This window comes from Natator depressus, chromosome 12 (assembly GCF_965152275.1).
Source record: "Natator depressus isolate rNatDep1 chromosome 12, rNatDep2.hap1, whole genome shotgun sequence".
In the NCBI taxonomy this organism is placed as follows: Eukaryota; Metazoa; Chordata; order Testudines; family Cheloniidae; genus Natator; species Natator depressus.
Genome location: NC_134245.1, coordinates 24,920,360 through 25,468,673, shown reverse-complemented (window position 1 = coordinate 25,468,673; position 548,314 = coordinate 24,920,360). Strand labels below are relative to the sequence as shown.

The 548,314-nt window shown below is 40.4% G+C and overlaps 6 protein-coding genes and 3 long non-coding RNA genes across 22 annotated transcripts; 4 read left to right on the top strand and 5 right to left on the bottom strand.

Annotated features, from left to right (window-relative positions):
* Positions 1-53,305: 53,305 nt before the first annotated feature.
* Positions 53,306-81,898, bottom strand: GPI (glucose-6-phosphate isomerase). The gene is made up of 18 exons (XM_074968771.1): positions 81,687-81,898; positions 76,332-76,422; positions 74,902-74,970; positions 70,979-71,098; positions 68,232-68,315; positions 67,987-68,133; positions 65,850-65,921; positions 64,606-64,650; positions 63,507-63,560; positions 61,945-62,005; positions 60,784-60,827; positions 60,325-60,477; positions 59,514-59,643; positions 59,020-59,096; positions 57,464-57,592; positions 56,441-56,516; positions 56,294-56,360; positions 53,306-54,348 (listed from the first exon to the last, which is right to left on the bottom strand). The coding sequence occupies exons 1-18, from the start codon at positions 81,803-81,805 to the stop codon at positions 54,225-54,227; spliced, it is 1,662 nt and encodes a 553-aa protein (XP_074824872.1). The 5' UTR covers positions 81,806-81,898; the 3' UTR covers positions 53,306-54,224.
* Positions 81,899-101,818: 19,920 nt separating this feature from the next.
* LOC141996862 (uncharacterized) lies at positions 101,819-118,089 on the bottom strand. The gene is made up of 3 exons (XR_012641631.1): positions 117,917-118,089; positions 110,601-110,989; positions 101,819-102,707 (listed from the first exon to the last, which is right to left on the bottom strand). It is a non-coding gene; the product is annotated as an uncharacterized LOC141996862 (long non-coding RNA).
* Positions 118,090-118,259: 170 nt separating this feature from the next.
* On the top strand, positions 118,260-228,474 carry GARRE1 (granule associated Rac and RHOG effector 1). Its single transcript, XM_074968762.1, has 14 exons — positions 118,260-118,363; positions 169,241-170,556; positions 198,256-198,462; positions 200,221-200,361; positions 200,671-200,766; positions 200,901-201,062; positions 201,666-201,824; positions 207,366-207,463; positions 212,840-212,965; positions 213,533-214,530; positions 217,855-218,020; positions 219,097-219,231; positions 225,831-225,909; positions 226,864-228,474. Exons 2-14 carry the CDS (start codon positions 170,062-170,064, stop codon positions 227,188-227,190), a joined length of 3,189 nt encoding a protein of 1,062 aa, XP_074824863.1. The 5' UTR covers positions 118,260-118,363; positions 169,241-170,061; the 3' UTR covers positions 227,191-228,474.
* A 1,570-nt stretch (positions 228,475-230,044) lies between these two features.
* SS18L2 (SS18 like 2) lies at positions 230,045-234,826 on the bottom strand. Its single transcript, XM_074968769.1, has 4 exons — positions 234,678-234,826; positions 234,063-234,213; positions 232,400-232,476; positions 230,045-231,932 (listed from the first exon to the last, which is right to left on the bottom strand). The coding sequence occupies exons 2-4, from the start codon at positions 234,129-234,131 to the stop codon at positions 231,848-231,850; spliced, it is 231 nt and encodes a 76-aa protein (XP_074824870.1). The 5' UTR covers positions 234,132-234,213; positions 234,678-234,826; the 3' UTR covers positions 230,045-231,847.
* A 209-nt stretch (positions 234,827-235,035) lies between these two features.
* LOC141996600 (uncharacterized) lies at positions 235,036-241,545 on the top strand. Its single transcript, XR_012641574.1, has 3 exons — positions 235,036-235,421; positions 238,624-238,732; positions 238,855-241,545. It is a non-coding gene; the product is annotated as an uncharacterized LOC141996600 (long non-coding RNA).
* Positions 239,043-274,325, bottom strand: LSM14A (LSM14A mRNA processing body assembly factor). 5 transcript variants are annotated; one of them, XM_074968767.1, is made up of 10 exons: positions 273,972-274,325; positions 256,378-256,541; positions 254,526-254,658; positions 252,130-252,249; positions 249,518-249,694; positions 249,096-249,161; positions 248,213-248,392; positions 243,955-244,123; positions 242,998-243,226; positions 239,043-240,948 (listed from the first exon to the last, which is right to left on the bottom strand). In XM_074968767.1, the coding sequence occupies exons 1-10, from the start codon at positions 274,090-274,092 to the stop codon at positions 240,925-240,927; spliced, it is 1,383 nt and encodes a 460-aa protein (XP_074824868.1). In that variant the 5' UTR covers positions 274,093-274,325; the 3' UTR covers positions 239,043-240,924. The 5 variants fall into 5 exon arrangements, with proteins under 5 accessions (XP_074824868.1, XP_074824867.1, XP_074824865.1 ...); XM_074968766.1 differs by having other exon boundaries at positions 252,130-252,252; positions 273,972-274,324; XM_074968764.1 differs by having other exon boundaries at positions 243,955-244,126; positions 273,972-274,322.
* A 5,502-nt stretch (positions 274,326-279,827) lies between these two features.
* On the top strand, positions 279,828-467,221 carry LOC141996592 (transcription initiation factor TFIID subunit 4-like). Its single transcript, XM_074968744.1, has 15 exons — positions 279,828-281,203; positions 285,386-285,558; positions 302,422-302,559; positions 303,103-303,324; positions 304,262-304,384; positions 306,334-306,423; positions 308,286-308,540; positions 317,241-317,346; positions 322,012-322,126; positions 331,142-331,311; positions 348,403-348,533; positions 350,671-350,796; positions 371,134-371,190; positions 405,832-405,954; positions 466,726-467,221. Exons 1-15 carry the CDS (start codon positions 279,883-279,885, stop codon positions 466,891-466,893), a joined length of 3,318 nt encoding a protein of 1,105 aa, XP_074824845.1. The 5' UTR covers positions 279,828-279,882; the 3' UTR covers positions 466,894-467,221.
* On the top strand, positions 337,872-342,274 carry LOC141996596 (uncharacterized). The gene is made up of 3 exons (XR_012641573.1): positions 337,872-337,975; positions 338,651-338,781; positions 342,157-342,274. It is a non-coding gene; the product is annotated as an uncharacterized LOC141996596 (long non-coding RNA).
* Positions 467,222-467,608: 387 nt separating the features above from the next.
* Positions 467,609-522,536, bottom strand: KCTD15 (potassium channel tetramerization domain containing 15). 10 transcript variants are annotated; one of them, XM_074968752.1, is made up of 7 exons: positions 521,225-521,717; positions 519,629-519,812; positions 515,046-515,221; positions 508,514-508,711; positions 488,182-488,326; positions 478,296-478,601; positions 467,609-472,237 (listed from the first exon to the last, which is right to left on the bottom strand). In XM_074968752.1, the coding sequence occupies exons 2-7, from the start codon at positions 519,647-519,649 to the stop codon at positions 472,082-472,084; spliced, it is 1,002 nt and encodes a 333-aa protein (XP_074824853.1). In that variant the 5' UTR covers positions 519,650-519,812; positions 521,225-521,717; the 3' UTR covers positions 467,609-472,081. The 10 variants fall into 10 exon arrangements, with proteins under 10 accessions (XP_074824853.1, XP_074824852.1, XP_074824856.1 ...); XM_074968751.1 differs by lacking the exon at positions 521,225-521,717 and adding an exon at positions 520,803-521,103; XM_074968755.1 differs by lacking the exon at positions 521,225-521,717 and adding an exon at positions 520,803-521,103 and having other exon boundaries at positions 519,724-519,812.
* Positions 522,537-548,314: the final 25,778 nt, after the last annotated feature.

Here is a 548,314-nt window from a genome sequence, read left to right as displayed (position 1 = left end):
CTTATCTCTGCAATGTAGTAAACGGCTAGGAAAGGGATCATGTCTTTAGGTGACAAATAAGCAGCCGGAGTAGATAATCTTCCTAATAAAAGGCTTTATCACCCCCTGCCCTGGAAAAACTTGCAAAAGGAGAATCTTTCCTGGAAAACTCCTACACAGTTCAGTGCTTATGTGGAAGACATGTGGTGTGGCCCTTTACCTGGCAGGATGTCCCAAGATCTCCTGTGGATCTCAAGGAAGTAGTGAATGTGAATGATACATTCAGTCATTGTAGCCAAGGAAACAAATGCTCGGTTAGGACCACAGATGTTGATTTTCTTTCCAGTTCTGGATACAAGCCCCCTTTAAAGCCAATAGCCCATTCTACCAGCTCTGCCCTATTCTATAATTGGAATAAGAGGATAGGAGAAAACTAAACTGATCCAGGAAAAACAATGGTAGAAAGGCTACGTTTAACCTGGGTGCCCACTGACAATTTAACCTCTTCAACTGCCAAGACTGTTTGTAACCAACCTCAATGTTCCAGGAGCATGAAGATTTTAAGCAAACTGAAATCCCTGTACCTATATTCACTATGGAATATACTAAGCAAAAATGCAATATACTGCTGTAAAGAAATCACTGTGGGAGCCTGACATATGAGATATATATGATACTCAGCAAAAAGCAAACAAGATGCTAAAGGCTGCATTTCACTGGCTTTTTAAACATGGATTTCAGCAGTCCTCCTGCAATACCTTACCATTCCAACTAGAGCCCCCCAGGATGAACAGAATAAAGGAGTGAGGCTTTCTTGGAATTGTAGAGGAGAAGAAAGGAAGAAAGAGACCTCTGACTGATGCAATCCTGGGAAGTCATGTGAGCGTGACAAGAAATGTGCATAGTATTCCAAATGTAGCTTCTCAATTCCAGTCCAGTGATAACAGATAGGAATTTCCTTTTTATTGCTACTATAGAGGAATTAACCTTTTTAAGCATCTTGATTCTGGCAAGACTGCACTAATCTACAGTACACAGAATTTTTTTTTAAAGTACCATTTCTTCTTTTTCTAATCACACAAATATTGTTGGAAATTTTTAAACTAACTCATACAGGGTGACAGGCACCTGCCTCTCACAAGATATTCATTGAAATAGGAGATTTTAAGCAAACACAGAAAATTAATCCGAAATACAATTTACATTTGTAACCATTACAGCTGGTTGAAATTTTTTGAATTTTGAAATTCCAAAAATGAAAAAACAAAAACAAAACTCGAAACAACCTAGGGGAAAAAATTCACAAAATGTTCACTAGTCTCCCTGCCTTCCACACTCTTCTGTCTGAGCCAGGCTCCAGCTATAATAATTCTGTGTATTCCCACCAGAAACTGGATTCTAAGGTTACACTCATCCAGTTAGGAAACTGGTACAATACCTTGTGGCTGGTGTCCATGAAACCAGCCAACACATTTCAAATTCTGAACACAACAAAATGTTCACACACAAACTTAGTTTACTGGAATTATGTGGCCAATAATTTTTAACAGCAAATAAATTTTGGAAACAAACAAAAAACCCAACACAACCACCTGCAGACATGTCAGATAACATATAAACAGAAAGAAGGTAAATTCATTAAATATATTTGCTATGAATTATCTAGCTCCATAGAAAACAAAGTTGATTTACCTTTATATCCATCTGTAGATGTCAAAAGATTCACTGAAGGCATTCACTGCTTGTGACTTGATGAAGTCACAAAAACTGTCTCTACATTTTACAGTTATACCACTGGGATTTCCTGGAAAAAAGAGACAATAAGGATGATGTTACAAGGTAACTAGAGAGAGATGATAGGATAATATTGCAATTTCAAGATACAAATGCATGGGATACAAGGGGGAAATAAAAACACCCAAAAAACCCACAAAGCATAAAACACAGCAGGCAATATTTGCAAACCTTGGTGCCCAAACGTACGTACTTATGCACACTGGTACTTGTGTGTGTAAACTAGCATTGGCACAAACACTTTTATGTGCACAAATGTACACATTTTTCCCATTATACTTAGACACCATTAGGTTGATCTTGCTCTCATTCAGGTCAATGGCACAACTCCTTTTGACTTAAATGGCAGCATTGCACCTGAAAATGCGTACCTCCAATTTACAAAAATGCCTCTAAAAGTTCAAGCATGTTTTTTGGTACCTAATTCTGGGTGCCTGTGAATGTTGAGATTGCGATCTGCATTCATACCCGCAACATGGGTAGATACATGGAGGCTGATCCTGCAACCTTTACTCAACAGAGCTGCTCATGTAAGTAAGGACAGCAGAACTACTGGAGTGCTGTTTGTATTAATAAATCTGACATATACCCGCAAATCGCAAAGAAAATTGTGCCCATTTAGAGGCTGAGTTGAGGCTCCTTTGGAAAGGTGGGCCCCCCCAACATGTTTCAGAGGACACATTTTTCTCCATATAGTGAAAGAGGAGAGATGCTGCTCCTTTAAAGGGTTTGACAGCTTCATACTTTGTCAGCCAAACTGCGGTAAAATCTATTTATTTGCTAATCACAATCACCCCTGGTAGTCTCCACACACCCACAGCTACACCTGGTATAGTTTCCACACACCAATATACCGGCAGTCACTTTGTTTCATTTTTTTCTTCTCTTCAGCTGAGGTTGTTTGTTTGTTTTATATCGAACCAACGTGACTTTGTTGGCGGCTGAAACCCCTGCAGGGGCTAGAGATTAATTAAAAAAAAATCTAAGTAAGTTTCCCATGGTTACTCAAGATTAGCTTGAGTCTGTAGGCAATAGAATCGTACTCTACTATTACCATTGCTCCCTGGGAGCAATAGTTCTGGGTGGTCTTTAGGTCTATGACTCATGCCCTCTTCAACAGACTTTTCTTGACAATGTCATCCTACTAACTAGGAGCGTAACCAGGCCAAGTCTTTTTGACCTCTGAGATAAATAGAATCTCCTTCAACAAAACCTATTACTTTTTAGATTATACTGAACTTGTATTTGGTTCATTCTGCATTTTTGGGGTGGGGGAAAAGGGACTTGAGATATCCAATAAATATTTATCCAGCTGCAGTAGCCTGATTCTTAAAGTATAACTGTCAACACCTCTACTCCCTTATGCTAATCCCAATAACTCTTCCTCATGGTGGTTGTTCTGTTTCAATTTTACATTGCTAACTAAATGTCTACAGCACTTTAAGCAAGAAGAGCAACGCTAGCAAATGCAGTGCTGGCTGTGGTTGGGGGGAAAAAATCATACTAAAAAACATGGGCTCCCAGAACAGTCTGTTCATTGCTAATTTTAAATCTTAAAAATGGTGCCAGTCTGACATCAGAGTGGAGGTATTTTTTCACATTTTTATGATAACCAGGCACAGCAGTGGTTGTCATGTTCCACTCAGCTCATGTCCCTTTGGGTATTGACCATGGGAACATTCAACCAGATCAGTTTCTTTAATTCCTTAGACAAAATTGCAATTGATAAATGTATTTCTCCATCTTTTTTTCTACCAGAGTTGATAAAAATATATTTCATTCCCTTCTAATTTGTTCGCAATTTTTTTCCCCCTTTAGTTATATCACCCATCAGCAGATGATCAATAAGCCTTTCTAGGAACGATACCTACACTAATCTCTGATCAGGAGTAAGTGCTAGGTGAATTTTGCTGCTTCCTTGCCTTTCTTTTCCCTTTACTTGAGGATGTGGTGCATCATCCTTTAGGGCTCTGCATTTCAGTCTTAAATTATAAAATGTTGCATTTGGGTAAGGTTCACAAAGGCTCTGATTCTGCAAACACTGACACACGTGCTTACCAGAAGTAGTCCCATTGAAACTATTGACTTTTAGTCATAGTAATAAAGTTTAAGCATGTGTGTAAGGATTTGAAGGATTGGGCTCAAGGTACTTTATAGTATCTCTGTATTCACAATGTCAAAAGTTACTGAAATGAGACTACAAAAAAAAAAATCAAGACATGTCTGAAGATTTTCTTATACAACTATATACTCAGTAAGGTACAGTACAGACAGTCTAGTTTGTATATATTCAATTGGCGAACAATATATAAAGAGGGAACATATTTGAAGCACAGAGAGGCAGTTCAGGCTAAGTTTTCAGCCTTAACTCTGTTCTTCCTGACTAGGGTTTTATTTCTCAATTGTGACATAGCACTCACCCTAGTTTTGAAATACACAAAGTTTGTGTACACACACACACACACACACACCCCCATTCAGCTTGCCAGCCTTCAAAATTTCCATTTAAATAAATGCAGTGTACAAACATCATAGTTTTTCAGTTTCATTCTATATTTAATATGCTTTTGGAAGGAAGGAGTTTGCTCTGTATAAGTGTCAGGTTATATTTAGTATCTCTGAAAAATGCATAGGTTGGTGCAGTTTTTGCATTAGAGGCAGTTCCCTCTTCTCCTTTCTCTTCTTCACTTCTCTTTCTGTTCTCCTTTGGCCCAAGCCTTTCCCCTTTGCCTGTATCCTCTGTAGGATAGGAGACCTGAATACATCTGGCAATGGCATTCCAGTGAAAACAGGGCAGAATAGGGAAGGTCAGAGCCTGACAGACCCTTTCTGACATCATCTTGCTTTCCCACTTTCTGAATTTTGCACTAGTCTAATTTTTATCCTATTTATAGCCCAGACTGTTTCACATTTGCCACAGAAAAATTGCACACAGTGAAAAGAAATCTCAGAATCCTTACTTGTAGAATTTCATCAGAATTGCCCCATCCTAAAGATGGTGGGGAACCAGGCTTTGTTCTGGTGGATCTGCCTGTGGGGTTGGTCCCCTAAACCTACCTATATCCCAAGATCTACAGAGGCCCAATGCCTCCATGTAGCTTTTCACTGCTCAGGAGAGCTCACCTTCTGCAGGAATCCTGCTCCCCGGAGCTGCTTCACTGGCAGCTATCCCTGACTGGATTATAAGGGTGAGACTGGAGGCCCTGTGTGGTGGCCTAGTGTCCATACCACATAAAATGGCCTGTGTCCACATTATCCTGTGCCAAGACGCCCTGCAGGAAGGACTGTCTGAGGGGACAATTCTGCACAGAACTGCTGTCCGCATAGCCTCGCCCTCTTCCCACTCTCAAGCATGATCCCAACAGAGCAGCTCTTGAAGGTCACCCGCAAGGTCAAGGGGAAGAGGGAAGATATTAGAGTCCTAGTTCTTCCAGAGAGGACTATGCCACTATCCATTTACTCAGTAGTAAAGGCCAGATCCACCCTGTGGCTTAAGCTTTATTTACCTTTTCTTTTCCCTATTTTTCTTAGCTCCAAATCTTCTCCCAGCTTGTATTGGCACTAAAAACTATACTTGCTACTTTAGCTAACGGCTTATGTCCTTCTACATCTAAATAGCCTGTTGATTGGCATAATATCCCTGCCAATATTTGCCATTATATGTTGAGCAAACTTCCTTTTAAAGTCATATTTATAAATTTATAAATATTATATATTATAAATAATATATATTCCTAGTCATATTTATAAATCTTGATGAACGCAGAGTCCTGAGCAGTGAGCCTTGCAACTCTAGGCTATTTTGTTGAGTTTTGTATTACACAGCTTTATAGAAGGCAGAAAGGAAATGCACAGAGCCCTGAGAGGCATATTATGTGCATCTTACTTTTGCAGATATGCTTTTCGCAAATATTGGATGCCCTCTTTATAGCGCCCTCTCCCACAAGTCTATTCCAGCAGTAATATCTTCAAAGAATTCCATCAAGCTAGTGAGCCACGACCTTCATTTCCTGACACGATGCTAAGCATCCTTACTCAAGCGGGGCTTTTCTAAGTAGTTTCTCATTTGATCTCTGAAAACCAGCTTCTACGACCTTCCCCACAGCAGATATCAAGCTAAGTGGGCTGGAGTGTATTGGTGTGTCCCTGTGTGCTGTTGTAACAATGGCATTATGTCAACCACTTCAGAGGAACTTGCCTAAAGACTATGAATTAAGTGAGCTTATAAAAATATTTGCTAGAGCTTCTCCAATTTCTACTCTCATTTATATCCAAGAGTAGGGAAGTATGTTTCCTGGATCTTTATTTCAGTCTATCAACTTTATTTTTTTTTTAACACCAGTTTCAGCTGTCACCTAAATACCACAATCCCTCATTCATTCTTTATTTGTATAAACCTGATTCCTATTTAGGCAAATATTCACCTATAAAGATAAAGCTACATCTCTGTTGCTAACCTTTATTAGATACCATGTCTCTACTGATAATCTTCAGTAACTGTTCCCCAAAATATTTCTTAAGAAGGCAGTTGTTTCTCTAACATTTGTTTACTGCATTTACCAATAGAGCTTGTTAAAATTCAGAATTTACACTTAATGGGAAATTTCTGACATTTGTGTTTTTACTTTGAACTAGTATGAAAACAAATACTTCTTAAATTTCCTATAAAATGGACATTTGAAAAAATTTCATTTATAATACTTTTACATTATTTCATGACATGTCAACAGTAGTAGTGCATAACATATTACATGTCATGTTAAATCCTGACATCATACAATAATGGGAAGAAACCATTTATTAATAAAATATTAAGAACAGTTGCTACTTAGTACAGATCGAAACATCTTATTATCTTGTATCAAACTACCAAACACCAGACACTTTGAACTAAAAAATAAGATGTTTCAAATCTGTACTAAGTAGCAGCTACCCTTAATGTTTTTTTTAAATAAAACAGAATATTCCCACTATTGTGTTATATCATATTATGCACAACTGCTAGTGAAAGGTAAAAATAATATAAATATAAATATAAAAATAAAAAACCAATAAATTTATAAAGGAAGATTTCATTTTCAAATTACTTTTTTTTTTTTTAAAGCCTGAAACAATTTTCTAAACAAAATGTTTGTTTCAGATAATTTGCTTTCATGGGGAATTTAATCAAAATTGACACAATTTTGCACACAAAAAATTCAGTTTAGTTGAAATGGTAATTTCTGATGGAAAAGGTTTCAAAGATTTTCCATGCATCTGAAGAAGTGAGGTTTTTACCCACGAAAGCTTATGCTCAAATAAATCTGTTAGTCTTTAAGGTGCCACTGGACTCCTTAAAGATTTTCCAGACACCTCTATTTGCCAGCTATATCATGAGCTAAGTAGTTTGCTTTGTATTATGTCCCTGGTTTTTCTTTGGTTTTAAATTTTCCCACTGTGTATATCCTTTGTATGTTTTTAATTAGGCATAAAAATAATCATACAGGAAAGCAAAGTTTACTTGATCTCCCCCCTTGGGCTTACTGTATTTTTTTTTTTTTTTTAAAGACAGCTATTTTGGGGTTATCCCAAATTTCTTCATTCTATACCAGACTGTTCAGCTCTATACCAAGGAATGGCATAAAGGTGACAAGAGACAACAAGTCTGAGAGCAATCTGAATCCATGCCAAGCAACAGAGAGACAGGCTGTATTTATGGAATTCAGTAAAAGTCAGAGTGTGGCAGCAAATGAGATGTTTATTTATTTATTGCAGAAAGCTATAAATAGTTTTAGTTAACTTTTTAAGTGCAGTGTCAAATTAACTTCACGTCTGAACTCTTAACATGTCCTCTCGATTTTAAATATCAATTTTTAAACAAGTGTGAAAAAAGAAAAATGGCAGGAGCCATTCTTTATATGGGATCATCCCCCCTGCCCACTTTAGAAAATTAAACAGAGGGAACCAAAGGATAAAGAGCATTATAAGGTCAGTTTAAGCCCAAAAATATAGGTTTTGCACCAATAAGTATTTACAAAATCTAGGATCAATAGTAATACTCCCAGGAAATTAAAAATTAATTTTGTATTTGCCATGCAGCCACATGGTGATGTCCCCTATGCATAATGAAACTGTTGCCGTTTGTAATATAGCTTTGGCACTCCACCTTCCCTTACCATTATTTTCTATTAGAATGTGTGTCTCCCTGATCTCTTTTCAATCTGACTTTCTGTTCCTCCCCAATATCCATTGTCCCAGCTTTCTACACGTTTCCTGCTTTACATGCAACCCATGTCCTTCAAGCATGTGAGAAGGTCAAATACCAGGCATCTTGGCACAAGCAAATACTTTACACCAATTCACAGAGAAAAACATTTCCCCTTTCTTAAAAAAGAAGAGCTCCACCAAGTATTCATACGAAGGGATGAAGTAATGTTTACATTCACTCCTTCTGAAGCATGTCTGTGGATGTGGAGAGCTCCGCACTAGAAATGGACGTGTTTCCACAGGAGAAGACAATGAAACAGTTGCACTGTGTTTAGGTTTGAAACCTCTCTCTGCAAAGGGTTCACAAATATTTCTTCTTGGGGAGTCAGCAAAAGAAGCTACTAAACAAGGAGCAACATGCCAAGACCACTGAGAAGAAAGAAACTTGACCTGAAATTGTGTTTCTGAACATCCCAGCAATCTGACATAAGTTAAACCATCTATAAAGAACAGTTATTAATTTTAAAAATTAATAGGGCTGTCAAGCAATTTAAAAATTGTGATTAATCGTGCTGTTAAACAATAGAATACTATTTAAATATTTTTGAAAGTTTTCTACATTTTCAAATAGATTTCAATTACAGCACAGAATACAAAGTGTACAGTGCTCACGTTATGTTTTTGATTACAAATATTTGCACCAAAAACCAAAAGAAATAGTATTTTTCAATTCACCTAATACAGGTACTGTAATGCAATCATGAAAGTTGAACTTATAAATGTAGAATTATGTACAAAAAATAACTGCATTCAAAAACAAATGTAAAACTTTAGAGCCTACAAGTCCACTCAGTCCTACTTCAGCCAATTGCTCAGACAAGCAAGTTTTTTTACATTTGCAGGAGATGCTGCTGCCTGCTTCTTGTTCACAACGTCACCTGAAAGTGAGAACAGGTGTTTGCATGGCACTTTTGTAGCCAGCGTTGCAAGGTATTTACATGCCAGATGTGCTAAACATTCATATGCCCTTTCATACTTCGGCCACCATTCCAGAGGACATGCATCCATGCTGATGACGGGTTCTGCCCGATAACAATCCAAAGCAGAGTGGACCGATGTATGTTTATTTTCATCATCTGAGTCAGATGCCACCAGCAAAAGGTTGATTTTCTTTTCTGGTGATTCGGGTTCTGTAGTTTCTGCATCCGAGTGTTGCCCTTTTAAGACTTCTGAAAAGATGCTCCACACCTCGTCCCTCTCAGATTTTGGAAGGCACTTTGGATTCTTAAACCTTGGGTCGAGTGCTGTCACTATTTTTAGAAAATCTCACATTTGACAAAAACACAAAGAAGGTACCAATCTGCTGTGAAAGTGTTCTTAAAACGAACATGTGCTGGGTCATTGTCCGAGATTGCTATAGCATGAAATATATGGCAGAATGCGGGTAAAACACAGAGCAGGAGACATACAATTCTTCCCCAAGGAGTTCAGTCACAAATTTAATTAACACATTTTTTTAAATGAGCATAATCAGCATGGAAGCATGTCCTCTGGAATAGTGGCCAAAGTATGAAGGGGCATACGAATGTTTAGCATATCTGGCACGTAAATACCTTGGAATGCTGGCTATGGAAGTGCCATGTGAACGCCTGTTCTCACTTTCAGGTGACATTGTGAACAAGAAGCGGGCAGCAGCATCTCCTGCAAAGTAAAAAAACTTGCTTGTCTGAGCAATTGGCTGAATAAGAAGTAGGACTGAGTGGATTTGTAGGCTCTAAAGTTTTACATTGTTTTGTTTTTGAGCACAGTTATGTAACAAACAAACAAAGAAATCTAACATTTGTAAATTACACTTTCACGATAAAGAGTTTGTACTACAGTAGTTGTATGGAGGTGAATTGAAAAATACTCTCTCTTTTGTTTATCATTTTTACAGTGCAAATATTTGTAATAAAAATAATATAAAGTGAGCACTGTGCACTTTGTATTCTGTGTTGTAATAGAAATCAATATATTTGAAAATGTAGAAAAACATCCAAAATATTAATAAATTTCAATTGGTATTCTATTGTTTAAACAGTGCGATTAATCATGATTTATTTAATAAATTAATTTTTGAGTTAATCGCATGAGTTAACTGTGATTAATCGACAGCCCTAAAAAAATTAAAATAAATCACTAGCTATCTTACAAAGGGCACACAGCTGTATATTTTCCCCTAAATATTTTACTAATAAAGGACTTTGTTCTGAACTTACACCAAATTCTCATTACATCCAAAGTATTTTACAATGATGTTTATAATCAAGTATTCTACACTGATGAACCCAGTCAAGCCCACTGGATGAAATACATACAAGGAGATGAAAGTAGCATGTTATCAGGGACAGATCTGATGTCATTTCAAGGTTATATCACTGGAGTGTTGGGAGTATTAGTTAATTGGCTTGTCCAGTATTTGGCGCATGAAGAGCCCTAAAAGTTATTAAAAGGCATTTATGAAAGGTAAAATCTCCCAGTAAGGTAAATCGCAGTAAAAATACTATTTTACTCAGCTCCTGTTTTCTCTCTCTTTTGGAGTTCTGCACGTTGAAGATACCAAAACAGCAAAGCTATTATTATGAAGATTTATTATGTGCTCAGCTTTGCCTAAAACATGGAGGAAACCAGGTTCCTGACCTGAGGAATCTTCAGTTTAGTAAAAGATAATGAAAACAAGCCAAGAAATCTAAACCTAAAAGATGTGGTTGCCTGCTCTTTATTAATGTCTTCCTCAGAGCTACTGGGCAGAAAGTTACCTTCAAATAACTCTTCTGCTTCTGTATTGTAAAGTCACTGGGAACATACTGTTTGCTGAATGTAAGTACTTGTTAAACAAAGACAGATTAATCTTGCTCTCCCTTCACTAGTAACTCAAAACAGATTAGTCTATTATGTAAATCAGATGAAGGGATTATCACCTACATTGAAGAAAATGGACCATCATGTATTTACAGTTCAGCACATTCTTCCATACCTTGCTGAATCAGGACCATAACTGCCATTATGCTCAAACCTTAGTTAATGGGAGCTTGGGCCTGACCCCTATTCAGGTAATTGACACAAAAGGGAATGGTGTACAGATAGGAACAAAATAAACTGCCTTTAAATACTCCATATACTAAAATAAAATTTGATCTATTGCTTTTCCTAAGGGAGTTACATGTCAGGAATATGCTGGATATTATCAGCCTGGTTTTCAAGAAGTCAGATGCTTAGTTGCATGTGCAAACAAGGTACTCAAGCTTAGCTGCCCAGTGGCCATGTGCAAGTACATATGCCCCATTAGCACACGAAGTTCCAATATTGATCAAAACTAGGAATTCAATGGTGCACCTGACTTTTTGAAAATCAGGACCATAATATTCCTGAACAGCTGCTAGAAGAAAAGGAGTGTAGGGGGAATGGGCTGGGTTATTTTCTGTGCCATACCCACTCAGCAGATGGGTGGGTGGGGTCCTCAGAAAGCTAGCTACTGCTCCCTGATTCTTAAAAGCTGCCCCACCCCCCAGTAGGTATTAGAGTAGTGCCCAGGATGCACTAAATTTATGTCAGCTGTCAATTGGCATAGAAGAGCTCACGTGATGCAAAAGGGCCTGAACAGGGAAAGAGAATCTGACTCAATATTTTCAGATGCCCTTTGGAGCAAACTCAAAACTTGAAATGTTCATAGTGTTCTACCCATTCTCATTTGCTCATATTAAATGAGGTTTTTCTGTATAGATGACGTATAGGCTTTGTTCAAGCTGATGTTTCTGTGAAGTTGTACATTGTGTTTATGACAAAAAAAATGTAAAAGGTTATAAAATGTCAGACTATGGACCTTGAATTTATTATGTGTTTTTTAAATGTTTGTCACCTGTAAGCTTAGTGATAGGGTCATATGTAGGGAAACTGAATAAATTAAGTAAATATCAATTATATGAAAGACTTTATATACCTATGTAATAATTATCTCTTTTTCACATGCAGGCATGCATGCTTTACTTGAAATTATCCTCTTGCAAAACACTTTTCATACCACTGCTGGCTGCTCTAAAGACTGCATTATTGAATTGAAAGCCAAAAGATCTACAATAAAGTTAAAATGCCAGGTATTTAAAATATATAGTATGATATCATTGCTTATTATTAACTGACAGTCAAAAAACCTCTCTTTAGTGACACTAAGCCAGCCCTGAGGACAACTAGGGAGAGTTCGATGCTACAGTCTCTAGGCTGCAATTACATTTATTTGCATGACACATACAGGCATGGACGAAATGGTAAGAAAGGGTATGTCTGCTTTTTTGCTATTGAAGTGGCCACTTAGATTTGTATTTTTTTGCCCAGTCAAGGTGAGTTTGTTCGGCTCAGGTTTACTCTTCCCAAACAGCTCAAGTTGGCCAAGGTCAAGCTTATATTGTTTAACTGTAATGCTTTATGTTGTGTCACTGTAGTGCAGTGTAAATGCCTGTGTACACCCTCTTTTGTTAAAAGGAATCTTGTGTGCATAATCACACAGATGACTCAAGAACCTGCCCGTCTTGTAAGTACAAAATATAAGTAATTTCTAATCACTAAGGGCCAAATTCTGACCTCTGGCACAATATGGAATTCCCTCTGACTTCAAACAGGAGTTAAGAGTTTTTCTCTGGATAGGGCCTAGGAGCCCAGTTCTTAGTAAATTGTTGTTAGACAGGGAGTTTTGTTATTGATTTCAATATGTGTAACATCAGGCCCAAAGCAATTGTCTGTAAGTAATGTATATATAGTGTAACATCTCATCTTTCTTTAGTAAGCAATTATAAACTACTTTCTACTAGGTAATAATAAGTAGTTCTCAAAATAAGGGCTAGTTTACTTTAAAAGTTTTGCCAGTATATCTAATAAGGATGTTGATAACTTGGACAGAAGAGAAGACGCCACAAGAATGACTGAAGGATGAAAACAAGTGATAAGCTAAACAGACTAAGCTCTTTGAGCCTAACAAAGAAAAGGTTAAGGGGTGACTTGATTATACAGTCTATAAGAACCTGTATGGGGAAAAATATTTGATAATGGGCTCATAAATCTAGCAGAGAAAGATATACCATGATCCAATGGCTGGAAGCTGAAGCTAGTCAAATTCGGACTGGAAATAAAAGATGTGCGTTTTTAACAGTGAGGATAATTGGAACAATTTACCAAATGTTGTGGTGAATACTCCATCACTGGCAATTTGTAGATCAAGACTGGATGTTTTTCTAAAAAACCAGCTCTAGGAATTCTTTTGGGCAGTTCTATGGCCTGTTACACAGGAAGTCAGACAAGATGATCATAATGGTCCCTTCTGGCCTTGGAATCTATACAGACAAAACCCTCCTAGTGCAGTATACTGGCCAGTATAACTTATACCAGCTCCCCAAGAAAAATAACCTATACTGGCAAAAGCACTTTTATACTAGTATAACTGTGTCTACTCTAGCCTTTTTGCCCGTATTGAAGTGTTACAAAAAATCATCTCCCTGCCCCACAACAGACATTACTGTACCAGTGAAAGTTTCTAATGTAGACCCAGCTCAAAATTTTACATTAATGCCTTTCTGCTACTCATGTGACTCAGTATACACAGCAGATTTCCAAAGTGTGGCCTTTAGTTTTTCTCCACTCTAGTATTTGTACATGCGAGTGCCAGAAGTTGAATTGGTCAAAACTGAATTTTTTTCATACTGGATTTATCAAGAACATCTAGTTGGCAGACATTTAAGATCAGGTCACCAGCTCTTGCTAGCTCCAACACTAGTAAAGTACAGGAGGAGTGTGTCATACTCCGGTGAGGTGGTACTACAGTGTAACAAGAATGCAGATTTGCCTTCTGATAAAGATGTTCTTGATTTTGTTCTTGGGAAATAAATTCAGGTATGGAAAAACAGCAAGTATGGCTTGCAGAGATTATACAGTTATACATGATATTGTATCTTAGCAAAGATGCTATTTGGTAGCAAGGAATAGTCATTTTGTGACACGATCCCGGTATCTCATTTAGGACCGCTTATGCTGTGGAGAATAACGTATGTGTGAACATAAGACCAAAAAAAAAAAAAAAACAAAAAACAAGAAAACCCAACAGCATTGGAAGGGATGCTGCAGAGAACTGTCCTAAGTATGCTAAAAAAATACCCTAAAAGGTTAACACCAGTGGAGTGCTGGCCATGGGCCTTCCTAGCATTTCTAAGATCTGCCATGTAACAAACTCTTACTGTAAGATTCTTTGGGATCTTGTCTATATTGGGAAGGAGCCCTGTTAGAATTTCTGTTAAATCACATTTGAATTAACACAATGTAAACGTGATTGTCACACTTAACAGACAAAGACAGTCATGTTTTAAAATGTTAGCTATAATGATGCTTTTGCCCAGTTTATCTTTGCAAACACAGGGCCATATTCATTTGGATCTAGCACATGGGAACTAGAAGTGGGTGAAATTTTTTTTACCAAATAGTTTATTTGGCAAAAAATACAGTTTTAGTTGACCCAAAATTATACATGAATTCATGCCAAGTTCACAAAATAGTTTCATCCCAATTAAAAAAAAAAACTGGAAATGTTTTAGTACTATAGAAATGAAATGTTTCAGTTTGAGCCAACTCAAAATTTGACTTTTCAATTAATTAAAAAAAAAAAAATAATATTTTTGGTTCAGCCCAAAACAAAAATTTTTTTTCCAGTTTTTTGGATTTGTCAACATTCCTCACCTAGCTCCAATGGGAACACGCTTTTAAAAAAAAAAAATAGTCTGCTGACAGAGGCAGTAAAGTCATGCATTCATGAGAATGCTAATTAAGATCAGACCCCACTTATCTAAGGTACTCATTAGACCCCCATTACTCTAGTGTCTTAGCACTCCACCATCTTTAAAAATATTTTATTCTCACCACATCCCACTGAGAAAGAGAAGTGCTCGTATCCCAGAGGAACGCAGAGATTACATGATTTGCCCAAGGCTACATAGGAAGCCTATGGCAGTACAGGGAAGTAAACTCAGATCTTCCAAATCCCAGACTCGCACCTAACCACTGGACCATCCTTCCTCTCATCACAACCCATGCCATGACCTGTCAAACACTCATCAACGTGAATTGATGCTTTTATTACTAGACGTTCAGCCAGTTTAAACCCATATCAAATTATTCCTATCCAAGTCAAGGTGAATTAATCTTTCCATTAAAATTTCAGGTTCAGCACTGATTCAGATAGAAAAGTCCTCCTGAACACAGATGGTATTTTAAACTTTGTAAATAACCATCACCCAGCTGAGGTTGGGGGCAATAACCAGCACTAGCGCCCCCTAACGGTCTCAAAGCAGAAACCATGGCTCTTCCAAAATGACCCTGTGACAGGCGTCGGTCAGTCCTCCAAACCCCTAGGGGCGATGGAGAGCAATGGTCTCCATGGCAGGCCTCGGCCCCACCTCCCGGGCGTTGGGGAATTAGCAGGAAGGTGTGCCGGCACGAGTCTGCAGCGCGCCCCTCAGGCAGGGGAGCGCCAGGGTAGGGGAACGCAGGCCCACTCAACTCCACTGCGTTCCAGCCCAGGGCCCTGACAGTGGCGGGAGGCGAAGGTCCCGCTGCTGGGTCAGCGGGGCCGTCCACGCCCGCTGACCAAACACACCCACGCCATGGTGTAGTTGGGCCCCTGGGCTACTTCCTACCCGGTCCCTTAGGCGGGCCGTTCCGGATCCTCCATCTCTTCCGCGTATTCCGCTGCGGGCAGCTCGCTCTCCCCCTCGGTATCGGGCTCACGCTGGCCCGGGCTGCAGTCAGGCCCCTCCAGGTCCTCTGGGTATTCAGCGGCCGGCAGCCCTGGATGCCACAGGCCTTCTCCCCAGTCAGGCTCCTCCTTGCCCAGGGCTTCGCCTGGGTCAGCAGCAGGATCGCGAGGGAGCAGCCAGCAGCCTGTGTCTGTCTCCCTCCCTGGTGCTCTCCTCACTGGGCAGAGGGCCCCGCCCTTTGTACTTCCTGTCCCATGCTTCCCCTTCCGGGGATTGGTGGAAGCTTGGCCTGGCCCCGCCCACTCAGGCTCAGAGGGTGGCTCTTTACCCTCTGGTTCGGAGGGGAGCCACCGTGGCTCCCTAGAGACCCACCTCACAGAAAAGGCACCAGGGTCACAAGTTACAAGTTACTGAGTAGCTCCTACAAATGTCAATTAATGAAAGAAAAAGATTGCTCAAGGCTCACAGGCTGACTTGATCCCATTTTGAAACATGTTTCTATTGTGCATGGAGGGCTCTTGTAGAATGGTGTTGAATAGTTCTGGAAACCAGTAGTTCTAGAAGCCAGTGGAGAATTATATTTTTGTTTTAATCCATTTTTGAAGATTTTTAAGCCTCTTCTACAGCAAGAGACGTCTATTTTGAAGCTCTCTCCGTAGTGCAACAGAAAATGAAAGAAGGTAAACTTTTGTATCAGAGGGATACAAAAGTTGCTGGGGTTTGAAGAAAGTGATTCAAAACGTACAGATCAATTTAACAGAAAAGTCAGAGAGGAGAGTAAGATGGGTTGTTTTCAGATAAGTGTGTGGTTGTTTGAAGTTCAGAAAATTACAGCAAGGAAGGTCAGAGACAAGCGTTTCATCAGCTGCTCTAAGCATCTTCTTTTTGCAGTTTTCAACAACCTTTCATCACCCTTTCCCAGTGACAGATTCTAAGCGTAACAGGCTACATTCACCTGTGGTTACCCCGTGACTTCAATGGAGTCAGTAGGATAAGTGTGACCCAAAGTTACAGTTTGACTTAGACTTAATTTGATTGAAATGTTACTTTGATTAAAGATCCATGAATGCTATGGGGTATGCTGGATTGAACAGAGAGTAAATGAAATAGGAGTAGCAGCAGAGCCCAAGAACTGCAAGACTAACCGTAGGAATTCGGTTGATGTTTTAAAGCAATCAAAAGTAATCTTAATGTGCAAAGCAGGATTCTAGAATAAAGGCAGTAGAAGGTAATACAGATGTTAATCTGAATGTGAAAGTGGATGGAGTATAATAGAAGACAGTCAGTCAGTTTGATTCCAAAAAGATTTACTGTTCAATATTAATGTACAAAGAAAAATAATATTAAACATATGTGGTAGAGGGAGACCGAACCATATTGATCTATAGATCTGACCCTTCTTTCTCCCATATGCAAAACTCCCCCACACTGGGATATTCCAATTCATTTTGACCCATCTCCATTCCTTTCTCAATATTATAAAGTAGATATAGCTACAAAACAGATCTGCTTTCACTCATGCCCACTAGCACTAAAAATTAGAACATATATTATTGTAGAGGAATGGCTTGTTTTTCCTATTTTTGGGCTTTCTGGTATGAAATGGCCAAGAGCAGGCATATATGCCATCCTCTGTGGCTAGCAGGGATAGGGAATGGTTTCATTAAAAGTAATGTGTTCAGAAAATATTAACGATTTCAAACTTGGAGGCTGAAATTGGTTCTAAATATCCATCCACCAAAATGCTACTAAAAAACCCAAACACCTCTCAAAGATACTGCATAGCTTTTCCACTGAATGCATCTGATGAAGTGAGGTGTAGCTCACAAAAGCTTATGCTCAGATAAGTTTGTTAGTCTCTAAGGTGCCACAAGTACTCCTTTCCTTTTTGCGAATACAGACTAACACGGCTGCTACTCTGAAACCTGGCATAGCTTCTGTGAATTTCCACAAATGTTTCTGCAAGATCTTTCAAACGCCTGCTTAAAGTCTAACTCCCTGTATAGTCATTATTACATTTAACAGGCTATTTTAGCCCTAGGTCAACACTTGTGCTGTATTATTCCATTGCTGTTGCATTGTCCTCTGGGTACCCATTCCAGCCACATAAGAAGCAGGGACATTGTATGTTATGACTCAAGTCATACAAGCGTTCTTCTGAAAGATGCTACTTTCAGGGTAATTTGAGGTGTCTTCTGTGTTTTCCCCAAAACACCTGGAACCAAATATTCCGACAGCAAAGGAACGCTTGGATCCAGACCCACCCTTTTACAGATGACCTTTTATAACAAATTGAATCCCAATCTTGGATCCAAGTGCTCCTGAACTTTGGGTCCATATTTAAACTTTTCCAGAATTTTATACAAAAGCATTGGGCTAGATTCATTCCACTTGAGGCCGCAGGTCCCAGTGGTGGTAAATATGCCAGGAAGGGGACACAGTGATGCAAACCACCTACAATCCCCCTCCATACCAAGGGCCTGGAGCCAAGAGTGGATGGAGCAGGCCCAGGAGGGGAGGAGACCAGGCTGCCCAGGAGCTCCGCTAGCCAGAAAACCCAACACCCCTCCCAAGCAGCTTCTTCGGAAAGGACTCCTGTGAAACCCTGGATGAAAGGTAAAGCTCCCCTCCAAATCTGAATTCCCAGGAGAGGCTTGTGGTCAGACCCCCTTCCCAGTGCCAATGTCCCAGCAGACTCAGGAGAGAACAAACCTTATCACTCTCTGTGCCCACAGGGACGACTCTGACTCCGTTTCTATAACAACGTTAGCTTCTCTGATGGAGGGAGCTGGAAGGGCTTTAAGTATTGTTTACAAGGGTCGTTTGTTAAAAATAATTAGCCTAAAATAGAGCATGGTACAAAGAAAATAGTGTGTGGGGGGTGGGGGTGGGATTAATGTGAATCCAAGCATGTAGCAAAGCACATGATATATTAAGGGTCATATTCTGCAACCCCACCTAAGTTATTGCTGGTGCCAATGCTATTCTTAAGGTGTAATGAGTACAGAATTTGGCCCACTAAATCTTTATGCTAAAAGCAGCTTATCCATTAATCGCCACCATTACTCTGGAATTTTGAATACGCTGTATCACTGTGGGTGGTATATTTTTTATGCACCCCCGTAAACTGAGGTGGGAGATGTAGGAAATGAGCTCACTGCCGGGCACAAGGGTCAAACTGCATTTTTTCTTGCCTTAGAAGAGGCACAATATCTCAAGGCTGGAGGTCATTTGAGCCTTCAAGCAAACCCCCCAGCACAAATCTTTGTAATAATAGACAGCAATCTCCAGGCCTGCAGGTGATAAGCTATAGTTTTTCAGAAATATCTTATGTACCTCCTGCTGGGCTTTTCTGGCATTCAAGTCAGAGATCAATATTTGGTATAGTGTCCTTCACTGAGCATGAGGTACTATTGTTCTTTGTGTTTGAAAACAGAGTAACTGCTGTTTGTAAAGGTAGCCAGGGCAGCATCAAAAGGAATGCAAAAGCAGAAAGAAACCAAGATGCACTAAACAAGTGACGATTTTTCAATACAAATTAGTTAACAGGTTTTTCCAAATACAAGAAACAATAGAACGTCTTTCAGGCAACACGAGCAGTAACCACCAAATGCTTACAATTAAAACAAATTCTTTTCAGTGCTTTTGGAGTATTAAAATTGGTCCTTGAAATTAAAACACTCAGAGAAAGTTGTTACCTACTTACAACTTCAATGCTATGTTATCTGTGTTTTAAAACATTAGAATGTTGTATTTATATAAACAAAATAGTTTTTAGGGGGAAAGCTTACATATTTCTCATGTTACGACTAATAGGGTTTGTAGAATTCTCTCGTGTTTACATGAAGAATAAGATGTGTACACACACACACACTCCCCACAGGGAGCCAGTGGTGGTCGGAGAGAGAGGATTGCCACCTCTAAGGTACAAAAAAAAAAAAAAAAAAAGACATTCTGAGCCCATAAAACTGGGCAGCTGGCAGTGTGTACTGAGCATCCTTACAGATTTCCTGGAACAGCTACCTCAAAAAAGGCACAACCCAGGGAACCCTGCACACGTGGCAACACTTGAGGGAGGACACAGTTAAGTCTTATGTTAGAACCTTAAACAGAATATTTCAAGATAAAGACTTTTTTTCTGAAGAACAAAGTGCAATATTCTAATTGCTTAGCTTTCAAAAGGTTTATTTGTGGGATGTTTTTAATTTAAAAGATTTCTATTTGCAGAACTGATTTTAATCTGAAAGTTATTGTTGTCCTTTTTGGCTTGAGCATTTGCCAGTTTTCAGAGCCTTGTTGGGTTGTTACCATTAGGAGGAGAAATTGATTAATGAGTCAGGTACTTCTTTGGTGCAACCTTGTTTATTTATGAAGAATGTACAAAAAGTCCTGTTTCTCAGAACACAGTAGAAACAAACAGCAGGCAGTTTCCCATTTTATAATTTCCAAGCCTGCCTCTCCAGCAAATCCTATACCCTAAATTACTCAGTCTCTCTCTTCCCTCTCAGGGCCATGCTTCTGACTGCTTCTTTCACTGTCTGCAGCTTCCTGCCTCTCTCACACACAGACCATACTGCTGCAGTCAATCCTTTAGCCCCTGTGTTTTACAGTCAGGGAAAAGCCTTAGCCCACACAGCTAAACATTTTATTGGCCCTGAAGCACATTGCCTTGGGCAGTGGTTTCCTATTATTTCCAGCTATCGCTATGTAAAAGGGCATTTAATTGCTCCTTCCATTTAGCCTGAAAGAAAGGAGCTTAGCAGACCCATTAGCTATAGGTCAGTCACAGACTTCATTAAAGATCAAAGACCCTTGTGATGGCAGCCATAACAACTTCCAGCATAATATGATATAGCAACTAACTAAAAATATAAAACTCTACCTTGTATAGTGAAAGTTCTGTATTAAATTTCTTGGGAGGGGGAGGGGAATAAGCCACTTCATAACCCTAAGAAGAGTCAACTCATGTATGCTGACTCTTGGTATAAAATCAGTTAATACACTGACCCATTTGTAAGTCAAATAGGCTTATATCTATGTACAGTGCTGGGGAGTAGCAGGAAGTATTTCCCTGGAAGTCCAACACAAAACAGGAAAAGAGGGGCTATTTGGGCAAGTAGTATATGGAAGCTTTATCAGTAAGTCTGTATGTATGGGGTTTAGGTATCTGACCTAATACCTGAATCTATGGAGATTATAAACTCTACAGGTGTCCCATCTCCAGCTGCTCCCTATAGTCCAGTGAAAGGCTTGTGGGTGTCTCTGTAAATACCATACTCTAAGCTATGAAAAGTTCTAAGTGACTAGCTCCGAAATTAGCCCCTCCCTCCAAACTCTCTAAACATGCTGAGGCCTCACTCCTCATTGTGTTCCCCAGAATAAACCAAAATTGGAGGTCAGAGAGCTGGTTTTGAGACATTTAAAAAAAAAAAAAAAAAGTCAGAAAGCTTTCAGCCAAGGAAATGATTTTTCAGACTCCTTTTCTCATGTTCCCATTCCAGTTTCTCCTTTTCCAGTTCCCACTAAACTTCCGAAAGACAGCCTCATCTGGCATAAACCCAGTGGAAGACTGCAAGTGGCAGAGTTAGCAAGTGCTCAGAATCAGGTTTGGCATGGAAAGCAATTTATTACCTTAACTATGGAGTCACTACCAGGGCCAAATAAGCCTGGTGCTCCGCGCATATGGGAGTCAGTCATAGGAAATGAAAAGCACCAGCACCGTTTTTGGCACATTAGCACATAACCTCTGATGCAGCTTCCGTACTGCTTCACTATAGGACATACTTGTCAGGTCATCTCGGTTCCCACTGGTATCTGCTACGAATAGGTAGCAAGGCTGGATTTAGGAGTTTTGCTATGCTAAGCAAATGGACAAGCCCTCTCTCCCTACCAGCCTACAGTCACCTGCACAATTTCTTCATTACAGTGGCTCTGGCTTCAGAATATTGTAAAGAGCACATTGGCCCCTCTTGCACCTTATCCGGCACAGGTTTCTAGGTAAGGCAGAGCTTGCTAGCTCTTTCCTGACCCTCAGCTCTCTTGACAGCCAGCCAGATTGCACAGGATCAGCATGAGGGGGAGGTGGAATTCCAGGGGCATCTCACTATTGCAAGGTGCAAACTCGTCAACTGGAACAAGAAGAAAGGCAACAGAAGGAAGGAGAAGGGAGAGCAGAGAGGGGTGCAAATGACAGAATAAATTCCCTTGAAAAAGTGTGTTTCTCCAGACTCCCACCTGCTTTGCCAGGGCATTTTCCCCTCTTAGAGAAGCCCTTCTATTTTATTCAACCCTCTTTCCGTGCTGCGTGAAGGTGAAACACAGGGTTAACCCAAAGCTCCAATGCTCCCACAGCAGATGCCTCACATTTTGTTCCCTGGCTATTGGCAGAGGCGCCCATGTTTTCACTGATGGGAAGTCAAAAGCCACATGGCTGATGAAAAACAAGCCAAACAAGGGGCTCTGCCTATCCCAAGCCAGTCACTGCTTCATCAAACAGCACTGTACCTCATTAGGTTCTTTGTAGACAAAAGTGACACCGAAAAATATCTCGGTTTCTTTACTAATGTGTAGTAACCACAGCAACAAGATTATCACCATGTCAGTCAGCAGCCACCAATGGCCCTCAGCCTCATAGCTTCAAATGGCATTGGTAACAATTTCAGATCAAGATAAATCTGGAATGCAGCCCTGGCTCCAGTTCCACGGTAGCTGAAGCTGTTTGATGAACCGTGCTAAAAAAATTGCTGTTTTGGGGTGGGGGGCAGGTTGCCCTATCGCTCTCATCTTGTGCAGCCCCACTGAGTACACATCTATGTGGGGTCTACAGAGACTGCCGTGTAGCTGCACAGGGCAGAAGCCAGGGCAGAAGCTGAAGGCACTTTATGACCAGCAGCACTTTGTCCTATAGAAGCAGGACAAGCCCCAAACCTCAGATCCAGAAAACACAGAATTTTGGAGGAGGGTTGACAGGGTCTCTCTCTCTCTCTCTTTCGGTGCTCATCTGCACAAGAAGTTACTGCACGGAAAGCCAAGGTGGGAATCTACATCACGCCAGCTTGCCACACAGTAACGTCCTGTGTGGATACCACTACAGCACAGTGAAAGTCCCAGTGGGCGGCTTGGCATGCTACGACAAAGCGTTGTGTACCAAACTGCACCCCAGGACTTTCAGTGCACTGTAGCAGCATCCACACAGACATTACTGAGCCGCAAGCGGGTGTGCTGTGGATTCACATATTGGCTTGCTGGGCAGTAACTTGCCATGTAGCTAAGCCCTCATGTACTTACATGACTCTCGTCACAGTAGTATCTGAGCATCTTAACCTTTAATGTATTTACTCTGATAACATCCCGGTGAGATAGGGAAGTATCATTAGCCTTCTTTTACAGATGGGATGCTGAGGCACAGAGAGATTAAGTGATTTGCCCAAGGTCACACAGGATGTTTGTGGCAGAGAGGAAACCCAGTCTCCCAAGTCCCAGGCTAGCACCCTAACCACTGCAACCATCCTTCCTCTAAGGCAGTGGTTCTCAATCTTTTAATCATTATGAGCTGCATATGCAGCCCACATTGTGTTACCTGGGCGACAGGTTGAGAACACACACACCCCCCTCTATGTGCAGTGCCTCGAGCCCAAAGATCTCTCCACAGAGTGGGGCCAGGAGCAGAACGCCAGTGGCGGGGCTGGGCGGCAGGGACATGAACCCCATGGCCCTTTAGCACCCATGGGCTGTGGGTTGAGAACTACGGCTGTACTGTCTTCCTAACCCCAACCCTTACCCAGATCCTAATTTAATAGCTGCTCCCTCTCCCTACAATGGGCAAAACCAAAACAGAATCAGACCCCCCGCCCAAACTTCATAACTTGATCTGAATTTTGTGACTTGGGCTGATCTCTGGATGAAAGTGGTGTCTGTAGGTTTGTTTTGTTAGCATCTAAAGACTATTTTTACTGAAGAGAAACATAACCCAGTGTCACTCACACCCTCTGTACCCAAAGGGCCCCTATTCTTCATGTTAGGAGCAAGAAGCTCCTTGTGCTTAGAAAGTGCAGGTTGATTGTCTCCCCGGCCCAGGCCGTACTTTGCATGCCCATTAGAGACCCACCCACACACAGCTTGCGCCTCAGAAACACACTAGTCTGTGATCAGCATTCAGCAATCAGCGGTGAAAAAGCCAGAACAGCTGATCAGGCCTATCCTAATCATCAAGCAGAAGTGGTTATGTCAGGACCAGGCTGGGACAGGCACGCAAACAAGCTAGATGGCCTGGGCACATTTGAACAGTTGTAGATAACATATGAGCCAGAGCTTCAGGGACCAGATCCAGATCCCAGTCCCAACTTTCCCAAGATTAAGTGGGGTTTTGATCCAGTTTTGGTCCAGGAGCCATCCCTAGTGAAAAGCCATAGAATAAGCAATGTATTTATTAATGTAAACGGTGACAGGTAAGAAGTTCTCCAGAGGAAATAGAAGCCGGCAGAGAAATTGATCTTTCGAACCTTGTAGTCATTAGAGACGTTTGTAACCCCTGTTCCAGCAATACTGTAACACTGCAAGCACCAGAATAGACATGTCTCAGCCTTTAAACCACTTAACTGAGATGTCTCAAAATGTAATTGTGAGCAGGGAATCATCAAGTGGGTGTGTTTCTTGTGTGGTCCCTCATGGATCAGTTTTTGTCCCCATGCTATTTAACATTTTTATCACTGACATGGAGGGAAAAAAAAAAAAAAAACACCACAAGATCATGACTGATAAAGTTTGCAAATGACTCAACAATGAAGAGGACAAGTAATCAATACAGCACTATCTGGATCACTCAGTAAGCAGACAAGTATGCAAACAATGTGTGTTCTAACATGGACAAATGTAGTCATATTTAGAAACAAAGAATGTTGGCCATACTTACAGGATGGGGGACCTGGAAAGCAATGACTCTGGAATCAGGGTGAACAATCAGCTCAATACGAGCTCCGAGTGACATGCTGTGCCCAGAAGGGCCAGTGCCATCCTTGGGTATATAAACAGGGAAATATCAAGTAGGAGCAGAGTGATTACATTACCTCTATATCTGACACTAGTGTGACCACAACTGGAATCGGGTGTCCACAATTCATGAAGAATGTTGACAGAGAAGAACCACGAGGAATGATTAAAGGATTGGAAAAACTTGCCTTATAGTGAAAGACTCAAGACGCTAAATCTATTTAGTTTAGCAAAGACAAGGTTATAGTCACTCTTAAAACACCTACATGGGGAACAGAAATTTGATAATAGAAGGCTCTTCTATCAAGCCAACAAAGATATAACAAAAACCAACGGCTGGAAACCGAAGCTAGACAAATTTAGACTACAAATAAAGTGCACATTTTTAAGTGAGGGGAATGATCTCTTGGAACAATTAATCCAGGTTTTTGGTGGAGTCTTCATAATTAGAAATTTTAAAATCAAAATTGGATGTTTTTCTGAAATATATGCTCTAGTTCAAACAGGAATTAGCTCAGGGAAGTCCTATAAGAGGTTTGTGTTACATAGGAGATCAGACTAGATGATCATGACAGTACCTTCTGGCTTTATAATTTATGAAAACCTACTCAGAGCACAATTTTCATAACATGGTGGTAAACACCTGAGCCTCTACAAACACTTGGCATCAGGGTAGCCAAAGCATTGATGGAAGAAGGACTCATTTTTTCCCTGAGAGTAGCCACACAGTTAACTGAGACAGCAGCAATAACGGAGGGAGCGCCCCTGCTGTAATCCTGGGGTACAGTCTCACCAGTTCAGTCTCAGAAGTGGACAGAAGGGGCAAGGAAATAAATGATGAGAGAGGTAAGAGCTATTCATCATAAAATAACTATCGGATACTGGCCAGCAATGCAACATGACCAGTGAAAGGGAAGTCACATTTCCACTGCCATCTGTCTAGAAAGGTGCCCAGAATAATGGCAAGAACGTTCAGACCTGCTGCAGATTTGTAAATAGACCAGCTGACATTATGACTCTCAGTCCTATAAAAGGAATCAAGATAAACACCTTCCTGGGGCCAGAAGTTACCCTTTTAGTCATTCAGTCCCAGCTCTTACAGCATGCTGGATATTTCTATAATTGCTTCCTTCTAGCACCAGCTAATCCTTTCTTGAACATCTTTCCTGTTGGTGCCTGGTCTACCTGTGCTGGTTCTCCCTCTTACTTTTAAGAAATTTTTCCTTATGCCTCAGCTAATCCCCTCCCATCTCCTGTATTTATCTTTAGTCCTTGGTTTATTGTTATCCACACAGTGAGAATAGGCAGCTTCTTTAACAGATATTATTTCCCTGGAAGTTTATATTCAGTGCTGTCATTGCCCTCAAAACCACCCCACCTTGACTACTTTTTTCTGAGCTCTCTCATTTCCTCTTATTACAGCAATAGTCAGATGTGGTCTAATGCCCCGGGAACGTGACTCGGAACCAGGAATTCATGAGTTCTAATCTTGGCTGATTCTAACTCCTATGTCATTTGACCTCTGCCTCAGGTTTCCTCACCTTGTCAGATCAGGCTAATGCAGAGCTACCTACCTCATTGCAGCGAGCAGGACCACCTAATGCTACTAAAACTCCTGAAGAGGATATGTGCTGCATAATGAGGCTATTAACTAAGAACTTGATTCTAATAAAAATGAGTTCCCTTAGCAGAGCTGTAAGAAATACAAAGAAGTCTTGTTTTGACTAGTTAATTGAGCAAACATTCCACCCTCCCCAAAATATGCTAGCTATACTTTTTCAGAATTTTTTTTTTTAAAGTGTACGTATCACCTTTTAGCACATTCATATCTCCGCCAGTCTGAGGAACAAATGTCTGCTGCTGAACTCTGGGGCTCACACGCATCTCCCCAATTTCTGCCCATTTGGATTTTTCTAAAGACCTGTATTTACAGCACCTTTCATACAACACGGCAGGGATGTTTTGAATTTTCTGCCATTTTGGTTCTATTCCCTCCCTTCAAACTTTTGTAATGCCTCTGGTTGTTTTCTGCAACATCACTACAGCAACCTCAGAGCTTTGGCCTCCCCCTCTCTCATCTCCCGCCTCTCCAGAAATGCTCTTCAGAGCTGCCTCAGAGCTGCTCTTCACCCCCGCCCCCCATAGCCCTGACAGTGCTGAACGGGCCTCCTAACTTCTTCCAAATAAAGTCCAAGTGCCTACTCATCACCTTCAAAACTCTCCATAATTCCCTTCCCTGCCTTCATCGCCTCCTACTTCCCCTCATGTCCTTTTTACTAGGCCCAAGCTTCATTCAGTTGCTCCCTTGATTTCTTTTGCCCACTGCCACCATTATACTTTCTTTCATGCCACCCCATGGGATCAGCATCCCAATTAACATATTCCAAATGTCCTCCCTCTCTTCCAACATACAACTGAAACCATTCCTGCTCCAAACATTATAGCCCACCCTATTTGCCTAGCTGGTATCACTCTATATTGTCTGCATTGTATTCTTATACCTTTAGAGCCTGATCCAAAACCCATTAAGTCAACAGAAAGACACCCATTGAGTTGAATGGGCTTTGGATGAAGACCTTAGACCATAAGATAGTCAGGGCAGGAAATCTGTGATTACATGTAGCACCGTAACTGTGCATGGTGCTTTCAGTAAATGTTTACTGCTTTTTGAAATCAAATCAGCCAGCTTCAGGATAACCTCCTGATACTGTAATTGTACAAATAGATTAATCATCAGAAATACTAATCGCTTTGTAGTTGTGTGAACCTCTCCCTCACCTTTACTAAAACATAAGCAAAATCCAACAAATACCTATTCAGATCTTTTGAACATGCATTGTGAGTGGAGTTGAGACAAGATGGGAAGCAATGGGGAAACAAATACTATCCTAAACATAATAAATCAATACATGAATTATGAAAAATAGGAACCCCTAAATGCTCTGCTCCTCATTAAACACAGAGGAACAGTCATACTTCCCTTTATAAATGACATTAAGCACTAGCACTATATCCTTTTAACATGGCACACAGAAATGGATGCATGAGGGATACAAGACTCTCAGCCCTGATAAAGTGTTTTCCTTTGAAGTCAGAGATAACTAGCATTCTTTAAGAACAGGAAGTCATGCTAAGGCATATGTAAACAGGAAGGCATGTGGGAATAAATGTTTCCTGTATTTCAGGGTGTACTTCAGATTCTAGTTATGCAAAGATTGCACTCCAGCTTGGACATTCATTCTTTAGTAAAATGTGAAGCTAAATTAACATTTACATGTCATTTTTTTTTTAAAAGCATGACTTAGTCTCTATTCTTTTCAAATGCCATTTGAGAAAAGTTTCTATTTTATTGAGAACAGACCAAAAAAACAAACAAAAAAAATCAACGTGATATGTGCTGGCATAGATTAATGCCAGGATCTTCCAAGCAGAAGCTCACAGCTAGAGACCTAAATAAGCGGTCTGATTTTCAAGTGTACTGAGCATCCCGCACCTCCCAAAGAAGCCACTTTTGAAAAATCAGACCACTTATTTAGAATTCTAAACATGGACTTGGGAGCCTAACTTTGGACTCCTATTTTTAAGAGTCTTGGCCTCACTATGCCAGTTAAATAGTCCATGCCCAAAGAACAATACACTTCCAGTGTAAATTACTTATCTTAGATTCAGGGGAAGAAAATCAAAAAGGGAAGTCTCCACATTAGAACAGTGTATGCGCATCTCTCTTATAAGGTGGCAGTTATATCTGCCTCAGAAGGCTGGCAGTTGTCTCTGCAGAAGGTGGACGCTTTCAGAATCTAGACGAGTGCGTCCCTCAGATGCTCATGCAACACCACTTCAGGACAGCTCCTGACTGCCCAGCCTGCACCTGGGAACTCAGGATTTGGGTCTTTTCCTTTTGCGTTTGAATCCCCAAAACCCTTCTGTGGCCTTCCCAAAAGAATCACTTCCCTTCTTTCAATGTCAAGTAGAGGGAAAGCTGCATCCAGGCTATAACAGAGAATCTTCGGGATTCCTACCTTCCTCTAAGGCAGTGGTGGGCAACCTGCGGCCCATGGGGCCGCACCCGGCCCATCAGGGTAATCCCCTAGTGGGCCACCAGACAATTTGTTTACATTTGCATTGCCACCTGCAGCTCCCAGTGGCTGTGGTTCGCCATTCCCAGCCAATGGGAGCTGTGGGAAGTGGCGGCCAGCACGTCTCTGCAGCCTACGCCGCTTCCCACAGTTCCCATTGTGGTTCGCCATTCTCAGCCAATGGGAGCTGTGGGAAGTGGCGGCCAGCACGTCTCTGCAGCCTACGCCGCTTCCCACAGTTCCCATTGGCTGAGAATGGCGAACCACAGCCACTGGGAGCTGCAGGTGGCAATGCAAATGTAAACAAATTGTCTGGTGGCCCACTAGGGGATTACCCTGATGGGCCAGGTGCGGCCCCATGGGCCGCAGGTTGCCCACCACTGCTCTAAGGGCAGGAAATTATAGCCTCTAGCCAGGCTGTAAACAAGTTCCTTCTTGTCCCCAAAACAAAAACAAAACAAAAAAAGGAAAGTTTGTAAACAAGCTGCTAGTTAAAACACAGCCCCTTTGGAGTTCCTCCCTTTCCCCAAAGCGAGGCTTGGCGACAAGTTGCCAGAAAAGACAGCCTCTTGGGACTTTTGTAAGGCTAGACTGAAACAGAAAAAATCCTGCAGTATCTGAGCAGCACTTGCTCCATGAGAAACACAACTGTCACCAATCCAGTGCTTCCCCTCTTCCACCAACCCCTCGCAAACAATTTCCCTCCCAGTGTAAATCCTCCTATAGATCAGAATAGTGACCACAGCTCCTCCTTATCACTTCTGCGGTGTACTAGAGCCATTGGATGTGCAAAAATGTGGATCTGAGGCCTCTTCCATCAGCCTGCCCTAGCATGGCTGCCTTTACTAGCTTACATGGGTCTAGTGAAGGAACCTTTTCTTAAGCACATAAGAGGTGCAGAAGAACAGCAGCTAAGCCAGTGCAATCCGTTTCTCCTCATGCACTGCCTACCTGGAGCTGAACTGGTGCAGAGTGCTTTGGAACAGACCTTCGCAGTAGGATGGATTTCACCCTCAGTGGATCCCATGGATAATCATGCCAATATTCAGAGAAATAACACATTTCTGTGGTGTGCAGTATTTATGCCAACATTTCTAACCTCAAGGAGATAAGCGTTATTCATTATGCTTTGCTTTTCACTATGCCTGGCACATCCTCCAACGGTTTGTCTCTCTTGGTGGCATTTACTTATTAGTGCTCATTAAAGATACCAGATTCAAAGGGTTGCAGTGGACCTAGTAGGAAGATTCCCAATTTCAATTTGTTACAATAAAAATATTAAATGCAAATCCAGAATTTTTACAAAAAGTTTGTTCATAATGAAAAATTATTGACTTTTTCATAACAATTTTTCCAAGAAAATAGGAAATGTTTCAATTTTTCAACCAGCTCTACCATGGAGATTGAAATGCTCTCTTTATTCACAGAGCATGCGTAAGTCTTTGCAGGACATTGTGTCTAAATATCAAAACCTAGGCACAGGATAAGAGATTTTAAAATACTGAAGAACAAACATACATACATAAAACTTCTAAAATATATTTTCAATTATTTTTCTAAAACTCTGAATAATTTTTAAATGCCTTAATAAGAGAATAGTTTACCTTTATACTTAATTTAAATTAGGATACCATATGATGTTCATGTTTTACCTTTTTTGCCAAAAAATGATGTTAGAATGCCATAACAAATTAATGATTTACCGACAGCATTATTTTCTACAGGTATATAAACATAGCATTTCAGGGTTCAGATTAAATTAGCCACAGTCTGCAAATTACATTAAAGCCCATTAAAAGGAAAGGTCTAGGTAAGACTATTATGGTAATGAATTAATTCTTTATTGTTTCATAAAATATTTGCTTAAAGAAAAAGAAATTCAGGGGGTACAATGAAAAAATGAATGGTACTTAACACTAAAGTTGGGTTAAAATGCAGCCCCATTCATTAGTAGGCAAAACAAAGCATAACATAACTAGTAGAAAATATGTAAGTGATATGTTTCCTACCAACAAATATAGACCTCAGTCCTGCTCAGATGAACCCTTATGCATGCACGGAACTATCTGGAAGTCAAATGGACTCCAGACAGATGCAGAGGCCCATTCACATGGATCCAATTGGAGGATCAGGACCATGAAGCATTATTGGTATGTGTGTGTTCTTGCTGCTATGTCAGGTTTGGTAAAGTCTGATTAACTTACATACCATAACTTGGTAGTTGAATCAGGTTGTCAAAGGCAAAAAGGACATGCATTTAGCACTCTTCTAAATACATATTTAGAAACAAACATGAGTTTACCTGCATCTCTATTGCAAAGCACTCGTAGTGTTAGTATGGCAGTAGTGCTTAGAGATCGCAGGATTGGGACCCAGTTGTGCTTGGAGCTGTACAAAGACGTAGCATAAGACGGTCCCTTCTCCAAAGAGTTTGCAATCGGTATTCACATTTAAAGGCAGATAAAATACCTGAGCCAGAGAGAGAGAGAGAGAGAGAGAGATTGACAAGACTATGAGAGATGCAAGTGATCAGCATCTCTGGGGATGAGGTTCAAACTTGGGGGGCGCGGGGGGAGAGACAAACAAAACAACCACACAGAAAAAAGTAGGACGTTATCCTCACAATAGTCTAACCCCTGGTATTTTTGCTTTAAACTGTGTTTTTAGCTTGCATACATTTGTATTATTTACATTACACACACACAGTTATATTATCTGACTGCCCTGTGGCTAAACTAGAGCCACACCAACTATGCTGTCTAATGCTGGGAACCCTCCCCTTTGCCTTTTACTAAATCCTCCTTATAACTGTTGTCCAGGCGACACCTACTGGAAGAATGGGCAACATCAATATCAGTTTCTCCAGTAGAATTCTTCCTTACCAATAGTTCTCAAAAAATATCAACCTACGCCATCATAAAGTGAGTGCCTTCTGGCTGTCCAGATTCCAGTTCCTTCCAGCACGAAAGTGTACCTCCACACACACACACACACACACCCACCCCACCCACCCCTGGACGGAGTCTGTAACATTTGGAAATAAGATACTCACTTTTCTCTCTTTTCCCTCTTTTCCTTTTTGTTTTAAGCCCAATTAAATACTATCAAGAATTGCAGTGCACCTAAAAAGCACAATCTATGCAATAGAAGATTAGCGTGGAGGGCAATCCTGAACTATTGTAGTAGGGGGTGGACTAGAACAGGGGCTCTCAACCTTTTTCTGTCTGAGGCCCCCCCAACATGCTATAAAAACGTCAAGGCCCACCTGTGCTACCACTATTTTCTGCATATAAAAGCCAAGGCTGGAGTTTGGGGGTAGGAAGCAGGGCAATTGCCTGGGGCCCCATGCCACAGGGGCCCACGCAAAGCTAAGTTGCTCAGGCTTCTGCTTCAGCTCTGGGCAGTGGGGCTCAGGGCCTCAGGCTTCAGCCCTGCACGGCAGGGCTGAGGCTTTCTGCCCTGGGCCCCAATGAGTCTAACACTGGTCCGGCATGGCAGATCCCCTGAAACTGGCTTGCGGCCCCACAGGAGGCCCTGAACCCCTGGTTGAGAACCACTGAACTAGATGACCCAGAAGACAATTTCCAGCTCTGTTATACATAATTTTTTTTTCTAGGTCTGAATTGTTAAGTTCACCTCAGAGTATTTATATATAACAGTGGCCCAAAATGAACACTGCTGGTCCAGGTTCTCAGCTGGTGCAAATCAGCAGATTTCATTCACCTCAGAAGAGTGGCACTGATATACCAATGGATCTAGCCTCTCGTGTACAAACACATGGATACCAGCCAAATTTCTTGCCCTGCTTGGGGTTATCTTCCATGTTGCTACTGTCTCATGGGGTGGCAATTTATCATTGGCTATATCCTAGATAGATGACGATGATAAGCTGTGCAGCCATATTTATGTCTCACCCAAAATCTGCAGCTAAACCTGGTTGGGAATTTTCCATTGGCATAATTTTCTGATGGAAAATGCATTTTGCAAAATAAAAAAAAAAGAAAAAGTCAGTTTTCCATGGGCGGGGGAGGAAGAGAGAGAATCAAACTGACTCCCCCCCCCCCCCCCCCGCCGCCCTGGAGAGTGTGGACAAATTGGGACAAAAAAATAAATGTTGAATTCCAAATTTTGCTCAACTCTCTCTGCATCCATTGCACCTGTGGTACTCTCTCATCCAGTCTCATAAGCAAAGTAGGATTAGGATGAGTCACTATTTAGATGGGAAACCTCCAGAGAAGACAGACAGGTGGGTGCTGCAGAAAGCAGTGTTGGCATTTAGTAGGTAGCTTCTTCCTGCTGAATCACTGCCAAACCTTAGCACCAGGGTGCTACTAGGAAACACTAGTGCTGTGTGCTGCCTTTCTGAGGTCCTATCTGCTTATCGTCAGGAACTTTTCTTAACCTACAGCACTTTTCTTAACCTACAGCTCCAAATTCTAGCTCAGATAATTACCTTCTTCCTTCCCAGATTCCATTACAGTTTCAACTGGTTATAGTAGACTTCATGGCTTCCTGTCTTAAACTGTTCCATAGCATTGCAGTCCACCGTTAAACATATGCCATATTAAATGGCCACTAGCTTTGTTAACACAGTGCTAAGGTTGCCCGGTGACAGCTCATGTTCTTCCAGAAAGCTGAGTTCAGGAAAACTCACTCTTCTGAAAACCAGGAAGTACAAAGTTAAGGTAAAGACCCACCCAACCTTAACACTGGCCCCCTTGCAGTAGGCAATAGCCACTGGGAACTATCTGCATGCACTCCAGCTGCATTCAGTGTTTTAGGTGTAGCTCTATTGAATGGTGGAGCAGCTTGGAACAGCTGTACTTGTGATATGAGGAGGTCTGGGTCTGAGTTCTCCCATGTTTGTTATCAAAGGCAAGAGGTGTATGTGTACCAGAGGCTCCAATCTGCATCATTTCAGCACAGAACTGTACAGGTCATGTCAGTAGCAGAGCACTGGAGGCTCGTTGCTGTGGGTAATATCAATAGTGAGGTGGGCTATGAGAGCAGTCTGAGGATGTAATGATGGGTAGAGGGAAGTATACGGTTAGATGATATCCTGTGTGCATGAGTGAAGGGGGATGTAAAAGGGTATAAAATTTAACAATCACTTTACAAGTGTGGTATTCTGTCACGGGAGCGGACACAGAGTTTGAGCATAGGGCAGGTAGCATCCATCCATTACAATGAAGAGGCATTTATCTTAACTCTGTATTTTCTTGTTTTCAGAAGTTTGAGTTTTGCTGAACTCAGCATTCTGAAAAGGCACAAGTTACCACTGGGCAACCTTAACTCTGTGTTAACTAAGTTATTTGCCATTTAATTGCCTAGTTTAAAAAAAAAAATAGAAAAATGTTTGTTGGTAGGAGTTTGTGCTTTTTGAAGCAGTTATAGTTCTCATCTAGGTTTGCAGTTGATATGCTATTGCAGGTAGGCAATAATCAAAAGCCCTAGCTTTTAAATAGTGCTTTTCATCATTAGATCTCAAAGTTTACATCACTATCCCCATTTTACAGATTAGGGAAATTGAGTCACAGAAAGGTGAAGTGGCTAGCCCAAGGCCATCCAGTGGAAGAGCTAGGAACAGTCCCAGTCCACTGGTCTTTCCACTAGGCCACACAGCTGTTATGTGATTCTTCAGTGCTCCTCACCTTTCCAGTACATTTTGTGATAGTGAATGGGATACTGGTTGTGCTTTGAAATGTTTGCAATGTGTCATTGCTAAGAGGGCTGGGGAGAGAAATTTCATTTATGATCTGTGTCCCAGAAGTTTGTCCAACAAGAGATATTACTTCACCCATTTTGTCTCTCTAATATCATGGGACCAACATGGCTACAACACTGCACATCCCAAAAATCTTGACAGTTTTATTACATGATTGTTATAGTAACTTTAAGTGTCTGAGAAAAGGCTGGTGTTTCTCTCTCCTCCTCCACCTCCTGTTCACCACTCCCCACAACATATAGCTCCCTCCCCTTCTCATCCCAGTAAGCCATTAGTTGGCACTGTAGAAGCCATTAACATGAAACAAGTTGCTCCTTGCTGTCTCCTGCCCTGTGCTGCTGCGTACACATTTCACAGGCAGCAGCTTCTAGGAGGACTGCACACTACCTTGGTTATGTTGCCCAAGCTGCACACTGAGCTGGGCCCTTCATGCCCTTATCCACCCCCAGCTGAGAGTCTTGCCCCTGCTCCATATAGGCTTCCCCAGCCATGTCCCAAGTCCACCCATTCCACCCCTCCATCACACACTCTGGCCAGCCCCACCACTCCACACATGGGTGTAGATGTGTCTTAACTATATATTTTATGGGGTTTTCAAATGTTTACATTTGCCTTACCTTCAGGCCCCGCATCCCAGATCCCAAACATAGAGGACAGGGAAAGGGGCTCTGTCATAAATATAAAGGGAAGGGTAAACACCTTTAAATCCCTCCTGGCCAGAGGAAAAACCCTCTCACCTGTAAAGGGTTAAGAAGCAAAGATTACCTCGCTGGCACCTGACCAAAATGACCAATGAGGAGACAAGATACTTTCAAAGCTGGAGAGGGGGGAAACAAAGGGTTATCTCTGTCTGTGTGTTGCTTTTGCCAGGACCAGAGCAGGAATGCAGGTCAGAACTCCTGTAAAGAGTTAATAAGCAATCTAGTTAGATTCTGTTTTGTTTAAATGGCTGATAAAATAAGTTGTGCTGAATGGAATGTATATTCCTGTTTTTGTGTCTTTTTGTAACTTAAGGTTTTGCCTAGAGGGATTCTCTATGTTTTGAATCTGATTACCCTGTAAGGTATTTACCATCCTGATTTTACAGAGGTGATTCTTTTACTTTTTCTTAAAAAAATTTTTTCTTTTAAGAACCTGATTGCTTTTTCATTGTTCTTAAGATCCAAGGGTTTGGGTCTGTGTTCACCTATGCAAACTGGTGAGGATTTTTATCAAGCCTTCCCCAGGAAAGGGGGTGTAGGGTTTGGGGGGGAAAGACTTTTCCAAGTGGGCTCTTTCCCCGTTATTTTTGTTAGAAGCTTGGTGGTGGCAGCAATAAAGGTCCAAGGACAAAAGGTAAAATAGTTTGTACTTTGGGGAAGTTTTAACCTAAGCTGGTAAAAATAAGCTTAGGGGGGTTTTCATGCAGGTCCCCACATCTGTACCCTAGAGTTCAGAGTGGGGAAGGAACCTTGACAGGCTCAGACCCCTGCAGTAAGCTAGGGATCCCCTAGATCCCAGCAAGCACATGGACAGGGAGAAATTCAGGGCTCAAAGGCCAACTTTCTCCGCTACCCCTCATATTCTCCAACCCCTCACATCTTCCCACAACCCTCTTCCCTCCCCCTACTATCCATTCCCATTTAACCCCCTCCCCAACAGCCCCCCCCCATCCATCACTGCAGACCTAAACCCCTCCTTCCCTATTACTACCTTCTTTTGCACCCCTACTTACCCTACCCTCCCAGTAAGCATTTGGATGTGTAGTTTATTTTCTTTTCAAAAAGAGTTTCAGTGCCTTCCGAATACTCTACTGTACTCAATTATATTTCTCCAAAATAAAAATAAAACCTTGACAGAGGCAGATTTTTCCCCAGTTGTTTTCAGGTCATTCTCAGATTTCATAGAATCATAGGACTGGAAGGGACCATGAGAGGTCATCTAGTCCAGTCTCTGTCACTCTTGGCAGGACTAAGCATTATCTAGAACATTCTAGACCAAGACTAAGTATTATCTAGACCATTTCTGCCTAAGGGGTTCAAACTTCAAAGTTGCAGGTTCAGAGAGGTCTTAAATGGCCCATTCATCTCAATGAGATGTTCTCAAAGAAGGAATACCCAATGGGGATGAATATAGCCTAAAACAATAGGTCTGAGATGTGTGAACTGCTCCAGTCACCTCAGAAGGTGTTCTTTCATCCCCTCCCCAGTGCTGGAGAGTTTCTGATAGGTGTCAAGCATACCCGTTCTCAATGCCTCACCCCAGGCTCAGCAGTGCGTTCTTGGTGCATGTTCCAAGCATGCCTGTTCTAAGCTAAGAGGGGGAGGGCTTCCCCAGATCTGGGGTGGGGGTAGGGAAAGGAACTCAGATGCTCCAGAAAGGCAACCCTCCCCAAATCTAGCTTAGATAGGGGCCAACATGGTGGAAATCATACTCCAACAGATGGCTAGAAGGGTCTAGACACCACAAGCATGACAAGACCCACTCCAGAACCAGGTTCACATGAGGTGGGGAAGGAGCCATACACCCATAGATAGGCAGGGGCCTCCAGCTCCTGGCACACTGACAGGGGGAGGGAGTGGGGCTCAGTCTCAGACACCATTGGTGGGGCAGGGAACCCAGACCCGAGTCCCCCCAACTTTATCACCACCCATTTCCATTTATCCCCCTCCTCTCAATGCAGCCCCAAACTCCTCTCACTGCTATTTCCCCATTTCACCCCCTAAAATACCTCTCCCCTTCCAGAAAGTATTCACATGTGTGTCTGTGTGTGTGTTTGTTTTAAATGCTTGGATTACATTCCTCCAAAACAGCAATAAAAATTGACAGACAAATGTTTAGCAGTTATGCCTCTCAGTCTTTTCCAGACTTCTGCACAAGGTGAAGCTCAAACTGACATGGTCTGGATGGGTCAGGTCCAAAGGAATACTACTTCTTAATCCCTTGAGCTACTGAGCTGGGGGTGAAACTTTAGAGGCTAACAATCTTGTCAACTTCTTTGTCTGCACATGCTCAGTGTAATCTCTGAGGAGTGAGAATAACCACCAGGTTTGCAACAAACCTAACTGGAGAAGCAAAAACTTTTTCACAGAATGCATTAATTTGATTCCCCCCAAAAAGGCCTGATGGGTGCCGTGCACTCTATTGAGATAACCCTCAAACGTCTGAGCCCTGGTTTGATTTCTGTGAGCAAATAAGGTTGCCCAAATCTCTCAACTTTAAGAAAAGCTGTTTGTTTGTTTTTCTAGGGGCTGTATCTGGGAAACCCTTTGGTCAAATGGCCTCAAATCTGGATCACTAACAGAAACCGAGGCCCCCAGAAGGAATACCACATTTCAGGGCACAATGACTAATGGCACAGATTTTAATATACTTAGGAAAAATTGCACTTTAAACAGAAAACTGGCCTAGCCTTAACCCTACCTACAGGACAGCTGTTGCTCTGCTATAATTTCACCCCAGAAATAGGAATTGCTGAATTTCAGAGGCGGGTGAAGAGATTCTAGTTTGCATGTCATTTGAACTACCTATATAGAAATGCAAATTTATTATTATTATTAAACCATTCTCTCTGCCTTTTTTCACAACCTGGCTTTGGTGACAAATCTGGCTTCAATTTGAGATGCTTAATAAAACCTCATTGTAAGTTTTCTAGGGCTTTGGCTATAGCCAAAGTTTTCAAAAGTGACTGATGATTTTGAGTGTCTAAAACACTGTAAAGAGGCTTTGTTTTCATATGGCAGCTGCTCAGCAATTTCCTGAAACGCAGGGATTGACCTTTAGCATGTCGCAAATTGGCCACTCAAAAATGAAGGTACCCAAAATTAGCAGTTACTTTTGAAAATCCTGGTCTATATGTTCATATGGTGTGCAGCACAAGCCCCTCCCCACACCGTGATGAGACCTCGAGGCCCTATCAATATTCATGTTGAATAATAAGAAATCATTAATATTCAGCCACCTACTATCCTTATTAGGATCCAAAACCCCAGGCTTGAAGATAAGGAGGCTCTTGTTTTGTAGTTTTCTTTATTTTTCAGAATTTATGGCTGGTTTGTTTTCTACTTAAACAAAACAGAATGAAGAATGCCAGACATGGGACTGCGAGAAGAGGGATTTCATACTGCCAAAATAGGAATTAAATGATTAGCATTTCCCCCCAGTGGGCAGAGATGGTTTCTCACTTAGTTTATATCTACAGGACTCCAATCTCCACATAACCCCTTCTGTTTGCTCATTTGAACATTTTGGGTAAAACACAGTATCTAAGATCTTGTACGAATTATTTGCATTTAATACCCTTACCACTGAGGCCCTGATCCAGCCAAGTCCTTAAGCATGTAATGATCTTTAAGCATGTGAATAGTGAATAATTAACTAGGGTTACTTATGTGCTTAAAGCGCACGTTTAAGTACTTTGCTGGGTCAGAGTCTGAAAAGCCATCCAGAACTCTGCATGATTGTCCCTGTAAATTGCTTGATTCTTTTTGGGTGTAAATCCTCAGTTTTACAGAGTAGGACATTTTCACATTTTAGACCTCCACACAATCCCCTGCTGTCCTGTACGACTTTTTATTAAGACTTTCTTGATATGACACAACTAACATGTCCCAGACTTAAAGAATATGGATGCTCTATTAAATACAAAAAACTGTATAAAACCCAACAGAGAAGCCAAAAATTCAAGGTAAAGCAGCTGGAGGCTAGCAAGTGATCTATAATTCCCCTCTAGAAATACTGTGTGTTGGGAACATTGAGTTTTTCCATTACTAATAACTCCCTATGAACATTTTCATTCTTCCCTTTACACCTCTGGCTGGTAGGCTAACCTCTAGTCCAATAAACTTGGTTAAAGGACCCCTCCTGTCTTCAGTTTCCTTTCCCATTACTTGTGCATTTTGAGACCCTCAGATCTCTGCTACATTCAAGGTCTCTCTGCCTCTTGCAGTTCTTTCCATGTAGGCCTAGGGCTTTGAATATACAAAAGAGCATACAAAGTTTAGCTAAATCACTTTCTGTTATAGGTAAGGCCTATGTCCCTGGCACATCTGGCATTAAGGTGCCTCTTATCAGTATAGCTCATAAGCATTTCTGTGAGCATACCTGCCAATCCACTGATTCTTATTATTAGAGTCCAGGGTTGACTAGTTGTTTGGGGATAGGCCTTATCCCTTTCACTCTCCTATAGCCTATTTGGCATCCCCCCACAAATGGCCTTAATCCTCTGCCCAGTCTCTAAATATCCAGATCACAGTAACACCACACAGTCCAGCATTCTCCATTAAGGAAGGGCCCAGGATGAGACTATCAAAAAATCTCCCTGGCTAATACTGAGGTGAACTGGCAGAGCATTCAAACTTCACCCTGAGAATGCTTACCAGATTCACCCTCGCAGTCTGAAAAAGTTATAATATTAGCATATTTAGATCAGAAGCTCTTTCGGTCTTTTGCTCTGTCTGTACACGCCTAGCACAACAGGACTGTGATCTTAGTTGAGGCCTCTATGCACTATCATGACAGTGAATATTAATAATCATGGTAATAACCGGAGACAACTACCACCAAATGGTGTCAGCACCAAGAATGAGACTAGGCCATCGCCTCAACAATAAGAAATGGAAACTTAACAGATGTTAAGCATACTGGAAGACGGAGAGATTGAGCAATCAATTGCAAAATGGCCACGTTAGGGCTCCAGTGACATGGCTCCATCAAATTTAAAGGGACAGTTCTAGAAAGGCATGCTGGGAAAAAGGTTCTTATAAGAAGGCGACGCTGCCCTATAGGAATCAGTAAGGACCAGGAAGTCACAAAGAAAGGTATGATTACATAAAAGCCATTTTGGAGGCCCTTTGCTTTTATCAGTTGTATGCACCAAATACCAGATCTTGCAATAATTTAGTCACCACTGATTGCTTTTCTTAAATGACAAGTGATTCTTAAAGGTACCAGATTGGCAGCCTGGGAGAATCCATTGCCAGGGTGCCGTCCTATTTAGAAAAAATGGGAACAAAAGCTCAAAGTAAAGTCAACTTAATTTCACCCCAGTTCTATGCACCATTCAGAGCTGTTAGTTTAGCAGCATTGCTTTTCCAGATGAAGGACCCATACTGGATCAGCTGTCACTAGGCTACATAAACACCTGTGGGCACATATTTGTAGGGATCTCCAAAACAGCAGTACTCCGTGTAGTTTATCAGTCAGTATACAGCACTGAGAGGCACCTTCAAAAGTGCCCTCAGGGAATAGACATATGTATAGCCAAGGAAAGTCACTGAGCCTGACCTCAAGGTTTGACCTATAGCCATTCTGCCTGAAGAGTGACATCCTCCTATTATCTACAGCACACCAGTGACAGGATACTATGTACCTTAACCAAACACAGTACCAGTGCTGAAGTTCAAGCAGAACTTTCCCTTTCTCTCCCCTTCATTCAAACCCCCACCCTCTTTCCAATAGGTTTTCTTGGAATTAAGAGGTTGCACCTTTCTTTTAATGCTTAAGTTGTTATGATTTTACATGGTGATTACTATTCTGTAAACTTTACAAAAGGTGTGGTCAATAAAATACATTTCTCTTAAAATATTACAACAGATAATTATTTGAATTATAGTAGCACCATTGTGCTAGGCCCTGGAGCCTGGACACACAATCATCATACTGTTTTAATCCACCAGTGTAAAAATGGAACTTACGTTAGGCTACACAATACATGCACAATATACTTATGACTAGAATGCTGTTATGAAGTTGGGCAGCAGAAACCCCCGCTGCAGAAGGAGGAACCACTGCACATGTCTGTACAGCACCTAACACAATGGGGTCCTGGGCAGTGACTAAGGCTTCTAGGGGCTATCACAATACAAACCATTGTTATATTCGCAGCATCTTGGACCCAATCTTGCTCCCTTTTCAGGCCATGGAAGTTTTCTGCTGACAGTGACATGACTGGGATCGTCCTATTCCTCTTCCACATGGTAAGACATGAAAGGGGAGGATGTTCCATGCAGCTATGAAATCCAGTGTCAATGGGACATAGGAATCTGCTTGGGAACCGTAAATGGTGAAAAATAGCTGTTGAGCCCAGGATTGTCCATAAAATCATATTAAAAATGTGCATTAAGCCAAATGAACCCTAGTTATATTTTCTACACTAAAAAGAAAAGACATCATGCAGAGCTTCTTCCTCTTGGTCTTCATAATGGTACATAGGCCAAAGATCAGAATAGGGTCCATACGTCTGGTCTACACACATTTTTTTGCACCGTATAACTATTTTAGTGAGGGGTGTGATTTTCTGCTGAAATAATTTAACTGGTATAGTTTAGTTCCATGTGGGCACCTTTATGCCAGTGTAACTGCATCCACGCAAGAGGGGCTGAACCACTTTAGTTATACCAGTACAGTTAAAGTGGTACAATGTGTGTGTAGACAAGCACCTAACTGTGAGTAAATGTCTCCATTCTCTCACACACACATCCTGACTGTAATTCCATTGAACTCAATGGAGTTTCATTCGAGGATGAATGTGGACCGGTATATCTGACAACCGATTATTCAAATCACCTCCCATACCAGTTAATTAAATAAAAAAATCTGTTGGTGAGTTTTTATTTTGACTTTAAAAAATTGGAACAAACTAGAAAAATCATATGGGTGAACCAAACTGTGACGTTATGGGTTTGATTATTTTAAAAAGAGGATTAAACTACAAAGACACACCCAGTCCACAAAGTCTGGAGACAAGAAGATATAAAGCGACCCTTCTTCTGACCTCCCATTAACACAGAAATCACCCTGCAGCATAGAAGTGTCAGCTAACAACAGCACCTAGTTATTTCCTGTCAGCTGGTCCCTTTGATCTAACCTGATCCTTCTTCACTTTATTAAAAACTTCCTAATCTTTTGTCTTTGATCTCCCTGTAGGGTTCTTCAAAGAGCTTCAAATTAGCAAATATGCAAACAAAATATTTATAATTATATATATATTCATTCAGTGCTCTGCATCTGTAAGAAAGAAGGAGGCAAGTGGCTGTTTCAGAGAGAGACAGGTTTAAATAGGGGTAGTTTTTTAAAGCTAAAGGATGCTGTAGTTATCAATTGTTTATTGGAATGAGGGTGGATGACAGAGTCCAAGCTTTTTACTGTGGAGTGGTTTGCTCTGAAGGTGTAACAAGGCAGCCCAGCAGGGTTAGCAAAAAAGCCATGTACATACTTCATTCAGCATGCCAGATGAAAGGATTATGTCACATTCAAGAGCAACAAAGAGCTCTGTTTAAGTTTATACCAGCCTGGATCAGTGGGGGCAGCCGTTAAGGACCACCAAGGTTTTAAATAGAACCCGACACTTTAAAGTTTCCTATAGTTTTCCTTAGGGAAAAGTCCACCCAACATGAAGGGAATGTCAATATCAGCTGGGAGTAAGATTTTTATGGTTTTAAGAGAATTTTTTTTAAAAAATTCCTTTAACATTGCATTTTTCTTCTTAGTAAAGTCACGTCCAAAGTTAGTTACATTTATATTCTGCTTTATCCTAGATTTAGTCAGTAAGAAAAATAATGCTGGTGAAATGTATTAATAAGCAATAGTGTCACCATAGGCTCTCTCATAGCAGAGTGCCTCATTTTAGTCCCAAAAGTTACCTGGAGTGTTCCACACAAAGTTGGTGTCCCCCCTTCCTTTTATTTTTGAAAATTATTTACATCAGAAACAAAACAAAAAATCATGAAACTGAGGTTGGCAAGGGAGCGTGTGTTATTTACACTAAAGGGGATCCTGCAGCATTTTAAGTTTCTTGTATGAATATTTGGTACATGCCCCTCATCTGGGGTCTTTGCTTTCCACACTGTGGCCTTGGCTGATGGAGAGGTAAGAGCCATACACATTAGCTCAGTTGTTCCAGGATGGCACAAAATTCAAGCTCTACAGAGAAAGTGTTTCCAGGCCACAGGAATCTCCCCAGGACCCAATCCAATGGCTACTGAAGTCTATGGGACTCTTTCCATTGATGTCAGTGGGAGCTGGAGCAGATCCCAGATGAACAATGTTAAGAACCAATAAGTAATTCACAGAAATAAAAGATTCTACAGACAGTACCAGCCTCAAGGAATGCTTTGGCCTCTGGCCACTTGCCCTGTTCACTCTGTAAGCCTCCCAGCTTCATCATGCAGGGACAGAGTCTCACTCAGTTCAGGAGGGTTGTGACATTATCACCAAAGGTTGAGGAGTTTGTGGCTGAAGAGTTTAATGTATGATTTACGCTTTCTGCCCCAGGCTGCATAGACATACTGCTGTTGATTTACATCTTCGTAGTGAGGGAGGGGGAAGGGGTTATGGCCTTCCTGGGTTCTCCATGGGGTAACAATCCAAGATCCACCCAGAAGAAGATGCCTATACTTGATTTCAAGTGAACCTAAAGACACTTCTTGCTCTTCCAAAATGCTGACCGATAAGCAGAGGTACAAAGACAGAAAGCACAAGGCCTCACCAGTAATTATGGAGAGGAGAAATCCAATACAATAGCAGTCAATGGGAGACCCTACCAGCCACCTCCATAAGGCATGCTCCAGTAATCAGTCACACCCACCCACCTTTCCCAGATAACTGTTAAATGCCTTCAGCTCAAGCAGTTCAATCCCAAGCCCAAAGTCACTGAGTTCCCCCCAACCCCACAATGGTCTTACCTCATCTTACTGCTGTAGAAAGACCTGTAGGCTATATGGAAAGAGTCTATGCTGCAATACAAACCCCTGGCACTGTGTCTCAGAGCCCAGGTCATCAGACTCCGGGTCAAGGAGCTTGGACTGCAGGGCTAAAAATTGCAATGTCGACATTTGGGCTCAGGGTCAGGCCTGGGACCAACCCCACTTGCAGGGTCACAGAGCCCAGGCTCCAGCCCAAGCCCAAGGATGTATGCTGAAGCTCTATAGCCCTGCAAGCCAAGGCCCACAAGCCTGAGCCAGGCCAGCTGCGTCCTTGCTGCGTGTCTTATTACAGCATAGACAGTCTAGACTCAGTCAGGGTATATCTGATCAAATTATTCACCGCTCAGCCATGAGCCCTGCTGTGCACCCTTGCATGGAAGTAAGGGGCCCCAAGGACACCCCACTTTGCTACTGTGTTGACTCCATGCATTGCTGGAACCTGCTGGGGTGGGGCATGGGCAAGCAGGGGCAGTAAATGTGCATAGTCTTGGCTCCACCCTCCTCCTGCCTCAGCCTGCATAACAAGGAGTTGAAGGGTGCAAGTAACATAGAAGCCAGCAAAAGGACTGGTGAAGGTTCTCACCCACGCCCCCTCCCTTGCTCCAGGGGAGAAAATTGGCCAAATTGTGTGTCTCCCAACAAGAAACAGTAGTAGCAATTGCCTGAACTGAATGCTTTCTACAGCTATTCAACAGCAGGATTCATTCCCTCATTCTTCTAGGCAAAATGAATGACTAGGATTAAACAATTGTCTGTTTACTTGAATGATGTATACAAATTCATGGCACACGTGTCTAACCCCTCAGACTGCAGATTCATAATTTTTAAGTGAGGATCAGCTCAAGCTGTCTAAGTGTCCTGAGGAAATTTTGCTCAGATTAGCTCCCTTCAAGCATTGTGAGCTCAGACCATTAAGATCACACTGAAGTCTGTTATGACAAGAATGCAATTCTACTGGAATTCTTTATTTATTGCTTCAGAGTTTGGAAAAATATAACCTTATTTTAGATCACCAGAGGTTTTGCCAAAGGGCATCTCTTATTGATAATTCCAGCCAAATTTTCAGCAAACAGAAGAGCTACAAGATGCCATCACTGTAATCATAATGCTCAGAGCCAGTTTATTAGTTCACATTACAATGCAAACATGTTCCTTTTTTAAGCTTGCATTCTCAGGCTGCACTGCGTGTATTTCTGGTGGGATACAAGATGAATCTGATTTTATTTCTTTTCCCTTTTCATGGAATAATTTATATTGCATTGTTAGCCGATGGCCAAGGATGTTTGGTGAGGTGCCAGCTATGCCCGTTTTATACCATCCGTGACTTTAACCGCTAGGACGCACTGTCCCTTCGCGGCGGGCAGCCCGGGCTAGGCTGACGGATGCCCCAAGGTCCTAACCACCCGTGACTTTAACTGCTAGAGCTCAGAGCTCCTTCGCAGCGGGCAGTCAGGATTGACTGACAGGCACCCCAAGAGTTTGCCCCGTGGAGGCGGCACAACTCAACGCTAGGCTCTTAGTACTCTCACCTAATGGCCAGGCTTTATAGCCAAAACGGCTGAGGTTCTTTAATTGTGTTGGCTGCTTTACAGTAAACCAGAGAAACAAGTCAGGCTTATGCACAAATGGTTACCAAAATTTATTAAACTAGATTCTAATCATGTGGTTACAAAATTGCTAGTGCCTACTTATTTAAATGTAGAGATGTTACACACACAAACAAGTTACAAAACTGAAGCTACAATCCCAAAGAAAGAAAAAAGTATAGAGCTCTATTTCAAAATGTGTGTACACTAAAGATCGGAGATCAGGTGTGGGTGCTTCTTACCCTCCTTGCATCTCTCGATTCCAGCGGTGCCAAGCCAGGATCGGTCACTCAATTCCACGGAAAGACGAGTAAGGGACAAGGCTTAGGGACCCTCTTAGCTGCAGAAGCCTTGGGAGGCTGTCACTTATCTGACCAGCAGATAGATAGTGAAAAGCACTCAAAAAATCATGGTGCTGTAGGTCCCATACTTATACCTCTGTACTCCTTTATTCTCTTTCTCCTTTCTTATGCCAAATTGGGGCTGGTCTGTCTGGGTGACGCCAGCTCTCGCAAGAGTAGTTTACACTTGCAAGGGAGAGAAACAATAAGTTTTGACTACTGGACATTCCTTTTATTAGGGTAAATATTTTCCCACCTAGGATGTTGGGGTGTGTGCATCACGCTATTTAGTAGGGGCTAAGAGCCATGTCTGTCACAGCGCCTCTGCCTGCTGTGAGCCTAATCGTTGTATATGTTCCCAGAGGCACATTGTAGCAGCACACCTGTGCTTCTCACAGCTTCAAAGGCTGTGCTGGAATTTATGTTAAGTGCCCTGTTTTGGCTCCCGTGTGTTCCCAGCAATGCTGGTCTGAGAGGGGGGGCTGGCTGTCTGGCTACATGCATGAACTGTTAAACATTTCTTCATATGTTATTTTGACTTTGAATAAATTACAAAGTTTACACAGTCAAGCTACCATCCTCCATCACCTGCAGAGCAGCATGGGTAGACCACCACCAGCGATACGCACAATGACTCTGAGCCTATAAGCCCTTACATGTTTACCTTTATGCACACAAATAGTCCCACAGAAGTTAATGGAACTGCTCATCTGCATATAGGGTGAGCAGATGTCCCGATTTTATAGGGACAGTCCCGATTTTTGGGTCTTTTTCTTATATAGGCTCCTATTACCCTCCACCCCCATCCCAATTTTTTCACATTTGCTGTCTGGTCACCCTATCTGCGTAAAAGTGACACATGTAACTAAGCGCTTGCAGGATCGGGGCCTAAGTAATCAAACCCAATACAAACACACCACAAAGCCGTCACATTAAATTAACCCAATCCACTTCGGATAAAGCCAACTACATATCTCAGTTTCCCTGATGGCCTTCAAGATGAAGGAAGGCCCTGGCGTTAAGTCCCAGCCAGAGCTACTCAGGCAATCTAGGTACAGTTCCTGTCTCTGCCACAGAGTTTTCTGTATGACCTTGGGCAAGACATTTAGTCTCTCAATGCCTCAGTTCCCCTTCTGTAAAAGGAAGTATTATTATCCTCCTTTTTCCTACCTTATGTCTGTGTTGTCTAGATTTTAAATTTTCCCCAGCAGAGAGATTGTTTCCTACTGTGCCTAAAACATGCTAGCACAATGGGATCCCAATCTTGGATGGAGCCTCTAGGAGCAACCATAATACAAATAAATAATGGGACAACCTCCTCTCTCAAGTCTGCTTCTGGAGACATGGCCAGGACCAATCACAGTCTACTGGCTGGCACAGACGTCATTCTGTATGGACCTCGCTTTATGAGGTCTCTGCCTTTTCAGTAGCAGCGTAAGGCTTTACTACCATCTCCAGATCATGCAGAAATCAATTTAGCCTGTCATGCAACAGTGGATTTTAATAAAGGATCAAATGATATTGCAATATAATTACTGAATAGAAACAATATAAATCCACTGGAGCTAGAGTCCCCACTCCTGAGAGCCCCCAAGCTCTTGTATTTTCTACTTACCCAGAAATACACCATAGTCTGGCCATATGCAGGAGCTTCTTCTGACAAGAGTTGCAGTGACTAGGCTAACAGCACTTTTGACCCTTCTGGTCTCATGGAGTGAGTCCCTTTTCAGGGTTAAGACCTCAGGCCATCCCCACTCTCAGACCAGACTTTGGGCTGCAGTCCCCCGTGTACTGACCATGATTACCTCAACAGGTCTGATCTACGTCCAGCACCTGCAAGTCTGTTCCTTCCAGGTGCAATGACAGTGATAAGCAGAGACAAATCAGCCTCTTTAAAGCAAAGTATTATTTATTAAGGACAAACACACATCAGAGACAACAGGTCTTCCACATAGTAGGTCTAAGCTTTCTATAGACACACCGAACCCTCTATTGTCAGCCTGGGGTAGTCTGTTCCCTTAACCCACAAACTATTCCCCCTCCCCCTGCTGCAGGGAGGCTCTCCTGCAAAAACTGTTCATTCCTTTTCATCTGCTAGTTCCCAGCCTTGGCAGAACAAGCTTGCCACTTGTTGGAGACAGAATTGTAGGTCCTCAAAGCCTGTAGCTTTGCCTATTGTCTTTCAAGTGTGCGGGGGGGGGGGGGGGGGAGGGGGGGGGCGGCGGGGAAGAGTTCCTTATCTGGGGCTGCGGTCTTCTTCCTGTTTGTAATTTCAACAGCCCCCTATTTAGCCAGATCAGTGCATTCCCACAGGAAAGTCTAATTCATGCACACAAAAAATGCCCCCTCGCTTACCAGTGTTCATCAGTATTTTTAGATTACCACACAGCAATTCCACAACCAGCACAACAGGCACTGCCTGCTGGCCAACCTTTCCTGAGACTTCTGGTTCCTCAAACAAACAAGCAACAATCAAAGACTTGTTAAATTCTTGGATAGCAAGCATTTTATATGGTACAGAGGTCTGGAGAGTTCAACCTGCACCCATCATGAGAATGGGACTAAAAGCAAGTGCAAACAGCCCCAGCAAAGAAGGGATCTGCTACAACCATGGGAGATACCAACAATCCACTGGATCAAAGCAGGTTTCCTCCAAATGTTCCCTAATCACTGAATGCCTTGGTAAATCCACAGAAACAAAACCAGTTACCTGGGGATTGCTTACAGGACTCTACAGTAGAAGCAGGGAGCCACCCCTGACAGAGAAGCATTTTAATAAGCATATACATTTGCTACCTCACCCACCACCAATCAATCAGGAACAACCGTCAGAAGACAGGACCAAATACCAGAGAAATAGGTCAAGGTAGGTGGCTCCCTTTTTCTATCATCCTGTCCTGCACAGCAACTTTTACAGCACTTCTAAGGGGTGGGTCAGGGAAAGAGAATGATCAATCATCCTCTACAGCTGGCAGCAGCTCACAGGGCTGACCAGCTGCATCAATAGCAAGTGAGGATTTTTCAGCAGGCCAGGGGAATCTGGAGCATTTCTCACTTTCATAATGGGGCCCAGGTAAGTGTTACTTTCTAGGATGTAGTATCTGGAAGAAGAACTAGGTGCCCAAGTTCCTCTTTCCAGGTGGATGTGGAGGGGATCCTTGTAGGACAGCAGCTGGCATACTTATTGATTTTTTTCCTAGAAGAGATACCTGGAAAGTAGGAAACCCCTCCCCACAACACACACACACACACACACACAAAGGAAGTGAAGTAGGTAAGTAGTATTATCCCTGTTTTACATATGGGGAAATGGAGTCACAGGAACAAAGTGATTTTTCCCAAGGTCACATAGGGAGTTGGTAAAGACGTCCTGGTTGTTAGTCCTATGGGCCCTTCTGTAAAGGTGACTGACAGAGCAAGAATGTCACTTCCACTTTAAAAACATCCTGAATGTGGAAAAATCCTTTGATTTTTACAGTATCAATATCCTACAGGCACAGTTGTGGCATAGACCTTTAAGAGCTTGTTTTGTGTAGGTTGCCAGGGTACAGCTCTCAAGCCGAGATCAGAATTAGTGCTGCTGTACAGCTTTGGGTCAATAAAGCCATTGGTAGTCTCTTCCTCTAACTCGGAGTTAACGTGTACTTCCCAACTACCAAATCTTCCTCATCAGAATGTTGTGCACTTCAGCAATCATTTTTCAGAGGCAATTGTGGTAGACACCTGTACAACCACATATGTAACAGCCAGTAGCTGCTATTGCTCAGCTTACACAGAGAATGAAGAGCTTCTCCCCTTCCTCTTGTATGAGAAATCCCCTCATTTCAAATCCTCCATCACTTTGAATCAATAAATCAAATACATTCAGTATGACTTACCCACTAAGCAAGTCCATAGGGGTTTGATGGGGTGTAACTCAAAGTTGCTTCAACAAGACTGCAGTTTTCAAAGCAGTATATTCCAATAGTCTGGCTCTACACTCCTTTCTAGGTAACTAAACTTCATATATGCCTTTAGAACGCTTATTGCAGCCTATTGTCAGGCTATGAAGCCAACAAGGATACAGGCTATTACTTAATTAAAACACACATTTTGTGTATTAATTCTGATTTCCCAATCAACAATTAAGCAAAATCAGCTGCTGTCTACCCAATTAACCTGCTTGTATGAGCACAATAAAGCCATAGACCATAGTAAGAGTTGAGTAATAGATCAGGAGGATTATTGGCATCTTTTGCAGCTGCTTACTTATTAATCCTATTCTGTATATCAGCTGGGAACTGGTTCCTTTCAGTACTGAGTAGCCTGTACTGTGGTTATTGGATTCCCGCCTTTTGCCAGGCTTCTTAAAAATATTTATAAATAGGCATAGTACCAAAGCTGTAAACAGCTGGGAGTGTTACTAGATAAAATTCCAAAGAGAAAAGGGGAAGAGACAGAGCTACATTACAAAGTCTGACCAAAAAAGTTAACCAGAAGTTTGATTACACAGATGTAGAGAAACAAGAGAGGATTTACCCTCCAGATCCAATTTTCTCTCTATAGAGTGGAAACCTATTCCAGAGGATCTGTTTGACTAGAAACATGAGGGAGTAGCCAAACTTCATACTGTGGGAGATTTGCTGGTGACAGAATAATTTTAGAATCCAGATAATTTATTAGGAAAGGCAAAGGCCACCAGAAGAATATGCCTTCTAAAGCATGGTTTACTCACTACTGTCATTTCACCCTCTGTTGGGAAGTAACAAAGCCCACTTGCTCAAAGGCACAGTCCTGCAGATTTTTACTGGTGCTAGTTAACTGAAATCAGGGGATTATCCAGTGTGAACAAGGGTTTGTAAGATCAAGCCTCAACAGTTTCAAGCAACACTGAGGCCCCTTATCTGGATATGTATTATTTTTTCATCAAACCAAAGTGTGTGTGAACACACACAGAGGCCTGCCAGCTGTTTCCAGCTGGTTGAAGCCTATGCTTTGGCAATGCCTTCCTACAGCACAGGTGATTCATGAGCAACAATTCCCTATGCAAGTGGCTGATGACCCTCACACAGCTTTCAGGGCCCCATCCCCTAAGTGCATGCAAGAGCATAGAAGAGACAGGTTACCACTAGTGCTGTTTTACCAGGTTTCTGAGATGCATACAGCTTCTCCAATCTGCTTAAGAGTGGAAAGAGGATTGGTCGGTAGCTGGAACCTCTACAGCTTTTATTGTTTTGTAAAATGGTGGTATTACAGGTGGCCAGGGAGGATACTAAAGAAAGGAAAGTACAATTGCAGTTCATTTGCCAGAAGAGGCTAGTCACTAAATGTTCTTCTAGTCTAGGAGACAAGCAGCTAGGCTCCCAGCAAAGAATCCTGAGCCCAGCCACCAAAAGCTAAGGATAGTAACTTTGTTTTTTTGCTATCATGTATTGATCTTAACTGGCTCCAACACCTGCTACTTATTATGCACAAAACATAGCATGGTTAAATTATTCTGTATCCGAAGGTTGACTGTCTCCCTTGCAAGCAAGTCTGGATTAATTTGAACTATCCTTGTTGCTAGCTGCTTTGTTTGGGAGGCATATTTGTAAAAATTAAATACCAAGAGTAGTTGACATCCAAGAGAGACAAGCGTCACCAACAGCATGTTGTGTCTTTCTGCTTCCTAAGGCAGTTCTGAAATGTTTCCAGAATGAACATTGTGGGTGGGATTTTCCAAGAGCATTCAGCTCTAGCCTAACACTGCTCCCATCAATGTCAACTGTAGGACATTCATGGACTTGGATGAGAACAGAGATGTCAACCTGGAGCACCTTTGAAAATCCATGTGTCTGACCATCTCTTGCTGGAGGGGAGAAATCACCCTGTTTCTCATCCATAGAAAGGCTCTGCTTCCTACAAAACAAACAGTAAGGCAAAGCACCGCTCCAATTTTTGCTGTCCAGCCTTGTGCTAGGAATCAGATTGTTTGGTAGAAGCAACTTTATTAATATGCTCAAACTGCCCTTTTCCTAGTAATCAGTAAAGATAGTAGAAATCAGTTTTTCTGACAGTCTAACTGGTGCAACTGACTCCCTGCCTCCAGGATTTTATAACTTGCAGGGGATGGAGGGGTAGAGAATAAAATTCCAGCATTGGCAGTAGACCAGACTAAACAATTCTGAAGAGGAAAAATGGGTTACCAAAGCACATTGAATAGGAAATGGGTCTACCTAAGACTATAGCAGATACCCTGGACTAAAAGGGGTCATGTTGTTTCACACCTGTATTTAACAAGAGGGCAAAAGACCATCACTATTAAGCATCCCACTGTTAGAGTGTTCAAGCAATTGAAGGAATTCACATTACAAATAAAACTGCAGGGTTTTATCTAGTAACTGCTTCTTAGTCATTTTTATTTTTTTTGTCACAAAAGTAGCAGGGAGGGTGAAGTATTTTAAAAATCTATATGGGTGTGTTTAGGACCACCTGGTTATACCATAAGAATTAAATACCTTGACTCTGAATAACTTAACATACCATGGCTAGCACGGTTAATAGACATTCACACTGAAACAAAGATTTTAAATTCCAAAATGAATATGGTCACTTGTTATTTTGGCTATTTGTCAGCAGCAAGGTGCTGTAAGAAACCTGTCTCTTGGAACATGAGGGTTGCATTATGTTCTGCCTTTTGAGTAAGCTTACAAGGAAGCTGCTGTTGTGCAGACCACCACTCAGGTTCATACTCCTGTATTTCTGGATAGCAGCTCAAATTTAAGTAGCCACAGGAGATTATGGGAAGTGATTAGCATTGCAAGAAGTGTTAGATTAGTATTAAAGCCACAACTGTCATACATGTGCCATGTCTCCAAGACCCAAATTCACATGAGTGCAACATGTGTTTGTACTCAGATAAGGAAGGGGGTGTAAGCTTGAAATTTTCTACTTCTAGCTTGGTTTCTGCAAGTTTTCTTTTAAGCTGTATTTGGTGTGTAGAGCTCATTAAATTGAGTTAATTGGTCTTGCTTTCCCCTCACACTGCCCCTCCACCCTTTGAGTCTTGATTGGGATCATCAACTCATTTTTATAAGCTGTAAAGAAGAAATAGGGGTTGTAAGAAAGTCACCTGTGCAGTCTTCTGTAGAGTCTACAGTTAACCTGATACACACAGTGGCTGAGGGGGATTTTAAAATTTCCATAACAGACTTTCAAGGCTTGTTTTTCAAGACTGTTTTCTGTTCTCTTTATTCAATTTGAAGCAAATACAATTACTGTATGTATAACTGTTTGGAGGGTCCTGAAAGACAGATATGGGAAACCTGAGGGGTTCTCAGTAAGTGGTGCTAAGCTCCAGCAGCTTGATAGGAAATTGAATGCAAATATACCAAACATCTAAGTGTTCCTGAAGTCTAAAAAGCATCAATGCCACATCAGGAAAGAAGTTTCCTCCTCTTTGGAGAAGCTGTTTGTCTGATATATCCATAGCTCATGGAGAATCTGGACAAGTAAATACAGAAGAGCCACCATAGTACACTTGTCAGCCTTCCTTATCTGTTTAGCACAATAGCAGTAAACAATGAATCCCTAGGGGTTACAGTGGCCATTATGACCAGGTCTTCGTCACAGAACATATCATACTATACAATCTGAGCAGTGTTGCAACACTGGGTTGTTTGATTTCTGCAAGGTGTTTCCCCTAATCCTAAACCCCTGAGTTTACAGTAACACCAGTCTCAAAAGAAGAGGACACAAATTGAAGTTAGATACTCTGAAACTGAGTGAACTAACTGGTAAAGTTAAGATTATCAGGCTTGCACTTAACAGAGTGAAGAGGTTCTATTGTCCACTGTCTTTTATTTCCTTATTTTAGTACATGTGATCAACTGAGGGATTAGTGAGGGACATACCAGCTGCACTTTACAGTTTGACAACCACAAAAATAGAAAGCAACTATACAATCTGTTTCACAAAACTAGCTTCCATTTGTAACACATTTGACAGAACAGGATTAGCTGCAACAAGTTACGGGGCTCCAAGTGTATTTTGGTTAAAGTAGCTAAAAAGCAATTACTACAACATTGATCTGGGTTTTCGGTAGTTAGACTGGTGGTATCTTCTGAATCTTTCAAGTCAAGCTTTATGCTTCTTGATGAAGCTAATGAGCCCATTTGTTGAGCCATCATGAGATGTCACTGGAGCATCAGAATCTAGTTCTGGTTCAATTTTCTTAGCCAATTGCTTTCCAAGTTCAACTCTGCATTTTATGGAGAGGGAGAAAAAAATTAAGTTAGTACAAACTCATTTAGGCCCAGACCCACAGATATTTAGGTACAAACCCCAGATTAGATGCTACTGTTATCCATGAAACTTTGCTTAGCTGTGCCTAGACTCACTCAACACCTAAAATTTCAGGGGCAAAGTTCCCTAGGTGCCTAAAGTTTTGGCCTCTGGGCATATACACTGCTGCCTCGTTCTAGGTGCCCAGAGCCCTACCTCATGCCTAAGCCCCAGCATGATCCACAAAGCAAGGGAAGAGAGGCATTCCCCTGCATCTTAGCAGCCATGGGCTACTGGATAGATCCCCATTCAAATCTGGCCAGAGGAGGTAGTGATGCTCTCTCCCTTAACTTTTAGCCCCATGGATATTAGAGACCTGGTCTCAGGTTTCCCCACCCTGCCTGATGGGGAGAAAAGATTTGAACAGGGGCCTCAGAATATTCTGAAGAGGGGGTCCCTCATTCTCTCCTGTTGAAGCAGTTCCACTTTGGATAAATTAGAGTCACGAGAGCAGCATAGGACAGAAATCTGGTCTCCCTCCTCCCAGATGGGTGCCCTAACCACTGGACTATAGAGGAGTTGTTCCTCACCCTGGTGGCACCTCCTCCTTTCCATACCTCACAGGTTAGCCTCACAGGAGTTATGCTGTTCTAGACAGCATTACAGCCTGCAGAGACCCCTGTTCAGCTTCTACTTCAATGTTTTGGAAGAATAATGGTAGCACAGCTCTGTAGGAGAGGTGCAGAAAGTAGAATCTCTAGATCAGTGCACAGGAGCAGAGTCTTGGATCTCTGGAGTGGAGAACAGAGTCCTGGGCTTTATAGGGCCTCATCCTCTTCCACTGCCCTCTCAAAAGGAAAGCACAAGTTTCATCTGAATCTTATGCACATCCCAGCCCCTCTACTTCCTCCTGGGAGTTTCTACATGGGAGAGAGTAAGCTATGAGCCATATAGTCAGTGGTAACAGTGACAAGGAATAGCACTGACTGGCTCCTAAGAAAGGCTAGTCTTCATCTGAAAGGAAGAAAAGTGGGGAACTCCTCAAAGGGCTGCTGTCCTTCAGCAACAACATACATGACCCAGGAGGCAAAGTAAAGGTTTATTTAGTGACTTGGTAAGTCAACCAAGTGCTGTCCATGACTGCTAAGTCAAGAACTAAGATATTCAAGTGACTAGTGATTTTAGGCACCCAACCTGAGAGCTTTGAAAGAACCTGAGTCAGAGCCAGGTGCTCAGCACTTTCTGAGAATCAGGCCCCTGCAAGAGGTGTCAAGTTTCAGCACTTCAGTCTCCAGGGGGCCCAAATTAGTCCCTTTAAAAAGTTTTGATCAAGATGTACCTCATGTGACAGTGGAGGGTATCATTTGAAATAGAGCCTACATTAGTGTTAGGGCTCCTAGGTCAGAGGACAACCCTGTGCATGTTTTCCTGACACAGGAAAAGGAAATCAAAAGGTGGGTTTTTTGGGTGCTTCAGTATCTTGGCAGCTGCTGTGCTGTCATATTGATTAGTATTAGTTTCCATACAAGGCAGGTAATCCATGTTTGCCCTTTACTCGAAGGGGATTGCTTTTTGTAACACTTTCTTGGTCTTCTCCACCTCTAATATTTCCATAAGTATTGCTGAGAACACCTATTCTTCTCCCTCTTCCCCCTCCTTCCATGTATAGTTTCTTAAAGCTAATAAAAAGTAGGTCCCTTAATCTTCCCTCAAAATTCTGTTGTGATGCCATGCATGGGTTTAACAGTGGATAAACACAGACTTGCCTTTTTATGTCTTTAGAGCCACAGCAGAAGCTTTTGCACTTTGATGAATAGCACAAGGAATATGTAGCTGACTTACTTTATTACCTTAAGCTTTAAGAAAGTGAGAAGTTGAGTGCCATAGTTCATAAGGATTGGAAATAGGTTAGTAAGACTTACCCCCACTGGTCATAGCTATTAATATCCCACACAACTCCTTGAACAAAGATCTTGTGTTCGTACATAGCTATAAAAAACAAAGCCAGAATTAACTAAGCCTCATCAGAAAAATATCACTGAACATTACTAATTATGAGACATATTTACCAATTAAGGCTCCCAGAATGAATGGGGAAAGTTTTGTAAACACAATGGAATTAGTTGGGCGATTTCCTTCAAAGACCTTTCAAACAAAAACAAAAAACAAATAGAGTTACATCCCGAACAGAGTCCCATATCAGAATCACATGAATCTATTTTTCCAGGCCCCTAGTATCAGTGAGTCACACACCAAGTTATGTTTTATTTTAATTAAAGATTGTAGAGAGCAACATGAAGAGCATTAGAAGAGCAATTTCAATCTGCTGGTCATCCCCATAGACCATATTGTAATAAGTTTTGTCAGCATAATAGTCGTAAAATGTCCTCTCCAAATGCCAGGAGCATGTACAATAGAGCCCTGCAACCCAACCAAAGGGGCTCAAGTGTTAGGTCCTGGTCAGATCAGGATGTTGCCACCTAGCTGCATGGGGTGATGCTGAGTGAGTGTGCCAAAGAGTTGCAGTGCCTTACTCTGCAGCACACAGAGCAGGGGGCTGCAGATGATAGGAGCAGGGCATGGTACACAGCTCTTGCTGTGCTGACTTCATGGGCACGGGTCAGGTTGAAAACTATTCTTCCCACTTGGATTTGGGTTATGTGGGATTGGGTCACGTTTGGACCTAAAAATTAGGCCCAAGCAGACTCTTACATGCACAAGTTCAGACTATGGGGACAACAGCAAGTGCAGTAAGATCAGGCTTCCAGGGCTAGACATGGAAAAGCCTGTACTGTCTGGAAGTGCTGCAAGGTTGCAGTGTTCTGTTAACACAATGACATGGGTTGGTTTTTAAAAAGGAATTTGCCCCAGTGAGACCTCCCAAGTCAGTCACTGAATCTCCAAAAATTCAACATTTGCAGCTTGCTGCTGTTCATGTCTAGCCAACCGCCACCAGAGGGCGCCTCATTTCTCCTAACCTACTACATTTAAACATTTCTATAGTACCCACCTATTGTCTGCAACACACACAATGCTTCTGACACCAAAACATAGCAGTGTCATTTGAATGACAGTTATCACCACACTGATACCTTATGTGGAAGAAGTTTCTCCAGAGGATCTCCACTCAGCCCAGTAGCCTGCAGTTCTTTTTGAGCCTCATCAGCAGTCTTTCCTTTCATCAAGGCTTCAGTCTGAGCAAGAAAGTTGGCCAGAAGGATCTAATGGGAAGAAGTTAGATATTAACAAGCCAGCCAAATTACTGCCCTTCTAGTTAATAGTGCTCCCTCTCTATCTAGTGCTTAGAGCCCAGTACTGCACCAGGATTCCATTCCAGGGTGCACAATGTCAGGCAAGTCACTTAGAGCTAAAACTGAGGTACCAGGTACAGTACAACAGAAATATGGTTTCTTTCTCCAAGTATAGCCAGAAGGCTTCTCAGTGTCACGAATATATGCAAAGGAGAGAATTTAAAGATTCAGGGTGAAATCATACTTCAGTGGGGCCATGATTTCACCCCCAGAAACCACCACAATAAACACTGCACTGTATCTACCTCTGTAGCGCTCCTTGTTTTACCACTTTTCATCCACTTTTCACAAGATTATGCACTTTCTTCTATGCCATACCCCCCAATCCATGGGATGTTCTTAATCAGATGACACACCAAGTCAGCCTCTCCTCAAGACCTACACAAAGTTAGCCAGCTGAGAAATCCATGAACTGAGACAGAAACCTTAATGTCCTGCCACATACCAGCCCTACCTGAATAAAATGTATATTCTTATTGCAGTTACCCATCATTGCTCCTTTAAGAGTCATGCTACCTCCTCATTGTATCACATGGACTAGTTTGCAAGCACTTCGGGGCAGAGATCACATCCTGTTTTGGGCCGTGCCTATCAGTCACCATAATACATCATTTCTAACGTGCCTAGGAATGACTGAGTGAAATTGCTCGGTCGTCTTTTTTTAAAAAAGAAGTTATTTATATTTGTCTGAAATCAGTGTTAACATCCTGTCACAAGAATCTAGAGTGTAATTTAAGAGTACTAACAACCTCCCCCTCCGAAGCTGGAAATAAAAGGGTAGCACTAGGAAAGTTACACATTGCACTGGGAAAGTTAATGGAAAAAAATCAGTTTATAGTTATGTTAAAAAGTGAGCCAATATAAATGGATGGATTAAACCTTTAATAAATCAGTCCAGGTTCATAGGAGACAATGCTCAGAAGATAAATAGCCTGTTGGTATCTTTATGAATTATTTTCCAAGGATGTGCAAAGCTTGGAGGTCAGGAGCATCTCTTAAGGAAAAGGTTTCATCATCTCCTTTGAAAATTTGACTCCTCGCAATATGCAGACTTAGCCTGATTTTTAATGTAATTCTTTACACCCCCCACCAACAGGCCACATTTTGTCTGCCTCTAGACTAGAGTTGCAAGTTCTGCAGGAACAAAACCTCTGTATAGTCAGGTCAGATTGTTCTGCCACACCCGTGTGAGGGGGCAGTCTCAGACATTAAAAATGTGGTCCAGTGTTTAAAACAGATGAATTCTGAAATACAGTAGTGTTGAATGAACTCTAGTCTCTTCAGCTGTACTAAGAGGAAATATGGCTGCTAATGATTATGAGCACAAGTAGTTTTACCTTGTGATGCAAGCCGTTTCTGATTGGATTTTGGGTCTGGACTGGGATTAGAAAATCGCAGGGGATTACACGAGTTCCTGCAGGGAAGACAATGTTAGAAACCCATGAATACTTTATTAAAATCAAGCAGGAAAAGTTTTCCTAAAAAACCCGTAAATTGACAAAATTTCAGCCACTCTAAACTAGTCTAAAACAGCAGCAAAAAGTTTTCCAAAAAATAAATATTTCATAAATTCTTGACCAGCTCTACTTTAGAGATTAGTTTTTTAGAAGTCCTAAATCCTTTTGCTGCAACACCACAGCATGTTGCCTTCTAAGGCCACTGGTTAACAATAATATAATAGGTTAATGGTAGGTAAGAAGCCTATGCCAATTTAGCCAATACCCTGCCCTCAAGACCGTATCAATTCTTCAACCTCTGCAGCATCTGGTGTTCAGAATTTCCTCCCAAACCCAGGTGTTCTGCACAGCTGTCACCAGTTTTACAGTTGTACCTTGATGGATGAGCTGATAAAAGGCATGCTGCCCATTAGTTCCAGGTTCACCCCACACAATAGGGCCAGTATTGTAGTCCACACGAGTGCCTTTCTTGGTGATGTATTTCCCATTAGATTCCATGTCACCCTACAAGCAATGAGGTTAGAAGTTTATAATCAGATATACCCTATAGGTTTTTTTTGTTGTTCCTGTGGAGTCTATTAGGCCTGTAACAACTTTCTCCATTTACTTTAACTCTGTTTATCTTTTTCAATTTTAAAAAAGTTAGTAGTTTGGTTTGACATCAGGAAGGTTGGGATGCTAACAAAATCTGTGAGAGACAGGGTTTTTATGAGCCTCTCTATTGATGGTTGTGAAGAGCCAATAGTTGTATTACTGTGTTACCAAGATAGTATTCTTCCTGAGAACTCTCCAAAATGCCACTATATTATGTGTGCAGTGTTGTTTTAGCAGGGTCAATCCCAGGATATTAAAAAGACAAGATGGTTGAGGCAATATTTTTTTTATTGGACCAAACTTCTGCTGGTGAAAGACAAGCTTTCAAGCTACACAGAGCTCTTTGCCAGGTCTGGGAAAGGTACTCTAACACAGTTCAATACTACATGGAATAGATAGTTTAGCATAAGTAGTTAGCATATATTCTAAGGGACGATTCCAGGTGTAGTGGCCTGTTATATTATGCTCCAGTGATCACCAGCATAAAGCATCTCTTTTGATAAAAAGCAAAGTGCACCCTGACCTCAAAAAAGGCAGTGAACTATCTATGCACAGACTTAGAGAGAACCTTCTGTACAAGCTGAGCCTTACCTGCTGGAAGTAAGCAGCAAAGCGGTGCATGTATTGATCATATGGCAGGAGCGCATGGGTTTCACAGCCATAAAAGTTTATATACCAGACACCCAGCATGGCCAGCAGAACTGGCACGTTGTTTTCCAGTGGAGCAGTGTGGAAGTGGTTGTCCTATGTAGGAAAGAGATGAGAAAGAAAACTACAGTGACCAAAGAAATTTACTTCCTTGAATAAGAGGTTCTGAGTTTGGTCCAATTGTCCCCCAAATTGAAGAGTGGCAATAAAAACTGATCTAAGAGTGCGAAGGAGGGGAGAGCTCCAACAGAAAGTGTTTTCAAAGCAGTGGAAACAATAAGGAGCTTGGGGAAGACCAGTACTTTTCCACAACTGATCTGTCTGTCACCACCAGCAGTCTTAATAGCAACATTGTACCAAGTTAATGGGAACACAATATTTAACAAGCATTCGCATACTCACCATCCAGTGGGCTCCTGCAAGCAGTTTCTCAAAGTTGTCAAAACCTAACCAAAAAAAAAGTGTGCATTTTAACTATCATAACTTACACATGGTTTCCTTGGAAAATAAGTCCCCAACGCAGCTTAGATTCTTATACACTAAGATTTCCTTTTGTTAGTGAAATTTTGAGTTGGAAATAGAGCCGAAGTTATGAAAAGCCTATCTGTGCCCCCAAGGTTGGGTTTGAGTAAGTCTGGGCTTTAAAATTTCAGGGCTCAACTTCAGTAAGTTTTTATACTTTAACCTTAGCCTGAAAACCGAATGAGAGAATAAGTAACAAAGGGAAATGTACACAGAGGCAGCATCTGTTATCAGTATCTGAATTTCTATGGCATAGCTTTCTGATCAGTCTCTGAATTACTGAGACAAATAGTTCACCCTAGAAAGAAATTGGAGAACTTTATCAGAAATTTACCTAGCTTGGTTTAAATACAGTCCTATCATTATGGTCCTTAACCAGCACCACCCATCAGTGCGCATTAGGAACTGGTGCCCTAATCACCCCCACCTACACTACAGCATTAATTGATAAACCTGTCCCTCTTCAGTATAAAATTCTGAAGAGGAGGAGGAAATGGAGCTGATGATAAAAGCAGTAACTCTACAAAAGCAGCTCTGTACAGACTATTGGATCAAGAGCAAATAGCTAAATCAACAGCTAAATCAGTAGGCCAGCAACATTTATTTAAAGGCAGACTTGGGTTGCTCAGGCAAGCAGAAGGGTACTACCTATCTGCCACTTAGTTAGAATGAAAGAAATCCATTTAGTTTTACACAGCAATGGAGTATTTCACATACTGCAACTCCAATACTCAATCTCAAAAGCACCGTAACTATTTCCCCATGGCCTTGTCAGTGTCCAGGAAATTTTAGTTTTCATTTAGAAAATGAAATTAAAAGTGATTGACTGAAGTCAAAAATATTTTTGACCATGCAAGTGGGCAAGATACACGGTTGGCCATTTTGTCAAAGGCAATTTCAGAAGTTGAGATGTGCTACTGAAATCCAAAGAGCCAAGTTATCTATTTCACTATAGATCATTTTAGCATATTCAATGTGTGTAAATCACACCGCTGATCATGCAAGCCATGTAGAGTATTTTTATATAATATGGATACATACCAACATGCAGAGCAATGGAGAGACCAATGGCTGACCACAATGAGTAACGGCCACCAACCCACTGCAAATACAAGATTGTTTTAGATAGCAGTAACTTTTCATGAGGATTCTGTGTTTAAACATATGGCAACAAGTTCTACTAACTCCTCTCATACTGCACTCTTTGGATATGAAATAGAAATTTCCAAGTTCATTTTTGCTCTTCAGAACACAAGTTTTTATTTTAATACAGGATGGCGATGTGTCCTTCCTTGTTCTACACACCCATACCAGACAAGCCAGACCATTTCTGGGAATGGGTTTAGTTTAACTGGTGGAACAGACAGAAGATCCTTACTTTTTATGGGTTGCAGAATAAGCTACCTTAAGTGTTCAAACCAAAATGTAGTTCCCTTTATTTTTACAGAATCACTTTTGGGCAATGTGGGACTGTGTCCATTGTCTGTGAAGGACCATCAGTTTGGTTATATTTGGGGGGGGGGGGGGGGAGAGAAAGGTATTTCTTTAATAAAAATCTTAAATATCAGAAGTGAAAACAAGCCATTCCATAAAATAATTCTAGAGTGGGTTCAGTGATCCAATTGCTGAATATGCTTGGTATGTTTTATGTGCACCCATTAGGAGGCAACAGCATGTGTTTGGAGGCTGTCAGCCAGTGAGATCAAAGTTTGTGGTCCAGTGAGCTGGCAGATCACTTGGTACTAGCTTCTACCTCACTTCTAGCTGCTAACCTGAATCAAAGGCAGCTAAATATGCCTTAACTACTGTCCTAATGTTACTTTTGCTTGTAAGTAAATCCTTGTGTCAACTACAGCAATGTGAAGGCATTACAAATGGGAGAGGTGTGTGCCACACAACACTGACAAGTTGGCCAGGCTACGAAACTGTTCAAGAATCCTTGTTATAAAGGGTTAGACCAACCTGAATGTTAAATAGCTTTCATGGTTTCAACAAGAAACCTTTAAAACCTAGTTTTAAATATGCTGTCAGGCATGTAACAAGGAGCAATATACTGACCTGTCTGATGTTGTCAGGCATAGTTCAGATATATTACTTTTTCCACAAGATTTGAGATGAAAGTCCACTGTACTTAAAATTTGTGTCTGTTACTAAATATCAGATCAGATTCTGGTTCTTTGATACTTGACCTTTACTGATCTAAATTATATACAGTAGAGTGCAACAGTCAAATGTCACAGCTTATAATAACTACTTGTAAGATCTACACTTGGAGCAATGAGCTATCTCCTGTTACTCAACAGCTGTCTAGACAGCACTGCATACAGAAAGTGCCTCTTCTGACCTTTGATAGGGAGACAAACTGAATGGCCAAGATTGATATATATATATTTCACTACTTTGACATGTTCCCTCAATTTATGGTTAGGATTCTAACATATTACTGTCTTAAAGCACTAGTGGATTTATTTTAGTACCTTTTTGGGGGTGGGGGGTGGGGTAGGGGGGAGGCAGGATATTGACCTTTTAATTTGGCTTTTCTGAAGCAGGTTAAGTTATTCTAACAGTTAGCATCTATTGCTTGGTGTTAAACATTTACTTACATCCCAAAATTCAAACATATTCTCAGTGTCAATTCCAAAGTCTTTAACTTTAGGCTAGAATAAAAAATAAAATGGGTAAATACATTCATATTAGAGAACACAGATGTCAAACAGCAACTCCAGGATGCTTATGTAGCTAAAGTTATAGTTAGCTTAAAGATATTATTTCCTATATAACTAAAGTACCCATAAACAAACATCTCCCTGACTTCATACTCTGGGTCAGAAGTTTAAAGACTCCACCAGAAAATAAGCCATGATTGATCCTGTGTTCCTCCTGGTCAATGTACCATCTGCCAGCGGTCCCAAAACAAGAAGTTCAATTTAGTGGTGTAAATGGATCAGAAAATTTGTAAATGGAAAGTAGTGTAATGAACCAGCATGGCATTTAGTGTTGTTCAAAATTAATAGTTTACATGCAACAAGGCCAGAATGGAAAATGGAACTTTAAAATAGACTTGCAGAAGGCTTTGAGGTAAATGCAGACCTTTCTCATCTTATTATAGATGTTCTTACTCATTGCAGTAGTTTTTTTACACTACAGCCCCTTTATGCTTGCAAATTTTCACTGTACATACCCACCAAATACCAAGACTATGTGTTACACTACTTACACCTAACAGCTTACTTTCATCATTGCAGAACTCGGCCCAAAGATTTAAATGGTGTTTAAAACTCACAACACCAGAACCTTACCCAGGAGTACATAACTAGTTAAGCAAGAAGTGGTACCCTTTGTTAATAATGGGGCAACCATATGAACTGTAAATCAGAAAATTATATGGAGTACAGATTTTTTATAAAATTTGATCCAAAAGAAAAGTATATAAAGCAGCTCTGAGCAATATTTCCCATCCTAAATAAGCCATCCTTTGAAGGCCCTTTGGAGACTGCATTTTCCCATAATCCATTACTGGGAATAATTCTTCTCTTGTACATGAAATTGTAAGACTCCCCCCTTTCCAAGAGCAAGATGATCTTAAAGCATGAGGTATTGTTTTCACACCTACACATTTCCACACCTTACTGGATTTTAATTAAGTTCATTTTTAAAACCTATAGCATAGGTCTAAATTTAAAAAAAAAGTGTTATACTTACGCCATTGGTAGACAAGGCAACAAAATGCTTGGCCACAGCAGAAGGCTTTAATAAAATAAAAATATAAACTAGTTATACAGAACACTGCTAAATATTTTGCATTGCTGATCAGCCACAAAGCTGGTTTATGCATGTTGACACAATCAGGACTGTTCTTTTGATATTTGCTTCTGCTGGCATTAAGAAAACATGGTTGACTGTTGCTATTCATGTATATTTGCTCTGTCTGTGAACTTGACTTTATCATGAATACAGATATTGTAAGAGTCAGCAGCATGTCTGACCCAACTGTAGGCAAGGTTCAAAGATAGTTTAAGTCTTCTTATAGCAAATATCCTGGAGCAACATACTCAACCTTCAGGACAAGGTGCTGAACATGTCTGTCTAGATCAACCCTTGCTGACCAGGTTTTGGAGCAGCCTGGGTTTGATATGTTACAAAGATCCTCCTGGCAATCATCAAAAGGTCAGTGGAGGCCAGAAATCCTTGCCTTGGTTCTTTAATGAATCAACCCCAAGTGACAGGCTTGAAATTCAGCACCTCACTTAGAGATTCAGGTTAAGTATTTCAGTATTTCTGGACTCAGGGAGGTATTGTTATAGGAATAGTTTACAAGAGAAATGCTCTCAAACCCTGATCTTGAAAAGTAAATATAGTTTCCCCTAGTGGGAGTGGGTTAGAGGTAGTTTTAATTAAAAAAAAGAAACGACTTGCATTTCAAAGTATGAGTGGTAGGAGGGTGAAGGAAGGAGTGAGATGCCAGAATATGAACTGAAGACCTCTCTTCACAGTTCAGACATCTGCTGCAGCAGCCTCCATCTACTGCTTCAATGATAACTGTGTGTAGCTTTGAAAGTTTTGCCAAGGACTGGCAGGCCATTCCATGGAGGCTAGCATCTCTTCAAGTTTCTTCCACCTCACAGAAGTCTGGCAGTTGTACCATATTACAAGATGAATCTGAGATACAGGTTACATCTATTCAAGTACTTTTATACAAAGGATTTTAGGTGCAACTCAAACATTTGTCTCAACACCTAAGTGGCTTCATCACTGATTAAGATCAGAGATGCAACCAGTAACTTTAGTGGTAATGGAATTTAGTTTAATGTGACAGATCCAACATTTGCTAACGTGTACAGCATGTGTTTCGGCAGCAGTTGGCTCTGCTCCAGAGCTTGTTTAGAACTGACACAGGGAAGGGCTGTTATGTGTTCAGTTATGTAATTTAAGCATATTATACTTACATCATTAGCAGAAAGAAGAAGCCACTCTCTGGCTGTTTCTGCATTGGTAATAGTTTCTTGGGTGGTGAAAGTCTGCACAGCAGAAAAGAGATCTTTTAATACAGTCACATTCACAGAAAGTACATGAAGTCTGTATGTGTTTAAGGAATGCAAGACAAGATTAGGCTACCAAAACAAATTGTTCCAGCTAGTCAGAGCAGAGTAACCCTAAATTTATATAACAGCAGCAGCTTGATTTCAAGGAAGAATGCACCCACTGTGCATGCAGATATTAGTATTTCTGGTGCACACCTAATTTCACATTAACATTGGTCTGAGGACAAGGAATATTTAGGATATTTTTTTGGCAGGTACATCAGTTTTAGCTGATGTAATTGATATTTGAAGGAAGGCATAAACTGTTTGGACTACAATTTCCACTTTAAGACTAGTGGTGACTTCTAACTGAAAACTTAAATTGGGAAAACCACACAGATTGTTAGCTCTATTTGTTTTCATTCCCATCTCTCATATTTGGGACACTTTATTCTACTTAGTTTCTGTTAAGACTCTTGCCATAACTTCATTTTGCTGATTAAAGAAAACACGTTCCTGCTTTATGAAGTGTGAAAACAAGGTCAGTCATGCAATTCTTTTAGGATCAGCTTCAGCCATTCTGATTTACTCAACCATCACAATATAGCTTTAAGGATGAGCATTACATTCATTTTACTCCCATCCATCTCCGAAATTATTTTGTTATAGAACATGCATTTGTTGAGAAACTAAAAAAATACCATTCGTTCCCTTCCGAACATATCCAATTATCTAACTACAATCTGGCAAATAAACTGAACTGTTACTCTTTCAATCTGGCAATATTTTGAACTTTTGAACTGTGATGATTGAACTCAATTACTCGCAAAACAATGCTAGTGGTCATTTTGAAGTTTCCTTCTTACTTCATACATTAGTTGAAGGTCTATGTTACTGCCAAGTTGAGATAATGAGCAACACAAGCAAAGCAAGGTCAGCATTACACACATGGTAATTTGTTAGGGATTGTGCCTTTAAAACCAATGGGGGTCTGCTCTGCTTTAGAAATGAAGGGACCTGTGTCATACAACTATGAAATTTGTCTCCATCAACTTCCTCAGGCAAGACAGAAGCCAGTATATGCTTTAGTTAGTATTCCCCAAAGAGGAACAAAAAACACAAAATAAAGACAAGACCCTCCCAGCCATTATGTTCATGAATTAAGGCAAGCCATCCTCAAGCAGCATTCTAGAAATGCAGTTATAGTAAGTTTATATTGAAGTGCAAAACTGAAATTGTACAGATTGCTTACAAATTGACAAAATATTATGCTGGCAATTTGTAGCTTCTACAATGTTTATGGTGATCAAGAAATTTAACATTTTGAGTTCTTTGGGGGCACAGACTTGTCCATTTTGTGTTCGTATAGCGCTTAGCACAGTGGGGTCTGGTTCTGAGGGACTACCACAATACAAAAAAGTAATATAGAACAGCTACTGTGACAAATGTTATAGAATGCTACTTAAAGAAGATCTTTAAGTGTACCGTACTTTGTGTAGGATCTATTATCATCAAGAACCAAAAATATACAATTGAGTAAAACTAGGTTCTAACAAATAGGAAAAATGCATCAAAGACATGGCAAAATGCTAAACCTGATCTTGAATTTTAAAAGAACTAGCCACATGGCATCACAAATTCCATTTATGGGATATTGAACACTGAGACAAGACTTTTTGGCTATGGCTCAACTAAGTATTGTTTTTGGACACAAATCCCATTCATTTAAACTTCTGGAGAAGTTAATATTTTCATAGAATTGTAGAACAGGAAGGGACCTCAAGAGGTCTTCTAGTTCAGTCCCTTGCACTCAAGGCAGGACAAAGTATTATCTACCATCCCTGACAGGTGCCTGTCTAACCTGCTCTTAACCTCCAATTACAGATTCCACAACCTCCCTAGGCAATTTATTCCAGTGTTTAACTACCATGACAGTTAGGAAGTTTTTCCTAATGTCCAACCTACACCTCCCTTGCTGCAATTTTTATACATTTTGAGTGATCTCCATTCTGACCATTTACAAATTGAGAAAGTCACCCGCTAGTGTTAATATTTTCTATACCTTAGATGCAATGATGAAGAGTGTTGTCTCAGGATTAAGCTCAGCCACGGTTTTGGCTATATGAGTACCATCAATGTTGGATACAAACCAGACACGAGGGCCTCCCTTGGAATATGGTTTCAGGGCTTCAGTCACCATAACGGGGCCCTGGAAAGCATCAATATAGTTAGGTTGTCAAATCTTTGCTGCACACGCGCACAAGTCACGAAATGATGTTATGCAGGAGTCAGTACTTGAGAGCTTACCAAATCTGAGCCACCAATCCCAATATTGACCACATCGGTAATTGCCTTTCCAGTGTAGCCTTTCCATTCTCCACTACGAACTTTCTGCAGTTTAAATACACAGATTTCAATTAAGGTTAAGTTACAATGACTACAATATCAAGACCATCATTTATGTATAGATTAGGGTCACAAATACTCCTAGGAGATTCTCCCAAAAGGTTCTCCTTTTAAACAAGCAAATACTAAAGAACCAAAATGCACAGCTAAAAAGTAAATCCATAAAACAAAAAAGGATTTAGAGTTTTTATTAAAAAAGATGATCATTGTGGACACAAATATACTAACTTATAAAGGGCAAAGGTCAGCCTTTACATATGCACATACTCCCCTTACTCAACTCCAACTGGAGCAGCACATATTTTTCACAAGACTGAATAGGGCCCTTACTGTAGAGCAGTGACAAATGTTAAAGCTTCATATAGGCCAGTGATTTCCTCATACCACAGCCAAAGTACTGCATACTAATACCAGTGCCTAAGTCTACAAGAACAGAATATAAGACCTCTGTGTTCCATCATGGCAATTACAATAAATATGAATGTTAAAGAGGAGGAACATCAAAGGAGCAACCCAAATTAAAAATCTATATAATATCAAGAGGATTCTGAGCTATTAAATTCTGGTTTGCATTTGAACTTAAATTCAGAGGAGTTTGGATCTGAAGTTCTGCATTGGGCCTCTAATTAACGTAAGTAGGTTTTGCGAGATATAATAGAGCACTGGTTCTAAAAAGTGTCATGGGTATACAAGATTTATGTCTAAACAAAATATTCAAAGGTTTTCCATTGTACACAGGTCTTCTATTAAGAGAATCAGTTCTGTGCTTCAGCCCTACTCGTTGGTCGGCCAGCTACTGAAAGTTTTGAATAAAAGCTGTCAAACTGGTATACCACCAAAATAGCAACCTGCATTTGCCCATCATCCACCACCTGTGCATTAATCCCACTCATTGCACAAAGCAAAGCTTGCAAACATGAGCAACATCCACTACCAGGGAGAGCTGAAAATGAAACCCAATTCTAAAGCTATTTCTTTTCTGCAATCAGATTAATTGGAGCTCCAATTATTCTAATACTTTCTCCCCAGACATGCTTTGTGAAGATAATGATGCTCTACTGAAGAAAAACTTGTAGACGTACACAGTTAAGTAACAATTTATAGCAATCTCAGCTACAGGCTACTTTAAAAAAAAAAAAGAGCCACCACTTAAACCATAGCCTCTTAAAACCATGTTAAGGAACCATATTTTTTGCCTTCACAGAGAAGACTAAATCAAGCATCCCTTGTGGTAGTGAAAACTAAAGACTAGAATGATGTTTAAACATGATTATTTTGGTCACTCAGAGAGGGGCTCTGGTCTGCATGCGAAGTGCCCAATTGCTAGCTCTGAAGATTGAAGTCCATATCTGCAAAAGAGGTATGGCATAGGCAGCAATAGAAGCTTCCTCACACTATACCACCAGTACATTTTAATCCTGCCCAGGAAGGAGAACTTATAAGGGATAAAAGACTGTTGAGCTTCTACAGCCCATTCAGTTCTTAATTGTGGGCTGAGGCTGCCAACAAAAGGTGCCAATTAGTGTCAGTTATTTTGGTTTGGGCACTTCTCCACTGGGAACTGGATCTACTCCAAACTCATTTCACATAGGCCACCCAGCAGTCATCAGGCCAGGGTAACTTTTGGTCACGACCATCTGGACAGGATTTACAATGACAGCCTCATGAACAAAGATTTACCCCATCATCCCTGAACCTCACTGATGTGTTTGTTATACATTGGCAGGTTTAAGATACCTAGAACAGTGTATGTTGATCAGCCTTATCAAGCATCTGAGTTTGGCATTCAGGCATATGAAATTCATCCAAATCTTAAGCTAACACCCACTTTGTTCTCCATGTTTGTTCCTAGACAACTGTTCTTAATCAAAGAATTGTCACTACAAAAGTGAGTGTCTAGAACTAGTTTGATAGACATCTACATTTTAAATGTTGTGCTGTACTAAACCAAAGACAAATAGTCATTTATGATTTGAGAGCAGAAGATGCAAGGTTTAGACTAGCCAGGGAGCATACCAAAGAATTCTCACACTGTTAAGTTGCAAATAGAGTTGACTTACATATACCTTATGAAAGGCCCTGAGATGCTCCAAGAAAATGGCTGTGAGATTAGAAGAGACCATGGAAAGAGTCCAAGACACCTTCTACAATACACTGTAGAATTGGTGGAGCACCTGTCAAGTGACAAGTGAGCTGGGAGCCTCCTGACTGCACTCACATTAGCAAATATGACTTTAAGGGGGAAGTTCCTTCTAGACAAACATTTCTACAGTAAATGAGATACGACCAAGTGATTAAGAAATTAGTTAAGGGAAGGGAGAAGTCATTAGGTGTTTGGTGCCTAACTGCCATTTGTGCCCAATATTTATATAACTGGAACTCACAAGTTATGAATGAGGATAAAATATTATTGTAAACAAAACAAAAAAGTTTAAATGCAAACTCAGGAAAGTGTTTTTCTAGCAAATGTTGTTCAGAAAAAGTAACCATTCCTAGAAGACGTGTACAGATACGGATCCATTTTGTTCATGCAGCTACTACTGTCCCTCATTTAGACTTGTTAGGTATTGTAGTAGTTCATATTATAAGTGCAACAGAACACTGATGCAAAGTACATAGATCAGATCAATCAACTAAGGATTTTATACCTGACAGAAGTGCTTCATCTTGTCCAACACCTTGTTAACTTCTGGGACTACATCTTTGCCATCCACTAATATTGGAACATTGGAGCGATTCCTCAGGGCAATATGAAGCACAGCCCGATTCTGAAACAAGGCAGCATGGGAGACAAACATCATAAAATATTAACTGAGGCAGTTTGGCAGTGTAGATACACAAAACAGCACCCAGAAGGCAGCAACATAACATTAAAGGCTCTGAAGCCTGCCTATCTAAGGATCTCTGACTATTAACTTGAAAATCTTCTACGACCACAAGCCTGCATCTCTCTCTCACTATTTCTAACATGCTCACTGTGGTATCTAAGCACCTGATCAGATTTGACAGAGTTGGTGGAAAACTGTCCAAAAAACTTCCAAAACTAGAAAAGTATGTAGTATGCATATCAGGCAAACATTAATAGATTGTAGTGAGAGATAATGAGTTTGAAATTGTAGTTAAAGCTTGATCTTTTGATAAGCAATTTTAATGCATTTGCAATTCATACTTCTGCACTAAGCAGAGATTATGGTCTTCAGGATTGAAGACAGTTTTATGATCAACTCCTAGTTGTAGTCAATAACTCAAGGGAGTTATTAGCAGTTATTAGCTAATAGGGAGTTATTAGCAGTTTCTCAATGACTACAGCAGTAACAGGAAAATACAATATACAGGAAAAGATAAATAAGCATATAGAAGTAGCAGCCATGTGACAGGGAAATTGATAGCAGTGGAATAGAAGAACATGCTTATCAGAGAAAGGCCCCCAAATACTTGTGTGATATGTTAGAATTCTAGAGTAGTGCCAAATTCTAATCTCAGATGCACCACACCCTGCTTATATCAGAGGCCAGAATTTGAGTCTTCATCTGTAGTGATGAGTTTGTTGCTGCTGTAATCTAGGGTGGAGGATTTACAGTTAAACAATTCACCTGGTCAGTGAGGCAAAGCCAACAAGGAAGATATGAACTGCCAAAGTTTATGGGTTAAATTACAGTCCTGAATCCAATCTAAGAGAGCTTTGGTAGCTGCTGGGTCAGAAGACTCAGGAGCCTCCTGAGCTACAGTTATGAAGATGCACCCTGTTTTTAAATTGAGGATGAAGGATGGTCCTGGTCACTCTTCACCATGGAATCAAATATATTAGTACTGGGATTTCTACTTATTTTTATCTTAAAACTTTTCAAATTGATAAATACTGCATTTGAAGAGATTTATTTCTGGTGCAGTGACCACTAACAGTAGCTTACCATCCAAGTTAACACTCATTTGGGATGTACACACGACATTGCTATGCATGGGTGCACTAAATAGGACTTTTGCATACATGTACACCAAGCAGACAATGCCTCCAGCATCAAAATATACATCAGCCTTAAATGTGGTCAGCTTGTTTAGATTTAGAACATTCTCTAAATTAGAGTACAAGTCAATTCTGAATCTTTATTGCTTTGGACATGTTAAATTTCTGTTTGATGGTATCCCTTTTAAGTAATCAGGACACTTCTGATTTTAAAAGGATTTGACATGATGTTCTGCTTGGCCAGATAGAGTGTAAATTAAACACAGATCTGTTCCAGGTCAACCTTCTGATATAGTTCTGCCAACTATAAAGGAGACCTAGGAGTCTGATAAATGCAAGTGTTCCTGGACTCTGAGTCACCAGAGGTGATTGTTTTGTATTACTACCTCTTACCATAGCAGCCCTTGAAGTAGGGCATAAGTACTGGAGGCCAAGCAGGGAACCAAGTCCACTCCTCTAAAATAATGTTACCTCAGAATATAGTTCTCTGAGGAACACTTATCTTGACTGGTATATTGTTCCAAGGCAGGGAAAAGAGCAACCTCATAAGGAGTAGTCAAAATGGGCTACCTTGTGATAAGCCACAGGCTCCTTATGCCAAATTGAGCCTCTGAGGGAGGCAGAACCTCAACACCCACCCCTCACACCAATCCCTAGATAGTTAATAAAAATCAAGAGCTGAATGGGGCAGAGCTGTCCCCTGCTCAGCCAAAATAATCTTAGAAGCAGGGTGCTCCCACCTGGGGCTGCATGACTGCACATAGGAGGGATGAACAATCACAATGACTTTGAAACTCTGAAGGAGAAGAATAGTAATTTCATTCTGAACTTGGACCAGTGAACTCTCCCAAGCATCATTTCTGAATTACTGGTCAGAATTCAAAGAAAAGGTTTGATGGGCACAAAGACCCAATTTTCAGACAGTTGAAATATGAGGTCTGCACATATGCAATTGCAAGTACAAACTGGCTAAATTCCTATTTCTGGGTCCAAACACAGACTTCAGCTTTCTGAAGAGTTAGGTTTTAAAATGGTCTGTAGTCATTCTAGCCACTGAAGTTTTAACTGCTTGCCTTTAATAATAATAATAAAACAAAAGGCAGGCAAAGCCTTAGCTGGAGCTAAAAAATGGTTATTTTACTTTTGTCCTTTAAGGGCAATGGATAAATACAGAAAGGGAGGAAAACTGCCTTTCCAAAGCTGCTTTATCTGGACATGACAAAACACCTCTACAAACACTCAATACTCACAAGCAAAATATAATACAACTACTGAGCTCTTCGAAGCAAAGTGTTTAACAGTGTCTCTGCAAGTTCACATAGTCAATGAACACAAGCAAATAACTTCCATCAGAAAAGCTCTAAAACGTGAAAGGAACTTGAATATTTAAGATAACCCTCTTGGTTGAGCTGCTTTTTAGATCACCCAGATTTTCTTCTGTTCTCAATTTAAAAAAAAAAAAAAAAAAAAAAAACACGAGTAGCTACTTAATTTGTTTTATCCAACCTAACTGAAGTCCTATGCAGCATACCACAAACTTTGAGCAACAGTGTGTTCTAATAAGCCTGGATACAGTGATCACTTTCACACCTAGAAAAAAGGGAAGGTCTTTGTTCTCTTGATGCAATAGGTGGCTAGTTCCCAAAAAACTGGGTTTATAACTGCCACTGACAAGTATCCTCAACAGCACAAAGCAGAAGTTCTTACAGTTCTTACTAGAAGTTCTTGTGTCATTTGCTAAGCTTTACCACGACTGGTCTGAAGCAGAAGCAAAGAAAGTGTCCCCTTGCATCTAATACCCTGCCCCATGTCAGATATGAGCTCTGTAATTCATCAGTTGGTCCCATCTCCATTCTCCAGCGGAATGCCTTCAGAACCAGGTCAGTGTGGGAAACAATTTCTGGTCCAGTTTCCTCCACTTCCAGCAGCTTGGGGCCCAGTAAATTGTAAGGCTGATCTCCAGCTCTCCACCCCACCTCAGTTGCCATTGATATCACTACTTGTTTTTGTCTTCTCCTCAGAGCCTGTGTGTATGGTGTGATGTACATGAGCAAAGAAATAATACTATCACTACATTTAATAGTTCAATGCACCATAAGTAGCCATGTAGTAGTAATTTCCAGCCCCACACTCCTCCAGCATAAATATGCATAACCTAGGTCAGTGGTTCTCAACCAGGGAATGTGTACCCCTGAGGGTATGCAGAGGCCTTCCAGCAGGTACATCAACTCATCTAGATATTTGCCTAGTTTTACAAGAGGCTATATAAAAAGCACTAGTGCAGTCAGTGCAAACTAAAATTTCATACAATGACTTGTTTATACTGATCTATATACACCATACACTGAAATGTAAGTACAATATTTATATTGCAATTGATTTATTTTATAGTTATATGGTAAAAATGAGGAAGTAAACAATTTTTCAGTAATAGTGTGCTATGACACTTCTATATTTTTAGGTCTGATTTTGTAAGCAAGTAGTTTTTAAGTGGTGTAACTTGGGGGTACACAAGACAAATCAGACTCCTGAAAGGGGTACAGTAGTCTGGAAAGGTTGAGAGCTACTGACCTAGGTGATATAGCCACAGACAGAACTAAACCTTACCTCAGTGAAGTTGATCTTCTTTCCAGTGAACATTTGCTCCCTAGCATTTTCAACACCCCTTGACTTTGCCTGAGAAGGGTAAAAAAAAAAATCTCATTCACTTAAGGGAAGAAGAAGAAACTAGCCCCTCCCAGATAGGCCCACCTGCATCAGAAAGACAATTTCTTCCATAAAACTAACTGGCTACAACAGTTATATTATCTGCCAGTAGTTCACAACTGTAAGAGTTCTTTCTCCTATTTTAAAGGAAATTGGTTAGAGGGTGTTTGTTCACTGAGGGGAGAGTGGTATAGGTGAAACTGACATGACAATCTCAACTTTTTAAAATTACTCTGTTTCATCTTGTCAACATCAACAATACACCAGTCAATTGCTTATTTATTTTAATAAACAGAAAAGTGATTGAAAGTAATTTTTTCCTGCAGGTCCAAATTTCTGTTAGTACTTCCAAATATGATGCATCACAGATACAAGACTGTCTTGGTCTTTCATCTAACTAAGTAGCCAGGGAGAATGGTAAACCTGAACATCACACTGAACTAAGATTATCCAGGCAAATCTTTTCAGAAATGACAGTCCTGAAGCTTTCAGATGACTATTTAAGCAACAAAAGATGTTTCATGCATCACTTTTAAACTGCAGATGTAATTCTGTTAAGGACTTGACGCTTGTACTAATTTAGTTTGGTTCTTTTTTTATATAAATGTAAAAAAAGTTTCTTGTTCTTTAAGAGACCTGCACTGATCTTTAAAAGCATCTGATTGACAAGAGAAACATTTTTGGCTCCACAAACGGATATTTCATTACATCGGAATGGCCCAATTGTTATATGGTTAATGCCAGCATGTAGACACAGATTGGGCTGTGGTGGTGATTTGAGGCAGCTCTCAGATAAACTCCCCCACTAGATTGTACAAAAGCCCTCTGCCAGTGCTCTGCAGCTAGGGAGTGGACAACAGTCCTCTTTCATGGCATAATCTTCCCATTCTCAATTCCATGAGGAGTCCCATCTTGTATTAATGCAGACCTCATCAGTATTATCTTATGTTGGTTGCTCTGCTGCACAGCGAAACCCCTCCTGAGGTGGGAAGCAAGGTGGGGCTCATGGTCAGTGAGGAGGCTTTGGTAGAATAGCTCCTGACAGAGTCACGTTGCCTTGGGGCCAGAAAGCAAAGCTGTGAAGCTATCCCTAGGATGGTCTGCAGGTTTCATGGGCTTAATGCCTACCAAATCCTTGTGAAGATACGAAACTATCTACTTTTGAGAGCTGGGCTGAAGTTTTCTCAACTCCCAATAGGCACCCAAATACTCTTGATAATCCTGACTTATGTCCTGTGCTAGAACCAACTGTGTCAGGAAGGATTTAGCTCTGCATTTTTCTGCAACTTATTTTCATCTTTTGATAGATGAGGGTGAACATAAGGAATTACCAGTTCTATCAGCATCTTCATGACCTCTTCTGTAACAAGGTTCTTCGAATAATCCACCAAGATATCCCCATGATCAGTATTCAGAGTCACACTGCCAACAGAGATGGTTTGTTAAATTGTAAGTTCCTACAGAGCTATTATTTTACGCATGCAAGTAATGAGAGATTACCCAAATAATTTGGCTATTCTTACTAGCTTTTGTAGATTTGGGCTACAAAGGGAGAGTTTTGCCCAAACACATTTCATAAGAGGATTTACTAGATACTAAACAGTTTAATTGGACTATAATTTTCCAGCTATAGTGTCCATTTTCTCCTTGGAGAGTTTAAATAGAAACAATCATATTGACATTTAGGCCAATCATTTCAATAAAAACAACAAGATGAAAAAAAAATCAAGTCAAGTATTCATATTCATTCCAGCAGCAAAGTGTGATAAAAGCAAGCATGCTTAAAAAACAACAAAAACAAAACACACACACCACATACACGATAACTAATACAACTCCAAGTATAAAAAAAATGCACTCTGCTCCATTCACTATTAATCTCATTTGTGTAATCTAATCCTCACTGTCCAGCGGAGCGCTCCAAATTATTTAACTAACCCTTGTTTGAAGAATATAGTCTAAATCTCAGAAGATCATGTTGCAGCCTTCAACAGATCTAAGACTAAAAATGCTGAAGATGTGTTTATTAGAAGTAGCACCAAGACAAGTCATGTATTGCCATGCATTTGAGTCTTCTTGGAAAATGGACTACTTTATTAGCCCCTTGCTGTAGTAGGAAGTGCTAATTATTCCATACCCCCAAAGCAACAGAATCCTCCAGTCATATACATCCTAATTTTCTTTGCACTGGGCACTACTTTTACAGCACACTTCTCCTGTGTAGGGGAAACTCATAAAACTGTTTCCTATTACTCATTCCAACACTAACAGTGTTTCTACCCAAGGAATCTTGCTTCCCTATGCTATGCTATTTTTCTTTTGCTCCAGGTGCTGTGCACCCACAAATCCCACTGAAGTCAATGGAAGCTGCAGGTACTCAACACCTCTCAGGATCAAAATCTACATTGTTCACTATTATCTCCTGTGCCTTTCTGCAGCAAGCTTTCCTTCCCCAGTGTCTGAACACAATTTATATACTATTTTGGAGTACACAGCTATGCTAGGAATCTAACAAGAGCAAATTAAGACACAGCCCCTAGCCCAAATAAATTTGATGTGACACAACAAGCAAGGGCCATAAACAGGGAGGGTGGAGTAAAATGGGGAGATGCAGGACTAAGGTTATTATTGTAACATCAGTAACTCAATCAGGCATGTACATCTGGGTTCAATAATTTAGTATTTTTTGTTTCTTTCTCCCCCCAATCCTATCAGAACTAAGATTACTGTACAGATTTGAATGAGGAAGGGAAGATATTTTGGCAAAAAGCTTTAGGGTACCATCAGAGAGAACAACAGGCAGGCATCAGAAAAGCAGATAGTAAGACTGAAGTAGAAAAAGAATTGTAGCAAATACAACATACTACAGTCTGATCAGCCTGTTCTACCACACCTTATATACTTTTCTAATGCTGGGTCTAGGTTTCCAGTTTCCTCAGGTTAAGTATGCTTAACTCTTGGGCCTGGTCACCACAGTTTTCGTACTGCAAAACTATCGACTATTCTGGTTAGGAGGTGTTACTTAGGCACTAAAAGTAATAACTGCATCTGTTCTAAGGGCCAGCAAAGAATGGGGCCCCATTTACTAGGCACTGTATAAATACAGTAATAGACAGATCATGCCCCAAAGTGCTTACAATCTAAATTGACAAGACAGAGTGGGGGAAGGGTATATAACACAAGCAGAGTGAACAATGCGATGGCAGCAAGTGTCATTAGCTTCACATTTTATTTTGGTGGGGGAAGTAAGTTGGAGTGGATCAGCTAAATGGAAAGAAAGTGAAAGGAGAGGAAACATTGAAGGGAAGTGGGGAGAGGAATATGGGCAAGGGGAGAACAGAGTAAGAGGGGCAGGTGTGGGTGAAGCTGAGGTGATGCAATGGTGAGGGAGAAGGTTAGAGAAAGCAGCCAGTCAGCACAGGGCAGAGAAAGTCCAGTCAAAACTGTAGAAAGTTCTCTGCATGTCTGAAAGGTCCCTGCTTTGGCTGCTGCTATAGCTGCTCCTACCAACTGGAGTCTCTGGCTGGTTTTTCCTCTACACTTTTAGATATACAACCCCTAGTGTGGCTGCAGTTATACTGGTATAAAGGTGCTTATACCAATATAGCTTGCTATAAGCACCTTTATACGGATAAAGCTTGCTATACTTGTATATGCACCTTTTAATCATTTAACTACATCCACATTAGGGGTTGTACAGTTCTAAACAGATTGAGCTAAAGTAGTATAAAACCTGTTGAGACAAGCTCTTTAAGAAGGTACATTTTATATAGGTTTGTCACATTTTTAATTTGATACTAAATTGCTTTATGCACCCAAAGTTTGAACCTACTTTACTAAAAAAAAAAAAATCATGCCCTTTTGTATATCAATAGATTTTTCATAATTTAAAGGAATTCTAATGACAATCTCAGACTACAATTAAGCACAAGGAAGTTGCAACAGAGACTATATTCTAGTCAATGTATGGTAAACTTAAGTTCACATCCTTGAAACTTGGGCTCCCTGTATCCTACAGAAGTATTTTATTTATTCATGGGGGGAGGGAGAATCAACCTTAGACCTAGAAAATTAAGTATCCCAGACAAAAATTTTAGTTACTAAAAATGGAGAAATTCTTTGAAACTAGTCATTCATTTCCCTGTTCAGACGAATGAAGGGGAACTTCCGATAGTCTCTTATATAAAAGATAATTTGGGATCATTGTAGCTGCTGTGGGCTACCACAACAAATCTAACTACCACCCACACCTCATCTGGAGTATGAAGGGATATAATGTAATTTTATTTTAAACCTACTTAAGAGTATGTGACTCTTAGAAGAAATCCAAAAAACCCTACAGATCAATAATGTTTTGCTACAGTGCACATTCTGCAATGCAGCATCTAATAGATGGTGCTACCCACATGAAAACAATGACTTGTCACATAAGCCACGTCCGCACTTAAGTGATGTAACAGTTTCTTGTAAAGCCATTACCATGGTACCACACAGAATACTGGTCTCCCCCCCTACAATGTTAAATATAAAGAAGCCATTTGCAACCTGGAATCCATCATTGCTCAAATTCCCAGGTGACCTGTAATGCTTTCCACCCCATACACACTAATAGTTAGCCTAGAGGCTCTCTGTTCTTTTCCCATGTATACCTTACTACAGTCATTTATGTCTTCGTAATCGCCAAGCTATATTACAGCAATGCACTCTACTTAGGGCTATCTTTGAGAAGCACTCAAACTTCAGCTGGTGCAAAATGTAGTTGTCTTTTCTGAGTGGGGCAAGCTGTTATGAACACATACCAGCACTGCATACGCTGCACTGGCTATTTGCTTCAGAAAAGCTTGACTCAGTCTGCAACCTCCCGGTAGTTATGATTTGCTGGGGTTAGGCTGCTGCCAGCAGTTTTGGTGCTGAACCCTCCACAGCTGGTGGTAGGGTATTCTTAGTGGACAAATGCTTCTGGAATCTGCTCCTTCTGTCAGCTTGCCAGAACTAGAGATTGAATTTCAAGGAGCAGTTAACTATGATCCATGTGATGGATTAACTGCTCTCAGCATTTGTCAAAAGACTTATGCATTTTTTGTTTAAGAGTTCAAATTCATGTGACATAGTTGGAGGCAAGTATGAACACTTCCCACAATGAAGTATGCCAAACTAAATGGCAAATGTGACCTTTTCTCAGGCAGGTGTGCAGCAAAGGAGGAGTATGAATGTAACAAACATGGACAGACATTCTATGCTATCCTATTAGGCATGTAAAGAAGGAATGAAATAATAGGTGTTCTGGATTTTAAAAGGATGTATATTTTATTGATCTCATTTCAACTTTATTTTAAGTAGTCACACCTCTAGACACCCCTGCTCTCCTCTCAACAAAAAAGAAACTATCAAATTCAGTCCCTAATGCTGTATTAGAGCCAGGGAAACCTTGTAAGCCAGAATGTACTTTCCCTGCTACAAAGAAACTAGAATATTTGTTTTAAAAACTTACAGACTTTAAAGTACAAGGTGGCACAATCTTGTTACCAGGATCATAGGTACAACCATTACACAGAAATGAGGATTTAAAAAAGTCTATTCTTTCATCAGCATAGAGAAAGTAGGCATGCAAGAAAGCTCTTCTTAGACACTAATGTGGAGAAATACATCTTGGTCTTCAACATACTCTTTAAAATACTTAAGCCGTTCATAAAGCATGAAGCCCCTTTTCAAGATGATGCCAACAATTAAATCAATCTCCCACCCAAGTGATGCCTGACAGGAAATTATCTGTACACCAAAAGGCAAAAGCTCAGGGTGTCTGTATTTCTCACCATGATCTACAGAGGTCTGAAGAAGCTCAATACTAAATATTTGGCACATGTGTACGTTAATGAATTCTAATCACTCCTGCTAGACAGGGTAATCATGGCTCCATTCGACAGAGAGGCTGAGCAGCGTTAAACACGGTCTGTGCCTATCCTTGTGCTTCCCCTTCCTGGGTCACAATCCCGTATCGCTCTTGCAGTGTGCTCTGAGTAACTATAGGGGCACCAAAGGTGCTGGGGGCAGTACTAGGCTCTGCTCAGGGCCAGCCCGGACACCCCGCTGGCTCTGAGGGCCGTTCAGGGCCCTTGTCGCGGGGCCCACCATGACGAGGCAGGCTGATGCGAGAGGCCGAGACACGACGGACCCACAATGCCACTCTCCCCGCCGCAGCCCCGCGCCGTGCTTCCCGGCACGTACCGTGCCGCAAGGATGAGTCAAGGGCAGGCGGGCAGCCCGCCGAGCCAGGGGGCTCTGCTGGAGCCGTGCCCGAAGAGCACCACCAGCTCTGGGGGAAGACTGCCCCGTCCCCTCCGCGCTGCACTCCCCAGGCGGGCGGGCCGCGGGGACCCAGGCCATTGGGGCCAACTGGTGCGGCGACAGCGCCCCGGGGCGGCTTCCGCTCCCTTGCGGCCCTACTCGGGCAGGTGGCAGGGCCCAGAAACGGCTTCCGCAAAGCCTCCCCGCGGCCCTGAGCGAGCGGGCCCCTGGCGGCGCTGCGCGGCCCGGGCCGGGCCGGGCCCCGCCGCCTACAGCCCTGGGAGCGGGGGCTGGGAAGGACCCTGCAGCAGCCCCGGCCCCGCTACCCGGGGAGGGGACCGGTCCGGCGGCGCCCCTAGCCGCCCCCTGGGGGCCGGGGTCGTGCCGCTGAGTGGGCCCACCTGAATTTCTGGAAGCGGTCCTTGTCGGCCTCGAAGAGTTGCCTCAGGACGAGCTTGGCGGCGTTCGCCTTGTACCACTCGGCGAGCTTCCTGAAGGCGGGGTCGCTGGACAGGTCCATGCTGCTAGCGGACGACGATGCGGCGGGCAGAGCAGGCGCTGCTGGGGACCGGCGGTTTATAACGGCAGACCCGCCCCTCCAGTGCCGGCCCCGCCCCGCCCCGGCCCCCACAGGCCGGCCCCTTGGCGCGCCGGGCCTGGGCTCCGCTTACACGCGGCTGCAGCCCCCGTGGCCGTGACTGGCCTGTGGACGGGGGTCCGCCCGAGCAGGGGCTGGAGCTGTCACAGCGCTCCCTTGGGCGGCGGGCTACCGCCTTTCCCGTTCGCAGCCGCCCCGGCACATCCCTGCAGGTGCTATCCGGGATCCCACCCACCCAAAGGTTGCCATGAGCGCCTTGCGTGCCCTGCGGGCTGTGTGAGCTTCAGCCTGTCACCGAGCCCGCCAGGCGCCGCCTCTCCCGGCTTCTCTCTCTCTGGCGCGGCTTCTGCCTTGTATCGAAGTAGACTTAGCTCTGCGGGGACGAGACTAGGGGCGAGGTGTTTGTTCAGAACCTGGCCCAGGTGGCACCTCCCTTCGGACTGGGATCTTTTGATCAGAGGCGGATTTACCGTAAAACAAACAGTGCGGTGGCACGGGGCCCCCAATGACAGGGCCCCCCCAAAATGCAGGACAAATCTCATCTGACAACCTGCCCCTGAGTCCCAGCCGGCGGTGCGGCAGAGCTCAGGCAGGCAAGCTGCCTGCCTGCATTCTGTGGCTGGCTGCTGGCACGTCTCTGTGTGCCCCCGGCGGGGTGGAGGTGGCTCTACGTGCTTCCCCCGCCCCATGCAGTGCATGGAGACCCGCTGTCCCCATCCCCCCGAGGGGGTGCACAGAGACATGCCAGCAGCAGGGCTAAGGTGGCTCCCTGCCCGCGCTGCCTCCCTCCACCCATGCCGTGCCACACTGCTCCCGGAAGCAGCTGGCATGTCCCTGTGGCCCCTGGGGGCGGTGTGTCTCTGCGCATTGCCCCCAACCTGAGCGCCAACTCCGCAGCTCCCATTGGCTGGGAACTGCGGCCAATGGGAGCTGCGGAAGTGGCACGCAGAGACCCCCACCTAGAAGCTGCTGCCAGAAGGGCATGCCAGTCGCTTTGGGAGCTGTACCGCCCAAGGTAAGCCTTGCCCCCCTGTTTTAATACCATGTGCTGCAAAGAGCCACAGGAGGCACATTAAAGAACCACTTGCAGCTTGGCAGCCTCAGTCTATCACTGCTCTACTGGAATCACACATCACAGAATATTAAAATACATCACATTTTCCTGAGTGACAGTGAGTACAGCACTTTATGTATTTATCCATTGTTATTTAATTATACCATATATTCCTGAGTCATGCTGAGCACACCACTTTATTCACTGTAAAATGTTAACATTTAAATTAGAGGTAAAATACCAGTCAAAGGGAGTATGCATGTAGATTACTTTTTCAGGCTTTTACAAAACCTATGTCAACTTAGCAATTAGCCTTATTTGTTTTTAATTCAGTACCACCCTCCACAGCACAAACCCAACACTAATAAAGGTGCCCTGTGATAGTTATCTTTAATGTGTGAATTGTCACAGGAACAAATGGCTAATGAACTTTGGCCACAGGGGAACAAACCCCTCAGAAATCTATGTAGCCCCACAAGCATGTGCCAATGTTCCTTCATGTACATTTTCAGCAGCTGTACAGGTTACGAAGGTGTCCTTCAGCACAGGCAGATGTCATTGCGAGGTATTTAGCACTATGATCTACCCATGCATCGTCGCCAGAAGAAAAGTTCCAGAAATAATAGCTGGATTTGACAGGATGGGCTTTCCCAACTGTTCAGGGGCTATCAGTGGCACCCATATCCCAGTACTTTGCTCACCAAAAGGGGCAAGTAAGTATGTGAACCAAAAAGGTTACTGTTCTCTTGTTCTGCAAAGCTTAGTGGACCACAGAGGCAGATTGATTAATAAAAACATAGGAAACAATGAAAGGTTCTTGACACCAGGATGCTGAGGAGACCAGTTTGTATTTGAGGGGGGAAAAGGGACTTTGTTCCCCAGAAATGATGATGTTCTGTGTGGAGTGTCTGTGCAACCCCACATACCTGCTTCTAACTTGGCTCATGTAACTTTATCCCAACATCAATGACCGAGCTCAATAGCCATTCATTTTTGTGACAGTTTGTACATTAAAGACCATTATAACAGGGCAACTCCACTAGATTTGTGCTGTGGAGGTTGGCAGCCACGCTGAAATCCAGTTATTGTGCAATGCTTTTGTCTTCACTATTCACACTTATTTACAAACCTCTGTTGTCAGGATCACTCAGTCTCTTCATGATCTTATCAACTTTCGCTTTGGAGAAGGGTGTATCCATTCTTTTTTTCAACCCTTCCTTGTCAGCTGGGGTGGCAGTAGGGGAGTTTGTGGGGGCTATAGCCACTCCAGAATTTGCCTTAGGCCTCTCCTCCAGCCACCCCTTCCAGCTGCTGGCTGCAGCAGCTCCACCTTCAGAGCTGGGTGCCCGGCTAGCAGCCACCACTCTCCGGCCACCCAGCTCTGAAGGCACAGCTTCCCCTGACTCCCCCCAGCAGACATACTCACTTCTTCTTCCCTCTATTCGCTTGCTCTCACTTCCCCCTACCGCTCCCCATTGCCTGAAAACAACATCAGCCAGGGGAAGCAGATTGGCATCTGAAGACCCCTCCCACACACACACACCTGATCTACAGAGAGGAGGCTTTAGCCACTTGCCTAGACTGGAGGAAAATTGTCTTTTTCTTCCATTCAGTTCCTTTATGCTCAGAGATTTGCTGAGCTCAGATATGCCCTGACAGATTTGCTGCACTGGCTGTGGTCCAGAGATTTGCACAGTCAGCTCCCCTCCTGATGTTAGCCTTGGCCGAAGGTGTGACACCGGCTCCTCAGCAGCAGGCACGACAGAGACTGTGAGCCCCCTGTTTACACTTAAGTCTCCCCTTCTTTAGGAAGTTGATCCATGGGTGGCAGGGCGCTGGGGAAACTCGCCCGATGCTCTGTGTCTGACTGAGTGTGTCTCTGCTGAGCTGGGGTGGGGTGAGAGCCTGTCTGTGCTGTTGCCTCTGGATCAGGAATGGGAGTTGCTACAGCTGCTGTACTGCACAAGCATTCAGGCTCCTGAGTGCTCGGCTTAAAGAGACAGCCCACTGACACATTCACTCAGGCACACACACAGTCTCCCACACACTCCCTCAACACACACAGTCTCCCACACATATTTTCCCCAACACACACACACTGTCACACAATCTCCCTCACACACTCCCCCAACACAGTCACTCCCCCCACACACACAGTCACACACACAGTCTCCCACGCACACACATACTCTCTCACACACACAAATAGTAAAACTATAATGTGGTACAAAACTCAGGGGGGTGCCCCCCACCCTCCCTGAATGGTGCCCCTGAGGCAGGGACAGGGTGGTTGCTGTCTGGTGGTGAGGCTTTGCAGCACATTGTCCGGCCACAGCCAGCTCTGGGGAGCAATCTCAGGTCTGCACACCCACCCCAATTTTCTGTCTAGCCCACCTGAGGCCCCCACCAGGAAGAGGCTGTCAGCAGCACTAACTGCACTTAGCGGCTGTTTAAAACTGGACAGGGTTTCAGGGAGGGGGGAAAGGAGAGCCCATTTAATCACAGGGTAGTGGCAGATACTGTCTTTGCCTGTATTGTTACTGGAACTGTGTTTTGATTTTCTACATGTGAAGTAAGCCATAAAGACGTTTATCTACCCATTTTTTGTGTTGTAGAGTTCTGCTGTGTTGATAACTAGTAGTGCTTTCTATAAGCACGTAACACTAACTGCACTTTCCCCATCATCTCTCCCATGTATGGTTGGGACTTCAGATATTTCTGAACCTGGGAAGGGCTGTGGCTGTGGGACAGACAGAAAAGTATTTGCTGTATGAAGGCACCTGACAGTTACACCATTCCATTTCATGTGCTGTGAATTGTGGGGCCCAACCCCAAATCTGAAAACATCTTCCATTCATCATACTTAGGAAGGAGCATCCACACATAAGTCAAAGAAACTATAAAATGTATTAGAAGTATTATATGGAACTTGTAATTAAAATATTTTAAAAAAGAAATGTCACCCAACAATATTTAAAATATAATGGGACTGAATCCATGAACAATGACTAAACGTTACAGTCTGCTGCACCCATCTTTTTTCCCTCTCACTGAGAAGGGGCAATAACTGGGGAAATTGTTCTTGGGGACAACTAGGGACATCTCCTGCCTGGGGCTTATGAGGATTGAGGGGGTCAGGACCCCCCACAGGCTCATCATTCCCCTCTTGGAGACTCAGGGGGTCCCCATGCAAAGGATTTTAGGTGCCAGTGGAGGGTGTGGTCCCAAGCATGCTGCAGACTCCATGTTCTCCTCTTGGTCACTCAGAAGATATAAGCAAGGAGAGAAGCCATCTTTAGGATCTACCACTAGACACAAGGGAAAAGAGCTCTTGCAAGGTGAGAAAGATGGGTCCTTCAACCAAAGGGGAGCTGAAGTCTCTGGGAACTGAATATAGGTGAGAAACCTACTTAGGCAAAGATTGTACCTTGCTAAATTAAGCTTTATACTTTTAGATGCATGTTTTCAGTTTTGTTTTACTTGTAACCCTTTTTAATTTTATTCCTGTTAGTTGGCATCACTTAACCTAAGTTGTAGTGTTAATAAGTTTGTTTTATTTTTTACTACAGACCAACTCAGTGCTGTGTTTAAATGGAAGGCTGTATTTATCCCAGTTAATAAGTTGTTATGTGTTTGGGGCCTTTAGAGGAACAAATTAACCTTATTATTTCTCTGAACTATCCAAGCTGAACATTGCAGAGCACATGGTTTCAGGAAAATTTGAAACTGGGAGTGTGTTGGGGTCACGTTGCTGGTTGTAACCAAGGCTGGTGGAAGTCAGAGTGGGGTTATGGGGCTATAGGCAGGCTGCTGGGGTCAGAGCTGCTGAACCAGAGCTGTGTAGTGCATATGCTTGTTGGCTGTCGTGAGCATCCCAGATTGGGAACTACAGCAGAAAAGCATTGTGAGGCACCCTGGATTTCAGGGCAAGTGGTGACGCAACCCCTTACTGGTCTGGATTGTATCCTGAACCCCATCACAGAATGCTCCTGTTCCCTATGGTGTGTCTCCTGCTCCAGGAGCCAGTTCATCAAAGCTTCTTCCTGCTGAAGAGCCCGGTCCTCCCATGCCCTGAGGAACTCTTTGATTCTGATTTCTCCTGTCCATCTATGTGAGCAGATTGTCTGGGATCCTTCTCCATCTGCCTCTGCTATCTCTGGGGAGCTGCTCCTGCCTTCTTGGCAGAATAGTTTCTCTCTCAGGAGCCAAAGGTCCTGCCAATCCAAAGACAAGGGTAGCCTTATTTTGTCCTTTGTAAGAAACCAAGAAATCCACCCCCGCCCCCCACAACATAACTTTGCTCAGCCTTCTGGGAATGTGACTGTTAGACTATCCTTGGTTCTCTGACAATTTTTGCTGCCCATGAGTAAGGAGCAGAGGCTACTAATGGTAAGAAAAATGTACTAATGTTTTCAAAAAATTAAAATGTTCATAGTGTCTCAAGGCAGGGGGGTTAGGGGGTGGGCTATGTTGCCAGTCTGCTATTTCTTCTTTAATGGCTGGTCAACATTTGTAGAACATAGTGGTTTTCAAGGTACCAGAATGGAAAAGAGAAGTGGCTTACCCGTCCTGCAGAGGATATCCAGCAATCTATTCCAGAGAGATGTTTCTGCTGACAGTCACTCCTCTATATAATGCTGAATGGAGGGGTTTGGTCAGCTATGAAGGTGGACCAAGCAGACTTGCAGTGCTGTTGAACCTCAAGAATCAGCTGGAGTTTCTGCAACACTAGAAATGTGCTGAAATATTCTTACAGGATGGGGAGTCAATTCAACTGGGAATTGACTATATTCTTGCTAGCATGTGCAGTTTCCATCCAGAGGGAGACATGAATCACAAACAGTGCCCACTCCACTCTACCCAGCATCACAAAATATCTTGTCCCTGTGCCTGCTTAACAATGATGAAATAGACAGGAAAAGAAGAGACACCTCACAAACTTTATTTCATTGCCTGAAGTGAAATACATTCCCACAAGCCCCTCACTTCTCCACTTCAAAGGGATACTGCACTTATCCAACCACCAGACCAGATCCCTCTCCCACTGTGCATTTCCCCCAGCTTGTGCAGCATGACTCAGTGCGGGTAGAGGCCACACACCAGGGACAGAGACAGTAACAATTACATAATCTTCCAAGGGAGAAAGGACTGCAGTGACATTCCTCAGACAACCGAAGTGTTCTACATCTGTGTTCTGTTCCCTTTTCCCTCTGGGACCTAACACCCCACAACCACTCAAACGCACCCCTCCCATTCCACACAGCTCCTGTTTGTAAGGGAACAGTAAGACTAGGGGAATGGGAGAAGCCCTGAAACTGTGCAGTCTTCCCAGGGACAAAAGACAGCTGCTACTAAGTTTAGACAAATAACCATATGTTTTTGACAACTGTCCCTTCCCCATTTGGGACTTTTTAAACCTTCCCCCTCCCTTCCTCTGGTCTGTGGAGTCCCGGGACCATTGCTGCCTGACTGCTGCATGAGAAATGCACAGAGATAGGGGCACAATTATTTTTCATTAACAATCTGTTTTTAAGGTATAGCTCTAGCCAAATGTACAATAGCGGTTAATCAGAAATCAGTGAAGTCATTTTTCTGTAGCTGTGTCTTGCTCAGTGACCATTTTGGGGTGGAGTGGAGCAGGGGCTGGGCTGAAAATCAGAAATGTAGCACCAGAGTAACAGTGGATATCAGCAGGCTGTAATTTATCAGCCTCAGGTTCTGATTCCTGCCAAAGCCCAAGCTTCCTCCTTGGGTTCATCAGGGGACTTCCTCAACAGGCTCCTCTGGGTAGAGGTGCAGAATCACATGCTCCTTGTCCTTCGGGTCATCTGGGGGCATTCTCCAGGGTCCTGCTCTGGCCCTCATCAGCATCCTGACAATTGAGGACAGGGTCATGAGCCACTTCAAGCTCTGTACTAGGAGCCCTTGATAGCAGCCAGTCCAGATCATTGTAGAAGGGGTACGTTTGATGAGCCCTCCTGGAAAGACCTTTTGAGTATTTTGCCCTCCTGTACTGGAGCTTCAAGTGCTATTCACTGCCCACCTGCTCCAGCCTCCATGAAATTTCCCAGTACAGGTGTGTGTTCCTGCTGCACAAGGAGGAGTTGTGGAGGACAGTGTAGTCTGACCACACATTGATTGGCTGGGGTCAGTGGGCCAAGCAGCTGCTCTTGGAGGAAGATCCACACCCACCTGTACTGATCAAAGGAAAGCTGCGGAAAGCTGTTTTGATGTGGTTGGTGTAGTTCACTCCTACTAGTGAAAACAGGGTGACAGGGATTTTATAGATGGGGTAAGTGTTGGGCAGAAAAGGGTTTAGTGTGCTGGGGGAAATGGTAGGGGGGTGGACTGTTGAAACTTGAGACCTGGTAAATATTCCTTACCCCTGTCCAAACTGCAAACTGGCCTGGGTGCAGAACCATGTCACAGCCTGAGTCATATACTTACCCATGTCCCATAGGCATATTAGCTTACTCATGCTCTACTCACCTCCATACATCTGTTTCTGGAGTTTAGATGTAGACAATAGGGGGATTGTGGCACATCTATGTACCTGGACACTTGTACAGTTGCTAGTGTAGATATAGCCCATTGGGAGCACGTGCTATAAGCATGTACACAGTCCAATAAGGGAGGATGTGAGCCAGTATAGGCATAGCCTTCCTTGGTTCTCCTACCTAGGTTACCGCTCTTTCAGTGCTCTCCTCCTCACTGTCCCTTTCCTTGTGTTCTCAGGGTAGTATGCCACCTCTATGCTGATTACTCTCAAAACTACTACTTTATTTCTATCATCTGTACAAGTTTACATCTCTTCCAGTCTTGTCAATAGCTTCTCCTGGATGTCTTGTCACTTTCTCAAACTCAACATGGCTAAAACTGAATTTCTCAACTTTCCTCTTAATTCTCCTTCCTCTTTTCTCCATCATTGCTGACAACTTCCCTTCCTCTCAGTCACGCAAACCTACATCTTTGAACTTAATTTAACTCTTTCCTATCCTTTTCACACCAAGAATCTCATCACATCTTGTTGCTTTTCCCTCTAAAGTATTTCTAAAACCTGCCATTCTTCTCTGTCTCCACTGCTAATACCTTCATAATATAGTTCATAATATGGTTCCTCATCCCCTCCTCTCTGGCCACCCTGGGTCCTACCTCTCCTTTTTTTTAAACTATCCAACATATTACAATTAATGTTCTCTTCTCACTGCTCTGACCACATAATCCAACCTCCTTGAATTTCTCACTGGATCCCTTTATTTTTCTACATGATATTTAAACTCCTTTCCTCACCTTGAAGATGCTCCATGACTCTGCCCCTGCCTGCATCTCAGTCCTGGTTTCCACCTAAGGCCTGGTATATCTACAAAGTTAGGTTGATGTAAGTCATCTTGCGTTCACCTATTTGTGCATGTGTCTACACTCAAATTTGTCTCCAGTCAACATAAGTGCCCCATTACAGCGATGCAGTAAAACCACTTCCACTACATAGTCAACGCACTGAGTGTAGATACTGTGTAACTGTGTCAACCCTAACAATCTTCCAGAAGCTGTCTCACAATGCCCCATTCCCTGCAACAGTGACTGTCCTGGTCACAGTTGTGAACGCCACTACCCAGGGGTCATGGAGACCGGAAGCCACTCCCCACTCCTTAAAAACTCCCCACATATTTTTGAAATGCTTTTTCATCATTGCTCAGCTTGGCAAGCACAGGGGATGCAAGCAAAGGGGCAGAGATCAGTGGAAGTGCTGAATGAAAGTGAAGGAACTGAACCTAGGCATACCAAAAGGTTGGGCTGGCGGGGGAGGGCAACAATTGATCTGGTGCTGGGCCACATACCTGCTGTTTTTAAGAGTGGCATGCCATACTTGGCAGAGACCTGCACTAGCATCCCGCAAGCCACAAAGGATATCTTGGAGGAGCTTGAGACAGAGACCCCAACTATTAACAGCTGGAGGGATAAATAAAGTACGGGGGTCCATGCATGACTCAAGCCAGAACCTGTTTGAGATTCCACCAAAGCCTAGCCAGTACTGTCAGCCACACATGGATGAGCTGAAGAAGGAGAAGGGACCTTGGGTAAGCGTGTGCAGGCATTTTCCCTTATGAGGTTTAATTTTAAAGATTGCACCCAGCCCATCCCCCAAATTAACAAGACACTGGTATTGATTTTTCATTGTTTTACTTGTATGAGAAGAGGTGGCAACAAACAAACAGAGGCAGATTTGGTATCTGCTTTTCATTCCCGTGTAGGGTTAGGTGGAGTGGGCCATGTGGAGCACTTTGTTTATGTATGTAGGGTTGTCTCTTGTGTCCTTCTGAGAGATCTCAATAAAACTTTCCTGGAGATACTCTGCAATACTCTCCTGAAGGTTTCTAGGGGTGGCAGCCTTATTTCTTCCTCTGAGGTGAGGATGATTTTGACTGGCACCGTTGCAGTAAACAGACAAGTAGCATACAGGCTTTGGCGGTTTTGGAACTCCAGTAGCAGCTAATCCCTCTATGCCTTTGTTAGCCTCAGGAGTGAGATATCGGCTAAAATCATCATGGCCTGTGGAAAATAGTGCCAATATTCAGTGCCATTCCCCTAAACCTGTACTCATGGTCTAGGGACAGACATTTTATTATTAATATGACCAAAATTCCTTTCCCACTCTCGTCCCTGGTGGCCATGCTCACTATGGCGGGGGCTGAGAACTCCAAAGCTGAAGTGTCAATAAGCATGTCTTATTAAACGGTTTTATGGGGATATGGAAAGAAGATTTTGAAACTCACCTTTCCCTTTCTGTTGTGACAGTAAATCCAATGACACATCTGTCTGTTTTAAAAAGCAACTGCTGCCATTATGGACCTGAAGGGTGCCCCCTCCATATCCATATGATGCCTGATCCTGACGAGGAGAACAAAGAGGGCTAGGGAGGACATGTTAAGGGAGATCCTGCAAGCCAGTACTGCATTGTGTTGGACTGTGAACAAAGAGCCTGGAGGGCCAACATGGCAGATGCCATGGAGAAGGAAAGAGCAGACAGAAAGGCCCAGGAATTGCAATAGGAAAAGAAGAGGGAGTTGCAACCGGACATAATGGGTCTTCTCAAGCTGCACACCCTGGTTGACCTGCAGGTCCAAAAATCCTGGACTCCCCACCCTATGCAGTCCTTAGAGAACTCTAAGGTATCAGCCCCTTACACACTTCAGCATACCACGTGGCATCACAGGCTGCATCCTGGCCCCTACCATTACATGCTGGTAGATAGCAAGGAAAACCACAGCTTCACATTGTGACATTCTGCACTTCATGGGAACACCCCACACCCCCATGTTCAACCCTATAAAATGATTGTGTGGTATCCAATGCAAAATTTGTCATGTCAGGTGTCTTCAGAAGGTTCATGATGCACTGAGCATTGTTGTTATAGTAATGTTACCATAATGTTATAGGTTATAATTTCATATATATAGTTATGAGGTTGAAAATGTGTCTTCATGGCTTAAAATAAGCCCAGGCAAAAACTTTCCAAGAGCAGAGAGGCAGTTCACACCTCATCAGGGCATGTATGGGACAAACCCAGCCCAGCCTCACAGGAACAAAGGACGCTGGCCTAGGCAGCAACAAAATAATCTGTTGGACTCTCGAGTGAGTCACCCTGCTTCCTTCGGTCAGTTTGGAACTGCGATGAGGTAATGCTCACCTGACTGTGAAGGGGGTGGCAAAGCCAAGAGGGAAGAAAGAACATGACAAAAGGGAGAGACGTTTGCCATGCTCTTCCTCTCTCTTCCACTTACATCTACAGACACCACACCAAGCGACTGAAGTGCTGATCCAAGGGGAGAGCCTGGCTGAAGAGCAACCAGCCAGCCTGTGGTGAGGGTTTGTAAGGGCACTGAAAGTGTTAAGATCAGCTTAGAATGCATTTTGCTTTTATTTCATTTGACCAAATCTGACTTATTATGCTTTGACTTATAATCACTTAAAATCTATCTTTATAGTTAATAAAACTGTTTATTTATTCTACCTGAAGCAGTGCGTTTGGTTTGAAGTGTGTCAGAGACTCCCCTTGAAATAACAAACCTGGTACATATCAATTTCTTTGTTAAATTGATGAACTCATATGAGCTTGCAGCATCCAGTGGGCATAACTGGACACTGCAAGACGGAGGTTCCTAGGGTTGTGTCTGGGACCAGAGATATTGGCTAGTGTCCTTCAGTTGCACAATCCAAGGAGCAGCTTACATGCCAGAGGCTGTGCGTGATCAGCCCAGGAGTGGGGGGTTCTCACAGCAGAGCAGGGTAAGGCTGGCTCCCAGACTCAAGGATTGGCATGACCTATCAGATCACCAGTCCAGATAACACCAGAGTGGAACGTCATACACATACACTGACCTATGAGAACCATGGCTGGTATATGTGTAGCCACAACGGAGTACATTTGTGCACTGAAATAGACAGAAATGTTTGCTGCCTTTCTAATTTTAAACCTCAGATTTCATTAATTTATTTTATAAGTTTGTCTAGCATTTCCTGGGTTTTTCTGCATTGTTTTAGCCAGTCAATACATTTCTATTAAAAATTATCTTTATTAGTTTACAAATATTGCATGAATGCATAGCGGCACTCAAAGCACCCAGTATTGTAAATGCAGAGCACACCAGAACTCATAGGTTCAAGGAAACACACAGTCTACTATTTATAAATGTACAGCAAGCACTGCATAATTCGTAGCTTCAGTAAAACACACAGTCATAGTTATAAGTGTATAGCAAGCACTAAACAATGCCTAGCAGCACCCAAAACTTCAGGCCCAAAGAACAGTCCAGCATAGAACATTCTCGTGGCTGACCATTAAAGTGCTCTTTCAAAGCTTTCCTTAACCACTTAGCTCCATGCTGAGTTCTTGTAATAGCCCTTGTGTCGAGCTGTTCAAACTCAGCAGACAGCCCCTGCATCTCTGTTCTCCATCTTGGTGACAACTTTCCCCCCTTTGCCTCACAGATATTATGCAGGACACAACAGGCAGCTATAACCACTGGGATATTTTTCTCACTGAGAACCAATCTAGTGAGTAAACATCACCAGTGCCCCTTCAATCTACCAAAAGCCCATTCAACTGTCATTCTGCACCTGCTGACCCAGTAGTTGAATCTTTCCTTCATGCTGTCCAGGTGGCCAGTATACATCTTCATGAGCCAGGGGAACAAGAGGTAGGGGACGTCCCACAGAATTACTGCTGGCATATCAATCTTGCCACTGGTAATCCACCATTCAGGAAAGAATGTCCCTGCTTGCAGTTTTCTGAACAGTCCTGTGTTCTTAAAGATGCGAGTGTCATGCACTTTCCCTGACTAGCCCATATTGGTATCAGTGAAGTGTCCCTGGTGATCCACCAATGCTTACATAACTATAGAAAAGTAGCCCTTTCTGTTGATGTACTCTGTGGCCAGGTGGGCTGGTGCCAAAATAGGGATATGTGTGCCATCTATCATCCCACCACAGTTTGGGGGGGACCACATTCCTGCAAATCCATCCCCTATGTTCTGCACATTGCCAAGTGTCACAGTCCTGCATAGCAGGAGATGATTAATGGCCCCCACTGTGGGTTTTCCAACTCCAAAATAATTTCCCACTGACTAGTAGCAATCTGATGTTGCAAACTTCCAGAGTGTGATTGCCACTTGCTTCTCCACTGTCAATACAGCTCTCATTCTGGTATCCCTGTGCTGGAGGGCTAGGGCAAGCTCAGCACACAGCTCCGGGAGTATGACCTGTTGTATTGATCTTAAGGGCCAAATGTGTTAACATAACCTAATCACTGTCCAACATTAAACAGTGTTAAATAAGGTTCAGGATTTGGTATACAGTGACCTTAGCCTGCTTATTACCGCTGGGTTCAGCCTCCTGGCTCCACTCCTCAATGAGTCAGGACTATTCCAAGCCAGTGCAACACCCATGCTGTTTATTCCTGTGTCCGGTCCGCACCACCAAACTCCAAATATTTACAGATTATTTATCCTTCTGAGCCTACTCTCCGCCCCTCCTTAGACTCACTTCTTCCCAAGCTTTTAGCCCGTTAACGAGGCTGGCAGGTGTGGCCAGTTTCCAGGCCAGTGGCCCAGACCCTGCCCATTTCCCCTGATTGGGGCTGGAGTGACAGGAGCTGAGTTTCCCCTGCAGTGCCCTGCCACACATGGCAAACACACCATTAAAAGATTAAAGATACAGAAAGGAAGAAAAAACAATTAAAGCATTTGAAAAGTAAAGTATTAAGTAAAGCTTTCATTTTAACAACTTTTTTGTTCCGTTTCCCTTTAGTTAGAGAGACTACTAGAAGGAAAAAACCTCTTGTTTAACAGTCTCTTAGGTGGTATCAAAGATGGTAATTAATAACTGTCCTGTTGGGTAACAAAGAAATGTTGAGATGAACTGTAGTTATTGTTGTTGCTGTTGTTAAAGTCCAATCCCATTTCATCGCATGTGGTGTTTTGGGTCCAGCTGGAGCTGGGTCCCTCTCTCTGTCCAGATCTGGTCAGGACATCTCTCAGGATTAGGAAGACAAAGGCCCAGGGTCCCAGGAAATGGGCATGGAGGCAGACATGATGGTGAAGTATTCAGTTGAGATGATTTAGTTGGGGATTGGACCCATAGTGAGGTCCCTTCCAACCCTGATATTCTATGATTCTATGAAGTTTGCTCCATTAGCCTCTGTTCTTCCATATGTCCCCCACAAAGTCTCTTTCTTTAAGGACCCAAAAAGGGAGTGATGGGTGGAATAGCCCATCCCCTCATTATTTTGTCCATCAATTACACCTAGTTTCCAACACACCAATTTTGGTTCACTAATTTCCAGACCCACATTTTCTTGTTTACCAAGCATGATCTTAACACACTCCTCAAGTTATATCAGCAGGCCTTTTTGTTTAACTTTAGACTAATTTGGTCTTTCTGTCTCCCTTTCATACCTTTTCCCATCAACATTTGTTATAGGTTATTGTAACATCTCATGAACTTTTACATACTTTTGACAGTTCACAACTAGGGAAAATTTGTTGGCCCAATTATCACAACAGGCCTTTTACATCTGGAAGTTCTGAAGCCACTGCTTGTTGCCCTAAACCTGCATTACGATGCAATGTTTCTTAGGTCTAAATGTCACGCTCCACTGTCTGCAGCTGCTGCATGAATGCCACCAACAAATTCCAATTATTTTGTATGTTTCTTAGCAATCTGACATTGAAGAAATCCTCAAGTCCCCCATTGTTGTGATACTTCCTGTGGGTCTGCAAATGCAGGAGAATCATGCGTCCTGAACTTCACAAGCGTAGTGCAGAGCTCTGTGGGCTCCATGATTCTATCAGAGATGGGGGTCACAAAAAAGTGCTGTGAGGGTTTGTGGGATTTTTAAAAAAGGTGCAAAAATTATGGGATATGGATGACATTAAAGGATGGAGAAAGTTGTATGCTGGGAACTTGACTCCTAGCTCCTAGAGATCCCTGCATGACTCATTTCTACCTCACAACACATTGCGAACATTTCCCCAAAGGCATTGTGCCGGATGGTGGCACATAACACATTGGGATACCTACCCATAGTGCATGGCACTTTGTATCGACACAAGCACTCCTGGTGAGTATGCAAGCAGCCAAGTATGCACACACACAAGAAAACTTCAGCAGCTCTATGCCGATGTAACTTACATCAACCAAAGTTTGTCGTGTGCATGTGTCCTAATTAACAGCTTGTTATCTAAACTCTGCCAACTCTCTTCACTTCATTCTGACACTCCTTTTGTCTCCTCCTCCTCATACCTTTTTCATGTTGCTTCTAGTATCTGGACTGATCTCTCTCTCCTAGGGTGACCAGATGTCCCAATTTTACAGGGACAGTCCTGATATTTGGGGCTTTGTCTTATATAGGTACCCATTATCCCCCACTCCCATCCTGATTTTTCACACTTGCTGTCAGGTTACCCTACTCTCTCCCTCTGGTACAAATTCTGAAGTCCTTACTTAATCCAAGGAAGTCAATGGGAGTTTGCCTGGGTAAGGACTTAGGCCCTGATTCTGCAAGCACTTTTCACATGCTTCATTTAGAGCATCTGAGCCATCCCACTTACTTCAATGAAAATACTCATGCTTAAAGTTAAGTATGTGTGTAAGTATATGAAGGATCAGGACATGAATAAGGATCTTGTTATTTTGGTCCTCAGTAGAGACAACATCTTCACATTCTGCCTTCAAATCTCTCCTTCTAATACACTTATTTTGCTAGCTTTCCACAGCTGACCAACTCTATCATCTCTGTGTACTCTACTGTCTATTTCTTTTCTTTTGCCCTACCTTAGTCTCAGATTTTAAAATCTGGTTCTTCCTTATTTCATACACTTTTGATTTTTAAATTGTGTCTGTCATTTCATGGTTCTTTCCCCTACCCTTTCTTCCCTGTTGTCCTCATTTCCTGATTGTTTTTGTTTCTAATTTAGATTGTATAAACTCCTTGGAGAGTTTTAGAATAAAAAATATTTTTGTAATGCACCATGCAAATTTTTATGGCATAAGCATGACATGCTCTGGTCAAGATTCTACTCCTAATCTTTAGAGCGCTCAGTGGAAGGAGGCTTGTAGCTGACTCAGGGACTACCTCTATAGCCCACCATAACAGCTGCACTGTACAGAGACAGTAAGGCCTTGTCCACATTAAAGAGATCAAATGATTTTATGGTAGAGGGCAGAGAGAAGATTCTGACCAAGAGGTTCATCAGCTGCAGCAGTTGTTGTCTTTGACAGCTGACAGCTATCATAAGAGCTATACACATTCTAAACAGTTTAAGGCAGCCCTAGTGTGGATACCAGGCAAAATCTTTAACTGAGGATGGCTAGTACTGACAGAGTGATGCAAAACTGACTGCAACACAACCAATTGAATGCTCCAATGTCAGCATGACCTAAAGCTAATTGAGCCTGGAGTAAAAATGTTAACGGTTAAGACAGGATGTTTTTCGTGGATGAACTTCTATTACAGAGACTCCTATAATTGGAGATCACAATGAATCTGATCTTGGCCACCTTTAAACACAATGTATGACCTATCGCTTTACAAAGGCTTGTCCCTATTAGTGGCAGCTGCAGAATGACCCAGCTATGTTTCTCATGAAAAAGAGAAATTAAATTTCCATTTTGGAAGAAAGCTTCATAATAAAGGTAGTATGATCCTTTTGGTTGGAAATTATTCTTTTTAAATGAGATGTATAAGACCAAGATACTACTGATAGGCATTTTACATTTTTCAGAAAGGTTAATTGGCAAGATTAATAGATTATCTCCATGATTAATTTATCAAGTAGAGCAAGTCTGTTATAACAAAGTGACTGATTTCCCTTCATTCAAATTTTCTGGCATTCTATTCTTCTTTTTTCCTTTTTGGTTTTGTACTATTTTATCTGTTTAAACTCATTTTAATAACTTACTGCTAGAAAGGAAACATCAGTCATTTTACTACAAAATCTTGTTCTGTACACATGAACGAAGAGAACAAAACACTTGAGCAATACCAAAGGAAGCAGTGTAGTGGATGGTTCAGGGGTTTGGTAACAAGATACAGGGCCAGATTTTCAAAGAGCTCATTTAGGCACCTGAAAAAAGTGGCCACATTTTCAAAAGTGCTCAGCACTGATCACTTTCCATTTTCACAGTGGAAAAGACCTGCTTCTGCACTCATTACTCAGGCCTATTTAGATAGGATCAGGCCCAATCCAACCCTCACTGACATCAATGGAGACTCATTTTCTTCTGTGGGGATTGAATCAGCCCCGAGAGAGTCACACTGTAGTGGTCTGCATATAGGATTAATACAGAACTCCTGTGTTCTGATACTGACACCCACAGTTATCTTGAACAAGTCACTTCTGCCTATATTTTCAAATGTGTATACTAATTTTGAATGCCTCAAACTTTTTTTACTTCATGGGCAGGTGCTCAGCCCTTCTGGAAATCAGACCAAAGGTGTCTCCACCTGGGCACTTTTGAAAATACTGACCCACATGATTTGTCCAGGTTAATCTAGTGAGTCAGTGGCACAGATGGAACTAGAATCCCAGTCTACTAACTCCCAGTTCTGTATTATGTTCCACTGAACCACTGAGATTTGGCCCACAGTGTATGAAACTCCTGTTGGCTAGAAAATAGAATTATGCTTTAAATTCTATCTACGTAGCACTTTTCATATGACTCAAACGACTTTACACAGGTGAACACGATGGCCAAGATCATCCACTCCCACAGGAAATACCCACAGGCCTCTGGGGATCGGAAATCACTCTAAGGCCTCCCTTGTGAAGATTCTTTCCATATCATCCTGGCAGTGGGGGCGGAGTGTCTCCCGCAGAAAAGGCTGTAGGGCTCATCTCCAAACCTGGCAGATCATAGGAAACAGGCAAGAGGATCTGACCCATCTGTGAAGAGCCTCTGGGCCGACATGCATGCTCTGCTCTCCTGCCATTTCCACCGGCTCCTTGGCAACATGGCTCCACAAAGGGTATGATCTGACCCTAAATAACACACCCGTGAAATACAGGGGTGGAAAATAGTAGCTGTTTTAACATTGCACAGCAATTCTATATGACAGTTTAGAAAAAAGTGAAAACACGGCATCCAACAGTTAAGCAATTCCGGAACATTAATCACTCTAACCAACAGATGGCAGAACTGCATTTATTATTTGTTATTCAAACATAAATTAATATGCATGATTCCATGCCTCACAGTTAGTTAATTATACTGTACTTTTAAAATGCCTTTCAGAATCATGTAACTTTTAGAAACGATATTCTCTGCCTGAAAAATAAGTGTGAACATATTAATCACTTGTGCCTGGACAAAAAACTAGTATATGACTGAATAAAGGAAATAATCAATAAAATTATGAACAGAATGATTTTCAATAGCCTTCAGTGCTAGCCTAACTCTGCCCCCAATGAAGTTAATAGTAACTTCCATTAATGGTCCTGGGAAGAGAGTTCTGTCAACACTGAGTGGTTTTGAAAATCTCACCTAAAAATACTAGAGATGTGTTCCAAATCACAATATTCAGACCTGTTTGGATCTAAATCTGAATTTACCAAACTTCGGAAGTACTCTGATTTTATTATAATGGTGTAAGAAATCTTGCTTTCTATAAGAAAAAATTTACTGGGAGAGAAAAAAAAAAGGATGTAACTGCAGAAATCCCAGATAACACAATCACTGGCCCAACTTCCACTCTGATGTGAGCGAACAGAACTCCAGTAAAAAGAAAAGGAGTACTTGTGGCACCTTAGAGACTAACCAATTTATTTGAGCATAAGCTTTCATGAGCTACAGCTCACTTCATCGGATGCATTCAGTGGAAAATACAGTGAGGAGATTTATATACACACAGAACATGAAACAATGGGTGTTACCATACACACTGTAACCAGAGTGATCACTTAAGATGAACTATTACCAGCAGGAGAGCGGGGAGGGGCGGGGAGAGGAGAAAACCTTTTGTAGTGATAATCAAGGTGGGCCATTTCCAGCAGTTAACAAGAATGTCTGAGGAACAGTGGGGGGTGGGGTGGGGGAATAAACATGGGGAAATAGTTTTACTTTGTGTAATGACACATCCACTCCCAGTCTCTATTCAAGCCTAAGTTAATTGTATCCAGTTTGCAAATTAATTCCAATTCAGCAGTCTCTTGTTGGAGTCTGTTTTTGAAGTCTTTTTGTTGAAGAATTGCAACTTTTAGGTCTGTAATCGAGTGACCAGAGAGATTGAAGTGTTCTCCAACTGGTTTTTGAATGTTATAATTCTTGACATCTGATTTGTGTCCATTTATTCTTTTACGTAGAGACTGTCCAATTTGACCAATGTACATGGCAGAGGGGCATTGCTGGCACATGATGGCATATATCACATTGGTAGATGTGCAGGTGAATGAGCTTCTGATAGTGTGGCTGATGTGATTAGGCCCTATGATGGTGTCCCCTGAATAGATATGTGGTCACAGTTGGCAACATGCTTTGTTGCAAGGATAGGTTCCTGGGTCAGTGGTTCTGTTGTGTGGTGTGTGGTTGCTGGTGAGTATTTGCTTCAGGTTGGGGGGCTGTCTGTAGGCAAGGACTGGCCTGTCTCCCAAGATCTGTGAGAGTGATGGGTTGTCCTTCAGGATAGGTTGTAGATCCTTGATGATGCGTTGGAGAGGTTTTAGTTGGGGGCTGAAGGTGATGGCTAGTGGCGTTCTGTTATTTTCTTTGTTGGGCCTGTCCTGTAGTAGGTGACTTCTGGGTACTCTTCTGGCTCTGTCAATCTGTTTCTTCACTTCAGCAGGTGGGTTTTGTAGTTGCAAGAATGCTTGATAGAGATCTTGTAGGTGTTTGTCTCTGTCTGAGGGGTTGGAGCAAATGCAGTTGTATCATAGAGCTTGGCCGTAGACGATGGATTGTGTGGTGTGGTCTGGGTGAAAGCTGGAGGCATGTAGGTAGGAATAGCAGTCAGTAGGTTTCTGGTATAGGGGGGTGTTTATGTGACCATTGCTTATTAGCACCGTAGTGTTCAGGAAGTGGATCTCTTGTGTGGACTGGTCCAGGCTGAGGTTGATGGTGGGATGGAAATTGTTGAAATCATGGTGGAATTCCTCAAGGGCTTCTTTTCCATGGGTCCAGATGATGAAGATGTCATCAATATAGCGCAAGTAGAGTAGGGGCATTAGGGGATGAGAGCTGAGGAAGCGTTGTTCTAAGTCAGCCATAAAAATGTTGGCATACTGTGGGGCCATGCGGGTACCCATAGCAGTGCCGCTGATTTGAAGGTATACATTGTCCCCAAATGTGAAATAGTTGTGGGTGAGGACAAAGTCACGAAGTTCAGCCACCAGGTTTGCCGTGACATTATTGGGGATAATGTTCCTGATGGCTTGTAGTCCATCTTTGTGTGGAATATTGGTGTAGAGGGCTTCTACATCCATAGTGGCCCGGATGGTGTTTTCAGGAAGATCACCGATGGATTGTAGTTTCCTCAGGAAGTCAGTGGTGTCTCGAAGATAGCTGGGAGTGCTGGTAGCGTAGGGCCTGAGGAAGGAGTCTACATAGCCAGACAATCCTGCTGTCAGGGTGCCAATGCCTGAGATGATGGGGCGTCCAGGATTTCCAGGTTTATGGATCTTGGGTAGCAGACAGAATACCCCAGGTCGGGGTTCCAGGGGTGTGTCTGTGCAGATTTGTTCTTGTGCTTTTTCAGGGAGTTTCTTGAGCAAATGGTGTAGTTTCTTTTGGTAACCCTCAGTGAGATCAGAGGGTAATGGCTTGTAGAAAGTGGTGTTGGAGAGCTGCCTAGCAGCCTCTTGTTCATATTCCGACCTATTCATGATGACAACAGCACCTCCTTTGTCAGTCTTTTTGATTATGATGTCAGAGTTGTTTCTGAGGCTGTGGATGGCATTGTGTTCTGCATGGCTGAGATTATGGGGCAAGTGATGCTGCTTTTCCACAATTTCAGCCTGTGCATGTCAGTGGACGTACTCTATGTAGAAGTCCAGTCTGTTGTTTCGACCTTCAGGAGGAGTCCACCTAGAATCCTTTTTTTTGTAGTGTTGGTAGGAAGGTCTCTGTGGATTAGTATGTTGTTCAGAGGTGTGTTGGAAATATTCCTTGAGTCGGAGACGTCGAAAATAGGATTCTAGGTCACCACAGAACTGTATCATGTTCGTGCGGGTGGAGGGGCAGAAGGAGAGGCCCCGAGATAGGACAGATTCTTCTGCTGGGCTAAGAGAATAGTTGGATAGATTAACAATATTGCTGGGTGGGTTAAGGACAGTGGCACTGTCCACGCTAGGGATATTTTTCAAAAATTTCCCACTGCTGTTAACAGCAGTCCAGCTGCAAAGGTGGCAGCAATGTTGGGAGCCCTACTGCAGGCAGAGATCCATCAGCGTTTTAAACACTGGATATTTTTATCTATTTAGAGCAGGTTTAGATGACACAGCGCTTAAAACACAAGTTTCAGGCAGTGTGTTCTCTGTACTCAGGCTTCCAACAATGTTAACACTGATGGAGCATAACTGGTGTTAACACTCATAAAGATGTTTTGAAAAATGTCCCTAATAATACAGACCAGGACAGTGGGAGTTGCTGGGACAGAGTGATCTCTTTACACCAGGGCTACTTTGGTCCACCAGAGCTACTTTGGTCCATTTCAGTGGATTTCTCACACCTTCCAGGTTTCCTTGTTATGTAAACAGATTTACTATTTCTCAGTCCATGTGAGCTAGTGAGTTATATTCCAAGTGATAATTTAAAAAGCAATAACTCACCAGGCCCAGCTGGTATATATCCAAGGGTTCTGAAGGAGATAAAGTATGAAGCAGCTGAGCTGCTACCAAAAATACGTACTCTCTCATTAAAAACAGCCACTGTTCCATAGGATTAGAGGGTAGCACATATCTAAAAAAGGCTCTACGGATTATCTGGGGAATTATAAACGAGTAAACCTTTCATCTATAGCTGGCAAATTGGTTGAAATTATAATTAAAAACAGAACAATACACTTGGAAGATCATGATATTATAGGATCTAGCCAACACACATTGTGCAAAGGAAAATCGTGTCTCACTAATCTCTTTAAATGTGTCAATAAAGTAGAGCATAACTGAGAAAGGGTTTACATAATTTATTTACACTTTCACAAGGCCTTTGACAAGGTCCCCCACAAGAGGCTTCATGAGGTGAAAGGCACAATATTGTCATGAAATAAAAACTGACTATAAGACAGAAAGCAGAGTGGAATTAAAGGGTACATTTTCATTATGGCCAAAGGTTAACTGCTGAGTGCCTCAAGATTCCATACCACGTCCTGTGTTGTTAAATATATTTATTAATTATCTCGGAAGCAGGGTGAGTAGTGAAGTAGGAAAATTTGTAGAGGACCCAAAGTTATTTAGGTTATTCAGGACCAGAGAGGGCTGCAAAAAACTTCAAAAAGTCCTAAACAAACTAATCAAATAGGCAATATGATGGAAAATGAAATTCACTGTTGATAAATGCAAAATAATATGCATTTGAGGGGGAAAAATTAAACTACTCACACACCACTGAGGGTTCTAAATTAACTATTAATTTAAGAAAGGGACCTGGATGTCACTGTAGACAGTACAATGAAGATCTCTGCTCTCTCTATAGCTGTGGTCAGCAAAGCAACCAAGATGAGTAAGGAATAGGATGGTGAATAATACTGAGAATGTTATCATTCCTTTAGATAAATCAGTGATGCAGCCTCACCTGGAACACTGTGTGGAATACTAGTCACTCTGTAAGAAAAAGGATATTGCAGAACTGGAAGGGGTTCCGAGAAGGGTGAAAAGAATGGTCATGGACATGGAAAAGCCTCCAGTTAAAAGAGAGAAAAAATATTGGCATTGTTTACCTTAGATAAGAGACAAATAAGAGGAGCTATGATAAAAGTATATAAAATAATTAATGGTAGAAAGCAGACTGAGAACTTCTATTATTCCTGTTTCATAAGAACCACAGAACATTTAATAAAATTAAACGGTAAAAAATTCAAAACCAGTAAAAGGAAACACTTTTTCAGACAACATGTAATTAAACTGTGGAACTCATTGGCACAGGAAATTGTTGAGGAGAAGAATTTAACAAGATTGAGAAAGGGACTGGACATTTATATGGAGCTCAAGAAAATCCAGGATTATCATAATTACTTATAAAAATTTTGTGGAAAGGATATTAAATCAGATGTCTCATGGCTTAAGCTAATCTCTAACTATTAGAGATCAGGGTGAACCCTAACGGGGTGTGTGTGTGTGTGTGTGTGTCATATTTACCAATATATGCATACTGCAGGGTTCTTAAACCTTCTTCTGAATCCTGGTGCTGGCCATTGTCAGAGACAGGTTACTAGGATATTGGACTATTTGGACACTGGTCTGGTTCAGCATGACAATTCCTATGTTCTTATGTTAGGTCCACAGTGTGTGGAATGTCTATTGAGAGTCACATTCTGCAAAGGTAGCACTTTTTAGTGATTCTGAAGCCACGAAGTATATGTTCAGCATATCTGTACAAGGAAACATATCAATATCAAATAGTGGTTTCCTTATTATTCATCATTTAGTGTGTTTGTGATGGCTGGTAAATTTATTTATTGAAAAATATACATAGTGTCACCGCTGCATGAAACAGTTATGCAATTTTGCTTCCAGATCCACATCTCTTCACTTATACATAGCTCCTCATGAAGGAATAATAAATACTACTAATAATAATCATAAAAGTTAGATTTGTGCAGTGTTTTCTAGTGGCTGCGGAGGCTCCAAAATATTGTTCTGCTCTGCCATTGACTCACTTTGCCCTGGATCACCCTCTCCTATGCAAAAATTATCTTCCTCCTTCTTTTAATCACAGTTTTGCTAATGGTACCAGGTCAAAGATTTTCCATGATGCCATTTTCAAGTAAAGGTCATTAGTATTAGTTATCCATTATCACCCTTGTGCTACCAGATTCACATCTCCTGTCTTAGGGACAAATTCACCCCTGGTTTAATTCCCCTATAGTCAATAGCATTTCATCCGAGAGGAATTTAGCCTGCTGTTTTCCTGTGTTTTCCAGTATCTTGAATCAAATACAGCAAAAAGCCAGGGTTTTCTTTGGGAATAACAAGCTGAAAACCTTGAATGTTCAACAGCATCTGCTACAATAGAAATCATAGGTTCAAATGCTGGTCATGAACACATACTCAGATGGTACTGAATTACTTCAGATTTAGATTTCTGCCTCCAGGCTAGACTCTCCTGGTCCTGGCAATTGTGCCATAAACAGTAATGTTTGAACACAAATGAACATTTAAACAATCATTGACTTCAATGGGATCAGAATTAGGCTCCATGTATTCCTCCTTCTGAAGCAGCAGATGGCACTAGAGAGCAGTGCAACTTTGCTCTCTAATTCTCATTTAGTACCTGTTCTAAGTTGTGTCCTTTCCCCGAAAGATAATACAAGTTGTTCTTTCTCAGACATAGGGATTCCTCAGTGAAAAAGCAACAGGAACTCTGAATATATATTTTTACTGTTTACTGTGGGAAGCTAACATTATTATAAAAGGATATGCCTGATTTGGTTGTATCAAAATTGGTAGATATATTTTATTGGAAGCATATTTAAAAATTATATAAAAACATTAACTAATCAGTTCTCACTACATCCGAGTGTGTTTTCTTCCCCACTTTGAAAATTAGGGAAGTTGAAGCACAGAAGTTGAAGTCAGGTTCTACTCTGAAAAGTGACTTTGGAAAAATAGCATTGTGAATTTCTGTCTTTATTATTGCTCTTCTCTGGCTTTCAGATCAAATTTTCTCATTTTACAAATACTCAGAGAGATTTTTCGAAAGCAATTCCTAGGCATACATATTTAAAGTGGGATCTTAACATCAGGCTGTGCTCTTTCTGACTTCATATGACAGGTAATGGAGTTTCTGAAATCAGAACTAAGTTAACAATTTTGTTGATGATGCCCAAGTCAGAAAAAAAGCTCTCTCTCTTGTCAGTCTCCGCATTGGCTCTGCCATGCTAACAAAACTAAATAGTAGTAAAAAACTATTCATCCAAAAAGTAAGTAGACATGATATTTTGTGTACATATGAAGCAGATCCTTCTAGTAAGATTTTATTTTCCAATTTTTTCCTGACCGTACCCATACTTTGGGTGACTTTCTAAGGCCACAGAGGGAATTATTGTCTCTGTATGTCTTATGTAACATGAGCCAAAGGGCTGTTATTTAATTTTGAAAGGTGGCTAATATGCCTGCTGTCTATGGAACTACTTTTCCTAAGAGGTTTTCATTATACTTATTCTGAGACTATATTTACATTATAGAGAGTAAAGGTCCTGAAAGTAATTCTTTTTGAGAAAATGCTAAACTTTTCCTGAAAAATGTCCTTTTTACAAATTAAATAATTTTAATATAAATGTGTAATTGAGAGTTGTTTTGGTCCATAGCAAAAATACATTTTTTATATAATTAGGAACTGCTCCTGCTACTATTAAGTTAATAATAAGACAGCTGTTCACCTCAATGGGGTCAGGACCAGGTCCTCAGTATATATTCTTCAAAATATGCTTGCTTCTTTGAAGAATATTTGCTTCTTTCCAATATTAGCATTGAGTAATACACACATTTGGAGAATTAGGGCTTTCTCTAGAGCAAATGGGAAGTGACTGCCATTGATGATATTTTGCTTATTTGCACATTATTAATAACTCTATGATTTTTTTATTATTAGGGACCCTTACTGGGGGAGCAATGGCAGCAACATTCATGTGTGGCAACGTTTGGTATCTGAATCACTGCAGTTAAAAGTTTTAACACTTACTTTTTGCAGTGCTGCTGTTCTAGGGTGACCACATAGCAACTGTGAAAAAACGGGACAGGGGATGGGGGGTAACAAGCACCTATATAAGAAAAAGTCCCCAAAACCAGGACTGTCCCTATAAAAACAGGACACCCTATGCTGTTCCCACTGCCAGTCTTCTTCCTCCTCTCTCAGTGGGGCTGCTACTGGGTTTATACTAGACATGACTGGAGTAGCAATGGTGTGCCAATTTGTGTCTGCTACACAGGGGCCTAAAAATAAAAGTCAATTGGATAATGCTATTTGGTGTACTGCAGCACATACCCGAGTAATGTAAACCAGTCTGTCAGCAAAGATAAACGGTTGTTCAGCAATATGCTAAAGTAATCTCTCGGTCTTAATAAATAGAAACAAACACTTTAATATTCATTTATAAACAGGATTTCGTAAGATTATTCTTTGCTATCATTGCAATTTAATGAAATTGTGTCGGTGAAAGATGAGGTATCCTATCAAATTTTTTTAAAAAGAATTATTACTACTAGTGTTGAAAACCCTCTCAGGAACTGTACATTCAAATGTACTACAGCTGGTCTCAGTTTCAAAGAATTTTCCCTGTAATTTATACTTCTATTTTAGAAGAAGAAGAATTAGGATAACACCATTAACCTGATTTTTTAAAAATTAAATGTAGATGCCAAAAGACGGCCTCTCACTTCTCTGCCAAGATCTATCCTCATAGTCTCTCTATAAATCTCACTATCTTTTTGATCTCTACACAGGCATTGTTCCCTCTCCATATTCTGTTTGAACTCTCTGCCCGTATTTTTTATTTGCCTGTCTGCATATCACAGTTCTTTGAGTTTGAAAAGGACTGTGAACATGTGTGGTAATACAGGAATGATTATAACGCAAATAATTGCAGGTACAATTTTGCAATCCATCCTGAAAGGTGCTGAATAATTCTTTCAACCTGTAAGCACTCTGACATTTTCAACTATTTGCTGGATTAGAGGCCAGACTGAAACCATTTGAAAATGTGATCCTTAATTAATAAACTGTGGACCCAATCCTGCTCCCATTTAAGTGAATCACAAAATCCCCATGACCTTAAATGGGAATAGGATCAGACATATTATGGAGCTATACTATATGCTCCACATTTATGTCAGCAGATGAAGTTCTGTTATACAATTCTGCAATGAGATCTGGGCAGAATCTGCTTGCAGGATTGGGGACATACCTTTCAAAAATAATTTGATAAAAGGACAGATTAGGGTGTTAACGAGCTTTAGATCTACTCCATTGTTGTTTCTGTATTTGTATCTGTGAATCCTGGAATTAGATATGTATTTCTTATACACTGGATGTATGTGCATTCTGTCCAGATTTCTGCCCTTATATTTGAAAAATGTAGGAAGGATTAAATTCAGTTGGCTATATGCTCACTGTTTATATGCTCATGGAAAACCAACTACAGTATCTAATATTGTCAAGATATGTATCCACATATTAATTTAACTTAATCCTAATTTTGTACCATGCAGCATTGCCAGTCCCAAGTGTTCAAAAATCATGAGACATGGCCCTAAAAAAATTATAGTTGGGTTGAAATGCTCACATAATCCCATGATTCCAGGAGCTGTAGCCTTCAGAAAACACCAGATAGTGGTGGAATCTCCATCCTTAGAGGTTTTTAAGGCCTGGCTTGACAAAGCCCTGGCTGGGATGATTTAGTTGGGGTTGGTCCTGCTTTGAGCGGGGGTTGGACTAGATGACCTCCTGAGGTCTCTTCCAACCCTAAGCTTCTATGATTCTATGACAAGACTTGCAATCAGATTGCCAGAATTGAAAACACTGGATCCTGTCAATATATTACTTCCCCAGTATAAAGAGAAAAACACAACCCCCTTAGTGCCAAGTGTGTGTGTCAGAAAGCACACTCCAACCAAAACCTATAGAGGGGCCACTCTGCAACAGAAGGCATGGGTTCACTGTTGGTGGGCACAGGTCCTGTGTTCCTGGCAATGGCAAATCATATCCTCCCACAACTGCACCGCTCATTCACTGTCCAGCAGCAATAATCTGCACAGTCAGGGACAATGTGTGCTTCTAGTTTGAAAGCTGGGGCATATTAACAGTGCTTTTGTATTGCTCATGAGTGTTCATTGGGTGCCATTTCCACATCAGGATAGAATGGTTTCTAAGGTTGTTTTCTACAAAAAATGTTTGCATTTCCATTCTGTCTCCCCAGCTCAGGATATTGTTGCTGATGGCTAGACCTGTAGATATTACTGTTTATTCACCATCTTCCTCCCTGTAAAGCATTTAGTACAGTGGAAAACAAAAACAAATGTGACAAAGTGTATGCACTTTAATCATTCAACTCCTTGTAACAACCTATAGTTCAAGCATCTCTTATGGTATTTGTGGAAAAACAGTCAAGATGGCAAAATACAAATATATTGAAACATATCGAGGTCATCTTTGAACTGGATACAAAATTGGCTGCAACAAATACTAATGGAATATCAAAGAAATTTCTCATGAGACATTTCATATAATCTTTACCTCATATTGAGTTAGTACATATTAATCATGCAGAAAGTGAACCTTACTGTGATAGAGTCACAAAAGGATCCTTTATTAATTAGTAAGCCTTTTCTAATGTTCACTCTGATTAGGCATTTCAACTTATTTTTTCTCCCTGGTTTATAATAAAATGATGAAGTCTGTGAACTACAGCACAATGTCTGTATTCTGAAAATGTTCTCTTGCTAAAAAGGAAGGCGAATGGGTGTAGATTCCCTCTATACATGATAATCCCTTCTGCATGTTATTACTCCCTTTTTAGGATCCCTACCATTGTTCTGTTCTCTTTCTGCTGTAACTGCAAAGGTCCCTAAGATGCATACAATTGGTTGATAGTAGAATGCTTATTTAAATAATCTAAATGAGGGCCAATCTGGTATGTGTCTCTCTCTTACTCAATTTCCAAAAGAAACTGGATATATGGAAGTTCTGATAGTAGAAAAGAGCTGAATGAGTATATAATGGACTATTCATTATTTGTTATTCTTACTATCTTCATACATCTTTTGGTTGCTTTCACTACATGCAGCTAAAGAATCCTAGGTATGTGTATTTGTACTGCAATATCTGATAAGTTAGTGTAAAGTTCATAAAAATTGAGGGACAGGTACAGTCTGACCACACCTTTAAAATTCAGTAACCTGGGAGTAAAGTGCAGCAGCTATTTAACTATGGACAGCAAAAATAATAAACCGTTCTTACCTCCAAACCTCTCATTTTAGGAGAATTTAATATGTGGTCAATTGCTACAACTCTAAAGGAAGGTGAGGCAGGACTTCCGACTCATTGTTCCCCTGCTGGTAGACAGGCCAGGTATGTCTCATCAGGCATGATTCTCCTTTCACTTACAATGGTCATGCACCGGTGTAACTCCAGTGAGCTTGATTCATTGTGGCTGTATACCATTGGTAGTCATTTCAGCTCAGGAGTTGAGGTAGGAGATGTAGTGAAAACACTTAGAAACAGCCATTTCAGGAGAAAGCTTAGGTTGTGGTTTATGTTTAATTATTCTTGAGAGAATGTCTTCCTGTATGTTTGTGCAGTGTTTAGCACAATAGGTACCCAATCCAGACTAGAGCCTTTGGGCACTACTGTAATAAAAGAAATTTATATTAATAAAGGCAACTTCAGAAAGGAGGTGTGTATGAACTAAGTTGTGTCAACACTTTCCTATACATCAAAGAATTGTGCAAGGCTTCAACTGTGCAACATCCACTGACATTAATGAGAGTTTTTCCAGCTAGAACTCGGCACAATTATTTTAACGATATCACATTCTCCATTTCTAAACTATCCTTTATTTGGCAGCTTTTCATAACAGAAAATATCCATTGTAGGCCAAAGGTGATAAAATTAACACTATGGCTGTTCAAGTCAAGTTGTTTTTGCTACAGTACCCTCACCAGAACCAACACAACGTAGCAGTTTTCAGTCCCCCATGCTGTAGTAACCATTGCACAGAAACTCTTTAAAGCAATCTTAGTGGTAGCATTACCAGACCATTTCCTTAATATTAAGTATCATTTCTTTAAAAAAACAAAAACAAAAACATTTTCCTCAAGATTTACAGCTCATATATTAACATGTATCTTGAGTATAAATGATTAAAACTGCCTTATATGTCCAATCCAAGATGCATTCGGATTGGGGCCAAATCCTGTTAATCATATTCATGTGAATAGTCTCACTGGGATTAGTCATATGAGGAAATGGAGTAGGATTTGGCAGTTAGTGAAAACACATTTTGGAAACAAATCCAATAGGTAGTTTATACTAATGCTTGTTTAAACCTCTCTGTCAGCAGAATGAACTCTATGGTCTGTTCTACTCTTCCTTAAGTGGTGTTTTAGTACTAGTATTTTTTGAGACATGAATATTTAACATAATAATAGGATAGGTCAGTTATTGAGAGTTAAGATTTGTTCCCACTCGGAACTTTATACGAGTGTGTTCTGCATTACTACACTCACATTTCTAAATACGGAAAACATCTTATATCTGTCTAACCTTCATTCACACATGGAGTGCATATCTGTTTTTATGGAAGCCTTCGAGGGACCAGTCCTACAAGGTGCCATCCACTGCCAACTACAATTCAACTTTGTACCTCACAGGATCAGGTCCCAAATGTCTCCATATTTCCTCCATGTTTTGTACAACTCTAAGCCCATTGCTCGTACCTAACAAATTAATAATAAATGCATAATAATTTGTTAGTCATCAGGATAAATTATTAAAATACATGGACTTCTCCAATATTTCAACTACTTTGCGAACTGCTTTGCCAGCATCCTGGTTGCAAACTGCATTTTTGTGGTTTTGCAGGCTAATTCCTTTTCATTAAAGTTTTAATGAAAACAAGCAGAATGAGATCCCAGACATCTGAATCATCAGGCATTCAAAACAATTATACATGTGCTTATTTCCTGAAATAAAAATATCAAATTCAGATTACTATTGTGTGCGTGCAGTTAGGGTAATTCCATGTCTGTACCCGGTCTGGCTGGTGGGGGCAGGGAGGGGAGGTTTAGTTTACTTCAGAGTCCAGTCCTCCAACTCAGCACCAGTACTTGGAGGCAGTTGTCTCAGGAAAACTTCTGACCAGATCTCTAATGATGTCTACTATTTAAAAACAAAACACTTTTTATGCTTCATCTCTGGATTAAGGATGTTGACCTTAAAAATAACTGAAATTCTTCTGTGGTCTGTAAACAAAATGGATTGCAGGGAGTCATGCTTATATGTCATTCTTACTTGTTGGCCACCTTTTGAAAAGTTTATTTGCTGCCAGTCAAGTGAGAATTTTTGTTTTTAATAATATTGATGACATCAGGTCCAGATATGAGAAAAAGCAGTGTGGGGAGTCTCAGTACATTAGATGGCAGGACATTTGGCAGATCCAGTTCTCACTGAAGGCAATGGAAAGGCTCCCATTTACTTCAATGAGAATTTGATTGGACCTCACGGAAGTGAGAGAGATTTGTAATTATTTATTTTTACTATGGTGAGTATTTTAAGGTGACTTTTTCAACTATAACCTGATTCTCATTTTTGTTTGTAGCCATGTAGCTAGTCATACGCATTCTTCCCAAAGTCTGACTGGCTGAGCAGAGGCAGGGGGAGAATTTAGCAAAGTGGCAGGCTGTGGGGGACAAATAATTAATTTCTTGTCATTTGGTGGTGTTTATAAAGGAACTGGGCAGGAGGCCAGCGCTCATTTGAGCCTCAGATTGGACACAATGGTCAGTCTGTGCAGTTAAGTGCAGGTCAGCAGCTTTTTGTCAGACAGAAAATAACTAGATTTCACGTGTATGAAAGGGGATTTTGATTGTGCAGGGCTCCAGGACAACAGGATTATTCCTACCCTGACAACTGGAATGATTGATTTGTGACATTTATTTTTAGAAGCCTTATTAGACTATGTGTATCCCAGCGTTGTCAAATATCCACAGACGGCAAGAGCAGTCAGGCTACAATCCAGTAGAGGAATGTGGCCTCACAAAATTATAATGAATTGTACAAAATGCACAGTATATCCATTTCTAAAACTACCTTTTCACTACAGTTCAGCCTCCAGTGCAAATATACAGTTCAAGTATCAATACTATACGGCTGCTGTTCATGTACTTCAATATATTATAACAACAGGATTTATGTACATTTGACTTATAATCAAGGCTGGATTTAGGGGCAGGGGACCCAGGTGTCTGTCTGGGTGCTGGGCTTGGAGTCATGGGCCGTTTGTGACTCCTCTATTGGGGGAGGCTGCGTGCGCCTCGACCATGGCCTCTCCCCAAGGCCTGTTTCTGCTCAACCTCCTCCCCCCAAACCTCCGCCCACACTCTACCCATGGTCCCTCTTGGCCCTCTCCTAGGGTTGTCAACTTTCTAATCACACAAAACTAAACACCCCCGCCCCTCTCCAAGGCCACGCCTCCTGCTTGCTTCATCCCACCTCACACCATCGCTTGCTCTTCCCCACCCTCACTCACTTTCACTGGGCTGGGGTGCAGGCTCTGAGGTGGGGCCGGGGATGAAGGGTTTAGGATGCAGGAGGGGGCTTCGGGCTAGGGCCGAGGAGTTTGGCATGCGGGAGAGGATGTGGGCTCTGGGATGGGGCCAGAGATGAGGGGTTTGGGGTGCGGGAGAAGACTCCGGGCTGGGGCAGGGACTTGAGATGGGGGAGCAGTGCTCCAGCTGGGGGTGGGGCAAATTTATCATCTTATATGACAGAGATAAATCATGCATGCATATCATGAATCAAAGTCATGAAATGGGCTACAAATTCAATAAAAAATAAGGTATTCAGAAGTTTAACAAATGGGGTGAGGGAGGCGCCAAACACACTCTTCACTTGGGGCGCCATTTGGTCTAGGGCTAGCCCTGCTTACAATAATAGGCACCCTCAAAGGGGAAATCAATGTTGATTCTACAGAATATTACTGATCTCCACTGTTTTCCAAAATTATCCTGAATTTCTCATACTTCCTTTTCCTACACATAACACCCCTGTCAGATAAAAAAAAATCCCTAGTAAATTAGCTTTTTCCTTTACTGCATAAGACAACCTATTCTTTAGGAGTTTTATTACCAGCATTCATCCTCCTAATCTTATCCTAGACCTTGTTGATAGGAATATCCTTATTATTAACCTTACCACAGTAAGAGTGTGCCAATTCTGCCCTTTCTCGGAGGTGATGATTTCTTCCTTTTACAACCTATGAGATCAGAAGCACTCATAGTACATTTAATGGTATTAAAAGCTGGCTTCCTCTCGCTAAACAGCATTGTTACATTCTTTGTTCCACCAGTGCACAGATTTCCTTCCCTTCCTATTCAATGGAGCTTTTGGAAAGTACTTCTCAGATATATTAATACACAACAGGAAACACAACAATTAATACACATAGGAAATGAACAGATGTAATTAAACACAGCCATTGTATACAGATTTCATCTTTCTAATCAATAGCTGATCTTATTACCACCATCCCAAAATTAAGAAAAAGTAAACATTACACTGGTAATTTACAAAACATGAATAACGATATTCACATATATACACATATAGGGAAATTATTGAACTGGAACTTGCAAGTCAAACTAGAACTGTCAAAACAAATGTCTATATACATGGCCAGCACATTATGTATATTCTCCTTAGTTACACAAGTATATTATACTTTATTATACATTAGGTAGTATGGACTTTAGTCAGACTGAACTGAACCAAATTAGCATAATCCAACATATACTGATCACATCTAAAAAGGTGTTAATGGTTTTGTTGTTGTTGTTCCATTAATGTAATTGGGTTCACAGATTTTGGCTCCAGAGCCAGAATTTTACTATCAAACTCCTGGACTTTGACACTTTTCATTTATAACCTTCAACAATTCTAAAATTCAGATGTCTCACCTTTAGATACAGACACACATGTTGAAATTATTAGCTTTGTAAGAGTTGCATAGGGATATGTAAGGATATATTGGAAAGCAAAATCAACATGATCATTTTAGGCCTTGATTCTGCCATATTTACTGATGTTAGTTAGCACTTCTTTCTGTTTTATAGGACCACTGACTTCAATAGGATTATTTGTGTACCAAGATATCAGTCAGTGTGAATAAATAGGGCATAACCAGACCCAGTGTGATCATTAAGGTTTTTATCTTGCAAACACTTAAACATGTGCATAACTTTACATATGACTAGTCCTATTGAAGTTCTAAAGTACTGGAAGGATCAAGATCTAAATCATCTTAACATACAAGAAGCAAAAAAGCAGAGGCAAAAAAACCCAGAAACGTTATCTGTTACTCAATCCTGTAAAGTTATACCAAACTTCATAGCAATATATCCAATGAGTTATATACCAACACATTTTTTTATTTTTCATCCAGTATTGCTTGTTCTTGTCAGTAAGGGGCCCTTCTTTCTACCCCTTCTTTCTCACTCTTGTATTTTTAATATTTTATTACAGCAGGGCTTAAAAAAAATTTACCTGACACCTACTATTCAAAGGACAAAGCCAACTAGTCAGGGTGAAAAACAACACTGCCATGCCCCCTAAACCCACAACCCCATGCAATATAAAGGAATACAAGTCTTTGTATTCTCAACAGTAAGACTGTCAATCACCTCTGTATTTAATACATTCTGAAAATGTATTTGATGCCCTCGCTCCATGGCTTTACTATAGCTTCTATCCCTTTCTGGCTTCACTCCACTTTTTCTTTCTAACATGGGTATTGTGTATCTTTTCCTGCATTGCTTCAAATATCTTTTCCTTCTTCTCATTCTCACTCTATTTAGTCCTCTTTCTTTTCTTCTATTGTGTTCTCTATCTTCTTCTTCATAGTGTCGGTCTCTCCTTCCTTCCCAACACAAAAATCTCTCAAACCCCAGCTTCTCTTTTCTAACTCACTCCTCAATCTCCCCCTCTCTCTACCAATCCGTACCCACCTTTTGGTTTAAACAAAGTAGCAGCCTCACTGTTCCACCCCTCCAGTAGAAGGAACAATGTCACAAGGACCATTGTGCTTCCTAACTGCCCATCCTGGTGAAGTAGCCAGCTGTGCTCCAGCCATCTCTTCCCTGGTTGCATCTGGTCCTTTTGCCATTGCCATAGAACTTGAAAATTTCCCCAGAGACCTACTAGTTGGAAGACTAAATTTACTAGCAAGAGGCAGATATGGAACATGTGAAAAGGGCACAGCAAGGTCTAAGGGCAACATGCTCATTAGAAGCCCAGTCCTTCAGCCTCCATCAATTGTTGAGAAGCCAATGGCTCCAGGGATTTCTACCAGGCTTCCCATGGGTTCTGATTAGCAGCAGAAACTGATGTAAATTCTTGTTAATTTCATTCTGTTACTATCTTCTCCAAAACATTTATTTGAGGGTTTGTTCTGAGCTAGTGAAAGCCCATCAGACTTTTAGGCCCTTCCATCAAAGCATTTGGCTCTCCCTAGGCTAACAGTTCTTAAACTACTCTACTAGGACTACATACATGCTACTTTTTAATCCAACCTCCACCTGCCTATTCTGTGACTGCATTACACTTCTGTTCACTTTTCAAATTAATACCACATATCATTTAAAAAAATTAAAAGAAATACACATTACTCCTCCCCCTTCATTAAGCCTACTTTCCCTCACAGAGGAGTATTCCTGGATTTGAAAATTCATTACTATCTGCAACCAAGTTTCCTGTACAGACTTGAAATTTACATCAATATTCAAATTGTGTGTTAATAAATTTGTTTAAACTCCTGCCCTGAAGACACCACACTTCAAACATTTCCTGAAGAGTGCATAAAACCACTAGTAAATACATCATGAGTGGTTTCAGAGTAACAGCCGTGTTAGTCTGTATTTGCAAAAAGAAAAGGAGTATTTGTGGCACCTTAGAGACATCCGATGAAGCATCCGATGAAGTGAGCTGTAGCTCACAAAAGCTTATGCTCAAATAAATTGGTTAGTCTCTAAGGTGCCACAAGTACTCCTTTTTTTTTTACATCATGAGTGACTGGTGAGAAAGCACATTGCAGCTATGCTGCACTGAAAGTTCTCTAATTCCAGTCTAATGTCATTTAACAATGACGTTGAATTTTATCATGTTCTTTTAGTCAGGCTTTAAAAAAAATTGTGGACAGGAATAGTTAAAAACCTCCATCATAAAAAAATAATAATTGCTGCACTACAGAAGGAAACGCATCCAACTTAATAATTACATATCAAAGCAGCAAATCTCATTAGTGGATTATGCAGCTACAGCATATTCACTAATTTCTTTCCCTCCTCCCCTACTATATCGAGTTTTAACAACCTAAACTTCCCAGCATCACAACACACACCCCTCCCCACATCACCTGTTTCTCTTAAATTGCCTTTGAAGTTCATTTCTCGAATTCATTCTTCTCCTGGCACATCACTGCAGCATCCATCCTGTCCTCTGGACACTTGAGTGCACTACTCTAAGGCCTGGACGCTTCAGGGGGCTCTGCATGGGGTGCTTACCTGGGTGCACTCTCTGGTCAGCCTGCTCCCATACTGCCCTCTCCTGAGGAGATGGAAAGAGCTAGGGAGAGGCAGGGGGAGCGAGAAAGAGGGGGAAGAGGTGGCGGAAAGGAGAAAGGTTGGGGGACAGATACGAGAGGAGAGATGAAGCCGGACTCCCGCTCCCCAACCTCTCTGCTTTCCCCTCTCCGCCCCATCCCGGTTCCTCATTCTTCCTCTCCTCCCATTAGCCCCATCTCCGCTCTCTGCCCGCTTGCTCCTTCCCCACCTCCCCGGCCCGCCTTCCTCTTCCCCTCCCCACCCCTGTCACTGCCCGGCTCCTCCCCGCCCCGCTCTGCCTGGTCCCTCCCCCCAGCGCCCGGCTGAGGAGCCGCCGTTTCCGGAGTACACAGAGCGGGGCTGCTGGCCGTGCTGTGCCGTGAGGGGGTGACTGACCGTGGCAGGCAGGTGAGCGAGCGGTACGCCCGTCCCCGCATCGACCGGGCCTGGTCCGGCCCGCGGGCTTAGCTGTCTGCTCCCCCCTCCCGCAGCGGCGGCGGCTCCCGGGGGAGGCAGCAGCCCCGCGACTCGGCAGGCGGGGGCCCTGGTGGGGCGGGGACCGGGGGGTGGCAGGGGCAGCATTAATACCCCTCCCCCCCGGCCATGAGGGGAGAGCCCCTTAAGGGGGGAGTAATCGCCCAAGGGCTGGCGGGGAGCCCCCTGGCTGGGAAGGGGCGCCCATGCGGGGGCTGAGAGGAGCCTCTCTGGAGGGGCCGGGAGGGTTAGGGGAAGCCCCTCGGGAGGTAGCGTCGGGCAGTGGAAGCCCCCAGGGAGAGGCTGGAACGCGCCGGGGCCCCTGCGGGTTGAGCCCCGCCGTCAGGGGGTGGCCCCCGTGCAGGTGCAGGGAGGGAAGAGGGGGGACTGTGGAGCAGCGAAGGGGCTGGGGTGCTATATACATCTCTCCCCCCCGGTGACCTGCGTGTGAGAGTTTCGGGTGAAACCGGCAGAGACTGCGCCTGCGGGAATTCCAGGGCACCTTCCTGCTAAATAGTGACCCGGCCCTGAAATACTCTCTGTGAGAGAGTGAGTGAATGTGAGAGCTGCCGCTGCCAGGCTCTAGAGAGGCCTTCTCTAATCTCACTCACTGGAGTCAGCCTCCCCGAGAGAGGGGAAAACATGATACAGACCCAGAACAATGTAGGCAGAGGGATTCTTAGCTCATGCAGGCACCAGCCATGTATGGTTTTATAAACCCTTTATCTAGAGCCTTGTACACGTAAAAAGGAGTGAAATTGTGACCACTCTGCTGACTGCAGTTTTAGTCTGTGTCTTACGTTATATTATTTTGTATGGTATTAGCTGGTGCTGTTATGAGACTGTGTGACTGCTGCTGTCTTTAATCACAGAAAGGAGCTATGTCTCTTTTGAGCAGTAGAATTCTAAATACATGAATAACTCATTATGTGTAGCTAAAGCTTTTCTGAAGTACCTATAACACTAATATCTCAGTACTGACTGTCATTGTAGCTTGCTAAACTTATAACAGCTCACATGAGTTTTATTCGTGATTTAAGATTTTTGATCTAGTGTGTTAATGGTGCCTTTTCAGTTTACCTCACCCAAATTTTGTCAGCTTGAGAAAGTCCTGCTCTGTGGTAGTTATATACTTTGAATGAAAAATTGATAATATATCCAGATATAAATGTAACATATAGTTGTTGGTTTAGATGTTGATACTCTTTCACAACCTAGTCACAAGTATGAACCAGCCCTTATTTTATTATTATTAGTAGTAGTTATTTTATTTATTTTTTCTAGAGGAACTTTGTAGCTGTAGATGTTTGGATATTCTGGTCAAGGGTGTAGTATAAATGAATGGTCGACAGTTAAGGAACATGCTTTCCTGTGTATTTTCCGGTACTTCTGGTAAGGCCAGAAATACTGAGACATGAACCTTTCCTGTTGATATTTTGTTATTTCTGATTCAGAACTAGGAAGTGCACAGGCGTGAGGAAATTAGAAATAATGTATACCGGGTTAGCCAGAAGCTTTATTTGAGGTTCAGAAGTTTCAGTCAATTGTTAAGTAATCCCAATTAATGCCAAAATAACTGGTATAAGCTGTATTTTTTAAAAAAAATCTAAATTTACACGCTGAAACCATTTGTTTGCTCACTGCACCCTTCCTCAATGCCTTATGCCAATGGTTCTCAACCAGGGATACATGTATCTTTGGGGGTACACAAAGGTCTTACAGGGGGTACATCAACTCATCTAGCTATTTGCCTAATTTTACAACAAGCTATATAAAAAGCACTAGTGAAGTCAGTACAAACTAAAATTTCATACAGACAATGTCTTGTTTATACTGCCCTATATACTATACACTGAGATGGAAGTACAATATTTATATTAAAAAGAAAAGGAGTACTTGTGGCACCTTAGAGACTAACCAATTTATTTGAGCATAAGCTTTCGTGCTGTAGTTCACGAAAGCTTATGCTCAAATAAATTGTTTAGTCTCTAAGGTGCCACAAGTACTCCTTTTCTTTTTGCAAATATAGAGTAACACGGCTGCTACCCTGAAACCAATATTTATATTCCAATTGATTTATTTTATAATTATATGGTAAAAATGAGAAAGTAAGCAATTTTTTCAGTAATAGTGTGCTGCGATACCTCTTGTATTTTTATGTCTGATTTTGTAAGCAAGCAGTTTTTAAATGAGATGAAACTTGGGGATACTCAAGACAAATCAGACTCCTGGAAAGGGTACAGTTGTCTGGAAAGGTTGAGAGCCACTGCCTTATACCATATTCTTCTAATTTTCCTTATCCTTTTCTCTTCTGGTGTCACTACACTCCAGCCCTCTTTTCTTTCACTTTTCCCTCAAAGTCCATCATTCTTAAACACCTTTTCTTCCTTCCCATTCAATGCATCTCTATAATCATCAATCTTCCTCTTTTGCAAAACTAAGGGAAACACATTTTCCTGTCCTGTAAGGTAGATGCATGTGTACACTTCCCTTTACGGGTTGTAGTGATTGCATCTTTCTGTAGTGTCTCTTGTCTCTGATAAAATATGATGTCCATGGAAAAAATATGATCACTGTAGTTGCTCATGTGGGGAAATTGCCAGCCTAAGGCAATGTGGCAGAAGACTTGAAAGTACATTTTTCATGGTGGTTCTTGGTGCAGTGTGGGGGGGTATAATCATGGCACCCAGAATACTGTTAGTGACAGCAGATTAAGGGATGATAGTGTGCTTTCCTGTTCCTAAGACCTACGCCTCATCATTACTGATCTATCTCACATATATAAAGCTCCTTTTATTCCAAAGGGTCTCTAAGTACTTAACACACTATACGCTCAGATAAATGAATGCACCACTGAAATGCAGATCTCAGATGAAATGTGGAACTCTTTAACAGTGCACAACAATACTACATGACAGTTTAGAACAGGAAGTGGAGAGTATCTTCTTATTATAACTGCAGGGGTAATTGTAGGTAAGTAGAATGTTATTACTAGAGTTGGAAGTTAGCCAGGACCCTACCCCAGCTTTTATAAAGAGTGACAGGAGACCATTAATAACTACACAGGGGGTCAGGACTTTGGTTTTATGTCTCATCTGAAAGATGACTTTTACAGCAGCATGTATAACTTCATTACAAAACAACATGCTGGGGCTGGTTCAGAGAGCAACTGACCTTATTAGACTTTACAAAATCTAGCTTGTGATAACATCAGATCTTACAGAACAAGATGGTATGTCTAGACTGCAGACAGTGCTGTTTAAACTCAAAAACTCTGCTTAGTATGATAACTTTATAGCCATTGTACAATTTGCCAGATGGAGGTGTTCTCCAGGTTCACAAGAAGTTACCAATTGCCTTGTTTTATTGGTCCTTTGTTTTTTAATCTTCTGTTGTTTGTATACTTTCGGATAATTTCATGATTGGATGAGTATAGAAATGCATTTTAGTAGGCTTATGTTATAAGAGGTTCTTTACCAATTGCCCTATTTTTCTAAAGGGACTAGTGGAAAAAATATGTGCACAATGCTTCTGTCCACAAATGCCAAATTGATGTTTGAATCACTGTTGAGAGGTGCTAGTCTCTCTTTCTGGAGAGTTCTTTTTGACCACCCGCTCCGACTTTGCCAAAACTGAACCAATCCATCTGAAACTTCCACATGCAACTTATCAGACTTGAATTTTTCTGTGAAATTTGAAGCAAATTGGACAAGGTGTCTTGGTGTTTAAAAATGAGGTATTTTCACTTCTTGGGAACATTTTCAAACAGTGTTTTTTATTGTCATATGTAAGAAATGGCTTGTCTTAGATATCAGTTTTGTTTTATTCTTTTGTCTTCAATAAGAACTGATGCTTTGAGAAGTCTAAGAAAATTTGCAGTGAATATCCTATTAAGTGCAGTTGTTTCAAGGTTATAAAACCTTGCACAATGCAAGTTGTGGGCTTCCGAAGTCCTGGATTGGAACAGCCTTACGATAGGAAAAGGGGGGAGGAGGAGGAGGAGGAGAATGAGAATGGAAACAGGAGATACCTAGGGAGTGGGTGTTCAAAAGTGAAAGAATGGAAGGAGAAGGCCATAAAGAGGGACATGGGCTAATGTGTGTATTGCTGAAGAACTGCTAAAATCTGTATATAGGAATAAAAGATTAGTATCTGTGTATATGGGGTGGGAGGAACAGGCCTAGTGTAGGACTTCTAACACTCTAAACAAGATGTGTTATGCAGTAGGAAAGAGATTTTCAAACTGTGGTACACAGGCTGCAATCAGGTGACACATGGGATGGCTATCATAAGCATCTATTAAACTGCACTGATTAAAACAACAAAGATGGTGTAGTCAGTATGTTTGAGTTTTAAATTCTATTCTCTACAGGTTTGTATGCTGCGCTCATGACTATATTATCTGATTGCCATCCAGTATTGCATTAAGTGATGTGACTAACATCTGTCACATGTTTTTAATCCCTCATCCTCTCCCCAAAGGGAAAAGTATGTGCGTTGTCTTGTTTTGCTGGATGTTCTTTGTTTGGGTTTTTGTTTTTTAAATCAGACTTTTAAAAATATTGGATTTAAAATATTGGTCATCATCAGGGTGGGATGGAATCTCGTAGCTAATATGAGATGATAGCTCACAGATCCTGCTATATGAGAGCTTAATACTGGTGAGGAATCCCGTAGTACATCTAATTACAGACTGAATGGAGCAGTTGTGGATGTGTACCTTCAGCTAAATGAGAGGTGAGGAATACGGGGGCTTATGTTTGGAGAAGGAGAAATAAAAAATCTGCCCTTGCTAAGGGAAGTCCACAAAAGGGAACATAGCATTTGCAGAAAATATCTTTTTGCCTAATATTGTATTTATTTAAAAATGTTTTGAATAGTTCTTTGTATCCATTGGGTGGTCTTAAAATGTTTACTTTCACCTTTTTCATGTAAGCTTAGGGTATGCCCATTCATACTAATAATACTTTACATAATAGCAAAAATGTAGAAGGACACTTTTTAAGATGACTCATTGGAAAGATGTGCTAAAATGTACTCTTAAATTGTAACCTTTTCTTGTCTTTCTAATTACTTTTTAAAACTAAATCCCTCTGAATTAGTGGTAAGTATTTTAGTGTTAGCTAAATCTTAGCAAAATTTTTATTGTCTTGGAATATGGACATAATCCTCCCCGCCATCTTTTGTTTCTTGTTTTTTCAGTTGCTTGTTGGATTTTTCTGGTGGTTTTTGGATAAGTATAACTGTCATTCCCTAAGTTTTCCCCCTTTCCGTTGGTCACTTTTCACTGTGCTATTTGTGTGATTCTAATCTTCCTCCACTTTTGTAAACACATCTGGAGAATACAGATTACATGGAGAATTCAGATAATTGAGGACAAAAACAGGCTACCTTTGAATTTTTTTTCAGGTCTTGGATATGTTGTTCTTTTCTGATGATAGAGTGGAGTTTTTTAACTAAAACTTGTTTCACACATTAGCTTTTTTTTTTTTTTTTTTTTTTTTGGTAGTAGAATGTTGATCGAACTTCCAATTCCAGCACTGCAGTAATTACTTTTGCTTTGTAAATAAGGAGTGTGCTCAATGCCCACAACGGAGTGATACAGTGTGATTAGAGAACATTCCCTGGGGGTTGGTTGAATCTTACATATTTTGGTATAATGTGGAAATAGAAGAGCAGAATCCTGCTTTTGTTTAAATATTTTCCAAACATGTCATAGGGGAAGCTTGTCTTTCTCTTATCAAAATGATGTGCAGCTTTAATGGTCTGTTCTAACATGCTAAGTTTCAGGATGGACTTTTTAAAGGGAGTAATGGAATATTAAAGTTTTCATCTGATGGCCAAAAGGTAGGAGGAGGATAAAAAGATCCAACTGTGACCTTTTTCTTTTCAGTGAGGACCTCGCTACTATGATTCATGCTACAGTTACTTTAGAACTAAATTATTCCAATGCACTGCATCTTGGATCTATTCTGAAACCAAAGCTGGCAGACAATGTGGTTCATGCTTGTTAAGTGGGGTATCTCACTGTGAGCATATTACACTGGTGCTGCCTGTGGTTTCTGGATGGTATCAAGCATTTCCCAAGACTTACTGGGATGAAGGCAAATTCCTCTGAAGCAGGCCCAGACCTGCAGTGTGTAAGATCAGATCAATGGCTCTGGAATTTTTCTTCTTGAGTTAGGCAAGCTCCTGCTCCATCAATACAGATTGTAGATCCTGCAGATGTGGTCTCAGAAAAGATATAGGCAGAGAGTAAAAAGGCATGGAAGTATCCTCAGAGAGAAATAAGGCAAAACCCTTCTGTGTCCAGACCACATGTTCCTTGAAAACCTGTGACTGAATCTCTGAGGTCTCTAATCCCCCTCATCTTCATGGTCCAAGAAGATGACTGAGTGTTTCATGGCTTCAGGATAAATTGTCTACTACCTATGATCAAAAATATATTGGTTGGTATTTATGATGAACCATTTGGACAAGCAGCAACTTTTGCTACTTTTTAAGTAGCCATAAGCTTATGTGAGCCTTTTTGTTGCTTCTTTATAAGAAGTGGACCTTTGCAAACAGACAACATAGGCAAGTTCCTTAACGTGGTGCTGAAAGATTAATTTATCACTTTAAAAATATTGTGTGTCCCTTTAGGCAAAGATGAACCCCCCCACTTATTTAATACATTCACAGCAGTCCTTTCCCCCAGTTCTCCATGTTAACTGATATGTAAGACCTGCACACTATAGAGGCTGGTGTTATGCTGATTCTGTAAAAATCAATTTCTTTTTCAAGGAAGGAAATACTGTTATTACACTTAGTGTAAAAACCTAGATTATTTTCATGTAAACAAGTACTTGTTGACTTTTTAAAATTTTTGGCGTAAAACCTCATAACGTGTACAATTCTCTGCTACCTTAATTCAGTTCCCTGTAGACAACTAAAATCATCCTTATGAGTTATTCAGTTTTAGTCCTGTTTATTTAAACATTCCAGTCATTTCCAGGAGAACAGATTGTAATGTCAAATTCAGCATTTTGACCTCATTTCAGGCCCAAAGTGGGGAATGACGGTAAAGAAAGAGTCAGTTGTTTAAAAACAAAACAAAACATTTGTAATTAGCAATTAATTAGCAAACTTGGTACAAAATTATGAAACATAATTTAAAAGTTCAAGTAGATTTGAATTTAGCATGTATCAATTTAGAAGCTCTTGCATGCTTGTTCTTCTAATTCATATTATCAATACTAAGTACTGAAGAATGTTTTTTTTTTTTCGTATTTAATCTTCAGGGTGAAATAGCAATTTAGGAGTTTGGGGGCAGGAAATAATCTAGTGTGGTAATCTTTGGTCATAAACAGACATTATTTTTGTCCTTGTGGAAAGGTAGTACATTTGACCCTGTGCTATTTTAAAATTATTCTATTGCTTGGTTTTGTGGTTAAAAAAGATTTAGGTCTGGCTAAGTGAAATCTATTGCTTTAGAGATGTTGCTGGATGTGAAATCTGTTTAAAACCACTAATGATACACATTTTGTTTTTGTATAGGAATGTCACATTTTTGTGGTGACAGATAGATATGATAGAGTAAATCTGTAGTCAACACACAAGATTTAGTGAGATGTTTTGGGGGAAAAGACAGTGTATTTTTTCCTTTGAAGAATTTTTTTCCAATTCATTTTCTGGGATGGTTTATATTTTTATGATGATTGATTAAGCTATGCATGTAGCTATGCATGTAGTCAGTTAGATAAATTTTACTAGAATGTGATTCACCTTATAATTACATATCCTCTGCACATCTCTTAGAAAGGTACCAGAGGCTTTCTTTACTCCACCCTCTTATCTCTCCATATCACAGTGACCATATTTTCAGCTGAGTGCTGGATGGGTTCCCTTCAGATTATAAGGGTGGTTGTTTGAACAACATGAGGTGCTTCTGCCACCCCAGGAGTGCGCATTCTGAGCTCCTTCTGGCCTGATGTCGAAAGACTAGGGCTAGAAATCTCTTGGTGACTTCAGGTCAACTCTGAATGCCCTTCTGGAAGGTATTTTTTAGTCAAACATAAGTTACTTGGATCAATACACGGATAACTGTGTGAAATTTAATGGACTGCAACATACAGGTCCCTTCCGGCAATCTATTAATTGGTTAAACAGAATTTGTATCTTGGAAATGGCAGTGCAGAAGTCAATTCCTTGGGGAGTGTCAGTCCTAGAGCTTGATTTTTATGGCAAGTTAATCCATTTTCAGATACTTTAAATGAAAAGAAAAGGAGTACTTGTGGCACCTTACAGAGCTGTAGCTCACGAAAGCTTATGCTCAAATAAATTTGTTAGTCTCTAAGGTGCCACAAGTACTCCTTTTCTTTTTGCAAATACAGACTAACACGGCAGTTACTCTAAAACTTTAAATAAAGTTATTCTAGTCCATTTCTGTGTATACATCTTTAAATTAGCATGTGGCAGTGCTGCTTCATTTGATTGTTTAAGTATAACACAAAGGTGTGAAATCTTGCCAGTTTTAAGTTTCTTTTGTTGGTGACTTTGGTCACCACTTCAGCCTTTGGTATGCAAAAATGTGGAGTTCTCCATATAGTCCCCTCTGCCCACTCTCCTACTCATTGTTTTTGGTTTAGAGTAGTGAGTTCTCATTTTGTGGGCAACTTGATGGCAGAGAGATCCTTAATGGATCTGCCTTCCCTTATGTTTTGAAATTTCTAATCTGTGTCTCACCAAAAAGCTCTTAATGAAATACAAGTTTGAGAACCACGGATATAGAGAGGGCCAATCTATATGATGCTGGTATGACTAGGAGCCGATGTTGCCACAGTTGTTTCATGTCAAAAGCCAAACTTTTTTTGTGTGTGTGGGGGGAAGTTGTATACTAATTGATTATGTTTTTTAGTCTAGATTGCAACCATCCACTAGCTGCTGTTCTCTTTACTGTTGCATTTTTTGTTTCCACTGACATTGTGCTTGCCAGTTTCTTAAAAACAAACTTTCTTTGTAAGAGCTGTTGCAGTTACAAATGCAATACTAATAAAAGGCAATACACGTGACTTATGGGGATTTGGAAAACATACATTTTTTCCAAGACATTGGTGTAAAATTACAAAGAAGAAGATACTACATAGAAATAATTAAATACAGTATTTAAATTTTAATATTTTAAAACATAACTGTCAACAGGAAGTAGTAAATCCATATTCTGTTTTGAAGTGCTTCTGCAGACACAGGGCATTTGTTTTTCAATAGTTTCTTTTCTCTTTGGAAAGTAAATGTGTCTTGTCCACCTGGTTGCCTCCTCTTACTTTGTTTTGGAGTGAGAGAATTGAGTGTCTGCTATACTGGCCTCCTTTTGTTGTCCCTATTAACTTACATGATAAACATGAGAAAATACAGGTAGTTATGGTATGGTGCAGAGTGAGGCTTTGTGTACACCTGAAAGTTGAACAGAGTTCACTATACTAATATAGTTAAAGGAGTACAACCCTCACTAGTATAGAGGCAATATACTATGTGTATCCCTAATACGAAGAGGAATAAGCTATATAAGTATAGGGCACTTTTATGGCAGTATAATTGCATCTACACTAGCTAGGGGTTTATGGATTGTGACGTTACCCATGGTACAAGATGGACTATTGAACCACAGTGTCCCCTTAATTCTCCAGCCTGGGATACCTTTTACAATTCTTTGTTAGTAAACAACAAACCCCTCCAGGCTCTGTTCACTCACAGCCATTAGCATGCAAAGGCATATCCAGCAAAATTACGTGAATGCTCTCCCAGCCACTAAGGGTGATGCTCAGAAATTCTTAGCCCAGCCTCGCACTCCAGAAATGTGCATCTTGCACTCTCCAGCACACTACTGAACAGAGCACGCTCATTAAATAGTTTCATTTTTATCAAAGAAAATGATTGTCACAGCCCTTGTTAATCTGAGTAGCGATTCGCCAGACACTTCAGCGAAAACACACTGGTTTAGATGAAACATTAAAACAAGTTTATTAACTAGAGAAAGATAGATTTTAAGTGATTATAAGTGAAAAGGCATAAAAGTTAGAATTGGTTCCAAAAGAAATAAAAGATACTTTACCAAGCTAAATAAGATTTGAAAGCAAAAAATGGTTTCGCACCCAAAAGCTCACAGCAGTTAATACTAACTAGAAAGCCTTCCAGTTAGGACCTTCCCCCCCACAGTTCAGTGATGGTTCTTTGTCTTTCAAATGCTCTTGCTGCCATGTGTAGAGAAGGGGGAAAAGGGGTAAATGGGGAAGCCATGGTCTCTTATTTTATACCCTCCTCCTCTCCTTGAGGAATACCCTCCCCCCTCTGACGGGGTGCAGACAATCAGTCTATGGCGTACGTGATATTCGAAGCATCTTTCAGGTGAATTGTAAATTTCTTGTTCATATCTTCTGTGTACGTGATGTTTGGGATGTCTCGGGGATGACATGCAAATCTTTTGTTTATAGTCCCCCCCTGATGTTTTATAACACTTGTGGTCAGTTCTTTCTTGAAACTGTGGAGCTAGGCCGTCTGCATTCCCCAGAATTAAGTGTCAGTAGCAAACGTATAGCAAAATCTCATAACTCCATATACAATGTTGATGCACACATTTTAACATGACAATAATGTTAATCAGATAATGACTTTTCAAATGATCCCTCACAAGGCATACTTTGTACAACATATATCATAACCATATAAAAGTGGTGAATAAGGGATACAGGGTATTACTTGGAGTACATTGTGTCATACCAGTATAACTAAATCACATCTTGATTTGTAGTTATACTGGTAGAACTTGCAAATGGAGAACCAGGCCTAAGTATTCTGCTGAGGGATGTGTGTGAAAGTATTTGTTAAAGTACTGCATAAAATTGCATGAGGCGGCTGGTGGTGCATTCTAGCATACTTGGCACACCATAATTCTTATTCCTAGTGTTTAGTTTTACCTTGAAATTTCTTTCATGGAGCTAGCTCTAGCACATTATTGGTTTGAGACAAGCAGAGGAGTGGCTTGACAGAAGTTGTAATTTATTTGCACTGCATGGTATCTTGGGCAGATAACAAACCTGTTGAATGCATGAGACATTACTAGGCCTGAAATAGTCCACATCTGATGACCTTCAGGGCTTGTTGCAAGACTCATCTTATTTTCTCAAGCTGTTGAAAATGATGGGGAAAAGTAATTGTAGGAGGGGGGAATTGTCTGATGGGGGCGGGGAAAGGAATTTATGATGGGTTAACTTAAAAATACATGTGTAGCAAGTTCATTATGTCAAGGACACCTAGAGTATAGATGGATGCCAATTTTAGCAATTCTGTAAATAGAAATGCTATTATTTCAGAGACTACCTCCTTACGTAAGAACTGCCCTCCTTATATTTAATATTCAGACATTGGTGCCTTGTAGTTTGTTGCATGGGAAGACTAGTTCTTTGTTTTTTAATTATGAAAAGCAGTTTTTTCTCAAACTGATCTCAGCCAGTTCTTCCAGACGGATTGCGTTGCCTCAGTGTTCACGGGAGGCAGACTAGAATGGTCGGTTGGAAGCTGTAGTGGTGCAGGACTCACCCCTGTGGCGCTTCCTGCTGGTCATCTAGGGAATTAGCGTTCCAACCTCGAGTGCCCTCTGCCGGCTGGTATCCCACTGCCACTGGGTCCCGAGTCCCTCCTGGACCACAGTGTACCCCTTTCACGCTGGGGTGCTGCCACCAGCAGTACCCCACACGGATCTGGGTCTCCCCTCCCCAGGGAACCCTCTACTCCCACCTCACCTCAGTCTATGGCCACTGCCAGTCATCAACTAGCCCCCGTTCCCTGGGGCCAACTGAAGTGTAAGCGCCACTCATCATAGGCAAGGGCGCTTTGGACCTGCTGCCTCTGCCTACCCCTTGGGCTGCCCTCTGCAACCCCAGTACCTATTTGGCCTTACACTATACCTGCAGCCTGGGGGGTTTCCAGGCTGGAGCTCCCCAGCTCCTCTGGCCTTCCCCCAGCCCTGCTCCACCTCTGCCACCTTGGTATGCTCCCAGCAGCCAGGTCCCTCCCTCGCAACAGGCTAGAGAGAGAGTTCTCTGCTCCTGGCTTCACTGGCTTTTATAGGGCCAGCTGGGTCTGTTTGGGGCGTGGCCACAGCTGAGTCTGCCTCCCGGGCAGCAGTGGGTGACCACCCCGCTACAGAAGCCCTGTGTCAAGTATCCGGGCAGAGTTCCTCTGGGCTGCGTCCAGTGGCTCCCTTGACGCCTTTGAGGAGCAGTGGGCGCTGTCTGGGGTTCTCTGCTTGGTGTCCCCATCCGGTATCCTTGTTTTGAACCTATGACCTTCACTCCGACCCCTGTTTTTCATTAGTTGTCCCCTGCATTTATTTGGTCCCTGGGTCCAGTGGTCCCTCCTGCTGGGTGGAGGGGGTCCTATAGCAGTGGGCGGGCTTCCACCCGCTCACTTTCCGGAACCCAATAGGTACAGAAGCCCTGTGGCAGAAGTGCCTGCCTACTGACCTTTATACAAAACACTTACTCCCTCTCCAAGTTTTTTAGAGTTCTCAAATCCATTTTTTCTTCAAAATTTACTCAGATGGTGAAGCTGACTTTGTATGAAGGCTATGGGAAGAAAAGGTATCTAAATAGTCACTTCATAGTTGTGACGAGGTACACTCACCTGGCACTGGACGGGGAAGGGTTATCTGTACATTGTGGGCTGAGGAAGCCATGTCCCCTCATCTCTACTGGGCATGCTCCAAATGCACTAGTATAAAAGGGAGCAGCTCAGCTCAGTTGGGGCTGACCACCGGAGAGGAAGGACACTCACTGCAGGCCCCAGCCAAGGATCAGCCGAAGCCCGAGGCTGTGGGAGCCGGAGATGCCACAACTCAGGCAAATGCCAAAGTACCCACAGAGGCCTTGCAGAGTCCCGAGTTGCTGGGGACAGTGCAGACCAGGGAACCCAGAGACAGCAGAGATGCCCAGACCGCAGCAGTGGAAACCATAGTAGGAAGCAGCCCAGGGGAATTAGATAGTGGCCCCTTTAGTGAACTGGATTTTGAGGCAGCGTGTTTCGGTCGGACCCCACTGCTGACTCAGTGGCGTGTGCTCCTGCCACTACCTGGGCTGGGGCCCAGTGGAGAGGGAGGGTCCAGGCTCCCCTACCAAGGCCATCACGCACCCCTCCCCCCCTTTTGTACATGGCGGCCACTAGGGCTTACTCCCTCACAGACAGGAGCAAACATATTGACTTTGGCCGCTAGGCCTTACTGCCCTCCGGACTGGGGCAAATCTGTTGACTCCGGCCATTGGGCCACATTGCCCTGCTAAGAGGGCCGAGTATATTGACTCTGGCTCCGGAGGCATAGATGCAGGTTACATACTCTCCACACCTAAACCCTAAGGGAGACGGGGCACACTTGCCCCACACTGGATGGAGTCCCCCCAGCCCTGTCACAATAGTTAACATTTTATTCTGTTATGACCCTAAAAGATTACACTTGTAAAGAACCCTTCACCATCCCTTCATTTAACATTTGAGAAGCTTAAAACTGAGATAAATTCTGGCAAGGCCCTTCAGGGTACAATATTGGGTGTGGTATAAAAATCTAGATAGATTAGGAGGCTTTCTGTCAGTCTGGAACCACTATTTTCCAGGAACTTTAATAGTATAGACTTTATTTTCTTGCACTATTAAAACACTTTTTTTTGTTAGAGGTAGATAAATAACACTTCTTACCAGTAAAAATGCGCTGTTTTGTCCAAGTTGTGGAGAAAGGAATGTACACTTAAATGGAATCTACATACTTCAGTCCTGGAGGCAAAGAAAGGCCAACAATGTGAAAGGCATCAAGACAAGTCAGCGGAAGAATTTCTTTTCCAGACACAAGAAATACATACGCATTAGATCAGACCAACTAGCTCTACATTTTACTAGTGACTGTGCCAGTTTAAATGATTTAATGACCTGTACATAACCACTGTTCAATATACAGTGGAATGTTCAATTAGTGTTGTTACAGTACAGGATCTAGAAATATTATTTTAATTTTAAATCTAATTGCATTGATTAGATGCAGAAAGGATAATTCTTCTTTTAGAGAAGAGACCTAGACTTCACTTGAAATATTGTCTTTAGTTGCGGGGTTGGAAAGAAAAACAAACAAACCCCTGTCGTTATTCACTTTACTTGCCAAATCCACAATTTTCTTGCTCCCTTCTTCTGCTGAATCCAGTCACCCTCATTTTCCTATGCCCCTCCTTTTTTCCCCCTTGCAGTTCCTCTTCTTATTCCTTTCTCTGTCTTTCATTTTAATGAACACCTAAAGATTTTTCAGGTTTCCTCCCAATTTTAATCCCAGATCTCATAATCAATCACCTCTTCTACTATTGGGTCCCGGGCTCCTCACGCATCTCCCACACTGCTGGTTTCTGTTCTGCTGGTGACTCTTTCTGTTGATGTTTGCTTCTCCTTCTGTATGTTGATCAGATAGAGAGAGGTCTGGAACATTAGCTGGGAAATGCAAAAGCAAAATTTACCAACTTGAAGTTGTAGGAGGATTTTCTACCATTTTATAGTGGTATTGGTATGGAGGTTAGTGATATCTTTTCTTCATTCTTTTTCCTTCCCTGCATCGAAGGAGCACTCTTTCGCCTCCCGCACAACCAGGGTGTTTGTGTAGTAGAGTGAGAGAAGCTCTTGGTCTGTCATACCAAAACATTTTGATCACTGTTACTCCCATTCATGGCTTAATTTGAAATTGCTGCTATTACAATAATTCTATAAATGAATGAGACCCAGTAATCTGTTCAGGATTTTCTTCCATTGTCTGTTTTTAAATATCTAAATACAGAAGCTGGGAGATGTAAATTCTCCTACTATTGTTGAAAAGTTTTTAAAAGCCACAAATTTTACACCACATAAATGTGCTACCTTGTTTGGTTGTGCAGCAGCAGTTATACTATTTCTACAAAGGTGACATCAGTGATGCTGGAACACAGTCAAAGTGTAGGCATGGTAAATTTTACATTAGAAACATAAGCAGGGGAATCAATGCTTGCCTGTTGCTTGTTTTTTCCCATCTGTCCGGGGAGGAAAAGAGTAACGGAGGAGTTAGTTTTAATAAGTAAGGTGGAAATAGGAGACTGAATTTAAATTCTAGTGGCAGGGAATTCATGTTTTCCCAAACTTTTTTTTATTCTGTGGCAGAATCCCACTGCATGGTTTGTCTTCAAGCAGCCGCAGAATGCAATTGTTGCATAAGAAATTGTTTCACTCTGCTTCTTTTGGGACATAGGTGGAAAAAGCCATTCTTTAACTGCCTGCTTCAAATATTTTATCTTCTCTCAGCTGGAATGTAGGTGAAAATGCCAGCGGCAGAAGTAGCAAACACAATCCATTGCCACTAGCGAGAGCTCTTCCTCCTGCCCAAGCTCCTGTACTGCCAAAGCCAATGAATTGTGTCTATGTTGTTGTTCTGTCACTAGCACTTCCACCTATTTTCCAGCAAAAGAGAAGGTAAAGTATTTGAATACAGTGAGTGTAGTCATTGAGAGAAACATGCTCTGCACAGGGATGGACTTAGGGTCTGTAAGCATACACAGTTCCTTGAGGTGTCATTGCCAAAGCCTGTCTTGGTCCTATTTAATAGTCAGGTGTATACCGAAGGAAACATATTTTATATATATTCAAAGATTTTACTACTTTTAGAGAGGTCAAGTTACATTTGAAAAAATTGATCGGTTGAAATGGAAAAAAGTTCATGAACTCGGGATGAGTGTGACTCATATGCAGCACAGTCCAGTGCAGGGACACCTCAGCTACATTTAAAAGAGACCGAAACCAGTTTTGACCTTTTTGCAGCTGGTTTAATTAGTTATTCCTTCCCTTAGCTGTGCAGATTCTATTTGCTAGCTGTTTTTTCTTGCTAAGTTTAATGCATTTAATTCAAAGTACCTATAAATAGGACACTTGATAAAGAAGGCATATATTGTCTCTCAAAGCAGTGTTCTTTAGAACATTTTATAAATAAATAAAATTAAGTAGCCCTGTGGCCTGGTAGTGAGTAGTGCTCAATGCTTTGGTGAAAGAAATAGAAACTTCATTTGTGGTTTCTTACTTCCTGGAGTAAGCATGCTGTGCTTCCATAAGGGTGGGAGAAGAGGAAATACCTGTGCCTATGGAGCTGGGTACAGAGTGATACTGGGGTAATGAAGAAATTTTCATTAAGATCAATTCGGCTGTAGTATGGTAGCAACTGTGCCAAGTTTCTACGGAGATTGAAAGGGATTGAAAGTGGCAGACGCTCAGGAGCGTTGGGGCAGGAAGACATTGAAAGGCCTCACTTCACATTTAAAAATTCTGACTGCTTCCTTTTAAAAAAAAAACAAAAACAAAAACCAACAACTTTCAATAAAGCATTTGAGATTGTTGAACCCATTGTTAGCTTACTGGACACTGAAGCATTACATTGGCTAGGATGTCTTGGGAAATGGAATGAGCCATTCATCACTACTGGGAGATGCATTTTTATTTTTTAAAAATATTTTTGAGGGTGTTGTATATTAAAGTGATAACATCTATTTTGGTTGAAAAATCTAATTATCCAGATCATATTTACAAAATTCCAAGTATCTAAGTTCTAAAATTTTCAACAATGGAGTGGTCAGTTTTCAAAAAGCCCCTCTTTTTGGTGCGTATAGTAACTGTGCTCCTGAATTGAAAGGAGAGCAAGAATATTCTTCCCACTGCTTGATATTTCAGAATTGTATAAATGTTGTACATCAGTATTTGCAAGCGCTACTTTATGATTTAAGAGAATGCTTTGTTTTGATTCTTTATTTTATTTTTAGCCAAACCTAAGACACAAATTGTTATGTCCCACCTATCCCTAGGATTGCCAACTTTCTCATCAAACAAAACTGAACACCCTAGCTCCGCCCCTTCGCCTAGGTCTGGTTCACTACATTCCCTCTCCCTCGGTGGCTTGCTCTTCCCCACCCTCACTCACTCTCATTGGGCTGAGGCAGGGCTTTGGGGTGCAGGAGGGGGTGAGGGCTCTGGCTGGGAGTATGGGCTCTGGGGTAGGGCTGGGGATGATGGATTTAGGGTGCAGGAGGGGGCTCCAGACTGCGGGGGTGGGGCTAAGGGACTCGGAGTGAGGGAGGGGGCTGCGGGTTGAGGCAGGGGTTGTGATGTGGGAGGGGGTGAGGGCTCTGGGCTGGGGGTGCACTTGCTGGTGTGGGGATCATTGTTTTGGTTGCTCACTCTATCTCCCTTTTCTCATTGCACTACCCTAATAGAAGACCAACATATCCAGCTAACACTTCAGGGAATGCATTGCCAGTCAGTCATTAGGAAATGTTTCAAACAATGTTCAGTAGTAGATAGATATCTTCCCTGTAAAGGTAGAGCATTTCTCCACCATCATTATTAGTTATTTTTCTTCTTGCTTTGAGTGAACCATAGTAGCCTTGAATCTAGGTTATCTCACGTGCAGGTGTAATGTAGTAACAGTTAAATCATACCAGCAGCCTCTTAAACTATTTTTAACTATTGTGTAATTATAGGCACACACCTCACATTATTGAAGGTTTAGTTCATCTCATGCCTCAGAATCCAGCTTTTAATCTTCCAGCCCATATTTTGGTCTCTACTTACTTGCCAAGAAAGTCTGGCTCCATTAATCATAACACTTAAAAGAAGTATGAGATACATTCCCCAATATGGGATATGCAGAGATACACTATACTGTAGGTTTACAGCCATTTTAAGTGATTTCCCAGAAATATTGTGTATGTAGAAAAGAACTCAAACGCAATTTAAAGAGCTACAGCAAGTTGTTGATATAGAAAATTGTGGTATTATACTTGGGAATTCATTTTTTACAACAAATGAGAGAAATAATTGTTATGCAACTTAGAAACCATATAAGCTTAGTTCATTTAAGTCTGGGATGAGCTGGAGTGAAAATATGTTTGGGTGTTTCAAGAAGGACTTCAGAAGCTATTCCTCTCATTTCTGTACTTTCATATAAAAGGTTGGAATAATATGACACCACTTTTCAAATAATTAAGAGCTGCTCTTGACAAGTAATTTTGTATTAGTTTTTGTTAACTGAGCAATTTGTTGGAAACAAGGATGGTGCGAAAACACGATATAACTTGAGACACTTTTTAGAGCAGTTATTGAAGGACCACTGGAAAATGGGAGATTTGTTTGTTTTGCATTTTAAACACTATCATCCCCTAAAGTCTTTTTTTTAATTTGGCAAGTGATTTTCTTAATGTGATTAAAAACTGTCGTAATTTTATCATGAGTCTAGAGCAGTGGTTCTCAACTCTGGTCCACCGCTTGTTCAGGGAAAGCCCCTGGTGCACCAGGCCAGTTTGTTTACTTGCCGTGTCCGCAGATTAAGCCGATCGTGGCTCCCACTGGCCGCGGTTCCTCGCTCTAGGCCAATGGGGGCTGCGGGAAGGGCGGCCAGCACATTCCTGGGCCTGTGCCGCTTTCTGCAGCCCCCATTGGCCTGGAGCGGCGAACCGCGGCCAGTGGGAGTCGCGATCAGCCGAACCTGCGGACGTGGCAGGTAAACAGATCGGCCTGGTGCGCCAAGGGCTTTCCCTGAACAAGCGGTGGACCAGAGTTGAGAACCACTGGTCTGCAGATATTTGGTGTTTTTTCTTAAAGCCTCAGCTCTTGCAGGCATGTGATTATATGAGAATCTCAGCTTTTTTTTTTTTTTAAAGTTTCTAGTCCTCCTGGCTGCAGGGAAGAAAAGCTTCAAGTGTAGACCCCAAAGACTCAAAAACCAGAAGGCAAATAGAAAGAACTCCAAATATATTATGTTTAAAATCTCATGATATATTGGGTACTGACTTATAATATTTGAATGCTTGAGAAGGACAATGCTATATTTCAAAATGCAGAAACAATATATTAACATCTTTATTGTTACTGGTTTCCAGTCCATTTCTAAATCCAACTCAGGGATGCTGCTGTGTTTTATTCAAAATGCCTCATGGACTCATTCCTCTCCAATTTAAATTATATTCACCTATACTCTTCAGCCTGTTTGCTCTATTTACTCTTCCAGCCTTGGTTTCCTTACCTTTCACTGCTGGAGGCCGTTCTCCTACTCTACCTACTGCTTTTATAAAGAAATTTCACCCTTCTCAAATCTTGTCCCAAATCGTTAGCTCAGAAAGCAACGAACTAAAAATAAATTTTACCTACCAGATTTTCAATTAAATTCTAAACTTAAGCTGTTTGGTTTTCTAAAAATCTGATATCCTAAGGTTTTCTCCTGTCTTAGATGGAGAATGAAAGCTGAAATAGCAGTTTTAAAAGTCACAGCTGTATTGACCTAGGATGCCATGCCCAAAATGGGATGGAAGGATGAAATTGTAGACCGAGCATGGAACAAACGTCAGTGATATTTATTGAGACGTTAGAGCTGTGAATATAGATTATTTAAACATTTTTTACTAAACTCTTCGTGTCTTGGTATTCTATTGGGAGTCAAACAATCTCCCTTTCCTGGTTTTGCTTCTGTGATCAAATCATGTCATTCAGCTATGTCTAAAACACGTGCAGTTAAGCAACCTTGTGAGCTAGTGGGGACAGTTAGATTGTAAGAAAGCTTCTATGCTGACCACTACTTTAACTAACAAATAGTGTAGATGTAAACTGGTGTAGTTTTGAGAGCCTGGATACAAGGATGAGGGGAACACTAGAAGTGCATCAAGATAATTAATGTATAGTTTCTGAACTCAGTTAATTTAAAATGAGTACAGGGGAAGTCACTTGTATTGCGCAATCGATGTATGAGATTATTGTGCCAGTCACTTATTCTTGTATACAATGGGTAGGCATTCATGCATAATGGAGAAATCATTGTCCCTTCTCCACAATGTAGCTGTAGGGTGCTGTGCTCTATGGGTCTTCATACACAGCACACTGAAGGGTGTGAGGTGGAGGGTTGGCATAAGGTTGGTGAACTTGCAACAATGTAACCCTTCCGATTATAAACCTACCACCGTGTTGTGAGTGGAGGGCAGGGATGCCGCAGACACCACGACAGCCTTGAGACTACATAAATAATGGGAACAGCTCTTTTGGTGTTTCTGTAACCTTTGGAGGAAGGATTCCTTCCCCAGGGAGCACTCAAGCCAGATTACTTGGGTTTGAGTAGCAGGAGACAAGATTTGGGCCTTAAAATTCCTTTAATACCTTTTCAGCTCAAATTAGGTACAAGGGAGAATTACTGTTGATGACATACAATTCAGGGGCCAACCAAGGACCTTAATCCAATTAGTGCAAGAAATTGCATTCTACTAAACCAGATGATCAGTGCACAAAATAGTAAAAAAGAGGATCTTTAACAGATTTGCATAAAGACTTGTAAGTATTTGCCATTGAGAATCTATTGGAGATGGTCAGGAGAGGAATTCCACTGCATAATGAAAAACCTACAACTAACAAGACTATAAGCGTAATGGCTACAAATATGCACTAACTATACTTAAATCTTTGGGAATTGTTTTGCTTTGCAAAACCAAAATGCAACATATGCAGTTCTAAATGTTTGTGTATTAAATGGTGTGTTTTCAATAAAATGCAAACAAGTAAAACTAACCATAATATTGGAAAGTCTCTTTGCAGTGAAGTCTTTCAAATTCTAAAAATAGAATAAAATAGTCAAACTCAAACTTAATTCAAAATTAAAATAAAATCTTCCTCATTGTGAGTGTAGGGTCACAAATTCTAAAATACTTAGTGCATTCTGATGTAGGAACCACAGTCCACAGCAGGAGAGAATATTTAATTTTAAAAAATGCGAGAAGGTTCGTGAAATGTGTGCTAGAAATAGAAAATAAGATTAGAGGTTATGTTTCAGACATGGAGCCTTCTCTGGTCTCTAGGGGGAAAAAATAGAACAAGGTTGCTTCAAGGTCTGTAGCCTGAGGGAGGAAGGGGGAAAAGGCACTAATAAGTGCTAAGCTGAAGGGTAGTCTAGGGAATTAAAAAAATAAATAAATAAATTGATTACTGTTCTTGTATGTTGCATCACCTTTCCTCCCATCATTTGTTGGTATTTGTCTTGTCGTGTTGTAAGTTTTCCTGAGAAGAAACCTGTCTATGCATTTGTATGGTAGATGCAGTTGTGATTGGGCTCTTGGTTGCTACTGCAAAACTAATAATCCTTGTGGCTGAAAGATTACTTTTGAAAAATCTAGTTTTATTTAACAATTTAAAAATACAGTTTAGGCCAGATCTGTATACTTGAAACTTGTGCCAGTATCCTAATGTCACTTCTGGGGTGTGGTGTGTGCCTGACATCTTTATACTGGCAAAGCCCTACTGTAGACACAGTTTTACTAGCAAAAAAATGCTTTTGCCAATGTAACTTATTTCATTTGGGGGGAAAGGTATAAGCTGTTGCAGCAGAAGCACATTTTTGCCAGTATAAACTGTGTCTACATGAGGAGGGTTTGTTGGAATAGCTATATCAGCAAACATTTTCTACTGTAGACCTGGCCTTAAATGCTGACAAAGCATTGTTTTTAAAATGTACTTGATATGTCAACTGGTATCAGATAAAAGGAGACCATGAAGAAATATTAATAATCTTCTTAACATTCCAATATTCATTAACAAAGCTACCATGAAACTTAGCTAATTAGATATACAGATCTATTATTCTGTTGGTGTGAATGCATAGTTCCCAGTAACATTGGAGTTATGTGCCTATAGATCTTAGTTTTCAGCAAGCTCTGATTTAATAATTTAAGCTTTCAGAATATTCAGTCTTTGGTACAGTCACTTGTCTCTAATCAACAGACCCCATCTTGTTAGGTTAGATTACTAAATCTATTTATTAAAAGTTAATCTTTTAAGGGTAACAAAGCAGCAGCAGTATCTTGTGGCTTCTACTGGGGGAAAACTTAAGTTACACAGCTGGAGTCAGAAATGAAGGCTTAAAAGTAACATGAGGACAGATCATGCCTTCCTTGATCTGCTTGTGGTTCACCTCCATGATATGGTCCGTGCCCCTCCACCAACAAGGTATGGGGAAACCCTCTCTTTGTGGGCCCAAGGTTGCACTTTTGGGACTGGGAGAAGAGGGAGAGGGGAAGTGTTCACACTGCTGTGGCCCTTCAGAACTTAAACTCTGGTTATATTGCCTTTTCTGTCTAGCTCTTGCCATGGACTCAAGGAGCTACAACAGCAAGGGGCATCCTTATAATGGCACCAATGGAGCAGCTGAGCCAGAGTGTGGGAAGGAGGCCTTTCTGGGGGGAGGTGTCACTGGGGTTACAATGGATGGGGGCATAGGGCCTCCTTCCTGATCCCTTGGGCTACCCACCGATTCTCTTGGGATTGGCCATTATGGGGGATGGATTTTCTGCAAGTGGGCAAACTGCTCCCCACCCCCACAGGACAAGAGATTACTCTTGTTGGGGGTATCCTTGCAGAGATTTCCCCTAAGGATATCCCTGATAGTTTTATTTAAATTAGTATTTCTTTCCACTGATATTTGTGACATTTCTTGGTATAATTTTTTGTCCCAATATGTTTTGATATGGGGCTAAGATTACATATAATTGTTTGAATTGTTCGTACTAGATGTTTAAATTAGCACACCAAATGATCAAAGGCTTTTCTTTGGAAAGATCAAAAGTACAAAACCAAAACTCAATAACTACTGCTGTCCCACCGGTATAAATCTTCAACAGGCCATGTTATGCTCTCATTTACAACTAGGCAATCTTGTTATTTTGCATACGTGAACTAATAGGAACTTAAAAGCAATTATGTCAACCAACCAAAGGAATGGAATTGAGCATGTTCTCTTATGGCCTTGTTGACTTTGACTGACTAACAGGAGTGGAAAAAACAGTATAAATTTGGTTTTGTCACTAAAGTTAGCTGTCTGAATATGCAGAGGGAACAGATCTGTTGAGTAAGATAATGCCACTTAATCACTTTTCAGAGTATAACCATCCTATCAGATCTGTTTCTGTAGATAAAGCCTTGTTATATACTCATTTGCCATACATGTATTAACTGTTATTAATTATTTGTGACGTTAATACGATTTATTGCCAAACTGTTATTACTTTCAGATACAGCAAACTGCTACTTCTGTAAATTAATATAGGTAGCTGTCTTGATAGTTTGTAATCTAATAGTAAATATTTATAGAGTTCTTCAGAGGGCGAACGAAAAAGGCTATATTCCAGAATGCTGATTTTTAACTCTGGAGTATATTTAGTCTCTCTTAAACAAACCAACCCCAACACATTAGCACTTTTAAGTGACCTTTTAATGATTGCTATATGTCTTTCCATACCCAGTACTTTATGCAGTAGCTTAACACCTTAAGCTAGAAAAGTTTTGCGTGCTGCTTAGATATGTCAGCTGAATTCCATGTATGCTTTTGTAAGCAAACAGCTGTTATAATAAGTACTGTACTTTCAAATCCTTCATATTCTTTACTGGGCTCTGTGCTAATTCTGGAAAATGAGAATTATTTTTCTAAAGTGGGACTTCAGTTTTTTATAAAGCTCACTGTGTTTTGTTGTGAAATAAATATTGTTTTCCTGCTTCTCTGAAAATTGCAACAAATCAGTCATTATCTTTTTAATATTAACAATGTTTAACTTGTTCTTAATCTCAAAGTAAGTTAAATTAAAATGATAAAGAACATGTAAACAAAGTCCACCCAAAAAAGAAAATGAGCAAAATACAAACGCGTGTATTAAATTCCTAAAAACACAATATATGTATTACAATTATGTAAATATAAAAGAATCCCCCAACAGTCATAACGCAGTGTGTATAACTTCATATATTGTTTAAAGTTGACATTCGGTACTTCTTTGTGCACATACTGTGTGAGCACAGGATAACAAATTAATGCCATGGTGTAAAATAGGAAACAGTATTATGAAGCTATTAATAGAAGGCACTACTTATTGAAGTCTCAAAGATTTAATCTATTACACTTCTGGGAAACATGGAATGAAGCTCGCTGGAAAACAGTCTTGCCAAAGAAGGTTTAGGGAGCCTCTTGATCTACAACACTTATCTTTTATTCTCTTGTGTTCATTATACCATTAATTATGTTTGTAGGAATTTGAGCATCTCTAGCAAGGATATTTTAGTTATCTGCAGGAAAGCAAGGAGAGGGATCAGATTGAGCACAAAGCATTGGGTTTTTTGTGGGAGAGGGATTATGGTCTTGCAAAATAGTAATACATTGATGATTGTGAACTTCTCATTTTTGTTTTCTCTTAAATAGTTGGAATCTGGGCTCAAAATTTGATTCAGACGTTATAAATTAATACGCAATGTCCTCTAAAGTACTGGAGTGGCTTTTATCTGGGTTTAAATAATATTTGCTTTTTAAAATCTCGACTGTTTGTGACACTTTCTTTTTAAATCCTAGCTCTTAATGAGGAGAGCAGCATATGTTGAGGAGAAGCAAGGAGCTTTTTTGTAATGAAAAATGAGGAATGCTTGTGAGGTATGCATACTACTATTGTAAGGGATTTAATCTCTGAAATCTCAGGCTTCTGTGTCACCCAATAGTACCTTCATCAGCTGTTGAAGTCCATTTTAGATATTTCATTAACATAATGAAACTAGCAGATTATGTCCTGAATGTGAGGACAGCAATAAAACACTGTATTGATTATTCTAAAATATGGCCTATCATAAAAACTTAGTTCAAATAATTGTTTGAAATTACAGAGTAGCCTGTCAATTACCACTATTTATGAACTTGCCAGTTGCAGTAATTTTATATCATGAGTTTGAGATGTCTGTGGAAACTCTAGTGTTTGCTGCTTTTATATCAAAATCAGCTAATATTTGCACTGGACTGCTTTGGTTTATTCTTATATTGAAATGACTATGAATCAATACAGCCATCCTTACAATGACAGAATTTCCTACTGACTTCAGGGACCAAAATTGGTAAATGTAATGTTCAAAGGTAATATGTCAAAATACACTTTTCATTAGTTTTAATTTTTCACTATTACAGCTTTCTGCTAATTCCATAATTTTCAACATAAGATGTGAAGGGCCTAATCACCATGTCCCTATCCTTCCTACATAGAACATGACTGAGGAATTCTGAAGGGAGACTGGGTGAGGAAAGTGGTCAGTGGAAGCATGTGACTGAAAGAACCAGGCAGAGGAAAAGATGGGCTAGTGAAGGAGACATAGAGCTCAAGAACAGGTTTGCAGAGTTGGAAAATGAAGAAGGGGCTCAGCAGGTAGTCACTGAAGGTGGAAGGGCAAGGAAGAAGAGAAGAGCGGCTAGTCCTATAGGAAAAGGGGAGGAGTCAATGGAGACCACACCAAATATGAGCCCCAGGAGGATACAGGATGGGTTGAAGAGGATTACAAGGGAGAATAGGAATGGCAAGAACTTGCAGCCACAGGGAACAGGGGATAGACTGGAGAATAGCACCGTCACCAGGAAAAGGCAGGTCTATGTGATCGGGGACTCTTTACTGAGAAGAATAGAACGGAGCTGATCCAGAGAATAGAAGGGTGTGCTGTCTTCCAGGTGCTAAGATATGGGATGTAGACCTGAAGTTGAAAAGGATCCTAAAGGGAACGGGAGACTATGTTAGGCTGGGGAAGACGCTTAAGGAAATGGAGGCTCAGGTGATCTTTAGTGGGATTCTGCCTGTTCCTAGAGAAGGGCAACAAAGGTGTGACAAGATTATGACTATCAACAGATGGCTTAGGCAGTGGTGCTATAAGGAGGGCTTTGGGATGTATGGCCACTGAGAGGCATTCATGGACAGAGGACAGTTCTCTTGGGATGGACTTCATCTGAGTAGGGAAGGAAATAGAATTCTATGATGGAGGCTGACACAACTGATTAAGAGAGCTTTAAACTAGGAATTTGGGGGAGATGGTTGGGAGATGTCCAGGTAATCTCCACGCCGGATTTTGGCATTGAGAGGGAAGAAAATGAAGTAAGAAAGGATACAGCCGTGGGTAGGAGAATGTATATAAGGAGGAAGGGCAGTGTGGATACCAGTCTAATAGATTATACTGGCTGTAGAATGACCGTGCCTAAGAGGGTACAGAATGTGAGCGAGGCCAAACAGCAAAAATTAAGATGTTTGTACACCAATGCGAGGAGCCTAGGTAACAAAATGGAGGAACTAGAGCTACTGGTGCAGGAAGTGAAACCAGATATTATAGGGATAACAGAAATGTGGTGGAATAGTAGTCATGACTGGACTACAGGTATTGAAGGGTATGTGCTGTTTAGGAAAGACCGAAATAAAGGTAAAGGTGGTTGTGTATATCAATGAGGAGGTAGAATGTAAAGAAATAAGTGATGGAATGGATGTGTCTGGGCAAAAATTATATTGGGGAAGAAAACTACTAGAGCTTCCCCTGGGATAGTGCTTGGGGTGTGCTATAGACCGCCGGGATCTAATTTGGATATGGATAGAGCCCTCTTTAATGTTTTTAATGAAGTAAATACTAATGGAAACTGCGTGATCATGGAGACTTTAACTTCCCAGATATAGATTGGAGGATGAGCGCAAATCAGACGTCAAGAATTATAACATTCAAAAACCAGTTGGAGAACACTTCAATCTCTCTGGTCACTCGATTACAGACCTAAAAGTAGCAATACTTCAACAAAAAAACTTCAAAAACAGACTCCAGCGAGAGACTGCTGAATTGGAATTAATTTGCAAACTGGATACAATTAACTTAGGCTTGAATAGAGACTGGGAGTGGATGGGTCATTACACAAAGTAAAACTATTTCCCCATGTTTATCCCACAACCCCACCCCCCACTGTTCCTCAGATGTTCTTGTCAACTGCTGGAAATGGCCCACCTTGATTATCACTACAAAAGATCCCCGCCCCTCCCCTCTCCTGCTGGTAATAGCTCACCTTAAGTGATCACTCTGGTTACAGTGTGTATGGTAACACCCATTGTTTCATGTTCTCTGTGTATATAAATCTCCCCACTGTATTTTCCACTGAAAGCATCTGATGAAGTGAGCTGTAGCTCACGAAAGCTTATGCTCGAATTTGTTAGTCTCTAAGGTGCTACAAGTACTCCTTTTCTTTTTGCGAATACAGACTAACATGGCTGCTACTCTGAAATCTGTCAGTAATAATAATAGGGCTCAGATTTTCCGAGCTGCTATAGCTGATGGATTCCTTTATCAAGTAGTTGCTGAACCGACTAGAGGGGATGCCATTTTAGATTTGGTTTTGGTGAGTAGTGAGGACCTCATAGAAGAAATGGTTGTAGGGGACAATCTTGGTTCAAGTGATCATGAGCTAATTCAGTTCAAACTGAACGGAAGGATTAACAAAAATCTGCAACTAGAGTTTTTGATTTCAAAAGGGCTGACTTTCAAAAATTAAGGAAATTAGTTAGGGAAGTGGATTGGATTTATGGATCTAAAGGCAGAGGAGGCCTGAGATTACTTTAAATCAAAGCTGCAGAAGCTATCGGAGCTATCTTGTGTCCCAAGAAAGGGGAAAAAATTCATAGGCAGGAGTTGTAGACCAAGCTGGATGAGCAAACATCTCAGAGAGGTGATTAAGGAAAAGCAGAAAGCATACAGGGAGTGGAAGATGGGAGGGATCAGTAAGGAAAGCTACCTTATTGAGGTCAGAACATGTAGGGATAAAGTGAGACAGGCTAAAAGTCAAGTAGAGTTGGACCTTGCAAAGGAAATTAAAACCAATAGTAAAAGGTTCTATAGCCATATAAATAAGAAGAAAACAAAGAAAGAAGAAGCGGGACCGCTAAATACTGAGGATGGAGCGGAGGTCAAGGATAATCTAGGCATGGCCCAATATCTAAACAAATACTTTGCCGCTGTCTTTAATAAGGCTGAAGAGGATATTAGGGATAATGGTAGCATGACAAATGGGAATGAGGATATGGAGGCAGATATTACCGTATCTGAGGTAGAAGCGAAACTCAAACAGCTTAATGGGACTAAATCGGGGGCCCCAGATAATCTTCATCCAAGACTATTAAAGGAATTGGCACGTGAAATTGAAAGCCCATTAGCAAGAATTTTTAATGAATCTGTAAACTCGGGGGTTGTATCGTATGATTGGAGAATTGTTAACATAGTTCCTATTTTTAAGGAAGGAAAAAAAAGGTGAGCTGGGTAACTACAGGCCTGTTAGTTTGACATCTGTAGTATGCAAGGTCTTGGAAAACATTTTGAAGGAGAAAGTAGTTAAGGACATTGAGGTCAATGGCAAATGGGACAAAGTACAAAATGGTTTTACAAAAGGTAGATTATGCTAAACCAACCTGATCTCCTTCTTTGAGAAAGTAACAGATTTTTTAGACAAAGGAAACGCAGTGGATCTAATTTACCTAGATTTCAGTAAGGCGTTTGATACCGTGCCACAGGGGAATTATTAGCTAAATTGGAAAAGATGGGGATCAATATGAAAATTGAAAGGTGGATAAGGAATTGGTTAAAGGGGAGACTACAGCGGGTCCTACTGAAAGGTGAACTTTCAGGCTTGAGGGAGGTTACCAGTGGAGTTCCTCAGGGATTAGTTTGGGGACCAATCTTATTTAATCTTTTTATTACTGACCTCGGCACAAAAAGTGGGAGTGTGCTAATAAAGTTTGCGGATGATACAAAGCTGGGAGGTATTGCCAATTTAGAGAGAGACCGGGATATCATTCAGGAAGATTTGGATGACCTTGTAAACTGGAGTAATAGTAATAGGATGAAATTTAATAGTGAGAAGTGTAAGATTATGCATTTAGGGATTAAGAACAAGAATTTTAGTTATAAACTGGGAACGCATCAATTAGAAGTAACGAAGGAGGAGAAGGACCTTGGAGTATTGGTTGATCATAGGATGACTATGAGCTGCCAATGTGATGTGGCCATGAAAAAAGCTAATGCGGTCTTGGGATGCATCAGGCGAGGTATTTCAGGTAGAGATAAGTAGGTTTTAGTACCGTTATACAAGGCACTGGTGAGACCTCACCTGGATTACTGTGTGCAGTTCTGGTCTCCCATGTTTAAGAAGGATGAATTCAAACTGGAACAGGTACAGAGAAGGGCTACTAGGATGATCCGAGGAATGGAAAACCTGTCTTATGAAAGGAGACTCAAGGAGCTTGGCTTATTTAGCCTTACTAAAAGAAGGTTGAGGGGAGATATGATTACTCTCTATAAATATATCAGAGGGATAAATACCGGAGAGGGAGAGGAATTATCTAAGCTCAGTGCCAATGTGGACACAAGAACAAATGGATATAAACGGGCCATCGGGAAGTTTAGACTTGAAATTAGATGAAGGTTTCTAACCATCAGAGGAGTGAAGTTTTGGAATAGCCTTCCAAGGGAAGCAGTTGGGGCAAAAGACCTATCTGGTTTTAAGATTAGACTCGATAAGTTTATGGAGGAGATGGCATGATGGGATAACATGATTTTGGCAATTAATTGATCTTTAACTGTTCATGGTAAATAGGCCCAATGGCCTGTGATGGGATGTTAGATGGGGTGGGATCTGAGTTACTACAGAAAATTATTTCCTGGGTATCTGGCTGATGAATCTTGCCCATATGCTCAGGGTTTAGCTGATCGCTGTATTTGGGGTCGGGAAGGACTTTTCCTCCAGGGCAGGTTGGAAGAGGCCCTGGAGGTTTTTCGCCTTCCTCTGTATCATGGGGCACAGGTCACTTGCTGGAGGATTCTGTGCTCCTTGAAGTCTTTAAACCACGATTTGAGGACTTCAGTAGCTCAGACATAGGTGAGAGGTTTTTCACAGGAGTGGGTGGGGGGGATTCTGTGGCCTGCGTTGTGCGGGAGGTTGGACTAAATGATCATAATGGTCCCTTCTGACCTTAATATCTATAACTTGCTTTCCTGGGCAAAGCTCCAACAGTTCACTGGTGAATCTATTGCTATTCAAATAGAGTAAGCCTATAAACCATTTGGAAAGTCTGCTTGTCAAAACACAAGAATTGTGGCATGGAGACATGAATTTCTATATTAGCTTGATGAGAAAAAGCTCATGTTTCACAACTGTCATGAGGCCTTTAGCCAAGGTATGTGCCGAGGTCAGCATTGTCCTGATATGATGTTTTCCTCTTTTTATTTTTAGAACTCAAAAGAATACATGCTACTTCAGAGTATAGAACTCTTATTTAGATAACCATAAGAAATAGCTCTTGGAAACAGGAGTGCCTGGATGCTGGATATTTTGTTTTGTTTTCTTTTTTTTTTAAAGAGGGGAATTAGTGGGGAGGTGATAACATCAAAGTAAGCAGATGCTCTAAACTGTATTACAAGGAATAAGAATTCTGGATTGAGTTTAGTATTTTCCTGGTACATTTAGTGTTACTTAATATTGTTTAATATCCAAACGTAGAGTGAATAATTTATACATGGAAATATTTGGCCGCTATAGCTATTTCATTTGTACGTACACACATCAGAAATAACACTGTTTAAAGAAAGATCATATTTGTAATTTTTTACTGGGATGCAGTGCAGTCTGAAGAGAATGTGGAACATCTAACTTTAAGCAGCATTACAATGAAATCACAGAAGAAACGTGTATTTGTGGGGAAAAAAATTATATGTTGAGACAGATTCTTCTCTGCTACACTTATTGTTGCAAACATCTAAGAAGGGCGTTCCTCTTATTAGTCTCAGTTTTTATTAGTTTAATATTCAGGGCTTGCTGTGTGCCATCAATCTACCTTACTTGTAGTGTTCATATATTACATAAAATATCTCTCCAGCCACTCACTGAAGGGTTTTAAATGGCTAACTGAATGAAGATAATTTTATATTCAGATCACTGTTTCAATATCTTACTGACTACAGTCTTGTCTATTAATCCTTCTATGTAATATAAATAAGAACTAAAAGGTATAACAAAACCTAACTCATTAAAGGAGAGCCTGACTTCTCAAGGTCATGTCTATTCTAAGACAGGCCATGGGAATGCACTAACTAAAATCGGTCTATCTAAAAATATGGCTTAGAGATTTAGCAACCGTTTCAATAGAAATGCTCACTCAGATGTGTATAATCATATAAAAATAATGTAAACTGTAAATAACTGTTTAATATATTTATGAAAATTTAATTTCAATGCTTTCTAGAAAAGTTCTGCAGTATTTTTCTTAAAGTCAAAGAACTGATTTACCATTAATTGGCTGGTTATAAACATCATGTCATTGTAATGTGCGGTTTTTATTACTGTTAAATTGAAATTGTTCAGACAAGTTTAAAACAAGTATATAAGGCACATGTCAGCTAGAGAAAAAGCCCAGCAAAGCATCTCTTGTATTTTGGGAAAAAAATTACAAGACGAGCCTTCTAATTCCATCAGTCCACCTAAATAGTAAACCTGTTAAAGTGCTTTCTTTGACCTCAGATACTCTACCATGATTCCCAGTGTTCAGAATTGGAACTTTCTGCTTTGATATATCTCACAAAGTAAGGCTACACTGACACTATATCCATATAATCACTTTCCACAAATTAATAACACCAAACTGATTCCATAGAGACTTTGGTATCAGAATCTTATGCATTAAATTACTTTCCCTGCATAATATAATCTTAACCCCAGATTTTCAGATGTGCTCTACATGAGTTTGTGTACAAGTATAAAATGATGATTAATTAAATTTCTGTGGAGCAGCATCAGATTTGCATGTAATCTGTACAACTTTCTAAATATCCTTAAATAAGTCATCTTTATTCAGTAATTACAGTTTTCCTCAGCGGAAGTGATCCTATCCTAAGCCTTTTCATATAATGAAGTGATTGAGGCATCTCTAGGGTGTGTTGGAACACTTCTTAGGACCAACTTCTGTGACCCTTACTCCTGTAGAAGAGCAATTCACTCTACAAATAGTCCATTAAACCATTTTCTTAAATGGGACTAGTTGTAGAGTATTGTGTTTGAGCATGGTGATCAAAATCTGGCCCTTAATAAAGTCAGCACAGCAGTCAGAAATCATAAGTAGCTTTGCAGAACTTTTTTTTGCTTAGACTAAGGGCTTGTCTACATTTTCCCGCAGTGCAGATTATGGGGTATGAACTGCAGCACACACTGAAGTATTGTGCTGTAACTGTCCTGTGTAGACCTTGCTAGCACAAACTAAAAGGTTCATAGTTTGTTATAGGATTACATTAAAGTGCACTAGTTGCCCTTTAGCAAGGTCTACACAGGGCAGTTACAACACGGTACTTCAGCGAGTGCTGCAGTTCATACCCCCGTAGTCTGCACTGCATGGCCATGAAGACAAGCCCTTAGTTCCAGCGCTGCTGAGGCTCAGGGTACCCAGAGTCTAAGTAATTGCTTTCTCACATTTTTCTATGTTTATATAAGGCAACATGACTGACTACTTACAGTAGTACTTGAAGTTGGGTGTTTGACCCACAACCCTTTTCTTTTCTTGCCTTTCATTTCCTGAAGCCTTTGCACCAAATATAGGGTTTCATAATCAACAGAATGAGAGAAGAAGTTGAGGCTTTGGTATTGTTTGTTCTCGGTCATATTTTGATTTTAGAAGGGACAAGCAATCCTGGACCTTCCTGTTTCCCCTGGACTGGAGAAATTCAGTATTAATCAGAGAAGAGAGGATGGAGAACAATCTAGCATCAGATGGACTCTTATCATGGGTGCTTTAACAATTTGTATAGTGGGGGTGCTGAGAGCCATTGACCCAAACTGTATATGATGGAAACCACTTCAAGCTAGAGGGTACGGCAGCATCCCCAGCACCCCCTAATTCCAGCAACTATGACTCTTATTGTGGGTTCACTAGTTTCCACAATTTAAATAGGTCTGCTGCCTGTGGTGTTGGGTTTAAATGGAAATTGTTTGGAAAGAAAGTGGTTTTGTGACTCTGGTACAGGAGGTGTGGGCTCTCTGGCATCTTTTCCGTTAGAAAATAGTCTAATTTTTGGGGTGGAAACGTTCAATGAAAAGTAGAATAGCTGGTCAGGTATACTTAATTTCTTTATGAAATTCATAAGTTAGTACTTTGCAGTTGGTAGTTCTTTCATGCTATAGCCAAAACTGGATGCATACTTATGGTTCAACCCTGCTAGATCAGTTATGTTTGGACTATTGTTAAGGGAGTCCATGGATTCCATGACTTTTATGTGTTAGATGAATTGAATTAGACACTTTGAGGATTTTTGTGGTTTGATGTGATCGTAAACAATTGAACAACCTATCTTGAGAGCAGTAAAGTTAAACCATTAACTTCATGAGAGCCTAGCAGAGAGTAGGAGCCACATGAAAGCACCTAAATACCATGATGATGGGTGCCAAAAGAATGCTTATAGTAGTAGTAAAACTTTATGAATTTTCTTCTTCTGAAGCATCAGCAGAGTTTGGCCAATCGTCTTTCTTTTTAGGATCTTGTTAGTCTGTATCCACAAAAACAACGAGGAGTCCGGTGGCACCTTAAAGACTAACAGATCTCCCACCGGACTCCTCGTGGTTTCATTTTAGGGCAGCTCCACTATTCTTAGTTGTGAGCAATTACCACAGCAAATACACTATTCTTATTGGCAGAAAGTTTTTTGTTGAAAACATTTTAAAAATAAGGGTTATTTTTCCTTCTCTTCCTTCAGCCATTCATGGAGGACATACTATTACTACTGCCTCATCAGGAACCTATCTATTCAGTTTAAGTGTAATGCATTCGTTGATCTTTTATGTCTGGAAAAACAGTAATAAGTTAGTCATGAATACTAATGTCTTCCAGATATTACTTTGTAATCTGTTGTGTCATACAAGCAGTTAACTTTAAGCAAAATAAATATGAAAGAAAAAACTCAAGTTCAAGATGCATGTTACACACCAGATCACAGATAACAGGCGGTGGTTTGTTTTAATATGCTTTGATAAGGGCACTAGGTACTTACTTTTGCTCATATTGCCAAATAAAACAAAGTGTCTGTAAAGTGCTGCCTCTAAAGCTATCATGGTACGATAGCTTGAAAGTACTGCAGTATTTCAGAAGCTAACTGCTGAACAAACTACTCAGTAATGGCTTTCAATTGACTAGATTAATTCTCAAGTTATGGAGAAGACTCCTGCAAAGTGTTTGGTCTTCCTCCATCTTCCCCCACCAAAATCCTGAAACTTCTATTGATAGCAGCTTTTCAGGGCAGGGTCTTGTCTCTGTATGTTTTTGTAAGATATCTGTTACCTCTGGGCAATACTATAAAACAAATATCAGCCAAAGTAAAATCATTAGCACAAAGGAGTTAATATTGGCTTGTTTTGGGAAGGTCACTTTAGAGATCCAGCAAAGCTATTCCATCACCCAAGAACATTTAAAACCCAGCCATGTCTTAGCAATAGTGATACTGGCTTTGTCTATACTAGCCTTTTCCCTTTAATTTTCTATCACTGGCAGAGTTCTTCCAGTGGAAGCCATGGTTGGAGAGTTAGCATAATAAATTCACTAAAACCCACTTGTAGTTTCTAGACCTTCATTTTTATATCTGTTGATATAAAATTGAAATATTTACAAATAAACTTGCTTACTAGTTACAGGTCTGATTACATTTGTCTTTTACTCTGTTAAGGTGAACAACTTATTTTACTACTAGAAACAAAATTACTACTTGTTAAAAAGTATCTTGCACCAGCCAAAAGCTAGTCAAAGAAATTACTAGTAGTTTTCTTAACAAAAGGTAAAATTGCGTTCAAGACAGTTAAATTAGAAAAGGTGTGTAAAACAAAATGTACTACTTGTATGTTAAATATTTAATATACAGATAACTAATATATGAGGACATAAATAGCTCTATATTGTAACTTTCTGCAGAGGTTACCAGGTTTACAGTCAGTAGGTTGGTTGTTGGTTATTACTATGCTTATGACAGTTATCTTCAAAAATCTGTCATTTAGAACTTACTTGTGTAGCCTGTATATGTTCTTCGAGTGCTTTCTCATGTCGATTCTATTTTAGGTGTGTGCGCACCCTCGTGCACTGTCTTCGGTGATTTTTGCCTTAGCAGTATCCATAGGGTCGGCTGTGGCGACCTCTTGAGTGCCTCGCTCATGTGCCAGTATATTAGGTGCCACCGGCCCTATGCACTCTCAGTTCCTTCTTACCGCTTGTGGCAGTTGGTCGGAGTGCTTCTTTCCCTTGCCAGCAAGTGGTTTCTCCTTTGATTCATGTTTTAAGAGTTTTGTAAATATTTTTGTTGACAGTAGTTAGCTTAGTGAAGTAGTTGTTAAGCACTGTAGTTAGTAAGGGTGTGTCTACACTTACTGGTGATCGATCCACTGGGTGTCGATTTAACAGGTCTAGTGATCGCTCTCCCATAGACTCTGGTACTCCACTGGAACGAGAATTGTAAGGTAAGTCAATGGGAGAGTTTCTCCCATCAACCCAGCGCGGTGTAGACACTGCAGTAAGTCGACCTAAGCTACGTCGACTCATGTAGCTGAAGTTTCGTAAATTAGTTCAACTTAGCTCCGTACTGTAGATCAGGCCTTAGTTAAGGTCCCTGTGGGGACTTTCCCCAGGCAGGGCATGCCCTGGTCTCCAGGTTTTAAGCCCTGTGCTTACTGTAACAGGCCTATGCCTGTTAGCGACCCCTATAGCAGAGGCCTGAAGTGCTTGGGGGAATCACATGTAAAAGAAAAGTGTCGCACCTGTAAGAACTTTTGTCCCAAGGCACAGAAGGAGCGTGACATCTGTTTGAGGGCCCCCTCACTGGTGCCTAAGAAGAAGTTGAAGAAGCGTGACTTGGCACTGAGCAAGAGAAAACAAGGGGCATTGGGTAAAGGACCCTGTTTGGACTGCCCACCCTCCCGGAGCCACATGGGGGTGCCCCCCCATTGGGCCTTCTAGCCCCCTGAGGGGGTCTGCCACCGACTCCAGGGAGTGGTAGAGGTCCCAGACTCTTGGCAGAGCTGCTGCCTTCCCAGGTTCTCCCGGCGCCTAGAGAGCAAAGCCTAATCTCCTAGCTCAGCTGGCACTGCATCTTGCGATGACCCTAGCAAAGGCTCCCTACAAGGGCAAGCCAGCCGTAACAACCTCCCAGAGGGCGAGTGAAGGTTGCTAGCCTCCGGAGCGGAGGCAGTGCTCTCCATCACTGCGTCTCAGATATCTGTGTCAACCCAGGTCGTCAGTTCGCTGCTTCAGATTGCCAGAACCATGTTCCTGGTCTCTGCCCTGTTGATGAGGTTCACCCAGAGGGAGATACCTGTCACCATATGGCTAGTACCAGTCATCCTCCTGCCAACCATCTCCTTGACAGGGGTCGTTGACACCTAGGCCATGGGAATGTTCCCCAACACGATGCCGATACCCCACTGCTGGCACCGATCTGCTTATTCAAGCCATTGTTCACCTACAGCGACGGTTAGCTTTCACAGTTTCACATGAGCCAGGACATGCTCTTGCCAGTCTTCTTCCCAAAGCCTCTGAGGAGAACCATAGATTGCACTCTCTGGTTGTCAGGAGAGCACTACCCTTTAATATTGAAAGGACCAAGCTGTTTCGTAAGTTGACAGTAGCAGACAGTATAAAAGATCATCTGATGTCCACCCAGAGGATTTCATCGTGGATCGCTGCCTGTATCTGGTTTTGCTATGAACAGGTGAAAGTGCCTCCTCTGGCGATTGTAACTGCCCACTCGACTAGAGCACAAGCCTCATCGGTGGCCTTCCTGGCTCAAGGGCCTATTCAAGATATCTGCATACCTGGTCATCTATCCACACGTGTACATCTCATTATGTGCTTACCCAGCAAGCCCAAGACAAAGCTGGCTTCAGTGGAGCAGTGTTGCAAGCCGCACCACCGTGAACTCAAAGCCCACCTCCAGGGATACTGCTTGTGAGTCACCTAGAATGGAATTGACATGAACAAGCACTCAAAGAAGAAAAAACAGTTACTTACCTTTCTTAGCTGTTGTTCTTCAAGATGTGTTGCTCATGTCCATTCCATTACCCGCCCTCCTACCTCTCTGTTGGAGTTGTTAGCAAGAAGGAACTGAGAGGACGTAGGGTTGGCGGCTCCTAAGAGGGCACCACAGCTGACCCTATGGATATAGCTAAGGCAAAAATCTCTGACTGCACGTGGGTGTGCACACACCTAGAATGGAATGGACAGGAGCAACACATCTCAAAGAACAACAGTTATGAAAGGTAGGGGGTAACTGTTCTTGTTGTTGCTTTTTTACCTCTTTTATATTTTTTGAATTACATCACTATCCCTGTAGTGAAGCTTTGTGCTGAACTACCTTTGCAGAATTACATTTATTGATGTTACTTATCAGTCAGAAATTCCGTTATTTTGTGATCCAAATTGTAATCATCATGCTGTTGGCACTACTAATTCTCAAGTTGAGAGTACTGGAGAAGTTCGGATTGAAAGTAGAATTGAAATAGCATCAGTGGAAAAATGGGGTTGAAATTTGCCTTTTGAATGCTAATTTAATATTTATTCCATTTCACCTCTGGTACATATTGGTGTTAATGTCCTTGTCAGCATTTTAGAAGAGTATATCTATTCAGTAGAGTGCAGGGGTACTCAATTGTTTTTTGCTGAAGTCAAGATTTCTTGTTCAAGGTATAGTCAAGGTCCAGACTCCAGAGAAAATGATTAAAAAAAACCCAATAATGATAATCAGTAATTTAAAAAGATTTCAGGGTCCATTCAAAAGCATCTAGCGGATTTGGCCTGCGATCCACCTATTGACTACCCCTGCTGTAGAGGCTAAACTTGCTCTATAGCTGTGGATTTAATATACATGGTTTAACTCAGGATACTGTAAAAACAGAAAACCAAAACCCAGCTACACAACAAAAGATCAAAGCCATTTAGTTTCAGAGTTATAATACTAATGTCTCTTCAAACCCAAAACATCCTTTTTTCTGTAGTTGGAAGTTTTTCCTTTTCATTCTTACTATTTTTATAAAATAAACATGGATGGTATTACTTTTTTTTTTTTAAGTTGTTCCCTTAACCTACGTATTTTCTAGGAGCCTGAAACTTCATCTAAAAGAAATAATGTTCAGGGTGTCCATACCAGTTCATTTGGATCCTTGACGACTACGACTGTTTCCCCACAAAGGAGGGGTAGCCAAAAGTTTAAAAAACAAAAAACAAACCAAGAAAACCCATTCCTCCTCCCTCACTAGGAACTCCCCTACCACCTGACCAGGACACTGACATTTCTATGTGACTGAAGCTTTGCTACATTTTACCATCTCTTGGTTATTTCCAATATGCTGCACATGTGGCTATACTTTAAGACCGCTCCCATGTAAACAAAAGTATCTAATAAATGCTGTTTTTTCTTTGTGACTGCACATGTGCATTTCATTTCATGTAGGTGCGTGCCCAGTCCTCTGTTGTCAGACATTTTTCCCCTCAGCAGCACCTGTCAGGCTGGTGCTCGGGCCCTCTACTGCCTCACGCTGCTGTGCGATGGTATGAAGAGCAGAGCTGCTCCCAAATCCACCCCCAGTTCCTTCTTACTGTCCGTGATGATTGTTGCTACCACTAGTTTCCCTTGTTCTACATTTATATATAGTATGTGTGCTCATTAATAGTTAATAGTTTTAGTGTTAGAATAGCTACGTAGTAGGTTTCCTTTATTGAAGTAATTTTTTTGTACTCTTCAGCTCCCACCGTTTGGGTATTGGAACCCGATGCTAAGGAATTCCTCGGTTCCGAGGCTTCAAGCCCTATGGTGCATGCAAGAAGCCGAGCCTGGCTAGTGATTCACACTCCAGGTGCTTGAAGTGCCTAGGAGAGGCTCATGTCAGAGTCAGGTGCCAAATCTGCAGGGACTTTAAGACCAGAACTAAAACGGACAGGGAAGTCAGACTAAAACATCTTCTGATGGAGGCAGCCCTGGGCTCACACTCTGAGCCTCCCTATTTGGGGTGGGTCCCGAGCATGTCTGCTTTGGTTAGGAGCACTCCTGTTTTGACAGACTCTCAGTGCCGGTCTCCTTCTCCGGTACTGAGGAAGAGGCTCCAAAAGACTGTGTTGAAGGATTCAGTATCTGGGAGATTGAGGTCCCTAACACTACCGTTCAGAAAACATGCTGCAACGAGGGTAGAGTGCACTCAATGCCGAGGAACTTGCTGGTGCAGATAACTGCTCAGGCAGGGTCGTTGACTCTGATGCGGATACCAGTCTCACTGAGACAGACTCCTAAGGCAGCAGCATCTGGCTCAGCCGTGCAGTCTTCATTGGCTCCACAGCTGCAAGAGACCATCCTAGTGCTGTCAATATATGAAGCATAGGCTGCTGAGTCTGTTGGTACCAGTTTCACTGGAGGGTCTAGAATTATCCTGCCTGGCACCAACAATCACTTCTCAGGATTTGCCATCTACTGAAGTTGAGCATCCTGCACCAGGGGCACCAATGGACAGTCTAGTACCTCCGTGTATGGTGCCCGCAAGAGGCAAACCGGCAATGATATCACCAGTGCCCTTTTCTCCAGACTCCAGGCACCAACAGGAACAGTTCCTCCTTGTTCAGATGAATCTGTTTCATCATCCAAGTAGAAAGTTGCCTCATACATGTCATGGCTGCATCACATTAGTCACCTGCTTCCCTCCGAGCAGTTACCATCCCTGGCACCCAGCAGAAGCTCCTTCTCGGCTGATCAGTAGTGTTCCATGGTCGGGAAGGAATTGGGTTTCGGGACTATACCGGTGGCCATTTTGAAACCCTTGGGGGGTTCCACTTGACTCCAGGTAATTTCCACACCCTCCCCATTGTAATTCCTCTAGTAGACGTTGCGGTCCTCCCTGCTGAGCAATAGGAAACCATTCCTAGTATTGGGCTTGGGACTGGAATTGAACAATCTGCTCTGGTGAAACTGCTCCCTCTTGCAAGAATTGGGGGAAGCTCCACCTCACCCAGCCCTGGTGTCTTCCTCCTCATAATCTGTCGAGGCTGTAGTTTCAGGGTGTTCCACGTCTCCGATGGATGATTACCAGGCCTACCAGGACCTTCTAATAAGAGTGGCTTCTGCCTTAGATATTCAGGTGGCAGTGGTTCAAGAGACATCTCACAGATTGGTTGATATCTTGGCAACTGTGGGACCTTCTTGAGTGTTGCTCCCTATTAATGAGGCTATTCTGGAGCTCACCAAAGTGCTGTGGCAAGCTCCATCTTCCCTACCTCCCACAGCAAAAAGAACCGAGCAGAGGTATTATGTTCCCTCACAAGGTTTTGAACATTTTTTACAATGACCCCCCTTGAGGTTCTTTAGTTGTCTCATGTGTCAATGAGAGAGAGCACCAGGGTGAGCAAGCATGTACCCCAAAGTCAAAAGATGCAAAGAAGCTTGGTCTCTTTGGCAGGAAACTGACAGCTGAGCTGCAGCTCAGGATTGCCAATCAGCAAGCATTGCTGACTTGCTATAACTTTAACGTTTGGGATAACATTTTAAAATTTATGGACAAGTTGCCAGAGGAGGTGATACAGGAGTTTCTTGCTATGGTAGACAAGGAAAAGTTAGTAGCCAGGCCCTTGCTTCAAGCTGCTTTGGATGCTGTGGATAGAGCCATGGCCATTACAATGCATAGATGATTCAAGCTTCATTCTCTCCTCCGGTTGGGAGCCATAGAAGAGTTTCCTGAACTTCAAAGGGGGAGGGGTTTTTATTTGTACTATATCCTTATCCTAAAAGCAAAGTGAGGTCTAAGATCTATACTAGACTTGCAACAGGTTAACAAAGACCTAAAGAAAATTTAAGTTTCATATAGTTACACTGGCTTCCATTATCTCTTCCCTTGATCCTGGTGACTAGTATGCTGCCCTTGACTTAAATAATGAGTATTTCCATGTGACAATACATCAAAGCCACTGGAAATTCCTCAGGTTTTTGGTCAACTGGTCCCACTACCAGTTTACAGTCCTGCCATGTGGCCTGTCCACATCCCCATGTGTGTTCACAAAGTGCTTGGCAATGGTGGTGGTGATCCTGAGGAAATCAAGAATTCAAGTGTTTCCTTGCCTGGATGATTGATTGGTGAGAGGTCAGTCCAAGGGCCAAGTACTGTCCAGCATGGTTGTGATCCAGTACATCTTCGGCACACTAGGATAGCTCATCAACGAGGAAGAATCAACTCTGTCACCTGTACAAGGGATAGAATTCATAGGAGCAGCCTTGGACACTATGGAAACCAAGGCCTTCCTCACACAAACCAGTTTCCAGACTATCATGGCCATTTCTTTAGTTCTGAAGGCCCACCCTGCCACAACAGTAATGAATTGCCTCAGCCTTCTGTGACATATGGCCTCATGTACTTACATGGTTCGGCATTCCAGGCTTCACCTCAAGAATCTGCAAAGATGGCTGAGCTTGGTGTACTTACCACTTTATCATCTGAACACAGTGGTTTGGGTGCCTACACAAATCTTAGCCTCTCTGGACTGGTGGATACACCCATCCAATCTGTTTGCTCCTCCTCAACCTACTTTGACCTTATTTGTGGACACTTCCACACTAGGTTGGGGGTCTACCTAGGTTTTAACTCTCCACATAAATATAGGAGAATTGAGAGCCATTCAACTCGCTTGTCATACTATCCTTCCCCATAACAGCGGACAGAATTTGCTAGTACTTACAGACAATACAGCAGCCATGTTCTATGTGAATAGGCAAGGAATGGGAGAGTGACTCTGCTATGCCAGGAGGCAGTGCTGCTGTGGGACTTTTGTATCACCAATTCAATCCCCCTCAAAGTCTCCCACCTTCCAGGCATCCAAAACAGTCTGGCAGAGCAGGTCTTTCACCAGCCACCACAAGTGGTCTCTTTGCCCAGACGTAGTCAGGTTCATTTTCCAACTATGGGGCATTTTTAACCAAAATCATAGGACTGGAAAGGACCTTGAGAGGTCATCTAGTCTAGTCCAGTCCCCTGCATTCATGGCCGGACTAAGCATTATCTAGACCATCCCTGACAGGTGTTTGTCTAACCTGCTCTTAAAAATCTCCAATGATGGAGATTCCACAACCTCCCTAGGCAATTTATTCCAGTGATTAACCACCTTGACAGGAAGTTTTTAGTTTTTTTTAATGTCCAACCTAAACCTCCCTTGCTGCAATTTAAGCCCATTGCTTCTTGTCTTATCCTCAGAGCCTCAAATCAACAGGATGTGTCATCGGTTTTGTTGACGAGCAGGTCAGGGTCCAGGATCTCTCTTGGACACTTTTTCCTGTTGCCCTGGACGGACAAGCGTCTGTACTCATTCCCTCCTGTTCCACTGCTATCCAGGGTGTTGTTAAAAATTAAGTAGGACCACACCCAAGTGATACTCATAGCACTAGTGTGGCCTCACCAACCTGGTCTTCCATTCTGCTGAGCCTCTCAGAAAAGTCTCCTTTGATACTACTGCTGGATCTGGACTTGATCTCACAGGACCACAGTTGTGTCCCCTGTCCCAACCTAGAGGCCCTTCAGCTGACAACCTAGATGCTCTTTGGTTGACACCTCAGGAGATATGTTCAGAGTGGGTGCAAGACTTGCTCTTGAATAGAAGAAAACCTTCTACTGGGTGTATTTACTTGACAAAATATAAGAGTCTCCATCTGGTCTCTGCAGAAAGGAATTTCTCTGGTCTGGGCTTCAGTACAACAAGTGCTGGACTATTTATTATATCTGAAACAGCAAGATCTGGCCATTAGTTCCATCAGGGTCCACCTGGCAGTTAAGTTCCCTCTAAGCTGCGCAGATGTGCAGCAGGCTATCAAGGGCCGTGCAGGCAGGGAGAAGCGCCTCTCTCCCCGCCGCAGCCCCGGGGCAGCCTGTACCCCAAACTCCTCATCCCTGGCCTCACCCCAGAGCCTGCACCCCCAACCAGAGCCTTCACCCCCACACACTCCAACCCCCTGCCCTAGCCCAGAGCCCTCACACCCCAACACACTGCCTTAGCCCTGAGCCCCCTCCTGCACTCCAAACCTCTCATTCCTGGCCCCATCCCAGAACCCTCATACCCCCAGCCAGAACCCTCACCCCCCTACACCCCAACCCTCTGCCCCACCTCGCCACACATCACCTCCATATTAGTGCACATAATAAACTTCATTCTGCGCATGGACATAAAAAAATTAGAGGGAACACTGCCTGGCAGCTAACTCTGCTTTCCACCTTCCAATTGGTAATCACTCTTTTTTTCCAATCCCACGTCAGTCAGGTTTTTGAAGGGCCTGGACCAGTGATCTCCCCAAGTAAAGGCTCCTCTTTCCCCCTTTGGACTTGAACCTCATATTGGCAAAGCTAGTGGATCATCCCTTTGAGCTGTTAGCTACATGTTCAGACAAGGTAGCCTTTTTGGTAGTTCTCATCACAGCCAGGAGAGAGGATGAATTACATGCTCAAATCTCTGGACCTCTGTGTATAGCCGTCTGCAAGGACAAGTATACCTATGACATCATCTGAAGTTTGTCACCAAACTGGTGTCTGACTTCCACATCAGTCAGGCAATATATATACCAACTTTCTTCCCAAAACCTAATTCTCATAAGGATGAAAAAAGACTCCACACATTATATGTTAAGGGAGTGTTAGTATAGTACTTGGGCAGGACTAAACCATTCAACTTGTCTGCAATTGCCACAAACAATTGCAAGGACAATTTAAAGGGACTTTTGGTCTCTTCTCAAAGAATCTCATGATGGCTCTCTTCTTACATTGGCTATTTCATAGAACAAACATATGCAACTTTTCTGAACAGGGAGCTAACACGTTCAACTGGATCTCACACAGCCTCTGCTGCCTTTCTAGTCCAGGTGTGTATTTTGGACATTTGTAGAATTGCAACTTGGTCTTCAGTGCATACCTTTCCTCCCAATGTGCCATCTCTCAGGAATCTAGAGAAGATGCCAGATTTAGACAGGTAGTCCTTTGATCATTATTGAGGTAGATTCCAATCCCATCTCCAGATTGACCTGCTTGTGAGTTATCTGAAGTGGAATGGACATGTGCAATCATTCAAAGAAGAAGAAATGGTTACTAACGTATTCCATAACTGTTGTTCTTAAATGTGTTTCCAGAGTCTGTTCAGTTAAAAAGGAACTGTGGGGGTTAGGAATGGCTCTGCCGTTTTAGTAGTGCAGGGCCGCAGAGGATTGCGTGCACTGCCCCAACAGATACTACTGAGGGGAAAAAGCTCCAACAACAGTGCACTGGGCATGCACACATGTGTACACGTCTGTTCCACTTCAACACGTCTTGAAGAACAACAGTTACAGAATGGGTTAGTAATGGTTTCTTCTCATGTTGAACTTATTACACTTATGCTGTAGACCAGGGATCGGCAACCTTTGGCACACGACCTGCCAGGGTAAGCCCCCTGGCTGGCCGGGTCGGTTTGTTTACTTGCCGCGTCTGCAGGTTCGGCCGATCGCGGCTCCCACTGGCCACGGTTCGCCATCCCAGGCCAATGCGGGAGCGGCAATCCGCGGCCAGTGGGAGCCGTGATTGGCCGAACTCTGCGGACGCAGCAAGTAAACAAACTGGTCCGGCCGCCAGGGGGCTTACCCTGGCAGACTGTGTGCCAAAAGTTGCCGATCCCTGCTGTAGACATCATAGATTTCCCTGGCTACCAACTTGTTTTTAATCGGAATTCTAGGTGTTGATCTAGGAAGCCTTAAGGTTTGGATCCTGACTGCTACCTATTTTAGGTCTGATCCAAAAGCTTTTCCTTTCCACTCTGCCTTCCCACCCATTCATATTAATAGTTCAGGCAGCTGAGATGCACATTCATAAATTTCCCGATTTTGAGTTCTGGGGATGGAGGAGCAGGGGCTGGTGTGTAAATTTTATTTTTTCATTCTTGTGAAGTCTGATTAACTCCACTGATATCAGTGGGATGATTCTGGGTTCACACAGGATTTATATTGTGGAATTTGGCCAGGTGTATGCTCTTCCGGAGGCCCTTGAGTCAGGCAGTTTGCTGACCTTCAGGCCCTGCAGCAGGCTTTGTTTGCTCAGGCTTTTGCTGAGTAAGTAGTCTGACTGGGTCGTATGGTGTTTTTTTCTTTTGGGGGGGCCGTTTTTTTCCCCCCTCTTCTTTTTGGCTTGGAGTTCTCTTTTGAGGAGTTAGCTGAACTTAGTTACCTACAGATTTGACTTCTTAAACTACGATGAATGTACCTAGAAACTGACGGGCACATGTCTTACAAATCTAAAATAAAATAAAACACCCTAGTACACCATTTGGAAATAGGATGGTCTTTTTAAGAGACTTATAAAAATGTGCTTGAGTTGCCAGACACTCATATCATATCTCATTCTTATGTATGAGTTATGACCATAACTCCCCACACACTGAGAGGATAATAGACCCCATTGAGAATTCCATCACATCAGTTTCAGAACACTAGTCAGAGCCCCACCCCCCACCCCTTTTTTTTTAATATGGAATGTCACTTTAATGATCCACAGATTTCACAAGATTAGTCTACAAACCTCTTACTTGGATACTAAATGGAAGTGACTGAAAGCAAATCTATTTCAGGCAGTCAGTATCCACTCTGAGCCTTATTTATTTTTCAACTCATAGATTCCCATATCTGTAAATCTATTGTTTTATGTTAATAGTACATAGACAAAGTAATTTTACTATAAATACATACGTCAAGGAATTCAACTATGATTTGCAGTTATAGATTTTTCTGGGACTAACTTCCTCCTCTGGCTCATTTTTATGAATATCACCGTTGTCTCCAAAGTGTAGTACAAACTGGATATTTACATTTTTGACTGTTAATATGCTGTTCTTGCATAGTCATAATGAAATCCTTTGAGTTCTTTCTAAAATGGCAGGAGATAGCTGACTATAATGTGCAAACTGTTGTAATATGGAGCCTACAGATTTTTCAGAGTTACACTGGATTCATGGACTCAAACAATAGAATGAAAAAAAATGAGTGAAAACAATGTTATGGACTGAAGAAAAGCTATAGAAAGAGAGAAAAGGCAGTTCACTTTTATTTTTTTTATTATTTTTATTATTTTATTTTTTATTTTTTTATTTTATTTTTATTATTCACTTGCATCCGATGAAGTGAGCTGTAGCTCACGAAAGCTTATGCTCAAATAAATTGGTTACTCTCTAAGGTGCCACAAGTACTCCTTTTCTTTTTGCGAATACAGACTAACACGGCTGTTACTCTGAAACCACTTTTATTTTGTGCAATATATGTTGCAAATTTAATTGTGGTATGTGTAATATATGCATGTAGTATTACACACATACTCAATGTCAAGAATAACAATAAGGTTTGGAGCATTCTTGACAATTAAGATTAGATGATTTTAGGGTACTAAGGACTTCCAGGTGTCCTAAAGGTCGTCTTATGTTGTTTTTACTTATGGATATACCCATGATGGCACTATTTAAAAATTCAGTAAGAATGAAAAAGTTATTTTGTGAAACTTGAGTCCCAAATTATAACTAAATTTTCTGCTTGGAAGTAGTTTATTTTCTGAGCATGAGTGTCAGTTCCCCTTCAACAAAAAATTCTAAAAGCAAAGTCTACATATGTCATATTCAAAGCATTGAACTAGCACATGGGAATGTGACAGTGAAGTGATTATTCTGTTATCTTTTTTCAAACAGACAGAAATGTTCCAAAAATAAAAATACTTAAAAATCCTAAGATTTTGGCCAAATGTTGGTTATCATTTTACTCTTCAGAGTAACACAAATATTCGCTGTGTGTAGAAATTGATAACCCGCTCTCTTGTTCTCAGTACATTTGTACGCAATCAGGAGAACTGACATTTTAATCAAGCTTTCCCCAGGGCATTGTAACTTGTCTAACAAGGAGGAAAAAAAATTACATCACTGCATTTTGAAATGTTGAATTGGGAGACTGAGAGTGAGAAAATAATCCCTGAAAACACACGTTAATGCTTCAGTGTAACATTTGAAACAAAAAGCAGTAATAGTGTGCACACGGAAAAAGCTAGCATCATGTACATTTTTAAAAGTGGCTTCTAAATTATTGTTCAGTATCTCAGCGATAGCCACTACTGGTTATGGTTTCTTGAGAATACTTTTGGGTGACAACTATACTTATTGATCATTATTTTAATGGCAGGTTATCCTTCCCACTGTACTTGGATCCATTCTTCCTCCTCAGTTAGGAGACACCCTGCTCTCTGTGTGAGCAGTTGGTTATTGACAAAAAAGTCGTGCATGTGAAACATTTTCAATATTTACATGAATAAACAAAAATCTACTGAGTATGAAAATAATAGTGGAAACTTAAAATTATAATGAATGCTAAAATCTATTTTTGCAACAATTTTGAAATGTCATAGCTTTCATATACTAAGTTGAGTCAACAGAAAAAGGAACGTGTTTAAGAATGCAAATGCTCCTCGCTAAAGCATCAGAACTGTTTTAAAAAACATAAAAAAAAATTAAACATGGGAAACCATTTATAAATCATAACCGCTATTGCTCCCAGGAGAGCATCTGCAAGTATATTGTCCTTGCGCTATAGTTGATTATATTTATAGAGAGAGAAAAGTATGGTTAATAATTAGTAATAGTTTAGCTATTGTCTGACCAAATTATCGTGCCTGGCATTGTACCCTGAAAACTGCCAAAACCCATCTTTGGTGGATTGTCAGAGGAAGCAGTTTCCACAAAAAGTGATGGCCATTTGCTGATAAAGTTCTGGAAAGTACATTGTAAGGAACTCTGACAGAGCTGCTCAGCTGATCTTTACTACTGGGACAGAATATAGACTGATAGGTCAAGGGAGTTGTTTGTATATCTTAAAGATTTTATTTTATACTCCAGGGGGAATTTTGCACCAAAAAATTAAAAATTCTGCACTCAATATTTTTAAAATGTTGCATATTTTATTTGTCGAAATAACAATATAGTCATGCAAGCTTCAATTATTTTGGTAATTTATTTCAGAATACCTGTCAGCAAGTATGTCTGTAATAATACATACAACAAAAAAGATACGGGAAATGTTTTTTGGACAAATAGGAATATTAATAAAGAACTTTGAAAAATAATTCGTTTAAAGTACAATACGTAAACATATTTCCCGCCCCCCTCAGAAGCAGTGCAAAGGCTTGGGGGAGTCAGGGGTAACAGACAACTAGAGGGAGTGGGAAGTTGAATGAACTTGGAGGGTTATTGTGTGTGGGTGAGAGAAGTATGGAACAGGTTTTTATTTGGGGTGGGGGGGCGAGGGATTGTTAAGGAGCCTCCCCCATGCAGACCGTGGCTGACCCCTAGCCTCTCTGTCAGGCACATCTGCCCCTGTCTCCATGTGTCCCTGCACCCCCTCCCCCAGTCCTCATGTGGCTCTGCAACTCCACTCCCAATCAGTCCCCGCCCCAGTCTGTCCCGCACTAGCCTTTCTGAACCCCAGTCTGTGATCCCCCAGTAGCCCAATGTGCCCCACGCTGTCCATCCCCCCATGTCCTGTGCCTCCTGACCTGGCCCCACAGGCAGGGCACTATGAGGAATGCAGCCTCTTCTCTTCCCGATGAGCAGCTGCTCTGTGTTCTAGTGTCACAGCATCCCCTGGTGGGCAAAAAGCGTAACTGTAGCACCTTTCCAGCAGAATTTATTTTCTGCAGAGGAAAAAAAAATTCTGTGTGGCACATAGATTCATAGATATTAAGGTCAGAAGGGACCATTATGATCATCTAGTCTGACCTCCTGCACAACACAGGCCACAGAATCTTACCCACCCACTCCTGCGAAAAACCTCTCACCTATGTCTGCGCTACTGAAGTCCTCAAATCGTGGTTTAAAGACTTCAAGGAGCAGAGAATCCTCCAGCAAGTGACCTGTGCCCCATGCTACAGAGGAAGGCGAAAAACCTCCAGGGCCTCTTCCAATCTGCCCTGGAGGAAAATTCCTTCCCGAACCCAAATATGGCGATCAGCTAAACCCTGAGCATATGGGCAAGATTCACCAGCTAGATACCCAGGAAATAATTTTCTGTAGTAACTCAGATCCCACCCCATCACATACTGATTTTGACCAGGTTATGCACTTGCATGGCACATGGATTCTGCACTTGTGCAGTGGCTCAGAATTCCACCAGGAGTCAAAATTTTAAATATTAAAAGAAAATGAAGGATCTGTGTATGTTGGTTCTTTTTAATTGGTTTAGTTTAGCTGGTTCTTTGGATCTAACAGGGTCTTCAAATTCCTGCAACAAATTGTGATGTAGACTTTTTTGGGGGTATATTTACCGCTTAAAACAGAGGTGGGCAAACTATGGCCCGTGGGCCACATCCGGCCCGCGGAACCCTCCTGCCTGGCCCCTGAGCCTCCTGGCCTGGGAGGCTAGCCCCTGGCCCCTCCCCTGCTGTTCCTCCTCCCCTGCAACCTCAGCACGCCATGCTGCTGGTGTAGTGTATTAAACTGCTCCACGAAGGAATGTGCTACTGGTAGCAGTTACGGAGAGCAATTTACTACACTACACTGGCACAACGCTCTGGGTGGCAACACACTGGGCGGCGTGGCTGTAGTGCCACCAGACACCGGTGTTCTGTGCTGCATGGTAAGGGAGTGGGGGGGTTGGATAGAGGCCAGGGGAGTTCAGGGTGGTGGTCGGGAACGGGGGTGTGGATGGGGTCGGGATGGTCAGAGGGCGGGGAATGGGGAGGGTTGAATGGGGGCTGGGGTCCCGGGGGGGGGTTGGATGAGGTGGTGGTGGGCAGTCAGGGAACGGGGGGTGGGGGGTTGGATGGGGCAGGAGTCCTGGGGGGGGGGCCGTCAGGGAGCAAGAAGCAAGGGGGGAGGCAGATGGGGGGGGTACAGCCTCCCCTAACCGGCTCTCCATACAATTTCCGAAACCAAATGTGACCCTCGGGCCAAAAAGTTTGCCCCCCACCCCCCAGCTTAAACAGATACATTAAAATGTGTTAGACAACACAGGGGTATGTCTACACTGCAGTGTAAGCCTAGTGTTTGAACTCAGGCTCAAGCCTAATTCCCTTTTGTCTACACACACATTGTGCTGAACCTAGGTCCCAGGACCCCAGAGGGGTGGAGTGTCTGAGCCTGAATCAAGTCAGGATCCACGATTCGAGGCCTACTGCTTTTCAGGTAGACACTGCCCCACTGGACCCATACTCTGGGAGTCCTGCAAAAGTATTCCACACTCCACAGGCTGATTTTCTTTGTCCTCTGGACAGTCAAGTTTTCTCATGCTGCATCACGAAGAAAGGGCTAGAGCGGCCACATTTTGGAAGGGCTCTAGAAAGTCTGGGATGGGTGGTTGGACTTGGAGCTGCATAATGCAATGTAGATGCTGGAACCCTAGGTTGGGATCCATGGTTCAACAGTTCCTAGCTGGGGGTTGCAAATTATTGTAGACTCTCAAGCCCTAGGTTAACAAAACCAGGGTCTGCTATTTCAGGTTCTAGGGCTAACGTTGCAGTGTAGACATACCCACAGTGGTTAAAACCTGCAGGGCCCTGTCTGTGCTACAGCTCTCCATTGTTGCTGCCAGTGCTTGAGTTGCACCATTGTTGAACTGCAAGTCCTACATTTGGCAGTTAAGATAAATCCATTAAGTGTGAGATAACTCACGAGGAAATATGCAGTAGTTCTGGATTTAATTTGATTTTATTAAATTGTTACATTTCTTTTAAAAATTTAATGTAAATGGCCCTCTCCCGTTTTGATCAGATGTACTGTTGACAGCTTACCCCAAGATAAATGCACCAGGATAGAGTAGGAGTTAAAATCTTAACAAAACCTCTCATTGTTCCATAACCTTTTTAACTTTTTTCCCTTCCCCTGACAGGAAATGACCTAGAGGCCTTACAAATACATTTGTGCATTCTTGCTGCAGACTCTACAATTGAAGGCAAACTCAATCTGGAAGCACCACTTATTAATGTTATATTGGAAACAACTACCTCATCATACAGAAGGAAAAGAGAAGGCTTGCAATAATAAACGCTCTAGTTTTTAATAAGTTGTACTTGCAAAGTCTTCAGAAAACAAAACAGATTTTTTTTTTCAGTATTAAGAAGAGACACTACAAACAAACTGATTTGACAGACTGGATCTGTCAAGACATGGAAGATCTTTGATCTGCTGACATAAGGACTTTGTTTTTCAAGGAAAGAGTCTCTGCACTGCTTTTACAATCGCTGTTGATCGGTGGTTTTGTTCCACTCTTCCTGGTATTACTAGTTGGAAAGCTCCATTAAGGTATTACTCCTAAAAGATGATTTACGTTTTATGAACTTTTACATCAGGTGTCAACAAGTGCGGGCAAGGAAATTATAGGAGTTAGCTTTCTTCCCTTCATAGTGCATCTTATGTACAGAGTGGAATACTAAACGAGATAATTTTTTTTTTTTTTGAGATACTTGTTTGCTTTTTGAGTTCACTTTGTAACTGCAGCAGGGCTGCACTGAACACTGAAAATACTAAGTCAGCAAATCTGCTGCCTTTTTCACTGCTGATACAGATTATACAGACGCCTGCCCTTTTGAAATGCCTTTTATGAAACATATGTACACGGTCCTCTACTGTTACTATACATAACTACATTTCTGAGGAAGGAATTTGACAACTGATTGCTAATCCAAGGAATTTTTGAACAACTACTCACTTATGTATTGCTGTAGTGCACAGGAAAGTAAAATGGACTATAAGAGGCGCTTTTTGCTTGGCGGGTCCAAGCAAAAAGTGCAGCAACACCAGCAGTATCAAATGCCTGAGCTAGGCAGGACCCTGAGCGCACCGTTGGCATCCACTACCCCGGCTTCCCCTTTGGTCTCCTCAGCTGCTGCAGGCAGCTGCAACCACCCTGTGTCCCATACTACTCCGATTGCAGACATCCAGCAGGGAATCTCCAAATATCTGGATGCACTCAATGTGTTTTGCCGTGCGAGCACTTTCCTTACAGACCTTTTCAGCAGTGTATTTAGGAACTCACACTATTCAAAGGCAGCTATGCAACTGAAAGACGTGCAGGAACATGTCATGGAAGCAGCGAGTCGGCTCACGGCAGCAATAAAACCAGAAATAGCAAAAATGCTGATGGAGCTGAGTGCTGGAGCTGCAAACTTCAAAGATCAAAAGGAATTCAGCCTACAGGACATTGAGGTAAGTTACCATAGGTTATGATATTTTGCATGTGAAGTTCCCTGACCCCTTCTTTATTGTACTTATCATTGTAAGATCGGCCCCATCACCACTGTACCAAAGGTGTACCGCCTTCTGCTTTTTACGTTTCCTGAGAATTCTTTCCAAAATAAAAAGGAGGAAATTTATAAATGTTTTTATTTTCAAAATTTCGAAGGAGGAAAACATGGTAGAGATTTGCAGTGCATAATTTTATGATATATTAAATTGCATATTGGATATTTTTTCATTGTAAGACTGGCCCCACCACCACTGTACCAAAGGTGTACCACCTTCTGCTTTTACCTTTCCTGAGAATATAAATTTCCTCCTTTTTATTTTGGAAAGCAAACATTTTTATTTTCAAAATTTCAGAGGAGGAAAATATGGTAAAGAGATTTGCAGTGCATAATTTTGTGATACATTAAATTGCATATTGAATATTTTTTCCTGTGCAAGGTAAAATCATTTAAAAAAAAATTGCAATACATGTATAAGATATTTATCAGCTAGAACAAGTAAACTTTGTCTCTTCAGTTACACTGATTTTGAGCTGTACGAGAACCATGTTGAAGTCATTTGTTAAGAAAATATACTACTGTATGGTTTATTTCCGCATTATCATTGTTCTGTCAGAAGTAACAAATTGTGCTTTATTCATGGAGAACATGACTTTTGACAAACTGTTCACATGCATGACTTTTAGTGTGTTTGTATGTGAATGATCATTCAGTTACTGAAAAGTTTTTAAGGGACATCAATGACATACAGATATGTTTGTTTATTATTTAGTTTTGAATAGTAAAGGTCCCTATACAAGTCTCTTGGCTTCCTAATATGTAATCAGTAATATAACAAAAATCCCAGCAGCCTATAAAATAATTCAAACAGGAACTCAGCCAGCCAGCCACCTAGAAAAAAATTGCTTCTGCTCCCTTTGTCTCTTCGGGAAGCATACCCATAATCTTTTCCAAAAACAGCATGAAAAAAGTGAAAAGATTTTAAAAATAAGCTACAGATCGGAATTCTGTCATTAAATGGAAAAAATCACTTGTGATTTAAGAAAATATTTAACTGTACAGGGTGACTTAACTTAAAGCATTGTGTACTTTTAAACCAACCATCAGTAAAATGAATCCTATAAAGGAGAAAAGTGTGAACTAGTATTTCTAATGACATAATCTCAGAGAGACAGTACCGTATAAATTACATTGTATTTTATTTACTGCTTCTTATTGATGTGGACTGTTGGTAAGAGTGTGAAAAGGGATTATTTTTCATAGTTACTTGGTTTAAATTATAATATATACACATTAGTCTGTAGCAACTGTAATCTGAACTAATTTAAGACAAAATTCTGGTCACTGGCATATTTAAAAAAAAGTATTTAAACTTTGTAGTCTTTGTGAGACTTATCCGTATGTGCTCTGTAGTGTTCTCAGTGGTGGCAGATGACAGAACAAGAAGCAATGGTCTCAAGTTGCAGTGTGGGAGGCCTATGCTGGATATTAGGAAAAACTATTTCACTAGGAGGGTGGTGAAGCACTGGAATGGGTTACCTAGGGAGCTGGTGGAACCTGCATCCTTAGAGGTTTTTAAGGCCCAGCTTGACAAAGCCCTGCCTGGGATGATTTAGTTGGTGTTGGTCCTGCTTGGAGTAGGGGGTTGGACTAGATGACCTTCTGAGGTCTCTTCCAAACCTAATCTTCTATAAATCTATATTATTGTTAGTATTTATGAGCTGCCTATTGTAGTATTTGGATTCACCAGCTTCGGCTAGAAAGAAAAATTAGTGCTTGTATGATGTTTGTATTACAAAACATGTACATCATGTTGGTACAAATTCCATACAAAAGGTTAGGGTTAGTGTCTCTCTAATCTTAACATACAAATTTTGAATTTTATTTTATGCTTGAACTAATTTCATTATAGTCATTGTCTAGGACAGCAGTTCTCAAAATGTGGGTCACGGCCCCGTTTTAATGGGGTCACCAGGGCTGGTGTTAGACTCGCTGGGGCTCCAGGCTGAAGCCGAAGCCCAAGCAAATCCAGGGCCGGCATTAGACTTGCGGGGGCTCAGGCTGCGGCTTCAAGCCTGAAGCCCTCGGGCTGTGGCTTCAGCCGCATGTGGGTGGGTGGGTGGGTGGGTGTGGGGGGGTGGTCGTAGTAATTTTTGTTGTCAGAAGGGGGTTGCAGTGCAATGATGTTTGAGAACCATTGGTCTAGGAGATCTTTAATGACTCAGACGTCAAATAATTTTGTGAGCTACATTGTACTATACACTGCCTTTTCAAGCAGCCTTCTGTAGGTACACTTTAGGAGATGAAGCAGTTAACAGTAAAGCTAATTGATCTGAGAAATTTGGCTTATAATATTCAAGCAAACTTCCATTGTTACTGTGTTTTATATACTTTATTGTACAGTCTGATTGGTTTACTATACATTTGTCATATAAATGATTTTCATGTACTCTGATTTTCTTGCCACACACAGTAGAACACACTGCTGCACATGTTTGTCTAGTGTTTTCCACAATCTTATGTTCTGTTGTACTCTTTGAGGAATAGTATTGTGATCGTGAAATTAAAGACTATCTCAATGCTTATGCAAAATAGGGCAAGTTTTCTAAAAGAAAAAAATAGAGGAACTTCACTCTCCCAGACTTTGAAGCTCTGTTGTCCTGCAAAAAATTGGCAACAAAATGTGAAAATTCCAATCTAGACAAACAATTCCAGATGCTACCTGAACAACCTGTCATACAGACTTTAGAAGTCACTTGGGGAGAATCCCCTTTTTGTGAGCCTCAGTCTCTGCAATGTTTCTGAATTGTACTAAAGCGGGACTCCCTCTTGTTCACCTTGCACAGTGCCCATCAACTCTTAGCTCCTTGTACCTTACAAGGTCTTCAGAGGTTTGGCTTGGGCTTCAGCCCCATATCACCTGCATTAAACTATTAGGTAGCTAAATTAGCACTCAGGCCCTAGGCAGTGCTGTCTTCATTAGCTGCACTAGTCACAAATTTAGTGAGAAGATGTGCAGAACACTATTTTCAAATGTTTATAACTCAGTCAAATCAAACCACTTTTTACCGGAACACTCATATACCACAAGCCAAACTGAACTAGAGCCATACCAAATTTAAACTCTCTATACAGACCCCTTTAAACATTAAAGTTGTCATATTTTTAAAATTGCAAGAATTTTTGCTTAATGTGACAGGTGTTCCTTGCTGCTTTTGCTCAATATGGGTTGAGTTGGTTTTGCTCAAACTTTAATTTTTTTAAAATTACCCCCTCAGGCCTAGAGAGAAAATGGAAAATTCTAGTGTGGAAAGGTAAAAGTTTCCTGAAAGTTTGTGCAGGATTTGAAACCCCACTCTTTTGTTCACCCAGGGGGAGTAGAAAAACTGGATGAGCTAGCTGCCTGAGTCCAGCTGAGGATTCACTAGCTCAGTTTTTAGAGGGAAAGGGGAAAGAGAGGAGCAGAGCATGACAGGCACCATTTCCTTCAAGGGTGGGAGAGTGGTGCACAGTGTTTGAGGATACTGCTTTTCCTGAATATAAGGGAGTAGCAAACAGCAGAACAGTCCACCCATGTGGAAGCAGGGCTGGCCTTACCGTGAGGCGAACTGAGGCAGCCACCGCAGGTGCCAGACTGTGGGAGGGGTGCCACTAGGACCCAGAGTGTAGAAAATTGTGTATGCTACTGGTGCATATGTATTCTCTCTGCTCTAGATGCACAGAGGTGGTGGAGTGCTGTGCTGGAGGAAGGAGGGCACAAGAGACATTACAGGCAGGCAGGAGGAAAGGTGAGAGGGAATAACAGAAAGCAGCAGGAGCTGAAGGGAGAGAGAGAAGGAGGAGCCTCTTATGTACCTCTCTAGCACCCCCAGGAGCCTGGACTGATTAACACCAGCTTCTCAGGGAGCTTCCTGTTTCCTGCTGCTTCCCTGAACCCACTTGAGGAGAACAGGCAGTCAACTGAAGTAGTAGGAGCCAGTTAGGCCCTTAAGACGCTGATAGTTCCCTCACTCAGGCCCTGCTACTAGCCTGCTTATTTGTCCCCTTCATTTGAGTGTTGAGAGCCACTATAGCTGGCACAGAACAGAAGTCGTGAGAGAAAGAAGAAAACATCCCTCTGGGGCAGCATTCAGAAAAAGAAAGAAATCAAAGAAACTTTTCTATCTAAGCAGGAAGGAGCTCTCCTGAGATACATAGACACAATTGTTCATGGTGAGCCTTCCGGCCCCCGTGAGGATATGAGTTGTGAGGAGATGCCTGATCTTCCAGTTAGTCAGAGTGCAGGTGACCTGGCAGCTACTGCAGCATCCATATCTCCATCTCAAATGGATGTAACCATGCACATTCCTGAAGAAAAGTGCAGATCAGAGAAGAGTGCGATGGAGGCGCAAGAAGCAGCTGCTGCTGAGTTTAGTTCCTTAAGTCTAGATGATCCAGGACTGTGGACCCATTTAAGCAATAGGCTGAGGGACTTCCTTGTACTGCATGGGCAACAGCAAGTGAAAAACTTTGTGTTCCCCAAAGACAATGAAAGTAGAAGTTTCCATCCAACACATTACTGGCATGAAATCCCCAATGGTGACAAAGTGGAGAGGCCATGGCTTTATGTACTCAAAAACCCAGAATGCTGAATACCGTTTTTGTTGCAAATTCTTCCAGTCTAATGTTCCAGCGACATTGGGTTCTTCGGGAGCAAAGGACTGGAAAAATCTGACTAGAAATCTGGTATGCCATGAGAAGGCAGCAAATCGCTAGAGAGCATTCCAGGTGGAAAAAGCTTGAGATGAGACTAAGGTTAAAGGCCACCATCAGAGTCTCTTTACTGGCAAAATGTTCTGAAAAGGCTCATTGCTTGCTACCCAAAACCTAGCACTGTGTGGCACTTCAGATCAGCTGTATGTGCCAAACAATGGAAACGTCCTTAAAATTGTGGGGCTGATGGCTGAGTTTGGATGCTGTACTCCAGGAGCATCTAAGAAGAGTCACCACCCAAGAAATGTACACGTACCACTACCTTGGAAAAACAATTTAAAATGAGATCATACAGTTACTGGCAACAAAAGTCAAACAGCAAATTGTGGCAGATCTGAAGTCAGCAAGATATTACTCTGTTATTCTGGACTGCACACCTGACCTCAGCTGTACGGAACAAATGACTTTAATGGTGCCTTTTGTAACAACAACAGAACCCAGTGAAAATGTCCCTGCAATGGTGACTGTCAGTATTTTCTAGAATTTATTGACCTTGATGATCCTACAGGAGTTGGTATGACAAATGTGCTTCTTAAAAAGCTGGAGGATACGGGAATTGCGATAGCTGTCATGAGAGGTCAGGGCTACAATAATGGTGCCACTGAGAGGAAAGAACAGAGGCGTGCAGACACAGATCCGAGAGTTAAACCCTCGAACATTTTTTGTCCCATGCAGTTCTCATTCATTGAACTGGGTGGTCAGTGATGCAGCATCAGCTTCTAGTGATGCTGCTGAATTTTTTAATGTAATTCAAAGCATCTATGTATTTTTCTCTACATCAACTCATCAATGGCAAATTTTGAAGCAACATCTGGGAACATCCTCTCTGACGCTGAAACCACTAGTGCCACACGATGGGAAAGTCGAGTGGAGGTGATAAAGCCTATCAAACACCAAATTGGGAAGATAGATGATGCCACAGTTGCCATTATGGAGGATAATAATAACAGTTCTGACAGGAACTGTTCGTGGGAGAACAGTGGCAGAGGGAAATGGAATCACCAGAAACATACATAACTTCAAATTTCTGTGTGGCTTAGTGTTGTGGCATGACATACTATTTGAAATAAATGTAAGCAAGAGACTCCAAGGTGTTGACCTTGATATATCTGGAGCAATGGAACAACTGGACAAAGCAAAGTCATACCGACAGTCTTACTGGTCAGATGAGGGATTTCAAAACATTCTGAAGAGTGCACAGAAGTTGGCAGAGGAACTTTACACTGAAGCTATTTTCCCACCCATGCAAGAATACAAGAGTCACCAAAGAAGACGACATTTTGATTACAAGGCAAGGGATAATCCCATAAGAGACCCCAAACAACAATTCAAAGTAGAAAACTTTAACCAGGTGCTTGATAGTGCAATACAGTCAGTTGAAAAATGTTTCATGCAGCTCAAGGAACATGGCAGTATATTTGGGATGTTGTATGGTATTCCAAAACTCCTCACTGTACCTGAAGAAGACCTACACCAGTAATGCAGGGCACTAGAGACAGTGTTGACACATGATGACATGCGCAACATTGATGCGAGTGACTTAGGTATGAACTGAAAGCCCTTTCAAGATACATTCAGCAGGATCAACTCCAAAGGCTGTTCTGGAATATATGTGCACAAATAAGATGACCATCCTCTTTCCAAATGCTTTTGTTGCTCTGCGCATACTTCTAACATTTCCTTAACAGTTGCCAGTGGAGAACACAGGAGCTCCAAGCTGAAATTAATAAAAACACATCTACGCTCCACAATGACAGAGGAGAGGCTGGTCGGCCTTGCAACCATCTCAAGAGAGCATGAGCTGGCCCAGACTGTGGACCTTCAGGAAGCAGTTCAAATCTTTGCAACCAAGAAGGCACGGAAAGCACCACTTTGATTATTCAAACAGATAAAAATGCCAGTGTTTACTATGCAGACAAGAAAAGTTACATGTGCTGTTCAGGCGTTTGAAAGTTAAGTGTTACTTAAAATTTTTGAACAAGGCATTTTGAGTTGTTAGTTCTCCTTTATTGGGGTAGGTAGTAGAGCAGTACTATGAGAGGAGTAAAACAGGAAGAAGGCAGAATTGAGACCTTTCAAAGTTTTGGCCAAGCGAGGGAACAGGGGGGCGTCATTTGAGCTCCCCGCCTCAGGTGCCAAAATGTTGTGAACCGGCCCTGGGTAGAAGAGCATTTGGATGCAGAGGGGCCTACTGCATGTCCAGGGGGGTGACAGCCCCAGAAGAACCCTCCTGCAAAGAGGTCCCCAAATTATATATGGGGGACGATGGGGAGAAGTAATTTAGGGGGTAACCCAGAATTTATTAACACTGTGTGAGTTGATTTTATTTGATGGAGAAGGAAGAAGGATGTTGTGTTTTCAGGGGGAAGGAAGATGAGGCAATGTAAGTTGAATAGTCATGGCTTTGGTAGAAGGGATGCAGTCTTGGTGTATTTTTTTTATCTGGGCTGGTATGCTTTGACCTCAGGATAGCAGGTGCCGAGGACACTTTTCAAATCCTGATTAACATCAGCTGATTTGGGTTAGAATGAAACAAATGTAGCTGTAACTATAGCAATCATTACCAATCCCACTGTAATAAATTATTTCTGGCAGAACAGAAATGGCTTAGTCATAATGAGTCATCTACCAATGTATAAAAGGGGGTAACTTCTCCTGGTCCAGTTACTGTATTGGTGAGACGCTCTGAGCATGCACATTTTGTGTCGAGCTTCTTTACTTTCATCACTGCAAATGCTGAATTTCCCTCCTCTGCTCTCAAAAAAATCAAACCAAAATTCTTAAGAGTCTTGCGCCTTTGGTGGCAAGAAACGGATTGTATTGAAAGAGGAAGGAAATCAAGGGGAATTACTGTATATATTTACGTTCCTTAAGTTCCCTCTTCTCTTCCCTTAAACCCTAGTAGTATGGAACAGTGCACTGAAATTGGATTTCTGCTGATTGTCAGAATAAAAATAAAATACATGTTAAAAGCTGGATTTTTATAGTGATAAATGTTTGAACATTCCTCCATCCTACTGAGAGGTCTATGCACAAACAAATTAAATACAATGGGGAGAGGGGAATAAAGAATAAACTAATGTGAAACAATTCAAACCACTCTGAAATATGCAGTGTAAATCTTGTCTTGACTATGGATGGAGCTAATAAATTGAGTTACTGTCTCTTGTGATGTCAGGCCATATGTTCATCTTGGTCATAAACAAGAAGAAAACAGGAGTTGGGGCGCAAAATAATTAGATCTAAAATTGAGTTGCAATGTAAAGCTAATGGGAATTATTTTCTGCTTCTGTACATTAAAAGTACTTAAGATTTGTGTTCAATGAAAGGGTTCATAGAATAAAAGGATGTCTGAATAAAAATTCTGTTCTTCAGCATGTAGTTGCTTTAAAATTAAGTGTGGTTTTTTTCCTCCTAACAAGTAAAGTCCAGTTTCAGTCTTTTTGGCCACCTGTTGCATGGCTTGCCGATTTAGCTCCTGATTTCATCCAGATGAGACTCTGTTAGCAGGGAAAAGATGCTGGCCCGCTGTACAAAATGCTCTGTGGAGCTTGACATTCCTTGGCATTCTTCTGTTGCATGAGTCCCTGTTATCTCATAGTCTACCAATTTTTAAAATATCTTGTAACTGTCATGTGCATCCTGAGAGGTTTGAAAAAGCACTTTTGTTATAAAAGTAATTCATTCTTCCTAGCACTAACTTAATAAAAAAGTTAATTGTAGAATAATTAATATTTTTAATAGCAGTAAATATTGTACTAACACTGGCTGTATTTCTACTTCTGTGGGTCTTTGACCTTTAGCATGAATGAATGCTGTCATGTTGCCCTTCTCTCCTGATACTGTAAACACTAACATGGCTTAAACCGGAATCTTATAAATCTTATTGTATATCTAAAGGAAGGAAAGGTAACTTTTTGTTCTGGAAAAGCAGACTCTTTTGCTACAGTTGTCTACTTGGGATGTTGTAAGATCACTTTTTAAATTGCATGGAAGTTACTGGGCACTGTAAAAATGAGGAACATATTGTTCACTTTGTATAATGGCATGTGGGAGAGGGTGTTATCATATAATCTTTGTCCTCCAGTTTGAGCAATATCTGATTATTACCTTAATTATATTAGCTATTCCCATCTGGCCCCTCAAATGGGCAAAGAACCTATACGCAGTCTGATCATCCCCAAAGCTATTATCAAAAGTGCTGAAGAAGGGAGAATAAATACTGTGAAGAAATAAAGGTAGTTGGAAGCCAGATCTTAAACTTCAGTGAGTTAACTTTTTTTTTTTAAGTGAAAATTGTCATAATATAAAAGAGAAATGTGGAATTCAGGAGAAATTTATAACCTTGCTGTAGACATTGGAGTTAAAGCTTCTGACACATTCTGCTAAATTGCAAATTAGTGATTAATTGTAGCTACCACCAGCTCATTCACATTGTACAGAATCCACTCTCTATAAAATTCCATGGTCTGGAAATCTGCACAGAATCACTTGTTAACAATGAAATTTATGTAATGCTTTTCAGTGCACATAGTTTAGTATAGAGTTGTGAAATGGACAACTGTGTGACCCCATAAAGATAACGCTTCAGGAGAAGGTGAGGTCAGAGTGGCAAAATGTAACCCTGCATACTGACCTCTAGCATTGGATTGAATAGGTAAAATGTACTGTGGCTCCACACAAACCAAAACCATCTATTTTTAATTGCAGGAAATTGCTTGATTTCCACAACAGCTTTGTTAGTCACTGCTGTCAACTTTAAGAATATTACCATACGTGCAGTGCCTAGTAGTCAAGGTAGTACTCAATACTTAAATATTTTGCCATTCTTTACTTGTAAAGATTCAACACCATGATAGTATGCTCTCTGAGCTGCTTTGGTTTAGGAACTCCAGATTTCCAGTGGCATAAAGCATTTGATTTCTGATCTTACCAGTTCATAAAATATCAGAATTGTAAACTATCTGTAGTCCCACATTCCAACAGTGGTGCTTTACATTTCTCCAAGACTGAAGATGGCAAGTCTGTACCTTGCACAAATTTTGTTTTTAGCACTTGCACTGTTCTGTTTTTCCCAGTAGTGTGACTGGATGAGTGTCTTGGCCTTGTCTAACTTTGTCAAACAATGTCAAATGTCAGTCGAAAGGGTTGATTAGGATAACTTCGATCTCTTCGGTTATGCTGTGGTCCCATATAATCCGGACACTCAGATTATACCACTCACTAGCAGGTAAAATAAGGAAATAGTACCAAGATATATTAGTTATAAATATTGGTGCAACCTCAGTGTTCCTTTTTGGTCTCCTTTTTTTGTAGGCTAATAGTCTAATACAGTCGTCTTTAGTAGTACGGTATTGACAAGAGAGGGGTTTTTAATCGGAAAAAATGCTGATTTTTGCTAGTTACTGGAGAACCTTCCCACTTTAACTTGTGTAGTTCTTGGTCTCTGACTTTTATCTTGGCTCAATTCTCAGTCTCTCTTGAATGAATAAATGTATAAGTTTCTGGGCAGCTAGTTCAGCTCCATGAATTCACAAAACATGTTGATTTTTGCCTTCCTCGGGGATGACACTGTTTTGATATCTCATATCAGGTGACCACAAATGTCAGCATCTAACATTAGGATAAAACCAAGCCATGTTAGTAAAAGTTCTGGGATTTCAGAGCAGATATTTAACTAAATATTATGATTCTGATCTACTCTTGTACATTTAGGGGAAAAAAATCAAATTTATTGCGTTCTCTCTCTTAATTGGGGTAACTAGAACCTACTTTGCGAATGCAGATATAATTTTCCTTTCTCACTGATCTTTTTTTGTTGTTGTGAACCTTATTATGAAATAAGGCCGCAGATTTTTTTGAGCCATCTCTAGTTTTCCAAATCAGTAGTTCTTCTGTTTTGAAGCATCCAGGCGTGAAGACAGATGCAGCTGTAAAGCAGACATTATTTCTGTGAGCTTCAGACAAAACAAATGGAATGTGATCCAGTCCGCATAAGTCACTACCAAAATGTGTGTGATTTACCACTAAGTTATTTGTGTAATAGCTGATAGAAAAATATTAATGACTGTATGCCTGAAATAAAGATGACAAAATCTAATTTTCTGTGCTTGGAAACTGCTGTGGTATCTCTGAATATTTTCCCAGGTCCTTATCTGCTGGTCACTTCTTGTCTCTTTGAAATGACTTTACCTAACCTGTGGTTGCTACCGTTTGAACAATTATTATGAAAGATAACTGGGTCAGGAAATAGTGTATTAGCTCCAGTATAGACAAATATCAAGATGATAATGTAGAATGGAAATGGATGTAAAATGGAAATGCTTGAATAGGGTAGAAACCATGTAGGAATTCAAAGGAAACTTTCCTTGGATTGTTTTCTAAACAAAAATGGTGGCCTCGTCTGTTCCACTTTGCTGCTGTTACTACATATTGTATCTTAAGTTCACCAAACTAAATTTTGACTTATATGGTTAAATCGGAGGTAACTTCATTAGTTGAGAAGTATGTGGAAAAAAACAAGTTACTGGGCCAACACTCTTGTTTCTTGATAGTTTTTTCTTCTGTTCCCTACTCTGAAAGAAAGGGTAGCCACTAGCTGACACTAAATTTTTGAGATTTTTTTTTTAAAAACAAAATTTTCATGTTAGAGAGAAATTTCAGTTCTTAACAAAAATATTGCTGGATTATTGGGTGGGATAAGATTAATGTTCCCTTTTGGAAGAAACTGTACAATTTATTCAATTATTCTACCATCACTACTTTCTCTAACTCTTTTGTAGGCTGGGAAGTGCTAGATTTGAAATTGCAGCCCTCAGTGCAGCTGATCATGTGTAATAAGCTCACACAGTAAATCTTTCTGCTGTAGGTTATGTCTAATATTGGATAACCATTCCCAATCAACTTGGTTCTATAGAATCCTATTCTAAAAGCATTGATTTCAATAACATAAATTTCTTTGCTTCTTAAGACAGTGTTTAAACTAGCTTGCATTTCTCAACTGACCAGGACTAGCTGTGTTGTGTTGATAATTTAAAATGTGACATTCTATCTATATAAAATAAAGAGATCTTCATGTTTGAACTTTCATAAGATGATTGTATGTCTGAGTTCTTGGAGGTAGTCTTGTTTTAAAAAAAAAAAAAAAAAACACCCAGAGAAAGGGTAATGTAGTTATTTTGCACAGTACTTTTCTAGCTAATCTGATACATCAATTTATTGGTTTTTATATACTCTGCAGACTGAAGTAGAAATATTAATATTATTTTGTGTGCATGCACATGCACACATCTGTTAATGTAACGTTAAGATTATCCACTCCTTTTTATGCAATATTTAAAATAGAATTTTCATTATATGCCATTAAAAAGTTAAAAATTTTAGAATGCTTTTGAATACATTTATTGCCCTGAATATGTCTAATTTCCTGTGAAGATTCCTGAGTAAGAATTTGGGAGTGGTAACTTTTTACGGGTTATTCAAAGGAATCCATTCTAAAATCCTGATTCTGCAAATATTTTATATTGTATAGGTTCTAATACTACACTCATCACCATAATACCTGAGTGCCATCAAGTAATGCATTAAGCAACGTGGCTAACATCTGTCACATGTTATGTATTCTCTCCTCCTCTCCCCGGAGGAGAAGCGTGTGCAGTGGTCTATCTTATTTTAGTAGGGTTTTTTTCAATGTATGTTGCTATGCATTTGTTAGAGAAGGAAGGTCAAAGAAATGTGCCTTGCACTTGGAGTGGAAGGTGGTAAAATGGTGGGAAGATGGTCCTTAGTTCTTGGGGGAGTTTATTTCACAGTCTTGGACCAGCCCCTGAGAAGGTTGTCTCCCATACAGATGAGCTGGACCCTTATTGTAGAGAATACCATTGTGCCAGAAGACTCTACTTGTTGCCCACAGTCTTCATCCTGGAGCTTCAGGCAGTCTTCTAGCTATCTGGGGCCTGGCCATACAGTGCTTTTGAATATAGGGACTGAGAGCTTGAACTTGATTTAGTATTATATGGGAAGCCAGTGTGGAGAGCAGAGGGCAGGCTTGATATGCTTGCAGTGGCCTGCGTTGCTGGGGAGATGTTCTTCAGTGTCGTGTATTAGTTCGAATTTAAGTGCTGAAGACTTTAAGCCTAGGTGTATTGTATTGTTGTAATCCAGTCGAGAGTTGACAAATCCGGACTGTCCCAATATTTAGTTGTTTGTTCTGTGTCCCGACCGATGTATGATTGGGATGCCATTTGTCCTGATATTTTGGCTTGGGGCTAGAGGAGTACAATGATGAGCACTCACTTGGGGTCCCGGCGGTGCTTTTTTGGGGTGGCTCCCAGGAAACGGTGGGCAGCAGGACCTTGCGGCCCCTAGGCACGGGAAGGCCGGGGGGAGGGGTCTCTGTTTGCTGCACCTACCACGACCACTGGCTCCATCGCAGCCAATGGGAGCTGTGGGCGCAAACAGGGCGCAGACCCCTCCTGGCTGACCCTGACCCTGGGGCGCTGCGTGCTACTCGTGCCTCCGAGTAAGTCCTGCTCCCACAGCTTCCGGCCAATGGCAGCTGGAGCCAGTGCTTGTGGCAAGCACAGCATGTGGAGTGGAGACTCCGCTGGCTGCTGCTGACCCTAGGAACCAGAGGAACCTACCAGGTGCTTCCCAGTGGGAGGAACCATCCCCCAGGTAAGTGGCGGGGCTGCAGCTGGGGTCCTGGGCCCGCGGCTTGAGGCAGGGCTGCGGGTGGGAGCTGGGGCTGTGTGCTTGTGGTGAGGGCCGGGGCTATGCACCCACAACCTGCAGCTTGCAGCAGGGCTGGAGCAGGGGCCATGAGGCCCCGACCCGCAGCAGGGCTGTGCCTGGAGCCGGGGCCGTGTGTCCCCAACCCACGGCTTCCTTAGGCTGTGTATCCTCCTTCTCCCATGGCTCCAGTGGTGTAGGGCTGCCCCCCCCCCCCATGTCCCGATATTTTATTCTTGTCATCTGGTCACCCTATGACAAAGACATGAATAACTGAGGCGAAGTCATCATCTACCAGGATAGGATGGAGTCTCCTAGCCAACCGTAGATTCATAGATAGATTCATAGATATTTAGGTCAGAAGGGACCATTATGATCGTCTAGTCTGACCTCCTGCACAACGCAGGCCACAGAATTTCACCCACCACTCCTGCAAAAAACCTCACACCTATATCTGTGCTATTGAAGTCCTCAAATCGTAGTTTAAAGACTTCAAGGAGCAGAGAATCCCCCAGCAAGTGACCTGTGCCACATGCTACAGAGAAAGGCGAAAAACCTCCAGGGCCTCTTCCAATCTGCCCTGGAGAAAAATTCCTTCCTGACCCCAGATATGGCAGTCAGCTAAACCCTGAGCATATGGGCAAGATTCATCAGCCAGATACTACAGAAAATTCTTTCCTGGGTAACTCAGATCCCACACTATCTAATATCCCATCCCAGGCCATTGGGTCTATTTACCATGAATATTTAATTACCAAAACCATGTTATCCCATCATACCATCTTCTCCATAAACTTATCAAGTTTAATCTCAAAGCCAGATAGATCTTTTGCCCCCACTGCTTCCCTTGGAAGGCTATTCCAAAACTTCACTCCTCTGCTGGTTAGAGATGGTGGTAGAAAGCATTACTGGCAGATATGCTATTTGGGAGTCAGTGAGGAATCCAAGAATACACCTAAACTACAGACTGAAATGTCCAGTTGTGTGTGTGGATCTTCAAGAAAAGGAGACCATGCCATGGCTGCAAATGCTTTGAAATATTTTCTTCTGCCTACCAGCATCATCTCCTGTCTTACTCAGGTTCTCTTCATCTAGATATGCAGCCCACTTTACCTAAGTGAAATTTCATTGGCTTCAATTGGTTCCAGTGTGGTAGAAATCGAAGAATAATTTTTATACTGAGTGGTCCTGATGGGCACTTCATATTATTGTTTCCAAAGTTCAAATCTTCTTCACATATGATCTTTATTTTTCCCCTACACCAATCAGAGTGTAGAGATGAGCTCATCTTTTGGATGTCCGGGTGCCAGCTAAACTAGGTAAGATCCATTCAATTATATTTAGTGATGGAGGGAGAATTTATTAAAAAGCAAACATCACCCTTTCAGCTATAGATATTCCTTCCATTTCTCACCTGCCTCTCTTTTATTTTCATTTAGTTAATCCTTTACTAACCACATTACTCACCCAAAAAAATCATGGAACTAATATGATGTTCACTATTATCATATATTATCACTTTACTTATATGTTATATCTCTTTTCCCTGCCCTTTGTCTATCTTGTCTATAAATTTGTTAGTTCTTTGGGCAGGAACTGTCTACTGATGTTTTTGTGCAGTGCCTAGCGCAATGGGCCCCTGAACTTGGTTGGTCCCTAGGCACTCCTGTAATAAACATGATTAAGGCTGTGAGTTTGTCATGGATTGCGTGACCTTCATCACTTCTGTAGCGGCCGGTGTGCCTGGCTCAGGGGCAGCTCAGGCGGCCCCTGTGCCAGTCACGTTGGCCACTGTTGGGGCAGTCTTGGGTCACCAGGCCCTCCCACCCCTGCAGCAGCATCATTTGGGTGTGGTAGGGGGTTGGGGCATGGGATGGGGTGAGGCGGGCTCTGGGCAGCGCTTACCTGGGGGCCAACATCCCCCTTGCTCAGCTGCTAGGCGGAGGTGTGGCCAGGCAGCTCTGCGCACTGCCTCTGCCCAGAGCGCTGGCTTCACAGCTCCCATTGGCCAGGAACTGCGGCCAGTGAGAGCTGCGGGGGCGGTGCCTGCAGGGGAAAGCAGCATGCAGAGCTGCCTGGCCTAGCCTCCACCTAGCATCTGAGTGAGGGGGATGTTGCCACTTCCAGGGAGCCCCCAGGTAAGTGCCGCCCAGCGCCCGCCTCACCTCGTCCCGTGTCCCTGTCCCTACCCCCTCCTACACCCAAACTCTGCTGCTGCTGGAGGGGGAGGCGTGGAGCCAGGTAAGGAGCCTGCTGGTCAACCCCCCCTCCCCCAACCCCCCCAGCACCAATGGGGGTTCCGGGCTGCGTGCCACTCTGCCCCTCCCCCCTGAACCCAGACCACCCTTCCCCAGCTCCCGACCACCCTCCCCCCAACTCAAGTTTTAATCAGGGGTATATAGTAAAAGTTATGGACAGGTCTCAGGACGTGAATTTTTGTTTACTGCCCATGATCTCTCTGTGACTTTTACTAAAAATAGCCATGACTAACATAGCTGTAAAGATGATTAATAATATTACCAATACTGGTGTGGTAGAGGGCCAAGTTCTTATTGTAGGGTAATGGAAGACCATTAGTTCATTGATGTGTAACAAGTCGTTAAAGATTTATAATTCACAGAGAGCCATAGTTTCCAAGGAAAATGACTTTGCACAGTCTGAAAATGGGATTTAGCCAAAGGAAAACTTGCAGAAACTAGAATGAATCCATCTTCCCCCTTGGAGATGCTTAAATGGACTGTGTTGTGTGATGGGCGTTAGTACCTCTTCTCTTCAGTCTGGAATTCTTTACAAACTGTAGAAATCTTCAGATACCTGGGCATCATAATCACTCTCATGATATCTGGTCTTTTTATGCTTAAACCCTTCTCTTGTTTACATAGCCTAAAGGAAGATATAATCTAGAGCAGTCATTTTCAAACTTTTTGTATTCATGACCCCCTTCCACACAGCAAGCTCTGAGTGTGACCCCCACCTTATAAATTAAAAATGGGGGATAATATAATTTAATGGAGACTTGGGGTTCTCAGCGCCAGGGAGCTGACAGCTTGCGACCCCCATGTAACTACCTTGCGACCTCCTGAGGGATCACGACCCCCAGTTTGAGAGCCCCTGATTTAGGGGGAACAACCTTTTATTTTCAGTGTTGAAAGAGTTAACTTGATACAGCTGAATATACTACCCAGATGGTTACAGGTCTTGCCAGTCTTACTGCTGTATTAGTTCAAGAAAGATCTGGATAGGATATGCAAGACTTCTTTCTGGCAGGGGAAGAGACCCAAAATCAGCTTGCTGAGGCTGTGTGGATCCATAGAGCGAGGATAGCTTAATTTACTGGAAGTTTAACACGTAATACCTAATACTGATTCTACTGTGGAAAGTGACAGAAGGGAATTGATCTAGCCTGGCTACTCTCTGACCTGATCTGCTTATGACGAATTCCCTTATATATGGCAACATAGGACAATCTGATGAGGGAAAGAAGCAGCTATTTAAAGAAAACAACACAAGACTTAGCCAGTACTCAGCCTTTTGATCTATATGGACTTTTTCCTGGTTGTGAAGACCTAATCTACAAGATATGGGAAGATAAAAGACTCTCATCTCTAGAGTTGCTTCAAAGAAGATAACTGGAATGATTTAGTGTGCTACTAGTATGAAAAGGGACACTTCTTTTTTTAAAAAAATAACCAAGAACAAGGCATTGTTAGATTTATTTTGTCTCTCACTGATTCCATGTCAAATTTCTTCAGTTGATGAGTAAAGATAGCTTTTCTAGTTATCATACTGGGTTCTTTTCTCCTTTACACATAACCACTTATAGTCCGCAAGCCAGATGAGGCCACTTGAAACTATTCACTCTCCTTGAAGGCTAGTGAAGTTGCAGACACATCAAAGAGAATCATTTGGCCTTCAGAATCAATTATTGGTGGTGATGCATTTGAAGGAAAGAATCAGGCTGGACTTGAAGTCTAGAACAAAACTCATCTTTTTATTTGTAAACTCTGCATATTTGGTCTAGAATCAGTGAGACAATAAAAATCTAACCCCATTATGCCAATCTTCAGTTACTTTTCAAGAGTAAAACTTAACTTTATATCATATATAGAGTGGTCTATAGCAGGGGTCGGCAGCCTTTCAGAAGTGGTATGCCGAGTCTTCATTTATTCACTCTAATTTAAGGTTTTGCATACCGGTAATACATTTTAACGTTTTTAGAAGGTCTCTCTCTGTAAGTCTATATAATATACCTAAATAATTATTGTATGTAAAGTAAACAAGGCTTTTAAAATGTTTAAGAAGCTTCATTTAAAATTAAATTAAAATGCAGATCTTATCAGTTTAGTGCAGTGGTTCTTAACCTGGGGTGCAAGATACCCTTTCTGGGGGTGCGAGACATGTGAGATTTTTTTTAGAAGGCAAATCATCGAAACACAAATTAAGCACAGGCACATAAGTACAACTACTTTGTTTCATCAAACCTATGTATTTATTAACATTATACATTTTTTAACGATTACTGTAATATACAAAGTTTTCAAGTTTTTAAGCTAATTGTAATGTAATTTTTGATAAGGTCTGCAGAGCTCTGGGCCCAGGCCAGGAGCAGAGCCCTGGACTGGCTGCCAGTACCCCAAGCTGGCAGGAGGGCTGAGCAGGGCCGGAGGCCCGGACCCTGGCTGGCAGGGGGCCAGGCGGCTGGAACCCTAGACCAGCAGTGAGGTGAGCGGGGCTAGCGGCTGGTATCCCAGGCCGGCAGCAGGCTGAGCGGGGCCAATGGCTGGGGCCCCACCTGGCAAGGGGCCGATGGCCGGAACCCCAGACAGTCAGCGGGCTGAGCTGGGTGGCAGACAGAACCCCAGACCGGCAGCGGCTCACCCGCTGCTGGTCTGGGGTTCCACTGGCTCCTGCTATCCGGGGTCCCGGCTGCTGGTCCCGCTCAGCCCACTGCCGGCCGGGGGTTCCGTTCACTCAGGCCGGCAGCGGGCTGAGTGAGGCTGGTGGCTGAGACCCCAGCTGGCAAGGGGCTGGCGGCTGGAACTCCAGACTGTCAGTGGGCTGAGCAGGGCCGGCGGACAGAACCCCAGACCGGTGGTGGGCTGAGCGGCTTAGCCCGCTGCTGGTTTGGGGTTCCGTCCGCTGGCTCCTGACAGCCAGGGTCCTGGCTGCCGGCCCCGCTCAGCCTGCTGCTGGCCTGGGGTTCCGTTCGCCCAGGCTGGCAGTGGGCTGAGTGGGGCCGGCGGCCGGGACCCCGGCTGACAGCAGCATGCTAGTAAAAATCGGCTCGCATGCTGTCTTTGGCATGTATGCCGCAGGTTGCTGACCCCTGGTCTATAGAGATCTTACAAACTAGATACATTTGAGAGAGACATTAACTTGTGTGAAAGATTGTCCTTTACTTCAGAGATTACCAGGGGGAAAGAAAAATAGCCGTGCAGGGAGTGAGGATTGGTAGACCAATACTTAGGGACGGGGGAGGCTTTCAGGTTGCAAAATAACTGAGGATAATGTAATGTAGAGGCACCCCAGAACCATCTACTGATACATGTATCATCTCCTCCCAATAAATGACCTGTTGAATTCACTATGTCTAGAGTACCAGCAGTAATTAAGTTTTAAGGGTGGTTGAAAGGAAGGGAGAAGTTTTTTTTTAAAAAAATCTTGAAGCCTAGAGTTCACACCTTATTATCCAATGCAACAAATTTTTAAATAGTTTGACAGTGACCTTGCTGAGCTTGGAACTAAGGTTGTAGGTTTCCTTTCTTGTCTATAGTGTTGTTGTAAAAGCTAAAAAATTAGATTAAAAATTTTTTTTTTATATTGTATGGAATAGTTCTTAATAATCAACACACACTTTCTGGATTTTTATTCAAACCTATAGTTTTACAGTGATTCTTCTTCAGTGGATATGGCTAATACTTTTTCCCGTTCACAAATTAGTTGAAAATCCTTGTACCCATTCTTGGTTTGCATATTAGTAAGTCATGAGCTTTAGCTGACAGTCATTCTTTGGTGAGCAAGCTGATGTGAACCTGAATGTCTGTTACAGCAAAACTATAATCCAATTGAACAATTAGACTATTACATCTGATTCACTTCGTCGCTTGCTGCGTTTTAAACGGCCAGTAGCAAAATAGTACTTTGCTAATGAGTTCTTTACAATAACAAATGAGGCTAGTTACACTGCTGCCTTGGTACAGCCACATCCATTGTGAGCAGCTGCGCCTGCTGACATTGCTTCTGAGTGGAAAAGGAAAGAAGGGCAGAACAGTGAAGACACTCTTGGGAATATGCTACAGAGAAAATCTTATCGAGTTCAAAACTAGCTTTACATGGAGTTGTGTTTTAGCTAAAATCTTACATTGAGAGGATTGTTATATGGTGTCAGTTAATTTTACAAACTGAACTTTTAAACAGGTTTCAGAGTAGCAGCCGTGTTAGTCTGTATTCGCAAAAAGAAATGGCGTACTTGTGGCACCTTAGAGACTAACAAATTTATTTGAGCATAAGCTTTCGTGAGCTACAGCTCACTTCATCGGATGCATTCAGTGGAAAATACAGTGGGGAGATTTATATACACAGAGAACGTGAAACAATGGGTGTTTCATGTTCTCTGTGTATATAAATCTCCCCACTGTATTTTCCACTGAATGCATCCGATGAAGTGAGCTGTAGCTCACGAAAGCTTATGCTCAAATAAATTTGTTAGTCTCTAAGGTGCCACATGAACTTTTAAAGTATATAAACTTGCCTTATAATCTACAATAGTATATAACTTTCAACTTTAATTACAATGTCTGAAAATCCTTAAAATTCTATTATAAGGAGAATCATTTTAATCAGCAAAATAAAAACAAATCACTGTATATTTGAGTGGCAATCTGGAAGGGAAAACAGAGATATGAGTCACCATTGTTAAGCAGTACCCTGATACTGATATCAGGTTCTTAGTTTGTAGTTGAAAGGACCAAAGACTTTTAAAACCAGTCCATCAGTCATCTAGCCACATGAGGAAATTGTAAAGCCACAAAGATTTTTAACAGTTAAATAATCTGCTATTACTTCCAAAATACTAAGTGAAAATTCTGTCTAAAGCTTCATTTTGGTACTTTAAGCAACATGGCATATAGTGATTAGTGTCCTGGACTAGGACTTGAGAGACCTAAGTTCAGTGCCTGGCTCAGTTCTGTGCTGTGACCTTAAACAGGTCACTTAATCTCTCTGTTAATCTGTTTCCCCGCCCACATTTTAATAGTCTTTCTCCATTTAGACTGTAAGCTCTTCAGGACAGAGGATTGTCTTTTGCTATGTGTTAGTACGGTTTCTAGCACAATGGAATCCTGATCTCAGGGTGTCTAGGTGCAACAGTAACAGAGTAATTAATTTATTGCTCGTAGTCCTTGTTACTGTACCATTTTTTCCAATCAAAACTATGTATCTCAGTGAAGTACTTATGTTCCCCCTTAAATAACCAAAATACACAGTTAACATGATTGGATTGGAAAATATCATTATTCCAGTTGTTCAAAGAGGTAAACTGGAACTTTCTTTAAAAAGTCCAGTTCAACTTTTCAAAAATTACAAAAGTGTACCTTCAGGGTCAAGACATCATAGGTCATACTTCACCCTAAAGATATGGAAAAATAACAGCTAAAAAAAAGTTTCCTGAAGAATCATAGACAAATATGTAATACGCCCAGCAAAATTGTAAGATGACATTATGGAAAACACATTGTATGCCTTTATGTGCTATTAAAATAAACAGTGTTGCCTTAAATTGATGTGCTCCTGGATGTGCACTATGCCCTTATCCCAAGAGCTAACTTTAATGGCTCAGGTAAAATCTTATTTTGTTTTGTTTTTGATAGAAATTTAGCCTTGAGGCAGTGTGACATGGTCTAATGCCAATGATCTTTAATGTCAGTTCTTTACATTACATTACATTACAATTCACTTGCATCTTCATAACTTTTGGATTTTTTTTTTTAAAGTAGGATTGGGCATTTGAGTGGTCAAAAAATAATCGGTCAGTTGACCAGTTGATTGGTCAAATATTGTCAAATAATGTAAAAAATGTCAACTATTTTAAAGCACTAATTTATTAGAACATAAATATAGAAAAAAAAAAAGATGAAGAGTTTATGGTCTCCATTTGGTTTAGCCTTAGATACTTATGCCTGATTATAAAAAAACAAATTTACTTAGCTGAGTTATTTTAACTAAGAAAAATGTGAAACATAATGAAATGAAATTCTAAAAAATGAAATTCTTTTTTAGCAATGGTAGGCTAGCATTTAAATGTGAATGTTATTCAATATTGAACAGTTATAAAAGAAAAATGAAATTAAACAAAATAAACATAGCAACTATAAAAGAAAATGTCATTTTTAAATGCACGTATGCTAGGTAGGCAGCTGGCCAACTCTTCAAGCAGCTTAATGGCTGTGCATCTTTTCTCTTTATGTTTGGGGATGAGATTTAATGGCTGAATCCTCTTTTTGCTCCCCCATTCCCTTCTGAGTTAATTTCTGTATGTTTTATCTAGTCAGTTTATATTGTAAACTCTTCCGGGCAGGGACCACGTCTTTTAACTTGTTAATTTTTGTAAATCGCTGTGTACATGGATAGCCTGATATACAAATAAAGATATACATACATAAAATTTCAGTTCACTTTTTTTTCTCAGCAAATGGTATTAGTATGTAGTAGAACAGGGATTGGGAACCTTTGGCACGTGGCCCACCAGGGTAAGCCCCCGGCAGGCCAGGCCAGTTTGTTTATGTGCCGCGTCCTCAGGTTTGGCCAATTGCAGCTCCCACTGGCCGCAGTTCGCTGCTCTAGGCCAATGGGGGCTGCGGAAAGCAGCACAGGCCGAGGTATGGGCTTACAGTGGCGGGCTGTGTGCCAAAGGTTGCCAATCCCTGTAGTAGAGTTAGTGATCGTGACATTTAAGTAGGCTTGCTAGCAGATAGCACCATGAGGCAATCAAAAAGGTAGGCCAGCACCTACGTCAAGGTATTCTTGTTGGAATATTTGACTGTGGTCAAATGATAGGTAGTCAGTTGACCAGTCAATTGATTGGCTTGCCAAGGCTATTTTAAAATGGTTTATAAATAGTTAAATTTTAAGATTACAACAAATCAGCAACTAACTAAACTATCCTCTAGAATTGGCTTTATTAGTTACATTTTCTATTTTGTTAATATGTAACCATGAAATAGACTTTCAGTAGATACCTTCAGGCATCTCCATACTAATTTGAAGTGACAGGTGTCATTTTTTATTTTTGTTGCATAGTCATGATTGCTCATATATGTGCTACCTTACCATCTGTTGTGGAAAAGACATAAGCAGTCAGATTTAGAGCATTCTTCCAAAATGAAGCCAAGTATATAAGCTTGCTGCAAAAGCACAAGCATATCACAAAGCTTTCTCAATACTTTTGTACTGATCATAAAGAAGCTCATCAACTTACTGATCCTCACTTCTTCATAACATAGATACCCTTTTAAAATGTGTGTGCTGTGTTTTAGATTGCCTTCCCTGTCTGAAAAGAGAAAAATATTTTTAAAAATGCTAAAATGTGAAAGTATAGATTTTTCTATTCTAGACGACATACATGGGGAGAGGGAACTCCCCCAAAAATCATATAAAGTCATTACTTTATCCTTCTCCATGTCTTGCTTCAGCACTGTGATATCTGAGAATTGCTTCCAAAAACAGTGGTTAGTCAGGTGGTGAACTTAAACTATTATTTGTTATGTAAAACCATGCTTGTTTTACTGTTAGTTTATTCTTCCCTTCCACCCACTTGTTTTTCACACACCTGCTTGTGTCTTGTCATAAACCAAGGTTGTAAACTCTCTGTGGAAAGGAACTTTCAAATATGTTTGTACAGCGCCTAGAACAAAGGGTCTCTGGTCTTGGATTGGGGGACCCTAAGTGCTACTGTTATACAAATTTGGAGAAAGCAGTTGCTGAATGTGCGGACGTGGAGAAGTGTGATTTTCAAGCTTCAAAGCCTGCTAGAAGGGAATATTTTCATAATAGCTTCTTGCATGTCTGTAGCTAGAAGCTGTACAGAGGAAGCAGAGCCTCCACTGATCTTGGAGTGTCAGAGGTAAGGGAGGTTGTACTACACATTATGTCTCCAACAGCCACACTAGTCTCAGCTGTCCAAACATGATGCCAAATTCCTCCACACAAGATTGTACAGCCATTGAGATATGGAGAGGCATTTGTGTCTTCCTGATGATGTAGCAAAGGATAGGAATGGTATACAAGTGGTGGAGATTTATTTCTCAAGGGTAAATGTTTGCGAGGACACAGAAACCTCACTTCATCAAATCTGCAATATCCAGGATTCCAGAAAAGGAGGCGCAGGCCATTTTATCTTTTGCAAATTGTGGGGAATCAGGCTGGTCCCTGTTTTAGATATTCTCAAGAATCTAATCCGTTGGGTTACAGGGAATGGATCACTTGATTACCTGTTCTGTTCATTCCCTCTGGGGCACCTGGTATTGGCCACTGTCAGAAGACATGATAGTGGGCTAGATAGACCTTTGGTCTGATCCCAGTGGCTCTTCTTATGATCTTATTCTCGTTGTAGTCCCCCAAGAGGAAAACTCAAGTCCCAAAATGTGAGCAAAGAGGAATAAGTTCAGAATGGCAATTTTAACTGTGCCCTCTGTACTATCCAATTTTGATAGATTGGACAGCAGGAGGCCTCTATATTCGTATTAGAGACACAAGATGGGTGAGGTAATATCTTGTTGGACCAACTTGTGTTGGTGAGAGAGACGATTGTGTTTCAGTCTTACAGAGAGCTCTTCTTTAAGCTTGTCTCTCTCACCAACAGAAGTTGGTCCAATAAAAGATATTACCTCACCCACCTTGTCTCTCTAATATCCTGGGACCAACATGGCTACAACTACTCTATATTCTTATGTTGTTTACACAGGTGGTTCTCCAGGTTTTGCTACAAGTACTGTACTTTACTCTTTGATTTCTAGACCTACCTTGAGAGTATTTATCAAGGATTTGATGATGGTAATTACATCCCCCAGTGAAGAGGGGGATTCAGCTCTTTAGAAAAATACCTTTAAAAAGATGAGTTCTTACAAGGAAGTGTCTGGCCTCTGAAACGAGTCCTTAATCTAGCAGGATGGAACAGTGCAAGAATCCCCATCCCAGTGATACTGTTTTATTTTAACCATTGGAAATGCCTCTGAACAATCACTGAAGTAGAGGAGAGTTAATATCTAGATTTAAAAAACAAAACATAGACTTTATAAAGAAGACTTGGATTTATGTGCCAATACTAGTATTTTAATCTCACTGCCTAACGTTGCAAATTGTACCAGGAATGTGGTGTGCTGTCCCTGTAAAACAAAACAGGTTGTTTATTTTGAGAGCAGTTCCCAGGGAAGGGAAGATTTCAACCTTTTGTACCTCCAATGTCCTTTAGAATCTCACTAGCTTGAAATTCCTAATGAGCCCTGGATTTTCTTTCCCCAGTGAATTGTTGGAGTCCTTCGTATTTTCCGTACACTGAAATGTTTAGATTGCTAGTTTTCTCCACACTGGCTCCTGCAGTTTTCATATAAATCTTTTAAATTTTGTCATCAAGTAAGTTGGTGTTTTGTTCTGAATGTCTGCTGAATAGTTTTTTAATAAGGCAGACTACACTTGCAGAGGTCACTCATGGTATCAAAACTGTTTAATGTTATACGTTGTACAAAGAGGGGAAATGATTGAACCAGAATGGAATTTCAAAAGGAGACTGGCTGCAATGGAAAACAAAATTTGCCACTGGTAGAGTGCTGTTTAAAGTAGATTGTTAATGCATATAACTATTAGTGTGACTCCTGTTTCTTGCCAGTAAGATCACTGTAGCTGAATACTTTGATTTAAAAAAGAATGTAACTGAAAATAAGCCAGATAACTTCTTGTCCTCCAAGTCAGGATGCCTTTGTACACTCTTTGTACATTTTATGCATTATTGCTAAAATGGTACAACAGTTTCGTTCTGGTAGACTTTTTGTAAAGGAAGGTAAAATGTATATAAACGTTTATACATTCATATTTTGTCACTTTCTCTCTGTGACAACTACAGTAAACTAAAAGAACAAACTGTGTGTGAAGTTTATCCATATTTATATTTATAACAAGTGTATATACTTATGTACCAGACAAAAATTAGCACTTTAAATGTAAAATATTTTAGATTACAACTGTAATTTTGTCTACTTTTCTTTCTGAAAGTCACAAGGATTCATTAATGCTGGGGTTTTTTCATTACTTGTATTTCTGTAATACCTTGAGGCCTCACCTGAGGTTTAGGCCTCATTGTGTTAGGTACTCCATAAACACACATAAGGGATGGTCCATTTTCTGGATAGTGTACAGTCTAAATAGAAGAGAGACAAAGGGTGAGAGGGGAAACAGAGGCACTGAGAGGGAAAGTGACTTGCCCAAAGTCAGAAAGCGGGTAAGTGGAGGAGCTGGGGATAGAGCCCATTTCTTCTGAATACTAGTCCAGTACACTACCCACTGGCCCATGCCTCATGAATCCAAATAATTACTTTCTACAGTAACTTTGAAAACATTTGCTGCTCTGGTGTTCTAGCTTTGTTCTTTTGCAAGTGTTCACCCCCACCCTCGCCAGGGTTGTATGGCAAACTCCTAAATAGAATATTCCTGTTTGTTCTTATCCCCATATTCTCTGGCCTGTTGGAAGATTGTACCTATCCTCCCATGCTGACAGGAGGTGCAGAGAGAGAATTACTAGAACAGTTTTCATAGTAGCAGCCGTGTTAGTCTGTATTCGCAAAAAGAAAAGGAGTACTTGTGGCACCTTAGAGACTAACACATTTATTTGAGCATAAGCTTTCGTGAGCTACAGCTCACTTCGTCGGATGCATTCAGTGGAGCTGTAGCTCATGAAAGCTTATGCTCAAATAAATGTGTTAGTCTCTAAGGTGCCACAAGTACTCCTTTTCTTTTTACTAAACAGTGTGATCCTTGTTTCATTTAGCTTGTTCTAAATGCTAGGCGTGTGTGGTTTGCTCATGCATAATCCTGGGTTGCTGTATTGGTAAGGGGAAAGGGTAAAATGACAGAGGGAGATTTACAAAGGAAAAAGACAGCTATTCCAGGGGTCTGGAATTTGGAGCCATCTGAGTTAGGCTCAACTTTGCATCTCTTACTCTGTGTGCTTGCCAGGGCTAGGAAGTGGTTATAGGTACAGCACCCTTAATTTGTGTGAGTGTGGGGAGGAGAGAGAATAATTTGTTCGGGTTTCTAGACCCTCTTTTGCTTTTTTTCCCCCTTCCCACTGTCCCAATGAGCAGCATTAAATTATACATTTCTTTGAAGTATTTTGGAGTGAAATTTTTTGTTAGCTCTAGGGATTCCTGTCAGATGACATAAGGGTGTCAGTTTGTACAAATTCTTCCAGGTATACCTTATTTCCTGATTAGTCAAGATTACTCTCCAAAGAAGCCAAAAAAATTTGTTCACTGTCTCAAATGTCAAAAGGTTTTCACATATGTTTCTGATGATCTTCCAAGCAGAATGTTAAACTTCATTATGAACCTTTTAATACTGTGATGAGCTTGGTGTGTACTGTCACCAAAGTAGATTTTATATGTTGGTCAAATGTTGTAACATAGTGTGACTCATCATGTACAAGTGAGGTTTTGATAAAGACATTTTTCTTGTGTGATGCTATCCTACTTATATTTTATAAGACTGTTTGTTTCTTTTATATACTAGATATGGCTATGTAGTTAAATCAGCTTTTCAGATTTGCATTCTTGAAATAACCATGACTTGAGAACAGAAGTGTTGTAAAGATGATACAGACAAAATTCATAGCAAGCAGATGCCTGATCTCTCTCAAAAGAAAAGCTGCAACTTAGAGATTCAGTGTAACACCTAGAACCCCAGTGTTCTGCAGTGATTTTTAAGTATTTTAAGAACATAGCTAAGTATTAGCTATGTTGCATATTGATGATGGTTTGATTGTGAAGCAATATAAAAAGGGGGCGGGGGGAAGCTCTTCATTGATCCATCCAAGCTTAGGAACTTGACTCGCTTGTTTAACTCCGTCATCAGGATTTGCTGATCAAAAGTAACCCCAAACTCACTCCTGAATTTTGTTTGTTTTCTTTCATAGTTACTTGGACGATGTTTCTTGACAGTGATGCAGGTTCACTTTCAGTTTTTGTCACAAGCTTTGCAGAAGGTCCAACCAGTGGCACACTCCTGTTTTGCTGAAGCTGTAGCTCAGGAAAGGAAGAATGCTAGTGGGGTGGGAACCTCCAATTTGAGCCCCACAACTGAGCTAGAAGATGCAGTACGATCGTGGAGAGGAGCTGCAGAGGTATGGATGCCTTGATTTCAATGAAGCTGAATATTTCATATTAGTAACTGGCAACTTTGAAATCAGTTGCCCTAATTTGCAAAACTCTTCATATTTGTTTTTATATTAAAGGAACACTAAACTTGATATTTAGTCCTATTTTCTTTAAATGACTTAAAATAGTTTTAGGTACTATTAATTATCCTGGAGCCAATTTTCCTATTTTTTTTTAAAATGTTTTTCTCTATGTGAAAATCCTCACAAAAACTAAGGAAACAGTCTGTAGTGAAGCAGTGGCATTATACACAAAGTGCTGTCAGATATACTAAATAGAAAAATAATTTTCTCTGATCTTTCAGTTATAGTAGCCTTTGTTCTTGTCAAAAGAGTAGGCAAAGAAGACACCGCAAAAGTCAGACAGAAATGATTTTGATGGTGTCTTGATAACGTTTTGAATATGTATCCTATTCTGTATTTTAAAAAGGTTACTCATGACTTTTATGTCCAATTTGTTGCAAAGCTGCTGTTCTTGCTGGTGGTTGAATTACAAAATTGTAAAACATTTTATTATGTTACTCAAAATTATCTTTAGATTTATACTTCCAAAACACATACTTGTGGAATCCATATCTTCCCTGCAAGGAAAAATCACTTTTCAAGGGAACCTAGTTTAATAGACCTAAAATACTTGCTTTTCCTCTTTCTATAGCTAACATTAAATTTATAATCTGCTAGAGCAGAAACGGCTTTAGACTTTTTGAGTACATGGTTTCCTTAAAATTAAAGTATGTGCTTTTGAAGTCTAATTTGGCAGAACAGACAGGCGTGTTAGTCATCTTGACTGGAAATCCTCTCAGGATTTCCATTTATTAACTAACATCTGCAAGGTATAGGACAACAGACAAGTTTCCTGTTGGACTATGAATTTAAAAGAACTATTTGTAACTGGACAAACGGCAACTGCTTTCTCTCACTGACTGGAATAAAATGGGGATTTACAACTGTTTGCTAGATACAATTTTTGGGGAATATTATTGTTTCATACTTTTGTTGTTAAGTTTATACCATAGCTTTATCTACTATGAATTCTGTTAAGTATGATCAGGATTTCAAATGTTGTCACTATACAAAATGTCAGCTAATCTTGTACGTACTATAGGTCAGTACTTTATACTCTTAGTTTCTTGGAAGTTGCTATATAGAAATTGATATAACTGGTTAAAATTAAGTACTTATGTACTTGGGTTGGGGCCTTAATCTTTATGATAAAAGAGCCATTTAGGACCTTGGCCCAGTTAAGCTACTTTTATGAAGGAAACATATTATGATGTGTCAAAATATAGGGAATCATATACAGATTAACAGAACCAAGTCTCAGAGTAGCAGCCGTGTTAGTCTGTATCCGCAAAAAGAAAAGGAGGACTTGTGGCACCTTAGAGACTAACAAATCAAGTCTATTAGGCATGCAAAATGAGAAAATAAGAGAAAAACACAAGACCAAATTATCTTCAATTATAGAGCTAGAAAAAAGAAACATCTATTTCCACAATTGACTAAAATCACCAGCCGCTATAATTGTAAGGTTTTAAGATACTATATGAAAATCTATGCTCTTAAATAATCACTAATATATAGCTTTTTTTTTTTTTTCTATAATCCTCACCGGATATACCAGTTAATTATTGTTCTTGGTCCTGGTGTGGGAATTTTGGGTAGGCTAGATCTGTCCCAATGTTGAACCAATACTATGATTATTTCTGATTATGCCTTATGTTAAAGGCCACATCTCGGCTGAGAGAAAGAGGCTGTGATGGGTGTTTGGCTGGAATTGAGGTTCAGCAACTCTTCTGCTCACAAAGTGTGGCAATCCCTGAGCATCAGCTAAAAGAACTGAACATGAAAATTGACAGTGCTTTGCAGGTTAGTTACCTTAATTTTATTTTTTCCACATGTCTACTACAGTCAGGAGGTAGAGGGTTGAAGCGGGGAAGGAGTGTGTTACACCAAAAACATGTAGTTCAATCAGCTGAGAAAGGGTTGTGACTTTGCAGTATTGTCTATAGAAGATCGTGGATGTGTTGTGAAATATGACAGTGTAAATTCATATATATATACACACACACACACACACACACACACACACACACACACACACACACACACACACACACTTTTGCATCACTTGTTGATTATGGCTAACTTGTATCTTAAATCATTTTGTAATATCAGGCATATAAAATCGCTTTGGAGAGTTTAGGCCATTGTGAATATGCAATGAAGGCTGGCTTCCACTTGAATCCAAAAGCTATTGAAGCAAGTTTGCAGGTAAGAGCCACTACTCTTTTTTCCTCCTGAAAATGAATGGTAAAGAATAGTAATTCCTTAAATTTTGGTCTTGTTGTTAGCTTTTTATTTACTGTCTCCCTTTCTTGCTCATTGATCTACATTTTGTCTTCAAGGGCTGCTGTTGTGAAGCTGAAGCCCAACAAACAGGAAGGAGACAGACTCCACCTCAGCCAATTCAGTGTGAACTCCCCACCGTACCTGTTCAGATAGGATCTCATTTTCTAAAAGGAATATCCTTTAATGAGTCTGCAGCAGAAAACCTGAAGCTGAAAACGGTAATAACCCTAAATCTAACCTCTTGTAAAAATTCAATATTAAATATTCAGTATTATATTACAATTTTAAAACCAATCATGCCAAATGAATTCAAAAGGTATTCTTAGAACTAGTGGAAAAATGGATTTCTAAATTTGGGAGGAAGGTAAGGTGGGAGTATCATCTAAAAATTATTTGGATATCTTTATCAGCATTTTCACTTTTTCAAGGTAAACTTAGCTCCCTGTTCCTGGAAACGTTAAAAATGGATTGTGTTTTGAACTATTATTTACAGTGTCTCATAAGTAGTTCTCTTTTGTATTCTGGTTATTATACTAATTTCCATAATTCAATTTATGCAGGTGCATTTCATAACTTAGACTCTTTACAGGTAGCAAATGCTTCAGTTAAGATTGAGAAAGTGTTTATAGTTAACACTACTGTGTGTATTTAATTTCCTTGAATGAATCCTTCAGACAAATCAAAATTACAAGATAAGGACATTTGCGAACATTTTATTTTGTGTTTGTAACCTCAAAATATACATGCAGTATTAATTTTTTTTTCAAATGTATGTTACTCTGTTTTGCGTAGTGTGTGTAACAGGCTTTTGTGACTTGCAGCACACAATGCTACAACTGATCAAAGAAGCTGGTTGCCATAATGGACTTACACCCCGGGATGACTCTCCTGTTACTGAAGTACTAAATCAGGTTTGCCCTTCTACTTGGCGGGGAGCCTGCAAGACTGCTGTACAGTTATTATTTGGCCAAGCTGGATTGGTAAGTAACTATGGCTGATAGGGACAGATCAGCAGTAAACAAAATATTTTTAAAGCTATATTTGGACAAGAATACCTCTTCTCTTAAAGTAAAACTGAGATCATTTGGGCTGATAGAACAAGATGCTGAGCAATTTGGAGGACTGGGACCATTGTCCTCAGCCCATCAGTTTACAAGTTCACAAAATTAAGTACATGACTTAGTAAAATATGAAAAGTATTAAAAGCTCTGTAATTACAGTTGACAATTTGACCAATAATTTAACAGTCAAAACACATAAAACTACACTAAAGTTTCTCTTACAGATGTTAAAACATTATTAAAACATTCTGGAAATTGGTTCACAGTTTCTTACAATGGGCTCCTCCGTTTCCAGTGTTAGAGAGAACTTTCTGGTAGACAAGATGGATTTTAGCAGACCATAGATTCAGAAGTATTAATTGTAGTTGAAAACTTAACACTCTTAACATAAAGAATATTTTGAACATTGACTAATTTTACAAAAAGAAAAGCACTAGAAGTTTTAAAATCAAATAGGAAGCTGCAGCTTTTACAACCTGATGTAGATTAGGACACAGGAAATGCAGCTCCCATTTTCATGCATGGTAAAATCAGGGGACTACCACATTTTAAAAAAAAAATTGTATTCTGCAACAACTTTTGGAATTTGGAAGAGGCCCTGGAGGTTTTTCACCTTCCTCTGTAGCATGGAGCACGGGTCACTTGCTGGAGGATTCTCTGCTCCTTGAAGTCTTTTTAAACCACGATTTGAGGACTTCAATAGCTCAGATATACGTGAGAGGTTTTTTGCAGGAGTGGGTGGGTGACATTCTGTGGCCTGCCTTGTACAGGAGGTCGGACTAGATGATCATAATGGTCCCTTCTGACCTTGATATCTATGAAACTTTGAAAATACTGTTTTTCACCACTGATGTGGGAGCTGGACTTCCTGTTTAATTGCCAGGAGGAGGTCCTCCTCTTCGAATATCAGTAAAATGGCAATTCCAATGGAGACACTTGCACTATTCATCAGTAAGGTATATTTAGGAACTGTTCAGATATTGTTTTAAGATACGTATGTTTTCTTAAGTAAACATTTTTATCTATGGTATAACTAATCACTGCAGTATTTTTATTTAATAAAATGCACTTCCGTTTATTCATGACAAGTGTTTCTTTTGGGCTATTGTGAATTTTCAATCTACTGGGCAAGTAAAATGGGAGCAGATTTCCTTTAACAACAATGCAGCAGGAAGTGTGTGTGTGGTATGTATTTTAAAAGTACATCATTGTGCATAAGAGTTTCAATCACCTTCTTTTTAAGCCAGCACTTCGTACAGAATCAAACTTTGATCTAACTGTTGGATTATGTGCTGTCAATAGTCTTTTACTTTGTGTGCAACCTGAAGATAGAATGATCAAGAATTAGTGGTTGATTTTAAACTTTGATTAAAAAAAAAAATGCATTTTGCTACATATCTTGTATGGTCAGCTCCTACATCTGTTCAGGCAAGTGAAGTAGCTGATTTATATGTGGCTTTGACTTACCTCCAGTCTTAGTTTATTAAAGCATTTCTTCTAATACTGTTGAGTTGATAATATCCACAGAAATAGTGAAGCTTCATTTGTCATGCTTTTCTATTTGAACATCACTTACTTTGGTATTATAAGCATCGCATTAAATAACTTCTACATCTTTGACCATTAGGAGCACAAATTTAAGATATTCTCCCTTGTTCATATCTTAACTCAAGAGACTATCATCATAACTGTGACATGTAAACAAGATATAAATGAAATTGACTCTAACCATGTTGTTCTGCTTTCTCTGCTGCTAATATGGCAGCAGCTGTGCTGCTACTATCAATCCCCTAATTGCTGATAGGAACCTGTGTGGCACAGGAGGGTAGCTTTTTAGGGGTAGAGGAAGAGGAAGGTGTAGAGGAAGGTGTTCGGTGGTAGTACAGTAAGATTGTTGGTCTCATTCTGATTAGGTGTTTTTGAGGAAGAAATATTTTTAAAACGTTAAATACAAGAGGGGTTGGATCAGGGCAGAGCTGTTCTCAGGAGGGGGATAGGTGGTTTCTTCACCTGGAGTGGGAGGCTCAATAGCAGTGGGGCGTGAGAAAACACAGAGGGCAGGGCAGCCCTGCTGGCCATTGAAGTGCTGCTATCATGAGAGTTCCATGCTGGCAGCCGGGAGAGTTGTTGGCATAGAACTCCTTTGATTATAGTGCAAGCCAAAATGAAATTGCCACTTTAGGAATAACTTGGGTAAAATCATGAATAACTCCATTTGCTGCTGGCATCAGTTATCTAATAGCAGAGGCCTTTTATATTCAGAGGCACTAAGAAGATGCATGAATAACAGTAAACAGTGTGTGATCTTTCACTCTTGTAAGCCTCATCTTCTTATACTCCTGTCTTACTCGTGGTTTGTCATTCCTTTTTGTCGTCCCCCCCCCCCCCCCAAAAAAAAAAAAAAAAAGTATGCTGTAATCTCTTCAGAATAGGGATTTGCCATTTTTGTCTGTAGACTGCTTTGCACACCTGTGGTGCTTTGTAAAAATAATTCTGCAAAATTAAATTACATTTGCGTACAATTTTATGTAATGATGACAAATTCTAATCTTTTCCTTTAAAGCATTCTCTGGGTGGGGTGAGGGAGGAAACACCTGTAAAACAAGAACAATAGATGTCTGATGAACAGGAAGCCATTTCCTAAGTAACCACCAGGCTGGGTGTGAGAAACATGTGTTCACTGTATTTTGAATTTATTTTGTTCAGAAGTCAGATAAACGAATCAGGAGTAGAAATAGTACGCCCTTCATGTTACTGTTTTTAGAAACTAATGCATCTGTATTGGCTGAGATTTATGAGTTAACTTGCTACCTAAATGCCAAATAAAACATTATAGAACAGTCTCATGAAGATTTAGTTTACTCTATGCCGCACATATTTTGGCTATGCATCTTGTTAGAAAAAGATTAGAAAGTGAAATGGAGCAGTTACTCTAGGTATTCAGTATTTGTCGTACTTTGTAGATTAAGAACCTGATCTTCAGATTTAAGTCAACTAAAGTTGTGACTACTCAACACTTACGAAATTCATATTCTAAATTTTCAAAACTACATTCAAATGTTCTGACGTTCACCAAGGTTTATTCTGCTACGCTCGGTTGAACTTAGCCCATTGTGCTTGATAATTCAGGGGTCTTTGCATATTCACTGGTACACTCCAGCTCTGCTTTGTGCTGCTCCAGTAATGCAAAGCAACTGGAAACCCAATTTGACTGACCAGGCCTGCTGTACTGTAAAGATACTAACACTGATTTTTATTGTTAACATAAGGGTATGTCTATACTTAAACGACTACAGCAGCACAGCTGCAGCGCACCAGCTGCACTGTGTAGCGCTTCAGTGTAGACATTATCTGCACCAACGGGAGGGGTTCCCCATTGGCATAGGTAATAATCCACCTCCCCAAGAGGAAAAGGGAAAAATCAAAAGATAGGAGCACAGCACTACCTTTCCTAAAGAATCATCTCCTGCATTTGTTTAAAAATGAGCACCGGCTGATTTGTTTGTGGCATTGCCTGACCTCCAGTCTCTTATCAAAACATTTATGTTAGTACTGTTGAGTTGACACTTCTGTAGTAATGTTGAAGTTACATTTTGTGAATGCTTTTCTATGCGATTTGTCATGCACTTTGGTATTAAGAGTCATATTTAATGACACCCCTTTTTTTAAATAGCACTAGCACATGGATTTAAGATGTTTTCTTTTTAGTGTGTCAGGAAAAAATCACAACTATGACTTTTCTTAATTGGATATCATATAATGTAGGGATAAAATGAAACTAATTATAATAAAGGTAATTTTGTGCTAGCATTTCTCCCTGCTGTTAGCATCGTGTTCCTGTAACAGCAACATCCTAGATTCTATTAATTTCTAAACCCAAGATATCGTAACCTTGGCCAAATGTTGAGAATTTTTTTTATGTTTGTAAGTTGGGTCTGAGTGAAGCAAGATTTGCTCCTGAATTACACACATCTAAGTTACAGATGGCATCTGTCCCTTGAATACTAGGAATAAATCATTCATAAATCTTTCATTTCTTATCCTATCATACATATCTACGGGTGTGGCATAAATCAGTAGATCTTCAGAATAAAATTCAAGTTTCATAAATACTCTGAAACCTAAACCAAGTAATAGAATGGCATTGTTGTTTAAAAAAAAAAAAAAGGTGTATAGAAGCTCGTACATAGGGCGAACGCTAATCATAATGGCCTCTTTTTTTAAAAAAAAAGTGTGCTCAGAGACTGTTTACAAGTAGGGATGAATGGACTGAGGCAAATATCCAGAGGAAACGAATGCAGTCATACGCTCAGTGATGGAACACCTAAAGGGTGGGTAATGGCAGTGCAGTTATGCGTGCTGCAATTTTAGTAGGTTTGACACCATAGGAAGGAACATAGGATCTCAACAGTCTTCAGGCCCCTCCATTTCAAATGCTTCACCTGACACATTTCTCCATCACCAATAGTGATGCATGCCTACCAGATAATAGCAGAACCAGGTGGAAGGTGACTGCAGACACACCACTAAAATCCCTTAAGGCTTCTCTGCACTGGAGGACTTTTCCATTTCAAAGTTAAATGGTACAGCTTATCTGTTAGTCACAGACATGAAGTCTGATGGTGACTCAAACGTTGCTGGGAGTCTCAGCACAACCAAAATAAACTATTATAAATGACCAAAATGGCATGTGGATGAAGACTGGACCTCAAATGAAAACATGAATCAAATGTGGAACCTTCTCAAAATATCATTATTTAGGTTTATGCGAACCCATCCTTCTCAGTCAGTTTCCCTAATAAGGGAAGGTTGAAGACAGAATGGTAATTTCCAAACCCTCCAGCTTCAGAAACAATGTCTTATGGAGGGGGACCCAAACTCAACAAATTGGATGGTCATCTCCCTCTTCTTACTAAGGAAGGCATTAATAATGAGACACAATTCAGGATGGGCAGAGGCAGGGACTGTGTATGTAGGATCTTAGAACCCAGAAAACTGTGGAATTGCAAGTTAATCTAGAGTTGCAGACTAAAATAACATTCATCTCTTTCACCTCAGGCATCCCAATTAAGTGTCAGTTTTGTACAAAAGAGTTCACCAAAAAGATGCTTTTGGGGCTATTGAGGTAGTGGCTTGGGAGAATTAGAATTCCTTGCCTCCAAATGTGATGGCCATTGTGGTGCCTGTTGAAGTGCACTAGCTGATACTGCATGCGGTGATGCATAACAACAGAATGTAGCTGAGGATAAAATTATGTGTCTGCTGTTTATTTAAATGCTTGATTTGAGAAATTATCCTACTTTTGCTGTCTTGATACATTAAAATGGAAATCAAATTGCAATTATATTTTGCTGCAGTTCTGTGTGTGTTGCCAGTTTTCATTACCTTTTGAACTTCAGGTGGTAAAACAACTTAACCATATTCTCAAAAGAACTAAATATTGTTACTTTATTTGCTTAGGTGGTTGTGGACACAGCGCAGATTGAAAATAAAGAAGCATACGCTCCTCAGATTAGTTTAGAAGGATCCAGAATTGTGGTGCAAGTCCCATCAACTTGGTAAATAAATATGTATTTCAGATAACACTAGTAGGCATGATTTTATTTTTTATATAGGAAAACCCATGATGTGATATCACTGAATGTTACTCTCAATTCTAGCATCTGCCTCATCAGACTCCTCCAATCTGGAACTGAGATGTGGTGCTTCTGCTGTAGGATTGACTGAAAGGTGTGCCTAGAATTTCTTGGCATGTTCTCTGTTAGCTCCTAGTGTTTGCGCTGTTTCTTCAGGAGGCAATAGAATGGAGGCAATGCTGTTAGACTAGAATACTGAAGAGGTTTTTTTTAAAAGAAGAAAGGATGGTAATAGTTAAACAGGTGAAAGAAAAGGCAAACAAATCCTTCCCTATTATACTCACTCTTCTATGGCAGACCTTCAGTGTATGAACTGCTAAGTCACCTCTCTTTCTCTGAGGTGGCATATCTCTCTCAGGAAGTCTGGGAGGTGAGAGGACCTCCTCAAGTATCTTGGTGGCAGGTGAGGGACTCTGGTACCTCACTGAACCTTTCCAGAAGGTTGGTGTGGGGCCTTCGGTAGTGTAGACTATGGAGCTAAATGAATTCATTTTTCTAATTGCCAGGTTTGACCAAGTATTGTCATCCTTTTGAAACAGCAAGCACATTTTCAGATCTCTTTTATTGCAGCGCCTCCAGTATTATGGACGACTTCAGTTTATGGTAGGTGATGAGTCTGAGCCTTTAGTGGAGACCGCCTGCAACTAATAGTATATATGGCATTTCCTCAAGTGTAAATGGCCTAGTCACTTTCCGCAGAGAGAGGTGAATTCTTCTTTAATTCCTCCAGATTATAAACTGGCGCTCCGGATATTTTCTGTCATTGGAATACTGTTTAAATTGCTCTGTTTTTTTGAAAACAACTAAAAAGAAAATGAAGACTACTTGAACCACAACTGAAAATCTTTGGAGGAGCTCCCCCTGCTGGCTAACGTTAATAGAGCCCTGTCTGTTCGCTATGTGATAGAGGTGCTAGTTAAGTATTTGACCAAATCCAGATGTTAGCGTGTCACATTTTAGACAGTCACATAAATGCTGTTGGCTCCCAGTCGGACAAAATACTCATGGGAGATCAGAGTCTAGAAGTGGACTGCTCACTGGGTATGGGCAATGGTTGCTTCTCTTTTCTGGTTAAAGGCAATTGTTACTTCAAAAGACTCTTTGATTAAGTAGTTGGTTGGAATTCTTCGTGGATCAATTAACTATTTCCTTGTGTACATTTATGGTGCTTGATTCCTCCAAGTGAAAGAGAGAATTCTCTGATTCCAGATCTGGTGCAAATACCTTAGATTTAATGAAGTTGGTAGCTGCCTTTCTCCATGTCGTGGCTCAGGTTTCTGACCACCTACTTGTAGAATGTCCCACTTAATGGTAGCAAGACAAGCCCATTAGTTTTCAGGTCACCTAGTACATCTGAAGTGTAACTGTTTATTCCTTACCTCTAAGGGTTGCAAGTATATTTAGGGAGGTCTTAGATCATGATGTTAAGTATTCCAGACCCATAAAGAGTCTTTGCATCCTCACTAAAAGTCTGGCCCCTGGATCTGTTCAACATCCCAATTGAACTTCTAGGGCAGTGCAAATTATATTTTCTCCTCCACAAAAGGTTCATTTTAGGTACCAAAGTAACCATTCCTTTATCACATCTACAGGTAATAGGAGAGGCTTTTCTGAAACTAAATCTAGTAGATTGAGTTTAATTGCTCTTCCTGGCGGGCATCTGATAAAGGGCGCATCCCTGACTGGGGCTCACTAGGCAGATATAAGGCTGTTAGTTTCCTGATCTCACTTGGAGAGGTACTACATAAAATTCTTTAACCTTTTTTCCCTTCAAAAATTTTGTCCCCTAATTACTGTCAAAAAGAAGCAGTGTTCTCCACTGGTGTCCCATTTCAAGTGACAACAGTTCTGATTTTGGTTCTATGGCTGGAGAAATATAACTAGGTTTTGGCAATTCTGTGCTTTGGTGGCTCAGTGAAATCTTTGTTAGTAAGTTACTAGACTTGGAGTCAGTGGGGGTAATCATTCAGCTATCAGTTCCAGGAATTCCTAGTATCAGTGGACCTTCAATTATTTTATGATACATTAGTGTTAACAACAATATCTAGGGCTTGCCCTGAGCTACATCTGAAGTATAAGGCCCTACTTTTTGAACTAGCGAATGCTCTGTAGCTCTTCCCTAAAATGAAAGGTAGACCCAGTGCATCAGTTATTCCTACCTCTTGATCTGGGCCTCAGGGGTGCCATTTGGGGTGGGTGGCACCTTCCCCTTCCCCTTCCCCTCCCCCCAAGCTTTGTACCACATTTTGCAGCTGGAGGGAAGATGCTGTCCTTCCTTCCTTCCCCTGCTCTGAAGCCGCTGGGCTGCCTCTGTTTCCTGCCATGGAGCTGCCACTGTCCGAGCTGCTTGGGACTGGGAGCTTGCCTCCTGATCTGCTGCACAGAGCCAGGTGGGGCTGATCTCAGGGTGTCCCCCTCCCTTCTCCCATTGTGTGCCTGGGCAGGGAAAGCCCTCCTGCCCCCTAGATCTGCCCCACTGTGGCAACTAGGGACTGAGTGCATGGTTGGCCGCCGCAGCAGCAGCAGCTCCCCCTCGGACACAGCCCCTCCCTGCACCCTAAGCAATATCCCTCCCAGCACACAGCCCCTAGCTATCCCCCTGCCTGCACCCTGAGCAGTTTTCAAACCTTTTTAGATGAGCCCCTTCCTTTGAGTTATTTTTGGTTGTGGCCCCCACCCCATTATCTTAAAAAACAAACAAAAAAAACCACAACAAAACCCAACCAAACAAAAACAAACAAACAACAAACCAAAAACAAATATAAAGTTTTTAGGTGCCTAAGTAGCCTCTGGAATCATGGTTAAAGTTGCCCCCCTCCCCATCAGAAATGATGCCCTTGCTGGGCCTACCTGTTGTTCTGACTAACTGAAGGGATAATCAACTTGATATCGATCTCTTCAATTAAGATTAGTAATGGAGCTGGATAGAAGTTCCGTATCTCTCACTCAGAATTGAGACCAGCTGTGTGTTCAGAAACAACATAAAGAAAGTGGGAATTAATACCTAGCCTGATTTGCTTTGCAAATCCTTTCTGTCATTGCCCTGGTAACTTGTCAGGGAGGGCACGCATATGATGGGTCTCTGTGTCTGGATGTAGTTTCATGGGTTTAACTGCAAAAAACTACAAAACAAGGTGTACTCTGATACAAAACAAGGTGTGCCTCTCAGATAATCTAGAGTCATTTAGCACGACAGAATTGAGTCCTGACTTCTATGGCGGCTGAGCAGGTTACATCTCTTAACCAGAGGTCTACAGGAACTGTATCAGGTATGAAACATCACCAGCCCCTTAAACCGGAGGCTTTTGAGGGATATCAGATGGCACAAGGCAAACAGTACATAATGAAAAACAATGTGCACTGTATTCTGTAACTGAGAGCCATAAGACTTGCCATGCATTGTGTTCTGCTCAAGCAGCTCTGGTATGAACACACTCCTCTTCAGTCATCTACGAAAAAACAGGATGGAAACTAATAAACCAAACATGGAAGTCACTTCATCTGTAAGTTTTTAACTTTCTAGGAGGTTGAGCTGAGAGCTGTCTTTATTCATATGCCAACCAAAACACCAGTCAAATACTGCAAGCCTTACAAGAGACTCAAAATGCTTTCTTTTTCAGGTGGAACAGAGGTTACTTTTTCATCTTTCTTGATGCACAGATACAGTGCCGTTGTGGTCTGTAGCAGCCCTCTGTGGATAATCCCCTTCTAATGCCATGATATACTTAAGCATGGACCTGTTACTGATTTTGATCTAATGACCGAGTGACCTGGAAGGGTGAATGTAGCTCAGAAATGGCTAGTTGGGAAGTTTTGTACTCTTAAATTGCCCAACTTTCATTCCTTTTGCAATGTCTGGAAAAAATGCACTGGCTGTCCTCAATAAGAATACATCTCTCCACACCTGTTCCTGAGCTTGTATTTTATTTTTTTCCATTAGGAGCTGAATAGAGGTCTCTTGCTGTAACTTTTGTTAGGGTTCAAGCATCTTCCCTGAGTAGTCTCCATGGCAGAACTGAAGATTTTTCATGAGGGTCATCCATTGATAATCATGGATAATTTTATATTTTAAAGTTGTCTCTCCAGATCTCCAGTTAAACTCACCCTTCCCTGCAAAATGGCTGAGGACTTAGCTAATGAGTTTACTGTGTAAACCCCCTCAGAAGCCTGTAAGTCAGTTTCCTTATTTTATCTGTCTATTAATATAGTCTTTTTTAAAAATTGCCATAATCTCTGCTAATCTCTGCTGGGAGAGGGAACTTTCAGGAGAGAGCAACTATTTTTGCACATGTGTGCATGTGTGTGAATTAACTTTTCACCCTATTCGGCGACCTGCTTCCATTTGGGCCAAAAAGTAGTTCTTTCCCAGACCTGCATTAGAGAACGCTTGCCATTAAAGATATGAAAAGTTTTTGGTTTTTTTTTAATGGGGGGGGTGAGTTTTGTCTTTTCAGAGTGTAGTAAAGTACTTGGGGAGCGTCTAGAATCACTTTTTCCAAGTGATTTAATCTTTCTTGCACTGGCTGAACATGGAGTGTCTGTCCTTTTTCACTCATGTCAGGCTGGCCCAACCTCTTCCAGACTGAAATTGCAGAAGCTTCAGCAGAAGACGCTGAGGTAGCCGCTTGTTTTGTGTAAGCATTTCAAGTTGGGCACTTTTGCTTCTGTGGACACCATTTCCATTGTACTCAAAGCAGTTTGTTCTTGATATTCTTGTCTTTTATTAGGGATGTGGGATTGCTATAGAGATCCTGTCTGTTCCAGAGTGGTGGACCGTAGAATTCAGAGAGAGGATATTTTTACTGTTAGTAATGGTTCTGCATCTCAAGTCTACCAGTGCTGAATGACCCATGTGAGAAGGTTATGTCATATGTGCCTAGTGCAGAGACTTCTGTTATACTATAAATTATTTCAGCATTGAACATTGCCTTACTGGTACAAGTAGCTTTTTTTGGGAGATAACAGGCAGGTCTGAAAGGGGAGATGCTGAGAATTCTGAGTCCTTATTTGGTTTCTGCTGCTTGTCATTCTTACAGCATGAGTGCAACCCATCCATTCCAGTTTGTGAATTTCATCATCAGTACTTGGTAGCAATTCTCTGTTCTTACCCAAAAGCAGAGTGATTTTGGTTGCTCGTGTTAAGTGGTGGTAGCTAAGCTATCTATGAACAATACCTGATTTGTTTCACAAATGCATAACCAAGTTTTAGCATAATTAAGTGGCATTTTGTTGCTTTTATTAAACATTTATGATTGGAATAGTCCAAGAATAGCTTTTTAAAAAATTCAATATTTTTAGGTGTCTGAAGGAAGATCCAGCAACAATGTCTTTACTGCAGAGGAGTCTGGATCCAGAGAAGACTTTGGGACTGGTAGATGTGCTCTATACTGCTGTGTTTGACATAAACAGGTGGAAGGAAGGAAGGTACATCTCACATTTTCCTTATGCTCTACTTTTCTAGTTTAAAAGAAGTCAGTTATTCGGAGGTCTGTAAGATGACTCAATACAATATTGCAAAAATTGTTAGTGTCTGTTCATGGGGGGAGGAAGGCAGAGAATTGGGGCATATATCAGACAGTAAGAAGTTTGCAAAGCTTAGGTAGCCTAGAGGTAGATGAAAAAGTGGAACAAAAATTACCTTCTTGCAGTCTGCTGGCCTATTGCAAAGACATGGGTGTGCCTGTCAGATTTTTGAGCCTTATTAAAATACATTTAAAAAAAAAATGAATACCCCAAAACTTCAAGTCAACCAGACTAATCAATACCAGTGTAGCTGTTTAGCTAACATCACTCTGTCAAATAAGAAAATAATTTACTAGTCTGATTGACGTTAACCAAGATTTGTCTGAAGAGCTCTATTTTTTGTTTCCCCATCCATTACCCAATTATTCAGTTTCCCAAAAATACACAGACTGAAAGTGTAGACTTGTTAAGACATAGTTTAGGCTAATGTATTGGTTGGCTTGAAAGAGATGTTTTTTGTTGAAACAGGGAGCAAGCTTTGCCCTGTATTCAGATCCAGTTACAGCGTGAGATCTGTGACTTCGGGAATCAAGTTGACATGCCGTCTGGAAATGGAAGCAAGTCATCGGGAGGCCTGCAAAAGACTTTCTCAAAACTGACTTCACGGTTCACAAAGAAAACTTCCTGCACCAGTTCAAGCAACAGTGGAAGTTACTCTATCCCCAGTACGCCTTCCAAAAATGTCTTCATAGGTAACAACGCAGAGGAGAAAACTAAAATGCCCAGTAACATAGACACACGGTTACAAAGTATTTTGAACATTGGTAATTTCCCTAGGACTATAGATCCATTACAGCCAACTCAAAGCACAAGTAACCAAATAGTCAATGGATTTCTTGTTGAAAGGTGTGATAATTTCTTCAAAGCAGATGATGGCAAGGATGATAAAGGTATGAATTTACCAACTGACCAGGAAATGCAGGAGGTTATAGATTTCTTGTCTGGTTTTAATATGGGCAAATCCCAGCAGACTTCTCCATTGGTGAAAAGAAGGAACTCTGTTGCATCTTCTACAGCAACAGAACAAAAATCGGGAGCAGTGCAACAGCAACCACAGTCTATGTCTCACACATCTCTGCACCCTTCTCAGCAAGGGTTGTCACAGCAACAGCAGTCACAAAAGCAGCAGCAGCAGCAGCAAATGCAGTATTATCAACATCTTCTCCAACCATTTGGAGCGCAGCAACAGCGTGTATCCAGCAAATGGGTGAATAATTCTTCACAGCAGTCAGCACAAGCCGTTGGGGCTGGATTGTCTCATATTAGTCAGTGGAACAATCCTGGCTTCTCAGATCTGAGCTCTGATTTGTATAGCTTGGGTCTTGTGAGCAGCTATATGGACAGTATGGTGTCTGAGATGTTAGGACAAAAACCACAAGGACCTAGAAACAACACATGGCCGAACCGTGACCAGAATGATGGAGTCTTTGGGATGTTGGGAGAAATTCTGCCTTTTGATCCTGCAGGTGTGTATCTTTTTTTCTTTGAATAATTACATTTTATTTATACTTTTTACAAAGTAAAGAATCTTGTTAAATGTTAACAGTGTTTTTCATCCGTGGATCCCAAGTGTTTTACAGGGGTCAGTGGGCATTAACATCTGTGCACTTTTATTTTTAACAGTTGAGTGAATTGAGGTACAAAGAGGTTTTAAGGCCCAGATTTTTAAAGCTATTTAGTGCTGCACTCAGGGTCACGACATCTAACTGATTTAGGAGCCTAAATCTAATTTTCAAAAGGGATTTACGCACTTTGTCTAAATTCCATCTACTGACAATGGAATTTAGGCTCGAGATATAAGCTCCTAAATCAATTACGCGTTGTGATCCTGAGCGCAGCAACGCCTAAATAGGCCCGGATTTTTAAAGCCAAGTGACACCCTGCAAGTCGTTGGCAAAGATGAGAGTAAAACCTCAGTTTCTAGCCCTAATTTCAAGGGTTTCTGAAACTTTTTCATAACATGGACCACATCACAATACAGAAAAGGATCCCTCACAATTATCTTTGTACTCACAACCCATCTAACATCAAAAAGTTTCTGCTCTGCAGAAATTATGCAGTTATTAAAACTGCTTGGAGAGACATTAGTTGTACTGGCAGAGGAGTCTCTTCCCCTCTTCCCCCAACCGTGACATTGTCTCTCAATTCATATGCACCTGAGGGCTGTAGAGACTTTTTAACAACCAACTCACTTGTCTCCTACTCTAGTTTTACTGCTTACGGTCAGGCCTACCCATTGTGGTTACTACAAAGGCAGTCAGCACCATTTGTTAAATTCCAAAAGGGTAGTGCTCTGACTAGGTTTATTAATGGTAAGGAGAAGAGAGTGTACGATAAGTATTTCTTTTAGTAGTAAAATGAGAGGAGAAGTTACTAGTTCTGCCCAGGGACCTTTTTGTTTACAAACAAAACAAAACAAAAAAAAAAAAAACAACCAAATTTGGGGTCCCAGTTACAGGCATGCTGTCAAGGTAAAATTGACCCAGAATTTAGATTTCAGGTTTAAAAAAAAAAAAACAACTTGTCCAATGGAAATGTTCCAATGAACTTTAAAACAAAACCCCCCATATGTAATTTAAACCCTCTATAACATTTGCATTACTGGACTGAGAACATGAATGCAAAACAAACCTTACTTTTTTCCTCTGTGCTGAAACGAATGTGGCAAATAATTGAACAGAGTGAATATTTTAATTCACTTTTAATAAATTGTTACATAGGTAAGGAGATGGTTTTATATGTGACTTGGCCTTTAAAAAACATAATATAATAAATGACCTTTTTTAAAACGGAAAAATCAGCTCCTCCTTCACTTGAGTGCCATATTCTGAGCAGAGTGGTAGGAATCCGTAACTCAGGCTTTGGTTAATACAGTAAGTAAAGGAGAAATTAATTTTTGAAATTGTTTGTTTTAAAATAATGTGCTTAGAACTTAATGTGCTTAGAGCTTAATGTGATATAGCTAGATTTTAGTATATTTTGACCCAGTCCCACATGACATTCTCATAAACAAACTAGGGAAATGTGGTCTAGATGAAATTACTGTAAGGCGGATGCTCAGCTGGTTGAAAGACCATACTCAGAGTAGTTATCAATGGTTCACTGTCCAGCTGGAAGGACATATCTAGTGGGGTCCCACAGAGGTCTGTCGTGGGTCTGGTACTAGGCAATGTATTCATTAATGACTTGGATAATGGAATGGAGAGTATGCTTATAAAATTTGTAGATGACAATGCAAGCACTTTGCTGCAAAAAAGGCTAATATCATTTTAGGATATATTAACAGGAGTGGCGTATGTAAGACACAGGAGGTAATTGTTCTGCTCTACTCAGCACTGGTGAGGCCTCAGCTGAAGTATTGTGTCCAGTTTTGGGTACCACATTTTAAGAAAGTTGTGGATAAATTGGAGAGAGTTCAGGGGAGAGCAGTAAAATGATAAACGGTTTAGAAAACCTGACCTATGAGGAAGGGTTTAAAAAAAAAGTGAGTTTGTTTAATCTTGAGAAAAGAAGACTGAGGAGGGACTGATAAGTCTTTGAATACATTAAGGGCTGTTCTAAAGGGGATAGTGATCAATTGTTCTCCATATCCACTGAGAGTAGGACAAGAAGTAATCAACTTAATTTGCACCAATGGAGATTTAGGTTAGATATTAGGAAAAACTTTCTATCTAAGAATAATTAAGCCCTGGAATAGGCTTCCAAGGGAGGTTGTGGAATCCCTTGCAACTCCCACACAATTCCTTTTTGGGTCAGGACCCCTACAATTACAACACTGTTAAATTTCAGATTTAAAGGGCTGAAATCATGAAATTTACGATTTTAAAAACCCTATGACCGTGAAATTGAACAAAATGGAATGGTAGGGCCCTGACTATATTCCATAAGGATAAGGGGTTTTTTGCATCTACATCCCAAATTCCATTCTCCCACCCCCCCCGCGATGTGGTGAAAGCTCATTCCACTAGAGCACAAGCAATGACTACAGCATCACTTTAGGAGGTCCCACTCCTTGATATCTGTGAAGCGGCCACATGGGGCTCCAATCACACATTTGTGAGACGACATGTCCTGGTGCAGGATTCCTCTGTTGATGCCTCATTTTGGTGGTGGTCTTCCACTTAGCTTTTCCTTCTACAGCCTCATACCCTCCTTCTACTTAAGTACTACTTGTCAGTCACCCACAATGGAATACAATAGGGACCATCACACAAAGAAGAAGGGGAAGTTACTGACCTGTAACTGGAGGTTCTTCCGGATGTGTGGTTCCTATCTCTATTCCACTGTCTGCCCTCTTTCCCCTCTGCTTCAAATCTTATCTGATTTGCAGTAGAGAAGGAACTGGAGAGATGGTCCCACAGCCATGGCCTTTATCCCCTCAGACAGAGGCACAAGGTGAGCCAGGGTGCATGTGCAGACCAGTGGACACTATTTTCAAATTCTCTGGCTCTGGGTGCATGGTGCACATGCATAACCCACAGTGGAATACAGATAGGGACCACATATTGAGGAACCTCCAGTTACAGGTCAGTAACTTCCCCTTTCCCCTTATTCAGCATATGGAGATACTGTGTACCTCTTTGTCAATTCATAACTTTTTTCAGTTATCTAGTTATTTAGTACTATATATTGCTTCACAGAGAGTTATCAACTGTGTTGACTGGTATTCATTGTTAGGGTTTTTTGCTGGGATAGACAGCCTAGTGAAAGGATTAAATGAAGGGATAATTACAGTAGAAATAGCTGAATATGTCAGCAACTGACTCTCAGATTTCTTTTTGTATATTAAGTTGGCTCTGATCCAGAGTTTGCCCGCTATGTAGCCGGGGTCAGCCAGGCTATGCTACAAAAAAGGCAAGCACAGCACATCCGTCGCCCAAGCAACACACGTAGCAACTGGCCTCTTCCTGATGATCCTCACAGAACCTGGCCTTTCCCGGAGTATTTCACAGAAGGGTAAGTGAGACCATACATTATGTTCTAATCCACTGTACGTTGAAGTTGAACATAGTGGAGAGATGCTGTAAATTACTTGGTGTTTCCTGATAGCTGTGTTAACTGTCATTGCTTCACTGGACAAATGCTATAATATTTTTCTAAAAAATACAGAATTTTCAAGGGTAGGAGGCCATTTTCTGCTTTATTGATATTGAAGTGGTAACATTTAGCTTAAAATGTCCTTTAAACAAATATTTTAGTGCAGTTGTATTTATACAGTGTATTTTTAATCTTAACATAAGAAGTGACAGGTTTATAATAAAGCTTAATTCAAAATGAGTTTATTTTAATATCTTAAAGGCCAAGGATATTCATGATCAGGAATGATGCTATGAAGCCACTTGGTATGTCAGGGGATTGAATTGAGCTTCCTAGACATTATCAGCTGGATGCTGCTTAATCAGCAAATGTGGATTCAGTCTTCAGTATATGCAGTGAGAGGTTCTGAGGGTTGCTATGTTCTCTAGTTCAGTGGTTCTCATCCTTTTCCATGCTGTGGCCTCATGTTACAACATAAAAAGGTTTCAGGATCCCCTTCCCATCTCTCCACCAAGGGAGAGTGGTTGTTTGTGACCTGCCTTTTATACCAGTTTGCAGCCTCCAGGTAGAGATCCCATGCTCATCTAATTCTGAAAAAGATGTCTGAACCCTTTTGGAAATTCCTAAACCAAGTATCGTTTGGATCTTCTGCCTGAGTGAGAGGTTATGGTGTGTGTATATAATATGAATACATATATATGAATGAAAGAGATTTTCTTTTTTACATTAGATTGTTGCAATTAATGATATTGCAGTGGCAGGTCTATTACTATAATAATAATAATTAGAGAAATTTACTGATTTTCTATGTGAATAGATAACTCAAAAATATTCCCCCTTCTACACTTTCTGCACAACTGGGGTTTAACCAATGGGTCCCAGGAGTAGGGACTTCCCAACATTCAGCATTTAAGGTAAAATCCATTAACGCTTCATGGCAGGTACTCTGGTCAGGACAGTGTAGAAATGAGGACTGACATCCTATTTCCTTACAGTGATGTGACAAACAGCTGGTCTGGTAATCAAGGAGACTCAGCCAGCTCAAGTGACGAGACCTCCTCAGCTAATGGAGACAGTTTGTTTTCCATGTTCTCAGGGCCAGACCTTGTTGCTGCCGTCAAGCAAAGGAGGTGAGCAGATATGTGTTAATATAAACATGTGCCACTTGAATCTTTTTAATCCTAATTTCATAAAAGAATGGCAAGACAAAGTGAGAATCTTGTTGTGTGAGGAGCGTTCAGTTGGTGGGATTGTGAGACAACCACATGAATTGAAACTTGTTAGCCACATTGGTCATATGGATCCGTAAGTATCTGATCTTTATGCAGATGACTCAGAAATTTCGCTAGTGAGCTATCACCTCCTCCAGTCTAGTATCTTTCTGATATCTTTTCACGAACGTCCATTTGTCATCTCAAACTCAACATGCACAAAAGTGAGCTCTTGAACTTTCCCCACCTTACTCTGTCACTATGGGTAACACCCCCATCTTCCCAGTTACTCACCCCTTTAAACTGGGGATCATCTTTCAGTTGGCCCTCTCTAGACTCGTGTATAAACCCTACCACTTCTTCCAACGCTTCATCTCAAGCTAAAATTCTCATCCAGTCCCTCTTTATGCATCTTGACTACTGCAACCTCCTCCTTTGTGGCCTTGTTCCCCTTAATTCTACTCAAAATGGTGCTGCTAAAATAATCTACCAGCCTGGTCATTCTTACCATGTCAAGCCCCTATTTGAGTTCTTCCACTGGTTCCCCCTTCAAGTGGGCATCAGCCTCAAACTTCCTGCCTTTATCTTAAATAGCCTTGTCAGCTTGGTCCCTCCTTTTCTGTATGCACAGTTGCATTTTTTTGTTGGTATCATATAAAGCAAATAAACTAATGAGCTTGATTAATAGCTAAAACGGAGCCAAGGTGTTTAATCAGTCTCAAAAATGAATTACAGCAGTAGATTATTCCTGTTATACTACACATCACAACCTAATCATTTTCTACCTTCCGGAGGGATTGAAAGCTTTGCTGTGTCTCTGGAATTTTTCACTGATCCAGTGGTAGGTGTGTAGCTAAGAGAGGAGTAATGAAGACGCCTAAATTTGAAAAGTGAATTATTCAAGGCAGTAGGGCCCAGATCTTCTAAGGTATTTAAGTGCCTAGCTCCCACTGGAATGAGTGGAAGTTAAATCTCTAAGTGCCTTTGAGAATCAGGGCCTAGGTCCCCTACTCTAGTAGAGTGTTTGGTTCCCAAGATAGGTAGTTTTCAAAATCTGCCATGTGGTTGCCCTTTGGCAAACCTAAACTGTCAGCAAATACTAGTGCTGTGGCTGAACATATTTTAAATAACCTCCCATAATAGCCACTGAATAATTTAGAGCCAAAACATGCCAATATAAGTAAATTTACCCATTTTGGGGGTTGGGTGCTGAAAGCCAATGGCAACAGGGCTACATTTCCTGAAGCAGTGTGTCATCCTTGGATATCTGTTTTGGATGTGTTGCCCTGAAAGAAGTGTGGTGGAGCAAAATGTGGGTAAGGCTAATGCATTCAGAAAGCAAGTGAAGGGTGGTCAAAACAATGAAGGAGTGGGGTATAGAATGAAGTGTCCGCAGCATAGGAGTTATACCTGAGGTTTTAAGGGGCCAAGAACCAAACTTCAGAGACTGCTTTTGCAGAGTTAGATGAAGAGGAATGTAAAGGGGCCAAGAACCAAACTTCAGAGACTGCTTTTGCAGAGTTAGATGAAGAGGAATGTCTGTAAGCAGTCATAGGAAAAAGCAGCAGCTGAATGTGGAAGAGTGAAACCAGGGAAGCAAGCTGCCAGAGAACATAGCAGGGTGTGTTATATTGACAGATTCATTCTGGTAATCCTGTTTGATGTCAAAATCTATTCCCAGGATCATTGTTTGGGTGTAGGGTGGGGGGGGGGGGGCGGAGTGAGAAGAGACAACTCCATAACAGACGTCTGATACTAGAATCTTCAAAATGGAAGGTAAAAAATCTCACATATCTGAGTTGCAGGTGTCATAAAAATAGCTAGCCTGCAGTGCTGGTGTTTCTTGCTTATCAGCAAATACTGTTCTGTTGTTTATTTTAGTTAATTTTTTATAACTAAAAGAGCCCATCCATAGCTTTAGGTATCATGACATTTAACTAAAATATTTATGAAACTGTACAAGAGCAGGGCAGAGTGCTGAGCATTCTTAAAAGCGGATTTGCAGAGGACTTGGTAAAAGTTGGGTCTTTTTTCATGATGTGTAAAGGCCTGAACACTGCAGTTTTTAGGATTTTTTATCTCGTTTTTTTTTTAATCTCATGTCTTGTCTATCCTTACGGCAGCTTGTAGAGTAGAGGCACTACACACGTAGTTTACACACTGCAGTGAAAGCAGGCTGCATCCACATTTGTCACTGCAGTGTGTAGCTATATGTAGCAGTGAAGGGCTCCCACAAAGGGGAGGCAGTGGGGAAAGGTTCAAGGCAGCAGGGCCTCTCCCTGCTGTCAGAGCCTTCATTGTGGCAGGGAAAGGCTCTGGCAGCAGGAAAAGCAGGAGAACACTGTATGGCAAAAAACAGCAGCATAGACGTGGATTGCCCTTCTTGGGCATGTAGAGAGCTGTATAGGGCATGTACGCTGAGAATGCAGGCACGTAGCCATGCCTCAGCCAAGCCATGCCTAAGACATGCCTCACCGTCTACACTACTATTTATACCTGTGCTAGCTGGGTGTGCTTTGTCTGTACATGGTACGCTCTTGTAAGTGTAGACGTACCTTCAGAAATATCGGGAATATCTACTATGGCTTTCTCTAGTTTTGCTGGAGGACTTGTTGAGGGTCTCTGAGGATGTGTATTAGTGCTTACCATGAATTGAAAGGGTGATGATGAATCTTAACAAAGATTGCTTTCCTCCAAAATGTTAGTCCATGTAAATTGAAATAGCTCTCAAATGTAAGTAACAAGAACCAGAATTCAGAAAATTCTTTCCTCTCAGTTGCTCAACTCTCACTTTCTTGACTCTTGCAATGTTGTCATTTCACTTGTTCGTCAGTTGTCAGTGTATTTGAGGACAGACCGTATCCAAATTTCTAATGTAAAAATAATCTCAGGCCTTCCTTTGTAAATCAGAAAAAAGCAAAAAGGGCACGAGACTGTGGCACTCCCCAGGAGTACACAGGGTTGTGAGGTACTTCACCACTACCTGCCCTTAGCATGAAGCAGACTTGTCTGTGCCTGCTGTAGCTCAGCTCCCTTAACTCCCCAGCCTATGGCCACACACAAGTACTGACTTCCATGTCACTCAGAACTGGGATCTTTGTGCCGGCCAGCGATATAGACACACTAGCCCTCAAGTCCTTGGAGTGCTCCCTGCATTGTCCAGCCCCTATCACCAGACACTCACAGAAATTACCAGGTAAGTACTCCCTAAAGAGACAGTGTACACAACAGCTTGACTGACACAACTCAGGATCAGGCCCTTTATAACATTACTGAAATATATTTTTATAGTGAAAGAATCAGAAGGGTATTATCAAAGATTAAGATTTAAGAGATACTGAGTAAGGATAATGGAAACAAAATAGTTACACATATAAAAAGTGTAACATGCTTCTTAGAGTCTAAAAAAGCTAAAATTCTTGTCAGAAGTATTTTCTAACCTAAAGCAAACTCCCACAATCACCAGCCCAGCTGGGTGGGGTGCACTGTTCATGGATGTAAAAGCACGGTCCTTTTCATTCCCTCAGTGAAAAATTAAAAAATGTCTTTTTGCCTTTCTGTTATACCCCAAAGTCCTGTTTTTTTCCCAGAGCTAGTATGACCCCTTGTGGTTCTTTTCCTGGAGTGCTGGCTCCAAGGTATCTTTGCATACTCCTGTTTACCCCGTATGCAGATTTGCCTTCCATTGTATTGACTTATTGTGCTTAATCTAGATAGCTGACAGAGAGATCAGTGAATCAGCGTCCTGTGTCTGATGCACAAACTTTTTGTCAGCTCTGCCTTGGACACTGGTTTTCAGTACACATACACAACTCTCTAAATACCACCAGTATAAACATCTCACAACGATTATGAAGATCTGTATGATATGAGCTTATTAGACACCTTACACAACCCTTTTTGGATAACTACTAAGAAAGCAATGTGTTGGGTGTAATGGATTAGTCAGGTCTGATAGGAGTGGATGTTACAGAACAGTGAATCCTTAGCCAGTTGGCGTTGAGGGGTTCTCAGGGTCATAAAGACCAATTATTTCCTCCCTCGCCTGTCACCTTTATGGAAGCATATGTACAACTGATTCAAGAAACTTGCTTGGCATTGCTAGTCTTGCCAACTATAGACCTATTTTAATCTTCCATGTCTGGTTAAGATTGTAGAGAAGATTATGAAACAGTTCTGAGAATGTAGGTGCTTCAAATCTTTGACCTTTGTCAAGATAACTTCAGGACCTAGTTAAGGTTCTCAGACTGCACTAGTAGCACCAGTCAAGTCTCCTGGAAATGGACAAAAATCAGTTATTCCTGCTGCTATTACTAGATCTATTAGTACCAATGATCACAAGTGCTTACAGGCCCAAGCAGAGTACATAGGACTGCCTTACGCTGGCTTCATGCTTTTCTCTAAGGATAGTTCTGGGTAATCACTTTTCTGTCCTGAGGGATGTGCCATATGGGGTTTCACAAGTTTCCAATTTTCAATGGATGTGTGGTGGCCCACTGAGCTGTAGTGTGCTCAGCGCGCTAAGGCCACTTGGTGCTCTGTCCACTTTGTCTGATTCTGTGGGTGTGATGCAAAGTAATGCACACTGGAAAACTTAATCGCAACTATACATATAAAATGATGGGGTCTGAATTAACTGTTACCATTCAAGAAAGGTCTTGGAGTCATTGTGGATAGTTCTCTGAAAACATCCATTCAATGCGCAGGAGCAGTCAAAAAAGCTAACAATGTTAGGAACTATTGGGAAAAGGATAGATAATAAAACAAAATATCATATTGTCACTATATATATATCCATGCTATGCCCACACCTTGAATACTCCATGCAGTCCTGGTTGTCCTATTGGGAAAAAGTAGAGAAGGGCAATAAAAATGAGGGGTATGGAACAGCTTCCATGTGAGGAGAGATTAAAAAGACTGGAACTGTTCATCTTAGAAAAGAGACAATTCAGGGGGAATATGATATAAGTCTATAAAATCATGGATGGTATGAAGGCAAATCAGGAAGTATTATTTATTCCTTCACCTAATACAGGAACCAGGGGTCACCCAATGAAATTAATAGGCAGCAGGTTTTTAAAAAAAAAATAAGGAAATACTTCTTCACACAACACAGTCAGCCTGTGGAACTCATTGCAAGGGGATGTTGTGAAGGCCAAAAGTATAACTGGGTTCAAAAATAATTAGGTAAGTTCAGGGAGGACAGGTCCATCAATGGCTATTAGCCAAGATGTTCTGGGATGCAACCCCATGCTGCGTGTATCCCTAAGCCTCCAATTGCCAAATGCTGGGACTGGACAACGGGATGGATCACTCAGTAATTTTCCTATTCTGTTTATTCCCTCTAAATCAGTGGCTCTCAATCTTTCCAGACAACTGTACCCCTTTCAGGAGTCTGATTTGTCTTGCAGACCCCCAGTTACACCTCACTTAAAACCTGCATGCTTACAAAATCTGGCATAATACAATAGTGTCACAGCACACTATGACTGAAAAATTGCTTACTTTCTCATTTTTACCATATAATTATAAAATAAATCAACTGGAATATATTTCAGTTTATAGTCTATAGAGCAGTATAAACAAGTCATTGTCTGCATGAAATTTTAGCTTGTACTGACTTCGCTAGTGCTTTTTGTGTAGCCTAATGTAAAACTAGACAAATATCTAGATGAGTTGATGTACCCCTGCAAGACCTCTACGTACTCCTGGTTGAGAACCACTGCTCTGAAGCATCTGGCAGTGGCCATTGTCAGAAGACAGGATACTGGACTAGGTGGACCATTGGTCTGTCCCACTATGGCCATTCTTACGTTCTTATGATTACTAGCAATTAAGGCATTTAAATGAGAACTTTCTATAACTAGTGATTAAAATATACCTACTTAAACCAAACAAAACCAGGGGTAGAAGTTGTTAAAATTGTGTTCAAGAGCCTCTGATCAAATCAGCCATTGACAGAGGAGCTACTGTTATGGGTTCCAAATTTTAACACTGAATCTTTTTAGTAAATGAGCTTATTCAGTTCACTTCTCTGTCACCAGATACAAGCCAGACTCTGTACTTGCTGTAACAGATAGTATGTGCAGAGCTTGGGAGCTACATTATACTTTTGAAGGATTTTTATTATTCTAGCTTCAATGTATGAGTACTCAGAATATACCTCAATTTGATATGGTTTACAATATACAGTTAGACAGAAAAAAGGTGGGCAACTAATTTCAAGATGTGTCCCTTTAACTACTAATTTTTTTAAAAGTTAAAGGTTAGATACCACTATCCCAGAATCCACCTACCAACTGTTGTTTTAAGGAAACAGGAACCTTACTATTAATGTTCTTCTCTCCCCTCGCTGGGTGAAGGATGCACAGAGTGTGAAAACAGAGACGAGCACACACACAAAGCTGTCAAATGTACAGGGTAAACAGTCATCTTAAGAATTACATGTACCAACAGTAGGTGAAAAGATGTGCTTTTAAATGACAGCAAACTGCATGTCACTCTGTTGCTTTCTGCAGAAAACACAGTAGTGGTGAGCAGGACCATAGCACACTACCATCACCACCTCTTCTTTCTACCGTGGATGATCTTAATCAGGTAAGCTGAAAATTGCTTTTTTCTCTTTGTTAATGAAGGTGATTTAGCAAGAAAAGAAAAACTAGGTAACTTGATAGGTACTTGAGACTGCTCATGAGACAAATTTTTGTTAATTCTGAATTGAATCAACACCAGAAACCATGTGCATTGTAGGGGAAATCTAAAGCTTTGCACAAAACTTAAGTATTAAAATAGGGACGCCTAAGAAGCATCTTTGCTACATAAACAATTTTTTTTTTTAAATTAGTTCAAACCATATTGCTTTCCTTCTTTTGGACTCATGCAAACCGTTCCTGATTGCTTGTAGTGCTCTTTTCCCCTCACTTCCCAGATATTTTGGTGACAAACGAGAGCAAGTGGTATGCCCATCAGGGTGCTCTAGTAACAGGCCAGGGTGGCATAGATGCAGGGTTAGTGGCGCTGCACTGTCAAGTAATTTTTTTAAAGTGAGAAATGAACAGGGGACTGAATCACACCATGAAGTGAGCTGCCAGCCTATGGCAGAACACCAACATAAATGATAAATAAATTAGTCTTTGCTCTATAAAGATGTTGTAGTAGAGCTCTACAAATTGTAAGTGTATTCAGAATACTTCAGGAGGAAAGTTTGTGTATAACTGATCAACATACGCCTGTTTTAAGCCAATAGTCATTTTTATGAGCTTAAAGAAAAGGGACAATAGAATTTTTAGAAGCGAAAATAAGGGACTATCCAAGCCTATGGATCAGTTTTGCAACATGCTCCTTTTTTCTAGGGAAAAAGGTACGTATTACGCACATATAAAAACGAAGGTTTTTTGTCTGATCTGCTCAACTCTCTTCTTACTGTAAATAATTTAAGACAAGTAAATAGAAAATCAACTTTCTGAAATCAGAACAAAATGCATCGATGTACAGCTCCAAAAGGAAATATTTTGATTTGCAAAATCAAAGCGGATAATTCTGTCTTCACAGGATAATAAAACCAAAACCTGGCCTCCTAAGGCCCCTTGGCAGCATTCTTCATCCGTCGCAAACACACTGCCCAATCAGAGTACATCTTTGTATCAAATGAGTAATCCAGTCAGTCAGTGGAATGACACAATGCAGATTTTACAGTCACCAGTTTGGTCTACAGCCAATGACTGTACTCCATCTACAGGGATTTCCTCCAATTTTGCCTATGCTCCGCAGCAACACTCACCCCAGCAGCAGACTTCCCAGCACAAACAGCTGAATAAGGGCTTTAAATCCTTTCCAGTAAAGCACGAACGCAGACCATCTTACCTGCATCAATACTAACTGCTTTTTTTATTGGAAAGATGCATCATAGGGCCAAACAATCTTATAAATTATGTATATTATCTTTGTTTCCCCTTTGTGTATTGGCAGTGTTCTGGTTATTTTATTATATGTGGAGTGAGAACTTTATGGTGATGTACATAGGTTTTAAATTGTTTTACAGTGCTGAGCAAACAGCCAATATATTTGTTAAATGTACATGAAACTGTCCAAAACTGTGATGCAAAACACTTTTAAAATGTGTATATTACCTTTACTTTTCAAAACCCCTTTTTAAAAAAATTGCTAAGACTACCATGCAAGACACTGTATTTTATAGCTATTTTCATATAGATTTATAGTTAAACAACTGCTAAAATGCATTGACGTTTTAAGCAAATATAGTGGTTGCTTTTGCTCAACACTGTTCTTGTTTAGATTTATAATGGACAAGTTGTAGTCTTTGTACTCTAAGTAAACAGCCTGTGACAATTTTTTTAGTGAAGTGGGGCAGCAGCTTTTAACATGCCATGCAAGTGGGTTTCTTACAGCAACCATTGCAAAACTAAGTTTTGCAGTAATTTCATTGATGTAAATATAGAGCAGCTGGAACCACTCAAACTTGCTTTTCAAATGTTTTCTTGGCTGCTGAAGGTAGATGGTATCTGTGTGGATATGACTATGCTGATTTTCAAATACACTATTTGATACTTCTGCATTTGGCCAAAGGCATTAGCCCAACCGTGCTCCTTAAATGTGTGAAACTACAGCTAAGACTACTTGCATATATTTAAAGTCTTATTTCAGATGCTACAGTTAGAGTAAAAATTGTGAGCTGGCTCAGAAGAGAAACTAGAATTAAAATGTGGGTAGCAGATACTTAAAAGAATATTATGTGCCATTACAAAGTTTAACCTGTGGAATTTGGAATAATCTTCCAACCAAAGTGGATCCATCAGTGTGTGACTGGTGCTTAAATTGGAGGGGGGGGGGATAAATATATGTATAGTTATCCCATTGTATATTAATTGAAGTTACAGAAGATTCTTTATATAGTTAAAGCTTATTTAAAATTTTCATATTTCATCTTTAAAAGAGTAATGAAATCATAATATTTTCTGGTATAAAGTTTTGACAGTATTAATCTTATTTTTATATTTTCTTAAATCATTATACCATTCTAATATGTTAACTACTAGTAAAGTGGGGTTTTAGTTCTAACTACATATAAAAAATTTTCCATGAAGATAAAAGTACGTTTGTTCCCATTTTTCTACAAACGAAGTACATCTATATCTAAAGATACCAAAAAAAAAAAAAATAAATATATATATACATATATATAATATACAACACTAATACTATTAAACATTTGGGTGTTTAAAACCCATTCACTCCTTTTGTTTGTATGGTGATGGTCTGTAGTTGCAGGCCTAGAATGTTACCCTTTGTGCTGTTTAAGGATGCCAATGTTGCCTGTATTTGATATACTGTCACCATGTTTTCTGAAAATTCATACTTACCATGTTTACAGAGAATTGTTTGCTGTACATAGACTTTTTACAGTAATGTGCTTTGCACAATCAGCGTGGCTTTTGTCTGTAAATTAATGTTCTGTACTATTTTACTTTTGAAAACCCTCTGCTGAAAGTACTAGTCGTTATTTAGCTTGACAAATGGTTTGAAGTTTCCTAAAGCTTGACAATTAATATTCGATCCTAAATTTGGTTATATTTATGTCCCATGATTATTCATTCTAAAACCACAATGCAAATTAGATTTATTTATAACTTTGAACTTTCCCTAACCAGTGCCAAAACTGTTGCTGCAGTTTTTGTAATTTATTGTTAATTACAAATACTGAAAGTTTCTAAACTTAATCCAAGCGAATTGTGGAAACAAAATTGAAACCATTTCTGTGTCTGCATTTTGACCATGTAGGTGCTATGTCCTGTGCTGCCGATTGTTCTGAACACTGGTAATTTTTAACATTGTTGCACTTGGCAAACAAGTCTTGCCATAAAATCTGTTTATCATTTACACTGCCATGTGCAAGGGTTTGGTGCTTAGTTAACTTACCCTTATTGCAGTGCTTCTTGTGAATAGCTAATGCTTCTGACCTGAACATTTTGTATTTTACTTTTAAAGCGCCTGAAAGTAAAACCTATTTGCTTTATTAAAGATATACATTTAATAATAGGTCGTACCTGTTTGAAATATGCTCCTGACTGAAAATGAACAGCGCCTTATGATGTAACTTAAATTTGTAAATGAAAAGCTATTAAGGAATATTAATGTAAAAAATTGTCTACTTAATGACTTTTTAAATGAGTTGTCTGCACCGTAGAATCTGATATCTAATTTCCTCAATCCTTACTGTAGGGCTACTTTAGCACTAGGATGGAGTGTATAGTACCACTATTCATGCTCCTTCAATAGCAGTTGGAAAGTTGCTGAAAAGCACTAGTTTGTATTACTTCCTCGACAACAGATATCCATATTCAGCTTCTGGTGGTGAACATTTTGCATTCACTTTTATACATGCTAAGTCACTTTCCTTATGTACTGTTCACAAATCTAATGAATGACTAAATTACCTTTGCTTTTGGACAAAAATATGGTCTGGTGCCATTCTGTTTAAGTTACACTAATTGTGTGACTGGAATACAAAATCTGAAATGTACAATGAAAAAGCCTAATACATGTACATGACAACTCCACATTCTGAGAAGAAAAGCTGCTAAAAATCAAGTAGTCTTTACACTGATATCAAAGGAATGAATTCAGAGATGCTTGTTACCAGATTTTATTACAAAATATCTAACATTTTCAAGCAAGTTAAAGTAATACTTTAATGTGACATTACTGAAACAATGAGTATTCCCTCATAAAATATTTAAATGCAGATATAAAATTATTTACTTAGTGTTTTCCATATTTAGATAATATCTAAATACTATTTAAATTACTTTTCTTAATTAATCTGTTTAAGACAAGTCAGCTGTTCCTTTGTTGGAAAATTAGAAGCCTAAACTCAGAATATTAGATTAAACTTGCATGTTTGGGAGGGAACCAACTACTCAAGCCAGGTTTGTCTACAAGTAGTAAAGTAGGTTTCCTCTAACTCACTTGTTGCATGAGTAGTTTCATACTAATCCCAGAAGTGCTTTTGCTTATTGGGAAGAGCTGTAGTTCTATCTGCATAGTATCATATTGCAATCGGATGTGCAGCAAGATGGGTCCCTGTATTGCATCTGACAGATTCCTGACCCTGCATTTTTGACATCTTGGAGTCTTGCAAAAATAAGTTTTACAATTGAAATGAAAATATTTTCACTAATCATAAGTAAAGTTATTGAAACAGCTGGATACTTAACCTATGATGTAGCAAACAGCATTATGCATAATGCTCAGTCTTAGCTCTAATTAAACATTTAATCTACAAGTGTCAGTTGTACTGCCTACTGCGATCTAAGTCTGAATCTCTTTCCAGGACAACTAGCCCACGAAGACATTCTCAGAGGGAAAGATAGGATGCACTGGAGAGGAATAAATGTCTTCTGATTTCTGCAATGCCCACGTATTGGCAAAGCAAGTCAAGTACAATTATACTAGTTGTACTGTGGAATTTGTAAATTCACAAATTCAGACAAATAGGAAATGAGTTGCAGACACATTTGATTTAACCAGAAGGAGGGAGGAATGGCAAACAAACTACTTGCTTGTCTTTCAGGCCACTGACAACAATTCTCTAAAGTGAGTATTGCAACTAGATGCATTCTTGAGACCTACACTATGCCCTATAAACCTGTGATGAGTGAGTGGAAGAGGGCTAGGACACTAAGGGAGACTTAAGCTTCAGTCCTCCCCTACCAAACAGCCATGCTGCCTATAACATTCTCTGGGGTAACTTTAGATGAAAACTGGATGAGCCTAGTCAGGGGAGTTGTCATGAACCTGCTTAACCTCACGGTCCAATAACTGGTACTAGAGTAAACAAAGACTGTAAGCTCTTTAGAGCATATAGCTTTACACAGCTGACAGCATCATGAGGCCCTAATTCTGCTTGGAGCATCTGGCTGTTACTGCAATACAATAATGGCCAGTGGCAGCAAGTCCCAGACTACCTCCAGTTATCTTACTATGTCTCCTGGGTAAGTGGGTTAGAACTTGAGCCTTTCTCCAAAGCTCACCATGCCCTCTGATACCTAGTGTCATCATTTACCACCTTAACATGCTCATTTTCCAAAGGAATACATGACGACATTCAGGTTGCTGAGGGTTCAGTGACACTGTTGCTTGAATTCCTACTCCCCCTTGTCACCTACCACTCAAAGAAGCATGAAAGACTCAGGCAGTAGCACTTCTAAATAAGGTGTATTTTTCTCAGAAAACCAAGAAAGGGGAAGACTGGTGCAAGGGATCTTCCACATATTTATCAGCTCATCACCAAGAGGATGCAAGGCCACAGCACCTCTATTCTTATAAGAATCTACTCCCTAATGTCCATCAATCTTGGCCCCTGGATTCCCAGCTAATCCCTATCAAAGCTTGCTCTCTTAGCCAGTCAGACAAAATGAGGGAATGTTGTATCCCTCTTGGCCTCAGAGTTCCCCCAATTCAATCATGTCTCCATGCTTTATATAGGCATCACGGAAGGGTGTTCAAGTTTGTGGGATCAATCAGTCTTCTGTACAGTGGCTGGAGATGCATCAGCAATAGTAGCCAAATAAATAAGATTTCTGTGCAAGATATGCTGGTACCTATGAGAGAAAAAAGTTTGGAAAACTCAGAAGGGAACAAGACTTGATAGTTGTATTCCCTGCAATAGAGAGATCAGGGCAGGCTGTGTCTAAACAGAATTGAAGTAGTCATGCATATTTACAATTAATAAATGCCATCTTAGGTCATCTACTACACACCCAAAATGGAAAAACTCACTCTTGAGAAATAATTAAGCCTTCCCCCCTCATATCTTATTTTCTTTCTCCTACACCCAACTCCCCATATCCTGTCTCCACCTCGCTTTCATCCTAAAGATGAGAATTACGTGGCTTATTTTTCAGTTGATGATGCAGTATCTTGGATATGGTAAATGAACAAGGCTTATTTTAAACCAAAAACTTTCTATAAAACATTTTCTGACATTTCACAGTGTGTTGGGCATCTAAACTAGTACGTTTTCTATACATGCATCACAGTGACTGCATTTTGGAATAAGTCTACTTACTGCACACATTCTGTAGCTCTTCCTTTATTTTGATATTCTACAATGCACCGAATCAGCTGATCATTTTCATCTAGTAACTAAAATAAACAAGTTAGTGCTTTGCTTCTGCTACAGGTGTTTGAAATCTTGTTGGAAGTTGTTTAGAGCAACTGCAAGAATTCCCTTCTGTTAGCTGGTTCTGCCCGTTTTTTGATAATTGGGCTGAAAATATTTTCCTGCATCTTTCTCAAGTTTCGGTATGCAGGCTGTGATTTATTTGTGGTAGAACAGGGCCGAGAACAGCATTTCTCAAATGCAGCCACCAGGAGTTTTTCCTATGGCCATGACAGCCTCCTTGGCACAGATGGGATAGGGGCAAAGCAACACCCCTTCCAGCAGCACCCAGGGGGCAGGCTTCAGTTGGGGGATTCCTGGGGCAGGCATCAGCCCCCCCCCCCCCCCCCCGATTCAGCCAGAGGCTCCAGCAATGGGCTTCACCCTCCCCACCTTCAGCTGGAGGCTCTGGCTTCAGCACCCCACCCCCAGCTTCAAGGCTCCACCCCTCCTCCCCACCCCAGATCCAGCTATGGGGTTCTGGCCTTACCAGGCACCATGGTTAGGAAATAGGGAGCGGTGTGAGCCTCGGGTGTGCTTGGGGCAACGGTGGATGGGGAGGGAGAAGCAGCAGGGGCCAAGGGCACCAAAATACAACTATACATTGTATTACATAGGCACAGGAACTAGGGGCATGAGGGGTGCTGCAACACACTCAGGTTTTATGCAGGGTCCTAGCTCCTGTCCTGTCCCCGCAGGTGGGGGTCCTGTCTGCCAGCCCTGCGCCCGGGGCTCCACGCCTGTCCCCAGCTGTGGCCCCAGCCTCAACCCCCCTACCCCTGTCTGCATCCTCCCATCCCAGAGCCATGGCCCTGCTCCCAGCCCCAGCTGTAGGAGGCGGGTTTGGATGGGGGCAAGGGAGGAGACAAAGTAAAACGAGGGCTTTGCAGTTTCACTGGCTTTCAGCATCTCCACTATAAAAAGTGGTCCAATGCCATTGATATATTATTTTTGTTACTGAGTCTACAAAAAAACCCAGGACAAATAAATTACAATGATTTGGACATGGATATATGCATATTTATTTGTTTTTCCTAAAGGTAAGTATTTTCAGAAAATTTATCAAAATGGTCACCAGCAAGACTTGGCGGCCACACTGAGGCCACTAAAAAATGTGGTGAGCCCCCCCACGCTGCAATAAGGCTCGAGGCTCCCAGGTGCTCAGCACTGAACAGATACTGGACCAAGAGCTGGGGCAGGGTGGGAGCACTGTATTCGGCGAGACAGCTGGCAAGTGTCTCAGATGCTGTATGGCAGGGTGGCCAACCTGTGGCTCCGGAGCCACATGCGGCTCCTTGGATAGGCACCGACTCCAGGGCTGGAGCTACAGGCGCCAACTTTCCAGTGTGCCGGGGGGTGCTCACTGCTCCACCCCCGGCCCTGCCCCCACGCCACCCCTTCCCGCACCCTCCCCTGAGCCTGCCGTGCCCTTGCGCCCCCCCGCCAGGAAACAGCGGAGGGGGAAGGACCGAGGCCGCCCCCCCGCACACAGGGGAGTCCAGGGAGGGACCGAGGACGACGCCCCCCCCCCCGGGACTCGAGGGGCTGGGGCAGTACCGGGCAGACTCACCCGCTGCAGGGTCTCCGGATTCACTTCCGCTTTCCCGCGCAGCCGCTCCGGCACGAAAACCACCGACATGGCCCTGAACCGGCAGCGGCCTCCGGTCCGGCCCGCCCGCGAAGGGTTCCGCTCGGTTCCGCCCACAGGTCGCTACCACGACCTGCAGCCCCAAAGGGGGGGGGGAAGAGAAAACTGCATGGTCTCCTCTCCCCCTCCGGGGGATTGGTTCCATCCGCACCGGGCCTCTCCCAGATTCATCCCGCTCCACGGGCTACGGCGCGGCCGCCACTCCTGCGGGGATGGCAGGGAAGGGGCGCTACGTGCTAGAGCCACCCGTGGGGGCGGGGCGCAGGCCGGGGACTCGAGGGAGTGCGGCTGACTGCCGCTGGGGACTCGGGAGGGCGGGGTAGGCCCGAGGAGGAAGCCCCCCCCCTCCCGCAAGCCCGAGGAGGAAGCCCCCCCGCCGCAGGCCGGGGACTCGGGGCAGGACCGAGGAGGAAGCCGCCCCCGCCCCCGCCCCCGCGCCGCAGGCCGGGGACTCGGGAGGGCGGGGCAGGACCGAGGAGGAAGCCGCCCCCCGCAGGCCGGGGACTCGAGGGGCTGGGGCGGTACAGGCGGGCTCACCGACTCTCTGGATTCACTTCCGCTTTCTCGCGCGCCGCAGCCGCTCCGCCACCCAACCGCCGGCAGTTACCGGTCCGGCCTTTCTCCCGCGCAAGGGCAGCTGGGAATCACGCCCGGCCCGGCCCGGCCCGCCCCGCCCCGGCAGCTTCCGATTGGCTCGGCCCAGATCGCTGCCAATCTGCCGCCCCAAACCAGGGGGGATCCACGTCGTAAACCGCTGCTATTGCCCCCTCCCCCCGGGGATAGGACCCACCCCAGCCGGGCCTCTCCCGTCATCGCTCTGCCGAGGATACAGGCCGCCGCCCGGCCCTGGGGGCTTAAGGCTGATGGGGCGCGTGGTGGTAGAGACCCTGGGCCCAGCTTTGCGGGGATGCTCCCGCAGCCGCCCCGGGCGACGGCCTCCGGCTCTGTGCCAAGTAGCCGCGGGAGCCCGCGAATGCCGCCATAGCTGCGCGGTTGGGGACCGATCTGGGCGGGGAGAGCTGAGTTCACAACACAGCTGTGCTCTTCCCCCACCAAGATGGGCAGGAGCTTCTGGCCCCGCTGGGCGAGGGGGGCAGGCCCGGGCGGTATTGGCGACAGGGGTTCAAAGCTGCTCGGGGAGTTGAGGTGCCTGAATCCAAAATTTAGATCCTCAAGTGCCAGTTAAGTATCTAAATCCCTTTGCAGGTGTTTTCACACGTCACGGCAAGCAGGCCCCTGCCCACCTGTGCAGAAAGCAGCTAGAAAGCCAGGACTCACTGGGTAAGTGTGAGATGGGGCTCATCATTGCTGGTATGCCAGCTACTGGCGTGTAGAGACACAAAGCTCAGCACCTATGCTATTGCACAACTGTGACTATGGTGGTTATTAGATCTAATCACTCCTCCTGTTTCTGCTAAAAAGTCCCCTACTTGAGGGAAGTGCTTCCCCCTTAAATTTCAGCAGGCTCCCTCTTTGTTTAACATAGGTAATCTCAGGTGTATGAAGTAGTTAGGTTTAAATCACATGCTTTGCTGTAAGAGGCAAAACTGTAACAGTTGAAATTGGCCAGGGACCCTCCTTAAGCAGAGAAAGCTGAGAGTTAAAATGTAAAAAACAAGCAAGAGTTGTTTTGAATCCTTAGCCCTTTGCTCTGACTCTCAGCCTGATAAGCTGAAACCCACTTCCTCTTTCTCCATCATCAGTAGTGCTAGGGCTCAATTAACTCAGATGTGATTGAGCAGCAGTACAAGTGGAACACACATATAGCACTCCACCCCCCCCACCCCCCACGTTCCTATTCTTTAGAAATGCAGAATCAATTTTCAAGTGGAAAAATGACTTTTAATGAATACTTACATCTTCCACTCATGCTGAAAGCTGTATTAGTTTTAGACTTGTGCAGGTCCTCCATTATAAGAAAATTGTATTGCAGTAAGGTGTGAACTCTTTAACTGTTATTTGTTGCAGCAGCTGGAACCCCTTTCTATTTTCAAACTTCTAGCTAGAAGTGTTAAAGTCTAATTCACACTACCCTCTGAAAGTTAAGACTGGGAAGGGGTATTGCATCAGTTTTTTCCCCTTCATATTTTGGCCACATGTATTATTCCAGTGCCCAGGAGTAGTATGAATTAGTGATAGATTTCATATGTACATTTTTAGAATATTTCTACATTGCAGATCTGTTTTTTTTTTAAAACACAGAATCAGCTGGTACATTATTCAGTGCAGTAGTGTTGCGTAATTTCAGGCTGTCATCGCACAACAATCAGATCAGCAAGTGGAACAATACTGGAGAAGTATGAGAAGGGAAGTAGTACTTCACAGTTAGCATACAGTGCATAATAAATAGCTACATAAAAGCTATCTAGCATTCACAACTGAATTCCAGAGCATCTATAATGGTTAAGAACCACTAGGAGGAGAAATAGTCAATTGAATTTTGTCTTGTAGAGTATGGAAATACTCTCATATGGGGAGTACTAGATTCCCCAGGACAAGAAGGATCACCTGGAGAGAAGGAAAAGATGGCTGTAAGGCAAGCCCTTCTTGGAGAAAATTCCAGGGTGTTTTGGTATCTAGATCTAATGAGTTTGGGAGTCCAGGATGTTCCTTGACATCTAGGCCTTTTTAATATCAACTGATGACTGCCCAGCAATATTAAAAAATATATAACTCAGCTCACCAGCAGTATTTAACCAAATCAAAAGCAAGGGAAAAGCTTCTTTGTATCGGACACCACATCTGGAAACACCTTCATCCTCCCACAACCAGTCAAATAAAAAGCTTTTGCAGCATGACAAGGTGATCATCAAGTTTTGCTTATTTCAGATAAGGGAAAGTGGAGAGAGTTACAGTAGCAACTAGAAGCTCCATTATGCTAGCCACCATAGAAACAGGACAACAATCTAGCTTGAGGAAGAGATGCACCAAGTCAGTGAAACACCATTAGGCTGCCTGTACAGGAACTCCTCACTTAACGTTGTAGTTATGTTTCTGAAAAATTTGACTTTAAGCAAAACGATGTTAAGCGAATCCAATTTCCTCATAAGACTTAATGTAAATAAGGGAGTTAAGTTCTAGGGAAATTTTTTTCCTCTGACAAAAGATACACATACATATACACATACACACACACACACTCTATCAGTTTTAAACAAACAATTTAATACTGGTACAAAGTGATGATTGTGAAGCTTGGTTGAAGTGGAGGAGTCAAAGGGTGGGATATTTCCCAGGGAATGCCTTACTGCTAAAATGATGAACTAGCCATTGGCTGAGCCCTCAGGGGTTAACTCTCACTCTACAGGGCAGCAGGAAAGGAGGGAGGGCAGACAGAGACACACACCCTGTGTTTGAGAGATAGAGATGCACAGTTCCCCTTTAAGAATGAAGAGTGGGGTCAGAAGTATGCTGCCTTGTTAATTAGATCAGCAAGCTCAGACTCCACTGCAGCCTAAGGCAGCAGCTCTCTCCATTCACTGCTCTATGGAAGATAGGGTGAGCAGAGGGGAGGGGGACACCCTGACATTAGCCCCCCTCTTCTTGCCCTCCTCCACACACAGCAAGCAGGAAGCTCAGGGAGCAGCTCCAAGGCAGAGGGCAGGAGCAGCACATGGCAGTGGGGGGAGGGACAGCTGAACTGCCAGCAATTGATAAGTTCCCTGTGCAGCAGGTGCTGCACAGGGAACTTAGGGAGCTGATAGGGGGGCTGCCAGCCACCCTGGTTCCAACCACCCACCAGCTAGCTGCATCGGGCTGCTCTTCCTGCAAGCAGTGGACAAAGCAGGCAGCTGACAAACCACATTAGGAGGGAGCATTGCACAACTTTAAAAGAGCATGTTCCCTAATTGATCAGCAAGGTAACAATGAAACAATATTAACCAGGACAACATTAAGTGAGGAGTTCCTGTATCATTGCTACATTTTCAGAAAGCTGTGAACCAACTGTAGCTCACCACCTGCCTAATTCTTATCAATTGGCAGTAGTCATAGAATATCAGGGTTGAAGGGACCTCAGGCAGTCATCTAGTCCAACCCCCTGCTAAAGAGTCTTAAAGGACATGAACTGACAACTTAGAGGCTCTATACATTTGATTCTGGGGAGTGTCATTTATAAGGAGTAGCATGGTAGAAAAATATAGATCTGCCCTGAAAAGTCAATAATATTCTGTTGTGTGGTGCGCCTAGCAAAGAGATTTACACACACACCCCTTCTACATCCACAAACTCACCCTGGTTCTGACACTGACTGTTTCTTTCAAACAGCATCCATAATAATTCTACAGCTTGAATTATTCTCTACATCTGTGCAATACCATTGTGTTCAGTTTATTAACTTGATGCTAATGGAGTTATACAGGTAACCTGAGGGGCCCAGAAGGCCCTGATTTACCTTGGAAAGAGAGAGAGAGGGGAAGGCCCAGAGTAGCACAGTTTATCTTAAAAGATGGAGCCACTCATGCAGAGAATGATTGTCTTGCAGCCATGTGGACAGCCTGAACAGGGAGTGGGTTAACAGAAGCTGGTCTGGGGAAGCACTGAATCTCTAGCTGGCACTGACTGGGCCCCCAAGTGGAAGCAGCCACAGGAGGGTAAGCTTCCCTTCTTTCACACATGTTCTTCCTGTTGCTTGCTTAAAAGAACAAACAGTAAAAACAAGACTTTCTTATTTGTTCTTTTGTTTTTCCTCTCCTTTGTCCCTTTGCTTGAAAAGGAAGAAAGCAGAAAACAGGATTAGAGGGAACAGAGGAGCCTGAGGTAGTTGCTGCTACCCGGCTTCCATCATGAAAGGGGAAGAACGCAGTTCTTCTGTACATCTGCTTGGGAAAACGGATTAATTAATCGGTTTCTCCTACTCCAGTCTTACTAGAACTAGAAAGAATTTTCAAAAAGACTGATTTTATTGAACTGTTTATTCTGGCTTAGAATAAAAACCTTACTTTCATGTAGCAAAGTACACTGAAGGTATGCCATGCTGCTAGTTACTGGGGGTACAAAACACCCCAGTTAGTAACCCAAACAAGTGGGGGAAAAGACGCATCAACTCAGACCTTCACAGCATGTATCATTGGTATTATTTACAATTTCTCTTGTTTAAATAAGCCTGGGACACCTCATACAGTATACATGGTTATTGCAACAGTACAGCACTTGCCTTTATGTTCAAAAACCTCAGAAGTTGTTCAGGATCATGATTTGTGGTTCCCAAAAAGGCATTGTTGTTAACATGCAAAAAACATTACTAAACAATATTATCTAACTTCTATGGCTGCCAATACTGGACCTTAATAAGGAAACCAATTACAAAATACTTCCTTGTAGTGCTATACAAAAAGATATAAAATTAAGATAAGATTCTATCAACCACTTTTAAATATTCCAATTTTCCAACAGTGCAGTTTTCCACATCTTTACCACCACTGAACATTTTGAGGATAAAGTTAACAAAAATCAGCAAATCAGATAAAAGTTTTTTAATCTTTGGATCCCTTTACTCCTGTGGCCTTCATATACATATACAAACGCAAATTACCAGATTCCTTTTTCAATTATAACTTAAACATATCAAAAAGTTGTAACTAGTAATTTAGAATTGAGGAAAAAAAAATCCATACCAAGTCATTTGTGAATTCACTGGTTTAACAACCAGAATTTTGAATGTCTCCAAGCTAGAGTCTATCAAAATGCAAACAACTTCAAACACTAAAAATTCTCTTTAAATTGATTATGTCTACTGGTATTACAACAAAGTTAACATTTCAAGAATTGACACATGGAGGCATATTTTTATCCCAAGCATTTTAGAAGGAGCATATTAACTCTCATGCCTGGTCCATTTTTTAAAAAGTGAGTATTACCACAAAGTAAAATTAATTGCAAGTTCTGACATGTGACAAAATATTTTATTTTTGTTATTATTTGAAAAATTTTCTTAATTTGGTCAAATCCTGTGATATGCCAGACATTACAAAATGAAGTTCTTGCAAGAAAGAAGAGTATTCAGCTTTGTATAATGGAAGAACATTTTCAAATCTTCATTATAATCCAAATATAAAAATCAAACAAATTTAAAGCCTGAAAAGCTACGAAGAAAACAAACTAACTCAGTGTTCTTTAGCATATCAACTTTTGCAATAAACATAGTATGTTTGCGGACTTAAAAATGTTTATTCTTTAAAAAATTAGTTGCTTTTTATACAGCTATACAAAGTTTGTAATGTTTCTTTGGCAATGGGATATAATGGAATTTTACAACTATATAAAAAGTTTCCTTTGCCTAAGAAACAATATTTACTGTGTGTACATATTTGTCTGACAAAGCAAGTTTTCTACTGTCCAGCACCCTAGTTGACAAAGTACAACTATCTCAAAAGGGATATTACAGGATTTCCAAAAAACAACCTTCAGTGGATCAAAACACTCACAGTATCGACGGCCTTCTGCATACAATTGTCCTTGTAACTTGCGGCAATTATTAAATACAGTTTAGTAATAAGAAAAATCCTTTCAGTGATGAAAAAATACTTAAATTCCATCGAAGTACTGCTTTATAGCTAACTATACATAAGAAATTACTTACCCTTCTATCTCAAATATATTTAATGCTCCTTGTTTTCAAAGATGGCCATTTTTCAAAAAGTAACTGCATTAACCCCCTTTGAAATTAAATAGTTAAATCCCAGTGCTGGTGACAAGTATACAGCAAATTAACTTCATTCTTTGCAAACTAATTCTCTTGACCACGAAGATCTAGAAGTTCACCTGGTTCCAGCTTTCTTGTAGACTATGCAGAAACTTTGTTGTCTTTCTAGAAGAGATGTTAGAATGTTATATTTTGTTCAAACATATTTGTAGTCAAACTAGTTTGAGAATATGGAAAATGATTAATTGATTTTAGATGGCCACACACACACAAAAGACATCACAGTATTTTTCCCAAAGGCTATTAACAGAACCACAGAAAAACTGCTTTTTATAATTAATTTAACTTCTATTCAATGCACCCCTCATAGTCCGGCACACTTAAAGGACGCTCGTCATCCAGGCTTGGAAACACTTATGGCATTATAGATTATGTAAAAATACCAACTTTCCAGCCAGCCTAGTTGCTGCATTATGCACCCACTTCTGCTCAAGCCTCAGATGTTGCCTCACTCCATGTCAATGCTACTGGCTACGGACTGGATAAAGCATGCTCAGATCCCAAAGGAGCTCAGAACTACAGGACTAACCCCTAGCAGTTTGTGAAGAATGACTGACAGAGTCAGGAAGTTGTGCCAATGTAAGAAAATTCAGGATTCCATAATGAATATTTCAGAAAAATATCATGAAAATTTCTAAGTAACAACTGCCTACCCCCCTCTCCCCTTCCCAGCGAACTATCACAAGAACATGTATTCAATCTGGGCCAGGATTTTAACATAGGCTTACTTCTATCTATTTTTGTTTACTTGATGTATGCCACTCAGCGTGGATAATAAACGGTCACATTCATATTTTTTCTGGTCTGACTAACTTTCTGGTTCTAGAGCAGTGATGCAACGTTTGGGAAAATGTGAAGTGGTTTTCACTGAAATAGTGACATTATAAAAGTTTCAATATTGGAATCAATGGAGCTATGACGACTTATCCCAGCAAAGGATCTGGCCAATTATGGTTCTGAGTAAAAATAAAAAAATTTTTTTTTTTACTCATTTTTGAAAAAGTGCCAAATCTATCTGAAGTGTCCCTTTAACCAAATGCATCACTTGGCAGTTGCTGCTTATGGATGTCAACCTGCTCTGCCCTTCCTAGAAGGCACTAGAAACCAGAGGAGATACGATCTCAATCACAAGTCCAAAGAATACATCATAACTTTTTGAGGTGGTTGTTTAAGAGTGTATATATTTTGGGGAAGGACTATTTCTCACTTAACTCAGTGGCTCAGCCCATCCTGAACACAAACTATTTCAGTTGGACAACTATGGTCTCATCTCTTATTCTTAGGGGGACTTCAAGCTTTCTTAATGTTATATTTATATAATTAAGACACTGAATTTAAGACAGTAAGGAAGTATGGATAAATTTGAGCTATTTTTGCAGTTTCAACAGTGGATGACATGGGAAATTCCTTTCTTCCAAGTTCTTCCTATCCCTGTGTAGCCTTCCATGGCACAGTTTTTATAATGTCAAAAAGTGAAAATAAGCATCTTCATCAGATCTTGCATAAGAGCAATTGTAAGCACATGAGAAACTGTTTTGGCTATAGCCTTAATTCTCAGTTTGATTCTTTAGAGCTAAAATCAGACTTCTGCAGAGGGCCAACTCAAGGCATCTGCATCTCTAAGCTCAACTAACATCCTACTCTGAGGGTTTAAGTGGGATTTAACAAGTGCATAGGACTTGTTCTGACCCCTCTGTATGGGAGTGAATTTAATCCCTAAAGAACAATTGTTTTTGTGGAAGACTGCAGAAGGAACTTGAGTATGAAATGCCTGCGCAGGATGAGAGCTTAAAGCAGCTTACTGCTGTTTTAGAAAATTATGTTTCTCCATCAAAGAAAATATCAGAACTATGGAAATTTTAAAGCTTTTAATATTTTGTTTACTGTGAAAGATTTAAAAATGGGTGATGAATCCTGCAGTAAAGCAGTTTAAGCTACAAAAAAAGAGTTCAACCCTCCTCTTCAAATCCTTGTATTTTCAGAATACTGCTTAATAAATGCCTCCGTTCCAACTGCCTTTCCTGACTGTACAATCCCAAAGGGCACTTGATCAGGTCCTAAGTTCTTATTGATGGTGTAACTAAGAAAACAAAAAACCCTTCAAATTTCACTAAACAAAAAGTATTCTATTAAATACAAGTATATTATTATTACCCTATATTCAAAGTCAGCAAACTCCCTGCCTCCACGACCACCTCTGAATCCACCACGAAATCCTCGAGGAGCGCCAAAGCCACCTCTTCCACCTCCACGTCCTCTGCCACCACGGAAACCAATTCCTCCTCTACCGCGGTAGCCGCCACGACCACGATTTGAACGCAGTGGTATTCCGAAAGTCTCCGCATTTAACCTCCTTTCTTCAGCCCAGGTTGGCCTCCTTTCTCTATCATGTACAAAGTGATAAGAGCTCTTTAAAATGTGTCTAAATTTTCACTTTGAAACAGCCTACAGTGAGAGAGCCTGTCCAGAAGCACCTAAATCACCACAAAAGGCACTACAATGAAACACTTCGCTTATCTATCATATTTAAGTTTTGCTTGATGTGATACCTATTTGTGGTATCTGAATGCCTGGCACAATAATCCTTTTAGTATAATGGAAAGGAATGTTTTACTGTAGCTAGATACTGTAATATTGCACTGAGAATTTCACTTTAAGATGGAATGCTGCCTTGTGTACTCTACATTCTGCACAATTACAAAGGCTCTGTGTTGATTCAAACAGGAAGTTGAGAAAATTAGTACCACCAGGAAACTTGAAATTAGGCCTTAGTTTTCTATTTTCTCTATCTGATGGCACTGAAACAGCACTGAACCTCCAACCGGTGCAAAGAAGTTGTAGAAATCCAAATTGTTGCCTTCCTGCTATCAGTTCATCACTGGGGAAGCACTGAATCAACTCTCAAAAAGTGCATCAATCCATCAAAGGACCTGTGTTTTATTCTGCATATTTTTATACTGGGAAATTGCAAGTGGGACTTGAACTTCGGTTGCTTTCCAACCATAGTCATAAACTTCATTTTTAAACTATAAACAAATTAATGCTGATGCACTATATTATGGAATAGACATGCACTGAGGAGAATAATTGGCTTCCCATTGCAGGGCATACCTGTTGTCATCACAAGAGATGTTATCAAAAAAGGATTTGGTTTTGTCATAGTAGCAGTTGGGTCCAAGTGGATCTTCTTCATCAGCATTCCCTTCACTGTTTTGGGTGTCAACACCTGAGTCACCTTTATCTTCCCCATTTACAGGCTTCTCTGGTTTCTCAAGTTTATCTTCTAGAAAAATAAAAATAATCAGAATTCTTCCATTCTAATAAGATTTAACAGAAAAGGCCGAAACTAACTTGTGACAAAATCTAACCCCATAATAAAAGAACGAATTTTTAAAATACAAAAAATCCTAAAGCCTAAACATAAAAAGTGCAACTGTTTAAAAAAAATCTGACTTTCATATGGTTCCCATATGAAAGAACATATATAGCAGTTAGTTATGACACTCATAATTTAGAGGGAAAACTTCTGGAAGATCTAATACATGGGAATAACCATGAGGTAACACCATGGAGAGAAGGTCAGTATCCAATTGTAAATAGTCACAAGGTGTTGCCATCTATTAACTAGACCGTCTAAATTAGGATTTGTGTTGTTGCTGTCCAGTGGATTGAGGTCCCCATGATTTTTTGAAGATTAAATAAGGTGGTATTAGTAGGTGAGATATGAAAATCATTTTATAGTTCTGGATAAAATGTATTATACTTGTGTGGAAGTGTGAATTTATTAGATTAACAGGACTAAAGATCTGTATTATTTAATATACTTGAACAGAACATATAATTAATGACAAATACATGAAAAAAAAAAACAACTTTGCCTCTTCATCCTCTTTAAGTACTTTGATATACTATAGAGGACTCCACTGCAATGTTATAATGCATTGCTAAGTTAACTGGTTCTGTAACAGTCCCCAAAAGTTAAATCATCTTGCTTGGATCTCAATGCCTTGCCAAAAAAGGGAAAAATAAAATGATATATTAAAACCTGAACATTTTTGCACATCGATGTTAAATATTTACAGTACTTCGCCTTAGCACTGTGTATTAGTAACCTTTACTGGCCTACTGCCATACATTGCATACTTCCTCAAACAAACATGCAAAGCAGCATCTTCGTTCAAGACATATCTACCTAAGACAGAACACCACCAGTAAAAGGGCAGTGAAGAAACCCTCTCTACATAAAAAGAAAAGGAGTACTTGTGGCACCTTCGAGACTAACCAATTTATTTGAGCATAAGCTTTCGTGAGCTACAGCTCACTTCATCGGATGAAGTGAGCTGTAGCTCACGAAAGCTTATGCTCAAATAAATTGGTTAGTCTCGAAGGTGCCACAAGTACTCCTTTTCTTTTTGTGAATACAGACTAACACGGCTGCTACTCTGAAACCTCTCTACATAGAAATGGCTGCAAAAAATATGATTTTTTGGCAGTCCCCACCTTTTAAACTCTTGCACTACAGATCTCTAAAAACAGTTACTAACTTTTTCATAACCGTTTTTCTTTGAGATGTGTTGCACATGTCCATTCCACTCTGGGGTGTGTGTGTGTGTGTGTGTGTGTGCGCGCGCGCACGCACCCCAAGCACAGTCGCCGGAAGTTTATTCCTCGGTAGTATCCGTTGGGTTGACTCCGGTGCTTTCTAGGGCCGTGCACTCATAGCCCCAGTATAAAGTGCCCAGCCAACCTGCACCCTCAGTTCCTTCTTTCTGGCTAACTCCGAAGAGGGGTAGGAGGGCAGGTTGTGGAATGGCCATGTGCAACACATCTCAAAGAACAGTTACAGAAAGATTTTTTTCTTCAAGTGATTGCATAGACATGTCCTTTCCACTGTAGATGGCTCCCAAGCAGTAACACAGGTGGTTAGGTCGGACTGTAAAACAGTTTGACTGGAACTGGCATCAACCCTGGCCTGTTGAGTAATGGCACAGTGAGCGGAAAAATGTATGCATTGACGACCAAGTCGCTCCTCTGGAGATGTCCTACACAGGGACCCAGGCCAGAAACGCCGCTGATGAAGCTTGTGCCCTCATGGAATGGGCAGTCAGGACAGCTGGCAGTGGAACACCTGTCTGTTAGTAACGTGCGAATGCATGATGTGATCCAGGAGGAGGCTGGAGGCCACCAAGAAGGAGCATCTCAAATGGGGCCCTGGCATTGGGGGGCGGGGGGGAGAGAATGCCCAAGGGTTCAAAAAAGGTCACTACATAGGCAAAGGCCAATGACCACTGGGCCAAGCAGTCAGTGGCACCCCTGTGGTTGGGTCCATGGTAGGGCCAGGAGACTGGAAGGATTATGGGGGTGACTCCTTGGGCAAGAGGAGTACGATTCAACCTCTGACTCCAAGGATGAGCCTTCCTTTGTGGACTATGGAAGTGCGGTTCCCACCGGTGCTGGAGATCAGTTCTGGGGCAGGGAAGCTTGCACCGGAACTAGCAAGGGCAGTTTCCCTCTGGATGGTATTGCAGGGCCTGGAATCGGATGGCAGCTAGGGGCTACCCGCTCCCTCCTGCCCACCGGCACTGACTCTCGTACTAGTACCAGTAGGTTTCTGGCTGTGGCAAATGTCTCAGGAATGGATGGCACTGCAATTGTACTGGCGCTGCTCTCCCTCCAGTGTCAACAGCTCATCTGTGACCAGATTCAACGGTGCCTGCGTACAGGCCGGAGTCAATGGTGCTGACGGCAAAACTGAGGCAGAGGAGAGGTCCAACCTAGCTTGCACTCTGCTCTCCATGTCTAGCCTTCTTCTGAGGTGGGGAATGTTCCCTCTCAGCCAGGAATGGCGAGCAGTGCTGAGATTTCTGCTCAGCGGGAGGAGGGCTCCACACCAACATTGAGATACTTGGTGCAGCTTGGAGGAAGGACTGAGCACCACTTCCATCAATAGGAATGTTAGCCTGCCTCCCAGTCCTTCTTTGTATGAAGCTTAAAATCACAGCAGATGTGACAGCAATCTGTGAGCCTCACCCAAACGCTTTCAGCAACTAGAATGCAGGTCACTCAAAGACAAAGCCCTGCTGCAGGAGGCATAGGGCTTGAAGCCCATTGATCAGGGCACGCCTTAGTACTGGGAGCAGATGAAACTCAGTTGATAGTTACATAATCTAGTTAACACTTCTCCTTCAGCGATTTACACTCTAAAAGTTCAGAAAAAACCCAAAGGAAAAAGTCCACTGAGAATAGCTTGCTGTAGCAAGGAGAGCAGTTCCAGAGACCATCATGGGCAGTAAGAAGGAACTAAGGGGGCACGGCTCGGCCAGGTCCTTTATACTGGCACTGTGAGCGCAAAGCACATGAGGGTGTCAGAATCAACCCGACTGATACCACTGAGGAAAAAAAACAAAAAACAAAAAACCTTTCAGTTGCTGTGCTCGGGGTGCAAACCAAGAGTGGCAAAAGCTTCCTAAAACTGTGGGGGGGCCACCGGCACCCAAACTGTGGCCCTGTCCCCCAAAGCCCCGCGCCGCCGCTTCCCCCTGTGCCACTCCTTCTTGCCCTCTCCACCCACCCCCATCACTTGGGCTTACAACCAGGTAAAAAGAGGGCTATGCCCTCTCACTTTTAAAAGTGGTGGGGCCATGGCCCCCCCGTTCCAGCGCCCCTAGAGTGCACACACCCCTACAGTGGAATGGACAAGTGCAATCACTCAAAGAACTACTACTCCTCTGGCTGCATCTACAGGAGGAGAAAGGCAGAGAACAACAAATGGATACACTGGCAGAGAAAAAAAGACCACGCACATCCTCCTCTCCAATGAAAATATTTGCCCCAAATTCTCATTTTGGTATCCCACTTGACTTTCATGTACTGAATTAATGGACTATTGACTGACTTAAATTGGTTAGGGAGTGAAACACATTTAAAAAATTCCAGAGTTGGGTGTATAATCTATTGATTTTTTCCCCCATATCCCCACCATCTTTCCAGAGCTCAAACATTTACTACCTTTTCCTATTAGGAAAGACTGTGCATAAACAGGGTTTCTAGAAAAGACACCTGCTACAGTTAAGTAGCACAATTTGGGATATTCTGTACTTCAGAATTGAAAACAAAATTCTTTAAAAAAACCCAGCCTAAAATACTGAGCCAAATACTGTTTAGAAGTCTTTCGAGCCATTAATACATAAAGAAGAAAATCTGTTAGTTTTTTTCCACGGTATCTATTTTCCATCAGTTTTTAGAAAGCAAAGGTTTACTATGATATGGTCTTTAAAGAAATTTTCCCAAAAGAGCCTTTGCTTTATTAAGCCACACAACCAGTTTCTTATTTTCCCCATACTGAAATCTAGAACAGAAGCGAGTTTACCTTTTAATTTAAGTTTATTATGAAATTCTCTATCAATTTCCTCCTTGTTGAATTGTGCATTTGCACTTTCAAAGTCAAAGTCCTTTTCAAACTTCATTGGGCCATCCCGCCTAATACCGAATCGTCCTCTTCCACCACGGTGACCACCACGGCCTCTTCGTGTTGAAGGTCCACCTGGAGCTGTGAGAATTTAGGATTTGAAGGGATTCACAACTTTAAGAATGCCCAGTATGACAGGTCTGTGTCTCATGCACCAACTTTCTGCATCTCTTGTGAGTAAATATCTGTTGTATCAGAGAGCACCTCACAATCTTAAATTCACCTATAATAAATACTACAATAGAACAGAAGTTAGGCCTTCCATGAGGATGTTCGATCACCTTGATTAAGCAAAGATTTAAGTCAGGAAAAACTTAGTGAAAAAATACTGTTTTGAATCTAAAGATGTTTGCAGCATTTTATTCTTTGACGACTTCTATAAGAAATGGATCAGGGCTTCGCATTTCATACCTTCTGTATTTATCATCTAGTTACTAATATTTGCTTTACAACAACAGTATTCAAATCAGTACTTAATGCATTGCCGTCAGGGCGGATGTTTCCTTTACGCATCATTTTTGCTCCTGGTATCCCATTTCAACACTAACTGTTGCCATCCACAAATAAATGACATCAGTTCCCTAAAACTCTGTACCACAGTGAAAGTTTGCATGGTTTTAAGCATTATGCATTATAAATAGAGAAAAAAAGTTTCCCCATCATTTTCCTAAAATATAAAGTGAACAGTTACGAGTTTTGCAGGTTTTGTGTGCGTGCACTAAAGCCTTAGAATTAACATCTCATGAAACAAAGGTAAGGTTTTTCTCAAACAGATTTAATTTACCAATTTGTCGCTTGTTTTCATTTCTGAGTTGCTCATTTTCTGATCTTGAAACCTTGTGTGCTTCAGCTACAGATGGAAAATAATGCAGACGAGCAAGTCATATCTTTTTATCATTCTTCTGTACACAGCTATGTTGTGTAGAATTTCAAAATCAGATAAGTGATAAAGCTTAACAGAAATATTATAACAATTCCCCCACACTAATGATGGAAATATGTTTTTTAATTTAAGAAAAATTAAACAAGCTAAGATCACTAGAATTCACTGGGTAAAACAGATGAGATTTCAGACCTGCATTGGCACATCAACTACCATTATGCAGTATGAACAAAAAACCCTAAAAACCTCACTTAAAAGGAATGCATAATCCATACAAAGGAGAAAGCACAAGGCAGGTAAAAGGAAAATATCTAAAGTTCTACCTCGTCTGTGCTCCTGATTCTCTAAAGATTTTTGGCTACCAGATGCGAAAGGTCTGGCTGGTACAGGACTCCTTCTCCCAACAGGTGCTGGAGCAGGTAAATGGGCTGAAGCTGTTTGTACTGCTTGTTCCATGGTTGGGCTCTTTCTCAAATGGTCTGTCTGAGGACTTGAACGACCTAAAATGTAACCAGGGAGATTTCTTAATCTACAAAATTTTATTTGTGGATCTCAAGTCAACCAATCTAGACTGAAGGGGTTATCTGCCTTACCAGTCAAGACAGCTGTGTCCAAAGAGGAAATAAATATTTCTGCACCCTCAGATCCACTAATCCAGACTGAAGAGATATATAGCAATTCCCCTTCCCCCAGTCTAAAAGAAAAAAAATGGGTAGGACAATTAATTCCTACCAACCCAGCCATGAGTGTTCTAGCTATGGAATGGAATTTTCTGATGTTTGGGAGGTAAGAAGCACTACAAATACTCTTCCTTCTTCCTTTCTGTGAAGAGTAGAAGGTAAATGTCCTCCCAATGGCAGAGCTGTACATATATATATATATATATATAAATAATTAATTTAGTGTATTGCTGTGTGAATGTTCCACAAATTAACAAACAGCAATGGCTAGTGCCAGCTATAATGCAGGCAGATATGCTGTGTAAGCTTCTTCACAGAGTTCTGTTCATACACTTCAATCCTGATTTGCAACACACCTGCTACTGCAGCCATAGGCATCTCCTGAAGAGACACCCAGCCATGCACTAAACTGCACAATAGCATGAGTGTTGTTGACAAATTCCTGCTAGAAAAAAGGAAAAAACAAACAAACCTCACTTGTGATTCAGATTCCAAGAGATTAAAGAGAGTGAACCAACGCACTGCCCCCTTTCCTCACCTTTTTAAAATTAAGCCACAACCTAGGCCTGGGATCTAAAACAAGGAATGAATGCCAAACAGGTGCCAAGTCTTGCTGATGCCTGACTGGAAGGTTTAGGCAGGTAAGGCCTTCAACCCAAGACTACATCTTACACGCTAGTTCTAAAGACCATACAATTTTAATCTATCCATAGAAAAACCCCAATAGTTAAGTCTGAATGTTCAACACACTTTCCCAGTTATTGCAACATCATTTCCACTAATATAACAACTTTGGTAATTGATTCTATTATGGACCCTGAAAAAGAAGGATCTGTTAGTCTCTGATCACAAAGTTTACCTAAACCTTGACAGAAAATAAACCTATTAACAAAGTTAAATATTTTTTCATCTTTTAATAACTGGAGGATCGAAGGGAAACAAAATGAAGACCAGTATTTTTTTTTTTAAAAGAAAAAAAAAAAAGTCTGGTGTTCAGTTTTTCCTCACCACCCTAATGCCATTAATAAAGGCTATTTTCAGGAGTCTTTACTCCTGAACTCTTCGTTTTTAAGTATGCCATAGAGATTTGGCCAGGCAACTTACATTACTGCTGGGTTCAATGGCTTAACCCCCACATGCCACTTTAAAAAGCAGATGTTGTAAGGAGTGTTTTAAGCAAGACATGAAAAGTAATTCTGTTCTACTACATGCTTATAAGGCCTCAGCTGGAATATTGTATCTGGTTCTGGGTACCACCATTTCAGGAAAGATGCGGACAAACTGGAGAAAGTCAAGAGGAGAGCAACAAAAACAATTAAAGGTCTAAAAAACAGGACTTACGAGGCAAGATTTGAAAAAAAAAAATAGGTTTGTTTAGCCTGGAAAAGAGAAGATGGGGAGCAGAGGAGGAAGAGAGAACAGTTTTCAAATACATAAAAGGCTGTTACAAGGAGAAGGGTGAAAAATTGTTCTCATTAACCTCTGACATTAGGACAAGAAGCAACAGGCTTAAATTGCAGCAAGGGTGGTTTAGGTTTGGACATTAGGAAAAACTTCCAGTCAGGGTAGCTAAGTACTGGAACAAACTGCCTAGGGAGGCTGTGGTATCTCCTTCATTGGAGGTTTTTAAGAACAGGTTAGACAAACACTATCAGAAATGGTTTAGGTGCAGGGGACAGGACTAGATGACGAACCGAGGTCCTTCCCAGTCCTACACTTCTATGATTCTGTGTTTGGAATGTGGTAATGATATTGACAATAGAACTGAATAGCTCCAAGGATATTAAGAAAAGCATAACATAAGGAATAAAGGCTTCACAACGGGGTCAAATAGAATTTTAGAAGTCCCTCAGCACATATACATTGGAGAAGTTAATGTTTATCATGCTATCTATGAAATTAATCAAGGAATTCCCCAAAAACAATTACAAAATTTCATGTTAACTACATCCAACGTTTATTTTAACAATCTGAACTAAGCAGTTTAACTTTTTTTGTAGAAGAAACTCTCTGGGTGATGACCAGTGCTATAAGTACTGCATAAATACATGCAATACAGCAAGTTAAGGAACAAAGAGAACACCTTTTTCTTGCTTGCCTTGGCCAGAGACACTTTGTTATGGAATATATTTTAGCTGTTGTGATTCATAAACAATTACATATTCATTCATTCCATTTTAACTGGGGCAGATGACAATAACTGGGCTTTTAACTGTGTTTAGTAAGAAAGATCAGTTAGTCACTCAAGAACTTACCTTGAGATAGCTGTGTTTTTAGTGATCTTGCATCTGTTGCGAAGACAGAACCAACTGCACTGCTTTGGGATAAGCTAGCACTAGCTGAAGTTTCTGTTCCAAAAGATGTCAAGGAACCCCCTGCTTTGAAGAAAATAAGAGAGCTGTAAAGATTTAAAATTGGTTTCAATTATTCTGTTTTGGGGGTATCATGTCATTTTTTTTTTTAATTAGGACAAGTCACTTAGTCGTTAGTGCTTTGTTAATCATCCTAGAATACTACTGAAATAGACAGAAATTGCACTTTTAAAAAACCTCTTCAACAGATAACTGCATGACTTCATGTAATGCAACTTGCCCTGTAAATCTGCACTCCTTAGGAGAGCTAACAAGGTTAAGATTTAGTAACAAATTGCAATGGACATCTCATCATGATTAGGTAGCCTAAGGAATCCTACTGACATACAAAATTATGATGCTGGGACAGTAAGCATCAGTGACAGAAGCTTGGCAGATAATGAAATACTTGTTCTGATAATCTGTGTTGTAATTCAACATTTCCATCTCGCTGATGGACTACAGTCTAATGGATAGTAGTTCTTAAACATCCCTGAGTTCTTAAACGTCACAACCTTTCTGCAACAGTCTCCCTTTTATAAATGGGCACACTATAAGCTAGTGCAAGAAAGGCTGAAGCACAATTTTACCTTGAGAAGTGACTACAGGTAAAATATTCAAATGCATAAGAGACTGCAGAGCCTAAGTCCCGTTTTCAAAAATGAAACGGTATGTTCTCACACATAGGGAGATAATGTAATAAGCAGTTATGCTTCTTTAATGATAAACTTATCCTTTTTACTCCTATTCATCCTGTGGAGTAACAGCAACTAAGGGGGAAAGCTGGATTCTGTTCTTTCTTCTACATTAAAAAAAAGTTATTTACTAAATTCTAAACAGATGCATCTGTTAAAACCTATGGAAAGCAATGGGGTTGCAAAGGTGTAACTGAAGAGTTAAATTTGCCTGCTAAACCTTTTTCTTACTGGTAATAATGGTTAAGAGGACACTTTAATCTCAGACCACAGGCTAAGTTTGTAGACCAGCAAGCAGCACCCAGAGGTCATTTTTACTCAGACTAAGCACATCTGATATGGAAGTTATTGACACACAAACAGATGCCACAATTCCATTTTACAGCCACTATAAAGTCTATTTCTATTTTTAAATGTGCTCATGGTGCTTTTTAAAAAAAAAAAAAGCATCAAAAATAATCTTTACACATTTAATTTGTTGTCTTCCCACTCGGTGGTAAACTGTATTGGCACAAAACCCCTTTAGGAGAGAATTTTGATTGCCATACATTTTATAATGTGAGATACAAGGCCAGAGCCAGTTTCCTAGTGTATGTTTCATAAGAGTGCTTTTTCAAATACCCATAACATACTTTTCATGTGTATTAAATAGCACAAGTCTGATTAGAAAAGCCCCAAAATTATTTCTTGTACACAAGAATTAGATAAAAACTTTTTTTTTAAAAAATAAATAAAGCATGTACTATTAAGAGGTAACAGAAAGATGTACCCTTATACTCTTCTCCCACTTAGTTCTGGGAATGGCAGTTTTCACACTGAGGATTCTATGGGCTACCAAAAGTGTATTTTTCTATCCCACTAAGTTAGATATACCCTATGTTACAAAACAGTTTGCTCACACCCAAATGTAGCAAGACATCTAAGATCACCCACAAAATACATTCCTGGTCATTAACAAGGTTTCTCTCTTCATATTAGTTTCTTTCAGTAATCAAAATCAAATTCTGTAGATGAAAAAATGTAAGTATGCAAACTATGTTAAGTTCTGCTTCTGTTGTACACAGACCTCGTGTTTCTAGTCACCACTGCACGTCACAGTGTCAGCCCTCTAAATTGCACCGGCACTTGCATCCACAGCAGTACAACTACACTGGTGGCTAAAATCCCAGCATACACAAGGCCTTGCTCATTTCTTTTCTCAAAAATGAGGGCAGATTTTAGGATCCATTGAGACCCAGGCACTCAACTTGTAAAGATGAGCTGCAAAGGATTTTACAAAAATTGTTCTTGTGCCCCTTTTGCTTCTTTATAACATATGAAGCAGGCATAGAAGGAGTGCTTCTTTAAAGTTTATGTTTATATAGAGAGAGCATTTGCAATATCAACTGTGATCTTCCCTAGTTTTACTAGAGGACATTGGTAGGGGAGGGAGTTTATCTCTGTGGATGTGCACTACTGGCTCTAACACTTTAAACGAAAGGATTAGCTAAAAGGTCTGAGGGATACTTAAATCACAAACATTATACACTAGTCATCATTTCTATACATCTTCTGCATCTTAATTTTACAGGAAAATACAAAAAATATTAAAAAATAAAAACATACCAACTCCAACAGCACCAAACTGCTGCCCCACTAATGGACTTGGACTAAACTGACTGTATGCTGGCATCCTGCCGAAAGGACCATAGGATCCCACAGATTGGAATGAAGAAGTGGAAGAAGATCCTAGTGAAGACTGAAGAAAAATATTTATATAATACAGGGAATACAATACACTTTTGCAAGGCAAGGAGAAAATGTAGGACTAAACTGCTCACCACTGAACAGATACAAAGTCACTAAATTGTATATTAAAGTTTATAAAAATGTGAAACCTTACCATTTATAAAAGGAATACACATTGTTTAATATAGACCTTTCAAACTGACAGATATTGGAAACAGTAAAGAAAGCCTCAAAATACTGAAGTACCTGGATTATTCCACGTTAGAATTATTCCACAAGTAAGAATAAGTACATAGGCAAGACTTTCACAAATATGCATACAATTTGGGGCATTCTCACACATTTTACAGTGTTGTCAACTTGAGATTTCATCACAGAATTCATAATATTTGGTGTTTTCTTAAAGCCTTAGTTTCTGGACCCATGAGATTACAAAAGAATCTCAGCTTTCCTTAAAAAAAAGTCTTCAAGGTTGTTTAAGTGTCTGTCTACACGGCAATAAATAACCCATGGCAAAGAGTCTCAGAGCCCCCTGGTCAGTTGACTCAGACTCACGTTGCAGGACTAACAAAATTGCAGTGTAGACATTTGGGCCGGGGCTCCAGCTGAGGCCCAAATGTCTACAGTGCTATTTTATAGCCCTGCAGGCTGAGCCCAAATCAATTGACCCAGTCCAGCTGCATCTATGCCATGGGTCTTTTATCACAATGCAGACACACCCAAAAACTCAGAAACTAGAAAGCAAACAAAACACCCAAAATGCATTATTATTATTATTTTTTTTAAGTCTTGTGATCTTTTAGTGTCCAACTCATGTTTTTTAATGTCTGGCACTGGCAATATTGTAATTTCATAGCTTCTGAATAAGTTTGGCAGAAACACTTGGGCTAAGTTTAGTGGCAAGGGCTTTATTTGAGAATTGTGCCTTCTGGGCTAGTATGGGAACAGTAAAATTGTGTCATTCAATATAAGGAGAATTAACCAAGTTACTTTTAATTCCCCACCCTCTCTGTCTACTATCAGAATGGCAATTCTAGAACATCCTAGCCACTATTAAGACATACAGCATGCACATATAGCTTTGCCTGTGAGGAGAGATTTGACACACCAAGGGCGGTTGGCTCGCCCAAGCCACATGGAGACAAGATTGTGTGTGCGTCAGGAGAGGTGTGAAGGCAACTGGAGATGCACTGTTTTCTCTTCAAAGAATGACTACTTCCTTTTAAAATAGCTTCCCTTTAGCATGGAGACTTTTTTGATCTAGAACAAAATCAATATTATTTAATATACTTGCAGGACACAGAAATTTGAACATGCAAGCCAAGATTCTTAGAAGTGACTAGTGATTTTGGGTGCTGCTGTTTGTGTGTCCACCTTGACATACCTTAAGTACTGAGCACCACCCTCAAAAGTCAGACAGTTAAGGAGTCAAGTTACACACCCAAAAATTACTATTCACTTTTGCAGATCTTGGCCAGAGTGTCTAAAACACTGTTCTGTAGAACAAACTTTCAGTTACTGTTTCCAAAGCATTAATTGCCACAATCATGGAAAGCAAATCTGGTTCCAAAAGAACAATTCTACAACTTTAGAATGCCCAGATCTTGGCACTGTGTGGTTCACAACACAAGGCAGTGTGAACAGTTTTATTCTTCAACATGTTTCTGGAAGATAACTGGACAGTATTAAATTACATCCTTGGATTGCAACAAACATATCTAAATCTTACTTGAACAATAGCAGGGTCCTGGGGCAGAGAACACTGTGGCTTTGGTGGCTCACAAACAGTAAGGTCTTTAATATCACTGCCACGGAATATAATATACTCAAAGACTTCATCGCGAGGTGGTATAGGACGATCTGTTGGTCTATCTTCTGTACCAAAGGAACGCACTGCAGGAGGGAAGGGGGAGGGAAAGAAAAAAATCAGGTCAAGAGTTATGTTGTTTCAGACACCACAGTTTTATGAGATATTTATACATCCGTTCTGACAGAGCCAAAGGGAAAATTTGTATCACTGATTTTCACCTCCCGATAGACACCAAACACGCAAAACAGAGAAAATACTATTTAATATTCACTAGGGGCACCGTTTGTTGCCAACACACCAAAACACCTTACAACTAATACAAGAAAAAAACTGTTTATGACTTGCAAAAAACCCACTAGTTAAATTTAAAGATAGAAAGCTTCTTTGCCCTGTTCCACTTAGAGGTGAGTCATCACCTTTACCATCATTTGTTAACTGGAATAATTTTTATTAGTTCTGGCATTAGCTACAGAAGTGTTCAGAGTAATAATCAATATAAGCCACAAGTGATAAACCTACTTTTGTCAGTCTAAGCTGTATGATAAATTGCTACTACAAAGGTTCCTTTTAATTTTTTTTTTTTTTTTAAAAAGGAGAAGCTTGCTGAAAAATAGGTGATCTAGACTGACCAGTCCTCGAAAGTAAATACCCACCACTAAAACAAACATTTTAATGCGGATATGCAACTAGATGAGACATCCTATGGAAGTGGCCCTGTTCTCAGAGACCTGAATTACCTTCTGGCAGTGGCATATGTTGATTTCTAGATTAACAGAATAGCAAATTAAATTTTGCCCCTACTATTTCATTTAAGGATCACAAGGATAAACAAGACTGACCCAAAGTGATAAAGACAAGAATATTTTTCAATGAGAAAAATCTCATTTCACACATAAATTATAAGCTCTGTAAAAAGGAGGTGAAAAATAAGAGAGTCCAGAATAGATGTAATGCATATACTATTTAACTTAGTTAAACCTTCATTTACAAGGCATTCTAAACTCATACTCATGTAAATTTAGATTATACTGTTGATGAATTCATTGGGACAGGGCTGTGTTCATAAATGTGGTATGTTTTGCACAAACACATTGAGTATTACTGTAATGTTAGTGTAAAAATTAGATTTTACATACCTAACTGAATTCCAAAAATTTTACAAGTCACCACTGCATTAACAGACTTCCTATTGGGTCCCTCTTGTTTCACCACGCATAGCCCCCCACCACATATTACTAACAGGCATGGTGCGTTATCAGTTCCTTCTGCCTTCAAACTTTGAGAGAAGATTGGAGGAGGGGAGGACACAAGGCAAAGTTTTATCTCCTTCCTCCTCTTCACATATTTCTTGAGCAGGCAGTCTACCCTTGTTACCTTGGCTTCCTTACTTCTAACCTTTGTAATCTGGCTTTTGTCCTCCACTGAGACTGCTGTCATTAAGGTCCCTAGTGACTTCTTCCTAGTGAAGTCTAAGGGCCTCCTCTCTATTCGTCATCCCAGCACTGCCAGCTTCAAGTGCTCAGAAACTCTAATTCATACACTCCAAAAATTAATAGGTTGACAAAAAATAATGAAATTTTAAAATAGATTGTTTTATTTGCATTCTGGTTTTCAAGCAACTATGAAGTCTAGAAACTCTTTTAAATGAAAGCTGAGATTCTCTAGTAATCACATGGCTCTAGGAGCTGCGGCTTTAAGAAAAACACCAAATATTATTTTATTGCCAGTCTCACAATAAGAGCTACAAACTATCATCTTCACCACCATCAACCACACCATTCCTCCTTAACTTCCACCTCCCTTCGTTTTCACAGCTTTATGTTTGACTAGCTCTCCTCCTCATGGTCCTTCAGTATTTCCATCTTCTCTCCATTTCTAGTCTCCAGTGTACCACAGATTTTTGTCCTGCCCACCCATCATCCTCTCTTAGCCCCATGTCTACAACTTAAACTCAAGTCACGTACCCATCTTCAAAGAGCTTTAGTTACAATAGTTATTTCTGCACCCAACCTCTCCCTATCCAGTTGGACCCCTGAGGCCTCTCACATAGCTCTTCTTGGAACTAAAAGACTTCTAGTAAATTGTAAAAGGAAAATTATGCCACTCCAAAAGCTATGCTGTTAGTCCTAGTATATTTATCTAGGCATTTTATAACTTAATTATTTGTTTCAGACAAATTTGCATGGAACTGAAATAAGTTATGCAATTCCTATAAGCTTTTTTTTATTATTATTAATTTTAAGAGATGGTTCACACTTGCCATCCTCCTGTCCTGTGAGTGGTAGCTGAATTTTACTTTTTTGTTTGTTTGTTAGGAGCACTTGGATGTGCACACTCTCTGGTATGGATGATTTATTTAACCCAGTGGTTCCCAAACTTGTTCCGCCGCTTGTGCAGGGAAAGCCCCTGGCAGGCCGGGCCGGTTTGTTTACCTGCCGCATCCGCAGGTTCGGCCGATCGCGGCTCCCAGTGGCCGCGGTTCTCTGCTCCAGGCCAATGGGAGCTGCTGGAAGCGGCGGCCACTATGTCCCTTGGCCTGCGCCTGCGCTGCTTCCAGCAGCTCCCATTGGCCTGGAGCAGCCAACCGCAGCCACTGGGAGCCGCGATCGGCCGAACCTGCTGATGCAGCAGGTAAACAAACCTGCCTGGCCCGCCAGGGGCTTTCCCTGCACAAGCGGCGGAACAAGTTTGGGAACCACTAATTTAACCTATTCCATTTGCTAAGTACTTTCTCTCAAGACTTCAGTCTCAGAAAATGTCCCAAAAGTAAGCATGTTCTTAACATCTTTTATTGTGAAAGCCAACATTAAAAAAAAAAAAAAAAAAGCTAGCTTGTCTACTTTAATTATTCCCCAGCAACCCAGTAGACCAGAGATTCTCAGCACATAACCTATTACAAAATTCTGAATAAACCAATCTGAATGTCCTCTGCACGCCAAAGACATTGAGCTGGCTGGCTAATTTTAAAAATTGATCTGGATTAATAACTGTCCTGATGTCAGATTTTGATTCCACAATTTTCCATCATTTTAATGCAGCGAGCTGTGATCACCCACTTCAAACAGATTCTATTCCTGGGGGAATTCTGCACCATAAAATTAAAAATTCTGCACACTCGCTCTTAAAATTCTGCAAAATTCTGTGTATTTTATTTGTCAAAATAATATAATCACACTAATTTCAATTATTTCAGTAATTTATTTCAAAATACCTGTCAGCAAGTATGTCTGTAACAATACAGACAACGCAAAAGATTCAGAAAATGTTTTCTGACCAATAGACTCCTTACTAGGCATATACATACAGAACTCTAAACTACATTTAAACTACAACACAGAACCGTATCAGAAGCAAAGGCTTGGAGAAGTCGGGGTAAATGGAGGGACTGAAGGAGAGGGAAGGAGCCTGGGAGTAAATCTGGAGGATTGTTGGGTATGGGTGGGAGAAATATGGAACAGGTTTTTTTGGTGGGCAGGGAGGAATTGTTAGGGAGCCTCTCCCATGCAGACTCTAGCTGACCCCAGTTTCTCCCATTCAGACAGACACATCTGCCCCTGTCCCCATGTATACCTCCACTGCCACTCAGACATCACTCTCCTCAACGCCATGTGGCCCTGTACCTCCTCCCCCATCCCCACGTGCCCCCACTCAGCCATCCCTCTTCCCCCATGTGGCTCTGCACTCCCTCCCTCCGTGGTCCCGTGCTTCCACTCCCATTCAGCCCCTGCCCCAGTCTGTCCTCTCCCAATAGCCCTTATGAACCCCAGACTGTGATGCCCCCCCCCGGGAGCCCAATGTGCTCCACACTGTCATGCTGTCCCCATATCCCGTCTCCTGACCAGGTCACACCAGCAGGGCATTGCAAGGAAGGCAACTCTTCTCTTTCCCATTGGCAGCTCGGGCATCTCCTGCCCCAGTAGCAGCTGCTCTGTTCTAGTGCCACTGCGGCCTCTGGTGGGCAAAAGGCGGAACTACAGTAGCTATCTAGAAGAAGTTATTTTCTGCAGGGGGGGAAAAAAAAAAAATATGTGCAGCACATGAATTGGTGCGGAATTCCTCCAGGAGTAAGATTCAGGGCTAGTCCATCAGCCACTTCTTCCAGCTCTGAGCTCAGCCTACAAGCTTGTATTTGGGAACACTCATGCTGGATAAGTGATGGAAAGATTCCATAGCTTCTCTGAATAGCTTTTGATTTTGCCTTCTGTGGATTCCTGTTAAGATAAAAGCACATTACCACTGCATTAGTAGTGTCATTGGCTGTGATTTGCCAAGTCCACTGAAACCTCTTAATTGCTTTTGCAAGAAGCTTCCTTGCAGAATCTCCTTGAGTAAATTGATGCTATGTTTTAATGAGGTGTACTCCTCACATTCAGTGCAAACATCCACAAGTGGGAATCAAATGAGGAGAGACAATCCTCCTGGGAGTTCCAAATGTCACTGGAAAGCTGAGGGAACTATCCTTTTTCAGCCAGCCAGCCAAACATGAGGTTGATGGTGACTGTGAAAGAATTTCTGAGTTTTTACAACAAAAGTTAGGACTCTTCGATGTTGCTACTTTCTATACAAGTTTTTAAAAGTATGCTGAACATCCAATGACAAGAATGTCTGGATGAAACAACATCTTAGGTTCTATGGGTAAATTTAAATGATTACAGCATTTAAATCTATCAAAAGATCAAACCATATTCCCTTCCACTTTAATAGTGGAAATTTAATTAATGACACATTTGATCTTGAAGTCATCTCCTTTTTGCTAATCCTCTTTTTAAAAAAACCAACACAACAAAAAACCCTGAAACCATCTTCATTCTCCAGACTTTCACTGTGCATTATGTGTAAGCTGGCAAACTTTACGTGCCCTAAAAATAGGAAGCGGTGTATGTAAAAATCAGTTTCTTCTGCAAGCGACAATGTTCTTTCAAGCATCTGAATTTTTAAAATTATTGGATTTCTGGTAGCCCTATTTTGCAGATGACCTTTAGATAACAGGACTTCCACACGACAGAAAGTGTTTGCTTCTGAATGTTCGTAAGTTTAACTTTGACAGTAAAACTGTCAATAGGAACTACTAATAAAGTAATGTCTAAAATTCACTCTCAGAGATCATCACTGCAGAAGTCCTAACATTCATCTTGTGACCAGCATTTTCATGGTAATAAACTTGTCAATAAAGACTATCAAACAAAATAAGAATCTGGGTTGTGAAGGAGAAAGTTCTTATTCAAGCATCAATAACTGTAGTAAGCAGGGATTTAATTTCAGTTACTATCTTGAATGGCTCAGGTTTGAGGATCTCCCTCACATCCTTAGCCACAAAGACAGACAAAGAATTAATTTAGTTTCTCCACAATGGCCTTATCTACCTAGAGATGGTAAAGGAGCACTCAAACAAATTTGAGCATAAGCTTTCGTGAGCTACAGCTCACTTCATAGGATGCATACTGTGGAAAATACACACAGCATGCATCCTATGAAGTGAGCTGTAGCTCACGAAAGCTTATGCTCAAATAAATTGGTTAGTCTCTAAGGTGCCACAAGTACTCCTTTTCTTTTTGTGAATACAGACTAACACAGCTGTTACTCTGAAATTTACCATCTCTATCATCCAGTGGCCCCACTGCTTATCTAGGAAGCTTCCTGCTTCTGACGTAATTAAAAATTTTTTTTTTGCTGTTACTTTTTGAGTCTTTGGGTAGCCTAGTATTATATTTTTAACATTTCACTTGCCAGAGTTCCTGCTCCTTTTAATTTTCCTCAGTAGGATTTAACTTACACTTTTTAAAGGATGCCTTTTTGCCTCTGCTTCTTTTACTTTGTTGTTTAGCCACAGTAGCATGGTTTTTGGTCCTCTGTTTTTTTTAATATGGGGTATACATTTAAATTGAGCCCTTATTATGGGGTCTTTAAAAAGTTTCCATGCAGCTTGCAGGTATTTCATTTTTGGCACTATACCTTTTAATTTTTGTTTAAACTACCTCATTTTTGTGTAGTTCCCCTTTCTGAAATTAAATGCTATCGTGGTAGGCTGCTTTGGAGTTCCTCCTCTCCAGGGATGTTAAATTTTATTGTGTTATGGTCACTATTACCAAGCGGTTCAGCTATAGTCAACTCTTGGACCATATCTTTTGCTCTACTTAGGACTAAATCAAGAACTGCCTCTCCTCTTGTGGGTTCCAGGACTAACTGCTCCAGGAAATAGTCATTTAACGTTTTAAGAATAAGTTTCCCTCGAAAGGGGATGAAATTTGAAGACCTACAACAAGGATTTCCTAAAGAGAGGCATTAGTTGACTAATGCTTGAAAAAGCTGTGATTAAATAAAACAGACATTCCCAAACTGCGGAGTGTTCTCTCCTCTCCCCACCCAAATCAGGAGGTACAGGAGGTTTTTGGGGGCGTGGAGTAAGCAGCACTAAGAAGAGGCGCTTCCAAGTCAGCTGCAGCTTTCAGGCCATCTGTGACCTTCCCTGGCAACGCCCTTTTAGGATGATGCTGCCATCATTGGACTGGAAGTTTTGCAGAGCTCAAGTAGGGGACTTTGCTCAAGCTCAGGTCAGGCAGGCAGCCTGATGCACCTGTTCATTGCAAGGGCACCAGATTTGGTGGGAGAAGAAGGGGGTCAGAAAGCAGCAGCATGGAGGAGATGGAACCTCTCAGAAGCTACACATGGTCTTGCTGGGCTTGGCAGCAGGTTAGAGGCAATGGTGGCTGGGCACCTGCTCCTGATAGGGATGTGCAGAGAGGACGGGGGAAAGCGAACCAGGGATGTCCCTTCTTCCTCACATCCTGCATGCACCCTGCCTCCCCCAAGCATCCTACATTCTGCTCTACCCAGCATTGCCTATGTAGAAAGTGTCCCCGGGGGAATAAAACATGCATCTCCGAGGGGGAGGGGACATACAGCAAAAAAAAGATTGGGAATCTCTGAAATAAAGTGTTCACTATTCTCTGTCACGATGTGAGGAATGTATGTTGTTGTTCTTGTCCTTTTAAGATCATCAAGTTACTATGTAACGAACAAGTCTTGTTGATGAAGAAACAGTGCAGTTCTGTATTTTTAGAATTTTATTTTCATTATCACTGCTATGATATGAGTTTTTGGATTTTTTCTTAAGTATCTTAGTTTCCTTTCTAATTTAGACGGCTTTGCAATGGTCTCTGCAAACACAAAATGAATAGAGATAAATTCTCTTAAAGCAATAGCCATGTGTGAATTAGTATTACCTGACTTCAATTCCATAGGATAGTTAAGAACGCAAACATTTTTAGCTGCATAAAAAGTGTCTCTCTGTAACACAACAAGGCTGACTGGTCTCCAACCACAAGGGCTGGTCTCCAACTATAGGGCTGTCAACTCATCGCAGTTAACTCATGCGATTAACTTTAAAAAATTAATTGCAATTAATCGCAGTTTTAATCACATTGTTAAACAATAGAATACTAATTAAAATATATTAAATATTTTTGGATGTTCTACATTTTCAAATATATTGATTTCAATTACAACACAATACAAAGTGTACACTTCTCATTTTATATTATTTTTTATTACAAATATTTGCACTGTAAAAAATGATAAAAAATAGTATTTTTCAGTTCACCTCATACAAGTACTGTAGTGGAATCTCTATCATGAAAGTGCAATTTACAAATGTAGAATTTTTTTGGTTACATAACTGCACTCAAAAAAACAATGCAAAACTTTAGAGCCTACAAGTCCATTCAGTCCCACTTCTTGTTCAGCCAATCGTTAAGACAAATAAGTTTGTTTACATTTATGGGAGATAATGCTGCCCACTTCTTCTTTACAGTGTCACCAAAAAGTGAGAACAGGCATTCGCATAAGACTTTTGTAGCTGGCATTGCAAGGCATTTACGTGCCAGATATACTAAACATTTGTATACCCTTTTGTGCTTTGGCCACCATTCCAGAGGACATGCTTCCAAGCTGATGATGCTCGTTAAAAAAAATAATGCATTAATTAAAATTGTGACTGTACATCTCCAACTCTATTTTACCAGTATTCCGCCATACATTTCATGTTATAGTAGTCTCAGATGATGACTCAGCACATATGCATTTTAAGAACGCTTTCGCTGCAGATTTGACAAAACGCAAAGAAGGTACCAATGTGAGATTTCTAAAGATAGCTACAGCACTCAACCCAAGGTTTAAGAATCTGAAGTGCCTTCCAAAATCTGAGAGTGACAAGGTGTGGAGCATGCTTTCTGAAGTCTTCAAAGAGCAAGACTCCAAAGCGGAAACTACAGAACCTGAACCACCAAAAAAGAAAAATCAACCTTCTGTTGGTGGCATCTGACTCAGAGGATGAAAGTGAAAATGCGTGGGTCTGAACTGCTTTGGATTGTTATCGAACAGAACCCATCATCAGCATGGACACATGTCCTCTGGAATGGTGGTTGAAGCGTGAAGGGATGTATGAATCTTTAGGACATCTGGCATGTAAATAACTTGCGACTCTGGCTACAACAGTGCCATGAGAACCCCTGTTCTCACTCTAGTGACCTTGTGAACAAGAAGCGGGTAGCATTATCTCCTGCAAATATAAACAAACTTGTTTGTCTGAGTGATTGGCTGAACAAGAAATAAGACTGGTTGGACTTGTAGGCTCTAAAGTTTTACATTGTTTTGTTTTTGAGTAAAGTTATTTTTTTGTACGTAATTCTCAACTTGTAAGTTTAACCTTCATGCTAAAGATTGCTCTACAGTACTTGTATTAGATGAATTGAAAAACACTATTTCTTATGTTTTTACAGCGCAAATATTTGTAATCAAAAATATAAAGTGAGCACTGTACACTTTGCATTCTGCGTTATAATTAAAATCAATATATCTGAAAATGTAGAAAACATCCAAAAATATTTAAATAAATGGTATTCTATTAATTTTTTTAAGCGCATGATCATGATTAATTTTTTAATTGCTTGAGAGCCCTAATTAGAACTAAATACAATAGGAGTTGATTCAGTTGTGTAGACAACCAGATTAAGACATTGTGTTTCAGTAGCAAGAATAAGTGAAGAAATCGCTACTAAAGAACAAAACAAAAGATCTCAGAGAAGAGGTAAGCAGGGCATGCTAGAAAAGGGAGGGAAAGAAGAAAATGAGATGTTTTTGAGCAAGCACTACACAAAAAACACCAACCAAATTGTCCTGAAATAACTTGCATAAGAAAAAGGTCAGAAAACAGTTTCTGCCTGATTGTCCAGTCTCAGGGTTGGGTTATCCCCACTCTGCCGAACTGTTCATCCTCCCGCAACCTATCAATCTCAAAAGATTCATAGAGGCCCTGTGCCTCTGTACTACTTCAAGAGCTGTGCTTCCTCCTGGAGAGCTGCTAATGTCTCCTCTTCATCCTCTGTAATTAGTGAGCCTAAATAAACTGAATACTGATCAGTTCGAATAATTTATGCTGTGAATCCCCTATGGGAAGAGAGCGTGATGATGTAGCAAAGGGGATCCATCCCCTGTCCCTGTTTCCTTCCTCATGCATACAGCCAGATCCTTGCAGATGTGCTTCTGTGGAATCAGGTGGAAGATACAACAGATCCAGTATTCTTCTTCCCTTCCACTGACAAACAGAGGGGAGCCTCTGGCTTTTAGTTGGCAGGTTTCTTGAACAAAACTACTACCTTGTGTACACACACACACACACACACACACACACACACTAAAAACTGAGGACACTGTCTTCCTCTCCCCATTTCTGTCTTTCATATCAGCCTTGCCTTGCAAATTTCAGACATGTTCAATTCTGCACATTCCCATCCCACCAGCTGTGGGATGGGGGAAAAAAAGTTTCTATTTTCTCTATCCTTCCATACACATCTTTAATAGGGAGCCTCTCTCTCCATATGGCACAAGTTTCATTATTCATTTAGAGTCTGCAAAGATTGTAAAAGTGTAACTAAACATAGTATTTCAAGTTCATAATGCATTTGTATTATGTTGCTGACTCTAAATATGGGCCTGTTTTCTCCTTATATATTTTGTTTATCAATGACTGAATAAAGCAGTGAGCTCATATTTGTATAAGAGATTTAGGGTTTTCTGGGTTATAAAATTTACATTTAAATTCTAGTCTCAACTGAAAACATTACGTTTTAGATTTTTGCAATCCTAGCATATAAATATAGATTCCATAACACCAGAGAGCATTAACATTCACAGGGGTCTTTTTAGGGATGGTAAAACACAAACATGAAAAACTAACATTCCACGCAGAGGACAAAAATTTATTTAATACAGAGCTATGGTGGACTTGTCTACATGATGCATTAGTGTGTGACATGCTGGTGCATGCTAACTATCTAAGTGGACCCTAACTGGTGCACACTAAAAGTTCCCTAGTGCGAGCTGATGTGGTCCTGTTTCAAACATTTCTACATCAATGCACACTAGGGAACTTTTAGTGCATGCCAGCTGATGCACAATAAAATACCATTTAGACAAGCCCTGTCAGTGCTTCCCAAAAGAAGAATTTACCAATCAGTTCACATTGACGTAGGATATATCTACAGTAACTATTCTCAGCATCATTCCAACACACAAATCTAGGCTATTAGAATCGAGTAGGCCTTAGCTCACTTTGAACTGTATTGTTCATGATTGCACTATAACACAAAACCTTAACTCCAAACTTCTCTATGGGAAAATAGAGACACACACACACACACTATCAGAGGCTCGTTCACCTGCACATCTACCAATGTGATATATACCATCATGTGCCAGCAATGCCCCTTTGCCATGTACATTGGTCAAACTGGACAGTCTCTATGTAAAAAAATAAATGGACACAAATCAGATGTCAAGAATTATAACATTCATAAACCAGTCGGAGAACACTTCAATCTCTCTGGTCACGCGATTAGACACGAAAGTTGCGATATTACAACAGAAAAACTTCAGAAACAGACTCCAACGAGAGACTGCTGAATTGGAATTAATTTGCAAATTGGATACAATTAACTTAGGCTTGAATAGAGACTGGGAGTGGTTGAGTCATTATAAAAAGTAACCTATTTCCCCTTGTCTCCCCCCCCCCCCCCCGTTCCTAAGACGTTCTTGTTAAACCCTGGATTTGTGCTGGAAATGGCCCACCTTGATTATCATACACATTGTCAGGCGAGTGATCACTTTAGATAAGCTATTACCAGCAGGAGAGTGGGGTCAGGGGAGAGAAAACATTTTGTAGTGATAAACACCCATTTTTTCATGGTCTGTGTGTATAAAAACATCCTCACTGTATTTTTCACTTTATGCATCCGATGAAGTGAGCTGTAGCTCACGAAAGCTTATGCTCAAATAAATTGGTTAGTCTCTAAGGTGCCACAAGTACACCTTTTCTTTTTGCGAATACAGACTAACACGGCTGTTACTCTGAAATATGTTGCCAATATTACAGTTTAGGTTTTGCATTACAGTGCAATTATGTGGCACGTGTATTTGTTTTACTGCATACTTTGGATGTGTATGAGACTTATTTATAAAGGTGCAGTCTGTCAGTGAAAGTAATGAACATGAAGGGATTAACGTGTGTTGAAGGGGAAGCATGGTCTGGCAGACAGGACACCTGGGGTCTATCCGCTGTTCTACCATCGACTTGCTGTATGACTTTGGGCAAGCCACTTCCTTTCTTTGTGCCTCCATTTACCCTCCCAGGTTTTGTCCTGTCTATTCATTCAGACAGAACTCTTTGGGGGCAGGGACCGTCTCTTACTGTGTTTTTGTACAGATCCTATCACAATGAGGCCCCTCAATCTCAGTTATGCTCTACTATAACACAAACACAAAGATTTCCTCACTTTGAAGGGTTTGTCGTGCTGCCTTTAAGCAACTAGCTTTTAAAATGAAATTCTCTTTGGAAGATTAAATAGGTAACAGGATCTGAGTACACAGCAAAAAGACTAATAAAAAAGATGTACATTGTAATATCATCTTACTAGGAATTAGTCTTTGTTGAAGTTAGTTTTGTGTCACTAGAAAGATTAAATTGTAGAGTGCCAAAAGATAATTTGGGAGGAGCAGAACAGACTTAGAGCTCTCTACAACTTCTTTGCTGGAAGACATCACCTAAAGCTGATCCTGCCTCCAGAAGAGGATGCACTGCTTCACAGACAAACGTGGAATTAAAAGGAAACAGACTGTAGACATGTGAAAAAGCAGCATGCCCTATTATCTTTGCCTAAGACTGGCTAGGGAGGCCATGGCAAATCCATTGACAATTCCTCCTGCCGATTTTTTATTATTTAAAAAGTGAACTAAAATGTCATTCACTTTTAATACCCCCAAATGGTCTCTACCTTAATGTGGGTTAAGGGGAACGCATAGAATTCATCCTATTTTTGAGTTAAATGCTGCAACTAGTTTATAAGCAGGTTTCTTGTAGTTGAGGTATTGTTAGGCTTCACTTTTAATCCTACACCTAGTTTACAGTACCCCCTTAAAAATGGCTTAATGGACTGAAAAAAAGAAAGATTTATTTTTTGGAGCCCAGTGTGACTGATTAAAAGCAAAATCTCTTGGTCATTATACAACACCATGTACAGTAACAACAGTCATCAAGAAGGAAGATTAACAAACTACAGCTTTGATCCTACCAAAATTATGCACATATCAGTGCAACTACTTGTGTATGAAGTTATCAATGTGGGCTCCTCACATGTGAGAAGAGATGTGCGTAAGTCTTTGTAGGATCAGAACCTAAATCTCTAAAACTAACTATAAGAGCAAAGCAGTAAGTATAAGACTAGAAAAAACTCCTCAGATGAAGTACCTTATTCTAATTCTCAAGTCAGTGATCAGAAACTGTGGGCCAGTTCCTCAGTTGTGGCTGAGTAGCACTCTGAGCACTGAGGAAGAGAGGCAGTAAAAATGAGATGTTTGAGGTTCCTCTACCCTTGGTAAATTTTACCAAGTAAAATGGTCTATTACATTTCACTCTGAATACAAGATGTTTCATGCATACACATGTATCTAGCTTCCCTTCCCATTTTATTTCTTGAGTCAGCCAGTCAGATATTTCTAAATGTTTGTAAACTAAAAATAAATTGATTTTTATGAAGCTTAATAGTCTGCAGCAAGTTGGAAGCTGGTTTCTGAAGACTGACAACTGGAGGTGGTACTAGCATAGCGTGATCATAACAGGTTAGTAATGCCATAGAGACTAAGTGCAAGTACCTAGAATATATCATTAGAGGCAGTAGCCTCTGCATGGCTGAAGTTGCAACCAGATTTCATTACAAAACACTGTGGCTCAGAAATGCCGTTTAATCTGAAAATTCTCAGATTTACAGCATAATATTTTTGAGAAGAATATTTATCAAATATTGAGAAACAGGTAATCAGAATTTAGACAAAAGTATATTTTAAATTAGGCTATCATTTGTTTTCCTCTAGCTCAAACTGCTTTAAGCTTTCCTCAACGGTAAATCTCATGCACCAAACAGATTCTAACTAAGTAAAGTTTTGTTAGGTTTCAGAGTAGCAGCCGTGTTAGTCTGTATTCGCAAAAAGAAAAGGAGTACTTGTGGCACCTTAGAGACTAACCAATTTCTTTGAGCATAAGCTTTCGTGAGCTACAGCTCCGATGCATCCAATGAAGTGAGCTGTAGCTCACGAAAGCTTATGCTCAAATAAATTGGTTTGTCTGTAAGGTGCCACAAGTACTCCTTTTCTTTTTTTAAAGTTCTGTTGTTTATCTTTTGGGGCCCAGTCCTGCTGCCACTGACTTCAATAGGAGTTTTCTACTATTATTTCAACAACAGCAGGATCAGGCACTATGTGAGGGAGTACGCTGCCCTCTACTGGCTAACTGCAGAATACAAAAACACCTTTATGTGCCAATAGCTACCAGAACTCTTCTTTTAACTCATGTGGTAGAGCCTGAGTTTTTGATAGCTAAAGGATCAGGGTTCTAGTTCTGACAGTGTGTTTTAGTATGGAGAGAAGACAATCTCTCCCTAGTTAAAGGTTGCAGTCTGTCCAATTCTCAACCCACACTGTTAGTTTGGTTTAAGAATGGCTTATTTTGGTTTAGCTTAAACTAATTTCTAACTGACAGACAAAACTGAAATAAGAATATCCAATATACCCTTTTTCACCAGTTTAAAACACTGAACAACGTAAAGCAGTGCAACTTTCTTGGGTAGATGAGACTCAATCTAGATAAGATTAACATGAGGCTGGCTGGGATGATGCAACTGGAAGAAACATTTTATTCAGACCATCCATTTGCTTTTTTGGCCAGGATTTGCAACAGGGGGTTCCAGTTAAGAGTCCCGGCTGCTACCAGCTCAGGTGGCTGCTACTGCCAAGTAGGGATATAGATATTGTTAAAAAAGTTAACCGTTTAAATGCTTAAAAATATATCATTTAACTAGTTAACCAATTAAAGGGAGAGGGCCCAGGGCCAAGGTTAACAGTAAGACTAATACTTACCAGTTAACCATTTAATATTTTACACCCCTACTGCTAAGTCAGGTTTTTTACATCTGTGGATGATTATAAGGTTGCACCCATTTCTTTCAGATGTGGACCTTGCAACAATCATTAGCACCTGTCACTTCAAGATTAGATGACTGCAACACATTATAAAGAGGGCAAGTCTTAAAATCCATTCCAAAAATGCAGCTAGTCCAGAATTTAGCAGCCTGCTTGTTAGCAGTATTTCTCTTTATGAGCATATTAACCTCAGGCTTCATGGCCTGTAAGGGCTCACACAGATTTTGATGTATAAAATCCTAAGTGGCCTCAGACCAACCCCTTTAAGAGACTGGCTTTCTCTCGGTAACATACTGTCACAGTTGAGGTCAGCAGATGTGCCCAAGTTGGAACCCCCTTAGTGAGAGAAGGTTGATAGATACTTGAGCCTTTGGAATTTGTTTCCTGCATTGCTACATAACTACATATTTGTTAACACTCAGGGTGTGCCTCAAGGCCCAACTTTTCTCCCTCAACTATAAGGAGACAGGTAGGGATGGACAGCAGTGCTGTGGGCTTCTGGTGACGATTTGTGGAGTGTTTAATTGGTTAGATTTATATTTGATTCAATCTCAGGATAACTGACAGGTTTATTTCTAAAAGGTTGTGATGGGTGACAAGAACATTGGATGGGCATTCTATTTTTATTGCACAGTAAAAAAATCCAAGTAAATAAAGCTCAGAAGCAAAGTACAACTCAACATAAATATGGCAAAATCTGGACCATACTGAACATGTATAATCCTGTCAGATGTGCACTGAAAAAGCCACTATTAGTTTGGTCAGCACTGCTCACGCCTTTAACGATCCCTCCCACTCACAGCAGAAGTAAATATAGACTGTAGGCTCCCTGGGACAGAGACTATCTTGAGCCTTTATATGTGGAATCACAGTCTAGGAATCCTTAGGTGCCACTGCAGTATAAATAACTTACATCTATTTAATCTTTCACTTACTGCAATCTTAGCTGTTACTTTTAATGAACAGATTAATTCAATGTGATATTAAATTGATGGCATCCCTTTAGGTAGAAAAAAGGTTTACCTGTTTAACATCATGAACTACGGTATTTTATAGAAACTTTGGCCCCAATTCTGCATACTCTTATACATATGCTTGAAGTTCAACATGTGTTGCATGTATATACGGTATTGGGACTATTTTTCTTTGCACATTAGCTATTTAGAGCTCTGTTTTGCATGACCTGTTGTCTAATGTGAACTTTCACCAAAGCCAATGTACTACTGTAAAAAACTGAGTAGACAAACGTATAACATTTAATAAGTGGCCTTTAATCCAATGACATAACACTGAAGACAAAGGATAGTACATACTTCAGAGGGCAACACATGCCACAAAAAAATATGTTTTCCAAACCTTTTATGTTGTCTGGATTACACAGGAAGCTGTTTTTCTCTTGGTCTAACAGGGAAAAAGTTCTCCCTGTCATTTAATTTGTATTATTTAAACAAGATTTTCAAGAGATGTAGTTCATACAAAAACTATAGCAAAATACATTTGTATTTTAAAGCACATAGTACACGCTGAAAGAGACCAACCTCAATTTTCTACCTGCATAAATTCATTTTCTGAGACTGATGTTCTGTGTTCAGAGAGCCCCGTATGAAATAGACCACCACCACACCTGGCAAGTCCCATCACAGATGGTTCCTTCTCACTGTGGGCACTAAAATCCATGGACTCCAGACATCCCCCACACTGCCTAAAGCCCTCTATTCTCTCACACATCAATACAAGTACCCTACATACTGCCCAAGGATTCTGCTACACTTGGCATCATTGTTTTCCCCTCCTCAACCTTGACTCTCCATGGCAGATGAGGCTACACCAAAATGACAAGTACAATATAAGAATGTATCTGTATATATAAAAAGACCTGAAAGAGAGCTCTGTGGAAACTGAAAGTTTCTCTCTTTCACCACCAGAAGCTGGTCCAATAAAAAGTATTACAGTACATCACCCTCCTTGTTTTTCTTTATAAGCTAGAGAACAAAATGATGCACAGTCCAGTTCACCTTGCTGGTAAACACACACACAGTGCCAATCTCAGCATCAATAATCTACAGGTTCCCCTTCTAGAAGATCTCAACCCTTTCCCCCCACCCTCACCCAGTCAGCAATGCATGAAGTTCTGCATCAAAGGTATATAGGAAGACTTTATCCATTAGTGGAGGATACAGGCCCTTAAGCATTTGGTCCCTTTAACCTTTAGCTAAAGCCCTGGTGGAATACTTAGTGCCGATGTACAGACTTCCTTTATGCATATCATTAATACTATCCTCCCAATCTTCCTTGTGCTCTTATCCTGGACTCTTTGTTCACAATATACAGGTCCACTTAATAGCCAATTTCCTCTGCCTTCTCCCTAATTCAGGGCTAGCCCAACAACACTGTAGGCTTCCTCAGAGAAGAGAATCCCTGCTCCGTTTCTCACCAAACACCAGTTCTGCGTCACTAGCACACACATTACAAAAGCTGCTCTCCGAGTTCCCGCACCACCACTGCCCCTCACCCAGTCCCACTCCACAGTGAAGTTATTGGTCCTAGTGGCCCCACAGCGCATCTCCCTTTCTCTGCGTCCCCCATGGCCTCAGTCCGGGCCAGCTCTACAGAGAGCTCTGCTAACAGTGGGCCGGAGCCCTCGCAGCAGCTTTTGAATCTGATCCCCGATTGCCCCCCAGCTCCTGCCTCCTCACCCAAACTCTCCGCCACTGGGGGCGCTGCACCGACAAGGAACGAGGCTGCAGCGCCCCCAAGGCCCCTGCTCCACTTCCCTCGGCGGCCCCTCACCTTTGGCCAGTGCCAACTGTGGAGTCCCGGTCCTTTCATAGCGTCAAGCGGGCCGCCGCTCCGCGCTCCTCCCGCTCGTTAGCCAGCGCCACGGTGGAGTTCTCTGTGGCCCATCTCCCCCAACCCGTAGCGCACCGGGACTCCCGAGGCCGAGGCCGAGGCCGTCCGCTCGCCATCCCCCCCCCCGAGCCCCTTACCCTTGGCCAGCGCCACGGTGGAGTTCTCGGTGTCGATGGTGTACAGGATCCCTTCATAGCGGATCTCGGCCTTGGAGATGAGGCTGATCTTGCTGCCGATGTAGGGCGTCCCCCCGCTCATGGCGCCGGCTCCCCGAACAGGGACCCCCTTGCCGAGCGCTCCTGAGGCTGGACACGGACGGCTACGCGAACCCCCTCACAGTCCGAGCGGGCACTCTACTTCTCTGGGTTTAGGCGCGAGCGCGTCTTGATCGTTCAGCAACCGCTCCCCCCACGCAGACCCCTCAGCACAACCCCTGTCGAAAGCAGTCCAAAGCTACCAACATGGCCGCCGCCTTCATCTTCCCTCAGAGCCGCCCCCTCTCCGTCCCAGGCCGCGAAATGGATGCCGGGAACAGAGCGATCTCGCGATAGCCGCGGCCTCACAGGTGCGGAGGGGGGGATGAGGCGGGAGAAGCTGCTGGGGTTGGGAGAAGAGGGGCTGAAGAGAGGAAAGTGGGATAGAGAGGAAGGGCTTTATTGAGAGGTGTAATGAACGGATTGTGCTTATAAAGTGTAGAGTCCGCCATGCATTAGACTATAAATACACCTTTCTGTGCACGTATGGCATGTGTCCTACTGCACACGCTGCATGGCACTTTGTTTGAGTGGCCTTCAATGACATCATTTGCAATTTCATTTCACTTGCATCACTCCTGAGCGTGTTTGTCTGCCACGCTAGAGGCGTGTCACACGTTGTCTTTTAGCCCGTGGGGAAAAAAACAAAAAACCAGTGTGTGAAATACTTTGGCTTTGCTGAGAGACAAGCCACCGGCCATGAAATGCCACACATACATATTTTAATAAGCAATGGTTTAGGCCCTAGGCCTGCAGTCAGTATTCATGCTGGAGTTCTGCCTAGGCACCTGGGTGGGGATGTGTGGTTCTCATTCCAGGATTAGGGCCTTGGTTCTCTCACATATGATGTGTTAACCTGAACAAGTTAAAAGGAAACACCAACCAGTTTGTTCAACAGCATGAACATTTTTAAATACTTTTCCATATTTATAAACTTTGAGATGTATTTGAAAATAAAGTTGACAGTGACAGGAATAACTATTACATAAAATTAGTCCAACATATACACAAATCATATGTGCTTCATTACAAGTCTTTTAGATGTCTGGCTAATTTTATGAAGTGCAGACCTAAGGACCAATCCTGTAAACACTTATAAACGTACTTAACTTTATATATGTGAATAAGCACTTTGACATCAACGTGACTGCTTATGTGACTAAAATTAAGAATGTGCATAAATGTTTGTAGGTTTGGACCCAAATATGCAATTGCATCACATTTTGTACAATAAGATATAGCTTACATGTATTATATTGTCATAAAAAGGATAAAGTGGATCAGTTAAGTGGAGGCAGAAAATTAAATTAATGTTTTACAGATTACCCACTCACACATATACTTTAAACCTTTAATTAAAACTGGTTCCTTTTTTTTTTTAAAGCTCTAAAAATTCACATAAACAAATTGTGATTTGCAACCCTCTGTATTGACACTTATGGCTTATTTTGGTTTAGTTTAACCCAATTCCTAAGGGGTTGTCTACACACTGTTTTTGTACTGCTTTAACTATATTGGTTTAGATGCAGATGTAGTTAGTGGTACAAACCCTTAGTTTGGATGCAGTTATACTGATATAAACATGCTTTTACTAGTATAGCTTATTCTGCATGTTAAGTTATACCAGTATAAGCAGCTTAATAATGTTATAACAGTATGCACACACTGTGTTGTACTGATTTAAATACATTGATAAGAAATCATGCCCCTAAGTGAAATAATTCAGTATAAAAATAAATCAGTCTAAAAACTGTGGTTAAACCAGGCCTAATTGATTTAACTATACTGAAACAAGTCTGGTTTAAACTGAAATAAGAGTGTCCACAAGAACCTTTTGCACCAGTTTAATTAAATCAATTTAAAATCACACCTTTAGTTAAACTAGGGTGAGAGAACGGATGGAGCCTTAGGGCTTGTTTACACTGGCAATTTACAGCACTGCAACTTTCTCGCTCAGGGGGGTGAGGACAAATATTCCCATTCCTGTGCTTGGGAAGTAGACTGCCTCACCCAGAAAAGAACCCTTTCCAGATTAAAAAATGTCTATATAAAATATTAATTGTCTTATTTTTTCAATATGAAGAAAAGGCCGATACCTGCCTCCTTCCATCATAAACTATTGCAAAATCCCTTACCTCCTTCCAACACACCCCCCCATGAGCTTTTTGATAAAGGCCCTGATCCTGCAAACACCTATGAATGTGCGTAAACTCAGTGGGACTGCTAGGCTGGCAGTTGAACTTTGCCTGGCTTCACAAGATCTATCAGAGTAGGGCAGTTAAAGTATAATTATTGTATAATTTAAATTGTTATTTAAAATCTATTGTAGTAACATCTAGAGGCCTCAGCCAAGCTGGTCTCCCTTGTGCTTGGATCGATATAGCGAAAATGGGTACCTGCCTCAAAAGTCTTACATTCCAAAAGACAAGGCATAACATGTGGATGAGAAAAACAAGTGGATTAGGGTAAGGCAGAGGAGATGGGTTAACAAGAATGTGATTTCTTTCTTTCTCTCTCTTTTAGAACTTTTCTTTCCTAGAAGTTGGCAATGAGGAGAGACGAGCCTGCCAACAGCCCCCAAATCCTGCTCTATGGGATTACAGAAAGAGGGGAATGTGCCAACCCAAAGATTCTCCTTCTTAGTTATCCCAATGTGATTATATCCCTGAATTTCTTTCCTATTATCCTTCTAGCATCCTCCCTTTTGTGTTCTCACACTTCTCTGGAAAAAGACCCAGAGAGCTCCCTGGGCTCTCCCCACTGTCAGAAGGATCTTCCCCTTGTGCATCAGGAGGCTAAGTTGCCTTGTGAAATACAATAATATAAGTGAAAGAAAAACTGTTAATTTATGGAACTATTTGTTGTGAATAAGAAGATTTTGCTGCTTGTTTTCAGCATTCAGAGTCTACAAAGAGAAAATGACCTGTCCTCACCAGGTGGGGATGTGTGGTTCTCATTCCAGGATTAGGGCCTTGGTTCTCTCACATATGATGTGTTAACCTGAACAAGTTAAAAGGAAACACCAACCAGTTTGTTCAACAGCATGAACATTTTTAAATACTTTTCCATATTTATAAACTTGAGATGTATTTGAAAATGTATTTGAAAAACTGTTAATTTATGGAACTATTTGTTGTGAATAAGAAGATTTTGCTGCTTGTTTTCAGCATTCAGAGTCTACAAAGAGAAAATGACCTGTCCTCACCAGGTGGGGATGTGTGGTTCTTCTGTCCTCACCAGAAGTGCTTCTACGAACTTTAGGGGCTGAGCTGTGAACTCTAAACCTGGCTCACATCTGGGCCTTTCACCCCGGGCGGGTGGGGGTCTCCAGCGGGGAGCCCAGCCAGCACTGGGGCTCTCAGCTCCACACGGATTTCACTGCCAGGAGCCTGGCTGCCCCTGGCTCCTTGCTGCCCCCCATCTTGGGGAGCCCCAGAGGGCAGCTGGGCTCCCAGTGGGGATCCACGAGTCTGGAGCACTGTGAGGAGTTGAGAGCCCGGGCAATAGCTGGATTCACAGCTGGCACCCCCACCTGCCCAGGGGTGACAGCCCCAGCTATAAGCGGAGTTTGGGGTTCACCGTAGGGCACCTACCAGCCTTTCTCGTCAATTTCAGAGCTCCAAAGTGGCGCTGTGAAACTGACAAGAATGACAGCCAACAGCCAAAGTAAGTAAAGCAATGTCTATACAGACACTGCTGTTGCCTTAAAAAGAAAAGGAGTACTTGTGGCACCTTAGAGACTAACCAATGTATTTGAGCATAAGCTTTCGTGAGCTACAGCTCACTTCATCGGATGCATACTGTGGAAAGTGTAGAAGATCTTTTATACACACAAAGCATGAAAAAATACCTCCCCCCACCCCACTCTCCTGCTGGCAATAGCTTATCTAAAGTGATCACTCTCCTTACAATGGGTATGATAATCAAGCTGGGCAATTTCCAGCACAAATCCAGGTTTTCTCCCCCCCGCCCCGCCCCGCCCCGCCCCCAAACCCACTCTCCTGCTGGTAATAGCTTATCTAAAGTGACCACTCTCCTTACAATGTGTATGATAATCAAGGTGGGCCATTTCCAGCACAAATCCAGGGTTTAACAAGAACGTCTGGGGGGAGGGGGGGGTTAGGAAAAAACAAGGGGAAATAGGTTACCTTGCATAATGACTTAGGCACTCCCAGTCTCTATTCAAGCCTAAGTTAATTGTATCCAATTTGCAAATGAATTCCAATTCAACAGTTGCTCGCTGGAGTCTGGATTTGAAGTTTTTTTGTTGAAGAATTGCAACTTTCATGTCTGTAATCGCGTGACCAGAGAGATTGAAGTGTTCTCCGACTGGTTTATGAATGTTATAATTCTTGACATCTGATTTGTGTCCATTTATTCTTTTACGTAGAGACTGTCCAGTTTGACCAATGTACATGGCAGAGGGGCATTGCTGGCACATGATGGCATATAACACATTGGTGGATGTGCAGGTGAACGAGCCTCTGATAGTGTGGCTGATGTTATTAGGCCCTGTGATGGTGTCCCCTGAATAGATATGTGGGCACAGTTGGCAACGGGCTTTGTTGCAAGGATAGGTTCCTGGGTTAGTGGTTCTGTTGTGTGGTATGTGGTTGCTGGTGAGTATTTGCTTCAGGTTGGAGGGCTGTCTGTATGCAAGGACTGGCCTGTCTCCCAGGATTTGTGAGAGTGTTGGGTCATCCTTCAGGATAGGTTGTAGATCCTTAATAATGCGTTGGAGGAGTTTTAGTTGGGGGCTGAAGGTGACGGCTAGTGGCGTTCTGTTATTTTCTTTGTTAGGCCTGTCCTGTAGTAGGTGACTTCTGGGAACTCTTCTGATTATCATACACATTGTAAGGAGAGTGGTCACTTTAGATAAGCTATTACCAGCAGGAGAGTGGGTTTGTGTGTGGGGGGGGGTGTGAGAAAACCTGGATTTGTTCTGGAAATGGCCCAACTTGATTATCATACACATTGTAAGGAGAGTGATCACTTTAGATAAGCTATTGGCAGCAGGAGAGTGGGGTTGGGGGAGGTATTTTTTCATGCTTTGTGTGTATAAAAGATCTTCTACACTTTCCACAGTATGCATCCGATGAAGTGAGCTGTAGCTCACAAGAGCTTATGCTCAAATAAATTGGTTAGTCTCTAAGGTGCCACAAGTACTCCTTTTCTTTTTGCGAATACGGACTAACACAGCTGTTACTCTGAAACCTGTTGCCTTAAGTACACCTGCATGAGCCCCATGCCTCTCATGGAGGTGGAGTTATGTCAGTGCAATAGGGCACTTACATCAGCTGCAGCAAGGCTGGAATGTAGACACTGGTGTAATTAGATTAACATACGCTGGCTTACATAGATCTAACTTTGTTGTGTAGACCTGGTGCTTTGTACAGGGCGATGAATGAGGTGGCCTAGCTGGTGAGGCGCGCTGCAAACTTTGGTGGCAGGCGCAAGCCCCCAGTGGTTGGGGTGACACCATGGAGTGCCACAGAAATCTGCAGATGGAGGGTGCAACCACAGTGACCAGAACCTGCCCAGCCTACAGGTAAACCCCCCAGTGACCCACACAGAGAGCTGAAGAGGCAGGCAGCAAGTGAGAGCGAGAGGAGCCTAAGGCTGCAGCAGAAAGCGACTCGCACTCCTCTGCCCTCTCTCCTTCCCTCAGCCAGGCTCGGCCCCTCTAAGTGGGGGGGGGGAGGAGGAGGAGGCCGACCCCTCCCAGAATGCCTTGCGCTCGGCGGAAGCCGGGCGCGTCTGTGAGCTGAGCGGCCGGTTCGCAGCTCGGCGCAAGATGGCGGCGGGCGCCTCGGACCCCCTGGAAGAGATGCTGCTCTTCTCTGAAGAGGTGGACGAGAAGGCGGTCAGCGACCTGGTGGGCTCCCTGGAATCGCAGCTGGCCGGCGGGCGGGGCTCTGCCGAGGGGCCCCCCCCTAACAGCAGCCCCCCATCCCACCAGCAGCAAGAGCACCAGGGGACCCTGGTGGAGGGCGGCAGCCCAGTCCAGCAGCAGCAGCAAGGGCATCCTGCTCCTCCTCCTTTCCCCGGGGCAGGGGAGGCAGCCAGGTGTCCAAGTGCCGTGGGCAGCCCAACCCCAGCCCAGGGGACACCCCCAGCCTTGTCCGCCCCAGCGGCGGCGGCCGGGCGGGGAGCGAGTGTAAACAGTAGTAGCATGCAGCAATCACATGGAGCAGCTCCTCGCAGCATCACCCCGAGTCCACCTGCTGCCCCTGTCTCACTGCAAGCCGCTGCCCCACCTCCGCCTGCTGGCGCCCCAGCACAGCCTGTCAACAACCACGTGGATGTCAATGCCACTGCTCCCGCTGCTGGCAGTGGTGCCCGGGAAGTGGGGAGTCCCAGACCTGGGTGTAGTCCTCCTGCAGCAGCCGCTGGTGCGGTGAACGGTGTGTTGCTGCTTAACTCCGAGGCCGCCACTGCTGGGGGGTCGCCTGAGGCTGCCGGTGCTGTCACTCCAGCAGCCGCAGCAAGTCGGGAACTTTCAAAGGCGGTAATGCTGGGTAGTACAGCTGCTGCTGCTCCTCCTCCTCCTGCTGCTCTCTCTCTTCTCCAGAGACCTGCACTGCATACTATTCCTCTCGCTGCACACAGTGCGAATGGCACTTCCTCCAGCCTTCCTGTGGTTGTCACTCAGAGCCTAAAGGCTGGTTGTGCCCCAGCAGCAATAACACAAGTTGTCAACCATCAGAATCCGTCTGTCGGCCACAACAAACCAGAATCCTCCACAGCACAGACTAAACTCCTCACACACAATCCTGCAGTAAATGCACTCAGTAACTCTACCAGTTCTGTTCCTACAATGAATCTTGTCACCCATTCAGCCCAAAGTTCAGTAGCCAACTGTGCCCCTGTAGTGTCCAGCACCATCACCCTCAATGCTATATCTAAACCCACAGTAAATATTATAGGGCCACCTGGCTCTGCTGTTGGTGTAGCCAAATCAGCCACTGCTGTACCTGTCGTCTCTGCAGTCCCCCAGTCGCTGTCACCCAGGCCTGCAGTAGGCACTGCTCAGAGAATAGTTGCACCACAATTGATTGTTAGACCGCCTCAGCAGACTACAATCCAGTTGCCTCCAGGTTTTACTATACCACCTGGTAAGTGGAAATTACAGGCTTGTTAATCTCTGCTAACCCGTTTTCCTCACTGTGATTTTTCAAAGTTGTGGCTGTGCTACAAACCAAGTACAGAACTATCAAATAAATGCGTGGTACACCAGTAATCACATGTTTTTAAAATGAATTCTGTTCTAATAGACACATTGTCATTACTAAAAATATTATTTAATCAATTTAAAATTTGTGGGGTCTAATTTAAAAAATGTTGCGATGGTTGTTGGGGAGAATTATTTGCTTTGTTAAAGGAAAATGTTAATCACAGTAAGTTTTTTAAAAACTGTGCAGTAAAATAAAACAAAACAAAACACTTAACTTTATTTTAGAAGTTGCTGATTTATAGATAGGTGTAATCTGGTTGTAGGTCTAAATTTTGTTATATTTGATTTACTGCTGCTGACATTGGGAAAAGTTCTCCCCATTCAAGCTCTGTCTGTTTTGATGTGGCTAATTGAATAAACTAATATAATGCTTTCAATCTCAATACATATATCATTATCATACACCATAGTATCTGGGCCTCTCCTCACATCAGTCGGATTCACCCCTAATTCCAAAGTAACAATTTTACCCCATTCCCTCTGCTCATAATGATGATTTCTTAATTATTCAGTCTTGTTGATACTCAACAATAAACTGTTAGTAGTATATGGCTTTGTTTTTAAAAAATACTAGTTCAGTAAGGCTGACTATAACCAAAACAATAGCAATATATCCTCATGCCAACAATTCCTGATTTAAATGGCTATTTTACTGTCCGTCTAGAATTTTGAAGGGTGTCCGATATTGTTTTGTCATGCTTGAGTGCTAGTGGTGCAAATAGTGCACAAGTCCTTGCCTCTGAAATTTGGTGATTTATTCAAATGAAGTTTAATTGTTTTTCTTGTGCAAATAAAGAATCTTCATCCATTAATACATTGTATGATCTGAAGTTGTTTTTCTTGCCTCAGAATTCCTTAAAGTGTTTGACATCAGTTAAGTAAATGAAGTTTATGGACTGGTATGCTTGCTGTGTGTGAATAAAAATTTGTCTTTAGAAGCAGTGTTTTAAATAGTTGTGAAGTTGACCACAGGTGATGAAACTCCTGCCATTTTTTTTTTTTTGTAGACTGCTACTGCATAGATCAGGCGAATTCTTATGACTTTATGAAGATCTCATTTAACTTGGAACAGATATCAAGTTGTTTTTAGAAAGTGAAAGTGTAATTATGTAGATGGTATATTAGCACATTTGTTATTGTTTCCTATACCCTGGCGTGTATGTCATAACTTACCATCAGTTTCAGAAGCTGAATGCTATCATTGCTCTGTTCTACTGTTTGGTTGTTAAACAGAAGAGGAAAATGATACTCTTGAAACAAACATTTTATAGATTTTAGAAAATATTGTTGAAAGACGTTAGTAGCATGCAAACTTATATGTGTTTGTTTTTGCTCTATAGAACTACTTTCTAGTCAGTCAATTAAAGTTACTTAAATTTGAATATAAAAGTCAAACAGACAAGTGTTCTCAGGGGATAAGCTGGAGAGAAAATGAAAATATCTGTAGTTCAACTGCAAAAGTAATGGACAGCTCATTACTGATTTTAAAATAGTGCAGTTTTCATAGAGGAAACTTGTGTTTAAAGCTGAAACTTTAAAAAATACTCTTTTTTTTTGAAAAAAGAAAAGGAGTACTTGTGGCACCTTAGAGACTAACCAATTTATTTGAGCATAAGCTTTCGTGAGCTACAGCTCACTTCATCGGATGCATCTGATGAAGTGAGCTGAAGCTCACGAAAGCTTATGCTCAAATAAATTGGTTAGTCTCTAAGGTGCCACAAGTACTCCTTTTCTTTTTGCGAATACAGACTAACACGGCTGTTACTCTGAAACTTGTCTTTTTTTTGAATAGGTCTTCTTAAATTATATCACAGGCTCTTAAAGTCAGCTTCCTGTTTAGCTAGCTGGCAGTAGAGCTGAATAACAGCCCATAATATTGCTTCAGATGTGCATATGTTTTATAAGCAGAGATCAGTAAAACTAAATATAACAATGTCCTGAACCTGAATTAATCACATTCATTTTAAAAACAAATTGTCATATATGAACAGTTACACCTTCATAACAGTAAATATTTCTACAACTTGAATAACAAACTTAATCATTCATCACAATTACTTTGACTGTCCCATTCAAATATATCCTATTGAAAAATAAGTCTTACAACCGCAAAACAAAAATTCCTATGGAACAAACAGATTGAGATTTTGGGAAGTGCCCATAGGTCCATGTCCTGTAATAAACTCTGTGAAGTACATTGTATGATCAGGCTGTTAGGTGTAAACTTTAAGAAAAAATTGCATGGATTTGTACATACTGTTGTGGTGGCTGAATGAACAAATGTCTAATTACATCTCTTAACTGGTCATTTGCATGTACAGTTACCACAGCTGTTCAGTTAAATACAGTAATGGTGTGTTCAAATTAGTTGTGCATTTTATACAATGGTGCTGTGGGAAAGACCTCACAACAACTAGGGAAAATCAAATATAGTGAAATTAATTGTAGAAATAGTTTTGTCAAATATGCAAAATAATTAAAAAAAATCTTTTCAGTTTGCCCTTTTCTTTATAGTAAGTATATGTGGTGTTCTAACAATACTAGGCAAAATAAGTTAAGCGGAAGTCTGATTAAGTTGACAGTGTTCCTTTAAATGGATGATTTTGTTATCTTTTAGTAGTAAATACCAGAAGAAAACACTCAGTTCTGGTTCTTCACCTGCTTTTGTAGTTTAGTCTGTATCTTCCTCTTTGACCTTCCCCTACTTGGTGATATGAAGTGTAGGGACCAGTCACAGCCCAGCTACTTCAGATCTGCTTCTTAGTTAATTTCCATTTTATGTAGGGAAGATTAGCAAGTGTTTTCTAGGTATCTCCCCATAAGGTTAATTCACGTAAAGAGAAACTACAGTACTTACAAGGATTATACTTGAGCTCAGAGTTTATATGTGGAATCAGATAAATACATGGCTATTAAATGATGTGATGCACCCATGTCACATTCCTTAAAAAACTGTAATATGTAAACCTAAATATGCTTTTAATTTTACTCATATACATTGAGTATGCACAAAGCAGTTGTGGTCTGATTTGTTCTTATGAGTTATATAGTTTAATTTTTAACACATGAAAATTAAATGTTTCAAACTGCTTGCAATTGCATATATTATTAATAAGTTGTTAATTGAACTAGAACATTGAATTTTATTTGTTTACAAACACGTAGCAAAAAGGGTTATTTTCAAAATTAAAATGAGCTCATCAAGTGAACTTTTGGTTTTTATTATCCTGTTTTATTTATTGCGATAACATTATTATTTATTGTAATAAACATTGTTATTGCAATATAGGAACAGTTGTGGTTAACAGTGTTAAGTCAAAAATTAACAGACTAATAAACTGAAAATATAGCCAGTGCATTCGATTTTGGCCTAGGATATAGGTTAGGCTCTGCACTTACACACACGTTTAACTTTGTGCATTCAGTGAGTCTTTGTCTTCAGTGGGACTACTTATGGGACATACACTTAAGCCATGTGTAAGTCTTTGTAGGACTGGGGGCCTTAGTTCATAAAAATAAAATCGGACAGGGCAGAGGAGGTTCAGCAGTGGATAAAGGCAAGTGAGGTGGTGGGGGAGGCACAGAAGATGCCTACTTACAATTTAGTTCAGGAGTTGGAGTCTGGTTTAGATTCCCAGGACTGGAGCTGGCTACAGAGCAGGGCTAGGACAAATGAGGCATCAGTGGGACTCTGTATTGGCACAAGTGTCTCTGCCAGTAGATCCCATTGCTGGATCAGGATTTAAGAATTAAATGCAATTCTCCCCTCCCCAACCCCCCCATGCTCTGTTACTGTCTCTAATTACACCTTTAAATTTTGTCACCTTCTTATACAATCAGGTATCCAATTGTTACATTTGTACGGTTCAAATGTAACGAAAGTTGTTTCAAGCTGTATTTTTAATTTTTTTCCTGCTGATAGTAAGTACTTTCCCTTATGGCATATCTGATTTTATACTGTAATAAACATGTCAGGACTGATGAATGAAGAAAGGAAAATGTTAAGCTACTGCATGTCAGTTCTATTCATAGTACTTACTATTATTTTGACTATTTTCATTAGGTATGGTCTTGGTGCGCACAGAAGCTGGACAGCTTGTAATGGTACCTCAGCAGGTTTTAGCCCAGGCTCAAGTGCAAGCTCAAGTACAAACACAGGGGCAAGGTCCCGCCAGCATCTCACCCAGGCTTCCAGTGCCCACAAGTGGTCCAGTGTTTCGTTTAACAGCAAGCCAGGTACATTTCTTCATGCTTGTGATCATCATTTTTCTTTATGATCTACTGTATTTTCTATCAAACACATTGTAAAGCTGGGCTTCTTTTCAAATTTGTTCACGTAAACCTTTTTTTGTACTGAAAAAAAATTACAGAAGAGGGAAATGTACCTCACCTTTAGCCAAAGAATGGGTTAGTTCTAAGGGGTCCAGGAAATTTTTCTATATGTCTACATTTCAGGAGTCCCACATTATGGCTTCTGTTAAGGCCACTTTGGAAATCTCCGAGGAAATCATACATGCTGCTGATTCAATAGGTGACTCTCTTCCTTCTGAGGCAGTATTGATCTAAATCCCCAACATGGTGTTTGGGGGCGTGGTGCTGTTAAGATTAATTTTTCAAATAAAATTGAGCTGAAGGCGGAACTGGGGGCTGAACTGGGGATGTGACAGGAGCTGGGGCTAGAGGTGGAGCTGGCCTGGGGCTGGAGAGGGAATGAGGGCTGTGCTGGAGATGGAGTGGAGCTGGGGGCAGAGCTAGTCTGGGAGCAGAGCAGAGCTGGGTGGCACTCCTTCCCACCTCCTGTGTGGGCTGGCTTGGACCCCGCTGCATGCCCCCCACCCCATGTTCTTTCACGCCCCCCTAAGGAGACGTGTCCCACAGTTTTGGGACTACTGCCCTACATCCAGTCATCCCTTTTCTCAAGTGTTGTCTCTGGGCAGCTTCTCACCAGCTTGCTGGCGGGACTTTCGTTCTCCAGACTGCTTGCTCCTTTAGTAGCTCTCCGACATTATAAGATTGTATATTTAGATGTATCCCATGTAAAGTTGGAGAGAAAATTGTTTACCTTTAATTCACCACTCATCGGAGCACAGCTTTTGAATACAAAACTACAGAAAAGATATTAACAATTGGAGGGAGCTGAGAAAAGATAAAGACTTGTAAGAAATTGTTAAGAGTATGTCTAGTATGACCATTTGAGGGGATGATCACGAGCATGAGGATGACAAGCCTGTTAAAGAGTAGTCTTTGGAATTATGTAGAATGCTGGGGGTAGAAGGTTGGAAAAAGGCATTAAGAAAAAAAAGATTCTGTGGCTTTGTGGGAGGCTTCTTTGAAACAGGCCTAAGCACAGTGTTGCCACACTGCATTGGATTTTGCGTAGATAGGATGTAGTTCTGTGTCTTGAAGAGGCACGTAATCCTTAGTGCAACGGATCTCAAACTATTCCAGATGGTCTATGGAGTTGCTTTTTTGGCCCTGGTGAAGAAACTGTCATTCTACGAGTAGTGATGTTTCCCCCTTTTTTCTGAGGCTTTCTTGAACAATTAAATTAAAAAAACAATCAAGCTCTTTTCTGTACTTTGAGTGGCTGCTTCATGTTTGTCTTTGCTAGATTTTTTTTCCTTTGGGTATAAATACAAACATGACTGTCCTGGCACCGCAGACCGTGCTGCACCCTGGAAACGGCCAACAGCAGGTCCGGCTCCTAGGTGGAGGCGTGCAAGCAGCTCTACATGGCTCTCGCCTGCAGATACTATCCCTGCAGCTCCCATTGACCGGGAACCAATTGGCCAGTGCTCGGGGTGGGGGCAGTGCGTGGAGCCAGACTTGCTGCTGGCCGCTTCCGGGGCGCAGCACAGTGTCAGAACAGGTAGGAACTAGCTTGCCTTAGCTACCGTGACCTAGTGCCTTATATTCCGTGACCCAGTACTGGGTCCCAACCCGCAGTTTGAAAACCACTGGATTAAATGACTTGTCTAAATGTACCTCAGTGACAAAGAGGGACATAGAATTAATTCTTTCTTCCAGTTCCTTGGTTTGCCTCCTTAATAGTTGTGAAATATTTTAATAATTTCAAATGATTTATTGAATTATTTGCTTACGAGCAAGATTGTAAAAAGGTATGTTAATTTTAAGAGCTTTAAATATTGATTTTCCAAATCACCAGAGGGAAAGAGCACCATAGTGAGTCAGGTGGCAGAATATATAGATAAATTAAATATATACAAATCAGCAAAATATTATGGTATTCATTCAAGGATTATTAAAGAATGAGCCAAGAAAGCTGCAAAACCTGACATTTATTTTTGACAGCTCATAAAGAACAATTGAGGGACCAGGTAAATGGAGATTAATCTAACTTCAACAATAGGTTAAAAATGCCACTAATGAGCAAAAAATAAACAAAATGATAAAAATCCACTCGGATGAGATTAACTTGATGAGCAATACATAGTAAAGCAGCAAGTGTACCCCCAACCCTTACACCACACCCAAGGCCTGGTACATGGCCTCAGTATTCTATTCCTCTGTACCTGGGACATGACATGGGTAGGGGTTCCCCCATTTCTTGGGGAGGGAAGAGAGACGAGGGGACAAGCTCCAACTGTAAACTCTCAGCCAGTCTTCCCTTCTGGGGGCATCTTGTGGGGCTGGAGCCCCTTACTTCTGTGGAGGAAAAAGAGGGAGAGCTGAGCCTTGGAAGCCCATTACCTGTCCCCTCTGAATAACAGCATTCTTCTGCTGCTAGCTAACATATTTGGTCCTGTACCTTGTGTGTTAGAAGTCCAGGCTGCATTGCTGAAGGTTCAGGGTTCAAACTGTGCTGTTCCTACATGATAGGGAAGGGATGTTATAGTTGTATGGAAGAGGATTTTTTTTTACCTTTCCCTTTAAAGATCAGCAACTTAGGAAAATACATTAAAAAAGGTTAAGAAAGTTATTTAGGTTGCAAAAATTAAACACTCAAAAGTTAGACCATGCTAAATTTACAGTTATCCATGCAGCCTTAATTTTGCCCACTTGTTTGTACGCATTATGATACAGTCTTTAAATAATACCCTACTATTTTTTCCACAGGACCTCTGTCTCATTCAGTGCATAGGTTGAACATACAAAGGGCAGAATTACGGTTGCACAGGCAACCATAAATCTGGCATTTCCTAAAATTTGAGTGCTTGACTTTGCAACCTAAGTAACTTTTGTTTAACATTTTTGTATGTAATAAAGAATAGGCCATGCCACAGAAACTTGAAATATTATTTGACTCACTTGTCAGTTTTGTGGATGGAGGGAATGCAGTAAACATCATACAGCAATATTTTAATACAGCTTTTAGAACAGTCTTTCATGAAATTCTCACAGAAGCTAGACAAATGCCTTTTGAAAATAATATTTTGGCTTCGGTTAGCACTGGATTCCCTTTTTGGCTCTTCCATTGATTCGTGACCTTGTGCTAGACAGTTAACTTCCCTCTGCCTCAGTTTTCCATTGTGTAAAATGAGAATAATACCTACCTTTATAGGTGGTGTGAGTGACTGTGTGGAAGAGAAGTGAAGTGGAGGACGAAACACTCTCTGTAGCACTGTAATCTGTGCCTGTGTGTCCTAGCAGAAGTCTGGAAAACTGCTCCAGGAGGAGCTATACGTCAGCGAGAGAGGGTCAACAGAGCAACAGTAACCCTTTTAGGGTGGCATCCTTCTCTGGGTCAGTTTAGTGCCAAGCTAGGAGAGACCACGGAGGACAAGAATAAATTACAGAAGGATGTGCAGCATATAAATAAATGAGTGCAAATCAGTACAATAAGATTTAATTAAAAAAACATTCAGAATCTCAAGATTGCAGAATGCTATATAAAAAGCAGTGATTCAGAGAAAGATGCATACAATGTGTTTACATTGGAACTGTAATCATCTTGTGAATATAAATTGTCACTTCTTTTTTCACTGAAATAAAGTATTGAAGTAAGTAAAACTTGAATAGGTGCAGTTACATTTCTAATCTTTCCTCATGAGTAAATTCTAAGATTTTATTGCATTGCTGAAACATTTAATATATTAGAAAGTAAATAGTTTCTCTTTAATTAAACAATTATTAGAGTTTAATACAACTTTAATTTAAATCTGATTTTAAGATTATGGAAGAAAATAATTATTTTATATTAACTGCAGTTTTTAGCACACCTATAGTAACATATTACAGGGAAATTTAACATTTTTCTGAACATGAACATAGATTGTTCCTGTCACTAGGGGGAGTCTGTCTTCTCTTTTCTTGATTATATTTCTGTGCTCCTATAAGTGTCTCTCTCTTACTGTATCCTAATGGAAACTTATTGTTGTCTTGTGGACCTTATCTGCATCATGGATGCCCTTTGGGGAGAATGACATCTGCTCTGATTGTAATAAGAGTGTTTTGTGCCTGATTTATATTCTTGGTTCAGAAAAAGCCCTCTAATGAAATTGGAAAAGCATTTGGCATATTTAAAATAAATACCTTGTCAAAACTGTACAATATTTTACTCTCTTTATTCCATGTTTCTGTATGAATTTGATATTCTTCCTGTGTTCTGTGATTGAGAATTGTGATATTTGGTTATTTTAACAGTGATTTATGTTTTGGAATTTTCAAATCTCATAGTTTTGTTATGCAATTTTTATAATGTGTGAAAGTACAATCTACAATTCTATGAAGTTTTAGATTCATTACTGCTCCATTTTGAAATCATAGATGACCATTATGGGAAAATTAAAATATCAATATTCTTGTTTTTTTACCAAGTAAATTACTTGAATTATAATCTTCAAAGAGTATGTTATGCCTAATGCTTTTCAGCGTTTGAAATAACATTGGAGAAAGCAGCACTGTACTTGTTTTCGAAGTATACTTGTGAAATTTTAAAAAGTAGGTAGGTGCTGCCATCTAGTTTTTCATTGATAGCTTTCTTTTTCTGTTTACATTTTCAGTTTATGTAGTTCAGAGCTTTGTTTGTTTCTGAATGCTTTAAGCCAAATTTCCTGCTCTTTGTTTGTGTTTCTTATTAGTCAGGCTGCTGCTACATGCATAAATAAAAAGTCAAAAATAATGGTACTTTCAGTAATTTGAAACTGGTGGTAAAATTACATTCCAATGTATACCAGTGAAATGGAAATGTGAGTTGTAGATTTAAAAAAAAAAATCTTATATGCAATGTTAGGCCCTGATTCTATAGATGTTTTACCCATATACGTAACCTCTTTAAATGCAAACATACTTTAATGTTAATGTTTTGTTTAATGAATTGCCTTCATATCAGTGAAACTTAACATAGAACTAAAACTGTCAGCAAGGATCTGAAGAGTCTTCGCTGTTAATTCTTTGTGATGTTTGCCCTGCATGTGACACTGTTCAAGTTTTCTGTGGGAATATTTGGTCATCAGTGATCAGCCTGATGCTTTTCTGGAGTTGGTTAAATCTTATTTCAGTCATCACTTTTGAGAATTAAATTTCTGATGGCCTTAATGTACTTTCAGATAATAGTAGGTGCCATGTAGTCAAATGGTAATGTATTCATACCTTCTCTTTGCAGAGCATTTTGAATTGTTATGGCTTATCTTTACAGACAAGAGCATTCCCAATCCTATAATTTAGTTTCATGAAGAGTTAATATAACCCATATCCAGTGTTTTTCCACAGTGAGTAACTGGATCTCTTTTTCAAGTTGTCTCTCTTCATTATGTTATTTAAAGAAATACTTGTCCATGTTAATAGGTCCCAAAATATACCTATTTTAAAGGTACCAGTTGTTCTGTTCTCCCTAACAATAAAAAAAATATATATTTGTAGAGTATTTGGATATTCCTGGGAGAAGGAAATTTAGCCTTGTTTGAATGCTGAAAGGTAAGTTGCCAGCGTGTGAGGAGAGATTAGTACTAGATGTGTAGGTGGGAGACCAATAGATATGGTGATGGAGGCTTGATGATGCTTTTTTCTGTGAGGTATAGGCTAGAGTTGACCATCTTTCCGCCTTTTGTTCACCTTGGATATATAATTCTTCTTTAAGAAGAAATTAACCACTGGTACATGTAAATTCTACTATTTATGTACTTGGAATATTCTTACATAGCAATTTAAACATACTTAGGATATTACACACACACACAAACTACATTAAAATAACATTCTTAAGGTTCCAAATAAAAAGTTAAGAAATGCTAGAATGAAGGTTTCGTGTGTAACCTTAATTAAATCCCCCTTGTGCATATATGTGTTATGATAGTCTTTAGTTATGTGATCACATACTGTTTTTTCCATAGGACTCCAACCTCATTCAGTACACTGGAGGGATTGTGCTCACTTAATGAGCAGTTAAATATTTTGTTTTATGGTCATTGTTCAGTATGTGAAACCAGGCTGTATTTATAGCACACTATATAAACAGTGCTCTGAAGACAGAGTTACTAATTCCCTCATAGGATTTTCTGTGGTAGACAACGCTATATTATCTGAATGCTTCGCAAACAGTAATGAATTGATTTTCACAACACCTCTGTGATTGAACGTGGTGGTATTATTCCCATTTTACAGATGCTGAACTGAGGCACAGCGAGATTCAGGTAAAAATATACATTAATTATAGATGCCCAATTTGAGACACTTAGGACCTGATTTTTCTTAGTAATTAGCATTATATAACACTTTATATTTTCATAGCACAACTACCATTGAGTTCAGTTGCAGCTGTGATCACTCAGCACATCTGCAAATGTAACCCTAGGGTCTCAAGTCAGGCACTCCTAAAATGAGGAAAATACAGTTAGTGACCAGTTGTGAAGAAATTGGGTTAAGTCAATGGTTCTCAACTGGCAGCCCGCAGGCTGCTTGCGGTCCAGTCAGCACACAGCTGTGGCCTATGTGACATCTTCAGGGCCATACAGGTAGTATATATATTGTATGGATGCGGCCCACATAACCTGCAGAGAGCTGCATATGTGGCCCACATTGGTAAATAGGTTGAGAACCACTGGATTAAGTGACTTGACAAGTATCACAAAAGGAACTCTCTAGCAGAGGCAAGGATAGAATTCAGTTCTCCAGGGCAGCATTCAGCTGTCTTAACTATGAAACCGTCCTTTCTCTTCCTGCAGTTCCCTGTCACATTCACTACTACACGTTCCCATTTCTGCAACAAATGAAGCAAGGGTCCCTCAGACAAATGCCTCCTTCACTATACAACCCCAGATCATCCCCAGAGCAGATTTATCTGGCACTGAAGAGGCAGGGGTCCTAAGGCAAGAAAAAATAATATGAGATCATATAATTACAAACTGTTTCATAGTGCATATGCACAAAGGGTTCAAATTAAGGCTGCACAGACAATCTTAATTCTGTCATTTCCTAACTTGAGCGTGTGACTTTGTACCGTTAGTAATGTTCTTTTAGCCTAGTTATTTTTGTGTAATTTCCTAGGTTTTTCAAAAAACAAACTGAAAGAATAGAAGCTTCATCATGTAGCATCATATTGATACCCACTCAATTCATCAGCAGGATTGGAACCTTTACATTTGCATTACAGACCACTTGAACCAAGAGAGAGTCGTAGGATATTTTCCTTTGAGGGGGATGAGACACTTTACCAGTGGGTTTCAAAGATATTTGCTGACATCAGAGGAGTGGTGAGACTCAGTGGTCTTGGGTTTCATTCCAGGCTCTAGAGGGGATCGTGGGAACTTCTGCCATCCCCCTGCGTTCTGTCCCAGTCCTATGTTTTTCCCCATCCTGGCTCCTCATCCCAGTCCGTCTCCTTGTGCGTCTTCTGATCCCAGGTCCAGTCTCCCTCTGTGTACACTCATAGTCCCAGTTTTCCCCTCCTCACCAGCCAGCCTGTAGTCCCAGTCTCACTGACTTGTGCTCTTCGTCCCATTCTACTCCCCACTGCCCCCTCCATACCCCTTCACCCCCAGTCCAGCTCTTCTCCCCTCTGCATTAAAATCAGGGAGTATCCTGAGCCCAGCAAGTGGGGCTTTTGAGAGCACAGGGGAGAGAATCTCTTGGCTTTCATTTCTAGGGCCCTGCCCCAGCTTGGCCCATAGAAGCACAGAGCTACAGTTGCAGAGAAAGTCCTGCTCAGCCCCCTGCAACTCCAGGCTGGAGTATGCTTATTGTAGGCCGAATCTGCAGAGATTTTAGGGGCAAAGATCTAGCAAATCTTTACTAAGCCTGTGTGAACTGCAGTTTTTTGAAGGCTTATACTTGGACCAAATTTGGGTAGATATTAATGGGAATGACAAAAAGCACACCCCTTACACAAAGGGCACTCTCCAGCAATATTTCAAGTCCCTGCTCTAATCATGGGGATTTTTTAAAAATGAATAGCCTTAAGCATAGAAAGGGGAAAGCTACTGTCTAAAATTTATCCCCGTGAGTCACCAGTAACTGGTGGGTGTGCTAGCATATCTTAAAAAAAACCATGGTTTTTTATTATTAGCAAAATCATTAATTTTTTTATTAACTTTGTTCTTGAAAACAGATGACCTGTTCGGGCTTAATTTTTTTTCTTTTTTTTTTTTTTTAAATCAGCCTGAGGTAGACACCCATCATGTAAAATTCCGGTTTGAATGGTTAAAGTTTGGTGAAGTTATAAGCATCTGAAAATAGGGACTGATAATGGGAGGTAATATAACAATAGGTGTGCTACCAACCACAGCATCAATTCCTATTTTTTTTAAAAAAAAAAGTATTTGTGATTTGTTGGTCTTTTACCAAACTTCCAGGTTTGGTCTTTTGCATATGCTCTCTTCCATTTGCCTTAATCCTTCTCCAGGTATCCCTGTATTGTTATTTAAAAAATAACATTTGTAAACTGTGGAAACCTCCTTTTTTTTTTTTCTGAGACATCTAAACAATAAAAATATTCCTGAAGCTGTGTACAGAGGTTTTGTTTGCATCCAGTAGGTTTCACATTGAGTGTTGTTTTGAATTGTGCAAACTCAAAACCTAAAAGCCAAAGTCTGCTAAAGGTAAGTTTCACGGTTTCCATCAGAAACTAAACCATGGTCCAGATTCACTGAAGGGTGCACAAATCTTAAACTTGATGTATCTTTTGGCAAACTTGGCCCTAGTTTTCCATGAATATTTTCTCCAAAAAAAAAAAGGGGGGGGGAACTCAGGTTTTCTGTGCCGCTTTTTTGTTTCAGAGTGACCAATTTTATTGGGAAGTTTGTTGACAGAACAAATTTTAATTGATTATTGTAGCATGTTTGCTCTCTGGGGTAGGGGCTGTGTTCTTTTTTCTTAAAGAACACGGGCACTTAATCCTGCCTAGCACAATGGGACCTAAATTCTTGATCAGTAAGTAGTATTCAATCCACAAACCTGCTTCTAAATTATTTTCAACCAATAAGAACATGTAACGTAACCAATGTGTCCAATAAAATTAAAACAACTTTAATTTCATGAAGATTGTTATTTTCAGTTTCTGTATTTTGAAAAATAAATGCATTCTTGATTTTTGAAGCATGCATATATATTCTGTTGATGATTTGGGATTTTAAATACCACCATACAAAAGCTGTACTGTTCTTCTTTAAAGAACATTGCAGGACCATACCCTTTTCTCTTGCTATCTGGCTCAGACAAATTCATCTATATCAGCGTTTCTCAAACTGGAGCAAGTGTGTTCTAGGGGGGATTTGCAGTATTGCCACCCTTACTTCTGTGCTGCCTTCAGAGTTGGGTGACCGGAGAGCAAAAAAGGTTTGAGAACTTCTGATCTATATAATAGATTCCAGGATTGTCACCCTATATGTAACTCTGAAGCCTAGAATGTCTAGCATCAGTGTGAAGCGAAGGAAACCACTGCAAGCATGGCTGAAAGCTCTTTTTGTGTAGAATATCACCAGGTTGAATCGTCACTGGGATTCGCAGTTGGTTACAACCAATATTTTAAAGTTCTCAGCCATTTTGACTTTACAAATTACACCTGTGTGGTGTATCGCTACAGTAAGGCATTCATCTATGCTGGTGTTTCCCAATCTTGGGACTCTGCTTGTTCAGGGAAAGCCCCTGGCGGGCCGGGCCGGTTTGTTTACATGCCGCGTCCGCATGTTTGGCTGATCGCTGCTCCCACTGGCCGCGGTTCGCTGCTGCAGGCCAATGGGGGCTCCAGGAAGCGGCGCGGGCCGAGGGACATACCGCTAAGGGGAAAAATGAATCCGATACAGATCATGCTTGGTGCATTATTTGGTCCAACTGCCACACCCATGCAACAGCATGGGCTTTAATCTCCGAGCGTGGGCTTTAATCACCGGTGCAACTCAACGGAAGTAAAGAGCGTTACTCCATCAAGAAAGTACCCCTTGGGTCATGCCTTTATTACACCAGGGTTGGTTATTGCTATTTTATTTTTGCTGGATTTCCAGTAATGTCTGTTCATATGCCTCATTTTATACTAAATACATCTGTTAGGCTCCATTCCACTGGAGCTATTTTACCTTAATGCTCTTGTGCTGGAGTCCCTCCACTGTCTGCCAGTAGCCTGTTGCACTGAATTGAAGATTATATTCATGATACCTAAGAGTTTCTCTAGGGTGGGTGCTTGTTATGTTTCTGATCCATTCATTTCATACTCATCTCCTTTTCCTTTATGAATCTTGAAACACGGTATATAAACTTGCATTGGTTCATTTGCAGTCCTTTGGTATTAAAGCATTTTCTTATTATACAACACATTAATGAAAGTTACTACTTTTTCTCATCAGAAACTCCTGCAACACAGTAATTTTTTAAGACGATGTGATTAGTGTTTTTAGCCTTCTTTTTTGCACAGTTTGTTTAACCTGTTGCTTCTGTACTCCTGCACTGCAAGATACTGTATATGAAATGTGATGCATATTTTCTTGGCTAATATATTGTATATGATAGTGCAAATTTGCTAGGCTGAGTTTTTATTTTTTTGCAGATTTTTGGTTGTCATATGAGTGAAGGTCTGTCATTTAACTGAGTTGCTGCCAGAAGTTTGCGTGCTTTTCTGCTGTCTCTGTAAATCTTCACCTCTGGAATCAATTACTGAGAAGAAGGAGACAGATTTAGCATTTAAACTTTTTAGGTTGGCTACAGCATTGTAAGCAAATGAACAAGGTTTACATATTTTTTGTATAATTGTATAACTGTAAATATTCCTCACAAATGCATCATTTCACTAAAAAATTTTAAGAAAATAGAAATGAGTGATTTACATTTCTCCATTAAAAGGGAGAAGAGAAATGCATGTTAAGAAAAGCCCTATTTACTCCTGCTTCTTAAAAGACAAACAACTCAACCTTTTTATGACTATGCTGTTTATTGACTGTAGGCTGCCTGAGTATGGAAGACATCCCAGCTCAAGGTTTAAAAAAAAAAAAAAATCTTGAAAGCTATCAAAACTAAACCAGAAAGGGGTTTTGTGTGGATGTCAGGTAGATTCCCCTCTCCTCCTCCACATAAAAATAAAGATTGATTGATATCCAGTAGAAGATGCTGCTGGGGTGATTGGTAAGGAATACTTGAGGCTTTGAATGCGTGTCTGGGCCTTTGTTCCTTCTAGAGAGATCTCTTAAGAAAACTGAAAGTTCTTTGAAGAAATATTTTATATAGGTTTAATAGGCAATGTGGGTATCTAAGATAAGCCATTCTGCATTAAAAACATTATGAATCTGCAAAAATAGTAGTGTAACTATTTGTAATTTTAGGTAAATTATTTTTTCCTCTTGTGAGAACAGCAGTAGTGTTCACAATCTGTTTATTAATCCAGACAGATCTTAAATTTACCTCTTTGTCTACCTATCTAATCTACAGGTATTAACAAACTCTGGAGAAAGATTTAAAAAGTATAGTGTATGAGAGTGGCGAGGAATAGGAAGCAGACAAATGACTCTTCACAGCTCATCAGCAATCCCTTTCCAACTCTGTCAGTAGGCCATTGGTTCAGATCTGGTTCATATCATTACAATGGGATGGTTACTTGGTGAACTACATAAAATTACTCAGAAAAAGTTGTTAAAGAACCTTAATGTTCTTTTTAATGTTTGAGTGCAAAGTCAAGCACTCTAAGATTAGAAAATGCCAGAATCAAGGTTGCCGGTGCAAACGTAATTCAATCCTTTTGTGTATATGCTTTATGATACAGTCTTTAATGACATCATCACTTACTATTTTTCCCCACAAGACTACTGCCTCATTCAGTGCACAGGATGAATGGTGCTCACTTAATGAACAGCATTTCAGTGTTTTGTTTTCTCCTTTGCCCCATCCCATACCTTACATACTGCACTCTCCTCAAACACTGCTCAGAAGACAGAATTATTAGTTCCCTCCTATGCTTTTCTGTAGTGCTTGTTATTGGCACATATGAATGCTTCACAAACAGTGGACACCCCTACAAGATGAGGGGGTATTATTATTATTATTATTTTATTATTTTATTTATTATCCCCATTTTACAGATGATAAACTGTGGCACAGCAAGATGCCCAATTTGAGATACTTAGGACCTAATATTTTAAAGAGTATTTAGCATTCTTTGGCACTTTATATGTTCAGAACACAGTTCCCATTGAGTTCAGCTGCGAGCACTCAGCACTTGTGCAAATGTAACCGTAGGGTCCCAAGTCAGGTACCCCTAAATGAGGAATGCACAATTAATGGTTACTGGTGAAAGGTGACTTGACTAGCATCAGAGAGGACCTCTTGGGCAGAGACAGGTTCTCCAGGGTAGCAATTAACCCTGAGACTGTCCTTTCTCTTCCTGCAGTCCACTGCCTCATTCACTACACACATTCCAACTTCTGCCAAAAAAATGAGATGGATCCTGCAGACAGCTGTCTCCTTCATTATGTAATCCTGTTTCATTTTCAGAGCAGGTCCAGCCAATGCACAGAATGAGGCAGAGGTCCCATGAAGAAAAAAGGGATCATGTAATTAAAGATCATATTGTAATTAGGGCTTTGTGTCTGTCACAGATTCTGTGACTTTTCATGACTTCTGCAGTGGCCAGTATCGCTGACCCAAGGGCTGCCCAAGCACTTGGCTCCAGAGCCAGCTGCTCAGGTGGCCCTGGGGACGGCCACACTGACCTCTCCTGGAGCAGCTCTGCAGCCAGCTGCTCAGGCAGCCCCACAACCACCTGCACTGGCTGCTGCTGGAGTGGACCTGGGGCCAGCCGTACAAGCTGCTGCTCAGGTGGTCCCAGGCATCTGGCCCTGGAGAGCGCCCAAACAGCGGCCAATGTGGCTGGCCCAGGACCGCCTGAGCAGCGGTCCCAGGGACCGCCGGAGCAGCTGCTGCTTGGTAGTCCCTGGCAGCAGTCCCGGGATGGCCCCCGGCCCCTCCCTGAGCAGTGGCCCCCTGGTCCCCTCCCAGTAGCGGCCACCCCCAGCAGCAGTCCCGGGGGGTGGCCAAAGCAGCCGCTGCTCAGTGGCTCCCGGCAGCGGGTGCTGCTGGCAGTCTCCTGGGGAGGTCCCTCCCAGCAGCAGCCCCTCCGGGTGGCACCCCAACAACACGCCCCTCCCCCCAAGGTTTAGTCAGGGGTATTTTTAGTAAATGTAATGGACAGGTCATGAGTTGTGAATTTTTGTTTATTGCCCGTGAGCTGTCCATGACTTTTACTAAAAATACCCATGACTAAATCGTAGCCTTAATCATAATGCATATGCAGAAGGGGGCTGAAGTAAGGTTGCTCGGGCAACTTTAATTCTTGCATTTCATAACTTTTGGGTGTTTGACTTAGCATCCTTCATAATGTTCTTTTACCAGCAATTCTGTCATGTAACATTATATTGACACCCACGTGGTTCATCACAGAGCTGGAACCTTTAGATCCACCACACAGACTTTTGTCACTTGAGCCGATGGAGTAACTGCTAGTAGAAGTAGGTTGTTACCCTCCAGGTGAAGTGGCACCAATGGGCAATGAGACACTTTATTGGTGGATTTCACAGATGTTTGCTGACAGCAGCGGAATGGTGAGAGTACAGATTTTGAGTTCTATTCCTTGGTGTGGAAGGGGAGTATACTTTAGTGGGCACAAACTCTTCTGCCCATTTCCCTCATGCTTGACCCTTCTGCCCTGTCCCCTCCAACCAGTCCCAGTCCTGTCTCTTCCCCACCGCTGGCTCCCATTCTCCTCACCTACCCAGTTGTTGTCTCACCCCTCTGAATACCTGTGTGCTCTTCCTCCCACTCTCCTTGCCCAGCCATTCCCAGTCCTTCCATTGCTCTTCCCTGGCTTCTTGTGCTCAGTCTCCTTGCCCAGCCAGATCCTGTTCCTTCCTCTGCACTTGTGCTCTCTCTCTCTCTCTCTCTGCCTCCAGTCATATCCCTTCTGGCTCCCATACCCTGCTTCTCCGCCAGTTCCTCATCCAATCTCTACTGAGCATGTGTGAAATATGATTTGTCAAAGGCTTATGACTTGGTCAAATTCGGATGGATTTTCGTGGTCATGGCAATAGGGCACATCCCTGACACAAAGGTCACCTCTTGCCAAATTTCAAGTCCTCATTCCAAAGCCTGGGGCACTAGAGCATTCCAAAGAAAAGGTCTCTAGAATTTTTTTTTAACGTAAGTGAAAAATGTATTTTTCTCTAATCACATTCTTGGTATTGGCTGAAATTTTCCGGAAGAGTTCAGGCTGAGGCAGACCACTGTCTTGGAAAATTTCAGCTCAAACAGTTAATTTGGCAAAGTTATAAGCAATTGAAACCAGGGTCTGATTATGGGAAGTTCTGGGCAGCCTTAGTAATAAGCAGTGCTATCAGCCTCACCTATCATGAATTTATGGTCTCTCTCTCTCTCTCTCTCCCCATCTGAGTGGATATATCTATTATAAAACTCTGTAATCACAGTGGGCACTAGTTGGCATCCTTCTTGGCTGTATCAGCAGAGAGCCTAAGAATTAATGGTCATAGATACTGAATTTACCTCTCTCCACTAAAGAGAGTTCCTAGGTAAAGGTTGATGCACATTGCCAAGGGAGTGTGAAAAGCTTGCATGGATGATGCATATGTTGTATTTGTTCTGCAAATAGTCAACTTATATTGTTCAGGGATACCAGTCTTGCATCTTTTGTAAGTGTTACGTTACTTAAAAACAAAAGTCAGATTTTGCTTTTAGAAGATAAAAGGAGGAATATATTAAAATGTGCATTTATTTGTTGCTGCTGCTGCCGCCTTGTGGAAGGTTCAGACTATAATACATATTTGGCCACATTGTCAACAAGGATCTCGACACATGTACAGTTTTGTCTGTGTGTTTGAATTTGCCTATGTGAATCAGGTAATTAGATGTCTAATTACTTTATTTGCATTCACAAATTGCCCTTTGATGCAAATTTTACTTTTTGTGGTTTGCATACTTGGAGCCCATTTTGAAAACTGGGCTTTCTGTATTTCTTACAAATTATTTTATTCTGTCAATGTTTGTATGCTGCATGATAAATTTTTATATGTAGCCTAAAATGTACATAGAATTAAATCACATTTTGACTGTTGGTACATTTTTATTGTTAAGACTAGGTTGTAAATTTATTTGGTAGTAATGTCTTAGATTTATCTCCTCAAATGAAAATAGGCCACTAAAAATAATGGGCATTTCGGCTGCCTAGGACAATTTTATTGCTTGTCATTGTTAAAGCATTCTGCTGAGGGAAAAATTGTGAGTAAGTCAGAATCATTTTCCTTCATAAGCTTTTAACAATCACTTTTCTTTTATTATGATAAAGAATAAGGATAATCTAATTTTTCAGAGTTCCATCTGAGCAGCGCACTAGATGTATCATTGGTTCTGGAAATATTTGGACTTAATTTTTTTTACAGGTTAAAGGATGAAGGAAAGGGTTATCTTTGATGTGGATAGGAACAATGATGATGATGATGATCTAGACGAGGAGGATGACATTGAAGATAACTTTACCTATGTTGATCTATCATTTGGTGATCTCAAAATGCAGTACTAAGTAGCATATTCTTTATGTACGAAAACATTTGATGGTATTTTCTGCCTTTCTCTTTTGCATATTTTTAGAAAGATTTCATATACTTCTGAGAGGCAGATGTCCAAGAAAATTGTGTGGGCTTCCTTCTTTGAGTTGCCTTTACCTTTCAATCCATTATTTCCTCTAAATCCCTCTCTCCAGTTCACCATACTTGTCCTTATTTATGCATGGACATATGGGAGATTCTGAAGTCCCCATCATTGTAACTCTGTGAATCAAGAAATGCTTTGTTAATAATGCATCCAGCACTCTCTCTAAAGCAGAGACTCCCAAATTTTATTCATTCATGTACCACCACCGTATAAAATGTTGTGAAGTGAATTGATGGAACCCCAAGATCATATATTACAATTTGGAAGCCCCTACCTAGAGTTGAACGTTATTTTTGCCCTGTTTCCCCTGGACTACTATATGGGAGTTCAAGTTAAGATAGAACACACATTTCTCGCCAGGAATCTTATAGCAGGTTCCTTACATAATTGTGTAAATGTTTTTTTCATATTAATTTTACTTCACTTATCCTTTTTTCTCTTTTTAAATGTTCTATCTGTGTTAAGTTTTCAAGGAAAATACTGGACAGAGCCAGTGCATGACTACAAGATCAGTATGTACTAGTTACAAATATCTAAAATTTTTAATTTAGTGATGACATCATGTGTATGCCATATTATAACGGCTGTAATGCATCCAGGTGACACAAAATGTTAGTGAATTTTTCCCCCCACTTCACATTGTCCTTTTTTCCTATGCTCTGCTGTGTTATGCTAACATATTAAGATGCTTTAAGCAATAAGAAACACTTGTTCAAAATAAAATGGTGCATGTTGCTGCTCACATTCTCACAAGTATAGGGAAGAAGATACACCTGGACGTTTTTATCTGTATATGAATAAAATAATTATCTTACTGGAGGTATAGTAATTTGATCATTTACATATTGCTATGGAGTAAAAATAAATTATGCTTTTTTGGTAACTTTCTGTAGAGGTTAATTATTAGATACTCATTTCATCACTGTGTAAAAGAACCTTTGTACTTTTTGCATCTTCAGTAATTTAACATGAGTGCATTTAATACTTTTTCTGTTATTATACTAGCAACCAACTTCTGTAGCCGCATCTCCTGTCCACCTTGGACTTCCACTGCAAGGCAAAGTTGCACAGTCGACTGCTACATCAGTTAGTGCTACATCTGCTGCAACCTTTTCTGGAGTCTCCACGCTGTCACACGCTACAGTAAGTATTAAAAGTGCCTCCAGCACAACACGAACAAAAATGAATGCTGATGCAACCAGTCATATAGGTAAGGCTTTCTAAATGAGTTTTGGTGATAAATATGAATATACTACTTGTATTACAAACAGAAGAAAATGAGTTTTACCCATAAGTTTATTTTCCACATATAGTTAGGGCGAAACTCACTGCCGTTGGAGTTACACACACTAATGCTAGTGGTAAATTTGCCCCTCAAGCTCTCTAATGTGAAAGAGCCAGATTATACCACCCAGATTCCTGGTTAGTAATACATTTCTCTTTGAACAGTTCCATTGAAATTAAAGGGACCACTCAAAAAGTAAAGTAACATGAGTAAGGTGTGATACAGTTGGGCCCTCAAATTGTAACCTTAAGGAAGAATATTTTCTTGTTGTAATAAGCTGCTAAACTCAGCAGTAGAAGGGAAGTGTAAGTTTGCAATTTGGGGGTTTTAAAGCTTTATTATCGAATAAAATATATTAAAAAAGATAATTATCTGCTTTTTGATTATAACAATGTTATCAGGTATCAGTAGCTACCACAAGTGCTCAGAGCTTAATTAAAACAACAGTAGCAACTGGAACCCCAGCAGCTCAACAACCTACGGTAATTTTTGGAGGACAAACCCCAGCACAACCCCAAGGTCAGCCTCGATTGCCACTTCCACCTCATATGACAGCACAGGTACCAGCACAGCCCCAGGTCATACCTAGCTCTCCTGTACCAGGGACTACAGTTATATCACAGGTTTGTATGTAAGTTCTGGAATGTTTGACTGCTTAGAAGAATAATAGGGGTTTTGTTTCTTGGTTACATGTGCGCTTTTGAGTTTTATTTAATACCAGGAAGAGTTTTCACACCAACCCAATTCCCATAATATCCTGTTAGTGTCATCCTTATACATTCTGTAAAGAACACATATTAGCTAAATGTAATGCCTGCTTTGAGGGACTAGCAGTGATCTTGACAGTTAACTTGGCCAACTTTGTCCAAGTGTTGTGCAGTGTAAGGAGTATTTCTGTAACTGGAACAAATAGACCTCTAATTGTACTGCTGGACTCCATTATTATAATGACTGTGTGCCTACACAGGTTATTTTATAATATCAGTGGCCTTGTCCTGAGTAGATGGCAAACTGACTATTTTAAAGGTCATGATGGGTTAGGATTAGAGCATATGTTATAGTAAACTGATAAAATAAATTGGGATTTAGACATGATAATATTTGAAATGTATTTATTTATTATTTGATTTGATTGGTACAGTTGATGTTATACTGAAGTAGTAATTTAAAAAGTTAAAAAATAGGAAAGAGAAACTGTGAATTCAGTATCGGCCATCTCAGTAATTGCTTGGATTTTTGACATATTTCATGATGGTTTTTATCATGTAAGGTTACAGTTCCGTGAACCATGAAGGATATAATGAATGATAGCATATTGGACATGAAAAATAAATATTTCCATGATTAGTTTCGTTAGTAACTGTATGGTATGACTATTAGTGATTAAATGGAAGTGAAGAGAGCACCAAACTACAGCGGCAATAGCCAAATAACTGAAGACACTTTCAAATTGCTTTTATTTGGATAAGAAATGTTCTAGTTTTCCCATTATTTACATGTATTAGTCTATGCAGTGAACAATATCAAAAGACTATGTATATCTGATTTTTTTTTAAACAGGAAATGCAAGAGAATGTGAAGAAATGCAAAAACTTTTTAGCTACCCTGATAAAACTTGCTTCCCATAATTCACCTTCTCCAGAAACATCCCGTAATGTGAAAGCTCTGGTTCAGGATTTGCTGGTAAATATTAAGCTGTGTTAATTGTATATTGTGCATGCTGTTTATAGATGCTGAAAATTGTTACTGTATTTGATACTCATCTATTTTTAGCTTCTGCTTGCAATAAAGTAATGTTGAAAGGTAAAAGTGTTGCATAAAAATAGAGTCATACAGATGTTTCAGCACTGAATGCAACCTCACAATTTCATTGTTAATCAAGCTGTATTTTCTTTTGTTTGTAGTAGGTTAAAATGCTGATTAATGTCACAATATTTAATAAACATTATTAACAATACACTTGTTTTGATGGATAATATTTTGATGAAGTTTATTTAGAAATATAATAAATTAAATATGTTTTGTGAGAGCTTTCTGTGGCTCTGATCCTGTAAGCTGTGGTCTCTTATGTCACAATTAAAGTCCCATTCAAGTAATTTGACTCTGTATGGATGTAGGGATCTGCCTTTCTGGAGCAGCTTGCAGGATCGGGGACCAACTGAAACATTTTTCTAAGTCGTCACTAAGGCCAAGATTCTGTAAACAGATCCATGGGAGTCTTTTCGCAAGAGTGGGCCCTGAATGCCTGTGGATTTCAAAAATTCCAAACTTAAATGAAATGACTTATGTGACCAAAATAGTGTTTTCGGTAGATGGAATCTACGTGATTGGTCCTGCAGAAAAACTGACTTATGGTAGCCTCCAGTACTACAGTGTACACTACAGACAGAAATACACTGCAAACAGACTTTATCAAAGGCTTTGACAAATCGTCAAGCTTGCGTTATTTGTGTATGCCAAGGAATATGCACCTGAAAGAAGATGATGGTCTTGAATTGATCATCAAGGAACACTTGCACATTTTAAATATTTTGATTTGGAAAGTCTAAGACTCTTTCCCACATAAAAATGATCCAACGAAAATATTAGTGGTTCCAATAAAAATTAGCTTGAACTTTTGAAAGCTAATAGTTTTAAAGAATTTAAGTTTAAAACATTGAAAAATAAATATAGCAGGTATATTTTGTTTCTTCGCTATTATACTAAATTAACCACAGAGAGGCTCAAGAGTGGGATAGTTGAATCATTAAACAGCCTATAAGTATTTAACTAATGATAGTTTCAGAAACACTAAAAATGTACTTAGCTTCAATAGATCCTTCATCTTCACTAATAAACATACATACATACATACATACATACATACATACATATAATTCTTCTATTTTAAATCAGACTTTCAAAATTCTGCTTGTTCACTCATCTGAGTGTTGTTATTTTTTAACCATCAAGTAAAGTATCTTTTTCTTATCCTGACAGATTTTGTGCCAGGGCTAGTAAATGTTATGATAGTTTTTCAAGGTTGTTTTTAAACACCAGTTTTTGGATTAGTATTTTAAAGAAATCACTGTCTGAAAGTAATCAACAGAATGGCAGTATTGAATAAACACTTGCATGTTTGTGGGATCCAGTTGTTTCTTTAAGTGTGCATCCCTGAGGGAGTTGCATACATAAAGATCACAGCTTCCTCAGTTCTGAGAAGCACAGTATATATAATATAAATTACAGGTTTCAGAGTAGCAGCTGTGTTAGTCTGTATTCGCAAAAAGAAAAGGAGTACTTGTGGCACCTTAGAGACTAACAAATTTATTTGAGCATAAGCTTTCGTGAACTACAGCTCGATGAAGTGAGCTGTAGCTCACGAAAGCTTATGCTCAAATAAATTTGTTAGTCTCTAAGGTGCCACAAGTACTCCTTTTCTTTTTGATAATATAAATTAGTTCTTGATAGTAAGATTTTATAGCTGTGGATGAGTTTGAGGGACTTTGAACTTTAAAAGTCCCTCTTCATTTGTAGCTTATCTATCTAGCTATATAAATATTTCCACAATGTTAGCCTGTCCTAGTATATGTTCTCATTCTTTGAGAAAACAGGAAAATCCCAAATAGTTATTTTTTTCTTTCCCCCCTCAGGATGCAAAGATTGATCCAGAAGAATTTACAGGCTGCCTTCAGTCTGAACTGAAATCATCTCCTCAGCCTTATCTAGTACCTTTCCTGAAGGTGAATATAAATATTGTTTAGATCTTAATTTTATCTACCGAATAGGCTTAATTACTTCAGGTTTAATTTTTTTTAGACTGTACAAACTAGCACACAATACGTAATCAGTTTTATTTGTCTAGAACATTTTTGTTAAGATTACATAGAAAAAGAAGACAAACTCAAATTTAGAAACATAAATATTCTGTGGGTTACTTGAAAATTATATTCCTATATTTAAATGGATTATGTGAAGAAATGGGTTGTCTTTGGCAGCTTTATTATATCATATTTAATATAGGTAGTTAAAGACAATCCTCATGACTTTAGGTATCTTATTGTTGTAATGGGTTTTCTATGATAAATAAACATGGTATTGTCTATAATAAAGGACACCGGTCAGATGTGGTATGGTAGGTTACTTCACCAGTATGTTTGTAGTACCCATGTTGAGATACTTTTTTTGAGTGCTTTTGTCTAGTCTACATAAAAGCGATCAAGTACATTCAGTGTACATGGCAGTGTGTAAGGGAGATTACTAAACTCTTCTCTGGAACATGCTGTTGCTTTTTGTTGAAATAATTGATTAGTAAATTCTGTCAGGGTGGTCCTCCTGGGGCAGGGCTCACCTATAATGAGGAACATCTGGAGAAATATTATAAAATGTGGTATCAAATGAGATTGTTTCTTGTACCCCAAAATTAGCACATGCAGTTAAATTTTGCTTGCCTTACTTATTCAAAACTATCATTGACTTCCAGCTGCTTACTTATGTGAGCAGAGTCAGCAGAATTTGGCTCTGGTGCTCAACATAAGCTTCTGGATGTAAAACATGTATGTTTTGTTGTTCACCCACATCCTAGTTATCATAGTTTTCTGTTTTTCTCCCAACTTGCAATCTGTTGGTTTAGGGCAGAATTTTCCTCTCGTTTTTTAATTCTTCCTTCCCTGCTCCTTTTCCTTTCCTTTCCTTTCTCCTCTCTTCTCTTCTAGGATATAATTAACTCTTTATTTTTACACTATTCCCTGCTTTCCTTCTTCAGCCATCTCTGGCAAAAAGTTTTAACTTCTTCCCTTTCTTTGAAGTCATTTCTTGGCAACAACAATTATGTTTTAAAATAAAAAACAGAAGTTAAAAGTGACTACAGCCCGGGGTAAGCACTGCGAAAGCCTGCAGCTGTCTGGAGGAGCACTTCAAAAGAAGATAATTTAAAAAGTTTATTCATAAAATACAGTGTACTCTTTTAGAACTTTTTTTTTGGATGAACCAGTCTGAACATGAAGCACACAATAACACACTTTTCTAATGAAGTCACTACAGTACATCAGTAATAATACAGTATACATCTATTGCCCTAAGACACACACAATTAAATCTTCTTGCTTTAGGTACTCTATGGGGAGAGGTATCTTACTGCAGTCCTTGGAGGAGTGCAGCTTACTTCTGCCAGCACACAGTAGGAATGGTGCTCATTTCTGCCCTTCCGCTTTTCCCCATCCACTTTTTGCTCCTCGCAGGATCTAAATCCATGCTTCAGGTAGTTCTAATGGGCTGCTGGTTTTGGGGCCTTAATCCCCTGTGTGGTCCGATTAGGATAGATCATAATCTAGCTCACTGTGTTAACCAAATTCAAAATTAATAACTTGTGATGAGATCCATGCTGAATTTTCCCTCTTCATATAAAATATGAAGAAAGTTAAAATGTACAAGTTTATTTCTCCTGAAGTGCTAGACAGGTCATACAACTGGTTTTAAAGATTTATGCTTTCCAGTGTGTGTGTATACATTTCAAAAACACTCTTTTTTTGATGGTTTAGTAAGTTTGATTTTTTCCCCATTTTTCTTCTTTTTATTTTTTGTTTTTGTTTTTTTTTTTTTTTAGAAAAGTCTGCCGGCATTGAGACAATCTTTATTGAATAGCCAACATTCGGTTTTGCAAGGACAGCCATCTCAGCAGCCGCTTCAACAAACCAAGCTGTCACAAGTTATACCTCAACCTGCCTCTGGAAGTATTTCCTCTAGTGTCACAACTCAGACAGTAGGAATAAGGCAACCAAACAGCATTTGCACATTTGTATCAAATACAGTTCAGCCTCCTCATGTTAAACTAGTACAATCAAATCAGAGTTCCCAACTGGTAGGTACTAAACTTAAAGGAAAACTTCTAAATAGGTTGAATAGTGGTTTTAAAGTTACTCTTTATTTCCGTTATTACATTCTAATTTGGAAATACTTCTGTTTTTCGTTATCTTGTCTTTCTGATATGGTATGTTAGGTATTGACCCTACAAAGATTTACTCACATACTCACCTTTATGTACTGTGAGTATTCCTATTAATTTTAATGGAAGTACTGTCACTTTATAATGCTAAGGATGTGCATAAGTCTTTGCAGGATCAAGGCTTTCATTTCTGGGACACAGAGATTTTTATATAGTTACAGTGGATACTTACCTAATTACAGCAGTATAAGAGAGCTAGCTTTTTAAGACAAAGGAAGAATTAAGATTTTAAAGATGATCATATGATCATGTAATCAGTGTTAAATTATTCTGCTTTGATTAGATTTTAATTTGATTTAAAACAAAAAAGGAGGGTCCCTTTTTAAACTCTTCTGTACATTTTTAATTAGAAAACTATGAAGAAGAAAAGAATTTTACTGTACCAATCAGCTTGGTCTAACCACAATACCAAAATGTTGTTCCCCACTCTTGCTGACACTGAATAATATCCTACTACGTGCACACAGCCCCACTGATTTCAATGGGACTGCTCATCTAGTAAAGTTCTACTCACTGTGGATAGTAAGGGTGATACCATTGGGCCCATAGTATGTAGCATATATGGCCTTGTGTATGTATTTTTTCAGTTTCTACAAAAGCCTAAGTCCAATGATACGGCAGTCCATTCTTGTCTGTCTTAATCACTTTTGTGAAATGGTGAAAAGTATTTCTTTGTTTGCAGTTCATATGTGTAAGTGAGTATAGTATGCAACTTTGGTTTAAAAATTAAGACGAGCGAATTTGAATGTATTATTTTAAGCTGATGGAATTCTGCTTTATCGGGTTTCTAAAATGCAAGTATAACAGCTTTGCCAGAACTTGTTAGTCACATGACTGTTCCTTGAACTAGTAGGCTCAGGAAAGGAAATAAATAGTTTGGGGGAAATGTTTAACTTTAAATAGTTAATTTAATTAAAAAGTAACAATGCACAATTTTTAAATGCCCGTTTGAGCTCCATGTCATTTGGACAGTACATATGCTTCTTAAAACAGTTTAATCATTAACTTTTAAAATCAAAAATAATTATTTTATAGTAGGAGTAGCAAAGTCGTAGGAGAACAGTTGTAGTGAACTGTATGAACTTTCTGAGATGCTAAGATACTTGACCTTACGAGACATGTGGATGTGATCTTGAATCTGGACTTAGCTGCTGTTGCTCCTCTCTTTTAACCATGTGAATTCCCTCCTCTCTGATAAGGAAAACCTTTTCCGGAATATTGTATTATTTCGAACAAAATGGTACAGAGTAGCAATAAGAATGCCTGCTCAGTCATCTGTTAACTTATTCTGTACATACATTTGATTGGAAATGAAGTTGTATCATAGCTGGCAACTTAAAAAGTGGCATGTTTTAATCACTGGTTAGGTGGGCCATGCAATATGACAGTTCTGTATTGTGAATTGGTAAAATGACTGTTCTTAGGTATGTGTTTTAATCTCATTTGGAGAAATTAAATGACTGCTGTAGCCTCATGAAGTAGCAATAGCTGCAGAGGCAGAAGGTTGCATCTTGACTTGCCAGAAAAAGTGTGTTTTAAGGACTACTACAGGATGGAAATACATTTAGAAAACATAGACAAAAGTTTCATTATATAAAGAAGAGCTTTATATAAATCTGTACTTCTGTGTCTGTTGTTTATTAGTAGTAAGGCTGGTTGAACTGAACCTCAGGTTAACCAAAGCCCTGTTATATCGCCTAGATTGTGCTATATTGGTTAAGTCAGCATCTGACAACAATCATTGTACTAGGTTATCTGAGTTACCACAACAACCACTATTCCAATTACAGGCAGACACTGAGGTATGTGTTCCCCAAACCCAGAGCACAACAAGGACCCTTGTCCAGATTGCCCAAGACAGTCCGACAGAGGAAGATTACAGCTGGCCTGCCTAAAGCTGACCAGTGCTTAGGGAGAAAGCTTGCTGGGCTTCAGATACTCTAGACTTGGAGCTCACCGAAGATAATTTCAGGTGGCTTTGCAGACTGTCCAGCTTTAAAGGGGCAGAACTACTTGGAGCATAGCCTCTCTAGAGCCAGCCTGTCTACAGAGTCATTCAGTGCCTTCGACTCTTGATTTTTCTGATTTTTACAAAGGAGTCAGAGTTTGAGGTGTCTCTGAAACCTTTGGACAATCCTGGTTGTAATATATAGCTATTCTATAATATAGGTGTTTCAGGGCTCCCCAGCCTCACTCAGTCTCACATCCTGCATTGAGGCAGTAGACTTTTCTAAAGTCCTTCATTAGCTAAACTCTGATTCTGTGGAAGTCTCTGGTCAAACTCCCATTAGCTTCAGTGGCAACAAGATAATGCCAATGCTGAGCAATCTTGAAAGTCCCACGCAGAAGCTGTTTCAGTTTGCTGTTTTAAAGTATTTTGTGAATTTTCCCTCAAATTGAAGTTGCATCAAAATAATAAGAAAACAGTTTTCTTGTTTTCTCATTTAAGAAAGAGATATGGAACAAAAATTTTATGACAGCATCAAGATGTTGCCGCAAAGCTGAAGTGAGATTGGTAGCACCATTTTAGATGTGTGAGGGGATGCTTTAATATAAGTTTTCATCTGAGGGACCATGTACAGTTGTTGTGCATGAATGTAGAAATCAGTAGGAGACAAAGAAAACTTCAGTTTCAAAATAGTATGATGCCGCTGATGGATCAAAGAGGAGGTAATGAGACCTCCTTTGTAAAGCACCCTGATATCTGCGGGTGAAAGACCGAGGTGGTGGTATTAATTCTTGATAGCTAAGGAAAGCTGGATGGAATGTCTGATTAGGTTTTCCTTTCAATACTGAAAAAATATTGATGAGTGACGAATGTGATGAGCCAAAAACCTATTTGTACACCTACATACTTGATCTAAGCCACAGTGTTCAAGGTTTGAGTAAACTGTGAATACTTTGGGGCTGGAACTGTGTATTCGTGTATGTGGACAGTACTTAGCACATTATGGGTACTACAGGTAAAGAATAGTGATAGAACTGTGAAACCAAACAAGGGAAGTTTTCCATATTTGTTGAACGTATTGAAGCTGTATGTAACATATCTAGTGGTGATAATCCAGCTGTGTGTTGCACTGTATGTATTGTATTTTTCAGGTTAGATTGAGATATCAGTGCGATCAAGACCAGGCTTTTTTGCTATTGGACAACTTGGCTGGAGAATTAATTTTTCCTTTCAGTTTTGATTCATTTGGGTGTAGGCATATGATTCATATTCACTTGCTATGTTAGGTATGGACTTGCTGATAGAATAGCTGATAAAAGAGGAAATACTGCAATATGATAACAAAGGGCTTCAAGAAGTATAGTCAGTTCTAGGGTTGGACAGCAAACCTGTAGGTCTCTAATGGCAGTAGGAATGTTAGCTTTCAGACTGCCTTTGGTAAAAAATCTTAGTTTAAACACAAAGAAATATAAATGTGTAACTAACACACCTCCTGGGTGTGGCGCTCTGTCCCATCTAGTGGCACCGAGACCACTTAGAGAGATATTAATGAGCCTGTTCTACAACCTTAGCTAACAGCCAGTTGGCTTTTAGCTCATGCAGTAGCGGCTCATGCACTAAGCTCCAGAGGTCCCAGGTTCGATCCCACCTGCTGACGACTGGGGTCTGTTGGTGTTACAAATGTAATGCTTGTGTTCTGAGTTCTTGGTTAGAAAATGTGTGTTTATGAAAGCAGTGCATGTTGTCCAAAAGAGATAACTAGGATTTACTGGCAGAGGTGGATTAGGGATTTGTGAGGCCCTGGACCAGAGCAAGCGGGAAAGCCCCTCCCCATCATTTCCACCTGCAGTCCCCCCTCACACAGACCCCTGTGCTCCTGCTGGGGAAATGGGGTTGGGGTGCAGGGGCTTCCCCCACCTGCCCGGTGCTCCTGGCAGGGAGCAGAGTTTGGGTGCGGGGGCTTACCCTGCCCACCTGGTGCTCCTGCTGGGGAGCAGGGTTGGTACGCAGGGGCTTCCCCTGCTCCCTGGCAGGAATGCCAGGCGGGTTGGGGGACGGGCTTGCCCGTTTTTCCTGTCCCCCCCCAATTGGCCGGGGCCTCTGGACATGGGCCCCGTTGGCCCAGTGGCTAATCTGCCACTGCTTACCGGAACAATATTTACTCTGAGATATTTCTTAACCACTATGCCAGCCTGGGGAATGCTGCTAAATCAGTGGAATAATACGAAATTAGAAGTAAAATAAAATGGCAGACCATGGATACCTGATAATATGGGGATTTTGCTTTCCCCCAACCCACACTACTCTACTGAAATCTTTGGTTTTGGGTCTTTGCTGTTGAGCTGGTGGATTCTGAATGCATTTTGGAGATTCAGTGGACACCACTCTCCTCTACTTTCTCTTTGGAAGACAGCTGGGATTGATCATTAGGTATCTACTGGTTTAAAGGAAGATTTGAGGAAGTTTACTGAAAGCGGTAAAAAAGTGGCTTGTATTAATGAACCTATGCATATAGGTCCTGTCACTGAACTCAAATGAGCGTATAATAAATTTGAAATGCAAATAATCAGTGAACAGTAGATATTCAAAAGGCATTAATGGAGAAAGAAACCTAGACATGACAATGGACTGTAAATTTGATACATATTTGCAATGTAAGCCAGTGGCAAAAAGGCAAATGTGAGTTTGGTGCTATAATATGGACCATTGGGGTGGCCTTTATCCACCAATGGTGGCACTTCCCTAAAAATACAACATGCAGTTTTGGGTACCTTAATATAAAAAAAAAAAATCAAATTAAATAGAATTCAGAAAATAACAAAAATGGTGATTAAGGGACAGATTTAAGAGGAAACATTAAGAGAATTAAATAAATATAGCTTGGTCAAACAATGACTAAAGGGGAACATGAAAAACGTTTACAAATATTTTAAGGGTTTAAACATTAAAGTAGGGTGATGAATTATTTAGTGTGATCCAAAGGAGTATAAATAGGGATAAAATTAAGTGAAGTAGTATTTCGGCTGAATTTAAGGGAAAATATCCTTACCATAAGATCTGTTATTAGGTTGTGCAATAGTCTCCCAAAGGAAGTGATGAAAGGCCCATTGCTTGAAACGTTTAAAAATAGATTAGAGAATATATTATAGAGAACAATCTTATAGTAAGTGGGAGAGGAGTTAGATGGCCTAATAGTTTGGGTTTTTTTTTCGTTTCTGACTTCACTGATTCTTTGAAAGAGTATATCCAGCAACACAATATTGGTCAAGATGGAGAAAAAGAACTTTTTACTAGAAGATGCTGTCTGTTTGATTTTTTTTTTAATTTTCTTTTTTTATTAATGTGAGGGGAGAAAACACAATTGCATATGCAATTTTACAAGCATCATTTCTGAGGCAAGTTGTAAAAATTTGGCCCCGGATAGCAACATTAATGTTATATATGAAATCTAAACCCACAAAAGCAAGATAGAAGTGAGTTAATGCTGCCAGATTACATGATAGCTAAGGTTTGATATGGCATTTATCTTCAGGAGTGAGTAGACTGATAAATCACAAGTGGCATAGCCACAAGTGAGTTAGCAAGTGTTTACTCATGAGTGAAGATAAATGTCATATCAGACCATAGCCATTCTGTACTGTGTGCATATACAAGTTAAGTGGCTTATTTATTTCTTCCACAATATTTTGTCACTTAATTGTGAGAAAAAAATAAAAAATACCAAACAGAAAATATTATATTCAGAATTGTATCATTTCCAGTGTGTTTATTTCCTATGCTGTTGCCTTTATTGCTATGTTTTGCATGTAATTGTGTGAAAACGTGGTTTGTTAGTTCAGCATGCTCAAGCTGCTGGCTGAGGTGCTTCTGTGTAAGGCTTGTTTTAATGCACAAAGGACTGGATTGTAACTTTACAACCCAGGCCAGCTAAGCAGCCAGCATATAGCTGTGTTGCCACAGGAGGTTGTACTATGCTCACTCCCTGCCCTTGCCTGCCAGCTCTCTGCCCACCTGCTTGTGAGGGGGAGTAGCAGCCTGCTATTAGATGCTCTTTGCCATGTGTAGGCTATGCAGATAGCATGGACAGGGAGTAATGGGGTTCCCTTTCTTTTAAATTATTTTATTTTATTATTTAAATTTGGTGATACTTTTTATTTTCACTTTATTTTTTCTGCTTTCCACTCCAGTATATTTATCCTCTTTTTATACTCACTTTTTATACCCTACCTCACCTGAAAGTTTTCTTAGAGAACTGTCTGTTTTCTGGACCCTCTTCTCCACTCCTATTGTTCCTGTTGCCCATACCCTTTCTCTCTCTGTTTAGCCACTATCAATAACTGCCTTGTCTTTGGTATTAAACCTTTGCAACTCTTTAAAATCTATCATTTTACATCATTTCAGAGGAGAGTAGAATGTCTCCGGAAATGAAAACAGGTATTGACATCATAGAGAGGAGAAGTTTACTCTTATCACCAGAGTAAAACTTAGTTTGAAAGAATATTGTAAGCATGGTGACTGGAGAGAGGTGTGGTTGAGAAAATTAGCTTTTCTGCCTTTCAGATCAGAGTCCTCTATGACATTGTGGACTATTGTCTTCCTGCCTATTAAAGCACACTTGTTCTACATCTAGTGGTAATTCTTCCTCTGCATCAAGATGCATTCAAATCCAGTTCTCCATTCTCTTAATATTTTCAGTTACCAAGCTCCTCTTTTTCTTCTAGATCATGTTTTTCTACCTTGAAGTTTGGCTGATGCTCTGATGATAATTGTCTTTAATGACTCTTCCCTATTCACTCATTGCCTGTCTTGGTTCATCCAAATGCTTTAAAGGGAGGAGTGTTTCTCTTGGGCAAAAGGAGCGTTCTCAGATACATCCAACTGCTCTGTCTCCCAGCCTCCTTTTCCCTTCCGTGTCCATAAATGTAGCTGCCTCCTTTTTCATTGAATTTTCTTGTTCCCTCCCATTTTTCCTGTTTTTGCAAGTTGGTTTCCCCACCTCTGTAATATTGCTTGTGTACACAGTTATGATGACTCCTCATCCATGCATGTCTTTGTCTCCTCTCAGATTGACTATGGCCTCCCACTTCTCCAAATTCCAGCATGTACAGAATGGTGCTGCCTGTCTTCTCTCACGTACAAAGACGCATGACCAAACATCATGCTCATCCTTTTACTCCTCCACTGTCTCCTCATTAATTTCAGGCACAATTCAGAATTTCCCCCCCTTGTTTTGAAAACTCCATAGTCTTAGTTTAGCCTACCCCACCAACCATGTTTCAATCAGTTCCTCTTCACACTCCCTCGGCTTAACTAGTCCCAATCTCCTTCCCTCTTCCCATGATTTCACTGCTTATGATGCAGGAACTTTTATTCAATTTCTGGTGATGGAAAACTTTCCTTTATCTTCCTACCTCCATTCCTTCTCAATCTATTTTCAAAACTAATTTGAAAACATAATTTCTCATTTTCACTGTATTTTATAACCCTGCAAAATTCTTTTTTAAGTCTGGGGTTTGGCCTGTATAGTAGTAAGGTGTTCTTGGGTACAGTTTGTAAGAATAATGCTGATGAGCCAAACAAAGATGCATTGTTTCCTGTTTGCTCAGTGTAACATATTAAATTAGGTTGCAATCTGAACTGTAGTACAGTCTTCCTGCAGGAAATGTTTAATAATTTTGTATGAGAGAGAGAGGAACTGCATCAACTTTAAAGGATGGTAATGATACAGCCATGACTGTGAAGGTTGCATGAGTTGCAATGTCTTCAGGACCCTGAATTGTCTGTATAGCTTTATCTTCAACCAGTCATGGCTGTGTCATTACCATCCTTTAAAGTGGATGCAGTTCCTCTCTCTCTCTCTCTCTCTCTCACATACAAAATTATTAAACATTTCCTGCAATTTTTTAGTTTGTTTATGGATTTCTTCTCCCTCTGAGAAAGCCACGTGTACTCGACAGTCTGCTGTTCTACACCTGTGCTATCCTGTTCCTGATATCATGAACATGTATTTTGATGATATTGAGACGTGACCCTTGTAGATTTTGTTGTTCTGTTTTTATTTATAAGGGATCAAGTTGAAAGGTTCTTATCCCGTTCTGACTTAATTGAGAATTTCAATAAGGGCAATAGGCCTTGGCCCAAGATTAACTGAAGCAATAAAATTCTCTGATTTTAAAAATAAAAGGTACAAGTTAAAAGCTGACATAGTGACTATAAAAAGTCCCTGTTTCCCATTTTTGTGTGTGTGACTGCAGGTCTTGCATAACCACTTGAGATTTAATACAATGAAATACAACATTTTTGGATCAAGAAAATGACTTTTTTGCCAAACAGTCTTTGTGGTTATTCTTTTTCAAAAGCATACTGCTGACATGTTTGTGTATATATATGACAAAAGTCATATTTATGTCATGTATGTGGTTGTGTGTACACGCACACACACACACATACATACATGACATAAATATGACTTTTGTCACCAGCTGGCTGTGCTTTAGAGACCCACATGCTTATATTAGTAAATATATATACATATATATATATATATATATGTTGTGTGTATTTGTGTATAGAGTATAATATAAGTATACTTTTTTTTTCAATGATAGCAGATTATCCAGTCAACATCTGCTCAAACTGTGAAACGAAACCCTGCTTGCCAGACTACCCAGATTAGGATGCCAGTGGTAATAACTCAGACCATTAGACCACAAGGTATGGGTTTAAATGTTCTAGTGAGCTTATGTTACATTTGTATGAATTTCATTGTAATTTTATTACAAAGTAGTAGCATGGGAAAAAGTTAGCATTGACATTGGCAGGCTTGACATTACCTTTTACTTTTTTCCTGGCTGAAAATGCATGTTTTCACTATATCATTTTGACATATTTTTCAGTCTGATATAGCTAACTGTTTTGTAACTACTAATTTAGGGCCACATCCTAAATTGCTCAGGTTTCACTCAGCAGTTTCTTGTGTGACGGTTGGAATGAAGTGAGGGATTTGGTTTTTACTGTTTTATTGTATGACTGTTTCCCCTGGTGTGAGAAAGAGTTTCTTCACTGTTCTGATGCAGCCCTGAGAATGCTTTGGTTTAATCTCCCTGCTTTATCTCTCACCCTTGAGGCCACACATTGTAGCCACTGTCTTTCCAGCTGCAGAGGACCAGGTAGGACCCCTTTGAGAAACTTTTCAGCTATATGCCTTTCATTTGCCACCAAAGTCACTTTTTGTGATGCCAGAGACTGAGTGCTGCATGCAACATACCTAGCCACCAAAAGTCTGGGGTGCAAGAGATGAGGTATTGAACCTGGGTGTTCCATATAGCTGTGCAAAGATAGATTAATGGACTGGCTTATTCTCTCCTCCTTATCTCCCTAGAGGTTCTTGTTGTGTTTCCCAGCACCCCTTTATTACTTGCCATCTTTAACCTTGTTTCTCTTTACAGTTATCAAATATCTTTTTGGATGCAGGCAGTTAGATAACTGCGTATTTGTAATGGTATACAGAGCGTGTCATCTTAAGGTCTTCAGTCTGAATCCAGTCTAGATTGGGAATGTCTACAATCATTATTGTCTGTCTGATGAGTAGTTTGGTCCCTCCTGTTGCCCATGGGCAAGTATATACATCCTAAACCCGCCATTACGATTAGCACCAGTTGACACTCTAACTGGCCATTCACTTCAGAGAGGCCAAGGGTTGCCTGGGCCTGGAGACTGGTCTATCTTTTCACTCTTGGGACTACTTTTTCCAGTCAGGGTTGAAGTGAGTTTACTTCTTAAAAGAAGTATTGGATTGACAACACTGACACTATTAACACAAAAATTATTTAATATGTCATGAGAGTGCAAGCTTTCACACTCGAATCCTGATTGGTGTACCTTAATGTGAGAAGGTTAATTTGATTTCCATGCCCATTCAGTTCTTGGCCTCTGTGCTGAGAATGCCAACAGTGGTGCTAATGGTGATGGAAGTTTGCATGATGTGGACATCTCTCTGTTAAACTGTGGCTAAAAAACACATTTATTTCATGTAGCCCATTGATTGGCCATCAGGTGGTAATAGGTGATAGTCACAATCTTGACTAAAGAATAATTCTTAGCATTTATATAAAGCTTTACACATTCAAAGCATTTAGAAACATTAATTCTTAAAACTCGCCTAAGTGAGATGAGTATTGTTATCTCTGTTTACAGGCTTGTCTGCATGTAAGTTATACTGCTTTAACTATCTCAGTATGGTTAAAACAGTACAACCTCCTAATGCAGTGGTTCTCAAAGCCGGTCCGCCGCTTGTTCAGGGAAAACCCCTGGCGGGCCGGACCGGTTTGTTTACCTGCCGCGTCCGCAGGTTCGGCCGATCGCGGCTCCCACTGGCCGCGGTTCGCCGCTCCAGGCCAGTGGGGGCTGTGGGAAGGGCGGCCAGCACGTCCCTTGGCCTGCGCCGCTTCCCACAGCCTCCACTGGCCTGGAGCGGCGAACCGCGGCCAGTGGGAGCCGCGATCGGCCGAACCTGCGGACGCGGCAGGTAAACAAACCGGCCCGGCCCGCCAGGGGCTTTCCCTGAACAAGCGGCGGACCGGCTTTGAGAACCACTGCCCTAATGTGAACACAGTTATACTGGTATAAGGGTGTCTTCACAATATAACACGTTCCCCTCCCCATACAGGAATAGGTATACCAGGACAAAGCACCTTTATCCTGGTATAATGGGGTTTGTGCTGCTTTAACTTTACTGGTATAGTTAAAGCAGTACAGTGTAGGCAGTGTAGGCAGACTGTCGGGCATCTTTATAGTTGTATAACTGCATCCACAGTACCAGTATAACTGTTTAAGTAAAAATTCACACCCCTTACTGAAGTAATTGCACCAATACAAAAATGGTGTATACCAGGCCATGCAGCTGGGGAAACTGAGCCAGTGCGGTGTAAAGTTGCTTTGCAAAGGCTACAGAGTGAATCATTGGCAGGACCAGGATTAGAACTAGGCACCTATGAACTCCTAATCTTGGGCTCATTCCTCCAGACCCTGCTGCCTATACTTAAACCTGTGACCTAATGGTGAAAGACTCTGTATGTCATTATCAGTCTCTTGAGGTATCCAATCCAACAGCTGATTTTAATTTACAAAAGTGATTGCAAATTGTGGTGGGCTGCCTAAATAAACAAAGAGATCATTATCAAGGTTTCTGTCTTTGCTTTGGGCCTTGCAACAACAAAGTATGCAACCTAGGAAATTGTAGCTTATATATATACAGTAGCTGTTTAAAATAGAAAAAGAGGTATACATCATCCCAGATTTAAAACCTCATATTTAATTACATTCTGTTAGATCCATTTGAGAAAATCCATATTCATAGGGTGAAGGCAAGTGGAATTTAATTCTCTATATACAGTTTAAATATGGCTGTTTATGTATGTTTCAGTTGCTTTCAGGAAACTAAAGGATTGACTACTGCATTGCTGTACTTTCTGTAATATTCTTGGATCAAAGTTTAGCATCCATAGAAGAATCAAGCTATTGAAGCTAATTAATTCTGGATGAACATTACTACTATTTCATTACTTTATTTTAACAGTATACACTAAATCTGTTACACCTTGCCAGAGCCATTGCAGCTTTTTTATTATTAATGCCCCTTTGAGTCTCCTGAACAGAAATAGCACATGCTGAACTATGTTAATTTTTCTTCTATTTCGTTCATTATCCCATGCTTTCCAGTTCACTCAATAAAAAGTCTTCTAATTAGTTTATCTGAAATAGATACATGAGTTGACCAGCTAAAGGATTGATGCTATTTGTGTCATCTCATGGATCTTCACTATGTCACAATACATGTTCATTTCCTGGGTCTAGAAACTGATGGCCTAAATCTTACTGTGGATTTTCCAAGATTGAGGCTTCATACAGAGGTTTCTGTAATACACGGTAGACTGAGGGATTGAACAAAGACTGTCAAATAAATTTTGTTTTGAGAGCTCAGACTGGAGTTGAACAAAGATCTTAGAATAAAAAAAAAATGCTGTCCTCAGTCAAGGCAAACCCTTTTGTTACAGAAAAGCATATGTTAAATAATTTATTAGTTCAGCTAATCATGTTTTAGTTTTAAGGGCTTATGAAACAAAAAATAATATAAATCACAAAGGTTCATGAAAGCATGCCCACTTGCAGATAATAAATGAGTCATAAGACTACTGCAGGAAGGTCTTTCAAATGATTTCGAAGGTGTCTCAAGGTCTTCTCTACATGTGCATGTAACTCATTAATAGTAACTGAGATTTGTAAGCATAAAAAGGGAAGAACTTATCAATTCAGAAGACCTTAATTTTTAATATCTTATACATGCCTAAAAAGGGCTTTGCACTGAAGAGAAATAAAGAGAACCAGACCACCTATAGCCTGAGTGGATGTGACTAATAAAGTACATAAGCAGTAAACTGAAGTATCACTTAAAAATGTAAAAATTCCACTTGATCAAAACTTTTTAATGCAAGCCCTGGTATAAAGTTTCCTTGCATTGATCATCCAGAGCTCTATTGCTTTATGGTAATTTTTATTGCTAATTAGTAACAGAAATTTGTTGTTTGTTTTGGTTGGAATTTTCTAAAGCGCTGATGGGAATTAGATGACCAATTCCTGTTGACTTTCAATGGGAATTGAGTACACCTAGGCCCATTTGAAAATCTTTACTTTGATTTATATAACTGTGTATTTGAAAGTAGTTTTACATAGTATAGATATAGAAGTGAACTGCTTACAAAATATTTTTTTAAATGAGAAAATAAGTGTAGGGCTTTAAATAGGATTTTGTTTCAAATTTTACATATTTTTATGTACTGTGTAAAACTAACTCAAACTGTTTTTTTAACTCTGAAAATGTGTGGTTGTCCATTGTAACAAAGTGAACTATTATATAGGAAAATAAGAAAATATATTTTACTTTTCAAAGACAAAACACTACAGTATTATTGAATATCTTTAAACATGATCTTTACCAAAACTCTTAGATGGTAAAACTTGCTTACCCTTTAAAATAAGTGATTTCAGTTCCTGTTTGCTTATTCTGTGCAGATTATGTAGAAGAGCAGTTTACTGGTAGTTGCAGACATATTTATTGCCATTAATTATATTTTAGTCGGCTATGAACAATGGTTTGCAGTGTTAGAATCTTCAATTTTTTCATAAGTAAATGTTGAAAAAAAGTTAGCATTCATCTTTATTTTTTAAATTGTTCTCTCTTCTTCAGCAATGGAACCTTTAAAAATAATAACTTGCTTTTGTTTGCAATTTAGAGACAGTTAAATTTGGTTCCTGGACAGAAGGTTCTTTGATGTAAATTGTCTAAGACAGCTCATAATAACATTGCTTGGTGTTTTTCAGGCACAGTAGGGAAGGCACCAACTATACAAGCCAGCCCAAGTCCTGGGGGCTTTGGTGTTCAGGTCTCTGCAAATCAGAAAATGAAGCTGAATGACCCTGGAGGTGGATCTTTCAGGTAAAAACACAAACACAAACAAACACACACAAACACACACACACACACGTTAGAATGGGCTTAACACCAGAGGGCAGTATTTTACAATAATTCCTAGATTTCCCATGCACTTTGATTGGATGGCAATCTGTTTTATTTAGTTCAACTTTTTTTAAAAAAAGGAAAGATGCCAGATTTTTTCCCCCCAAATGCAGATTTTTAAAATATTTAATAAACCTCACAAATCACTTTTGTGAATATGAATTATTTTTTTAGTAAAGGAAGCTACCTATGTAGAAGAGGTTTTCGTAAGTGTGCAATACAGCTATTTTTATTAATCAGATTTTAACACTCATATGAGATGTACCTTGTTGAGATGATCCTAATTGTGACAGCAGGGCATATACTGTATGTAGATAGGCTTATGCAGGTCAGCTGCAGGTATGAAGCCTAGGGAAAACTCTGTTCTTTAGAACTGAAGAGAGAAACTTCATTGCCTTATTTGCTGTTGATGTGATTTGTTTGTGTGGCACAACTTGGGGCATTCTCTGAGCGCCTGTAGTGGTCAGGAGCTGCAGAAGTTCAGCCCAGTAGAATGGGTTTATTGAGCTGCTTTGCCTGTTGTTTTGAATACCCTTCAAACTTTTATGAATATTATTGTACATTATATGTTTTGAACATTTTTAATACTTTTAGTGGACGGCTAATGTCATATTTACTGCTATTTCCCTCCCACCTTCATTTTAATTTTGTTTTATTGATGTAAATGCATTTTAATTTCTTTTAAAATATTTCCCTTTTTTTCCTATTTATTTGCTAAAATGGGAAAGTATTCTTAGACTGTCACATTCTTCCTTTAGGATACTTACTTTGATCTGACCTCATCAAACCAGTAATTAATTGACAAGCTTAGGCTTTTACAGGTAGAGTTAAAGAGAATTTGTAGGACGTTGTGAAATATCTCTGCTCTGAGGCATGTCAGCATTGCAACTAATAGTGGTAGTACTTAGTATTAATCTAGAAGCAAAATCATTCAATTTTTTATTTTCCAATGCACTTGCCTCCCACTGAGTATTTAAATGATTTAAAATGTATGTTGGGTTCAATTGTACTGTCTTAATAAATATTTTTTGTATTAGTAAGCAACATAGGCATTTATTCTTCGTTAGCATGGCTTTCAATTTTATATACACCATAAGGGACAGCTTTTTTTTTTTTTTTTTTTTTTTTTTAACTGGATGTTGTAAATTGTGCCAGGATTGATTCTTTCATTCACTTAGTTTATACGTAGAATATATTAGGTTAGTTGGAATTGTTAATTTTCCCTAGGGGAGAAGCAAATGCTGAAGGCACTGATTGATAAATCAATAAATCTTTAGTGAGTTTGGTAAATAAGCTGTCAAGGGTGTATGTCATTTTTCCTCTAGAGAACAAATTTTAGTCAGAATGAATATGTTTGTTTTCTTGCATTGTTTTCTCATTCAGAAGTGTAAGACACAATGCTGCATTTAAATAAATCCATAAAATTGTAAGGATTTATTAAACAGTAATAAAGATCGAGTTTTTTCTTGATATCTTAACAAAGAATTCTGTTTGCATATTTGCATTTCAACCCCTAACCTCTCCTGAGGACAAATAGATGTCTGACTATTAAGCCTAAAGGCATAGAGCTAGAAATCTGTATTAATCCTCTGAATGCTGACTAGTTTTCCTCAACATTCCCAGCATGTGTGAAGAATGTGTTTTGTAGCCAGAAGGCAAACTGGCATCTAAGCAGAGCAAAAATTTTGAAAAATAGTTGTGTTATGTATAAATTCATTTTACCCTTGGTGCTTTATTATTGCATATTTGTTTCATTATTTCATACTCTTTCTTTAAAATAACTTACTTTAGTTTTTCACTCTCATTTGGTAAAGGGTTGGTCACTAGTAATAGAAATGTGAACTTTATTTTTCTAGACATTTTCTTTTAATCATGTAAACACTAAGTCTATCATATTTTGCTGAACTATTTTTTCCAATATAAGATGTTGTTTTACTGAAGTGAGTGTGAGGGATTTATACCTGCGAGGCACATATGAACTGAGGGTTTCACAAAAGGTAGCTTAGCCTTCAATATTGACAATAATTACTATGGTAAAAGTTAGATTCACAGTGCATTGTGGAGTGATGGTTAGTGCTCTATAGTTAAGATGGAAGCTAGTTTCCCTTCATAAGCCCAGTTGTCAATCCCCTAACTTCTCCAAAATAAAACCCACATAACTTCATATGTTGTTTTATCTTGGGTAAAAACTCATCCTGGCTAAAATTTGTCGGGAAAAATGTGAAGTACCCCATTCATGTGTATGGTGGTGTTACCTGTGATGATACCTAAAGATGAATGTTATTGCCATAGGCGGGCTCCCATCTTGTTTGGGGGCCTCTGGGCGCTACTATAATACCAAAAATATAATAATATTTCCCAAGTTGTGCTTTCTACAGTCAGGGAGGAGAGACAAACAGAAGTCTCCTTGAAATCCACGAGGGGCCTCACCATTATGATCTAATCTGCTACGATAATCTGCTAGTCCTACAATCTTGGGAAGTATATATAAAATCCTTTGATAGTTGGATTTATAAATTGAGGTGATGAATGGCTAACTGTAATGACAAGTGTTTGGAGATGAAATAGTGACTCCATAGTTTAGATTGCATTTACATTTGCACATTAAGCATGGATTACATTTTTTTGTTTGCATAAGCATAGTGAATAATATAGTGTAACCTCCCCAAATTTACAGCACTTACTCTTTGAGTACAGAATTAATTTTCTGAAAATCTGATTTTTTCACTTCTTTGTGTACGTTGGGAGGGATAATATTGTTGAATTGAAAGTTAGTGTGTTAGACAGGCTGTTAGTGTTCTTGGATGGTTGAGTATCATCATGGCAGGGTGGGCGTGAATGTATGCCTTAACTTTGTTTTACTGGCTCTTAGGTGTTCATGGTGTGAAGAAATATTCCTGAGCAATATCAAACCTAAGTTAACCAAGTATTTGATGTGGGAATAAATGTATTAAGAACCTACTTAATACTGATTTCTGTGGCACGCTACTCCTTGCCCCATTGCAACTTGACACGTCTGTTTGTTCATCATCTGGCTGATCTCATTCATTATAGAAGACAGACCTGCCAGTTTTAAAACAAAGAAACTGCTGTGACTGGCTATAGGGAACACTGCCAATGTAGATTTGTTTTGTTTGAGATGGGGTAGATAGGTTGAGCGGCTATCTAGGTTCACCTTCCTTTTCCAAAGGCCCCATATTGTTCTGAGCTGTTTTTCAGAGTTGGCTGTTTGTAACCTCTGAACCTCATCAACACCACTCCTGGTTCTGCCAGAGTAATGGAAGGAGGCGCTCGTGGAACCTATGCCTATAAAGTGAGAATACAATTCCCCTGAAACTCTGTGCTCACTTTTAATGTTGGAGGCCAACACGTGTGGTGTACTGCCATTGGTCCATGAACCTTTAAAATAAAAAGGTCAGTGTTAATAGTTGCACGTTCACAAGTGGACTTTATCAAAAGCTAGTTTATGTTTATGTTGGAAGTGCCAAAGACAGAACATCTGAATCCTTCCCCAACTGAAAGCATTCGCCTCCAACATTGTCACAAAGCCTTTAATATGTAAAATAATATGGAGGGAAAATATCTGTAAAAACAAAGCTCTGTTTACTCTCTTTAATTTCAGATTTTAGAAATAAAAGATCAATTTTATAATTGAAATAAGACACTCCAAATTGGGTGACATGGTGTCATATTGGCATAGCCAAGTGATTGAATCAATCTCCTAGGACCTTTCAGTATTCCGCTATGATGTGCAAAGCGTCTTGTCCTGTTCAGACAGTTAAAACGGACACTGTCAATGATTTAGACTCAAAATTGTACATTGCTTAAAACTTCTGATGTAGGGCTTCCAGATTCTCTGCTTTTCCAAAGAGATCTTTCAAGCTAGATAAATGTACAATTTATTTCACATTCCAAAATAGAAAGTTGTAAATATGTGTGGTAACTCCAGTTCTAATATCAATATTTTAGTACTGTCTCCAAAATAGATGTATAACCCACTGGCAAAGTATGCGGTATGTCCACCACTACAAGTTGGTGCACATGGAGAGTAACACTACAGCCTACTCCCACCATCATATACTCCACACAGTTCCAGTGGAATAGGTGTGTGCAGTGCATCTGAAGGTTTGGGTTCAAATTGTGCTGACAAGTATGAGACAAAAAGTGTATGTGATCATGTATTTAAAGACTGTATCATAATGCACAAGGAGGCTGGCTACATGACACTGGTTCTCCTTTCTGTTTTCACATAATCATTAAAATTACATTAAGACAACTACATATATATTACTTTCCTTCTTAATTTAATTTTTTCATGTAAGCAATGCTATAATTGCCCTGTGTTTCCTACATGAATGGAGGAAAGGTGGTTTGTGTGATTGCATATGGGAGGAAAAATGGTCCATTAGACCATCTATCTGTTAAGATGTAGACAACATTATGAGATTGAGGGGAAAAAAACAGTCCTACACTGATAAATAATACACACAACATTGTGAGGCTGCTTCCAGTACCCTAAGAACTGTACAATACAACAAAAATGGGAATCATAAGCTACTTTGCTATGTTGTACCTTTAGAGGACAATGTGATATGCAAAGGAACCTAATGGGGAATAGACAGTAACTATCAATCTAACCTACCACTGGATGGCATCTTTGTTCCACAGAATTATGACTGAAAACCCATTGATCTGGAGTGAAAAGTTGACTTTTATGGGAAATGTTTGAGAAACAATGTTTGCCAGTTTTTTGTCATATTTCTCCTTACGGTATCCAAAACCACTTTACCCCCATTCTACAATTCTTCAAAATAAAAAAAAAGAGGGAGATTCAAATCACCAATTATTATTACAGTTTTCTTTTTCTACCTTTCCTGTAATATTTTATTCTTTGCACAACTATTGATAAATAATTAGCAAGTGAGATGCAAGAAAATTACTCTATCCAGGGGTTCTCCTGATGAACTAAACTATTAGTGCTGTTGAAATGCTCTGGATAATATCATTGGAACCCCTCCAGAAAAAAATAGTTTATTGCCGCTAATTGCAGCCTATTTTATGTTGTTTATAATGGACGGACTCTAATCTTTTATTGTGAATTTGTATACTTTTAAAAAAAATACTAGGTGGCAAAAGTATCGTGCAGAAGAAGGGGAAAGAGTTGAGTGCATCTCTAGCAGATAAATATAAATATAAAGGATAAACTTCTTTATGTAAACTTAGCATTCTACTTTTTTGATGTTTACCCATCATCCCTGCAACTTGGCAGAGAGGGCTTAAGGCGGGTGAATGTTTTCATCAGTACAGTGACTCTTACTGCTCTACAGTAGAAAGAGCAATAAGAATTTATTTTTAAATTGGTGTGGTAGGACCACATAGTTTTCACAAACAGGAAATAATGACTCTTCCCTCTTTTTTTTTTTTTAGCTTTACAATAACTGTATCTAAGGAGCTTATTTTTTATTTTTTTGGGGGCAGGGGGTAGGCAGGCAGATCACCATAATAATTAGTAAAGAGAAAACAGTTGGGCATTGAAATAGTGAGGAGTAATACTGTACTTTTTAGGGTCTGTGATGTGGCTGTAAAATAATTGTCTCATGTTCATGATTCAAATTGACTGATACCCCTGGTTTGTCCAAATGTCTGTATGAGTTCCCTTTATGCATATTTACATAATTGTCAAATGTTAATGCAAGAAGTAATCTGTTATGGTAATAATCCCTTTGCATAATATATATAGTTGTACTTTTTAAATTTGTACTGCAAATGAGGTTATCTTTTTTTCCCAACTATTTATATTGATGATTTGGGTTTATAATTTGCTCAAGTATCACAGGTATAGACAATAATGCTGGCACTGTACATAAATTTCCAGTTACATTGCCATTTTAAAGCAATGTTACTATTAGACTGTGGTTTTGGGGTATAAACCTCCTAAGTGAATAAAGTTCTCTACACTTTACTCAAATAGTGTATGGAGATTTCTTTTTGTGCTATTGTCCTTCACTCACTTTCCTCAAATCCTGATCAGCGCCATCTCACAAAAAGATTCCACATCCACAATCTTATCCCTTCCAAGGGAAAAAAAAATCTTGTCCTTTGCTTACACTATTTTCACCAGCGGCAATAGATTAATAAGGATGATAAGATATGGAGCACTCCAGTTGGCTTCATTTTAGCAGCAGAAATCACAGCCTTTCTTCAGGGCCATGGATGATTTTGCTGTATGGCCAGCAGGGTGGTAGATCCCCTTGATCTATGTGCTCTGGTGTCAGCCCCCACCTATGCACATCTTACTTCATTATCCCCCTGCTTGTGCACAGGGGCATCAAGCCAAGTGGAGTCACATACACTCAGAAGGCAATTCTATTGTATGTGTTGCCGTCATATGACCTGCCGTTATATGCAGTTCAGTGATACAAATGTAGTCTGATGGTGGATGCCTGGCCAAAGACTGAACTGCAGTCCAGTGGCAAAGAAATGAGCTGCTAGTTTCAGTTCATTTCTCGGTGGGAAAGTGTGCACATCAATCCTCTTACCCCTTATATTTGACTGTTTCAGAAGAGAAGACAAAGATCAAGTGTGAATGGTAAGGTGTGTCCACCAGAGCAGGGTTAAAGAACACTGAAAGAGCATAGAGTTTGTGAAACATTGCTGTTACTGATGCTATATCTATTTTGCGGGTAAATGGGATTTTTTCAGTCGTTAGGGTATCTTGTACCTTTCATGAGCACTAAGTTCAATAGAAAAACATGGAAGTAAAAGATTTTTTTTTAAATGAATTACTTTGTGAGGTTTATTTGACTGTATTATTGAGACTGGTATCTTTAGAGTTCTTCACTTGCAAAATTCACATGTAGGTTTTACTTTTTTCCTGTAAATTTTAAAACTTTTGGCTTTTTTGAGTTTTGCTGTTACAGTATCATCAAAAACTACCATACGGAAAGAATGTTAATCAGGGGCTATATATTAGGACTCAGATTATGTCAAACATTTGATTTTTACTTATAATTAAAGCACAGTAAGGTAAATAGTTCAGTTCCTGCTTACTGTTATGAGGCAGGTGGCAAGGAGGAACATGGATAGAACACGAAAGAAAGAAGAAATGAGCATTCCCAAAAGTTAATGGGAAAGGGGTGTTTCTTACGATTATGTTTTTTCTTGAAAATTCTGCCAATTATTGAGTGATAAATGTTAAAGCTATGGTAATCGTACAAAATAGCATTTGTAGAGGGCAATAATAAAACAATTCATTGCACAGTTTACTTTGGTGTTAATGTTCAATTAAATTTCAGTACATGACTAATCAAGAGGCACAATGAACATTTCAGTCTCTGACTTACCTTTTTATATAAATGTAATGTTCCTTATCTATTTATACATATATTTTTTCGATCCTTGCAGTTGTTTTCAGTATCCAGTTTAAAAATTCCAGTTGTCTGAACAGAGAGAGTCAATATCAGGGTTTTTAAATCATCACCAGTAAATTTTTTTTTGGCTTAAGGTTCAAGAACAAAATTTGTTTGCCTGTATGTCATACTATAAACTTTGTGGGAAATGGGGAATACTTTCTCTATTTTTCTGTTAGAATGAATGTTTGATTGAGGTGAAACTGCGTCTCAGAGACCAAATGCTGGAATCACAGGCTGAAAATGCTAAAGGTACTTGTAGCTCTCCACATTTTTCTGCGCAGATGTGTATACCATGGGTCCTGGTGGAAGTGAATGTGATGACATTGGCTGTATGTCCATGTAGACATTGCCATAATATAAATTTTGCTCGCAAGATGCTTGCAAAATCCCATGTTTATCATAATCATTTGAGAACACACTGATAATGGTGTCAGCTTTTATTGTGTTTGCGTTTTGCTTGTTAGAGACTCCATGGGCTTGTTCTACGTATACAGGGTGTTCCACGGAGTGTAAATACAATAGTTCAGAGCCATTTCTGTAAGAATGACCCTAGGTCTTTTTCTTCCTTACTGCATTCTGGATTCTTATTAGGTGTTCATGTATGGCATCTTTGTAAGTTAGTGCTTTGTTTTCATTCACTAAAAACCAAGTAAGCTTAAACAGCTTTGTAATATGGTCAGCACCTGTGTTTTAACTCTAATCAGAGATTTGGGCCTCCAGCCTATTTGTTCTAGCTTCGCTTACTCTCCATACCAGTTTATCTAACTATGTGTTCATGTTTGTGATTATCTTCACATGGTCCAATATTCAGCTAAGCTCATATGACTTTGCCAGAAATGGATCTTCAGCCTCATGTGATCTTGTTTAGCTTCTCTGAAGTGGTGCCAGTTCCATCACAGGCATTAAGGATGTTAGGCTAAAAATTTGTGTGTGTGTGGTTTGTTTTCTTTTTTTTCTTCAGCATTTTTGTGAGATTTGTTGTTCTCAATTGTAGTTTTGATTAGGGTTTCTCTTGAACCTTGAGCAATTTGAAATAATATGGTGTTTTGGTTTCAATGTCTGTGGGGTTTTTGTTTGTTTTATTACTGTTGTTGATTGATCCCTACTTCCAAGCTATCAGTGTACGGGGGAAAAGTGAGTACCTTGTGGTCTGCGGTCACTACTAACCTTTGTCAGCTGGTCACATAGCTGCCACGGCTATCACCTTTCTCATCTGCTTCAGATCAAAGGAAAGGTGCCCATATAGAATTGTGGGTGTTTCTGTCCTTGCTGGACACAAGTTGCCCCACATTTCCAGATTGCCTGATGTTGAGTGGTCAAAGAGATATGTTCCATTAAGTTGTTTCTGAGTCTCGGGTGTTCCACAATAAAGTAGAGCCTGGTGGCTGTACTAATAAATTGGCCCCGATTCCCTCTTCTGTTCAGGAGCATTGCATGATTATTCCCTTTAAGGGAGGCAGTTAATTTATAAAAGTTACTGTATCTCATGCAAAATTATCTTTTGTTTATGCTTTTGTTATAGAGATGACGATGACATCAATGATGTTGCCTCTATGGCTGGAGTTAACCTTCATGAAGAGAGTGCCCGAATTATGGCAACCAACTCCGACTTGGTTGGAACCCAGATACAGTCTTGTAAAGATGAACCCTTTCTTGCTGCTATCCCTTTACATAAACGAATACTAGAAATGGGTGAGAAGCATGTCATTTGCTTTCAGTAGTATTGCCTTTGGAGCTGTTCAGTTTTAGTCAGTGACACAATACACTGTAGCATGCAGCATTGATATAGTTGAGGTTCTATAAGCATTTTTCATTACAAAAGTATCTTGTCTGTGTCAAACTGTATCAAAATGACACTTTGGTATTATAATCTACTTGAGGATCTCCAAACTCTGCAAATATGAAGGAAATAAACCTCCCATTGTTCCTTTGAGGTGGAGAAGCATTATTATTCAGATGTTGCACATGACCAAGATGAGGCACAGAGAGGTAAAGTGACTTGCCCAAGATCACAGCAGATGTCTGAGAGTGAGTCAAGAATAGAATCCAGATCTCCTGCTTTCCCACTCCTAGGGTTTAGCAGAAGACAAGTTGTTTGCCTGGATGTATTTTTTTTCATACAAAATAAGTTTTAAAATGTATTAATCCAATTTTTAACATCTATAACTATTTTAAAATTTTATGGTGGTTTTATTTGCTATGGAATGGATAAAAATAGATTATCTTTTTACTGACAGTTGGTCCTGAATTTTAACAGTTCTTTTGAGAATTAAAAAAATAAATTAAAAAGTAAACACTCAATTAGTGACATTTAAAAAGTGGCAAGTAATTATGCTCAGTATTTATTTTATGTTACTCTGAACTAAGTGTGAACTAGGCTAAATGTAGTGGCCACATAAGATCTAAAAATGTCAGGAAAACTAAATTTTATTTTGACTTAGGGTAAAATTTTAAAGCCACGCAAGTCCCATTTTAAAATGTGATTTAGGATCTTAAATACCATTGACTTTCAATGAGACGTGGGTTCTTCAATGCCCAAGTCACCTTTGAAAGTGGGATTTAGGCTCTTATGTTACTTAGGTGGCTTTGGAAATTTTACCTTTAATCTCATACTTCGTAAATTCAGCGTAAATGTATGGCGTAAATTTTACGTAAATTTTACACTATGACAGACCCTCATCTTACAAAGACATATTCATGTGCTTTGCTTTATGCACTGTAAGTAGTCCCTTTGCAGTACTGGGGCTGTAGTGAGGAAATAAATGCCATGTAAGTCCACAATTATCTTATTCCAATGTTGTTATGATGATGTCATCATATGAAGTTACTATAAGAAAATAGTAGTGCAAATTTTTGGGAATCTGGTGGTTGCTGTCTGAGATTATGAAATCCACAAGCTTTTAGTGCAAGTCTTTGGAAGCACCATTGTTAGGCCTGCTGTAATTGTACTGTATACTGGTGCAACAAAACAAAAAGCAAAGAAAATGAGACCTAAAAACTGTATGAAAATAACTGGAAAGTCGCTAATAAAGTTGCCATGCAAGCCTTAATTAATTCTTCTGGGTATAACAATTGCAGCCCAACATGGAGTTGTAATTTGAAGTGTCGGGCTTAGAAGACTCTGTACATACTTTAAGAGCCACAGAACACAGCACACTGCTCACCATTTGCCTTTTGGGGTTTGCTCCTCAGAGAAGCAAATCCCTGTGGCTGTTTTTTGAAACTTTATTGGCTTTGATAATTGAAAATGAAACTTTCAAAGCTTTTAAAAGCAGCTGCAGGGATTTGCTTCTCAAAAGCAGGGAATCCAAGAGAGTGGTTGCTCATAGTGAGCTCTTGCTGCTGTTTCTAGAGCTTTATTTTGGCTTTATATAAAGTCTTTTGTAGTTTTGAAAGTGGCTTTGGGGTTCACTAGTGGCTACTATTTAGTATCCATGGCTCTTGAGGAGAGAATTCCTGCAGCTGAGTTTGAAGCTTTAAAAGCTTTGTTTTCACTGTGTGTGGCCAGATTTTGTTGCTCTCAGAGGACCACACAAAATTCAGTAGTTTGTGCTACGGGGCACTTAAAATAATGGGATTGTATGAGTATCACAAAATCAGTCTGACCACTGTTGGTATGCCTAGGTACACAAGGACTAAACAAAGGAGACTGTCACATTCTTAGACACACTAGGAAAAGGAAAGTCTCAGATATTGGACCCACTATTATCTCATGTTTTTGTATTATGCCTATTGACAAACAAGGTAAAATTCACTTTTTTTCTTACATTAATTTATCTGAATATGGCTTAAAATTGGGAAGCTTTTTCCATCTTGAAAGCTTTTCATATTTAATAATCACTTTAGTATTTAGGGCACCTTTCTAATGTCCCAGTAAAAGAAAGAACTTTGGTATGTACAGTATCAGGACACTGCTATTCACTCCTGTCTCAGAAGCTGGTTTTTTCAAGTTTTCTGTAATATTAATCCCCCGCTCTCTCATCTCTGAGCAAGAGCTCTGTAGAGAAACTCAGTAGTATTCCCCAAAGGCTGTTTCAGAGATTATGCTTCCATTCACTAGAGTCAGAATATAAACTGCTAAAGTGAGAGCAGATGCTATGCAGTCTTTGGCAGTTACCACCAGCCAAATGCCTCAAAGTTATAGTAAAAGAGGTTTCTTCTTAAAATATTGTACATTCTTATCTCTACAGTAACTTGACAGAATTATAGTCCATTGTTTATTTTAAATATAAATATTATTGACCCTTCTAAATATAAGAAATAGCTGAAAGGTGCATTAATGCAAAGACACTAGTTTATTGCCTAAATTACTTCCTTCTCTATGTGCCTTTGTGTCTTGTCATCTTTGGCTAGTAATTATTGCTATTTGTTCATCTATGAAGGCAAGGATTTTGATGATTCAACCTCTGTCTTGATTCAAAATCTAGAATGAATGTTTCTGCACCAGGCAATGTATTCTGTTGCGACTCTACCCAGAATCATAAAGTTTAAAACCTGATTCTTCTGCGTGGCAGCACAACACAGTGGCGTGCACAACACAATGGCGCACACAACACTCTGCCTCTTCTTTTTTGACAGGCTACAGTTTCTCTTGTGCCTGCTTGTGCTGTATGTTTTTACTTGACAGACCCTTATGCTTGTTCCGTTAGCACACCTGGGTAGTGTTTCCTTGATGAGTCGAGAAAAATTTATTAGCCCCATGCCATGGCTGCAGTTACCCAATAAATAATAGTGATAGTTACTAGTTTTCATTTCGGAGAGAAAACAGAAAAATAAAGTTGGATAATTTGTGCTTGTTTTTTTGTTTTTGTTTTTTTAAATTTTGAGTTGTTCTTTGACTAGTTTTTGGTGGATAGGGACTATCTCTTAGCTTTACTAGCTTTTAAACAGTAGCTGTTACATGGACATTCTTTGAATTGAGTTTCCATTGTGCAGTAAACTGGCAGGACCACAATACATAATGTGTCACAGCTCCAAAGTGGATAATTGTAAGAGTGAGTTTACTCTTTTTGCGCAGTAGCAGTTCTGGTAAAAGTAGAATCACCGTGATTCATCTTATGTATAATTGCTGCTTGATTGTGAGGGCAGATAAAAATTAGGCTACAGTTTATTTTATATTGCATTTAAATGAAGGTAAGAGGACACAAATAAAGGGTGAAACAAAAGAAGAATTTGTTTATATACATTGACAACTAAAACTGAGACAAAAGGGAAAAGCTACAAGAAGAGAAGGAAGCAAAAAACATCCACGATCACTGTTAACACACAGGAACAAAATAAGAACTGCATACACTGTAGGAACCATGAAAGGTAAATGAGAAGTTATACAAAATATATGACTTGACCATAACAATGGCTAAACAACAGAGGCATTAACCTTACTCTTTGCACAACTTTAGTGGGCCTTCAAGAAAACTTGAAGGATTGTAAAAGCTGTACATGAGGGGAAAAGCCTGGTGAGGCAACTAGTCCATTTTCTTGCCAATGCAGGATCGTTCTCAGTTGTTCATTTTGTAGTGTATCATCTGGCCTAATTATAAATATTGTTAGTAATTGGTTCCTATCCCTATTGTTTTTTGGGGGAACCTATTCTGCAATGTAACACATCCCATTTTCTGTGGAAATTCTGATAGTCATCCTAAATTTTCCTTTTCTTAATATTAGCCCATTAAATGGGACAATGGGGTAAAAATATTTTCTCACACACCTTCTTTCTTGAAAAACTGTTTAGGAGAATGTCACCTGTACTTGGTCTCTGTAGAAATGATGAGCCCTATAACTTTATTTGGCCTTCAAAAAGCCCTTTTTTGGGGTTCCAGGTCACCAAAATGCAATCTCCTGGTAATCTTAGGATTTGTAAGAAAATACGAATTCCCACAGCTCAGTCTTGACTCCACCTGACTTCCTTTTCTATTTACAACCCAACCAAAGAACACCACAGTCTATATCTTGCTCTTAGTTTGACTACTCCAAAATGTCATAGGTTAGACTGACATGGCCATGAAATAACTCAGTTACAGCAAGAATAATGAAACATAAGCCTGAAATATTGTTCTTTGGCTTATGCTATTCCTTGCTCTCTCTCTTTCTCTCTCGGTATAGGGCAGTTGGCTAACCAGAACCATTCAAAGTGTGAAGTACTTAAAAACATATGTATATATTTTGTTATAGGAAGTGAGGGAAGTAAAATCTACTATCAGCCATATCTAACTGAGAGTAACTATCCACCTTATTTCAATATTTATTAAAGAATCATGATAGCTTTGTTTTCATCCCCCATTCATTCAAAGTTATTGTTAATTTTGAGTTATGAAATTAATTTTTCTTAAAGATTTGTCTGGTGATCAGTGATCAAGTATTTATACCTCCTTGTTTTATGCAAAGAAAACTCTTACTTGACAAGACACAATGTGCCTAATTTTCCCTATTAATATGAGTATTGTAGCACCTTGCTTATTCTAAATAAATCTCTTGGCAGGGAAATATAGCCTTCAAGAAATCTGAAAATGCATCTCTTTAATGTGTCCAGGTTCTAATGGCCAAGATAGTAGGAGGCCAGAGGTTATTCTTAAACATAGTATCTGCAGAGTAGCTCTGTGTGATACTTTGAAACCATTGTTTGTCAATGTTAAAAATTGCAAGGATTAGGTTCAACATAATTTAGATATACCCTGTTCTTACTCTTCTTGTATGATATCTCTAAGTTCTGTCTGCCAGAATATTGACTGTTCTTCTGTCTAAATGAGTATTCTTCATAAACACATCCTTGGTTCTTGTGCCTACTGCATGAATGCATGATACAACACACAGAAAGAAAAATCTGAGAACTAAAAGCTTTTCTAGGACTCTACATTCTAGAGGTACACAGTAATGGCATCACAGAGTAAAACAGCTCTGTGTGTGTGTGTGTGTGCGCGCGCACGTGCTTTTGTGTGTGTTTTTTAAATAATCGGAATGCTCTAGAGGGCATTTGATATTGTGTTAGAACTGCCTAGAAAATCTGATTGGCCTTGTTCCATGAAGAGCGTTCCAATAGGTTTTAGAGCCTTCTGTCTAATTTTCTCTGAGCATTTGTTATTAGTTTAATAAATAATAAATATAGGCATTCTGTCATCACTATTTTGTCTGCCTGTTTATCAACAGTGACATTTGTGTTTGAATAAGATGGTACTTGTACTACTGATGATGCTCTTTTAGATATGGAACAGTGGTAACGTAAAAGTATACTTATGTCTGTGTTTGGTTTACTGTTAATGGCTTTTATATCTGGTTAGATTATAGCTGTTGTTCTCATATTTTAAGCCATGTGATTGCCCATGAAATAACTGTGTATTACTTTTTCCTTCTGCTTTCCTCTGTCACATTGAAAAGATTTTGTTGTTTTCACCATTGGACTTTAACTTTTTATTCTTGAACTGATTTGCCTTCAAACAGAAATGTTCCTTTCCATATCAGTTTATCTACCAGCATCTTTCTGTCATGACCCTCCCCTCCCCCGCATATCTGTGGAAATTACCCTTGACTGTTTTGGAGGTAGTTTTAATATTTGCATAATGTACCTAGGAAATGTTAGTCCTCCTCAAGCGTAGCCTTGTGGAGTCATGTATTGTTCTAACAACATGGGCAGTCCTGATCCCATCAGTGAAATTCCCTGATCCCAGCTGCCTCTTTTAACAAGAGGTTTTGTATTAGGTATCGTATCGTTTAATTTGAAAGATTGTTTGCATGCCAAGTCTGGGAACCTTTTCCAGCTCCCATAAAGGATCCTTAATGTCATTTGTAGAGACATGACACAGACTGTGTGGTGGATGTATATATGAATTTAGCGTTTGAAATGTCTGTAATTTCATATCACTGTTAGGGAATGCACAGATCTGTCAGTGGAAGTAAAAGGGTAATTATCTCATTGAATTAATTTGCTAAAAATTTCAGATTAGAAATTTTGCAGTAGTTCTACATATTTAACGTGCATGCCCGGATCTTCAAAGCTAGTGTGTTGAGAGAGGACAAGAAAATGTGTTTATTGTGCCTGTTGTATAGAGACTACTTTTTTATTTTATTTATTTATTTTTTTTTTGCATCTGATAACGTCAAACATTTTAGGGCAACCAAATTTTGTTAAATGGTGACCTTTAACTATTTCCTTGAAAAAAGAAAAAAATGTTCTGATCTTATTTAGCAATGCTGCTGATAATAAGCATAATTAGTAGGCATTTCAACAAACTGTTAAATTGTATTGTTCTATTTTCTTTAATAGATCCACGATTAGACTTCCTGTTCTACAAGATGTCCCAGCATGCCTGGGACTGGTAACATCAGTACCACTAGAGAGCCTGGAGTTTGCCTTTCTATAAAAGTAAGACAGCTTTTGTTCAATATTTTTTGTGTATTTCTAAGGTTTTGTTTTTATTGTTCTTCTGTGCAACAACACAGCATAGCTTCTCTTATGCTTTCAGCAGTGCTACTTGCACACTGTATGGCTAACTTACATACCAGTATTGATGTTCTTCCACCAAAACGTAGTCCCTCAAAATAAGCTGAAATTTAGATTTGTTCAGAACATCAGTATTTATAAATAAAATGCAGCTGCAGCTGTCATAATTACTATTTTTGGTGGGATTTTATTGTAATAGAACTGAGAACATGGTCATACTACTTAGTCCCCAAAACACGTAGAGAATTAAAGTACTGTCTTCAGCATAGTACCATGCTTTTGTTTTATGAATCCCATGTAATGGTCTTCCTTAAAGATCCTGCTATCTCTGGAGGATGGTTCTAGCCTTCATGGCTTTCCACAACACCACCTGCTGCCTCAAAATAAGGGTTTGCCTGTGAATGGCTTGAAGTTATTGATATTTGCAAAGGAGGGTTGAGCTGGAGCAGTATTTCCCAAAGATGCATCCTGGTGGTACTCTCCACCTCATGTATAGCTTGTCAGTATAAAGATAGGATGTAAAATAAGAACAATAAAAAGAAAACCTCAGAGAACCATTCAATATTGCAATAAAGCTGACTTGCATTATCCCCATAGGCAGACTCCATGCTCTAGTGGTGGTACTAACGTCACCAACTCTCAAAACATGCTGGGACATCTTTGTAGAGGGGGAAGTCATTGGTCAATGAGCAGCAACATCAAGGATCTTTAAAGGAAAAAAGGGAAAGGTAATACAGTTTCTAAAATGTGTTAGACTAACTAACGTTGCAATGTTTTTCCAGAAAACACTGTAATTCGTCTTAAAGGCTTCTCCACAGTCTTTCTCTCTCCCTCTCAGTATTGAATCATCTGACTTGAGGTTTTCATGCTGCACTCATGGGAATGTAAAAATATGGTTTGTTTTAAAATACCGTTACACTTCTTAGACCACTACATATCGTGCTTCTACTGCTTTCAGAAACCAGATTAAACTGGGGTTCATTGACAAATTTTTCAGTTGTCATAATGAACAGTTTTTTGGCTTGCCAAGTTTTTCTCCAATATTAGACATGCACAATGGATGGGTGTAGTTTTAGAAGTTAGCATCATTGTCCCAGGTAGGCTGCGCCTTTCAAGATCATTTTGTAGTCCTCCCAGAGCACCCGTTTCAAATGACAGGTCTGTGCCTCCACTGCTCTTTGGGTTGGGATCCTGTAATGCAACCACCGTCTGACTGGGTCTCTGGGATATTCTATGTTGCCACTCTTGGTACTTTCTAGGCTTAACGGGTTAGCCCCTGGAAGGGTTTCCCTTTGCGAGCCTTTGATAGTATACAGTGACGCATGCAGTTTCTTCAAAACAAAGTATGATTTTTGTGCCAAAAGGTGCACAGCAATCAGAAATTGATGTAAAATGAGGCCTGTGTACATACCTATGCTTGGCATTCCCTTCAAGCCCCTAGGTAGACATGACTTAGACTTGCTGTCCCCCATTCTCTAGGGAACCAAGTTACAGCCTACTTTCTGCAGAGCCCGACTTTTGATCAATCTGGGTGACTTCTGCATCTGTGTCAGCACTCGCTGACGCTCCCTGGTCACCTGTCTCAATTCACTCAATCTCCCTGCCCTTCCTTTTTTAGGCTCAGGGTCCTATAATGGTTTAGTATCCTACTTTGAGCCCAGGATTAACCTTGGAAGAGTAAACCATTCTAACCTGGATGGAGCCAGTAGTGGATATTCCACAATTAACAGTTTTCCCATTGTTTCCTCAAGGATTCTTTTATATGTTATTGTTTTGATTTTCCTGCTTGTCCCTCTAATAGCCTCTTTTATCTAACTCCATAGCAAGTGAGCCATCATAAACAACACAGGAATCTTTTCTCTTTGGTGACATCTGCATGAAATTACTTAACAGAAATCTTAATAAAAAGATTTATTAAAAAAGAGAAAATGAATTTAAGAGAACTATTTGTTTAGCACATCTAGATTTACACTTCTCTTTAAACTACTTGAGACAAGGATTTATCCGTTTAGTTACAGAGGAGGGAAAAAAGCAAACTCTTCTGTAACCCATCTGGTCAGACTGGCAGCCTCTTTTGCTGTCCAGATACCACGTCTTTTTTTGTCCCCCATAGACATGCTTATTAGATCCCTGCATCTCAATCATCTTACTTGTCTAGATAAGCCTCCCAAGTTCCTTGCAATGTTGTTGTAGCCACGTTGGTCCCAGGATGTGAGTGAGGCAAGGTAGATGAGGTAATATCTTTCATTGGACCAACTTCTGTTGGTGGAATTGACAAGCTTTCGAGCTTCACAGAGCTTTTCCTCTGGTCTGGAGATGGTAACCAGAGTATCTGAGCTAATTACAAGGTGGTGGGACAGATTAAGAACCCCTTGTGTTAACAATCTGTTCTTTCCCTAATTCATGCGATAGTCCCTGCTCTCCAAAACAGTTTTCTCTACTGATCTATGAACACAATAGTGTTTGGGAACTGGCTGTATTCTGTAGGAGATGGACCATTGAGCTTAATATAATACAGCCATACAATACATTCTGGGCTTTCTCTCTTTCTAATACTATAAAGTCTAAGGGAGAGCAAGAGGAAGATTGAGGGATGTGGAAGAGGGAATTCTATGAAAGAAGGAATTAAACGTTGAAGGACTACTAATACATTTTGAATGGTTAGCACTGCGGTGGTGCTGGCAGAGTGCTCTCTGCAGTTGTTCCTGACCTTTGTATAGGGCTCAAATAGAGGAAGGGTAATTGTGCTCTTTCCTAGACTACCTATGCTAGGTCCAGACAGAGCCTAGTCCTAAATGCATTTTGATGTTCTAAATTGTTTTTAACTTGTTCTTTTAAGATTGTCTGTTTGTAACTTAAATATGCAAAAACACTACAGATTTTCAGTAGTTTATCACATCAGTAACCAAGGTCAGACCTGATGTTTTGAAAATAAAAACAATTTTTCTCTTGCATCTCAGTCCTGTCAATCCTCTTAAAGTATAAATCATTAAAATAGCTTTTGATTCTTTAAAACCTTATCTGCAAAGATTAATATAGCATCTCTTTTCAACGTTTTTAAATAGTAGAAAATATAAGTTTTTTGAAGCTTTCAGCTTGTAGTTTTGTCAACAAAATAGTTACAGTTGAATCATAACAAAACTGTTAGACCTTATGACTTCCAGTATAACTAAGCAGACAGTGGTAAACTTTAAAATTCTCATTACTCATGACCTGAAATTTGTCAGTAAAAATTCTGAGGCACTTACATTTGTAAAAACAGTACATCTCAGGTTTTAGTGACTTATATGCCAGTATCAGGATAATACTGCTGTATGTTGATTCTGAGGTTGTTGAGGCCTATCATACATAATTAACATTAATATAAACTCTTTTATATAAAAAGTGTGAGGTTATTTTTCTTTTACAAGATCTATTCTAATTTTTATACTTGCTGTGCATGTGTTGCTACATCTTACAGTTTTGAGTGAATGTTGGTTGAACCATAGTTTGATCTTAACACATTTGAATATATAACCAGGTTGTTTTACCCAGTGGTGCAAGTAGAAATCATTGCTTGCCGGTACACTGCACTCATGAGAGGACACAAAGGGGAGGCCCGTGTGACCTCCCCATGTCACCCCGCACATGACTCCTCCCTGCCCCCAGCCTGGGACCCGCATGCTCTTCCCGTCACCTCCCCATGATCCACATCCATCGTTACCTGGGGGGGGGGAAAGGAGAGGGGGCTCTGTTCTCCTCCCGCTGCGCTGGAGACTTCTGCTGTACAGACCCCAGGCAGAAGGACTTGAGGCACAGCTGCGTGAAAGAGCTGGGGGAGGGCTCCTCCTGTGTCTTTCCGGTACACCGTACCAGCTACAAATATCTTACTGTTACTGTGTACCGGAATGTACCACCGTACTTACACCACTGGTTTTACCTCATTATACGGAATATATACCTGCTAAAATCTTCTCACTCTTTTGTATATGAGTGTGACACCCCTTGGAGTTGAGTGTTTGCATTTATTGGCTGCTCTGAGAGCAAGGAGAATCTGTTTCTTGCTACATGAAATAACACTTTTGAGGCAGTTGGTCACCAGTTATTTAATGCCTCATGTACAGATCTGGTGCAGTGGAGGTTTGGCTAAGAAGACATGGATGAGGAACGTGATTTTGACTATCACTAAACCTTGTAAGAAAAATATGAGAAACTCAAATCCAAGTGGGATATCTGCCAAGGTTGTAACTTGGAGCATTACTTTGCTCCAGCTCAGTCTCCACTGATATCCTTGGTGATGCTCTTCCACTCTACGTCTTCACAGCAGGTCTAGAGAAATTGCAGGATTGTTAACTGGTAAGGTTATTGTAAAGACCTAGAAATATGTTAGCTTTTAAGTACACCATATATTTTAGCAAATGTAAAAACAAAGCAGCTTGTAATGAAATACTTGTTTAAATTACAGATCAATCTTTTAAAGTTGTTAGAATTTTTAATTGTGTGTATTTTGCATCCACCCACTACCATATGTGCAGTCTTTTGGTCACAAAGCTGCAAGCTGTATGTAAGAAGTTCCAAAATATTAGGGCTACCAGTATTTAGGCAAAGTCACTCTGTTCCTAAACTTTTTTTAATCTGTATGGCTGGATATTCCACTTCTGAATAAAAGAAAAGAATAGCTTTTTCAACAAAAAGAAGAGAAAATCCATTGGTAAACAAAAGAGTTAACCCTTTTTCTAATATTAGTTCCCTCTCTCTTTGCACACATCCAGTTTAAGATGTGAGTACTTTTTAATATTTACATTGCAGTAGTGACAAGGTGCCACAGTCAAGGTTAGTCTCTAAACATATGCAGAAGTATGGTCAGAGTCCAAAAGAGCTTACAGTCTAAGAAGAATAAGACATATATGAAGGATGGTGCAGGAGAGAGATACATCTAATCAAATACATGCAATGTTTACACATATATATATATACAGGTTTCAGAGTAGCAGCCGTGTTAGTCTGTATTCGCAAAAACAAAAGGAGTACTTGTGGCATCTTAGAGACTAATAAATTTATTTGAGCATAAGCTCACGAAAGCTTATGCTCATATAAATTAGTTAGTCTCTAAGGTGCCACAAGTACTTGTTTTCTTTTTACATATATATACATTTGCATTTTCAAAAAATTATTAATAAAATGAGTCAGTTACCTCTATCTGCCCCTCATCATAGCCTTTACTTGGTTGATTTCTTTAGAGCATTACAGCAGAAGTGAATCTTGAGAAGGGATTGGCAGGAGATGTATGCATGACTTTATATAAAGTTCATAATGACCAGGTTATTCTTTGCCTAGTGTGTGTAAAATTGTACAATTTATTGAGAAGTATATTTGCAATCACACAGTTCTTCCATTTTTATTCAAGGAGCCAGAGTGTTTATGTAGCCTCCCAGCACTGGTATACTCACTGCTTTTGGTTTATAATCCCAACAGGACTTCAACCATCCTGCCCCATTTCATGTTTCTTTGCTAAAAGGACCTAGAGGGGGAAGAGAGATTTTGTGACATCACAGTGGTTAAGTGATGACAAGTTCAGTTGTAATTATTTTTAAATGACCTTTTTTCTGGTCTTTTTCTTGCTCTTTGTTTGGTGCTATTAAATTCAGTTTATGGAAAGCCTGTGCTGCATTTCTGTTTTTTTCTTATAATGAAAAACTTAACCAAGAGCTATATGGGTAGAAAAAAGTGCCTAATTTTTTATTTTGCTAGAATGAAAATGTTCAAAATTGGGAAATGCCATTGTGATCAGAGCAAGATAGTCATATTTCTGGAATTAGAGCCCTGGAAAATGGGAACTGTGGTTTTACTAATCTGAAATTCAAGGACATATTATTGCTATAACATTGTTTCTCAGAAAAAAACCAACCAACCAAACAAAAAAAAAACCCCTAGGTTGTCTAACAGAATTTTTTTGTCTTGGAATCCTTCTACTAGATCCTTTTAGTTGTGACTAGGTTTATTTTTTTATTGACTGACAGTTTTAGATACGTTTGCATAAACGTATATGCTTAATAAGGGTTTGATCTGTTGAATCTTCCTCACCCAAATAGTTACATACATGGGTACACCCATTGACTTCAAGGACAAAGGTCAAGTCTACACTACCAGTTACATCGGCAAAACGTATGTCTCTCTGGGGAGTGAAAAAAAACACCCTGAGCAACATAAGTTTTGCCAGTATAAGAGGTAGTGTTCACAGCACTACGTCGGCAGGAGAGCTTCTTCTGCCGACTTAGCTACCGCCGCTCATTGGGGATGGTTTAATTATGTTGACAGGAGAGCTCTCTCCCATTGGCATAGAGCAGCTACATAAGAAATATTACAGTGGCACAGCTGCATTGGTACAGCTATGCTCCTGCAAGGTCTCTAATGTTGACATAGCCTTTATTTGCATGAGTAAGGGTTGCATCAACAGAATCAAATGGCCCAATTCTGCCTTCAGTTACATGTACAGCTCTCAGTAATTTTAGTTCCACATGTAGATCAGAGAACAAATGAAGGGCCAAGAGAATTTTTTTAAATTTAGTGTCGCAGCTAAGATGAATTAAAAAACATACAAACATATTGCTAACTTCCCTATGGTTATGCCTACAGTGTGAAACCATTGTCAGCCTAAGCTAACCTTGAGAGGACTTCAGAGTGTCTTTAAAAAAAAATTAGTATCAGAAATGTGTTGACATAGTGAATTCAGCTCTGGGAAATGTGAGAATGATGTACTGTAGTGATGTAATAAAATACAGATTTAAAGAGACACTGCAGTACAAAAACTTGAAGAAAAGATGGGGAAAGAAAAGGCTGCAGGAAACAATCTTTTTCATATGGCTTAGTATAAATTCAGTTACAATAGCCGTATCTAGGAACAGAATTCATAAACAGTTTTCACTTTGGGCTCTATTACTTCAGCATTTTCGATATATGAATAATTTTGTGTAGCAGAGAATGCTGTATAGTGGTGCATATGGAAAAAATGCCAAACCACTTTGTTAGAAGATGGTTGTTGTAAGTCTTATATCATGACAGTTTTGTTTGAAATATGCATTTTTAATCAACCGACTTTCTATTGTGCTATAGCCTAAAGAAAGAAATCACTGCAGTGCCCCCTGCTGGTGAATGGCAGCTCACTGTTTCAGTAATGTCAGTGATTGACTGAACCAAACCCATTGCTGACATAAAGCCAAGGGTGATGCTGAAGACTGCCAGTTCATTTTAAATCACATCATTAAAATAACAGAAGTATATATCAATTTAAAACTACTGTTCACTGATTCTTCTTCATTTTTTAGACATGTGATGGTTTACTGCTGTTGAGTTTGGCTGAAAAAATATGAACACTTCACAAAAAAATGTTTGTTTTTAAACTTCTCCTGTTTTTATTCGCTTGTCCCCTCCTTTTTAAATGAAAATTATCTTTCTAATTAGCAATTCAGGAAATGCTTTCAGGGTGTGAACTTTTCCATGTAACATCTTGTATTTAAGCACACGTTCATACTCTCAATTTAAAAAAAAAGTTGTTCAGTTTAATGATGATACAAATACTAGGACTGTGTATAAACCTCATGTAATCTTTAGAGCTTTGTATGTTAATAGTGGGGCAAAGCCACCAATCCATGCACAGAATGCCCATTGATTTCCCTAAGAATCTTTTTCCTGATTCTACAAAGGGAGTTCCATTGAGAAGAATAGGATGTAAGATCCCAGTCCTACGAACTCTTACCCATTGGGACTAATTGTCCATAAATGTTTGCAGGATCAGAACTTAGGCTTGCAATGTGTGTCTAGAAATGCATTTCCAGCATTTTTAATTATTTTAATAAATTGACGAATTCTTAAGTGCCATAAATGTTGCTGCTTTTATTGGTTAAGAAAAATTTAATTCCTCTGTACATCTGCAAATTTAGGAGATTTCATCTATAATCTGTTTTGCCTTTGCTTTCTCAAGACAAAATTTCCTTAATGCATGATTATTAATTATATTTAATCTATAAAATTAAAGTGAAGAAGGTATGAAGTTCAGGTACACTTTTAAATTCAATAATGACACTATCTGCGTTACTAAAGATAAAGCTTATCCCTACTTTCACTATCAGTCCCCCTATTTTCCTAAGCTCCTGGGCCGGGAAAGGGATTTGTCAAGACATGCAAGCACCACAGATTGACAAGAACCAAACAGAACTTTTTTTATGGGTCTAGCAACCACTCAGCCAAAGGCTAGCAGTGGATTTTTAGGAACTTGACTGTAAAATATTTGCTCTTAGTATAATCTTGGCATAAAACGGCAAATGCTAAAATAACTTCAAAACATTAGTTAGTTTACAATTATAGTTTTTAGATAATCCAATTGCAGTTGAAGTTTCGTGGTCTCATATTGGACAAATACATTGTAAGGAATTTTTTTACAGGTAGCATGTGTAGTAAATATGCAGTTATAATACATAATGTGCATTGGGCCATATTTTGATCACATTTACACTGAAATTAATCCAAATGGACTCAATTGAAACTAAAGAAGTTACTTCTTATTTATCCAGCAGAACTGAGAGTTGAATTTGGCCCAGTGTGTGTGTATTATAGAAAGTTACTCAGATAAACTGCACTGAGCTTCTTAAATACTTTCCAGCCTTTTAAAAGAAAAACCATTTAAAACTTTCATTTACATAATAAACAAGCATTTAAAAATGCAATCACAAATCTTTTCAAGAGATCACAAATGTGTGAAGAAAGATGATGAATAACCTTCAAGGATTGCGTTATTTAACAAAATGAAACACATGTTTAAAAATTGTGATTAAATGTCACTGTTATAGTACAAAAGGCAAATAGATTTAAAACAGTGGCACAGATCTTTCTCTTGGGTGCCAGAGGCACAATTATGAACTTGTAATCAGGCAGATTTTTAAAGAACATGTCAGCCTCAACGCTGAATTTCCTAACTTCTGTTGGTTCATCTTAACAATGGTTAAGCAGAACTTTTTTTTCATGTCATTGCATGTCTGAAATAGCCATTAAGGTTCAGTCATTTAAAACAGAACCTGCTATATCTTTCTGTAGGACCCAGTCCTGCAAAGAAATGCAGTTCATCTGAGAAGAGCTCCTCTAGTGCAGGTCAAAGGATACAACTCTAAAAATCCCCTGCAGCTTCTGATTGCAGTGTTGTTGCGGGGTTCATGAGGAGGAACTGTTTGGGCCCAGCTGGCCTATGGTGTCTGCCTGTCAGAGTGGTCTGTTACTCACTAATTCCCTCAGGCTGAAGAAACAGGGTTGATAGTAGAAATGCTGATACAATTTACAGATTGCTTGCACAAAAATAGTGCAATATTTTTGAAAGCACTGAATCCATTAGGAGCTTAAGTTCCAAGACTCCTAAGTCACTTAGGTACCTATGAAAATGATATGCTTACAGCCTGATTGTTATTTACCCTAGTCCCACATCACACTGCTCTTGTCCTGTAAAGCAGCCTTAATATGTGTATTAATATAATTTACTCCCAATTTAAGCCCCTTTACATTGCTAGAGTGGTGTAAAATGCATGAGTGTAAATACACTCGTAGGATTTTTTAATACTAAGCTCCATATGTTCACATTTTTGTATAACTCTGATTACGTTTATAGACTAAGCATAATTAACCATCCATTACATGCAACTTTTGACTTGAAAGAGAAAAAGCAAAAAAGATTATTGATATCTTCAGAATTTACTCTTAACCAATTTTTTTATTAGCAAAAAATGTTTTAAACCAAACTTTCTTTCAAATGGTCACCTAATAAGTTGATGAATAACTGAAAGTGAAATATATATGCAGCGGTGTTATAGCCGTGTTGGTCACAGGATATTAGAGAGACAAAGTGGGTGAGGTAATATCTTTTATTGGACCCACTTCTATCGGTGACACAGACTGTTCTGAAGAAGAGCGCTGTGTATCTCGAAAGCTTGGCTCTCTCACCAACAGAAGTGGGTCCAATAAAAGATATTGCCTCACCCAGCTTGTGTCTCTCGTGAAACATATGTATATCTAGCCATTTATTATGCGTGTCTAATGCTATCCCAATAAGGTTTTCCCCAAAAATGTTCCTTTCCTTATAGTCTGTTGCAGCATATTCTGTATTTTCTTCTCAGGAATATTGTACCTTATTTTTTCACTACCTTAAGACTGTATACATTCCATTCCCCTCTGTACTGTGACTAGTAATCCTTCCAGGGAACTTTACTAAAGAGGGACATTTTTGAGATATTTCAAGTACTGTGTTTGTAATTGCTGTTGTGTCATGGTGCTGAGAAATGTTAGGGGGTGTTTTTAGGAGGCTAATTTCATTTTTTTTTCTGCTTCAGCTAAAAAATTAGGAATGACAGATGTGCCCGCTGAGGTAGTTACCTTTATTTCCCATGCAACACAAAACCGATTGAGAACAGTGATAGAAAAAGTAACAATGGTAACACAGCACCGAATGGAATTGCACAAAGTAAGTATGTAGAGATGTGGTACTGAATGCTATTCAATGATATGGTTTGAGGTATTTCAGTAATAAATCCATTCTTTCCTTTCTGAGCAGACTATAGGTGGAATATCTGCACTGTTTGTGGCATGGTTTGGTCAGAATTTATCCAGGCTTAGTTAATGAGAGTTGGTAGGCGCCTTTCTCTATGATAGAACTTGTCCATGGAATGTTGCCTTTAAATCACTATTGTCTGATTATTTCAATTAACAATACTAAAATCTCTTGTGGGACAGCAGTTAAACTGTTCCTAACAGTGGGTCGTGGTTGAAATTGCTGTTTCTCAGTGCCTCTTATCTCTGAACCATGGTAACCACATCTTGGATTGAAATTGCTTTCCTTATGTGTAAACCTTCTTTTAAAAGAGCTTATAATTCTGCTTACTTCTTGGCTGTGAGAAAAATTAGTACGTACTGTTACAAATGGAATTAGCTGAAAGGAACATTGGTCCAAGCGCCGAATACGTCAGAGACTACAAAGATGAGATCTTGCATATTGGCCTGAAACTGAAATGAAAAATGATAATTTTAAATCAGCGTTAACTGTTTTGTAATGCATATCTAGTGTATTTTCATTAATAATGGAGGGAAATGCCACATATTTTTCTTAGACCAGCAGCCTGAAAATTCAGAGGTTCAACACTTTGAATAATCAATGACATTTTCTTTGAAGTTAAAATTGTCCTTTGAGCCTATTGCTGGTGATTGTAATTTTACAGAAAAGTGACATAATTTGGGTATCTGACACTATGGGAGCGCTGGTAAGAGATTGCAAGCTAGTTTCTGATCACTGGTAATAAATAGAAAATCTTTAACAAACAAATCAAGTTTTTATTCCTTAACCTTAAATACTAAAGATATTTTTATCCCTGTTAAACTAGTATCAAAGCAAGATGAAGAGGTCATGATTACAGGGCAAGTGGCAATTTGGACCCCTCTTAGTTCCTTTTAGGTGGACCCTTCAGGTGACTGGCTTGTCTTCCTTCACCTCCAAGATTCAACCCCACGGTCCAGTCACACTTAAACTGGCTCTCGGGGAAACAGAAGGGCTGCGTCCCAACTATGTAAACGCGACAGGTCCAATTGTACTTAACTAGCATCTGCAAGACATCTTCTTTTCAGGAGTCTGTGACCAGTGGCTGATTAAAGTGATTAAAAATAAACATATTGTTTATTCATCCAAAGGTAGGTACGTAGCAGCCCAGACACCCTGCCACATCCTCTGTGTGAGTCTCTCAGAGACTCATCTCCAGCCACTGCTGCTCAGTTATCCCCAACTTTTTCTCTTCCCTTGGCCAGGAACATTAGTATCCCCTTTGATCCCAGGTTTGGGCCCAGGAAGAATAAACCTTGCTAGCGTAGGCAAGAGGGTATTCCTCAATTAATAGCTTCCCAATAATTTCGTTCTCTGACGGTGCCTTATGTATGCCATTATTTTGTTTCCTATTTGTTTCCTCCCATCAAATTCCTATACTTTAACTCCATGCAGTAAAGCAGGATAGTACCAAGCAGATAAACAGAGGTGCATTGTGATGTTGATAAAAAACAATAGATAACTCCCTCATTCTCCATAAAAATGTCTGACATGCTCCCATGCAGCCAGTGTCATAAATAATTATTTGTTGAGTGCTGATGTTGTGTTCATAGTTTTTTTGCCTTACTTTCGTCCATTTTATTTTTAGTATAGATCTGTTTTAACTTGTGTTTTAAGCTGTAAATGTTTTTTGAAATTCTATATCTTTTGACAATTTCTATAACTGTATTCCAGTTAACTATAAATATAGGACCTGCAGTTTATATCTAGGTTTAATTGTCTTCTGAATTATTAAATTAAATGCCACAGTTTTTCAGTGAGTTAATTTATTGTTTTGATTTATTTAAGTGTGCGGTACCTCTGACATTGATTAATCAGTCCATATATTTTGTATTTTAAAATGTTATGTTAATTAAATAATTTTATCAATTACTTGTGTAGCTACAATATAACAAATAAGTCTTTTGGCTTCATTTTCTTATTGTAATAAATTGGTTCACCATGTACATCTTGTTTGTTAACACTTAGGGATTTATAGCTTTATTAAGATGACTTGTTTCTTATTTCCCAGGACGATGAATGGTATGAACAGGCTACAGATGTTCGATCACAGCTGAAGTTTTTTGAACAGTTGGAGCGTTTAGAAAAGCAAAGAAAAGATGAACAAGAGAGGGAAATTTTGTTAAAGGCAGCCAAGGTACCTGTTTTATTTCCTTTTTAAAAAACAAATAGTAGCATTTATGTATCAAAAGGTAGTATAACAAAAAAAAGTATATATACATTGGCCAAGTTCGTCAAGGCTGATGTAGGAGAGGTTGAATAAGTGACTTCTAGATGTACCCAGTGTTAGCAGAGCACATTGGGGGCCAGGGGAAGGAGATTCACAGCTGCCTCCAACCTTGCCCTGGACTGTATTTACACCGGGGAGAGGCAAAGCTGTAACTTTTACACCAGACTTTCAGGGTAACTGCCAGTGTGACCCTCTTCACAAAGCCCCAGTGCGTAATCAAGCTCAGCTGCTCTGACCATTCTCCTTTTGGTGACATCCCTTCCCAGTACTCTGACCCATGTAACTCTCCCCCCTCCCCCCCCCCCAGTGCACATGCAGTAGCTTTTCACCAGTGCACGTTAGTCCACATGCTCAGGTTGGATCCCCAATTACCTTTGCCACCATTTGTGCTGTCGTAAGCCCGATGTAATACATTCTGCTGGAAAATTTTCCCCAATGGGGATAAATTGACTGATCTGTACTGAAACTTGAGACCAGCTCTAATACTACTAGTATTATATAAAGACATTTTCCATTTAAACAACTTTTCATATTGAGTTTTGTAAGCTGATGGTAAAAGTACATTGTATGTCGTTCACATAAACAAGTTATGTTCAAGCAGGTATCCAGTTTAAAATTAAAAAAAAAGGAAGCTCAGGTGATTAATCCACTCTCAATGCACTGGGTTATCTTCATTTATTGTAGTTACTGTAATCTGTAAAATCACTCCTGCCCTGATCTGGAGCAGTGCCAAGCGCTGCAACTCCCATTGACGTCCATGGGAGTTGTGGGTATTCAACTTTTCCCAAGCTCAAGCTTCTATTGTAATGAGGCCTCTGGGTCTAGATGACTATGGATAAGATTTTCCAAGGAGTGTAAGGGAATGAGGTGCCCAACTCCCACTGAATTTCAACAGGTGCCTAACTCCATTATGTCCTTTTAAAATCCCATCTTACATTTGCAGTACTTAAACACAGTGCAGTGAGCCAGTGGTGGATTTTTACTTTTAATTCTCAATTTTCAAGATATTTTGTTTTATTAATTGGCTAAACTCTGCTTGTTTACATCAATGTAGTTCTGAAGTAATACCACATGGGCATAGAATCTGTCCCAACATATCTAGAAATGTTGGTGCAGTAATTTCTTAATACCTGCATTTGTCTGATTTGAATTCTGATCATTATGTCACAGTTCTTCTTGGATTCAGATGGGGGAGGGATGCAACACCATAATCTGTGTCCCTAGCCTCTATTTGCCAGAAGCTGGTAGTGGATGACAGAGGATGGATCACTTGATGCTTGCCTGTTCTGTTCATTTCCCGCTGAAGCACCTGGCATTAGCCACTGTCAGAAGACAGGATACTGGGCTAGATGGACCACTGATTTGACCCAGTATGGCCATTCTTATGTTCTTATATTCACAGACACATAACTGCAGCTTTTTAAAGTTTATCTTGAAGCCTGGTACCTGTATTTTATGAGCCTCTCTGTAATATATACTATAAAGATTGCTGATTTTTATACACTCAGCATAAGATACTTCAAAGTTATTTCTAGGGAACAGCCCTGCATCGGACTGGATATGAGGATATACTAGATGACACTAGAGATTGCCAAGGCGCCGATCACCATCGCCTCAGATCTCCCAGGCATTTGTCCCATCCAGTACAGTACCATTCCTGGTCGCGGCACCAGTCACTGGTGGTCCGGTACCGTTCTTCGGGCTGGCAGCGGCCCTCACCTTCCCCGTACCAGTCTCCGACAAGGGTCAGTCGACAGACTCAGGCTTCGACAGCCCCACCCTGGTCACCAGAAGGGCAGTGGTCCAGGTTGGAGGGCCAGTTCAGCCCTTCCCCCATAAAGGGCAAATAGTCTCCTATCCGGGAACCTGCGAAGGCGCCTTCAGCACCAGTATGGGGACAAGGACAATGGCCCACCCAATGGCAATACTGGGACCCATGGGGGGTGCCTGTTATGCCAGCACCATACTCCCACCACTCCTCCCAGGCTCCATCGGACAAGCTGCCCCCGGCGCATGGAGATGAGGCGGTGGCAGGGCCCTCGCAAACCAATAGCCCCCCTCCCCGATGACTTCAGTGAGCACCAAGCCCTACTCAAGAGGGTGACTGCCAACCTGAAGTTGGAGGTCCAGGAGCTAGCTGAGGAGTCTGACCACCTCTTCAATGTCATCCCTTCCTCCGCCCCAGCCCAGGCGACATTGCCCATGCCCCCAGGGGTCTTGAAAATTGCCAAGTCTCTATGGCAGACCCCATTTTCCATTCTGCCCACATCCAAGAAAGCGGAAAAGAAGTACTGTGTCTCCGCAACGGGATTTGAATACCTGCACATGCCCCCTCCCACGGGGTCCCTGGTCGTGTCTGCTGTCAACAAGAGGGCCAGCGAGTGGCACCCCCAGGAATAAAGATGCCAAGAAGTTAGACTTGTTTGGCAGAAAGATTTATTCAACAGCCAGCCTCCAGTTTAGGGTATCTAACCATCAGGCCCTACTCAGCAGATACAATTTCAATTTCTGTGGGACTCCATCAGCAAGTTCAAGGAGAGTCTCCCACAGGATTGGACTCAGGAGTTGGCCACCTTGGTGGAGGAGGTCAAGGCTGTGGCCCCAGGTGCCCTCCAGATGGCCTAGGATGCCACAGATGCGGCGTCCAGGGTGGTCTCCTCTGCAATAGACATGAGGCGCAGTTCCTGGTTACAGACCTCTGGGCTGTCCAGGAGATGCAAACTACTCTCCAGGACTTCCCTTTCGAGGGAATGGGGCTATTCTCAGAGATAACTGATGCAAGGCTCCATGACCTTAAAGACTTCCGGGCCACCCTCCGCTCTTTAGGCCTGCATACTCCTCAGCAGGCTAGAAAGCTGTTCTGCCTCCCACCTCCTCCGCCGTCATGGTTTGGGGTGCCTCTTGGTCCGGCTCCTACAGAAAGGAAGACAGAGACAGGGGCCTTAAGTGACACCACCAGTCATCATCTTCTCCCCTGCCCAGCCTGGTCCTTCCAGGGACCAAGGCAGGCCAAAGCAATCATTTTGAGGGTGTGCCCGAGGACGATGCCCCAGTCAATGCACCGGATCCCTATCTTCCTTAACCGCCTCCGCCCTTTCCGGTCAGCCTGGTCCCATATCACCTGAACTGCTGGGTTCTCGACGTAGTTTTGTTGGGCTATAACCTGCAATTTATAGCCGACCAACCCTTCTACCCCCCTTCTCTGTCCTCCTTCAAGGACCCTTCTCACAAGCAACTCCTCGTTCATGAAGTCGAAAACCTCCTGAGAGTCCGCAGAACATGGAAGGAAGGAGGATTCTACTTCCGCTATTTTCTAGTTCCAAAGGCCAAAGGAGGCCTCAGATCTGTGTTGCCTCAACAAGTCTCTCAGAAAGTTGAAGTTTCGCATGGTCTCCCCAGTCATTCCATCCCTGGATCTGGGAGACTGGTACGTCGCCCTCGAGTTAAAGGATGCTGACTACCACTGGCATTTCCTCCGTTTCATGTTGGGCCAGCGCCATTTCCAGTTCACTGCGATGCCCTTTGGTCTGTCATCAGCCCCGAGAGTGTTCACAAAGTGTATAGCACCAGTGGCCGCTTATCTGTGACATTGGGGAGTCCATATCTACCCGTACCTCAGTGATTGATTGATAAGGGGCCAGTCCTCGGATCAGGTGCAAAGGCATCTCGATCTGGTCTGTTCCGCCTGTCACAACCTGGGCCTAATAATAATTGAGAAAAAGTCAACCCGGACTCCAGTGCAACACACACAATTTATCAGGGCGGTACTTGACTCCACTCGGGCTAGTGCCTTCCTCCCGGAGACTCGATTCCAAGCCATGGTGGACCTCATCTCGTCTCTGCATGCCCAACCTCTCACCACCGCTCACACATGCCCGAGACTGTTAGGTCACATGGAGGCATGCACGCACGTGGTCCGGCACGCATGACTCCACCTCAGACTCCTACAGGCATGGCTGGCATCAGTCTATGTCCCCAGCCAGCACAACATGGATCGGGTGGTCAGGATTCTGGACAGTGTACTGTCATCTCTTGCCTGGTGGCAAGATCCCACATTGGTGCTGGAAGGAGTCCCCTGTGCAGCCCCAGTCTCATCAGTGACTCTTGCGACGCTTCAGACCTGGGATTAGGAGCCCACCTGGGCAATCTCAGTATGCAAGGTCGTTGGTCCAGTCACTATCGGTCCCTGCACATCAACATCAGGGAACACAAGGCGGCTCGCCTAGCCTGCCAGGCCTTTCTGCCTCACATACAAGGCGTGGTGGTTCAGGTCCTGACAGGCAACATGGCCACAGTCTTCTATAAAACAGGCAGGGCGGAGTTAGGTCATCTGCCCTCTGCCAAGAAGCCCTCTGGCTCTGGGACTTCTGTCTGCAGCACAATGTCCATCTCATAGCTGCTCACCTCCCAGGGGCCAAGAACGCTTGGGTAGACTGCCTCAGCAGGACATTCTTGTCTTGCCACGAGTGGTCCCTTCACCCGGAGGTGGTCAGTTCTATCCCCCACAAGTGGGGAACTCCCCGGGTGGATCTATTCGCTTCCAGGCAGACCAGAAAATGCCATGTTTTCTGCTCGTTTCAGGGCATGGACAGAGGATCCCTATCAGATGCTCCCATGGTGGGGCCTCTGATGTACACCTTCCCTCCAGAGCCATTGCTGCCCAGCGTCCTCATGAAGATCAAGCAAGACAGGGTGAAGGTCATCCTCATAGTGCCAGTGTTGCCATACCAACACTGGTTCAGCACCCTGCTTGATCTCTTGGTGGTGACTCCGTTCCAGGTGCCACTCAGGGTGGACCTGTTGTCCCAGAACCATGGCAGGGGCTGCGTCTGGTGGTTTGGCTGCTGCGTGGCTAACCACACAGGAGCGGCAGTGCTCTACCGGGATCCAGTGAGTCTTGTTGGGAAGTAGAAAGCCCTCCATAAGAGCAACCCACCTCGCCAAATGGAAGCAGTTGACCTATTGGATGGCGGATAAAGGTGTCAGTCCTGAGCGAGCTTCGTCGCAACTCATTCTAGACTATCTCCTGCATCTCAAGCTCCAGGGCTTGTCGCTCTCATCGATCAAAGTCCATCTAGCGGCCATCTCAGCCTTCCACCCGCCGCTTGAGGGCAGGATATCACTGCCCCCTCTACTAGGGCGCAGGCCTCTTCAGCAGCCTTTCTGGCCCAAGTGTCTATCCAGGACATCTATAGGGTGGCCACCAGGTCATTGGTCCATATCTTTTCGTCCCACTACGCACTTACCCAGCAGGCTTGGGATGATGCTGGTTTCGGTAGAGCAGTACTGCAAGCCACTAAGCTGTTAACTCGCAGCCCACCACCATAAATACTGCTGGTGTGTCACCTAGAATGGAATCGACATAAGCAAGCACTCGAAGAAGAAAATACATTTACCTACCTTTTTGTAACTGTTGTTCTTCGAGATTTGTTGCTCAGGTCCATTCCATTACCTGCCCTCCTGCTCCTCCATTGGAGTTGCCGGCTTGCCGGCAAGAAGGAACTGAAAGGACGTAGGGCCGGCGATGCTTGATATACTGCTGCATGACTGTAGCACTCCAGAGGGCGCCACAGCGAGCCCTATGGATACTGCTAAGGCAAAAATCTCCGACAACTGTGCATGTGGGCGCACACATGCTCCTAGAATGGAATGGACATGAGCAACATACCTCAAAGAACAACAGTTACGAAAAGGTAGGTATCCGTTTTTTCTTTGAATTTGCTCTGCTACTATGGAATCCTTTAGTAAATTGCAGCATTGAGCCTCAAGTACATAGAGTATCTGATCATCCCATCCTAACTGTCAGTATTAGCAACATGGGTGTATGGTTTAACCAAGTAAGCTTTGCCTGTCTTACTTCTTTTTAGGTTTCTATGCATATTATCATGAGTTAAAATATCTTTGAGTACCACTTGTATGAAGAAACTGTAAAATCAAATGGTCAGGTTTAGCGGGAAACAAGTTAAAAATGTCTTTAAAAATTTTTTTCTATGTCATCTCAAACTATCTTCCTTTTGTGGCATGTTCTCCTTCTCAGGTAGGATTATGTTCTAGTATGTGTGTTCAGATAGATACACTTTTGAGGATCTCTTATTGTGTGGTTTATATTTGTGATAAGGAAGAATTTGTTCTGAACACCCATCTTTTACTTACTTTTATTATTTTCCTCTTTCTTTTCTTTGTCTCAAAGTCCTATGACTATTATAGCTGAGTCTTACTTTGTTTTATTTTATCACATACCTTTTCATTAGCTTTTCCTAGGGTATTACAGTGCACCGATTCATAGATTCATAGATATTTAGGTCAGAAGGGACCATTATGATCATCTAGTCTGCCCGCCTGCACAACGCAGGCCACAGAATTTCACCCACCACTCCTGCGAAAAACCTCTCACCTATGTCTGAGCTTTGAAGTCCTCAAATCGTGATTTAAAGACTTCAAGGAGCAGAGACTCCTCCAGCAAGTGACCTGTGCCCCATGCTACAGAGGAAGGCAAAAACCTCCAGGGCCTCTTCCAATCTGCCCTGGAGGAAAATTTCTTCCTGACCCCAATTATGACGATCAGCTAAACCCTGAGCATATGGGCAAGATTCACCAGCCAGATACTACAGAAAATTCTTTCCTGATCCTTCCATATTTGCAAGTGTCAGACTATGAGATCTTTCTCTCTTCTCTTGTTCCACAAATTTCACCCATTATAAATACTTCGCAAAATTATATGCTAAAATTATGCACATCTTAAATGTTTGTGTGGAAATAGACATATTACTTATCTTTTGTTCATTTTTTATTTCTTCTTCCTTTTTTAGGTTTCTGTTTCTGAATTCTTTTCTTCTCATCTTGCATTCCTTTCAACATTTTATCTGTTTGCAAACTATGCTCTTCTGAATTATTTTCTCTTTTCCGTGATGTTTGTTTTCCTTTCTAATCTTGTTGGATGTTGGGAGATCAAGGATCTCTTATCCATTACTTCCAGAACAAAACCATTTTGATTTATAAGAGTCTGATCTTACAAAATACCTAGTACTTTTAAATCCCGCTGAAACAAAGATCTAGAAAATACACAGAAATGCAACAATTTGAATTCTGATGATTATAGAAGGATTGAAGAATGGATTTGTAACTAAAAGAGTGAACAATCTTGTGTGAGACTACAAGAAACCAACTGCATGAAAATGATGAATTCATAGAGCTGCTCCTAACCCAGCAGGAGATGGTGTACAACAGATATTATAAATATTACAGTTATTAGATATTATAGGTGAAGTATAATAGAAAAATATGAAAGCATAAGGGTACAAACAGATTATCCATTAAAGGAGTGTCATGTGGTCTGTACACCAAAGGGTTATCACAGAATCTGCCTTCCTGCTCAGTCAGAGCTGATTGGCAACCCTACAGCAGCGGTGAAAGTAAAAGAGCTATAAGGCGGGAGGGTAGGGCAGCTTCCAGAGAGAGCAGAGGGACTGAGATGCTCCTGCCAACAAACTGAGAAGCTGCCTGAGAAACCAACACTCCACAGAAAGAGAAACAGAACAAGAGGCTAGAAGCAGTTCAGGGAATAACAAGGAACTTGAGAAGGGTTAACTCTGGCTGCTCTGAACAGGGGCCCTGGACTGTGACCCATGTGGAGTGGGCTGGCCTGGGTTCCCCTACTGCTTCCACAAACTAAGAAGGGAATAGTCAATGACTATGAGTGAGTGGCCAGAGGAGAGACTCAGAGACCATTGGACTTTGAGTTCCTTATTTTTGGACTTTTCTGTTATACAGAGGCAATACCATCTTCGTACTCCTACTTGATATTCTCCAGTTTATCCATCCAAAGTTAATGTTCACCCCTCATTTGAGTCTCTGATTCCCAGGAGACATTCCCCCATCTTATATGTGTGACTTTCCTAGATAGCATGACCTTGCATTTGACACTATTAAAATGCATGCGGTTCAAAAGCGCCCACATTACCAAGCAGTCCAGGTTGGTCTGTATAACTGATCTGTCCTCATCGTTATTTTCCACTCCACCAATTTTTGTACCATCAGCAATGATTTTATATGTTCTTCCAGGTCCCTGATGAAGATACTGAATAGCATTGAGATGATTCCATTTGGGTTTTTGCCCAAAGTCTGCAGAATCTTGCAGTAATTTGGTTAGGAATTTTCCCCTAACATTACGTCACAAATTTCTAAGATTATATAACTCCAGTGATAGTCTGCTGTAAATTTTAATAGATATTTCAATATTTTAAGCTTCAAAATGCAAAATGTTCTCTGAATAAAGTTGTACAAATGTGCTTGTAGCCAATGATATTGGGAGAACTAATATCAAATCTGGACTGGGGCTTCCATTTCCCTGATTTCCATTACAAAGGTGACTCCTAAGTGTCCAGTGCTATAGTCCAGCAGTAGTTAAATGACAGAACCAATTGCCCATTCTTTGGGCTGGAGGTCATGTGCCATACTGTGACTGCTATTTCTTAGCAAGGACTTCATGAGACTCTTACTTGAATGGAAAGAGATCCCTCCCTGATTCTCCTCTTCTCTAAAATATCATATTTCTTGGTGGCACCCATGCTTAAAAATATTGTTCTGTCATTTCTTGGTGCTCAGTCCAGATAGACTGTATATAACTATATGTGACAGAAGAAATTGTGACGTTGAAAGGAAAAATTCCTATGGAAGTGAGGAAGGGAAAATCGTAAATCATCTACCATTCTGTTGGCAGGTTGGGTGTGGGAAGTGCCCAACTTGCAGAAAAATAGGTAGAGAGTAGAGTCTGTCTTGGAAGATTGAGGGTGAGTACAGTGGTTTATATTAAAAAGGGAGTTATTTGTCTTACCATATTATTGATCTTACTATACATTGTGATATATTTCTATTCTTACAATATAATATGATGATAATCTCATATAGCATCAGATAAATGATTACTTTTTAATGTAAACCTCTCTGTGTACATCTGTCTGTATTTTTTAAGTTATGGTAGTTGACTCCAGTTGATCTTTTCTTTTTTAAATTGCCTTGCTCTGTAACATTCATATGTAAATGATCCTAAATAACTTGAGGGACTGGGGGGTTCAGGGGATTGGTAAAGGAGTTATGAACCTTTCTCCCCATGTCACTTCCAGTTCAGTTCATATGTGACCAGTTTCATAGTGATTGAAAGTTATTACTATCTGATAGCCTGTGTGCAAAGAGTTGGTGACTCCCATCCAGCTCTTATTGACTTTCATAGTGTTATCATATATTCCTATAATAAAACTTCTACCGCATTTAGCAATGTAGTTTGAGGTCCTATCAGAGAGGCTGATGATAAAAATTAACATTAACAATGAACTAGACGAATGGTTTTCAACCTGTGGTTGATGGACACCCAGGGATACACAGACTATGTCTAAGATTTCCGAAGGGGTCTGCATCTCCATTCAAAATTTTTTAGGGGTCTGCAAATGAAAAAGGTTTGAAAACAGTTGAACTAGACAAACTTTTGAAAATCCCACAGTGACTGGTTGTTGGATTGGATGACTTCCTGGGACTTTTCTGACTTAAGCTTCCACGGTTGTATGAATCTTCGGTTGGTTGGTCTTTCCAAGAATGGTACAGACAGTGCCGCATTTGTTCTATGACTTGAGCTGTCAGTTAGATACATTAAACAGACACTCTTGTTACCAGGCCAGCTGAGCTGGATTTTAGCTACTGACCAAAATATGTAACTGTCTGATGACTGTTAGTGGTCTACTCTTTGACATCCGTGTCAGCAGGAGGCCAATGACTGAACTGGCTCTTGGAAACTGAACTACCTATGCTAAAGGCTACGTTTTAGTTACAGGTACTTTTAGTAAAAGTCATGGACAGCTCATGGGCAGTAAACAAAAATTCACGGCCCATGACCTATCCATGACTTTTATTATATACCCCTAACTAAAACTTGGTCCAGGGGGGCTGTGGGTGCTCTGGGGGTGCCACAGGTGCTGGGGAGCGGGTGGGTGGCAGCAGGGCGTGGCCCGGGATCCCCACTAGTGCTAGGGGGGAAGGTTGGTGGGGCTTGCAGGATCCCTACCTGGCATCACATGTCCCTGCAGCTCCTAGCGGGAGGGGTGGCCAGGGGGGCTCTGCACACTGCTCCTGCCACAAGCACCAGCTCTGCAGCTCACATTGGCTGGGAACTGTGCCAATGGAAGCTTCAGGGGTGGTGCCTGTGGGTCCGGGCAGTGTGCGAAGCCCCCTGGCCTCTCCATCTAGAAGCTGCAGGGACATGCTGGTGGGAGCTGGGGAGCCCCCACCCGCCCAGGTAAGTGCCGCCCTGAATCCCCTGCCCCAGCCCTGAGCCCCCTCCTACGCACCTAAACTGCTGCTGCTGGCCCAGGGCCTGCCCTCCTGGGCCAGCACTGGCTGCTGCAGAAGTCATGGAGAGTCACGGAATCCGTGACCTCCATGACAGACACACAGCCTTCCCTATGCACCCTAAGAGGTGGTCTGTCCAGGTCAGGGTTAGGCAGTCTAAGTAGGGCCCTGTCAAATTCACGGCCATGAAAAACACATCACGGACTGTGAAATCTGGTCTTCCACTGTGAAATCTGGTCTTTTGTGTGCTTTTACCCTATAGTATACAGATTTTATGAGGGAGACCAGGGTTTCTCAAATTGGGGGTCCTGACCCAAAAGGGAGTTGCGGGGGAGGGGGTCACAAGATTATTTTAGGGGGGGTCGCAGTATTGCCACCCTTACTTCTGTGCTGCCTTCAGAGCTGGGCAGCCAGCGAGCGGCGGCTCCTGACTGAGGGTCCAGCTCTACACACAGCAGCGCAGAAGTAAGGGTGGCAATACCGTACCATGCCATTCTTACTTCTTCTCTGCTGCTGGCGGCAGCTCTGCCTTCAGAGCTGGGCTCCTGGCCAGCACCACCGCCAGCAGCAGCGCAGAAGTAAGGGTGCCAATACCATACCGTGCCACTTTTACTTCTGTGCTGCTGCCTTCAGAGCAGGGCAGACGGAGAGTGGTAGCTGCTGACCAAAGGCCCAGCTCTGCGCACAGAAGTAAGGGTGGCAGTACAATATCATGCCATCCTTCTGTGCTGCTGGCGGTGGCTCCGCCTTCAGAGCTGGGCTCCTGGCCAGCAGCCGCCGCTCTCCAGCTGCCCAGCTCTGAAGGAAGCACTGCCATCAGCAGCAGCACACAAGTAAGGGTAGCAGTACTGCAACCCCCCCACCTCTACAATAACCTTACAACTTCCCCACTGCTCCTTTTTGGGTCAGGACCCCTACAATTACAATACTGTGAAATTTCAGATTTAAATTGCTGAAATCATGACATTTATGATTTTTAAAATCTATGACCATGAAATTGACCAAAATGGACCGATTTCTGTAACTTTAGCTCTTGTTGTGAAATGTTAATCAGGAACAATTGTTTCCTAAAAAAAATCCCAGCATTGGCTTTCGTTCTCAATAACCTAATTATGTTAATTGCCCTATTAATAGTGTTACCACTGTACATAGGGAATGCTGTCTTCGCTATTTTTTCATTCAGGGTGAGAAAGCTTGGGTGCTTAGAATTCATGATATGCTGAGAACCTAAAAATTTGAAAAGCTATTTTTTATAAATGCAGCTTTCTAATGGGCTTGCTCAACATACAGTACAATACACATTCCCTTGTACAGAGGCTTTGAAATGTAAAAATGCTTCATAAAACAGCCAGTCACAAGTTAAATAGGAAGATTTTAGGATAAGTTTTAAAGAACAAAAGTTGCTCAGTAACTAAGGCTTTGTCTACATTGGGATTTCAGCCGCTGGCATAGCTGCACCAGTACAGATTCCTAATGTAGACACAGTTTACACTGGTGCAGACTCACCCAGTGTAAATCTTGTCTACACTAGATGTTTACACCACTGAAGCTCCACTAATGCCTGAAATTCCAGTTGTAGACAAAGCCTAGATGCTGGAGAAAGAAAGATTTCCAGGTAGATGGAGTAAAAGAGTTCTTCCAGCTTGGGAGAGTCAGGAGGAAGTGATAGAAGGGGCAAACTTTTGATAAGTGGGATGATCAAATAGACAAGGGTCAAAGCGCTTGAGTGGGGTGAGTTCTGGAACAACTTGAAAACCAAGTTGGCATTTTTTCATTAGATTTTTGAAGATGGATAAAAAGCGGTGAAAGGTGATAGAGGAAGGAAGGAGTATGGTCTTACTTTCTTGAGCAAGAAGGTAGTTTGACCCTAGGATTCTGAAGCCCTGATAATAAGTGAGCATAAAAAAGGCAAATGCAGTAGTCAAATCAGGACACGATTAGGAAATAGGTAAGCATCTTAACAGGCAGAATTAGATTCTGGAAATATTTTAGAGAGGTTGATAAGTAGAATTACAGACAAGGGAGACAGAAGAAAAAAGAGAATTTAGGGAAAGCAAAGTCTAACTAAAGAGTATCACCTAAAGATATACTGAAATATCAGTATGCAAAATAGCCGTAATCTGACTGGAACTTTCCTAATGCCATGGCCACTCCTTGTAGCTCATAGAGTTTGCCAATAATTTGGGCAGAATATAGCGATTCCCCTATTTTCATTGTATTGTAGATGTGAAACTGATCGATCACAAGTAGACATTTTCTAATAGTGCTGTTTTATTCTTTTTATTCTATTATTTTATTATGAATAAAAGTACAACCACAGGAGTGAGTTAGGTTCATTTTTAAGGTTAGTATTTTAGGAATATAGAAATTGCTTTACCTGATCAGACCAGGGGTCCATCTAGACTAGTACCTTCTCTCTAACAGGAGTCAGTACCAGATGCTTTGCGGGGGAAGTGCAACAAACCATACAACAGGCAGTTATAGAGTAACCAGCCCATAGAAGAAGTTTGGTGTGTGTCTGTGATATGGTGAGTATGATGATAGGGAAAGCTGGATGTATCGCGGCATTTCTGATTAATGGTCAAGTCCACAGGTTTTTTCCCCAGTGTTTCTACTCTCTCCCTTGTAGAAGTGGCTGGAGTGAGGTTGTCCCCCAAAACCCACTGTGATCCCCAGCCACCTCCTGTCTTGGACCCCCTCTTTCTGGCTCAGACACCATGGTAATGAGTTCAATATGAAAACATAGGTTTGGAGGAGATGGGTTGTCAAGGGAGGGTTCCACATTGTGGCAAGAGGATCCACACAAGATAATGCTGACTGAATCAGCATTACCTTATTTTGGTTTGTCTTGCTGGTGAAAAATGCTGGGGTGAGAGAACAATGCCGTACAACAGTTGGCCACACCTTCTCTGCATACATGGAACCCAAACTCTACAGAGGGAACATGCATCAGAGCCTGCTCTCCCCCTTCTGTGCACTTCTAGTCAGGATCCACTGGTCTTTGCTCCCTTCTGGATGCAAAAGGGAGAGAGCCTTTGAATCTGTCTGTCAGTGGTGGGTGGGGGAAATTACATTCTTAGAGAGAGACAGCAAAGAGCAGTCTTCGAACAACAAAAAGGTCAAAAGCCAGACTGAAATCAGCTGAGGAATTTATCTTTACATTTAATGTGGTCTGCTCTGAATGGGATTTCTAAGAGAGCAGAACACCGATTTTACATTACACTAAAAGTGTTGGTCCTTACTTGTTTCTTTTGTTTACTGTTTCAAAAACCTGGGATGTGTAAGGGTTACATGTGAGAGTAGAATAAGATTTTGAATATGTGGTCAATAATGGAAATGCTCTTGGTGGCAGAAGAAAACAGAATGTGAAACCATAGTTGGTGATAATGGCTTGATTTTATTTCTAAATGGATATTTGGATAGTCACATGCTTTTTACACTAGATATGTGTAGAAGGTTGTCTATGTCCAAGGAATTAAGAAATAAAAAATATTCCATGTTACAATATTTAAGGAAGCTGATTATTTCAAAATTGTTTATAAAACTACTTTAAAATGTTAGTTCAAGTGATCATACTGGCTTCATTGCACATGATGTGTGACACTGACAAATGAATTTTTTTCACCATACATTTAATTGAATGGCATCTATCATCCTATCAGGTCCCGGGACTCAGTTATTAGTCCGTCCATTTTAGTGTTCTTTTGTTTAGTGTTTATGGTAGTACCAAATTCATGGGTACTAAAAATAAATACAACAATCATAGGTGTGTTGTATGTTTTTGTATAGCCTCTTTTGGGTAAAAATTGTCACTAGGTTAGTGAACGAAGGATTGTATTCTGGTGCAGTTTATAAAGTTAATTTTAGTGCTTACAGATGGGGCTGAATTTGACACCACTCAAGGCTACCATCCTCTATTCACTGAACAGATGTAGTGCAGATAGTGGCACTAGCAAAGTTTCCTACTACAATCCTGGCAATGGGCTTCCATCCTCTTCTGTAGGGGCCATCTCTCTGAGTGAGAGGAAAGTTAAATCTCCATGCTCATTTAATCCTTTTCCTGTCTCCCGAGACTAACAATGAGGGTGACAATTGATGCAATACTCCTTTTTGTGAGATGGATTCCTTTCTGAACTAAAACTGCCCACTCATTTGTGATAAGAAAGTGGGGGGTTTAGTTTTGGGGAATTTGAAATTTTGTTACTTTCTATCATTTTAACAATTAAAAACAAAACAAAAAGCCAGTTTTTGGATGTCTACTTTTGCATGCCACCTCAGTGTGACCACAATTTTGAATAGGGTTTTACCCTCAGCTATGCTGCTTTTAACTTTCACTTTTTATTAACACAGCTAATGTGAAAGCAAAGTGTTTCATGTTGCCAATTTAACTTCTTTAATGAAAAGTGAAAGTTATAAGTTGGTGCAGCCGTGGGTGAAGTTCTGATGTCACCCAATGGGAAAAATAGGTTTAAAATTGAAATTGTTGGCACAGCAGTGGCTCTGAATAGTGCAGCACCTACAGTTGTGACTCTTAACTTTAATGAAAAAGATTAATTTGAAACATTAAAGTCTCCCAATATAGATTAAAAAAAAAGTGAGGTTATAAGTGCCTAGTGCTAGACTGTGATGGAAGTGCTTGCTGAAAGCAGAAGACAATCACGTGCTAGCCCTGAGAGCTTTTAAAGCACAAGTCCTTTAAGTTTAAGGCTCCAAAGTGGTTCTGAATCCAGTAGTATATCTTACATTTTTGTAAATGACATAAAATGTAAAATGTAGTGCAGCACTGATTTTACAAATTGTGTGGATAAATTATAACAACCTCTTGAACTGTGAGCAAAGGGATTATAATTCTGACCATAATGTTATGCATAATTATTCATATTCTATCTGTCTTGAAAAAATGGCTACAGGAAGAGGATATAGTCAACTAAAATACAAAAATAAAACTTGTAAACTTTGTTCATTTAAAAAAATGCAAATGCTGTCTAACTGCAAGAAAGAACTCTATGACAGCAGTTCTCAAACTTTAGCAACCTGAGGACCCCATTTTGATTTAAAATTTTTCACAGACCCCCCAAGCCGGCTTCTGATTTTCCCCGGGGGTGCTCAACCCCTGCTCAGCCCCAGACCCCACCCCCACACTACTCCTTCCCCCAAGGCCCCACCCCACCTCTTCCTGCCCACGGTCCACCCCTGCCCTTCCTCTTCCTCACCTCTTCCCTCCCCTTAGTGCACCCTGTCCCTGTTCCTCCCCCTCCCTCCCTCCCACTTTAAACGTTCTGTTAAAAAGTCTAATTCTTGACAAGAAAGGTGGATAAAAGTTCCTGAATTTCACCGATGCACTAAAGCAAGAAAGACCACTACTGATTGCAGCAGTGAGCCCTATAACATGAAGTCTGGATTCCAATTAATCTAAAGGCAGTCAGTCCTATTTTTTTTTAAAAAGAAAGACTTAATAATGGGTTAGTAGCAGAACCATAAACCCACTGAATTCTTCTAAACATGGTGTCAACTTCACCTTTAACTATAAGATTACCTATATAATGCCACTCATTACTGCATGTCTTCACCGCTGATGAAATTCTCTTATTTAGATCTGTTTGGGAGTTGGCTGGCTGCTTTTACCCCCCAGACCATTTTTATTATTTGTTCTGGAGCTTTGCAGAGAATAGCTCGGTTGCTTTAAGAATCTCTTTCAGATTATCTTGAACTTTCATCTCCTGGCCTGGTTTTGTTTGGTCAGGTCAGGAAAAAATATTTTTTTTATACCTTTAAACATAAGATCATAGCAGTTATCAATAGCTGTGCTTCAAGTGTTGGCAGAAAGAACTTTTCCTCAGCGAGGCTACTGTTCCACATTGCAAAATTCCAGGCACTTATGTTGAAATACTACTTTGTTAACTATAACAAGCTTTCTGAGTTAGTAAATTACCACAGGAATGAAAGCACCAGTTCCAGGCTATCCTTTACAAAGGGAAATTAGTAGCCAGGTCATCCCTTCAAGCAAAACTTGATGCAGCAGACACTGCGTCTTGCTTCATGGTGACCCTGGTAGTCATGAGACGGGCTTCATGGCTGCAGTCATTGGGGTTTCTCAAGGAAGTCTGGGCAATGGTAGAGGTTTCTCTTTGAAGATAATAACCTTTTCATTTTACTTGGTAAAGGACTCCCATGACACCCTCCATTCCTTGGAAATACATACCCTGGTGCTTCTTTGAAAATTCTGTAAGGCACTGCAGCCGTGTTATTGGCCAGCCCCTCAGCCATTCTACCATCACAAACCCTGTGAACCACTGAGAAAGTGCCACAAGGTACAGGGTGGCAGATACATGGACCCACCACCATCCCTAGAGCCCTGCGCGAATACAAAAAAGTAGATCTGCATCCGATCCACATCCGCCAGGATCAACCCGCAATTCGAGCTGCGATCCGCTAGCTGTCTTTTACCTGTATCCACATCCTCAGCAGCAAGCTGTCTCACAAGGGCTAGCGATGGGGGAGGGAGGGAGTGAGTGGGGGTTGTCTTGCAGGGAATAGACAGCGCGAGGGTGGGGTTTCAAGGAGAAGGGACGTCGCATCACGTGCTTATCCTGGGGGTTCATAAGCGATGGCACATGGCAGAGCAGCAGTGTGTGCTGCATCACAGTGGGGTGCCGGGGCAACCCCCATGGCTGGGGCGGGGGCCTTGCTGCCCAGGAGCCGGCAGCCTGGGACTGGGGCACGGCCAGTGGAGGGGCCATGGTGGGGACGCTGGTGCTGCCCGAGGGGCCTGAGCTGCTGGACAGGAAGCGGCATATTGAGCGGGTGTGCTGTGTCCGGAGTTCCTTTTACTCCAACCCCACCCACAAGAATTCTTGTCACAGATATGGCTCTTCTTGTCTGGGGAAAGCACTTGGATGATCATGCATCTCAAGGTTCCTGGACTCCACAGGAGTCCATGTTCCACATCAACCTCCTTGACCTTATACAGAGCATGCAAGCAAATCCTGCCTTTATCTGATTCACTCAAGTCCAAATCAGGTCAGACAATATGACCATTGTATGTTATATAAACATCTGGAGGGAAGCGAGGTGCACACTATTCTATACATAGGCAGTTTAGCTAGGGAACTGGTGCATCCAACATCATATCACTCTCTCTGCAATCCACCTACCAAGACAATGAATTTCCTAGCAGACAGCCTCAGTTGGCATTTGCATGAGGACCACAAATGGATGCTCCATTCATCTGTGGCCCAACAGTTATTTCCTCACTGGGGATTTCCATCTTGGGACCCCTTCACTCCTTAACCCCTTGCAGGCAACAAGAAATGCCTGGCTTACTGATCTTGTAATGCACAGGGACGTAGCTCCAGAGGATATGGTTTCCTAGTGCAGTGGTCAGACTCGCTGATGTAGGCCTTTCCTCCCATTCCCCTCCTACCACGTGTCTTCATGAAAATCAAGGTGGACAAGGTGACAGTAATCTTAATACCTCCTTGGTGGCCAAGGAGGTTCTGGTTCTTGATGGCTCTCCAGGTGGCCTCCCAGCCATGCATTCACTTACGGACACCTCAAAACCTACTGTCACTGAAGGGGGCAGGATCAACGACCCCAACACAGCATCCGACAGCCTGGCTTTTGGATGGACAAGGGACTTTTAGAGAAATCCTGCTCAAACGAGGTCCAAACTGTCCTCCTCAGTAGCATTCTCCATATTACAAATGGAGATACTGAGTCACAAATAGGTTAAATGAGTTGTACTAGGTGACAAAGCGAGGCCTGTTCAGATAAGCCCTTGAGCATGTGCTTAAGTCCATCCCTTTTCTGCAAAGCATAAATTTACACCCTACTGAATGCCAAATAAATATATGTTTAAATTCTTTGCTGAGTAGGAATGGATTTAAGTAAGTTCTTAGTTGCTTTGCTGAATCAATTCACAGATCTCTCAGATCTGAAAATAGAACCCAGATCTCCTTATTCCCAGCCTTCTGCTTTAACAATTGATTAGACCAACTTATCTGTCTTAAGCTTTTGTGTTTGCCTGATCACTGTAGTTTCAAGTCGCCTTCTGTACATCATCTTAAAGTTTTATTTTGGCTGGTATAACTTTGTTGTCATTAGAGATCTATAGTCTTTTGCTTCTCATTACCTGTTCTCCAGAAGGTCTTTAGCCAAGCTATCCTTAACTATGCCAGCAGCCAAAAATCACTGCTAGATGCTATTGGAAGATGACGCTAGCATGTGTGATGACAGTGTCAGACAAATCTTGAAAAAGTCTTTCCTCCAGTTTGTTCCTGTTGTGATGTGTTTTGGCATCAAAGCTTTAATCTACACGTAGTATCAATTGGAAAAATAATCCCAGTTAAAAAACAGTACAGTAAATTCAGAGTGAGTTTTCCCTTACCTGTCAAAATTCAGTGTTGTAGTTGTGTTTGTCCCAGGACATTAGAGAATATCAGTTATGAGATATTCAGAACTCCCTACAGCTATGTCTGCCATGTCAGGATCTGGTCTCGTCCCGCTCCGAGTTCATGCTTTCCATTTGCTTTTCTTCATGGACTTTTAACTTCCTACATTTTTAACGAGAGCACAGTATAAGATGTTCCACACACACACACGCATAAAAAGCAGCATCTAAGTGATTGCAAATTATTCACTGTTTCTTTTCTGAAGCCTCAGATCTTTCTCCAAGTTGGAAAGGTAGAGGGAAGAAAAAGGGTAGAACTACTATTCCATTAGCATTTGTGTAAATGACATAGCAGGAAACTTAATATGCAAAATAATATACAAATAATAAATAATTACACCTTTCATTGTCAAAACAAGAATAATTGTTCACATGGGAACCACAGGGGTTTTTTTTACTGTGACTGGGTATGGTTTTGATACATAACTATCTGAATTTTAGCCAATCATATAATACATTCAGAAATTACAATAATACATTTGTAATCTGCTTTTAAATTTGTTTTGTTTTGTTTGAGTGATTACTGAATTCCATGCAACTGAGTTCAGGAATTTCTCATTACTCTTGACCTTTAATACATAGTTACTGTATGCATAAATGTGTGACATAATTGTATTAAAATATGCAGGCAATAATTCGTTATTAGTATTTACATACAAATATATAAATACCTATAGAAAGATACTCTAAGGATCACATTTATATAATCATATAGCTTTATTCTTTCTGCATCTGAAAGCTACTTATATCTATTTCTGAAGGGAAAATATCTTGTAAGGATTGCTTTTAGGAGGGTCTCACTGGTAGTTTATAGAATGACAGTTAATCGAAAGGAGTCCATGTCTTGGCTGAGCCTTAAATATGTGTTTTTACGCTGTAAACACAGTATGCTTCTACAGAATACTCACATTTTTAATTGTGCTAGTTTGATGATAGCTGAGAGAAGGACTTTATAATAGATTTATGCATTGTGTATCGATACCAGCTTTAACCTTAGAAAATGTTTCTGTTAATGAAATACTTGAGTATAATTATTTGATTGTGAAGGATTTTAAATCAATAAATGATAAAAGATCCTGTAAAATATTTGAATGATGCTTCTATCAGATGTTTTTCTTTTCTGAGTTAGGACATTGTTGTTTCATAGCAAATGCATGTATACGTATTAAATAGCCAGAATATAAACTTCTCTTGAAACTTTAGAATTGGTAATAACAGAAATAGATTGGGTTTTTTTATTTAAACTTACAGTGTAGATTTTATTTACAACTGAATATTTAACAGTGTATTGGGTGAGGCCTACAGGCTTGAAATTGCACTTCTATGACTTTAAGCATCCCATCTTTGACACCTTGTATCCTGTTCCCTTTTCTTTGCTATTTTTTAACTTACTGCAACAGATGAGGGGTTCTTAAACCATCTGTTAACCTTTTTCCCCATTTTTTTAAAACATGTAGAGTCGCTCAAGGCAAGAAGACCCAGAGCAAGCTAGATTGAAACAAAAAGCAAAGGAGGTAAGCAGAGCTAGAGATCATTACACTTGACATTTCAAGGCTTGAACATATTAATTTTTTATGCCTTGCTACTTGTATATCGTTAATAAAAATCTGACTAAAACTTTTAGGATGTATTTGTTGCTTTGCCTTTGATCTTAATGTTTGCAAACTAATACATTAATACATGTGAAGCCTAAGGAGATTTTATAAGAGAATATTTCCATACATTACATTTTCATTTCCATTTTAGGTAGCTGTAGCTTTTGTTGGGTTGTTGATGATGACAGCGGCATTAGATTTTGGTGGAAAATATATGCCTTTGTCTTTCTGTAAAATGTCACTTCCTAGAAATGTGTTACTTTAATTACTAGTTTTTGTTTTTGTAACAATTAATGTTTTTAAGCTTGATGTTTTATTCACTCATCATTCTTAGTTACTGTAGTCTAAAAATCATCAAATAACTGCATTTGAAGTTTTGATATTATAGTTGAAGGATCCAGTTCTGTGAGGTGTTGAGCATCCTTAACTCACACTGAATTAAGGAGCCTGCCTCTTGCTTACGGTTACCCTATGTACTTAAAAGGATCAGGTCATAACTTTATTTAGAAAGACATAAAATATCTCTCTGTTAAATGCAATTGTTATTTAAAAAACCAGTATCAATAGGATACCCAGCAAACCCTAATCCCGGTTAGCTGAAGTTAAATTCCATTAATTGTATTAATGAAGTCCATTAGGAGATAATATATACAGAGATATTTGTTTGACAAATATTTTACCTATTTCCCTGGTTTTCCTGTTCTATATTTGCTCTGTGTGGTCAGTGTTTTATAATTTCCATTGCTATACAGATCTCATGTATATATGGTGAGAATCAAAAAAGCTGCTCTTTTTTGAAGTACATAGATGAAATGTATATTAATTTCTTCCATAACGTGAATTACTGTGAATAGATATGAAATATATAATGAAGAAGAAATGTCAGAAAGAGTTCATTTGAACTTTTTGCCATGGGTCACTGCCTGTCTGGACTAAGGATTTTGAAAATATTTTGAAAATTTCACTAATCAACTACTTTCCTGGAAAAGCCCTGGAATTGTCATACCAGCTACCAACAAAGATACCCAGGCATAGATACAAAAAGAAAATCAGTTTTGAAAATATGTAAAAATAATTGAAGGTAATCAAATGTAGCAAAACAGGCTGTTGAGATAACCACAAAAGCTATTCTACCGTTGAAAGTGAGAATGAGGCACGGTTCAGACATTTGTAGTTTATACTGCCTGCAAAGCTAAGATAGTTATTAGATTTAATTCTTTTTTTATTATTTTGTCGTTGTAAGTAAACTATCCTAGAAATATTTGCCGTTTGTTGGTGGTATGGTGTCATAATCTCTCATTGAGTGCTCTTCTTATTAGTTAATTGGAAGGTAGGGGAAGGAAAAATGGTCTCTTTTAGTAAAAATATGTGTTTTAGCAAGTAATCAGACTGAAATAAGATGAATTCTTTATAGCTGTGCTGAAAGACTTACTGTCTAGCAGATTTGGTTGCTTTTGCTCTGAGCAACTGCAGTGAGCATCTCTTTTTCTTACTGTGAAATATTCAAAGTAATTTTGATATATATTGCATTTCTTGATCCACTAGGGGGAGTGATGCTGTACAGACTTGTGAATAGAAGAAAATGTTAAAAAAATAATAATCTTGCTTTATTATTGAGTTAGCAAGTATTTTGTTGGTAATCTAATTAGTAATGCTCAGATCAAACTGCTGTGTGACTTTAAAATAGTAATTGTTCCTGAATATGGTAACTGGTTGGAATGAACAAATGTAGAATGAATTCCAGGTTTTCTGTTTCAGAATGCTGCACCCTGTTCTTTTGTACAATAGCCCTGCCTTGTTTCCCACCCTTCTAATGAAAGTGCATAATTCGCTGGCTCTCTCCCTCTCTCTGAAGTTGAATTTCATTCTACATATTTAAAACCATATGACTATAAGATAAGACTCATTTTTCAGTAATTAGGGTTCTGAATTTTTTTCTTCAGTTTACTGAGCATCTTTTCACCTACAAATATTTAAATATATTTAATATATATTTAAAATATATTTTGCAGTGAATGTCCCGAAAAGGGGTGGAGAGTACAAAAAGTAAGTAGAAGTGTATTTTAGTTTAGGGTGGTTTGTTTTTTTTTCCATATAGTTTAGTTGGATCAGTTGCTGAATGAATACTGACACTGAATACAGTTGCATTGGTGCTACTGAGACAAAACGACTGACTTTGCAATACAAAAGATGATATACTAGCCAGATGGTAGTTGGGGCATTATATTATCTGAAATTAAAGACTTTGAATTAACTTTTCAAAAAAGGCTCAGTTTTATAACTTCTCTGCCAGCTGGTCTGCTCTTAAATGTTCAGATGATCTCTATTCAAGAGGAGATTTGGGTCTCCCTCCAGGTTTTGTAAATTATGAAGGTGATATTGTTAGCTTTATGAAGATTAGCGGAATTGAAATCAATATTTCCCTAATCTATAAAAATGACTTGAATGTTGGATTTTGAAGACACTTGTTGCTCATTTGCCATTCTGGCTGGTGGCTAGACACTATTATTTAGTCAGGTATGCTGAGGACACCCAAGTCTCTTATATTATGCACAGCGCTTTGGAGCTTAGTCTTATTTCCTGGATAGCGTTGGCGTTTATGAAGCATAATGGATGTTTTATGCTTGCAAGTCATAAATTTGCTCTTCTTTTGATAAAGATTTGAGAATTTTACCATTATCTGGAAGGGTTCAGAGGCTTTGTAAATGTGTAATGTTTCAAGGCTGTTGATATACCTGTATTTGAAGGGCGATGCCAGCCAGCATATTCCTTCTATTACCCACCCAAACATTCTGATATTATCTCTTTATTCTCATTTGTAGAGTGATTAGGACTGGGCTCTGGATCCATCCCAGGTAAACTCAGAGTCAAAGTGGGTGGAGACTTTAGAAGCAAAGAGAAGTCCCAGGTGTGGGCACTAGAAATAAAGACAATGATGTGCAGAGAATGGGACCAGTGTGGGAGATGAGAGAGAAGTATATAAGGGGAGAAAGGTGAAATCTGAAAGGAGTGGCTTAGCGATGGTTTATGGAGAAGACAAATCTAAAGGATGAAATACCTAGTTTTACAGTTGGGAAGAAAGATATCAAAGTATAGGAAAAGATTATAATAGGAAGAGATAAGGGAAGGAAAAAATAAATAAAAGCAAAGGGTACAGGTTCTAAAACTTCCTTTTATGCTCAGGACCTCTGGACGGTCACATCTTTTTTAAACCAAATTAGCACAAACTAGTTTTAAATTTGGTTAAAAAAACGTATTAAACATCATAACTAACCTAGTTATACATAGCCCTACTGTGGACACTATCTATCACACTGAGGCTTTATCTACACACAGGCTTGCACTTTTTTAGTTATACTGATGCAAACTCCTATGGTGGTCACTCTTATTTTTGTTTGAGTGGCCTATTTAAGTTTAGTTTAAACCTGTTCCAAATTGATTTAAGCTAAATGAAAATAACTGTTCACACAGGGGTTTACACTTGTTTAACTTTCAGTTAAAATTCATGCCTTCATTAAACTGGTGCAACTCTCCTTGTAACAAGGACAAGATAGTGATCAGTCAGTGTATTTTAATATTAAACCTATTTAACAAAGTGATGCAACATTATCTTTAAGCGAGTTTATTGCAAGAAAAATGTTCCTCTTCGCTTGTATACTGAACTACATGAGTATTTAAACCTAGGCTACATTCTGAAATAAGAAAGATACAGTGTGATTGTCAGTTGAACCTGTACAAGGAGTAGCAACATTTGTGGACAACATTTACTTTTTATTACATTGTTAAACCTTTCAAAATCAAATTTTAAAAAATATGATGGCAATTGTTCAGTCAGTTGAAAGAATGGAAAGTCAACTACAAATATGTATTAGAGAAATGAGTTCTCTAACATCCATAAAAAGGGTTCATTAAATAGGACATAAAACAGACTATATAACTGCTAGCAAGATTAGAGAAAGATTAGGAATAATTAAGTCAGCATCTAGTAATTAATAATATAAATGGTTTCAAAGAAAGATAGAGCAGGTGAGATCCTGAGCATCCTTTCTGTTATGGATAGCTTGCTATATATTCAGTGTCCATTAACTGAAATGCCTATTTAGGCTGAAAGTGAAGTAGCTGAGTTTGTTCATCCTAATAGATTAACTAGGTTAAAATATTTGTGTCATCACTAACAAAGGATATTACATAGTAATAAAAACTTAAAGTAAACACCATGAACACAGTATAGTAGGGCATGCGTCCAGAGTCCAGATCAATTTAGATAACCCCCAGTCAGAATCTTGTCTCAGAGGCACTGTACTCCATGGGTGGGAAATCTTGGCCCCATGGAAGTCAATGGCAAAACTTCGATTGATTTCAGTAGGGACTAAATTTCACTTTGAGTACACTCCAGGGGTATTATCCTTATCTGTGCTAGCAGTTCACCTTTTTAATATTTGCACAATAGTAGCAATACCTCTGAAATGAGAAAGCTCTTCCAAGGCGTTTGTTGAGGATGGGGCAATGGTTGTGTCATGCACGCAGCCCTTAGTAAAGCTCTCTCTGCTGGACATTCACCAGGTTGCTGTATCTGTCCCAATCCACTGGACCCATGTGCTATAAGCTTCCCTTGATTTGAGTAGGTTTCAATACCGGCTTTCCTTGGCCTGTCTGGCACGTTTCCAGGACACAGGCTGTCCCCATTGCAGAAATGGAGCTACATGAGCCATCTGCCCTGCACCCCCAGGACCAGTGCTGATCCCTCAGCTTGCTCCGTAACTTAAGCACTTTCCCAGAACTCGAGCCATGTGGATGCTCTGTGTTTATAATTCACCTCTTCAAGGGCATGTGATAGTGAAGCAGACAAGCACACACAGACAGACTTTCACAGGAGTTTAAAATAAATTACTCTTTACTTAACATAAGGATACACAGATCTAGAGAGCTGAAAGAATGGAAAGTCAACTGCAAAATGCAATTTCCCTGCCTCAGTTTCTTCACCACTCAGTCATTCTTTGGTCATAGGCTAAAGTCCTGTAGAGAGTCCAGGATCTTTCCTCTCCTCTGTCCTCCAACATATAGCTTCTCATTATGGAGTCTCTCTCCCACCCCGCCCACCCTGAAAAAAATGACCAGTGAGAGTCCCTTACTTTGTCAGGTGACTTCCTGCTCAGTTTCATTTCAAAATCCCCGACTGGGTGATCTGTTGTGTAGTTACCACACCTCTAGAGTTCAGACAAAAAATCTTGTTTACCTTGAGCATCAGTTGTCTCTTTGTCCAAGCGTGCACCTTTTAAATGGATGATTGTCAAAGGATATTTCTACAGTGCAATTAAACACCTGAGGCTGGCCCATACTATCTGACATGGGCTTACAGGGCTTGGGCTAAGGGGCTGTTTAATTGAGACGTAGGCGTTTGGGCTCAGGCTGGAGTCTGAGCTCTGGGACCCTGCAAGGGAGGAGAGTCCCAAGGCTCCCGCTTTAGCCCAAGCCTGAACATCTGCACTGTAACTAAACAGCCCTTTAGCCTGAGCCCCACAAGCCCCCAGCTTGCATGAGCCAGCCTCGGGTTTTTAATTTCGGTCTAGAGATACCCAAAGTTTAACCCTCTATTAGCCCTGTGCCAGGTGCAAGAATTTCTCCTGTTGCCTTTGTGGATTTAGCTCAGCATGGAGGCAAAAGACAGTAGAGAAGGCAAAGATTAGCCTTCCAATCAAAATGGAGTTTTCACTCTGACCCAGATACAGAGTGTCCTCAATATCAAACAGAATTCATAAGCTGTACATAGACAGATTCCTCCAAATTGTCACACCCTGTGTAGGGATACACTGAGTGCAGACTGCACCTCTTCTGCAGCTGTTGCATGAGTTTGTCAGGGAGCATGTTTCTCCCAGTGCCCTTGGAGGTGTTATGCATGCTGCAACCCTCTGGGCATTGTGGTGCCCTCCACTTGGTTGCTACACTTTCTCTGCCTCACCCAGTGTGGCTTTCATTGTAGGAGGGTTAAATTGGCCTTAAGCATCTAGCTTTTGAAATGCAGCCTATTCTGATAATATATGCAAAAAGTGTTTGGAAAGGATGTTAGATATATTTGTACGCAAAGCTATAACACTCCTCACTCTTTTAAAAAAAAAAGTGAGGTAGTCTGTCAGAGCACTGAGTACACACGCATTTTACAAGGCTTGAACACTGACATGGAACTATGAAACCATTCTTGTTCCCAGACTAAAAAGAAAAATTGCTTCTAAGCTAAATATTGTAATTCTGATTCAGCTCAGGATATTTAACTATTAAGATATCAAAAATAATTCTACAATAAATAATTTCTTAACATTGTATTGAATATATCTCAATAATTCTATAGGAGTGGTATTTGCTTGTAAATAGATTCAGATTTACTGCTAAAAAGAAAAAAGAAAAGGAGTACTTGTGGCACCTTAGAGACTAACCAGTTTATTTGAGCATGAGCTTTCGTGAGCTACAGCTCACTTCATCCGATGAAGTGAGCTGTAGCTCACGAAAGCTCATGCTCAAATAAACTGGTTAGTCTCTAAGGTGCCACAAGTACTCCTTTTCTTTTTTCTTTTTACGAATACAGACTAACACGGCTGTTACTCTGAAACAGATTTACTGCTATTATCCCTATATTCAGGTTTTGCTGAAAACCAAAAGCATAACGAGTTTGGTAAGAAACAATCTATTCTTTCTTAAAGGACTTTTATAACAAATTATTTTCTGTCCAGGAATTGAGCTCCTGAACAGAAAATAAGTTTAAATTAAATCTCTGTTTAGCTCCCTAAATCATCTGAGGGTCAGAAGATTGAAAGAAAGGAGGAGAATCTTAGGAATTTGATCTTGGAATAGTGATTGATTTAATGCTCTTTTTGACCAGTAAAGGTGCATCTAAACTGGAATATTTTGTAAACATTTTTCTGTACCAATTCTGTCAATACTAAAGCTGTTGTATAGATGGAGTACAGGCATTTTTATTATTATGTGAGTAAGGTTAAACAACACAGTGGTCAAAAAAACAACAACAAAAGAACAAAAAAAACCCCCAAACCAGACAAAAGCTTCCTGTATATATTATAGCTTCCGTTGTTTGTCACCCGGTGGAGCTACCTAGTGCAGAAAAATACTTATCAACTTTTCCAGTGTGGACAAGGGCTATAGAAAACACCACAGGTCTGAATTTGGCCCATTAAGTTTTCCATTATGTTGAGCAATTGCCAACTGAACATATTTTTAGTCATTCCTTCTCTTTATCAAAATGATAGAAAAAAGTTGTGTTAAGACAAAGATATATATCAGACAGTCAAGCTTTGGGGTAAATGGCTTTTCTACAGTTAAAGTTCCTGTGACTTTCATTCTGTGCAAACTTGCTATTCAGAAAGAAGTAGATACTCCCATGAAAACCCTCTGTATTATCAAGCATACTAATTGGAACTATTTTTACAATATTTTTGTCTTTTTGAAGAAAGACAACATCAGACATGCAGTATGGTACCATGACCAGCACAAATCCTGATAAATTACTTTCATTGTGAGCCTTTGGGGGCAGGGCAATATATCATTATATATGCATACAGAGTCTAGCATAATGAAGTTCTGATCCTCAACTGGAACCTTTAGGTGCTACTAAAATACAAATATTAATATCTTTAACAAATAGTTAAATATTCTTCATAGATTTTTTTTTTAACTACAGATCTGCAGAATTATCACATTCTGCTAAATTTCCAAGGCTAAAACACAGTCTAGACCCCGATCCTACAAACATTTATGTTTGTGTGTGACTTTAGGCAAGAGAGTGTCTTACTGAATTCCACAGAACTGTTCACACACATACGTGTTTGTAATATCAGGGACCAAGACTCTTCATAGCATCTCTTGCAAAGGCAGAGTTGTAAAATAAAAGAACTGTTTGGTTGGAGGGTAAGGCATGACATTACAGTTCCTATTCAGGAATGGGAGTTTGGACAATAGAAGGCAAAATGCCAAGGATCAAGAGGAAGGCCCTAATCTCTTTCCAGCCAAGTCTTGTGAAGCAGGAAAGACTGGTTTAGACAAGAAGTGGATTAATTGGAGGTGAGCATGAAGAGAGAGCTTTTTTGCCTTCCCTCTACCCCAAAGTTTTCCCAAGCTGAAGATTGCCCCTTTCAGTACAGGAAAAATCTAAACTACATCCAGTCTTCTTCAATAAACCACACTACTTCTCCCTCGAGAGAACAATGGAAGTGATCCATAGTTGGAGATGGGTTTTTGTCTTCCTAAGAATCATCCAGTGTTGATCACTGCAACAGACAGGATATACTGGTCTTGATGAGCTTAATGGTCTGATCTGGTATATCACATCCTGTATTATACCCATGTAGTGCACATAGATCTTTGTGCAGAGTGAAACAATTTATCCTACCTCATATATGTTTATTTTTTGTGGGACACTGATTGTAGTTCTATTGTAGTTAATGTTTTAGAAGTTAATTTTACTTCTAATTATCTGTATTGGTACAAACCCATGTTTGATCTTTCTTAGTGAACAAACTATATGTTTTGAGATTTGGTATCCCTTTAGATTAGGGATCTGAAAAAATAGTTCCTATTGTTTACATATGTGTATTTAAACTATAATATAGAAACCATAAATGCTTCACATTTTAATTGACACCATCACTGGCATCAAATGTCATTGTTAACTAAATGTGATGAGAAATACCATGTAGTGTCAATTGGTACTAACACTTAGAATGTCTTGTTTCGGTGGTATCAGTCTGTCATGATTTTCCAACTCAGGAAATATTACATTTACAAAAGCTGCAGACAGCAATGTCAATTAAGACAGATATTTCCAGTCAGTGAATACTAATTATGTTTTTTAAAAAATATGTATGGTTGAAGAATTAAAAATGTTTACACAGAAGGTCACATCAAATTTGATTGTCCATATTTTTGCTATGAATAAATTTATTTATTAATCAGTAGTTTATTTTAATTAACAGGATAACAGCTGGAACAATATAAGTGGAAAATTAGTATCCTTATGTGAACATTTTTTGCCCTAATCAGTTTTCCTATTACTTAAACTTTAAGAATTAATTCTTAAGGTTCATGCAAAGTTTTAAAATTAGAGTCTCAAAAAGCATTTTTACCAACTAAACTTGATTTTTTTGCTGTACATATTTGAAGGACAGGCCCTTATTGTTGAGGTTTTCCCTCATTACAAAACTGTAGCTACACTAATGCAAAAAAAAAAAAAAAAAAAACCAAAAAAGTGTAGACAAAGCCTTAGATTTAGTTCTAGAAAAGTAGACACAATCCCAGGTATTTGAGCACTCAATCCTGTGATGTATATTTAATATCAACATTTTATTGTGCTTATAGCAGTGTTATCCAGTGGATGGAGAACAGGAGGCCTGGGCTCTAGTCTCTCTCTCTGGACTAATTAGATTCTATCCGTGATTATCATATGGTGTCAGGCTTCTTAGAATATATACATGCTATTTAAAGCTCCAAAATACAAAGACAATAGCCATATTAATAAAACATTTTGATGAGTTCCTTGTAATAACTGATAGGCTTCCAAGGGAGATTGTGAAATCCCCGTCAATGGAGGTTTTTAAGAACAGGTTGGACAAACACCTGTCAGGGATGGTGTAAGTTTAAGCACAGGGGGACGAACTTGACTTCTCGATGTCCCTTCCAGCCCTACATTTCTATGATGCTGGCAATTATGTTTATCCCAGAACAGTCATAGGTGACAGGTGTCCTTGTGGGAAATAGGAAACTCTTAAGCTAAGTAGAAATGTTGTGACTAAAGCAATGTTTACATAAAGTACAAAATTCAGTTACTGCAAACCTAGTTCTGTAAGAGATACTTTTTTAAAAGTCTAATATAAACATTCATTTTAATTTATCATATGGTCACATGTACCGTACTTTAAATATTTGCACAAACATGTCTAATAAAAATATGATGATGTGAAATATTTTACTATCCAGTGATCAATATGGTACCAAGCTAAAAGAATCTAAATACCATAAATTGGTTTATATTTAAAAATATAACTTAATTCTGTGTCCTGATAAATTACACTTACATTTCTTTTGATTATTATTTGTATACCACCAGAATATAGTGTCATATTATGTCATATAATGTCATACCTCCTGCTGACACATTTTTAGTCTCTTTAGTGCAAGGCCCAGATAGAAAAGTCTATCCCCCATCTACCCTGACACTCCTGATACATAGTGGAAACCCCCTCTACCTGATAATAGACTGAAATCAAAGGTGTCTGTTCTAACATTCTCCAAATAATGGCCATTATTTGGCAATTTATATACTTAGTATATACTTAGTAGAGCAGACTGAAGTTTTCTGTGGCAAATGCTATAATCATCTCCAACCAGCAGGTGAAAGACGGACCAGAATACAGGGGCAGAGTTAAGCTTGGTGTTCAAATCTTTATAGCAGTCATTGAGACTTTTTTACAATGTTAGTGTTTCAAAGGGCTATTTAATTTCAACCTTCATTCTGTCAGAACAGGTGTAGGGTGTTTTTTTTTTGTTTGAGATTATAACAACTTTTCCTTGTGCATCTCATAGTGATTTATGAAAGAATGCATTAATCTTCACAACACTTCTGTAGAATATTCTGTTATTTAACAGATGGGTAAATGAGGCAGAGAGAAGTTATGTGATTTGATATCCAGTATGTCTGTCTCTGTAGCTGTATACAATAGTCTTCCCATGTGGTTCTCCAACAGGAAACCCTGCACAACAGGATTTGGCCCTTAATTATTACATTTTTGAGGCTATATATTCCTATAAACATTTGTAAAGGTTAGTTTTGTTATCATTAGTTTTGGCACAGGTATTTTTAGTAAAAATCATGGCCAGGATGTGGGCAATAAACACACTGGAAGCCAGAGACCCGCCGTCCGGGGCTGAAGTCACGGAGGTCACGTAAAATCACGGACTCCGTGACTGACTCATAGCCTTAATTATCATCAATATCAGTCAGTTTAACCAAATAAAATATTAACTATTATTGGTTAGATTACAGGTTGTAATAAGGGTAAAAGTTGAAGTATCATTTTCTGTGATTTGTAAAACAGACATTTCTGTTTATATTTAGATGCATGCATAGCTTTCTAATCATACTTAAAATACAAACCAGGCAGCTGATCATTAATATGTCTGGGGAAGACTAAAGGTGTATTGCTTTCATTTGCTGTTTTTAGTTTAGTCTTTGCATTACAAATATTTTGTGTTCTCCATTAAACACTCTACAGGTAGGCACATCATCTTAATTGATAGGTTTCAGAGTAACAGCCGTGTTAGTCTGTATTCGCAAAAAGAAAAGGAGTACTTGTGGCACCTTAGGGACTAACCAATTTATTTGAGCATAAGCTTTCGTGAGCTACAGCTACATGCATCCGATGAAGTGAGCTGTAGCTCACGAAAGCTTATGCTCAAATAAATTGGTTAGTCTCTAAGGTGCCACAAGTACTCCTTTTCTTTTTTCATCTTAATTGAATAATGAGAGACTGCTCAGCGTGTTGTTGATTAAAAAAAAAAGTACCTGTTTTCCCTCTAGTAGTAATATTTTTTAAAAGTAAATAAATTGCATTATTACCATTTCTAATGTAAACATTAGTCAGTGGTCAGTTTTCCCTTAAGTGTGTGTTTACCAGACATGGATTTGAATGTCTGTGAAATTTAGATGTCTGAAGGAAAGTCACTCATTTTCTTTGGATTATTAGGCAGTTCAAGTAACAGTTCATAGGATTTCTTGTTCCTATTTAGTCTTGAAAGAATATTGTTGAAGCTTGCGATTAGCTTCCATGTTTTGACTGTGGGGAAGTCAGAGTGATGTAAGATGTTTTCCATGTAGAAGGGAAAAACTGGAACAAGGGTGCTATATGTTTGTTCTATTTCTTATGTTTGGAGGCATAATTGATACAGAAGAGGTTTTTTTGTTTTCTGAGAACCCATTTCGTCATTTAAAATAGTGGTGTATTGCAGGACTTGCAAACAACGTTGGTATTTTAACACATTTCTGCATGGTATTTTAACACATTTTTAAATAGTGTATTACTACTATCCCAATAGGGGGAAGTGTCTTCTGGAAACCTTTTCTCTAGAGGAGAAGGTAATGTGGACATTTTCTGCCATCCCACTAGTTAGTGCTTTTATTTGTCATTTTATGTTGCATGCTGGTTTTTAGGGCTGTGGTTAAATTGTGGGAATATATGGTAACTCTTGTTGTAAGAAGGCCTAAAGTCCTGAGTCAGCACAGTGTTTTTGACATTGGTGTGCATCTGCCTGTGCTACAGAAGCAAAACAGTCTCACTGCTGTAGTGTAGTGATAGAATCTAGGGGATACCTAATGTGATTTACTAAGAGGTACAGATCAGGAAAGTCACTGAAAGTACATTACTGTCAAAGGTCACTGTCTAGGCCACCTTTGGCTCTTTTGACATTTGCAAGCTCCCATTTCAAGACAGATGAAACTAAATACTGAAGATTGATTTTAGTATATTTTAGTATAGATCCATCATTGATGATTGCCAACTCCTCTTACATAAACACCATAAAACTGCTTCTTTGTGGTTTAACAGTGGTTCTTGGAAAAAACAGGTGCAGGTGAGGGGGCAGAGATTACCTAGAGAGGACCTCAGGCCGAAAAGACTTTGTCTCCCGTTTTCCTACAGGCACAGTTCCACTGGCAAAATCCTGGGTCTCATTTACTGGCCCCTTTAGCCTTTATCAGCCCTAGACATTGGCCACAAGTTGCAACGAGCTAAACCTCTTACATCTCCTGATATTAAACTTAAAAGTACTATTGAGTCTAAATCAACTGTGTCCCCATGATACTGTAAGAAAAGTGACAAAGATCACCAAATGTCTGCCAGTTTAGTCCAGCAGGAAATTTCGTTTTCTGATGCCAAAACAGGCAATCGGTGAGACCTGCAGCATCCTAAAAATACAGGTCTTACACTACAGCTAAGAACAGAAGGGGTGAGACAGCCACCAGGAAACTTTAAATATGTGGCGGAGGAGGGGAGATATCCCTAGGGGGTAGTCCTTTGCCTGCCAGGTATGTACTCTCACATCTGAGTGCTATGCTACTCCTGCAGTCTATTCAAAATGTGTGCTCCCCCACACTGCCGGCTGCAGGGGAGAGGGCATTCTTCCACTGTGTAAAAAGAGGAATTGTTACTAGAGTGCCCTCAGAACTTTTGAATCCTGCAGTCACCTCACCTTTGTTAGTGATCCTCTGACATCATAAGCAAAGTTAGAATCATGCTGGTTCACACTTGGGTGGGAGACTTCTAAGGAACTGTTTAACTACTTGTACCTTGATTGAGCAGACTGAGGTCAACTCTACACCCCTTGCATTGTGTTAGGGGATATGAAGAATGATCCAGAGCCCACTGAGGTTGATAGAAGTCTGTTCACTTCAGAGGACTTTGGATCAGGCCCACAGAGCTGCTGGAGTTGTCATGTTTCAGAAAAGAAAAGAGAGCAAGACAGTTTTTGGTTATGGAAGAATCTATGGCACATTTCATGAAAATAGAGGTGTTTGTTTCAGGGCCTGGGCTAAATTCCAGTGATAGTGATTAAAATATTCCTCTTTACTCCTGTCTTAAACTATGGAGTATACTTTTTCACAGCCACTGCATTCTGTCCCCAGAGGTGGCTGCATTTCAATATGTCATGTGGTCCCAATCCATATTTTACCTAATTTAGAGCTGATGTGAGGCTTAATTCATATTTGTAAAGTGCCCTGAGAAAAAGATACTATGTAGGTGCAAAATATTTATTATCCTTTATTTATCTGGTAGTTCTGCTTGTGCTGTGTATAGACATTATTTCAATTTTTTATGGTATATTGTTTTAATAAATTAGGAAATTGCTCTTGGTCCCAGGTATTAATGGTAATGGGCAATTTGCTGTCAGTTGTGTCAAGTCTTAATTTCCCAAATTTTGAGCACATTTTTTTTGCTAGATGTGCAAGTGATTTTTCAATAATTTTTCACCAAAAAAGGGGAGTCTTAGTCTTGTTCCAATTCATTAATACAGAACTAGGAGGAAAAAGATCTTCCTTAAAGTCTCGATTTGCTGTGGACAACTGGAAATTATTAATGCCAACCCAGGAGCTGTTCTCCTAAAACTATTTGACTTCTCCCCTAGTGCAACTCAAGTCTCTTGATTGTTTCCATTTATGAAAATTTCTTTCAGGCTAACATAGGGCAATGTAATACATGCTTTGACAACCTTGAGAGCTGTTGTTATCTCTATTATACAAATTTCTGAAATTGTCCTTGTTGCATAATTGATGATGGTAAAATTTCTGTAATTTGCTCCACTATACTACTAACCTTTCAAGAAATAAATGTACATTTCATAAAAACCCTCAATTAATTTTTAGTGGGGCTGAAGCTGTATAAACACAGACTAAACCTGACAGTCACCATGACAGGAACACCTAAGAATGTGGTAACCATTATCATGCAAATGGTAGAGATGGTAGAATACATAGTGAAAGATGCAATGACCTGAATGTTTTGCCTAAGAAATTATCTTTTGGCCTGTTTGATTCAGTGGGTTTACTCTCTTGTGTTCATTTTCCAGTGTCTGTTTTTATTCTTTAAAACAGTTTGAGTCAAATTCTGCTCTCTCTCACTGGTGCAGTTCTGGAGTAATTCAAATGATGTCAGTGGAGGTATTTTGGATTTACACCAGTTCAAATAGCAGAATTTGGCTGCTTGGTGATGGATTGTATTGTCTCATAGAAGATATTACATATGGACAACTGCCTCTTATTGTTAGGTTTTATATATATATATATATATATATATATATATAATTTTCTTATTTAAGTACAGTGTGGGTTTATATGTATATAAAAATCATCCTTGTGTATAAAAGTTGGTGAAAAACCAACCATTTAGATATTCTTGATGTTAGATAAGATCCTATTTTTAATCTCCTATTTAGTACATTTTTTCCAATCACTTTATTTTGGTTTCGTTCTATTAAGATGCTTAGAGGAATCTGGAGCTTTCTGATCCACCCAACCGCTTGTAAACCTCAATCTGGTGTGTTTTTTTCCAGTTGTTTCACATTTAATTACAACTGCCTTTTGATAATAATGTGCCAGTGTTTGTAATCTATTTTATGAAACAAAGTCCTTTGGTGAATTGGTTATTGAAACAATAAGCATTTGTGACAGGTTGTTTGCTGAATACTTTCTCTGTGCATATGGCTGATCATAGTTCAGTTGTTCGCAGATTATCAGTTATGCCTTGATGTTAAAAGAGGATACTCTTCAGTCTGTGTTTAAAGCTGCTAGGTACTGTCCTAAGGATGGTTATGTTGAATGGGATCTAAGAGAAGTTAGGAGGAGCTTGCAAATAATAAGTGAAAATATACTGATAGAATAGAATATTTAAATAGTTTGTAGGTTATTTTAACATTTCTGTTCAATCACAATTTCACAAGAAATAGCATTATAGATCATGAATCCTCATTGTAACATGACTTTGAGTCATCCAATTCTGTGCTAAAGCAGTTTAAAAATAATTTTCTAATTTACAGCTGTGGAGCTACTGTTACATAAGGACTAGTATTTACACCCCAATGTTTTTAAAACTGAAATGGTCCAAGCAGTGAGGTTGTCCAACATTGATATGTTGGGGCAGAAGGATATTATTTCTCCAGTTAGAAGAGGAGGATGGGAAGAGTGTTTATTTTGGGGCTCTGTGAGGGTGGGGTATTGGTGGTGAGGTTAATCCACAGTTTTGTCCATCTGATGAGAAACACTGGAGTGTAAATAGCAGAGATTATTATGCAACTTTGCTGTGGAAAAACATATACTAATGTTGGTACCTTCTACCACTGACTGTTGTAGTGCTTTTAAGGTCTTCAGAGCATAAACCAGGAAGTTAATTTAGAATAAAGAATGGAAAATGAATTAAAATCCTACTTCTTGTTTTGAGGGTATTTTAGGTGCAAGGGGTATTTGTTGGGGGAAACGTAGTGGGGAGTTGAAAGATTGAGGAAGTTTATATTTGGGAAGAATTCTGTGACAAGAGGTACAATTTGGATTGTCCAATTTTGTTTTATCAATGCAGATACCATTCTCTAATTTTTATTATGATTATTGATCATCCTTCCATACGCAAAAGTCTGAAATTGTGGGAATGTATATATATACAGAGAGAGCTTTTTATAATGCATAGGACAATAATAACAAAGGTGAAACTACCACACCCATTTTATGTATGTATCTATGCTGAGGGATTAATTAGGGGTTTTCAAAACTAAGCTTAATGTAACTGCTGCTCTTTAAAATGGAGAAACAAGCAAGAAAACAAATACTGGCCCTTCAGCAGCTGCTTGTTTTGAGTAGGATACCTAGCTACTTTTGGATTTTGGAGAGGTGGTATGGTATGACTTGCGGTTGGAAACCTTGATGTATGTCATTATTTATATCTGAAAACAATTATAAGCATAAAACATGAAAAAGAAAAACAGGTTTTACACTGGCTCTTACTTTTTGTAGTTTATTTACATGAAATATACATTTTTTTAATGGCATGTTGCTATGCTTTTTGTTGACCATATCTGTACACCAGGTCTGACTGCTTGTTTCCATTGGGTTGTCTTGTTCACTAATTAGAGAACTGCTGCATGATTCACCTTGTTAATTAGAGGGACTTGCACACAAAGTCCCTTCGGGCAGTGCGAAAGAAGAGCCTAGCACTAGTGCCCTGAGAAAGCTACAGCCTGTGAAGTAATTCTTCTCATCTACCTTCTATTTTTTATTTGAAATGAATAAATCATTGAGATTTTCCTTGTGGAGTGAGAATGCAAGAATTCACATCTTTGTAAGATGTAAATTATATGTGATCAATAGAAAGGCATGACTATCGTATTGTACTTATAAGACTCCCTAATTTGCTACTTGTCAGTGTATGAAATATTTTGTCCCCACACTAGTTTTTTGTGCCCTTCATCTGTAGGTGAAATGCGTGGTAGCAGTTTTGTTATAGTTATTTCTAAAGATTTAGATTATTTACATCGCAGGCATGTTTCACATTCCGAAATAGAATTTGTGTTTTACTAATGGACTTCAAACACCTCCCCTGAAGTTTTTTGGTGGGAAAAAAAGTGGGAGTTTGGCTATTTTCATTCCTAATGCTAATTTTTCCCCACTCTTACATTTGCCAAGTGTAGACTACTTTCATGCCATGTGTTCCTAAGTCAAAAATAGGTAGAGAATAAATTAAAATTGTTTTTGTCATGTCAGTTTCACTTGATCAGAACATGATCCAGATTACAAAAACAGCACAACTATCCCCTATATTCCCCATTCCCCATCTGTTTATAACACTTAAAAATTAGCTCCAGTGACATTCTCTCTAACCACTTGATTAAAATTACTTATTACAGCTAAATGATTTTTAGTAAATGACGACATTTTTCTCATTTTCTAAAATGATTGGCAATTTAAAGATACAGATTTCCCATAAGAATGGTGTAGTGTCGATATAAAATAAAATCTGGGCATTTCCTTTCTCAAAAGCCTGATTAAAAAAGCTTTTACTAGAATCTGTAGTTAAATAATATTTTATACACACATAACCTTTTTACTCATCTCAAGATTTTGGGCTTGTCTTCACTACCCGGGAGATCAACGCTGCTGTAATCGATGCAGTTGATGTTGATTTAGCAGATGTAGTGAAGCCCCACTAAACTGATGGCAGAGCGCTCTCCGGTCGACTCCGGTACTCCAGGTCCCAGAGAAGACTAAGGTAAGTCAAGCAGAGAGCTTCTCCTGTTGACGCAGTGCAGTGAAGATACCGGAGTAAGTTGACCTAAGCTACATCGACTCCAGCTACATTATTCACGTAGCTGGAGTAGCGTAACTTAGGTCGACTTACCCTGGTAGTGAAGACAAGCCCTTTCTGGTGTTAACACATGTTCAGTGAAGTTTTGTAAAACCATTTGCAAATATTGCCTTTTAAAAATAGGAAGGTACTTAGTTTTAACTGAAGATTGTGTGGGTGAAATTCTGGCTCCATTGAAGTCACTGGCAGAACTCCCCATTGACTTACTGGAGCCAGGATTTTACTGTATAAATCAGACTTCAGTTGACTGCCGTAAAGTAAATAATAGGAACCTAGTTTTACCGTGGTTCTTGGCAAAGTAGCTCTGTAGTAGTTTTTAATTATTTCAAACATCAGATGTAGTTAAGAGATAGAGTATAAGTAATAGTGGTGGAGGGTTATGTAACACAGCAAGAAAGCTATAGTTCAGCAATGAAGAACATGGGGTTAAAATTCCGGAGCAGATATCATTGTACTCAAAACCACAAGGTACCATGTACACGAGGAATTTAATTACCCCAGTTATCTGTTGAGTAACACATTTGACCAAACATGCATAATAAAAGAGGTTCTTAAGAAACATAGAAGATTATTTTAAGATTCAAAAAGTGAAGACTCTGACTAAATGAGAAACAATCCAAAATCTACTGGTACTCATACTGATTTACCTGGAAACGAAGGAAGCAAGAGAGAATAATAGAGAAGATTGGGACTGGTAACTATGAACTTGAATTCAGCATGCAGATGAACTGTACAAGTGTATTAGAATTCAAGAAAGTAAATTTTGAAGACTAAAGAAATCCAGTGAACAAGGTCAAATGGACAGAAGTATTAAAGTCCACCATTCTAGAAGTCATCTGGGAAAACCCGAAAGATACTATAATTAAGGTGCAACAAATTACTGGTACATTTCCTGTGTTAAAGAAGGAATGGTGTAAGTAGGAGTTAATGTGGCTGTAAATATGACCACTCAAAGATCTTAAGTTAAAAAGAAATAGTGCTGAAAATAGAAAATCAGGAAGGCAACCAAGCAAAAATATACAAAATTGATTGCAAGGAAAAACCAATGGCAACCGCAGAATAACATGTGTTAATCAAAGGGACTAAGGGAAATGAGAAAAGCATTTATAAATATTTTGGGAATAAAGTAGTACTAGAGAGAAAGTCAGCCTATTAATAAATGAAGAGACATACAATTTAAAATGACTAAAAAAAATCTGATAATGAATTCCTTTTTAAAAAATGACTTCAAAAAGATTTTTTAAAAGTAGTTTGGAAAATTATAAATTGAGAATACCCTGACTTTTTTTAAAGCTATTAGTAAAGAGCAGTTAAGGAAAGTCTTGGAAAGTTTGTATAGCTCTGTTGCTCTATGGAACTAAGGAAATTAAATGACTGTTTCACTGATATTAGAGAGAGAAGGTGGGTGAGGTAATATCTTTTATTGGCCAAACTTCTGTTGGTGAGAGAGACAAGCTTTTAAGCTTACATCGAGTTCTTCTTCAGGTCACTTCATGTTTCACTGATAATTATTTTCTGAAAAATCATGGTTAATGAGCTGAGGTACTTGACTTTAGAAAATCATAGGGAGTACTGGTATACAAAAAAAGACAAGGCTGCACTTAGCAATTTCTGTACCATAAATGTAATTTTATATTCTCACTAAAATAATGGAGCAAATGTTAATGGAACCAGAAGTAACAAGCTGCATGGGTCTATAGCAGTGGTGACATCTGGTCGCAACTGCTCTAATTAAGGTTCCAAAACAGTATTCAGGTGCTCATTACTTTGTGAAACATTCACCTTCGGGGCTCAAATGTTCCGAGCTTAGTTTCTGCCCAAAGGTGAATTTTTTATAGTATTAAGCAATAATTTTCAACAGTTTTTGAGTTAGAGGCTCGTGGGAAAGAAAAATATATCTTATCCAGTACAATAAAGTCATGATCTCTTTTGACTAGACCTATAGCCATCATGGCTGACAGACTGATAATTTCATTTAGTCACAGGAATAACATTCGCAGAGGGGCAGCATATAGCTTTGTTGTGGAGATAGTTATTTTTTATTTGACCACATTATGTTTGAAAATTGCATATAGAACATTGTTGTTAGAGGTGGGCATTTTGGGGCTATACTTGTTATGTACACATTAAATGGATTAAAAACTGACTAATTAATAGGTCTCAAAATGTAATTGGAAATAAGGTATCATCAAGTGGATGTGTTTCGAGTGGGGTCCCACAGAGATTGGTTCTTGGCCCTATGCTATTTAATGTTTTTATCAGTAACCTGGAAGAAAACACAAAATCATCACCAGTGAAGTTTGCAGATGACACAAAAATTGTGGCATGGTAAATAATGAAGAGGACAGGTCACTGATTCAGAGCAATGTGGATCACTTGGTAAACTGGGCGTAAGCAAATAATATGCATTTTTAATACAACTAAATATATAGGCACAAAGACTGTAGGCCCATACTTACAGGATGAGGGACGCTATCCTGGAAAGCACTGACTCTGGAAAAGATTTGGGAGTTAACATGGGCTACCAGTGTGACACTGTGGCTTAGAAAGCTAATGGGATACTAGGATGCATAAAGAGGGGACTCTTGAGTAGGAGTAGAGAAGTTATTTATCTCAGTACTTGGAGCTGGTGTGACTGCTGCTGGAATACTGTGTCCAGTTCTGGTGTCCACAGTTGAAGAAGAATGTTGATAAACTGTAATCTGTTTGATTGATAAACTGTAAACCTGAGTGCCCACAAGGTTGGAGCTCTGGGAAAGGGTATGCTTAAGCTACTGGAGTGTCTTGGGGGATCAACACTGGTTCTGTTGCTAACCTGTACAAAGAAAGCGAGTCCTGCAAGGTAATGTGTTGCCAGAGGCTGGTGGATTCGGGAAGCTGATGAACAGCCGGCACAGACAAGACACCTAATGCTAATGGTAGGTGGTAGTAAGGTGCTTCACAATCTTGGGTACCCTTTAAGCATCACATGCCTTATAGTGATAGACTCAAGGAGCTCAACCTAGCTTAATAAAGGGAAGATCAAGGGGTGACTTGATTACAGGCTGTAAGTATATACATGGGGAACAAATATTTAATAAGGAGCTTTTCAACCTAGCAGAGAAAGGGATAACCTGATTCCATGGCTAGAAGTTAAAGCTAGACAAGTTATGCCTTATTTCCAGTCTCAAAATTTTGAAAGGTAATTAACCATTGGAATAATTTACCAAGGGTCATGGTTGATTCTCCATCACTGGCAGTCTTTAAATCAAGATTGGATTTTAAAAAAAAAAAGATATGCTGTAGGACAGCATTTCTCAAACTGGGGTCTGCGGAGGGTCCGCGAGGGTACCCCAGGGGGTCTGCAAGTCATGTCCGGGGCTGCCAGTCCCACTGATCAACTCCTCCCTCCCTCCCTCCCTCCATGTGCCTCTTGCATGCCGTGGAACAACTCCTCCCACTCCCTCCCAGTGGCTCCTGCATGCAGCAGAATAGCTGTTCAGGGGTGTGCAAGAGGACCTGGGAGGAAGGGTGAAGAGTGGGGACAGGGCACACTTGGGGGATGGGGCGGAATGAGGCGGGGAAGAGAAGGGGTGGGGTGGAGCGTATGTGGGGGCAGAGGCACAGCCATGGGTGGGCCTGGATGGGCCACGGCTAACCCATTTAACATTCAGGCCCAGCCCCGGCTCTGCTCTGGCCCCTGCGCTTGCCCCACTCCGCCCACCCACCTGGTGCTCCTGCCATGGAGTGGGGCCAGGGAATGGGGGACTTGCCCCGCTCCGCCTGCCCGACTCTCCTGTCACTGAATGGGGGCTTGCACCACTCTGCTCACCCAACCAGTGCTTCAGTCGGGCGGAGCTGGGCAAGTCCCTGTGCCCCGATCCTGCTCCCAGGGTGCAGTGCCGGGTGGGTAGACAGAGCAGGGCAAGCCCCCGTGCTCCCATCCCACTCTCCAGCAGGAGCTGCGGGCAGAGTGGGTGCGAGCACGGGAGCGCCCATGTTTCTGGGGCCCCGGGTTGGCCCAGTGGCTAATCTGCCACTGGGAAGAGGGGGAGCGAGTGGCCGGCAGCAGTAGAGCAGATCTTCCAAAACTGCTGCCTGAGGGAGCTGGCCTGGCGTGGAGTGGTGGGACCTGGAAGGGAGCTGGGAGCCATGCGCGCTGCAGAGCAATGTCTCCTCTTGGAACTGGGTGTGCGCCTGGGGAGCCCCTGGCCAGGGGGTCCATCCATTGCCCCTGTCAAGGTTCCTTCCCCACTCTGAACTCTAGGGTACAGATGTGGGGACCTGCATGAAAACCTCCTAAGCTTACTTTCATCAGCTTAGGTTAAAACTTCCCCAGGGTGCAAACTATTTTACCCTTTGCCCTTGGACTTCCACTGCCACCACCAAACGTTTATCTGGGTTTATTTTATTAGGAAAGCGTTGTTTGGAAACATCTTTCCCCCCAAAATCCTCCCAACCCTTGCACCCCACTTCTTGGGGAAGGTTTGATAAAAATCCTCACCAATTTGCATAAGTGACCACAGACCCAAACGCTTGGATCTTAAGAACAATGAAAAAAGCATTCAGGTCTTACAAGAAGAATTTTAATAGAAGAAACAGTAAAAAAGAAGTAACAATAAAAAGAATCACCTCTGTAAAATCAGGATGGTAAATACCTTACAGGGTAATAAGATTCAAAACATAGAGAATCCCTCTAGGCAAAACCTTAAGTTCCAAAAAGACACACAGACAGGAATATCCATTCTATTCAGCACAGCTTAATTTCTCAGCCATTTAAAGAAATCGTAATCTAACGCATATCTAGCTAGATTACTTACTAAATTCTAAGACTCCATTCCTGCTCTGTCCCCGGCAAAAGCATCACACAGACAGACTCTTTGTCTCTCCCTCCCTCCAGCTTTTTAAAGTATCTTGTCTCCTCATTGGTCATTTTGGTCAGGTGCCAGCGAGGTTATCCTAGCTTCTTAACCCTTTACAGGTGAAAGGATTTTTCCTCTGGCCAGGAGGGATTTTAAAGGTGTTTACCCTTCCCTTTATATTTATGACAGCGCCGCACAAGGTCAGCTGCAGGAGGTGGAGGAAGGTGGGCCCCCCATTCCTCCTGCCTTCTCAGCATCCGCACCCTGTAATTGCCCACTCATCCAATGTCGGGGCCCACCCAAATATCCCATGCTGGCTACGCCACTAGCGTGGGGCCTTGGAGGAAGGGGTGGAGTGGGGGAGGGGCCTGGGGCTGAGCAGGGGCCTTGGGTGTCTGCGAAAATTTTAAAATCAAAATGCGGGTCCTTGGCTTGCTAAAGTTTGAGACTCCTGCCTCTCATTGGACTCTGTTCAGGCAGCTTCTAACTCTTTGCAACTATTTTTACACACATCTCTAAAATCTGGCCTTTCCTGTCTGTCTACACAGCCAAAATTCTTGTCCTAGCTCTCAACGTTTTGTGTCTTGACTACTGCAGCCTCCTCTTTTCTGGTTTTGACAACTGCAACTTTGCTGTCCTCAAGTCTATTTAAAACTATGATGTTGCTAAAATCATCTTCTTGCCTCTGTCACTCTGGCTACATCCACCCCTTCTCAGTCTTTTCCCTGGCTCCATCTTTATGTCTGCCTCAGATACAGTCTTTACCTTTTTAATGTTCTTCATAGCTTAGCCCCAACCAGCTTCAATGACCTAGTAACTTACTGAGACATCGACTCCCACCTTCACTCTGCCAGCCTTTACTTGCTCAACAGTCAGTTTCTCCTGTTAATACTGCTGCTCTTTCTCCCGTGCTGTCCCTAATGAACAAGAAAAGCACTCCAATGACTTCCCAGCCACTACGTTATCTCCCTTCAAATCCCTCCACAATGTGATTCCACAAGGTATATAAAACCCTGCCTTATGATTATGGCTAAGATAAATGACAAATAGTAACTATTCCTCTTTCTTCTGATTATGGCTAAGGATATGTCTACACTATGAAATTAGGTCGAATTTATAGAAGTCGATTTTTTAGAAAGCGATTTTATACAGTCGATTGTGTGTGTCCCCACTTAAGACCATTAAGTTGGCAGAGTGCGTCCACAGTACCGAGGCTAGCGTTGACTTCTGGAGCGTTGCACTGTGCGTAGCTATCCCACAGTTCCTGCAGTCTCTGCCAACCAATTCTGGGTTGAGATCCCAGTGCCTGATGGGGCAAAAAACATTGTCACAGGTGGTGCTGGGTACATGTCATCAGGCCCCCCATCCCTCCCTCCCTCTGTGAAAGCAACGGCAGACAATTGTTTCGTGTCTTTTTTCCTGGGTCACCCGTGCAGACGCCATACCACGGCAAGCATGCAGCCCGCTCAGCTCACCGTCACCGTATGTCTCCTGGGTGCTGGCAGACGTGGGACTGCATTGCTACACAGCAGCAGCTCATTGTCTTGTGGCAGCAGAGGGTGCAGTACAACTGGTATCTGTCCTCGTCGTCTCCTGGGTGCTCTTGGCCGGCCTCTGTGAGGTCAGTCGGGGTGCCTGGGCAGACATGGGTGCTCCTGGCAGACCTCGGTAAGGTCTGTTGGGTGCCTGGACATAAATGGGAGCGACTCAAGTCATTCTCTTCTTTCAGATTTGTCTAATGGAGATTCAGTCCTGTCTGGAATATTGGCAGAGGGATAGCTCAGTGGTTTAAGTATAGGCCTGCTAAACCCAGGGTTGCGAGTTCAATTCTTGAGGGGGCCATTCTGCTTCAGGCTGCTCTCCCAGCCAGCAGCACCGCAAGCACCCAGGAGACGATGACAGCTAGCGGTCGTACTGCGCCGTCTGCTGCCAGCCTACCCCTTGCTCCCCTCTCCCTCCCTCCGTGACAGCAACGGCTGACAATTGTTTCGCGCCTTTTTCTGTGCAGGCGCCATATTGCTGTCAGCATCGTCATCCACCCACCACTTCCGCTGCCACTCTGCTCTCCTGCTCACGCCATACCACGGCAAGCATGGAGCCCGCTCAGATCATCGTGGCAGTTGTGACCGCTCTAAACACCACGCACATTATCCAGCAGTATATCCAGAACCAGAACCTGAACCTGCAAAAGCAGGCGAGTAGGCAACGGCAGCGCGGTGAAGAGAGTGATGAGGACATGGACACAGACTTCTCTCAAAGTACAGGCCCCGGCAATTTGGCCATCCTGGTGGCAATGGGGCAGGCTTTCACCTGCCCTGAGGTGCCAGAATACCAAGATGAGAGCAGCCCTTACAGTTCACAAGTGAGTGGTGATAGCCCTCTGGAAGCTTGCAACGCCAGACAGCTACCGGTCAGTCAGGAATCAGTTTGGAGTGGGCAAATCTACTGTGGGCGCTGCTGTGATCCAAGTATCCAGTGTGATCACTGACCTGCTGCTATCAAGGTTAGTGTCTCTGGGAAATGTGGAGGTCATAGTGGATGGCTTTGCTGCAATGGGATTCCCTAACTGTGGTGGGGCGATAGATGGAACACATATCCCTATCTTGGCACCGGACCACCAAGGCAGCCGGTACATAAACCGAAAGGGGTACTTTTCAATGGTGCTGCAAGCACTGTTGGATCCCAAGGGACGTTTCACCAGCATCAACATGGGATGGCCAGGAAAGATACATGACGCTCTCATCTTCAGGAACTCTGGTCTGTGGGAATGGCTGCATCAAGGGACTTACTTTCCAGACCAAAAAATAACAGTTGGGGATGTTGAAATGCCTATAGTTATCCTTGGGGACCCAGCGTACGCCTTAATGCCATGGCTCATGAAGCCATACACAGGCAGCCTGGACAGTAGACAGGAGCTGTTCAACTATAGGCTGAGCAAGTGCAGAATGGTGGTAGAATGTGCATTTGCACATTTAAAAGTGCACTGGCGCAGTTTACTGACATGGTTAGACCTCAGCGAAATCAATATTCCCATCGTTATTACTGCTTGCTGTGTGCTCCACAATATCTGTGAGAGTAAGGGGGAGATGTTTATGGCGGGATGGGAGGTTGAGGCAAATCGCCTGGTCACTGATTACACCCAGCCAGTCACAAGGGCGGTTAGAAGAGCACAGCGGGGCGCACTGCGCATCAGAGAAGCTTTGAAAACCAGTTTCATGACTGGCCAGGCTATGGTGTGAAAATTCTGAATGTTTCTCCTTGATGAAAACCCGCCCCCTTGGTTCACTCTACTTCCTTGTAAGCCAACCGCCCTCCCCTCCCCCCTATGATCACCGCTTGCAGAGGCAATAAAGTCGTTGTTGTTTCAAATTCATGCATTCTTTATTAATTCGTCACACAAATGGGGGGATAACTGCCAAGGTAGCCTGGGAGGGATGGGGGAGGAAGGAAGCACCAGGTGGGATGTTAGAGGAGGGGAGGACGGAAGGACAAGGCCACACTGCACTTCAAAACTTGTTGAATGCCATCTTTCTGTTGCTTGGGCAGTCCTCTGGGTGGAGTGGTTGGGTGCCCAGCGGCCCCCACACCATGTGCTTGGGCCATCTTGCGTGAGGAGGCTATGGAACTTGGGGAGGAGGGCGGTTGGCTACACAGGGGCTGCAGCAGCGGTCTGTGCTCCAGCTGCCTTTCCTGCACCTCAACCATACGCTGGAGCATATTAGTTTGATCTTCCAGTAGCCTCAGCAATGCATCCTACCTCCTCTCCTCTCGCTCGTCCCTCCTCTTCTCTAGTTTATTTTGTGCTTTCCTGGACTCTGACACTGTCTCCCTTCACACATTGTGCTGGGCTCTTTCAGCGTGGGAAGACTGCATGAGTTCAGAGAACATTTCATCGCAAGTGCGTTTTTTTTCGGCTTCTAATCTTTGATAGTCTCTGGGACGGAGTTGATATGTGGAGCGATGAAACATTTGCAGCTGCGGGAGGGGAAAAAGGGAGATTAGTCTTTAAAAAGAGACATTTTAGAGAACAATGGGTAGACTCTTTCATGGTGAACCAAGCTGCTAACATTACATAGCATGTGTGCTTTCTTTACAAGGTCGCATTTTGCCTCTTATATTGAGGGCCTGCCGGTATGGTGTGAGAGATCACTCATGCAGGGCCGGCGAGCAACAGAAATTGGCTTGTAGGCAGACATGGTAAGCCACAGTCTTTTGGCTTCTTGAACCTTCCTAACATGTGGGAATGGTTTCAAACAGCAGCACCCTCATTTCACATACCAAGCACCCATTGGGTTGGCCCTTTAAAATGGGTTGGCCATTTAAAAGGAGGGGCTACAGTTTTCGGGTTAATGTTCAGCACAAACCCAACTAACCACCCCACCCACACCCACCCAATTCTCTGGGATGATCGCTTCACCCCTCCCCACACTGCGTGGCTAGCAGCAGGTATGATTTCTGTTCAGCCACAGGCAAAGAACCCAGTAGGAACAGCCACCTCTGAATGTCCCCTTAATAAAATTCCCCTATTTCAACCAGTTGACCATGAATGATATCACTCTCCTGAGAATAACACAGAGAGATAAAGAACGGATGTTGCTTGAATGGCAGCAAACACCGGGACCATACGCTGCCAGGCTTTGTCATGCAATGATTTCAGGCTACGTGCTGCTGGCCTGCCGTGGTAAAGTGTCCTACCATGGAGGACGGAATTAGGCTACCCTCCCCAGAAACCTTTTGCAAAGGCTTTGGGAGTACATCCAGGAGAGCTTCGCTGAGATGTCCCTGGAGGATTTCCGCTCCATTCCCATACATATTAACAGACTTTTCCAGTAGCTGTATTGGCCTCAAATGCATCCCAAGTCTTCAGGGCAAATTAATCGTTAAACGCTTGCTTTTAAACCGTGTATTATATTTACAAAGTTACACTCACCAGATGTCCCTTCTCTGCCTTCTAGGTCCGGGAGCCCGCCTTCGGTGGGTTGGAAGGGTACTAGATCCAGGGTGAAAAACAGTTTCTGGCTGTCGGGGAAAACGGTTTCTCCGCTTGCTTGCTATGCTTCAACCTCCTCCTCCTCATCTTCCTCGTCCCCAAAATCCGCATCCCTGTTATGTGAGAGTCCATTGACCACGCACAGGGCTGGGGTAGTTGTAGGGGCACCCCCTAGAAAGGCATGCAGCTCATCATAGAAGCAGCATGTTTGGGGCTCTGTCCTGGAGCGGCTGTTCGCCTCTCTTGTTTTTTGGTAGGCTTGCTTGAGCTCCTTAAGTTTCACGTGGCACTGCTGCGGGTCCCTGTTATAGCCTCTGTCCTTCATGCCCTTGGAGATTTTTTCAAATATTTTGGCATTTTGTCTTTTCGAACAGTGTTCTGATAGCATGGATTCGTCTCCCCATACAGCGATCAGATCCAGTACCTCCCGTTCGGTCCATGCTGGAGCTTTTTTGCGATTCTGGGACTGCATGGTCACCTGTGCTGATCAGCTCGCCACGCTGGCCAAACAGGAAATGAAATTCAAAAGTTCGCAGGGCTTTTCCTGTCTACCTGGTCAGTGCATCTGAGTTGAGAGTGCTGTCCAACGCGGTCACAATGGAGCAGTCTGGGATAGCTCCCGGAGACCAATACCATCGAATTGCGTCCACACTACCCCAAATTGGACCCAGCAAGGTCGATTTGAGCGCTAATCCACTTGTTGGGGAGGATTACAGAAACCGGTTTTAAGAGCCCTTAAAGTTGGAAAAAATGGCTTTGTAGTGTGGACGGCTGCAGGGCTGAACTGATCTAACACTGCTAAATCCAACCTAAACTCATAGTATAGACCAGGGCTAAGACAAATGACAAACAGTAACTGTTCTTTACTTGTCCTTTTCCTGATCCCTTCCTCCCCATTTCTACCTCCAGTTAAAAAAAAGAAAAAAGAAGCAGCAGCAAATGTCTGCAATACGTGTAACTAATAAACCTGGGACCAATTCTTCACCATATTAATTTGCTTGTGTATTATATCCCCATTCCCTACCCTTCAGCTGTTTTGTATCTTTAGATTGTAAACCCTATAGATCAGGAATTCTCTTTTCTGTGTTTGGAACCCATCCAGCACAATGGGGTTCCAAATTATAATGAAGCCTTTGGGTGCTATCATAATATAAACCTTTACTATTACTGCTACTAGTAGCAGCTGTGTTAGTCTGTATTCGCAAAAAGAAAAGGAGGACTTGTGGCACCTTAGAGACTAACCAATTTATTTGAGCATAAGCTTTCGTGAGCTGTCTTTTTGCTACTAGTAGGAATCAGCATTATGGAGTCCATCCCCATCCTGGGTAGTGGTGGGGTTAGATGACAAGATAATACTATATTGGCAATCCTGATGGAGCTCTCTCTTGGGATCTACTTAGACCTCAGTGGCTAGAGTGTGGATGTGCCAAGACCAGGATATGGACCAGTGTATGAAAGAATATACCTATAATGACTGGGAATTTATAATAATCAGAACCAAATGAATGTGTATTCAGCCAAGCGTCTACATTTGTTATTAGATTGTTCTACCTATCAGTGTGTATTGGTGCAGAAACACATAAGCACCATGTTCCAAAATATTAACTTTGCTCATGGAGCTTAGGTGCTAACTCAAAATAATAGCTGTATTTTTAAAGTTGCCTGTGATCTAGAATGTGTGTTCATTTAACTAAATGATATTGATTTTTAAGAGGAAATAATTGTGGGTGCCAGTCACTGCATGGAGGCATCTAGCTACCTGACTGCAGTGATTTGGGTGCATAAAATGTGAGATCAAGTGGGTAACCCCTGTAAAAACAATAATTTTGCATTTTTATTTTCAACAAATACTTCCAGTATTGCTTGTTAATAAATGTACTGAATAAAAATAAAATTAACAGGTCCATCTTGTTATGTGTGTCATAAAATATTCCTGAGATATATATAACTATAATATCTCAGGAATATTTTATGACACACATTAAAATGAGATACATTGAAATATAAATTCCTGGCTAATTTTGGTGGAAGCATCTAACTCACATCTGTCTTTTAACAAGCTCTGAAATTCGGGAGGTGAAACTCACTAGTATTTTTGCATAGTTAACCTCAACAGATCCCAGAAGACCTGAAATCTGTTGGTTTCCACCTCCTGGGATATTTGCTTTCCCATTCTCTCAAGAGGGAAAACCATCTGTCTGCAGTAGGAATTCTAGCAGCAGTCATGCTATTTCATTTTCAGAATTATAAAAAGTGTTTGGATTCATATCTGTAGTCTTCACTTGCAGAGGGTCAGACAATCATGTGAATGCCACATCAGGCCAAATTCATATCTACTACAAATCAGTAGAGTTACACTGGAGAGTAATCTTAGGCCATTGTATTTTCTCAGTATGTAATATACAATTTCATATATGGATGTAGTAACATTAGTTTTTGGTTCTTGGAAAAAAAGTCTTGCAAACAAACCCATTCTCATCTCACTCATCTCATCTTCTTACTGGTTATGTGACGTGCCAGTAGAAGAAATAGCAAAATATAAGAAAAAATAAAAATGTAAGGCATCCGTTTACATTTAAAATTGAATTATTTATCAGTATTTCTAGAACTATCACCACCATATTATCTGTTGTTGCACAGAAGAGAATTAAAATTCTTGTTCTAAAATTATTTCCAAAACACAACATGAATAACCATGGCATATATTCCTGTGTTGTGAAAATAATTAGTAAGCAGTGGTAATACTGACATCTCAAGTAGACGCGCTATCAGCTTGTTCATGCCATGTGCCAAAATTACAGCCTTTCTCACAATTATAATAATGTGATGGGCAGAGTTGTGATTGATATTAAATATGGTGTATTTGTAATCTGCCACTTCTTTGTTGAGAAACTAAAAATAATATAATGAACAGTTGTGTGAGGAAAACAAAACGATGTTTTGTGCTCTCCCTGCTGGCTTTGCAGTAGTTAAGTAATGAGAAATGTCCTCAGTGCTGTTTTCATCCAGCAATGCTAGAAAGATGCTTTCATGTAAAAAAAGACTTCTGTACGTTAAAGTTGTTGTTAAATAACAACAACAACAAAGCCAAGTAAATTTCAGCTGCATTCAAAGCACACAAAAAATTAGTCTTGGCCAGACAGAAAAGGGTAAAAGGCTCATGAAAAGATGTTTTATTTTTAAACTTTTAAGGCACTATTAGTGATTAATACTTCTAAAATGCTGTAAAATGAACTGGATTTATGAATTTATAAATGTTGAAGGACAGCTGTATAGGAACAAGCTTTTCTTCTCGTATAGTATAGATTAGCATGTTTGTTTATGTCCTAAATATAGGGCTGAAAGGATGGAAAGGGGAGGGGTGGGGTAATGAGATGGAGGGGGAGGGATTGATGGAATGGGGGAAGAAATAATGGCAGCATTCACATTCCAAAGGGAATAATCTAGCTTGGGTTTCTAATATAAATTTAGATGTAAAAGTCTGTGAAAATGAAGCTCTGGTCTTTAATATTAAATATCCATATAATGTGGAAAAGTGTAAAAATATATATGATGAGCTGGTTTACTACTATAAAGTATTTTCTGAAATTTCACAAAGATGGCACCAAAGGCCCTGATCCTGAAGAGACCTCTGTGCTTAACTTTACGCATTGTAAAAAGTTCTGTTGACGTCAATGGGAGGACTTGTTTGTAAAGTTAATGCCATTTGCACGATCAAGGCCTATTCTGGTAATCATAATGTAATGATAGTGACTTTGTAGATACTGTTGAGAATGTAATTTCATTGAGCTGCTGTTTTCAGAAAATGCAAACTTTTAAATGATCTCCTTTGACTTTTATTTTCTCATATTACATCTCAAAGATGACTTTTTAAAGATTTTTGAGAGTTCTGAGTTATACAGCACCAGTTTCACATGTCACCACTTTTTAAACTAAGCAGCTTATTTTTAAAATTTTAACTTGTGCATCTCACTGATGGCAAATGTCTTGAACATATTTGAAGTGGATGCATACAAAAGGAATAGTTATATGTGGGATGCAGTATTCTCCTACAGGATACTAAGGTGTGAACTGATGAGCCAGATGGTCACGAACTGTATTGTGTATGTATCTGGAGTTTCACAACTGGAAATGTACTGTTTGTTTGTTTGTATTGTAGTAATGTCTAGAGATCTCAAATGAGATCAGGGCCCCATTATAGTAGGTAGTATAAATAAGGCACATAGTAAGAGACAATCCCTGGCTGCAAATTTTATAGTCTACGCAACATAGACAAAGGATGGGAGGGAAAACAGGCACAGAGAGGTGAAGTAACTTGCTCATGGTCACAGAACAGGTCCGTGTAATAGAACCAATGTCCTTTGACTCTCAGTCTGGTATCATATCGACTGGACCACACTTTGTCTTGTATTATAGTCAATTGCACATGCTCTGTGTGTTTATTTGTGTTTATTTATAACAGTCAAAATTGTGGTAATTAAAATAAACACACTAGGCACATTGCTCTATGATATCAAGCAGTCAGCTATCGTTCTTTTCATTTTAAAAAATACATAAGAACGGCCATACTGGGTCAGACCAAAGGTCCATCTATCCCAGTATCCTGTCTTCTGACAGTGGCCAATGCCGGGTGCCCCAGAGGGAATGAACAGAACAGGTAATCCTCAAGTAATCTATTCCCTGTTGCTCATTCCCAGCTTCTTGCAAACGGAGGCTAGGGCAGTGGTTCTCAAACTTTTGTATTGGTGACCCCTTTCACACACTCTGAGTGTGAACCCCCTTATAAATTAAAAACACTATTTTTATATTTAGCACTATTATAAATGCTGGTGGTGAACTGCGGTTTGGGGTGGAAGCTGACAGCTCGCGACCCCCTGAGGGGGTCCCAACCTCCAGTTTGAGAACCACTGGGCTAAGGACACAATACAATACAAATGAAAGGACAAAGAAACTAAGGAATAAATGGATGCTGATCCACTTTGCAGGCTCCCAAATCTGTCCAGGTTTGCTCTATGAAACAGCTCTGGGGCACTTGGCAGACTTAGAGGTAAGGAAGGATTTTCCCCACTATGCAAAATCTACAGCAGTGCCATGTTTAGAGTGGTTCAGAATGTGCTTGTACAAAAGACAAGGAATTTTGAATTATGATTCCGAGAACACCTGTTCAATCATATTATGTGCATATATTAAACATTCACGCTAACACTGTATACAGTAATACAAAACAGTACATTTGCCTAAGAAAGGACTTAGGTGCAGTTGGTCTAGGAATTCCAACTTTGAATGATGTATTTGAATAATATCTTTTGTATTATGTCAGTTGCCTTTCATAAGGCATTCCTTACTGTAACCTCCCATAAAATTAAAACTCTTCTCCAGTTCAAAATTTCACATTCTGGGTTAGCCCTCTGCTTCACGCTTTTGTCTGAGATCATGCTAAGCCAGCTGGCCCTAACTTAAATATTCAGCAGACTTCTGATAATTGTGATAACCCTTATAGGCTGGTGAGCATGGCAAATTAGCAAAAAGATGATTGATCTTTTTTATATGCAGTTTTATCTTCAACCTTTCCTGGCTATGTGTTCTACTATAGTAATAATTTCTTCTCTGAGGTATTTGCCAGTATCTAGATTTGCACATCTATTTACAGTTGCCTTGAAGCCTCATAATTACAATACAGCTGAAATGTCCATTTTCTTTCCCTGACTACAAATAGGGATCAATCGAATTTTAAATGACTGCTTACGGGCTAGCTTCCAATCATGACCTTTGTAAATGATTAGAGCTCACCACTGTTCCTATCTACCTTGAAAGGGTAAGCGGGCAGGTCTATCTAACTGGCATTTAATCTGGAAGACAGCCAAAGATATTTGAGCTAAAAACTTAATATGAGTTGGCAAAGGGAAGTACATATAGACCTTTGCACTACAATATAGACATTATGCTCATGTTTCACTTTGGCATTTAATTAATTCCTTTATCCTATGGATGATTGAGTTGTATGGATGTGTATAATTTTTGTGTTGAAATTATCATGCAAACTTTAAGTTGCAAAATAGACAATAGAACTTAAATTCACAGTAGGAGAAGGTGTCAAAGAATAACCAGATTTAAAACGTTAAGTATACTACATTTTAAGCATTCTCTTTCTTTGCCAAAGAAATATTTTTTCCTATTTTCTGTTCTTCCCCTTTTTGCAACAAATAGTATCTGACTTGTAGATCAAGTATGTTGCTTTCCTTCCTCCAGTCCGTGACTAAATCTGATGTTAACTAAACCCTAATTCCTTATAGTAATTGGAAATTTAACTTTTCATTACCATGTTGCCAGAAAAAACTTTTCCTAATGTTCAGATATAGGAATTTTTGAGTACTTTCTTAAAATGAATATTAAGTGTAGGTGAAATGGTCAAAATAAACTTCAGATTTTGAAATGAAAGGAAGTGTTTGAATTACTGTACTATTTTGGCTTTTTATTTGTACTTAGTCTTCATAGAAGTCATGGTCTGAAGGTGTATAGTACATAGTACTTGCCAATGAAATAAATGGCAGTGTTTAAGGGTGGGATTTTCAAAGGAAGCTCAGTGATTTGGAGAAGAAATCCCATGGAAACCAATGGATTTGTGCACCTAAGCCACTGTGATTCTTTTGAAAATCTCACCCTGACATTGCATGTTTGAGTTGTTAAGATCTGGCATAGCCATATACAGCATGATACCGCAAGACATTTGGGCACTCTCAGCTTTCACCACTTTGCATGTTCAGGCCTGAGAGTAACATTTGATATGTGAATGAAATTTAAAATTATATATTTTTCCCTATAATAGATGCAGCAACAAGAACTAGCACAGATGAGGCAGAGGGATGCCAACCTAACTGCATTGGCAGCTATTGGTCCACGGAAGAAACGGAAGCTTGATTCACCTGGTTTACTTACCATAGGAGGAGAGGTAAAAAAACCAACAACAAAAACTATTAAATTTTTTGTGAAAATCAATGATTTTGGAAACAAACTAGTAATTACTGTGGAATACTCCTGAGTACAAATAATAACTACAGATTCTGTGAGTTGGTTTTCTTAGTGGATTATGTAATGTGGAAAAGATGATACAAAATATTGAATTAGAAAAAAATAGAGTCCAGATTCTATAATTTTTCCATGTGTTTCACCACCCAAAATCCAGAGACGACAATATGGAATACATTTAGTCTAAAATGAGATCTCCATTATCTTAAACTTTCAAGAATCATCTTTCAATATGTAATTTTTCTTTGAAAATAATTAAGAATTAAACCAGAAGGACTTAAGCCTCTATATAAAAATGTTTTTAGAATGCTTTTAAAATTGAAAATGGTTCAGGCTGGCCAACCAGTGACCTACACAGGAAAGGTGAAAAGAAAGAGCAAGTCAGGGAGAAATATCATTAGCAAGTAGTTGTGGAGTTGCTTGAGGTGTGGGTTGAGAGCTTGTGTGTCATGTTGGTAATGGTCAGTCTGTGTTATGACTGTGTTAAAAAATGGCTGCCCCCTCACACTGTGAAAGCACAGTTCCATTTTTATAGTGTAGGCAGGACTGTATACTATACAGAACAGCTGTCTCACTGATCCAGGCTAAATCATTGAACGTTCCAGCGTATACATTTTTACATGCTTCAAACCACTGGTGAAGCACTTCAGACAGAATATCTGAACAGAAGTGCATGAAAGAACAGTTCTTCTTTATGCTAAAGAGCATACATCCATTACAACGGGTACTTCAGCCTGGATGCAGGACCAGATTTGTTGGTAGGCATTCCCTTGTTGCCTATGATTTCCCTAAAGTTCCAGCTGCCAGTTCCACCTGCACAGCAGCAGGCAGGTTTAATTCCTGCCACAGAGCTCTTCTGAGGAAAATTCCAGGAAATTAATTCCTGCCACAAAGCTCTTCCGAGGAAAATTTTCTTTCAAATTTTGAACTAATAATTTTGGCTTTCGTCATTCTAGCTGCATCCCATAGACAGGTTTCCCTTTTGGGGAACTTTCTCCTCTCAGCTCTTCTTCCTTGTGTGAATGTGCTACGTTTGGTGGTGCCAAAGTATTTGCTCAGTTTTGATGATAGTTAAGTTTCCATCTATAGCGGGGGTGGCCAACCTGAGCTTGAGAAGGAGCCAGAATTTATCAATATAGGTTGCCAGAGAGCCACAGTAGTACGTCAGCAGCCCCCCATCAACTCCCCCCACTCCGAGCGGCTCCCTCCCACTGGCAGCCCCCCCGATCAGCACCTCCCATCAGCTGTTTTGTGGCATGCAGGAGGCTCTGTGTGAGGGAGGGAGGAGCGAGGGCACTGCAGGTTCAAGGGAGGGGATGGGGGAGAGAAGGGGTGGAGTGGGGGCAGGGCCTGTGGCAGAGCCGTGGTTGAGCGGTGTACACCCCCCAGCATATTGGAAAGTTGGCACCTGTCGCTCCAGCCCCAGAGTCAGTGCCTATCCAAGGAGCCGCATACTAATTTCTGAAGAGCCGCACGTGGCTCTGGAGCCACAGGTTGGCCACCCCTGATCTATACTATACTACACAATGGACTCAGATTTCAGCTGCAATAGAGAACAGCCATGTCCCCTGACACGCAAGTATTTTTAGTGTAAACCCACCCTAAACAACGTATCTGGGTTTTGTGCACAACTGTTTCTCCTCTTTTTGTCTCTCCGATTCGATGGATTTAATACACTTTGTGAGTAACCACAACAATACAGGTGGAGAACATCCATAAGACCTTATCTAGATGAAGGATGGGATTAGCCATCAGTACCAGGTCTGTTTAAAAATCAAGCCTTTAGTTAGAGGATGGGTCTTTTATACCCTTGAGCCATGGAGAAGGGCAGTCAGGGAGGCCCCAGCTGTCACTGATATTGAAAAATCAAATGGCTATTGTTTCCTCTTCACTTGATTGTTTGGAGCTGAAATAAGGGGAATTTTTCAGCCTGAATAATTACTGCACAACCCTCTTTGTCCTTGACTGGCCTGTTTCTGAGTGGTCAGCAAAGGAGCTTTTAGCTTCTAATCTTCCGTCGACTGATGAAGAACCTATGTGTTGGTTGGCACATGTGCTAGACGGAATCTGAATTCACCACTGGAAAGGGTCAGTATTGGGCAGTTGCTTAATGGATACTGCCGAGAGTGTAGAAATCCACTGAAATAGGGAGCAGCCTTTGTGACCACATAACCACAAACTGTGGGCCTGCAGTCACACAAGGTGTTAAATCCTGTACATAGTCCTTAATGAGTAATATTAAAGAGTAGAACAGGGAAAGTGTAGAAGGAGATCTTTTCAAAGTATCATGTGACGTTTTAGCCACAGGAATCCCATTGACTGTAATGAGTTGTTTGGCTGTTACCTCATTCAGTACTTGAAAATTTTACTTTCTAAAACTTCAAAACAATGAGAAGATGGAATCTACTGTTGAAGCTAAGTATCATATTTAGAAAGGATCTGAATGTTCATTTACATACATAATTCTTACTGATTGCAAAGTTAGCTATTTCTCCCTCTACACAATGCAATTGTCAGTTATTGTTTCAGTTTTGTCTCTCTTTCCAGTATTTGTGTACATGGTTTTTTTACGGTACTTACATTGGAAACATTTTTTGTGGATGTTGCATAACAGCAGAATTTATTTAGGACTCTTTAGTGCAAAGATCTGATACTTCTGGTGATGCAGAAAGGGCTCTTCATTTTACAGTAAGTTATGATAATTGAACTAACTACACACAAATAGTATTGCTTGGATTCATCTCTCTGCTTGGGCCAGAAAATATATTAGTAATTAATACTGGTTAAAATGATTATTCATATTTAGAATATGTATAATTGTGAAAAAGCAATTTCAGATACTGGAATAATTTCACCTTTGCTGAGATGAAAGAATTTTGATTACACAAACTGTGCAAAGAAATATTGCCACCTATTAGAACTATTGAAACATATTTTCCAATATACTAAGCAAATTCACTGTGATGTAATTTTAAAGTAAGTTAAACTTATGATTTCTTGAAATGTTAGTTGTGTTTGTGTGAGAGAATTGGTAATAATGTAAGTTTTCTTTTTTCTTAAGCAATTGATTAAATACTCCGCTACACACTTCAGTTGATGTCAATGGTGTAATTTTAAATAAGGCTAAGAAATAGGAACCAAATTGTTGAACTGACCTGCTATCAAAAGGTGTGTTTGATAATAAAACCAAGAGTTGGAGGGTAATTTTTGTTATATTTATAAAGAAAATATATTCCCTTTTAGTTTCTGTCTGGACTAACTCACTGTAGTTCTCTGTTGCTTTATCTTCTCATTCTCTATATGCTTCACTCACTCTGTGTTTAGTACTTTCCTTGTCTTCCTTCCTTTATGTGATCCTGTAGAAATGCAACTTCCTCTGTAGCAGCCCATAGCCCAAACCAACATTCAGGCTGTGTATTACTATATTAATGTAGTTTAATTCAAGAGGAAAGGGAAGGGGAAAAGGGAATGTATGATGCCTTTCAGAGAATTGAATTTGAGCATTTCAGTATGTTCTTTTTATTTGTTCATCTGATGATTTCTGAAGATGTTTTGAGAAATTAGATCAAAGTATTAACAACATTATTTTGATTGAAGGACTTTAATTTTTGTGGCAGGGTTTTGAATTTTGGACCCTTCTATTATTTTGTGAACCTCAAATGTTTAAAAATCATGAGTCAGTTTTCCCAAAATCATAAGATTTTAATAATAATAATAGACTTTGGGGCATTTTGCCTTTTTTCATTTTGAACCTGTATGCTTCATGGTTTCAAGCTTTTCTCTAGAACCATGAAGGTTAGAAACGTGATTTTCTTTATAAAGCAGAGATTCTAATGTAATTGCAGGAACTGACTTGACAAAAAATACTAAATATCATAAAATTCCTGATGAATTTGCAAGAGTTGCTTCTAATAATTCAAAATCTGTCTGAGCATCCTTGTACAGGTAGCTACACTAGGATTAAATTTGTATATTCCATGGAGTGAAAGTGCACAAGTCAAGTGCAAATATTTGTCTAGATTAAGCAGTAATATTAATTAACACATTTTGGCTCTTCATCAAAAGAGACCGCTAGTATGAAGTATATGTTGGAAATATCTGAGATTATAGTTAGTTTAAATATCAAGTGAAAGCAGCATGTGAAGGCCCCTCTCCTGGTACTTGCTGGCACAGATGTTTTTTGAATAGTGATCTTTCAACAGCAGCTTCAGGGCTAGTTCAGTGAATCACCACTTATTGAAGAGAATCATTTCAGAGATAAAGAAAAAGAACCTCTAACGTAGTGGAAGAGCCACCATCTTAAAACTCCATAGCAAGCTAACCCCAGACCTCCAACCTCTACCAGAAAAAAAAAATTGCTGAACTGAATTGCAGAGTGTTCAGTATCAAGTCATAGAATCATAGAATATCAGGGTTGGAAGGGACCTCAGGAGGTCATCTAGTCCAACCCCCTGCACAAAGCAGGACCAATCCCCAAATAATTAATCACAGCCAGGGCTTTGTCAAGGTTGACCTTAAAAATCTCAAAGGAAGGAGTTTCTACCACCTCCCTAGGTAACGCATTCCAGTGCTTCACCACCCTCCTAGTGAAAAAGTTTTTCCTAATATCCAACCTAAACCTCCCCCACTGCAACTTGAGACCACTACTCCCTGTTCTGTCGTCTGCTGCGACTGAGAACAGTCTAGATCCATCCTCTTTGGAACCCCCTTTCAGCTAGTTGAAAGCAGCTATCAAATCCCCCCTCATTCTTCTCTTCCGCAGACTAAACAATCCCAGTTTCCTCAGCCTCTCCTCATAAGTCATGTGTTCCAGTCCCCTAATCATTTTTGTTGCCCTCCGCTGAACGCTTTCCAATTTTTCCACATCCTTATAGATATTATAGATATTTAGGTCAGAAGGGACCATTATGATCATCTAGTCTGACCTCCTTCACAACGCAGGCCACAGAATCCTTCTTGTAGTGTGGGGTCCAAAACTGGATACAGTACTCCAGATGAGGCCTCACCAATGTCGAATAGAGGGAAACGATCACGTCCCTCGATCTGCTGGCAGTGCCCCTACTTATACAGCCTTCTTGGCAACAAGGGCCCACTGTTGACTCAGATCCAGCTTCTCGTCCACTGTAACCCCTAGGTCCTTTTCTGCAGAACTGCTGCCTAGCCATTCAGTCCCTAGTCTGTAGCGGTGCATGGGATTGTTCCGTCCTAAGTGCAGGACTCTGCACTTGTCCTTGTTGAACCTCATCAGATTTCTTTTGGCCCAATCCTCTAATTTGTCTAGGTCCCTCTGTAGCCTAACCCTCCCCTCCAGCGTATCTACCACTCCTCCCAGGTTAGTGTCATCTGCAAACTTGCTGAGGGTGCAGTCCATGCCATCCTCCAGATCATTAATGAAGATATTGAACAAAACCGGCCCCAGGACCAACCCGTGGGGCACTCCGCTTGATACCAGCTGCCAATTGGACATGGAGCCATTGATCACAACCCGCTGAGCCCGACGATCTAGCCAGCTTTCTATCCACCTTATAGTCCATTCATCCAGCCCATACTTCTTTAACTTGCTGGCAAGAATACTGTGGGAGACAGTATCAAAAGCTTTGCTAAAGTCAAGGAATAACACTTCCACTGCTTTCCCCTCACCCACAGAGCCAGTTATCTCGTCATAAGTCCTGGATTAGTAACAAGATTGAGGTCCAATACCTTGTTTCCCTTTAAGACTAGAAAGCATATCTTTGTCACCCAGGGATAGAGATTAAGGTCGCAAAATGACTGCACTTTAAAAATGGTGACATTTGAGGTATAGAAAAGCTGATTTAAGTCAGTTTCAGAAGTATTCTAAATGCATATAAAAGACTCCTTATACTCCTTCCAGACTTCTGCCCAGATGGTGACAATAGATGGGTAGTTACAGCTTGCCTTGAAGGTCAGCAAACCTAGGCTATGGTAGATTGGTTGAAGAGATCAAGGACCCCTCCCAGAGAATGCCTTACCAGCATCTCTCTCATTGTTATGGAGACTCCAGCTGAAGTGCCTCTGTTGATCTCAGCTGCAGCAGTATGGCATGGGGAATGCAGTGATCTTTCCAGGGAACCAGATCCCAAACCAGTTAGACCTCTACAGGATTAAAACCAACACATTGAGTTCCACTTGGAAGCCAGGGTGTATTCCAGAGCACTTGGGGTAATGTGCTCTTGGCATGGAACCCTACGTAATAAGCAAGGCACCACATTCTGCACCACCTTCAGCTTCTAAATGGTACCGAAGTGCAGCTCCACGTAGAGTGCTCGACAGCACTCTAAAGTTAAGGTGATAAATGTGCTGCAGGATGGGCTTGTAGTTAAGGCATTGTTCTGGGGCTCAGGAGATCCCTGTTCATTTATAAATTCTGTCACAGACTCCTGTGTGGCCATAGGTAAATTTCTTGATCCTCCCTATGCCTCAGTTCTCTATATCTAGGGCTAATAATACTTTCTTACCTAGCAGAGGTAATGTGAGATTAAATTCAGCCCAGGATCTAACCCACCCAAATTAGGCACCCATGTTATAAATGGAACATTCAATCCTTGTACTAGGGATGCCAACATAAGTTCCATCATCTCTTCTGGATGCCTCCCACCTTCCACCTGCTTTCACTGTCTTGTCCAGATTAAGTCATATCCAAGCGCCAGCTTTATTTAGATACTGGGTAATTTGTTCTGCTCTGACTGGGTCAGAGCAGATTAAGAAGTAAAGCTGTGTTTTATCAGTATACTGAATGCATTGCAGAACATGTCTCCTAACAGACTCCCCCGAACACTTTTCTACACTCTTTGAATAGGAAGAGTGACAATATAGCCCCCTGTGGTATCTGGAGGGACAAACCTTGTCACAGAGGAGCAATTGTCCACAACTACCCTTTGGATTTTCTCCAAAAAAGCCACTCAAGAACAGCACCATCCACGCCTACAAGAGCTGCAAATAAGTCAATAGAATCTCAAGATCAGTGTTAAGGCTGCTGACAGATTTAAAAGAATTAGCACCGATACTCAGGCTTTCTCTTTTGTTTCGAGGAAGTCATATTTCACGCAACCCATGCAATTTCTACTCCCTGCTGCATTAGGCTATACATTTTACACTTTGGAACAGAGTAATTTTGCAACAATGCAAGATCAAGTTCCCTTGTGTTTCCTGTTCTAATGAGCAGTTTTTACCTTGTTATTTATAGCCCCTTACCTTACTGCATCATTAGATTTTTGTAAATAAATTTATTTTTAAAGTATTGGCAAGAAGTGTTAAAAATAATTGAGTCTAAGAATCCTTTACACTAGATAAACTTGAGTATTCTGAAGGCTGATATAATAAGATTATTACTCCTTCATTAATGTTTATGACCTGGTGCTTTAAACCCATGGATTGACAGAATTGAGCTGAGGGAGCCTTTATGATCTATTGTATCACTGTCTACTTAGGCACTCTTTACTCCATGGATCACTGATGGATCACTAATATAATGGTTATTGCAGACGCATTATGATGTACTGTGTCAGTCATGCATACCGTACTAAATATCCATGAAAATTAGTAGGTGCCATACATTTGAGCTGGGATTTTCGAAAGGGCCTAGGGGAGTTAGAGACTCAACTCCTGTCTACTGTAAGTAGGAATTGGATGCCTAACTCCCTTGGGCTTCTTGGAAAATCCCAGCCTTAGATGCCACTTGTCTAAATAGCAACTTGTTTGGTTTTACTTCCTTTTTCAAAAGGTCTAAATAAATAAAAAAAAATTGGTCCACAGTGTGGAAAAAATCTGCTGCAAATGTCTGTTTGAAAATCAAAGCCATTTACAACACTGTCCAGATGTTTCCCTAACTAGTAAGTTCACATTTTTGTCATTCCTGTAATAAATTTAAAAAAATATAAATTAACAATAATAAAAAGCCTAATTCTTGTTTATCAGGTTTAAGTCCAAACTGGATTTTAACCCTTGAAATAGATTTTTATTAAAAACAATATCCTATTTTTACTGTATGAAATGAGTCACAATCAGTATTTTGATGAATTTCCATAGATATTGTCTGCAATAAAAAGGCGATGGAAACATTAGACAGGCTGTTCTGTTTAACTGCAGGATTGTTAATGAATTAGGCTACACTGGGACTAAAATCATCTGGAGTATTTTCCTACACCCATTGCAAACAGGTTGAGATTATTATGGATATCCCTCTGATATAGGCAGTGAGTCAAGAGGCAATAGAATAGTTTTGCATGTATCTCTGTTGACAGCAAAAACAAACAAACAAAAAAGGAGGAGGAGGAGGAAGTAAGTCAGCCTGCTATACAAGAATATAGAGACTGGCTCTGTGCCAGTGAAAGCATTCTTTTTTCACTGGTAGAACAGGTTTGCATACTGTGTGTATTCCTTTGAGTTGTGTAACACACAATACTCTGACAGAGGTTTAGTGATCTTAATCATTTTCCCTTATTGGCTGAGACAAATTTGGCTGCTGCTTCTTTTAGAGATGGGAGTAGTTGTTCCCAGCTGACTGCAGAAAGTAGTTGACCTAACACCCAGAAGCAGACCATTTGAGGATTTCTTTCTATGCTGCTCAAATATTTTTCTCAATGCATACTTTTAGTACCGCTATATATGTAATAAAATATTTGGGTGTGTTTGGAAAAAGTGTTTATAGTCCTCCTCTATGCCAGAAAGGATTGCATATTAACAGGAAAGAAGAGGTTTAGGCCTATATCCTCATGTCAAGGTCTCTCCTATAGATGCTTCTCCAGAAGAGGCAGTGTTAGACCAGCACCATTAGGTGGATTTCGTTCCCCTTCTCCCTGCCATCTCTTTTGATGTTAAATGGACCTAGTGGGCTGGACTCATCTATTTTTTCCTTCTAGCTAAAAAATACATTTTCTGAGACTGGGATTTTGAAAGGTTCCTAAAGAAACTGGGTGTTTAAAATCCAGTTGGATTGGCTGCCCTAATGCCCTGAGGCTCTTTTCACAATTTCAGCATGGGGATTATCTCCTTTACAAGGGTTATCAACTCTATGCAAGATTCTCTTGGACTTTCCGTTATCTAAAATATAATGAAGACATATTGGAATAATCAGCTCACCCTTAAAAATATCATCTACCTACCGGAGAAACCTGCAGTCTCCCAAGAAGCCTGCCTTGATGTTCCTAAAGTTGGTCTTTTTATTGTGGCCTGTTCCAAATTCTTATCCATTTCACTACATTTGAATGTCATCTTATGATATTCTTTTGATGAAAAGGCAGAGGGGACCTTGACTAACAAATTGGAGATGGCAGCATCTCACTTAAGAGTTCCTGTCTTACTCATCGTATATTTCTGCAGTCGTTCAGTGTGTGGATTGAAGACAATATATAGCTGGAATACAAGATCCCCTGAAGTGTTAAAAAGAATATCATCAAATGTAACTGGGCCACCCATGGCTTCAGTGGTACAACTCAGCATGTAGTAAATACGATCCTTCATTATAGGAAGCTTTGTTCTGGTCAAAAGAGCTCCCTGTTTAAGATCTTGGAAATCATAATACAGGAACATCTAAACTAAGACTGATGTATTTCATTGTTTTCTTGATCCCCTGCCCATTTCTGCCAGGACCATACTTTAATTTTGAATGTCCTCCTCTCTTACAATTTGGGAGAGCACTTAGTGGATGCAGTTAAACATCTCTTCCAGATTCAAGCCCTGACCCAGTTTTCAAATATGTTGTTCTGAGGTGGTCTATTGTCATCGATTTGTGGTGCAGGCAGGGCTTTACCTTATTAGCCCTCAAGTGCTTAGTAAGTCTGAACCATCCTTAGTCCAACAAGACTATCTTATTACTGTCGTAGGATTTTGATCAAACCTTTATTTAACTCTGAAGTTTCTCTTGTCCATACTGGTTCCATACATTTTTGACCATTTTTGACCAAAGGTAAACATGTTGCCTTTTCAGTGCTTGGTTTCAGAATATCTGTCAAAGATAAAGCTGAGGGCTGAAAGTTCTCCAGGTGTTCTTTCATGTTGTAAGCAAATCTTTTTGGAATAATTTTGTTTCTGTTGCTCAATGAACACACTCATTTTAACAAAAGTTTTAAAGAAAGTGACATTAAACTTTGTTAAAACAGTTTAATAGTTTAAATAAAAAATACAAATTTAGGTATATTGTTCATAAGAGAGTCAGTAAAACAAGAAAAGGTTTTTTAAATTGTTAATACAACTGTCAAGGTGATTTCTTTGTGAAGCCACTTGTGAGTATCTGTCTTCAAAGGAAAACAAAAATATCCTGCTGAATGGATTGTACATCAGAGGTGCCAGAATTATTAACATATATATCTTAGACAAGAGAAAAATTATAAGTGTAAGTCAATCAAAATATAATAGACCATTCCCATTATCAACTCCCTGCCCTTCCGGTCCTTGGGTGATGAATTAGTGTTGCCACACTGACCCACTTTGCTTCTGCAGCAGAGTCCATACCTCTCTTCCTCCTCCCTTGGCAAGTCAGACAACGCGCTCTCCCCCCCCCCCCACTTAAGGTGTGGTGCGGACAATATAAAGAATGAAAAGTAATAATAAAATGTTACATATGTGTCTAAGGAACTTTATTATTATTGCACAAGGGGGCAGAGTTAAGGTTGTACATATTCTGCCTTTTACTTTGGCATTTTCTGATTGGATGCTTAACTTTGCAACTTTAATAGTTTTATTTTTTTAATGGAAGTTCCTATTTGGTGTTATCAGGATCTTCCCAGTCTATGTACATTGATATGTACAGTCCATGTACATTTGTTAGTCCTTTTCTTCTCTAGACACTAGACTATGTCTCACCAGTGATCATTTTTTTCACACTGTTTTAAACTATCATAAATGTCCTGTCTTACCCCATTCACAAAAAATGAAACATTTGGCCTCAATCGTCCAAAGACTTGTGTACGCACTTAGATTTATGCACTGTGATTAGTCCCTTTGAAGTCAAGTCTACTCACAGGGAATAAAATTAGTCACATACGTTAAGTTTTTGCAGGACCAGGGTGTGTGTATTCCTGTAAATTTTTTTGCTTTTACTACTATGTATGAAGGAAGTTTCTGCTAGTTTAAAAGCCAAACTGATTTTATTTTAGCAAATACCTCATTTCTGTTTTTTCTCAATGGTAAAAGCTGTTTCTGTTGGTGAAAATGGATAGAAGGCATATTTTAGTAAAGTCTCATGTTATTTGTCAATGAGAGCTTGGCAGCAGCATTATTATATGTTGAGTGTAGGTGTGGGCTGTCATTCAGATTGTGTTTCAAATTACTGTAAGCTATTTATTTTGCTTCAAAAATAATTGAAAAAATTGTAATTGTGATGTCTTTGTATTGATGTCCTTTTGTTACCCAGTCCCTTCTAGTGAGTGACTGGGAAAAATGTTTTTTTATTTTTGTTTTGCCTGGAGTTAAAGAGGAATATGCTGGTTAAAGGTATTCTGTGGAAGAGTTGGACTGGGGAGGGCCTGAGGGAATTCAGGGAGCCATGTACCACCAGCAGCTTGTCTGTGCTAACTAATTATAGCTGGTGTATTGTTTACTTTAGTGGTATATTCCTTATTTATTAGCTGCTTAGTTACTGCCTGCCTTGGAGTTACAGGCTTGCGGCCAGTTGCTGCAGGGATGGTATAGTTGGAGGGGACGGGCATTAGCCACTACAGGAAATCACAACTCCCCGACCTTGTCATGAATTTTAAAGTAGAGAAAAATATTGACAACAGAGGGGAATAGGGAGCGTCAAAAAGTGAACTGGATGAGGCGGAAAAATTGGGAAAATTCAAGAACCTTTTCTTTGTCTAAAAGGACAGAGAGAGAAAAATAGACTTAAGGTTTAGAGAAGAGATTTACAATAACCACAAAGGGTAAAATGTTCGTAAGTGTCTCAGTGATTTGGGAGTTTGTCTTCTATCCAGAAGAAACTAAGGTCTGGTCTACACAGAAGTACTAGTTTCACTATAGGCGTGATTTTATACCACTTTAGTTAAACTGGTGCAACTATGTGTGGACATTCTTGTATAAGTTTCAACCTGGTTTATATCTGTTTATTTAGCTCAGCACAAGCTAAACTGATATAAGAGACTCCACACACACAAAGGTGCACCAGTTTAACTCAATTATTTAAGTTAAATCAGTGCCATCTCTGTGTATAGACAGGGCTTAAGTCACTTTGGAGCCCAAGTAACTGAGACTTAGCCTCCTGACTACACTGCATCTGGGAGGGAGTCTTCTAGCCCAGGCTGACTGACTGGTGCTAGTGGTGCTCGTGCTATCATGCTAAAAAGAGCTGTGTAGATGTTGTAGCTTGGGGTAGAGCTCAGGATCTCAAGCCTGGGATGGGCACAGTTATTTTTAGTGGTGCTGCTGGGGAGGGGAGAATGTATCACTTCTAATAGAACCATGATATTTTCCTACAACTGTATTTGAGAAAGTGGAAGACATCACAAACATTATCCATAGCACATGGAAATGGTGGCTGTTCATGCCAAAATCAGCAAGTAAGACGTATTTCCCCTGCCTCGCGAACACATCAATCTCTTGCAGAGCCAGGGCAATAACAGTGAGACGCTGTACGAAGCTGCATTTCTCTACAGTGGACCATTTTCTCAACAGTTTAAAGGAAGCTCAGTTAGCAGAACCAGTAGAATGCAGGACCCATAAAAAGGCAAAGTTCCAATCACCAAAGAAGGAGATAGAAAGTAAAAGGAACATAACAGGTTAAACAGCTTTGGCCAAAGTACCCCTAGGCAGACCAGCATCTCTAATCACTGGTAGAGGTACTAGCTGAGAGGGGAGGGAAACTCAGGCTGGTGCTCTCATGTAACATTAAAAAGGACAAGCATTCTGTCAGGAGAAAAAGTCATTGGCATGGGATTTCTTCTCTTGATCAAAAAGACAGCAGCACTGCAGTCTTGCTTTCTGTATAAAATAGGTGTTAGCAGAGGGGATTTTTTTCCCTAGGCTTTATCACTAATCGGTGATGCTTCTTCCCAAGGTATAAAAGAAGTCACCTAGCTTTCTGTCTCCTTAAGAGATTTAGCCTTGTCTCAGTTTTAATCTTCTTTGTTACTTTTTTCCTATTGCAGTTAGAGATTTTTAAGGAATGCTTTTACAAAGCAGTATGCATGTGCAGTTCTGATGGACATAAAAAATATGTTAAATGTCTGGCTCTCCAAAAGTCAATATCCATTCTGTGTTCTTTGCTAACAATTCTCGATAAATACCAGAAAATGCAGGTTCAGAAGTCTGCTTTTGCCTCCCTTGATTGAGATAAGAAGCTCTTTCTCTCAACTTTTTCTTCTTGGGAAAAGTTGACAGCCATTAGTCCTTGCTTTTTGGTAGAGCTCTTGCTGAGAAAAAATTCTCTTCAGTTCTTATTAGCCCCAGTTATAATCACAATTTTCAGATCTCACTTTTATGTTCTTGTTGAATTCAGCTTTTACCTTACTTTAATAACAGAAGGAACATCTGAATAAGAACTGTAAGTACTGTTCTTAGTATTTTTGTGAGCTGTGCAGATAATTCGAGAGGATGTAAGAAGAGAGGATGCTTTTCTACATTCTTCTAATTTCACAAGATATCTTCACTGGTTCAGAGCCATCATTGGAAGAATTCTAAAAGAACACAAGTTTAAAATAAGGGAAAAAATGTCCTTTTAGAAGAAAATACAAAGAAAAATGTCATCCTTGGCTAATCCCCAACTTTCTTCACCACTCCATCATTGTACAAAGATATGGCATTCTGCACATTTCCATCCCACCTGGTAGCTGAAGTTTTACATCCGAACAGAAATGCCCCATGTCTCTCTGCAAACCTGAAGGTATCTCCTACCACTTGTTTGATAGCAACTTCTTAATTTCTTCAGCAGTATACTCTCACTCAGGGAGTATGATTTCTGAAACTAAAATATTGAAAGACTCCAAAAGGTGAATATCTAAGTGCATTCCCTTATTTGCTTCAAGAATTGCTTTCTATCTAAATCTTGAATAAGTTATTGAATATTTTAATCAAAAAATCTAGTTGGTATTACTATATGCAAAAGCAACAGATGATTTTACTTTTAACTGGGCATGTTCGTTGGCTGCTCCTGCTTATAGACAGGAAGAATTACAAAGTGTGCTCTTTGATTCCATGCTAGATCAGCAGACTTCCTCAACCCTCGCCCATTTGTCCATGGCTGAATCGTAGTTAAAACAATCCTAAATGATGTTAGTGAACTCTTCAAGTTTCACCTGAGATTAAAAAATCCTTTACATATGGCCTCCTGGGGAGATAACAGAAGCCTCTAGAGTATAATTTGAAAGTAGTGATTCTTAAGCAACTTCCACTTTTCTAGAATATTTCCTCTAGTTCTGCGTGGTCAGATAATATAAAGCATCTACTCTTTAAGCGAAGAAAGCTCAGGCAGCTGGTTAATTTGCAGCAAAAAGCTATTAATTATGAAGTATATATAATATATATTCTCCCCCCCTTGGGAAAACTTAAGATTTTATTACTGATTCAATAGACAGCTTCTTGATAATGTAGTGGAAAGACTCTAAACTTCCAAATATCAGCTTTGAATGTCCAAAGGTTTTATGGCTCATAAACTGGTATTCTTCACCATATTTATTTTAGCTAGTGTACTCCAGTTAATTGTTCAAAATTTGTGATCTACTGGTGAGTTTGTAGTGAAATTGGGGACTTTCATACAATTGATATAGCAAAAGGCAAGTAATTGTGCATTTCATACAACTTTTAAAAGGGCTTGTGCTGTCTTCTTTTATAAAACGAATTAATCCAAGTGATAATCAAAATGTTTTTCCATACCCAGTGGTCTAAGCCAGTGGTTCCCAAAATGGGGTTCCCGGACCCAAGGGGTCCGCCATGGATTATGCAGGGGTCCATCCCTTGAACCAGCGCTGGAATGCACCGGCAAAGCATTCCTGCACTTTTGCTACATGGAGGATGTCATTTTGTTCTCAAAATGGTGTCCTCCACAAAACATGGCATTGCACAGACAGTGCAAGAGATCATGCTAGCAGGGGGCATTTCCACGCTGGCAGGAGTATTCCAAAGTACTGGAAATGAAAAGGGTCTGGGACATCTAGTCAGCTGCCCAAGGAGTCCTTGGGGAAAAAAGTTTGGGAGCCACTGGCTTAAGTCCTTGTTCGTGAACAGATCAAAATGTCGTGACTTTTGCTCTGCACTTTCTGGTATCACTTTATCTAGAAAAAACACACTAACAGCATTTTCCACCTTTACTTTCTCCATCTCAAGGCAGAGCTACCTGAATTGTATCTGGTTAGAATGAACATCAAGTAAAATAGACAAATCAAGCTGTATCAGATTAATCCTTCTTAAGCAGCTTACACTTCAGTTGCATAAATGACTTCATATCATGGAGAACTTGTTCAGAATTGACACCAAACTAGAGATTGCGTGCGTGTGTGTGTAAATAAATAGTTTTACCTACCTACTTTGAAGTCTACCCTTCCGTGTGAATTCTTCTTCTAAATCTTGACAATGGAACACTTCTGGCTGACTGTACCATATCATCGTGACAATAGATATGAGAAGAATGTCATGTTAACAGAACACTACAACAGTCATACTTTGTCTTGACAAGGGCATTGCAGCATATATAGAGTAATTCATGTTGACAGTAAGAACTTGCAGATGGACAAATTAAATAGTGAAATAATTAAAGAAATTTATTTAACTGATTGAGTGGTCTTAGCAAATTGGTTGAGCCAGTTACTAAATCCAAAAGGTTTTGAAGGAGATTTCTTCACTGCCACAAATTCCAGATTATATATTTATTTGTGGCTGGGCTAAAAACATGTGCATTCCAAAGATTTGCTAAAAACAAAAGAAGATCTCCTTGCTCAAATATTTTGATAAAATCATTAATTTTAAAATTTTAGACAAATTCGGAGATCTTTTTTACCCACTTGAACTTTGAGAAATAATTGTGAAAAGGAGTCTAGAGACTAGCTGAGGATAAGGCATTGTAAACTTATTTAAATATTTTATTTCACTCTATTTAAAAAGACGTCTGTAATTTGATAGCCAATTTCATCTTAAATTTGTATTAAATATTTTAAAGAATACTGACACAATTCCATGTGTATCCTTCATTTAGACTGTTTTCCTTTGTGCAAATCAGATTTTTGTCCAGATAAAACAAAGATGAGACTTTAAATAGGAAAATAAACACATCGTAAGAGATACTATTTATAAAATAATCTCTTCTCTAATATCTTTGATATTTCACAATTTTTATTCCCAGAAATTTTTTATCAAATTGATAATATTTTTCTTTTGCTTTAACATTATGTTTACAAACTGTCTAAAATGCTGAGTTCTTAGGATGAATACAGTCTGCATGGTTAGTCCAATTGGTGAGAAAATAGTATCTTATTTCTTTTTCTGGAAGACATGTATAAGTCCATAACCATAAATGCACATAGGTAAACCATTTTAAGAACAACAAAGGGGGCCTGTTTTGCCACACTACTTCTGTTTTCAAGTAGAGTCACCTTTGCACATCTTTCCTCCCTCCATAGAGCTTCACTTCCTGACCTTTTCCTGATAGATGGGTAGTGCCAATATGAGTTTTAAAATAGGCAGGAGCCACTGATGTCCTGGAACTGTACTGTTCTTCTCAGACTTTAATCCTTTCTCCATATTATCTCCTCCTCAGATTTTCAGTGTCCCAGGTATTCAAGAGCTGTATTGCATAAACAACCATAAAACAACCATGTTTTAAGGGTCAGAGATACTACTCCCTCCAGGGCCTGTCACCTCCAATTCTGACCTCAGCCAAAGGCTGTGGCTAAAAAGCATAATGAGTGGCTCCCTTTCACCCAGTCATTTTGCATATTCCCAGCCTGAGATGAATGGTAAAAAGGGTTCAGACTCAGATCCCTGTTTGGCTGGGCTATAAGCATACTTAAAGAATAACTTTTACATGTGTTTGTCAGAAAATATAAAGGTTGCATATTTAAGTTATTTTTTAAAGCCCAAAGTGAACTTGAGTATGAGCACCTTCCGAAATAACTCCGGAACAACAACATTCATATTGCTTTCGTTTCTGATTCAAATCAGTGACATGCTTTTACTGCTCTTGGGTTCTCCCTTGTGGCAGTGTGTTATACTGTGGCCAAGCCCTTGGGCCATCTCAAAACTGTTTATTTTAAAACTACAGTATTATTACTGGAGGCTTTCTTACACAAAAAGTCTGTGAGCAAGGGACCAAACTATTCTATAAACCTTATTTAACTCATATTCTTATTCTGGACTACCGCTGAATATGGATGCAACTACTCTAGGCTCACATATGAAGATGGCCCATACTGATGAAGTACTGAAGGGTGAATTGACAATAGGGGGTAAAATTCTGGAAGGCTGACTAAATACAAAAGTGCCACTAATTTCCTTCAGAAGTAAACAAACAGGTTTTTCTGTTAATGTTTGTCAAGATTTTGCTAACAGACATTTGCAGACTCTAGCTCAGGATAATAATACATTTTATTTATATGGTGCCTATTTGCCATGGAACCCTATTGCACTTTGATAAATAGAGGACAGTAAGTATTTAAAAGGACTGAAAACTTTAGCAAATAGAAAAATCTTGGACATGACAGGCCAGTTCCCTGGTACTTTTAAAGTTGGAAGGCCAAGTGTTCTGGAAGCACAGGCCTGCAGAGTCAAAAATATATACTAGCTAGGACCCAGATTGAACCAAAAGCCCTATTCTTTCCCATTAAGAGAGCACAGTCCTAAATAAGATGACAAAAGCTCATTATGAAAATTGGAAATATGTCCATTTAGGGTTTTAAACTTTAAAATTAAAGCCAAAAGAAAAGGAGGACTTGTGGCACCTTAGAGACTAACCAATTTATTTGAGCATGAGCTTTCGTGAGCTACAGCTCACTTCATCGGATGCATACTGTGGAAATTGCAGAAGACATTATATACACAGACACCATGAAACAATACCTCCTCCCATCCCACTCTCCTGCTGGTAATAGCTTATCTAAAGTGATCATCAAGTTGGGCCATTTCCAGCACAAATCCAGGTTTTCTCACCCTCCACCCCCCCACAGACAAACTCACTCTCTTGCTGGTAATAGCCCATCCAAAGTGACCACTCTCTTCACAATGTGTATGATAATCAAGGTGGGCCATTTCCTGCAGAAATCCAGGTTCTCTCACCCCCTTACCCCCCTCCAAAAACCACACACACAAACTCACTCTCCTGCTGGTAATAGCCTATCCAAAGTGACCACTCTCCTTACAACGTGCATGAAAATCAAAGTGGGCCATTTCCAGCACAAATACAGGTTTTCTTACTCCCCCACCTCCATACACACACAAACTCACTCTCGGCTGTTACTCTGAAACCTGTCAAAATTAAAGCCCTAATCTTATTCCACACACGTAAATTGGCAACCATTGTAGAAAATGAAATAGAAGGTAGACTGAACTCCCTCTTCCCACGCCTCATGACTGTGCTGCTGCCTACTAGCTGAAGGCAGCGGATTTGCTGCATGGGCTCACCATTGTGGAACATGTTGCCATATTACAATATGGAGGTCACCACAGTGTCATTATGATTACCTGGTCAGAATGCGAAAGGGAAGGCTGGCAGGCAGGCTGGCAATGTTTTTAATTACTTTTCTGTCCTAACCACAGTTGGCTCCTGATCATATAGTCAACTCTTTGTCCAGGTCCACACCACCAGGATCATGATTTGTTCATTCATGATTCATTATCAAAGGCCTGAGGGAGTACATCTCCTCTTGCACCTGACCAAACCTAACCAATCAGCATATTTATATATCTTCCTAGGATTGAATCTCAATAAATATCTAGTCATACCCTAATGGATCTCGATAACACAGATGTATAGGTATAGGAAATTCATTAAAGGCCCTGTTGCAGTAGAGTACTTACAGCATGTGCCCAACTTTAAGTACATGAAACTTAAGCCTGGAGAGAGAGCGAGAGAGACACTTTGGGAATTATCTGCATAACAAAGTGATATCCCAAACTATATATTTGTAAAATGTTTCCGCAAAGCGTGTCTTTTGGTGTATGTATATACCAACTGCATCAGAGCCAATGCTAACCCAGGGAGAACACCACTTACAGTGTAGTGCAAGGTGATGAGAATTCTTCCATTGTCACTGTGGCTGTGCTTCTATGCGTGATCTTATCTTCTGGGCTTATCTCTTTGCCTTTGCTGTTCATAGCTTTTGTGAAGATAGGCTCTTATACAGAACAAATATTTGTAAGAATTCCTTGTCCCTTTATTTCTATTTAAAGGAATGTTGAGTACCAATTTTTAACATCGGTACAATAAATTAAAAAACCCATTGACTGGTTTTCCACTCTCAGGTTGATTACACATCCTGTATTTTAGACTCCTTTATCTGGATTCTTATCTTGTGCTATTGGTTGCATTTGCATTTCCATGTTAACAAGCGTAAGAGTGAGTGAGTGAGTGATGGTATGACATTGCTGTTTGTGCAGAAAATATCTGCTCTAAGACATGGCATTTCTGTAACTTGGATAGCCCTACTCAAAAACCCATATTTGATGAGCAAAGTTGAGCACCACCTTGTAAAATGATACCATACCAGAGTAATATGTGTAGATGATAGATGTGAGAAATTATGCACATTATGGCTATTGATTTTTTTTCCGGTGATGCACGCTTTTCAGAAGAAAGGAATATTTCAATGATATGTGAGTTCAAAAATTTAAGGAAATCATTTCCACAGACAAGAAAGATTAAATTTTAGCTATAATCAGTTGGGATTAGGCTTCTGCATAGACGAGGAAAGAGATTTTATTCTAGAAGACTCCAACTCATGTGGCTCCCCGCAAGAGGCCTATGTTGAATTGGGGAAATGTAATTTTGAGATTCAGCCGATTGTGCCGAGTAGACTGGAGAGAGTAAGAAACACTAGTCAGTACTTTGTCAGCTTTCTTGTAACATTTCTGTTGACTAGAACTGCAAGTTATTGGATCTTAGGCTCCTGCCTTAGTTGTCTAATCAGCCTCAGTTTAGCTGACTTATGCAATAGATAATTGAGAAGTAATCGCTAAGAGTTTGCTAATCAAGTAGAAGATGTATGAATCTTGGGGTTGATTTCTCATTTACTGCTGCACAGGTAATGTAGAAGGTTACTCTTCTGATTGAAGTCTTTTTTCCTTTTGTAAAAAAAAGCAGCATAATTAATCAGGCTGTAATGAATTCAGGTACTGCCATTTGTCACCTCAACAGAGAAGTTATCAGAGCAGGTTGAAATCCAAATTAGAAATATGGTTACTATTAATATTTATTATTTTTAAAATATTTTAACGTGTAATGTAATACTGGATTCCTTTTGTTAATGCTTGGGAAGGCAGATGTCATATTGTCTGGCTTTAAATATATATTCAGGAATGATTGTCAGACAATTTAACCTAAAATTATGTAAAGCTTAAAATTGTAAAATATCTTGTAAAGTGGAACAATATTTAGGAGGTTTTTCCTATATATGAATGTGCCAGCTTTGCCTGGAAATATTGCATAGCCACATGTGGCGTCTCTGCAGTTTGAAATGGAAAAATCAACTCAAAATCTAATGTGGTATGTTAATTTTATCTTTACAATGAAAAATCTCAGCTATATAGTGTGGAGGTTTTATGCAATGACCAAAATTTTCACTCTGAATCATTGAACCAAACAGTGTTACACCTAATGTGGTATTAGTTGTGTTAATTGTTATAATCTATAACATGGGGGTGGGGAGAAGGGTTTAACCGCTTTGGGAAGAGAACTCATGAGCCAAGCAGGGTGAGGCCTGGTTGTTCAGTACTTCAGTGGGAGACCTTCAGAGCAAACCAATGTTCTGCAAGAAGTAATTTAACTCTCAGCCACTTCCTTGTTACTGAGGTGGTTTTGTATGACTTTTTATTGAGATGTGAGATTGAACATGAGTTCAGAAATGAAATTGGAAGAGAATATTATCTACTAAGAGACACCACAGTGAGCTGAATTTGCATTTGTTGAATTATCTTGGTAACTACTTTTCTTTCTCTGTGAATACATTTTCATCCATAATCATTCTCTCTGCATGCACAGTATCAGTGATACAGAAGAAACAGAACAGTTATCTTTTTCATGTAACTCTTTAACCATTAACAACTTACCAGCAATAGTTAGAAGACCAAGGTTTAGTCTACACTACTGCTTAAGTCGATGTAACTTACGTTGCTCAGGGGTGTGAAAAAGCCACCCCCCAAGCAACACAAGTTACATCGACTTAAAGCGGGGTCCACACCATGCTCTGTTGGCGGGGAGACACTCTTCTGCTTCCGCCCCTCATTGAGGTGGTGTATTTATACCAACGGGAGAGTGCATTCCCGTCGGCATACCGCATCTTCATTAGACATGCTACAGTGGCGCAGCTGCATCAGTGCTGCTGTGCTGATGTAGCGCAGTAGTGTAGACTAGCCCTCAACCGCTGTAAAGAAAAGCTGGTAGATTGAGAGAAACAGGATCACAGGAACAAATTGTGTAGTTGTGCTGGCTTGGCCATCAACTTTCGCGTTCTCTCTCTCTCTCTCTCTCAGGATGGAAAAGGGTCCATGTCACCAAGTACTTGGGATATTTGTTATTCCTATAGTACATGGAGCTTCTCTATGCCTGAATTCAGAGCTCCCTATAATAATCTAGCAAAGGGGAGCTAAGGAACACACACAGGGAAGTATTAAGTAAAGATATGCAAGCCATGTTGTGAAGCAATAATGCAAGTGCCTAGTAATCCCTTTTCTTCATCTACTGTGTCTGTTTGCTCTTTTCTTGTGTGCCGGCAATTTCATAAGAATCCTGCTCTCTAACTATTGCAGAGAACCAGAATCCTGTAAACATTTCTTTATCATTGGCACAGAATAATAAAGCAGACAGACAGCTGTCACATGAATGACTTTTACACATGCCTGTGTCCCAAAACAGGGCAGGCAGATGATATTTTTAGCCCACTAGCCATAAATGTGTGAACTAGAAGAGGGATAAACCCATTTGTGTGAAGTTTTAATCTACTCAAACACGGAAGATTCATAATTTGGACAGGACCCAGAACCTTTCGAGATTCATACTCTCTCTAAATTGATTTCAGTAAGGGGGCTAAAGAATCTACAGCAGATCAGGTGAAAAATTAATGACATCATGTTTAGTAGTATCTTCCCCTCAAGTTTGGTTTCAGTGAAATATGGTGTACAGCCATTAGAGCTTTGAATGGATGAAAGTGGAGAAATATCAGAGTTGAATGTCATGTTGGTTCCTTTTGCTCCATTCCCTGGATGCTATCCAGCACTCCTGACGTTATAGATCATCTGACTGGAGCAATGGGGAGGGTTTTGGAGGTGATCCTTGGTCATTATTATCAGTTACATGAAAATCACCTTTGTCCACCTCCCTTGTCCTTCTAATGATGATTTCTTGTACTAAGGATTTTGGAGGGTTGAGAAGACTTGATTCCCCATATATGGTGGTGATGGTTGTCTCTGCTTCCCACCATAAAATATAGAGGTGAAAGCATATGTTAGGTGCATAAAAATTATTATTATTTATTTTATTATTAATGTTTATGATGTAAGTGCCTAAAGGTCAACCAAGAATGGGTCCCTTTTTGTTAGGCACTGTACAAACTTGTGTTGCAAAACTCCTACAAGTCTTTGTTAAAAAACAAACAAACAACCCCCACCCCTCCTAAAATTCTAGGTACTGTTTGTAAGATCTACAAGGTCTCTGAGTTCTACCATGTTTAAATATAAACATAAAAATAATAGCACTTACGTTTATTTTCCCTTTAATTTATGTAAGTGTATTTAGTCAAGGCTTAACATTCATTTGTTGAGATCTGATGCAGTCTGAATTTTTCCACACTAATGCTATGCCACCATATTCCTATCCCAGAGAGATCAGTCCCTTGTGATGTATTCTGGTAGCTGGCCACCACCTTTTACCTTTCTTTTTGCTTTTTGTCTCTCTCTCCCCAGTTCCCCTCCTTCCATTAAAAAAATAAATAAATTCAAAGCTACTTTGTTTTTTATGCGAAGAGTTCATTTTTATGGATTGAGAAGACTTCAATTGGAATGAAACCGATTTTCTGTGAATTATAATCATGTTAATTCTCTGTCACTCAGTTATGATAATATGGAGACATTTCAAGAGAATCTAGTCTAAAGAATAAAATGCTATAAGTATTCATATACTTTTATTTCAGTATTCTTAATAGATTTTCAAGATACAATATTTTATTAATGAAAGAGTGTTTTGGAACAAGATTAGTAGTGCTTAGCCAAATAATAAACGAAGTCTGAACATGCATTTGTGTAGACCTTGGTCATATTAAAGAGGAAATTAGGTTGGATCTGCTGTGTGATGAGGTAAAAACCCAGTCTGAGTTGAAAATCATAACAGTTTAAAAAAAAAAGGCACAGTTTTAGAATGAAATGAGAGTGGAGACTTGGCAGGTTAGGTTTGCTTTAAGTCTATAAGAGTTAAAATAACCCTTTTTAAAATTTTGAAACTGAAATGTACATGTTACTTTTATTATTCAGATTTATACTAAAAGGGCAGCAGAAGTATAAAGAAGTTGTAAATTATTTTCCTTCCCCTTTATCTCAGTGAAGATTTATTTCAAAATCTTTTTTTGATATTTTTAATTTTGTTGTTTTTGTTTTGCCAAAAAGTAACTTCTTTCTCTCTCTATTAATGGTACTGAGAAATAAAGATGCTTTTACAAAATGCTTTCAAGCACAAAAGAAGATGGTTTTCAAGAGATTATTTTACATATTTACATATTTTACCTTAAGCATTTTGTAGTCACTGTCTACTGGTGAATGTATCAGATTTTTACACTCTCTTTCAAAATGAACCAGTTTTGCTTCTAAGCTATTGCAAAGGGAGGAAATGAATTCTAACTTTTTTCACTTCATTTTCACATCCTTATATTTCCTTATTTCACATGGTTTAAAACAAAATGCCTCCAGCATTATTTTTCCTTTCTCAAGAGCAAAGTGAATGTGACTTTTCTAAGGGGGTCACAGGATGCCTCTAAGGCCTGTGGGTGTTACTGGACTGCTGCCTGCTTTCAGCTTAACTGAAGGGCTTGTCATAGTTTTCATCTCCTAAGAAATTAGCCCTAGGCGCTGGCCAGAAGCAGGAGAAGGCAGCATTATGAGTCCCACGCTGGTTATTTCCCACTGACATCAAATCCTGAGGTTTTTAAATTAATCCCACACAAAGACAACCCTTCATTTCAGTGCCAGTTTGAAATTAGACTGCAATAATGACCTTTTAAAGATGTCTAGTTGTTAAGATAACCCCCTGTTGAAACTTAAAGGTAGTCATTGCACCCTGTGTTGATAAGACATAACTGATGCTTTAGTAGATTTTGTAAAGGTGATTGGAAGTCATGGCCAGTGACTTGACCTATGCTGCCAAAAGGAATGAAACTGATAGCCAACCAAGACTGCCTACCCTTGTCTCACACTAACTCTTACATCCTGAAGCAAACAAAGGATCTTTACAAAGTTCCAGCAGTTAGATTAGTTACAAACTAGCAGAAAAGAGAACCGACTTCAGCACCAGAAAAAGTTAATATTCATTTCAGATAGTTCAGGATGTGAATTCATAGCTTATATTTTAATAAATGTTTTTGTTTAAGGCAGTTGGAGAGTGTTGGGAAATTAAGTATTAACAGTAACTATTAATATAAACGACTGAAGAGAGTGATTGATCTGTGTAACTCTGCAATGCTACCTTTGCAGCCAAAACTGGTCTAGTAGAAAACGTTACACACAGCACAGGAGATTTTTGTCTACTGGAATAATCAGACACTTGCATTTAGTCCTAAGTGAAATAACCATCCTAATTTTTCCTATATTTTCACCTTTGGGTTTTTCATCATTATACTGTATGAATTCATCATGTGCAAAGCTGTCTTTCATTATTAATAATAAATAGGTATGAAGGTAGAGATAAATATCTCCTTGCTGCAGTCAAACTATGTATATGTAAACAAAGGTGAGACACTGAAATTGGAACTAATACTACATATCTAGAGGTATATTCGTATTTGGGGTGCGGGGGGGGACCTCTTACCATTAACGTTTGTTTTTGTGCTTTCAAATTATGTAGAGTATTTAACAGATTGCCATCATATTGGGTTTTGGGGGGTTTTTTTTTTGTTAAAATGACTTTCAGGCAGCTGTGTAATTTCTTACTGCTTAGAATTGAATGTTATATGCACAAACTTAATTTCAAGTATAGCTCTTTCAATTTTGTGGTGTTTAAAATAGAATGGAACATCAGTTTGATTACTCAAGCCAATTTATGATACACACTATGTATAGTATATAAAGATTTTAATAGTTTAACCTTTATCAGTGGCACCTCTACTTGAAGATATTAAATCTTGTATTATGTCCTATAGACTGACAACTTTTTAGCTGTATGAGAGGACTTGACCTTTAAGTGTTTTCAGTTCTTTAATTGCTGTTCTGAAAAAATATACATTAAACATTTTATTATTTTGTGGTACACTACACCATCTGCTGCCATCATACATAGAAGTCTTATTTGTAAACACTTCTGTTTCATGAAAAGTAGGTATTGCGAAATCTTAGTTTGAATCCAGAGATTTTGTGTAATGTATAGAATGCAGATGTTTAATACCTTTTTTAACCCTTAGCATTATTTAGAAGTCATAAGTACTGTATATCAAGAGCTTCATTTCAGCGTTTCACAAATGAAAGGATTTTCAAAACACAAACACACAAAAATAGACTGTTTAAACCTTTTTTTTTTCTATTTAGAGTGTTAAAGAAATGTGATTATTTGTTTTTTCTGTTTAAGAAGTTAGTAGAACACTGAAGCTCTCGTTTTGTGATCATTTCTCTTCTTTTAATACATTTCACCTAGTTTAGGAGTATGGATCAGAAACTCACAAGGAAAACTGATGCCCTTTCCTGCAGCTAAATTAACAGGAATCACGTGGAAAACAATCTGAGCCTTGTATGAAAAGGGGAGCCATTAAAATTAGCCCTAAGCTATGGACTGCACCCAATATCACTAGAACTGCACTCACTGCAGATGTGGAGGCTGGCTCTCAGGCAAACTGAGCTGTGTTGTATAGCTACAATTAAAATCAACTCCTCTGCCAAAAAATAAAAGGGAGGAGGGCAGAAGGAGAACATCAAAGACAGATTGAAATGTGTAGTTAGTAATAAGAGTGGTCTCCTCTTGAACCAAGCCCTGCAGCAATTCATGGCCCCCTTGTTAATGAGAAATTTTGACCTCTGGTTTGTAAGTTAAACTTGTAATCCCAGCTAATGAAGTAAATCAATCCCAACTTCAGTCTGTTGTTCCCATTTTTCTTTGCACACAGTGTCTGGGAGTTAGTATCCAGGTCCACAAACATGATTTGGAAAAACATAATTATTCTGTAGTTATGTAGCTGCTCACATTTTTTAGATGAACTCAAATATATCTGTGGCTGACAAATTATTTTAACTTTTCCATGCACTTGTGAAGCATCGTATTAGATCGGCTTGTTTAACAACATTTAAATAATAGGCTTGGAATACCAGTTTAAATGGCAGGCAAGATTTATAACTTCCCAGAACATTTGTTTAGTCAACAGATTTATACTTCAGATATGTGGATTAGTCTTTTCAAAATTATTTAATGTACTTTTCTTCATTTTGTGGTATATGTAAGGCATAATGGCAATAGAGTATTGTGACAGTATAAAGGTCTCCCACTACAATATAAACTTTCAGGCAAAATTGAACCATTAATAAAAAAATAAATGTAAAGCCAAGATGCTTATTCTGACAGTGCTGGCTCATTCTATGAAATTTATGCTCTTGTGTCTTGTAAACCACAGAGTAACAAAAAACAACAATACAGCAACTTGTTACTAATCCAGCCCCTAAATCATCAGTGCTGGCTATAAAGTCTCTGACTGGTTTGATGCCTCACCATGTTACAACAGAAAATTGTTGCCACTAGGAAAATTTGCAAAAGATCAGCAAATGGCAAACATGGAGGTGTTGTCTTGGTAAATGTGGGAAGAATAAGGGAAGAAGGCAAATTAGCACATATGCCCTGAAAAGAAAACTTAACTTGCTATAGAAAAATGATAGCCAGTTGGTGCTGTCCTTTCATCTGTGACAGTAACTTGCTATGTCTGCAGAGCATGCGAAGAATGAGTTGGAGCCCTTTTTTGTTCTGATCTGTTTCATTTTTAGAGAGAATGTTCTAAATTATTTTTAAAATATATTTTGATTTGTTTTTATTAATTTCCATAGTACTAGGAACACTGTGAGGTTTAGGAGGAGTTTCCTAGCAAAGGGAACAGAAGCTATTTCAAAATATGGTGAGTCTGTAAGCTCCCTCTCTCATTGCAAAAGACTTGCTGCATGTTTACGTACATTTGAGTTACCCACTGCAGTTGCCTGAAAGGGGTTCAGTGAGTTACTACTTTACTCAATTTTTGGTGCTTATCGTTAGGTTTTCATGGCCATATCCCTGTGATTTCCTCCACATATGAAAGAGAAACTTATTATTTCTATTTTGTAGATTGTTCACATTAGACTTTTTTCTCAAAAAGGGAGCAAATGGCCCAGTATTGCCATGTTTTAACCAATTCTTTTATTTATGTCATAGAAAGTTGTTTTTTTTTTTAAATTGGGATAGGTGTTGATTCAGTACATTATTTGCTTTTTGTGCGATGATGGAAGAGCACTGTATTTTGATTACCTCTGACTGAGCATGTTCTGTACTTTCGGTAATCAGAAGCCACCTTATTCACTACCCTTTAAAAAAAAACTGCTTATATTTTCAAGAATAAGTTAGCATCTGATTCGGATTGAACGTTTGATGCCAAGAGAGGGTGCTTGTGCTCTCTTTCATGAACCCAGATTATTATGAGGTTCCAGGCCCAAGTCATCAGCAGATGCGATTCCCAAGAGAGGGTATGTCTACACTGCAGGGACTGTAGTGGTTAATTCCGTAGAGTATGCGCAGCCTACACCAACAAAAGGTGTTTTTCCATCAGTGTAGGAATACCACTTCCCCAAACGATGATAGTTAGGTTGACAAGAGCATTCTTCTGTTGACACAGCTGCGGCTACACTGGTGGTTAGATCGGCATAGCTATGTAAGTCAGGGAAGGGGTGTTGATTTTTCACACTCCATAACTGATGTATCTATGTCAACTTAAATTTTGAGTGTAGACCAGGCCACAAGCTCCTGAAGATCAATGTGAGAGACGCAAGTTTGGTTCTTGGTCTGCTGTCTTTGCCTGAGCTGGCATCATCTGGAAGCAGTGCAGAGACTGATCACACACAAGCTGTTGGATAAAGCTGCTTCACATCTCACTGTAGCCAATCCTTGTGGCCCTGCAAGAGATGACATTGGTGGTCTCTGAAGTGAGTTTCATCCAGCCTTTCTCAGAAAAGGAAGGCAAATTGAGATGCCAGATCTTGAGGGAGATATTGATGGGTGGTGCTCTTTCTTGAGGACCAAAAGGGGGGAAGGAAGATGTTTTCTGAGGAATAGGGGGGAAATATTTCCTGTTAAGGATGAAAAACAACAATAATGCATTCCAAATTTAAGGTTACTATCCTCTGATAAAACATAGCATGGAATGTTCATTTTCCTAAAAATGTAACCTATAGGAGATTGTTACTAATCAATGTTACTTATATATTTCTGCAAGCAGAGGGATTCCGTTTGATTTATAAATACATAAATATTACATATATTCCTCAAAGTACAGATGGAGGTCTAGATTAAATATTATACTATTTTAGTTGGCAATAATATTTTAATCAATAGCTTAACCTAGAGTACTCTTTTTTCAGATGCTCAAATATCTCAGTGATTTGAAGTTGGGTAGTTAATGCTGCTACAAATCACAATAAATTATAATTAAGACGTTATAATAATCTATTTTTTGTCTCACTAGATCTGCAAAAAGCTGTGTTAATTTTGACAACAAGTGGAAAAACACAGCAGTGAATCTGTTCTCAAATGATATACCTTAATGTATGGAGGATCCTGTTGAGAAGAACTTCGAAAATAATCATGGTTTATTAGCTGCACAGTCTTTTTGCCTTTGTTTCTATTCATTTAATTTAAAGTGAAACAACTCAGCATGCAAAACTAAAATTAGCCGCAAAAAAAGGTGTAAGTGAATAAACAGGCAAATCCATTAGAGTCGATGGGTTATTGGATCCCTTGCCATTCCTCAGATGGCGGCCTATTAAAAGTGGTAATGTCTGCCTCCAGCATTGCCTCAAGGCAAGAAAGAAGGCCAAGACAGGCATATTTCACATGCATCAGACACAAGAATTAAATAGACCAATGTTCCCTAAAAGACTGAAGTACATCTCTTTCTGACGTTCATCTCGGGCAAAAATTCATTGATCTCAGTATGTCCCTTGGCAATTATAAAATATTAAATCCAAGTCACACTTTTCTAGTTGGCTTAATTTTTTCTCTATTCACAGCTTTCTATTTGATCAATTTTAACAAGTTAGGAATAGCACCTAATAAAATAAAAATTGCAGAGTTAAAAAGTTTGTTCATTTGACATTCTTCTTGGATTTTTGTATTTAGTTTTTAGACTTGCACGTCATTTTATTGTATTTTAAATAAATTTGCACTCTAAATAGGTTAAAATAAAATATATATTAATATACTATATCTTTTGAATTAGTATTTTCTTTATAGAGCAGAATACTTGCTATGGCAAGTAAAATTTGTATTTTAAAGCTAACTCTGTATTGCTAACCCAGAATTTTTACCGGTAAGAGATCATAATTATTTCTACCTCTTGTTCCGGTAGGCAGTTTCTCTGTATTGTGTCAGATTAACTATCCAATGTAGCTGGAAGCACACACTTAGAATTAATATTTACATAAAAATGAATTCCCCCCCATTTTTAACTTAAATTTTAATTTTAAAGTTTTTTAAAATAGTTTTTATCATAAGAGTTAATATTCCAACATAGTCTGTCTTGTATAAATACCAGTGGAGTATCAAAATGAAAAATAGCCAATCAGAACTTTGATCTATTTGAACATAACATTAATTTGGAAATTGTAGTGCATGGGAAACTTTAAAAGGGTAGGTTAACTAGTCTTAGTTAGCAATCATATAGACAGGCTCTGTTGTGTTCACTTGATCTGTTCCTGCTTAACATTCTCATGTGGCTGGCACATTTACATTCTTCGGGCCCTTAAATCAGCTACTGTGATGGGCAGCAGCTATAAGCAGGATTGGCACAAAAGATATCAGGAAGAATGCTCAGAATCTTGGCTGGCTTTCAGAAAATTACTTTTGATTATTTATTACCATCTAAATAACTGCTTTAAAAAGGGGGCTAAGCAAATGTGAGTTTGAATGTGTGAAGTTTTCAGAATAGTGATATGGATAACATTTTGAGATTAAGCATTAAGATCCTTTTGCTCTGTTTAATTGAATATTTATTAACTGTTCAAGTATATTTTACAAAGAAAATTCAATTTTAAGTACACTAAGCAATTATGTTAAGTAGGGGGACCAGTTTCCCTACTGGTGTAATTCCATTGACTTAATTGGAGTTAGACTAGTAGAGAATTTGGCCTGTCATCTGTATGCTTGATTAGAACTACATTGAACACATACATAAAAATGTTCATTTGATATTGTTCAAATCAATGGATTTGTAAACCCATAAAACATTTACATGAATGTTCAAACCAGGTGCCTAAAGTTAGGCATCTTAATCTATATTTAGGTGCCTGAATGCCACTGGACTTGTTTTTGTAAGTGTGAGAACCCTCACAACACATTGAAGGCACTGGGACTCAGGAGATTTTGATTAATTTCCACTCTGTGTTTGTGCCTCAGTTCCCCATCTGTAAAATGGAGATATTAATGCTCCCTATGTCCCACACTTTGTCTTGTCTTTGTAGCTTGAAAGCTTTTCAGGGTTATGACTGTCTCTTGCTATGTGTTTGTACAGTGCCTAGCATACTAGATTCTCAGTTTCAGGTGGGGACTTCAGGCCCTACCATAATATAAATAATTAAGATAATGGGTGACTAATTGTGTTGTACTTACCTATAGGACTAGGCAATGGTCAGCTGCCTACCTGTGACTGAGAATGCAATACAGATTTACTATAACAACTAAATAAACTTAAAAGCTGTACTGATGACCCAAGACATCATTGGTCATAAAGGACTCTTTCCATTTTAAGGTAGAACCTGTGGTGAAGGGAAGTAGAATGTCACCTCAGGAGCAATCATTTAGACATATAGAGCATATAAAAATCTAGATTGGCTCTTGGGGTTACCCTCCTTTCTCTCCCCCAATTTAAAAAAAAATTAGATTTTTTAGCAGAGCAAAAATAGATAAAGATCCGAAATATGACCTAGATTCCGTAGTAATGATAATAATAAATGAAACCCCAGCTTTTTAGCTACCATTCTGCTTTTTCTATCAGTCTCTGGACAGCATTCTAGAATGCCCCAATAACCTTTCATCAAAAGGCTGCTGAATCTGGATAAATGTAACCCGTGTTCATAAATCTTTAATTCTGCCAGGATAAGGATGCATCTTTCCAATGCTCAGTATAAATATTGTTTGTTAAAACCTTCCTTTTTAAAGGATGTTTTATTGAACAGCCAACATACTATTATGACCAGCCAAAATCTAACTTCCATTTCCTACCTAGTGGAGTGACCAAGCGTACTACTGAGATTCCATTATTTATTAACAAAGGACTCATTCTAAATTAATTGGACTTATGCCTGAGTAAAAACTGCAGGATTGGACCCAAGGTATTTTCCATTAATACGTTTCCTTTTCCAAGGCTCCATTGCTGTTAACCACACATTCTTAATCTCCTCCATTCATCTCCATCCTCCGCTGAACCTGGCTCTTTCTTGTCTGCCTTTTAAAGAATTGCCTTCACACTTATTAATTCCAGAGCAGAGTTTGCTGTTTGAAATCAATTGTAAGTTTTGTATTTTGGCAAAATTAGGCAAAACAATCCAAGATTCATAGTTTTGGCTATCTTTAGTCTAAACATTGCCTCAACTACACATTATATAAAAATATGATGTTTGTTATACTGGTACCACTGTGTCTTTGTCTGCAAAACAAACAAATCTTAATTTTTGAAAAGTTTTTTTTAGAACTGTGGTAGCTAAAACACAGCTTTCTAATTTTTTAGATGTTTTTCCCAGAGTTAGCAGATTTCCTGACCATGTTATCATGATGTTCTTTTGTGAAATTAATAGCTTTAAAAATTGACAACATATTGCACAACAAGAATGTGCAATATTGTTTGTTAAAGTGATCCCGTTTAAGGAACATTTTATTGAACTTTATTTTTCTTTGTTAACTGCATACTAATTTTAAAGGTCAGTGTGGTTAGTTACCATAGTAGTGACCTAAAAATAACCTTTCTAGTGTACCTGTATATTTCTGATCTGTAGTGTTAGCATTCAGAAATGTTCTTTCCCTTAGAGTTTCAGCAGCTAAATAAGTTGCAACCCCTTCAGCTATACTCATAAAAATTTGCTTCCAGACAACATGGTCTGTTTATTGTGTAATAATCGAAATGGCACTAAATTGCAATGATTGCTGAACACTTAGGAATTGCATTAACCACTTAACTGCTAAACTATTTTCTGTTTTCTTCCTCACTGAGAAGTATTATATTGATTTTTCCTCTTAGTTAGTGCTGCTTATTCAACCTCTGAGATGAACAGAATATTTTAGTAGCCTCCTACACTGTCATATTTTGAGTCAATCAGCAGTGACCTTGGCTAGGAATTTTCTAGAGGTTTTTTAAAGAGCCATGGAACAAAGTAGCTTGCAGTGCATAGCCTTGAATTTATTCAGAAAATGGAGGCGGGTGGGGGGACCTTTTGCCTAAGTTACTTCAGAAAATGTATCAGTAGGAAGAAATTGCTCTCTTTCTTTCCCTGTATATGAAAGAATATATTTCCTACTCCTATTTAGTACTCTGGTGCTCAGACAAATAAGTTAATAGTGATGAGGCTTTTAGCCGATATTTAGTCTTGGCCTATAGTGCAGTGTTTTACATGTAATTAAAAACCTAAATACAGTATTGTCTGAAACATTTTTTTCTAGGTATGGTTCTTGCTTTTGGTGGGGGGAGTGGGTATGATGATGATTTTTACATGTTTCTAACCATTCTGACTTTACTGAGGTAAACTAGACAAATATTTGGGCAATATCAAACTTTAAAGGTCTGCGATCACAGCTAGTTTTGTTAGAAAATTTTATCAGAGAATAAACTCCTTTCAAGGGTATATGCAGATAAATTGTGGTGTTTGCATTTTTGAGAGAATTTGGCAGAAAAGCTTTGTTTTCTTTTTGTTTTGAAACACCCCTGTTCTCCCCCCCCCCCAAAAAAAAACCTTTCTAAAATCTTGCTTTAAAAAAAAAACGAAAAAAAAACCACAGAGGCTGATATAGGTAAGGAAGAGTTAAACAGAAATTGAGCGGGGATGCTGGGGGGCAGCAGTGCTGCAGAACATAGCAGTGTTCGTGCGAAGGCAAGTCATTTCCCGAAACACTGCAGACACATGGCCTCAGGCAGTCTAAAACCTTTGGAGACCAAAATGGCTCGCAGGAGTTAGAAGTAATAAGGTGTTTTTCTCTTCTTTCTCCTTCACTGAAATTCTGTAAGGTTGCTATGCATTACCAAGGAACAATGCCACTATTTTTGTGTTTTATATGGGTATTAAGATCCATTACAATTTGACATTTTTAAGATTGGTTATCCTGTAGTTTGGTGTTAAATTGAAGTTGTTTGTTTTGAATTTAATTCTTTCATTTTTCAAAGGGGAAAAAGGGAGCACTGCTGTGCTGATAGCTTACTGAAGTATGCCAGGATTTGGAGTTGGAATCAAATCTGTTTGCTATCACAAAATATAGATGAAATTATTTTTTAAAGAACTCTGTTTTTTCATTGCAAAGTCTGCAGTGATTTTTGGTCAGCTTTTTAAAATCAGAATACAGAAAGTACTGTGTATATCCCATTTTTGAGGCATATAGTATTTGAGATTCTTTTTAACTGTTATATATCAAATATGTATTATGCTCAATGCAACCTGCTTATAATTATTATAGCGCTATGTGTTTGCAGCAGTTAAATAAACTCCACATCAAATAAATTACTGCAGCAATGTTATTAGGCCAGCAGCAATGTTAAGGACATCTGTTAACTCTTTTTCAAATGCCCTGTCCTTACTCGTTTATTCCAAACATTTCTGTTGTTAATTACTACTTGAAGTATATGACATAGCCCTTCAAACGTAATTGTGGAGACTTGGCGTAGAAGGGGGAAGTCTGGCTTCAAGTAATAATTCTCCCTCCCATCCACTGTCTTCTGAACCTCAGACTACAGCGGGGGAAATACCCATATCTCATTGTTTTAAAGTAAGCATTTTAAATAAAAGTCAGGTAAACTGTGGGGCCAGAATATATATTTCATTAAATCCTAAGAGCCTGATCCTGTAAACGTGTACACACATGAGTATTCCTTACATTGGCCCATCAGACTACTCACATGAGTAAAGACTTACTTATGTGAGTGAAAGTTTGTAGAACTGGGCTGCCTAAAATTCTAGGTTATTATTATAGCTGGTCAAAAATGTTTTGACAAAACTTTTTTCTATCCAAAGAATGCTGTTTTGTCAAAACCTAAAAGTTTCACAGAAAATCTTTTTTGTCGACCTTTTTGTCAGGAAGGTTTCTCAGGTCTAAGGTGGCATTTCTACAGAGGGGGCTCCCTGTAGCTCAGTGGTTAGGGAAATGGCCTGGGACCTGTCTTCCACGTTATCCTCTCATTTTCATTTTGATGCGGAATGAGAACAAATTTCAAAAACCTCAGAATTGTGATTTTCTGGCAAGCCTTAGTTATTGCATAGTAAAAGTTTTCTCATGTAGAATCCGTTCCATAGTACTTGTGGAAGATAATTTAGTCTTTTTGTCTGAAGTTTATGTGTCACTCTAAGTTGTTCCACTAACTGAACAAGAGTGGGGCAAGTCATTTGCAATATTTATGGTTTAGTAGGCCGTAGATATTTGACCACAAAAATGAAATAAACTGGATGCTTGTTTTTTTTAAAGGTCGTATGGAGCTTTAGAATGAAGTCTGGGGAGAAAAAGGTGAGACCTGAAGACAGACTGTTAATAAGTTTTTGTCGTGCTGAGCTACACTAAGTCTGTCTGTATGATGTGAATGTACATTGCTTTTCATTAACATTACATCATTTGCAGTGGTAGGAAAATGTTACGCAAACTAAGGAGATCTTGATCATGGTAGTCCAGTTTTCTCATCTGGATAATTCCTATGCTTCAGTTTACCCTCTATCTCTGTAATATTACTGTATACCACTGGAGGTTTTGAGTGTTTTTTTCAAGTGTTGGGAATTTCATAGACTGAGACTTTGGATTGTTTTCTCATGTTTTTTTTATTAATGGGACTAAATTCACCACAAAACTTCTGTGTGGCTTACTGTGCTGCGTGTGGCTGTGGAGGGTCACAAATATGATCTTAGAACACAGCCAAGTGATTCACCAGACAGAGCTGACTACTTGGGAACTTCAGGTTCTTAGTGGCAAAATGACATCCCTCCCTTTATATTTTCTGATTTGATGATGGGAGAAGGGGAGGCCCAGGTACTTGTAAGTGAGCACCTTGCTGTATGTATTTGATTCCAAAGCACTCTTGGTACTGATTGGCAGCAATTGCCAGTGAAGCCTGATGAAGGCTTCCCTCATATAGTGACCTCTTTATATGTGCTCTGTAGTGTCTGTCAGATAAGATCATGAGTTGGCCAACTTTCTTTGTGGGCCAATGAATTATGCAGGTGGAGTAATTAGACGTTTTTGTTTTGTGAATCAGGATTAAGCTCTAGGGATGCCTACCTAGGAAAGCCTGTTCAACTGCATAATAAAAGGCATTTTTAATGCAGAGGTGGGAAATGTTTAAATGCAAAAGAAAATTGCAAAATATAAAAGATAATATCCTCTTGTATATGAAGAGGAAAAGTGAATTATAAACTCTAATTGATATCTATTGAAGCTTTTTTCACTATTGCTCTGTGTGGAGAAGGGAATATTTTAACATAAACTCCTAAAAGAAAAACAAGCATTTTCCCCTCCAGTGGAAGATTTTTCAAAAGTAAAATATTTTTATATGGCTGGAAGTTATGTATGAAATATATACTATTACTGACCAGCATTTCTGCGCTGTTGTTACAACTGCACTGCAAATTACTTTAATGAAGCATCGTGTTCATTATGTCATTTGCACATTAAACAAAATATTTGAAATATCTAGTACACAAGCATGTAGTTTTGACTTTTCTAACCTACATGCCTTATGTTTATGCCTCAAGATAACATTAAATAACATATTTAAACTACTCATGTGGAAAAAACAAAATTATATCTCATGAACTGATTTCTTCACACTGAAGAATTTCTATCTCCTTTTGTTCAGACACGAAACAGAAACCATAGAGGTACGAATGTTTGTAGAAGTGGCATTATAGTTAGGAATGGAGAAGGCATTAACTCTTTCTAAAGGGAAAAGATACATGCTCATTTTTAAAAGTTAGCATGAAATTATTTTGCAAGAATATTCCTTTATAAATGTGCTAATGGGATCCATTTCCAATCTTGAGACATTACAATAATATTGATGGGACTAATTGATGGGGGATAATAGGTCAAAAGAAAAAGTATATTGAGCTATTATCATTTAATGTTCTGAGTTATGTCTTAATTATAAAGGAATTTAGAATTGACCCTGACCAGTGGGAAATCTTGGCAAGTGATTGTAACAAGTGGCGCCATTGTCTCCATCAGGGTATCAAAGTCCATGACAGGAGCTGGCTCCTACAGCTTGAAGAGAAAAGAGCCTGTAAGAAGCAAACAGCTATCAGCCAAGACACATACATTTGCAGTAACTGCCAAAGATCATGCAAATCTTGGATTGGCCCTATTCAGTCACATGAGACATTGCAAACCATCTACATCATAGGCTGCAATTCCCACCGTCTCTCGCAGATGAAAGGATGCCAACAAAGTGTCTGAATATAAGAAAAGATTAGTAATATCTACGGCTGTTGATTAATCGCAGTTAACTCACGCGATTAACTCAAAAAAATTAATTGCGATTAAAAAAATTAATCGTGATTAATCACAGTTGTAATCACACCGTTAAACAATAGAATACAAATTGAAATTTCTTAAATATTTTGGATGTTTTTCTACATATCTATATATTGTATGCTGTGTTGCAATTGAAATTAAAGTGTATATTTTTATTTAAAATGTTTGCACTGTAAAAATGATAAACAAAAGAAATAGTATTTTTCAGTTCACCTCATACAAGCACGGTAGTGCAATCTCTTTGTCGTGAAAGTGCAACTTACAAATGTAGATTTTTTTTTGTTGCATAACTGCATTCAAAAACAAAACAATGTAAAAACTTCAGAGCGTACAAGTCCACTCAGTCCTACTTCTTGTTCAACCAATCGCTAAGACAAACAAAAACAACGAGGACTCTGGTGGCAACTTAAAGAGTAACTGATTTATTGATAGATAAATAGATAAATAAATAAATAAATCTGTTAGTCTTTAAGGTACCACCAGACTCCTCATTGTTTTTGTGGATAGAGACTACATGGCTACCCCTGTAATACTTAAGACAAATAAGTTTGTTTACATTTACAGGAGATAATGCTGCCCTCTTCTGATTTACAGTGTCACCAGAAAGTGAAAACAGACATTTGCATGACACTTTTATAGCTGGCGTTGCAAGCTATTTATGTGCCAGATATGCTAAACATTTGTATGCCCCTTCATGCTTCGGCCACCATTCCAGAGGACATGCTTCCATGCTGATGATGCTCGTTAAAAAAAAATGTGTTAATTAAATTTGTGACTGAACTCTGTGGGGGAGAATTGTACGTCTCCTTCTCTGTTTTACATTCACATTCTGCCATATATTTCATGTTATAGCGGTCTCGGATGATGACCCAGCATGTTGTTCATTTTAAGAACACTTTCACTGCAGATTTAACAAAATGAAAAGAAGGCACCAATGTGAGATTTCTAAAGATACCCACAGCACTTAACCCAATTTAAGAATCAAAGTGCCTTCCAAAATCTGATCGGGATGGGGTATGAAGAATGCTTTCAGAAGTCTTAAAAGAGCAACACTCTGAAGCGGAAACTACAGAACCCAAACCACCAAAAAAGAAAATCAGCCTTCTGTTGGTGGCATCTGACTCAGATGATGAAAAGGAACATGCCTTGAACTGCATGGCTTTGGATCATTATTGAGCAGAACTCATCATCAGCATGGACGCATGTCCTCTGGAATGGTGGTTGACGCATGAAGGGATATATGAATCTTTAGCACATCTGGCTTGTAAATATCTTGCAATAGCAGCTACAACGGTGCCATGTGAATGCCTGTTCTCACGTTCAGGTGATACTGTAAACAAGAAGCGGGCAGCATTATCTCCTGCAAATGTAAACAAACTTGTTTGTCTGAGCGATTGGCTGATTTAGGACTGAGAGGACTTGTAGGTTCTAAAGTTTGACATTGTTTTATTTTTGAAGGCAGGGGTTTTTTTGTACATAATTCTACATTTGTAAGTTCAACTTTCATGATAAAGAGATTGCGCTACAATACTTGTATTAGGTGAATTGAAAAATACTATTTCTTTCATTTTTTTTACAGTGCAAATATTTGTAATAAAAAATAAATACAAAGTGAGTACTGTACACTTTGTATTCTGTGTTGTAATTGAAATAAATATATTTCAAAATGTAGAAAACGTCCAAAAATATTTAAATAAATGGTATTCTATTACTGTTCAACAGTGTGATTAATCATGATTAATTTTTTTAATCGCATGATTAATCGCAATTCATTTTTTTAATCACTTGACAGCCCTAGTAATATCCATATCTGATTTTCCCTCCATTTTCACAGTCCGCGGGAAATTATTCTTTCAAATGCCAATTCTTTATTAAATTTAATAAAACCAGAAGTGTATATTTTCTTGTGGATATCATACGTTTTCTTTAATATGATACTCAAGCAATATTTCTGTAGCTGGAAATCATTACACCTAGGCCAAAAGTTCTCATAGATTTTAGCTAACTAGTGTGTAGCTTTTCGAAAGACAGAATTAAAATGTAAATGCAGTGTCCCAGATAACCTATTCTGCAAATCCCTGGAATTAACACTGCCTTTGAAAATTCAACTTCACTATGAACCTAAAAATTGATGACATGGAACATCAGACTTTTGCAAAGAAGCTTCTCCCTCAGTTTATGGACCTGTCTCAGAAAAATATATTCTTCTGCTGAGTTTGCTCTGTGTCTGGGAGAACGCACCTAGATATTGCAGTTTGGGACAAAATATGGATCAACAAAAGCAATACAATTTCATCTCAATGCTACGAACCTTATTTCATATTGACTTACTTTGGTCTAGCTATGCTGTGATATTTGCTAGTTTTGAAAATCAGAACTTGGGGCAAATTCTGATCTCATTTAGGTAAATGTAAAAATCCCTTTTGACTTCCAGTTTTGATAATTGGTCTCTATGGTATGTCTACACAGGGATAAAAGACCTGTGGCATGGCTGTGGCTGGCTGAGGTCAGCTGGCTCAGGCTGAAGGGCTCAGAATTGTGGTACAGACATTTGGGCTTAGGCTGGAGCCCAAGTGAGGGTGAAGGGTCCCACAGCTTGGGCTCCAGCCCAAGCCCAAACATCTACACAGTGATTTTTCAGCCCCAGAGCCTGAGTCCCGTAAGCCCACGTCAGCTGACCCGTGGGTTTTTATCCCTGTGTAGACACACCTAAAGGCAGTGGGTTCTCACTAAAGGGCCCCTTGGGGGGCTGCAGGCAGGTTTCAGGAGGTCTGCCAAGCAGGGCCATCGTTAGACTCGCTGGGAGCCAGGGCAGAAAGCCAAAGCCCCACTGCATGGGGCTGAAGCCGAAGCCTGAGCAATGTAGCTTCGCAGGGGCCCCTGTGGCATGGGGCCCTGGGCAGTTACCTTGCTTGCTACCCCCAATGCTGGCCCTGGCTTTTATATGCAGAAAAACAGTTGTGACACAGGTGGGTAGTGAACATAAGAACGGCCATACGGGGTCAGACCAAAGGTCCATCTAGCCCAGTATCCTGTCTTCCAACAGTGGCTAATGCCAGGTGCTCCAGTGGAGTTTTTATAGCATGAAAAGAAAAAGGTTAAAAACCCCTGCCCTAAGGCACACAAACTTTCCTTTTTCAGTAAGACCAGTTTTGTTATTAAGGTACCTCTTAAACCTTTCATAAGTCTGCCCATTTTGAAATTTAGACTTTCTGTTTAATCTGAAACGAATACTTCAACAGTGGAAAGATTTTTGAGATTCAGTCATTGTTTTCATCTAATAACTGTTATATATAAATTTGTAAAAGAGCCATCTAAAGAAATTGATTTAGTAGAAAGGTTTAACGAAGTCTGGGAACCTTTTGACTTATTTCTTAACTAAAAGTTACCCAAATATCTTGTCTCTTATATATCAGCACTTGTTAGATTTTTCCTTTACTGCATTCTTCAACTGCTTTGTTGAATGCCATCTTGTGCAATCTGTTTCTTTTTTTATTTTGTGTGTTTTTGGGAATATACTTTAGTAAATCAATACATTTTCATTTTTTTTATAAAAGTTATTTTTCTTTTTTCATTGTGGTGTTTTAATTTGTGCCATTGTTTTTTTTAAGGTCATGGTTTTTTTTCATTTGTTCATAGACAAACACCTGTCAGGTGTTTGAAAATGGTCTAGAAAATACTTAGTCCTGACATGAGTGCAGGGGACTGGACTAGATGACCTCTCGAGGTCCCTTCCAGTCCTATGATTCTATATTTACTATTTAGAGTATAAAAATGTCAAACTAAATTGATCTTATACTAAACGTGCAGTATGTGAAAATACCCAAGCAGAGATATAGACCACTTGATACAGCACATTGCTTCGATAGAGTCTGAGCTAAATAATGTATGATGAACTAAAGAACATAAACCTGATTTTGCAAGGTGCTAAGTACCCACTATTCCTGCTGTAGGAGAGACACCTCTCAGGATCTGGACCATAACATGTTAAAGTAAGTCAACCTCAGTATGATGGCTGCATGAATAAAGTTATCAAGATCTTAGGAGTCTTTTCAGAAAGATAAAGGATGCCCTGATTACAGTTTTACCTTGTTATATGACAGATTTCAGCCTAAAATAAAAACTTTGGTTTTAAAGAATTTTTTTTGGTTGGCTTTTGACCATCTAACATCAGCTGGGGAGCAGTGAAGGCTTCTGAAGAACAACATATAACCCAGACATCCATTTTGCTACAATTTAATTTTAAAAGGGTAAGTGGAAGCCAAGATCTAAGAATTGCAGTAGTTAGTGGCAAAAGCTGATATGGGATTATAAAGGTTATAGTTCAGATAGAACAGATGGTAAAATAGTTATAACCTACAATACCATATGTTACTACATAACACATGCAGGTAGTAGTATTATATGCTATCTTGAAAAATCAGATTTTAAGAAAACACAGATTTTAAGAAAGCAAAAAGGATCAATTGTATACATGAATATATAACGTTTGCTTAAAATATTTTGTTCAGTAATATCACATATTTCAGTCCAGGATAATCAAAGGACTGTAATTAGTAATTACGTAACTCAAAGTACCAAAGTGGAGATAAAAAGATCTTAGACCAAGTCCAAAAATAAAACACTGATTATTCTAAAACGGCTAATATAAATTTAGGTGGTTCAATTAAATCTCATTGATCATAGTTATAAACAGACTGTAGAAAAAGTAATGAAAGTTAAATTCAAAGCACCAAGAATAGGTTAATACTTGATCTATGGTTTCTGTAATGATTCATCTGGGGCCAGATTTTCAAAAGTGCACATTACCCACAACTGAGACCGGATTTCCAAAGAGCTTTGCTCTCATTTAGGTACCAATGAAGTGGTCATGTTCCCATTGTGAACAATGGAAGCTACTGAGTGCTGAGCACTTTGGAAAATCTGGCCCCCGCAGTATAGTTTCTACCATTATTATTCAATTTATCTTTTTAAGAATCTGATTTTATGTTAGAAAAATTGAAAATATCAGACAATAAAGAAAAAAGGATTAATCAAATCAGAAATACTTGGAGAAGTGGAATGGTAGCAAAGGAGAAAAATGAAGGCAGAGAGTTGTGATTTGGAGTGGTGGTAAAGAGCCTCTGGGCTTGAGATTCATCTCGCATTTTATAATGCTCATGTTGTGTTGTATCATAATGCACTTGCTTCTACTAGAGCTAGCTGTTTCTCATATCTTATTGCCAATGGTAAAAATAGGCCAGTAGCATCATTCCATACTGTTGAGCACATTCTGAATCCCACATTTTTTCATTTGCCTCCACTAATTAATTTAGTAAATCTTATTTCTCATATTGCTGTTGATTGGTTGTGCCAGCTCCCAGCCAAAGATACTTGACTATATTACACTCCACTGCCTTTTGTTTAACTTTGCCAAAATTCATCCCATCACTAATCTCCGTTTTTGGCGAGTATTTTGGAAAGGTGTTTTGTCCTGTAGCTGTGGCCTATTTCCCTAGTAATTATTTGAATGAGAAATTTCAGTTAATTTGTTGGTCATTTTCAGCTTTGGGAAACTGTCAGTCTAGATCTGTTTTATTTCTTCAGTTGGTATCGCACAATTTTGTCTTGGTCTTTGTTTTTTTGTTTATACATGCTATTTTGTATCTTTGAGAATTGTTTCCCATTATACTGTAATATCTGTTTTTATTAGTAAACAGATTTGTTATACTGACCCCTTTGATTTTTGACTGTCTTGATTTTAACATCCTATCTAACTTAGGTGCAATCAGTATCTATATATTTGAAATTTATTTATAATCAAGCAAAGATCATGGTAGATCTTTGGTGTTTACTTTTACTTGTTAATTTGTCTCTTCCTAAGGTACTCTGAATGGTATTCAACTTTAACAAGATACTAAAGTTACCAGTTTAGGGATGATTTCAGGAATTTGACAAGAATTTGTCACTTATTGATATGGTAATACTGGATATAACTTTGTTATATCAATGTATAATTCGTTAAAGTCTTTGCTAATTGGGCTTGTGGCTTGTATTTTCTAGAGGCTATATCTTATTCACAGTGTTGTTGCAAAATTTCTTGCAGATGTATTCCTGTACTCATTGTACTCTCAGTTCATGTGTTCAAACTAGTTCTGTTTTTAAGTCCCTTCCTTAAGTACTTCTACAACTTTGTGTGACCTGTAATACCAATTTCCTAAAAAAAGAAGCTGATCTTTCTGAAACTTTTCATAGTGCATCTCAGTCCACAGTAGGATCTTTTTGGAAGGTTTGGAAGGTAAAAAAAAAAAAAAAAATTAAAAAGGACTTTTAAAGTCACGAACCAAAATGTTCTCCAAAACAGTTTGGCATAGAAACTCAAAAATTTGCTCTGTTTTGTTGGCCATCCTGCAGAGAAGTGCCTTTAAGAGTTTAGGTGGTTGGTTGGTTTTGGGTGGGAGTCAGTGGAGAAGGCAGCAATTTGGAGATGCAGAGAACGGGGCGAGGTAAAGAATTGTTGATAATTTTATAAACAGCAAAGTTTAAATGAGCAGTACAATAAATGTTTATAAATTTAAACTGACCTACTGCTGACTCCAGGCTTTGCTGTTTCACCAGCTGCTGGGTTGAGCCACAGATTGGGAGGCATGGATTTGGAGGGTATGTGACTACAGGGGGGTAGTAGTAATGCCTAGTGGCAGGAGTACGGGAGCCTGATAGAGAGAAGGGGGGACTCAGGTATGGGAAGGACATGTGTCAGGGCTGACACAAAATTATGCTTTGGGCTCTGGTGCTGTGATAGTGACAGGATGAGGGTCAGCTTCTGGGGATAGGGGTAAGAAATTAGAGGGCATGGAAGCAGGATGAGGGGGCATAGAGGGATGCATGGAATGAAGGTAAGGGAGAGGACATGGGTATCAGAAAAGGGGTGTACAGCACTTGGCAGTAGGCCTGCAAGGGAAGTATGCAGGGGATTAGAGTTGGGGCATGAATTGTTGGGGGTATGAAAGGGAAGGGGGCATAAGCGGTTGCTTGGTGCTAGGGAGAATTGAGAAGGGCATGAAAAAAGGAGAGGAGCGGGGATATGGAAATGGAGTCAGGAGGTGGCAGGGCATGATAAGTAGTATAGCATGGATGGTGAATGCGTAGGATCCAGGTGGAACTTAGAAAGAAGATGTGGAGAACCATGAGGGGCATGGAGGGAGCAGGGGAGTTTGGGGCAGGGGTGTAGCGTGAGACGTGTCTCCTAAATGTTAAGAAATCTGGAAATGAATGGCTAAGGGATTTAGCCAGTTCCCACTGTACATGAGAATTCCTCAATCACTGTCACCCAACCTAATTTACCCCTAGGGTGACCAAATGTCCGAATATTATGTGTTTTGTCTTATATATGCAACTGTACCCCCACCTCCTCCCAAAAAAAGTGTATCCCAATTTTTTACACTTGCTATCTGGTCACCCTATTTATACCAATCATCAACTGTATTCCCTGACATTTGCAAAAATACATGAAAGGTTAAAAATAGCTCTCTATTGACAAATTTTAACATCTCATTTCCTATTCAAGTGATTAATTTCCAACACACTGTCCTGTATACTGAAGGTAATAATAGTTAGCTCTTAACATTTCATTGCTTCTTGAATGTACGATGACCACCAGATATTAATTTTAGATAATTTCTGCTTTTAAATGTAAACTTGTAAATATTTGACTTTGTGAAGCCTCATCAGATCTACTGTGGCAAATGATGCATGAGCGGGGTTTCTGCTTGGTGTCTTTCATCCATGCTCTAAGATAGTATTTTGTGTAAATTCAAGGTGGGAGGGAGTCCAGGACATAAGTAGAGGACTCCTGAGTTAGTCTAACCAGCTCTAAGCGGGAGAGGATTCCAACCCAGGGATGTTCATTCTGTGAAGTGAACCACATTGCATATTTAAGTGGTTTTATGGCCTGGATGTACAAATTAGGGGCATGCATTACCCGCCATTCACGGGACCTCAATGATAACTGTAGGAGGTTTGTACTACTGTATTTAGCTTATGACTAAGCTTTTAATACAGCTACTGTTGCATGCAACATCATTCAGTGGAAAAATTTATGCTAAGCACTTTTAATGCTATTGTTGTTGTTTTTTCCCTTTGTTTATTTGGGCATTGGTGCAAAAAATTATTTAATTTGCACACAGAATTGCTAGGACTGCTCAAAAATAGGCACACAGTTGTTTAACAAAATTATTTGAAAATCTTGCTCTTAATGTGTCATAATTAGTTGAGATGAATGAGGGCAATTCACGCCTCTTAGGGCTTTTGTTTGAGACTGTCTGCAGAGTCAGGAAGATTTTACTTTGAGCTACACTCAGATCACGTTTGTAAGGTTTTCTTCACAACCATTAGGACTAGACAATTAGGGCTTGTCTACATGGTGCAGTTAATGCATACTGGGGTTTGATTTCTAAAGTGCACTAACATGATCCATATTAATTGGTCTGTGTAGACTCTGCTGGTGCATACTAAAGGTTCCCTACTGCAGATGCTCCTGGGGGCATTCTGCACCAAAATATTAAAAATTCTGCACACAATATTTTAAAATTCTGCAAATTTTGTCAAAATAATACTACATTATCATGTCGGTTTCAATTATTTTGATAATTTATTTCAAAATACCAGCCAGCGAGTATGTCTGTAACAATACAGACACACAAAAATTCCTCCAGGAATAGAGAGCTAAAGAAACCCCTATGACAACCCAGTTCCTGTTTCTCTGGTCCCTTCCCCTCCCCAGAGCCCAGCTGTGGGGGGGGAACACCCACAACCCCTCCCTCCCACAGCTCATCTGTGGGGGATCCTGAGCCAATACACCTGAACCCCCTCTTCCCCAGAACCCAGCCCCTAGCCCAGACACCCACTCCCTAACCCAGCTGTGGCCCCCCCCAGCCCAGACACTCACCCCTCTTTTTCCCCCAGAGCCCAGGGATCCAGAGGGAGAAACATCCTGATGCTCGGTCTCAGGCTTGCATGGAGTTTTCTGTGTACCACCCTCTCCTTCCCTCAGGTCATGCTGGGAACTGCAGCTGCCAGGAAACCTCTAGCTCCCTCTCCCCTCCCCCAGCAGTTTCGTCTATGTGCAAGCTGGGCTCTGCCAGTTCCAACAACCCCGAGTGGCGACCAGCAGCACTGCAGCCCATTTCTGTGTGGGAAAGGAAATTCTGCACGCATGTTAATTTCTGCAAAATTCTGCATTGCGCAGTGGCGCAGAATTCCCCCAGGAGTATGCAGATTATGTTAAAGAACACGACTGAATCTTTCATGTATCAAGGACTATACAGACCAATTAATGTTCAACATGTTGGTGTACTTTAGAAATCACACCTCCTATTGCACATTACCCCACCATGTAGACAAGCCCCTCTTCCTTTTTCTTTTTTTTAAAGAAAGATTGCATTGTGCTATATCTGAATCTGCTGTGTGGGGACCAGAAAATACCCTATGTTCCTTGTGGGAGGGGCATTTGACATGCAATTGTATGAGAGAGAGAGAGATGGTATCTTTCAAAGGACATGAAGGTCAGTTTGTGTGACTTATTTTACAGTGCAGTGCAAGATACACCTCTTTGTGCTGGCCTTCCTTCATTAGGAAAGGCTGCAAAGCAGCCTGGTGTCCTATCCCATTTGCTACATTTCTTCAGCTCAGCATGTCTTTACTAAAGGGAGAGGCAAAGAAAAATAGTTCTTACTTGGCTAGCAATTCGGTATATCTTGATTAGGTTTGAAATGCTTAAATTCTACAGTTATAAGTATGCCAGGTATTGATATCAAAAACAGTTCCAGTGTTCTAAGCTTCTTGTTAAATAAGTCACAAAATCATATAGATTACAAAATGAAGGACTAGCCAAAATCAAAGGATGCAAAATGCAGACAATGATTTTGAACAAATATAAAGGATGACCCCAAGGAAAAGAAATCAGATGAGAATCAAATATGATTCTAGGGACTATTTGCTCTGTTGGCTGATCCATCACAGTTCCTCCAGAGTTGTTTTGAAGTTCTTTGTCTCACAGTGATCGAAAGTATAGGGGTATGCAACATGATTGGACTGGAGTAAGATGGGCAAGGATACAAAAATATTTGTGCTAGAGTGTAAACTGCTGTTGAAAGATGAGTAAAAGAGAGTGCCTTGATGTCGACAACAAAAAAAATAATTGGCAGGGTCTGTATTTCAAAGGGAGCAGCACCTGATTAAACATTTGCAAAGCATAGGAGGATGAGCATTCCAGGTGAAATGTGTGTTATATATACACACAAACACACACACACACACACAATAAAGAGGTTATTCTGTACATAATTATATCTACAAGAATACAACTCCAAATCCTAAAGTTCTTACTCAGGTAAATCACTCACTGGAATCCAAGTAAAGCAATAAGTTGTTGTAGCTGCAAGATGTCCGTGGATTGAGGCTATGGCAAGGTTATACCTGCAACGAAGAGCAAATTGGTGAACAACATGGATGAAAAGATTTGGGGACCACAGATCCTAGCAGCTACTGAGCACCTTGCAAGAAGTGGGAGGATCTAAAACATGAAATTTTTAAGGTATACTAGCTGTGGAGTCAAGGATACAGAAAGACAATGAACAGTTTAAAATTAAATAGTTTTATTCAGCTTTTATCTGAAGAAGGAAAAAAAAAAGGGAGAGAGAGAGATAACCAATTTTCATATGTGAAGGAGGCAAAAATTCTATTCTCACTTTGGCTGACTGACCTTAATAATTTTCTGCACTTCTCAAACCTTATATGACCATGCCAAGCATCAAATATCCCTACCCCCATTTCATAGATGGAGTAACCAGGAATAGAGTTAAGTGATTTCCAAGATTACATCGGAGTTTTGTGGCAGAACCTAGGTTTTTGTTATATCTGTTGGAACAGAGTCCTCAGATGGATCAAAGATGTGCCACATTTCTGGCACCTCTGGGGCCATGTGAAGCTGAGTGCCAGTTTGGCCCCAGGGGCACCTATACTTGCTTGTGGCTACTAAGTGTCGTTGGCTTGTAACCGTCCCCGAGGGGCTCTTACACTGGCCAGGGATCATTGGAACGGGGTGCTCCAGCCACTAATTCTGCACACCAGTGGGCAGGGCAGGAGTTAGTTCTGTTTATGTTTGATGTAGAACTCAGTATCTTTAACATACTTCTAGCACATCATCCATGTTGTCTCAGCTGATGTTGGAGACTATTTTTTGCTAACCTCATTAAGTTAAATGAAAGAATGAGATTAGGCACTGGGCAATAGTTTGTGACCTGTTTAACATCAAGTGATTTTTTTTTTTTAGTGGTGGTTGGATTGCTGCATGTTTTAGGAGGGTGTGGGTGAGATTCCCCTCAGGTAAGGAAGCGCTGACAACTTCTGTCATTAGGAGTCCTAGGTGTTATATATTTTACCATCCAGGAAGGACGTGAATCAGAGTCGCAGCTGGTGGCTCTGATTATTGCTTGTGCTTCCATGACTACTGCTTGTGTCAATGGACTGAATTCTTGGAAGGGGAAGGCATTGTTTCTCCAGGCCTACTCTCAGCTTGTTGTTAGTGGCCTGTGAGTCCTTCCTGCATGCAGATGACCTTTTCTGTGAAATAAGATTCCTGACAGTGGGAGGAGCTTTGTTCTGCTGATTCAAGGCAGTTTTGCAGAGTTCCAAGCAGCTTACTGTGTGGATTTTTCAGACCGGCCCATAAATCTTGAACCTCTGTTGGCTGTATGTATGTGTTAGAGCCCATGATATATTTAATAAGACTAAGGGGTTTGCCACTGTGTCAGTGCATAAACTTTCACCTCCCTCGTTCTTGTGCAGGATGCTGTACACAATTGACTGCTGTCCTCTCCCTTAGAGGTTGCTTCAGTTCTATGGTGCTCTGTATACAATGTGTCAAGTATTTGTGGGTGAAAGGGGCTATATAATTGTACATTATTTTTGCAGTGCATGCTGCTACTTTGAAGCATGCCTGTTTTATTTGGATGACTCTTAAGAGAGTGATTTAGAGAAATGATTATGATTGGTAATGACTGCTTAACTGGGACAATAATATTATAAATATAGCTAGTTCCAAGTAGTGTAGCAGTGATCATCCAGGTGTTATGTGAGTGTGAAATTAAAACATCTGATCTTTAAACACAAGTTGCCAAATAAAGATTAAAAGGATATGTTTTCTCATAGCCCTCTGGAGGTCACTGTAAATTCTAGTGACCTCAGTCAAGTGTAGCTACATTCTGCTAGTATTTTCCCAATAACTCCAGTAAAATGTACTAGATGATTTGAAATTAGTTTAATATACAATTTTTTACATTACAAATGCTATACATATGTATCTAGCTGTTGGTAAAATATATTTATTAAACTAGCACATATTATAGTAAACAGAATATAATACATGTCTATTCTATATTATCTAAGAAATGTAGTTGAAGACTGCACCATAATGTACAAGAGGTCATAGTTTATGTGGGCAATCTTACTCTAGTATTTTCTGACTTTTGATTGCCTTACTATGGAACCATAAAAGTCTTTTAATGTAGATTTTTGCATTTGGGAGCACAGTTGTACTTGATTTGTTTTGAAAATTTGGTCCAGGCAGTTTTGTATGGTTATCTGAACCTTTGAGAGTCCCCACTTCCTTAACCCTTGGACAGTCCTTCAGCCTGTATCTCCCATTTGGCCTTCAGTTCTGCTTGTCATTCCTCAATCTGCAAACTACATGTTCTTCAGAGGGCGCAAGGGAATGGGCAAGAATGTTTCTATCTATGTCCGGTCTTGTAAGGTGTGCCAAAACGTAAAAAAAAACAAAAAAAACCCAAAACCAGGTCAAAGTCCCTCTCCCGCCACTCCCCATCATTAAGGTTCCATTTCAGTAAGTAGCTGTGAATATTATGGGTCCTTTTCCAAAAAAGACACCCAGAGGAAAGCAGTACATACTGACTTTCATAAATTTTGCCACCCAATGGCCAAAAGCAGTAGCTCTAAGCAGCACCAGGGCTAAAAGTGTGTGCCAGGCACTAACAGACATTTTTGCCAGGATAGGTTGGCCCTCCAACATCCTCACAGATGCAGGAACTAATTTCCTGGCAGGAACTATGAAAAGCCTTTGGGAAGCTCCTGGGGTAAATCACTTATTTGCTACCCCTTACCACCATCAAACAAATGGCCCGGTGGAAAAGTTTAATAAAACTTTGGGGGCCATAATATGTAAATTTGTAAATAAGCACTCCAATAATTGGAACCTAGTGTTGCAGCAGTTGCTCTTTGTCTACAAAGCTGTACCACATCCTAGTTTAGGGTTTTCACCATTTGAACTTGTATATGGCCGCGAGGTTAAGGGGCCATTACAGTTGGTAAAGCAGCAATGGGAGGGGTTTACACCTTCTCCAAAAACTAACATTCTGAACTTTGTAACCAACCTACAAACCACCCTCCCAACCTCTTTAGCCCTTGCTAAAGAAAACCTAAAAAATTGCTCAAAAAGAGCAAAAAGCCTGGTATAATAAACATGCCAAAAAACGGTCTTTCAAAGTAGGGGACCAGGTCATGGTCTTAAAGGCGCTCCACGCCCATAAAATAAAAGCATTGTAAAAAGGGCCATTCACAGTCCAAAAGCACCTAAAAACTGTTAATTATCTCATAGCATTCCCCACCTCAAACCAAAAGCCTAAGGTATACCATATTAATTCTCTAAAGCTCTTTTATTCCAAAAAATTAAAGGTTTGTCAGTTTACAGCCCAGGGAGGAGATAACGCTAAGTGGCCTAAAGGTGTCTACTACAAAAAAAAAAAGTAATGGTGGCGTAGAAAGGTGAACCTCTCCATAACCCTTGGGCGTATGCAGCACCAGGAGATCAAGGAGCTGTGCACTAGCTATGTGCCGACGTTCTCAGCCACCCCAGGACTGACTGAACGGGCATACCACTCCATTGACACAGGTAGTGCTCACCCAATTAAAGCCCAACCTTACCGGATGTCTCCTCAAGCTAAAACTGCTATAAGACAAAAAATCCAAAATATGCTACAAATGGGTATAATCCGCCCCTCTGGCAGTGCCTGGGCATCTCCAGTGGTTCTAGTTCCCAAACCAGATGGGGAGATACGTTTTTGCGTGGACTACCGTAAGCTAAATGCTGTAACTCGCCCGACAACTATCCAATGCCACACACGTATGAACTATTAGATAAACTGGGGCGGGCCCAGTTCATCTCTACCTTGGACTTAACTAGTAACCACAAATGGGTCCAAGCGTGGTGTGGGAGCAGTCTTAATGCAAAAAAAACCAAAAACAAATCAAAAGTTCCATCTTGTTGTGTTTCTCAGCAAATAGCTGTCTTAAAAAAAAAAGCCACTGGTCAATCAGTAAAAAAAAAAAAAAAGAATGTTACGCCATTGTCTACGCTCTGGAAAAGCTACGCCCATACGTTTGGAAGCGGCACTTCCACCTGCAAACCAACCATGCTGCACTACAGTGGCTTCATACCGCCACGGGAAATAACAAAAAACTTATTCGGTGGAGTTTAGCTCTCCAAAATTTTAATTTCAGCATACAGCACATTTCAGAAGCTTCTAACAAAGTGGCTAATGCACTCTCCCGTAAAAGTTTCCCAAAATCAACTGGTTCAAATCGTCCTTAAAATGTAAAAAATATTGTTAGTCTTTGTACAGTTGGTAGTATATTTAGAGGTGCCATGTGTCTTATTAACTTTGTTTTCTCCTAAAGCTCCAGGAAAAAATCACAGCCAGTGTTTCACCCTATCTGTAATTGCGGGGGGGGGGGTCATAAATATAAAGGGAAGGGTAACCACCGTTCTGTATACAGTGCTATAAAATCCCTCCTGGCCAAAGGCAAAATCCTTTCACCTGTAAAGGGTTAAGAAGCTAAAATAACCTCGCTGGCACCTGACCAAAATGGCCAATGAGGGGACAAAATTCTTTCAAATCTGGAGGGGGGGACGGACAAAGGGTTTGGTCTGTCTATGTAATGCTTTTGCCAAAAACAAATAAAAAATGCAAGCCTTACAACTCCTGTAAAGTTAGTAAGTAATCTAGCTAAAAAATGCGTTAAATTTTCATTTGTTTAATGGCTTGTAAAATAAGCTGTGCTGAAGGGAATGCATATTCCTGTTTTTGTGTCTTTTTGTAACTTAAGGGATTCTCTGTGTTTTAAATCTAATTACCCTGTACAGTATTTACCATCCTAATTTTACAAAAGTAATTCTCTTACCTTTTCTTTAATTAAAATTCTTCTTTTACAAACTAATTACTTTTTCATTGTCCTTAAAATCCAAGGGTTTGGGTCTTTGTTCACCTGTACCAATTGGTAAAAATTATTATCAGCCTTCCCCAGGAAAGGAGGTGTGGGGCTTGGGAGAAATATTTGGGGGGAAAATGTCTCCAAGTGGTCTCTTTCCCTGTTCTTTGTTTAAAACGCTTGGTGGTGGCAGCATACTGTTTAAGGACAAGGCAAAGCTTGTACCTTGGAAAAGTTTTTAACCTAAGCTGGTAAAAATAAGCTTAGGGGGTCTTTCATGCAGGTCCCCACATCTGTACCCTAAAGTTCAAAGTGGGGAAGGAACCTTAACAAATGCCTTAACCTTAACAAATTAATAAGAACATAAGACCTGGTGACTGTTAGGGAGTAGTGCTTTTTGAGAACAGTCCTAACAGTAGGCATGTTCCTCAGCGATAAAGTACCATCTACTAGAGGTGAAGAGTCCCAGGTAACCAGCCAAATGACTGTCGTTATTAATGAATGCATGCAGTGTTGTTGTAGCCAGGTAGGACATTAGAGAGACAAGGTGGGTGAAGAAACATCATCTTTTTGGAGCAACTTCTGTTGGTGGGAGAGACAAGCCAGACCTGAAGACCTCCGTGTAGGCTCAAAAGCTTGTCTCTCCCACCTTGTCTCTCTCATTAATGAATGGCAGCCATCAGAAAGCCGCTTTCTTTGCACAACCCAAAGACAAATCGCTGTGCGGCCAGAATTTCAGTTTCTCTTGCCAACAGTAATTATGCATGGGACTGTGTGGATAAATTGATTTAGGGAAGTGAAACTTTTCAAATGGACTGATATCTCTGTGAGAATGACATATTGGTGCTCAGGCAGTTGAGCACCCTGAGCTAATCCCCTTCAATGGGCAAAGCTAGACATAACCCTGCATCACTCATTTCCATTCAGGCAGACTAGGGCACTGATCTCCTCCCAAGTTTGTTACTCTCTGTTTTAGAAATAGTGTTGCGTAACCAATTTCTGCCAGAGATCAGGTTGTGTTTTTGTGGGTAATGCTCTCTTACAAGAAACAAGAGGTGGACAAATTGGTAGTGAATGCCAGTCTCTTCCAGCTGGAAGTTTTTGAGGTGAAGTAGTTTTATAAAGCTGACTGTTTCCATTGTAATATGGTACTATATCATGTAAAACAAAGCCATATATTAAGGCAAGGAAACATCAGAAAGCTTTCTTCTTGTAATAGCCGCCCACTTTTCTCAGTCTGAATCATATCTATTGAAAGAATCACATTTAATGAGAGAATTTTCTAAACATCATGGCTCAGTATGCTTAACCTTCCTCGTTATTTCGTGACATTAAAAATTACTGCACGCTGTCTGTGAAATGTTGCAATTGTGTTGGTATTTAAGGTGCTTGTAAATACTCGTGCAAATCAGTTTTTCTGATGTTTGACTGCAGGGTGAGGTGTGTGTTTATATGCCCAGGGGAAATGATTTGCATCAAAGAGGGTGTAACAAGCAAGCACGTGCCAGAACCGCATAGTTAGGAGCAGTTGCACTGAACTAGTATGAGCCAAAAATGTTTGCACATGAAAATCACTGGCTTCCTAAAGAAATAATGGACTTTAATCCATTTTTATAAATGCTGCTGATTCGAAAGGCTAAATGGTGGCTTTTGGTGAGGAATAGTATTAGAAAACAAACCTTTTGTAAAGACCCTACATCATGCATATTAAGACTTTTTGTAGGATTGAGTTTGGCCACAATTGTATTGTTTCATGCAGTACTGTTAATCTGTGAGGTGCTGTTAAAAGGTCATTTTTCACATATCACTACACATTGTAGTTACTCTGATTAAGAGCTTGAGTCATCTCCCATTGAAATCAATGAAACCACTCCTATTAACTTCATTGAGAGCTGATTGAGCCCTAAATTATGTGGGACAGCTAATTATAAATAATAATTACTTTGCATTTGTAAAGCCCCTTTTAGTCACAGATCTAAAAGCACTCTACAAAGGTGGTTTTCTAGTTGTACAGATGGGGAAACCGAGGCAAAAAGGAGGGGGGTTTGTTTTTTACTTTCCCAAGGTAATCCAGTAACCAGTGGCAGATTGAGCATTTGAATCTAGGTCTCCTGACTCCCAGTTCCCTGCGGTAGCCTCTAAGCCACAGTTCTGTACTTCTCTATTCTTCCCTGCATTCTCTAGCTCGCTATGTATATGTCCGCTTTACTTTGCTACATCTTTATTGACTTAGATTTTTTCAAGCATACAACTACAATCACCTTCCCCAGGCTTTGGGACTTCTAATACTGAAACAAAACAATAATCAATAAATGCATTGAACTGCTAAAATCCATGGAGAACCACATAATCCTAGTTCATTCCCACTCTGCTACACTACAGTTAGCAAGCCCCTCCTCAAATGCCCCAAAGAAATGAGAGCCTAACACACCCAGGCTCTGGCAGAGCAAGGTGTTGGGACCATGTTCCAGAGTCAAGGGGCCCTCAGGGAAAAGCTTTTGCCAGCAGCTCCCTCTCTTTTGTGTTGACGGTGCTTGTCACAGGATGACACTGTCCCTTTAGTAGCACCAGTGCACCTCAGCTGACCCCAGTTGAGCTTTAAAAGAGGGCACCTGGGTTTACATAGAGACCCAGATGGGGAGGCAGGGGAGCCTCGGTGATTCAGACTGAGGGCTGGTCAGGAAAGGGGTGGGCATGAGGCTTTCACTGCCTGCTCCCTGGAAGTAGTGATTCCTGGAGAGTTAGGACTGCCAGAGTCCCTTGAGGGGAAGGCAGGAGCACAGGACAACGAGAGTCCCTGGGAGGGGCCGCAGAATGAACCTGAGAACAAAAAGGGGAAAAACCCCTGTAACCCAGGGTGAATTGAGCAACTGTGCTACGTTGGACAATAAAACTACGTAGAGACGGTGCGCATGGCAGCGAGTCCTTAGTAAGCTGGGGAGAAGTCCTGCCTTGTGACAGTGCTCCTGCAGCAACATTTGTTTTACATGAAGACTTACCTGTTCCTTTATGACCTCCAAATTCAGACTTTGATTACTATGCTACGCTCTGGGCAAAGATCACCTTCCCAAATGTCCCAAAGTGTAGTCTCAAGTGGAGTCATCAAATCTTGGGTTGACAAAGATATAAGGAAGTGTGAAAAGGTCTACATCCAAAGCAAATGGCTGCATTCATCTTACATGGGGGAGATGGAGAAGTACGCTCTTCACCATAACTGTATCTGGTTGCAGGGTTTAACAAGACCCCTAAATTGCAAACTTTATTTACAAATGATTGCCATCCACCATCAGTTACAGGGGCTGATATAACTCTAACCAATTTCTCCAGTGACTTCCCCCAACTCGCAAACATGCTTGTTTATTTGCATTGTGCCTCTGCCGCGTAGCTCCAATCTGTTCCAATGCACCTCTTCCAGTGTACTCTTTCACCTTACTATCTAAATTTTATTCCAGAGATTACCCTCTGACCACAAAGGCCTCTGACTCTTAAAGCCAGATAAGATATGCCTCAGTTCCCCCTCTCTCACTTGAGTTAATGGAAATTGGAGAGACAAGACTCCCTATATCTTCACCCCATTTACTTCCCCCTCTATCAAACATACCTACATCTCCCCTCCAATCTCCAGGCCCTGCTGCTTCTGAAGCTACATTCCTGTGTCAAAATACAGAAGTCTGACTCTCAACCCTCCTTGCCCCTCTCCTACCCAGACATGACAACTAGGAACCCCACGAGCCACAGACATCTGTGTCTGGGCTTTACTTTGAAGAGTTACTTCTTGATTCCCACTTCTGGACTTTGGCTTGAAGTGTTAGTCTGCCACAAGGACAGGCCATGTAGCCTGGGAAGAAAACTAGTAGATCTGTTTTATCGTTATTGCCTTAGTTTCTCTGGGTCACAGAGAAGCAATAGCCTCAGTTCAAGATTGTGTTCAAAGGAGAGATGTCAAGACTGAGTTGTTTTCTGGTAAAGGAGGGATGGATAAAATATTAAATGCAGTCTTCTGCACTTGCCCTTGTCTTTGTATTTCCCAGCTAGAATCTCACAGTGTATCTCCACAGTTCTTTACCTTTTTTTAAAACTTGATTTTTTTTTCAGATTTGGGGAAATGTTAATTTTTAATTGGTTAATATTGCAACCCCTGTTATATGACTTAAAATACATCCTTTGTTACATGTGTAAATTAGGCAATTCTGCTTGCTAAAGGTAGTAGCATACTTTTTGTGAGCAGTTAAGCCTATTTTTAATGTCCAGCTGGTGACGTTACTGTAATTTAATTCGTAGGGGCATTTTGACTCTCTGTCTCAGTGATAGTGGGTGTTGTTTTGGATTAATGTCAATGAAAAATTGTCTGTTTTTGTACATTCTGTCACATCCATATTGGAACATTTTTGGTGCTTATCTGGTGGTCTAGTGTAGCTTTGAACAGTATTTTGTTTCCATCATTTTTGTTCTACTTTTCCTGAAATGTCTGTTTTCTTATAGGAGACAATCATAAATGCAGAAGACAAGCTGAGAAATATGTCCCAAATGCTGCATTAAATGGGAAATGAGTTCAAAATGCCTCAAATGTGCCCTTAAACAGGCCAAAGTACAGAGTTAACCTTTTCTGCCATTTCTTTTAGATCATAGGTTCAAATCTCACTTTCTCAGACAGTTTGGCAATCCAACAGTATCATTAAAAAACCTAGATATATACACAGCCATCTGCCCTGCTGGGGTCTGAGCAAAAGGCTATGGAAGTCTAGAGAGAGATTCCTATTGACTTCCGTGGGCCAGTCTCTGCAGAGAACATGGCGGTACCATGTTTTGAATGCTTGCTTCTGTATTTGATTTCCTGAGCCTCTCTTTGCCATTCTGCTCTGTGGACCACTGCAAAGTGAAGGTACTTGATTCACTTTTGAGTGTTACGTTGCAGCCTGTGCATGGGCAAAGCACAAACAAAATGGGTGGAGCCTCACAGAGGAGAAGCCAACTGCTCTGTACTGTCTTCTTATTCTCTGAGATTTGCAACCTGAAAAGTGAATATAAGCACCCCACCACCACCACCATAGTGTGGGACGGAGCAGCAAGGCTGGACAACAGAAAATGGAATAGGGGATAGAGAAATGAAGTTGCCCATAGCCAATTTCTGTATGTCCTTTCTAAATGAAGGGGCAGTACAAACTGAAATGTAAATATTTTCCTGATCTAAACCCTGTCTTCTAAAGGTCCCTCTTGCATTAAAAACAGTAGTTCATTGCTTTACACAAATAGTTATGATATATACACTGAAATGGGTATGATTCTGTGATAGTTTGGATGTGGTAGGCTATGAAATAAGGGATGTAAACAGTTTCCAGCCATTTATGTTTTTATTAGAGCTTTTATCTTTGTGACTCCTTTATTAGTTGCTATGGATACAGGCAACACAGAGCTTGTTAATGAAAAATCTATCACACTGATAAAAATGTGGTGTGTTTGTGGTCAGATATGCATTACTTAAATCCTGCTATGCTTGGCAATTAGTTTTACCTGTGTTTGCATTCTTGCAAATAATTTTAAAAATCTGTGGCAATTAATAGTGTATGTTTTTGCCATATGGAGCATTACAGAATGATTTTAAGTACAGTACAACACCAAACAGAAATTGGTGTCATTCTAAATTAGGGGTTGCATTGACAGTTATAAATTAATGTGCTGTTGATTTAAGTGCACTTTTTGTTGTCTAAAATTGTTCATAAAAATCCACATTGTAAAACCAAATCACAAAATGGCATTGGATAGCTGAATGTCTTACAATATTGGCGCTGTTTTGAAAACACAAACCTTGCTTTCAGGTTACTCTGCCAGCTATAAAAAAAATTATGATCTTTCCAACAAAAAATTAAATATTTCAGAAAATAAATGTAACAAGTGTAATTTATTTTATCTTCATTCCAGCCACTTTGACCAGGGAACACACAGTACTTATTTGCTACAGTGGTTTTCAGACTATTAAAAAAATAACAGAATTTGTCTGCTTTTTTTTTCGAAAGAAAGCTTTCTATGAAGAAAATTTTTGAGAAAATTAGATCGTTTCATTGTATTAATACTTTATAGTTGCAATACGTGTCTAAACTGACATGCTATGATAGTATAAAGTTATTATCAGCATGAGTTTGGAATAGTTTCATTTTCTCACAAATAAGTCTGTCACTTGTCCAGCATTAACTGTGCTGGACTTCAAGCCAGCATAATTTGTAGGAGGGGGAAAGGAGGAAAACATGTCTGAATCAGGTTAATTGGAAAAAAAGTTGGCTTTTTGGAGTTTTGGAATAATGACAATGGCCCTGGCAGAAACAGATGAGTCATCAGAGTGCAGGTTAGAGGCCGTCAGAAGGTGCATAATGCATGCACTTCTTCATATGGTTCTGCAATTTATCACGTGGATATTGCTGTCACATACGTGATACTGTAAAAATAGATGCTCACGTGATGCTAGTCCCTGCTAAGAATGCGAAATGTGACTTGAAACAGCTAGAGTAAATGGGCTGTCCATTGGAGAGACCCTTGAGCTTCAGTGTAGATGAACAACCCTTTCAGTTGCCACAAACATTGCCCTCTTTGTGGTAAGGTTTAGCTGGTGAATCTTTGACTTCATTGTCCCATTCTCAAAATACAACTCCACACAGGGAGCTCCCAAGATGTAATGCTCTATAATTAACTGTGGTTGTGGGCATCTCCACTGCCCATCCCCCATCCTGTACAGCATGTCCACATTTGTTCCACTACATTCAGAATATTTTGTATTCATGTAGCTGGGGAACAGGATTTGCCCCATTCACAGTAGTTTAAGAACTGGACAGAGGAGAAATAACTCATGAGCAGTATAGTCATGAAAGTGAGAGTCTCTCTCTCAAGGTGAGTGAAGAGAAAGGCAGTGAAGAAATCAGCCACTCATTCAGAATGTACTGTATTTTTCCTCTTATTCTTCAGACTAAAGTTGCATATAAGTAAATGTTTTATAATGTGCTACAATAAAGATCCTTGAATATTAAACTTTTTATCTTCTTAAAAAAAAACCACCCTGGGAGTATTTTGAAGAATGGATGAATCCGGGTAAGTTTTGGATTTCAAAACCATCTAGAACTCTTCAAAAACATTCTAGAAAATTTTCAAAATATTTTAGATATTTCAAAGCCTTATTTTCGAAGTTGTTTAATATTTTTCTTCGTTAAAAATCAACTGGAAGCAATGAAAAGTTTTACAAACCAACAGTGGTCTCCTAAATGGAAAAATCCTCGATGTTCCGGTGTAGCAGGCTTTCCATTCTAGAACCAATAACATTCTAAAGGGGCTATAAATTGTGGACTGAGTTCTTAGATCTTGATAATTTAGTGCTCTGGTTTTAAGATAAGTAATTGAGGCAGGTATAGTGAGTGAAACTCATCTCTGCACCGAGGGCCAGCTAGTCCTGGACTAGTTAGGTACAGAAACTATTTAACTTGGCTTCAAAAATGTTTTTACCAATGCTTGTCTGCACTACTCATACTGCCGGAGGCTTCCTCTCATGCCAGGTTTTTCTCCTGTTTAATTTTGTCCATCTACCAGCTGAGGATTGATTGTGCCCACTAGCAAAATTGCTTCAGTCTCTTATCACCTTGGGCCTGTGTTGGTGCAGACCAGAGGAGAGTATCAGAGTCTGGTTCAGACTCAACTGCCCAGCCATTCAGCTATTAGAGTAATCAAACTAGCCACATGTTGATATACACCCAGCACATTCTTCCAGTCCTGGGTACAAAGAACCGGGAACATGATTCAGACTTACACACCAGCCTTCTACAATGACCGAAGTACTGCTACTAAGCTAGCTTCGAAAAAGACTTTTGACATTTAATGAGCCAAATATTTCTCTTGTGTAACTTGATTGACTTAAATGGAGTTAACTAGAGATGAATTTGTGTTTTGCATAAACAGGGAGGGCCCAATCTCATAAACATGAATGCATGTGGGTAGCTTTACTCACATTAACTCAGTGGGACTACTCACAATCGTAAAGTTTCTCACATGTGTAAGGGTTAGGCTCATAGTTACCAATTTAGGACGCTAAAAAAAAAATCCGTTAAATCCATATAGCCTGAAAGTGAAAAGAATCTTTGTTTTGCTGTAGAACATTAATGGTCTTTATTTCTCTTACAGGCTTTGGGCATGACCAGTGGAGGCCAGGCTGGTTTTGGGACTCCTTCATCCAGACAGTATGCACGACAGAAAATAACTCGAGTAAACCTCAGGGACTTCATCTTTTACATGGAACAGGAAAGAGAAACTAGCCATTCTCTCCTGCTCTACAGAGCTTTGCTTAAATAAAGCCAAGAATTGTACTAGTTTCCTCATAGAGGAGCCCAACCTGCATTGAAAATCTGTAATTTGAACGTGCCTTCTGTTTTTTTCAGATGTCAGAGTTCCAGTAGTTTGTTTTTGCAAAGTTGTCAGACACATGCAATAAATCCCCCGTACATAAAATGAAAGAAAGAAATGAAAATGTGCAAAAGGTTTTTAAAGAGGTTAAATCTATGGATATGATCCATGCTTAAAGTTTTATGGCATTTGGCCATTTTTAGATGAGGCTACCCAGAGTGGATGAGAGGAAGTTTATACAAATTCAGAGCCTGATTGCAAATGCTTACACAAGTCATCCCATTGATGACACTAGGCAACTTGCCAGAAGGGTTTGTAGGATTGGGCCCGAAGGATGGTATTTGTTTTATTAGCAGTATCTTCAATTACAGTGCTAGCTTTTCTGTGTTCCCTTAACGTGTACTAGTACTGTTTTCATTGACTAACCACTATGATGCCTATTATCATTTTAGATTAGTTATCATTGCAATTTTTTGCACAGCTGAAAGAGTAGCCATCCTACACTCCCACAAATTTTATATAGTCATGATTTTTGCTTTTACTACTCATTTCCTGAGCCAATACCTAAGTGTATGAAATCTGTGCATTCAGGTCCCAGCTGAGTTACCTTGAATAGCTTCCAGTTGTTTTCTAAATCTGCTCAACCTTTTGCACATTTGTAGCAGCTGCTTAGTAACATGAATCTGAGTTGGTTTTTTATTTTAAAAACATCTTTTTATTTATTGTGAAGAGTACGGTCTAATTGTGGTTTTAAAAATGAGAGAGTAAAGATTTTAGAATATTCTACACTGATTTTTAAAGTCACTGTCCAAAATAGTTGTGTTATAGAGGGGCCAGTCCTGCTCTCATTGGAGTCAGTGGGAGCAGTATTAAGTCCTCAGGGTCCAATCCTGCAAGGTCCTCAGTATCATCACAGAAGTCACTGGGAGTTGACCTTGCCTTGCATGATCAGACCTTGAGACCCCAATCCAGAAAATGTATGTAACTTTCAGCATGTGAATAGGTGTAAGTATACACACACGTGCTTAAATGCTTTGCTGAACTAGAGCGTAAGTTACCAAAGCCAATGGGAGTCTTCTTAATAGGCTTTGGATAAGTATTCAGTAAGCAAGTGGACACCAGTTATAGTTCAGACATAACAGTATTTCAGTAACTATGGAAGGGAGTCATTTCCTTATTTACATTTTCAATTTTTACTATGTTTGTACTTGCCACATTTTTGAGGCAGTATTTTTTTTTTTGGATGGGAAACAATACTGAAAGCACAAACAGAACTATCTGTCCAATAGTTTTAAAAACAAAAATTTTAATTATATTTTAAATGTTTGTTAAAAGCAGAACAAAATTTATACTGCTGCTATTTAGCCAAAAGATTATTCATAACGTATTTAAGGCCAGGAAGTGTAAAATTATGTTTTAAATGTACTGATAATGTGTACATATTGTTTATAAAGACCTTATGTTTATTAGAATTATGTTATTTTGATTATTTCTGTACATACTCGTAAATACCCCAATTTGTGTGAAAACATACTTCCTGATTTGTACTTATTTTATAAAGAAATAAAACAATTTACTAAAGTAACACATTTGAGTGACATACAGTATTAATTTATCAAACATTAATTTCAGTTTCACATTGTCTTGTAGTTTTTAAGCACTGTTCAAAAACATTTTGCATTAAAATATTAACAATACCCACAAAGAAATACTTAAACTGAGTATTTAATGTTCTGTTGTGCTGATTCTTATTCTTTGTCAAACATCTAATAAAACTGTCAACAAACCTTGATGCTATTAAATACAGTCAATGAATGCACACAACATTTGCTTTCTTAAAGATTTGTCCAATAAGCACAACGTAACATTTTCCTTTCACTTTTCTGGCAGACTTGGGAGCACAGTGGCACAGAACAGTACATGTAAAAGTGCGAGAGAAGACTGAAGTTTTCAAAACCACAGTTTCAGTGCTCAGCAAAGATTCCAACCAATTACGTTCAGTGAAATTAGATTAAAAAACAAGGTATGTTTACTTTTCGGCGTTCAAACGAAAAGCATTCGCTGTCTGCAAACCACAGTTTTACTAGACGTGATGATATTTTAAAAAATGTTTTACATGACACTGAGCAATGTTCTTAAGCTGTGTTACTCTGGTTTAGGACAGAAGTAAAAATACACATCAGTTTTTGCTGATATTGCTACTTTAGAATACAGGGATATAAAAAAGTAAAAGAGATACAAATGAAACTGTAATAAACATTAAATCCGTGACCTGCAGTCGCTAACTAGAAGAACATGTCCTCGCTTAACTTTTCCTTTTAAAAAAAAAAGGCTTATTTCTCTAAACGAAGTGATTGTTTCCATATGCCTTGCTTGCTCCAGTGCCCTTTTGCAGTTAATGCTGTGATGTCATGGCTCAAACTTTCCATCTCAAGTTCACATTTAACTCAGTTGGAGCAGCCTGGAATCTTTTATGATGCCACCTTACCAAACTGCTGTCGGTACTGTAGCTGCTTTATTGAGCTATAAAAATATGGTGAACACCAAACTGAAAAAAACAGACAAACAAAACCACAAATACTTAATGGCTCTCTACATACATCTAAAGCATTCTGTCCATGGGCTTGATCCTGAGAGGAGCACAGGGCACTTCAACTTCCATTTTACTTCAACTGGAGCTGACAATCCTCACCCCCTTGTAAGAGGTGCTTAATATCAGTTCCTACTGATACCACCCTGGACAAAGGCCAAAATTCCTGTTGATTTCAGCAGTTTAGTCTGAGTAAGGACTGCAGGATTGGCCCATACTCCTGAAGCCTGAATGTACCCTAACTACAGAAGAGCTTTCCTCTCCCAGCTGAAAGTTAATGAATGGAACAGTATGCACGGACATATAAGGGTTCAGCCTCCACTGATCTCTGAATCACCCTGCTCAGGAAATGAACACAAAATCAGAATATACATGGTAAAAGCTAGGAGCTAAACTGATGCTTTAAGGAGAATTTGAACAGAAGTTGAACTAAAATCTATAGAACCAATAAACAAACATTGTTTTTGAAGAGATGGCTACAATAAGCTGAACTCAGTCAAAGGTCAGAGGAAATACAGCCCAAGCTTCTGACCTCTCTTGAAGAGTGTGGGAGATAAAGTGAGTGTTCATTCTACTTGCTGCAGTTTTGATCTTTTACTTTACAGAAATGTTTATGGCATGAAGGTCTGTATCAGAAATGTGTATACACAAATACATGACAATTATACGTTAAATTTTTTTACAATATTAAATGTATAATATACAATTCTACAGATATCTTACATAGAAAGGTAACGTAGTGCCATCTTTTCAAATATGGCAGTACCTAGCAATTTTGTGTAGTGTGTCAAGCAAGCATAAAACCATGAAATAAAATAACTTTAAAAATCTTTAGACAGATTTGGCCAAATGACCGTCAACTGTTCTGCTAAGGCAGCAGGCCAGTAGGCTAAGATTTTCACGAGTGACTTGTGATTTTGGGTGCCCAATCTGGGGCAATTTGAAGAGGCCTGATTTTTCAGAGGGCATTTTCCAAAAATCAGAGCCATGTTCAGTCTCCAGCATGGGCACCCAAAATCACTCGGCACTTTTGAAAAATGTAGTGTTAAACTCCAAGTCCTAATTTCTGCCCGAATAATCAGATGGCATTAGAGAAACAGAATTGTCAAGTATTGCTGACTATTTAATACTCTGTCCCTTGTTCTATATAGCTACGCATCTAAAAACAGTTTTAATTAAAATTCAGCATCTACAACAGTATTCTATAAATTATTGTGGGAGAACCTAAATTGCGATTAACACATGAATTAGTTATTGAGGACCTAATCATGCTAAACAGCAGTAAACAGGATTTAGCAGAATGCTATTTATATACTTACACCTGCAAACACAATGCTATCTCCTGTGTTAAGGAAACTGCATAAGTCAGAAGAATTGATACTGTATTTGTTAAAGGAACAGTAACCGCTTACAGACAAATGGCTTCTTTAAAGCGAAAAATACACAGATACAGGGCAGCTATAAAATCAGTATTTTAATAGTAGTTCAAAATTAATAGAAGGAAAAATATCTAAACAAAACCTGGCCTGCTCCTGTCAGACAGAGAGAAGTATGGGGCTTTATTATCGTTTGTAAAAATTCCAGGGCCACGGAGAATAAGGGGTGTCCAAAATGGTTAACTCCTACTCCTGTACGTGGGTTTTAAGTATGTTCAGTAAACGAATAACAAAGGGTAATGGCAGATGCTTTGGCAAATGCTTGGCAGAACCACCACTCCACTGATGATGCAAAACATTGAAACTCTGAGAGAAAGAAGAAAACAAAATTGGCATCTCAAAAGAACTATAACTCCACTTTTGGGGCCTGTGCTATGCCCTTTTGATGTCAGATGGCCTTACTAAAAAATCCCTACTTTTGCACATTTTACCAACAACTAGTCCTCAATTGTGCTTAAAGTACTGAGCACCAGATGACTATGAATTGGTCCTTCTCTGATTTTATATTCTGTACACAGAGTTATTTCAGTTGTAAAGTTTTATAAAAATAAGCCATTTGCTAGCACAAATGAGTTACAATCACAGAAATGTAACATAACGTATGGAGGTGTAAAGCACATCTGATATGAGAGAAGTGTGGCATTCAGACAGGGAAGATACTCAGTGCAGTGTTTAAGGTACCATCTTTCTTTTGGTGGACCCTGTTTCATTGCCTTAGAATATCACTGAGGCGGGAAGGGGTGCTGTCAAAAGAACTGTTGTTTTCCAGCTGACATATTCAAATTGCTTTAATTGGTCTTTCTGCAGAAGCCCAATCAAGGGTCAGTACTTTGTGAAGCTTTGCCTTTTTCAACATCACAGCTGTTCGGTTGAAAGTACATTCCCACAAAGCCTTGTACGCTGAGCATGCTCAGTTGTTCATCATGAAAAACAAACAGGTGGGTTTTTCAAATGTGTTTCATGGCTGGCTATGTGACAGGTAGTTTTCGAATATCACTAATTGGCAACATAAAATCACAATTTGTTTGCTAATACTGTTTTGCAAATCCTTAGTGTTTCACATAAGGGACTATTAAACACTTCTATGGTTACAAAGGAGGAAGGGTTGGTTCTAGTCCAGGGGTTCTTGCTTTATTCTGATTGTTGGGGTGGGTTGTGGTCTTCTGTCCTCACGGCACAGCACATATTCACTGAACTGGGAGGAATCTACCCCTCCACCACACGAAGCTGCCACGTTAAATCCCTTCTGAAACAATCTTTCTAGCACCTGCAATGTGAAAAAGAGTGCAGATTAATTTTAGTCAATTTTAGGTATTAGGGAATGTGATAAAAGCATCCTGGAGCAGTGTATCTGAATGATGCATTTGGTCATTCCAGATCTCATAGAATGAATATTATACAGCTATAATTTTATAACTTATTCTTAAATGACTACACTGTGATTAAAGTCTCGCTTAAAGCAAACCTTGGTCGAAAACAAAAATTAATCAAACAAATAAGCACTCAACAGAGCAGTTCAGTACATTATATAGTAAAATACTGGACTGCAGTAATATTGATGCTCTCTCTTACAGGAAAATAGCACTAGGTTTAAGCCATAATAACAAGTGCCCATAATTCATTATTAATATGGAAAGTGTCAAGGAAAAAGGGCTGCAAAGATTTTGAGCCCTTCCTGAGCTCAAATAAGAATCATGGTATCTTTTGAGTGACACCTCCCAAGGCTCTCTAACATCAATCACACAGACTCCTTCTCCTCTTCCTAGAATTTAGCGCTGCTTTCAGAAACCATGAATGGGATGGGGAGGCCAGAGACAGGTGGATAAGAAAACAAATTGACCCAAACAAACAGGTTAATCGTATTCTCCACGAATTTTTTTTTTTTTAAAGAAAACGGGTTAATTTGGATGCATGAGTTAAAGCAGCCCAGAGGCAGCTTTAATTTGCATGACGGGCACTTACACTGCAGATCACCCTTGGCTGGATGACAGGGGTTATGTTTTCACATGGATGAACTGCTGATGAACTATTTCCCCAACATATTAGGTGAGCACACAGGTTTTTCAGCAGCAGGTATGCTTGGACGCTAGTTTCATGTGCTTTTCTTCAACAGCCATGGGTTTGAAACCAATCAAAGAGAACCTCACTCACTTGCTCTGGGTGGGGGCTCAACTGTCCACCTGACTCTGGCCTCCCCATCCCATTCATGGTTTCAAGGGCAGTAACATTGCACAGAATCATCTGCCACACTCCTGTCGGTTACTTTTATTGTTCACACTCCAGTGCCATAGGGCGCCTTCGCTGTTCTTTTCCTGCTGAAGTACAGCTCGGAGGGCTGGAGATTGATTAATACTACTTGAGATAGGAACATCCAGTGAACGCTCTTTTTCATACGGGCCTAGAGTGTGCTTTAGCAGCAGTTGTTTAGGCATCAGCAATGACATATCAGTATGGGAAGAATGGACTTAAGGCAGTTTCCTCATGCGTCTCCCAAATAGGCCAGGCAATGCCTATGTACTGCCATTGTCGGAGCAGAACAAGATTCTGTCCTCTGCTATACCCCATTGAGTTCAGTGGGGAAACATGGGCGTAAATGGAAGAATAACTTAGCCCACTGTGCACAATAAGATTTCCTGAATAACAGTGCAAAAGAAATCCGCACACCCATATTTGAAATCTGCATCCAAATACTCTTCCAGCCAAACCTTTGCAGTGCTACACTATGAATATTCTTTAGGCCAAGTACTATGCAGCCAACATGCCATAGAAATGACCCACAGAGGAAATGCTAGAACTTTGAAAGGATAGTGTTTTTAGTTTGTTTAAAATGAACTGACACAATACTTACTTTACAGACAAGAAACACTGTTCCTACCTATTTTGCTACCTATAAATGTCACCAAGGGTGCGCAGATTGTACTATTCTTAGAGTACATCTCTCTCATAATATAGGTATCATATAAATCACCTTGTCAGAGAACCAGGACATTTGGGTCCACAGCAGTAAAAACTGATTATTTAGCTAGTTAAAGCTAAGTCCTGGCATGATCTATTGAATAATTTATCAGGAGGACTGTCGGGCCATGTTGTTGCCTTATTTTAAAAATTGTTCAGTTGACTAGATACTTTGTCCAACAACGCAATAAGGATAACGTTAGTACATAATATTGGGTGAGGAGAAAACCCATACTGTGTTTGTATAGGATCTACACTACAGAAGAGAAACCATTTCTTTTTAAACCTTGTAATGAATGACAATATTAGATGGATTTTTTTTTTTGCTCGCATACTACAAGTGCTATCAAATCTCATGCTTTAAGGCATGAAGTGATCGCTAAAGGGGGGAATAAAAAGGAATCTCATGCCAGACTTCTGCCCTGGCCGCCACGCACATAACCATGCTAATGACGAGGGGCATTCTTGAGGATGTTGCTTCTTTTGCTTGCTTTCTCCAGAGGCAGAACACCGAATCTGACTGGCCAATGATGTGAACTCAGTGAAGTATATCCCTGCTGGTTCATCTGTAGGCCTTCCTTTGAGGCCTCTAGTATTAGCCACCAGCAGTTCAAATAGTTGAGTTTTTGGAAGGCAACTAAAGCCTTGTGCTCACTAGCCTAGCTTCTGAAGACTGGCAAAGAAAAGGAAACACTCATTCTAGCACAGCATTGCCTGAGTCATGGAGTCTGCTCTGAATCAGTTTGCCGTGGGAGCTCTGCCTGGCCCTGGAACAAAGTGATTTGTGTTCTAATAAAGTTACATCTGCCAAATCTCACTGACTTTTGCCCTGATTTTTACAGAGTTTATGTATGTAAGAAACCATTACAACTGAAGGGAGGAAAAGCTACCCCAGCAATTGAAAAGAAAACAACAGACAAGAAGTCAAAGGAAAGCGGGAGAATTTGGGGTAAAAGTATAATAAAAAAAAATGAAAGTCCTCCCTCTTTGTTCAAAAATGAAGAGAGGTGGGAGCTGGGATACAAGCAGACTAGGGGCAAGAAGGGGATGCCGGGCATTGTACTATTTTGTCAGCATTGCCCCTTCTAAGACAGAAGTGAGATGCCAGTAACTTGATCAGGAGCGCTGATCAAGGTATCAAGGAGTTGTAGGGGAAGCCATAGGCTGGGATTTATTTTTTAATAGACTTAGCCTAGGCAAGGTGGAGACAAGAATCAGTCCACCCTTACAGCAGGTGCTGCGTGACATAGAGGGTCTCCATTTAACTGGAATGAGAGAGGTGCGCTCAATAGGTCAAAGCTCAGTGTTGGCATGGATGTCAATATCTTTACTACAAAATTTTTAAAAAAATCAATTTGCTTATAATACAAAACTAGTGGTGAGATGCTGTTGGCTTAGTCCATAGGTATGGCAAGCTGCATGTTAGCATAAGGCTCTTCTTTACTGAGCCAGCTATATAAAAACACACAAACCAGACAGACATTACAGCTTTAAAACACTGCAGATAGAACAAAGTCATAACATTTGTGCTACCTGTGTGCTTGGAGGACTAGACTGCAGGCTGTAGCCTTGTGTTAAAAATGCAGGTATCATCAATTTTCTGAGCAAGAAGCAAAATGGGTCAAATCCTGTAACAATGCTGCGATGTTTAAATATTGTACTATTTTAACTGCATCTTGCATTAGGTTATACTGAATGCTATGAGCAAAATCTACAGAATGCTACCTCCACGGCATGTCTACAATATCTGTGCGTGCACGCTGCGCACCGCTGTGTGTGCAGTTCCTAGTGCACACAGGAGGCTGAGAGTGCTCTTGCACGTGGATAAGTGGAAACCATATTTTGCAAACTTGGCCCTAAGTATATGTTATACTGCTTTAAAAAGTAAGATGGCAAATATATGAACGTATCTATAGAATAAAATCTGAGCTACTTTCCTTTAAGTCTCCAAAGACAATATGCCAAAAAGTAAATGAATCTCAGCTGTGATTTCCCATAATCAATATGAAATAGTGCAATTACGTTAGGATTTAATATCGTCTCTCTGCCAGGCACTCTAAACACACAGAGACATGAGCTATTATTTTGTTGGGAAGGTCTCCAAACAGAAATATGATACCTTAATGCATTTCATTTAAATTTTGCAGAGTGATATTAACAAATATGGTCTTAATTATAAAGTACTGAAATGTTCACATACACAATCTTCACAGCATTTTCTCTGAAGTATATTCATATATTTCACTAAGTCCTGTTGTCAGAAGATTAAAAAAATAACTTAAATTATAGGAAAACTTTATATTCTAAATGCAGATACAAATGGGAATTTTAAATTGAGGGCTGCTATTATTTTTGGCCATAATCCACTAACATGTTGACATTATTTGTTTTACATGTACAGTTTCATATGAGTCCTTGATATGAAACATCATTTCATGAAAGAATTTGTATAAGTTGCAATAATAAATGCTATAGGTCAACCAGGAATGTGGGGTACTGGAATGAACTAATACTGAAAACAAGCGTCCCATTAAAGAACATGCGGTATGATCAAGTTACTTTTTGCTTTTCTATGTGCCACTACTCTCCACAACTAGCCTACCAAAACAAATGCCTTCAGACCTCTCCCGAGTGTTTGTGCTTACAGTGCACTCTTGGGTTTGTCATGACCCTTCATTGTTTTATTGTTCAGTTTCTTTAATGCACCTAACCATGGCACATACACCATGTGCACCAAAAGAGTTGCACTTACACCTTTAAACTGACTCACACAACCTATCTAGACTGCAGATACCCCCTTCCTCAATGATGCAGAAAACTTGTTAAAATGCTATATCACCAGCAAATGGCCCTGCCTTTGACCCACCTCTGGGGACTCCATTTTGTTTGGTCAGAATGTGACCCAACCCAGTTTAAACCTCACTCAAATAGAAAATGGACTTGCACCTGTGCAAAACTAGCCAAGGGCATTGAGTTCATCAGCTGAGCTGAATGAAACATTTGGGAGTGTTTAGTGTGAAACCAAAATTTGCCAATAGATTTGTTTTTCAGACAGGTTTAATGCAGAATGCATCAAGGAATGTTGTTATAGTAACTTTAATTAAAGAGGAAACTTGTTGATGTAAAATACAGATTATTAAAGCAAATCTGCATATATTATTATATGCCGGAATGTTTTCAGCATATTTAGTGCTCAGAAAATGTTCTAGATTGGTAGCCTGGGAGACTGACCCTCTGTTTAGTCACAGACCAGGTTCAGTGGTGGCAGTGCAAGCTTTTACGCTACCCCGCTTATATGCCACTCCTCTCATGTGAAGGGACCACCTCTAGGAGGCTAGACTAGAGCTCTGTAAAGTCTGGATGCCCATTCCTCCCTGGCCTTTCTCATCAGATTGCTTAGAGTACCAGTTGTTTTGTGAATGTCCACTAGGAAATGGCCCCAGACCTCAAAGTCTTTCCCACAGTCCAGCTAACAGAACAGCTATAGATGTTAATAACTTTGGAACCGATCACCCAGAGGTTGAAGGCTTCACTTCTCATAATAAAAATCACCGAAGACACACATCCTCCTTGCAAAATATTTTAAAGATATAAATCCAAAATAAGAGAACTTTATTTTGCCTTAACTAATTAATGTCTGTGTTAACAGCATGATCAGCACTGTTCTTTCCACTCGGCACAAGGACTATTACAAACTTCTGCAGCTTTGCCCACAGTTGTATGTGTCATTCCCTATGACGGATCAGTTGTAGCCCCCAAGACAACTGCCTAAAGACCAGCAACATATTTATTCCCACTTCCATCCACCTATCAGTCCAGTTATCATTCTTTGTTTCATATATTTAATTTTAATCCTAATGTCAAAACTCTGAGTAGAAAATGAAATACATTTTGTTTAAAATACTCTCGGCAATTTTTAAAGAACATCCTTTTGGAAAAAAAAAAAGTGCAGAGATCAATTTTTTTAAGTCCATCCCGCAGGCACCATCATTTAATTATGAGTGAGACATAAATTATGCATTTACACATTGTTGCATTTTCTATAAAATGGCATGGAGATTTTTTTTTTTGTAGTTTTTGGAACTCTCTCTTTCTTCCCAGGAGCACTTTGGAGGGAAAAAAATGCTGTGGGCTATACATTGATGAAAAAATTAGCATTTATCAGTATAACACTATTATGAGACCAGCATGGCACTAACATACACAAAATCTAAATCTATTTTTCTGCTTAGACTTAGGAAAACCTGAAAGACTGTGATCTCACTGGGCAAAAAAATAGGTAATTGAGCAGAAGCAAATAATCTGCATATAACTGAACATGAAATAAAAAAAGTTACAACATGAGACAGCATTGCTTGAAAGGCCATTACCTGCACTGAATTCAACCGGCAGTATCCATTCAAAGGAAACCTAATAACATGGGTTGGGTCTTGGTTCCAACCTGCATTTACAGAGTTGCACATGACATCCCCAGTCTCAGGGAAGATCTCTTCTATTAAAGCTTTCTCCCCACTCAGTGCAATCCTTTCCCCGAGATCTGGAGTCACTCTTACGACCAGGCAATCGCAAGGCTGGAAATGTTTCCTTTGTTCTTTCTCTTGTTTCCATCGCTCGAGTTCCTTAATCATTGGCTGCAGCTGGTAATACTTTGCTTCTTCATATAAAAGATTAAAGTCCTATAAAAAGAAAAAAAGAGGAGACAGAAGAAATGCTTACAGTTCTCTTTGTAAAATGAATATTGTTCCCCTGTGACCTACTTAGGCTTATATATTGTCAGCAATAGCGTAAAGTCAACAGGTATCCAAACTGTCTTACTCTTTTACTACGTAACACCTACAAAGGAAGCCATACTATAGTAGAGTTTTAAATCGTCTTGAACAGACTGTGAACTTCCCATTGCTCTGAATCATTCTTTCATGTTTATTATCCCACAAGCTCAATGTCAAAAGGCTTTTCTTTTGGATTAAGCAATCAAAATAACTGGTTGCAATAAGCAAGGCCTGCTGATGTCAGAGGAGAGAGACAGAGCCTTATTCTTTACTCTTTGCACAACTCCTGAAATGATATGTATTTAACTTTGTTGTTGCAGCTCATACAAGTGCTACCATGGCGAGATAAGCCTGCCAGGTTTTCATTTTAAACTCTCAGTTTTAGTGGTTTTAAACTCAGCTGTGAAAACTCCCTGCAGGCTAAATCTGCAGCATAACAAGGAAATGGCCCAGCAGCCATTTTCTTAAAAATACAAAAATATGTTTAAAACGTAGTTTGGGACCTGGTAAGTTCCAATAATGCAATGAGCACATGCGTGGCTGCAAGCTCATGTGTACTCTGGTCACTTCGCCATCTTTTAAACAAATACTTTTTACCAGCCATTTGTCCATCATATGATTTGTTCCCTTGGGTAATTAAAACAGCTCAGTTAATTGAGAGAGGTGATTTCGGCACATGCTTACTAACTTCTTTTCAGCAAACGTTTCCGACGGCTTTCTCCATCCCAGACTAAGGGCACTAGTGCATGCTGAGGGAAAGGCAGCCCCCAATCCCTGGGCAAGCAGTGGTGCCAACACAGTTTCAGATGCCAGCCAGAATCCCTCCCCAGAGCATAAGTCAGTGTTGGGAGACAGCGAGGGGTGGGGCTTGTGCATCCCCATCTCAAATTCTACCTTCAGTTTGGAAAGGGAAAAACAGAAAAGATTGAGAGAGGGTGACAAAATAATAATAACTCTTGGACTTTAGCACCTTTCATGTGAAGAATCATCATTAACTAACCCTCAGAACAGCCCCATGTAAGTATTATACACGTTTTCAAATGGATATGCTGCAGAACAATGGATAAATGGCTTCTTCAGCCTACAGTCAGCCAACATATGGAAATAGAACCCTGGAGTCCTTTGCTCTGACCACCAGAAAATACTCTCTGCTTAGAAGCATGGGAGGGGTATGAATAATCATGAGACTGAAACTACTGGGCTAGAAAGGAGAAGAAATTGAGGACGCAAAATAAAGGGATATACAACAAAAATTAGTACATATGGTGCCTTCCACGGATCCATAACACAGGATAAAAGGAACTAATGGTAGAATCAAAAGCCAACAAATGTACAAGGAACACAAGATGCTACTTTGTAACAGCATGTAATCCACCTGTACAATCCACTGCCCCAAGGTATCACTGAAGCAAAGAATTTAGCAATGTCCATAAAAGATTTGACTGTTAGGGCCAAATTTGGAACTGCAACGCAGCTGCCTTTGATGGAGGCCTACAGATATATGGATAGGCAACTTAACAGTTACCCTTGTAATCTCCTAACTGTGCTAGTGTATCTCCAATCCCTGGCTTCTGGCAGAAGCTTGCTGGGGTTGGGGAGCATGCTAAATGAATTGTGGGGGTGAGTTTGCTTTTCCTTCTTTCATAGCATCAGGCATAGGCCACTATCAGGGGCAGAAGACTGAAGCGAATGGAACCATCACAGTTCCTATGCAAAGCAGTGAGCCTTCAAAGTGCTGAGGGGGTCTCCTCCTAGGGACTGAATCACTCCAGTCCCCAGCATCCTCCATGGCAGTTGAAGATGTTCATCACCTTGCGGGAATGGATCCTAAGGGAGACTAAAGAAAAAGGAGATGTGCGCTGGCAGACACGGCACCACATCAGTGTTAGCCAAGAAGTGCTTCAAAGAACATCAGATTCATGCATGGGCATATGGTAGGAGCAGTAGAGGATGACCTGATCTGGGGTAAAGTAAGAGCCTTACTTCCATACACTGTAATCCTTATTATGCATCACTGTTTGGACTCCATTCCATTGTGATACATTGCCGAAATGAACCTGGATGATGAATTATTTTATTCAGAAGCAAATACCCATTTCAGACCCATTCTCATTTCTCCCTCCACATTTGCAGAATTCCCTGAACATTAAATTGAAATGCACAAGGGATTAGGCTAAATCTACAGGGACTAATAATCTGCATGTAAAACATCTGAAATCTTGTTCACATGGAAGCTTGTAACAGCTCTGTCTGCGAGGCCATTGCAAGTATTTCACATATGTACACAGGGCCCTGGTCTCCCATTTACTTCAATTGCTCCTGAATCTAGCTCTAGGTTTATTTTTGCACATGTTCATCATGAAAGAATATACTATTTATGAGGGCAAAGCAGGGGTTTATGTTTGCATGTTAGCCTGTAATAACATCCAAAAGATGAAAACCCAACATGAGCTTCATTATCAAAAACAGCAAGGCTACAGAACTGTGTAAGTCTCTCCTTCATTCTTAAAGCGAATGTAGGTCTCTCACTCAGCTAAGGCCTGATGCAAAGCTCACTGAATTGAATGGGAGTCTTTCCACATCTACAGATTTTGGATCAGGCCCATAATATCCAGAAGTGCAACAGTCCCCAGCTCCAACCTCCAGGGATATAGTAACATTACAGAGCAAACAAACTCTGGGATCATGCTATCTCCTCCTAGAGCCATCTGTTAGCCCATGGCATTATTTTTAAGTCTTTAGTAACCACTTGCTAACTCACCATTTGTTCTATTTGCTGCTTAATAAAGACAAAAAAAAACCAAGATATAGTTTCAATCCTCCAGTTTTCTGTGATCAGCCAAAAAAAAAAAAAGAAAAGTTGTGTTAAGCCAGGAACCAGTGTTCAGACTCAAATAACTCCTTCATTTTTGTACCCACAGTGATCAGCCCACACTACAAATTGCACACACAACCTGAGCTGTTAAAAACAAAAGTTAGTTTGATTTATAAAAGTGCGCATACACACACACATACACATACATGTGCGCACACACCAGTTTCAACTTTCTGTTTTTTGCACCAATTCAAAATTTTTTTAAAGCAACAACAACAAAAACAGGAAATCATTTCCTCCCTCAACTACCAACTCAGACTGGAATATTACATGGCACCATTTATCTGCCTCGGATTCCGTAAGTGGCAGCGAAGGGAGTGTTTTTGCCTGTCATTTTGCAAAAAAGATAAGTTCAATAAAAGTCATATTTTTAAACTGAGAATTTAATGACTGACAGCGCATGAGAGTGAAGTCCTCTATTAATTCACACCACAGCAGCAATGCAAGTTTCTGCCTCATACTGCTTCACCTATTCATCACCAGCATGCGCTGGTCCAAAAACTGGAACAAATATAGATTTTTGCATTTGGTCTTGCTCCTGTAACTTAAAACCTGGCGACTGTTTAATACTTGATACCATGTCTGTGGTCGGCAAATTTTCTGGTCAACTTACCATCACTAAGGAATTTTAATAATTTTGGGGGATTGATGGGGTGGAGGAAGGGACTTCTCAACAAAATCAGTAACAAAGAAATTCACAATTGCAGGCACCAGGACCTGATTCTTCACTGTCTGGCACCCGTGACGTCATTTACCTTTGCAAAGTGGCTGTAAAATGCTACTCTTCAGAGCTGCGCGTGTCTAGGGACAACCGTTGACACACAGTGCAAGATGGGGAAGAAGCTGGCCCAGACTGCATTAGTACAACACCCGACGGTGAAGTCCCACAGAGATTACAAGAAAAATCTCAGTTTATCTTGCCAGTCACCATATCACGAGATAAGCAGGAAATTGTTAAAGAAGCCCCATCATTCATAAATGTGTATTTGTATCAGACTGGAAATAAGGTGTCAATTTTTAACAGTGAGGGCAATTAGCTATTGGAACAACTCACTAACTGGTGGACTCTCCATTGCTGACAAGTTTTAAATCAAGAGTGGATGTTTTTCTAAAGGATTTGCTCTAGCAATTATTTGGGGGCACTTCTATAGCTTGTGTTATACAGGAGGTCAGACTAGATTATCACAATGGTCCCTTCTGGCCTTGGAATATATGAATCTAGTCTGAGGCACACCCAAAAGCAGGAGCATTCTACACAAACAACACTAGCTAAAGTTATTATTATTATTATTATTTTTGGCTACCATAATGGCACAGGCTCAGCTGCCACACAGAAACCCAGGCTCAGAAGAGACCACAGGCTGCTGCAGATTTATCTTGTTGCTAAGCAAAGGGCAGTGTATGCTCTTAGGAACAAATCTGGTGCCCACCTCCAAGGAGGCTCTGGCAGTAGAACCAGTGAGGTCCTGCTGGGCAGCAGGGCAGGGTTCCAAACACAGTCCCTGCACAGAAATCAGATCTAAAGTCCTTTCTGCCCCCACCACCCTCCCATGGGCCCACAATGTGGATTTTATCCTCCCTGAGAAAGGGACAGGGTGATGACCATATTGTCTAACATCGTCTCCAGGCCCCGCCAGAGAGGATTTCCATCTCTCCATCTTCCTGTGATACCCAGTGCACAGCCCTGACTCCAGCACTATGCTTTTGGTCATATATGGCCCTTAATGTCTGAAGACAGAGGAAATGTGCTCAACAGGGCCGGCCCTAGACCAACTGGTGCCCCCCCTCCATTCGTTAAATGAATATCTTATATTTTTTATTCTATTTGTAGCCCATTTCACGACTTCAATGCAGAATTTGCATGCATGATTTATCCCTGTCATATACAACTGTCTGGCAATGCCCTCCCTCTTATATACCTGCAAGGGCATGGCTGACAATGTTCTAGAAGGTTCAAGGAAAATGTCTTTCTCAGAAAGTCTGGAAGATTCCATGAGATTCTACAAAGGTCCAGAACATTCTAGGATGTTAGTGAAAAATGAATCCACATATGGAATACTTAGAACATATAACTTCAAACATTCTATTTTCCCTTTTGTCGCTAACAACAAAAACAGCCAACTGCCCCCCAAGCCTGGCACCTCAGGCGGTCGCCTGGGGTCGCCTGCCCCTAAATCCGGCCCTGGTGCTGAACTAAACCACTCAGAGCATGCCTCTTATCAGCTGCTTTGAGGGACACTGATGATGGTCTCGGCAGAGGAGGAGGGCTGTTGTGGCTCCCACTACTGGAAGGTTTGTGAGAAAACTCCGCCGTCTCACAGTTCTGGGCGGGGGGGCTGATGAGAAACAATATCAGCAAGTGTGTTTGTGTGCGTGTGATTTTCCTCTCTTTCAGGGAACTGCAGCTTCAGACCTCTCAGTCCTGGCTGGTTATTGGCAGGTCTGTTGTATCAATCCCCTCTGGAATCACAGCTCCTCACCTTTGTTTCTACCAAGTGATGGTACAGTCTGTTAGATCAGTTGAAACAGGGAACCTATGAACAATGGGCAGTGGGCCACGCACACACACTGGCCATTCCTTGGTACCCAGGACAATGTTTAGAGCTGGAGAGAATGATTGACAAGTCTTCTTAACAGACAGCGGTCCGCCTTTCTACAAAACACTTTATCTTTCTGCTCGTGATCTAGTAGAAAAGTGTTCTGGATAATCTGTTGCAGATTTCACGTTTGCTAAAGGTCATGGTCACCTCTTCGATTTGACGGTTATATCTCACTGGGGGTGGGGAATTCACGGCTCGGTTCTACCCCCAGTGAGTCAGTGGGATTACTCGTGGAATAAATCTCTATTCACGGTGAGTAAAGAGCTGGCTGCCAGAGACGGTAAGACACTTCTACAGGCCTGCTTTGCTTCCCTTACTGCTGGCTAGGGATGATCTTTATTTTTGTATCACCTGTTCTTCTGCACAGTCTGAAATGGCGATGTCCCTTGGGACTGTATTTGCTTGTGTTTGTTTGGAGGGGGTAGCCTACTGCCTTCTGTCCTCAACCGTTTCCGGCTCCAGCAGCAGCACGATGAATCTCTGGTCACTGAATGAGTTCCCTCCCAGTTCCATGCTCAACTGCATATTGCTACCATGGGTAATTAATTAAGGTTAAGTTGATATCAAACAACGTTAGACTTGGCCACACTAATTTTAAGGCTCTATTAAGGCAAAGGGAAGGTTGGCCTTGTGGTTACAGTACCACCCTTGCTTGCAGGCAATCTGGGTTCCATTCTAGGCTCTACCCCAGACTTCCTGGGTACATCTTTAGCTTTTTGTGCCTCTGCTCCTCCTGTTCAATAGAAACAAGAACACTTCCTCCTCTCCCCACACTTTGCTGGTCTTGTCTATTCAGAGAGTAAGTTCTTTGGGCAGGACATACACGCAGAAGGGTTATGTACAGTGCCTGGCACAATGGGCCCCATTTCTGGTTGGGGGCTTGGAGTATAAATAACAGGCCCTGAGCAGTACAAAGGGGCTAAATTCTGGTTGCAATTGGCCAGGAGAAAATTCCCCTGGAGGAGGGGATCCTTCTGGTGGCATAAATCCAGCCACTCCTCCCTGACATAGAGAGCATACCAGAGGAGGTATGTCTACACTGCAATTAAAAACCCACTGCTGGCCTGTGCCAGCTGACTCAGGCTTGTGGGGCTCAGGCTAAGAGGCTGTTTAACTGCAGTGTAGACACTCAGGCTCAAGCTCTGGGACCTTTCCACCTCACAGGGCCTTAGAGCCCATGTGCCAGCCTGAATCCAAACATCTATACTGCAATTAAGCGGCCCCTTAGCCCGAGCCCTGCGAACCTGAATCAGCTGGCACGCACCAGCTGCAGGTTTTCAATTGCAGTGTAGACATAGCATTATGGACCTTAGGCCAGTGGCTTAAGTGAGAGCAGCCCCTAGCAGCTCTGACTCCCTGAGGCTGGGCTGGTGCAGAATCAGGGATCTTTAACCAGTTCCCTGCCTTCCCTCTATCCCCTGTGCTAAGCAGAGCTTGGATGCAAGGGAAAATCAAGCCCAGCAATTAATAATAATTTCAAAATGTCTAAAGCATCACTTTGTACACTGCTTAGAATCCACAAAACCATGAACACTGTATAATCTGTTAGGAATGTTGATCTCAGTAGGGAGACCTGTAAGATGCAGAATACTTTCAAGTCTTGCCTTATTAGTAATTGGAACTGTAGTTAATATTCACCGTAAACACACCAGTCAGACTTGATAATAAAGAATCACTAGCCTAGGAACACATACTCCACTTTCTCTGCATTTCAGTGTTAACTCCGTCTGAAAACAACACTTAAATAGAAAACACAAAAACACTGGTGCGGTACTAACATTCCAAATTTTCCAAAATAACAATCTGAGTAGCAATTCAAGTTGAAAAGCAACTTGGCTTAACCTTGAGGCTACTAAACGACTTGATTAAATTAAAGGGGTAAAAAAACTAATAAATATTCAAAACACTTGATAATGCTTTGTTTGACATAAAAAACATTTAATGCAAGTCTCACTGGAAAACCTGTAAGGTTTTATACCTTAAATAATGTTTTGCATTTAGAAACACCAAAAGATTCCATTTGCAGCCTTTGATTGTTTTCTTCTATTACTTTAATCACACTGGCAAAATTACAAGATTTCTCCGAAGTCAAAACTGTTTACAGTGCAGTTTTACAGTGCATAGCTTTGCAATGCATTCTTCTTTGCATTTTTTGTTGAGTTACTCCCTACCTAGCAACACTTTGCTTTTCTGAGCCTTCATTACCCTGGGGTCTACTCTAGAGCTATCTCAGGGAGGAATAAATTAAAAATACAATTAACCCCATCCAAGAAGGCAGCATGGAACAGTGGACTGAGCATGGTCTTTGGGGCTCGGATCGCCTGAGTTCTAATTCCAGCCTTGCCACAGCCTCTTTGAGGCTGGCATACACTTTGAGGATACACATTCTCACATCCCCTTGGTTCTTGTTGTACAGCATCTCTAAAATCCATCCTCCCAAACCCTTGACAATGCCTTGATCCTCTCTCCCAATTACTGCAGTCTCCTCCTCCCAGTTCTCCTTGGCTGGCTCCCACCACTCTATCCAAAATATGCTGCTAAAATCATATCTCTCTCCTGCCATTTGTACTATGACCCTTTTCTACTCAGATCCCTTCACTGGCTCCTTCTCATCATCCACAAGGTGCTTGCAGCCCTTAGCTTTATGGTCCTGGCCCAATTCCACTCCTACCTGCATCTCCTCTCTCATTTTCCCCATCTGCCTTTCTGCTCTTCCACCCCAACTACTCCATTTATAGTCTTCTCCCTCTTTTCCACACTTCTCTACACTCAGACAATCCACCTCTTTTGCACCACCTTCTCTGCATACAGAGTGCTGAAGACCACATTTCTTGTGCAAAGCACTTCAACAAATAATCTACGACAGCCAAAACCTTGCCACTGCTTTGAGACCAGATCTTCCAGTCTCCATTCTCATCATATATTATGTGTCTGCACTCTGATGTCTGGCCAATTTAGACAGTAACTTCCTTGGAGCTCGGGCCATGTAAGATTATTCTTGCTATATAAAAAACAAAAATACCTTATTTGTACAGCAATGGCTGAGATTTGGTTTAGGTTGGGGGAATGGTTATACTCCCCATTCAAAACTAGTTATGAGTCCCATCTGAGGAATGACTCCATCATGACCAAATTATGTGCCCTATCTAATTATACATGAAAGCTGAAATTTTATTGAAAATCTAGGAGCATTCCCCTTTCCAGAGGCATGTCTGCCAACTCCAAATGGGGATATATTCTTATTTAATTGTGGTGTCAGTGACCTGCTACACTACCTTTTGGATCCTGTTGTCTTTTAATTTTTGGACACATGCCTGGATTTATCAGGGCATTCGTTTTTGTAAATCCAAATATAAATAAATCACCTAGGAGGAGATTAAGTCTCACCACTCAACCATTGAGAATTAGCCAAGTTGTCATCATCTACAACCAAACAGTCAAAACGTATTGCTCCATAGAATCCCTTCAAAAAATTGCATTCTCCTGAGAGCACTTCATCTTTCACAATCTGTGTTAGGGATCTCTCCTTGAAAGCAAAATGTCTTAACGAGTTATGTCTAACAGAAATCCTCATGGGTTTATTTAAGATTATGAGGGGTTTTTAAATCACCAATTTTACTTTATACAACTCAAATTGCAATAACTATCAAATATGAAACATTTCTTTAAGGTGCTGAACATTAAACTGTGGTAAATGTCAGCTCTTGCTGCTGCCGCTTCTTAATTGTTGTTATGCCCTGATAAATAAGCTAAAAATGTGAGAAAATAAAATTAGTTTAGAAAAACTGATTTAGCCTTGAGCTTCATCATTTAACTTTTTATGGTATCCATGACAACCACAGGTCTATTTATTAAATCATAGCGTCCCCAATGTAATACACAACTACTAAAAACTTTAACAATAAACATCAACATATAGTTAACTGTGTTTAGGTCAAACACACAAACAAACCTACACCAAAATAAATGACAGAATGGGGAAAAAATGGATTGTAGACATGGCCTCACTTACCTTAAAGTCATCTGGGAGTAGCAGTTTAGATGTCCTTAGGAAACTTAATATGTATCTGAAAATTTCACCATCTCGATCAATGAAATAATGTTGTTTTAAACTGTCCAAGACTATAGGCTCTGTGCCATTAAACAGACGACTTATTCTGAAAAAAGAAAAGAAAAAAAAATGGGTAGAAGAAAGACAAAATTTCATTAGATCCTGCAGGCTTAGAAACAGTCCAGCCAATTCAGTTGTCCCAGTTCAACTTGCATAGGGATAACAATAATAATGCAGTACCTTAATTCTGTGAACTCTGTGACAAAGGAGAATGTGCGCAAAGATAGATGTTACATACATACGCCTATGTAACACACACACACGCGCACACACATACATCTATACTGATGGAGAGAGGGCCTTATCTCGCAATCACTCCTCATGTAAAATTCTCATTGGTCACAATAAGGGCTGCAAACAGGGCCCATAATTTTGACAGGAGTATTGCCTAGAAGGCTTTTGCCCTGCAATAGGCTGGGCATAGCTGATATGGATACGGGGCGCTAACTATGTAATAAGTCCCTAATTACCATGTACAGCTTATCCTGAATTGAACTGTGTTGACCTTCTAGCCCGTACATTTTTCACCAAGTCAGTTCTCATTAGACAAAAAAAATTTCAATTTTTGAGAAGACAGTTTAAATTAACCAATGTTAGTTACATAACCCCCCCAGTGCTAAACATTTAGGCCTCTGTGGCAGAATGGTTTAGACAACTAGTTTTTGCACAGCTAGGAATGGTCCATACAAGCTTCTGCAACTATTCCACTTGAGGCCCTGTTGCCAGTATTCCAAGAGGAGTCATTTCTCACCAGGTGAGACATACAAAGGGAAGTCATTTACGTGTTTGGTTGCCAAAGAAAAGGAATGTAGACATTATGCCAGGTGGCTAATTGGTTAGACATAAACCTGACCAAAATGCAAAGTTTTAAATATTTCCTCTTTAATGAGACCATCATTCCAGTTCCCACTGCTATCTCCTTTAAGTTGTAAACAGTATACTCTACATAGCAAGAAACCTGGGCATTGCTTGGCTGGGATTTCATCCTCCCCAAAGTTACAAATGACTGTTTGGTTACAATATGCTTTGTCTTCCCTTGAGAAATAACACAACTTATATAGATACACAAACACACATGCAATATTCTTGAAATCAGCATCATAGAAGTCAGAGACAGAAATAACCTATGAAGTAATCCAGTCCATCTCCCCGATAATCATAGTTTCCTACTGCAGTTACTAGTGTTTTGCCACATTTAGTTTTAAATGTCCCAGACAACGGGAGTTCCATTATTTCCCTGGGAGACTATTCTGTGGTCCCCTAGATTCCACTGCCAGAAAATTTCCCCTGCTAGTTAGCTTACCTACGCTCCCACTATTCCCCATTGTAGCCCCCTGCACACTCTAAATAATTTTCTCCCACACCATGATACTAATGCTCATCAAATATTTGTATTAACTCTCCCCTTATCCAAGCTATACCATACACAGACCCTTTTTAACCTTTCCTTATAATCTTTCCAGCTCCTTAATCTTTTTTGCTTCTCCCAGAACTCCCTAATTTGCCCATCTCTCTCTGATAATATGGTGCCCAGATCTGACTGCAGTAAGCCAGGTGCTACTGCACCAGAGCTATTTAGAGAAACTAGCACCTCCATATTCTTTGATGGATATTTTTGTGTCTGCAGCCCAAATTTGAACAGGCCTGTTCTGAGGTTGCATTGCACTGCCAATCTATGTCCACTTTGCTCTCCACTCTTGCACCTAAAATCTGGTGTCTCCAGCTCTTTCTAATTTAGCATCATCTGCAAATTTAATTAATGTGCCATTTACTGTCTTCTGTATTAATTATGGAGATATTAAATAAGAATGAACCTGACACAATTCTCTGCTATACTTCACTAGAAATCCAATGCCTTTACCCTGACTCCGTATTTTGCTGTTTATCTTTGTCCTGTGTTTACAATCCTTCAGTTAGTATCAATACATGTGCCAGTGTTTGCATCATAGCCAATTTGAATTATGAAAATATACCAAATGCTTTCCTAAAATCCAAGTACAACACATCTGCTGCATTTCCTTCAACTTCTAGTTTTGCAAATCGACCAGAAAAAGCAATCAAGTTTGCCTTGCAGTGTTTATACAGAGTAAACCCATCGTTCCATGAGCTCTTGAAGTTTAAACGTCTTGTTTTCACTTAATAGTTATTCCACTATTTTGTCTTCTAATTGTTATTTTACTAGAAGTTACTAGGGGTATCTGCTTTAGTTGTTACAGGTTAAATATACCCTTTGAACAGTGTTATATTTTAGTCCATTAACTACAAGGTTAATTTCCTTCACAAAGTATGCACGTGGGCTAAAGGAGTCCAACTGAGTTTCTGTGCAGCTCTCAGTTTAACTGGAAAGAGTAAGAGATATCCTGATACAACAACTCATGTTCATTTTTGCACTTGTATTGAATTAATTTGCTTGGTGACAAAGTAGCTTTGAGAGCTTCTACAGAAGACTGCTGTCTTACAGCAAGGCTGCAGCTTTGATCTCTTACCCCTTGGAACCATTCTTCTGTGTTTTAAGACACACTGAACGAAATCCAATGGCTGCTTTCAGATTATTCAGTATAAAAAGAGGAATGTTTGTCAACAAAGAAGAGACGTAGGGAGGATTAGAGAAAGGATTTCCAATTAGGCTGTGCTTAGCGCAGTGCAGGACTTTTATTGTAGAGAAAACAAAAGGCGAGTCTTCAGGCCTGTGTGGATTGCCTTCAGCAGTATTTCTTCACTACTGAATTTTGCTGCTTGGGAAACTCACAGAGTGTTGAAAGACTTAACTGCCACCCCAAAACCAGAATGAAAAATGATTAAGGATTTACCTGACATTTTAGGAGGCTCTTAGACTCCAAGAACAAACTTCAGTTGCAGTATGTAATGCTGCACCCAGAAAGGGTTCCTCCTCCTAAATTATTTCACAAATGCAAACGACATCTTTGTGAAATCCGCTAGAAGGAACAACATTTCTGGAGCACATGGTGAATTCAGTGAAAATGACAGGAACATGGGTTTCAGGCCGAAGCCTTGCATGACAGTTTTGCTGGGGATCTGTAAAGCCATGAAGAGCCTGCTTACCGACAGCTGCACATTAGAAAGAACGATCACTTGATTTGCTTACTCAGATAGGCCTCACTTTGGAAGAGATGAAACAAAGCCTGCAACAGTATGGAAAGGAATGGTTTGCAGCCTGTTCAGTAAAGGAATAGCATAGCAAATAAATAAAATAAATTGCAATTTAGGCAAATGAGATTCAGCGTGCAAGATGCCTGTTTGGAAACCACAAGAATGATCTGTGTCCTTTACAAGACCAGACAGCTGCTGGAACTGCAGATCTGCATATAACTATACAATAACAGAGGGTCATGTGTCTGGAGAGATGTGCTGTTTCCTTGGACACTGGAATATGGAGACGCCTCAGGGCTTTAGCAACTTGGCACTGTGGTTCAGGCACGTCATCAAGCAGATATAACAGAGATGCCAAGGGTTGGCTGTCCTTAAGAGTAAGATTTACAGCCCCAAAGAGTGAGATTCAAGGCCAAAGAGTGAGACTTTCCAGGTGGCACGTTTCGTCACTGCTTAAGACAGGGACTCTCATCTTTGGTCCTTGGCGACATCCAATAGTCCAGGTTTTTAATCCAACCAGCGCTTAATAGTTTGTTTTAAAATGTAAACTGCTAAATATTGCACATGAAATACTTAAATGTCCTAATCCATACTAAAGTCTAGAGCAGCGGTTATCAACCTGTGGTCCGTGGCCCCCTGAGGGTCCATGGATTATGTCTAAGGGGTCCGCAAGATTTAGACTGAAAACTGACTGAACAAAATTCAACTTTATATACAAACAACAGCTTTCCAAAGGGGTCTGCACCTCCATTTGAAATTTTTTAGGGATCCACAAATAAAAAAAGGTTGAGAACCACTGGTCTAGGGCACAGGAGAATTTTATCCACAATGCAAACCAATGGATTTTAATAAAAACAATTACTTGCTTGTTGGAACAAAAACCTGGGTGGTTGGAGATCCCTGAAGACATGAATTTGTCCAGTGTGGTTTTAATTTTGAACTGTATTTTGCAGAACCAGCAAACTTTTGATCCAGTCCTGTTTGTTTTCTGGGCAAACTCAGATTTTTTTGACCACACACACACACAGGCGGATTAGGGGCTTGTGGGGCCCTGGGCCAGAGCAAGTGGGGGCCCCTCCCTACCCCTTCTGCCTGCAGTCCCCCGTCCCGGCATCTTGCTGGGGACCGGGGTCAGGGCATGGGGGCTTCCCCTGCTCCCCAGCAGGAGCGCTGGGCGAGTGGAGCAGATTGGGGCATGTCCATTTTTCTGGGGGGCCCCCAATTGGCCAGGGCCTCTGGGCACAGGGCCCGTCGGCCCAGTGGCTAATCCGCCACTGCACGCACATACACCGCCTCGTCTCTCGCCCATAGAGAATGCCCTGCAGTCTCCATGGTTACCACAGTACACAAGCTTGGAAAGCAGCTTTCCAAGCTCGAAGCCCTGGGCCTGAGGCCCCGAATGTACTGTTGTCTCTTGCAGCGCCTGAGTAATTTTAAATCTTTATATATTTACTCAAAATGAGTGAGATAAGCTTAGGAATGTGTGTGAGTGAGATAGCATGCTAATGAGCGAGTATCACACCCAATGAGTGAGACTTGACATGTCTGTATTCACAGGGAGGAAAGCGAGGGGAAGGGATATGGAAAAGGTGGCAGGAGAGCACGACTTGCACTGCACAGGGAACCTCCTGACATTCAGTCCACCAGTGATTATTGTTGTAAGTAGAAGTATTCATCACCACAGTATCTGTGGCAAAATGATATGAAGCCAGCTTCAGCAGAAACCACTTACTTTCACTGCTGTTTGGAAGAGAGTGGAAATCTCAAGAAAGTGAAATACCAGGGAGGTGGGAAAGTTTCCAGCACTGAGATCTTATTTAGTACTTCCAAAGACTTCTACATGTCTTTTAGTAATATTATACTTTCTGATTAATAAAGACATTTTTGTCATGATTTAATTTCCAGACATTGGATCAAATCCAGACTGGATCCATTCAACAAGTACCTGTAGGCCTTAGGATTCTGCAAGACCTTAGGATTCTGCACTTGCCTTCCCCTTGCCCCTTATTCCTGAGACATGCTGGGAGTACTTTCCTGTAGTACTTTTTACAATGCTGGCTGGTTCAACAGCTCTTCTTACCAGCCTTGTCTCTTCACTGCCCACTCTGACTGCAAGGCAGCTCTTCCACTTTGCGTGGCCAGCACACAGCAGATGCTAAGCACATGCTGACCAGTGAGATGCTCCTCAGGGTACGTGTGTCCACCTGGCTCCCTTTATTCCTGCTACTCCCAAACCTGCCTCTGCAGAACAGTGCCCACAAAATGGCTGTGGTCCAGCTCTGGCCTAGTGGGTCTACTGGTTAATTTGACGCTGGATCAAACACTTTTCACTACTCTTCCTCACTTTTCGAATGACACCTGCTGATTCTATTTCTATAGTTTCTTTGCACTTCCATTGTTTTTGTTAAAGACTTTTACATTTTCAGTAATATTTAGCCAAAATGCCAAAGGGGAGTTTCCAGCTTTATATTGCTTTAACAGGGATATTAAGATCCCCTTTTATTAGATTAAAAATAAACAAACCAGCCAGCCAACCCACATTTGAATAACTTTACCGGTAAACTCTTTTCTTGCTTCCTTAGAAATTAAAAGAATCAGTTTACTGCTTTTAGGTATCTACAGACCCTCTGTTTCAGCCCATGTTAGGCCAGTAACTCTGGCCACCAACTCTCCACCTGGAAGACAAAACTAAACTCTCTTTGGTGCTTGTCAGAAATCATTTCTTAATTTAACAGAGAGGTCATTACTGAGTAATGACAGCACTGTCAACTCCTGGGTTCATGAGTCAGGCCCCCAAAAATCATGAGATTGGCTTACAAATCATGAAATTTTAAAAATAAACGTTGAGGTGGTTTTTTATTCCTGCCATCTGCTTTTTGAGCTTTTAGAGTCACATTTTCAAGATTTTCTTCATTGCCAAAAAAGGGGCTCTTTTTTAAAATGAAAGCTGAGATTTATCATATCATCTGATATCATTTATCCCGTATCATCTGACTGCAAGAAGCTTTAAGAAAAATACCAAATAACATGAGACTTGTGATAAAACTGGGGGCGTCTGTAACACTTGATGTGAAAAAACAAAACTGTGGCTACTCTTCTCTCAGGTTCCAAAATTCCCCTGGCCATGCTCATAGTCCCCCAGCATCCACAACACTTGCCACACCCACAAGTCCAGCATTCCCCACCCATCACACCCACTTTGCCAGCTCCTACAAATTTTGTTAACAAAGCATGCTAGGTAGTGTCAGTAAGACTCTTTACCACAAGTAGTGCATTAAAAATATTAATTTAAGTAATTATGTTATGAATATTTAACTGTTCAGTAATATTTTTGTCATTTATAATTTATTTGTTTACATTTATTAAAAATGGATTTTGTAGATATTTCTTCTGCCCTTTGTCAAATTAGTCAGGAATCTACATTTAGAAAATTATCTTTAAAATGTGGCTTTTTGTAATTTTTTTGCAGGGAGGAAGGGAAGAAATTCTACTCTGGCTGTGCTCCAAGCACAAAGTACCTTTACTGCTCCGTTGCTTTATTCTTCTCTTCACCTGCTGCTCCCCTCTGCTTTTCCACACCCTGCTGTTTTACTCCAAGCATAAGCAGAGTGGCAAAGTGAAGTTGACAAGATCTCTGAAGCTCTCTCTGCACTTGATAAGGAGTCTGTCAATTGTACTTGGCTGCTTTGCTCGTGCATGGAGTTGGAGCAGTAGAGGTGGGGAAGCAGAACATAGGAGAGAGAGGAAGGAAAAAAGAGACTAATTTCTTTAAGTATATCAGAAGCAGGAAGTCTGCCAAACAGTCAGCGGGGTCACTGGATGATGAAAGTGCTAAAGGAGTACTTAAGGAAGACAAATTAGTTGCGGAGAAGCTAAATGAATTCTTTGCATCGGTCTTCACCTTGGAGGATGTGGGGAAGATCCCCACACCTAAGCCATTCTTTTTAGGTGACAAATCTGAGCAACTGTCCCAGACTAAGTTGTCAGTAGAGGCGATTTGGGAACAAATTAATAAATTAAACAGTAATAAGTCACCAGGAGCAGATGATACTCACCCAACAGTTTGGAAGGAACTCAAATCTAAAACTGCAGAACTGCTAACTATAGTATATAACCTATCGCTTAAATCAACCGCTGTACCAGACAACTGGATGGTAGCTAATGATTTTTTAAAAAGGCTCCAGAGGCGATCCTGGCAATTAAGGCTAGTAAGCTTCAGTACCAGGCAAACTGATTGTATAGTAAATAAGAGAATTATCAGACACTCAAATAAACACTATATACTGGAAAGCGTCAACATAGCTTTTTAAAAGGAAATCATGCCTCACTAATCTATTAAAATTCTTTGAGGGTGTCAACAAGCATGAGGACCAGACTCATCCAGCTGATAATAGTGTACTTGGACTTTCAGAAGGCCTTTGACAAGGTCCCTCACCAAATGCAGTTCAGCAAACTAAGCAGTCACAGGATAAGAGGGAAGGTCCTCTCATGAATCAGTAACTGGTTAAAAGATAGGAACAAAGGATAGAAATAAATGGTCATTTTTCACAATGGAGAGAGGTAAATAGCGGGACTTGTATTGTTCAATATATTCAGAAATGATTTAGAAAAGAGAGTGAACAGTGAGTTGGCAAAATTTGCGGACAATACAAAATTACTCAAAATAGTTAAGTTCAAAGCTGACTGCAAAGAGTTACAAAGGGAGCTTACTGAACTAGGTGACTGGGCAAAAAAATGGCAGATGAAATTCAATGTTGACAAATGCAAAGTAATCCACACTGGAAAAATAATCCCAACTATACATAAATTAGCTGTTACCACTCAAGAAAGAGATCTTGGGAGTCATTGTGGATAGTTCTCTGAAAACATCTGCTCACTGTGCAACGGCAGTCAAAAAAGCTAACAGAATGTTAGGAGCCATTAGAAAAAGGATAGATAGTAAAACAGAAAATATCATAATGCTGCTATATAAGTCAATGGTATCCCCACACCTTGAATACCGACTGCATGGTGATCTAGTTGCGCCATCTCAAAAAAGAAGTATCAGAATTGGAAAAAGTACAGAGAAGGGCAAGAAAAATGATGAGGGATATGACACACTTTCCACATGAGGAGAGATTAAAAAAGACTGGGACTGTTCAGCTTAGAAAAGAGATGATAACGGGAGACTATGATAGAAATCTATAAGATCATGGATGCTGTGGAGACAGTGAATTAGGGAAGTGTTATTACTTCACTCAACACAAGAACTAGGGGTCGCTCAATGAAATTAAAAGGCAGCAGGTTTAAAACAAACAAAAGGAAGTACTTCTTTACACAATGCATAGTCAACCTCTGGAACTCATTGCCAAGAGGTGTTGTGAAGGCCAAAAGTATAACTGGAATTAAAAAAAGAATGAGAGAAATTCACAGAGGACAGGTCAGTCAATGGCAACTACTCACAACAGTCAGGGATACAACTCCTTAAACCACCGACTGCCAGAAGCTACGACTAGCTGATGGACTGGATCGCTCAATAATTAACCATTCTGTTCATTCCCTCTGAAGCACCTGGCACTGGTCACTGTCAGAAGACAGGCTACTGGGCTAGATGCACTATTGATATGACCTAGTATGGCTGTTCTTATGTTCATCCAAGGATCTCAACAACTTCATATAAAATAATTTAAGATTCACAAGACCCCTATAAGGTAGGGACAGTAGGTATTATTTCTGTGTTGAAGATGGAATGCTGAGACACAGAAAAATTAAGTGATTGGCACACAGGACCAGAAAGCAGTTGAGTAGTATTTCACCCTGCCACGCATTCCATTTGAGAATATGAATTTACACTGAAGAAAACGCGAGACTGCCGGCAGAGTAAGGTACTATTCAATATGCGTAAGTGTAACAGAATTAACCCAGGCGTAGATCCCAGGTCTCCTGTCCTCTAGTCCTATGTTGTAACCACAAGATCACACTTTGGCTCCAGCATTGAGCAGTACTGCTCAATGTTTCCAGCAGTATTTTTTTTTCACATTTTCACTCTGTCTATTACAAAACTAATGAGGCAGACCCAGATTCACTCCAGGGTATGCACGGGAGTCCCCAGTGGCAGAAGGCTATCGGGGGAATGGAGCTGGGATAGTGAAAAGCAGCTGCAACCTCCTTTATTATGGGGTGCGTTTAAGGGGCCCCAAGCTGCCTGAAAAGCAGGTGGCACCTGCCAGGGAGAAGGCATAGGCGGTCTAGGAGCGTACTGAATTAGCGCCGCCTGCTCTGGAGCCCTGATGAAAATTCTGAGGGAACAAAGCACTGCTGTCCTTGGCTAGAGCACATCCTCCTCCATGCCCTGCCACACAAGGGGCTTAGCTGAAGCGTGGAGATGTCATTTGCACCTTTCTGCACCACCTTTCCTGAATCTGGCTCATAATTTTATCTTTCAACTAGTATGAAGATTAGTATGAAGCTCAATAGAAAAAAAAACCCTCCTCTGGATAGTTGTAGCATATTTCCACACACTCTCACCTATCCAATAGGGACTTTTAAAACCTTTTCCCATTATGACTAGGGACCCAGCAATTTCACAGCCGTGAAAAATGTGTCAGGGACCATGATATAAGCCCTTCCCCCATGAAATCTGATCTCCCCCATGCTGCTGGGAATGCCCCAGCTGGGGGCTTGTAGCTGGAAGTCCCGGCCAGGCGAGGGAGGGACAGGACTTGGGGCTGCAGGAATCTCTGGAGCTGGGCAGCAGCCCCTGAGGTTCCTGCAGCTAGAGGAGGCTTGTGGAGGTGGATCCAATCTCCCCCTTGCTGTTGGGAGCGCCCCAGCTGGGGGCTCCTACCTGCGAGTCCTGGCCGGGCTGGGGAGGGAGAGGACTTGTCCTTCCCCTGCACAGCCACTCTCGGAGAGGGGGAGGAGATAAGACCCACCCCTGGGTGCCTCCCAGGAAGCTCTGAGGCTGGTCAGCAACTCCAGAGGTTCCTGCAGCTGGAGGAGGCTTGTGGAGGTGGGTCCGATCTCCTCCTTGCTGTGGGGAGTGCCCCAGCCGGGGGCTCCTAGCTGCCAATCCCACAGTGCTGGGGATGGACAGGACTCAGAACTTCCTCTTCACCTACACGGTTGCTTGTGGGAGCGGGGGGAATCAGATCCACCTCCAGGTACCTTTTGGGTTGGGACCCCCCCCCCCCCCCGTTACAACACTGTGAAATCTCAGATGTAAACATCTGAAAACGTGCAATTGACCAATATTAAAACCCTCTGGCCATGAAATTGATCAAAATAGACCCTAAATTTGGTAGGGCCCAAATTATGGCAGCCAGATAAACAGCCACCCTTGTGAGGGGAAAGGAGCACCAGGGCATGGGCCCTTGGAATTCTACAGAGACTAAACATATAGCCCTGCTGCTTTACAGAGGTGCCATTTGTGTGCTGCCATGAAGGTTCTGCCACAGGTTCCATTACAAACCCTCATTGTCACAGTTTAATAACTCAACCATATAAACTTGCTTCAGGCTGAAACTCGGCACTTAGGGTGTCAGAGCAGAAGAGAATTTTTGTTTTAAACAATTTTTCTAAAAAGTCTATTGTTCATTTTTATACATTGATGGGGGAAGGAAAGTATGACAGCCCAAAGTTGGGGGTTTCAGCTCTGAATGTGCCATGCTGCCAACACCAATCATTTATAGACAGGGCCTGATTTTCAAAGGTACACCTCTACCCCGATATAACGTGACCCAATATAACACAAATTTGGATATAACGCGGTAAAGCAGCGCTCCGGGGGGGGCTGCGCACTCCGGTGGATCAAAGCAAATTCGATATATCATGGTTTCACCTATAAAGTGGTAAGATTTTTTTGGCTCCCGAGACAGCGTTATATCGGGGTAGAGGTCCATTTATGTATGTAAATAGGCAAGTAGGTGCCTCGTGAGATTTTTAAAAGCACCTATGCCCCAACCCTCAATGCTAGGTTGAAAATCTGGTCCTTACCCCATAAACAAAAACACTAGCAGAAAATAGAGAGCTAACTCATCGCGCTCTTGTACTAAAAGCTGTGAGATGGTAAAAGTTACTCAACAGACTTAACATGTTCCCTGCCCATCATTCGACCAGGGAGAGTGGTTTGTGGGCCCACAGAGACCAGGGCTTTCCAACAATGCCTGCATCCCAAAATCTTCAAGGAAATCCGACAGGGAAGGCCAGTCCTTCTGCACTGGTCTAAGAGACTCCTCCCTGGCAGCACAGCTCAGTGAGAGCTGCTGTCACAGCATGACTGCCCACAGCTGCTCCCTAGGCCCCAGCCGTGAGGAACAGAAGGCAAGTTGATGCCAAAACTGTCAGCACTAGCTTTCACTTGACTTTCCACCTGAAATTCTGCAGATTTGCCAAGATATTGCTGTCACTTTGATATGACTGTCGTCCTTATCCTTGGGCTGACATGACCTCCCTAACCATGGAGCCCCAACCATGCAATGGGCACACAGATGGGCTTCTTCATCCTGAGCGCAGATCCTGGAACTGGCAACTCAGATTTTCCATGATACTATACAGCCAAGGTAAGAAAGGCTTTCTTGAGACTGGAGGGAAAGTGGCAAATGTGATATAGCCACTGATACCCATTGTGCATCCCCTCCCACCCCCCGCCAACTTCCACTTGGTTTAGCTTACGTCCTCTCCTGTAAGCAAATATGCTTACTTAATTTAGGCCACACTCTCAAGAATCTCAAACTCAGCTTCTCATTGTGATTCCACAGTTTTGGGTTAGGTGCACAAGTTCTATTGGAAGTCAATGAAATCTGAGTGCCTATGTTATAGGCACATTTAAAAATCCCATCTATAAAAAACTCCGGAGATAAATGGCCAAATGTAATGTCTAAATACGGAACCTGATTTGTAGATACAAAATTTAGGCTTTTTAAAAAAATATAACCCAAGAACATTTATCTTTCATTATTTAAAACTGATTTGGACAAAGCACCAGAGAATATACTGTACAGTTCAGGGAGGAGGACAAGACAACCTACAAGGTGAGCGGTTTATCCATCTCTAATTTCTATAATCCTGTGTTCTTGCCTTTTAACTTTGATGCTGGAATTCCATAGGAGTTTTTTGAGCCATATGCTCACATTGGAGTGCTTTTGAAGGATATTACACTCATTAACTATTACGCACCTAGAGGAACTACTGGATCTATTACCATAACCTAGATTTAATACTTTATATTTTGCTGTGCAGGCAAGAATATCTGTTTTTGCAATAGATAAGAGCTGGTATATATATATTATCAACATGTATTTTTAAAAGTCAATAATCCAATGTGGCCATTACCATTCACTTAGCTAGGTAATTCTTAAGGTTCTAGGATGATTTTTTTTATACTGTGCCTTTTGGGGGTGCAAGGAAGGAGCAAAGTGATAGAAGTTATGGCTAAAGGACCAGAGTTGAAGGGAAAACAGTCTCCTTTTAAAGTTAGTGGAGAGTCCAGTTCTGATCTCATTTCCACCAGGTTTACACTGTTGTAAATCTACGGGCTTCACTCCTAATTTACATCAGGGTAAGTGAGATCAGAATTAGGCCCTTTAGAATTAGTTATTCATCAGTGCGGGAGGACTGCATGAGCTCGGAAAACATGTCATCACGAGTGCGTTTTTTTCGCCTTCTAATCTGCCATATCCTCAAGGACAGAGATGATAGGGGGAGCATAGAAACATTCTACACTCTATGATTCTGGGGGGACTCCATGGTCACCTGTGCTGCTGAGTTCGTCACGCTGACCAAACAGGAAATGGAATTCAAAAGTTCCTGGGGCTTTTCCTGTGTACCTGGCTAGTGCATCAGAGTTCAAAGTGCTGTCCAGAACGGTCACAATGGAACACTCTGGGATAGCTCCTGGAGGCCAATACTGTCAATTTGCGTCCGCACTACCCCAAATTCAACCCAGCAAAGTCGATTTTAGCACTACTCCCCTCGTCGGGGAAGAGTAGAGAAGTCGATTTTAAGAGCCCTTTAGGTCGACGGAACAGGGTTGGTTGTGTGGACGCAGTCATTTTTAAACCGACCTAATGCGGCTAAATTCGACCTAACCCTGTAGTGTAGACCAGGCCTAAGAGTCTGATGTTTTTGCTCTCTTTGACTCTTTTTAATTCAATCTTAGTTGCACTTTTATTCAAGGAATTAGTAAAGATTCAAAAAAATAATAACTTACATTTGCTAAAAATATCGTTTTAAATGTCACTGTCCCCACTACTCCACTTTGATCCTCGTGAGAGTTCTTCATCTTTTATGTTTCATTAACAGAGAACTTACTCTAAATGTGGGGTGTAAAAATCAGTATTGGAGTGATATTAAAAAAAACAACAAATCCTCTAACTACCATCTTCACATTCCCTAGTCTCCCAGAGAGCCCTATCCTGCAGGAATTGCATCTCCATTCAAATTCTGTGGTAGCAGAGGGCACTCAGCACCTGGTAGGATACATCTGAAGATGCCCAATTCAAACAAAACATTCCCGCCTCTTACAAACCTATTACTGCTATTCCTTTAAATAACTCAACCCGGAGCAATAAAGGCCCAGAACACATACCCAAAGAATAGCAAGCTGCATCTGTAGGGTCTTCAAAACTGGGTTAACTTTCTTCCTTTTTACTACAGAAACTTTCATCTAAGCAGGAGATAATTAAACATTATGATTAAGATTCTCAAAGCTGACTGGAAGATTTACACACAGCTTCCATTAACATTAACATGGCACTGCTGGGCCCTTTGGGAGGCTGGGGAACATGAAGATATTAGTTTTGTTTTAATGTTAATGGGAGCTGTGCGTGAAATCTTTGCCCCAATGAAGTCATTGGCAAATCTCCCATTTCAGTGGCACCAGGATTTCACCCTGTGTACCTAACTGGTGCAAGTCCTGTGCCTGCCCATCCCCTGCAGGTGTGCAGGAAGCCTAGTACTGCCCGGTGCAGTTTTGCTGCCTAGCAGGAAGAAGGGACTGGATCCTAGGAGCCGCACAGAGGTGCTTATTTCAACAAGTAAATGGTGCTGCGTAAATGTTCTCCTGATATGCTAGCTTCAGGCAGGAGTATGGGTATGGCTGGTGCATAAGGCTAGAGCCTTCCATTTTTAATTTAGCCATATACCTTTCTCTGACTTTCTGAGCACAGATACACTAAAGGAGCAACTTTCTCCGATAATGCTTTTCAGCACAGCAGAGCATAAACTCTCAGAGACTTCCAGTAGCAACTCAGTTATATATGGGGCCAAATTCAGTGAGGGTATAAATGTAATTTTACATATTGAGCCCAATTCTGCCTCAGTTGCACAGGTACAAGTCCCTCTGATGTAAATGGGACTTACACTTATGTGCAGACGTGATTGTCAGTCAGTCACAAAAGCAGTGTAGTGGAAGAGCACTATAACTCACATTGGCTGGGCATTCAGTGGGTGTGCAAAACAAGTGCATGGTACACCAATTTGGTAAACTAGGATTCTAAGGAGGGTATTAAAGTAGGAAAACATGTTTTAACTTACATTCTCTCCCTTAGGTGCTTTTGCTGCAGTCCATCCGTTCATCCTTTTGGTGTGTAATTTATACTAATTCTGCACAACCCCTGAACACCAACTGTGCATGTTACATTAGGCTATGCCCGATATGTAACTCACACCTACATTTGTGTTCCTATTTTAGCCCAGGTTAGCCCAGAGAATTCCATAAGAGCTGTAGCTCCACTTACTGAAGACAACAGATGGCTGAACTGGGCTACTGTTCTCTGCTTATTTGGTACTACATTCATGTGATCCGAAAGCTGAGTCTATCCCTATCTAGCTATATTTCTGAATCAGAGTTAAGTTGGTAAATTAATAATGCTCCTATTTATTTTTACATTTGGTTAAGTTGTATTGATTTTTTTCCCAACTGTTCATGTCCAGAATTATCTGTATATTGTAGTCTGGAGAGAGAATACAATGAACATGGTCCTTATTTGCACATCCAGTATGCCTATGATCATTTTGTTTGAGAATCAGAGCGGATAGCAGATGACAGACACAACCCAAATGGAATTTCCAATGGATTTTTTTGTTACTACTGCAGGATGAGAGGAGGAAACTTAGTCAGTGAAAGGAAGGTGTCATGAGAGGTGTGCCATGGTTACACTCCAGAAGACAGAAAGACCCTCCCTCTCTGAGCTGTTGGTAGGTAGGGTCATACAGAAGGCAGTGTCACTAAGGAAGGAAGACTACATCTGCTACTTAAGAGATGTGGCTCCCATTCTTCAACTTGATGGAACTAGAAAGAAATCAAATAAGAAAAGCCTTGAGCCATTGGCCTGAATGGAGTAATTCCAGATCTGCTCCACCGTAACTGAGAGCAGAATCTCACTGCTTGGCCATTTCAGTGTTATTGAGTTGTCCATTCTTAACATGAAACAATAGACCCATGGGTTTGATTCTGGTCCCACTGAAATCAAGAGTAAAACTTCCTTTGACTTAACTAGGAGCAGAATCAGGGTAATCATTTAACCATCAACCCCTTCTCCCCAAAAAATATAATTAACGTTAAAATGGTAAAAAAATGTGCTTATTTGTTTGGGGTTTCTGACAAACCAATACTGGATTTTTTTTTAATGTAAGTTTAAAAAACTATCATTAAATCTTTTCTTTCTTCAATTACAACATTAACATCAGTGGCCCAAGCTCTGTTCTCATTCGTATCCAATAACCACAGTGACATCAATGGGCCAAATTCATCCCTGGTGTAACTCCAATATAGTAGAACGACACCAATCATGATTTTAGGTTATATGGGATTTATGTGAGTGCCAAATTTGGCCTAGTGCCGCCAACATATTTCACCTTTCCCAACTGCAAAGCTTCAGCCTTTGGTGTCGATAAGACTGGTGCAACTCATTGGCCGGTGGAAGGCAAAACACCTGCAGAACAGTATGACACCAAAAATGTTAAAGACTCCCTGAGTTTTTCATTATCTACTTTCCCAAGAGAGAGATTTGCTGCTGCAAAAGCTTCTATAGTTCTAAGTGGATTACCTGCCAGCACTGGGTAGCATCTGCACTCCATTAGAACACAGACGTAACAGCAGCATGCCCTTTGGACTGTGATTCCTTCATCGTTTCAGCTTTATGTTGCAAATTTCATTTTTCCAATTCTTGCCAACCGATCCTTTCTGTGTATGTGTATCAGCATTTGCTGCATAATAGCTTTCCACTATCCACGTGCAGGATTCCCTTCAGGTATTGCTTTCTGTGGTCCTCAGCAGATAAAAAAGCAGCAATTTTAGCCTTTGAACTCATACCATACTGCAGTAGAGTGAAAGCAACACAGTACACGTGAACCCTAGAATACCTCTGCCTAGCCTATATATCCTGTGCACCAGCTCTAACAGGCAGACTGTACTCACACTGATTGCATCAATACAGAGTGAGAGTGCATACACGCTAGGCTAATAACCATCCTGCTTGAGAAAACTGCAAATAAGAACAAATCAAGGAAACACTGAACTCTGAATATGAAAACATCAAAAAAAATAATGAAAAATCAAAGATTAGAAGACAGAGAGGGTGACCTCCATGGACTGAGCAGGGGATGGAAGTCAGTAACTCCTGAGATCTAATTCCAGCTCTGCTATGTCCCCATCTGTAAAATGGAGATAGTGGGCCATATTCATTTCTTATGTAACTATTGTTGTCAATGCAGTTGTACTAGGGATGAGTGTAGTTCAATAATAGTTACCTCCTGAGATCATAGATAAGGGGTGTCAGGAGTAATTACTTAATGTTAGTAAAGTCCTTTGACAATGTAAAATGCTAGAGTGTATGAGGGATAGCTATTGTTATCAATTTATTATTAAATTCATATGGTAGAGAAATCTGCCCAAATCCGTAACGTAAGGGTTACTGTTGCTTTAGCTGTGTTAGCTAAAGCCTACTCTGTACAGAATGTTGTGACTAAGTGCTCAATAGGTCTATACTCTCATACTCTTTCATTATTTAAATCTCGTGTCTGGCATGCCTACATATTTATTCAACTGAAATATGCATTTTGCTTTTAAAGGCTGTATTAACCCATGAACACACTGGGCCTGATTCTGATTTCACTTATACTGGAGTAAATTTGGAGTAGAGTTACTTCAGTAGAGTTACTCTTTTTAAATCTTAGCTTTCATAAATGAACACATGCGTGTAGGTCACAATATATATACACAGAAAGACACCTATAGTAATCACCAGTGGGATCATTAAAATAATTAAGCTAGGCCTAGAGACAAATTCATTTCACATCGTGCTCCTTACAAAACATACCCCTCATCTTCATAGTCCAGAGAGTGTATTTTACAAACATTCTAAGGAGTTAATGAAATATTACTCTAAGTAGACTATGTCTGCATTCCATAATAGGGTCTGTATAAATCAAAACTTGACCTGTGTGGACAAATGGCAGTGAAATACACTTAAAGTCCAAATATCAAGAGGTAGCACCACTTTACTGCATTTTTACAGCAGTTGACTATGACCTCAGGATATGATTTCCAATGGAATGCCACTATAGCTTCATTGTTACATAACTCCTCCACATGGGATGGTGAGTGTGTTGGATGCACAGCATTAAAAGAGAAAAATCAATAAAGGAGAATTCCCTTTGTTTTGAGTATAAAGCCACTGTTACTGTGTAACAGTGATCCCAGACAGAATACTTTACACTGTTCATCAACATGAAAACAACCTCTACCTGCACATGAAAGCTAGAAACAGGTTGCTTCTATGGCATCCCGTGGGAGAATTTTCTCAAACTATTCTGCTCGTGCTGATGCTATTCATGTTTCATTTGCAGTGCCATGTAAACTACTGCATCCTTATTCTGTGCAGCTGGTGCCACTGTGCCCTATCAGGTGAAAGGGTAAGATGGGCATCTTGGGTCGTAGGAGCCAGAGAAGGAATGAGGAAAATCAGTATAATTCCCCGAAAGGGCAAAGAACTGATCCAACTAACAGGTGTTTTACAACATCAGAGTCGGTAATAGGTCAGGATGGCACCATGAGTTGGATCCCTTTACTTCCGTTGTCTGAAAGCTCTAACAATGGTTTCCTGAGCCCTGTCTGGAACCAAGAACCTGCCTGTAATGACACATTTTTTACACAGGCAGCACTGTAAGGGAATTATAAAAGAGATGAAAGGAGAGAGGCATTTGCATTGCACTTAACCACAATCACGTTGTCTGTTTGGGAAAATAAAAGTAGAGTAGTTGGACAAAGAAGACAAGGATAGCTGAGATCTGAACCTAATATGCTGGAGATACTGCTCAACACTGATCCTTGCAAAAGTATTACTCCATAGCTGCTCCCAAAGGTTGTGAGAGGTAGAGCTCTCTCCTGAATGACCATTGGTCACGTCGGTCAGACCTGTCTAGGAATGCTTCTTATGACTACAGGAGCTCTGCATTATCAGAAAAACACCTAGACTGTCCGTCCCAATATACCGTCCAAGTTGAACTGGCAAATAAACTAACATGAATGTTTAAGCTTCTCAAATTCTATTTTTAGAGCAGCCCATGTTGGGGGACAGCAACACAGATACAATTTTATGTTCAGAAATCAGATAAGCTTGGTCACTGCTAACAATTCTTCCCCGTTATTAGCTTGTTTTCCACCCCTTCCACAAAGAACACGACACCCATTTATGCCAATGATCTCCAAGTAACCTAGGCTTGGATAAATATTAATTTGGGGGAACATGATTAGCAGAGACCAGCTAAGTAACTTTTTCCTTGCAAATTCCATTAAATGCTCTGAGTAAACATCATGCCTGTAATTCACTCATGAACAGAGCTCCAGCGCTGGGATCCAGTTGATATGAGTTGCACTCCCATGGGGTAAATTCTCATCTCGGAGGCTGGCAAAAGTCCCCTCGCAGCAGGTTCTGCTGTGTAAGGAGGGGCCATGCAAGGGGAAAACACATTGAGCACACAGCACGTTTGCCAGCACACAGCTCCCTGCATGCCCTGCATGGGCTCCCTGCATGGGCAGGGCAGATCCAGGTCTGAAGAATCCACTCTTACACAGACCCTCCTATTCCCCGCATCTCACCAAAGCATGGCATTAAGACCAGGGGACCACTGCAGCCTCAGTAGAGTAGCTTTCTGGCTAAGGGAAGAAGATTCCTTCCCCTTCTCTTTGTCCCAGTGCCCAGCCCAGCTACTCAGGCTAGGCGCTGGCTTGAGGATTTTACCCCTTATTGCAAGAAAGTGAGAGGGAGTGTAAAATGACTGTTCCAAGCTGTAATTGTCTCAGTGTCACAGTTTTGTTTTCACAGAGGCCATGTCCTCATCACCATGGAGGGATCACACAGTGCATTTCTGCACTTCTTGTGCTCTGCAGAGCTCTGCTCTAGCCAGGTAGCAGCATCAGAGGCCCGTTTAGAGAAATGGCAAGGAAATGCTTACTAAATCCATTACACCTCAGAATCTGTTGTAAGGGTGTGTGGAGCCCTGACTGTGTATGATAATACTGAATAACATTCTGCATGTATACAGCTCCTTTCCGATGAGGATCACAAAGCATTGACATAAGTAAATTAAACTGCACAACGCTCCTGGAAAACATTATTTTACATATGGGGAAAGAGAGGCACAGAGAAGCTAAATGACTAGATTAAGTTGAATTACTTGCTTCAAAAAACCAGCAACAGAACTCAGATGTCTTAGCTTCTGGAATCAGGCATCTTGCCCCCTTTCCCCTCATTCTTCCCATGATTCTAGCAGCAGCAACAGGGCAACTGCCAGTGTGCAGCCTCACTGCCTCAAGCCACCAGGCTGGGAGTGAGAATTCCTTTCCCCTCTCTCCAACTCATATTCACTGTGAAGTGCAACCCTCCTTTTCTGTGGTTTTATGCAGACTTTTTGTGGGGGGGGGGGGCAAGCACCATTTGACCCTAAATTGGCCTTGGTCCTGCATATCTTTACCTGACAAAATTCCCCTGGAAGCCAATGGGACTTTTGCCCAAGTAATAACAAAGTAAGGCCTGGTCTACACTGGGGGGGGGGGGGAGGGAGGGGGAATCGATCTAAGTTACGCAACTTCAGCTACGTGAATAACGTAGCTGAAGTCGACAAACTTAGATCTACTTACCGCGGTGTCTTCACTGCGGTGAGTCGATGGCTGACGCTCTCCCGTCGACTCCGCCTGCGCCTCTCGCCCTGGTGGAGTACTGGAGTCCATGGGAGAGTGCTTGGCGGTCGATTTATCGCGTCTAGTCTAGACGCGATAAATCGACCCCCGCTGGAATTGATCGCTGCCCATCGATCCAGCGGGTAATGTAGACAAGCCCTAAGAGTCAAAGGATTTAGTCCTAAATGTGAGTGAATGAAACAGCAAGTTCCTTCCATAACAGTGGAAAGTCTAATGTTAATCCAACATAAAACTAGGTGCACGGACATCAAATTATGAACAAAAACTCTGTACACTTTTAACTGCTCTCGTCTGTATCGCACAAAAGCTTGCCTTAAACAGCAGAACTCCCTGTGTTTTCCTCCAATAGGGGAAGTAGGCAACTTACTGGAAGATTTGCCTTTCAGAGTAAATCCTGAATTTCTCTGCCGCCCAAAAATGTAAACCAATTTATAAGTGTGCAATCTTTATTCCATATTCTTGCCTCCTGCTCTGCTGAATGTTTGTAAAAGAGTGGCTCCTACCTCTTTATCAGTGTTCTAACTGGATTCTGCTGGAAATTAATCAGCTGAGGAAAACTGATGTAAGAGAGGAAAGTAACTGTAAAGTGGAAATTCACCTAAAAATATCCTTTGGGTTTTAGCTTCAAAGTTCATAAGTTTTAAGTTAATGATGCGTATTAAAAATAAAGAACCTTGTCCTACAGTCCATGCAAAAGCAAAATGCTCATTTTGGAGTTCTGTAGGTATATGGATCAAACTCATAAAATGTTTGCATGTTGGATAATTTACTATGATATGTATCCATATAGTGTAAGAGCTCAATTCTGCTCCACTGAGGTCAAGGAAAGCTTTATCGCTGACTAAAATGGGAAAACTCACTACAGGTGAAATTCACAGTGGTTTGGATGGTCTGCCTAAAGTTCTTTACTCTATTTAAACTTCTTAATGGATCTGCCTGGGGGAGACGTGTGAGCTCCAAGGAGGAACAAAATACCACATGCATACCATGCAGGTGCACTGACCCACAAGTAGACTGGTGTGGAGGGAGTGTGGAATAGCCAGGGAAGGAACATAGTATCTATAACCATGATGTTCCAATGGCCCAGAACTACTGCTCAGAGGGTACAAAGGGGTAGCAGATGTTATTCTAGCCTATAGGTTTGAGTATTAGCCTCAAAGGTTCTGTGTATTAGCCTCACAGACTGTTCATGGGATAGGGACTGAATTCCATCTCCACCCTGTTTAATTCCCTGACTAAAGCCTAGAGCTTGTGTGGGAAGGGGTGGATTTCAGCCTACTTGCATGTGTACGGTATGCTTCAGTGTTTGCTAATTGCATATAATTTCCATTTTCAGTTAACACTGCAAGAATGTCCAAACGTGACATGAGATTAGCAAATAAATCATAACAATGACACTAAATTCTTTGTGTATGTGCAGAAATCTGAGATATTCTCAAATGTGAAAAATCTGTAAAAGAATATATCCCACTGATTGGGACAAAGCCAGTGAAAAAACCAAGACATTCAAAACTGAAGCTAGCACTCCCTTCTTAGCTTATGTGGCTATGGGGGAAAGAAGTACAAAGGGCTTTAGGTAAGAAGAGAGGGCTACACACTGTTCCCACTTACACTGGCATGCAAATTTGCAGTAACTCAGCTTTAAATTAAAATTTCCAGATGTTTCTTCATTTGTCCCACAAGAGGAATATTACAGAAACCTAGGAGTTTAACGTATTTGAAAGAACAAAACATACAGTACGTATAACATAAAACAAATATTAATTATCTATGGATGTTTCTGGTAAATGTATTTAGTTGGTACAGAAGAATAAACTAATAAAGAGTGCACTCCCATCCTACAAAATAAATATTAGATTTGGTCAGAAAATAAGACAAAAATTTTCTGGGAAAATGTGTCGTTTTAAAAAAAAAAAAAAAGAAATTCAAATTTCCACTGAAAAAATCAGAAAAACTTTGAGATTTTGACTAGTTCTAGTAAATATGGACTTGGGATCTAATCCTGCTCTCATTAAAGTCAGGGTTTTAGCAGCTTTTTTCTTTGCACAGTGTGCACGTGATTGAACATTATGTACAATAACAGTTGTACAATAAGGACCTTTTCTTTTTTAGGAGCTATCCCATCCTATTAGATAAATAAATATGTATAATTTTCAATTCACTTTATGGACGTGCTAGAGCCTTCACAGCTCTCGCAGTCTGTCATGGAAATCTGTATTCAAGTGTCAATGTGTGAGAGGGCTGCATTAGAGGTAGCCTGGGTGAAAACATGAATGAAATTTCTAGAGGAGCTGGCTGGCAAACATTAGTGACTTGTCTGTTTTCTTTGACTGTTTTATTTAAATATGCGGCATGGACTGTGGGAGTGCATAAGAGTGTCTTTCTTTTGAATGCCTGTAACTTAAAACTACCAGTGTTAAGACTTTTTGAGAATGTATTAAACATAAATGAATGGAATATAATTAATCTGAGACACTCAGTATACAGATCCAGCCAAGGTAGAATGTGAATCTCCTTGCATATCCAAAACCCTTAATAATTTCAATTACGTTTTTTGCGGGACAAGGAATAGAGGATCACGCCCCTAAATTGTAGCTCTCCATTAAAACAGGTTAATAATGGAAACACAGATAAATTTACACATAACTGTCATATAAATATATCTGTTCCTTACTTTTTTAGAATGCTGGCATATATCTTTGAGAGAGATACGATAGGTGAGATAGTATCTTTGCCTTTATCCTTTGAAAGGCCAACATATTTGTTTATATATTGTTTCTGTTGGTTGGAAAATATATATTGTACCATAATGATTAAAGTGAGAAATGCAGACTTAGAATGAATCATTTACAGTGGCCATTTAATTAGTTTCCCATTTGTCACACTAGTTAAGTGATCCTGCTTTTTTTCTTCTTCAAATCACACAGCTGGTACAGATGAGCAGGTCATGGCACACGTGTGTTAAACCTCACTTTGGAGGAGTTTATGTTTCTGTAACATAGCTAAATAAGTTCCCTTGCAGGGAGCGCATCATGATGTAGCCTATGAAAGTTTACAGCAGAAGATGTGACTAACACCTTTTGGGCCTGAGCTTGCATCCTTTACTCACGAAAATTCACTCACTGGAGCAAATTCTCCTCTTAGTTGCGCTGATATAAGCAACAAAGACTTTAACAGAGTCACTCTGAAGTTACACTGGGATAACTGAGTGCAGAATTTGGCCCACTGACTTCAAATCATTCACTAGTTCAAATCACTGACTACTCATATGAGTCATGGTTGCAGAACCAGGTCCTTTATTTTCATGAATTACAGCTGAAACACATAATTTATGAATGGCAGAACACAGCAAAGCCATGAGTGGGCTGAGCATGGTCAATCCTACCAAATTACAATGAGAAATGTATCACACTGTCTGCTGTCAGGTGTAATTTATATCATACCAGAAGGGTGACTGAAAAGCAGGTATAGGCAGGAACTTACCATGCCTAGAGTTGTTCTTGTTAGGCCTGATCTTGCAAGATGCTGAGAATGCTCAACTGCCAGTGAAGTCAATGCAAATTGAAAAATGTTCAGGACCTTGCAGGATCAGGCCTATTATAAGTACAAATGAGGAATAAATATGACTGAATGATTTTTCTATTTTCCATTAGCATGAGGTGTGTGCATACGTGTTTTGGGGTGTGTGTGTGTATATATATAATGTAAATAATAAGCTAAAAGTATATTTAGGATTTAAGAGCATACAAAAGCAAATAAAGCATGTAATGCAGATACAGAGGAAAATTTTCCCCTACATTTTAATTTTTAGGGTGCTGAAACTTTATTTTCTGCAACTGTATCAAAGACTCAGCAAAACATATGATATCGACGCCTATTCGGCAAAGTACTTACGCACACATTTAAGTGCTTTGTTGAACCAGGGCCTATACAATTTGATTAATCTACAATACTTGAAGCTCCTATGAAATGTTGATAGCCAAACTGAAAAGAATTTAATACCTTATACAAATAATCCCAAAAGCTCTGCATGTGTGAATATAGCTGTGCCTCCATCTATGGCCACGCATGTCATCTTTGCAGCGTGGGCTAATAGTGCTTTTCACTATTACCAGCTGTCTCACTCAGCAACACATATCCTTTTCTCCTACACCAGCTCAAGACCCAGAATCCCTCTCTCATCCATGATAATTGCAAAGGCAATTTATAACCTCATGGAAGATATTCCAGAGAGCAATGAAAACAAAAGGTTTTGTGACTTTATCTCAAGAATACCACTGAGGACCCAGAACTTTGAATCATTGGGAGTTTTGCCATTGACTTCAATGGGAATGAAAGCAGGCCATCCTGAGTAAAGAATGGGTAACCATTTATATCAACTCGAACACTGAAGGAACCCAACTGGCAAAATGAAACAAAATAACCAGAATCTCTCTCTCTCTAAATACAATATGTGTGTTCTGATACCTCTTTACTACATATCCCCTTTGTTTGGTTTTCTGATTCAATGATGTTATTCAAACTTTAGGATCTAAGGGTCCAATCCTGCAAACCTTTACTCGTATGAGTAGATTCACTGAAACCATGGGCAAGGATTACTTGAGTGAGAAAAGGTTTGCAAGTTCAAGCCTTAAGAGATAACACAACACATACAAATGCAAGACAATACACAACAAGATATCACACAATACACTAGTGTCTGACCAATAACTGTTTTGTACTTGCAGCTTAAAAACCAAGAGGAACACACTTCTGTTGTTTCAACAGTGAGAAGTGCCAAATCTGTATTATAAGCTGAAACCTCTAAGTAAAATCTGTGCATTTATTTTAAACATATTTATATTTTGCAAGTTACACAGTTGAAGTTTCTATTAAATAACTCTGATATGGGGCATATTTTTTAAAATGTCAGCAGTGATTTTTTTCTTAATGTGGAAACAGATGTAATATTTTACTGCAACTGCTGCATATTCTCTGTATTTCTTTATGCTGTGAAACGTCTGTTTGTTTTTTTGTTATAAATCTTTCCCCACCGGATAGATTTCTTCGTTGTAATTAAATACTAGACTGAAGTCTTGAAATAGATGGTCTCCTGAAAAATCATGGGTTTTTTGCCTAATTTTAAAATATTGGCATTTCAATTAATGTTCCTTTTCCATGGACCATTTCAATGCACTACCTAGGCTTGAACTAAAAACACAGCCATATGCTTTATGACATCAGAGGCATTTCAAGGAGTCTGCAGAAATGTCATTTACTGCTTGGGAAACTGTCAAATCAGTGCAAAAATCCCTAGTTCTTCTGAAGGGAAAATACTTGAACAAAAATGTAGCTTTATACAGCTCCTTTATACTGAAAAGGCTGTCCCTTTGCAGAAATACAGGTCATGTTGACAGCAGAACCTCTGACAACTAAACTGCTGACCTGATTCCTGGTTTGCATTTGGGATCAAAACTGCTTTCTTTAGCCAGTGTGACCAAACACCTTGTACTGTACATCTCATATTTCCTGTTGTTCAGATGTGAGGCATTTGACCCTTACACAGAATTAACACATTCTTATAAACAAACTATGTTATTCTTCAATCTCAGCATACTAATTTTGGTGGATTTAGTTACAAATCTAAAGCTATCAAGTATCTCTTATGAGATACTCTGGCTAATATGCTTTTAACCCTTAAATCACTGACATTCTTCAGCTGCCAGCCCAGGGCCCGATCCTGAAAAGAGCCAAACACCTCCCACGTGCATCTCCTTCCATGGCACTCCACACCTCACAGAATAAGGCCCCAAATGAACACCGGAGAGGGTTTACGTACGCATATCTCTGCAGTTTCTCCTGCTTTAAAATACTGACCAGATTACATAATCCTCACCAGACATATCAGTAGCATGTACAGTAAACAATCTGCATGCAATAATTATACACAACTTTGACCTGATGTGCAGTTGCAAATAAACACATTGTGTGCTGGACGTTCTGCTGAGAATGAATGACTAGTGTCACTGCTGTTGAATAAGTGAGTACAGCTCATCTAAGAACTCCACCAACCTATACAACGGCAGCTATTATAGGACTTCTCCTGGCTGACAAATGTATCCATGAGCACCCATGTAAAAGATGGGCTACTGTTTATTTTTCAACCAAAGTTTGTTTTAAAATAAAGGAACATTCATAGAGTGCTGAATATTATACGACAGTCACATCAACAGGTGCTTCAAACATAACAGTATGGTTTGGAAGATGTTGAGAAAGAAAATGAATAAACTGTCTAAATAATACATACATTTTGAAGTCTTTTTTTCCTATAGAACTCTAGTGAAGTTAATGTATAAACTGGAGATTGAATTATGTATAAGTTTTGAATATATAATAAATCGTGTTTCACATCCAAATATTTCACACAGGTAAATGTATATTTCCAACCAATGAAACGAAATAGGCACACAGCCTGAAAACACTGAAATCCTACCTGGAATCTGGATACTTTGTCAAGGTAGCCAGGCTGCTGGTGTACATGTGTCCTCCTACATCGATGTGCACAGGAGCATTGGATTTGGTGAGTTGAGCTGGGAGAGGAATTCCTTGAGCAGCCAGGGGAGAAACTGGGGACCGTGTTAGAGACAGACGGGACATGCTTCTTCCCTCCTGGAAACGGAAGACAAAAAAGAACAGTTTCTCTTAAATGTAACTGTGTGTTGCCTTTATTTCTAGTGTGATCACAGATCTAATCAGATCATTTTTGCATCTGCCTGATCACATATTCAGCTAACAAATTATTGCCACCACTGTAATTAAGTGTATTTGCATCATTTTCTTCAAAGTACCAGAGGGGAAGAGAAAGATGCTTATTAGCAATAAGAAATCAAGAAAAAAAATTTCAAGGTGTCAGCCTCAAGGGGCATAAAACAAACTGCAAAATTCTAATTAAAGGTCGCGGGCTTATGTGTTAGATGTGAAATATCCCCTGACAAACGAATAACCAATTTGTGAATTGGGATTCAGGGGTTTTTGCAAGTTTGTCTCAGTAACGAGACACCTCTAAATTAGTGATTTCCTCAGTACCTAAGGCATTTAGTTTATACATTTAGTAAATTTCACGTCAAACTATGAAAAAAAATAGATTTTATTTTTAATAATTACAAAATAAATTGATAACTATCGATTATATCTTAATAGTAGATATAATGAGGGACTAATAAGCTTTCAAACGGAAGGAAATTAATAGCTGGAAGCAATGACAGCAGAAATACATATAAAATGACCAAAGTTTTCATGACACAAAGCTTTCACAAATGCCTTATGATCTAGCATTAGAAACCAGAAATATACATATGAACATGTGTATATTTATTACTTTAAAATATCTGAAATTAAATGGAATTGAGTCTATATATTTTTAGCTGATTTACAAATTCATGCACTGAATTTCTGCTTCTGTTAACCTAAAACAAATATTTCAAAGACTTTCAAAAACCCCATTTGATGTGGAAGGGACTACTAGGGCAAAAAAATATATATATATCCAAAAATTCTTCAGCTACTATAAGAAAAGGATGATAACTGATTCTCTCCCAGATACCAACATATGTCTTACACAATTGATTTAAGTTAATAAAAACTTATAGGTAACATACATGACAAATGGAAAAACTGCTCAAGCTTTTGGAAGTTCTATCAGACACCACTGTGTCTTACACAACCGAATAAAGTCAAATAAAATAATAATGAAAACATATATGACAGATGGAAAAATTGTTCAAGCTTTTGGAAGTTTTATAAAATTCTTCATCCTTTCTGTCACATATGTATAGAACAACAGATGCAAAATATTATAGTTAAAAACATTTCTTAATATAATCTAATTTTCCCTGGTATTTTGTTTTGCAGTCATGCTACCAAACATTTAGGCGCTTCCTAACATCTGACAGACGCTTCATATGCAGTATTACAAAGTGAATGTCCAATTCTTCCAGGTTAGTTTGGTGACATTTCTAAGAATCCTAAAACTGGTCTCTCCTTTCTTTTAACAATAAATATTTTGCACAATATGCTTGCCCAAACCATTCAGTGAACATATAATTGACAAGATTCCTTAAAAATATGGTTACCAAAATATATGGAAAGGGACTGAAAATATAATGTATCTCAACATCTTTAAAAGAAAACCACATATTAGATTAGTCTATTTCATCTAGTTTAGTTCATAACAATTTTAAACTACTCCAGTACAGAAATACATCACCCCATTATGAATCCACATCCTTTTCTCTTCAAATGCAGAATGGACATCTGCATTGAATGCGAACAAAATATCAACACTGTCCTAGAACTTCTGTGTCAGTCGATGTGAAATTGGCATTAACATTTTACTGTAGCACCACCTTCAAGGAAAATGACTGAATCCTTTAATGATTAAAGTTGTTGCTTTCTTCTTTCCCACAAGGTCCTGTTGTGGGCAACCTTTAGGAAATATGTCATATCACAAATAAAACAACTAATTTTTTAAAACACCATAGTACTTTAGTAGCCTGTTCTCTAGTTGTCGATGCTATATCTGTCTACCAACACAGACAAGGATGTATTCCTACCAAAGAGCACAGCAAGCTCATGTTCATTCTGTACTCCTTCACTTAAATGTAAGGGTCAGTAGCTACAAGCTGAATGTCAACTCTGTCTTTGTTCTAACCCTATTATCACTAATGATAAAGGTACAGACCTTGCAGGACACAGACCTGCCTTGGAAATACACCTCATGGAGTTTTACAAAAAATATGCCTAATTAGGGCTCATCTGGACCCCTACAATTTCTAAATGAAATCAAAGAACTTGTAGTTCTCTTTAAATAAGTCTTACATTTTACCATTTGTCTTGAAATACAGACTCCAATTTTAAAATATGCACAGAAAGCTAAAGATCAAGTGATCTGAATCTATTTGTGCATATTTAAACACTGCTACTGTCTTACGATTTTGTTTAATGTTAGTACATCAGCAAATGCCTTGATCTGCAAACTGTCTAAGACTCTCTGTGAGGCCATGCCCATACAGTAGAGATATTTAATTTATACTATTCACTGGAGGGACTTTTTGAACAATCCCCTGGTTTTGGCATCACTCAGCTACAGTATGCATTGAAAAAACACTTAATTATAGAAAATCACTGGAAAACTAAAATAGTTCACAATCTTGTATGGATTTTCATACTTATTGAGGGGTTTCAGGCTTTTAATTTGGGGGAGGGAATCAGAAGAAGAACTGAAATACAGGTTTGTTTTGTTAGAGAAGATTAATATTATAAAATAACCCAAATGTTTAATAAAGCTGCGATAGCCAATCATTTTTGTATTAGTTAATCAACAAAGAGCATAGGTCTTAAACACGACCTAAACCGTGTAAAAAGCACTTCCACTAATCCTAAAATTAAATATTCCTGCTTCCTTAATCCTAGTTTGTATTGACTATCTTCTTACATGTATTTCTCAATATAAACTGCTGCTAAAATTCACCATATCAAGTAATATATTTATTTAATGCACAGAGCTGGATCTTAAAAGTATTTATCCTGTGCAATTGTGTGTTCTCTAATACTGATGTGAAAATTAAAACCTTAAGGGTAAATACTGAAGAAACATTAACAAATTTCATTTTTAAACCATGTAAAATAATCCATGTTCTTTAGTTGCCTACAAAAGGGTATAACATCACTACTAGTGGCACAAGCAATAACCGTGCTCTAATAAGTAACACAGGAACTTGCTAAAGGCAAAATCAATAGAGCCTGATTCCCAAATTATCTGAATATTTAGTTTTCCAAACATTACACACCAAGATTTTTCAGAGCCAGCTTATCTTTTTCTGCCTTTCTAAGCTAACTGCATAAGTACTGCTTGTAAAAACTATTTGCCCATGCAAAGTGAAATAATCACAATGCCATGCTCATTTACACACAAAATGATTTTGTGTCCCATTGTGCTCACAGTTGTTCAGCTCTCTAGGGGTGATTAAACTAGCTATGCTGCTACAGCTTGAGATGATTTCACTGAATCGTTTCTCCATGAAGTTGCTTCTTTGCTAAGCTGTTATTTTAACCATAAAAGGTAAACAGAAGGCAGTTGTAAGAGCTCCATTCAGCTCCATGCCCAGGGCTATCACCCTAGGGCCGAGAATGCTGAAAGACTGCAGAATTTTCCAGGGTGTTGCCTTTCTTCCTCGGAAGCCTACAGGAATACTGTTCATTTAATACACACTCTAGATGATACATTTCAGATCCTACTAAAAGAAAGACTTCAAAAGTGTAAGAACTTTTGGGCGAATGAAGCTTTCCCACCTCTGCACATAGCTTGGGGCCATGGTAACCAATACTGCTGTTGATGTTGGGAAAATACAGTAGAAATAAACTGCACAGAGCAAGGCAGAGAGATAGGGACAAGGGAGGTGAAAGGTTGCAGAAGAGAAACAAGAAACAGTCTGGAAGGGATAACAAGAAAAAAAGGGAAAAGAATTAAAAAGAAAGCAGCTCTGAAGGAGGGACAAAGTTAAATCAAGGAACAGACACTTAAAAGACTACAGATGGGAACCAACACTAATTAAGGATGTAAAAGTGCTTTGTTTCTAAAGTTTATTGTTGCCAGGATAAAAATTAATTGAAACTAATGCTGTTATTCACTCGTGCAGTTTAATTCCTTCATGCACATTTAAGACATGAAATGAAAACTGCAGGTTTAAGGACTTGCCATGAAACAGCTCTCCCTATAAGATGTTGAAAGGAGGCATCTTTCAATCCATATGCAGCCAGCTAGTTGTGTGTGCATCAAAGGCACAAAGTCCAGTCTGCTGCAGGACCACTGACTCGTCTTTAATGAGATCAGCACCAACATCTGTTCTCTGACTGGTTCCTTTATTGGATTCTCATTGAAGCTTTTTTTCCCCCACAGACCTTTCTTTCTTTAACAGCAGATCTATTATAGCACTAAAAGTAAAAACCACCGTTTCAGCCCCCCCCCCGACACCCCATTTCAAGCACTTTGGAGAATAACCAGCTAAAGAACTTAACCTTGCACTCTCGTGGCTTCATGGCACTGTCTGTATTTCCAGGGAGGTAGGATTCAGCCCAGCCAGAGGGTCAAAATTAAAGAGACTTGGCATTACCTTTGTCTCTATAAACACGTAAACATGATAATATCCAGAATCTGCCTCTTAGGCGACTTTGAGCCGATTGTTTATTTTGTGAAACAAACCTAAGACAAAGAAGTGATGAGGTTATTTTAAAACCTTGGCCAAAGGGTTACAAAATAAAGTCCATAAAACATTTGCACACAACTTAACACTGCTTCAGAAAATACTGGACATTTGCTAGCAAGTGGATTAAGTCAGAAACTTTTTAGGAGCAGTTAGCTTGTTGAGCTCGCGTTTAAAAAAAATTCTTTTTCCCACTCTCCTCCCCCCATTCCTAGCACTCGCCAATCTATTTAGTGCAAGTTTCACGTCACCCAAATGCCTTTCCCTGCTGATGGTCAGGGAAATCACCAGGAAGCCATGCACACCGGCCACTAAACTTCTAGCTTTTTTGTTAGAAATATATACAGCAATGCCCAAAGGTAAAATTCAAAAAAAAAAAAAAAAAAAAAAAAAAAAAAAAGCACAACATGGCGTCCCTTACTTATTCTCACATAACAAGAAAGGAGATGCCTTAGATGAATGCAGGGGGGAAAATCTGCACCTCCGATCCTATATATTTTATGTACAACCAATGGTGGTGAACATTGGCCAGACTAATGTATTAATTTTGCAGAAGTGTGCCACATTACATGTAGGAACAGAAATGCAAACTATAGCCTAGAGTGGTTTGAAGTCTACACCAAATCAAGCTGACTGGCGCCAGAGTTTCATTCACAGACCGCCCGTCTTTTCCATATTAAGCTTTGTCATCTGTCTTCCCCCTTTGTGTTTAGACACCCTAGAGACAACCCCAAAGGACGGACCCACAAAGTCCCCACCAGAACCAAGAGGATCTCCCCTGAAAGCAAAAGGGGGGACCAAACCACAAACCATCAACAACCCCCCACAAACAAACATCCCCCCTCCCTTCACAAACAAACAGTGCAAGGAAAAACAACCCACCAAACCCCAGATTCCCCCTCCCAGCCCTACAACGCGGTGGCAGCGGCTGCTGCCTATTGCAGCTGCCCTTTTGGAAAGTGCAATTGTTGCCAGTGCTCCTTGTGTACCATTCAAAAGCCCGGGACCCAATTAGCTCTGCCTCCTCCGCGCTGTGGCTTTGCCCCCGGATCCTTTGCCTTCTTCAGTGTTGGGGCTAGGGCGGCAGCAGCAGCCTAGGAACCCCGGGCATCGGGGATCCAGCAACACTGGCCATGCTTTAGAAAAAGGAAACAAACCATACAGACGGGCATGCACGCGCACACACACACACACACACAGAGCACCAGCGCTATCAAAGGAGGGTGGATGAAAATGGATCCTGTAGCTTTAAAAAAAACCCTCCGTCTCTTCTCCAGAGCCAAGATCTGAGTTAGTTTCAAGAAGAGGCACTTTCCAAAAAAAAAAAAAAAAAAAAGCCATGCCATGCAATGCGCACTCCCCAGTCCATGCAGGGAGAGACAGGAGCAGCAGTCAGAGCAGCTTTCCTTACCTTGAACACAGAAGAGAGATCTGCAAACCCCCCTTTTGCTTTGGGCTCTGTTGGGTTTGTGTGTTGATGGGTTTGTTTTTTGCTTTTATTACTATCTTTGTTCCTCAGATCCTGCTGTGATTATTATTATTTTTAAAGCTGCTTCTTCCCTCTCTCTTTTTTTACGCTTCTTCTGTTTATTTTGTGTGTGTGTGTGTGTGTGTGTGTGGAGGGGGGGAAGCCTTAAAATGAAACTGCCGAGGCTGTTATGAGAAGAAAGGCAATAATCCCGTCTCTAAATAACAGAGGGAAGGGAGAAGAGGAAGAAAAAAGGCGAATTCTTGCTCAGGGCTTTGCAAACGCCTCCAGGGCAGGGGATTAGGCTACAATTAGCTCAGCCCTTTGCTCTCGCCCTAGCTAATTTTGCGATGAAAATTGGATATTTTCCCCTCCTTTTGCTGGAGATCTCCAGATTAAAAAGATACCTTTCCAAATAAAATTATTATTAATAATAATAATAAAAAAATCAGATGGCAAACCCCAACCCCCCTTCTCCTGCTTCCCACCCCCCTCCCCAAACTAACCCCCCTCTCTCCTTGGCTGCAGAATCCTTGTGCTAACGGTTTGGGTTGCCAGCTCCTCTCCTTCCTTGGCTGGGGGGATAACGGTTTAATGTTGTGGAATATCAGGCCACTGTCACGTCCTTCAATAGACTTACTGAAAAGAAGAAGGAGGAAGGGGGGAAAAAAGCTGATTTTAATCATTGTCATTTGGTCTGATGTAATATTTCCCCAGGCATTTTCAACTAGGCATAAATTTTCAGCTCCCAAATAAGTAACGCAGGGCACGTTTCTCACATCTCTTGACTCCTCTGTTACAATTAGGGTAGCACCCACTCTGCACTTGTTGATAAACTAGATCAAGTTAACAACAAAAAAAAATACAACCACAAAAATACCTACAGCAATCAGGATGCAGATCGGGAGGATTTTTCGGGGGGGGTTGCAATTATTCCCTTCCCCCCTCCCCTCCGTTTTCCCTCCCCTCGCTCCCTTTTCACCCTTTGCTAATGTCTCGCATTGTAAACGCCAAATTTCCTGTAGGCCATTAAAACCAAATGACGTCTATCGACATGCATTGTGCTATTGCAGAAAGCGCCCTGGCAGGCCGCCCCTGGCCAAAAGCGCCATTTCAATTATAGCGCACGGCTAGATGGAGATGTCTGCCATGAAGATTTCCCAGGCAGACAGGCAGCTCCACAGGCGCTCCGCTGGCTTGGCCACAACAGCAGCCGCTGCTGCTGCTTCCCGTCGCTGTGCCTCCCCCTTGGAACCTCACACCCAACCCCCCCCCCCCCCCCCAACCAGCCGAGCAAAATCCTCCATAAACTTTTAACAAAAGCAGATTGATTTGGTGCCCTGCATTTATTTATTCTTTTGCAGCTAACCCAATCTGGGATATTGATCTCCAGGGAACCCGGCATTCTCCACCTCCCCCACACCCAAACTGCCCCCCTCTCCCACAAAATGATGTTTACCTTGAATAAACTTTTAATATTTGTGCGTGTGGTTTAATGTATTTATTATTAATATTATTAGTTGCAGATGGCCAATGGGGCATATGGATTTCGGGAGAGTTGCCTACTGGGTCAGCCTTACACCAAATATATATATTTATAATATTTCTCCTGGAATAAACTTTTTAAAAAAATCTGTCTCCTTTATTTTATTTATATGATTTAATACAGATCAGGTCTTTTTTATTTTGCAGATCACCAATCTGGCAAATGAACACTATGAAAACATCCTTCTCAGCCCCTTCCTCCTAAAATTATGTTTATCTCTGAATAAACTTTTTAAAAATTGTGTCCTTTGTTTCATTTATGTGATTTCATGCAATTCAACCCCCTTGTTATTTTTGCAGTTCATCACTGTGCCATGTTGATCTCCAGAATGAACCTTTCCTTGACCTCCACCCTCCCTGAATTTTTTCAGTGCATCATTACTTTTCAGACCTTAAGAGTGTAAGGATGGGATATATTTGTGTGTGTGTTTGTATTTGTATATTACAAATAAATGTCAGCCTCTGTGGACTAGAATTAGGTTAATTTTAGATCTTGAGCGCCTACTAGCTGCAAACAACTGTAAGTGCAGAAAAGTTATGTAATTATTTATTTTTTTGTTGTTATTGCAAAGGTCAGGCCATTTTTATGGTTAAAGGGAAATCAGAATTGCTTGTCCTCACCAGAGAACTCCTCTGTCAGAGAGAGGATCTGAAGCATTGGGCTTGCTACTCTTTGCTTTCCTGACATTTATGGCCTGAGCAGGAAGGTGTGGGAACTAGTTGGCTTTTTTATTCTTTTTATTACTGCACCATCAAGGAACAAAGTGAGAAAGGCAAAACTCCCTAAAATTGAGGTTTTTTTAAAGTTATCTTCCATGGCAGGAATAAACAGAAACTTTTTTCCTAAGGGTAGTGTTTTTTTTTTTTAAGAGTACAAACTACAGCAGAAGAGGGAAATTTTCTCATTAAAGTTACATCCCTGCAGTTAGTTCAATTACTTGATATATGCAGAAGATGTTGTAAATTTAAAGATTTAAATAGCTTACAAAGATGCCGGAGGCGCCATCAGTTAATTTCCTTAATTTATGGATTTTTAGCTGAGCTTCTGAAATGAAAAGGAGACTGAGAACTAGGTCAGCTGAGAGATTTGCATCCAGCACAGACTCAAATTTGTTTTGCCTTGACCATCCTACCAGCCCAGGAACCTTTTTTAGCAGGGGCAACAGTCTCACCTTTGGCCTTTGAAGTATGTCTATGTACTGCCTATGAAAGTCCAGCACAGAAGGGTGGATTTTATTTGAAAGTTACCTCCTGAATATAACAGTGCCTTCAAACAGCTGCCTCACCATAGCACTGGACAAGATTGTAGCCTAAGTAGTTTCCCTTTAACAGTTCAACAAGTGCAGTTTCAGGAGGGAAAGAAAACCCACTGAGACTTATAGTCTTTTGCGGCACAAGTCAGATAAGACTCTTTCGGTGAGGCACAGACTGAAGATTTTATATGATTTAACAGCTTAATTTTTGTTTCATCTGTAGGTTATGGTTTAACTGCCAAACATAAAATAAGTATGAGAATCATGAGCAGTAATCAAAACATAACTGAAAATATAGTGTTTCTATATCAAGGCCCAATAAAGAGGAAACAGAAATAATTAAAATATTTTATTGAACAGAAAGTAGAAATTGCTCCCTTGCTTACTCAGTCACAACCCATCTCAAAAAGGTATAATTTAATTGTACTGCATAGTAATAAAATGTCTGGCTGGGTTGTTTGTTTGTTAAGATCAAAGCAAAGACACAATAGTAGTTGAGAATGAAAAAGATCTATGTATTACACAGTATTGTTTTCATGGTATCTCGAAAGGGACATTGTTCTTGATTTGGGGTTTTTTTTTACCCATATTACTGTAGTAGATATTAAAGGTGTTCTGTATAGCACTACATTCACTCACTCAGTTCTTTCTTCTCACTCAATTGTGTGAATGCCACTTTGTTGTTGTGTTTCACTATGTATGAATATATACATATGAATTAATACTTAAAAGATTTATATAAACTAAACAGTTTTAGGAAGCAACATTGCAATAGGATTAGTGTTGGTGTTCATGATTTAACATTTCTTTTCCCACTAGATGAAGTTTCTAAGATTTGCAAGGTACATGTCAAGGACGGGTATATAAATGGATTTTTATTTATTCACAACTCCAAGACTAATTGCTTCTCTTTGCCTGAAGGCCAAGAGATTGGTTTTAATATGACACTTCAAAAGTATTCATAGAACTACACAGATACTAAGTGTCATTGTTTAAGAGTGAAATCTCGCTATGGTACTTGTGACCCTGAAAATAAAATCTTCCACTGTTTTTCAGAGCTTCACTTAAAGCTCAACTATTAAAAAACTGTACAAAAGAAATTATTAAATACTGTGCAGCAAACAAGAAAAAAGAAACAATTTTAGAAATGAACATAACTTATTTTCTTAGCAATATTATCGTGTCCTTTATAAAAGAAATCCAAACTCATAATATAAAATTCCTGAGCTCAGGCATAGCTTACCTTAAGTGTTTTCAAAGTTCTTGGCTAAATGTGAAACATATTTTATTAAGGTATTAAATAGCACAGGCAGTAAAATATTTTGCATTTTCCTTATCAACATTTCTTTGTATCCTGTTGCAGATCCTTAATTTGGATTGAAAAGGACAAAACCATTTTATAACATATGTCTTGTTTTATCTTATTATTACATAGTTTGAGTTTGAATTTTTTCAGTATGCTAATCAAAGAATTATTGGTAAGTATTATTAAGAGTTGAAATAGGAATCCATAAAAGTCACTACATTTCCGTTTTCTTTAATCCATTTTCATGTTGTCCTGAAACAACACATGATTCATATTTTACAATAAAAAATTAAAATAAGATAGGGGGCCAACACATGCACAAGTTCAGATTTCCAGGTGTCCTAAGTCTCCTTTCAGTATAATTTACTGAAGTCTTTTAAAATAATCATATCTGAAAATTACTAATCACATCAAAGAAAGTGTGAATGAAATAAAAAGTAAGAACATCTTGTTTCCATGAATACAGTAGTCACAACAGTAACTTCTTAACTATTGTTTCTTAATTATTGGAAAAAGAACCACAACAAGAGCATATTGCAGTGAATGCCTGATCTTGTTATTGTATGCTTTGTCCTATCTCATCATTTACCTCTGTACTCGTTGCCCAGTTGTATTATGTCTGAAATTAGGGTCCAATCCAGCCTTTATTAAAGTCAATAGTAACACTCCCATTAATTTCAAAGGGAGCAGGATCAAATCCATAAACTATACATTTCCCGGGGCAGGTGCCTTGTCTTTTCATGTTTCTGTAAAGTACCTAGAACACTTTGGGATATTTTTAATATTAATAAATAATAACAATAAATACAACAGATCACATGAATATTTTTTTAAAAAACAAGAATGAAACACTGAAGGATTGAAAGCGAGATGTCTGTCCCTTTAAAACTAATGTCTCCATATAGAATTATATTTCTTCCTACTCATGGTTAAGAAACAATTACATTGTGGGTGCAGTTTTGGCTGAGGGGAAAGTTAGAGAACTGAGCAAGTACCTTGTGAAGCAGTGCTTCAAAAATATTTGTTGGGCCCAAGGGTGTCCTCAATCAATTAAACCTTGGTGACTTTGATGAGTTTTCATTGGTATGGCTGAGGGTAGAATTTTACCTTCTGTCAGGGTAAATAAGGCCAAACACAGAAATGAATAAGGAACAAGACACATCTCCTGGTGAAGAAAGTATAGATGCGAGGGGACTTGTAACCTGCGCTAATGCTTCAACAGGTGAGAATGCGATGGAACCAAAAGATGTGAAGAGAATGCCAATTCAGAGAAAGTTTTATATGGAAGATGTGCTGGGTATGTGGAGAAGCAGTTATTTTAGTGAGACAGTTCAAAAGATTAAAATATCTGGACAGCCCAATATTTCTGGTTTCTGTCAGCTGGCCTGGTGGCAGGGAAAAGAAAGAATTAAGGGCATCAATTCAAGCAGGTCAAACAGGGACATGAACTGGGTTTAAAGTAAACTGCAGCGCTGGTCATTCTGTAGTAAGGAGTCCAGCATGGGTGTTTGCCGGTTAACTGACATCACATACTATATAGTTTGCCATTGGTTGGCTGAGGAGGATTGTCCTGGGAGCCTCAACTGTGGCCACACAAATTAGAAAATCTGCAATGTTTTTCTCTTGCTTGGGTATTCTGCAGTTCTCTTTAGTGAAAGTGCCTGCTGAATGAATTTACAAGCCTTTACTTTACTAAAATGTCTAAATACAGTTAGATTTTTTTAATTACCCAGCATACAACTTCCAGTTTACAGCTGTAAACAAACTTCACAACACCAGCATAAAATACGAAGTAATCTTCAGTAGAGGCTGCAGGGTCCAAACTTTTTAGGCAAACAAAATTTAGGCTGGAAATACAATCTAGATTAAATGTTTGCCCATTTCTCATCTTCTGGTCCTGACTATTTCAAGCCAAAAAAAGTACCCAAAATTTTGTTGATCGATATGTACTGCATCATTTCACCGTACAGTATTTCTCAGATTTTGTACTTTGCCATTTTGTTATGTTCTCTCATACTTTTATTGAAACAATTAATATTGAGTATTTTTAACTTATATGGATAAATTGCATTTAATTAGTCTTTTGTTACTTATTAAATAAATAATATCCATATTATATATGTCACAGATGAAAAACCACTTCTATTGATGATTGTAATCCATTCTCTGGTTTATTATAGACAGAGTCCTCCAGGGAGTGTCACAAATCCACATGGTGTCCCTGAGTTCATGATTTTGCATTTGGATCGCTGAATTAACTGAATGATGTGAAAATCCTTATCTGACAGCTCCCTATTAAATACACATCTAAGAGAGGTTGTATGTGTTGCTTATTCCAGAAAAGGTCTGCAATAAGTTATACTCAGAAAAATGATTCCTGAATGGTAGGATACAAAGAACTGGTGAAAAAGGCTACAGTCTCTATTTTGATTCAAATCATGATCCATTTTCAGAATCTTTGGGCATAGGCATATCTGGAATGGAACCCAAGATGCATCTTAGTGCTCTCTTCTTTGGGCAAATAATGGATTGATTAATGCAGTGGTTCTCAAACTGTTGTAACCTCTTTTGGGGCAGCAGGTCCAACAAGCCAGATTTGGCCTGCAAGACAATGCTATCTACCCCCGAATGTGTTCTGACCCGCTTCACAAATGCTGCGCCAGGAAGCCGCTATTTTCATCCACAAACTGGCAGCCTCCACACACCGAGACTTTGCACATACGGTGTGTCCCAGGACACTGTGAAGGCCACCATTTTGTAGATCAAAATGGAGGCCTTCTCACAGCGTGACCTCACACCTGCAGTATTTGTGAGGTCATATTGCACAGAGACTGCCATTTTTCCTGGCGTGGCATTTGTGGAACAGGTCCGGAGACACTGACTGTTCAGATGCCATTTTGCCATTTTCACCATTCAGCTGTGCAAACATACGGGTGAGAGACTTGAATCCAGAAGATCCTTATCTGCAGGCAGCAGCCTTATTAACAGAGAATCCTCTGCCTGAGCTGGTAGGAGGCTGTGCTAGCCTTTTCTGAGATGGGAAAGCAGTGGCTTGTAAGCGCCTTAAGGCAGGGCCCATATCTTCTTTTATGCTACCCTGAATACCCTGTTGGCAGTCGATAAAGAATCATGGTAAGTCACAGGTGATGGCTGAGCGTCTCAGCCCGATGGAGGAACAGGTTGCATCCTTTTCCCCCTTTTGGACATGGCAAAGTATGATTGGGTAAAAAACCGCTTTCAATGCAAGCCTGATACCATGGATTTGCCAGCAGCTGAAATTGAGTAACTCATCAAAATTTCCTGCAACCAATTCTTGCGAGGATCAAAGGCCAAACTTATGGTCCTGGAGTTTTGGGTCACTGTCAAGAATGAATATCCTGCACTCTCAGCATGTGCCTTGAAGCTGATGGTGCCTTTTGTGAACACATATTTGTGTGTACCTGGATTCAGTGAACTTGTGTTCATTAAGTCTCAGTATCAATCTGAGAAAGTACGCCGCAGTACAAAAGGCCATGTGCCACATTACAGAGCATTAGATAACATACTTAAGGTGTAAATTCCGGGGATTCCTTGTTCACTATGTTGCTTTGTTGCTGTCTGGAGTCATAAAGTTTCAAAATGGGGTCACACAGGCAAAAAGTTTGGGAAGGGCTAGATTAATGGTTTTACTGGCTTTTGTGTGGTCCGGCCTCTACATGGGAGATCCGTAGCTCTGCTGAGGCTAGCTGGCAATGCCATAAAAATGAAAAAAAAATGATTTCTTTTAGGTTTGAAGGCCTTTAGTGATGCAGGAAGTCAAGTAGGGCAGCCAATGGGAAAGGAAGGAAAGACTTGATGTAAGTGGCAGCAATTGAAACGGTTTCCTCCTAAGATCAATGAGATCAGATTAGATGAGATCAGTTCTAAAATAAATGATTTACAAGGTGTTGTGTGTGACCCCTTTGGACACTCTGTATAGTCTTAGCAAATGGGTATTCTCTTAGAGAGATGATATAGTGACTTCTCAGCTCTTAAAGCAGAGCATGAATTTCACAGCATGTGAGGAGAAAGTTAAACGCACATCTATGTTGTGTAATGAGAGATAACAAAACACTGAACTGGAGTGAAGAATACCTCAAAATTAAATCATTTAGTAGGGAGGGGAGGTGAATAGTGAAGTGTGGCTGGTTATGTTGGGACTGAGGATGACCTGCTGTGGCAACTGTCCAAAGGGGAGTGGGTGGAACATGCTGTGCTGCGCCCATGAACAGCTACCATGTGGTCTCTTGGGGGCCATTGCCAGCTGGATCTAATGTATATTGGGCCTGAAAATCAAGGAGCCTTTACTGGCTTCTGGATGGCCCTTCTCTTCTGCTGTGCTGAGTTCCACATAGCAAATAATCTGGGCCTTTAATTTTTCCTGATCTGGATCCTTAGGCCCATGCATAGACACACGTGCTTCATTTGTGGTTAAGTATTCTGCACATGCTAAATTGAAAGGAAAATTTCAGTGAGCTACCTACCTGAGGATCCTGCAGATGCACAATTTTTGACATGTCTGGCACCAATAAAAACGCATTAGATTAGATGAAGAAAGCAGACATGCCAAAACTCTGAGAGTTTGCAAACAATTAAAGTAATGCATATGCGTGCTAACATTCATTTGGAGGATACATGTGCTGCAGTATCATTTTTGTACAAGGTGTGTTGATAGCTCCTCAAACATGGAGTATGCCACTTTTGGGGTCATGTGTAGCTTCTCATCTGAAGTCAGAATCTTGCCCTGAACAGAATGCCTTTGCTCTTGTGGGTACGAATGAATCCCTTATGTAAATTAAGGGTCTTGTTCTTATCTTGATATATGTGCTGATTCTTCTTGACATAAAAGGGAGGTGTACATCGAGAAGAGAATAAATGCCACTGTTTCTGGAGATGATTCATGTAATTATTCAGCTTTCTTGCTCAAACCTTTTTATTTATTTTACTATAATGTCACTATTTTTACAATCTTGTCAGTTAAAATCCTCAGTCTGGAAAGTTATTGAGGGAAAGAAATATTACATTTTAATATTCAGCTTTTAATCCATAATCAATTTTTGAACTGTGGAATTTGCAGAAAGAATCTAAACAGACCAGGTAAATTTAGTTTGAAATAAAATGATGTGGTGCTACTGGACTTGGCACAGTGCACTTATTAGCAAAGTTTATAGTAACAATTACACTGTTACGTTTCTGTCCATTATCAGCTCACTTCAATGTGGTGGAGAGAAAATTAATATGCAGTGAAAACAATTATTCAATCAGTTTAACTTCCTGCTGTTGGTACTTCCTGTGAGCTAGGAGTGGAAACTGATTTTCCAACATAAAATGTTCCCTTGTGAATAGGGTATTTAACATGCCCTAGTGTCACATTGATTTTTTGTCTGTCTGCCATATTCAGTTTTTATTGTTGCCCACCCAATCTTGGCAATAGCCAATGATTGCCCATTTGCCTGCTTCTCTCCCAAAGGTCTCGGCTCAGGAAATCCCTCCCTGGATTACTCTGCTAAACCACTACCTTTTTTCTCAAATCCTTCCTTAAACCAACCACACCTCAGCTGTAGTGCCCACAAGAAGTCAGCCAACCAGTGATGGTTAGATTGAGTGGCAATCAGGAATTGCTGATTTTATTTAAATAAATAAACACATCAAAACAAACATCTAAGATGATTTAGAACCATCAAGTTGTGCCATAACTAATTTACATGATCACATTACTTTATATAATCTATATTATCATCACTTTATATAATCTATATTATCACATCACCTGTAGCCTCCATTCCCTCCCTCCCTCCCTCCTTCCATTTGTTCATCACACTCACTTATTACATCTTATTTCAAATTATATTGCAAACTCTTTTGTCAACAGCCCTCTTCTTATGTTTTTGTTCAGGAACCTAGCACAATGGCAGCCTGATCCTGGCTGGACCTTCTAGATGCTACAATACTCATATTAATACCACTTATCTTTGGTATCAGCTGTGTATGTTCCTTTGCCTTAACTTCAGGTCTTGCAACTGATTGACTTTTTATCAACTCTTCGTATTTTATCTGCTATCCCTTTAAAGCCTGTTATCAAGTAAGAAACTTTAAATGGTAGGCAGCATTTGCCTGAAACTTCCACCATCAGCAGTGGTGATTCAGCTGACAAAGGGTTATCGGGGTTCTGCTGACTCATTGAAGCAGGTGGTGCCTTCCCCCACCTGTATATAAGGGAAATGGATGTGGCTTTCTGTGAAAAAGGATTTGAGGTATAAGCTGAGCAGTTCTGGAGATGGGACTTTTAGGAACAGCTATGGTAGTGAGAAGGCTTATGGTGAACTTTCTTATTTTTAATTTTGTTTGTTAATAAAGGTAAACTTCAGAAAGGGGGTGAGTTCTGATCCTACCCCATGTGCAGAGTTTGTTGTGAGGTCCTAATCTTGTACCTTTGAAGCTTATCATTCACTTCAGTTGTAGCAGGATAGGACCATGAGAGCAGAATTTGACCTCTGGGCTAGATATTCAGTTAGTGTAAATCAATGATGCTCCATTGGCTTCAAACCTTCTAAATGTGGATTCCTAAAGTCACAGTGTATTTCAACTGTAAAGACACAACTTATTGAATGGGGTTACACATTCAACCTTTAAATATCTCAGCCAAAGTAATATGCTGTAGCAAAGATCTCTGTGTATATGGGGTTGGGGGGAGGAAGGTAGCTGATAGTCATCTTTTTTTCCCTATGAATGGACATAGTAAGATCATTTGGGGTTGGGTGGTGAGAAGGGAAACTAAGGGTATGTCTATGTTGCAATAAAAGAACTGTTGTATGGCTGTGACTAGCCCTGGGTCAGTTAACTTGGGCTCCTGGGAATAAAAATTGTAGTGTAGATGTTTGGGGTGGAGCCCAGGCTCTGAAACTCTTGGGGCTCAGCCTGGTGCCTATGTTCTGAGACTCTCTCCCCCGCCCCCCCCCAAGTGTGTACGATGCAATTTTTAACCCCACAGCCTGAGCCCCTGAACTGAACTCAATTGCCCTAGCCTCTGAGGGTCTGTGCTCTAGGTTTTTTTTTATTGCAGTGTAGTACTTCTATCAGGACACCTCTTTCATAGACACCCTGTGCATTAATAGAGAATTCTCTTTGGTTTTATTCTATTGTTTCATAGTCCTTTCCCCCTGAAAATAGTGAGGTTCTATCTCTCCTCTCACTCTGGTTTTACATCAGTAAGTGAGAGGATCATTACTGACTTCATTGGAGTTCCTCCTGATTTAGAGGTGAAAGTGAAATCAGAATCAGGCTCACAGCCTCCTTTTAAAAAGTGAATTACCAAACACAGTTTAACTGAATCTTGAATTGCTCTTGAGAAAAATGTTTTCAATGACTAACAAAACTATGGTTCTTATTTTGGTGGGGTTTTGTTGTAAATAACATTCAGGGTATGAATAATGCAAGTGCTGTGACTCCCTTTTCTTATTCTTGTTTTATATATGGGACTTCTGGGTGAACAGGTAGAAGAACACCAAGACAGAAAGGGGAGCTTGGTATCTCATTGTCCAAATAGCTTATGCAGAAAGTGTAACAACAAAGGCTGTCCATGTTACTCACAGCTGAGCCTTTTAGACTTTCTTTGCTTGCAGCTGTGTAGAAATGTCTGCAGCACTGTATCAGTCTTGTAAGAATTAAATGCTATTGTGATGAGAAGTACCTTTGGAGGCTCAATGAGAAAAACCTTTTGGGCCAGAGGTATCCCTTCACCCCAGTTTTTCCACTGAGGCAACCCCCTTCTTTCCCCATCAGCTGTGTAAATGATACAAGAATGTTTTCAGGCCACCAGTGGTTGCCGAGGAAACCAACTGCTGCTCCCAGGGGACCTATGGGGATTGGTTTTGAATCAGGATCCTAGACAGTTCTTGTGGGCCTGGGGAGTGGTGCTCCTGAAGATGGTCTGGCCAGGAGTTTCTTCCTCCAAAGCTTGTCTGGGCTGAGGGTAAGCAGTTGTGCTAGTCAGAGCAGGTGGACCTTGTTACCCTTATAGCTATTACAGGAGAAAGCTTGTTTATCATTAGGGGAGAGACTAGGAGTATCTGTGAGGAGAGGAGAAGGCTCAGGAGATTGCTCAGTATGTGTGCTGTCAGGTGTAGTGCAGACTGGCTTGTGATGTTTATATTAAACTATCTGCTAGCTGTATAAGGAGGAATATTGTACTGTAACACTTGAATAGTGACTCACAAGAAACCAATACACAAAAGTCCTGGCTGGGAAGGGCTATTTTCCTTTTCCCTAGGGTCCTATGACCTCTAGCTGTTCAGTGGCACTAAGCATGACCCTTCAGGAGGTAGGAAGCATGGTTTCTTATTTGCAATTAATACCTAGATAAAGCTCTACTTTATGAGACCTCTGTAACAACATACAGATTAATTTACAGTATTTCTTGTGGGTTCTCATTAATACTTAAGAGCAGCCAAACTACATCTTAGGGTTCAACTATGTGGAAACCATTTTGTAGACCTTTGTGAGTTCCACTTAACATTAAAAATCTACTTTTTATAGCGACAGCTCTCCATAGTACCAGAAAAAACCCTGCACGTATGCAGTTAATAATAAAGAAATGCCACAAAATAACATGCAACGTAACTCTTGCTGGAAATGTTATTTAATAATCCTCATTATATACCTGAAGAAGAGCTCTGTTTAGCTTGAAATCTTGTCTCTTGCACCAACTGAAGTTGGTCCAACAAAATATATTATCTCATCCACCTTGTCCCCCTATATGCTAACTACTCATCCTCCCATTATATTAATGTCATTAATTCTGCATTAGGGATGGTTTCACCTCTTGCTCCTAATTCTCATACTGGAAGAGATCATAAATGGACTACAGACAATAATGAATAAGGGCCCATCTACACTGCAAATATAATTGTCAGGAGACGTGATTACAGCACTGTTGTCCCTGACTTGGTTGTAAGACAAAGTTTAGAGTGGGCCTAAAGCCCTGGATGTCCAAGTGATGTGATTAGGTTCTGCCTCAGCCCATGTTATAACTCGGAGGTCGGCAACCTATGGCACGCGTGCCAAAGACAGCACGCGAGCCAATTTTTAATGGGACGCTGCTGTCTGCCTACCCCGGCCACCGCTCTCTCCTTGCAGGGCAGGCAAGCTTCCCCCTCCCCCTGCCTCTTCCCCCAGCGTGCTGGGTTCCTGCCCCTCCTCCTCTCCCTCCCTGCAGCCAATTAGCTGACGGCCCTTGCTACAGAGGGGAGAGGGAAAAGCAGAGGGGTAGCACGCTCTCTACTCCGGGGACCTTGGGGAAGGGGGTGGAATCGGCATATCCCCTCCAGCCCCCTGCCGTGAGCCACTCAGGGCAGGGGGCTGGGATCACCTCCATGACCCCAGCCCACCGCCCTGATCCCTGCACTCCCCCACACACCCCAGCCCTCTGACCTGACCCCTGCACCCCCCTCACACATCCCAGCCCTCTGCCCTGACCCCTGCACCCCCCCACAACCTCATGCCCTGACTCCTGAACCCCCCCCCACATACCCAGTCCCCCCATGCCCTGATTCTTGCACCCCCCCACCCCCACCCTGAGCACCAAATGGGAGCTCCTGTACCCCCCCCCCCCCACATTCCCACCTGCACCCCTCACACCAAATGGGAGCTGCCCAGGTAAGCGCTCCACGCCCAAACCTCCTGCCCCAATCCTGAGCCCCCTCCCTCATTCTAGCTCCTGGCCAGACCCTGCACCCCAGCCCTCAGCCTGCTCCTTCACCCCCAGCCCTGTTCTCAGTGCACTCCCACCCTCATCTCAGTGCAGAGAGAGGAAGAGAATGGCTAGAACCAGGGAGAATGTAGGTACCTACTCTATGTGGACAGGGCCGGGACCCCAGACCGGCAACGGGCTGAGTGGGGCCAGCAGCTGGGACCCTGGCTGGCAGGAGCCTGCAGACGGAACCCCAGACTGGCAGTGAGCTGAGCCGCTCAGCCCACTGCCGGTCTGGGATCCCGGCCGCCGGCCCCGCTCAGCCCGCTGCCGGCCTAGGTGAACGGAACCCCAAGCTGGCAGCGCGCTGAGCAGGCCAGCGGTGTAAGATCAGCATTTTAATTTAATTTTAAATGAAGCTTCTTAAATATTTTGAAAACCTTGTTTACATATGACAACAGTTTAGTTATATAATATATAGACTTATAGAGAGAGACCTTCTAAAAACGTTAAAATGTATTATTGGCACGTGAAACCTCAAATTAAAGTGAATAAATGAAGACTCGGCACACCACTTCTACAAGGTTGCCGACCCCTGTTATAACTGTTGTTGATAGAGACAGAAAGTGAATTAACTTAGCGCAGATCTACATGAGAAGCACTACATCGGTGCAGCTGCGCTGGTGTAGTGTATCTGGTGAAGACGCTCTATGCCAATGGGAGAGTGCTCCCTCGTCGGCATAATTACTCCACCTCTTCGAGAGGCAGAAGCTACGTCAGTGGGAGAGCATCTTCTGCTGACAGAGTGCCGGTGTGGATAGTGCTTAGGTCGCTTTAACTTGCGTCGCTCAGTGGGTGTCGTTTTCACACCCTTGAGTGACGTACATTAGATTGACTAAGTGGTGGTGTGGATCTGCCCTTTGTGTTTATTATTGGGTATTGCATGTTATGGTACTAATTTTTGTTTAATCTCAAAATAGACACACAAGTATAATGTGTATTATGTTGGAAAATTGATTATCATCATAATTAAAAAATAAATTCTCAGGCAATAGAGGCAGGGTATTGAAAGAGAGATGGATAGACGTGTTTATAGTGACTCAGCCTGGTTCTCACTTAACACTAATGTTATTTTGGTAAAGTAAACTCTTAACAGGACAAAAAGGGCTGTAGAGTGAGTATGAATTACTGTAAAGTTGTGGAGACTGGATTAATGTTCAGAGATTTTCTGAATCTTTTGAGTGGATTCCATTTTGAGATTAATAATAAAATATTTTGGTTTCTCTCAAAAGTCAGATCTGAAAGAATAGTTAGTTTGGGGATTTAGCATGTATAATAGCGAAAGAAACTCAATCACCTTGACAGCAGTAAGCTCCCAAATTTGACGCTGCATTGCAAAGTATGGCAAGCCTTTTTTAACTGTTGAATTTCTCAGGAGTGCTGTGCAAGTAGTACTGACACTTGGATTTCCAGAAATAGATGTTTAATCAAAACGTCTGGAATCATGAATTCAGATGGCTATTTGTTTAGGTGCTTCAGAAAATCTTATCTGATTTTAAATGAGTGATGAAATAGTGTTTCTCTTCCTCTCCCCCTGTCTGGATAATAAAAGATAAAATAATAAATAAAAGAAAATAAAGAATTATTCAAAACACGAATTAAGTGGCACTCACATTACAAACACTTCATATTTTTGGATTTCTCTATTTCAGAACAAGACACCACAATCACTTCACCCGCTCCAAAATTCTTCTCTCCAATTTGGCAAGATGCTTTTTTTTTTAAATAAACTTATATAGATAACACAGCTGCAGTTCTCTTCATTGTGTACAATTTGAATGATTATGTTCCTTAAAGTGTTTATCCAAAGCATTAGGATGAAGGAAATGCATCACTATCCAATAACAATAGAAAATGTCTGCTTTTAAACAGCAACATGAATATTGCCCCTAGAACCTTTTAGAATGCACTTGTGCCCTCTGGATGTAGAGCAACCAAATGGATAGTGGCAGATAAACTCTTCAAATAGGACTCTTGTCCAGAACTGGAGAGAGATGGCATGAGCCATCTTTCTCATCATACCTTTATTTTAATCCAAAAGGTACTAGGGTTTTACTGCAACCACAATGTCTTGATTTTTGGTATCTTTCTTTCACAAATGCACAATCTATTCTATGCTGGCTGATGCATGGCCAGAACACCTCTCATTGAAAATACTGCCATGTGCTAATTTCACACCAGCCTGAAGATGATACTGAATAGCTGACTGAATTGTTAAAAGTGGCTATCTTCTTTCTCTATGAAAATACTTATTTAAGATTGTCTCATGTGTTTTTGGTAGAAAACAGTAACTACTAAAACAGATCATGAGGGAGGTATAGCTATAATGCAGTAATTGAAACTTTTCAGGCTTTCCTTTAGAAAGGTAGTCTCAGTGACTGCTGATTGTGTTTCATGGTTGGTTTGTACCTTTTTCAGGAACTGACATGTGTGGCCATCCAGTTTTTCTGCTTGTCTCATCAGAAGGCTTCTTCCCTGTCAGGAAGACATTGCTCAAGTGCATGTTGGCTTCATGTCTAAGGTAAGACACCTTCAATTCCAGGCACTCTTTGAAATGCTTCCATCACAGCACTTGTCTTTACTGGGGTAATGAACTGCTGCATTGCATATTTAAATGAGCTAATGCAAATACCCCTTCAGCACAGCTGTCAAGCTAAAAGATTTGGCAGGATCCTTGCCACATTGGTCAATAGTTTGATGGGGAGATCCATGTTTAAACATCCAAATCCTTGGGTAGTAAGAGCAGAGTCCATTCTGAATAAACAACGAGGAGTCCTTGTGGCACCTTAGAGACTTTATTTATTTGGGCATAAGCTTTCGTGGCATAACCACTTCATCGGATGCATGGAGTAAAAATACAGGAGCAGGTATAAATCCATGAAAGGATGGGAGGTTGTTTTACCAAGTGTGAGGTCAGTCTAACACGATAAATCAATTAACAGCAGGATACCAAGGGAGGAAAAATAACTTTAGAAGTGGTAAGAGAGTGGCCCATTACAGACAGTTGACAAGAAGGTGTGAGTAACAGTAGGGAGAAATTAGTATTGGGGAAGTTAAGTTTAGGTTTTGTAATGACTCAACCACTCCCAGTCTCTATTCAGGCCTAATCTGATGCTATCCAGTTTGCAAATTAATTCCAGTTCTGCAGCTTCACTTTGGAGTCTGTTTTTGAAGTTTTTTTGTTGAAGAATTGCCACTTTTAGGTCTGTTATTGCGTGACCAAAGAGACTGAAGAGTTCTCCTACTGGTTTTTGAATGTTATGATTCCTAATGTCAGATTTGTGTCCATTTATTCTTTTGAGGAGAGACTGTCCGGTTTGGCTAATGTACATGGCAGAGGGGCATTGCTGGCACATGATGGCATATATCACATTGGTAGATGTGCAGGTGAATGAGCTCTTGATGGTGTGGCTGATGTGGTTAGGTCCTCTGATGGTATCTCTTGAATAGATATGTGGACAGAGTTGGCACCGGGGTTTGTAGCAGGGTTTGGTTCCTGGGTTGGTGTTTTTGGTGTGTGGTTGCTGGTGAGTATTTGCTTCAGGTTGGGGGGCTGTCTGTAAGTGAGGACTGGCCTGTCTCCCAAGGTCTGTGAGAGTGAGAGATTGTCCTTCAGGATAGGCTGTAGATCCTTGATGATGCTCTGGAGAGGTTTTAGTTGGGGGCTGGAGGTGACAGCTAGTGGCGTTCTGTTACTTTCTTTGTTGGGCCTGTCTTGTAGTAGGTGACTTCTCGGTACCCTTCTGGCTCTGTCAATCTGTTTCTTCACTCATCTTATGCCCAAATAAATTTGTTAGTCTCTAAGGTGCCACAAGGAGTCCTCGTTGTTTTTGCTGATACAGACTAACACTGCTACCACTCTGAAACCTGTCACCATTCTGAATAGTTATATTTGTATGTTAATGCTGTATTTGGTATCTAGATGCTGAGGTGCCTTTATAAATGTATTGGATGGCACTAACTTTGCCATTAAGGTTTAATTTGCCAGGAACAACTGCCTGCCTTGGCAGGGCTTGCTGTCATCGACCCACCAATTACAGTGTATTGTCTCTGATTTCCATGTTAGTGAGGCAAAGACACACCTCTTTGAAGTTCATAGATAGCAATGGATTTTGAAAATGTAGAAGTTCCAGGAGCCCTAATTTTTTCACCATCTCATAATTAGAAAATTTGCTTTTTGAATAAAAGTTATTTAATCCTTAATCTCTCAGTGCACAGATATAGTATGAGGTGTGTGAATATGTGATGTGTGAATTGAAATGAAAGATGCTGTACGCAGATCATCTGTAACTATTCTTTTATGTCAGAAGTGATATTTTTTAGGGCCAAAACTTATTGCCAGCTTTGGATACCAAGGGGAGCTACTGCCATGAAAATATTAATTTGTTTGGCATGTTAGATTCATGTGCTTAATAAAATATTAGTCTGTATAAATCAGACATGTCTGTAAAAGGTCAAAATATTTTTATTTACAATATACATTCAGCCTTTTGCTCAATAATTCTTCTTTTGGTTGAGCTGTTATTCCCAGGGTCTGGTCTGTGGTGAATATGCCCTAAAGTTTAACTCATTAGAAAGAAAACTTGCCTTTATTTAATAATCTAGGGAGGAAGTATCAGGTGAGTACTAAACACACTATCACCTACAGTATGAGATTATTAAGGGGAATTATAACTATACTTGCATAGGGATGGATTTAGTGATCCTGTACATAACTTCTACCTGAACATCCAGGATCTTGTTAGCAAACTTCTGGCATGACGTATACCCTTGTGCATCCCCAGTAAACTCAGTGCTAGAATTTAGCCCATGTATTTTTCTCGTGCACTGGTGATCATGGTAATGTAGTGTTAACTTCCTGATATATAAATATTTACAACGTTAATCAAAAAGCTGTCATTAATTTTAGCTCTATTGTGTTGGAGGTTGGGTATGCTGTTTATAGAGCAGAAAGTTAGATACTATATAAAACCCTTCACTATGAAAAATGTTACATTTCTGAGCAGACAGTGAGAAAATTGCCTTTTAGAGGTCAAAACTCCCAGTGCCTCTGGCAGCATGGACTCAGATGTCATCTGACAAGGTGGAAACACAAGCCCTTCATGGAGCAAGCAGCCAATACCTGCACAATTCATTTTGTTAGGAGGTCTGTCTTACCATTGCTCAGTGATATTTATAATGTAGAGTAATGAAATCTGCTCTGTATTTATTTAAAAAAATCTTTCTTCTGCAGCCTGTCTTGCATCTGATGTTAACTAGCTAAATAATAACTTCTCCTTTCTGCAGAATTAGCAGAGAAAGTAGTAAGTGAATCCCATGACATTTCATGTGCCCTGGTGACACCTGAACCTCTTAGAGATGGAGGGAGGGAGGTGGGAAAGTGCTGGTACCTGGTTAGTTCTCTTGCTGTCTTCCTCCTTCTGTACCTTTTTAGGGCTGTCTGTTTGGAAATGCTCAGCTGTTTTGTGATGTGCAATTCTTGTAGAAGAAACATGGCAGAGACCAGCAGACATTCATTTGAAATTATCTTCATTCACCATATTTTGGAATGGACTTGAAAGCAGGTCTCAGAGGCAACTTGTATGTACCAGTTTGTCTTTCATATTTATTTATGATAGACTTGAATCTTCAGGATGGCTTTCTATCAAGTGACATACCCGTTCAGTGTGATATGTGTCTAAAAATAGGTCATTGTCAAAGAACAGGATAGAAATTATATCAAGTTATAAACTAAACCTTTGTAGTGGAATATTAACAGCAATTTGTCGGTCTGAAGCTGCGACAATGAGGTAGTGTGTTGGATATTCACATTACTGCTTCATGTGGATTAATTTTTAGCATATTAGACATTTTTTATTAAAAATAGAAAAAGGCTGGCTGCAGACTGTTCAGGTGGCTTCTTTTAGAGATACTGATTACTTTTGCAGGGAAAGCATGAAAAGATTTTGAAAATGGTTAAAATCTTCCAATATGCGAAATAATAGGAATATTGGACCCAGTTCTGCTCGGTTACACAGGTATAATTCCCAAACATTTCATTGACTTAAAACAAAACAAACACAAAAACACTGTCTTCCATCTTTTGAAAAGGACGCCACTTATGTAGGTGCTTAAATAAGGATTTAGGCACTCAGTTTTTAAAATGTTATCCCTGGTTCATAGAATCATAGGACTGGAAGGAACCTCGAGAGGTCATCTAGTCCAGCCCCCTGCACTCATGGCAGGCTCTTGATTAATAAGAACTGAATAATTACATTCTTCTTACTATGGAATAAATATTATGTATCTAGCTGAAAAGAAAACCACTAAGAAATATGGGCCTTAACTATAGTGTGTGAGTAGGGGTGGGGAATTAAAGGACGGAGTTTTGGCTGTTCTGATTTCCCATTCACACTTATATTTAGGGATCCTTGGAAACAAACTGTCTAAAGGATCAGAATTCAAATTAATTCAAGTGACTTGATGCCCAGCTATAAGTTTAGTACTTCAGGATGCTGGAAATTTGAAATTGCTTTTCTGGTTGTGATACAGTTCAATAGCTCCTATTTAAATTACGCTGGGGATCGAGGTATGCAGTATAAAAATGCCTTCTAATGTCTACCTTAAGGTTTATTATGACTGCCAAATTAGAGTGACTGATATCTGAGTATTTATTCTGGAGGTTTGCAGTAAGAGATGAATAAATTGAGAATGACTGTGCATAGATGTTTGTGCACTTAAAAAAAAATTAGTGAATGTGATCTGAAGTTAACCCCACGTAAAAACTGGCAAGAAATAAAAGGAAAGTGTGACATCTGGTGGAAAGATGATCTCATTGGGGTGCAGGAGTTCTGCAAACAATAAGCAAGGATTTCTTGTAAAATTTGAAATTTACACTTTTGAAGATCATGCTTTAAGCATAAATATCAATATTTTAGCAATTAAGTTGATGTGAGATTTCTCCCTTCCAACCTCTAATTCATATTGTCCTAGATAATAAAATATGGAAAGATTAATATATTCTTAGTGAATGGTGGAAAAATATTCTGATAAATAAAACTTCTGTAGTATCTTTTCTTCCAAGGATCTTAAAAGCCCTTATGAACATTAAGTCTCAAACACCACATGAGATACAGAATTCAGCCACCTCAGATATGTAACAGTTCACAACAGTTTAGGACAAAAGTAGAAATTACTGTACATTTCCTACCTTGTTTCTAGAGCAGTTGTAGTACAATATAATCTGGCCAGGATACCAGGTTTAACATCGTTACTTACTCTTGTGAAAAGTACCGTGGAGTCTAAAGGATGATAAATGACCAGGACCTTAGCTTTCTTTAAAAACATCACCAGCAGTACAGTACCAACTATGTGTTTCTCAAATGCGGCCACCAGGGGCTTTTCTTGCGTCCACAGCCTCCTGGGATGTGGGCTTTGGCGGAGCAAAGCAGCGGCCCCTCCCCCTTTCTGTTACTCCTGGATGCACTCCCTTGGTGTTGGTTGGTTGGACCCTGCCCCCCTCTGGAGACACCTGGGGCACAATGCTGGAGGAGCAGTCAGCCGGTGAGTTCCCCATCTTCCCAGAGGCAGTGGGGCTGAGACTTTGGGTTTCAGCCCAGGAGTAGTGGGGCAGCAGACTCTGAACATTTGGCTTTGGGTGCGTCGCGGCAGACCCTAGGCTCTGGCCGTGTGGCTTTGGGGTCTGTCCCCGGGCACCATCCCCTCCCTGGCTGTGGGGCTTCAGGCTCCAGCCACCCATCCCCATAGAATCATAGAATCATAGAATATCAGGGTTGGAAGGGACCCCAGAAGGTCATCTAGTCCAACCCCTGCTCGAAGCAGGACCAATTCCCAGTTAAATCATCCCAGCCAGGGCTTTGTCAAGCCTGACCTTAAAAACCTCTAAGGAAGGAGATTCTACCACCTCCCTAGGTAACGCATTCCAGTGTTTCACCACCCTCTTAGTGAAAAAGTTTTTCCTAATATCCAATCTAAACCTCGCCCATTGCAACTTGAGACCATTACTCCTCGTTCTGTCATCTGCTACCATTGAGAACAGTCTAGAGCCATCCTCTTTGGAACCCCCTTTCAGGTAGTTGAAAGCAGCTATCAAATCCCCCCTCATTCTTCTCTTCTGCAGACTAAACAATCCCAGCTCCCTCAGCCTCTCCTCATAAGTCATGTGCTCTAGACCCCTAATCATTTTTGTTGCCCTTCGCTGGACTCTCTCCAATTTATCCACATCCTTCTTGTAGTGTGGGGCCCAAAACTGGACACAGTACTCCAGATGAGGCCTCACCAGTGTCGAATAGAGGGGAACGATCACGTCCCTCGATCTGCTCGCTATGCCCCTACTTATACATCCCAAAATGCCATTGGCCTTCTTGGCAACAAGGGCACACTGCTGACTCATATCCAGCTTCTCGTCCACTGTCACCCCTAGGTCCTTTTCCGCAGAACTGCTGCCTAGCCATTCGGTCCCTAGTCTGTAGCGGTGCATTGGATTCTTCCATCCTAAGTGCAGGACCCTGCACTTATCCTTATTGAACCTCATCAGATTTCTTTTGGCCCAATCCTCCAATTTGTCTAGGTCCTTCTGTATCCTATCCCTCCCCTCCAGCGTATCTACCACTCCTCCCAGTTTAGTATCATCCGCAAATTTGCTGAGAGTGCAATCCACACCATCCTCCAGATCATTTATGAAGATATTGAACAAGCCCCAGGTCCCTGCTGCCTCCCCCATCCAGGGCTTAATTTGTCCCCCAATTTGCTGGGGCTGAGCAAGTTTGCTATGAAAAGTGATACTTGTGAAAAGTAATATTAACAAACATACAAATATCACTTTTTTCAGCAGACTTACTAGCTAGCAATACATAAATTACAATCATTTGGATGTGGATATGTACATATTTATTGGTTTTTCCTAAAGCTAATTAAGTATTTTAGGAAAGTGTGAGAGTGGCCACCTGCAAGAGTTGGTAGCTGCACTCTGAGGCCACCAAGTAATTTGTCCCGAGAACCCCTATATGATGAGGGGTGCTGGCTCAAAGGAAGGAGTGGTACCTACTGAATGAGCAGTGCCTCTTGGAAGCACCTTGGTCTCTCATTCAACTAATACCTCTCTTATCTTGGAAGGTATGGCTCCAGATATACTAAAGAACAGCAGTCTCTGAAATGGCATTGCCTTATGCTTCTAAACTGAGAAAATGTAAAATGTTCAGATTATCGGATATTTAATGGATATATATTCCTGTTTATAGAGCATGTCGAATAAACATGCCAACGCACACTTCTGCATTTAGCATAGTAATATTCTAGACTGGTGGAGAATGGAAGGTTGGAAGAGAGAGCGAGTAGGAGCCCTCCAGAAAGAACAGGTGGGGAGATTAGTTGCCCATTGGTTAGTGTTTTTAAACTCCTCAGATAAAAGATCTTGCAGCAAAACTCCCCTTGAAACCAAGATAGGCTTGAAGCCAAAGACTCCAGAAGTAAAAAAAAATACTCTGCAGAAGAAATTCCCAATGAATGCCGCACTGTGGCCTTTTCAAATTGTTCTGTGCAGAGCTTGAGGGAGATTCCTAGCAGCCAAGAGCAGGTAGAGAAACTAATGAAAAAGCAAGGTGAGTCACTTACACCACTGCAGTAAAATCTCTTATCTGATCCTTGTGTTGTCTTCTCTCCATATGGTATGATTAATTCCTTGCTATTTTAAGATTTGCCTATGTTCTCACTTTTCTGTTGTCCATTGCATTATCCTATGGCCATAAAAATTGGCTCGCGTGCTGTCTTTGGCACGCGTGCCATAGGTTGCCGACCTCTGAGTTATAACATGGGCTGAGGCAGAACCTAATCACATCACTTGGACATCCAGGGCTTTAGGCCCACTGTAAACTTTGTCTTACAACCAAGTCAGGGACAACAGTGCTGTAATCACATCTCCTGACAATTATATTTGCAGTGTAGATGGGCCCTTATTCATTATTGTCTGTAGTCCATTTATGATCTCTTCCAGTATGAGCCAAATTATATTTTCTAGGTCAAGCCCATCTCTGGTAAATACCCTTACCCTTCCTTTTACATAGAGATTTTCAAAAGCGCATATGTGCCTTAGATGTACAAGCCCTGTAGGCTTTTAATAGGACTTGGGCTCCTAAATCACACTGGTGCTCCCAGTACACAACACTGGGAGTTTAAATGCACCAATTTCCCTTTAGGTGATGGATGCTGTAACCTCAGCAAGTTTTTGTTTGTTTGTCTGCTAACTTATATTCCTGTAGTCAAATTGTCGATTGCATCTAAGTATGTTCCCGATATAACGGTTCGTTTACTGTCACTAAAATCAGCGTTTCTCAAATGCGGCCACCATGACTGCATGCGGCCACCAGGGGCTTTTCTTGCGGCCACAGCCTCCTGGACTGTGATTGAGGGGGTAAAGTAGCACCCCCTCCCCACCCTGTTGCTCCTGGATGCACCGCCTTGGAGTTGGTTGGTGGGGCCCTGCCCCCCTCTGGAGACACCTGGGGCACAATGCTGGAGGAGCAGGCAGCTCGTGATTTCCCCACCTTCCCAGAGGTGGAGGGGCTCAGGCTTTGCGCTTCAGCCCTGGGGTGGCAGCGCGGCAGGTTCTGGCCATGGGGCTTTGGGCTTCATCCACAGGCTCTGGCTGCGTGGTGGCAGGTCCCAGTCTCCAGCCACATGGCTTTGGGCTCCATCCCCAGGCTCTGGCTGTGGGGCTTCAGGCTCCAGTCCCCTGCTGCTTCCCTGGTACCCCACCCACCCATCCCCATCATCGCTAGCCCCTGCTGCTGCTCTCAAACCCCTATCCGGGGCTTAATTTGTCCCTAGGCTTCCCAGGGCTGAGTAAGTCTGCTGTGAAAAGTGATACTTGTGTGTTTGTTAATATCACTTTTGACAACAGACTTACTACCTAGCAATAAATAAATTACAATGATTTGGACATGTGTATGTGCATATTTATTTGTTTTTCCTAAAGCTAATTAATTATTTTAGGAAAAAGTGTGAGAGCGGCTACCAGAAAGAGTTGGTGGCCGCACTCTGAAGCCACCAAATTTTTTTTCCCTAAGAACCCCTCCACTAAATGATCAGGAGACAGGGCAGTAACCCAAAGAGGGCCTAACTGAACAGTACAGACCTGGAAATGTATCTGCTGCCATCTTGTGGACGTAAGTGTAAAAAACAACTGCCGGGCCAGGAGACAGCCCTAAACACCTCAAAAAGCAAGTTTATTCTCTGATAGCTGGAAGAGACAACTCAGACAGCAGGGTTCCAAATTTATGAAAATAAATAATTTGAGAAAATGTTAAAATTTAACATTAATCCAGCTTGCACATAAATTTCAAAGGTGCCTCAACCTAGCTTCCAAACTTGCAAAGATCATTTTAAATGCACCCTAATTTGTGCAAGACTAAATTTGCATGCGAATCATAGAAATATAGGATTGGAAGGGACCTCAATAGGTCACCTAGTCCAGTGCCCTGCACTGAGGCAGGTTTAAGTATTAGTGTAAATAGCTTTCTAACTAGCTAACAGATGCACATATTGTGTCTGCTGACACACACACTCTTTTCCTGGTGCTAATGACTGCATGGGTGCTGGAACAATTTGTATAGTGGGGGTGCTGAGAGCCATTGAGCCAAACTGCAAACCCTGTATATGATGGAAACCACTTCATGCTGGAGGTGCAGCAGCACCCCTAGTTCCAGCACCTATATATGACTGTGTCCAAAAGTGAGTGCATACTGGAAGAACAGTTTTGGAAAATTTGCTCCATAGAATATTCTGATGGATGGCATGATTAGTGATATTTTTATGCAATGTTCTTCTATGGAAATATACCACTGGATGCCACTGTTGGTTCATGCAATAGCATACAAAAATAGCATTGCATCTGCTTATTTTGTTTTTATTCCAGTTTCCCTCTCTCAACCTTTCTTTCTTTCTTTCTTTCTTTCTTTCTTTCTTTCTTTCTTTCTTTCTTTCTTTCTTTCTTTCTTTCTTTCTTTCTTCAAAGGAAAGGAAAAAAATCATGCCCCACTTATTCTCTCCAGCCATAATGATACAGTTCCCATATCTACAAGTGACAAATTGTTGCAGAAAAAAAGGGGAAAGCTTTGGGGGTGACACAGGTTTCTTTTTCCAGATGTAAAAATCTTTCTGAGAAGACACGGATTTGGATGAAAGAGTAGCTAAATTCTTTCTAGCTACTAGCTTGCTTCTTTCTGGCTCTAACTCCCAAGTTAATCACTCCTAGATAAGTGTGCAAAGGCTTTTATCCTCTTACTATAAAGGGGATGCAAGGCTGGGAGAGAGGTCGCTTTCCCGAGTACAAAGAATTTTGTGCCTGAAAGAATGTATTTAGCTTAGCACAAACAATTTGTGCCCCCATGGGGTGAGGTGAGGGGATAGTTGAAGGTCATAAGGTAAGTTTTGATGGCTGTAGTGTATTTTCACAAACTCACTTGTAATCACCTGATCAGCTGCTGTGGATTTATGGGAAGATAGGTTATGGGTATCTTGAGAGACAATTTATGAGAAATACTCCCAGAAATGCTGTAAGTGCAAAAATCTGCTCCCTCTCTTTCCCTGATTTTTCACTTAGTTCATATTTTTTGTATTCTGACCATTATATTTATATCAACTGTTAAGTGCTGGGGGCGTGGGGGCATAGAGAGGTGGACAGGTGTTGGGAGTGAGGGACTTGGAATACTTACGGTATTGTCTCTTAAGCCTAATACTTGGCTTGTGTAAGCTCTTTGGAGCAGGAACTGTGTCCAGTGTGCTTGCACAGCTCAATAGGGCCTGCAGTGTTTGCTAGGGCCTGAAGGTGCTAGCAGACTGCTAATGATGATAGAAATGTGGAAAAGGCAGGGGACCCTCGTGGAAAGAAATTGGTTAAAGGGGTAAGAGACAACCATGAAGATCGCAGAAAGCAAGTTTATTCTTTGATAGTTGGAAGAGAGAACTCAGATAGCAGGGCTTCAGCCTAAAGGCCTTGGCAGTGCCATGGAAACTGTGTGTCAGGAGCAACATTTCCCTCAGGCTCCCAAGTCCTCATGGTTTTATTGGGGATTTAATAGGAGCCGCATCCACATGACCTACATTAAATGCCTGCGGAACAGAGAGGGTTAAAATGTACATCTGTTCTGACTTGTCCACCCTGCAAT

Excerpts from the sequence above, each read along its gene's own strand:
- GPI (XM_074968771.1), bottom strand. The coding sequence starts at position 81,805 with ATGGACCTGTCCAGCGACCCCGCCTTCAGGAAGCTCGCCGAGTGGTAC. Across the intron at positions 68,134-68,231 it reads GGATTGGTGGCTCAGATTTG|GGCCCCGTTATGGTGACTGA; the intron begins GTAAGCTCTCAA and ends GATGCTTTCCAG. Across the intron at positions 60,478-60,783 it reads TTGCAGGAGCCCACTGGATG|GACAACCACTTCCACACTGC; the intron begins GTGAGTATGCGA and ends TTTCCTACATAG.
- GARRE1 (XM_074968762.1), top strand. The coding sequence starts at position 170,062 with ATGTATTGCTGTAGTGCACAGGAAAGTAAAATGGACTATAAGAGGCGC. Across the intron at positions 207,464-212,839 it reads GTGCAAGTCCCATCAACTTG|GTGTCTGAAGGAAGATCCAG; the intron begins GTAAATAAATAT and ends CAATATTTTTAG. Across the intron at positions 219,232-225,830 it reads GCTGCCGTCAAGCAAAGGAG|AAAACACAGTAGTGGTGAGC; the intron begins GTGAGCAGATAT and ends TGCTTTCTGCAG.
- SS18L2 (XM_074968769.1), bottom strand. The coding sequence starts at position 234,131 with ATGTCGGTGGTTTTCGTGCCGGAGCGGCTGCGCGGGAAAGCGGAAGTG. Across the intron at positions 232,477-234,062 it reads ATCCGGAGACCCTGCAGCGG|TTACTAGATGAAAATGATCA; the intron begins GTGAGTCTGCCC and ends TGTTTATTTTAG. Across the intron at positions 231,933-232,399 it reads AGAGCTACAGAATGTGTGCA|GTACCAGCATATCTTGCACA; the intron begins GTAAGTAGACTT and ends TTTCTCTCATAG.
- LSM14A (XM_074968763.1), bottom strand. The coding sequence starts at position 274,092 with ATGAGCGGGGGGACGCCCTACATCGGCAGCAAGATCAGCCTCATCTCC. Across the intron at positions 252,253-254,525 it reads GTTTGGTGCTGTTGGAGTTG|CAGGGGGTTCCTTGACATCT; the intron begins GTATGTTTTTAT and ends TTTTCTTCAAAG. Across the intron at positions 248,393-249,095 it reads TGAAAACAAGCGACAAATTG|CTCCAGGTGGACCTTCAACA; the intron begins GTAAATTAAATC and ends AAATTCTCACAG.
- LOC141996592 (XM_074968744.1), top strand. The coding sequence starts at position 279,883 with ATGGCGGCGGGCGCCTCGGACCCCCTGGAAGAGATGCTGCTCTTCTCT. Across the intron at positions 308,541-317,240 it reads CAAATCAGAGTTCCCAACTG|CAGATTATCCAGTCAACATC; the intron begins GTAGGTACTAAA and ends TTTCAATGATAG. Across the intron at positions 317,347-322,011 it reads TCAGACCATTAGACCACAAG|GCACAGTAGGGAAGGCACCA; the intron begins GTATGGGTTTAA and ends GGTGTTTTTCAG.
- KCTD15 (XM_074968752.1), bottom strand. The coding sequence starts at position 519,649 with ATGAAGCCACGAGAGTGCAAG. Across the intron at positions 508,712-515,045 it reads ACAAAGTATCCAGATTCCAG|GGCTTGTCTACATTACCCGC; the intron begins GTAGGATTTCAG and ends TTTGACTCTTAG. Across the intron at positions 478,602-488,181 it reads TACTCCCAGATGACTTTAAG|GACTTTAATCTTTTATATGA; the intron begins GTAAGTGAGGCC and ends TTCTTTTTATAG.